The following is a 576,716-nucleotide window of genomic DNA, read 5'->3' as shown; positions in this document are numbered from 1 at the left end:
TAGCCGTTTGAGGGACCGCTGGGTGTTCACAGGTTGGAGAGAGAAAATAAACTTGCCAGCCTTTTGGACTCAATGCGTTGAATCGGGAATGTGAGTTCCCCGTTGTCAGTTCGGAATGCTTTTCGGGGTTATCAGCCACGCGTGTCCCAAGCTGGGGAACTGAATCACACGTGGCTCCCGAACAGCTTCCCGTCCTTACGGGAGCGATGAGCGATGGTGTCTCCGTCTGGTGCGTCGCTGGGATACTGCCTCCTGCAGTCTCCTTTTTATCATGACTGGCAGATTTGAAAATGTCAGTCAAGGTAGGGTGATACAATCCCCACCCCACATTGCCCGAGGGTGTCCATGTCCCTGATAGCTGGCACGTACTATAGAGTTGCAATTCACACAGTTGCCTCTAAGAACAATGGTCAAATCCGTTGCATTGTCTCTCATTTCCTGGGTCCAAGACCTGAATTAATAGCGATCTTGCGATTCTCCGGAAGGAGGGGGCTGGTCCCGCACCCTTCGGCCCCTCAGAGCTGTGGTACATTCATATCACTTCATACCGCCAAATCATAACGTGGTTGGGGAGCACTGCTTTATAAAGCCTCGGCATTACATTCTTGCTTTTATATTCTAGTCCTTTCAAAATGAATGCTAACAATCGTCACCTCTGACTCAATCTGCAAATGAACCTTTAGGGAATCCTGCACAAGGACTCCCAAGTCTCTTTGTAACTCAGATTTTTGAATTTTTTGCCCATTTTGAAAATAGTCTGATTTTTATTCCATCTACCAATGTACATGACCATACCCTTCCCGGCACTGTATTCCATTTCCAACTCTTTTCTGATTCTCTTAATCTGTCCAAGTCCTTCTGTAGCCAGCCTGCCTCCTCAACACAGCCTGCCATTCCACCTGTTTCTGTATCATCCACCAACGTGGACACAAACCATTAATTGTGTCATCCAAATCACTGACGTCCAACATAAAATAAATGGTCCCCATACTGACCCCTGCATTAGTCACTGGCAGCCAATCAGAAAGGACTCCCTTATTCCCACTCTTAGCCACCTACTAATCAGCCAATGTTCTATCCATGTTAGTATCTTTCCTCTAATACCAGGAGCTCAGAAGCAGTCTCATGTGCAGCACCTTGTCAAAGACCTTCTGAAAATCCAAGTACACAATATCCACCGATTCTCCTTTTTCTATCCTGCTTGTTATTTCCTCAAAGAGTTCTAACAGATTTGTCAGGCAAGATTTTCCCTGAAGGAAACCAGGCTGACTATGACCTTATCACCTGCCTCCAAGTGCTAACAAATCACATCCTTAACAATTGACTCCACCATCTTTCCAGCATGCTTCAGTTTCTCCAGAGAAAACCTTAAGTGCACACAAAAGAGGAAGTCGGGAGAGTCCCCTAACCCAATAACATGCAAGCTCATCATCGCAGAACATAGAGGTCAATATCGGAAAGCACAATGACACAAATTATCATTTGTCCTGATGGATGGAAAAGTAAAGCAATCTGAATGATATGATGGTGATTACTGACAAATTATTTTCTTTCCTAGGTCCGATCGTGCCGCCGCCTGAATTTCTGGCGATGTACAACAGGAAGAGAAATGGTATTAAAAGGAATAACCTACGTGAGCAGTTGGCTGATGATGAGATTGTAAATGCTATTGATGAATACCTCCAACATAATGACATAAGCAGCAATTTGAAAAAGAAACATAAAATACCCTGGTCCAGATCCCAAAGAATCAGAAGGGTGACTTACCGACCGCCATTATCAAAAAAATGCTGTTCTGTTGGTTGCAATAGAGAAGATTTTCGAGGGTACTGCTACAATTAGAATAAAACACAGATGGTAACTCTGTTTCAATAAAATCTTTAACGTTGTAGTTTATGAAGGATCTTGCTATCATGGAAAAAGCAAAGATATATTGCTTGCATTATCTGTTATGATCTTTTTGTCTGTCTTGGCATCCTGAAGCTTTAAAAGAAATAAAATCAAGCTCTGAAGCTTTTTCAGCACTTGTGTTCTCCTGACAATGTTTTGCAGATATTAATTTCAATGTTTTGACAAATGCACACACATGCTGTTCAAATGATATTGGTCGGGACACAATTGGTATTGTAGGTAGTTTGGGCTCCCATATCTCACAAAGGATGTGCTGCCATTGGAGAGGGTGCAATGGAGGTTTATGAGAATGGTCCTGGGAATGAAGGGTTAATGTATGAGGATTGTTCGATGGCTCTTCTCCTTTGCGAAGCTTTCTTCCTGGGTTTAGACTGTACTTCAGACTTTGGGCCAATATGTACTCCCTGCCCTAGAGGTAAAAGATGGTTCCAATGGGGAATTTTTACAAGACCATTTCCATCTTCTGGTTTCAACTAAAAAAATGGCAAGTTTGGCGCTTGACTCTCCACTACATAAGGAGTAGGTACCCAGCAGTCGGCCAACTTATGTTTCCCTTGTAGCCCTAAATTTCTTATTAGAACTCAATCTCCAGGCATAAATTGTGAAAATTTAATCTTTTGACCGTATTTCATCTTGTTTTCTGGGTTCTGTATTCTAGCTGAAATTGCTGCTAATTCATAAGCTTTTTGCAGTTTCTTCACATTGGTCACACACCTGAGATGGGTTTTCTGTGGCAAGTTCTCACTAGAGGTTCCAAACCAAAGATCCGCAGGTAACCTCACTTTGTGTCTGAATATTATGGCGAGTAGCCAGGAGCTTCATTCCAAGTACAGTTGGCACCAAGCGTTCCCCGCTTCTCTGACAATGGCCATTTAAATAGCTGAGCGGAAGATGATATGGCAAGGTCCTTGTCTTCCTGACTCCAAATCTGCTCAGTAACTTATGTATGAGACGGCTCTCAAAATCCATCCCCTGATCACTGTGCGTCCTTCTCAGGAAGCCATAATGAATGAAGTATTTCTCCCACAACATATTGGTACATATTGGTACCAATGACATAGGTAGGAAAAGGGAAGAGGTCCTGAAAGAAGACTACAGGGAGTTAGGAAGGAAGTTGAAAAGCAGGACCTCAAAAGTAGTAATCTCGGGATTACTGCTTGTGCCATGCGACAGTGAGAACAGGAATAGAATGAGGTGGAGGATAAATGTGTGGCTGAGGGATTGGAGCGGGGGCAGGGATTCAGATTTCTGGATCATTGGGACCCCTTTTGGGGCGGGTGTGACCTGTACAAAAAGGACGGGTTGTACTTGAATCCCAGGGACACCAGTGTCCTGGCGAGCAGGTTTGATAGAGCTGTTGTGGAGGGTTTAAACTAGTTCAGCAAGGGGGTAGGAATCAGAATGTGAGTGCAGGGATTAAGGTAGAAGGACAAGGGCGTGATGCCAAGAGTTCTGAGTTGATGAGGAAGGACAAGCGGGACGAAACATAATTGTAGCCAGTTAAAGGGGTTGAAGTATATCTATTTCAATGCTAGGAGTATTAGGAACAAGGAGGATGAACTTAGAGCGTGGATTAGTACGTGGAACTACGATGTGGCCATTACTGAAACTTGGTTGGAGGAAGGGCAGGATTGGATGATGCAGGTCCCGGAGTTCAGGTGTTTTAAAAGGAATAGGATGGGAGGTAGGAAAGGGGGGGGGGGGGGAACTGGCATTGCTGGTCAGGGATAGTATCACGGCTATAGAAAGGGAGGATACTGCAGAGGGAGTGTCCACGGAGTCAGTCTGGGTGGAAGTCAGAAATAAGAAGAGATCAATCACTGTGCTGGGAGTAGTCTATAGGCCCCCAAATAGCCCTCAGGACACCGAGGAGCCGATAAGCAGGCAGATTTTAAAATGGTGCACAAAATACAGGGTAGAAGTTATGGGTGATTTCAACTTCCCTCATACTGACTGGCACCTCCAGCTTGCAAGGGGGATAGATAGGGCTGAATTTGTCAGGTGTGTTCAAGAAGGATTCCTGACACAGTATGTGGACAGGCCGACGAGAGGAGAGGCTATATTGGATCTAGTTCTGGGTAATGAACCTGGTCAAGTGACAGACCTCTTGATGGGGGAGCATTTTGGTAAGAGCGACCACAACTCCCTTAGCTTCAGCATAGCTATGGAAAGGGATAAAATCAGATGAAATGGTAAAGTGCTTAACTGGGGAAGGGCTAACGTTGAAGGGATGAGGCAGGAAGTAGCGAGAGTAAATTGGAAACAGATGTTCAAAGGGGAAAGCACAGAAGTAATGTGGGAGAAGTTTAGGGACCACTTGAGCTGGGTTCAGGATAGGTTTGTCCCACTGAGGCAAGGAAAAAATGGTAGGAAAAGGAAACCGTGGCTGATGAAACATGTGAGGCAACTCGGCAAGAGGAGAAAGGAAGCATATGTTAGATATAAGAAGCAGGAAGTAGGAGGGGCTCATGAGAAATATAGGGTAGCCAGGAAGGAGCTAAAGAAAGGACTTAGGAGAGCTCAAACGGGGCATGAGAAGGCCTTGGCATGTAGGATTAAGGAGAACCCCAAGGCATTCTGTGTGTATGTGAAGAACAGGAGGATGACGAGAACGAAGGTGGGACCGCTAAAGGTAAAGAGGGCAACATGTGCCTGGAGGCGGAGGAGGTTGGGGAGGTCCTAAATGAATACTTTGTTTCAGTATTCACAAGTGAAAAGGATCTTGATCAGGATGAGGTTAAAATAGAGCAGGCCTGCGTGCTGGACAATGTGGAGATTACGGAAGAAGAAGTGCTGGATCTTCTTAAAAACATCAAGATTGATAAATCCCCAGGGCTGGATATGATACACCCCAGGTTGTTGTGGGAATTGAGAGCAGAGATCGCTGGAGCATTAGCTATGATCTTTGAAACCTCTTTGGCTACAGGGGAAGTGCCGGAGGACTGGAGAATGGCAAATGTACAAACGTTTGTAGTTCACTTGTTTAAAAAAGGTAATAGGGAGAAACCTGGGAACTATAGATAGGTGAGTCTTACGTCAGTGGTCTGCAAACTACTGGAAAGGATTCTTAAGGATAGGATCTAGGAGCATTTGGAGAAGTACAGTCTACTCATGGATAGTCAACATGGCTTTATGAAGGGAGGTCATGCCTCACGAGCCTGATTGAGTTTTTTGAAGAGGTTACAAAAGAAATTGATGAGGGTAGGGCAGTGGATGTGGTCTACATGGAATTTAGCAAGGCATTTGACAAGGTCCCTCACGAGAGACTCATCCAGAAAGTCATGAGGCATGGGATAAGTGGAACCTTGGCTGTTTGGATAAAAAATTGGCTTATAGGAAGAAAGCAGAGGGTAGTTGTCTAAGGAAAATATTCTGCCTGGAGGTTGGTGACAAGTGGAGTGCCGCAGGGATCTGTCCTGGGACCCCTGCAATTTGTGATTTTTATAAATGACCTGGATGTAGAAGCGGAGGATGGGTGAGTAAGTTTGTGGATGACATGAAGATTGGAGGAGTTTTGGATGGAGCTGCAGGTTGTCGAAGGGTCATTAACTTAAGAGTGTGGATGAACAAAGGGACCTTGGGGTTCAAATCCATACATCCCTCAAGGTCGCCGCGCAGGTTGATAGGGTAGTTAAGAAGGCCTATGGGATGCTAGGCTTGATTAACAGGGGGATTGAGTTCAACAGTAGAGAGGTCATGTTGCAACTCTACAAATCTCTAGTGAGACGGCACTTAGAGTACTGTGTTCAATTCTGGTCACCTCATTATAGGAAGGATGTGGAAGCTATGGAGAGGTTGCAGAGGAGTTTTATCAGGATGTTGCCTGGTTTGGAGAACAATCCAGGCAACAGGTTAGCAGAGCTGGGACTTTTCTCTTTGGAGCATAGAAGAATGAGGGGGGACTTGATAGAGGTTTACAAGATTATGAGAGGCATAGATAGGGTGGATAATCTGTACCTGTTTCCCAGGGCACCAGGTAAACACCAGAGGGCATATGTACAAAATTAAGGGAGGGAAGTTCAGGGGAGACATCAGGGGTAAGTTTTTTACACAGAGGGTTATGAGTGCCTGGAATGACTTGCCAGGGATGGTGGTGGAGGCTAAAGCATTAGGGGTATTTAAGAGCCTCTTGGACAGGCACATGGATGAAAGAAAAATAGAGGGTTATGGGGTAGTGTGGGTTTAGTACTTTTTTTTAAGGATTATATGAGTCGGCACAACGTGGAGGGCTGAAGGGCCTGTGGGAAAGACAAAAGCTATCACGTCATTTAAAGGGTATCTAGATATGCACTTGAAGAAGGGGGAGAAGCTGAAGAAAGGAAACTATTGGTCAGTTAGTCTGACCTCAGTGGTTGGGAAGATGTTGGAGTTGAATATTAGGGATGAGGTCTCTGGATACTTGCAGGCAGATGATAAAATAGACTGTAGTCAGCATGGTTTCCTCAAGGGAAAATTTTTGTCTGACAAAGCTGTTGGAATTCCTTGAAGAAATTACAAGCAGGATAGAGAAAGGAGAATTGTTTGATGTTGTGCACTTAGATTTTCAGAAGGCCTTTGACAAGGTGCCACACATAAGGCTGCTTAACAAGCTACAAGCCCCTGGTACTGCAGGAAAGTTTCTAGCATGGATAAAGCAGTGGCTGATTGACAGGAGGCAAAGAGTGGGAATAAAGGGAACTTTTTCTGGTTGTCTGCCAGTGACTAGTGGTGTTCCACAGGGATATGTGTTGGGACCAATTCTTTTAGGTTATATGTCAATGATTTGGATGATGGAATTGATGGCTTTGTTGCAAAGTTTGCAGATGATATGAAGATAGGAGGAGAGGCAGGTAGTTTTAAGGAAGTAGAAAGGCTACAGAAGGACAGACAGATTAGGAGAATGGGCAAGGAAATGGCAGATAGAATACAATGTTGGTAAGTGTATCGTCATACACTTTGGTAGAAGAAATGAAAAGTTTGACTATATTCTAAATGGAGAGAAAATATATAAAAAACTAAGGGTCAAAAGGACTTGAGAATCCTGAAAAGGATTCCCTAGATTTTAATTTGCAGGTTGAATCTGTGGTGAAGAAGGGAAATAGAATGTTAGCATTCAATTCAAGAGGACTAGAATATAATGCTGAGACTTTACAAAGCTCTGGTGAGGCCTCACTTGGACGACTGTGAGCAGTTTTGGGCCACTTACCTTCAAAAAGGTCTGCTGAAACTGGAGAGGGTTCAAAGGAAGTTCACGAAAATGATTCTGGGATTGAATGGCTTGTCATCTGAAGAGCGTTTGATGGCTCTGGGCCTGTATTCACTAGAATTCAGAAGAATGAGGAATAACCTCATTGAAACCTATCGAAAGGTGAAGAAAGGCTTTGATAGAGTGGATGTGGAGAGGATGTTTCCTCTGGTGGGAAAGTCTAAGAGCAGAGGACACAGTCTCAGAATGAAGATAAGGAGGAACTCTTTAGACAGACAGTGGTGTATCGGTAGAATTCTTCACCCACAAGTCTTTATGTATATTCAAGGTAGAGGTTGATAGATTCTTGACTGATCAGGGCATGAAAAGATACTGGGAGAATGCAGGAGTTTGGGGCTGAGAGGAAAATTGAATCAGCCATGACAAAATGGTGGAGCAGACTCGATGGGCCAAATGACCTAATTCTGTTCGTATATCTTATGGCCTTATAATCTGCAGGCCCACAGACCATTTGGAAGATGGTGGGTGAGTGTTAAACTGGGGAGCTCCTTTTGACCCATATGGATACAGTGGGCTGAATAATGTTGTTGTGCTTTAGATTGTCTATGGTGCTATGACAGCAAGAGCATTTCTAAGTGTGTTGCTTTCTGCTGAAGACTCAGTAACCATAGTGTCCTTTTCTGCACCATAGTACTCAAACGATCTAACAGAAAAAGCAGCACATTACCTGAAACAGAGGCAATCTAGAAGAAAACCTAAAGTTAAAGGGTGCAATGGAAAAGCAGTGAAATATGAGACAAAGCAGTATGAAATGTAAGTACAAAGTCCAAAGATAACAGTCAATGTATTATCAATATACATATATGTCACCATATACAGTAATGCCATTCACTTTCTTGTGAGCATTCATATTAAATACAACACAATAGAATCAATGAAAGACCACACCTAACAGGACAGACAGAAAACCAATGTGTTAAAGACAACAATCTGTGCAAATACAAAAGAAAAAATAACAAATAATAATAATAAGTAAATAATCAATTGAGAACACGAGATGGTGAGTCCTTGAAAGTGAGTTCATAGGTTCTGGGAACAGTTCAGTGATGGGGCCAGCAAAGTTGAGTGAAGTTATTCCCTCTGGTTCAGGGATGGTTGAGGGATAGCAACTGTTCCTGAAGCTGCTGGTATGGGTACTGAGGCTTCTGTTTCTCCTTCCTGATGGCAGCAGTGAGAAGGGATCTTGGCCTGGGTGGTGGGGGTCCTTGTTGATGGATGCTGCTTTCCTGCAACAGCATTCCATGTAGATGTGCTCAATGGCTTGGAGGGCTTTGCCCATAATGAACATCATGTATTCACTACTTTTTGTAGATTTTTCCATTTATGTAACCAGTCAGTATACTCTACCGTGCATCTATAACGTCTGTCAAAGTTTTATATTGCATGTCAAATCTTTGCACACTTCTAAGAAAGTAGAGGTACAAATATTAGAAAAATTAGGGAAAAAAGTGCATTATTTTCTCTGTACATCATGAAAACCAGCCTCCCTCCCATGGATTCTGACTACACTTCCCACTACCTAAGTTAAGCAGCCAACATAATCAAACACCCCACACACCAAAGACATTCTCTTTTCCCCTTTCCTATAGAGAAGAAAATACAAAAGGGACAACATGGTAGTGTAGTTGTTAACACAACACTTCACAGTACAGGCAATCCAGGTTCAATCCCCTTTACTGTCTATAAGGAATGTGTACGTTCTCCCCATGACCGCGTGGGTTTTATCCTGGTGCTCTGGTTTCCTCCCACATTCCAAAAATGTTCTGGTTGGTTGGTTAATTGGTCATTGTAAGTTGCCCCATGATTAGGCTAGGATTAAATTGAGGGATTGATGGGCAGGTGGCTCAAAGAGTCCGAAGGGACTACTCCATGCTGTATGTCAATAAATAAACAAACAAACAAAAGCCTGAAAGTATGTACTGTAAGGCTCAAGGACAGCTTCCATCCCTCTGTTATAAGGCTAGTAAATAAATCCCTGGTACAATAAGATCATAAGAATAGGAGCAAAATTATGCCAATTAGCCCATTGAGTATGCTACACCACTTGATCATGATAGATTTATTTTCCCCCTCAACCTCATTCTCTTATCTACTCCCCGTAGCCTTCAACAACCTTACTAATCAAGAAGCTATCAAGCTTCACTTTAATGTCAGAATCAGAATCATGTTTAATATCATTGGCATAAGTCATGAAATTTGTTAAATTTATGGCAGCAGTATAATGCAGTACATGATAACTATACTAAAAAACTGAATTACAGTAATTATATATGTACATTTTAAATAGTTAGGTTAAAAGAAGCAGTGCAGAAAAAGAAATACATTTTAAAAAAGTAGTGAGGTTGTGTTCAAGGGTTCCGTGCCCATTTAGAAATTGGATGGCAGAGGGGAAGAAGCTACTCCTTAATCACAGCAGCACACACAAAATGCTGGAGGAACTCAGCAGGCCAGGCAGCATCTCGGAAGAGAATACAGTCAACGTTTTGAGCCAAAACCCTAATGCATGGTTACAGTTCAGAGGCCTGTATGTGACTCCCAACTGGATCTCATACCCTTGTTCCTTAATTCTACCCACAGTGATACTATATCTTTTGATTAGTCACTTCTTTCTAAGGATTTGATTTCATTGTTTTAAAGCAACAAAGCTACTTCACCCACTCTGTCCACCTGTCCATCCTTTTGATACGATGTATACCCTTGGATATTGAGCACCCAGCTGCAATCTTCTTTCAATCATGATTCTGTGCTGTTCACAATGTCATACCTACCAAGTTCTAACTGCAGCACAAGGTCATCTACCTTACTTGGGTTCAGCGTGACTTCAGTCCTCTATTCACCAACCTTCTTTTCAATTTTGTCTCCAGGCTGCTTTATGTTAATTTCTTATCCTTCTCTAAAGATAGCCCTATTCTTTTTCTGGAGACTTCAGTAACCTCTCCTGCACTCTCCTTCTAGTTTATCCGTAGTTTTTCAGGCTGTTAAAGCCACCCCTCCCCTGACTATTGAGTTTAAAGCCCTAATGGCCCTAGTAATGCTCTTAAGATATGATGGACTCTTTCTCCCACAATCTACTTCATTATGATCCTGCATTTTATTATATCTAAATAGAACTCGGTAATTTATTTGCTTGTTTCCCACAAAATCCAAGGATGCATCCAAAAAGTATGTTGTCAGTTTGGGTAGCCCTAACCTGATGTTATGAACGGATAGCCTTCAACCTAATGGCATGAAAGGGTATCTTCCAACCTGATGGCACCAACATCTATTTCTCTAACTTACAGTAATTTATTCCCCCATCTCTTTCTCTTCTTTTACATTCCCCATTCATTCTCCCTCTTACCCCTATTCCACTCCTCCCCTGCCTCTCTCCTCCCTCTGGTGCCTATTGTGTATTTAATATTTCACTAATATCTGAGTAATATCAGAAATATATTGTTTGATTAATCATTCTTTGCTTGTTTAAAAAATTCATTGCAGGTTATATGTAAAAGTACGTGAATGGCCTATGTCATTTCTAACCATGTCATAAGTGTGCGCCTCACAGAAGAAGTAAAACGAAGTAGACCAATTATCCCTGGCTTCATGTTTTTCTTCTGATTTGTTTTACAGTCGGAGTTTCAAATCATAACAGTGCTCCTTCCCTTTCTCTCATCATCCACTCTTTTATCCGAACAGATTCCTTCTTTTTCAGCCCTTTACCTTTTCCACCTATCACCTTTCAGCTTCTCACTTCACCCCCTCCTCCTACAGCCACCTGACCTCCTCCTCACCTGCTTTCACCTATCACCTTCCAACTTGTACTCCTTCTCCTCCCCCACCTTATTTTGGCTCCTTTTCCTTTTCTTTTTTACAGTCTTGATGAAGGTCTCAACCCAAAATATCAACTTTGTATTCCTCCATAGATGCTGCCTGACCTGTTGAGTTCCTCCAGCATTTTGTGTACATTGCTCAAGACTTCCAGCATCTCCAGAATCTCATGTTTATGCCGAGGATGCACTTGAATGGGTCCTGAGAATTAAAGTGCTTCAGGGCTGCAAATACCGGGTACCTACAAAATCTCTCAGAAGTTTCCTGCCAGATTCATCTCAATTCCTAATCCTAGTCCGATTTCTTTTTTTTTATTAGTTTTTTAATACATTTTCTACATAGCTACAGATAAAAAAAACCCCAGATCAAAATGAACATTAATACAGTGCAAATATAAACATACAATAATAATATGATACAAAGAAAGATAATTGAGAAAGCACCCAAATTGAAGACATGTAAAATTAGTATACTCCCCAAGCCCCGCAACAAAAAAAAACTCCAGACCAACCACAACACAATATAGAGAATATAAATCAGGACAATCAAACCCCCAAAACTGTAAATACACTTAGCAACAGAAGATATTAATGCCTACTACCAACAAAAAAAGGAGCTGAAAGCAAGGGACCGAAAAAAAAACCTTAGTCAAGAGGAAGGTTGTGAAAGTACTCAATAAAAGGTCCCCAGACCTTATGGAACTTTAAATCCAAATTAAGAACTGAATAATGAATTTTTTCAAGGTCTAAGCAGGCCATAATATCGTTAAGCCATTGAGCATGCGTGGGCGGGGCAACATCTCTCCATCTAAGGAGGATTAAACGTCTAGCCAGGAGAGAGGCAAAAGATAATATTCGACACTTAGTCGAACTCAGAGGTAAACCTGTCTCACCCCAGAAACCGAACAATGCAATTAAAGGGTTAGGTTCTAGGTGGTGATTCAGAATATGCGATAACGTTATGAAAACATCTTTCCAAAATTTCTCCAAGCTAGGACAAAGCCAGTACATATGAATGAGAGAGGCCTCGCCCCTTTTGCATTTATCACAAAGCGGACTGATGTTAGGGTAAAATCGAGATAGTTTAGATTTAGACATATGGGCTCTATGAACAATCTTAAGCTGTAAAAGGCAATGGCGAGCACAAAGAGAGGTTGAATTAACCGATTTGAGAGTCGAGCCCCAAGTCTCATCAGATAAGGAGGTATTTAAATCATGCTCCCATGCCATTTTAATTTTATCCACAGGGGCACGTCGTAAGGCTGCTAATTTATCACGAATAAATGATATTAAACCTTTACCTAGTGGGTTAATAGAAAGAAATAAGTCCATAACATTTTTCTCAGGCATTTCAGGGAAGTTAGGAATTAAAGGAGTAATCAAGTGTCTAATTTGGAGATATCTAAAAAAATGAGCATTGGGCAGATTGAACTTAGCAGAGAGCTGTTGAAAAGAAGCGAAGCGATTATCAATAAAAAGATCTTCAAAATGTCTAATGCCCTTCCTATACCAATCATGGAATGCTGAGTCATACGTAGTAGGTAGAAAAAGGTGATTATGTAAGATAAGAAAAGGAAAAACCATGGAAACCATAAAATTTCCTAAACTGAGCCCATATACGCAGAGTGTGTCTAACAAGAGGATTAACTATTAATCTGGACAAACTACTAGGGAGTACAGAGCCAAGAAATGCAGAGATAGATAATTCTTTAGTGGAGCTCAACTCTATTGCCACCCAATTAGGGCACTCGGGTTGGCCATGAAAAAAAGACCAAAAGGTAGCACAACGTATTTTGCCTGCCCAATAATATAAATGAAAGTTAGGTAAAGCCATGCCACCCTCCTTTTTAGATTTTTGGAGATAACCTTTATTAATTCTAGAGCGCTTATTCTTCCACAGATATGACAAAATAATAGAGTCTAAGGAATCAAAAAAAGATTTAGGAATAAAAATTGGGATTGATTGAAATAGATATAAACGTTTAGGGAGAACATACATTTTAACAACATTAATACGACCTACCAAAGACATAGAAAGAGGTGACCATTGTAGCAGACTCTGTTTAATAGTATATGGAAGATTGGCAAAATTTTCACAAAAGAGATCTTTAAACTTCCTTGTGACTGTAATCCCAAGATAAGTAAATTGATTATGAACTACTTTAAAAGGGAGATCACGAAATGTTAATTCTTGTGCTTCTTTATTAATTGGGAAAAGTTCTCTCTTATGTAAATTAAGTTTATATCCAGAGAGCTGGCTAAACTGGTCAAGAAGTGAAAACATTGGAGGTAAGGATGTAGACGGATTTGAAAGAAAAAATAATAAGTCATCAGCATAAAGAGAAACTTTATGCTCAACACACCCCCCCCCCCTCCAAATCCCGGTCAACTCAGGACAGCTTTGGAATGCTATCGCCAGAGGTTCTATAGCCAAATCAAAGAGAAAGGGACTTAAAGGGCATCCTTGACGGGTGCCACGTTTGAGGTTAAATAACTGGGATTTCTGAAAATTAGTCAAAACAGAGGCAGCAGGACACGGATACAGCAATCTGATCCAAGAGATAAAACTTTGACCGAAGTCAAATTTTTCTAAAACTGCAAAAAGGTAGTTCCACTCTATACGATCAAATGCTTTCTCCGCATCAAGGGAAATAACACATTCAGGAATCCCAGTTGAAGGTGAATATAAAATGTTCAATAAACGCCGAATATTAAAAAAAGGAAGACGGTTTTTAATAAAACCAGTTTGATCATCAGAAATAATAGAGGGAATAACAGTTTCTAATCTATAAGCCAAAACTTTGGCCAAGATTTTAACATCAACATTAAGCAAAGAAATCGGCCTGTACGAAGAACACTCTGTTGGTTCTTTACCCTTTTTTAATAAAAGAATAATAGATGCCTCATTAAAAGAGGGTGGAAATTTACCATAATTAAACGAGTCAGATAGTACTGAGAGTAACTGAGGAGAAAGAAGTGAAGAGAATGATTTATAAAATTCTACGGGGAACCCATCAGGTCCAGGAGATTTCCCTGAAGACAATGCAGAAATTGCAAAAGTTATTTCTTCTGATGATATAGGCACATCAAGTTTGGCTTTAAAATCAGATGAATGCAAAGGAACATTCAGATTATTTTAAAAAAGATCAACAGAAATATTCTCATTCAGAGATTCAGAGGAATAAAGTCGAGAGTAAAAAATTTTAAATACGTCATTGATTTCTAAGTGATCCGATGTACAATCTCCATTTTCCTTCCGGATCTTTGTAATATGTTGTTTAGCTTTAGAACGCCTCAGCTGATTAACTAGAAATTTACCAGATTTGTCACCATGAATATAAAAACGACTCTTACTTTCAAGAAGTTGGCATTCAACAGGTTGAGTAGACAGAAGATTAAATTTAGTTTGAAGTTCTACAAGCTTCTTGTATAATTCAGGATTCTTAGTTTGAGCATACAGTTGATCTAATTCTTTAATCTGATTAATGAGATCTAATCGATCTATACAGGACTTTCTATTAAGATTTGCTGTATAGGAGATTATTTGACCTCTCAAATATGCTTTCATGGCATCCCAGACAATCTGGGATGACATTTCAGATGACGTATTGGTGTTAAAATAAAAAGTTATCTGATCCTTAATAAATTTTAGAAAATCATCATCCGATAATAAAGTCGAGTTAAGATGCCAGTGTTTATTCCTCTGAGGGAGACCAGGAAAATTTAAAGACAAAGTAATTGGAGCATGGTCAGAAATCAGTATACTCTGATAATCATAAGAATAGACAAATGGAATAAGTTGATTATCAAGTAAAAAATAGTCAATTCTAGTAAAGGTATGGTGAACATGTGAAAAAAAAGAATAATCTCTCTCAGTAGGATGAAGGAGATGCCATATATCTGAGATACCATAATTAGAAAGAAAAGAGTGAATAGCTAAGGCAGATTTAGTAGGTGATCTAGTAACAGAGGACGATCGATCCAAATTAGGATCTAACCAACAATTAAAATTGCCACCCAGTATAAGAGAATATGAGTTTAAATCTGGTAGTGAGGAGAAAAAACGTTCAAAAAAATTAACATCATCAAAATTGGGAGCATACAGGTTTGCTAGTACAACTTTAGTATATAATTTACCAGAAACAATAATAAAATGGCCATTTGTATCAGATATCTTATTATGGAGTTCAAAAGGAATATTTGAATTAATAAGGATGGAAACCCCCCTAGCTTTGGCGGCAAAGGATGAATGAAAAAGCTGACCCGCCCACTTTGACAAAAGCCGAGAATTATCAAAACTACGAATATGAGTTTCTTGAAGGAAAGCAATGTCAGCTTTGAGTTGTATATGGTTCCCTTTCATCCACTGTGTTCCGCTCATTTACTGTGCATAAAATGGGTGAAATCTATTCTTTCAGTACCTCTGTACACAGTAGAGTGAAAGCAAAAGACTGTTTGGCAATATTAGGATAATCATATTCACATTTCAAAATAATCCTTGAAGTCTTTTTGTAATCTGTTAAACATTTTTAAAAATTTCTTTTTTATAATCCCAACAATAGAAATGCTGACCTTGGAACAGTATTCAAAGCTAACTGGTCTTTCTGAGGAAAAAGAGACTCCAACGTTTTCTGTGTTTCCAGTATCTGCACGATCTTGGGTTTAGAAAGTTGTAAGATTAACTTTATGGACAAAGGTGAGAAGTGCATGGATCCAGGAGGAGGGAAATGGTTGAGCCTAAGGGGATCTCAATCCACTGGATGGACCAGACTGCAGCATCGGGAACAGGTAGAGGTGACAGTGTTTCCTTCATGATAAACTCATTGTAGTGCTTGGAGCACCAAGTTGGTGCCAGAAAGTGATGAATCTTTGTGTGCAGCTCTGCAAGGAATTGTCAAATATTCTCGTTTCGGACTACTTGGGCACCACCGTAGCATAGTGGTTAGTGCAATGTTGTTGCAGCTCAGGGCATCGGAGTTCAGAGTTCAGAGTTCAATTGTGGTGTCCTCTGTAAGGAGTTTATACATCCTCCATGTGGAGTGCATGGGCTTTCTCCAGATGCTCTGTTTTCTCCCACAGTCTAAGGATGGACCGGTTAGTAGGTTAATATGTTCTTGCAAATTGTCCTGTGATTAGATTAGGGTTAAATGAGGGGTTGCTGGAGGCGTGGATAGTCAGTTCAGCTTGGACCTGAATTCAGCGTGGATAGTCAATACAGCTTGGACCTATTCCAAGCTGTATCTCTAAATAAAATAAATACTACAGCTCAAGTGCTTAGTCACACCCATGGGGACTTCAGTAAGCAATATAGTTTTAAGACATTTAGCAAATTTATTGATCCTCAAAATCGGCAGACTGTTGACTGCAGACTTGGGTCACAAGTGCAGTTTCCCTTTATTAGCAAGGAAATGTGGAAAGCGTGCTGGCCTGCAAGTAAGACTGAAACATAAATCCCTTAGACACCTACTTTCTGCTCTCCTACTGGGAAATCTACAGTCTCTGGATAATAAAATAGAAGACCTCAGAGCAAGATTGCAGTATTAGAGGGAGATTAGGGACTGCTGTCTGCTTTGCTTCATGGAAACATGGCCCACCCCCACCATTCTGGTCTTTGGCATGTTACTTCATTCCCACCCTACTGTTGCCTCACCCTGGCCCCAGACAGATTATACAGAGAGGAGGATACTGTGTGGGTTGGTCTATATCTGAGCTGTTATCAGTATCTATGGTCCTCATATGTGGACAATGAAACCAAGAAATGGAAGCGGTGAGTATTCAAATTTTCTTTGTTCTGAGCACAAGAGATTCTGTAAATGATGGAAATCCAGTGGGGGCATTTTCCTCCTCCCTTTCCAATCTCAATGAAGGGTCTCAGCCCAAAACATCGACTGTTTCTTCCGCTCCACAGAAGCTGTTGTCTAACATGTTGAGCTCCCCCAGCATTTAGTGTGAGCGTTATTCCCTATTCTGAGCCTGAGTAAACATCATTACTGTTGTGTATGTGATATTTAAGTAACATTTGAGAAATTTTGTTTATATATGGGTTGATTAAGCATTTTGTTTGTTTAAATAATGTATTGTGCATGGATACATTTATTGTTTACGACATCCTGCTACCACATGATAGGTGCAGACCTTGCTTAAAGTAAACTCGAAGTTGGACTCACATTTCGATCTTTGCTGTCTTCCCTTGAATTAGTTTAATGTTTTGAAGTTACAAAACATAACACAAAAAAGCAAAAGTTGTAATCTTAAAATGTTAATCATAGACACTTTTAATGAGGCAAGGATGTAGCCATCTATTGCAAGGGTAATCCGAATGGGAATATTCATCTTAATATGTACATGTTTGCAATCAGTTTTGAAAGTCACTACAAGAATAAAGCTTGCAAAAGGTAAAATATTTATTTTAGCTTTATTTGTAAGGAACAAACATTCTTTAATCTGCTGCAGAAAAGTAGGTCCAAAAATCCGTTTGATATATTTATTGTCAAAAAGTTCTAAAATTCCTTCAGCATTATACAAGGGTAGGGAGAAGTCCACTGGTTCTCTTGAACCTGTTTGTAGCTTGGATTGAGCTATACAGAGTGAATTTTAAATGAAGAGAATAAACAAAAAGATGAAGACAGAACAAGTTAAAGTTAAAGTTCACATGTCTAGTGTACTTTTTCAATCAGGAATATTGTAAATAAGTAACGATGTCAGGCTGAAGATCAGGTCTGGCCTCAATAAAGAGGCGATATGAGTCTGGGAAATGCAGCTGATTCATATCGCTTCATACTGTTATGAACCCATAACTGGGTCACTTACCAGCAAAGATAGAGAGGTCTGCTGAAGTCTGATGGTACTATTTTTAAACGTTTTTATTTATAAAGGGGCACAAAAGTAAGGTTAATACAAACATTCAGATAATATACGTCGTCAATACTCAATCTAAAGCGCGGGTATAGTAGTAATCAACAATAAGAAGTAGCTCTATCGTTTGTCTAGGGGTAAAACTATTGTCTGATGGAAATATAAAAGTCTGGCCAGTTCATTAAGGCTTTTAGCCATTTGAGGGACCGCTGGGTGTTCACAGGTTGGAGAGAGAAAATAAACTTGCCAGCCTTTTGGACTCAATGCGTTGAATCGGGAATGTGAGTTCCCCGTTGTCAGTTCGGAATGCTTTTCGGGGTTATCAGCCACGCGTGTCCCAAGCTGGGGGAACTGAATCACACGTGGCTCCCGAACAGCTTCCCGTCCTTACGGGAGCGATGAGCGATGGTGTCTCCGTCTGGTGCGTCGCTGGGATACTGCCTCCTGCAGTCTCCTTTTTATCATGACTGGCAGATTTGAAAATGTCAGTCAAGGTAGGGTGATACAATCCCCACCCCACATTGCCCGAGGGTGTCCATGTCCCTGATAGCTGGCACGTACTATAGAGTTGCAATTCACACAGTTGCCTCTAAGAACAATGGTCAAATCCGTTGCATTGTCTCTCATTTCCTGGGTCCAAGACCTGAATTAATAGCGATCTTGCGATTCTCCGGAAGGAGGGGGCTGGTCCCGCACCCTTCGGCCCCTCAGAGCTGTGGTACATTCATATCACTTCATACCGCCAAATCATAACGTGGTTGGGGAGCACTGCTTTATAAAGCCTCGGCATTACATTCTTGCTTTTATATTCTAGTCCTTTCAAAATGAATGCTAACAATCGTCACCTCTGACTCAATCTGCAAATGAACCTTTAAGGAATCCTGCACAAGGACTCCCAAGTCTCTTTGTAACTCAGATTTTTGAATTTTTTGCCCATTTTGAAAATAGTCTGATTTTTATTCCATCTACCAATGTACATGACCATACCCTTCCCGGCACTGTATTCCATTTCCAACTCTTTTCTGATTCTCTTAATCTGTCCAAGTCCTTCTGTAGCCGGCCTGCCTCCTCAACACAGCCTGCCATTCCACCTGTTTCTGTATCATCCACCAACGTGGACACAAACCATTAATTGTGTCATCCAAATCACTGACGTCCAACATAAAATAAATGGTCCCCATACTGATCCCTGCATTAGTCACTGGCAGCCAATCAGAAAGGACTCCCTTATTCCCACTCTTAGCCACCTACTAATCAGCCAATGTTCTATCCATGTTAGTATCTTTCCTCTAATACCAGGAGCTCAGAAGCAGTCTCATGTGCAGCACCTTGTCAAAGACCTTCTGAAAATCCAAGTACACAATATCCACCGATTCTCCTTTTTCTATCCTGCTTGTTATTTCCTCAAAGAGTTCTAACAGATTTGTCAGGCAAGATTTTCCCTGAAGGAAACCAGGCTGACTATGACCTTATCACCTGCCTCCAAGTGCTAACAAATCACATCCTTAACAATTGACTCCACCATCTTTCCAGCATGCTTCAGTTTCTCCAGAGAAAACCTTAAGTGCACACAAAAGAGGAAGTCGGGAGAGTCCCCTAACCCAATAACATGCAAGCTCATCATCGCAGAACATAGAGGTCAATATCGGAAAGCACAATGACACAAATTATCATTTGTCCTGATGGATGGAAAAGTAAAGCAATCTGAATGATATGATGGTGATTACTGACAAATTATTTTCTTTCCTAGGTCCGATCGTGCCGCCGCCTGAATTTCTGGCGATGTACAACAGGAAGAGAAATGATATTAAAAGGAATAACCTACGTGAGCAGTTGGCTGATGATGAGATTGTAAATGCTATTGATGAATACCTCCAACATAATGACATAAGCAGCAATTTGAAAAAGAAACATAAAATACCCTGGTCCAGATCCCAAAGAATCAGAAGGGTGACTTACCGACCGCCATTATCAAAAAAATGCTGTTCTGTTGGTTGCAATAGAGAAGATTTTCGAGGGTACTGCTACAATTAGAATAAAACACAGATGGTAACTCTGTTTCAATAAAATCTTTAACGTTGTAGTTTATGAAGGATCTTGCTATCATGGAAAAAGCAAAGATATATTACTTGCATTATCTGTTATGATCTTTTTGTCTGTCTTGGCATCCTGAAGCTTTAAAAGAAATAAAATCAAGCTCTGAAGCTTTTTCAGCACTTGTGTTCTCCTGACAATGTTTTGCAGATATTAATTTCAATGCTTTGACAAATGCACACACATGCTGTTCAAATGACATTGGTCGGGACACAATTGGTATTGTAGGTAGTTTGGGCTCCCATATCTCACAAAGGATGTGCTGCCATTGGAGAGGGTGCAATGGAGGTTTATGAGAATGGTCCTGGGAATGAAGGGTTAATGTATGAGGATTGTTCGATGGCTCTTCTCCTTTGCGAAGCTTTCTTCCTGGGTTTAGACTGTACTTCAGACTTTGGGCCAATATGTACTCCCTGCCCTAGAGGTAAAAGATGGTTCCAATGGGGAATTTTTACAAGACCATTTCCATCTTCTGGTTTCAACTAAAAAAATGGCAAGTTTGGCGCTTGACTCTCCACTACATAAGGAGTAGGTACCCAGCAGTCGGCCAACTTATGTTTCCCTTGTAGCCCTAAATTTCTTATTAGAACTCAATCTCCAGGCATAAATTGTGAAAATTTAATCTTTTGACCGTATTTCATCTTGTTTTCTGGGTTCTGTATTCTAGCTGAAATTGCTGCTAATTCATAAGCTTTTTGCAGTTTCTTCACATTGGTCACACACCTGAGATGGGTTTTCTGTGGCAAGTTCTCACTAGAGGTTCCAAACCAAAGATCCGCAGGTAACCTCACTTTGTGTCTGAATATTATGGCGAGTAGCCAGGAGCTTCATTCCAAGTACAGTTGGCACCAAGCGTTCCCCGCTTCTCTGACAATGGCCATTTAAATAGCTGAGCGGAAGATGATATGGCAAGGTCCTTGTCTTCCTGACTCCAAATCTGCTCAGTAACTTATGTATGAGACGGCTCTCAAAATCCATCCCCTGATCACTGTGCGTCCTTCTCAGGAAGCCATAATGAATGAAGTATTTCTCCCACAACATGTTGGTACATATTGGTACCAATGACATAGGTAGGAAAAGGGAAGAGGTCCTGAAAGAAGACTACAGGGAGTTAGGAAGGAAGTTGAAAAGCAGGACCTCAAAAGTAGTAATCTCGGGATTACTGCTTGTGCCATGCGACAGTGAGAACAGGAATAGAATGAGGTGGAGGATAAATGTGTGGCTGAGGGATTGGAGCGGGGGCAGGGATTCAGATTTCTGGATCATTGGGACCCCTTTTGGGGCGGGTGTGACCTGTACAAAAAGGACGGGTTGCACTTGAATCCCAGGGACACCAGTGTCCTGGCGAGCAGGTTTGATAGAGCTGTTGTGGAGGGTTTAAACTAGATCAGCAGGGGGGTAGGAATCAGAATGTGAGTGCAGGGATGAAGGTAGAAGGACAAGGGCGTGATGCCAAGAGTTCTGAGTTGATGAGAAAGGACAAGCGGGACGAAACATAATTGTAGCCAGTTAAAGGGGTTGAAGTATGTCTATTTCAATGCTAGGAGTATTAGGAACAAGGAGGATGAACTTAGAGCGTGGATTAGTACGTGGAACTACGATGTGGCCATTACTGAAACTTGGTTGGAGGAAGGGCAGGATTGGATGATGCAGGTCCCGGAGTTCAGGTGTTTTAAAAGGAATAGGATGGGAGGTAGGAAAGGGGGGGGGGGGGGGTCTGGCATTGCTGGTCAGTGATAGTATCACGGCTATAGAAAGGGAGGATACTGCAGAGGGAGTGTCCACGGAGTCAGTCTGGGTGGAAGTCAGAAATAAGAAGAGATCAATCACTGTGCTGGGAGTAGTCTATAGGCCCCCAAATAGCCCTCAGGACACCGAGGAGCCGATAAGCAGGCAGATTTTAAAATGGTGCACAAAATACAGGGTAGAATTTATGGGTGATTTCAACTTCCCTCATACTGACTGGCACCTCCAGCTTGCAAGGGGGATAGATAGGGCTGAATTTGTCAGGTGTGTTCAAGAAGGATTCCTGACACAGTATGTGGACAGGCCGACGAGAGGAGAGGCTATATTGGATCTAGTTCTGGGTAATGAACCTGGTCAAGTGACAGACCTCTTGATGGGGGAGCATTTTGGTAAGAGCGACCACAACTCCCTTAGCTTCAGCATAGCTATGGAAAGGGATAAAATCAGATGAAATGGTAAAGTGCTTAACTGGGGAAGGGCTAACGTTGAAGGGATGAGGCAGGAAGTAGCGAGAGTAAATTGGAAACAGATGTTCAAAGGGGAAAGCACAGAAGTAATATGGGAGAAGTTTAGGGACCACTTGAGCTGGGTTCAGGATAGGTTTGTCCCACTGAGGCAAGGAAAAAATGGTAGGAAAAGGAAACCGTGGCTGATGAAACATGTGAGGCAACTCGGCAAGAGGAGAAAGGAAGCATATGTTAGATATAAGAAGCAGGAAGTAGGAGGGGCTCATGAGAAATATAGGGTAGCCAGGAAGGAGCTAAAGAAAGGACTTAGGAGAGCTCAAACGGGGCATGAGAAGGCCTTGGCATGTAGGATTAAGGAGAACCCCAAGGCATTCTGTGTGTATGTGAAGAACAGGAGGATGACGAGAACGAAGGTGGGACCTCTAAAGGTAAAGAGGGCAACATGTGCCTGGAGGCGGAGGAGGTTGGGGAGGTCCTAAATGAATACTTTGTTTCAGTATTCACAAGTGAAAAGGATCTTGATCAGGGTGAGGTTAAAATAGAGCAGGCCTGCGTGCTGGACAATGTGGAGATTACGGAAGAAGAAGTGCTGGATCTTCTTAAAAACATCAAGATTGATAAATCCCCAGGGCTGGATATGATACACCCCAGGTTGTTGTGGGAATTGAGAGCAGAGATCGCTGGAGCATTAGCTATGATCTTTGAATCCTCTTTGGCTACAGGGGAAGTGCCGGAGGACTGGAGAATGGCAAATGTACAAACGTTTGTAATAGACAGGTAAGTCTTACGTCGGTGGTCTGAAAACTACTGGAAAGGATTCTTAAGGATAGGATCTAGGAGCATTTGGAGAAGTACAGTCTACTCATGGATAGTCAACATGGCTTTATGAAGGGAGATCATGCCTCACGAGCCTGATTGAGTTTTTTGAAGAGGTTACAAAAGAAATTGATGAGGGTAGGGCAGTGGATGTGGTCTACATGGAATTTAGCAAGGCATTTGACAAGGTCCCTCACGAGAGACTCATCCAGAAAGTCATGAGGCATGGGATAAGTGGAACCTTGGCTGTTTGGATAAAAAATTGGCTTATAGGAAGAAAGCAGAGGGTAGTTGTCTAAGGAAAATATTCTGCCTGGAGGTTGGTGACTAGTGGAGTGCCGCAGGGATCTGTCCTGGGACCCCTGCAATTTGTGATTTTTATAAATGACCTGGATGTAGAAGCAGAGGATGGGTGAGTAAGTTTGTGGATGACATGAAGATTGGAGGAGTTTTGGATGGAGCTGCAGGTTGTCGAAGGGTCATTAACTTAAGAGTGTGGATGAACAAAGGGACCTTGGGGTTCAAATCCATACATCCCTCAAGGTCGCCGCGCAGGTTGATAGGGTAGTTAAGAAGGCCTATGGGATGCTAGGCTTGATTAACAGGGGGATTGAGTTCAACAGTAGAGAGGTCATGTTGCAACTCTACAAATCTCTAGTGAGACGGCACTTAGAGTACTGTGTTCAATTCTGGTCACCTCATTATAGGAAGGATGTGGAAGCTATGGAGAGGTTGCAGAGGAGTTTTATCAGGATGTTGCCTGGTTTGGAGAACAATCCAGGCAACAGGTTAGCAGAGCTGGGACTTTTCTCTTTGGAGCATAGAAGAATGAGGGGGGACTTGATAGAGGTTTACAAGATTATGAGAGGCATAGATAGGGTGGATAATCTGTACCTGTTTCCCAGGGCACCAGGTAAACACCAGAGGGCATATGTACAAAATTAAGGGAGGGAAGTTCAGGGGAGACATCAGGGGTAAGTTTTTTACACAGAGGGTTATGAGTGCCTGGAATGACTTGCCAGGGATGGTGGTGGAGGCTAAAGCATTAGGGGTATTTAAGAGCCTCTTGGACAGGCACATGGATGAATGAAAAATAGAGGGTTATAGGATAGTGTGGGTTTAGTACTTTTTTTTAAGGATTATATGAGTCGGCACAACGTGGAGGGCTGAAGGGCCTGTGGGAAAGACAAAAGCTATCACGTCATTTAAAGGGTATCTAGATATGCACTTGAAGAAGGGGGAGAAGCTGAAGAAAGGAAACTATTGGTCAGTTAGTCTGACCTCAGTGGTTGGGAAGATGTTGGAGTTGAATATTAGGGATGAGGTCTCTGGATACTTGCAGGCAGATGATAAAATAGCCTGTAGTCAGCATGGTTTCCTCAAGGGAAAATTTTTGTCTGACAAAGCTGCTGGAATTCCTTGAAGAAATTACAAGCAGGATAGAGAAAGGAGAATTGTTTGATGTTGTGCACTTAGATTTTCAGAAGGCCTTTGACAAGGTGCCACACATGAGGCTGCTTAACAAGCTACAAGCCTCTGGTACTGCAGGAAAGTTTCTAGCATGGATAAAGCAGTGGCTGATTGACAGGAGGCAAAGAGTGGGAATAAAGGGAACTTTTTCTGGTTGTCTGCCAATGACTAGTGGTGTTCCACAGGGATATGTGTTGGGACCAATTCTTTTAGGTTATATGTCAATGATTTGGATGATGGAATTGATGGCTTTGTTGCAAAGTTTGCAGATGATATGAAGATAGGAGGAGAGGCAGGTAGTTTTAAGGAAGTAGAAAGGCTACAGAAGGACAGACAGATTAGGAGAATGGGCAAGGAAATGGCAGATAGAATACAATGTTGGTAAGTGTATCGTCATACACTTTGGTAGAAGAAATGAAAAGTTTGACTATTTTCTAAATGGAGAGAAAATATATAAAAAACTAAGGGTCAAAAGGACTTGAGAATCCTGAAAAGGATTCCCTAGATTTTAATCTGCAGGTTGAATCTGTGGTGAAGAAGGGAAATAGAATGTTAGCATTCAATTCAAGAGGACTAGAATATAATGCTGAGACTTTACAAAGCTCTGGTGAGGCCTCACTTGGACGACTGTGAGCAGTTTTGGGCCACTTACCTTCAAAAAGGTCTGCTGAAACTGGAGAGGGTTCAAAGGAAGTTCACGAAAATGATTCTGGGATTGAATGGCTTGTCATCTGAAGAGCGTTTGATGGCTCTGGGCCTGTATTCACTAGAATTCAGAAGAATGAGGAATAACCTCATTGAAACCTATCGAAAGGTGAAGAAAGGCTTTGATAGAGTGGATGTGGAGAGGATGTTTCCTCTGGTGGGAAAGTCTAAGAGCAGAGGACACAGTCTCAGAATGAAGATAAGGAGGAACTCTTTAGACAGACAGTGGTGAATCGGTAGAATTCTTCACCCACAAGTCTTTATGTATATTCAAGGTAGAGGTTGATAGATTCTTGACTGATCAGGGCATGAAAAGATACTGGGAGAATGCAGGAGATTGGGGCTGAGAGGAAAATTGAATCAGCCATGACAAAATGGTGGAGCAGACTCGATGGGCCAAATGACCTAATTCTGTTCGTATATCTTATGGCCTTATAATCTGCAGGCCCACAGACCATTTGGAAGATGGTGGGTGAGTGTTAAACTGGGGAGCTCCTTTTGACCCATATGGATACAGTGGGCTGAATAATGTTGTTGTGCTTTAGATTGTCTATGGTGCTATGACAGCAAGAGCATTTCTAAGTGTGTTGCTTTCTGCTGAAGACTCAGTAACCATAGTGTCCTTTTCTGCACCACAGTACTCAAACGGTCTAACAGAAAAAGCAGCACATTACCTGAAACAGAGGCAATCTAGAAGAAAACCTAAAGTTAAAGGGTGCAATGGAAAAGCAGTGAAATATGAGACAAAGCAGTATGAAATGTAAGTACAAAGTCCAAAGATAACAGTCAATGTATTATCAATATACATATATGTCACCATATACAGTAATGCCATTCACTTTCTTGTGAGCATTCATATTAAATACAACACAATAGAATCAATGAAAGACCACACCTAACAGGACAGACAGAAAACCAATGTGTTAAAGACAACAATCTGTGCAAATACAAAAGAAAAAATAACAAATAATAATAATAAGTAAATAATCAATTGAGAACACGAGATGGTGAGTCCTTGAAAGTGAGTTCATAGGTTCTGGGAACAGTTCAGTGATGGGGCCAGCAAAGTTGAGTGAAGTTATTCCCTCTGGTTCAGGGATGGTTGAGGGATAGCAACTGTTCCTGAAGCTGCTGGTATGGGTACTGAGGCTTCTGTTTCTCCTTCCTGATGGCAGCAGTGAGAAGGGATCTTGGCCTGGGTGGTGGGGGTCCTTGTTGATGGATGCTGCTTTCCTGCAACAGCATTCCATGTAGATGTGCTCAATGGCTTGGAGGGCTTTGCCCATAATGAACATCATGTATTCACTAATTTTTGTAGATTTTTCCATTTATGTAACCAGTCAGTATACTCTACCGTGCATCTATAACGTCTGTCAAAGTTTTATATTGCATGTCAAATCTTTGCACACTTCTAAGAAAGTAGAGGTACAAATATTAGAAAAATTAGGGAAAAAAGTGCATTATTTTCTCTGTACATCATGAAAACCAGCCTCCCTCCCATGGATTCTGACTACACTTCCCACTACCTAAGTTAAGCAGCCAACATAATCAAACACCCCACACACCAAAGACATTCTCTTTTCCCCTTTCCTATAGAGAAGAAAATACAAAAGGGACAACATGGTAGTGTAGTTGTTAACACAACACTTCACAGTACAGGCAATCCAGGTTCAATCCCCTTTACTGTCTATAAGGAATGTGTACGTTCTCCCCATGACCGCGTGGGTTTTATCCTGGTGCTCTGGTTTCCTCCCACATTCCAAAAATGTTCTGGTTGGTTGGTTAATTGGTCATTGTAAGTTGCCCCATGATTAGGCTAGGATTAAATTGAGGGATTGATGGGCAGGTGGCTCAAAGAGTCCGAAGGGACTACTCCATGCTGTATGTCAATAAATAAACAAACAAACAAAAGCCTGAAAGTATGTACTGTAAGGCTCAAGGACAGCTTCCATCCCTCTGTTATAAGGCTATTAAATAAATCCCTGGTACAATAAGATCATAAGAATAGGAGCAAAATTATGCCAATTAGCCCATTGAGTCTGCTACACCACTTGATCATGATAGATTTATTTTCCCCCTCAACCCCATTCTCTTATCTACTCCCCGTAGCCTTCAACAACCTTACTAATCAAGAAGCTATCAAGCTTCACTTTAATGTCAGAATCAGAATCATGTTTAATATCATTGGCATAAGTCATGAAATTTGTTAAATTTATGGCAGCAGTACAATGCAGTACATGATAACTATACTAAAAAACTGAATTACAGTAATTATATATGTACATTTTAAATAGTTAGGTTAAAAGAAGCAGTGCAGAAAAAGAAATACATTTTAAAAAAGTAGTGAGGTTGTGTTCAAGGGTTCCGTGCCCATTTAGAAATTGGATGGCAGAGGGGAAGAAGCTACTCCTTAATCACAGCAGCACACACAAAATGCTGGAGGAACTCAGCAGGCCAGGCAGCATCTCGGAAGAGAATACAGTCAACGTTTTGAGCCAAAACCCTAATGCATGGTTACAGTTCAGAGGCCTGTATGTGACTCCCAACTGGATCTCATACCCTTGTTCCTTAATTCTACCCACAGTGATACTATATCTTTTGATTAGTCACTTCTTTCTAAGGATTTGATTTCATTGTTTTAAAGCAACAAAGCTACTTCACCCACTCTGTCCACCTGTCCATCCTTTTGATACGATGTATACCCTTGGATATTGAGCACCCAGCTGCAATCTTCTTTCAATCATGATTCTGTGCTGTTCACAATGTCATACCTACCAAGTTCTAACTGCAGCACAAGGTCATCTACCTTACTTGGGTTCAGCGTGACTTCAGTCCTCTATTCACCAACCTTCTTTTCAATTTTGTCTCCAGGCTGCTTTATGTTAATTTCTTATCCTTCTCTAAAGATAGCCCTATTCTTTTTCTGGAGACTTCAGTAACCTCTCCTGCACTCTCCTTCTAGTTTATCCGTAGTTTTTCAGGCTGTTAAAGCCATCCCTCCCCTGACTATTGAGTTTAAAGCCCTAATGGCCCTAGTAATGCTCTTAAGATATGATGGACTCTTTCTCCCACAACCTACTTCATTATGATCCTGCATTTTATTATATCTACGGTAAATAGAACTCGGTAATTTATTTGCTTGTTTCCCACAAAATCCAAGGATGCATCCAAAAAGTATGTTGTCAGTTTGGGTAGCCCTAACCTGATGTTATGAACGGATAGCCTTCAACCTAATGGCATGAAAGGGTATCTTCCAACCTGATGGCACCAACATCTATTTCTCTAACTTACAGTAATTTATTCCCCCATCTCTTTCTCTTCTTTTACATTCCCCATTCATTCTTCCTCTTACCCCTTCTCCACTCCTCCCCTGCCTCTCTCCTCCCTCTGGTGCCTATTGTGTATTTAATATTTCACTAATATCTGAGTAATATCAGAAATATATTGTTTGATTAATCATTCTTTGCTTGTTTAAAAAATTCATTGCAGGTTATATGTAAAAGTACGTGAATGGCCTATGTCATTTCTAACCATGTCATAAGTGTGTGCCTCACAGAAGAAGTAAAACGAAGTAGACCAATTATCCCTGGCTTCATGTTTTTCTTCTGATTTGTTTTACAGTCGGAGTTTCAAATCATAACAGTGCTCCTTCCCTTTCTCTCATCATCCACTCTTTTATCCGAACAGATTCCTTCTTTTTCAGCCCTTTACCTTTTCCACCTATCACCTTTCAGCTTCTCACTTCACCCCCTCCTCCTTCAGCCACCTGCCCTCCTCCTCACCTGCTTTCACCTATCACCTTCCAACTTGTACTCCTTCTCCTCCCCCACCTTATTTTGGCTCCTTTTCCATTTTTTTTACAGTCTTGATGAAGGTCTCAACCCAAAATATCAACTTTGTATTCCTCCATAGATGCTGCCTGACCTGTTGAGTTCCTCCAGCATTTTGTGTACATTGCTCAAGACTTCCAGCATCTCCAGAATCTCATGTTTATGCCGAGGATGCACTTGAATGGGTTCTGAGAATTAAAGTGCTTCAGGGCTGCAAATACCGGGTACCTACAAAATCTCTCAGAAGTTTCCTGCCAGATTCATCTCAATTCCTAATCCTAGTCCAATTTCTTTTTTTTTATTAGTTTTTTAATACATTTTCTACATAGCTACAGATAAAAAAATCCCCAGATCAAAATGAACATTAATACAGTGCAAATATGATAATATGATACAAAGAAAGATAATTGAGAAAGCACCCAAATTGAAGACATGTAAAATTAGTATCCTCCCCAAGCCCCGCAACAAAAAAAACTCCAGACCAACCACAACACAATATAGAGAATATAAATCAGGACAATCAAACCCCCAAAACTGTAAATACACTTAGCAACAGAAGATATTAATGCCTACTACCAACAAAAAAAAGGAGCTGAAAGCAAGGGACCGAAAAAAAACCTTAGTCAAGAGGAAGGTTATGAAAGTACTCAATAGAAGGTCCCCAGACCTTATGGAACTTTAAATCCAAATTAAGAACTGAATAATGAATTTTTTCAAGGTCTAAGCAGGCCATAATATCGTTAAGCCATTGAGCATGCGTGGGCGGGGCAACATCTCTCCATCTAAGGAGGATTAAACGTCTAGCCAGGAGAGAGGCAAAAGATAATATTCGACACTTAGTCGAACTCAGACGTAAACCTGTCTCACCCCAGAAACCGAACAAAGCAATTAAAGGGTTAGGTTCTAGGTGGTGATTCAGAATATGCGATAACGTTATGAAGACATCTTTCCAAAATTTCTCCAAGCTAGGACAAAGCCAGTACATATGAATGAGAGAGGCCTCGCCCCTTTTGCATTGATCACAAAGCGGACTGATGTTAGGGTAAAATCGAGATAGTTTAGATTTAGACATATGGGCTCTATGAACAATCTTAAGCTGTAAAAGGCAATGGCGAGCACAAAGAGAGGTTGAATTAACCGATTTGAGAGTCGAGCCCCAAGTCTCATCAGATAAGGAGGTATTTAAATCATGCTCCCATGCCATTTTAATTTTATCCACAGGGGCACGTCGTAAGGCTGCTAATTTATCACGAATAAATGATATTAAACCTTTACCTAGTGGGTTAATAGAAAGAAATAAGTCCATAACATTTTTCTCAGGCATTTCAGGGAAGTTAGGAATTAAAGGAGTAATCAAGTGTCTAATTTGGAGATATCTAAAAAAATGAGCATTGGGCAGATTGAACTTAGCAGAGAGCTGTTGAAAAGAAGCGAAGCGATTATCAATAAAAAGATCTTCAAAATGTCTAATGCCCTTCCTATACCAATCATGGAATGCTGAGTCATACGTAGTAGGTAGAAAAAGGTGATTATGTAAGATAAGAAAAGGAAAAACCATGGAAACCATAAAATTTCCTAAACTGAGCCCATATACGCAGAGTGTGTCTAACAAGAGGATTAACTATTAATCTGGACAAACTACTAGGGAGTACAGAGCCAAGAAGTGCAGAGATAGATAATTCTTTAGTGGAGCTCAACTCTATTGCCACCCAATTAGGGCACTCGGGTTGGCCATGAAAAAAAGACCAAAAGGTAGCACAACGTATTTTGCCTGCCCAATAATATAAATGAAAGTTAGGTAAAGCCATGCCACCCTCCTTTTTAGATTTTTGGAGATAACCTTTATTAATTCTAGAGCGCTTATTCTTCCACAGATATGACAAAATAATAGAGTTTAAGGAATCAAAAAAAGATTTAGGAATAAAAATTGGGATTGATTGAAATAGATATAAACGTTTAGGGAGAACATACATTTTAACAACATTAATACGACCTACCAAAGACATAGAAAGAGGTGACCATTGTAACAGACTCTGTTTAATAGTATATGGAAGATTGGCAAAATTTTCACGAAAGAGATCTTTAAACTTCCTTGTGACTGTAATCCCAAGATAAGTAAATTGATTATGAACTACTTTAAAAGGGAGATCACGAAATGTTAATTCTTGTGCTTCTTTATTAATTGGGAAAAGTTCTCTCTTATGTAAATTAAGTTTATATCCAGAGAGCTGGCTAAACTGGTCAAGAAGTGAAAACATTGGAGGTAAGGATGTAGAAGGATTTGAAAGAAAAAATAATAAGTCATCAGCATAAAGAGAAACTTTATGCTCAACACCCCCCCCCCCCTTCAAATCCCGGTCAACTCAGGACAGCTTTGGAATGCTATCGCCAGAGGTTCTATAGCCAAATCAAAGAGAAAGGGACTTACAGGGCATCCTTGACGGGTGCCACGTTTGAGGTTAAATAACTGGGATTTCTGAAAATTAGTCAAAACAGAGGCAGCAGGACACAGATACAGCAATGTGATCCAAGAGATAAAACTTTGACCGAAGTCAAATTTTTCTAAAACTGCAAAAAGGTAGTTCCACTCTATACGATCAAATGCTTTCTCCGCATCAAGGGAAATAACACATTCAGGAATCCCAGTTGAAGGTGAATATAAAATGTCAGTAAACGCCGAATATTAAAAAAAGGAAGACGGTTTTTAATAAAACCAGTTTGATCATCAGAAATAATAGAGGGGATAACAGTTTCTAATCTATAAGCCAAAACTTTGGCCAAGATTTTAACATCAACATTAAGCAAAGAAATCGGCCTGTACGAAGAACACTCTGTTGGTTCTTTACCCTTTTTTAATAAAAGAATAATAGATGCCTCATTAAAAGAGGGTGGAAATTTACCATAATTAAACGAGTCAGATAGTACTGAGAGTAACTGAGGAGAAAGAAGTGAAGAGAATGATTTATAAAATTCTACGGGGAACCCATCAGGTCCAGGAGATTTCCCTGAAGACAATGCAGAAATTGCAAAAGTTATTTCTTCTGATGATATAGGCGCATCAATTTTGGCTTAAAAATCAGATGAAAGCAAAGGAACATTCAGATTATTTAAAAAAAGATCAACAGAAATATTCTCATTCAGAGATTCAGAGGAATAAAGTCGAGAGTAAAAAATTTTAAATACGTCATTGATTTCTAAGTGATCCGATGTACAATCTCCATTTTCCTTCCGGATCTTTGTAATATGTTGTTTAGCTTTAGAACGCCTCAGCTGATTAACTAGAAATTTACCAGATTTGTCACCATGAATATAAAAACAACTCTTACTTTCAAGAAGTTGGCATTCAACAGGTTGAGTAGACAGAAGATTAAATTTAGTTTGAAGTTCTACAAGCTTCTTGTATAATTCAGGATTCTTAGTTTGAGCATACAGTTGATCTAATTCTTTAATCTGATTAATGAGATCTAATCGATCTATACAGGACTTTCTATTAAGATTTGCTGTATAGGAGATTATTTGACCTCTCAAATATGCTTTCATGGCATCCCAGACAATCTGGGATGACATTTCAGATGACGTATTGGTGTTAAAATAAAAAGTTATCTGATCCTTAATAAATTTTAGAAAATCATCATCCGATAATAAAGTCGAGTTAAGATGCCAGTGTTTATTCCTCTGAGGGAGACCAGGAAAATTTAAAGACAAAGTAATTGGAGCATGGTCAGAAATCAGTATACTCTGATAATCATAAGAATAGACAAATGGAATAAGTTGATTATCAAGTAAAAAATAGTCAATTCTAGTAAAGGTATGGTGAACATGTGAAAAAAAAGAATAATCTCTCTCAGTAGGATGAAGGAGATGCCATATATCTGAGATACCATAATTAGAAAGAAAAGAGTGAATAGCTAAGGCAGATTTAGTAGGTGATCTAGTAACAGAGGACGATCGATCCAAATTAGGATCTAACCAACAATTAAAATTGCCACCCAGTATAAGAGAATATGAGTTTAAATCTGGTAGTGAGGAGAAAAAACGTTCAAAAAAATTAACATCATCAAAATTGGGAGCATACAGGTTTGCTAGTACAACTTTAGTATATAATTTACCAGAAACAATAATAAAATGGCCATTTGTATCAGATATCTTATTATGGAGTTCAAAAGGAATATTTGAATTAATAAGGATGGAAACCCCCCTAGCTTTGGCGGCAAAGGATGAATGAAAAAGCTGACCCGCCCACTTTGACAAAAGCCGAGAATTATCAAAACTACGAATATGAGTTTCTTGAAGGAAAGCAATGTCAGCTTTGAGTTGTATATGGTTCCCTTTCATCCACTGTGTTCCGCTCATTTACTGTGCATAAAATGGGTGAAATCTATTCTTTCAGTACCTCTGTACACAGTAGAGTGAAAGCAAAAGACTGTTTGGCAATATTAGGATAATCATATTCACATTTCAAAATAATCCTTGAAGTCTTTTTGTAATCTGTTAAACATTTTTAAAAATTTCTTTTTTATAATCCCAACAATAGAAATGCTGACCTTGGAACAGTATTCAAAGCTAACTGGTCTTTCTGAGGAAAAAGAGACTCCAACGTTTTCTGTGTTTCCAGTATCTGCACGATCTTGGGTTTAGAAAGTTGTAAGATTAACTTTATGGACAAAGGTGAGAAGTGCATGGATCCAGGAGGAGGGAAATGGTTGAGCCTAAGGGGATCTCAATCCACTGGATGGACCAGACTGCAGCATCGGGAACAGGTAGAGGTGACAGTGTTTCCTTCATGATAAACTCATTGTAGTGCTTGGAGCACCAAGTTGGTGCCAGAAAGTGATGAATCTTTGTGTGCAGCTCTGCAAGGAATTGTCAAATATTCTCGTTTCGGACTACTTGGGCACCACCGTAGCATAGTGGTTAGTGCAATGTTGTTGCAGCTCAGGGCATCGGAGTTCAGAGTTCAGAGTTCAATTGTGGTGTCCTCTGTAAGGAGTTTATACATCCTCCATGTGGAGTGCATGGGCTTTCTCCAGATGCTCTGTTTTCTCCCACAGTCTAAGGATGGACCGGTTAGTAGGTTAATATGTTCTTGCAAATTGTCCTGTGATTAGATTAGGGTTAAATGAGGGGTTGCTGGAGGCGTGGATAGTCAGTTCAGCTTGGACCTGAATTCAGCGTGGATAGTCAATACAGCTTGGACCTATTCCAAGCTGTATCTCTAAATAAAATAAATACTACAGCTCAAGTGCTTAGTCACACCCATGGGGACTTCAGTAAGCAATATAGTTTTAAGACATTTAGCAAATTTATTGATCCTCAAAATCGGCAGACTGTTGACTGCAGACTTGGGTCACAAGTGCAGTTTCCCTTTATTAGCAAGGAAATGTGGAAAGCGTGCTGGCCTGCAAGTAAGACTGAAACATAAATCCCTTAGACACCTACTTTCTGCTCTCCTACTGGGAAATCTACAGTCTCTGGATAATAAAATAGAAGACCTCAGAGCAAGATTGCAGTATTAGAGGGAGATTAGGGACTGCTGTCTGCTTTGCTTCATGGAAACATGGCCCACCCCCACCATTCTGGTCTTTGGCATGTTACTTCATTCCCACCCTACTGTTGCCTCACCCTGGCCCCAGACAGATTATACAGAGAGGAGGATACTGTGTGGGTTGGTCTATATCTGAGCTGTTATCAGTATCTATGGTCCTCATATGTGGACAATGAAACCAAGAAATGGAAGCGGTGAGTATTCAAATTTTCTTTGTTCTGAGCACAAGAGATTCTGTAAATGATGGAAATCCAGTGGGGGCATTTTCCTCCTCCCTTTCCAATCTCGATGAAGGGTCTCAGCCCAAAACATCGACTGTTTCTTCCGCTCCACAGAAGCTGTTGTCTAACATGTTGAGCTCCCCCAGCATTTAGTGTGAGCGTTATTCCCTATTCTGAGCCTGAGTAAACATCATTACTGTTGTGTATGTGATATTTAAGTAACATTTGAGAAATTTTGTTTATATATGGGTTGATTAAGCATTTTGTTTGTTTAAATAATGTATTGTGCATGGATACATTTATTGTTTACGACATCCTGCTACCACATGATAGGTGCAGACCTTGCTTAAAGTAAACTCGAAGTTGGACTCACATTTCGATCTTTGCTGTCTTCCCTTGAATTAGTTTAATGTTTTGAAGTTACAAAACATAACACAAAAAAGCAAAAGTTGTAATCTTAAAATGTTAATCATAGACACTTTTAATGAGGCAAGGATGTAGCCATCTATTGCAAGGGTAATCCGAATGGGAATATTCATCTTAATATGTACATGTTTGCAATCAGTTTTGAAAGTCACTACAAGAATAAAGCTTGCAAAAGGTAAAATATTTATTTTAGCTTTATTTGTAAGGAACAAACATTCTTTAATCTGCTGCAGAAAAGTAGGTTCAAAAATCCGTTTGATATATTTATTGTCAAAAAGTTCTAAAATTCCTTCAGCATTATACAAGGGTAGGGAGAAGTCCACTGGTTCTCTTGAACCTGTTTGTAGCTTGGATTGAGTTATACAGAGTGAATTTTAAACGAAGAGAATAAACAAAAAGATGAAGACAGAACAAGTTAAAGTTCACATGTCTAGTGTACTTTTTCAATCAGGAATATTGTAAATAAGTAACGATGTCAGGCTGAAGATCAGGTCTGGCCTCAATAAAGAAGTACTCTCAGTTCTGAGCTCAGGGCGAAATGTTAAAGAACCTTAAAGAGGAAATTTGCCTTTGGCTTGTGTGGTAAACCATGTATACCTGTCTGGAGACACCCCTCTGCTGACTGCTGCTGACTGCTCCTGTGGCTCCTCCCACAGACCCCTGTATTAAGGCGATTGGGGCACTGCTCCTCCCTCAGTCTTCAAGATGCCGTTCTCCCTTTTGCTGTTAATAAAAGCCTATCGTTCACTTCCAGTCTCCAAGAGTTATTGATGTTGCATCAGCATGCCTTTTGCTTCATCAATTCTTTCTTTTTACTTCTAGCATACTAGAGAACTGATGGGCTTCTGACCTCTCTTGACTTGAATTTCCAGATTAAAACCATTAGGGGTTCCAAACCTTATAGATAATCTGTGCAATAGATTCTAACGCCAAATTTAAAGCAACATCAGTGACAAGAAGGAAAATGGCAGATTAACAGTCATATCACCATAAGACACAGGAGCAGAATTAGCCCATTGAATTTGCTCCACCATTTTATCATGGCCAATCCATTTTCCTCTTAACCCCATTCTCTTGCCTTCTTCCCTGATGCACCATCAATAACTCACTCTGAGACGTAAGAAGCGAGATATCGGCTTTTATTGACTGGAAGAATGAACAACACTACATCCTGGAGAATGAGGCCGGGCTCAGGCCTCAATCGCCTTTATACAGGGGTCTGTGGCAGGAGCCACAGGAGCAGTCAGCAGGGGTCTGTGGGAGGAGCCTCAGGAGCAGTCCAGACAGGTATATGTAGTTCACCACATTCCCGTAACTTTTCACACCTCAACTAATCAAGAAGTTATCAACCTCTGCCTTAGATACACCCAGTGACCAGGCCTCTACAACTGCCTGTGATAATGAATTTCACATATTCACCCCCGCTGCCCCAGCTAAAGAAATGCCTCCTCATTTCCATTCTAAATGGATGGCCCTCTTTTCTGAGGCTGTGTTCTCTGTTCCCCCATCATAGGAAACATCCTCTCCATGCCCACTCTATTTAGGCCTTTCAACATTCGATAGGTTTCAATGAGATCCCGCCTCATTCTTCTAAATTCCAGCAAGTGAAGGACCAGAGCCGTTACATGCTCCTCATATGATAACCCTTTCATTGCTGGAATCATTCTTGTGAACCTCCTCTGAACCCTCTCCAATGTCAGCACATCTTTCTTAGATAAGGAGCCCAAAAGTGCTCACAATACTCCAAAGTGAGGCCTCAACAGTGCTTTATAACAGTGGTCCCCAACCACTGGGCCACGGACCAGTACGGGGCTGCAAAGCATGTGCTACCGGGCCACAATGAAATGATATGATTTGGCGGTATGAAGCGATATGAGTCTGGGAAATGCAGCTGATTCATATCGCTTCATACTGTTATGAACCCATAACTGGGTCACTTACCAGCAAAGATAGAGAGGTCCGCTGAAGTCTGATGGTACTATTTTTAAACGTTTTTATTTATAAAGGGGCACAAAAGTAAGGTTAATACAAACATTCAGATAATATACGTCGTCAATACTCAATCTAAAGCGCGGGTATAGTAGTAATCAACAATAAGAAGTAGCTCTATCGTTTGTCTAGGGGTAAAACTATTGTCCGATGGAAATATAAAAGTCTGGCCAGTTCATGAAGGCTTTTAGCCGTTTGAGGGACCGCTGGGTGTTCACAGGTTGGAGAGAGAAACTAAACTTGCCAGCCTTTTGGACTCATTGCGTTGAATCGGGAATGTGAGTTCCCCGTTGTCAGTTCGGAATGCTTTTCGGGGTTATCAGCCACGCGTGTCCCAAGCTGGGGAACTGAATCACACGTGGCTCCCGAACAGCTTCCCGTCCTTACGGGAGCGATGAGCGATGGTGTCTCCGTCTGGTGCGTCGCTGGGATACTGCCTCCTGCAGTCTCCTTTTTATCATGACTGGCAGATTTGAAAATGTCAGTCAAGGTAGGGTGATACAATCCCCACCCCACATTGCCCGAGGGTGTCCATGTCCCTGATAGCTGGCACGTACTATAGAGTTGCAATTCACACAGTTGCCTCTAAGAACAATGGTCAAATCTGTTGCATTGTCTCTCATTTCCTGGGTCCAAGACCTGAATTAATAGCGATCTTGCGATTCTCCGGAAGGAGGGGGCTGGTCCCGCACCCTTCGGCCCCTCAGAGCTGTGGTACATTCATATCACTTCATACCGCCAAATCATAACGTGGTTGGGGAGCACTGCTTTATAAAGCCTCGGCATTACATTCTTGCTTTTATATTCTAGTCCTTTCAAAATGAATGCTAACAATCGTCACCTCTGACTCAATCTGCAAATGAACCTTTAAGGAATCCTGCACAAGGACTCCCAAGTCTCTTTGTAACTCAGATTTTTGAATTTTTTGACCATTTTGAAAATAGTCTGATTTTTATTCCATCTACCAATGTACATGACCGTACCCTTCCCGGCACTGTATTCCATTTCCAACTCTTTTCTGATTCTCTTAATCTGTCCAAGTCCTTCTGTAGCCGGCCTGCCTCCTCAACACAGCCTGCCATTCCACCTGTTTCTGTATCATCCACCAACGTGGACACAAACCATTAATTGTGTCATCCAAATCACTGACGTCCAACATAAAATAAATGGTCCCCATACTGACCCCTGCATTAGTCACTGGCAGCCAATCAGAAAGGACTCCCTGATTCCCACTCTTAGCCACCTACTAATCAGCCAATGTTCTATCCATGTTAGTATCTTTCCTCTAATACCAGGAGCTCAGAAGCAGTCTCATGTGCAGCACCTTGTCAAAGACCTTCTGAAAATCCAAGTACACAATATCCACCGATTCTCCTTTTTCTATCCTGCTTGTTATTTCCTCAAAGAGTTCTAACAGATTTGTCAGGCAAGATTTTCCCTGAAGGAAACCAGGCTGACTATGACCTTATCACCTGCCTCCAAGTGCTAACAAATCACATCCTTAACAATTGACTCCACCATCTTTCCAGCATGCTTCAGTTTCTCCAGAGAAAACCTTAAGTGCACACAAAAGAGGAAGTCGGGAGAGTCCCCTAACCCAATAACATGCAAGCTCATCATCGCAGAACATAGAGGTCAATATCGGAAAGCACAATGACACAAATTATCATTTGTCCTGATGGATGGAAAAGTAAAGCAATCTGAATGATATGATGGTGATTACTGACAAATTATTTTCTTTCCTAGGTCCGATCGTGCCGCCGCCTGAATTTCTGGCGATGTACAACAGGAAGAGAAATGATATTAAAAGGAATAACCTACGTGAGCAGTTGGCTGATGATGAGATTGTAAATGCTATTGATGAATACCTCCAACATAATGACATAAGCAGCAATTTGAAAAAGAAACATAAAATACCCTGGTCCAGATCCCAAAGAATCAGAAGGGTGACTTACCGACCGCCATTATCAAAAAAATGCTGTTCTGTTGGTTGCAATAGAGAAGATTTTCGAGGGTACTGCTACAATTAGAATAAAACACAGATGGTAACTCTGTTTCAATAAAATCTTTAACGTTGTAGTTTATGAAGGATCTTGCTATCATGGAAAAAGCAAAGATATATTGCTTGCATTATCTGTTATGATCTTTTTGTCTGTCTTGGCATCCTGAAGCTTTAAAAGAAATAAAATCAAGCTCTGAAGCTTTTTCAGCACTTGTGTTCTCCTGACAATGTTTTGCAGATATTAATTTCAATGCTTTGACAAATGCGCACACATGCTGTTCAAATGGCATTGGTCAGGACACAATTGGTATTGTAGGTAGTTTGGGCTCCCATATCTCACAAAGGATGTGCTGCCATTGGAGAGGGTGCAATGGAGGTTTATGAGAATGGTCCTGGGAATGAAGGGTTAATGTATGAGGATTGTTCGATGGCTCTTCTCCTTTGCGAAGCTTTCTTCCTGGGTTTAGACTGTACTTCAGACTTTGGGCCAATATGTACTCCCTGCCCTAGAGGTAAAAGATGGTTCCAATGGGGAATTTTTACAAGACCATTTCCATCTTCTGGTTTCAACTAAAAAAATGGCAAGTTTGGCGCTTGACTCTCCACTACATAAGGAGTAGGTACCCAGCAGTCGGCCAACTTATGTTTCCCTTGTAGCCCTAAATTTCTTATTAGAACTCAATCTCCAGGCATAAATTGTGAAAATTTAATCTTTTGACCGTATTTCATCTTGTTTTCTGGGTTCTGTATTCTAGCTGAAATTGCTGCTAATTCATAAGCTTTTTGCAGTTTCTTCACATTGGTCACACACCTGAGATGGGTTTTCTGTGGCAAGTTCTCACTAGAGGTTCCAAACCAAAGATCCGCAGGTAACCTCACTTTGTGTCTGAATATTATGGCGAGTAGCCAGGAGCTTCATTCCAAGTACAGTTGGCACCAAGCGTTCCCCGCTTCTCTGACAATGGCCATTTAAATAGCTGAGCGGAAGATGATATGGCAAGGTCCTTGTCTTCCTGACTCCAAATCTGCTCAGTAACTTATGTATGAGACGGCTCTCAAAATCCATCCCCTGATCACTGTGCGTCCTTCTCAGGAAGCCATAATGAATGAAGTATTTCTCCCACAACATATTGGTACATATTGGTACCAATGACATAGGTAGGAAAAGGGAAGAGGTCCTGAAAGAAGACTACAGGGAGTTAGGAAGGAAGTTGAAAAGCAGGACCTCAAAAGTAGTAATCTCGGGATTACTGCTTGTGCCATGCGACAGTGAGAACAGGAATAGAATGAGGTGGAGGATAAATGTGTGGCTGAGGGATTGGAGCGGGGGCAGGGATTCAGATTTCTGGATCATTGGGACCCCTTTTGGGGCGGGTGTGACCTGTACAAAAAGGACGGGTTGTACTTGAATCCCAGGGACACCAGTGTCCTGGCGAGCAGGTTTGATAGAGCTGTTGTGGAGGGTTTAAACTAGTTCAGCAGGGGGGTAGGAATCAGAATGTGAGTGCAGGGATTAAGGTAGAAGGACAAGGGCGTGATGCCAAGAGTTCTGAGTTGATGAGGAAGGACAAGCGGGACGAAACATAATTGTAGCCAGTTAAAGGGGTTGAAGTATGTCTATTTCAATGCTAGGAGTATTAGGAACAAGGAGGATGAACTTAGAGCGTGGATTAGTACGTGGAACTACGATGTGGCCATTACTGAAACTTGGTTGGAGGAAGGGCAGGATTGGATGATGCAGGTCCCGGAGTTCAGGTGTTTTAAAAGGAATAGGATGGGAGGTAGGAAAGGGGGGGGGGGGGGGACTGGCATTGCTGGTCAGGGATAGTATCACGGCTATAGAAAGGGAGGATACTGCAGAGGGAGTGTCCACGGAGTCAGTCTGGGTGGAAGTCAGAAATAAGAAGAGATCAATCACTGTGCTGGGAGTAGTCTATAGGCCCCCAAATAGCCCTCAGGACACCGAGGAGCCGATAAGCAGGCAGATTTTAAAATGGTGCACAAAATACAGAGTAGAAGTTATGGGTGATTTCAACTTCCCTCATACTGACTGGCACCTCCAGCTTGCAAGGGGGATAGATAGGGCTGAATTTGTCAGGTGTGTTCAAAAAGGATTCCTGACACAGTATGTGGACAGGCCGACGAGAGGAGAGGCTATATTGGATCTAGTTCTGGGTAATGAACCTGGTCAAGTGACAGACCTCTTGATGGGGGAGCATTTTGGTAAGAGCGACCACAACTCCCTTAGCTTCAGCATAGCTATGGAAAGGGATAAAATCAGATGAAATGGTAAAGTGCTTAACTGGGGAAGGGCTAACGTTGAAGGGATGAGGCAGGAAGTAGCGAGAGTAAATTGGAAACAGATGTTCAAAGGGGAAAGCACAGAAGTAATGTGGGAGAAGTTTAGGGACCACTTGAGCTGGGTTCAGGATAGGTTTGTCCCACTGAGGCAAGGAAAAAATGGTAGGAAAAGGAAACCGTGGCTGATGAAACATGTGAGGCAACTCGGCAAGAGGAGAAAGGAAGCATATGTTAGATATAAGAAGCAGGAAGTAGGAGGGGCTCATGAGAAATATAGGGTAGCCAGGAAGGAGCTAAAGAAAGGACTTAGGAGAGCTCAAACGGGGCATGAGAAGGCCTTGGCATGTAGGATTAAGGAGAACCCCAAGGCATTCTGTGTGTATGTGAAGAACAGGAGGATGACGAGAACGAAGGTGGGACCGCTAAAGGTAAAGAGGGCAACATGTGCCTGGAGGCGGAGGAGGTTGGGGAGGTCCTAAATGAATACTTTGTTTCAGTATTCACAAGTGAAAAGGATCTTGATCAGGGTGAGGTTAAAATAGAGCAGGCCTGCGTGCTGGACAATGTGGAGATTACGGAAGAAGAAGTGCTGGATCTTCTTAAAAACATCAAGATTGATAAATCCCCAGGGCTGGATATGATACACCCCAGGTTGTTGTGGGAATTGAGAGCAGAGATCGCTGGAGCATTAGCTATGATCTTTGAATCCTCTTTGGCTACAGGGGAAGTGCCGGAGGACTGGAGAATGGCAAATGTACAAACGTTTGTAATAGACAGGTAAGTCTTACGTCGGTGGTCTGAAAACTACTGGAAAGGATTCTTAAGGATAGGATCTAGGAGCATTTGGAGAAGTACAGTCTACTCATGGATAGTCAACATGGCTTTATGAAGGGAGGTCATGCCTCATGAGCCTGATTGAGTTTTTTGAAGAGGTTACAAAAGAAATTGATGAGGGTAGGGCAGTGGATGTGGTCTACATGGAATTTAGCAAGGCATTTGACAAGGTCCCTCACGAGAGACTCATCCAGAAAGTCATGAGGCATGGGATAAGTGGAACCTTGGCTGTTTGGATAAAAAATTGGCTTATAGGAAGAAAGCAGAGGGTAGTTGTCTAAGGAAAATATTCTGCCTGGAGGTTGGTGACAGGGATCTGCCGCAGGGATCTGTCCTGGGACCCCTGCAATTTGTGATTTTTATAAATGACCTGGATGTAGAAGCGGAGGATGGGTGAGTAAGTTTGTGGATGACATGAAGATTGGAGGAGTTTTGGATGGAGCTGCAGGTTGTCGAAGGGTCATTAACTTAAGAGTGTGGATGAACAAAGGGACCTTGGGGTTCAAATCCATACATCCCTCAAGGTCGCCGCGCAGGTTGATAGGGTAGTTAAGAAGGCCTATGGGATGCTAGGTTTGATTAACAGGGGGATTGAGTTCAACAGTAGAGAGGTCATGTTGCAACTCTACAAATCTCTAGTGAGACGGCACTTAGAGTACTGTGTTCAATTCTGGTCACCTCATTATAGGAAGGATGTGGAAGCTATGGAGAGGTTGCAGAGGAGTTTGATCAGGATGTTGCCTGGTTTGGAGAACAATCCAGGCAACAGGTTAGCAGAGCTGGGACTTTTCTCTTTGGAGCATAGAAGAATGAGGGGGGACTTGATAGAGGTTTACAAGATTATGAGAGGCATAGATAGGGTGGATAATCTGTACCTGTTTCCCAGGGCACCAGGTAAACACCAGAGGGCATATGTACAAAATTAAGGGAGGGAAGTTCAGGGGAGACATCAGGGGTAAGTTTTTTACACAGAGGGTTATGAGTGCCTGGAATGACTTGCCAGGGATGGTGGTGGAGGCTAAAGCATTAGGGGTATTTAAGAGCCTCTTGGACAGGCACATGGATGAAAGAAAAATAGAGGGTTATAGGGTAGTGTGGGTTTAGTACTTTTTTTTAAGGATTATATGAGTCGGCACAACGTGGAGGGTTGAAGGGCCTGTGGGAAAGACAAAAGCTATCACGTCATTTAAAGGGTATCTAGATATGCACTTGAAGAAGGGGAAGAAGCTGAAGAAAGGAAACTATTGGTCAGTTAGTCTGACCTCAGTGGTTGGGAAGATGTTGGAGTTGAATATTAGGGATGAGGTCTCTGGATACTTGCAGGCAGATGATAAAATAGACTGTAGTCAGCATGGTTTCCTCAAGGGAAAATTTTTGTCTGACAAAGCTGTTGGAATTCCTTGAAGAAATTACAAGCAGGATAGAGAAAGGAGAATTGTTTGATGTTGTGCACTTAGATTTTCAGAAGGCCTTTGACAAGGTGCCACACATGAGGCTGCTTAACAAGCTACAAGCCTCTGGTACTGCAGGAAAGTTTCTAGCATGGATAAAGCAGTGGCTGATTGACAGGAGGCAAAGAGTGGGAATAAAGGGAACTTTTTCTGGTTGTCTGCCAATGACTAGTGGTGTTCCACAGGGATATGTGTTGGGACCAATTCTTTTAGGTTATATGTCAATGATTTGGATGATGGAATTGATGGCTTTGTTGCAAAGTTTGCAGATGATATGAAGATAGGAGGAGAGGCAGGTAGTTTTAAGGAAGTAGAAAGGCTACAGAAGGACAGACAGATTAGGAGAATGGGCAAGGAAATGGCAGATAGAATACAATGTTGGTAAGTGTATCGTCATGCACTTTGGTAGAAGAAATGAAAAGTTTGACTACTTTCTAAATGGAGAGAAAATATATAAAAAACTAAGGGTCAAAAGGACTTGAGAATCCTGAAAAGGATTCCCTAGATTTTAATTTGCAGGTTGAATCTGTGGTGAAGAAGGGAAATAGAATGTTAGCATTCAATTCAAGAGGACTAGAATATAATGCTGAGACTTTACAAAGCTCTGGTGAAGCCTCACTTTGTGAGCAGTTTTGGGCCACTTACCTTCAAAAAGGTCTGCTGAAACTGGAGAGGGTTCAAAGGAAGTTCAACAAAATGATTCTGGGATTGAATGGCTTGTCATCTGAAGAGCATTTGATGGCTCTGGGCCTGTATTCACTAGAATTCAGAAGAATGAGGAATAACCTCATTGAAACCTATCGAAAGGTGAAGAAAGGCTTTGATAGAGTGGATGTGGAGAGGATGTTTCCTCTGGTGGGAAAGTCTAAGAGCAGAGGACACAGTCTCAGAATGAAGATAAGGAGGAACTCTTTAGACAGACAGTGGTGAATCGGTAGAATTCTTCACCCACAAGTCTTTATGTATATTCAAGGTAGAGGTAGATAGATTCTTGACTGATCAGGGCATGAAAAGATACTGGGAGAATGCAGGAGATTGGGGCTGAGAGGAAAATTGAATCAGCCATGACAAAATGGTGGAGCAGACTCGATGGGCCAAATGACCTAATTCTGTTCGTATATCTTATGGCCTTATAATCTGCAGGCCCACAGACCATTTGGAAGATGGTGGGTGAGTGTTAAACTGGGGAGCTCCTTTTGACCCATATGGATACAGTGGGCTGAATAATGTTGTTGTGCTTTAGATTGTCTATGGTGCTATGACAGCAAGAGCATTTCTAAGTGTGTTGCTTTCTGCTGAAGACTCAGTAACCATAGTGTCCTTTTCTGCACCATAGTACTCAAACGATCTAACAGAAAAAGCAGCACATTACCTGAAACAGAGGCAATCTAGAAGAAAACCTAAAGTTAAAGGGTGTAATGGAAAAGCAGTGAAATATGAGACAAAGCAGTATGAAATGTAAGTACAAAGTCCAAAGATAACAGTCAATGTATTATCAATATACATATATGTCACCATATACAGTAATGCCATTCACTTTCTTGTGAGCATTCATATTAAATACAACACAATAGAATCAATGAAAGACCGCACCTAACAGGACAGACAGAAAACCAATGTGTTAAAGACAACAAACTGTGCAAATACAAAAGAAAAAATAACAAATAATAATAATAAGTAAATAATCAATTGAGAACACGAGATGGTGAGTCCTTGAAAGTGAGTTCAAAGGTTCTGGGAACAGTTCAGTGATGGGGCCAGCAAAGTTGAGTGAAGTTATTCCCTCTGGTTCAGGGATGGTTGAGGGATAGCAACTGTTCCTGAAGCTGCTGGTATGGGTACTGAGGCTTCTGTTTCTCCTTCCTGATGGCAGCAGTGAGAAGGGATCTTGGCCTGGGTGGTGGGGGTCCTTGATGATGGATGCTGCTTTCCTGCAACAGCATTCCATGTAGATGTGCTCAATGGCTTGGAGGGCTTTGCCCATAATGAACATCATGTATTCACTACTTTTTGTAGATTTTTCCATTTATGTAACCAGTCAGTATACTCTACCGTGCATCTATAACGTCTGTCAAAGTTTTATATTGCATGTCAAATCTTTGCACACTTCTAAGAAAGTAGAGGTACAAATATTAGAAAAATTAGGGAAAAAAGTGCATTATTTTCTCTGTACATCATGAAAACCAGCCTCCCTCCCATGGATTCTGACTACACTTCCCACTACCTAAGTTAAGCAGCCAACATAATCAAACACCCCACACACCAAAGACATTCTCTTTTCCCCTTTCCTATAGAGAAGAAAATACAAAAGGGACAACATGGTAGTGTAGTTGTTAACACAACACTTCACAGTACAGGCAATCCAGGTTCAATCCCCTTTACTGTCTATAAGGAATGTGTACGTTCTCCCCATGACCGCGTGGGTTTTATCCTGGTGCTCTGGTTTCCTCCCACATTCCAAAAATGTTCTGGTTGGTTGGTTAATTGGTCATTGTAAGTTGCCCCATGATTAGGCTAGGATTAAATTGAGGGATTGATGGGCAGGTGGCTCAAAGAGTCCGAAGGGACTACTCCATGCTGTATGTCAATAAATAAACAAACAAACAAAAGCCTGAAAGTATGTACTGTAAGGCTCAAGGACAGCTTCCATCCCTCTGTTATAAGGCTATTAAATAAATCCCTGGTACAATAAGATCATAAGAATAGGAGCAAAATTATGCCAATTAGCCCATTGAGTCTGCTACACCACTTGATCATGATAGATTTATTTTCCCCCTCAACCCCATTCTCTTATCTACTCCTCGTAACCTTCAACAACCTTACTAATCAAGAACCTATCAAGCTTCACTTTAATGTCAGAATCAGAATCATGTTTAATATCATTGGCATAAGTCATGAAATTTGTTAAATTTATGGCAGCAGTACAATGCAGTACATGATAACTATACTAAAAAACTGAATTACAGTAATTATATATGTACATTTTAAATAGTTAGGTTAAAAGAAGCAGTGCAGAAAAAGAAATACATTTTAAAAAAGTAGTGAGGTTGTGTTCAAGGGTTCCGTGCCCATTTAGAAATTGGATGGCAGAGGGGAAGAAGCTACTCCTTAATCACAGCAGCACACACAAAATGCTGGAGGAACTCAGCAGGCCAGGCAGCATCTCGGAAGAGAATACAGTCAACGTTTTGAGCCAAAACCCTAATGCATGGTTACAGTTCAGAGGCCTGTATGTGACTCCCAACTGGATCTCATACCCTTGTTCCTTAATTCTACCCACAGTGATACTATATCTTTTGATTAGTCACTTCTTTCTAAGGATTTGATTTCATTGTTTTAAAGCAACAAAGCTACTTCACCCACTCTGTCCACCTGTCCATCCTTTTGATACGATGTATACCCTTGGATATTGAGCACCCAGCTGCAATCTTCTTTCAATCATGATTCTGTGCTGTTCACAATGTCATACCTACCAAGTTCTAACTGCAGCACAAGGTCATCTACCTTACTTGGGTTCAGCGTGACTTCAGTCCTCTATTCACCAACCTTCTTTTCAATTTTGTCTCCAGGCTGCTTTATGTTAATTTCTTATCCTTCTCTAAAGATAGCCCTATTCTTTTTCTGGAGACTTCAGTAACCTCTCCTGCACTCTCCTTCTAGTTTATCCGTAGTTTTTCAGGCTGTTAAAGCCACCCCTCCCCTGACTATTGAGTTTAAAGCCCTAATGGCCCTAGTAATGCTCTTAAGATATGATGGACTCTTTCTCCCACAATCTACTTCATTATGATCCTGCATTTTATTATATCTAAATAGAACTCGGTAATTTATTTGCTTGTTTCCCACAAAATCCAAGGATGCATCCAAAAAGTATGTTGTCAGTTTGGGTAGCCCTAACCTGATGTTATGAACGGATAGCCTTCAACCTAATGGCATGAAAGGGTATCTTCCAACCTGATGGCACCAACATCTATTTCTCTAACTTACAGTAATTTATTCCCCCATCTCTTTCTCTTCTTTTACATTCCCCATTCATTCTCCCTCTTACCCCTATTCCACTCCTCCCCTGCCTCTCTCCTCCCTCTGGTGCCTATTGTGTATTTAATATTTCACTAATATCTGAGTAATATCAGAAATATATTGTTTGATTAATCATTCTTTGCTTGTTTAAAAAATTCATTGCAGGTTATATGTAAAAGTACGTGAATGGCCTATGTCATTTCTAACCATGTCATAAGTGTGTGCCTCACAGAAGAAGTAAAACGAAGTAGACCAATTATCCCTGGCTTCATGTATTTCTTCTGATTTGTTTTACAGTCGGAGTTTCAAATCATAACAGTGCTCCTTCCCTTTCTCTCATCATCCACTCTTTTATCCGAACAGATTCCTTCTTTTTCAGCCCTTTACCTTTTCCACCTATCACCTTTCAGCTTCTCACTTCACCCCCTCCTCCTTCAGCCACCTGCCCTCCTCCTCACCTGCTTTCACCTATCACCTTCCAACTTGTACTCCTTCTCCTCCCCCACCTTATTTTGGCTCCTTTTCCTTTTCTTTTTTACAGTCTTGATGAAGGTCTCAACCCAAAATATCAACTTTGTATTCCTCCATAGATGCTGCCTGACCTGTTGAGTTCCTCCAGCATTTTGTGTACATTGCTCAAGACTTCCAGCATCTCCAGAATCTCATGTTTATGCCGAGGATGCACTTCAATGGGTCCTGAGAATTAAAGTGCTTCAGGGCTGCAAATACTGGGTAGCTACAAAATCTCTCAGAAGTTTCCTGCCAGATTCATCTCAATTCCTAATCCTAGTCCAATTTCTTTTTTTTTATTAGTTTTTTTATACATTTTCTACATAGCTACAGATAAAAAAAACCCCAGATCAAAATGAACATTAATACAGTGCAAATATGATAATATGATACAAAGAAAGATAATTGAGAAAGCACCCAAATTGAAGACATGTAAAATTAATATCCTCCCCAAGCCCCGCAACAAAAAAAACTCCAGACCAACCACAACACAATATAGAGAATATAAATCAGGACAATCAAACCCCCAAAACTGTACATACACTTAGCAACAGAAGATATTAATGCCTACTACCAACAAAAAAAAGGAGCTGAAAGCAAGGGACCGAAAAAAAACCTTAGTCAAGAGGAAGGTTATGAAAGTACTCAATAAAAGGTCCCCAGACCTTATGGAACTTTAAATCCAAATTAAGAACTGAATAATGAATTTTTTCAAGGTCTAAGCAGGCCATAATATCGTTAAGCCATTGAGCATGCGTGGGCGGGGCAACATCTCTCCATCTAAGGAGGATTAAACGTCTAGCCAGGAGAGAGGCAAAAGATAATATTCGACACTTAGTCGAACTCAGACGTAAACCTGTCTCACCCCAGAAACCGAACAAAGCAATTAAAGGGTTAGGTTCTAGGTGGTGATTCAGAATATGCGATAACGTTATGAAGACATCTTTCCAAAATTTCTCCAAGCTAGGACAAAGCCAGTACATATGAATGAGAGAGGCCTCGCCCCTTTTGCATTGATCACAAAGCGGACTGATGTTAGGGTAAAATCGAGATAGTTTAGATTTAGACATATGGGCTCTATGAACAATCTTAAGCTGTAAAAGGCAATGGCGAGCACAAAGAGAGGTTGAATTAACCGATTTGAGAGTCGAGCCCCAAGTCTCATCAGATAAGGAGGTATTTAAATCATGCTCCCATGCCATTTTAATTTTATCCACAGGGGCACGTCGTAAGGCTGCTAATTTATCACGAATAAATAATATTAAACCTTTACCTAGTGGGTTAATAGAAAGAAATAAGTCCATAACATTTTTCTCAGGCATTTCAGGGAAGTTAGGAATTAAAGGAGTAATCAAGTGTCTAATTTGGAGATATCTAAAAAAATGAGCATTGGGCAGATTGAACTTAGCAGAGAGCTGTTGAAAAGAAGCGAAGCGATTATCAATAAAAAGATCTTCAAAATGTCTAATGCCCTTCCTATACCAATCATGGAATGCTGAGTCATACGTAGTAGGTAGAAAAAGGTGATTATGTAAGATAAGAAAAGGAAAAACCATGGAAACCATAAAATTTCCTAAACTGAACCCATATACGCAGAGTGTGTCTAACAAGAGGATTAACTATTAATCTGGACAAACTACTAGGGAGTACAGAGCCAAGAAGTGCAGAGATAGATAATTCTTTAGTGGAGCTCAACTCTATTGCCACCCAATTAGGGCACTCGGGTTGGCCATGAAAAAAAGACCAAAAGGTAGCACAACGTATTTTGCCTGCCCAATAATATAAATGAAAGTTAGGTAAAGCCATGCCACCCTCCTTTTTAGATTTTTGGAGATAACCTTTATTAATTCTAGAGCGCTTATTCTTCCACAGATATGACAAAATAATAGAGTCTAAGGAATCAAAAAAAGATTTAGGAATAAAAATTGGGATTGATTGAAATAGATATAAACATTTAGGGAGAACATACATTTTAACAACATTAATACGACCTACCAAAGACATAGAAAGAGGTGACCATTGTAACAGACTCTGTTTAATAGTATATGGAAGATTGGCAAAATTTTCACGAAAGAGATCTTTAAACTTCCTTGTGACTGTAATCCCAAGATAAGTAAATTGATTATGAACTACTTTAAAAGGGAGATCACGAAATGTTAATTCTTGTGCTTCTTTATTAATTGGGAAAAGTTCTCTCTTATGTAAATTAAGTTTATATCCAGAGAGCTGGCTAAACTGGTCAAGAAGTGAAAACATTGGAGGTAAGGATGTAGAAGGATTTGAAAGAAAAAATAATAAGTCATCAGCATAAAGAGAAACTTTATGCTCAACACGCCCCCCCCCCCTCCAAATCCCGGTCAACTCAGGACAGCTTTGGAATGCTATCGCCAGAGGTTCTATAGCCAAATCAAAGAGAAAGGGACTTAAAGGGCATCCTTGACGGGTGCCACGTTTGAGGTTAAATAACTGGGATTTCTGAAAATTAGTCAAAACAGAGGCAGCAGGACACAGATACAGCAATCTGATCCAAGAGATAAAACTTTGACCGAAGTCAAATTTTTCTAAAACTGCAAAAAGGTAGTTCCACTCTATACGATCAAATGCTTTCTCCGCATCAAGGGAAATAACACATTCAGGAATCCCAGTTGAAGGTGAATATAAAATGTCAGTAAACGCCGAATATTAAAAAAAGGAAGACGGTTTTTAATAAAACCAGTTTGATCATCAGAAATAATAGAGGGAATAACAGTTTCTAATCTATAAGCCAAAACTTTGGCCAAGATTTTAACATCAACATTAAGCAAAGAAATCGGCCTGTACGAAGAACACTCTGTTGGTTCTTTACCCTTTTTTAATAAAAGAATAATAGATGCCTCATTAAAAGAGGGTGGAAATTTACCATAATTAAACGAGTCAGATAGTACTGAGAGTAACTGAGGAGAAAGAAGTGAAGAGAATGATTTATAAAATTCTACGGGGAACCCATCAGGTCCAGGAGATTTCCCTGAAGACAATGCAGAAATTGCAAAAGTTATTTCTTCTGATGATATAGGCGCATCAATTTTGGCTTAAAAATCATATGAAAGCAAAGGAACATTCAGATTATTTTAAAAAAAATCAACAGAAATATTCTCATTCAGAGATTCAGAGGAATAAAGTCGAGAGTAAAAAATTTTAAATACGTCATTGATTTCTAAGTGATCCGATGTACAATCTCCATTTTCCTTCCGGATCTTTGTAATATGTTGTTTAGCTTTAGAACGCCTCAGCTGATTAACTAGAAATTTACCAGATTTGTCACCATGAATATAAAAACGACTCTTACTTTCAAGAAGTTGGCATTCAACAGGTTGAGTAGACAGAAGATTAAATTTAGTTTGAAGTTCTACAAGCTTCTTGTATAATTCAGGATTCTTAGTTTGAGCATACAGTTGATCTAATTCTTTAATCTGATTAATGAGATCTAATCGATCTATACAGGACTTTCTATTAAGATTTGCTGTATAGGAGATTATTTGACCTCTCAAATATGCTTTCATGGCATCCCAGACAATCTGGGATGACATTTCAGATGACGTATTGGTGTTAAAATAAAAAGTTATCTGATCCTTAATAAATTTTAGAAAATCATCATCCGATAATAAAGTCGAGTTAAGATGCCAGTGTTTATTCCTCTGAGGGAGACCAGGAAAATTTAAAGACAAAGTAATTGGAGCATGGTCAGAAATCAGTATACTCTGATAATCATAAGAATAGACAAATGGAATAAGTTGATTATCAAGTAAAAAATAGTCAATTCTAGTAAAGGTATGGTGAACATGTGAAAAAAAAGAATAATCTCTCTCAGTAGGATGAAGGAGATGCCATATATCTGAGATACCATAATTAGAAAGAAAAGAGTGAATAGCTAAGGCAGATTTAGTAGGTGATCTAGTAACAGAGGACGATCAATCCAAATTAGGATCTAACCAACAATTAAAATTGCCACCCAGTATAAGAGAATATGAGTTTAAATCTGGTAGTGAGGAGAAAAAACGTTCAAAAAAATTAACATCATCAAAATTGGGAGCATACAGGTTTGCTAGTACAACTTTAGTATATAATTTACCAGAAACAATAATAAAATGGCCATTTGTATCAGATATCTTATTATGGAGTTCAAAAGGAATATTTGAATTAATAAGGATGGAAACCCCCCTAGCTTTGGCGGCAAAGGATGAATGAAAAAGCTGACCCGCCCACTTTGACAAAAGCCGAGAATTATCAAAACTACGAATATGAGTTTCTTGAAGGAAAGCAATGTCAGCTTTGAGTTGTATATGGTTCCCTTTCATCCACTGTGTTCCGCTCATTTACTGTGCATAAAATGGGTGAAATCTATTCTTTCAGTACCTCTGTACACAGTAGAGTGAAAGCAAAAGACTGTTTGGCAATATTAGGATAATCATATTCACATTTCAAAATAATCCTTGAAGTCTTTTTGTAATCTGTTAAACATTTTTAAAAATTTCTTTTTTATAATCCCAACAATAGAAATGCTGACCTTGGAACAGTATTCAAAGCTAACTGGTCTTTCTGAGGAAAAAGAGACTCCAACGTTTTCTGTGTTTCCAGTATCTGCACGATCTTGGGTTTAGAAAGTTGTAAGATTAACTTTATGGACAAAGGTGAGAAGTGCATGGATCCAGGAGGAGGGAAATGGTTGAGCCTAAGGGGATCTCAATCCACTGGATGGACCAGACTGCAGCATCGGGAACGGGTAGAGGTGACAGTGTTTCCTTCATGATAAACTCATTGTAGTGCTTGGAGCACCAAGTTGGTGCCAGAAAGTGATGAATCTTTGTGTGCAGCTCTGCAAGGAATTGTCAAATATTCTCGTTTCGGACTACTTGGGCACCACCGTAGCATAGTGGTTAGTGCAATGTTGTTGCAGCTCAGGGCATCGGAGTTCAGAGTTCAGAGTTCAATTGTGGTGTCCTCTGTAAGGAGTTTATACATCCTCCATGTGGAGTGCATGGGCTTTCTCCAGATGCTCTGTTTTCTCCCACAGTCTAAGGATGGACCGGTTAGTAGGTTAATATGTTCTTGCAAATTGTCCTGTGATTAGATTAGGGTTAAATGAGGGGTTGCTGGAGGCGTGGATAGTCAGTTCAGCTTGGACCTGAATTCAGCGTGGATAGTCAATACAGCTTGGACCTATTCCAAGCTGTATCTCTAAATAAAATAAATACTACAGCTCAAGTGCTTAGTCACACCCATGGGGACTTCAGTAAGCAATATAGTTTTAAGACATTTAGCAAATTTATTGATCCTCAAAATCGGCAGACTGTTGACTGCAGACTTGGGTCACAAGTGCAGTTTCCCTTTATTAGCAAGGAAATGTGGAAAGCGTGCTGGCCTGCAAGTAAGACTGAAACATAAATCCCTTAGACACCTACTTTCTGCTCTCCTACTGGGAAATCTACAGTCTCTGGATAATAAAATAGAAGACCTCAGAGCAAGATTGCAGTATTAGAGGGAGATTAGGGACTGCTGTCTGCTTTGCTTCATGGAAACATGGCCCACCCCCACCATTCTGGTCTTTGGCATGTTACTTCATTCCCACCCTACTGTTGCCTCACCCTGGCCCCAGACAGATTATACAGAGAGGAGGATACTGTGTGGGTTGGTCTATATCTGAGCTGTTATCAGTATCTATGGTCCTCATATGTGGACAATGAAACCAAGAAATGGAAGCGGTGAGTATTCAAATTTTCTTTGTTCTGAGCACAAGAGATTCTGTAAATGATGGAAATCCAGTGGGGGCATTTTCCTCCTCCCTTTCCAATCTCGATGAAGGGTCTCAGCCCAAAACATCGACTGTTTCTTCCGCTCCACAGAAGCTGTTGTCTAACATGTTGAGCTCCCCCAGCATTTAGTGTGAGCGTTATTCCCTATTCTGAGCCTGAGTAAACATCATTACTGTTGTGTATGTGATATTTAAGTAACATTTGAGAAATTTTGTTTATATATGGGTTGATTAAGCATTTTGTTTGTTTAAATAATGTATTGTGCATGGATACATTTATTGTTTACGACATCCTGCTACCACATGATAGGTGCAGACCTTGCTTAAAGTAAACTCGAAGTTGGACTCACATTTCGATCTTTGCTGTCTTCCCTTGAATTAGTTTAATGTTTTGAAGTTACAAAACATAACACAAAAAAGCAAAAGTTGTAATCTTAAAATGTTAATCATAGACACTTTTAATGAGGCAAGGATGTAGCCATCTATTGCAAGGGTAATCCGAATGGGAATATTCATCTTAATATGTACATGTTTGCAATCAGTTTTGAAAGTCACTACAAGAATAAAGCTTGCAAAAGGTAAAATATTTATTTTAGCTTTATTTGTAAGGAACAAACATTCTTTAATCTGCTGCAGAAAAGTAGGTTCAAAAATCCGTTTGATATATTTATTGTCAAAAAGTTCTAAAATTCCTTCAGCATTATACAAGGGTAGGGAGAAGTCCACTGGTTCTCTTGAACCTGTTTGTAGCTTGGATTGAGTTATACAGAGTGAATTTTAAACGAAGAGAATAAACAAAAAGATGAAGACAGAACAAGTTAAAGTTCACATGTCTAGTGTACTTTTTCAATCAGGAATATTGTAAATAAGTAACGATGTCAGGCTGAAGATCAGGTCTGGCCTCAATAAAGAAGTACTCTCAGTTCTGAGCTCAGGGCAAAATGTTAAAGAACCTTAAAGAGGAAATTTGCCTTTGGCTTGTGTGGTAAACCATGTATACCTGTCTGGAGACACCCCTCTGCTGACTGCTGCTGACTGCTCCTGTGGCTCCTCCCACAGACCCCTGTATTAAGGCGATTGGGGCACTGCTCCTCCCTCAGTCTTCAAGATGCCGTTCTCCCTTTTGCTGTTAATAAAAGCCTATCGTTCACTTCCAGTCTCCAAGAGTTATTGATGTTGCATCAGCATGCCTTTTGCTTCATCAATTCTTTCTTTTTACTTCTAGCATACTAGAGAACTGATGGGCTTCTGACCTCTCTTGACTTGAATTTCCAGATTAAAACCATTAGGGGTTCCAAACCTTATAGATAATCTGTGCAATAGATTCTAACGCCAAATTTAAAGCAACATCAGTGACAAGAAGGAAAATGGCAGATTAACAGTCATATCACCATAAGACACAGGAGCAGAATTAGCCCATTGAATTTGCTCCACCATTTTATCATGGCCAATCCATTTTCCTCTTAACCCCATTCTCTTGCCTTCTTCCCTGATGCACCATCAATAACTCACTCTGAGACGTAAGAAGCGAGATATCGGCTTTTATTGACTGGAAGAATGAACAACACTACATCCTGGAGAATGAGGCCGGGCTCAGGCCTCAATCGCCTTTATACAGGGGTCTGTGGCAGGAGCCACAGGAGCAGTCAGCAGGGGTCTGTGGGAGGAGCCTCAGGAGCAGTCCAGACAGGTATATGTAGTTCACCACATTCCCGTAACTTTTCACACCTCAACTAATCAAGAAGTTATCAACCTCTGCCTTAGATACACCCAGTGACCAGGCCTCTACAACTGCCTGTGATAATGAATTTCACATATTCACCCCCGCTGCCCCAGCTAAAGAAATGCCTCCTCATTTCCATTCTAAATGGATGGCCCTCTTTTCTGAGGCTGTGTTCTCTGTTCCCCCATCATAGGAAACATCCTCTCCATGCCCACTCTATTTAGGCCTTTCAACATTCGATAGGTTTCAATGAGATCCCGCCTCATTCTTCTAAATTCCAGCAAGTGAAGGACCAGAGCCGTTACATGCTCCTCATATGATAACCCTTTCATTGCTGGAATCATTCTTGTGAACCTCCTCTGAACCCTCTCCAATGTCAGCACATCTTTCTTAGATAAGGAGCCCAAAAGTGCTCACAATACTCCAAAGTGAGGCCTCAACAGTGCTTTATAACAGTGGTCCCCAACCACTGGGCCACGGACCAGTACGGGGCTGCAAAGCATGTGCTACCGGGCCACAATGAAATGATATGATTTGGCGGTATGAAGCGATATGAGTCTGGGAAATGCAGCTGATTCATATCGCTTCATACTGTTATGAACCCATAACTGGGTCACTTACCAGCAAAGATAGAGAGGTCCGCTGAAGTCTGATGGTACTATTTTTAAACGTTTTTATTTATAAAGGGGCACAAAAGTAAGGTTAATACAAACATTCAGATAATATACGTCGTCAATACTCAATCTAAAGCGCGGGTATAGTAGTAATCAACAATAAGAAGTAGCTCTATCGTTTGTCTAGGGGTAAAACTATTGTCCGATGGAAATATAAAAGTCTGGCCAGTTCATGAAGGCTTTTAGCCGTTTGAGGGACCGCTGGGTGTTCACAGGTTGGAGAGAGAAAATAAACTTGCCAGCCTTTTGGACTCAATGCGTTGAATCGGGAATGTGAGTTCCCCGTTGTCAGTTCGGAATGCTTTTCGGGGTTATCAGCCACGCGTGTCCCAAGCTGGGGAACTGAATCACACGTGGCTCCCGAACAGCTTCCCGTCCTTACGGGAGCGATGAGCGATGGTGTCTCCGTCTGGTGCGTCGCTGGGATACTGCCTCCTGCAGTCTCCTTTTTATCATGACTGGCAGATTTGAAAATGTCAGTCAAGGTAGGGTGATACAATCCCCACCCCACATTGCCCGAGGGTGTCCATGTCCCTGATAGCTGGCACGTACTTTAGAGTTGCAATTCACACAGTTGCCTCTAAGAACAATGGTCAAATCCGTTGCATTGTCTCTCATTTCCTGGGTCCAAGACCTGAATTAATAGCGATCTTGCGATTCTCCGGAAGGAGGGGGCTGGTCCCGCACCCTTCGGCCCCTCAGAGCTGTGGTACATTCATATCACTTCATACCGCCAAATCATAACGTGGTTGGGGAGCACTGCTTTATAAAGCCTCGGCATTACATTCTTGCTTTTATATTCTAGTCCTTTCAAAATGAATGCTAACAATCGTCACCTCTGACTCAATCTGCAAATGAACCTTTAGGGAATCCTGCACAAGGACTCCCAAGTCTCTTTGTAACTCAGATTTTTGAATTTTTTGCCCATTTTGAAAATAGTCTGATTTTTATTCCATCTACCAATGTACATGACCATACCCTTCCCGGCACTGTATTCCATTTCCAACTCTTTTCTGATTCTCTTAATCTGTCCAAGTCCTTCTGTAGCCAGCCTGCCTCCTCAACACAGCCTGCCATTCCACCTGTTTCTGTATCATCCACCAACGTGGACACAAACCATTAATTGTGTCATCCAAATCACTGACGTCCAACATAAAATAAATGGTCCCCATACTGACCCCTGCATTAGTCACTGGCAGCCAATCAGAAAGGACTCCCTTATTCCCACTCTTAGCCACCTACTAATCAGCCAATGTTCTATCCATGTTAGTATCTTTCCTCTAATACCAGGAGCTCAGAAGCAGTCTCATGTGCAGCACCTTGTCAAAGACCTTCTGAAAATCCAAGTACACAATATCCACCGATTCTCCTTTTTCTATCCTGCTTGTTATTTCCTCAAAGAGTTCTAACAGATTTGTCAGGCAAGATTTTCCCTGAAGGAAACCAGGCTGACTATGACCTTATCACCTGCCTCCAAGTGCTAACAAATCACATCCTTAACAATTGACTCCACCATCTTTCCAGCATGCTTCAGTTTCTCCAGAGAAAACCTTAAGTGCACACAAAAGAGGAAGTCGGGAGAGTCCCCTAACCCAATAACATGCAAGCTCATCATCGCAGAACATAGAGGTCAATATCGGAAAGCACAATGACACAAATTATCATTTGTCCTGATGGATGGAAAAGTAAAGCAATCTGAATGATATGATGGTGAATACTGACAAATTATTTTCTTTCCTAGGTCCGATCGTGCCGCCGCCTGAATTTCTGGCGATGTACAACAGGAAGAGAAATGATATTAAAAGGAATAACCTACGTGAGCAGTTGGCTGATGATGAGATTGTAAATGCTATTGATGAATACCTCCAACATAATGACATAAGCAGCAATTTGAAAAAGAAACATAAAATACCCTGGTCCAGATCCCAAAGAATCAGAAGGGTGACTTACCGACCGCCATTATCAAAAAAATGCTGTTCTGTTGGTTGCAATAGAGAAGATTTTCGAGGGTACTGCTACAATTAGAATAAAACACAGATGGTAACTCTGTTTCAATAAAATCTTTAACGTTGTAGTTTATGAAGGATCTTGCTATCATGGAAAAAGCAAAGATATATTGCTTGCATTATCTGTTATGATCTTTTTGTCTGTCTTGGCATCCTGAAGCTTTAAAAGAAATAAAATCAAGCTCTGAAGCTTTTTCAGCACTTGTGTTCTCCTGACAATGTTTTGCAGATATTAATTTCAATGTTTTGACAAATGCACACACATGCTGTTCAAATGATATTGGTCGGGACACAATTGGTATTGTAGGTAGTTTGGGCTCCCATATCTCACAAAGGATGTGCTGCCATTGGAGAGGGTGCAATGGAGGTTTATGAGAATGGTCCTGGGAATGAAGGGTTAATGTATGAGGATTGTTCGATGGCTCTTCTCCTTTGCGAAGCTTTCTTCCTGGGTTTAGACTGTACTTCAGACTTTGGGCCAATATGTACTCCCTGCCCTAGAGGTAAAAGATGGTTCCAATGGGGAATTTTTACAAGACCATTTCCATCTTCTGGTTTCAACTAAAAAAATGGCAAGTTTGGCGCTTGACTCTCCACTACATAAGGAGTAGGTACCCAGCAGTCGGCCAACTTATGTTTCCCTTGTAGCCCTAAATTTCTTATTAGAACTCAATCTCCAGGCATAAATTGTGAAAATTTAATCTTTTGACCGTATTTCATCTTGTTTTCTGGGTTCTGTATTCTAGCTGAAATTGCTGCTAATTCATAAGCTTTTTGCAGTTTCTTCACATTGGTCACACACCTGAGATGGGTTTTCTGTGGCAAGTTCTCACTAGAGGTTCCAAACCAAAGATCCGCAGGTAACCTCACTTTGTGTCTGAATATTATGGCGAGTAGCCAGGAGCTTCATTCCAAGTACAGTTGGCACCAAGCGTTCCCCGCTTCTCTGACAATGGCCATTTAAATAGCTGAGCGGAAGATGATATGGCAAGGTCCTTGTCTTCCTGACTCCAAATCTGCTCAGTAACTTATGTATGAGACGGCTCTCAAAATCCATCCCCTGATCACTGTGCGTCCTTCTCAGGAAGCCATAATGAATGAAGTATTTCTCCCACAACATATTGGTACATATTGGTACCAATGACATAGGTAGGAAAAGGGAAGAGGTCCTGAAAGAAGACTACAGGGAGTTAGGAAGGAAGTTGAAAAGCAGGACCTCAAAAGTGGTAATCTCGGGATTACTGCTTGTGCCATGCGACAGTGAGAACAGGAATAGAATGAGGTGGAGGATAAATGTGTGGCTGAGGGATTGGAGCGGGGGCAGGGATTCAGATTTAACCATATAACAATCAATCACAGCACGGAAACAGGCCATTCCGGCCCTCCTAGTCCGTGCCGAACTCTTAATCTCACCTAGTACCACCTACCCGCACTCAGCCCATAACCCTCCACTCCTTTCCTATCCATATACCTATCCAATTTTACCGTAAATGACACAACTGAACTGGCCTCTACTACTTCTACAGGAAGCTCATTCCACACAGCTATCACACTCTGAGTAAAGAAATACCCCCTCGTGTTTCCCTTAAACTTTTGCCCCCTAACTCTCAAATCATGTCCTCTCGTTTGAATCTCCCCTACTCTCAATGGAAACAGCCTATTCACGTCAACTCTATCTATCCCTCTCAACATTTTAAATACCTCGATCAAATCCCCCCTCAACCTTCTACGCTCCAATGAATAGAGACCTATTCATTTCTGGATCATTGGGACCCCTTTTGGGGCGGGTGTGACCTGTACAAAAAGGACGGGTTGCACTTGAATCCCAGCGACACCAGTGTCCTGGCGAGCAGGTTTGATAGAGCTGTTGTGGAGGGTTTAAACTAGTTCAGCAGGGGGGTAGGAATCAGAATGTGAGTGCAGGGATTAAGGTAGAAGGACAAGGGCGTGATGCCAAGAGTTCTGAGTTGATGAGGAAGGACAAGCGGGACGAAACATAATTGTAGCCAGTTAAAGGGGTTGAAGTATGTCTATTTCAATGCTAGGAGTATTAGGAACAAGGAGGATGAACTTAGAGCGTGGATTAGTACGTGGAACTACGATGTGGCCATTACTGAAACTTGGTTGGAGGAAGGGCAGGATTGGATGATGCAGGTCCCGGAGTTCAGGTGTTTTAAAAGGAATAGGATGGGAGGTAGGAAAGGGGGGGGGGGGTGACTGGCATTGCTGGTCAGGGATAGTATCACGGCTATAGAAAGGGAGGATACTGCAGAGGGAGTGTCCACAGAGTCAGTCTGGGTGGAAGTCAGAAATAAGAAGAGATCAATCACTGTGCTGGGAGTAGTCTATAGGCCCCCAAATAGCCCTCAGGACACCGAGGAGCCGATAAGCAGGCAGATTTTAAAATGGTGCACAAAATACAGGGTAGAAGTTATGGGTGATTTCAACTTCCCTCATACTGACTGGCACCTCCAGCTTGCAAGGGGGATAGATAGGGCTGAATTTGTCAGGTGTGTTCAAGAAGGATTCCTGACACAGTATGTGGACAGGCCGACGAGAGGAGAGGCTATATTGGATCTAGTTCTGGGTAATGAACCTGGTCAAGTGACAGACCTCTTGATGGGGGAGCATTTTGGTAAGAGCGACCACAACTCCCTTAGCTTCAGCATAGCTATGGAAAGGGATAAAATCAGATGAAATGGTAAAGTGCTTAACTGGGGAAGGGCTAACGTTGAAGGGATGAGGCAGGAAGTAGCGAGAGTAAATTGGAAACAGATGTTCAAAGGGGAAAGCACAGAAGTAATGTGGGAGAAGTTTAGGGACCACTTGAGCTGGGTTCAGGATAGGTTTGTCCCACTGAGGCAAGGAAAAAATGGTAGGAAAAGGAAACCGTGGCTGATGAAACATGTGAGGCAACTCGGCAAGAGGAGAAAGGAAGCATATGTTAGATATAAGAAGCAGGAAGTAGGAGGGGCTCATGAGAAATATAGGGTAGCCAGGAAGGAGCTAAAGAAAGGACTTAGGAGAGCTCAAACGGGGCATGAGAAGGCCTTGGCATGTAGGATTAAGGAGAACCCCAAGGCATTCTGTGTGTATGTGAAGAACAGGAGGATGACGAGAACGAAGGTGGGACCGCTAAAGGTAAAGAGGGCAACATGTGCCTGGAGGCGGAGGAGGTTGGGGAGGTCCTAAATGAATACTTTGTTTCAGTATTCACAAGTGAAAAGGATCTTGATCAGGGTGAGGTTAAAATAGAGCAGGCCTGCGTGCTGGACAATGTGGAGATTACGGAAGAAGAAGTGCTGGATCTTCTTAAAAACATCAAGATTGATAAATCCCCAGGGCTGGATATGATACACCCCAGGTTGTTGTGGGAATTGAGAGCAGAGATCGCTGGAGCATTAGCTATGATCTTTGAATCCTCTTTGGCTACAGGGGAAGTGCCGGAGGACTGGAGAATGGCAAATGTACAAACGTTTGTAATAGACAGGTAAGTCTTACGTCGGTGGTCTGAAAACTACTGGAAAGGATTCTTAAGGATAGGATCTAGGAGCATTTGGAGAAGTACAGTCTACTCATGGATAGTCAACATGGCTTTATGAAGGGGGGTCATGCCTCATGAGCCTGATTGAGTTTTTTGAAGAGGTTACAAAAGAAATTGATGAGGGTAGGGCAGTGGATGTGGTCTACATGGAATTTAGCAAGGCATTTGACAAGGTCCCTCACGAGAGACTCATCCAGAAAGTCATGAGGCATGGGATAAGTGGAACCTTGGCTGTTTGGATAAAAAATTGGCTTATAGGAAGAAAGCAGAGGGTAGTTGTCTAAGGAAAATATTCTGCCTGGAGGTTGGTGACAAGTGGAGTGCCGCAGGGATCTGTCCTGGGACCCCTGCAATTTGTGATTTTTATAAATGACCTGGATGTAGAAGCGGAGGATGGGTGAGTAAGTTTGTGGATGACATGAAGATTGGAGGAGTTTTGGATGGAGCTGCAGGTTGTCGAAGGGTCATTAACTTAAGAGTGTGGATGAACAAAGGGACCTTGGGGTTCAAATCCATACATCCCTCAAGGTCGCCGCGCAGGTTGATAGGGTAGTTAAGAAGGCCTATGGGATGCTAGGTTTGATTAACAGGGGGATTGAGTTCAACAGTAGAGAGGTCATGTTGCAACTCTACAAATCTCTAGTGAGACCGCACTTAGAGTACTGTGTTCAATTCTGGTCACCTCATTATAGGAAGGATGTGGAAGCTATGGAGAGGTTGCAGAGGAGTTTTATCAGGATGTTGCCTGGTTTGGAGAACAATCCAGGCAACAGGTTAGCAGAGCTGGGACTTTTCTCTTTGGAGCTTAGAAGAATGAGGGGGGAGTTGATAGAGGTTTACAAGATTATGAGAGGCATAGATAGGGTGGATAATCTGTACCTGTTTCCCAGGGCACCAGGTAAACACCAGAGGGCATATGTACAAAATTAAGGGAGGGAAGTTCAGGGGAGACATCAGGGGTAAGTTTTTTACACAGAGGGTTATGAGTGCCTGGAATGACTTGCCAGGGATGGTGGTGGAGGCTAAAGCATTAGGGGTATTTAAGAGCCTCTTGGACAGGCACATGGATGAAAGAAAAATAGAGGGTTATAGGGTAGTGTGGGTTTAGTACTTTTTTTTAAGGACTATATGAGTCGGCACAACGTGGAGGGCTGAAGGGCCTGTGGGAAAGACAAAAGCTATCACGTCATTTAAAGGGTATCTAGATATGCACTTGAAGAAGGGGGAGAAGCTGAAGAAAGGAAACTATTGGTCAGTTAGTCTGACCTCAGTGGTTGGGAAGATGTTGGAGTTGAATATTAGGGATGAGGTCTCTGGATACTTACAGGCAGATGATAAAATAGACTGTAGTCAGCATGGTTTCCTCAAGGGAAAATTTTTGTCTGATAAAGCTGTTGGAATTCCTTGAAGAAATTACAAGCAGGATAGAGAAAGGAGAATTGTTTGATGTTGTGCACTTAGATTCTCAGAAGGCCTTTGACAAGGTGCCACACATGAGGCTGCTTAACAAGCTACAAGCCCCTGGTACTGCAGGAAAGTTTCTAGCATGGATAAAGCAGTGGCTGATTGACAGGAGGCAAAGAGTGGGAATAAAGGGAACTTTTTCTGGTTGTCTGCCAATGACTAGTGGTGTTCCACAGGGATATGTGTTGGGACCAATTCTTTTAGGTTATATGTCAATGATTTGGATGATGGAATTGATGGCTTTGTTGCAAAGTTTGCAGATGATATGAAGATAGGAGGAGAGGCAGGTAGTTTTAAGGAAGTAGAAAGGCTACAGAAGGACAGACAGATTAGGAGAATGGGCAAGGAAATGGCAGATAGAATACAATGTTGGTAAGTGTATCGTCATGCACTTTGGTAGAAGAAATGAAAAGTTTGACTACTTTCTAAATGGAGAGAAAATATATAAAAAACTAAGGGTCAAAAGGACTTGAGAATCCTGAAAAGGATTCCCTAGATTTTAATTTGCAGGTTGAATCTGTGGTGAAGAAGGGAAATAGAATGTTAGCATTCAATTCAAGAGGACTAGAATATAATGCTGAGACTTTACAAAGCTCTGGTGAGGCCTCACTTGGACGACTGTGAGCAGTTTTGGGCCACTTACCTTCAAAAAGGTCTGCTGAAACTGGAGAGGGTTCAAAGGAAGTTCACGAAAATGATTCTGGGATTGAATGGCTTGTCATCTGAAGAGCGTTTGATGGCTCTGGGCCTGTATTCACTAGAATTCAGAAGAATGAGGAATAACCTCATTGAAACCTATCGAAAGGTGAAGAAAGGCTTTGATAGAGTGGATGTGGAGAGGATGTTTCCTCTGGTGGGAAAGTCTAAGAGCAGAGGACACAGTCTCAGAATGAAGATAAGGAGGAACTCTTTAGACAGACAGTGGTGAATCGGTAGAATTCTTCACCCACAAGTCTTTATGTATATTCAAGGTAGAGGTTGATAGATTCTTGACTGATCAGGGCATGAAAAGATACTGGGAGAATGCAGGAGATTGGGGCTGAGAGGAAAATTGAATCAGCCATGACAAAATGGTGGAGCAGACTCGATGGGCCAAATGACCTAATTCTCTTCGTATATCTTATGGCCTTATAATCTGCAGGCCCACAGACCATTTGGAAGATGGTGGGTGAGTGTTAAACTGGGGAGCTCCTTTTGACCCATATGGATACAGTGGGCTGAATAATGTTGTTGTGCTTTAGATTGTCTATGGTGCTATGACAGCAAGAGCATTTCTAAGTGTGTTGCTTTCTGCTGAAGACTCAGTAACCATAGTGTCCTTTTCTGCACCATAGTACTCAAACGATCTAACAGAAAAAGCAGCACATTACCTGAAACAGAGGCAATCTAGAAGAAAACCTAAAGTTAAAGGGTGCAATGGAAAAGCAGTGAAATATGAGACAAAGCAGTATGAAATGTAAGTACAAAGTCCAAAGATAACAGTCAATGTATTATCAATATACATATATGTCACCATATACAGTAATGCCATTCACTTTCTTGTGAGCATTCATATTAAATACAACACAATAGAATCAATGAAAGACCGCACCTAACAGGACAGACAGAAAACCAATGTGTTAAAGACAACAATCTGTGCAAATACAAAAGAAAAAATAACAAATAATAATAATAAGTAAATAATCAATTGAGAACACGAGATGGTGAGTCCTTGAAAGTGAGTTCATAGGTTCTGGGAACAGTTCAGTGATGGGGCCAGCAAAGTTGAGTGAAGTTATTCCCTCTGGTTCAGGGATGGTTGAGGGATAGCAACTGTTCCTGAAGCTGCTGGTATGGGTACTGAGGCTTCTGTTTCTCCTTCCTGATGGCAGCAGTGAGAAGGGATCTTGGCCTGGGTGGTGGGGGTCCTTGATGATGGATGCTGCTTTCCTGCAACAGCATTCCATGTAGATGTGCTCAATGGCTTGGAGGGCTTTGCCCATAATGAACATCATGTATTCACTACTTTTTGTAGATTTTTCCATTTATGTAACCAGTCAGTATACTCTACCGTGCATCTATAACGTCTGTCAAAGTTTTATATTGCCTGTCAAATCTTTGCACACTTCTAAGAAAGTAGAGGTACAAATATTAGAAAAATTAGGGAAAAAAGTGCATTATTTTCTCTGTACATCATGAAAACCAGCCTCCCTCCCATGGATTCTGACTACACTTCCCACTACCTAAGTTAAGCAGCCAACATAATCAAACACCCCACACACCAAAGACATTCTCTTTTCCCCTTTCCTATAGAGAAGAAAATACAAAAGGGACAACATGGTAGTGTAGTTGTTAACACAACACTTCACAGTACAGGCAATCCAGGTTCAATCCCCTTTACTGTCTATAAGGAATGTGTACGTTCTCCCCATGACCGCGTGGGTTTTATCCTGGTGCTCTGGTTTCCTCCCACATTCCAAAAATGTTCTGGTTGGTTGGTTAATTGGTCATTGTAAGTTGCCCCATGATTAGGCTAGGATTAAATTGAGGGATTGATGGGCAGGTGGCTCAAAGAGTCCGAAGGGACTACTCCATGCTGTATGTCAATAAATAAACAAACAAACAAAAGCCTGAAAGTATGTACTGTAAGGCTCAAGGACAGCTTCCATCCCTCTGTTATAAGGCTATTAAATAAATCCCTGGTACAATAAGATCATAAGAATAGGAGCAAAATTATGCCAATTAGCCCATTGAGTCTGCTACACCACTTGATCATGATAGATTTATTTTCCCCCTCAACCCCATTCTCTTATCTACTCCCCGTAACCTTCAACAACCTTACTAATCAAGAAGCTATCAAGCTTCACTTTAATGTCAGAATCAGAATCATGTTTAATATCATTGGCATAAGTCATGAAATTTGTTAAATTTATGGCAGCAGTACAATGCAGTACATGATAACTATACTAAAAAACTGAATTACAGTAATTATATATGTACATTTTAAATAGTTAGGTTAAAAGAAGCAGTGCAGAAAAAGAAATACATTTTAAAAAAGTAGTGAGGTTGTGTTCAAGGGTTCTGTGCCCATTTAGAAATTGGATGGCAGAGGGGAAGAAGCTACTCCTTAATCACAGCAGCACACACAAAATGCTGGAGGAACTCAGCAGGCCAGGCAGCATCTCGGAAGAGAATACAGTCAACGTTTTGAGCCAAAACCCTAATGCATGGTTACAGTTCAGAGGCCTGTATGTGACTCCCAACTGGATCTCATACCCTTGTTCCTTAATTCTACCCACAGTGATACTATATCTTTTGATTAGTCACTTCTTTCTAAGGATTTGATTTCATTGTTTTAAAGCAACAAAGCTACTTCACCCATTCTGTCCACCTGTCCATCCTTTTGATACGATGTATACCCTTGGATATTGAGCACCCAGCTGCAATCTTCTTTCAATCATGATTCTGTGCTTTTCACAATGTCATACCTACCAAGTTCTAACTGCAGCACAAGGTCATCTACCTTACTTGGGTTCAGTGTGACTTCAGTCCTCTATTCACCAACCTTCTTTTCAATTTTGTCTCCAGGCTGCTTTATGTTAATTTCTTATCCTTCTCTAAAGATAGCCCTATTCTTTTTCTGGAGACTTCAGTAACCTCTCCTGCACTCTCCTTCTAGTTTATCCGTAGTTTTTCAGGCTGTTAAAGCCACCCCTCCCCTGACTATTGAGTTTAAAGCCCTAATGGCCCTAGTAATGCTCTTAAGATATGATGGACTCTTTCTCCCACAATCTACTTCATTATGATCCTGCATTTTATTATATCTAAATAGAACTCGGTAATTTATTTGCTTGTTTCCCACAAAATCCAAGGATGCATCCAAAAAGTATGTTGTCAGTTTGGGTAGCCCTAACCTGATGTTATGAACGGATAGCCTTCAACCTAATGGCATGAAAGGGTATCTTCCAACCTGATGGCACCAACATCTATTTCTCTAACTTACAGTAATTTATTCCCCCATCTCTTTCTCTTCTTTTACATTCCCCATTCATTCTCCCTCTTACCCCTATTCCACTCCTCCCCTGCCTCTCTCCTCCCTCTGGTGCCTATTGTGTATTTAATATTTCACTAATATCTGAGTAATATCAGAAATATATTGTTTGATTAATCATTCTTTGCTTGTTTAAAAAATTCATTGCAGGTTATATGTAAAAGTACGTGAATGGCCTATGTCATTTCTAACCATGTCATAAGTGTGCGCCTCACAGAAGAAGTAAAACGAAGTAGACCAATTATCCCTGGCTTCATGTTTTTCTTCTGATTTGTTTTACAGTCGGAATTTCAAATCATAACAGTGCTCCTTCCCTTTCTCTCATCATCCACTCTTTTATCCGAACAGATTCCTTCTTTTTCAGCCCTTTACCTTTTCCACCTATCACCTTTCAGCTTCTCACTTCACCCCCTCCTCCTTCAGCCACCTGCCCTCCTCCTCACCTGCTTTCACCTATCACCTTCCAACTTGTACTCCTTCTCCTCCCCCACCTTATTTTGGCTCCTTTTCCTTTTCTTTTTTACAGTCTTGATGAAGGTCTCAACCCAAAATATCAACTTTGTATTCCTCCATAGATGCTGCCTGACCTGTTGAGTTCCTCCAGCATTTTGTGTACATTGCTCAAGACTTCCAGCATCTCCAGAATCTCATGTTTATGCCGAGGATGCACTTGAATGGGTCCTGAGAATTAAAGTGCTTCAGGGCTGCAAATACCGGGTACCTACAAAATCTCTCAGAAGTTTCCTGCCAGATTCATCTCAATTCCTAATCCTAGTCCAATTTCTTTTTTTTTATTAGTTTTTTAATACATTTTCTACATAGCTACAGATAAAAAAATCCCCAGATCAAAATGAACATTAATACAGTGCAAATATAAACATACAATAATAATATGATACAAAGAAAGATAATTGAGAAAGCACCCAAATTGAAGACATGTAAAATTAGTATACTCCCCAAGCCCCGCAACAAAAAAAAACTCCAGACCAACCACAACACAATATAGAGAATATAAATCAGGACAATCAAACCCCCAAAACTGTAAATACACTTAGCAACAGAAGATATTAATGCCTACTACCAACAAAAAAAAGGAGCTGAAAGCAAGGGACCGAAAAAAAACCTTAGTCAAGAGGAAGGTTATGAAAGTGCCGTAGATGTCGGATTATAATCCGCTACTTTTTCCCCACATTTTGAACAGCTTTGAACACTGCGGCCTTTAATACGGTGCGGCTAATACATGATTTTTTTCATGCCGCCAAAAACATTTTGCCTCGTAACAGTAGACCAATAAAATTGATGAGTAGTTCACAGAGGTCCAATGAAATTGTACGATAAATCAAGCGCACTTTCACAATTAAATTATTGTAAATCAGTCATTTGTACTCACCCTCATCAACATGGAAAACACTCGAAGAAAAGCATTGTGCTGCCTTTATGGCAGTTATTTAGTTTATAATATTTTCGCTTAGTAATTCATTTTCTAGTTAAAGTTAGAAGTGTTTTAACTATATTTGTTTTCTGTACTACATCGCGGGATGCTATGACGTCACACCCGGTTTCGCCGCGTCTTGTGGGAAAAATGCCAGTTTGCGATAAACGGGAAGGAGGGGGGCGTGCACATTACGCGAGCGGCATTGGATCTGAGCGAACGCTGCTTTTAAGTTAAAGGCGATCAATAACTTTTCCTGGTAGGCTGCAGTATATATATTTTTTACCAGTCGTTAGGAGATATTGGAATGTTGTTCAGTAAAAAAGTATACGCAACGTATATTTAAAAGTAGCCGCGTTACAGGCACGGTTCGAAAAAAAGCATTTGCAATATGTATTTGTTTATGTTACCATATGGATTTAATTAAAAGTTAAAAAATCCTCACGTGTAATATCTTTCTGTGTAAATATCTCATATTACAACGTGGGACACCTGCGGCCGAAAATCCGGTGCAGCCGAAAATCCGGTGCGGCCGAAAATCCGGTGCGGCCTGTACAAGTAAAAAATTGATTTTCTTTCTAAAATTAGAGCCAGCGGCTTTTAATCAGGTGCGCTCTGTAGTCCGGAATCTACGGTACTCAATAAAAGGTCCCCAGACCTTATGGAACTTTAAATCCAAATTAAGAACTGAATAATGAATTTTTTCAAGGTCTAAGCAGGCCATAATATCGTTAAGCCATTGAGCATGCGTGGGCGGGGCAACATCTCTCCATCTAAGGAGGATTAAACGTCTAGCCAGGAGAGAGGCAAAAGATAATATTCGACACTTAGTCGAACTCAGACGTAAACATGTCTCACCCCAGAAACCGAACAAAGCAATTAAAGGGTTAGGTTCTAGGTGGTGATTCAGAATATGCGATAACGTTATGAAGACATCTTTCCAAAATTTCTCCAAGCTAGGACAAAGCCAGTACATATGAATGAGAGAGTCCTCGCCCCTTTTGCATTGATCACAAAGCGGACTGATGTTAGGGTAAAATCGAGATAGTTTAGATTTAGACATATGGGCTCTATGAACAATCTTAAGCTGTAAAAGGCAATGGCGAGCACAAAGAGAGGTTGAATTAACCGATTTGAGAGTCGAGCCCCAAGTCTCATCAGATAAGGAGGTATTTAAATCATGCTCCCATGCCATTTTAATTTTATCCACAGGGGCACGTCGTAAGGCTGCTAATTTATCACGAATAAATGATATTAAACCTTTACCTAGTGGGTTAATAGAAAGAAATAAGTCCATAACATTTTTCTCAGGCATTTCAGGGAAGTTAGGAATTAAAGGAGTAATCAAGTGTCTAATTTGGAGATATCTAAAAAAATGAGCATTGGGCAGATTGAACTTAGCAGAGAGCTGTTGAAAAGAAGCGAAGCGATTATCAATAAAAAGATCTTCAAAATGTCTAATGCCCTTCCTATACCAATCATGGAATGCTGAGTCATACGTAGTAGGTAGAAAAAGGTGATTATGTAAGATAAGAAAAGGAAAAACCATGGAAACCATAAAATTTCCTAAACTGAGCCCATATACGCAGAGTGTGTCTAACAAGAGGATTAACTATTAATCTGGACAAACTACTAGGGAGTACAGAGCCAAGAAGTGCAGAGATAGATAATTCTTTAGTGGAGCTCAACTCTATTGCCACCCAATTAGGGCACTCGGGTTGGCCATGAAAAAAAGACCAAAAGGTAGCACAACGTATTTTGCCTGCCCAATAATATAAATGAAAGTTAGGTAAAACCATGCCACCCTCCTTTTTAGATTTTTGGAGATAACCTTTATTAATTCTAGAGCGCTTATTCTTCCACAGATATGACAAAATAATAGAGTCTAAGGAATCAAAAAAAGATTTAGGAATAAAAATTGGGATTGATTGAAATAGATATAAACATTTACGGAGAACATACATTTTAACAACATTAATACGACCTACCAAAGACATAGAAAGAGGTGACCATTGTAGCAGACTCTGTTTAATAGTATATGGAAGATTGGCAAAATTTTCACAAAAGAGATCTTTAAACTTCCTTGTGACTGTAATCCCAAGATAAGTAAATTGATTATGAACTACTTTAAAAGGGAGATCACGAAATGTTAATTCTTGTGCTTCTTTATTAATTGGGAAAAGTTCTCTCTTATGTAAATTAAGTTTATATCCAGAGAGCTGGCTAAACTGGTCAAGAAGTGAAAACATTGGAGGTAAGGATGTAGACGGATTTGAAAGAAAAAATAATAAGTCATCAGCATAAAGAGAAACTTTATGCTCAACACACACCCCCCCCCCCCTCCAAATCCCGGTCAACTCAGGACAGCTTTGGAATGCTATCGCCAGAGGATCTATAGCCAAATCAAAGAGAAAGGGACTTAAAGGGCATCCTTGACGGGTGCCACGTTTGAGGTTAAATAACTGGGATTTCTGAAAATTAGTCAAAACAGAGGCAGCAGGACACGGATACAGCAATCTGATCCAAGAGATAAAACTTTGACCGAAGTCAAATTTTTCTAAAACTGCAAAAAGGTAGTTCCACTCTATACGATCAAATGCTTTCTCCGCATCAAGGGAAATAACACATTCCGGAATCCCAGTTGAAGGTGAATATAAAATGTTAAATAAAAGCCGAATATTAAAAAAAGGAAGACGGTTTTTAATAAAACCAGTTTGATCATCAGAAATAATAGAGGGGATAACAGTTTCTAATCTATAAGCCAAAACTTTGGCCAAGATTTTAACATCAACATTAAGCAAAGAAATCGGCCTGTACGAAGGACACTCTGTTGGTTCTTTACCCTTTTTTAATAAAAGAATAATAGATGCCTCATTAAAAGAGGGTGGAAATTTACCATAATTAAACGAGTCAGATAGTACTGAGAGTAACTGAGGAGATAGAAGTGAAGAGAATGATTTATAAAATTCTACGGGGAACCCATCAGGTCCAGGAGATTTCCCTGAAGACAATGCAGAAATTGCAAAAGTTATTTCTTCTGATGATATAGGCGCATCAAGTTTGGCTTTAAAATCAGATGAAAGCAAAGGAACATTCAGATTATTTAAAAAAAGATCAACAGAAATATTCTCATTCAGAGATTCAGAGGAATAAAGTCGAGAGTAAAAAATTTTAAATACGTCATTGATTTCTAAGTGATCCGATGTACAATCTCCATTTTCCTTCCGGATCTTTGTAATATGTTGTTTAGCTTTAGAACGCCTCAGCTGATTAACTAGAAATTTACCAGATTTGTCACCATGAATATAAAAACAACTCTTACTTTCAAGAAGTTGGCATTCAACAGGTTGAGTAGACAGAAGATTAAATTTAGTTTGAAGTTCTACAAGCTTCTTGTATAATTCAGGATTCTTAGTTTGAGCATACAGTTGATCTAATTCTTTAATCTGATTAATGAGATCTAATCGATCTATACAGGACTTTCTATTAAGATTTGCTGTATAGGAGATTATTTGACCTCTCAAATATGCTTTCATGGCATCCCAGACAATCTGGGATGACATTTCAGATGACGTATTGGTGTTAAAATAAAAAGTTATCTGATCCTTAATAAATTTTAGAAAATCATCATCCGATAATAAAGTCGAGTTAAGATGCCAGTGTTTATTCCTCTGAGGGAGACCAGGAAAATTTAAAGACAAAGTAATTGGAGCATGGTCAGAAATCAGTATACTCTGATAATCATAAGAATAGACAAATGGAATAAGTTGATTATCAAGTAAAAAATAGTCAATTCTAGTAAAGGTATGGTGAACATGTGAAAAAAAAGAATAATCTCTCTCAGTAGGATGAAGGAGACGCCATATATCTGAGATACCATAATTAGAAAGAAAAGAGTGAATAGCTAAGGCAGATTTAGTAGGTGATCTAGTAACAGAGGACGATCGATCCAAATTAGGATCTAACCAACAATTAAAATTGCCACCCAGTATAAGAGAATATGAGTTTAAATCTGGTAGTGAGGAGAAAAAACGTTCAAAAAAATTAACATCATCAAAATTGGGAGCATACAGGTTTGCTAGTACAACTTTAGTATATAATTTACCAGAAACAATAATAAAATGGCCATTTGTATCAGATATCTTATTATGGAGTTCAAAAGGAATATTTGAATTAATAAGGATGGAAACCCCCCTAGCTTTGGCGGCAAAGGATGAATGAAAAAGCTGACCCGCCCACTTTGACAAAAGCCGAGAATTATCAAAACTACGAATATGAGTTTCTTGAAGGAAAGCAATGTCAGCTTTGAGTTGTATATGGTTCCCTTTCATCCACTGTGTTCCGCTCATTTACTGTGCATAAAATGGGTGAAATCTATTCTTTCAGTACCTCTGTACACAGTAGAGTGAAAGCAAAAGACTGTTTGGCAATATTAGGATAATCATATTCACATTTCAAAATAATCCTTGAAGTTTTTTTGTAATCTGTTAAACATTTTTAAAAATTTCTTTTTTATAATCCCAACAATAGAAATGCTGACCTTGGAACAGTATTCAAAGCTAACTGGTCTTTCTGAGGAAAAAGAGACTCCAACGTTTTCTGTGTTTCCAGTATCTGCACGATCTTGGGTTTAGAAAGTTGTAAGATTAACTTTATGGACAAAGGTGAGAAGTGCATGGATCCAGGAGGAGGGAAATGGTTGAGCCTAAGGGGATCTCAATCCACTGGATGGACCAGACTGCAGCATCGGGAACGGGTAGAGGTGACAGTGTTTCCTTCATGATAAACTCATTGTAGTGCTTGGAGCACCAAGTTGGTGCCAGAAAGTGATGAATCTTTGTGTGCAGCTCTGCAAGGAATTGTCAAATATTCTCGTTTCGGACTACTTGGGCACCACCGTAGCATAGTGGTTAGTGCAATGTTGTTGCAGCTCAGGGCATCGGAGTTCAGAGTTCAGAGTTCAATTGTGGTGTCCTCTGTAAGGAGTTTATACATCCTCCATGTGGAGTGCATGGGCTTTCTCCAGATGCTCTGTTTTCTCCCACAGTCTAAGGATGGACCGGTTAGTAGGTTAATATGTTCTTGCAAATTGTCCTGTGATTAGATTAGGGTTAAATGAGGGGTTGCTGGAGGCGTGGATAGTCAGTTCAGCTTGGACCTGAATTCAGCGTGGATAGTCAATACAGCTTGGACCTATTCCAAGCTGTATCTCTAAATAAAATAAATACTACAGCTCAAGTGCTTAGTCACACCCATGGGGACTTCAGTAAGCAATATAGTTTTAAGACATTTAGCAAATTTATTGATCCTCAAAATCGGCAGACTGTTGACTGCAGACTTGGGTCACAAGTGCAGTTTCCCTTTATTAGCAAGGAAATGTGGAAAGCGTGCTGGCCTGCAAGTAAGACTGAAACATAAATCCCTTAGACACCTACTTTCTGCTCTCCTACTGGGAAATCTACAGTCTCTGGATAATAAAATAGAAGACCTCAGAGCAAGATTGCAGTATTAGAGGGAGATTAGGGACTGCTGTCTGCTTTGCTTCATCGAAACATGGCCCACCCCCACCATTCTGGTCTTTGGCATGTTACTTCATTCCCACCCTACTGTTGCCTCACCCTGGCCCCAGACAGATTATACAGAGAGGAGGATACTGTGTGGGTTGGTCTATATCTGAGCTGTTATCAGTATCTATGGTCCTCATATGTGGACAATGAAACCAAGAAATGGAAGCGGTGAGTATTCAAATTTTCTTTGTTCTGAGCACAAGAGATTCTGTAAATGATGGAAATCCAGTGGGGGCATTTTCCTCCTCCCTTTCCAATCTCGATGAAGGGTCTCAGCCCAAAACATCGACTGTTTCTTCCGCTCCACAGAAGCTGTTGTCTAACATGTTGAGCTCCCCCAGCATTTAGTGTGAGCGTTATTCCCTATTCTGAGCCTGAGTAAACATCATTACTGTTGTGTATGTGATATTTAAGTAACATTTGAGAAATTTTGTTTATATATGGGTTGATTAAGCATTTTGTTTGTTTAAATAATGTATTGTGCATGGATACATTTATTGTTTACGACATCCTGCTACCACATGATAGGTGCAGACCTTGCTTAAAGTAAACTCGAAGTTGGACTCACATTTCGATCTTTGCTGTCTTCCCTTGAATTAGTTTAATGTTTTGAAGTTACAAAACATAACACAAAAAAGCAAAAGTTGTAATCTTAAAATGTTAATCATAGACACTTTTAATGAGGCAAGGATGTAGCCATCTATTGCAAGGGTAATCCGAATGGGAATATTCATCTTAATATGTACATGTTTGCAATCAGTTTTGAAAGTCACTACAAGAATAAAGCTTGCAAAAGGTAAAATATTTATTTTAGCTTTATTTGTAAGGAACAAACATTCTTTAATCTGCTGCAGAAAAGTAGGTTCAAAAATCCGTTTGATATATTTATTGTCAAAAAGTTCTAAAATTCCTTCAGCATTATACAAGGGTAGGGAGAAGTCCACTGGTTCTCTTGAACCTGTTTGTAGCTTGGATTGAGTTATACAGAGTGAATTTTAAACGAAGAGAATAAACAAAAAGATGAAGACAGAACAAGTTAAAGTTCACATGTCTAGTGTACTTTTTCAATCAGGAATATTGTAAATAAGTAACGATGTCAGGCTGAAGATCAGGTCTGGCCTCAATAAAGAAGTACTCTCAGTTCTGAGCTCAGGGCAAAATGTTAAAGAACCTTAAAGAGGAAATTTGCCTTTGGCTTGTGTGGTAAACTATGTATACCTGTCTGGAGACACCCCTCTGCTGACTGCTGCTGACTGCTCCTGTGGCTCCTCCCACAGACCCCTGTATTAAGGCGATTGGGGCACTGCTCCTCCCTCAGTCTTCAAGATGCCGTTCTCCCTTTTGCTGTTAATAAAAGCCTATCGTTCACTTCCAGTCTCCAAGAGTTATTGATGTTGCATCAGCATGCCTTTTGCTTCATCAATTCTTTCTTTTTACTTCTAGCATACTAGAGAACTGATGGGCTTCTGACCTCTCTTGACTTGAATTTGCAGATTAAAACCATTAGGGGTTCCAAACCTTATAGATAATCTGTGCAATAGATTCTAACGCCAAATTTAAAGCAACATCAGTGACAAGAAGGAAAATGGCAGATTAACAGTCATATCACCATAAGACACAGGAGCAGAATTAGCCCATTGAATTTGCTCCACCATTTTATCATGGCCAATCCATTTTCCTCTTAACCCCATTCTCTTGCCTTCTTCCCTGATGCACCATCAATAACTCACTCTGAGACGTAAGAAGCGAGATATCGGCTTTTATTGACTGGAAGAATGAACAACACTACATCCTGGAGAATGAGGCCGGGCTCAGGCCTCAATCGCCTTTATACAGGGGTCTGTGGCAGGAGCCACAGGAGCAGTCAGCAGGGGTCTGTGGGAGGAGCCTCAGGAGCAGTCCAGACAGGTATACGTAGTTCACCACATTCCCGTAACTTTTCACACCTCAACTAATCAAGAAGTTATCAACCTCTGCCTTAGATACACCCAGTGACCAGGCCTCTACAACTGCCTGTGATAATGAATTTCACATATTCACCCCCGCTGCCCCAGCTAAAGAAATGCCTCCTCATTTCCATTCTAAATGGATGGCCCTCTTTTCTGAGGCTGTGTTCTCTGTTCCCCCATCATAGGAAACATCCTCTCCATGCCCACTCTATTTAGGCCTTTCAACATTCGATAGGTTTCAATGAGATCCCGCCTCATTCTTCTAAATTCCAGCAAGTGAAGGACCAGAGCCGTTACATGCTCCTCATATGATAACCCTTTCATTGCTGGAATCATTCTTGTGAACCTCCTCTGAACCCTCTCCAATGTCAGCACATCTTTCTTAGATAAGGAGCCCAAAAGTGCTCACAATACTCCAAAGTGAGGCCTCAACAGTGCTTTATAACAGTGGTCCCCAACCACTGGGCCACGGACCAGTACGGGGCTGCAAAGCATGTGCTACCGGGCCACAATGAAATGATATGATTTGGCGGTATGAAGCGATATGAGTCTGGGAAATGCAGCTGATTCATATCGCTTCATACTGTTATGAACCCATAACTGGGTCACTTACCAGCAAAGATAGAGAGGTCCGCTGAAGTCTGATGGTACTATTTTTAAACGTTTTTATTTATAAAGGGGCACAAAAGTAAGGTTAATACAAACATTCAGATAATATACGTCGTCAATACTCAATCTAAAGCGCGGGTATAGTAGTAATCAACAATAAGAAGTAGCTCTATCGTTTGTCTAGGGGTAAAACTATTGTCCGATGGAAATATAAAAGTCTGGCCAGTTCATGAAGGCTTTTAGCCGTTTGAGGGACCGCTGGGTGTTCACAGGTTGGAGAGAGAAAATAAACTTGCCAGCCTTTTGGACTCAATGCGTTGAATCGGGAATGTGAGTTCCCCGTTGTCAGTTCGGAATCCTTTTCGGGGTTATCAGCCACGCGTGTCCCAAGCTGGGGAACTGAATCACACGTGGCTCCCGAACAGCTTCCCGTCCTTACGGGAGCGATGAGCGATGGTGTCTCCGTCTGGTGCGTCGCTGGGATACTGCCTCCTGCAGTCTCCTTTTTATCATGACTGGCAGATTTGAAAATGTCAGTCAAGGTAGGGTGATACAAACCCCACCCCACATTGCCCGAGGGTGTCCATGTCCCTGATAGCTGGCACGTACTTTAGAGTTGCAATTCACACAGTTGCCTCTAAGAACAATGGTCAAATCCGTTGCATTGTCTCTCATTTCCTGGGTCCAAGACCTGAATTAATAGCGATCTTGCGATTCTCCGGAAGGAGGGGGCTGGTCCCGCACCCTTCGGCCCCTCAGAGCTGTGGTACATTCATATCACTTCATACCGCCAAATCATAACGTGGTTGGGGAGCACTGCTTTATAAAGCCTCGGCATTACATTCTTGCTTTTATATTCTAGTCCTTTCAAAATGAATGCTAACAATCGTCACCTCTGACTCAATCTGCAAATGAACCTTTAGGGAATCCTGCACAAGGACTCCCAAGTCTCTTTGTAACTCAGATTTTTGAATTTTTTGCCCATTTTGAAAATAGTCTGATTTTTATTCCATCTACCAATGTACATGACCATACCCTTCCCGGCACTGTATTCCATTTCCAACTCTTTTCTGATTCTCTTAATCTGTCCAAGTCCTTCTGTAGCCAGCCTGCCTCCTCAACACAGCCTGCCATTCCACCTGTTTCTGTATCATCCACCAACGTGGACACAAACCATTAATTGTGTCATCCAAATCACTGACGTCCAACATAAAATAAATGGTCCCCATACTGACCCCTGCATTAGTCACTGGCAGCCAATCAGAAAGGACTCCCTTATTCCCACTCTTAGCCACCTACTAATCAGCCAATGTTCTATCCATGTTAGTATCTTTCCTCTAATACCAGGAGCTCAGAAGCAGTCTCATGTGCAGCACCTTGTCAAAGACCTTCTGAAAATCCAAGTACACAATATCCACCGATTCTCCTTTTTCTATCCTGCTTGTTATTTCCTCAAAGAGTTCTAACAGATTTGTCAGGCAAGATTTTCCCTGAAGGAAACCAGGCTGACTATGACCTTATCACCTGCCTCCAAGTGCTAACAAATCACATCCTTAACAATTGACTCCACCATCTTTCCAGCATGCTTCAGTTTCTCCAGAGAAAACCTTAAGTGCACACAAAAGAGGAAGTCGGGAGAGTCCCCTAACCCAATAACATGCAAGCTCATCATCGCAGAACATAGAGGTCAATATCGGAAAGCACAATGACACAAATTATCATTTGTCCTGATGGATGGAAAAGTAAAGCAATCTGAATGATATGATGGTGATTACTGACAAATTATTTTCTTTCCTAGGTCCGATCGTGCCGCCGCCTGAATTTCTGGCGATGTACAACAGGAAGAGAAATGGTATTAAAAGGAATAACCTACGTGAGCAGTTGGCTGATGATGAGATTGTAAATGCTATTGATGAATACCTCCAACATAATGACATAAGCAGCAATTTGAAAAAGAAACATAAAATACCCTGGTCCAGATCCCAAAGAATCAGAAGGGTGACTTACCGAAAGCCATTATCAAAAAAATGCTGTTCTGTTGGTTGCAATAGAGAAGATTTTCGAGGGTACTGCTACAATTAGAATAAAACACAGGTGGTAACTCTGTTTCAATAAAATCTTTAACGTTGTAGTTTATGAAGGATCTTGCATTATCTGTTATGATCTTTTTGTCTGTCTTGGCATCCTGAAGCTTTAAAAGAAATAAAATCAAGCTCTGAAGCTTTTTCAGCACTTGTGTTCTCCTGACAATGTTTTGCAGATATTAATTTCAATGTTTTGACAAATGCACACACATGCTGTTCAAATGACATTGGTCGGGACACAATTGGTATTGTAGGTAGTTTGGGCTCCCATATCTCACAAAGGATGTGCTGCCATTGGAGAGGGTGCAATGGAGGTTTATGAGAATGGTCCTGGGAATGAAGGGTTAATGTCTGAGGATTGTTCGATGGCTCTTCTCCTTTGCGAAGCTTTCTTCCTGGGTTTAGACTGTACTTCAGACTTTGGGCCAATATGTACTCCCTGCCCTAGAGGTAAAAGATGGTTCCAATGGGGAATTTTTACAAGACCATTTCCATCTTCTGGTTTCAACTAAAAAAATGGCAAGTTTTGCGCTTGACTCTCCACTACATAAGGAGTAGGTACCCAGCAGTCGGCCAACTTATGTTTCCCTTGTAGCCCTAAATTTCTTATTAGAACTCAATCTCCAGGCATAAATTGTGAAAATTTAATCTTTTGACCGTATTTCATCTTGTTTTCTGGGTTCTGTATTCTAGCTGAAATTGCTGCTAATTCATAAGCTTTTTGCAGTTTCTTCACATTGGTCACACACCTGAGATGGGTTTTCTGTGGCAAGTTCTCACTAGAGGTTCCAAACCAAAGATCCGCAGGTAACCTCACTTTGTGTCTGAATATTATGGCGAGTAGCCAGGAGCTTCATTCCAAGTACAGTTGGCACCAAGCGTTCCCCGCTTCTCTGACAATGGCCATTTAAATAGCTGAGCGGAAGATGATATGGCAAAGTCCTTGTCTTCCTGACTCCAAATCTGCTCAGTAACATATGTATGAGACGGCTCTCAAAATCCATCCCCTGATCACTGTGCGTCCTTCTCAGGAAGCCATAATGAATGAAGTATTTCTCCCACAACATATTGGTACATATTGGTACCAATGACATAGGTAGGAAAAGGGAAGAGGTCCTGAAAGAAGACTACAGGGAGTTAGGAAGGAAGTTGAAAAGCAGGACCTCAAAAGTAGTAATCTCGGGATTACTGCTTGTGCCATGCGACAGTGAGAACAGGAATAGAATGAGGTGGAGGATAAATGTGTGGCTGAGGGATTGGAGCGGGGGCAGGGATTCAGATTTCTGGATCATTGGGACCCCTTTTGGGGCGGGTGTGACCTGTACAAAAAGGACGGGTTGTACTTGAATCCCAGGGACACCAGTGTCCTGGCGAGCAGGTTTGATAGAGCTGTTGTGGAGGGTTTAAACTAGTTCAGCAGGGGGGTAGGAATCAGAATGTGAGTGCAGGGATTAAGGTAGAAGGACAAGGGCGTGATGCCAAGAGTTCTGAGTTGATGAGGAAGGACAAGTGGGACGAAACATAATTGTAGCCAGTTAAAGGGGTTGAAGTATGTCTATTTCAATGCTAGAAGTATTAGGAACAAGGAGGATGAACTTAGAGCGTGGATTAGTACGTGGAACTACGATGTGGCCATTACTGAAACTTGGTTGGAGGAAGGGCAGGATTGGATGATGCAGGTCCCGGAGTTCAGGTGTTTTAAAAGGAATAGGATGGGAGGTAGGAAAGGGGGGGGGGGGGACTGGCATTGCTGGTCAGGGATAGTATCACGGCTATAGAAAGGGAGGATACTGCAGAGGGAGTGTCCACGGAGTCAGTCTGGGTGGAAGTCAGAAATAAGAAGAGATCAATCACTGTGCTGGGAGTAGTCTATAGGCCCCCAAATAGCCCTCAGGACACCGAGGAGCCGATAAGCAGGCAGATTTTAAAATGGTGCACAAAATACAGGGTAGAAGTTATGGGTGATTTCAACTTCCCTCATACTGACTGGCACCTCCAGCTTGCAAGGGGGATAGATAGGGCTGAATTTGTCAGGTGTGTTCAAGAAGGATTCCTGACACAGTATGTGGACAGGCCGACGAGAGGAGAGGCTATATTGGATCTAGTTCTGGGTAATGAACCTGGTCAAGTGACAGACCTCTTGATGGGGGAGCATTTTGGTAAGAGCGACCACAACTCCCTTAGCTTCAGCATAGCTATGGAAAGGGATAAAATCAGATGAAATGGTAAAGTGCTTAACTGGGGAAGGGCGAACGTTGAAGGGATGAGGCAGGAACTAGCGAGAGTAAATTGGAAACAGATGTTCAAAGGGGAAAGCACAGAAGTAATGTGGGAGAAGTTTAGGGACCACTTGAGCTGGGTTCAGGATAGGTTTGTCCCACTGAGGCAAGGAAAAAATGGTAGGAAAAGGAAACCGTGGCTGATGAAACATGTGAGGCAACTCGGCAAGAGGAGAAAGGAAGCATATGTTAGATATAAGAAGCAGGAAGTAGGAGGGGCTCATGAGAAATATAGGGTAGCCAGGAAGGAGCTAAAGAAAGGACTTAGGAGAGCTCAAACGGGGCATGAGAAGGCCTTGGCATGTAGGATTAAGGAGAACCCCAAGGCATTCTGTGTGTATGTGAAGAACAGGAGGATGACGAGAACGAAGGTGGGACCGCTAAAGGTAAAGAGGGCAACATGTGCCTGGAGGCGGAGGAGGTTGGGGAGGTCCTAAATGAATACTTTGTTTCAGTATTCACAAGTGAAAAGGATCTTGATCAGGATGAGGTTAAAATAGAGCAGGCCTGCGTGCTGGACAATGTGGAGATTACGGAAGAAGAAGTGCTGGATCTTCTTAAAAACATCAAGATTGATAAATCCCCAGGGCTGGATATGATACACCCCAGGTTGTTGTGGGAATTGAGAGCAGAGATCGCTGGAGCATTAGCTATGATCTTTGAATCCTCTTTGGCTACAGGGGAAGTGCCGGAGGACTGGAGAATGGCAAATGTACAAACGTTTGTAGTTCACTTGTTTAAAAAAGGTAATAGGGAGAAACCTGGGAACTATAGATAGGTGAGTCTTACGTCAGTGGTCTGCAAACTACTGGAAAGGATTCTTAAGGATAGGATCTAGGAGCATTTGGAGAAGTACAGTCTACTCATGGATAGTCAACATGGCTTTATGAAGGGAGGTCATGCCTCACGAGCCTGATTGAGTTTTTTGAAGAGGTTACAAAAGAAATTGATGAGGGTAGGGCAGTGGATGTGGTCTACATGGAATTTAGCAAGGCATTTGACAAGGTCCCTCACGAGAGACTCATCCAGAAAGTCATGAGGCATGGGATAAGTGGAACCTTGGCTGTTTGGATAAAAAATTGGCTTATAGGAAGAAAGCAGAGGGTAGTTGTCTAAGGAAAATATTCTGCCTGGAGGTTGGTGACAAGTGGAGTGCCGCAGGGATCTGTCCTGGGACCCCTGCAATTTGTGATTTTTATAAATGACCTGGATGTAGAAGCGGAGGATGGGTGAGTAAGTTTGTGGATGTCATGAAGATTGGAGGAGTTTTGGATGGAGCTGCAGGTTGTCGAAGGGTCATTAACTTAAGAGTGTGGATGAACAAAGGGACCTTGGGGTTCAAATCCATACATCCCTCAAGGTCGCCGCGCAGGTTGATAGGGTAGTTAAGAAGGCCTATGGGATGCTAGGCTTGATTAACAGGGGGATTGAGTTCAACAGTAGAGAGGTCATGTTGCAACTCTACAAATCTCTAGTGAGACCGCACTTAGAGTACTGTGTTCAATTCTGGTCACCTCATTATAGGAAGGATGTGGAAGCTATGGAGAGGTTGCAGAGGAGTTTTATCAGGATGTTGCCTGGTTTGGAGAACAATCCAGGCAACAGGTTAGCAGAGCTGGGACTTTTCTCTTTGGAGCATAGAAGAATGAGGGGGGACTTGATAGAGGTTTACAAGATTATGAGAGGCATAGATAGGGTGGATAATCTGTACCTGTTTCCCAGGGCACCAGGTAAACACCAGAGGGCATATGTACAAAATTAAGGGAGGGAAGTTCAGGGGAGACATCAGGGGTAAGTTTTTTACACAGAGGGTTATGAGTGCCTGGAATGACTTGCCAGGGATGGTGGTGGAGGCTAAAGCATTAGGGGTATTTAAGAGCCTCTTGGACAGGCACATGGATGAAAGAAAAATAGAGGGTTATGGGGTAGTGTGGGTTTAGTACTTTTTTTTAAGGATTATATGAGTCGGCACAACGTGGAGGGCTGAAGGGCCTGTGGGAAAGACAAAAGCTATCACGTCATTTAAAGGGTATCTAGATATGCACTTGAAGAAGGGGGAGAAGCTGAAGAAAGGAAACTATTGGTCAGTTAGTCTGACCTCAGTGGTTGGGAAGATGTTGGAGTTGAATATTAGGGATGAGGTCTCTGGATACTTGCAGGCAGATGATAAAATAGCCTGTAGTCAGCATGGTTTCCTCAAGGGAAAATTTTTGTCTGACAAAGCTGTTGGAATTCCTTGAAGAAATTACAAGCAGGATAGAGAAAGGAGAATTGTTTGATGTTGTGCACTTAGATTTTCAGAAGGCCTTTGACAAGGTGCCACACATGAGGCTGCTTAACAAGCTACAAGCCCCTGGTACTGCAGGAAAGTTTCTAGCATGGATAAAGCAGTGGCTGATTGACAGGAGGCAAAGAGTGGGAATAAAGGGAACTTTTTCTGGTTGTCTGCCAGTGACTAGTGGTGTTCCACAGGGATATGTGTTGGGACCAATTCTTTTAGGTTATATGTCAATGATTTGGATGATGGAATTGATGGCTTTGTTGCAAAGTTTGCAGATGATATGAAGATAGGAGGAGAGGCAGGTAGTTTTAAGGAAGTAGAAAGGCTACAGAAGGACAGACAGATTAGGAGAATGGGCAAGGAAATGGCAGATAGAATACAATGTTGGTAAGTGTATCGTCATACACTTTGGTAGAAGAAATGAAAAGTTTGACTATATTCTAAATGGAGAGAAAATATATAAAAAACTAAGGGTCAAAAGGACTTGAGAATCCTGAAAAGGATTCCCTAGATTTTAATTTGCAGGTTGAATCTGTGGTGAAGAAGGGAAATAGAATGTTAGCATTCAATTCAAGAGGACTAGAATATAATGCTGAGACTTTACAAAGCTCTGGTGAGGCCTCACTTGGACGACTGTGAGCAGTTTTGGGCCACTTACCTTCAAAAAGGTCTGCTGAAACTGGAGAGGGTTCAAAGGAAGTTCACGAAAATGATTCTGGGATTGAATGGCTTGTCATCTGAAGAGCGTTTGATGGCTCTGGGCCTGTATTCACTAGAATTCAGAAGAATGAGGAATAACCTCATTGAAACCTATCGAAAGGTGAAGAAAGGCTTTGATAGAGTGGATGTGGAGAGGATGTTTCCTCTGGTGGGAAAGTCTAAGAGCAGAGGACACAGTCTCAGAATGAAGATAAGGAGGAACTCTTTAGACAGACAGTGGTGTATCGGTAGAATTCTTCACCCACAAGTCTTTATGTATATTCAAGGTAGAGGTTGATAGATTCTTGACTGATCAGGGCATGAAAAGATACTGGGAGAATGCAGGAGTTTGGGGCTGAGAGGAAAATTGAATCAGCCATGACAAAATGGTGGAGCAGACTCGATGGGCCAAATGACCTAATTCTGTTCGTATATCTTATGGCCTTATAATCTGCAGGCCCACAGACCATTTGGAAGATGGTGGGTGAGTGTTAAACTGGGGAGCTCCTTTTGACCCATATGGATACAGTGGGCTGAATAATGTTGTTGTGCTTTAGATTGTCTATGGTGCTATGACAGCAAGAGCATTTCTAAGTGTGTTGCTTTCTGCTGAAGACTCAGTAACCATAGTGTCCTTTTCTGCACCATAGTACTCAAACGATCTAACAGAAAAAGCAGCACATTACCTGAAACAGAGGCAATCTAGAAGAAAACCTAAAGTTAAAGGGTGCAATGGAAAAGCAGTGAAATATGAGACAAAGCAGTATGAAATGTAAGTACAAAGTCCAAAGATAACAGTCAATGTATTATCAATATACATATATGTCACCATATACAGTAATGCCATTCACTTTCTTGTGAGCATTCATATTAAATACAACACAATAGAATCAATGAAAGACCACACCTAACAGGACAGACAGAAAACCAATGTGTTAAAGACAACAATCTGTGCAAATACAAAAGAAAAAATAACAAATAATAATAATAAGTAAATAATCAATTGAGAACACGAGATGGTGAGTCCTTGAAAGTGAGTTCATAGGTTCTGGGAACAGTTCAGTGATGGGGCCAGCAAAGTTGAGTGAAGTTATTCCCTCTGGTTCAGGGATGGTTGAGGGATAGCAACTGTTCCTGAAGCTGCTGGTATGGGTACTGAGGCTTCTGTTTCTCCTTCCTGATGGCAGCAGTGAGAAGGGATCTTGGCCTGGGTGGTGGGGGTCCTTGTTGATGGATGCTGCTTTCCTGCAACAGCATTCCATGTAGATGTGCTCAATGGCTTGGAGGGCTTTGCCCATAATGAACATCATGTATTCACTACTTTTTGTAGATTTTTCCATTTATGTAACCAGTCAGTATACTCTACCGTGCATCTATAACGTCTGTCAAAGTTTTATATTGCATGTCAAATCTTTGCACACTTCTAAGAAAGTAGAGGTACAAATATTAGAAAAATTAGGGAAAAAAGTGCATTATTTTCTCTGTACATCATGAAAACCAGCCTCCCTCCCATGGATTCTGACTACACTTCCCACTACCTAAGTTAAGCAGCCAACATAATCAAACACCCCACACACCAAAGACATTCTCTTTTCCCCTTTCCTATAGAGAAGAAAATACAAAAGGGACAACATGGTAGTGTAGTTGTTAACACAACACTTCACAGTACAGGCAATCCAGGTTCAATCCCCTTTACTGTCTATTAGGAATGTGTACGTTCTCCCCATGACCGCGTGGGTTTTATCCTGGTGCTCTGGTTTCCTCCCACATTCCAAAAATGTTCTGGTTGGTTGGTTAATTGGTCATTGTAAGTTGCCCCATGATTAGGCTAGGATTAAATTGAGGGATTGATGGGCAGGTGGCTCAAAGAGTCCGAAGGGACTACTCCATGCTGTATGTCAATAAATAAACAAACAAACAAAAGCCTGAAAGTATGTACTGTAAGGCTCAAGGACAGCTTCCATCCCTCTGTTATAAGGCTATTAAATAAATCCCTGGTACAATAAGATCATAAGAATAGGAGCAAAATTATGCCAATTAGCCCATTGAGTCTGCTACACCACTTGATCATGATAGATTTATTTTCCCCCTCAACCCCATTCTCTTATCTACTCCCCGTAGCCTTCAACAACCTTACTAATCAAGAAGCTATCAAGCTTCACTTTAATGTCAGAATCAGAATCATGTTTAATATCATTGGCATAAGTCATGAAATTTGTTAAATTTATGGCAGCAGTACAATGCAGTACATGATAACTATACTAAAAAACTGAATTACAGTAATTATATATGTACATTTTAAATAGTTAGGTTAAAAGAAGCAGTGCAGAAAAAGAAATACATTTTAAAAAAGTAGTGAGTTTGTGTTCAAGGGTTCCGTGCCCATTTAGAAATTGGATGGCAGAGGGGAAGAAGCTACTCCTTAATCACAGCAGCACACACAAAATGCTGGAGGAACTCAGCAGGCCAGGCAGCATCTCGGAAAAGAATACAGTCAACGTTTTGAGCCAAAACCCTAATGCATGGTTACAGTTCAGAGGCCTGTATGTGACTCCCAACTGGATCTCATACCCTTGTTCCTTAATTCTACCCACAGTGATACTATATCTTTTGATTAGTCACTTCTTTCTAAGGATTTGATTTCATTGTTTTAAAGCAACAAAGCTACTTCACCCACTCTGTCCACCTGTCCATCCTTTTGATACGATGTATACCCTTGGATATTGAGCACCCAGCTGCAATCTTCTTTCAATCATGATTCTGTGCTGTTCACAATGTCATACCTACCAAGTTCTAACTGCAGCACAAGGTCATCTACCTTACTTGGGTTCAGCGTGACTTCAGTCCTCTATTCACCAACCTTCTTTTCAATTTTGTCTCCAGGCTGCTTTATGTTAATTTCTTATCCTTCTCTAAAGATAGCCCTATTCTTTTTCTGGAGACTTCAGTAACCTCTCCTGCACTCTCCTTCTAGTTTATCCGTAGTTTTTCAGGCTGTTAAAGCCACCCCTCCCCTGACTATTGAGTTTAAAGCCCTAATGGCCCTAGTAATGCTCTTAAGATATGATGGACTCTTTCTCCCACAATCTACTTCATTATGATCCTGCATTTTATTATATCTAAATAGAACTCGGTAATTTATTTGCTTGTTTCCCACAAAATCCAAGGATGCATCCAAAAAGTATGTTGTCAGTTTGGGTAGCCCTAACCTGATGTTATGAACGGATAGCCTTCAACCTAATGGCATGAAAGGGTATCTTCCAACCTGATGGCACCAACATCTATTTCTCTAACTTACAGTAATTTATTCCCCCATCTCTTTCTCTTCTTTTACATTCCCCATTCATTCTCCCTCTTACCCCTATTCCACTCCTCCCCTGCCTCTCTCCTCCCTCTGGTGCCTATTGTGTATTTAATATTTCACTAATATCTGAGTAATATCAGAAATATATTGTTTGATTAATCATTCTTTGCTTGTTTAAAAAATTCATTGCAGGTTATATGTAAACTTACGTGAATGGCCTATGTCATTTCTAACCATGTCATAAGTGTGCGCCTCACAGAAGAAGTAAAACGAAGTAGACCAATTATCCCTGGCTTCATGTTTTTCTTCTGATTTGTTTTACAGTCGGAATTTCAAATCATAACAGTGCTCCTTCCCTTTCTCTCATCATCCACTCTTTTATCCGAACAGATTCCTTCTTTTTCAGCCCTTTACCTTTTCCACCTATCACCTTTCAGCTTCTCACTTCACCCCCTCCTCCTTCAGCCACCTGCCCTCCTCCTCACCTGCTTTCACCTATCACCTTCCAACTTGTACTCCTTCTCCTCCCCCACCTTATTTTGGCTCCTTTTCCTTTTTTTTTACAGTCTTGATGAAGGTCTCAACCCAAAATATCAACTTTGTATTCCTCCATAGATGCTGCCTGACCTGTTGAGTTCCTCCAGCATTTTGTGTACATTGCTCAAGACTTCCAGCATCTCCAGAATCTCATGTTTATGCCGAGGATGCACTTGAATGGGTCCTGAGAATTAAAGTGCTTCAGGGCTGCAAATACCGGGTACCTACAAAATCTCTCAGAAGTTTCCTGCCAGATTCATCTCAATTCCTAATCCTAGTCCAATTTCTTTTTTTTTATTAGTTTTTTTATACATTTTCTACATAGCTACAGATAAAAAAATCCCCAGATCAAAATGAACATTAATACAGTGCAAATATAAACATACAATAATAATATGATACAAAGAAAGATAATTGAGAAAGCACCCAAATTGAAGACATGTAAAATTAGTATCCTCCCCAAGCCCCGCAACAAAAAAAAACTCCAGACCAACCACAACACAATATAGAGAATATAAATCAGGACAATCAAACCCCCAAAACTGTAAATACACTTAGCAACAGAAGATATTAATGCCTACTACCAACTAAAAAAAGGAGCTGAAAGCAAGGGACCGAAAAAAAACCTTAGTCAAGAGGAAGGTTATGAAAGTGCCGTAGATGTCGGATTATAATCCGCTACTTTTTTCCCACATTTTGAACAGCTTTGAACACTGCGGCCTTTAATACGGTGCGGCTAATACATGATTTTTTTCATGCCGCCAAAAACATTTTGCCTCGTAACAGTAGACCAATAAAATTGATGAGTAGTTCACAGAGGTCCAATGAAATTGTACGATAAATCAAGCGCACTTTCACAATTAAATTATTGTAAATCAGTCATTTGTACTCACCCTCATCAACATGGAAAACACTCGAAGAAAAGCATTGTGCTGCCTTTATGGCAGTTATTTAGTTTATAATATTTTCGCTTAGTAATTCATTTTCTAGTTAAAGTTAGAAGTGTTTTAACTATATTTGTTTTCTGTACTACATCGCGGGATGCTATGACGTCACACCCGGTTTCGCCGCGTCTTGTGGGAAAAATGCCAGTTTGCGATAAACGGGAAGGAGGGGGGCGTGCACATTACGCGAGCGGCATTGGATCTGAGCGAACGCTGCTTTTAAGTTAAAGGCGATCAATAACTTTTCCTGGTAGGCTGCAGTATATATATTTTTTACCAGTCGTTAGGAGATATTGGAATGTTGTTCAGTAAAAAAGTATACGCAACGTATATTTAAAAGTAGCCGCGTTACAGGCACGGTTCGAAAAAAAGCATTTGCAATATGTATTTGTTTATGTTACCATATGGATTTAATTAAAAGTTAAAAAATCCTCACGTGTAATATCTTTCTGTGTAAATATCTCATATTACAACGTGGGACACCTGCGGCCGAAAATCCGGTGCAGCCGAAAATCCGGTGCGGCCGAAAATCCGGTGCGGCCTGTACAAGTAAAAAATTGATTTTCTTTCTAAAATTAGAGCCAGCGGCTTTTAATCAGGTGCGCTCTGTAGTCCGGAATCTACGGTACTCAATAAAAGGTCCCCAGACCTTATGGAACTTTAAATCCAAATTAAGAACTGAATAATGAATTTTTTCAAGGTCTAAGCAGGCCATAATATCGTTAAGCCATTGAGCATGCGTGGGCGGGGCAACATCTCTCCATCTAAGGAGGATTAAACGTCTAGCCAGGAGAGAGGCAAAAGATAATATTCGACACTTAGTCGAACTCAGACGTAAACCTGTCTCACCCCAGAAACCGAACAAAGCAATTAAAGGGTTAGGTTCTAGGTGGTGATTCAGAATATGCGATAACGTTATGAAGACATCTTTCCAAAATTTCTCCAAGCTAGGACAAAGCCAGTACATATGAATGAGAGAGGCCTCGCCCCTTTTGCATTTATCACAAAGCGGACTGATGTTAGGGTAAAATCGAGATAGTTTAGATTTAGACATATGGGCTCTATGAACAATCTTAAGCTGTAAAAGGCAATGGCGAGCACAAAGAGAGGTTGAATTAACCGATTTGAGAGTCAAGCCCCAAGTCTCATCAGATAAGGAGGTATTTAAATCATGCTCCCATGCCATTTTAATTTTATCCACAGGGGCACGTCGTAAGGCTGCTAATTTATCACGAATAAATGATATTAAACCTTTACCTAGTGGGAAATAAGTCCATAACATTTTTCTCAGGCATTTCAGGGAAGTTAGGAATTAAAGGAGTAATCAAGTGTCTAATTTGGAGATATCTAAAAAAATGAGCATTGGGCAGATTGAACTTAGCAGAGAGCTGTTGAAAAGAAGCGAAGCGATTATCAATAAAAAGATCTTCAAAATGTCTAATGCCCTTCCTATACCAATCATGGAATGCTGAGTCATACGTAGTAGGTAGAAAAAGGTGATTATGTAAGATAAGAAAAGGAAAAACCATGGAAACCATAAAATTTCCTAAACTGAGCCCATATACGCAGAGTGTGTCTAACAAGAGGATTAACTATTAATCTGGACAAACTACTAGGGAGTACAGAGCCAAGAAATGCAGAGATAGATAATTCTTTAGTGGAGCTCAACTCTATTGCCACCCAATTAGGGCACTCAGGTTGGCCATGAAAAAAAGACCAAAAGGTAGCACAACGTATTTTGCCTGCCCAATAATATAAATGAAAGTTAGGTAAAGCCATGCCACCCTCCTTTTTAGATTTTTGGAGATAACCTTTATTAATTCTAGAGCGCTTATTCTTCCACAGATATGACAAAATAATAGAGTCTAAGGAATCAAAAAAAGATTTAGGAATAAAAATTGGGATTGATTGAAATAGATATAAACGTTTAGGGAGAACATACATTTTAACAACATTAATACGACCTACCAAAGACATAGAAAGAGGTGACCATTGTAGCAGACTCTGTTTAATAGTATATGGAAGATTGGCAAAATTTTCACGAAAGAGATCTTTAAACTTCCTTGTGACTGTAATCCCAAGATAAGTAAATTGATTATGAACTACTTTAAAAGGGAGATCACGAAATGTTAATTCTTGTGCTTCTTTATTAATTGGGAAAAGTTCTCTCTTATGTAAATTAAGTTTATATCCAGAGAGCTGGCTAAACTGGTCAAGAAGTGAAAACATTGGAGGTAAGGATGTAGACGGATTTGAAAGAAAAAATAATAAGTCATCAGCATAAAGAGAAACTTTATGCTCAACACCCCCCCCCCCCCCTCCAAATCCCGGTCAACTCAGGACAGCTTTGGAATGCTATCGCCAGAGGTTCTATAGCCAAATCAAAGAGAAAGGGACTTAAAGGGCATCCTTGACGGGTGCCACGTTTGAGGTTAAATAACTGGGATTTCTGAATATTAGTCAAAACAGAGGCAGCAGGACACGGATACAGCAATCTGATCCAAGAGATAAAACTTTGACCGAAGTCAAATTTTTCTAAAACTGCAAAAAGGTAGTTCCACTCTATACGATCAAATGCTTTCTCCGCATCAAGGGAAATAACACATTCAGGAATCCCAGTTGAAGGTGAATATAAAATGTTCAATAAACGCCGAATATTAAAAAAAGGAAGACGGTTTTTAATAAAACCAGTTTGATCATCAGAAATAATAGAGGGAATAACAGTTTCTAATCTATAAGCCAAAACTTTGGCCAAGATTTTAACATCAACATTAAGCAAAGAAATCGGCCTGTACGAAGAACACTCTGTTGGTTCTTTACCCTTTTTTAATAAAAGAATAATAGATGCCTCATTAAAAGAGGGTGGAAATTTACCATAATTAAACGAGTCAGATAGTACTGAGAGTAACTGAGGAGAAAGAAGTGAAGAGAATGATTTATAAAATTCTACGGGGAACCCATCAGGTCCAGGAGATTTCCCTGAAGACAATGCAGAAATTGCAAAAGTTATTTCTTCTGATGATATAGGCGCATCAATTTTGGCTTAAAAATCAGATGAAAGCAAAGGAACATTCAGATTATTTTAAAAAAGATCAACAGAAATATTCTCATTCAGAGATTCAGAGGAATAAAGTCGAGAGTAAAAAATTTTAAATACGTCATTGATTTCTAAGTGATCCGATGTACAATCTCCATTTTCCTTCCGGATCTTTGTAATATGTTGTTTAGCTTTAGAACGCCTCAGCTGATTAACTAGAAATTTACCAGATTTGTCACCATGAATATAAAAACGACTCTTACTTTCAAGAAGTTGGCATTCAACAGGTTGAGTAGACAGAAGATTAAATTTAGTTTGAAGTTCTACAAGCTTCTTGTATAATTCAGGATTCTTAGTTTGAGCATACAGTTGATCTAATTCTTTAATCTGATTAATGAGATCTAATCGATCTATACAGGACTTTCTATTAAGATTTGCTGTATAGGAGATTATTTGACCTCTCAAATATGCTTTCATGGCATCCCAGACAATCTGGGATGACATTTCAGATGACGTATTGGTGTTAAAATAAAAAGTTATCTGATCCTTAATAAATTTTAGAAAATCATCATCCGATAATAAAGTCGAGTTAAGATGCCAGTGTTTATTCCTCTGAGGGAGACCAGGAAAATTTAAAGACAAAGTAATTGGAGCATGGTCAGAAATCAGTATACTCTGATAATCATAAGAATAGACAAATGGAATAAGTTGATTATCAAGTAAAAAATAGTCAATTCTAGTAAAGGTATGGTGAACATGTGAAAAAAAAGAATAATCTCTCTCAGTAGGATGAAGGAGATGCCATATATCTGAGATACCATAATTAGAAAGAAAAGAGTGAATAGCTAAGGCAGATTTAGTAGGTGATCTAGTAACAGAGGACGATCGATCCAAATTAGGATCTAACCAACAATTAAAATTGCCACCCAGTATAAGAGAATATGAGTTTAAATCTGGTAGTGAGGAGAAAAAACGTTCAAAAAAATTAACATCATCAAAATTGGGAGCATACAGGTTTGCTAGTACAACTTTAGTATATAATTTACCAGAAACAATAATAAAATGGCCATTTGTATCAGATATCTTATTATGGAGTTCAAAAGGAATATTTGAATTAATAAGGATGGAAACCCCCCTAGCTTTGGCGGCAAAGGATGAATGAAAAAGCTGACCCGCCCACTTTGACAAAAGCCGAGAATTATCAAAACTACGAATATGAGTTTCTTGAAGGAAAGCAATGTCAGCTTTGAGTTGTATATGGTTCCCTTTCATCCACTGTGTTCCGCTCATTTACTGTGCATAAAATGGGTGAAATCTATTCTTTCAGTACCTCTGTACACAGTAGAGTGAAAGCAAAAGACTGTTTGGCAATATTAGGATAATCATATTCACATTTCAAAATAATCCTTGAAGTCTTTTTGTAATCTGTTAAACATTTTTAAAAATTTCTTTTTTATAATCCCAACAATAGAAATGCTGACCTTGGAACAGTATTCAAAGCTAACTGGTCTTTCTGAGGAAAAAGAGACTCCAACGTTTTCTGTGTTTCCAGTATCTGCACGATCTTGGGTTTAGAAAGTTGTAAGATTAACTTTATGGACAAAGGTGAGAAGTGCATGGATCCAGGAGGAGGGAAATGGTTGAGCCTAAGGGGATCTCAATCCACTGGATGGACCAGACTGCAGCATCGGGAACAGGTAGAGGTGACAGTGTTTCCTTCATGATAAACTCATTGTAGTGCTTGGAGCACCAAGTTGGTGCCAGAAAGTGATGAATCTTTGTGTGCAGCTCTGCAAGGAATTGTCAAATATTCTCGTTTCGGACTACTTGGGCACCACCGTAGCATAGTGGTTAGTGCAATGTTGTTGCAGCTCAGGGCATCGGAGTTCAGAGTTCAGAGTTCAATTGTGGTGTCCTCTGTAAGGAGTTTATACATCCTCCATGTGGAGTGCATGGGCTTTCTCCAGATGCTCTGTTTTCTCCCACAGTCTAAGGATGGACCGGTTAGTAGGTTAATATGTTCTTGCAAATTGTCCTGTGATTAGATTAGGGTTAAATGAGGGGTTGCTGGAGGCGTGGATAGTCAGTTCAGCTTGGACCTGAATTCAGCGTGGATAGTCAATACAGCTTGGACCTATTCCAAGCTGTATCTCTAAATAAAATAAATACTACAGCTCAAGTGCTTAGTCACACCCATGGGGACTTCAGTAAGCAATATAGTTTTAAGACATTTAGCAAATTTATTGATCCTCAAAATCGGCAGACTGTTGACTGCAGACTTGGGTCACAAGTGCAGTTTCCCTTTATTAGCAAGGAAATGTGGAAAGCGTGCTGGCCTGCAAGTAAGACTGAAACATAAATCCCTTAGACACCTACTTTCTGCTCTCCTACTGGGAAATCTACAGTGTCTGGATAATAAAATAGAAGACCTCAGAGCAAGATTGCAGTATTAGAGGGAGATTAGGGACTGCTGTCTGCTTTGCTTCATGGAAACATGGCCCACCCCCACCATTCTGGTCTTTGGCATGTTACTTCATTCCCACCCTACTGTTGCCTCACCCTGGCCCCAGACAGATTATACAGAGAGGAGGATACTGTGTGGGTTGGTCTATATCTGAGCTGTTATCAGTATCTATGGTCCTCATATGTGGACAATGAAACCAAGAAATGGAAGCGGTGAGTATTCAAATTTTCTTTGTTCTGAGCACAAGAGATTCTGTAAATGATGGAAATCCAGTGGGGGCATTTTCCTCCTCCCTTTCCAATCTCGATGAAGGGTCTCAGCCCAAAACATCGACTGTTTCTTCCGCTCCACAGAAGCTGTTGTCTAACATGTTGAGCTCCCCCAGCATTTAGTGTGAGCGTTATTCCCTATTCTGAGCCTGAGTAAACATCATTACTGTTGTGTATGTGATATTTAAGTAACATTTGAGAAATTTTGTTTATATATGGGTTGATTAAGCATTTTGTTTGTTTAAATAATGTATTGTGCATGGATACATTTATTGTTTACGACATCCTGCTACCACATGATAGGTGCAGACCTTGCTTAAAGTAAACTCGAAGTTGGACTCACATTTCGATCTTTGCTGTCTTCCCTTGAATTAGTTTAATGTTTTGAAGTTACAAAACATAACACAAAAAAGCAAAAGTTGTAATCTTAAAATGTTAATCATAGACACTTTTAATGAGGCAAGGATGTAGCCATCTATTGCAAGGGTAATCCGAATGGGAATATTCATCTTAATATGTACATGTTTGCAATCAGTTTTGAAAGTCACTACAAGAATAAAGCTTGCAAAAGGTAAAAAAAAATGTAGCTTTATTTGTAAGGAACAAAAATTTTTTAATCTGCTGCAGAAAAGTAGGTCCAAAAATCCGTTTGATATATTTATTGTCAAAAAGTTCTAAAATTCCTTCAGCATTATACAAGGGTAGGGAGAAGTCCACTGGTTCTCTTGAGCCTGTTTGTAGCTTGGATTGAGTTATACAGAGTGAATTTTAAACGAAGAGAATAAACAAAAAGATGAAGACAGAACAAGTTAAAGTTCACATGTCTAGTGTACTTTTTCAATCAGGAATATTGTAAATAAGTAACGATGTCAGGCTGAAGATCAGGTCTGGCCTCAATAAAGAAGTACTCTCAGTTCTGAGCTCAGGGCAAAATGTTAAAGAACCTTAAAACCTTAGAGAAGGTTGAGAGGAAATTTGCCTTTGGCGTGTGTGGTAAACTATGTATACCTGTCTGGAGACACCCCTCTGCTGACTGCTGCTGACTGCTCCTGTGGCTCCTCCCACAGACCCCTGTATTAAGGCGATTGGGGCACTGCTCCTCCCTCAGTCTTCAAGATGCCGTTCTCCCTTTTGCTGTTAATAAAAGCCTATCGTTCACTTCCAGTCTCCAAGAGTTATTGATGTTGCATCAGCATGCCTTTTGCTTCATCAATTCTTTCTTTTTACTTCTAGCATACTAGAGAACTGATGGGCTTCTGACCTCTCTTGACTTGAATTTCCAGATTAAAACCATTAGGGGTTCCAAACCTTATAGATAATCTGTGCAATAGATTCTAACGCCAAATTTAAAGCAACATCAGTGACAAGAAGGAAAATGGCAGATTAACAGTCATATCACCATAAGACACAGGAGCAGAATTAGCCCATTGAATTTGCTCCACCATTTTATCATGGCCAATCCATTTTCCTCTTAACCCCATTCTCTTGCCTTCTTCCCTGATGCACCATCAATAACTCACTCTGAGACGTAAGAAGCGAGATATCGGCTTTTATTGACTGGAAGAATGAACAACACTACATCCTGGAGAATGAGGCCGGGCTCAGGCCTCAATCGCCTTTATACAGGGGTCTGTGGCAGGAGCCACAGGAGCAGTCAGCAGGGGTCTGTGGGAGGAGCCTCAGGAGCAGTCCAGACAGGTATACGTAGTTCACCACATTCCCGTAACCTTTCACACCTCAACTAATCAAGAAGTTATCAACCTCTGCCTTAGATACACCCAGTGACCAGGCCTCTACAACTGCCTGTGATAATGAATTTCACATATTCACCCCCGCTGCCCCAGCTAAAGAAATGCCTCCTCATCTCCATTCTAAATGGATGGCCCTCTTTTCTGAGGCTGTGTTCTCTGTTCCCCCATCATAGGAAACATCCTCTCCATGCCCACTCTATTTAGGCCTTTCAACATTCGATAGGTTTCAATGAGATCCCGCCTCATTCTTCTAAATTCCAGCAAGTGAAGGACCAGAGCCGTTACATGCTCCTCATATGATAACCCTTTCATTGCTGGAATCATTCTTGTGAACCTCCTCTGAACCCTCTCCAATGTCAGCACATCTTTCTTAGATAAGGAGCCCAAAAGTGCTCACAATACTCCAAAGTGAGGCCTCAACAGTGCTTTATAACAGTGGTCCCCAACCACTGGGCCACGGACCAGTACGGGGCTGCAAAGCATGTGCTACCGGGCCACAATGAAATGATATGATTTGGCGGTATGAAGCGATATGAGTCTGGGAAATGCAGCTGATTCATATCGCTTCATACTGTTATGAACCCATAACTGGGTCACTTACCAGCAAAGATAGAGAGGTCCGCTGAAGTCTGATGGTACTATTTTTAAACGTTTTTATTTATAAAGGGGCACAAAAGTAAGGTTAATACAAACATTCAGATAATATACGTCGTCAATACTCAATCTAAAGCGCGGGTATAGTAGTAATCAACAATAAGAAGTAGCTCTATCGTTTGTCTAGGGGTAAAACTATTGTCCGATGGAAATATAAAAGTCTGGCCAGTTCATGAAGGCTTTTAGCCGTTTGAGGGACCGCTGGGTGTTCACAGGTTGGAGAGAGAAAATAAACTTGCCAGCCTTTTGGACTCAATGCGTTGAATCGGGAATGTGAGTTCCCCGTTGTCAGTTCGGAATCCTTTTCGGGGTTATCAGCCACGCGTGTCCCAAGCTGGGGGAACTGAATCACACGTGGCTCCCGAACAGCTTCCCGTCCTTACGGGAGCGATGAGCGATGGTGTCTCCATCTGGTGCGTCGCTGGGATACTGCCTCCTGCAGTCTCCTTTTTATCATGACTGGCAGATTTGAAAATGTCAGTCAAGGTAGGGTGATACAATCCCCACCCCACATTGCCCGAGGGTGTCCATGTCCCTGATAGCTGGCACGTACTATAGAGTTGCAATTCACACAGTTGCCTCTAAGAACAATGGTCAAATCCGTTGCATTGTCTCTCATTTCCTGGGTCCAAGACCTGAATTAATAGCGATCTTGCGATTCTCCGGAAGGAGGGGGCTGGTCCCGCACCCTTCGGCCCCTCAGAGCTGTGGTACATTCATATCACTTCATACCGCCAAATCATAACGTGGTTGGGGAGCACTGCTTTATAAAGCCTCGGCATTACATTCTTGCTTTTATATTCTAGTCCTTTCAAAATGAATGCTAACAATCGTCACCTCTGACTCAATCTGCAAATGAACCTTTAGGGAATCCTGCACAAGGACTCCCAAGTCTCTTTGTAACTCAGATTTTTGAATTTTTTGCCCATTTTGAAAATAGTCTGATTTTTATTCCATCTACCAATGTACATGACCATACCCTTCCCGGCACTGTATTCCATTTCCAACTCTTTTCTGATTCTCTTAATCTGTCCAAGTCCTTCTGTAGCCGGCCTGCCTCCTCAACACAGCCTGCCATTCCACCTGTTTCTGTATCATCCACCAACGTGGACACAAACCATTAATTGTGTCATCCAAATCACTGACGTCCAACATAAAATAAATGGTCCCCATACTGACCCCTGCATTAGTCACTGGCAGCCAATCAGAAAGGACTCCCTTATTCCCACTCTTAGCCACCTACTAATCAGCCAATGTTCTATCCATGTTAGTATCTTTCCTCTAATACCAGGAGCTCAGAAGCAGTCTCATGTGCAGCACCTTGTCAAAGACCTTCTGAAAATCCAAGTACACAATATCCACCGATTCTCCTTTTTCTATCCTGCTTGTTATTTCCTCAAAGAGTTCTAACAGATTTGTCAGGCAAGATTTTCCCTGAAGGAAACCAGGCTGACTATGACCTTATCACCTGCCTCCAAGTGCTAACAAATCACATCCTTAACAATTGACTCCACCATCTTTCCAGCATGCTTCAGTTTCTCCAGAGAAAACCTTAAGTGCACACAAAAGAGGAAGTCGGGAGAGTCCCCTAACCCAATAACATGCAAGCTCATCATCGCAGAACATAGAGGTCAATATCGGAAAGCACAATGACACAAATTATCATTTGTCCTGATGGATGGAAAAGTAAAGCAATCTGAATGATATGATGGTGATTACTGACAAATTATTTTCTTTCCTAGGTCCGATCGTGCCGCCGCCTGAATTTCTGGCGATGTACAACAGGAAGAGAAATGATATTAAAATGAATAACCTACGTGAGCAGTTGGCTGATAATGAGATTGTAAATGCTATTGATGAATACCTCCAACATAATGACATAAGCAGCAATTTGAAAAAGAAACATAAAATACCCTGGTCCAGATCCCAAAGAATCAGAAGGGTGCCTTCCCAACCGCCATTATCAAAAAAATGCTGTTCTGTTGGTTGCAATAGAGAAGATTTTCGAGGGTACTGCTACAATTAGAATAAAACACAGATGGTAACTCTGTTTCAATAAAATCTTTAACGTTGTAGTTTATGAAGGATCTTGCTATCATGGAAAAAGCAAAGATATATTACTTGCATTATCTGTTATGATCTTTTTGTCTGTCTTGGCATCCTGAAGCTTTAAAAGAAATAAAATCAAGCTCTGAAGCTTTTTCAGCACTTGTGATCTCCTGACAATGTTTTGCAGATATTAATTTCAATGCTTTGACAAATGCACACACATGCTGTTCAAATGGCATTGGTCAGGACACAATTGGTATTGTAGGTAGTTTGGGCTCCCATATCTCACAAAGGATGTGCTGCCATTGGAGAGGGTGCAATGGAGGTTTATGAGAATGGTCCTGGGAATGAAGGGTTAATGTATGAGGATTGTTCGATGGCTCTTCTCCTTTGCGAAGCTTTCTTCCTGGGTTTAGACTGTACTTCAGACTTTGGGCCAATATGTACTCCTTGCCCTAGAGGTAAAAGATGGTTCCAATGGGGAATTTTTACAAGACCATTTCCATCTTCTGGTTTCAACTAAAAAAATGGCAAGTTTGGCGCTTGACTCTCCACTACATAAGGAGTAGGTACCCAGCAGTCGGCCAACTTATGTTTCCCTTGTAGCCCTAAATTTCTTATTAGAACTCAATCTCCAGGCATAAATTGTGAAAATTTAATCTTTTGACCGTATTTCATCTTGTTTTCTGGGTTCTGTATTCTAGCTGAAATTGCTGCTAATTCATAAGCTTTTTGCAGTTTCTTCACATTGGTCACACACCTGAGATGGGTTTTCTGTGGCAAGTTCTCACTAGAGGTTCCAAACCAAAGATCCGCAGGTAACCTCACTTTGTGTCTGAATATTATGGCGAGTAGCCAGGAGCTTCATTCCAAGTACAGTTGGCACCAAGCGTTCCCCGCTTCTCTGACAATGGCCATTTAAATAGCTGAGCGGAAGATGATATGGCAAAGTCCTTGTCTTCCTGACTCCAAATCTGCTCAGTAACTTATGTATGAGACGGCTCTCAAAATCCATCCCCTGATCACTGTGCGTCCTTCTCAGGAAGCCATAATGAATGAAGTATTTCTCCCACAACATGTTGGTACATATTGGTACCAATGACATAGGTAGGAAAAGGGAAGAGGTCCTGAAAGAAGACTACAGGGAGTTAGGAAGGAAGTTGAAAAGCAGGACCTCAAAAGTAGTAATCTCGGGATTACTGCTTGTGCCATGCGACAGTGAGAACAGGAATAGAATGAGGTGGAGGATAAATGTGTGGCTGAGGGATTGGAGCGGGGGCAGGGATTCAGATTTCTGGATCATTGGGACCCCTTTTGGGGCGGGTGTGACCTGTACAAAAAGGACGGGTTGCACTTGAATCCCAGGGACACCAGTGTCCTGGCGAGCAGGTTTGATAGAGCTGTTGTGGAGGGTTTAAACTAGTTCAGCAGGGGGGTAGGAATCAGAATGTGAGTGCAGGGATTAAGGTAGAAGGACAAGGGCGTGATGCCAAGAGTTCTGAGTTGATGAGGAAGGACAAGCGGGACGAAACATAATTGTAGCCAGTTAAAGGGGTTGAAGTATGTCTATTTCAATGCTAGAAGTATTAGGAACAAGGAGGATGAACTTAGAGCATGGATTAGTACGTGGAACTACGATGTGGCCATTACTGAAACTTGGTTGGAGGAAGGGCAGGATTGGATGATGCAGGTCCCGGAGTTCAGGTGTTTTAAAAGGAATAGGATGGGAGGTAGGAAAGGGGGGGGTGGGGGACTGGCATTGCTGGTCAGGGATAGTATCACGGCTATAGAAAGGGAGGATACTGCAGAGGGAGTGTCCACGGAGTCAGTCTGGGTGGAAGTCAGAAATAGGAAGAGATCAATCACTGTGCTGGGAGTAGTCTATAGGCCCCCAAATAGCCCTCAGGACACCGAGGAGCCGATAAGCAGGCAGATTTTAAAATGGTGCACAAAATACAGGGTAGAAGTTATGGGTGATTTCAACTTCCCTCATACTGACTGGCACCTCCAGCTTGCAAGGGGGATAGATAGGGCTGAATTTGTCAGGTGTGTTCAAGAAGGATTCCTGACACAGTATGTGGACAGGCCGACGAGAGGAGAGGCTATATTGGATCTAGTTCTGGGTAATGAACCTGGTCAAGTGACAGACCTCTTGATGGGGGAGCATTTTGGTAAGAGCGACCACAACTCCCTTAGCTTCAGCATAGCTATGGAAAGGGATAAAATCAGATGAAATGGTAAAGTGCTTAACTGGGGAAGGGCTAACATTGAAGGGATGAGGCAGGAACTAGCGAGAGTAAATTGGAAACAGATGTTCAAAGGGGAAAGCACAGAAGTAATGTGGGAGAAGTTTAGGGACCACTTGAGCTGGGTTCAGGATAGGTTTGTCCCACTGAGGCAAGGAAAAAATGGTAGGAAAAGGAAACCGTGGCTGATGAAACATGTGAGGCAACTCGGCAAGAGGAGAAAGGAAGCATATGTTAGATATAAGAAGCAGGAAGTAGGAGGGGCTCATGAGAAATATAGGGTAGCCAGGAAGGAGCTAAAGAAAGGACTTAGGAGAGCTCAAACGGGGCATGAGAAGGCCTTGGCATGTCGGATTAAGGAGAACCCCAAGGCATTCTGCGTGTATGTGAAGAACAGGAGGATGACGAGAATGAAGGTGGGACTGCTAAAGGTAAAGAGGGCAACGTGTGCCTGGAGGCGGAGGAGGTTGGGGAGGTCCTAAATGAATACTTTGTTTCAGTATTCACAAGTGAAAAGGATCTTGATCAGGGTGAGGTTAAAATAGAGCAGGCCTGCGTGCTGGACAATGTGGAGATTACGGAAGAAGAAGTGCTGGATCTTCTTAAAAACATCAAGATTGATAAATCCCCAGGGCTGGATATGATACACCCCAGGTTGTTGTGGGAATTGAGAGCAGAGATCGCTGGAGCATTAGCTATGATCTTTGAATCCTCTTTGGCTACAGGGGAAGTGCCGGAGGACTGGAGAATGGCAAATGTACGAACGTTTGTAGTTCACTTGTTTAAAAAAGGTAATAGGGAGAAACCTGGGAACTATAGATAGGTGAGTCTTACGTCAGTGGTCTGCAAACTACTGGAAAGGATTCTTAAGGATAGGATCTAGGAGCATTTGGAGAAGTACAGTCTACTCATGGATAGTCAACATGGCTTTATGAAGGGAGATCATGCCTCATGAGCCTGATTGAGTTTTTTGTAGAGGTTACAAAAGAAATTGATGAGGGTAGGGCAGTGGATGTGGTCTACATGGAATTTAGCAAGGCATTTGACAAGGTCCCTCACGAGAGACTCATCCAGAAAGTCATGAGGCATGGGATAAGTGGAACCTTGGCTGTTTGGATAAAAAATTGGCTTATAGGAAGAAAGCAGAGGGTAGTTGTCTAAGGAAAATATTCTGCCTGGAGGTTGGTGACTAGTGGAGTGCCGCAGGGATCTGTCCTGGGACCCCTGCAATTTGTGATTTTTATAAATGACCTGGATGTAGAAGCGGAGGATGGGTGAGTAAGTTTGTGGATGACATGAAGATTGGAGGAGTTTTGGATGGAGCTGCAGGTTGTCGAAGGGTCATTAACTTAAGAGTGTGGATGAACAAAGGGACCTTGGGGTTCAAATCCATACATCCCTCAAGGTCGCCGCGCAGGTTGATAGGGTAGTTAAGAAGGCCTATGGGATGCTAGGCTTGATTAACAGGGGGATTGAGTTCAACAGTAGAGAGGTCATGTTGCAACTCTACAAATCTCTAGTGAGACCGCACTTAGAGTACTGTGTTCAATTCTGGTCACCTCATTATAGGAAGGATGTGGAAGCTATGGAGAGGTTGCAGAGGAGTTTTATCAGGATGTTGCCTGGTTTGGAGAACAATCCAGGCAACAGGTTAGCAGAGCTGGGACTTTTCTCTTTGGAGCATAGAAGAATGAGAGGGGACTTGATAGAGGTTTAAAAGATTATGAGAGGCATAGATAGGGTGGATAATCTGTACCTGTTTCCCAGGGCACCAGGTAAACACCAGAGGGCATATGTACAAAATTAAGGGAGGGAAGTTCAGGGGAGACATCAAGGGTAAGTTTTTTACACAGAGGGTTATGAGTGCCTGGAATGACTTGCCAGGGATGGTGGCGGAGGCTAAAGCATTAGGGGTATTTAAGAGCCTCTTGGACAGGCACATGGATGAAAGAAAAATAGAAGGTTATGGGGTAGTGTGGGTTTAGTACTTTTTTTTAAGGATTATATGGGTCGGCACAACGTGGAGGTGCTGAAGGGCCTGTACTGTGCTGTAGTCTTCTGTGGCTCTATGGTTAAAACTTTTGCAACTGTGGATGCTTTCTGATTCTTTGTGGGAAAGGCTTGACCATATCTGGTGCAGTGATTAGTGATGACATTTGCAGTGTTACTTGAATCAGGCTCTTTGTAAAGAAAACCAATACACACGAGATCAAGTGGTCTGGCGTCTTGAATGTGAGACAAGAGAGCAACTCCTTTAGGTCATGTCTTTCTCTGAATACAACAAATGCATGATTTGCAGTGATCAACTTCAGGCTTCATTTGTGGCCGATAGAAACGATCTCTGACTGATCCATAATTCTTGTCAAATCCCAGATGAGCTGAGTCATCTTGATATGACCTCAGTACAATCTTCCTGTACTTCTCAAACAAAATCAGCTGAGAACAATGAGTTCTGTTTGTAGGAGAAGTAGCCCTGTATATAGTAAACACAAAGTACACTGCAGATGCGGTGGTCAGATCAAGACATAGAAACAAGCTGGATGAACTCAGCAGATCGGGCAGCATCCGTATAAAGCCCTGTATAAAGACTTTGTCTAGTTTTTCCTCAACTCCAGTTTTTCCCATTCTCTGAGCAAGAGTTCTCAACCTTTGAAATATCTCCTTTGAAAACAGCTGACCAGATTTCACCTATATAAGGGGCATCTTTTTGTGCTGCTGACAATTCAGCAGGACTCAAGGCACGAAATTCTTTCATATTCAGCATTGTCAGATTGCAATATTCCTGGGGAATTTCACTGATAGATGCGCTCAAATGCCTGACAGCTCCATCGGGCCATAGGCTTTGATCTGATCTGCTAACTGTGGAGAACTGGCATATAGCTTTAACACCTAAGGCAGTTAACACCATCTCATAACAGCACAGTGATTATGCATTTGCATCAATGCACTGATTTCCTGGCTGATACTTAAAGCTGAAATCATAGGTACACAATGCTGCCAGCCAGTGTTGACCTGTGGAATTCAACATTGTTGAAGTCAAAATATAAGTTAGTGGGTTGTTGCCGGTTCTCACCTCAAACTTGGCATCATTGAGTTTGTCTACCGCTGCCTATTTAGATAGATAGATAGATAGATAGATAGATAGATAGATACTTTATTCATCCCCATGGGGAAATTCAACATTTTTTTCCAATGTCCCATACACTTGTTGTAGCAAAACTAATTACATACAATACTTAACTCAGTAAAAAATATGATATGCATCTAAATCACTCTCTCAAAAAGCATTAATAATAGCTTTTAAAAAGTTCTTAAGTAGTTTACTTAAATACATTAAATACAATCAACCCCGGCACTTTAACATATCTTACTCCTGGCGGTTGAATTGTAAAGCCTAATGGCATTGGCGAGTATTGACCTCTTCATCCTGTCTGAGGAGCATTGCATCGATAGCAACAGTACAACAGGTACAACAGGTTGTTAAGAAGACAAACAGAATGTTGGCCTTCATTGCTAGAGGGATTGAATTCAAGAGCAGGGAGGTCATGCTGCAACTGTACAGGGTACTGGTGAGGCTACACCTGGAGTACTGCGTGCACTGGCTTTGGAGGAAGTGCAGAGGTGGTTCACCAGGTTGATTCCAGAGATGAAGGGGTTAACCTATGAGGAGAGATTGAGTTACCTGGGACTACACTCTCTGGAATTCAGAAGAATGAGAGGGGATCTTATAGGAACATACAAAATTTTGAAAGGGATAGATAAAAGTTGTTTCCACAGGTAGGTGAGACTAGAACTAGGGGACATTGCCTCAAGATTCAGGGGAGAAGATTTAGGACGGAGATGAGGAGAAACTGTTCTTCCCAGAGAGTGGTGAATCTGTGGAATTCTCTGCCCAGGGAAGCCATTGAAGCTTCTTCACTAAACATATTTAGATAGATAGATAGATAGATAGATACTTTATTCATCCCCATGGGGAAATTCAACTTTTTTTTCCAATGTCCCATACACTTGTTGTGGCAAAACTAATTACATACAATACTTAACTCAATTTAACAAATTAACTTAATTTCAATGCCAGAAACTCCAATTTGTGAGCAGGATAGTTTCATTCAGATGGTGATAAACTCCGGCCTATAAAAGCAACAGGTCTCAGGTCTTCACCTTGGTCATGATCATCTCTTTTTATCACACCAAACCTTAATCTTTGTGGCATCCGTACCACAGTCCTTTACTATTTCGTGCTTTCAATTGCACAAAAAACATCTATAAGTAACAAAATAAAGAAAATGGGCCTAGATATATATTAGTCCGTATCATGCACATAATTGTTGGAGCTCATTGTTGTGTAATCAATTCAGTTTGCTTCACTTTGTTTAATCACAGTACCAAAACAGCTCTACCCTGAAAACCCTGTCAAAGTGAAACATAAATAAATATCCACGTAACATCCAAAGAAAAAAACGTTGATCTTTCTCCAAGGTTGTGTGCTAACTAGCTAGCTAAAAGTTATCCATGAGACCAAAGTCTACACGAGGATCCTCAGTGTACCTGTTCTTCCAAATTTACAATCAGTTTCTTGGTATTGCTGACATAGAGCGAGAGAGAGAGAGAGAGAGAGAGAGAGAGAGAGAGAGAGAGAGAGAGAGAGAGAGAGAGAGAGAGAGAGAGAGAGAGAGAGAGAGAGAGAGAGAGAGAGAGCTTGTAGCCAGATTTTCAGAGTCGCTCCTATATGCTGATTTGTCACCACCTTTGATTTGGCCCTTGCCAGTGGTTTCATCAGCAACCTTGAAAATTACACTGGAGCTGTACTTAACCACATAAGTATAAAGTGAGTGGACAGGGGGCTATGCACACAGCCTTGTGGCGCACCTGTGCTGATGGAGATCATGGATGAGATGTTATTGCCGATCTGAACTGACAAGTGAAGAAATCAAGGATCCAATTGCACAAGGAAGTATTGAAGCCAAGGTCTTGAAGCTTATTGATTAGTTTTCAGGGGATGATGGCATTCAATGGCAAGATGTGGTTAAAAAAAGAACATCTTGTATGCACCTTAGCTTATGAGTGAAGAGCAAATGAGATGTTTTCTGTTGTGGGCCTGTTGCTCTGGTAAGCAAATTGGAGTAGATCTAATTCACTTTTTGGGCAAGAGTTGATACATTTCATCTCCAACCTCTCAAAACACTTCATCACTGTGGATATGATTGCTCCTGAGCAATAGTCATTGAGGCAGGCGACCACACTGTCCCGGGCATCGATTTAATCAAAACCTGTTTGAAGCAGGTGGGTAGCTCAGCAAGAGATTGAAGATCTCAGTGAACACTCCAGGCAGTTGATCAGCACAGGTCTTTAGAACTTGGCTAGATACTCTGGGCTGAATGCTTTTCATGGGTTCATGCTCCTGAAAGTACCTCGAATGTCCGCCTTAAGAGAATGAAATCATGGAATCATCATGGGCTGTGGGAGTTTGTGATGGTTCCTCTATGTTTTGACGGCCAAAGCATTCATAGAAGGCATTGAGCTAATCTGGAAGCGAAGCCCTGTTGTCTCCTATGTCGCTTGATTTAACCAGTGATAGCATTCAAGCCTTGCTACAACTGTCAAACATCCTTCATGGATTCAAGTTTAGTCTGGAACTGCAGCTTACCTGGACTTCTTGTATCTAGCTTGGTTACCATTCTTGAATGCCTCTGCTCTGGCTCTCAACAGTTTGCAGATCTCATGGTTCATCCGAGGCTTCGGGATGGGGAAAACTCTGAATGATTTTGTAGGGATGCACTTGTCTACAGTTGGGCTGAATTACCTAATTCTGCTCCCATTCCTTATGGCTTTATGTTCTAAAATATGAAGTTTGAACAAATGTTTAAATGTTGATGATCTAAGAATATTTATCATTAGCTGTTAAAAGAAAATAAAACCGAACATTTCCTCAACTCTAACTGGTAGGATGAAATTGAAAAACTGCATTGTCACTTTTGTCCCAACTTTCCTCTATTCTAAAAACCCTAACCTGCCTTTGTTTGGCATCAGCCATAAAGCAAAGTGGCCCAAGCACTAAGTTATATTTTAAAATCTTCATTCAAAATCTACTAGTTGATTTAACTGGTCCTCTTTTGAATTCAAAATGTGAAGGGAATTTCCTTTGGTTTTGTTTAATGCATCAATATTTCAGACCAAGTAACAGCCCATTACTAGGAACATGTCCCCTAAAGGGAAATAAAATTCTCAGTAGAAACCACGTATAAAGGGGGAAAAAATTATCCCAGTATTTAGAGCAGTTACTGTAATGAGGATATTTTTCAAAAGATGGCAAAAATAATTGAACACTAAAGATATAGCAGGACATTTGTCAAAGAGGTTAATTAGCATCAGTGCCACATAGGAAGGGAAATGTTAGAACAGTAAAGGGTTTATGGAGCGTGTTATAGGACTAAGGCCTAGGGAACTAACTGAAGGATCACCAGAGGCCTGAAATGTATCAGGCAACAGAACAATGTGAACTGGCGGAGAGCCAGGCCTTCACAGGGTTGTAGCTCTGGGAGTGTGATGCACCATCAATAACTCACGCTGAGACTTAGGAAGCGAGATATCGGCTTTTATTGACTGGAAGAATAAACAGCACTACATCCTGGGGAAAATGAGGGAGAGCAGCAGCCCACAGTCGCCTTTATACAGGGGTCTGTGGGAGGAGCCACAGGAGCAGTCAGCAGGGTCTGTGGGAGGAGCCACAGGGGCAGTCAGACAGGTATATCTAGTTCACCACATTGTGGTTACTCATATGGAAAGGGGGATGTTGAGTGAATTGTTTCCAGTTCAGTGCCTGCATTTCTGTATTGTGTTGACTGGACATCCAAATATTATTTGCACTACAAATGTGGATCATTGCATCATACACGACTGGCTTGATATCAGCAATTTCAAACCAAAACACAATCTACTTCTTATGCCATTTCAGAGATCTTCAAGGAGAGATGTGGCAGAAAACTTGGTTTCAACGCTTCTGCACAATCCAGTTGCAATGAAACATTGCTGATTGGTAAACACTTCCTTTGGAGTTCAGTAGGAGAGAAGGAATGGCAGCAGCCATGTAGCATAGGACAAGATCCTGGAGGAGGAGGAACTAGGAGGCCACATGAATTAGGGTCTCAGCGAGCAATTAGCCAACCCGAACCTGTGTGAGTTACTTGAGTTTCAACAAGCATGTCCTCATTGAAATCCAAATTCAAGTCCCAGGCCAAGCATGGACTGCCAAAGTCACCACACAGCAATTAACTTATGTACTGTATGTTGTGATTGTTCCAGGCTGGAGATATTTGTAATAACACACACAAAATGCATGAGGAACTCAACAGGCCAGGCAGCATCTATGGAAGAAAAGTACAGACCTGCCGAAGGGTCTTGGCCCAAAACGTCGACTGTTCTTCTTACCATAGATGCTGCCTGGCCTGCTGAGTTCCTCCAGCACTTGGTGTGTGTTGCTTGGATTTTCAGCATCGGCAGATTTTCTGGCTTGTGAGATGTTTGTAATATCTGGCTGTGAGTTATTCACTGTTCCACATTGATAGAGTGCTCTCCATATTTCATCCTCCCTTGCCAGAACACAACAAGTCAAGCAAGTGCTCTTATTCACAAGAACTGCAGTCTCCTCTCTAGTGCCAGGTGCTACTGGCTAACCCCAAGCCATCTCGCGTGTAAAGTGGCAATTTCAGGCTAAGATTGAATCACAGATGGATGCTCAACAACTGTGGCAGGACTTGAATGCCATCAACTCCTGCAAAGGAAAACCAATCAATATAAATAGAAATGAGATTTTATTTTTAGAGGTGCCAATGCCTTTTATGCTCGCTTTGACAGACAGCATATGGAGACATTTTCGCCAATCCCCACAGATCCTGACAATCTTGTATTTCAGTCTCTGGGGTGGACATGACAGCATCTTTCAGGAGGTTGAATCCCCAGAAAGCATCTGGCCTAGATGGCATATGTAGCTGTGTACTGAAGGCCTGTGCTAATCAGTTGACTGGGGTGTTTACAGATATCTTCAACCTCCCACTTTGGCAATCTGAGATACCCACCTACTTCAATCATACCAATGCCCAAGAAGGATGTGGTATCTTACCTCAAGGACTATCATCCAGTACTACTTACATCCAATGAGATGAAGTGCTTCGAGAGGTTGGTCATGAAGCATATCAGTTCCTCCCAAGGAATGACCTGTATCCACTTGACTTCACCTACAGTCACAACAGGTCAATAGCAGATGCCATTTCATTGGCTCTTTATTCGGTCTCAAACACCTGGACAATGACATATATTAGGATCTTCTTAATTGACCACAGCTCATCATTCAACATTATAATCCCCTTAAATCTCATGACCAAGTTCTAAGACCTGTGGCTTATAACGCATATGGAACTTGATCCTGGATTTCCTCTCTGGCAGACCTCAGTTAGTACAAATTGGCCAGTTCAGATTGGCAACAACACCACCTCCATGATCTCCTTCAGCACAGGTCTGCCCAAAGGCTGTGTGCTTAGCCCCCTGCTCTATCCACTATATACTTAAGTGGCTAAGTACAGCTCCAATGCCACATTTAAATTTGCTGGCATCGAAACTGTTGTTGGGTGAATCAAAGGTGGTGACGAATCAGCATGTGGGAGGGAGATTGAAATGTGGTTGAGTGTTGCCAGAACAATAACCTCACACTTTACAGCAGCAAAACCAAGGAGCTGATTATTCACTTCATGAGGAAGATACCACTCCTCATTCGGGGAATGGAGATGAAGAGGTTTAGTAGCTTCAAGTTCCTTGGCACAAACATTATCAGTGGACCTGTTCTGGGATCAGCACATAAGTGCCATCACAAAGAAGGCATGACATCCCCTCTACTTTCTTTGAAGTTTGCGTATATTTGGTGTCTCGTCTAAAATGTCCACAGATACACAATGGAAAGTGTCCAAACCGGCTGCGTCACAGTCTTGTATGGAGAAGGCTCAGCCCACCACCAGCAAAGCTCTCCCCACTGTTGAGTATACTTACGTCGAGCGCTGCCACAAAAAAAGCAGCATCCATCATTAACACCACCACCATCCGGGCCATGCCCTTTTCTCACTACTGCCATCAGCTAGGAGGTACAGCAGCCACACTATCAGGTTCAGGAACAGTTATTATCCTACAACAATCAGGCTCCTGAAACACATGGATAACTTCATTCACCACCGCTCTGAACTGAGCCTACAATCTATAGACTCACTTTCAAGAACTCTTTACAGCCCATATTCTCAGTATTATTTTTATTTGGAGTTTGTCTTCATTTGCACTTTGGAGGTTGGAAGTCTTTGGTTACGTATAACTTTCTGTAAAATTTTGTTGTATTTCTTTTTCCCTGTAAATGCCTGCAAGTAAAAGAATCTCAAGGTGGTATATGGTAACATAAAGATGCTTTCATAATAAATTTACTTAGAACTTTAAATGGTGTATTTGTTACAGGGGAGAAACTGGAAGGTCGTGTTAAGGAGGGATATGTAAATGAGTGGGAGGAGTTTGTCAGTGGGAGGGATAGGGAATATAAGAATGATGATTAACATTAAAGGACCACTTAAGTATAAAAGGAGGGAAATACTGAGCGTTCGGAAATCTGAGGCAAAAGACCGGTCACAGCTGTGGAGGCATCAGATCAAGAGCTAAGCTCTGCAAAAGTGAGTGAAGCGACCACTCACTGCTCACTTTGTAAGGAAACCCTGTAGCAAACTAAACTGAGATGAAGAGTTTGGTGTTTATTCTGGTCTTTGGCATGCTACTTCATTTCCACCCCACTGTTGTCTCATCCTGGCCCCCGCGAAAGGAATATACAGACACGAGGGTACTGTGTGGGTTGCAATATGTCCGAGCTGTAATCAGTATCTGTGGTCCTCATAGGTGGACAATAAGAAGAAATGGAAGCGGTGAGTATTCAAATTTTCTTTGTTCTGAGCACAAGAGATTCTGTAAATGATGGAAATCCAGTGGGGGCATTTTCCTCCTCCCTTTCCAATCTCGATGAAGGGTCTCAGCCCAAAACATCGACTGTTTGTTCCGCTCCACAGAAGCTGTTGTCTAACATGTTGAGCTCCCCCAGCATTTAGTGTGAGTGTTATTCAGTGAGCATTATTCCCTATTCTGAGCCTGAGTAAACATCATTACTGTTGTGTATGTAATATTTAAGTAACATTTGAGTAATTTTGTTTATATATGGGTTGATTAAGCATTTTGTTTGTTTAAATTATGTATTGTGCATGGATACATTTATTGTTTACGACATCCTGCTACCACTTGATAGGTGCAGACCTTGCTTAAAGTAAACTCGAAGTTAGACTCACATTTCGAGCTTTGCTGTCTTCCTTTGAATTAGTTTAATGTTTTGAAGTTACAAAACATAACACAAACAAGCAAAGGTTGTAATCTTAAAATGTTAATCATAGACACTTTTAATGAGGCAAGGATGTAGCCATCTATTGCAAGGGTAATCCGAATGGGAATATTCATCTTAATATGTACATGTTTGCAATCAGTTTTGAAAGTCAGTACAAGAATAAAGCTTGCAAAAGGTAAAAAAAAATTTTAGCTTTATTTGGAAGGAACAAACATTTTTTAATCTGCTACAGAAAAGTAGGTACAAAAATCCGTTTGATATATTTATTGTCATAAAGTTCTAAAATTCCTTCAACATTATACAAGGGTAGGGAGAAGTCCACTGGTTCTCTTGAACCTGTTTGTAGCTTGGATTGAGCTATATAGAGTGAATTTTAAACGAAGAGAATAAACAAAAAGATGAAGACAGAACAAGTTAAAGTTCACATGTCTAGCGTACTTTTTCAATCAGGAATATTGTAAATAAGTAACGATGTCAGGCTGAAGATCAGGTCTGGCCTCAATAAAGAAGTACTCTCAGTTCTGAGCTCAGGGCAAAATGTTAAAGAACCTTAAAACCTTAGAGAAGGTTGAGAGGAAATTTGCCTTTGGCGTGTGTGGTAAACTATGTATACCTGTCTGGACACACCCCTCTGCTGACTGCTGCTGACTGCTCCTGTGGCTCCTCCCACAGACCCCTGTATTAAGGCGATTGGGGCACTGCTCCTCCCTCAGTCTTCAAGATGCCGTTCTCCCTTTTGCTGTTAATAAAAGCCTATGGTTCACTTCCAGTCTCCAAGAGTTATTGATGTTGCATCAGCATGCCTTTTGCTTCATCAATTCTTTCTTTTTACTTCTAGCATACTAGAGAACTGATGGGCTTCTGACCTCTCTTGACTTGAATTTCCAGATTAAAACCATTAGGGGTTCCAAACCTTATAGATAATCTGTGCAATAGATTCTAACGCCAAATTTAAAGCAACATCAGTGACAAGAAGGAAAATGGCAGATTAACAGTCATATCACCATAAGACACAGGAGCAGAATTAGCCCATTGAATTTGCTCCACCATTTTATCATGGCCAATCCATTTTCCTCTTAACCCCATTCTCTTGCCTTCTTCCCTGATGCACCATCAATAACTCACTCTGAGACGTAAGAAGCGAGATATCGGCTTTTATTGACTGGAAGAATGAACAACACTACATCCTGGAGAATGAGGCCGGGCTCAGGCCTCAATCGCCTTTATACAGGGGTCTGTGGCAGGAGCCCACAGCAGTCAGCAGGGGTCTGTGGGAGGAGCCTCAGGAGCAGTCCAGACAGGTATACGTAGTTCACCACATTCCCGTAACCTTTCACACCTCAACTAATCAAGAAGTTATCAACCTCTGCCTTAGATACACCCAGTGACCAGGCCTCTACAACTGCCTGTGATAATGAATTTCACATATTCACCCCCGCTGCCCCAGCTAAAGAAATGCCTCCTCATTTCCATTCTAAATGGATGGCCCTCTTTTCTGAGGCTGTGTTCTCTGTTCCCCCATCATAGGAAACATCCTCTCCATGTCCACTCTATTTAGGCCTATCAACATTCGATAGGTTTCAATGAGTTCCCGCCTCATTCTTCTAAATTCCAGCAAGTGAAGGACCAGAGCCGTTACATGCTCCTCATATGATAACCCTTTCATTGCTGGAATCATTCTTGTGAACCTCCTCTGAACCCTCTCCAATGTCAGCACATCTTTCTTAGATAAGGAGCCCAAAAGTGCTCACAATACTCCAAAGTGAGGCCTCAACAGTGCTTTATAACAGTGGTCCCCAACCACTGGGCCACGGACCAGTACGGGGCTGCAAAGCATGTGCTACCGGGCCACAATGAAATGATATGATTTGGCGGTATGAAGCGATATGAGTCTGGGAAATGCAGCTGATTCATATCGCTTCATACTGTTATGAACCCATAACTGGGTCACTTACCAGCAAAGATAGAGAGGTCCGCTGAAGTCTGATGGTACTATTTTTAAACGTTTTTATTTATAAAGGGGCACAAAAGTAAGGTTAATACAAACATTCAGATAATATACGTCGTCAATACTCAATCTAAAGCGCGGGTATAGTAGTAATCAACAATAAGAAGTAGCTCTATCGTTTGTCTAGGGGTAAAACTATTGTCCGATGGAAATATAAAAGTCTGGCCAGTTCATGAAGGCTTTTAGCCGTTTGAGGGACCGCTGGGTGTTCACAGGTTGGAGAGAGAAAATAAACTTGCCAGCCTTTTGGACTCAATGCGTTGAATCGGGAATGTGAGTTCCCCGTTGTCAGTTCGGAATGCTTTTCGGGGTTATCAGCCACGCGTGTCCCAAGCTGGGGAACTGAATCACACGTGGCTCCCGAACAGCTTCCCGTCCTTACGGGAGCGATGAGCGATGGTGTCTCCGTCTGGTGCGTCGCTGGGATACTGCCTCCTGCAGTCTCCTTTTTATCATGACTGGCAGATTTGAAAATGTCAGTCAAGGTAGGGTGATACAATCCCCACCCCACATTGCCCGAGGGTGTCCATGTCCCTGATAGCTGGCACGTACTATAGAGTTGCAATTCACACAGTTGCCTCTAAGAACAATGGTCAAATCCGTTGCATTGTCTCTCATTTCCTGGGTCCAAGACCTGAATTAATAGCGATCTTGCGATTCTCCGGAAGGAGGGGGCTGGTCCCGCACCCTTCGGCCCCTCAGAGCTGTGGTACATTCATATCACTTCATACCGCCAAATCATAACGTGGTTGGGGAGCACTGCTTTATAAAGCCTCGGCATTACATTCTTGCTTTTATATTCTAGTCCTTTCAAAATGAATGCTAACAATCGTCACCTCTGACTCAATCTGCAAATGAACCTTTAGGGAATCCTGCACAAGGACTCCCAAGTCTCTTTGTAACTCAGATTTTTGAATTTTTTGCCCATTTTGAAAATAGTCTGATTTTTATTCCATCTACCAATGTACATGACCATACCCTTCCCGGCACTGTATTCCATTTCCAACTCTTTTCTGATTCTCTTAATCTGTCCAAGTCCTTCTGTAGCCGGCCTGCCTCCTCAACACAGCCTGCCATTCCACCTGTTTCTGTATCATCCACCAACGTGGACACAAACCATTAATTGTGTCATCCAAATCACTGACGTCCAACATAAAATAAATGGTCCCCATACTGACCCCTGCATTAGTCACTGGCAGCCAATCAGAAAGGACTCCCTTATTCCCACTCTTAGCCACCTACTAATCAGCCAATGTTCTATCCATGTTAGTATCTTTCCTCTAATACCAGGAGCTCAGAAGCAGTCTCATGTGCAGCACCTTGTCAAAGACCTTCTGAAAATCCAAGTACACAATATCCACCGATTCTCCTTTTTCTATCCTGCTTGTTATTTCCTCAAAGAGTTCTAACAGATTTGTCAGGCAAGATTTTCCCTGAAGGAAACCAGGCTGACTATGACCTTATCACCTGCCTCCAAGTGCTAACAAATCACATCCTTAACAATTGACTCCACCATCTTTCCAGCATGCTTCAGTTTCTCCAGAGAAAACCTTAAGTGCACACAAAAGAGGAAGTCGGGAGAGTCCCCTAACCCAATAACATGCAAGCTCATCATCGCAGAACATAGAGGTCAATATCGGAAAGCACAATGACACAAATTATCATTTGTCCTGATGGATGGAAAAGTAAAGCAATCTGAATGATATGATGGTGATTACTGACAAATTATTTTCTTTCCTAGGTCCGATCGTGCCGCGATCTGAATTTCTGGCGATGTACAACAGTAAGAGAAATGATATTAAAATGAATAACCTACGTGAGCAGTTGGCTGATAATGAGATTGTAAATGCTATTGATGAATACCTCCAACATAATGACATAAGCAGCAATTTGAAAAAGAAACATAAAATACCCTGGTCCAGATCCCAAAGAATCAGAAGGGTGCCTGACCGACCGCCATTATCAAAAAAATGCTGTTCTGTTGGTTGCAATAGAGAAGATTTTCGAGGGTACTGCTACCATTAGAATAAAACACAGATGGTAACTCTGTTTCAATAAAATCTTTAACGTTGTAGTTTATGAAGGATCTTGCTATCATGGAAAAAGCAAAGATATATTGCTTGCATTATCTGTTATGATCTTTTTGTCTGTCTTGGCATCCTGAAGCTTTAAAAGAAATAAAATCAAGCTCTGAAGCTTTTTCAGCACTTGTGTTCTCCTGACAATGTTTTGCAGATATTAATTTCAATGCTTTGACAAATGCGCACACATGCTGTTCAAATGATATTGGTCAGGACACAATTGGTATTGTAGGTAGTTTGGGCTCCCATATCTCACAAAGGATGTGCTGCCATTGGAGAGGGTGCAATGGAGGTTTATGAGAATGGTCCTGGGAATGAAGGGTTAATGTATGAGGATTGTTCGATGGCTCTTCTCCTTTGCGAAGCTTTCTTCCTGGGTTTAGACTGTACTTCAGACTTTGGGCCAATATGTACTCCCTGCCCTAGAGGTAAAAGATGGTTCCAATGGGGAATTTTTACAAGACCATTTCCATCTTCTGGTTTCAACTAAAAAAATGGCAAGTTTGGCGCTTGACTCTCCACTACATAAGGAGTAGGTACCCAGCAGTCGGCCAACTTATGTTTCCCTTGTAGCCCTAAATTTCTTATTAGAACTCAATCTCCAGGCATAAATTGTGAAAATTTAATCTTTTGACCGTATTTCATCTTGTTTTCTGGGTTCTGTATTCTAGCTGAAATTGCTGCTAATTCATAAGCTTTTTGCAGTTTCTTCACATTGGTCACACACCTGAGATGGGTTTTCTGTGGCAAGTTCTCACTAGAGGTTCCAAACCAAAGATCCGCAGGTAACCTCACTTTGTGTCTGAATATTATGGCGAGTAGCCAGGAGCTTCATTCCAAGTACAGTTGGCACCAAGCGTTCCCCGCTTCTCTGACAATGGCCATTTAAATAGCTGAGCGGAAGATGATATGGCAAGGTCCTTGTCTTCCTGACTCCAAATCTGCTCAGTAACTTATGTATGAGACGGCTCTCAAAATCCATCCCCTGATCACTGTGCGTCCTTCTCAGGAAGCCATAATGAATGAAGTATTTCTCCCACAACATATTGGTACATATTGGTACCAATGACATAGGTAGGAAAAGGGAAGAGGTCCTGAAAGAAGACTACAGGGAGTTAGGAAGGAAGTTGAAAAGCAGGACCTCAAAAGTAGTAATCTCGGGATTACTGCTTGTGCCATGCGACAGTGAGAACAGGAATAGAATGAGGTGGAGGATAAATGTGTGGCTGAGGGATTGGAGCGGGGGCAGGGATTCAGATTTCTGGATCATTGGGACCCCTTTTGGGGCGGGTGTGACCTGTACAAAAAGGACGGGTTGCACTTGAATCCCAGGGACACCAGTGTCCTGGCGAGCAGGTTTGATAGAGCTGTTGTGGAGGGTTTAAACTAGTTCAGCAGGGGGGTAGGAATCAGAATGTGAGTGCAGGGATTAAGGTAGAAGGACAAGGGCATGATGCCAAGAGTTCTGAGTTGATGAGAAAGGACAAGCGGGACGAAACATAATTGTAGCCAGTTAAAGGGGTTGAAGTATGTCTATTTCAATGCTAGGAGTATTAGGAACAAGGAGGATGAACTTAGAGCGTGGATTAGTACGTGGAACTACGATGTGGCCATTACTGAAACTTGGTTGGAGGAAGGGCAGGATTGGATGATGCAGGTCCCGGAGTTCAGGTGTTTTAAAAGGAATAGGATGGGAGGTAGGAAAGGGGGGGGGGGGTGACTGGCATTGCTGGTCAGGGATAGTATCACGGCTATAGAAAGGGAGGATACTGCAGAGGGAGTGTCCACGGAGTCAGTCTGGGTGGAAGTCAGAAATAAGAAGAGATCAATCACTGTGCTGGGAGTAGTCTATAGGCCCCCAAATAGCCCTCAGGACACCGAGGAGCCGATAAGCAGGCAGATTTTAAAATGGTGCACAAAATACAGGGTAGAATTTATGGGTGATTTCAACTTCCCTCATACTGACTGGCACCTCCAGCTTGCAAGGGGGATAGATAGGGCTGAATTTGTCAGGTGTGTTCAAGAAGGATTCCTGACACAGTATGTGGACAGGCCGACGAGAGGAGAGGCTATATTGGATCTAGTTCTGGGTAATGAACCTGGTCAAGTGACAGACCTCTTGATGGGGGAGCATTTTGGTAAGAGCGACCACAACTCCCTTAGCTTCAGCATAGCTATGGAAAGGGATAAAATCAGATGAAATGGTAAAGTGCTTAACTGGGGAAGGGCTAACGTTGAAGGGATGAGGCAGGAAGTAGCGAGAGTAAATTGGAAACAGATGTTCAAAGGGGAAAGCACAGAAGTAATGTGGGAGAAGTTTAGGGACCACTTGAGCTGGGTTCAGGATAGGTTTGTCCCACTGAGGCAAGGAAAAAATGGTAGGAAAAGGAAACCGTGGCTGATGAAACATGTGAGGCAACTCGGCAAGAGGAGAAAGGAAGCATATGTTAGATATAAGAAGCAGGAAGTAGGAGGGGCTCATGAGAAATATAGGGTAGCCAGGAAGGAGCTAAAGAAAGGACTTAGGAGAGCTCAAACGGGGCATGAGAAGGCCTTGGCATGTAGGATTAAGGCATTCTGTGTGTATGTGAAGAACAGGAGGATGACGAGAACGAAGGTGGGACCTCTAAAGGTAAAGAGGGCAACATGTGCCTGGAGGCGGAGGAGGTTGGGGAGGTCCTAAATGAATACTTTGTTTCAGTATTCACAAGTGAAAAGGATCTTGATCAGGGTGAGGTTAAAATAGAGCAGGCCTGCGTGCTGGACAATGTGGAGATTACGGAAGAAGAAGTGCTGGATCTTCTTAAAAACATCAAGATTGATAAATCCCCAGGGCTGGATATGATACACCCCAGGTTGTTGTGGGAATTGAGAGCAGAGATCGCTGGAGCATTAGCTATGATCTTTGAATCCTCTTTGGCTACAGAGGAAGTGCCGGAGGACTGGAGAATGGCAAATGTACAAACGTTTGTAGTTCACTTGTTTAAAAAAGGTAATAGGGAGAAACCTGGGAACTATAGATAGGTGAGTCTTACGTCAGTGGTCTGCAAACTACTGGAAAGGATTCTTAAGGATAGGATCTAGGAGCATTTGGAGAAGTACAGTCTACTCATGGATAGTCAACATGGCTTTATGAAGGGAGATCATGCCTCACGAGCCTGATTGAGTTTTTTGAAGAGGTTACAAAAGAAATTGATGAGGGTAGGGCAGTGGATGTGGTCTACATGGAATTTAGCAACGCATTTGACAAGGTCCCTCACGAGAGACTCATCCAGAAAGTCATGAGGCATGGGATAAGTGGAACCTTGGCTGTTTGGATAAAAAATTGGCTTATAGGAAGAAAGCAGAGGGTAGTTGTCTAAGGAAAATATTCTGCCTGGAGGTTGGTGACTAGTGGAGTGCCGCAGGGATCTGTCCTGGGACCCCTGCAATTTGTGATTTTTATAAATGACCTAGATGTAGAAGCAGAGGATGGGTGAGTAAGTTTGTGGATGACATGAAGATTGGAGGAGTTTTGGATGGAGCTGCAGGTTGTCGAAGGGTCATTAACTTAAGAGTGTGGATGAACAAAGGGACCTTGGGGTTCAAATCCATACATCCCTCAAGGTCGCCGCGCAGGTTGATAAGGTAGTTAAGAAGGCCTATGGGATGCTAGGCTTGATTAACAGGGGGATTGAGTTCAACAGTAGAGAGGTCATGTTGCAACTCTACAAATCTCTAGTGAGACGGCACTTAGAGTACTGTGTTCAATTCTGGTCACCTCATTATAGGAAGGATGTGGAAGCTATGGAGAGGTTGCAGAGGAGTTTTATCAGGATGTTGCCTGGTTTGGAGAACAATCCAGGCAACAGGTTAGCAGAGCTGGGACTTTTCTCTTTGGAGCATAGAAGAATGAGGGGGGACTTGATAGAGGTTTACAAGATTATGAGAGGCATAGATAGGGTGGATAATCTGTACCTGTTTCCCAGGGCACCAGGTAAACACCAGAGGGCATATGTACAAAATTAAGGGAGGGAAGTTCAGGGGAGACATCAGGGGTAAGTTTTTTACACAGAGGGTTATGAGTGCCTGGAATGACTTGCCAGGGATGGTGGTGGAGGCTAAAGCATTAGGGGTATTTAAGAGCCTCTTGGACAGGCACATGGATGAAAGAAAAATAGAGGGTTATGGGGTAGTGTGGGTTTAGTACTTTTTTTTAAGGATTATATGAGTCGGCACAACGTGGAGGGCTGAAGGGCCTGTGGGAAAGACAAAAGCTATCACGTCATTTAAAGGGTATCTAGATATGCACTTGAAGAAGGGGGAGAAGCTGAAGAAAGGAAACTATTGGTCAGTTAGTCTGACCTCAGTGGTTGGGAAGATGTTGGAGTTGAATATTAGGGATGAGGTCTCTGGATACTTGCAGGCAGATGATAAAATAGACTGTAGTCAGCATGGTTTCCTCAAGGGAAAATTTTTGTCTGACAAAGCTGTTGGAATTCCTTGAAGAAATTACAAGCAGGATAGAGAAAGGAGAATTGTTTGATGTTGTGCACTTAGATTTTCAGAAGGCCTTTGACAAGGTGCCACACATGAGGCTGCTTAACAAGCTACAAGCCCCTGGTACTGCAGGAAAGTTTCTAGCATGGATAAAGCAGTGGCTGATTGACAGGAGGCAAAGAGTGGGAATAAAGGGAACTTTTTCTGGTTGTCTGCCAGTGACTAGTGGTGTTCCACAGGGATATGTGTTGGGACCAATTCTTTTAGGTTATATGTCAATGATTTGGATGATGGAATTGATGGCTTTGTTGCAAAGTTTGCAGATGATATGAAGATAGGAGGAGAGGCAGGTAGTTTTAAGGAAGCAGAAAGGCTACAGAAGGACAGACAGATTAGGAGAATGGGCAAGGAAATGGCAGATAGAATACAATGTTGGTAAGTGTATCGTCATACACTTTGGTAGAAGAAATGAAAAGTTTGACTATTTTCTAAATGGAGAGAAAATATATAAAAAACTAAGGGTCAAAAGGACTTGAGAATCCTGAAAAGGATTCCCTAGATTTTAATTTGCAGGTTGAATCTGTGGTGAAGAAGGGAAATAGAATGTTAGCATTCAATTCAAGAGGACTAGAATATAATGCTGAGACTTTACAAAGCTCTGGTGAAGCCTCACTTTGTGAGCAGTTTTGGGCCACTTACCTTCAAAAAGGTCTGCTGAAACTGGAGAGGGTTCAAAGGAAGTTCAACAAAATGATTCTGGGATTGAATGGCTTGTCATCTGAAGAACATTTGATGGCTCTGGGCCTGTATTCACTAGAATTCAGAAGAATGAGGAATAACCTCATTGAAACCTATCGAAAGGTGAAGAAAGGCTTTGATAGAGTGGATGTGGAGAGGATGTTTCCTCTGGTGGGAAAGTCTAAGAGCAGAGGACACAGTCTCAGAATGAAGATAAGGAGGAACTCTTTAGACAGACAGTGGTGAATCGGTAGAATTCTTCACCCACAAGTCTTTATGTATATTCAAGGTAGAGGTTGATAGATTCTTGACTGATCAGGGCATGAAAAGATACTGGGAGAATGCAGGAGATTGGGGCTGAGAGGAAAATTGAATCAGCCATGACAAAATGGTGGAGCAGACTCGATGGGCCAAATGACCTAATTCTCTTCGTATATCTTATGGCCTTATAATCTGCAGGCCCACAGACCATTTGGAAGATGGTGGGTGAGTGTTAAACTGGGGAGCTCCTTTTGACCCATATGGATACAGTGGGCTGAATAATGTTGTTGTGCTTTAGATTGTCTATGGTGCTATGACAGCAAGAGCATTTCTAAGTGTGTTGCTTTCTGCTGAAGACTCAGTAACCATAGTGTCCTTTTCTGCACCATAGTACTCAAACGATCTAACAGAAAAAGCAGCACATTACCTGAAACAGAGGCAATCTAGAAGAAAACCTAAAGTTAAAGGGTGTAATGGAAAAGCAGTGAAATATGAGACAAAGCAGTATGAAATGTAAGTCCAAAGTCCAAAGATAACAGTCAATGTATTATCAATATACATATATGTCACCATATACAGTAATGCCATTCACTTTCTTGTGAGCATTCATATTAAATACAACACAATAGAATCAATGAAAGACCGCACCTAACAGGACAAACAGAAAACCAATGTGTTAAAGACAACAATCTGTGCAAATACAAAAGAAAAAATAACAAATAATAATAATAAGTAAATAATCAATTGAGAACACGAGATGGTGAGTCCTTGAAAGTGAGTTCAAAGGTTCTGGGAACAGTTCAGTGATGGGGCCAGCAAAGTTGAGTGAAGTTATTCCCTCTGGTTCAGGGATGGTTGAGGGATAGCAACTGTTCCTGAAGCTGCTGGTATGGGTACTGAGGCTTCTGTTTCTCCTTCCTGATGGCAGCAGTGAGAAGGGATCTTGGCCTGGGTGGTGGGGGTCCTTGATGATGGATGCTGCTTTCCTGCAACAGCATTCCATGTAGATGTGCTCAATGGCTTGGAGGGCTTTGCCCATAATGAACATCATGTATTCACTACTTTTTGTAGATTTTTCCATTTATGTAACCAGTCAGTATACTCTACCGTGCATCTATAACGTCTGTCAAAGTTTTATATTGCCTGTCAAATCTTTGCACACTTCTAAGAAAGTAGAGGTACAAATATTAGAAAAATTAGGGAAAAAAGTGCATTATTTTCTCTGTACATCATGAAAACCAGCCTCCCTCCCATGGATTCTGACTACACTTCCCACTACCTAAGTTAAGCAGCCAACATAATCAAACACCCCACACACCAAAGACATTCTCTTTTCCCCTTTCCTATAGAGAAGAAATACAAAAGGGACAACATGGTAGTGTAGTTGTTAACACAACACTTCACAGTACAGGCAATCCAGGTTCAATCCCCTTTACTGTCTATAAGGAATGTGTACGTTCTCCCCATGACCGCGTGGGTTTTATCCTGGTGCTCTGGTTTCCTCCCACATTCCAAAAATGTTCTGGTTGGTTGGTTAATTGGTCATTGTAAGTTGCCCCATGATTAGGCTAGGATTAAATTGAGGGATTGATGGGCAGGTGGCTCAAAGAGTCCGAAGGGACTACTCCATGCTGTATGTCAATAAATAAACAAACAAACAAAATCCTGAAAGTATGTACTGTAAGGCTCAAGGACAGCTTCCATCCCTCTGTTATAAGGCTATTAAATAAATCCCTGGTACAATAAGATCATAAGAATAGGAGCAAAATTATGCCAATTAGCCCATTGAGTCTGCTACACCACTTGATCATGATAGATTTATTTTTCCCCTCAACCCCATTCTCTTATCTACTCCCCGTAACCTTCAACAACCTTACTAATCAAGAACCTATCAAGCTTCACTTTAATGTCAGAATCAGAATCATGTTTAATATCATTGGCATAAGTCATGAAATTTGTTAAATTTATGGCAGCAGTACAATGCAGTACATGATAACTATACTAAAAAACTGAATTACAGTAATTATATATGTACATTTTAAATAGTTAGGTTAAAAGAAGCAGTGCAGAAAAAGAAATAAATTTTTAAAAAGTAGTGAGGTTGTGTTCAAGGGTTCCGTGCCCATTTAGAAATTGGATGGCAGAGGGGAAGAAGCTACTCCTTAATCACAGCAGCACACACAAAATGCTGGGGGAACTCAGCAGGCCAGGCAGCATCTCGGAAGAGAATACAGTCAACGTTTTGAGCCAAAACCCTAATGCATGGTTACAGTTCAGAGGCCTGTATGTGACTCCCAACTGGATCTCATACCCTTGTTCCTTAATTCTACCCACAGTGATACTATATCTTTTGATTAGTCACTTCTTTCTAAGGATTTGATTTCATTGTTTTAAAGCAACAAAGCTACTTCACCCACTCTGTCCACCTGTCCATCCTTTTGATACGATGTATACCCTTGGATATTGAGCACCCAGCTGCAATCTTCTTTCAATCATGATTCTGTGCTGTTCACAATGTCATACCTACCAAGTTCTAACTGCAGCACAAGGTCATCTACCTTACTTGGGTTCAGCGTGACTTCAGTCCTCTATTCACCAACCTTCTTTTCAATTTTGTCTCCAGGCTGCTTTATGTTAATTTCTTATCCTTCTCTAAAGATAGCCCTATTCTTTTTCTGGAGACTTCAGTAACCTCTCCTGCACTCTCCTTCTAGTTTATCTGTAGTTTTTCAGGCTGTTAAAGCCATCCCTCCCCTGACTATTGAGTTTAAAGCCCTAACGGCCCTAGTAATGCTCTTAAGATATGATGGACTCTTTCTCCCACAACCTACTTCATTATGATCCTGCATTTTATTATATCTATGGTAAATAGAACTCGGTAATTTATTTGCTTGTTTCCCACAAAATCCAAGGATGCATCCAAAAAGTATGTTGTCAGTTCATAACCTGATGTTATGAACGGATAGCCTTCAACCTAATGGCATGAAAGGGTATCTTCCAACCTGATGGCACCAACATCTATTTCTCTAACTTACAGTAATTTATTCCCCCATCTCTTTCTCTTCTTTTACATTCCCCATTCATTCTTCCTCTTACCCCTTCTCCACTCCTCCCCTGCCTCTCTCCTCCCTCTGGTGCCTATTGTGTATTTAATATTTCACTAATATCTGAGTAATATCAGAAATATATTGTTTGATTAATCATTCTTTGCTTGTTTAAAAAATTCATTGCAGGTTATATGTAAAAGTACGTGAATGGCCTATGTCATTTCTAACCATGTCATAAGTGTGTGCCTCACAGAAGAAGTAAAACGAAGTAGACCAATTATCCCTGGCTTCATGTTTTTCTTCTGATTTGTTTTACAGTCGGAATTTCAAATCATAACAGTGCTCCTTCCCTTTCTCTCATCATCCACTCTTTTATCCGAACAGATTCCTTCTTTTTCAGCCCTTTACCTTTTCCACCTATCACCTTTCAGCTTCTCACTTCACCCCCTCCTCCTTCAGCCACCTGCCCTCCTCCTCACCTGCTTTCACCTATCACCTTCCAACTTGTACTCCTTCTCCTCCCCCACCTTATTTTGGCTCCTTTTCCTTTTTTTTTACAGTCTTGATGAAGGTCTCAACCCAAAATATCAACTTTGTATTCCTCCATAGATGCTGCCTGACCTGTTGAGTTCCTCCAGCATTTTGTGTACATTGCTCAAGACTTCCAGCATCTCCAGAATCTCATGTTTATGCCGAGGATGCACTTGAATGGGTCCTGAGAATTAAAGTGCTTCAGGGCTGCAAATACCGGGTACCTACAAAATCTCTCAGAAGTTTCCTGCCAGATTCATCTCAATTCCTAATCCTAGTCCAATTTCTTTTTTTTAATTAGTTTTTTAATACATTTTCTACATAGCTACAGATAAAAAAATCCCCAGATCAAAATGAACATTAATACAGTGCAAATATAAACATACAATGATAATATGATACAAAGAAAGATAATTGAGAAAGCACCCAAATTGAAGACAAGTAAAATTAGTATCCTCCCCAAGCCCCGCAACAAAAAAAACTCCAGACCAACCACAACACAATATAGAGAATATAAATCAGGACAATCAAACCCCCAAAACTGTAAATACACTTAGCAACAGAAGATATTAATGCCTACTACCAACAAAAAAAAGGAGCTGAAAGCAAGGGACCGAAAAAAAACCTTAGTCAAGAGGAAGGTTATGAAAGTACTCAATAAAAGGTCCCCAGACCTTATGGAACTTTAAATCCAAATTAAGAACTGAATAATGAATTTTTTCAAGGTCTAAGCAGGCCATAATATCGTTAAGCCATTGAGCATGCGTGGGCGGGGCAACATCTCTCCATCTAAGGAGGATTAAACGTCTAGCCAGGAGAGAGGCAAAAGATAATATTCGACACTTAGTCGAACTCAGACGTAAACCTGTCTCACCCCAGAAACCGAACAAAGCAATTAAAGGGTTAGGTTCTAGGTGGTGATTCAGAATATGCGATAACGTTATGAAGACATCTTTCCAAAATTTCTCCAAGCTAGGACAAAGCCAGTACATATGAATGAGAGAGGCCTCGCCCCTTTTGCATTTATCACAAAGCGGACTGATGTTAGGGTAAAATCGAGATAGTTTAGATTTAGACATATGGGCTCTATGAACAATCTTAAGCTGTAAAAGGCAATGGCGAGCACAAAGAGAGGTTGAATTAACCGATTTGAGAGTCGAGCCCCAAGTCTCATCAGATAAGGAGGTATTTAAATCATGCTCCCATGCCATTTTAATTTTATCCACAGGGGCACGTCGTAAGGCTGCTAATTTATCACGAATAAATGATATTAAACCTTTACCTAGTGGGTTAATAGAAAGAAATAAGTCCATAACATTTTTCTCAGGCATTTCAGGGAAGTTAGGAATTAAAGGAGTAATAAAGTGTCTAATTTGGAGATATCTAAAAAATGAGCATTGGGCAGATTGAACTTAGCAGAGAGCTGTTGAAAAGAAGCAAAGCGATTATCAATAAAAAGATCTTCAAAATGTCTAATGCCCTTCCTATACCAATCATGGAATGCTGAGTCATACGTAGTAGGTAGAAAAAGGTGATTATGTAAGATAAGAAAAGGAAAAACCATGGAAACCATAAAATTTCCTAAACTGAGCCCATATACGCAGAGTGTGTCTAACAAGAGGATTAACTATTAATCTGGACAAACTACTAGGGAGTACAGAGCCAAGAAGTGCAGAGATAGATAATTCTTTAGTGGAGCTCAACTCTATTGCCACCCAATTAGGGCACTCGGGTTGGCCATGAAAAAAAGACCAAAAGGTAGCACAACGTATTTTGCCTGCCCAATAATATAAATGAAAGTTAGGTAAAGCCATGCCACCCTCCTTTTTAGATTTTTGGAGATAACCTTTATTAATTCTAGAGCGCTTATTCTTCCACAGATATGACAAAATAATAGAGTCTAAGGAATCAAAAAAAGATTTAGGAATAAAAATTGGGATTGATTGAAATAGATATAAACGTTTAGGGAGAACATACATTTTAACAACATTAATACGACCTACCAAAGACATAGAAAGAGGTGACCATTGTAACAGACTCTGTTTAATAGTATATGGAAGATTGGCAAAATTTTCACGAAAGAGATCTTTAAACTTCCTTGTGACTGTAATCCCAAGATAAGTAAATTGATTATGAACTACTTTAAAAGGGAGATCACGAAATGTTAATTCTTGTGCTTCTTTGTTAATTGGGAAAAGTTCTCTCTTATGTAAATTAAGTTTATATCCAGAGAGCTGGCTAAACTGGTCAAGAAGTGAAAACGTTGGAGGTAAGGATGTATCCTGGTCCAATTTCCATTCCTAATTTGTCTCTTTAGTTCATTCCTACAGATCATGTATGGATGGACTGATGAATTCACTTGCTCCTAATTGCCTAACCCTGATGTTTTCCACCATTTTCCTGACCAGAACTTCCATACCTCTCATCAATCAAGTTTCCAAAATCTTACCAGACACTCCCTTCATCCTGCAAGACCACTGCTGGCTCTGACTTCTTGACGTTGCACTTTTAAAAGCCTTCAACTTGTCAATCATCCGTTTACCAGGAAACAGTTTCACCTTATCAACCTGTAAAGTACCTGTCTAACGCTTCCACAATTGGCCCTGCTCATAATTCAGAACTTAACCTGTGGCTCAATCCCATCTTTCTCCATAACTACACTCAGTAGCCACTTTATTAAGTACCTCCTGTTAATATAGCTCATTGACTTCAAGGTTCGATATGCTGGTGTTCGGAGATGCTCTTCTGCACACCGCTATTGTAACACATGGTTACTTGAGTTACTGTCACCTTCTTGTCAGCTTAAATCAGTTTGGCCATTTTCCTCTGACCACTCTCATTAATAAGGCATTTTTTTGCCCTCAGAACTGCCACTCACTGGATTTTTTTGTTGTTTTTTGCACCATTCTCTGTAGATGTCACAACCACAAATTCAGCTGCACAGCGGATTCAGCCATTGCGCTCGTGAATATGCACGTGCCAGCTAATTATAATTTCATTGTGATGGTTTTTAACTCCACTCATTCCATCGTAGTGTTTGTCGAGACTTGAATCCAGGACAGGACACAGAAGCACTTCTCAGCCTGCATTCTGCCTTCCCTGAGAAATTGGACTCAAGTCAACTGAATCTGAAGACTAGCGTATTCGTTTCGAGTCACAAGTACCCAGGTTCCCAGCTTTGTGATCCCCTGACTCAGGTCTGTGTAACAAATGAGCACTTCAATCAAACTTATCAATTGATTCAGCAAATCATCATTTAAATCAATAGTGTAAATTCTGGAAGAGCCCTACTCCAAAAGCTGATCCCTGGCTGGTGTGTGCACATACACAAGTAGAGTAACCCTATCAAGAGTATTTTTAACCCTTGATGAAAGTCATGGTACAGGCTGGGAAAATTGAACTTTCATGTAGCAAATTAAACAGATCTACAGACAACCAGCTAGCTTGGTGTTGAAAGAAACCTGTCTGTGCTAACTTGACCTGTAAAATTGAGTATATCCTCGTTGTCTCTGGAAAAAATTGTGAAAGACAAAACACCGTGAACAAGATTTGAAAGGGTTCCTTCTCTAGGTTTTAAGTTTCATGGTTTCAAGATTTCCCAAGGACTTTTCTCTATGTTCCCAGGGTTTTCTTTTTCCATTTGTTTCCAAGGCTTAATTGTTTAAGGTTTTTCAATGTCTTCCCCATCCCGGACTCCCAAGCCTCCCTCTCGGTCCCGCCCGAGGTTTCTTGATCTCAGTCTGTTGAGGTTCCAGGCCCCTGAGGATTCCCCTGGTCTGTTGGGGTTCCCAGGCCCCTCCCTCAAGTTCCCCAGGTCTCTTGAATTTTCAGGTCTTCTGAGCCATCAGGTGCCAGCTATAGGAAGGGGTGGGGGGGGGGGGGGATCCTGCAGTGTCTACTTCAGGCCTGTGCAGGGCATCAGAGCATTGGTTCTGAGGTTTTTAGAGCACCTGAATTGGCTAATTGTTGCTTAATACATTATTAATTGTTTAAAGTTCCTTGTGTTTTTCTCGAGCGATTCGCTCTTCGTAATGTGGTTTCCTGGTGCTTTGTGTTTAAGTTTACTTTGATAGGCTGAGGGATTCTGTTGGCAGTGCACACTGAAGGACATCTTGGACAAGTCTCTCATCTGTGACTTCCAGTGGACACAGGTCTGCTGCGCCTAGAGAGGGGGACCCCGTCACAACCATGGATTCAGCAGCACAGCACATTCGGCCACTGCGCCTGTGAATATGCACATTCCTGCTAATTATTTTATTGTGATAGTATTTAACTCCTTTCGTTCCGTTGTGGTGTTTGTCGAGACTTGAACCAGGACACAACACCGAAACATTTCTCTGCCTACATTCCACCTTGCCTGAGGAATTGGACTCTTGAGTCAACTGAATCTGGACTAGCGATATTTGTTTAATTCTTAGTTGTTCTTTTCAGCCGCGGTGTAGACTTTGTTTTCTATTTGAGTGTTTTAGTCAATGACTCTGTTTGGCCTAGCATTTATTTTCTTTCCCTTTAATACTGTTCCCATTAAAGTCTGATCTATCGACCTGCTTCAGTGCCTCTCACTCCACACTTGAGCCATGTCTGAAAGTAGAAACTAGTGTGCATGAAAATCTCAGGAGATTAATCCGTTTCTGAGATATTCAAACCATTCTGGCTGGCACTAAGATTCATTCCATGGTCAATGTCACCTAGATCACATTTCCTCCCCATTCTTGTGTTGGGTCTGAAAATGAACTAAACCTCTTGACCATGTCTGTTTGCTTTTATGCATTGGGTTATTGCTATATGATTGGCTGCTTCGCTATATGCATTAACCAGCAGGTGGACAAGTGTACCTAATAAAGTGGCCACTGAGTGTATGTTAAAGCTAATAAAACCATGCTCACTGATTACAAAGTGCTCTCACAGTGACAACAGTCACCCCTGCCTTGTTCACCTTAGAGGAGGACCAGTGTTGCACCTTCTTCCATAGGGCCCTCTATTTATTGACTAAGGAAGATTCCTTCAACACATTTAACAAATTCCATACTGTCTATGCCTTTTGCACTGTGAGTGAGCAGGCCAATATTATGGAATTTAAAATCTCCCATGAATGCCACCTCACTATTCATACAAATATCTGTAATCTTCCCACCCACTTGCTTCTCTAATTCCTGCTGACTACTCTGGCGCCTTTAGTACAGCCTTATCAAAATGCTCATCTCCTCCTGGTTTCTAAATTTCACTCATACTGAATCTCCCAACAATTCCTCTCTCAAAAAGGCAATACCCCCCCTCTTCTCTGACCCATCCCTCTGTTAAACCTGTGGCAACTGTAACCTGAAACATTAAGTGGCCTATCACAGCCATGTTTCAGTTATGGTTGTTGTATCCCAGTCCTCCAAGTCAATCCATGTTCTGGCTTCATCCTCACTATAAATTTACTTAAGGAGTCAGCGGGAGACACTCATGGAGTGAGTATTGTTTTAGATTTGCTCCATAACCTTTACTTTTTTTAACCTTTGATCACCCTTATCCAACTTATTTTTACCTACACCAAAAGATTCTTGCTATTTTCTGGGGCTTATCGTTAAGAGTTTATTGTGAATTTTTGAAGATATGCAAACAGAAATGGCTCTTAGATCTAAAGGACGAGAACCTGGGCGCAACCCGAACGGTAATGGAAAGAAGCAAGCTCATCCGCAACGCACTGAATTAACTTATGAACTGTTTATGGAGGTTTTGGATAAAAAATTCGATGAACTACAACAAATTTTTAAACAAGATATAAAGGCTTTTCAAGATTATATGGTTAAGACGGATTCAGTAATTAACCAGCAGCAAATTCTTATCGCGTCTCTGCAAGAAGAAGCTCGGAAATGAGATTTGACAATTGAAAAATTGCAACAGGATTTAATTTCAACCATTAAATTGGTGGAAACACTTAAAGCCAAGAGTGTCGACTTTGAGAATCGGTCCAGAAGACAGAACCTACGTATACTTGGTCTCCCAGACGGCATAGAAAAAGACGATCCTTCGAAATATTTTGCTCAGCTTTTAAAAGATGCGTTCCCATTGGCTTTCCCAGATAACCCCCCGTTACTTGATCAAGCACATAGAATTTGGCGTCGTTCATCGAGTGCTCCAGCTAAACCCTCGGTTGTAATTGTCCGGTTTCACTATGTACACGACAAAGAACAACTTATTCGTGTGGCTCGGCGGGTTGGAATGGTTAAATTTCAAGATTACCATTTCCGTTTGGTTGAAGATTTTAGTCCTGAAGTTATGAAGAAAAGGCTTCTTTTTAAACCTCTGATGTCTGAATGTTATGAGAAAAATCTAAAACCTGCGCTCTTATACCCTGCGAAGCTTAGAATCTCTCCGTCGAATGCTCCACGCCAGGTTTTCCTTTCTACATCTGAAGCGAGAAAGTATCTGGAGGAGAATTTCCCTACTGCCATAGACACTAATCTCTAATAAATGAGTGATTCTGATCGTGTAAGATGGTTTTCGATTCCTCAAACCAGAGTTAGTTTCTGGTTATTGGTGTAGGTTTATCCTATACTTTATATATAAGTTAAAGTGTGTTTTCGTTATATTAATCGCTCTGTTTTATACACTTTAACCATTATACTATATTTTTGACTATTATTTTTGTTCCCTCGAAAGTGTATTTTTAACCCTTTGAAGGTGAATTCTTTTTTATTAAGATGGTGGTTTTTTGGAAAAATATTCTTGGTTCTGTTTAAGATGGCGTTATTTTTTCTTTTCTCGTCTTCTTCCTATAATGCATCGCTTATCATAGTTTAAATATTTCTTGATTTGTTTGGGTTATAACCCGATTTATAAACTTTTAGTGATTATATATTTTTTTACAACTAAGTATATTAAGAAGCGTGGTTTTTAGTATAGTGATTATAATTTTTAAAGTTGGGGTGGTTTTTTTAAATATATATCCTTTATATACGGAGTGGTCTTCCGCTGATATGGGGGTAGAATTAGTCTCATTTTTTCCTTTTTCTAGCCATATTTTGGCTTTTTTTCTTTTTCTTGTGGGGGTGGGGGATGGTCTGTTTTCTAATTTTATTTTTCTTTTACCAGTTTGTTTTAGTTTTTTCATTTGGGCTGTTTTTGAACTACAAATATGTCTACGATGTCGTCACTTCCAGGTCCACTCTTTATTTTTGTTCCTCTTCCGGGTGCATGAGTTTATAATTTGGTTAACCCTTTCTATACCAAAGGGTTGACTTTAGAAGCATGGCTCAGTCCATTAATTTTGTGTCTTGGAATACTAATGGTTTAAACCATCCGATTAAACAAAAGATGATTTTCAAAGTATTCCAAAGACTTAATGCTCATATCATTTTTGTACAAGAAACTCATGTGAGGAAGGAGGACAAATATCGCTTTTTTAGGTCTTGGCGGGGTCAACAGTATCATTCGAATTCGAATGCCAAAGTTAAGGGAGTTTCAATTTTTATTGACTCCTCTATTGCATTTGTTCAACACGATATTCTTTCGGATCCGAATGGTGGATTTTTGTTAATTACGGGTTTACTTTGTAATAAAAAGGTTGCTATGGTTAATGTTTATGCTCCAAATGTGGATTGTCCTGATTTTTTTAAGTCCTTATTTACTTCTTTACCTAATCTAAATGAATATAAGTTAATAATGGGTGGTGACTTTAATTGTTGTTTAAATCCTTTGATGGACAAATCTATATCTATTCAGACTTTACCCAATAAGTCGGCCACTTGTATTAACTCCTTTTTGACTGATAATGGAGTTTTTGATATTTGAAGATTTCGGCATCCTAACGACAAAGAGTTTTCTTTTTTCTCACGTTTATCATTCCTATTCGAGAATTGATTATTTTTTTATTGACTCTTGTTTTATTCCATCGGTAATTGGTTGTAATTATGATATTATAGCTTTCTCTGACCATGCTCCATTAAAACTTTCTATTAAATTTACGGATACAGCTTCTAATGTTAGACAATGGCGATTTGACTCTACCTTATTGCAAGATCCGGACTTTATTAAATTTATGAAGGAGCAGATCGATTTCTTCTTTTCAACTAATTCCACGGATGATATTTCTTGCGGAACACTTTGGGACACTTTTAAAGCGTATATATGTGGACAGATTATCTCTTACTCTGTTGGTCTGAGAAAATGCATTAAGAAGGAAACTCTTTTATTGGTTGATAAAATTAAAGAGATTGACAAAAAATATTCGATCACTCCTAGTAAGGAGCTTTACAAACAAAGGGTTGAACTTCAAATGGAACATAATTTATTACTTACATCTCCGATTGAAAATCAATTAATGAAAACCAGATCTGTTTTTTATATACATAGTGATAAATCGGGTAAACTGTTAGTTAGTCAGTTGAAGAATGTTTTGGTTAAACGTCAAATCACTAAGATTCGTCAGCAGAATGGGGATTTGACAGTTAACCATGATGAGATAAATAAGTCATTTCAAGACTTTTATACCTCCCTGTATCAATCTGAATTCCCTCAGGATCATAATACCATGTGTGATTTTCTTGGGAAATTGAATTTTCCAAAATTATCATCCGATGATCTTTCAATATTAGATACTCCGATTACGGATGCAGAAATTAAAGGGGTTATTTCCTCAATGAATTCTGGGAAAGCACCAGGTCCAGATGGGTATACAGTAGAATGTTTTAAATGTTTTTCTGCTACTCTTTCTCCTTGGTTATGCAGGGTTTTTGAAGAAGCAATTAGATTGGGGAATTTGCCACAATCTTTTTGTAAAGCTTCCATTTCTTTAATACTGAAGAAAGATAAAGACCCTACTGACTGTGCATCCTATAGACCAATATCTTTATTGAATGTGGACTCCAAGATCTTTTCCAAGTTACTGGCTTCCAGGCTGGAGAAGGTATTACCCCAAATTATTTCGGAAGATCAAACCGGTTTTATTAAAAATCGCTATTCTTTTTTCAATGTTAGGAGATTACTGAATATTGTTTATACTCCTTCACATAACACTTCAGAATGTGTTATTTCATTAGATGCGGAGAAAGCATTTGATAGAGTTGAATGGCCTTACTTATCTTATGTGTTGGAGAAGTTTAATTTTAGTCCGACATTCATTTCTTGGATTAAACTGATTTATCACACTCCAGTAGCCTCGGTGTTTACTAATAATCAAAGATCTCCCTTTTTTCGTTTATTTTGGGGCACTAGACAAGGTTGTCCTCTTAGCCCATTACTATTTAACATTGCTTTAGAACCTTTGGCAATTGCCATCAGAGAATCACAGGATATTTCGGGTATTAATCGTGGGACAGATATTCATAAGGTATCTTTGTATGCAGATGATTTTTTATTATTCATTTCTAACCCTGAGAAATCTATTCCAGCAGTTCTATCATTGTTGGCTCAATTTTGTGAGTTTTCTGGGTATAAGTTAAATCTTAATAAGAGTGAATTGTTTCCTTTGAATAGACAGGTCCCAAGTTATGGAAATTTACCTTTTAAATTAGTTAATGACTCTTTTATTTACTTAGGGATTAAAATCACAAAAAACCATAAATAATTATTTAGGTTTAATTTTTTACCCTTAATTGATCAGATTAAAGGCTTGTTTACTAAGTGGTCACCATTATCTTCATCTCTGTTAGGTAGGATTAATGCTATTAAGATGGTTATTTTACCTAAGTTTTTATATATTTTTCAAGCAGTACCAACTTTTATTCCGAAATCTTTTTTTACTAATGTTGATTCAAAAATTTCCTCATATATATGGCAGAATAAAAATCCCAGGTTAGGTAAAACATACTTACAGAAGACAAAGAAGGAAGGTGGGTTGGCATTACCTAATTTCAGATTTTATTATTGGGCAGTTAATATTAGATATTTGTTATGTTGGTTGAAAGACTGGGATGGTTCTTTTGGCCCTCATTGGGTGAGTTTGGAAATTAAATCGGTACCAGGTTATGCTTTGGGTTCTATTTTAGGGACTTCTCTCCCTTTTGCTCTTTCTAAATTGCCGAAACGAATTGACAACCCGATAGTTAAATATACCTTACGTATATGGTTTCAATTTTGGAAATTTTTCGGGTTGACTCAATTCGTTTTAAATATTCCTATTGTATCTAATTGCTTTTTCCACCCTTCAATTATAGATCAAGCTTTTTTGGCTTGGAAAACTAAGGGATTACTAAGATTTTCTGATTTATTTTTGGACAATTGTTTTATGTCTTTTGAGCAATTATCTAATAAATATAATTTGCCTAGATTTCATTTTTTTAGATATTTACAGGTTAGGCATTTTTTAAGTATGATACTTCCTACGTTTCCAAATTTTGTGTCTTCAGATATTTTGGAGAGTTTGTTTCAATTAAACCCTTTTCAAAAAGGGCTTATATCAAAACTTTATAATATAATTATGAAGATACATTCAGAGCCCCTTTATAAGACAAAAAATGATTGGGAAAGAGAGCTTAATCTTATTATTCCTATTGAGAATTGGGATAGAATTCTTCAATTAGTTAATACATCATCTATATGTGCCAAACATTCATTAATACAATTTAAGGTCGTACATATGTCCAAGGATAAATTAGCTCATTTTTATTCTTATATAAACCCTATTTGTGATAGATGTCAATTTGAAATCGCGTCTTTAACTCATATGTTTTGGTCATGTCCGCTTTTGAAAAAATATTGGAAAGATATTTTTGATATTATCTCTGCGGTATTGAACATCGATTTACAATCCCATCCTATTACCACAATTTTTGGTTTACCAATGATGGACTCACTTCATTTATCTTCTTCCGCCTATCGAATGATTGCATTTCTAACTTTGATGGCTAGAAGATCTATTTTGTTGAATTGGAAGGAAATCAATCCTCCCACTGTATTTCATTGGCTTTCTCAAACTATGTTATGTTTAAATTTAGAAAAAATTAGAAGTGGTATATTCGATACTTCTATTAAATTTGAAAAGATATGGAGACCATTTATTCAATATTTTCATATGATGTAATATGACCCTGTTCCAAGCTTATTGGATTTTCCAGCTTTAATCTTATTTATGTTGAGAGGATCGGAGTTGATGACACTGATGATTATGTATTCTTGTGAGATATTATAAACAGCCCTTTTTTTTCTTTTTCTAGTTTTTCTTTTTTTGCTTTTTTTTCTTCTTCATTAGCTATTAGATTAGTAGTTTAGTCAATTTTGCAATTTTTTTTTCTTTTTCTTTTTTCTGTTTTTTTATATCATATATTATGAAATACCTAGATTTACCTTGTTCATACATATACTGTATGGTCCATGTTTTGGGAAAACTCATTTATACTGTAATCATTGCTTATGTATTCTTTCATGTGTAATGGGAATTTGTATGTTTGTAATCCCTTTATTAATATATCAATTGTATTTTGTTCATAATATTATTAATACTAATAAAGAGATTGAAAAAAAATTACTTAAACACGCGCACAAGACCACCACATATCCAATGTACAAAAGAGGACAAATTGTGCAAATAGTTTTTTTTAAAAAGTAAACAGAAGCATGGGACATGAACTGCAGAGTCCCCGAAAGCAAGTCCACAGCTGTGGAGTCCATTCAGCACTAAGGAGAACAAAACACGTCCAGGAGCCTGGGACACAAGACCCCTGTGGACTTATTTCCACTTGGCAAAATTAACATTATTATTTAATTATTTATGGTTTTATATTGCTATATTTCTACACTATTCTTGGTTGGTGTGGCTGTAACGAAACCCAATTTCCCTCGGGATCAATAAAATATGTCTGTCTGTCTGTACCTTCTGCCAGGTGGTAGTAGTGAGCTCAAAGGGAGACCAGTCAAATGCAGGCGGTTGGAACTGAACACCCGTATGTTTTCTGCTCTAGTCAACAATTTTAATCTTACTCAAAGCTTTAAGCGGCATGAAGCAACAGAGCCGACCATGGGTCTGTCTCCGGTCCCCAGCCATACCTGCACTTTTGAGAGTGTAGTTCACTGAATACCCCAAGAGACCGCAGAAGTGCCAGATCATTTTGTCAGTTCACAAGTTCATTCTTAAAAGGGAAATTTCAAGCTGCAGCCATTTTGTCTGCTCTCCAAGCTCCAAATGCCCCAAGCTGTAATAGTGTTCTGCTAACTGCTGTGCTACCATGGCACCTAATCTTATTGGGATCATTGAGCACAACGATTTCTGGGCGCTAATGCTTTTTCTTGAGAACGTTCTGCAATTGCTCTGCAATCTTTGACCTGGGAGGCCAGATGCCATTCTGGCATCTTATTTGTAGCAACAAAATCTCTTTTCTGTCCCCCTAACTATTGAGTCTCATTTCATTATCGCTCAGGGTCCATCCTTTCCTGCTGAGCCTCAGAACCTGTTACTGTGCTGGACACTTGGCTGCTGCAACCCACTGAACAGTTGTTTCCAACTCCCTCCCTCCCCCACTACAGTATCAAAAGAGGTAAAGCAGTTACTAGGAGGACTGGCCACAGGGGGACACTCACTGTTTGCCCACCTCCTTTCCCAAGGTCATCTAACCACTCCATAGCCTCACTAAAACTCCAAATTATGATGGGCTCAGCATCCCACATGATTCTGACTGAGTCCATTTACTCCCATAAACTGAATAACCCAGGTGCCAGAGAATATAAGAGATGCCTAGGAGTTCACCAGTAGGGGAAGAGAAGCAAAAATGAAAGCAACATGGGTGAATCCAAGATTACAATAGACTGTGGTGAAAGGACTTGAAGATTATAACCCCAGCCTGAATCCAGCAGCCTTTGCTGAAGGTTTACCATGTACTTACAACTATCAGGAGAGACAAGATGCAAATTTAAGTTAGTCATTATTGGCGATGGAGAGAGATGGGAAGAGGTACATTGCCAATGGTGCTTAGTTTGTGTGTGGTGTGAACCTGGGAAAGCACCAAAAATACAAATGGAGCATCACCCAAGGCCAAGGGCTCCATGGGAATATGTATATAAAGATTTCACAAGACCCTTACCCCAGTCACAAAATCAAATGACCGTTTATTACTGACTGACTACTTTTACTTGGTGGGTAGAGGCATTCTCCAACTCCATTGATTCTTTGCCTGGAACTGTGGCATGGATTGTAGTACTCCAATAATACTCCAGTGGAGGGAGGGATTCCCCTCTATGAATAACTTAGATCAGAAACATTTCTTGAGGAAAGTGATGAATGAGGCTTCTGCCTTACTGGGAATAAAACAGTGATTCCACATCCCCTACAACCCAGAGTTCTATGTTAATAGACCAAACAAACTGGACCCTGATGAACATCCATATGGAGGCTATTGAATCGAAACCTCAACTATCCATTTCCCTTCATAAATGCTTCCTGGCCAGCTGAGTTCCACTAGCACTTGGTTTGTGAGGCTGAATATAGCCTTGATCAAGACCAGACAAGGAAGAGTTAAGGTCCTGCCTGCCATTTTGATGAAAGGCTCTCCTGCAAGAGTAGCAGGAAATGGAGCTGATGACAGGATGACCCATCAACCAGCTGGCAGGTGTGATAAGTGGAGCAGCGGAGATTTGTAATGGAGGGTACATCCAAGAAATTACAAAATGATTACATTAACAATGGGATATTTCATCAGCAAATATTTACATATTTATTTAAATCACACATCTATCCCACATGAGGGCATAAAAATCTTTGTGTTATGATTCTGTTGCAATGTACAGACATGTGAATTTAAAAGTCTAGTGGCTTGTAGAAAGAAGCTGTCCCGTAGCCTGTTGGTCCTGGCTTTAACACTGCGGTACCGCTTGCCAGACAGAAGCAGTTGAAACAGTTTATGGTCGGGCTGACTGGTTTCCCTAATGACTTTCCAGACCTTCTTTCTGCACTTGCTGCTATAAATGTCATTAATGGAGGGAAGTTTATGTCCACAGATGCGCTGGGCTGTCCATACCGCTCTGTGCAGTGCCCAGCAATCAAGGCAGTGATGCAGCCAGTCAGGATGCTCTCAATGGCGCCCCAGTCGAAGGTTTTGAGGATCTGGCGGCTCATGCTGGACTTCGGTCGCCTAAGGTGGAAGAGACACTGTTGTGCTGCTTTTGTCACACAGCCAGTGTGTACAGGCCAGGTGAGATCTTCGGTGATGTGTGTACTGGGGAACTTGAAACTACACCCTCTCAACTACTGTCGCATTGATGTTTTTCGGTGCAAGCTGTAATCCACAATCAGCTCTTTTGTTTTTTGGACATTGAGGGAGAATTTGTTATATTTGCACCACTGGCATCAGGGTGTCAAACTCTCCACAGTAGGCTGTCTCATCACTGCTAGAAATAAGACCAATCAAAATCCTATCATCTATGAATTTGATCAGCAGATTAGAGCTGTGTGTGGCAGCACTGTCGTGGGTGTAAAGGGAGTAGAGGAGGGTGCTCAGGACACAACCCTAGGGTCACCTGTGTTGAGGGTCAGAAGGGCAGAGGCAAGGGAGCCCATCCTGTCGGTGATCCGATAGGAAGTCTAGGATCCAGCTGCCCAAGGCAGGGTGCAGGCCAAGGTCTCTGAGCTTCCTGTCAAGTCTGGAGGGAATTATGGTATTGAATGTTGAACTGTAGTCCAGGAACAGCATTCTAACATATGCATCCCTCTTCTCCAGATGAGTTGGGATGGTGTGTAGGCTTGAGGGCTGGGAAAAGAGGAAAATATTAATGCAGAAATGCCAAAGGACAGAAATGAGGTAACAACTGCAGTTCCCTCAGAATGAGCTGCACTCCATACATGGTGGGTAGGGCCACACAGGATTAGAGAAGGAGAAACATACACTCTGGTGGACACAAAGGGAATAGTCCAGGGAAACAATATTGGCACTGAGTGAGGAGAATTAACTGTCTGCTGACTACCAGAGCTGCCTTTTTATAGGCAGGATTTGATATTCTTTCTTTGTCCATTCAAGAGCATGGAGCCCCCTGGATCAAGCATGTGGCAATAGTGACAAATTACTCTAAGTCTGGGTCAGTGCCCCACCAGTGCCTCTTACACATCCGTTGAGTTCTTTTTCTCAGGAGATCTCCATCACAGGACCTAGTACAGTGTCAACCCTGCAATATCTGCTTCTACCTTTTGCCCAAGATTCACAAGCAGGCTGTCTAGATAGGCCTTTTGTTTCAGCCAGCTCCTGGTTCTTCCTACCATCCTGCTCCAAAACAATGGCCTCACCAATCTCATCCTTGGACTTCTGCTCTGGTCAAATCCATCACTGCTAGAGACTCCTCAGGCAATAATACATCTCCATGGGTGACTACCCTAGTGGCTGAATACGGAACAGAAGCGACAACAATAGGATTCTGCCGAGATATCAGATTTAGCCAGCAGCACCTCCTTCAGGTCAGCATAGCTGTTGGACCTCTCTTCATCCATTACAGTGTAGGCTTTGAGAGCTTTACCTGTCAGTAGTGGCATTAGCTTGTAGGTCCACTCTTCCTCTGACCATTGCTATATCTGGGCCATCCCCTTGAACCTGAGGAGATAGTTCGCAATATCGTCAACTTGTTGATTAGACAGCAACCTGGGACTCTTCCACAGGCTATGGAGTTCCTTCCTAAAACAGTCATCTCTCCTTTGCTGGGTAAACAAAAAGCCTCAGGACAGATTTTCCAGCAAAGGGTTCAGAGAGTTTGGATCTGAGTTGAAGTTCTTTCTCCTCTGAGGCTCTGCTGTTTCCCAAGCAACTGCTTCAATTTTTGCCTCAGAGAGCTTCCTGACTTGGGACCAGTATCCTATAATTCTTTGACCTAAACATCCTTTGTGATGGGCTATCCCACCACTGGGGCCATATGTTACTATACATGCACTACGACCAAAAGACAAAAATGGCTGGAGTCACTTAGTACTTTTGCATAAGTCTGTTTTTTAGGTACATCAAAAATCAAACTTACAAAAAATAGTGAAAATAGCAAAAGAAAACTGCCAATATTTACAAAACAATATCTACCAGAAAGCATTATAGCTCCATATTATTTCTGGTGGGAATTCCTGGCAGCTCAATCTCTCTCTGCCACTGAAAGTGATCTGTCCTGTTATTTTAGGCACCAGGCCAAACTATCCTTATTTACCCATGAAGTTCTTTCTTTTTATAATATTTTTATTCAGAAGAAAAAACAAGATTTACAGAGTGCAGCACATAGATACATCTCAACATAAATTGTGTACATTCATATATTGTAATAAAATTGATCAAAATGTTATAGCGTATCACATAAAGGTATACCACTCTGTAATCAAAAATTTAAAGATAGGTCATACATCATAAAAGAAATTTTTTATATAAAAAAGTCAACCCCCTACCAACTACCAAAGAAAAAAGCTGATGGATGACAATGGATAATTAGAAAAAAAACCATATTCGCTTAAGAAGGGAAGATAGAAATATACATAAAAGTCTGTGCACTGTTAAACTTTATAAATTGGAAAAGTAATTTAGGAAAGGTCCCCAGATATCATAAAAAGATTGTTTCAAATTTAAGACTGAGCAGCGGATCTTCTCTAAATTTAACTAAAACATAATATCACATAGCCATTCAAGATGTATAGGAGGAGTAGACGCCTTCCATTTAAGCAAGATTGCTCTCCTTGCTAAAAGAGAGGTAAAAACAAAAACCTGTAGGTTAGGAGTATTTAAAGTTATATCTTCATTTTCAATAATACCAAACAAGGCAGTAAGGGGATTTGGGTCAAATTGGACCCTAAAAAGTTGTGAGAAGGTATGGAATACTACCCACCAAAACTTTTCAATTTTAGGGCAAAACCAAAACATATGAATTAAAGAGGCATCAGCAGAGTTGCATTTATTACAAAGTGGAGAAACATTCGGATAAAAACTGGACAGCTTCTGTTTAGAAATGTAAGCTCTATGAACCACTTTAAATTGTAGAAGAGAATGATGGGCACAGAAAGATTATTTATTAACCCGTTTAAGAATTTTATTCCATCTTTCATCAGAAATCTGACAATTTAGGTCATCCTCCCAAGCTTTATTTTATCTAAAAAGTCTTGTCTAGAATCAATCAACAAGTTATAGATACCAGTAATAGAATCATTAACAAAAGGTTTTAAATTTAAAAGATCGTCCAGTAAATTTTTATCAGGACCTATAGGAAAAGTAGTTAATTGGGAACGTAAGAAATCTCTAATATGAAGGTATCTGTAAAAATGTGTTTTTGGCAGTGCAAATTTAGTTGACAATTGGTCAAATGAAGCAAGAGATCCTGAGATAAACAGATCCCAAAAACACTTAATACCTGGTTCATCCCAATCCTTAAAGACTTTGTCAGTCATGGAAGGGATGAAAAAAATAATTAAGGAGAATGGGAGATGATAATGAAAAATTCGCTAAACCAAAAAATTTTCTAAATTGAGACCAGATCCTTAAACTTTGCTTAACAATTATGTTATCTGTTGTTTTACTTGCTGAAAAAGAAGAGTATGATCCAAGAAGAGAGACAATAGAGGAATTTTTTACAGAATTAAATTCTAAGGAGACCCATGATGGGAAATCTTTACGATAAATATAATAGGACCAAAAAGTAATATTCCTTATATTGGCAGCCCAATAGTAAAACCTAAAATTGAGTAAGACTATTCCACCCATCTCTTTATTTCTTTGTAGGTAAACTTTAGTTAAACGAGCTTGTTTATTATTCCAAATATAAGATGTTAAAATTGAATCTAATGAATCAAAGTAGGTCTTAGGAATAAAAATAGGTAAAGCCTGAAAAAGATATAAAAATTTAGCAAGAACCTTCATTTTAATCAAATTAATTCGGCCAATTAGGGATAAAGAAAGAGACCACTTAGAAAGCGTCTTTTTCACATAATTCAATAAGGGGTTTAAGTTTTCTTTAAATAAATTCTTGAAGTTTTTAGTAATTGTTACACCTAGATATGTAAATTGACTTGTAACAACTTGGAATGGAAATTTGGCATTTAATGACATTAGGTCATTTAAAGGAAATAGCTCACTTTTATGTAAGTTCAGCTTATATCCTGAAAAAAAAACTAAACTGGGAAATTAAAGAAAGAACCGAAGGTAAAGAAGTTTCAGTGTTAGAGATAAAAAGTAAAATATCATCAGCGTATAACGAAATTTTATGAGACATACCTTCCCTTAGTATACCAGAAATGTCCTTAGATTCTCGAAATGCTATTGCTAAGGATTCTATAGCTAAAGCAAAAAGTAAAGGACTAAGAGGGCAACCTTGTCTAGTTCCCCACTGTAATTTAAAGGGCTTAGAAATTTGAGAGTTAGTAATAACCTGAGCGGTAGGAGACAAGTAAATTAATTTACCCCAACGAATAAAATTAGGCCCAAAATTAAACTTTTCTGAGGTCTTAAAAAGATAATTCCACCCAATCCTATCTAAGGCTTTTTCTGCATCTAAGGATAATATACACTCTGATTTTTTTTTGGATGGTGAATATATCACATTCAATAACCGATGTATATTAAAATGTGAGTAACGATTTTTAATAAATCCTGTCTGGTCATGTGATATAATAGATGGTAAAATATTTTCAAGTCTTCGAGCTAAGATTTTGGATAAAATTTTTGCATCAACATTTAATAAAGAAATCGGTCTATATGAAGAACATTCAGCTGGATTTTTATTTTTTTTTAAGAATAAGAGAAATAAAAGCTTCATAAAAAGATTGGGGGAGTTTACCTGATTTAAAGGACTCTGATAAAACAGAGGATAAATAAGGTGTAAGTAACATAGTGAAAGTTTTATAAAACTCTCCAGGAAAGCCATCAGGTCCTGGGGTCTTACCAGAATGTAAAGCACGTATAGCCTCAGCCACTTCTTCATTGGAAATAGGCTGATCTAACTGTATTAGGCTATCAGTAGACAATATAGGAATATTGATATTACTGAAAAAAGCATTCATATAGGTATCATCTTTAAAGAAAATTTTAAAGGAGATATTGCTGGTACTATGGTCTGGGATACTTTTAAAGCATATATTCGTGGAGAAATTATCTCTTACTCTACCTATATAAAGAAAAAAGCCGACAAAGCAAGGTCTGACCTAGCAGTGATATTAAAAGATCTTGATCGAAAGTATGCCCTATCTCCAGATCCAAGTATATATAATAAGCGGATTGAAATCCAATCCAAGTATAATCTTCTGCTGACTTACCCAATTGAACAACAGCTGTTGAGAGATAAAACTCAATTTTACATTCACAGGGATAGAACAGGTAGTTTATTACTCAATCGCTTAAAATCTTTTACAGTTAATTGTCAAATCACAGAAATTTTTAAAGATAATGTTACTAAGATATCTGACCATTCTGAAATTAACAATGTATTTAAAGACTTTTACTTTAAGTTGTATCAGTCTGATTCTTCTTCAGATGATACCTATATGAATTATCCATGAAGTTAACTTAATTCTGCACACGAATCAGAATAAGATGCACCCCACAGTCTAGTTACAATCTTATTACAAAATAAACAGAAGTAAATACAGTATACAAACAATATATACACATTTAAACATCCCCATTATGAAAGAAATGGAATATTCCACCATGAATGGCAGGAAAGGCACCAGAAAGCCAAATGCTTTAGGTCTCATTATTAGAATAAACTGGGGGGAAGACACTGAAGTGTGCACACTCAGCATAACCACAGCAGAATTACTGGGGGGGGGGGAGGTGTGTGTGTGTGTGTGTGTGTGTGCGTGTGCGTGTGCGTGTGCGTGTGCGTGTGCGTGTGCGTGTGCGTGTGCGTGTGCGTGTGCGTGTGCGTGTGCGTGTGCGTGTGCGTGTGCGTGCGTGCGTGCGTGCGTGCGTGCGTGTGTGTGTAGGTCCCAGCTACCACAGATGCACTTCCAATGATCCGGAAGTCTAAAGCCTTCCCTTCACAATTCCTTCAGCCGTATATTCACCTGATGTAGCTTCCCAAGTCTATATTCAGGAGCATATGCCATTGAAAATAGAGGTCCTACTTTTTTATCTTCTACCTAAATTCACATTCCAAGACCTCATCCTCTTTTCTACGTCATTGTGGGAAACAAGCTGAACAAACTCCCACTCCTTGATTTTTATGGTGGATAAGTTCCGGCTCCTGGAGCTCACCAGCTGACCGTTTTCCGACATTCTCCAGGTGTGGCTTGGAAAATGGTGCTTTCGGGGTGCAGCCCTGTGGATGACTGATTCCAGACCAGGGTTGCTGACTGAAGCATCGCAGGAGAAGGAACATCAGGATTTCGCTGTAGCGGATGTACGGGTGGAGGTCTTCGTAGTGGAGCGATAGCACTCTCTCTCTCTCTCTCGATGGTGAGGAGAGTTTGTTGCCGATTCTCGAGTTGGAGAATCTTGGAATAAAAAGCGACGCAGCAGACTAACATGGTAACAGTGACTGTTAGTCACCCCTTTCGCTGTGAAATGGGTGACATTCCTCTGTCCTTTGTTAGTGAGAGAAAGAGCCTGTGACTTGTTGAACTGTTGGGGAAACAATAATTTTTGTTGACTGCAGATCACGGTTTCTTTGGGTGCTTTGCTATTGCTTGGTGGGTGGTGGTCACCGATGCTTTTTTGCTGTAATGGGAAGGGAGAGAAGTGAGGTTGATGCATTGATGCTTATGTGGAGGAGGGGGAGAGTGGGCTTTGAGGTTCTAATGTTTTTTCTGTCTTTCATTTTTTGGGGTTCTTTTGTTTTTTGTGTATGTCTACAAAGATTCAGGTTATATACTGTATACATTTTCTGATAATAAACAAAACCATTACAGAGCATAATTTATGAGGAAAAGTTGAACAAGCTGGCACTTTTCTCTTTGGAGCAAACGATGAGAGGTTACTCGACAGAGGTTTATAAGATAATCAGAAACATAGTGTGGATAGACAGTGCCTTTGTCCCATGGTGGCAACGGCTAATAAAGAAGGACAAACTTTTAATATGACTGGAGCAAAGTTTAAGTAGGAGCTCAGATGTAGTTGTTTTAAATGAGAGTGGTAATAGCCGGGGTTGGTGATAGAGGCAGATACATTAGAGACACTTAAGAGACTCTTAGATAGGCACGTGGATGAAAGAAAACTGGAGAGCTATGTTAGAGGGAAGGATTAGATTGATCTTGGATTAGGTTAAAAGGTTGACACATCATGCGCTGAATGGCCTGTACTGTGCTGTACTGTCCTATGTTCTATGGTAAGTGGTGAACTGATTTGTTATTGTCACATGTACCCAGATCCAGGAAAGAACTTGTTTTGCATTTCATCCATAGACATCATTTCATTACATCAGTATATTGAAGTTCACGAAGGAAAACAATAACTGAATGCAGAACAAAGTACTACAGAAAAAGTGCAGTGCAGGCAGACAATTAACATGCAAGGACTATGAGGTTAAGAGTCTATCTCATCATACTAGGGGACTATTTAATTGTCTTACTACAGCCAGATAGTTCAATAATTCAATAGTTCCATTTAATATTGGAGACATATACAAAATACAACTTGAAATTTTTATTCCTCACAGACATTCGCAAAAACAGAAGAGTATTCCAAAGAATTGCCGGCTGGTGGCGTAGTGGCATCAGCGCTGGACTTCGGAGTGAAGGCTCTCGAGTTTGAATCCAGCCAGTTCCCTTGCATGCTTTCCATCCATGCTGGGTTGAGCATCGAACTAGCAACTCAGCCTCGTATAAACAAGAAAGCCTGCTAAAAAAAACGCTGTCATGACTGTGTCCTGATGACTCCACTCAGAGTTAAGGGCTTTCTTCTTCTTCTTCTATTCCAAAGAATGAGTGACAGTGAAAACAGTAGAACCCCAAAGCTCCTTTTTCCCCCTCCTACACAGGCAGCAGCAAAGCATCAACCCTGACCCTCCCACTTATTTCAGCAAAAAAGCATCACCAGCCTGCACCCAATAGCAAAGCCCCCAAGAAAGGCCATGATATGTGGTACAACAAAAAATAATCATTCGCCCAATAATTCAACATGCCACCGTGTCTCTCTCTCTCCCTTTCTCTCTCCCTCCCTCTCTATCTCCCCCTAATAAAGGGGCAGCGAGGTGACACTCAGTGAGTGGGGAGACAAAACAACTCACTGATTAGGGTGTTAAGATCTGTTGCATCACTGTTTTCAAGTTCTCTGACTAGAGAATCAGCAGCAAACTCTCCCCCACCAACAAGAGAAAAAGACAGAGAGATAGGGATTCACGAAGTACCAAGACCTCTGACAGCTGTTTCCAATACTCTGGTTCCACCCACAATGCTTCAGTCAGTGACACTGACCAAGATTCGGCAAGTCCACAGAGCTGCGAAGCCTAGGTACCCCAAAGGCATGCTTGTCTTCTGGGCCATGCCCTTGGGATATTGAAAAACAGCCGGTCAGTGAGCACTGGGAGTGGGTCCCATTGTTGTAAAGAGCCACAGTTTGAGTGCCAGTTGCAGGTCGAGGGCATTAACAGAACCCCATCCACATTGAAAAGGAAAAAGAAAAGAGAAATTAGGCTTTTTCTGCAGGTGAGCTCAAAGAAGCTACTACAATTCCTAAAGGAGTACACATCCAACATCATGTAAGCTGCATAAATTAGGGAAGAAATAAAAGATACGTTCGCCAATGCTAAAACTTTAAGTAGAGCAGATAAATTAATTTGTTTGTAACTTCACCGTTTAATTCTTCACATAATAATTTCTGAGAATGGATATTAATTGATTGGAGGTCACATCATTGGTTATATTAAAAGCAGAGGTTGATAAGTTCTTGATTAATAAGGGCATCAAAAGTTATAGAAAGAAGGTAGAAGAATGGGGTTGAGGGGGATAATAAATCAGCAAATCAGGAGGACTTCGATGCCAAATTGCCTCAATGTGCTCCTATATCTCATGGCCTTGTATTTATTGTAAACTCATCTACTTTTACAGCATGAACCAATATCCAGGGTCTATCATTCTGCCTCTTACTAATTTGATAATTCATAAATAAACCTGCAGATCTAGCAATGACTATAATATGTAAAAAAAAACACAGCAACAAAATAAAAGTGTTGAAGTCCCAACAAAAGTCTTCTTTAGATGGGACTGCTCCAAGAGCAGCATAGACTCTACAAACTAAATGCCATAAGAAAATACAAGAAAAATTATACTATTAAGATTTCAGGTCAATGACCATTCATCAGACCAATTCTCTCCCAGCCTTATCCACAACCTCAAACAACATGTTTAACCTTTCTCAGAAATGTAACTCCAGTTTTCTGACCAACATTTATCCTATTCAGTAACATTAATGCTGATTATTTGGTCATTATTACTGTGGTATGTGTATACTTAATTGTGCGCATAAGTCATCTGGTTAGAGGTGACATCGATACCCACTTACAGAAAACATAATGAGAAATTGTGTTAAAACCTTTAGTTTAAAGAGCTTCAGGATGACTACTTAACATCTGCAAAATAGGTTTGATTTATTCCACAATTGTAAGATGCTCAACAACCCCAACGCATAAATTCTTCCTGAAATAAAATTCCCATCTACATCTGTTTAGATGATTAGTGAGTAAATATTGCTTTAGAGCACAATCCCTAGTTGCTTTAGAACACATGTTGTCCAAGACTTAAACTGATCAGGCAGTAATTAGTCAATCTGGAATTGTTCTTGTGAAGAAACTTCCATGTTCTATAAGTTTCAGCAGAAGTCAATAAGCTCATCTGTGATGAAGCCATCAGAACAGCATTTGGTTGATAAAAATCTGGGTGTAAATTCTTGTGGTGCTCTAAAGCAATACTTACTCACCAATCATCAACTGATCAAAGTCCAATTTGGGGCTTATTAGGCTCACTTGGCTTCTGACCTCATCGCAGCCTTGTTAGTTTAAGAGCACCAAAGAGCTGAAATTCTGGAATAAGAGTGGTTGCCCTTGACATCAAGGTCAACTTTTGACCGAGTATAGCATCAAGGTATGCTGGTAGAACTACATTCAACAGGTATTAATTGCAAAACATTTCAAGGGATATGTAATGACGAATGGAAAGAAACATTCATGCCACAATAATACTAGTCAATAACCACCTCCAAAAAGTCTAACCACATATCCTTGACATTCAGTGATATTACTACAGAATCTCACGCCATTGACTGGAAACTCCTCTGGACCAGTCATATAACTACCATAGCTAAAAGACCAGGTCAGAGGTTGGGTATCTTGTAATGACCAGTTCACCTCCTGGCAATGCAGAAGTCTTACCATAATTTCCAAGACACAAACTCAGAAGCATAATGGTACACTTTCCTCTTGTCTGGGTGAGTACAACTCAAATATTCTCATTTCTTCCCCCATAACAACAGCTGAAGCTCACTGTTCCACTTCTATTCTGTTCATGTTCAAAGGTAGTGAATTTCTGGTGTCGTGAAATAGCAGTGTCAAAAATAGCCATATTAAATGCACTGTGATTCACTGTTGTAAAACAATAAAACATGAAAACTTCCGAGGGGGAGGGGTGAATTCTTTTTATAAGCATTTTAACTACTTTTCAGAGAAAACATGGACACAGACACACAAAGACACCATGCAGCAATAACCTCAATGTCATTTTAAACACTTTTCATTTTAAACACATATTTTTCTATCAGATATGACAAAACTGATTTTATTACACTATTCCACACTACTATACTGCCTATTAGCAAAATGAACAGAAATTAATTTTCATTTTAAAAAGTAATCATAGAATTGTTGCAGTGAAAGTTGGCCATTTAACTCATTCAACACAGTATTTGCTTTCTGAAAAACTTACCCAGTAAATCCTATTTACATGGCTCATTTTCCTGTAAGTCTGCATTTTTTTTTGCTCTTTTAAGGAGAAATGCATTTCTCTGCTGACAGCTATAATTGTAATTAGTTCCACCATCCTTTCAGGCAGGCAGCTTCAAAACACAATAATGACAATTGGCATGTTCATACATTGTGTAAACAGATACACGTGTATATTTGATGTTGTGGTGTTCGCAAGCTTGGGAATTAGCTTGTAGACGTTTTATCACAAATTGAGGTGACACCGTCAGTGCACAGCTGGTATTTCTCTCTGGTAGTGCTCGCACTTATATAGCCCCTGGTTTGCTTGCCTCAGTCCTGATTGGCTACCCCTTCAGGTGATCTTTGAATTCTATTGGCTTGGTTTTGTTGGCTCTTCGTGGTTTGTAGATGGTGTCTATTTCGATATGCTTGTTTAGGGAGTTATAAGGAGAGAACCATGCCTCTGAAAATTCTCAAGCCTGCTTCGTGTTTGCCTGCACCAGAACCTCTGTGGTGTCCTAGTTAAAATAATGTTCTTCTTGGTTTTCATGAACCAAGATTAGCAGCAGTGTCTCTGTATCACCAGTTTGTGTTCCCGTAAATGAGTTAAGAGTAAATGTCTAGGCCAATGAAGTTCTTGTTGCAGCCTCCACAGGTGATCCTATACACCACATTGCTTTTGTTGGTTGTCTTTACTGGTACCTTGGTTCTTGAAACAAGCTTCCTTAAAGTCACTTTTGGTTGTGAGTGACTGCGATACGTGAGAGTCAAGCTGTCATTTCTGAAATATTCTCGATGTAGAGCAGGGGTTCCCAACCTGAGGTGCCCGCACCCCCAGGGGGAGCAAGATGGAATTTCAGGGGTTGCAACAAAGAGTGGCTTGTGTGCTTGAGTAAGAAGTCATGAGTCATCACTCAGCCAGCTGCCAGTGTGCCTTGAGAAGTGGTAGTAACGTTTGGCCCAAGCACACTCCAGTCTCCCGCTGCCCGAGTCGAGAGAGACGTAAACTCACTCCAGACTCCTGCTGCCCGAGTCAGTGTTGAGGATTCTCATCAGTGTTACCTGGGAGTTACACCTCAGAGTTGAGGAGTCTCATCAATTTACAGTTTACAATTTTTTCTGAATAAATTAGAATCTAATTACTCAATTTATATTTGCATTTTATGCACTGAGTTAAAAGCTTATTTTTTTAAGTTCAATTTGTTCACCCGTAGTATTGTATGTGGTTCAAAAATTAGAAATTAGACTTCTTCATCTTCAAATGTGATATTACTTTTGTAGGGGGTGCAAACATTAATCAAACATTTCCTAGGGGTGTGGGGCATAGAAAAGGTTGGGAACCACTGATGTAGAGCAAAGTCGCGCATTTCCATTCACGTTGGATAAGGTCTGGGTATAGGGTGGGGTAGTTGACTGAAGTGAGAATGGGGGAGCATTTTGGGATGAATGACCTTACTTCTATTAGTTTTAAAACAGTCATAGAATGGACGGAACTGGTCCACAGATTTCGAGTTCTAAATTAAGGCAGGACAGATTTTGATGACACAAGGCAGGAGCTTGCAAAGATTGACTAGTGTAGGTTGTTTGCAGGCAAAAGAATCACAGGCAAATGGGGGGTGATATCAGAAGAGCTCAAGGTCTGCATGTTCTCATAGAGTGAAGGGCAAGGCTGGTAGGAGCAGGGAATCCTGGATGACAAGGAATAGTGAGCACACGGCCAGAAAGAAGAAAAGGGTAGGTATAGGCAGCTGGGATCAAGTGAATTCCGAAGGTGTATAGGGGATGTAGGGATGTACTCAAGCAGGAATTTAGGAGGGGAAAAAAGTCATCTACTGTATATCTAAGATTTGGATAAGAACGTACAGGGCAAGGTTTGTAAGTTTGCAAATGACACTAAAACAGGTGGCATAGTGGACAATGAAGGATATCAAAAATTACAGGGGCATCTTGATCAGATGAGTGAGTAAGGAAATTAATTTTAATTTGGGTAAGTGTGAGGTCGTGACAAGCGGTCTAGGCAAGGATGGTAAAGACCCAAGTGCTGGAGTATCTAAGACAAGAATTGAGACATGATTCTAAGACTGAAACAAGAATAGGGCTCTTGACTAGATTCTAGATTAGTACCTAATGAGAGTAGATGAGAATCCAAATGAGACAGAAGTCTTAAACACAATCACAAACTGAACCAAAGTTGAACTAACGATTGAGCACCAAGCCTGAGTTCAGGTGCTCTTTAAATAGCCAAATCTGGGTACCAAAACGTGGCCTCCAATTAGTGGAGTGGGCCAGAATTTTAAAAGGATCGCACCATCTGTCTACACACTGGAGAATTGTAGTACCTAAAACCCATGTGACCAGTGTGGTTGGATTTGTACCATAACAGAGGTGTTCCATTTTGAAAAGTCAAATCCAGGTAGGATTTTCGCTGTATAGGAATGCCACAGGGAGTGTTGTCGACAGAGGAGCCTTGGAGTACAAATACGTGGTTCATTGAAAATGGAGACAGAGTGGTGAGGGAGGCTTTTGGCATGCTGGCTTTCATAGGTCAGAGCTCTGAGTATTAAAATTGGGAGCTTACGATCTAGTTGTACAGGATGTTGATATGTTCAGTTTTGGTATAGGAAAGCAGGTGGTCAAACTGAACAAAATATTCCAAATGTGGAATAGAGAGAGGCTGGATAGGCATTACAGTATTGAAAGCCGAGAGGTGATCTTATAAAATTATGAAGGAAAATAGTTAGGGAGAATGCATTCAGTCTTTTTCCCAGAGTTGAGGAATCAAGAACTAGAGGGCACAGGTTTAAGATGAAAGTGGAAAGGTATAATAGCAAACAAGAGAAAATCTGCAGATGCTGGAAATCTGAGCAACACACACACAATGCTGGAGGAACTCAGCAGGCCTGGCAGCATCTATGGGAAAAAGTACAGTTGATGATTCGGGCTGAAACCCTTCAACAGGACAAACTTAATAGCAAATTGAAGGGCAACAGGTTTTTACACAAAAGTGGTATCTATGTGAAATCAGCTGCTAGAGGAAGTGGTTGAGACAGGTACAATATGAATCTTTATTCATATTAGACAGGTACATGGATTAGAAAGATTTAGGACAGTGGTTTCCACCTACTGTCACAGGCCCGGTGGTGATGAATCAGTATATAGAGTGGAGATTGAAAATTTGGTTGAGTGGTGTCATAACAACAACCTCTTGCTCAATGTCAGCAAGATCAAGGAAATGCTTATAGAATTGAGGAGAAGGAAACCAGAGGTCCATGAGCCAATTATCTTCAGAGGATCAGAGGTGGAGAGGGTTAGCAACTTTAAATTCCCTGCTGTTATTATTTCAGAGGACCTGTACTGTGCCCAGCATGTTAACTGCAATTACAAAGAAAGCCTCTATTTCCTTAGGAGTTTGTGTAGATTCAGCATGACATCTAAAACTTTGACAAACTTCTGTAGATGTGTAGTGGAGAGTATTGGATATTGACTGGATGCATCACAGCCTGGTAAGGAAACGCCAATTCCCTTGAACAAAAAAATCCTACAAACTGTAATGGATACAGCCCAGTCCATCAGGGTAAATCCCTCCACACCACTGAGCACATCTACATGAAGCATTGTCACAGAAAAGCAGAAGCCATCATCATGGACCCTCACCACCCAGATAACGCTTTCTTCTCTCTGTACTTTCTTCTAAAGAAAGTACAAGAGCCCCAGGACTCACAATACCAGGTTCAGGAACAGTTATTACCCTTCAATCATCAGGCTCTTGAACCAAAGGGGACAACTTCACTCAATTTCACTTGTCCCTTCATTGAAATGTTCACACAACCTATGGACTCTCTTTCAAGGATTCTTCTTCTCATGTTCTCAGTAGTTATTGCTTGCTTTATTATTATTATTTCTATATATGTGTATTTGCACAGTTTGTTGTCATTTGCCCACTGATTGAACTTCCAAGTGGTGAAGTCTTTCATTGATTCTATTATGGTTATTATTCTATCATGGATTTATTGAGTATGCCCGCAAGAAAATGAATATCAGGGTTGTATATGGTGACATATATGTAGTATGTTAAACTACAGTTTACTTTGAACTTGAACATTAATCTTCGATCAAAGTCTAAGAGAATGGTAGGTTAGGAAGATGTAAGGACTGAGCTCATTGTCATTCCTCCTTGGTAAATGCCAAAATAAAGCAGAAGTTTGAAGACAAAATGGTGTCATGTTGTACTGTGGTAATGATCTGTTTTCCCTCTTATTGACCAATGTTTTGTCTCTCTCTTGAATGGACATCATTAAGATGAGGTACCGGTGAAGAATGTCATCTTCCTTACAGACCTGTTGTCTCCTTTTTCCTAAATTGGGGTGACACATTAGTGTAGTGGTTAGCACAATGCTTTACAGTATAGGCAACCCAGGTTCATTTCCGCTACTGCCTGTAAGGAGTTTGTCCATTTTTCCCATGACCATGTGGGTTTTCTCTGGGCACTCTGATTTCCTCCCACATTGCAAAGATGGACTGGTTGCAAGGTAAATTGGTCATTGTAAATTGACCCGTGATTAGGCAATTGATGGAATGCTGGGTGGCATGTCTCGAAGGGCCAAAAGGGCCTACTCTGTGCTGTATTGTCAATTATTAAATAAATAAATAATGTGGCTGGTCTGGAAGTCACAGAGATAAAGGGAGTGCAGCTGGTACACAAGGGATGGAAAGGTACTGGAGTGATAATTATGTTATGCTTTGAAGGAGTCTTAAAGGGTATAAAAGGGGGGGATTTTCTATGTGCAGTGTGAGAGCTTTTTCTTAGGCTAGGTCACGATCATTGCTAGTGCTAAGAGTCAGAGTTAGAGTGAGAGAGAGAGTGGGAGTGAGAGAGCACTTGTGTGAGAGAGAGAGCGAAATAGAGTGAGGCAGAGAGAGAAAAAAAGCTGTTTGTAAGGTTCACAAACATGAGAAAATCTGAAGATGCTGGAAATCCAAAGCAAAATGCTGGAGGAACTCAGCAGGCCTGGAAACATCTATGGAAAAGGTTAGAGTCAACGTTTTGGGTTGAAACCCTTCATCAGTCCTGATGAAGAATCTGAACTGACTGTTCACGCTTTTCCATCAATGCTCTCTGTCCTGCTGAGTTCCTCCAGCATTTGTATGTTTGCTTGTAAGATTGTTGGATCTGTGTTTCCCCCAGCCACCCAAAATTGCAGAGGTTGGATTGTTTAGTGGATGGTAGGTGCTATTTTGATTTCTGTACTGCAAATACTGCAGAAATCTGTTTCTTTTCTCTATTACGTTTGTGCTCGTTCTAATAAAGTGTTGTCTTGTAGCCTTCAACACGTGTGAGGCATTGCCTTTGTTTGTTGATGTATATGTGAATACCCTGAGCTGAATCAGAAAAAAACACAAAATGAATTTTAATTAATTTTCGATGCTGTAATTTTCGATGATCTTTGTAATCAATTATGAGGCACTGAGGATCAAATGTTTATACTAAGTAATTCATTTCTCAAATTAACCTTGTAGTCTCTCAGCTGTCCCCTTTGCTACTGCGTGCCATCCCCAGCACCCACTTTAACTTCATTGGCACCTTTCAAACTCACATCACCCCAAGAGAAGTAACTAAGTCCACTTTTAGAACTACTAGTTTAGAAGATTACAGGCTAAATGGTGGTAAATGGGACTAGTCTGAATGGGACATTTTGGTCAGCATGGATCAGTTGGACTGAAGAGCCTATTTCTGGGCCATATAACTCTCTATAACATGGTTTACTCACTCATAGTCATTAACCTAACCAATGACAGAAAGTGTGTCACTGCCTTCTTTACCACTCTACCTACTCACATTGCCACTTTCCGTGAGCTTATAGGGGTGGTACAGTAGCGTAGTGGTTAGCACAATGTTTTACGGTACCAGCAACCTGTGCTCAATTCCCACTGCTGCCTATAAGGAGTTTGTGCATTCTTCCCGTAACTGCATGGGTGCTCTGGTTTCATCTCACAGTCCAAAGATGTACTGGTTGGTAGGATCATTGGTCATTAGAAATTGTCCTGTGATTAGGTTAAGGGTTAAAATTGGGGGTTGGTGGGTGGCAAGGCTTGAAGAGCCAGAAGGGCCTACTCTGCACAGTCTCTCAATAAAAATAAATAAATAACCCTTAGGCATATCAGTGCTGGTAAGGATCCTGCCATTAACTGTGAACATAACCGTATCATTGAAGAATTAACTTGTTATATTACTTTTACATTGTGGCGAGTGGCCAAGTGGTTAAGATGTTGGACTAGCGACCTGAAGGTCATGAGTTTGGGCCCCAGCCAAGGCAGCTTGAGCAAGGCACTTAACTACACATCCAGTTCACCCAGCTGAAAATGAGTGCCGGCAAAATGCTGGTGGTTAACCTCGTCCTATCCAGGGGTGAGTCTCGTACTCTCAGTCACTTCATGCCACGGAAACCGACATAAGCACTGGGCTGAATGAGCTCGGGACAGACTTTAACATTACTTTTACATAAGGTTGGTAAAGTCTTTGTACGTATGTCCTTAAAACTGCCCCTGGAAACCTACTTGAATTGTTGCAATTCTTCTGGTTAATGTATTACCACAGCACTTCCATAGTTTCAACCCACTACAATGAACAATTGGGGTGTATTTCCAAATCAGTGAACAGGATGTGATTTGGAAGGGAACCTGCAGGTGATTGTGGGAGCAGCCATTGAGAGTGGGCCAATGTTTAGTGTGTGGAGTTTAGACTTTGGCTCACAGAGGCTTCGGCAGGAGAGGCAGAGACTGTAGATAGATTTTTCATTTAATTTTTCTTTCTTTCTTTCTTATTACACAGACTGAGCCAGGCCTAGTGGAATGCTTCTCTTGCAAGATGTGGGAAGGCAGGGAGTCCTTCACTGCCCCTGATAACTACACTTGCAATAAGTGCATCCAGCTGCAGCTTATTTCAGAGTGTGTTAAGGAACTGAATCAGAGCTGAATGAAGTTTGGATAATTCAGGACCTGAAGGGTTGATCTACAGGGAATGCAGGGAGGTTGTTACACCCAAGGTGCAGGACACAGGTTGACTGTCAGGAAGGGGAAATGGGATAGGCAGCCAGTACAGAGTATCCCTTGGCTGTTCCCCTCAACAACAAGTATACCGCTTTGGATACCATTAGGGAGAGGGATGACCCAGCAGAGGAAAGCCACAGCGATAGGGGTCAGGGGATTCATTCATTAGGGAAACAGGGTGGAGGTTCTGTGCACGAGACTGAGATCCCTGGATGGTATGTTGCTTCCCAGGTGCCAGGTCAGGGACATCTTGGATGCGATCCACAGAATTCTTAAGTGTGACGGTGAGCAGCCAAAGATCATGGTTCACGTTGGTATCAGTGACATGGGTGACAAGGTCATGCAAAGTGAGGTCAGGAATTTAGGTCCTAAGTTAAAGGACAGAACCTCCAGGGTTATGATCTCAGGATTGCTACTTGTGCCATGTGCTAGTGAGACCAGAAATAGGAAGATCATACAGTTTAACACGTGGCTAAGGAGATGGTGCAGGAAGGAGGGCTTCAGATTTCTGTGTCATTGGGCTATCTTGCAGGGAAAGTGATACCTCTACAGAAGGGACAGTTTGTACCTGAACTGGAGGGGAACTACTATCTTTATTGGAAGGTTTGCTGATGCTACATTGGGGAGGGGGTTTAAACTGGAGTTGTAGGGGGATGAGAACCAGACGCTAGCTAGAGCAAATAGAGGAGTGGTTGTAGGGAACGATGTTGTTAAGCTTACATACAAAGTTGGGGTTCAAAAGATTGAGCATGGTGGGACTAATGCTTCGAGTTATGTTTATTTCAATGTAAGAAGTATTTTAGGAAAGATGGATAAGGTCGATACTGCAACTCCTGTTCCAGTGCATCATACACTTAGTGCTCCAGCCCACCTCTGTATGTTATTGAACAAGCCAAAATTGCTTTTGTCAATTCTCTCTTAACTGGGTGAGCTCAGCTATCCAGGAAGTGAAGGAAGGCAGGAGATCAGGTACTTCACCTATGTCAAGGTGGAATTAAGGACCTTCATGGTAGAGTGCAGCTGGAATGCAGAAGCACTGCGGGCCCATTACCATCATGGCCTCTCTGAGCACTTCAAAGACAAGTTATCTGGGCAGGAGATGCCCACCGACTTTGAAAGCTCATCACCCTGACGCCCCGCTTTATCAAGTGATCATGGTGCATGCTGCTGGACTATTGTTTCTTTGGTGATTTGTGTCAGAGATCATGCAAGCTCTTCGTTTTCTCATGCTGTGATTATACGAAATGTCAGTCACATTCGAAATGCACAGAGTGCTGCCGGCTAACCCAACCCTTTGGGTCCGTTCGAAGCCTGCAATCCCCCTAATGAGTGACTGCGTCTCTTTTTATACCATCAGGGATATGTCATCACGTGACTCACAGAAACAAAGTCATGGATTCCCAGTAAACCACGTGATGTCCCCAGGAATCAAAATTACAAGCTTCCAGCAAAACAAGACCATAGATACATCACACTTAGTAAACGAAGCTAATATCACGTGACATCAAAACTGTGGACACTTAACAACGAATTTCATCCAATTTACTCTGTGATGCATGTACCTGAGCTAAGTAGATATTGATATCTTCCATGAGGGCAGAGCCAACTTCTATCAACTGATTTTTCTGGCATCCTTGACAGCGTGTCTGGTTTTGTGAAAGATTTGCCAGGAAAATGTTCAATGTCATAACAGTATCACATACACTTCATTCTGTATCATTGCAGACGTGGAGTTAAGTCATCTGAATGTTTCAAGCTGAAGAGACTGAAGAGACTTGTTTCAGGCAGGAATTTAGCACCTATCAAGGAGCAGCTAAAGTGTTCACAAGCCAGCATCTCCTTTTTGATTTGGGCATCACGCTGTTCAGTAGGAGTCTGTGCTCTTGATGCATTCATAACTGCAGAATAGCACGAGCATTCTCCCTAGGCCAAAGGAAGCAGGACCTGCAGAGACCTTGGTTGCTTTGTTCAGATCAAAGAACACCAATGTTGGTGGAGAGGTCAGCTCTGCTTTAAGCGATGACAATGACTTCTCCTGTGGTGCATCCCAGGTCCAAACATTTCTCTGAGAGAGCAGATCACATAGTGGTTTTGTTTGCTTTGCCAAGTCTGGAATGAACTTTCCCAGCTGGTTTACCATTCCAAGGAAACTGTGGACCTCTGATATTTTTGTAGGCTGTTTCATGTTACAAAACACTGCCAGTTTGCCTGAATCTAGTTGCACTCCTCTGAGGACAGATGGTGGCCTAAGAACTACACCTCTAACTTTGCAAATTTGCATTTCATTTTCTTCAGGGTGATTCCAGCCTGTTTCCATTTCTCCAAGACAGTTTCCACTCTTTTGTCATATTCCTCACTTGAGTCTCCAAGGAAGAACATATTATCCATGTGGCAGTCCCTCCAAAATTTGATACATATTCATCTGAAAGAGTTTAGAGACTGATGAGATGGCAAAAGGGAGTCTCCTGAAGGCAAAGTCTACATATGGTGTGGTAAAGGTTGTGAATTTCTGTGAGTCAGGAGCTAAGTAGAACCCTGAGTTTGCATCTAGTTTGGTGAAGAACTCTGCTCCACCCGGCATACCCAATGTGTGCTTAGCAGAAGGCAGAATAAACTTCTGCCTCCTCACTTCATTATTCAACACAGATCCTCACTGTGCATCTGGCTTGGCAACAGGGACAATACCCGCACACCAGTCAGTAGGTCCATTCACTCTATTTATAATGTCAAGCTCCTCCATTATCTCAAGTTCAGCTTTGACTTTATTCATCAATAGGACTGAAACATACCTCGCTGTGATCAAAGAGTAGGGTGTCACTCCTGGCCTCTGTTGGAAAAGATACTCTTCTTTCAGTACCCCAGGCCTGTGAACAACTCTGGGTACTTCTCCTGCTACTGAACATTATTTAGTGAATCCAACCTTGTATTGAGGTTCAGTTTCTTGATGGTATGTCATCCCATTCATAGCGAAAAAAGATTCTGAACATCAGACATCCCCTTTTGACTGTTTCTCATTTTTACAGATGGAAATAGTAAACATTTCTTTCACACTGAGCTTGTTTCCCTGGCCCCATGGGAGCTTTCTTCATTGGGTTTAACATAATACCTCTTTTGTGAAAGAGGTATTATGCCAGTTTTGTGAACAGGCATTTGGGGATGACTGTAACATCTGCCCCAGTGTCCATTTTGAACGTCACCACCTCATTATACCGTGGAACTGTAGTACACGTCCTGCCTATTTGAATCTGGAGCCCCAAGGAAAGCTCCTTGGGTACTCTTCTTTCAGTATAAGAGTTGGAATGTTATGGTGAGGTTGTATAAGGCATTGGTGAGGCTGCATTTGGAGTATTGTGTGCAGTTTTGGTCAAAAAATTACAGGAAAGTTATTAATAAGGTTGAAAGAGTGCAGAGAAGGTTTACAAGTATGTTGCCGGGACTTGAGAAACTGAATTACAGAGAAAGGTTGAATAGGTTAGGACTTCATTCCCTGGAGTGTAGAAGAATGAGGGGAGACTTGATAGAGGTATATAAAATTATGATGGGTATATATATAGTGAATGCAAGCAGGCTTTTTCCACTGAGGTTAGGGGAGAAAAAAACCCCAGGGGACATGGGTTAAGGGTGAAGGGGGAAAAGTTTAAAGGGAACATTGGTGGGGGGGGGGGGGCTTCTTCACACAGAGAGTGGTGGGAGTGTGGAATGAACTGCCAGATGAAGTGGTAAATGCGGGCTCACTTTTAACATTTAAGAAAAACTTGGACAGGTACATGGATGAGAGGTGTATGGAGGGATATGGTCCAGGTGCAGGTCAGTGGGACTAGGCAGAAAAATGGTTCGGCACAGCCAAGAAGGGCCAAAAGGCCTGTTTCTGTGCTGTAATGTTCTATGGTTCTCTCTTTATTGCATTGGTAGCATTTCACTTCTTTTGCTGAACGGAGCTCTTTGAAATGGAATGGAGACTTGCTGCAACTCCAGTAGTTGAATATTTGAACTGCTCTTTCTTTTGCTCCTCTGTTTAGTTTGACCTGTCACCTCTTTCTGACAGCAATTGTTTGTACCGTTCCTTTTGTACAGCTTCTAGCTTTACCTCAGCATCATTTTCGTGCCCGAGTTCTGCCTGCTGACGAACATTCACACACTGTCTGACCATAGTAATAGCTTTCTCTAGTGTGAGGTTTCACTGCAACTGAAGTCTCCCTGACAATTTGGTTTCTAGAGGCCCAACAGCAATCCTGTCTCTAATGAGCTCAACTCTCAGAATTCCATATGGACAGTTGTCTGACAGGGCTTACAATGCTGTGATGAAGTCCTTTATACTTTCATTTGGCTCCTGTTTTCTGGAACTGAACGTCACCCTCTCATATATTACATTTCACTTTCCTGTGAAATGTCCTTTCAATTTGTCCTGCATTTTTTAATACTCCTTTACCAGAGCAACTGTCAGTCCTAATCCACCCATGATGTCACCTGCTTTGTCACCATGTAGTATGCTTACTTGATGCTCTTCTGAAGCCTGAATGAGATTGCAAATCAGACCCCTGCTGACTGCTGTGGGCTCCTGCCACAGACCCCTGTATAAAGGTGATTGAGGTCTGAGCCCGGCCTCATTCTCCAGGATGTAGTGTTGTTCATTCTTCCAGTCAATAAAAGCCGATATCTCGCTTCTTACGTCTCAGAGTGAGTTATTGATGGTGCATCAGGGAAGAAGGCAAGAGAATGGGGTTAAGAGGAAAATGGATTGGCCATGATAAAATGGTGGAGCAAATTCAATGGGCTAATTCTGCTCCTGTGTCTTATGGTGATATGACTGTTAATCTGCCATTTTCCTTCTTGTCACTGATGTTGCTTTAAATTTGGCGTTAGAATCTATTGCACAGATTATCTATAAGGTTTGGAACCCCTAATGGTTTTAATCTGGAAATTCAAGTCAAGAGAGGTCAGAAGCCCATCAGTTCTCTAGTATGCTAGAAGTAAAAAGAAAGAATTGATGAAGCAAAAGGCATGCTGATGCAACATCAATAACTCTTGGAGACTGGAAGTGAACCATAGGCTTTTATTAACAGCAAAAGGGAGAACGGCATCTTGAAGACTGAGGGAGGAGCAGTGCCCCAATCGCCTTAATACAGGGGTCTGTGGGAGGAGCCACAGGAGCAGTCAGCAGCAGTCAGCAGAGGGGTGTGTCCAGACAGGTATACATAGTTTACCACACACGCCAAAGGCAAATTTCCTCTCAACCTTCTCTAAGGTTTTAAGGTTCTTTAACATTTTGCCCTGAGCTCAGAACTGAGAGTACTTCTTTATTGAGGCCAGACCTGATCTTCAGCCTGACATCGTTACTTATTTACAATATTCCTGATTGAAAAAGTACACTAGACATGTGAACTTTAACTTGTTCTGTCTTCATCTTTTTGTTTATTCTCTTCGTTTAAAATTCACTCTGTATAACTCAATCCAAGCTACAAACAGGTTCAAGAGAACCAGTGGACTTCTCCCTACCCTTGTATAATGCTGAAGGAATTTTAGAACTTTTTGACAATAAATATATCAAACGGATTTTTGTACCTACTTTTCTGCAGCAGATTAAAAAATTTTTGTTCCTTACAAATAAAGCTACATTTTTTTTTACCTTTTGCAAGCTTTATTCTTGTAGTGACTTTCAAAACTGATTGCAAACATGTACATATTAAGATGAATATTCCCATTCGGATTACCCTTGCAATAGATGGCTACATCCTTGCCTCATTAAAAGTGTCTATGATTAACATTTTAAGATTACAACCTTTGCTTGTTTGTGTTACGTTTTGTAACTTCAAAACATTAAACTAATTCAAAGGAAGACAGCAAAGCTCGAAATGTGAGTCTAACTTCGAGTTTACTTTAAGCAAGGTCTGCACCTATCAAGTGGTAGCAGGATGTCGTAAACAATAAATGTATCCATGCACAATACATTATTTAAACAAACAAAATGCTTAATCAACCCATATATAAACAAAATTACTCAAATGTTACTTAAATATTACATACACAACAGTAATGATGTTTACTCAGGCTCAGAATAGGGAATAATGCTCACTGAATAACGCTCACACTAAATGCTGGGGGAGCTCAACATGTTAGACAACAGCTTCTGTGGAGCGGAACAAACAGTCGATGTTTTGGGCTGAGACCCTTCATCGAGATTGGAAAGGGAGGAGGAAAATGCCCCCACTGGATTTCCATCATTTACAGAATCTCTTGTGCTCAGAACAAAGAAAATTTGAATACTTACCGGTACCATTTCTTGTCCACCTATGAGGACCACAGATACTGATTACAGCTCGGACATATTGCAACCCACACAGTATCCTCGTCTCTGTATATTCCTTTCGCCGGGGCCAGGGTGAGACAACAGTGGGGTGGAAATGAAGTAGCATGCCAAAGACCAGAATAAACACCAAACACTTCATCTCAGTTTAGTTTGCTACAGGGTTTCCTTACAAAGTGAGCAGTGAGTGGTCGCTTCACTCACTTTTGCAGAGCTTAGCTCTTGATCTGATGCCTCCACAGCTGTGACCGGTCTTTTGCCTCAGATTTCCGAACGCTCAGTATTTCCCTCCTTTTATACTTAAGTGGTCCTTTAATGTTAATCATCATTCTTATATTCCCTATCCCTCCCACTGACAAACTCCTCCCACTCATTTACATATCCCTCCTTAACACGACCTTCCAGTTTCTCCCCTGTAACAAATACACCATTTAAAGTTCTAAGTAAATTTATTATGAAAGCATCTTTATGTTACCATATACCACCTTGAGATTCTTTTACTTGCAGGCATTTACAGGGAAAAAGAAATACAACAAAATTTTACAGAAAGTTATACGTAACCAAAGACTTCCAACCTCCAAAGTGCAAATGAAGACAAACTCCAAATAAAAATAATACTGAGAATATGGGCTGTAAAGAGTTCTTGAAAGTGAGTCTATAGATTGTAGGCTCAGTTCAGAGCGGTGGTGAATGAAGTTATCCATGTGTTTCAGGAGCCTGATTGTTGTAGGATAATAACTGTTCCTGAACCTGATAGTGTGGCTGCTGTACCTCCTAGCTGATGGCAGTAGTGAGAAAAGGGCATGGCCCGGATGGTGGTGGTGTTAATGATGGATGCTGCTTTTTTTGTGGCAGCGCTCGACGTAAGTATACTCAACAGTGGGGAGAGCTTTGCTGGTGGTGGGCTGAGCCTTCTCCATACAAGACTGTGACGCAGCCGGTTTGGACACTTTCCATTGTGTATCTGTGGACATTTTAGACGAGACACCAAATATACCAAACTTCAAAGAAAGTAGAGGGGATGTCATGCCTTCTTTGTGATGGCACTTATGTGCTGATCCCAGAACAGGTCCACTGATAATGTTTGTGCCAAGGAACTTGAAGCTACTAAACCTCTTCATCTCCATTCCCCGAATGAGGAGTGGTATCTTCCTCATGAAGTGAATAATCAGCTCCTTGGTTTTGCTGCTGTAAAGTGTGAGGTTATTGTTCTGGCAACACTCAACCACATTTCAATCTCCCTCCCACATGCTGATTCGTCACCACCTTTGATTCACCCAACAACAGTTTCGATGCCAGCAAATTTAAATGTGGCATTGGAGCTGTACTTAGCCACTTAAGTATATAGTGGATAGAGCAGGGGGCTAAGCACACAGCCTTTGGGCAGACCTGTGCTGAAGGAGATCATGGAGGTGGTGTTGTTGCCAATCTGAACTGGCCAATTTGTACTAACTGAGGTCTGCCAGAGAGGAAATCCAGGATCAAGTTCCATATGCGTTATAAGCCACAGGTCTTAGAACTTGGTCATGAGATTTAAGGGGATTATAATGTTGAATGATGAGCTGTGGTCAATTAAGAAGATCCTAATATATGTCATTGTCCAGGTGTTTGAGACCGAATAAAGAGCCAATGAAATGGCATCTGCTATTGACCTGTTGTGACTGTAGGTGAAGTCAAGTGGATACAGGTCATTCCTTGGGAGGAACTGATATGCTTCATGACCAACCTCTCGAAGCACTTCATCTCAGTGGATGTAAGTAGTACTGGATGATAGTCCTTGAGGTAAGATACCACATCCTTCTTGGGCATTGGTATGATTGAAGTAGGTGGGTATCTCAGATTGCCAAAGTGGGAGGTTGAAGAAATCTGTAAACACCCCAGTCAACTGATTAGCACAGGCCTTCAGTACACAGCTACATATGCCATCTAGGCCAGATGCTTTCTGGGGATTCAACCTCCTGAAAGATGCTGTCATGTCCACCCCAGAGACTGAAATACAAGATTGTCAGGATCTGTGGGGATTGGCGAAAATGTCTCCATATGCTGTCTGTCAAAGCAAGCATAAAAGGCATTGGCACCTCTAAAAATAAAATCTCATTTCTATTTATATTGATTGGTTTTCCTTTGCAGGAGTTGATGGCATTCAAGTCCTGCCACAGTTGTTGAGCATCCATCTGTGATTCAATCTTAGCCTGAAATTGCCACTTTACACGCGAGATGGCTTGGGGTTAGCCAGTAGCACCTGGCACTAGAGAGGAGACTGCAGTTCTTGTGAATAAGAGCACTTGCTTGACTTGTTGTGTTCTGGCAAGGGAGGATGAAATATGGAGAGCACTCTATCAATGTGGAACAGTGAATAACTCACAGCCAGATATTACAAACATCTCACAAGCCAGAAAATCTGCCGATGCTGAAAATCCAAGCAACACACACCGAGTGCTGGAGGAACTCAGCAGGCCAGGCAGCATCTATGGTAAGAAGAACAGTCGACGTTCTGGGCCAAGACCCTTCGGCAGGTCTGTACTTTTCTTCCATAGATGCTGCCTGGCCTGTTGAGTTCCTCATGCATTTTGTGTGTGTTATTACAAATATCTCCAGCCTGGAACAATCACAACATACAGTACATAAGTTAATTGCTGTGTGGTGACTTTGGCAGTCCATGCTTGGCTTGGGACTTGAACTTGGATTTCAATGAGGACATGCTTGTTGAAACTCAAGTAACTCACACAGGTTCGGTTTGGCTAATTGCTCGCTGAGACCCTAATTCATGTGGCCTCCTAGTTCCTCCTCCTCCAGGATCTTGTCCTATGCTACATGGCTGCTGCCATTCCTTCACTCCTACTGAACTCCAAAGGAAGTGTTTACCAATCAGCAATGTTTCATTGCAACTGGATTGTGCAGAAGCGTTGAAACCAAGTTTTCTGCCACATCTCTCCTTGAAGATCTCTGAAATGGCATAAGAAGTAGATTGTGTTTTGGTTTGAAATTGCTGATATCAAGCCAGTCGTGTATGATGCAATGATCCACATTTGTAGTGCAAATAATATTTGGATGTCCAGTCAACACAATACAGAAATGCAGGCACTGAACTGGAAACAATTCACTCAACATCCCCCTTTCCATATGAGTAACCACAATGTGGTGAACTAGATATACCTGTCTGACTGCCCCTGTGGCTCCTCCCACAGACCCTGCTGACTGCTCCTGTGGCTCCTCCCACAGACCCCTGTATAAAGGCGACTGTGGGCTGCTGCTCTCCCTCATTTTCCCCAGGATGTAGTGCTGTTTATTCTTCCAGTCAATAAAAGCCGATATCTTGCTTCCTAAGTCTCAGCGTGAGTTATTGATGGTGCATCACACTCCCAGAGCTACAACCCTGTGAAGGCCTGGCTCTCCGCCAGTTCACATTGTTCTGTTGCCTGATACATTTCAGGCCTCTGGTGATCCTTCAGTTAGTTCCCTAGGCCTTAGTCCTATAACACGCTCCATAAACCCTTTACTGTTCTAACATTTCCCTTCCTATGTGGCACTGATGCTAATTAACCTCTTTGACAAATGTCCTGCTATATCTTTAGTGTTCAATTATTTTTGCCATCTTTTGAAAAATATCCTCATTACAGTAACTGCTCTAAATACTGGGATAATTTTTTCCCCCTTTATACGTGGTTTCTACTGAGAATTTTATTTCCCTTTAGGGGACATGTTCCTAGTAATGGGCTGTTACTTGGTCTGAAATATTGATGCATTAAACAAAACCAAAGGAAATTCCCTTCACATTTTGAATTCAAAAGAGGACCAGTTAAATCAACTAGTAGATTTTGAATGAAGATTTTAAAATATAACTTAGTGCTTGGGCCACTTTGCTTTATGGCTGATGCCAAACAAAGGCAGGTTAGGGTTTTTAGAATAGAGGAAAGTTGGGACAAAAGTGACAATGCAGTTTTTCAATTTCATCCTACCAGTTAGAGTTGAGGAAATGTTCGGTTTTATTTTCTTTTAACAGCTAATGATAAATATTCTTAGATCATCAACATTTAAACATTTGTTCAAACTTCATATTTTAGAACATAAAGCCATAAGGAATGGGAGCAGAATTAGGTAATTCAGCCCAACTGTAGACAAGTGCATCCGTACAAAATCATTCAGAGTTTTCCCCATCCAGAAGCCTCGGATGAACCATGAGATCTGCAAACTGTTGAGAGCCAGAGCAGAGGCATTCAAGAATGGTAACCAAGCTAGATACAAGAAGTCCAGGTAAGCTGCAGTTCCAGACTAAACTTGAATCCATGAAGGATGTTTGACAGTTGTTGCAAGGCTTGAATGCTATCACTGGTTAAATCAAGTGACATAGGAGACAACAGGGCTTCGCTTCCAGATTAGCTCAATGCCTTCTATGAATGCTTTGGCCGTCAAAACATAGAGGAACCATCACAAACTCCCACAGCCCATGATGATTCCATGATTTCATTCTCTTAAGGCGGACATTCGAGGTACCTTCAGGAGCATGAACCCATGAAAAGCATTCAGCCCAGAGTATCGAGCCAAGTTCTAAAGACCTGTGCTGATCAACTGCCTGGAGTGTTCACTGAGATCTTCAATCTCTTGCTGAGCTACCCACCTGCTTCAAACAGGTTTTGATTAAATCGATGCCCGGGACAGTGTGGTCGCCTGCCTCAATGACTATTGCTCAGGAGCAATCATATCCACAGTGATGAAGTGTTTTGAGAGGTTGGAGATGAAATGTATCAACTCTTGCCCAAAAAGTGAATTAGATCTACTCCAATTTGCTTACCAGAGCAACAGGCCCACAACAGAAAACATCTCATTTGCTCTTCACTCATATGCTAAGGTGCATACAAGATGTTCTTTTTTTAACCACATCTTGCCATTGAATGCCATCATCCCCTGAAAACTAATCAATAAGCTTCAAGACCTTGGCTTCAATACTTCCTTGTGCAATTGGATCCTTGATTTCTTCACTTGTCAGTTCAGATCGGCAATAACATCTCATCCATGATCTCCATCAGCACAGGTGCGCCACAAGGCTGTGTGCATAGCCCCCTGTCCACTCACTTTATACTTATGTGGTTAAGTACAGCTCCAGTGTAATTTTCAAGGTTGCTGATGAAACCACTGGCAAGGGCCAAATCAAAGGTGGTGACAAATCAGCATATAGGAGCGACTCTGAAAATCTGGCTACAAGCTCTCTTTCTCTCTCTCTCTCTCTCTCTCTCTCTCCCTCTCTCTCTCTCTCTCTCTCTCTCTCTCTCTCTCTATGTCAGCAATACCAAGGAACTGATTGTAAATTTGGAAGAACAGGTACACTGAGGATCCTCGTGTAGATTTTGGTCTCATGGATAACTTTTAGGTAGCTAGTTAGCACACAACCTTGGAGAAAGATCAACGTTTTTTTCTTTGGATGTTACGTGGATATTTATTTATGTTTCACTTTGACAGGGTTTTCAGGGTAGAGCTGTTTTGGTACTGTGATTAAACAAAGTGAAGCAAACTGAATTGATTACACAACAATGAGCTCCAACAATTATGTGCATGATACGGACTAATATATATCTAGGCCCATTTTCTTTATTTTGTTACTTATAGATGTTTTTTGTGCAATTGAAAGCACGAAATAGTAAAGGACTGTGGTACGGATGCCACAAAGATTAAGGTTTGGTGTGATAAAAAGAGATGATCATGACCAAGGTGAAGACCTGAGACCTGTTGCTTTTATAGGCCGGAGTTTATCACCATCTGAATGAAACTATCCTGCTCACAAATTTGAGTTTCTGGCATTGAAATAGGCAGCGGTAGACAAACTCAATGATGCCAAGTTTGAGGTGAGAACCGGCAACAACCCACTAACTTATATTTTGACTTCAACAATGTTGAATTCCACAGGTCAACACTGGCTGGCAGCATTGTGTGCCTATGATTTCAGCTTTAAGTATCAGCCAGGAAATCAGTGCATTGATGCAAATGCATAATCACTGTGCTGTTATGAGATGGTGTTAACTGCCTTAGGTGTTAAAGCTATATGCCAGTTCTCCACAGTTAGCAGATCAGATCAAAGCCTATGGCCCGATGGAGCTGTCAGGCATTTGAGCGCATCTATCAGTGAAATTCCCCAGGAATATTGCAATCTGACAATGCTGAATATGAAAGAATTTCGTGCCTTGAGTCCTGCTGAATTGTCAGCAGCACAAAAAGATGCCCCTTATATAGGTGAAATCTGGTCAGCTGTTTTCAAAGGAGATATTTCAAAGGTTGAGAACTCTATTGCTCAGAGAATGGGAAAAACTGGAGTTGAGGAAAAGTCTTTATACAGGGCTTTATACGGATGTTGCCCGATCTGCTGAGTTCATCCAGCTTGTTTCTATGTCTTGATCTGACCACAGCATCTGCAGTGTACTTTGTGTTTACTTTATACAGGGCTACTTCTCCTACAAACAGAACTCATTGTTCTCAGCTGATTTTGTTTGAGAAGTACAGGAAGATTGTACTGAGGTCATATCAAGATGACTCAGCTCATCTGGGATTTGACAAGAATTATGGATCAGTCAGAGATCGTTTCTGTCGGCCACAAATGAAGCCTGAAGTTGATCACTGCAAATCATGCATTTGTTGGATTCAGAGAAAGACATGACCTAAAGGAGTTGCTCTCTTGTCTCACATTCAAGACGCCAGACCACTTGATCTCGTGTGTATTGGTTTTCTTTACAAAGAGCCTGATTCAAGTAACACTGCAAATGTCATCACTAATCACTGCACCAGATATGGTCAAGCCTTTCCCACAAAGAATCAGAAAGCATCCACAGTTGCAAAAGTTTTAACCATAGAGCCACAGAACACTACAGCACAGTACAGGCCCTTCAGCACCTCCACGTTGTGCCGACCCATATAATCCTTAAAAAAAAGTACTAAACCCACACTACCCCATAACCTTCTATTTTTCTTTCATCCATGTGCCTGTCCAAGAGGCTCTTAAATACCCCTAATGCTTTAGCCTCCACCACCATCCCTGGCAAGTCATTCCAGGCACTCATAACCCTCTGTGTAAAAAACTTACCCCTGATGTCTCCCCTGAACTTCCCTCCCTTAATTTTGTACATATGCCCTCTGGTGTTTACCTGGTGCCCTGGGAAACAGGTACAGATTATCCACCCTATCTATGCCTCTCATAATCTTGTAAACCTCTATCAAGTCCCCCCTCATTCTTCTATGCTCCAAAGAGAAAAGTCCCAGCTCTGCTAACCTGTTGCCTGGATTGTTCTCCAAACCAGGCAACATCCTGATAAAACTCCTCTGCAACCTCTCCATAGCTTCCACATCCTTCCTATAATGAGGTGACCAGAATTGAACACAGTACTCTAAGTGCGGTCTCACTAGAGATTTGTAGAGTTGTAACATGACCTCTCTACTGTTGAACTCAATCCCCCTGTTAATGAAGCCTAGCATTCCATAGGCCTTCTTAACTACCCTATCAACCTGCGCGGCGACCTTGAGGGATGTATGGATTTGAACCCCAAGGTCCCTTTGTTCATCCACACTCTTAAGTTAATGACCCTTCGACAACCTGCAGCTCCATCCAAAACTCCTCCAATCTTCATGTCATCCACAAACTTACTCACCCATCCTCCGCTTCTACATCCGGGTCATTTATAAAAATCACAAATTGCAGGGGTCCCAGGACAGATCCCTGCGGCACTCCACTAGTCACCAACCTCCAGGCAGAATATTTTCCTTAGACAACTACCCTCTGCTTTCTTCCTATAAGCCAATTTTTTATCCAAACAGCCAAGGTTCCACTTATCCCATGCCTCATGACTTTCTGGATGAGTCTCTCGTGAGGGACCTTGTCAAATGCCTTGCTAAATTCCACGTAGACCACTTCCACTGCCCTACCCTCATCAATTTCTTTTGTAACCTCTTCAAAAAACTCAATCAGGCTCGTGAGGCATGACCTCCCCTTCACAAAGCCATGTTGACTATCCATGAGTAGACTGTACTTCTCCAAATGCTCCTAGATCCTATCCTTAAGAATCCTTTCCAGTAGTTTGCAGACCACTGACGTAAGACTCACCTGTCTATAGTTCCCAGGTTTCTCCCTATTACCTTTTTTAAACAAGTGAACTACAAACGTTTGTACATTTGCCATTCTCCAGTCCTCCGGCACTTCCCCTGTAGCCAAAGAGGATTCAAAGATCATAGCTAATGCTCCAGCGATCTCTGCTCTCAATTCCCACAACAACCTGGGGTGTATCATATCCAGCCCTGGGGATTTATCAATCTTGATGTTTTTAAGAAGATCCAGCACTTCTTCTTCCGTAATCTCCACATTGTCCAGCACGCAGGCCTGCTCTATTTTAACCTCACCCTGATCAAGATCCTTTTCACTTGTGAATACTGAAACAAAGTATTCATTTAGGACCTCCCCAACTTCCTCCGCCTCCAGGCACATTTTGCCCTCTTTACCTTTAGCGGTCCCACCTTCGTTCTCGTCATCCTCCTGTTCTTCACATACACACAGAATGCCTTGGGGTTCTCCTTAATCCTACATGCCAAGGCCTTCTCATGCCCCGTTTGAGCTCTCCTAAGTCCTTTCTTTAGCTCCTTCCTGGCTACCCTATATTTCTCATGAGCCCCTCCTACTTCCTGCTTCTTATATCTAACATATGCTTCCTTTCTCCTCTTGCCGAGTTGCCTCACATGTTTCATCAGCCACGGTTTCCTTTTCCTACCATTTTTTCCTTGCCTCAGTGGGACAAACCTATCCTGAACCCAGCTCAAGTGGTCCCTAAACTTCTCCCACATTACTTCTGTGCTTTCCCCTTTGAACATCTGTTTCCAACTTACTCTCGCTAGTTCCTGCCTCATCCCTTCAACGTTAGCCCTTCCCCAGTTAAGCACTTTACCATTTCATCTGATTTTATCCCTTTCCATAGCTATGCTGAAGCTAAGGGAGTTGTGGTCGCTCTTACCAAAATGCTCCCCCATCAAGAGGTCTGTCACTTGACCAGGTTCATTACCCAGAACTAGATCCAATATAGCCTCTCCACTCGTCGGCCTGTCCACATACTGTGTCAGGAATCCTTCTTGAACACACCTGACAAATTCAGCCCTATCTATCCCCCTTGCAAGCTGGAGGTGCCAGTCAGTATGAGGGAAGTTGAAATCACCCATAACTTCTACCCTGTATTTTGTGCACCTTTTTAAAATCTGCCTGCTTATCGGCTCCTCGGTGTCCTGAGGGCTATTTGGGGGCCTATAGACTACTCCCAGCACAGTGATTGATCTCTTCCTATTTCTGACTTCCACCCAGACTGACTCCGTGGACACTCCCTCTGCAGTATCCTCCCTTTCTATAGCCGTGATACTATCCCTGACCAGCAATGCCACTCCCCCCCCCTTTCCTACCTCCCATCCTATTCCTTTTAAAACACCTGAACTCCGGGACCTGCATCATCCAATCCTGCCCTTCCTCCAACCAAGTTTCAGTAATGGCCACATCGTAGTTCCACGTACTAATCCACGCTCTAAGTTCATCCTCCTTGTTCCTAATACTCCTAGCATTGAAATAGACATACTTCAACCCCTTTAACTGGCTACAATTATGTTTCGTCACGCTTGTCCTTCCTCATCAACTCAGAACTCTTGGCATCACGCCCTTGTCCTTCTACCTTAATCCCTGCACTCACATTCTGATTCCTACCCCCCTGCTGAACTAGTTTAAACCCTCCACAACAGCTCTATCAAACCTGCTCGCCAGGACACTGGTGTCCCTGGGATTCAAGTGCAACCCGTCCTTTTTGTACAGGTCACACCCGCCCCAAAAGGGGTCCCAATGATCCAGAAATCTGAATCCCTGCCCCCGCTCCAATCCCTCAGCCACACATTTATCCTCCACCTCATTCTATTCCTGTTCTCACTGTCGCATGGCACAAGCAGTAATCCCGAGATTACTACTTTTGAGGTCCTGCTTTTCAACTTCCTTCCTAACTCCCTGTAGTCTTCTTTCAGGACCTCTTCCCTTTTCCTACCTATGTCATTGGTACCAATATGTACCAATATGTTGTGGGAGAAATACTTCATTCATTATGGCTTCCTGAGAAGGACGCACAGTGATCAGGGGATGGATTTTGAGAGCCGTCTCATACATAAGTTACTGAGCAGATTTGGAGTCAGGAAGACAAGGACCTTGCCATATCATCTTCCGCTCAGCTATTTAAATGGCCATTGTCAGAGAAGCGGGGAACGCTTGGTGCCAACTGTACTTGGAATGAAGCTCCTGGCTACTCGCCATAATATTCAGACACAAAGTGAGGTTACCTGCGGATCTTTGGTTTGGAACCTCTAGTGAGAACTTGCCACAGAAAACCCATCTCAGGTGTGTGACCAATGTGAAGAAACTGCAAAAAGCTTATGAATTAGCAGCAATTTCAGCTAGAATACAGAACCCAGAAAACAAGATGAAATACGGTCAAAAGATTAAATTTTCACAATTTATGCCTGGAGATTGAGTTCTAATAAGAAATTTAGGGCTACAAGGGAAACATAAGTTGGCCGACTGCTGGGTACCTACTCCTTATGTAGTGGAGAGTCAAGCGCCAAACTTGCCATTTTTTTAGTTGAAACCAGAAGATGGAAATGGTCTTGTAAAAATTCCCCATTGGAACCATCTTTTACCTCTAGGGCAGGGAGTACATATTGGCCCAAAGTCTGAAGTACAGTCTAAACCCAGGAAGAAAGCTTCGCAAAGGAGAAGAGCCATCGAACAATCCTCATACATTAACCCTTCATTCCCAGGACCATTCTCATAAACCTCCATTGCACCCTCTCCAATGGCAGCACATCCTTTGTGAGTTATGGGAGCCCAAACTACCTACAATACCAATTGTGTCCCGACCAATGTCATTTGAACAGCATGTGTGTGCATTTGTCAAAGCATTGAAATTAATATCTGCAAAACATTGTCAGGAGAACACAAGTGCTGAAAAAGCTTCAGAGCTTGATTTTATTTCTTTTAAAGCTTCAGGATGCCAAGACAGACAAAAAGATCATAACAGATAATGCAAGCAATATATCTTTGCTTTTTCCATGATAGCAAGATCCTTCATAAACTACAACGTTAAAGATTTTATTGAAACAGAGTTACCATCTGTGTTTTATTCTAATTGTAGCAGTACCCTCGAAAATCTTCTCTATTGCAACCAACAGAACAGCATTTTTTTGATAATGGCGGTCGGAAAGGCGCCCTTCTGATTCTTTGGGATCTGGACCAGGGTATTTTATGTTTCTTTTTCAAATTGCTGCTTATGTCATTATGTTGGAGGTATTCATCAATAGCATTTACAATCTCATTATCAGCCAACTGCTCACGTAGGTTATTCCTTTTAATACCATTTCTCTTCCTGTTGTACATCGCCAGAAATTCAGGCGGCGGCACGATCGGACCTAGGAAAGAAAATAATTTGTCAGTAATCACCATCATATCATTCAGATTGCTTTACTTTTCCATCCATCAGGACAAATGATAATTTGTGTCATTGTGCTTTCCGATATTGACCTCTATGTTCTGCGATGATGAGCTTGCATGTTATTGGGTTAGGGGACTCTCCCGACTTCCTCTTTTGTGTGCACTTAAGGTTTTCTCTGGAGAAACTGAAGCATGCTGGAAAGATGGTGGAGTCAATTGTTAAGGATGTGATTTGTTAGCACTTGGAGGCAGGTGATAAGGTCATAGTCAGCCTGGTTTCCTTCAGGGAAAATCTTGCCTGACAAATCTGTTAGAACTCTTTGAGGAAATAACAAGCAGGATAGAAAAAGGAGAATCGGTGGATATTGTGTACTTGGATTTTCAGAAGGTCTTTGACAAGGTGCTGCACATGAGACTGCTTCTGAGCTCCTGGTATTAGAGGAAAGATACTAACATGGATAGAACATTGGCTGATTAGTAGGTGGCTAAGAGTGGGAATAAGGGAGTCCTTTCTGATTGGCTGCCAGTGACTAATGCAGGGGTCAGTATGGGGACCATTTATTTTATGTTGGACGTCAGTGATTTGGATGACACAATTAATGGTTTGTGTCCACGTTGGTGGATGATACAGAAACAGGTGGAATGGCAGGCTGTGTTGAGGAGGCAGGCCGGCTACAGAAGGACTTGGACAGATTAAGAGAATCAGAAAAGAGTTGGAAATGGAATACAGTGCCGGGAAGGGTATGGTCATGTACATTGGTAGATGGAATAAAAATCAGACTATTTTCAAAATGGGCAAAAAATTCAAAAATCTGAGTTACAAAGAGACTTGGGAGTCCTTGTGCAGGATTCCCTAAAGGTTCATTTGCAGATTGAGTCAGAGGTGACGATTGTTAGCATTCATTTTGAAAGGACTAGAATATAAAAGCAAGAATGTAATGCCGAGGCTTTATAAAGCAGTGCTCCCCAACCACGTTATGATTTGGCGGTATGAAGTGATATGAATGTACCACAGCTCTGAGGGGCCGAAGGGTGCGGGACCAGCCCCTTCCTTCCGGAGAATCGCAAGATCACTATTAATTCAGGTCTTGGACCCAGGAAATGAGAGACAATGCAACGGATTTGACCATTGTTCTTAGAGGCAACTGTGTGAATTGCAACTCTATAGTACGTGCCAGCTATCAGGGACATGGACACCCTCGGGCAATGTGGGGTGGGGATTGTATCACCCTACCTTGACTGACATTTTCAAATCTGCCAGTCATGATAAAAAGGAGACTGCAGGAGGCAGTATCCCAGCGACGCACCAGACGGAGACACCATCGCTCATCGCTCCCGTAAGGACGGGAAGCTGTTCGGGAGCCACGTGTGATTCAGTTCCCCCAGCTTGGGACACGCGTGGCTGATAACCCCGAAAAGCATTCCGAACTGACAACGGGGAACTCACATTCCCGATTCAACGCATTGAGTCCAAAAGGCTGGCAAGTTTATTTTCTCTCTCCAACCTGTGAACACCCAGCGGTCCCTCAAACGGCTAAAAGCCTTCATGAACTGGCCAGACTTTTATATTTCCATCGGACAATAGTTTTACCCCTAGACAAACGATAGAGCTACTTCTTATTGTTGATTACTACTATACCCGCGCTTTAGATTGAGTATTGACGACGTATATTATCTGAATGTTTGTATTAACCTTACTTTTGTGCCCCTTTATAAATAAAAACGTTTAAAAATAGTACCATCAGACTTCAGCGGACCTCTCTATCTTTGCTGGTAAGTGACCCAGTTATGGGTTCATAACAGTATGAAGCGATATGAATCAGCTGCATTTCCCAGACTCATATCGCTTCATACCGCCAAATCATATCATTTCATTGTGGCCCGGTAGCACATGCTTTGCAGCCCCGTACTGGTCCGTGGCCCAGTGGTTGGGGACCACTGTTATAAAGCACTGTTGAGGCCTCACTTTGGAGTATTGTGAGCACTTTTGGGCTCCTTATCTAAGAAAGATGTGCTGACATTGGAGAGGGTTCAAAGGAGGTTCACAAGAATGATTCCAGCAATGAAAGGGTTATCATATGAGGAGCATGTAACGGCTCTGGTCCTTCACTTGCTGGAATTTAGAAGAATGAGGCGGGATCTCATTGAAACCTATCGAATGTTGATAGGCCTAAATAGAGTGGACATGGAGAGGATGTTTCCTATGATGGGGGAACAGAGAACACAGCCTCAGAAAAGAGGGCCATCCATTTAGAATGGAAATGAGGAGGCATTTCTTTAGCTGGGGCAGCGGGGGTGAATATGTGAAATTCATTATCACAGGCAGTTGTAGAGGCCTGTTCACTGGGTGTATCTAAGGCAGAGGTTGATAACTTCTTGATTAGTTGAGGTGTGAAAGATTACGGGAATGTGGTGAACTACGTATACCTGTCTGGACTGCTCCTGAGGCTCCTCCCACAGACCCCTGCTGACTGCTCCTGTGGCTCCTGCCACAGACCCCTGTATAAAGGCGATTGAGGCCTGAGCCCGGCCTCATTCTCCAGGATGTAGTGTTGTTCATTCTTCCAGTCAATAAAAGCCGATATCTCGCTTCTTACGTCTCAGAGTGAGTTATTGATGGTGCATCAGGGAAGAAGGCAAGAGAATGGGGTTAAGAGGAAAATGGATTGGCCATGATAAAATGGTGGAGCAAATTCAATGGGCTAATTCTGCTCCTGTGTCTTATGGTGATATGACTGTTAATCTGCCATTTTCCTTCTTGTCACTGATGTTGCTTTAAATTTGGCGTTAGAATCTATTGCACAGATTATCTATAAGGTTTGGAACCCCTAATGGTTTTAATCTGGAAATTCAAGTCAAGAGAGGTCAGAAGCCCATCAGTTCTCTAGTATGCTAGAAGTAAAAAGAAAGAATTGATGAAGCAAAAGGCATGCTGATGCAACATCAATAACTCTTGGAGACTGGAAGTGAACCATAGGCTTTTATTAACAGCAAAAGGGAGAACGGCATCTTGAAGACTGAGGGAGGAGCAGTGCCCCAATCGCCTTAATACAGGGGTCTGTGGGAGGAGCCACAGGAGCAGTCAGCAGCAGTCAGCAGAGGGGTGTGTCCAGACAGGTATACATAGTTTACCACACACGCCAAAGGCAAATTTCCTCTCAACCTTCTCTAAGGTTTTAAGGTTCTTTAACATTTTGCCCTGAGCTCAGAACTGAGAGTACTTCTTTATTGAGGCCAGACCTGATCTTCAGCCTGACATCGTTACTTATTTACAATATTCCTGATTGAAAAAGTACGCTAGACATGTGAACTTTAATTTGTTCTGTCTTCATCTTTTTGTTTATTCTCTTCGTTTAAAATTCACTCTATATAGCTCAATCCAAGCTACAAACAGGTTCAAGAGAACCAGTGGACTTCTCCCTACCCTTGTATAATGTTGAAGGAATTTTAGAACTTTTTGACAATAAATATATCAAACGGATTTTTGTACCTACTTTTCTGTAGCAGATTAAAAAATGTTTGTTCCTTCCAAATAAAGCTAAAATTTTTTTTTACCTTTTGCAAGCTTTATTCTTGTACTGACTTTCAAAACTGATTGCAAACATGTACATATTAAGATGAATATTCCCATTCGGATTACCCTTGCAATAGATGGCTACATCCTTGCCTCATTAAAAGTGTCTATGATTAACATTTTAAGATTACAACCTTTGCTTGTTTGTGTTATGTTTTGTAACTTCAAAACATTAAACTAATTCAAAGGAAGACAGCAAAGCTCGAAATGTGAGTCTAACTTCGAGTTTACTTTAAGCAAGGTCTGCACCTATCATGTGGTAGCAGGATGTCGTAAACAATAAATGTATCCATGCACAATACATAATTTAAACAAACAAAATGCTTAATCAACCCATATATAAACAAAATTACTCAAATGTTACTTAAATATTACATACACAACAGTAATGATGTTTACTCAGGCTCAGAATAGGGAATAATGCTCACTGAATAACGCTCACACTAAATGCTGGGGGAGCTCAACATGTTAGACAACAGCTTCTGTGGAGCGGAACAAACAGTCGATGTTTTGGGCTGAGACCCTTCATCGAGATTGGAAAGGGAGGAGGAAAATGCCCCCACTGGATTTCCATCATTTACAGAATCTCTTGTGCTCAGAACAAAGAAAATTTGAATACTCACCGCTTCCATTTCTTCTTATTGTCCACCTATGAGGACCACAGATACTGATTACAGCTCGGACATATTGCAACCCACACAGTACCCTCGTGTCTGTATATTCCTTTCGCGGGGGCCAGGATGAGACAACAGTGGGGTGGAAATGAAGTAGCATGCCAAAGACCAGAATAAACACCAAACACTTCATCTCAGTTTAGTTTGCTACAGGGTTTCCTTACAAAGTGAGCAGTGAGTGGTCGCTTCACTCACTTTTGCAGAGCTTAGCTCTTGATCTGATGCCTCCACAGCTGTGACCGGTCTTTTGCCTCAGATTTCCGAACGCTCAGTATTTCCCTCCTTTTATACTTAATTGGTCCTTTAATGTTAATCATCATTCTTATATTCCCTATCCCTCCCACTGACAAACTCCTCCCACTCATTTACATATCCCTCCTTAACACGACCTTCCAGTTTCTCCCCTGTAACAAATACACCATTTAAAGTTCTAAGTAAATTTATTATGAAAGCATCTTTATGTTACCATATACCACCTTGAGATTCTTTTACTTGCAGGCATTTACAGGGAAAAAGAAATACAACAAAATTTTACAGAAAGTTATACGTAACCAAAGACTTCCAACCTCCAAAGTGCAAATGAAGACAAACTCCAAATAAAAATAATACTGAGAATATGGGCTGTAAAGAGTTCTTGAAAGTGAGTCTATAGATTGTAGGCTCAGTTCAGAGCGGTGGTGAATGAAGTTATCCATGTGTTTCAGGAGCCTGATTGTTGTAGGATAATAACTGTTCCTGAACCTGATAGTGTGGCTGCTGTACCTCCTAGCTGATGGCAGTAGTGAGAAAAGGGCATGGCCCGGATGGTGGTGGTGTTAATGATGGATGCTGCTTTTTTTGTGGCAGCGCTCGACGTAAGTATACTCAACAGTGGGGAGAGCTTTGCTGGTGGTGGGCTGAGCCTTCTCCATACAAGACTGTGACGCAGCCGGTTTGGACACTTTCCATTGTGTATCTGTGGACATTTTAGACGAGACACCAAATATACCAAACTTCAAAGAAAGTAGAGGGGATGTCATGCCTTCTTTGTGATGGCACTTATGTGCTGATCCCAGAACAGGTCCACTGATAATGTTTGTGCCAAGGAACTTGAAGCTACTAAACCTCTTCATCTCCATTCCCCGAATGAGGAGTGGTATCTTCCTCATGAAGTGAATAATCAGCTCCTTGGTTTTGCTGCTGTAAAGTGTGAGGTTATTGTTCTGGCAACACTCAACCACATTTCAATCTCCCTCCCACATGCTGATTCGTCACCACCTTTGATTCACCCAACAACAGTTTCGATGCCAGCAAATTTAAATGTGGCATTGGAGCTGTACTTAGCCACTTAAGTATATAGTGGATAGAGCAGGGGGCTAAGCACACAGCCTTTGGGCAGACCTGTGCTGAAGGAGATCATGGAGGTGGTGTTGTTGCCAATCTGAACTGGCCAATTTGTACTAACTGAGGTCTGCCAGAGAGGAAATCCAGGATCAAGTTCCATATGCGTTATAAGCCACAGGTCTTAGAACTTGGTCATGAGATTTAAGGGGATTATAATGTTGAATGATGAGCTGTGGTCAATTAAGAAGATCCTAATATATGTCATTGTCCAGGTGTTTGAGACCGAATAAAGAGCCAATGAAATGGCATCTGCTATTGACCTGTTGTGACTGTAGGTGAAGTCAAGTGGATACAGGTCATTCCTTGGGAGGAACTGATATGCTTCATGACCAACCTCTCGAAGCACTTCATCTCAGTGGATGTAAGTAGTACTGGATGATAGTCCTTGAGGTAAGATACCACATCCTTCTTGGGCATTGGTATGATTGAAGTAGGAGGGTATCTCAGATTGCCAAAGTGGGAGGTTGAAGATATCTGTAAACACCCCAGTCAACTGATAGATAGATAGATAGATAGATAGATAGATAGATACTTTATTCATCCCGATGGGGAAATTCAACCTTTTTTTTCCCCAATGTCCCATACACTTGTTGTAGCAAAACTAATTACATACAATACTTAACTCAGTAAAAAATATGATATGCATCTAAATCACTATCTCAAAAAGCATTAATAATAGCTTTTAAAAAGTTCTTAAGTCCTGGCGGTTGAATTGTAAAGCCTAATGGCATTAGGGAGTATTGACCTCTTCATCCTGTCTGAGGAGCATTGCATCGATAGTAACCTGTCGCTGAAACTGCTTCTCTGTCTCTGGATGGTGCTATGTAGAGGATGTTCAGAGTTTTCCATAATTGACCGTAGCCTACTCAGCGCCCTTCGCTCAGCTACCGATGTTAAACTCTCCAGTACTTTGCCCACGACAGAGCCCACCTTCCTTACCAGCTTATTAAGACGTGAGGCGTCCCTCTTCTTAATGCTTCCTCCCCAACACGCCACCACAAAGAAGAGGGCGCTCTCCACAACTGACCTATAGAACATCTTCAGCATCTCACTACAGACATTGAATGACGCCAACCTTCTAAGGAAGTACAGTCGACTCTGTGCCTTCCTGCACAAGGCATCTGTGTTGGCAGTCCAGTCTAGCTTCTCGTCTAACTGTACTCCCAGATACTTGTAGGTCTTAACCTGCTCCACACATTCTCCATTAATGATCACTGGCTCCATATGAGGCCTAGATCTCCTAAAGTCCACCACCATCTCCTTGGTCTTGGTGATATTAAGACGCAGGTAGTTTGAGTTGCACCATATCACAAAGTCCTGTATCAGTTTCCTATACTCCTCCTCCTGTCCATTCCTGACACACCCCACTATGGCCGTGTCATCAGCAAACTTCTGCACATGGCAGGACTCCGAGTTATATTGGAAGTCTGATGTGTACAGGGTGAACAGGACCGGAGAGAGTACGGTTCCCTGCGGCGCTCCTGTGCTGCTGACCACCGTGTCAGACCTACAGTCTCCCAACCGCACATACTGAGGTCTATCTGTCAAGTAGTCCACTATCCAATCCACCATGTGAGAGTCTACTCCCATCTCCGTTAGCTTGTGCCTTAAGATCTTGGGCTGGATGGTGTTAAAGGCACTAGAGAAGTCAAGGAATGTAATCCTCACAGCACAACTGACCCCATCTAGGTGAGAGAGTGATTTGTGCAGCAAATACGTGATAGCATCCTCCACTCCCACCTTCTCCTTATACGCAAACTGAAGAGGATCCTGGGCGTGCCTGGTTTGTGGCCTCAGATTCTGTATTATCAGCCGCTCCATGGTCTTCATCACGTGCGACGTCAAGGCAACAGATCTGAAGTCATTCAACTCCTTTGGTTGTGGTTTCTTCGGTACCGGGACAATACAGGATGTTTTCCACTGTCTGGGTACTCTTCTCTGCTCCAGGCTCATGTTGAAGATGCGCTGTAGTGGTTCTCCCAGCTCAGTCGCACAGGCCCTCAGTAATCGTGGGGAAACTCCATCCGGTCCAGCCGCCTTGCTGGTACAGATCTTCCTCAGTTGACCTCAGTTGATTAGCACAGGCCTTCAGTACACAGCTACATATGCCATCTAGGCCAGATGCTTTCTGGGGATTCAACCTCCTGAAAGATGCTGTCATGTCCACCCCAGAGACTGAAATACAAGATTGTCAGGATCTGTGGGGATTGGCGAAAATGTCTCCATATGCTGTCTGTCAAAGCGAGCATAAAAGGCATTGGCACCTCTAGAAATAAAATCTCATTTCTATTTATATTGATTGGTTTTCCTTTGCAGGAGTTGATGGCATTCAAGTCCTGCCACAGTTGTTGAGCATCCATCTGTGATTCAATCTTAGCCTGAAATTGCCACTTTACACGCGAGATGGCTTGGGGTTAGCCAGTAGCACCTGGCACTAGAGAGGAGACTGCAGTTCTTGTGAATAAGAGCACTTGCTTGACTTGTTGTGTTCTGGCAAGGGAGGATGAAATATGGAGAGCACTCTATCAATGTGGAACAGTGAATAACTCACAGCCAGATATTACAAACATCTCACAAGCCAGAAAATCTGCCGATGCTGAAAATCCAAGCAACACACACCAAGTGCTGGAGGAACTCAGCAGGCCAGGCAGCATCTATGGTAAGAAGAACAGTCGACGTTTTGGGCCAAGATCCTTCGGCAGGTCTGTACTTTTCTTCCATAGATGCTGCCTGGCCTGTTGAGTTCCTCATGCATTTTGTGTGTGTTATTACAAATATCTCCAGCCTGGAACAATCACAACATACAGTACATAAGTTAATTGCTGTGTGGTGACTTTGGCAGTCCATGCTTGGCCTGGGACTTGAATTTGGATTTCAATGAGGACATGCTTGTTGAAACTCAAGTAACTCACACAGGTTCGGGTTGGCTAATTGCTCGCTGAGACCCTAATTCATGTGGCCTCCTAGTTCCTCCTCCTCCAGGATCTTGTCCTATGCTACATGGCTGCTGCCATTCCTTCACTCCTACTGAACTCCAAAGGAAGTGTTTACCAATCAGCAATGTTTCATTGCAACTGGATTGTGCAGAAGCGTTGAAACCAAGTTTTCTGCCACATCTGTCCTTGAAGATCTCTGAAATGGCATAAGAAGTAGATTGTGTTTTGGTTTGAAATTGCTGATATCAAGCCAGTCGTGTATGATGCAATGATCCACATTTGTAGTGCAAATAATATTTGGATGTCCAGTCAACACAATACAGAAATGCAGGCACTGAACTGGAAACAATTCACTCAACATCCCCCTTTCCATATGAGTAACCACAATGTGGTGAACTAGATATACCTGTCTGACTGCCCCTGTGGCTCCTCCCACAGACCCTGCTGACTGCACCTGTGGCTCCTCCCACAGACCCCTGTATAAAGGCGACTGTGGGCTGCTGCTCTCCCTCATTTTCCCCAGGATGTAGTGCTGTTTATTCTTCCAGTCAATAAAAGCCGATATCTCGCTTCCTAAGTCTCAGCGTGAGTTATTGATGGTGCATCACACTCCCAGAGCTACAACCCTGTGAAGGCCTGGCTCTCTGCCAGTTCACATTGTTCTGTTGCCTGATACATTTCAGGCCTCTGGTGATCCTTCAGTTAGTTCCCTAGGCCTTAGTCCTATAACACGCTCCATAAACCCTTTACTGTTCTAACATTTCCCTTCCTATGTGGCACTGATGCTAATTAACCTCTTTGACAAATGTCCTGCTATATCTTTAGTGTTCAATTATTTTTGCCATCTTTTGAAAAATATCCTCATTACAGTAACTGCTCTAAATACTGGGATAATTTTTTCCCCCTTTATACGTGGTTTCTACTGAGAATTTTATTTCCCTTTAGGGGACATGTTCCTAGTAATGGGCTGTTACTTGGTCTGAAATATTGATGCATTAAACAAAACCAAAGGAAATTCCCTTCACATTTTGAATTCAAAAGAGGACCAGTTAAATCAACTAGTAGATTTTGAATGAAGATTTTAAAATATAACTTAGTGCTTGGGCCACTTTGCTTTATGGCTGATGCCAAACAAAGGCAGGTTAGGGTTTTTAGAATAGAGGAAAGTTGGGACAAAAGTGACAATGCAGTTTTTCAATTTCATCCTACCAGTTAGAGTTGAGGAAATGTTCGGTTTTATTTTCTTTTAACAGCTAATGATAAATATTCTTAGATCATCAACATTTAAACATTTGTTCAAACTTCATATTTTAGAACATAAAGCCATAAGGAATGGGAGCAGAATTAGGTAATTCAGCCCAACTGTAGACAAGTGCATCCCTACAAAATCATTCAGAGTTTTCCCCATCCCGAAGCCTCGGATGAACCATGAGATCTGCAAACTGTTGAGAGCCAGAGCAGAGGCATTCAAGAATGGTAACCAAGCTAGATACAAGAAGTCCAGGTAAGCTGCAGTTCCAGACTAAACTTGAATCCATGAAGGATGTTTGACAGTTGTTGCAAGGCTTGAATGCTATCACTGGTTAAATCAAGCGACATAGGAGACAACAGGGCTTCGCTTCCAGATTAGCTCAATGCCTTCTATGAATGCTTTGGCCGTCAAAACATAGAGGAACCATCACAAACTCCCACAGCCCATGATGATTCCATGATTTCATTCTCTTAAGGCGGACATTCGAGGTACCTTCAGGAGCATGAACCCATGAAAAGCATTCAGCCCAGAGTATCTAGCCAAGTTCTAAAGACCTGTGCTGATCAACTGCCTGGAGTGTTCACTGAGATCTTCAATCTCTTGCTGAGCTACCCACCTGCTTCAAACAGGTTTTGATTAAATCGATGCCCGGGACAGTGTGGTCGCCTGCCTCAATGACTATTGCTCAGGAGCAATCATATCCACAGTGATGAAGTGTTTTGAGAGGTTGGAGATGAAATGTATCAACTCTTGCCCAAAAAGTGAATTAGATCTACTCCAATTTGCTTACCAGAGCAACAGGCCCACAACAGAGAACATCTCATTTGCTCTTCACTCATATGCTAAGGTGCATACAAGATGTTCTTTTTTTAACCACATCTTGCCATTGAATGCCATCATCCCCTGAAAACTAATCAATAAGCTTCAAGACCTTGGCTTCAATACTTCCTTGTGCAATTGGATCCTTGATTTCTTCACTTGTCAGTTCAGATCGGCAATAACATCTCATCCATGATCTCCATCAGCACAGGTGCGCCACAAGGCTGTGTGCATAGCCCCCTGTCCACTCACTTTATACTTATGTGGTTAAGTACAGCTCCAGTGTAATTTTCAAGGTTGCTGATGAAACCACTGGCAAGGGCCAAATCAAAGGTGGTGACAAATCAGCATATAGGAGCGACTCTGAAAATCTGGCTACAAGCTCTCTTTCTCTCTCTCTCTCTCTCTCTCTCTCTCCCTCTCTCTCTCTCTCTCTCTCTCTCTCTCTCTCTCTATGTCAGCAATACCAAGGAACTGATTGTAAATTTGGAAGAACAGGTACACTGAGGATCCTCGTGTAGATTTTGGTCTCATGGATAACTTTTAGGTAGCTAGTTAGCACACAACCTTGGAGAAAGATCAACGTTTTTTTCTTTGGATGTTACGTGGATATTTATTTATGTTTCACTTTGACAGGGTTTTCAGGGTAGAGCTGTTTTGGTACTGTGATTAAACAAAGTGAAGCAAACTGAATTGATTACACAACAATGAGCTCCAACAATTATGTGCATGATACGGACTAATATATATCTAGGCCCATTTTCTTTATTTTGTTACTTATAGATGTTTTTTGTGCAATTGAAAGCACGAAATAGTAAAGGACTGTGGTACGGATGCCACAAAGATTAAGGTTTGGTGTGATAAAAAGAGATGATCATGACCAAGGTGAAGACCTGAGACCTGTTGCTTTTATAGGCCGGAGTTTATCACCATCTGAATGAAACTATCCTGCTCACAAATTTGAGTTTCTGGCATTGAAATAGGCAGCGGTAGACAAACTCAATGATGCCAAGTTTGAGGTGAGAACCGGCAACAACCCACTAACTTATATTTTGACTTCAACAATGTTGAATTCCACAGGTCAACACTGGCTGGCAGCATTGTGTGCCTATGATTTCAGCTTTAAGTATCAGCCAGGAAATCAGTGCATTGATGCAAATGCATAATCACTGTGCTGTTATGAGATGGTGTTAACTGCCTTAGGTGTTAAAGCTATATGCCAGTTCTCCACAGTTAGCAGATCAGATCAAAGCCTATGGCCCGATGGAGCTGTCAGGCATTTGAGCGCATCTATCAGTGAAATTCCCCAGGAATATTGCAATCTGACAATGCTGAATATGAAAGAATTTCGTGCCTTGAGTCCTGCTGAATTGTCAGCAGCACAAAAAGATGCCCCTTATATAGGTGAAATCTGGTCAGCTGTTTTCAAAGGAGATATTTCAAAGGTTGAGAACTCTATTGCTCAGAGAATGGGAAAAACTGGAGTTGAGGAAAAGTCTTTATACAGGGCTTTATACGGATGTTGCCCGATCTGCTGAGTTCATCCAGCTTGTTTCTATGTCTTGATCTGACCACAGCATCTGCAGTGTACTTTGTGTTTACTTTATACAGGGCTACTTCTCCTACAAACAGAACTCATTGTTCTCAGCTGATTTTGTTTGAGAAGTACAGGAAGATTGTACTGAGGTCATATCAAGATGACTCAGCTCATCTGGGATTTGACAAGAATTATGGATCAGTCAGAGATCGTTTCTGTCGGCCACAAATGAAGCCTGAAGTTGATCACTGCAAATCATGCATTTGTTGGATTCAGAGAAAGACATGACCTAAAGGAGTTGCTCTCTTGTCTCACATTCAAGACGCCAGACCACTTGATCTCGTGTGTATTGGTTTTCTTTACAAAGAGCCTGATTCAAGTAACACTGCAAATGTCATCACTAATCACTGCACCAGATATGGTCAAGCCTTTCCCACAAAGAATCAGAAAGCATCCACAGTTGCAAAAGTTTTAACCATAGAGCCACAGAACACTACAGCACAGTACAGGCCCTTCAGCACCTCCACGTTGTGCCGACCCATATAATCCTTAAAAAAAAGTACTAAACCCACACTACCCCATAACCTTCTATTTTTCTTTCATCCATGTGCCTGTCCAAGAGGCTCTTAAATACCCCTAATGCTTTAGCCTCCACCACCATCCCTGGCAAGTCATTCCAGGCACTCATAACCCTCTGTGTAAAAAACTTACCCCTGATGTCTCCCCTGAACTTCCCTCCCTTAATTTTGTACATATGCCCTCTGGTGTTTACCTGGTGCCCTGGGAAACAGGTACAGATTATCCACCCTATCTATGCCTCTCATAATCTTGTAAACCTCTATCAAGTCCCCCCTCATTCTTCTATGCTCCAAAGAGAAAAGTCCCAGCTCTGCTAACCTGTTGCCTGGATTGTTCTCCAAACCAGGCAACATCCTGATAAAACTCCTCTGCAACCTCTCCATAGCTTCCACATCCTTCCTATAATGAGGTGACCAGAATTGAACACAGTACTCTAAGTGCGGTCTCACTAGAGATTTGTAGAGTTGTAACATGACCTCTCTACTGTTGAACTCAATCCCCCTGTTAATGAAGCCTAGCATTCCATAGGCCTTCTTAACTACCCTATCAACCTGCGCGGCGACCTTGAGGGATGTATGGATTTGAACCCCAAGGTCCCTTTGTTCATCCACACTCTTAAGTTAATGACCCTTCGACAACCTGCAGCTCCATCCAAAACTCCTCCAATCTTCATGTCATCCACAAACTTACTCACCCATCCTCCGCTTCTACATCCGGGTCATTTATAAAAATCACAAATTGCAGGGGTCCCAGGACAGATCCCTGCGGCACTCCACTAGTCACCAACCTCCAGGCAGAATATTTTCCTTAGACAACTACCCTCTGCTTTCTTCCTATAAGCCAATTTTTTATCCAAACAGCCAAGGTTCCACTTATCCCATGCCTCATGACTTTCTGGATGAGTCTCTCGTGAGGGACCTTGTCAAATGCCTTGCTAAATTCCACGTAGACCACTTCCACTGCCCTACCCTCATCAATTTCTTTTGTAACCTCTTCAAAAAACTCAATCAGGCTCGTGAGGCATGACCTCCCCTTCACAAAGCCATGTTGACTATCCATGAGTAGACTGTACTTCTCCAAATGCTCCTAGATCCTATCCTTAAGAATCCTTTCCAGTAGTTTGCAGACCACTGACGTAAGACTCACCTGTCTATAGTTCCCAGGTTTCTCCCTATTACCTTTTTTAAACAAGTGAACTACAAACGTTTGTACATTTGCCATTCTCCAGTCCTCCGGCACTTCCCCTGTAGCCAAAGAGGATTCAAAGATCATAGCTAATGCTCCAGCGATCTCTGCTCTCAATTCCCACAACAACCTGGGGTGTATCATATCCAGCCCTGGGGATTTATCAATCTTGATGTTTTTAAGAAGATCCAGCACTTCTTCTTCCGTAATCTCCACATTGTCCAGCACGCAGGCCTGCTCTATTTTAACCTCACCCTGATCAAGATCCTTTTCACTTGTGAATACTGAAACAAAGTATTCATTTAGGACCTCCCCAACTTCCTCCGCCTCCAGGCACATTTTGCCCTCTTTACCTTTAGCGGTCCCACCTTCGTTCTCGTCATCCTCCTGTTCTTCACATACACACAGAATGCCTTGGGGTTCTCCTTAATCCTACATGCCAAGGCCTTCTCATGCCCCGTTTGAGCTCTCCTAAGTCCTTTCTTTAGCTCCTTCCTGGCTACCCTATATTTCTCATGAGCCCCTCCTACTTCCTGCTTCTTATATCTAACATATGCTTCCTTTCTCCTCTTGCCGAGTTGCCTCACATGTTTCATCAGCCACGGTTTCCTTTTCCTACCATTTTTTCCTTGCCTCAGTGGGACAAACCTATCCTGAACCCAGCTCAAGTGGTCCCTAAACTTCTCCCACATTACTTCTGTGCTTTCCCCTTTGAACATCTGTTTCCAACTTACTCTCGCTAGTTCCTGCCTCATCCCTTCAACGTTAGCCCTTCCCCAGTTAAGCACTTTACCATTTCATCTGATTTTATCCCTTTCCATAGCTATGCTGAAGCTAAGGGAGTTGTGGTCGCTCTTACCAAAATGCTCCCCCATCAAGAGGTCTGTCACTTGACCAGGTTCATTACCCAGAACTAGATCCAATATAGCCTCTCCACTCGTCGGCCTGTCCACATACTGTGTCAGGAATCCTTCTTGAACACACCTGACAAATTCAGCCCTATCTATCCCCCTTGCAAGCTGGAGGTGCCAGTCAGTATGAGGGAAGTTGAAATCACCCATAACTTCTACCCTGTATTTTGTGCACCTTTTTAAAATCTGCCTGCTTATCGGCTCCTCGGTGTCCTGAGGGCTATTTGGGGGCCTATAGACTACTCCCAGCACAGTGATTGATCTCTTCCTATTTCTGACTTCCACCCAGACTGACTCCGTGGACACTCCCTCTGCAGTATCCTCCCTTTCTATAGCCGTGATACTATCCCTGACCAGCAATGCCACTCCCCCCCCCTTTCCTACCTCCCATCCTATTCCTTTTAAAACACCTGAACTCCGGGACCTGCATCATCCAATCCTGCCCTTCCTCCAACCAAGTTTCAGTAATGGCCACATCGTAGTTCCACGTACTAATCCACGCTCTAAGTTCATCCTCCTTGTTCCTAATACTCCTAGCATTGAAATAGACATACTTCAACCCCTTTAACTGGCTACAATTATGTTTCGTCACGCTTGTCCTTCCTCATCAACTCAGAACTCTTGGCATCACGCCCTTGTCCTTCTACCTTAATCCCTGCACTCACATTCTGATTCCTACCCCCCTGCTGAACTAGTTTAAACCCTCCACAACAGCTCTATCAAACCTGCTCGCCAGGACACTGGTGTCCCTGGGATTCAAGTGCAACCCGTCCTTTTTGTACAGGTCACACCCGCCCCAAAAGGGGTCCCAATGATCCAGAAATCTGAATCCCTGCCCCCGCTCCAATCCCTCAGCCACACATTTATCCTCCACCTCATTCTATTCCTGTTCTCACTGTCGCATGGCACAAGCAGTAATCCCGAGATTACTACTTTTGAGGTCCTGCTTTTCAACTTCCTTCCTAACTCCCTGTAGTCTTCTTTCAGGACCTCTTCCCTTTTCCTACCTATGTCATTGGTACCAATATGTACCAATATGTTGTGGGAGAAATACTTCATTCATTATGGCTTCCTGAGAAGGACGCACAGTGATCAGGGGATGGATTTTGAGAGCCGTCTCATACATAAGTTACTGAGCAGATTTGGAGTCAGGAAGACAAGGACCTTGCCATATCATCTTCCGCTCAGCTATTTAAATGGCCATTGTCAGAGAAGCGGGGAACGCTTGGTGCCAACTGTACTTGGAATGAAGCTCCTGGCTACTCGCCATAATATTCAGACACAAAGTGAGGTTACCTGCGGATCTTTGGTTTGGAACCTCTAGTGAGAACTTGCCACAGAAAACCCATCTCAGGTGTGTGACCAATGTGAAGAAACTGCAAAAAGCTTATGAATTAGCAGCAATTTCAGCTAGAATACAGAACCCAGAAAACAAGATGAAATACGGTCAAAAGATTAAATTTTCACAATTTATGCCTGGAGATTGAGTTCTAATAAGAAATTTAGGGCTACAAGGGAAACATAAGTTGGCCGACTGCTGGGTACCTACTCCTTATGTAGTGGAGAGTCAAGCGCCAAACTTGCCATTTTTTTAGTTGAAACCAGAAGATGGAAATGGTCTTGTAAAAATTCCCCATTGGAACCATCTTTTACCTCTAGGGCAGGGAGTACATATTGGCCCAAAGTCTGAAGTACAGTCTAAACCCAGGAAGAAAGCTTCGCAAAGGAGAAGAGCCATCGAACAATCCTCATACATTAACCCTTCATTCCCAGGACCATTCTCATAAACCTCCATTGCACCCTCTCCAATGGCAGCACATCCTTTGTGAGTTATGGGAGCCCAAACTACCTACAATACCAATTGTGTCCCGACCAATGTCATTTGAACAGCATGTGTGTGCATTTGTCAAAGCATTGAAATTAATATCTGCAAAACATTGTCAGGAGAACACAAGTGCTGAAAAAGCTTCAGAGCTTGATTTTATTTCTTTTAAAGCTTCAGGATGCCAAGACAGACAAAAAGATCATAACAGATAATGCAAGCAATATATCTTTGCTTTTTCCATGATAGCAAGATCCTTCATAAACTACAACGTTAAAGATTTTATTGAAACAGAGTTACCATCTGTGTTTTATTCTAATTGTAGCAGTACCCTCGAAAATCTTCTCTATTGCAACCAACAGAACAGCATTTTTTTGATAATGGCGGTCGGAAAGGCGCCCTTCTGATTCTTTGGGATCTGGACCAGGGTATTTTATGTTTCTTTTTCAAATTGCTGCTTATGTCATTATGTTGGAGGTATTCATCAATAGCATTTACAATCTCATTATCAGCCAACTGCTCACGTAGGTTATTCCTTTTAATACCATTTCTCTTCCTGTTGTACATCGCCAGAAATTCAGGCGGCGGCACGATCGGACCTAGGAAAGAAAATAATTTGTCAGTAATCACCATCATATCATTCAGATTGCTTTACTTTTCCATCCATCAGGACAAATGATAATTTGTGTCATTGTGCTTTCCGATATTGACCTCTATGTTCTGCGATGATGAGCTTGCATGTTATTGGGTTAGGGGACTCTCCCGACTTCCTCTTTTGTGTGCACTTAAGGTTTTCTCTGGAGAAACTGAAGCATGCTGGAAAGATGGTGGAGTCAATTGTTAAGGATGTGATTTGTTAGCACTTGGAGGCAGGTGATAAGGTCATAGTCAGCCTGGTTTCCTTCAGGGAAAATCTTGCCTGACAAATCTGTTAGAACTCTTTGAGGAAATAACAAGCAGGATAGAAAAAGGAGAATCGGTGGATATTGTGTACTTGGATTTTCAGAAGGTCTTTGACAAGGTGCTGCACATGAGACTGCTTCTGAGCTCCTGGTATTAGAGGAAAGATACTAACATGGATAGAACATTGGCTGATTAGTAGGTGGCTAAGAGTGGGAATAAGGGAGTCCTTTCTGATTGGCTGCCAGTGACTAATGCAGGGGTCAGTATGGGGACCATTTATTTTATGTTGGACGTCAGTGATTTGGATGACACAATTAATGGTTTGTGTCCACGTTGGTGGATGATACAGAAACAGGTGGAATGGCAGGCTGTGTTGAGGAGGCAGGCCGGCTACAGAAGGACTTGGACAGATTAAGAGAATCAGAAAAGAGTTGGAAATGGAATACAGTGCCGGGAAGGGTATGGTCATGTACATTGGTAGATGGAATAAAAATCAGACTATTTTCAAAATGGGCAAAAAATTCAAAAATCTGAGTTACAAAGAGACTTGGGAGTCCTTGTGCAGGATTCCCTAAAGGTTCATTTGCAGATTGAGTCAGAGGTGACGATTGTTAGCATTCATTTTGAAAGGACTAGAATATAAAAGCAAGAATGTAATGCCGAGGCTTTATAAAGCAGTGCTCCCCAACCACGTTATGATTTGGCGGTATGAAGTGATATGAATGTACCACAGCTCTGAGGGGCCGAAGGGTGCGGGACCAGCCCCTTCCTTCCGGAGAATCGCAAGATCACTATTAATTCAGGTCTTGGACCCAGGAAATGAGAGACAATGCAACGGATTTGACCATTGTTCTTAGAGGCAACTGTGTGAATTGCAACTCTATAGTACGTGCCAGCTATCAGGGACATGGACACCCTCGGGCAATGTGGGGTGGGGATTGTATCACCCTACCTTGACTGACATTTTCAAATCTGCCAGTCATGATAAAAAGGAGACTGCAGGAGGCAGTATCCCAGCGACGCACCAGACGGAGACACCATCGCTCATCGCTCCCGTAAGGACGGGAAGCTGTTCGGGAGCCACGTGTGATTCAGTTCCCCCAGCTTGGGACACGCGTGGCTGATAACCCCGAAAAGCATTCCGAACTGACAACGGGGAACTCACATTCCCGATTCAACGCATTGAGTCCAAAAGGCTGGCAAGTTTATTTTCTCTCTCCAACCTGTGAACACCCAGCGGTCCCTCAAACGGCTAAAAGCCTTCATGAACTGGCCAGACTTTTATATTTCCATCGGACAATAGTTTTACCCCTAGACAAACGATAGAGCTACTTCTTATTGTTGATTACTACTATACCCGCGCTTTAGATTGAGTATTGACGACGTATATTATCTGAATGTTTGTATTAACCTTACTTTTGTGCCCCTTTATAAATAAAAACGTTTAAAAATAGTACCATCAGACTTCAGCGGACCTCTCTATCTTTGCTGGTAAGTGACCCAGTTATGGGTTCATAACAGTATGAAGCGATATGAATCAGCTGCATTTCCCAGACTCATATCGCTTCATACCGCCAAATCATATCATTTCATTGTGGCCCGGTAGCACATGCTTTGCAGCCCCGTACTGGTCCGTGGCCCAGTGGTTGGGGACCACTGTTATAAAGCACTGTTGAGGCCTCACTTTGGAGTATTGTGAGCACTTTTGGGCTCCTTATCTAAGAAAGATGTGCTGACATTGGAGAGGGTTCAAAGGAGGTTCACAAGAATGATTCCAGCAATGAAAGGGTTATCATATGAGGAGCATGTAACGGCTCTGGTCCTTCACTTGCTGGAATTTAGAAGAATGAGGCGGGATCTCATTGAAACCTATCGAATGTTGATAGGCCTAAATAGAGTGGACATGGAGAGGATGTTTCCTATGATGGGGGAACAGAGAACACAGCCTCAGAAAAGAGGGCCATCCATTTAGAATGGAAATGAGGAGGCATTTCTTTAGCTGGGGCAGCGGGGGTGAATATGTGAAATTCATTATCACAGGCAGTTGTAGAGGCCTGTTCACTGGGTGTATCTAAGGCAGAGGTTGATAACTTCTTGATTAGTTGAGGTGTGAAAGATTACGGGAATGTGGTGAACTACGTATACCTGTCTGGACTGCTCCTGAGGCTCCTCCCACAGACCCCTGCTGACTGCTCCTGTGGCTCCTGCCACAGACCCCTGTATAAAGGCGATTGAGGCCTGAGCCCGGCCTCATTCTCCAGGATGTAGTGTTGTTCATTCTTCCAGTCAATAAAAGCCGATATCTCGCTTCTTACGTCTCAGAGTGAGTTATTGATGGTGCATCAGGGAAGAAGGCAAGAGAATGGGGTTAAGAGGAAAATGGATTAGCCATGATAAAATGGTGGAGCAAATTCAATGGGCTAATTCTGCTCCTGTGTCTTATGGTGATATGACTGTTAATCTGCCATTTTCCTTCTTGTCACTGATGTTGCTTTAAATTTGGCGTTAGAATCTATTGCACAGATTATCTATAAGGTTTGGAACCCCTAATGGTTTTAATCTGGAAATTCAAGTCAAGAGAGGTCAGAAGCCCATCAGTTCTCTAGTATGCTAGAAGTAAAAAGAAAGAATTGATGAAGCAAAAGGCATGCTGATGCAACATCAATAACTCTTGGAGACTGGAAGTGAACCATAGGCTTTTATTAACAGCAAAAGGGAGAACGGCATCTTGAAGACTGAGGGAGGAGCAGTGCCCCAATCGCCTTAATACAGGGGTCTGTGGGAGGAGCCACAGGAGCAGTCAGCAGCAGTCAGCAGAGGGGTGTGTCCAGACAGGTATACATAGTTTACCACACACGCCAAAGGCAAATTTCCTCTCAACCTTCTCTAAGGTTTTAAGGTTCTTTAACATTTTGCCCTGAGCTCAGAACTGAGAGTACTTCTTTATTGAGGCCAGACCTGATCTTCAGCCTGACATCGTTACTTATTTACAATATTCCTGATTGAAAAAGTACGCTAGACATGTGAACTTTAATTTGTTCTGTCTTCATCTTTTTGTTTATTCTCTTCGTTTAAAATTCACTCTATATAGCTCAATCCAAGCTACAAACAGGTTCAAGAGAACCAGTGGACTTCTCCCTACCCTTGTATAATGTTGAAGGAATTTTAGAACTTTTTGACAATAAATATATCAAACGGATTTTTGTACCTACTTTTCTGTAGCAGATTAAAAAATGTTTGTTCCTTCCAAATAAAGCTAAAATTTTTTTTTACCTTTTGCAAGCTTTATTCTTGTACTGACTTTCAAAACTGATTGCAAACATGTACATATTAAGATGAATATTCCCATTCGGATTACCCTTGCAATAGATGGCTACATCCTTGCCTCATTAAAAGTGTCTATGATTAACATTTTAAGATTACAACCTTTGCTTGTTTGTGTTATGTTTTGTAACTTCAAAACATTAAACTAATTCAAAGGAAGACAGCAAAGCTCGAAATGTGAGTCTAACTTCGAGTTTACTTTAAGCAAGGTCTGCACCTATCATGTGGTAGCAGGATGTCGTAAACAATAAATGTATCCATGCACAATACATAATTTAAACAAACAAAATGCTTAATCAACCCATATATAAACAAAATTACTCAAATGTTACTTAAATATTACATACACAACAGTAATGATGTTTACTCAGGCTCAGAATAGGGAATAATGCTCACTGAATAACGCTCACACTAAATGCTGGGGGAGCTCAACATGTTAGACAACAGCTTCTGTGGAGCGGAACAAACAGTCGATGTTTTGGGCTGAGACCCTTCATCGAGATTGGAAAGGGAGGAGGAAAATGCCCCCACTGGATTTCCATCATTTACAGAATCTCTTGTGCTCAGAACAAAGAAAATTTGAATACTCACCGCTTCCATTTCTTCTTATTGTCCACCTATGAGGACCACAGATACTGATTACAGCTCGGACATATTGCAACCCACACAGTACCCTCGTGTCTGTATATTCCTTTCGCGGGGGCCAGGATGAGACAACAGTGGGGTGGAAATGAAGTAGCATGCCAAAGACCAGAATAAACACCAAACACTTCATCTCAGTTTAGTTTGCTACAGGGTTTCCTTACAAAGTGAGCAGTGAGTGGTCGCTTCACTCACTTTTGCAGAGCTTAGCTCTTGATCTGATGCCTCCACAGCTGTGACCGGTCTTTTGCCTCAGATTTCCGAACGCTCAGTATTTCCCTCCTTTTATACTTAATTGGTCCTTTAATGTTAATCATCATTCTTATATTCCCTATCCCTCCCACTGACAAACTCCTCCCACTCATTTACATATCCCTCCTTAACACGACCTTCCAGTTTCTCCCCTGTAACAAATACACCATTTAAAGTTCTAAGTAAATTTATTATGAAAGCATCTTTATGTTACCATATACCACCTTGAGATTCTTTTACTTGCAGGCATTTACAGGGAAAAAGAAATACAACAAAATTTTACAGAAAGTTATACGTAACCAAAGACTTCCAACCTCCAAAGTGCAAATGAAGACAAACTCCAAATAAAAATAATACTGAGAATATGGGCTGTAAAGAGTTCTTGAAAGTGAGTCTATAGATTGTAGGCTCAGTTCAGAGCGGTGGTGAATGAAGTTATCCATGTGTTTCAGGAGCCTGATTGTTGTAGGATAATAACTGTTCCTGAACCTGATAGTGTGGCTGCTGTACCTCCTAGCTGATGGCAGTAGTGAGAAAAGGGCATGGCCCGGATGGTGGTGGTGTTAATGATGGATGCTGCTTTTTTTGTGGCAGCGCTCGACGTAAGTATACTCAACAGTGGGGAGAGCTTTGCTGGTGGTGGGCTGAGCCTTCTCCATACAAGACTGTGACGCAGCCGGTTTGGACACTTTCCATTGTGTATCTGTGGACATTTTAGACGAGACACCAAATATACCAAACTTCAAAGAAAGTAGAGGGGATGTCATGCCTTCTTTGTGATGGCACTTATGTGCTGATCCCAGAACAGGTCCACTGATAATGTTTGTGCCAAGGAACTTGAAGCTACTAAACCTCTTCATCTCCATTCCCCGAATGAGGAGTGGTATCTTCCTCATGAAGTGAATAATCAGCTCCTTGGTTTTGCTGCTGTAAAGTGTGAGGTTATTGTTCTGGCAACACTCAACCACATTTCAATCTCCCTCCCACATGCTGATTCGTCACCACCTTTGATTCACCCAACAACAGTTTCGATGCCAGCAAATTTAAATGTGGCATTGGAGCTGTACTTAGCCACTTAAGTATATAGTGGATAGAGCAGGGGGCTAAGCACACAGCCTTTGGGCAGACCTGTGCTGAAGGAGATCATGGAGGTGGTGTTGTTGCCAATCTGAACTGGCCAATTTGTACTAACTGAGGTCTGCCAGAGAGGAAATCCAGGATCAAGTTCCATATGCGTTATAAGCCACAGGTCTTAGAACTTGGTCATGAGATTTAAGGGGATTATAATGTTGAATGATGAGCTGTGGTCAATTAAGAAGATCCTAATATATGTCATTGTCCAGGTGTTTGAGACCGAATAAAGAGCCAATGAAATGGCATCTGCTATTGACCTGTTGTGACTGTAGGTGAAGTCAAGTGGATACAGGTCATTCCTTGGGAGGAACTGATATGCTTCATGACCAACCTCTCGAAGCACTTCATCTCAGTGGATGTAAGTAGTACTGGATGATAGTCCTTGAGGTAAGATACCACATCCTTCTTGGGCATTGGTATGATTGAAGTAGGAGGGTATCTCAGATTGCCAAAGTGGGAGGTTGAAGATATCTGTAAACACCCCAGTCAACTGATAGATAGATAGATAGATAGATAGATAGATAGATACTTTATTCATCCCGATGGGGAAATTCAACCTTTTTTTTCCCCAATGTCCCATACACTTGTTGTAGCAAAACTAATTACATACAATACTTAACTCAGTAAAAAATATGATATGCATCTAAATCACTATCTCAAAAAGCATTAATAATAGCTTTTAAAAAGTTCTTAAGTCCTGGCGGTTGAATTGTAAAGCCTAATGGCATTAGGGAGTATTGACCTCTTCATCCTGTCTGAGGAGCATTGCATCGATAGTAACCTGTCGCTGAAACTGCTTCTCTGTCTCTGGATGGTGCTATGTAGAGGATGTTCAGAGTTTTCCATAATTGACCGTAGCCTACTCAGCGCCCTTCGCTCAGCTACCGATGTTAAACTCTCCAGTACTTTGCCCACGACAGAGCCCACCTTCCTTACCAGCTTATTAAGACGTGAGGCGTCCCTCTTCTTAATGCTTCCTCCCCAACACGCCACCACAAAGAAGAGGGCGCTCTCCACAACTGACCTATAGAACATCTTCAGCATCTCACTACAGACATTGAATGACGCCAACCTTCTAAGGAAGTACAGTCGACTCTGTGCCTTCCTGCACAAGGCATCTGTGTTGGCAGTCCAGTCTAGCTTCTCGTCTAACTGTACTCCCAGATACTTGTAGGTCTTAACCTGCTCCACACATTCTCCATTAATGATCACTGGCTCCATATGAGGCCTAGATCTCCTAAAGTCCACCACCATCTCCTTGGTCTTGGTGATATTAAGACGCAGGTAGTTTGAGTTGCACCATATCACAAAGTCCTGTATCAGTTTCCTATACTCCTCCTCCTGTCCATTCCTGACACACCCCACTATGGCCGTGTCATCAGCAAACTTCTGCACATGGCAGGACTCCGAGTTATATTGGAAGTCTGATGTGTACAGGGTGAACAGGACCGGAGAGAGTACGGTTCCCTGCGGCGCTCCTGTGCTGCTGACCACCGTGTCAGACCTACAGTCTCCCAACCGCACATACTGAGGTCTATCTGTCAAGTAGTCCACTATCCAATCCACCATGTGAGAGTCTACTCCCATCTCCGTTAGCTTGTGCCTTAAGATCTTGGGCTGGATGGTGTTAAAGGCACTAGAGAAGTCAAGGAATGTAATCCTCACAGCACAACTGACCCCATCTAGGTGAGAGAGTGATTTGTGCAGCAAATACGTGATAGCATCCTCCACTCCCACCTTCTCCTTATACGCAAACTGAAGAGGATCCTGGGCGTGCCTGGTTTGTGGCCTCAGATTCTGTATTATCAGCCGCTCCATGGTCTTCATCACGTGCGACGTCAAGGCAACAGATCTGAAGTCATTCAACTCCTTTGGTTGTGGTTTCTTCGGTACCGGGACAATACAGGATGTTTTCCACTGTCTGGGTACTCTTCTCTGCTCCAGGCTCATGTTGAAGATGCGCTGTAGTGGTTCTCCCAGCTCAGTCGCACAGGCCCTCAGTAATCGTGGGGAAACTCCATCCGGTCCAGCCGCCTTGCTGGTACAGATCTTCCTCAGTTGACCTCAGTTGATTAGCACAGGCCTTCAGTACACAGCTACATATGCCATCTAGGCCAGATGCTTTCTGGGGATTCAACCTCCTGAAAGATGCTGTCATGTCCACCCCAGAGACTGAAATACAAGATTGTCAGGATCTGTGGGGATTGGCGAAAATGTCTCCATATGCTGTCTGTCAAAGCGAGCATAAAAGGCATTGGCACCTCTAGAAATAAAATCTCATTTCTATTTATATTGATTGGTTTTCCTTTGCAGGAGTTGATGGCATTCAAGTCCTGCCACAGTTGTTGAGCATCCATCTGTGATTCAATCTTAGCCTGAAATTGCCACTTTACACGCGAGATGGCTTGGGGTTAGCCAGTAGCACCTGGCACTAGAGAGGAGACTGCAGTTCTTGTGAATAAGAGCACTTGCTTGACTTGTTGTGTTCTGGCAAGGGAGGATGAAATATGGAGAGCACTCTATCAATGTGGAACAGTGAATAACTCACAGCCAGATATTACAAACATCTCACAAGCCAGAAAATCTGCCGATGCTGAAAATCCAAGCAACACACACCAAGTGCTGGAGGAACTCAGCAGGCCAGGCAGCATCTATGGTAAGAAGAACAGTCGACGTTTTGGGCCAAGATCCTTCGGCAGGTCTGTACTTTTCTTCCATAGATGCTGCCTGGCCTGTTGAGTTCCTCATGCATTTTGTGTGTGTTATTACAAATATCTCCAGCCTGGAACAATCACAACATACAGTACATAAGTTAATTGCTGTGTGGTGACTTTGGCAGTCCATGCTTGGCCTGGGACTTGAATTTGGATTTCAATGAGGACATGCTTGTTGAAACTCAAGTAACTCACACAGGTTCGGGTTGGCTAATTGCTCGCTGAGACCCTAATTCATGTGGCCTCCTAGTTCCTCCTCCTCCAGGATCTTGTCCTATGCTACATGGCTGCTGCCATTCCTTCACTCCTACTGAACTCCAAAGGAAGTGTTTACCAATCAGCAATGTTTCATTGCAACTGGATTGTGCAGAAGCGTTGAAACCAAGTTTTCTGCCACATCTGTCCTTGAAGATCTCTGAAATGGCATAAGAAGTAGATTGTGTTTTGGTTTGAAATTGCTGATATCAAGCCAGTCGTGTATGATGCAATGATCCACATTTGTAGTGCAAATAATATTTGGATGTCCAGTCAACACAATACAGAAATGCAGGCACTGAACTGGAAACAATTCACTCAACATCCCCCTTTCCATATGAGTAACCACAATGTGGTGAACTAGATATACCTGTCTGACTGCCCCTGTGGCTCCTCCCACAGACCCTGCTGACTGCACCTGTGGCTCCTCCCACAGACCCCTGTATAAAGGCGACTGTGGGCTGCTGCTCTCCCTCATTTTCCCCAGGATGTAGTGCTGTTTATTCTTCCAGTCAATAAAAGCCGATATCTCGCTTCCTAAGTCTCAGCGTGAGTTATTGATGGTGCATCACACTCCCAGAGCTACAACCCTGTGAAGGCCTGGCTCTCTGCCAGTTCACATTGTTCTGTTGCCTGATACATTTCAGGCCTCTGGTGATCCTTCAGTTAGTTCCCTAGGCCTTAGTCCTATAACACGCTCCATAAACCCTTTACTGTTCTAACATTTCCCTTCCTATGTGGCACTGATGCTAATTAACCTCTTTGACAAATGTCCTGCTATATCTTTAGTGTTCAATTATTTTTGCCATCTTTTGAAAAATATCCTCATTACAGTAACTGCTCTAAATACTGGGATAATTTTTTCCCCCTTTATACGTGGTTTCTACTGAGAATTTTATTTCCCTTTAGGGGACATGTTCCTAGTAATGGGCTGTTACTTGGTCTGAAATATTGATGCATTAAACAAAACCAAAGGAAATTCCCTTCACATTTTGAATTCAAAAGAGGACCAGTTAAATCAACTAGTAGATTTTGAATGAAGATTTTAAAATATAACTTAGTGCTTGGGCCACTTTGCTTTATGGCTGATGCCAAACAAAGGCAGGTTAGGGTTTTTAGAATAGAGGAAAGTTGGGACAAAAGTGACAATGCAGTTTTTCAATTTCATCCTACCAGTTAGAGTTGAGGAAATGTTCGGTTTTATTTTCTTTTAACAGCTAATGATAAATATTCTTAGATCATCAACATTTAAACATTTGTTCAAACTTCATATTTTAGAACATAAAGCCATAAGGAATGGGAGCAGAATTAGGTAATTCAGCCCAACTGTAGACAAGTGCATCCCTACAAAATCATTCAGAGTTTTCCCCATCCCGAAGCCTCGGATGAACCATGAGATCTGCAAACTGTTGAGAGCCAGAGCAGAGGCATTCAAGAATGGTAACCAAGCTAGATACAAGAAGTCCAGGTAAGCTGCAGTTCCAGACTAAACTTGAATCCATGAAGGATGTTTGACAGTTGTTGCAAGGCTTGAATGCTATCACTGGTTAAATCAAGCGACATAGGAGACAACAGGGCTTCGCTTCCAGATTAGCTCAATGCCTTCTATGAATGCTTTGGCCGTCAAAACATAGAGGAACCATCACAAACTCCCACAGCCCATGATGATTCCATGATTTCATTCTCTTAAGGCGGACATTCGAGGTACCTTCAGGAGCATGAACCCATGAAAAGCATTCAGCCCAGAGTATCTAGCCAAGTTCTAAAGACCTGTGCTGATCAACTGCCTGGAGTGTTCACTGAGATCTTCAATCTCTTGCTGAGCTACCCACCTGCTTCAAACAGGTTTTGATTAAATCGATGCCCGGGACAGTGTGGTCGCCTGCCTCAATGACTATTGCTCAGGAGCAATCATATCCACAGTGATGAAGTGTTTTGAGAGGTTGGAGATGAAATGTATCAACTCTTGCCCAAAAAGTGAATTAGATCTACTCCAATTTGCTTACCAGAGCAACAGGCCCACAACAGAGAACATCTCATTTGCTCTTCACTCATAAGCTAAGGTGCATACAAGATGTTCTTTTTTTAACCACATCTTGCCATTGAATGCCATCATCCCCTGAAAACTAATCAATAAGCTTCAAGACCTTGGCTTCAATACTTCCTTGTGCAATTGGATCCTTGATTTCTTCACTTGTCAGTTCAGATCGGCAATAACATCTCATCCATGATCTCCATCAGCACAGGTGCGCCACAAGGCTGTGTGCATAGCCCCCTGTCCACTCACTTTATACTTATGTGGTTAAGTACAGCTCCAGTGTAATTTTCAAGGTTGCTGATGAAACCACTGGCAAGGGCCAAATCAAAGGTGGTGACAAATCAGCATATAGGAGCGACACTGAAAATCTGGCTACAAGCTCTCTCTCTCTTGATAAATATATCAAACGGATTTTTGTACCTACTTTTCTGCAGCAGATTAAAGAATGTTTGTTCCTTACAAATAAAGCTAAAATAAATATTTTACCTTTTGCAAGCTTTATTCTTGTAGTGACTTTCAAAACTGATTGCAAACATGTACATATTAAGATGAATATTCCCATTCGGATTACCCTTGCAATAGATGGCTACATCCTTGCCTCATTAAAAGTGTCTATGATTAACATTTTAAGATTACAACTTTTGCTTTTTTGTGTTATGTTTTGTAACTTCAAAACATTAAACTAATTCAAGGGAAGACAGCAAAGATCGAAATGTGAGTCCAACTTCGAGTTTACTTTAAGCAAGGTCTGCACCTATCATGTGGTAGCAGGATGTCGTAAACAATAAATGTATCCATGCACAATACATTATTTAAACAAACAAAATGCTTAATCAACCCATATATAAACAAAATTACTCAAATGTTACTTAAATATCACATACACAACAGTAATGATGTTTACTCAGGCTCAGAATAGGGAATAACGCTCACACTAAATGCTGGGGGAGCTCAACATGTTAGACAACAGCTTCTGTGGAGCGGAACAAACAGTCGATGTTTTGGGCTGAGACCCTTCATCGAGATTGGAAAGGGAGGAGGAAAATGTCCCCACTGGATTTCCATCATTTACAGAATCTCTTGTGCTCAGAACAAAGAAAATTTGAATACTCACCGCTTCCATTTCTTGGTTTCATTGTCCACATATGAGGACCATAGATACTGATAACAGCTCAGATATAGACCAACCCACACAGTATCCTCCTCTCTGTATAATCTGTCTGGGGCCAGGGTGAGGCAACAGTAGGGTGGGAATGAAGTAACATGCCAAAGACCAGAATGGTGGGGGTGGGCCATGTTTCCATGAAGCAAAGCAGACAGCAGTCCCTAATCTCCCTCTAATACTGCAATCTTGCTCTGAGGTCTTCTATTTTATTATCCAGAGACTGTAGATTTCCCAGTAGGAGAGCAGAAAGTAGGTGTCTAAGGGATTTATGTTTCAGTCTTACTTGCAGGCCAGCACGCTTTCCACATTTCCTTGCTAATAAAGGGAAACTGCACTTGTGACCCAAGTCTGCAGTCAACAGTCTGCCGATTTTGAGGATCAATAAATTTGCTAAATGTCTTAAAACTATATTGCTTACTGAAGTCCCCATGGGTGTGACTAAGCACTTGAGCTGTAGTATTTATTTTATTTAGAGATACAGCTTGGAATAGGTCCAAGCTGTATTGACTATCCACGCTGAATTCAGGTCCAAGCTGAACTGACTATCCACGCCTCCAGCAACCCCTCATTTAACCCTAATCTAATCACAGGACAATTTGCAAGAACATATTAACCTACTAACCGGTCCATCCTTAGACTGTGGGAGAAAACAGAGCATCTGGAGAAAGCCCATGCACTCCACATGGAGGATGTATAAACTCCTTACAGAGGACACCACAATTGAACTCTGAACTCTGAACTCCGATGCCCTGAGCTGCAACAACATTGCACTAACCACTATGCTACGGTGGTGCCCAAGTAGTCCGAAACGAGAATATTTGACAATTCCTTGCAGAGCTGCACACAAAGATTCATCACTTTCTGGCACCAACTTGGTGCTCCAAGCACTACAATGAGTTTATCATGAAGGAAACACTGTCACCTCTACCTGTTCCCGATGCTGCAGTCTGGTCCATCCAGTGGATTGAGATCCCCTTAGGCTCAACCATTTCCCTCCTCCTGGATCCATGCACTTCTCACCTTTGTCCATAAAGTTAATCTTACAACTTTCTAAACCCAAGATCGTGCAGATACTGGAAACACAGAAAACGTTGGAGTCTCTTTTTCCTCAGAAAGACCAGTTAGCTTTGAATACTGTTCCAAGGTCAGCATTTCTATTGTTGGGATTATAAAAAAGAAATTTTTAAAAATGTTTAACAGATTACAAAAAGACTTCAAGGATTATTTTGAAATGTGAATATGATTATCCTAATATTGCCAAACAGTCTTTTGCTTTCACTCTACTGTGTACAGAGGTACTGAAAGAATAGATTTCACCCATTTTATGCACAGTAAATGAGCGGAACACAGTGGATGAAAGGGAACCATATACAACTCAAAGCTGACATTGCTTTCCTTCAAGAAACTCATATTCGTAGTTTTGATAATTCTCGGCTTTTGTCAAAGTGGGCGGGTCAGCTTTTTCATTCATCCTTTGCCGCCAAAGCTAGGGGGGTTTCCATCCTTATTAATTCAAATATTCCTTTTGAACTCCATAATAAGATATCTGATACAAATGGCCATTTTATTATTGTTTCTGGTAAATTATATACTAAAGTTGTACTAGCAAACCTGTATGCTCCCAATTTTGATGATGTTAATTTTTTTGAACGTTTTTTCTCCTCACTACCAGATTTAAACTCATATTCTCTTATACTGGGTGGCAATTTTAATTGTTGGTTAGATCCTAATTTGGATCGATCGTCCTCTGTTACTAGATCACCTACTAAATCTGCCTTAGCTATTCACTCTTTTCTTTCTAATTATGGTATCTCAGATATATGGCGCTTCCTTCATCCTACTGAGAGAGATTATTCTTTTTTTTCACATGTTCACTGGTCTTTGTTACCATGCAGTAGCCAACCAAGAAGCAAGCAACCAAATGGACTGTCCTTCCATACGTTTGAAATATAGAAACATAGGAAACATACAGCACAATTCAGGCCCTTCGGCCCACAAAGCTGTTCCGAACATGTCCCTACCTTAGAACTAACTAAGCTTTGAACTTGGATCCCAAGATCTCTCTGTACAGCAACACTGTTAATAATCTTGCCCTGACATTGTACTGTCTCCTTGCATTTGCCCTACCAAGATGCCACACCTCACATTTATCTGGGTTAAACTCCACCTGCCATTTCTCTGCCTATATCTGCAACTGATCTACATCATGCCATATTCTTTGCTAGTCTTCTACACTATTCACAACTCCACCAATCCTGGTATAATCCGCAAATTCCCTGTGCCTTTAGTACTAAAATAAAAACAGTTAATGTTAAGGAAGTTGAAATTCCCTGCACTATAATCCCATTACTTTGCATCTCTCCATTTCATCCAAATATCTATCCCTCTGTCTGTTGCTCACTGTTAGCAAGCATAGAGTGTACACCACCACCACAACCCCCCACCCCCCAGCAACATGATCACTCCTTTTTCATTCCCCTTGAGCTCTACCCATACGACTTCATCTGAATAACAGTTTAGGATATCCTTAGTAATGTTAATTAATGTTAAAAGAATCCTTCTCTTTTACATCCTTCTCCCTGAATTACACTTGAAGATTCTGTATCCTGCTAAGTTGATTTAACTGTCCTGTCCTCCTTGTAACCACCACCACCAGCCAACTCCTCCTAGGTCCATGTTGACCATCTATATTAATTCAATTCCCATACCTTGATGATTCAAATACAGTGAATTCTGGTTAATTGGGACAAAACTGCCCAATTAAGCAACTGCCCTAATTAGTTGAAGGTTCATGCATATAGATATAAAGGTATACAAAGACCAAACTACTGTTTGTATTATGTATTTAAATGACATACAGAACAAATTAGAACACTACAGATGCTACTGCAGTACTATAAAACTATGTATTAGTTCCTAATAGCTATCACTGCCGTGCTCTTCTGATTGACTCCAGGTGAACAAATTCAGCACAGACACTAGTGCAGATAATCGACTAACTTCCTTCAATAGCCTTGGCAATTATATCCTCCAAATCTTCATTTTCATTGTAACATACAAGATGATTGTCAGTACTTTGAAATATTTTGTAGTACCAAGCTTGTTGAAGTAGTGAAATCTTTTCAATTTCACTCCGAACAATTTCTGGCATCTCCAAGCCTCAATGCTTCAAAACACAGTGAACAAAAAGTTCAGTATTGTCTTACTGCTTATTTCTTGTCAACTGTCAGTAACAAAAATTGCTCCTTTTCAAACACAACCACACATCCATAGCAGTACTTAGGGTTAGCCAGTAGCATCTGGCACTAGAGAGGAGACTGCAGTTCTTGTGAATAAGAGCACTTGCTTGACTTGTTGTGTTCTGGCAAGGGAGGATGAAATATGGAGAGCACTCTATCAATGTGGAACAGTGAATAACTCACAGCCAGATATTACAAACATCTCACAAGCCAGAAAATCTGCCGATGCTGAAAATCCAAGCAACACACACCAAGTGCTGGAGGAACTCAGCAGGCCAGGCAGCATCTATGGTAAGAAGAACAGTCGACGTTTTGGGCCAAGACCCTTCGGCAGGTCTGTACTTTTCTTCCATAGATGCTGCCTGGCCTGTTGAGTTCCTCATGCATTTTGTGTGTGTTATTACAAATATCTCCAGCCTGGAACAATCACAACATACAGTACATAAGTTAATTGCTGTGTGGTGACTTTGGCAGTCCATGCTTGGCCTGGGACTTGAATTTGGATTTCAATGAGGACATGCTTGTTGAAACTCAAGTAACTCACACAGGTTCGGGTTGGCTAATTGCTCGCTGAGACCCTAATTCATGTTGCCTCCTAGTTCCTCCTCCTCCAGGAGCTTGTCCTATGCTACATGGCTGCTGCCATTCCTTCACTCCTACAGAACTCCAAAGGAAGTGTTTACCAATCAGCAATGTTTCATTGCAACTGGATTGTGCAGAAGCGTTGAAACCAAGTTTTCTGCCACATCTCTCCTTGAAGATCTCTGAAATGGCATAAGAAGTAGATTGTGTTTTGGTTTGAAAGTGCTGATATCAAGCCAGTCGTGTATGATGCAATGATCCACATTTGTAGTGCAAATAATATTTGGATGTCCAGTCAACACAATACAGAAATGCAGGCACTGAACTGGAAACAATTCATTCAGCATCAAGAATTGTGACCCATGTTAGTAGATCTGATGATTGTGTCTATATAGCTAATCAATGCAACTCCTATGAATGGCCTTTAGAATAGCTAGCAAGCAGGAAGCTACCAAGATTAAGGTGACTGCAAGAATGCTTCTCAGTGTACTTGTTTCAAGTTTCCCTTCTATCAATATGGGAGAAGGCAAATCCTACTCATTGTCTGGCATGCACAGAGGACTGAGTTCATGGGTTATTAAATGAGACAACATTTATTTATCTGTGGGCAGAGCTTACCTGAATACTAGGGCTGGTCTAAGCCTATTCCTGGCCTTAGGTTCACTGCTCTGTTCTTTCAAATCAAATCAAATTCATTTAATGATCATTCAACCACACATGAATACAGCCAAATGAAACAGTGTTCCTTTGGGGCCAAGGTGCAGAACATACACAGCACATTCAAAATAGTCAGCAGAATAGTGAGGCGGAGTTAAGATGGCGCTAAGTGGCGACTCCTTTGCTTGCATCTTCAGAAACAGCTCTATTTCCATCTTTAATATCTATATTTTTCCCTTTCAGGATTCTTTTGAAGACCCCGACCTGGAGTTACATGCAGGCTTCGGTTCTTCGTGGGAATGGGACCCGTTCTCAGGGTTTCCGGGGACACCAGCTGTTTTTCAGCACACCAAGGGGTAGAGAGGCGGCGTAGTGTTTGGGAGCCTAAGATCTCAGGGCTCTGGAGACAGGTGGATCGAGGGTCAGTGTCTCAGCAGGAGACTCGTGTGTCTTCGGGGAGGCTGGAAAATCTTTCACTGTGGGCCCAAAGACCCGAGGTGGGGGCCTTTGGGGTTCTCACATTTAACAGTTGTTCATTCTTTGGGGCACTTCTCTGTTTTCATGGATGTTTTGCAAAGAAAAAGCATTTCAGGATGTATATTGTATACATTTCTCTGACATTAATTTGAACCTTTGAAAAATAGTCATGAAACAAAAAGCTACATGTACAGTCCAAGACCCTGAGTGACATGTCCTGCAAATTTTACACATTCCTGGCAATGCACAGCCATCACAATCCAGCATGTTATTCCACTGATTGAACCATGGATGGCAGCATCAATGGGAGAGGGCAGCTCCCAACCAAGCACAGACGCCTCACTACTGCACCCCCAGCATCTCTCTCCTGGACTGCAGCAGGAGGTAAGCCCATGGCTTGAGGCCTAGTTCTTGCTACAACACTGGCCACAGAACTCCCATATTGCCTGTCGCACCATCAAACAAGGGAAACAGGCCTGTGGCGTCTTACATTATCAATGTTCAACAAGGACTTGCCATCGTAAGAGAAATGCCCAAGACAATCACCCACAGTTACACTACACGGGTCAAGGAGTGACATTGAAAGAGTTGTTTGATGAAGGATGCAAATTTGATTTAACAGCCTTCCCCTGAAGGGCTTATTATTGCAGTTACCCCTGAAACTGTTGGCATTGCCAAGGTTGCCTCCATACTTCCGATGATGTGAATAGAAATTCCTATTCAAGCTACAGTGTGTTGATCAGTAGAGTTGTTGACGATCACAGATCTATTTATGCAATTATATTGTACCAACAGCTTCTTTCAGGAACATACTTACCTTTATTTTGTCTCAGAGTTACTCTGGATGCTAACTGCAATGAAATATACACTTCCCGGCATCTTCTATTCTCAGCACTGGCTCCTTTTAGAAGGGTTTGACTTCATCCATGAAATCTGTCAAACTGGTTGGTTTTACCTGCTACTATCTTCAGCAGCTTAGGAATTTTCAACCACCTCCTCTCTTCTGCCTGAGCTGCAATTATTAATGCAAGAATCCTACATTCTTCACATTAAAGAAGTGACCCCTTGCTGCTGTCCAGACTGGAAGCAGGCATGGTTCACTGCACACCTTCTCGCGCAGGCAGTGTTACATGCAGCTTTCCTGTCCAGGCCATTTCTGGCCTTGTGAACTCCACCACTCCTCCTCCCCTTCTTACCTCATCCCAGACATATTTAGTTGTTTGTTTTTTTCTCTCTCACTGCCCATCACTCTGCCTGTTCTCCATCTCCCTCTGGTGCTCCCCCCCTTTCTTTCTCCCGAGGCCTCCCCCATCCCATGATCCTTTCCCTTCTCCAGCTCTGTATCACTTTCGCCAATCACTTTTCCAGCACTTAGATTCATCCCACCCCCTCCAGTCTTCTCCGATCATTTCACATTTCCCCCCTCCCCCCACTACTTTCAAATCTCTTACTATCTTTCTCTTCAGTTAGTCCTGACGAAGGGTCTTGGCCCGAAACGGCGACAGTTCTTCTCCTTATAGATGCTGTGGTGAACTACATATACCTGTCTGGACATGCCCCTGCTGACTGCTCCTGTGCCTCCTCCCACAGACCCCGGTATAAAGGCGATTGAGGCCTGGGCCCAGCCTCTCAGTCTCCAGGATGTAGTATGGTGGTCAACCACTGCTTGTTCAATCTTCCAGTCAATAAAAGCCGATATCTCGCCTTCACGTCTCAGAGTGAGTTATTGATGGTGCATCAGATGCTGCCTGGCCGGCTGTGTTCCACCAGCATTTTGTGTGTGTTGGTTGAACTCCACCACCGTTGAGCCTCCTCTCCCTGGAATTCATACTTAAAGCACATCAAGTTAACAACAATGATAAAGAAGTATGGTTGGATTCAGGAACTTTTTAGATATGGTTGTGTCTCAGGTCTACTGTATCTGACAAAGAATTTTTCTTTTTGAAACTTATGGCACGGAGGGAGGCTCTTGGTCCATTGTTTCCATGCCAGGATTCTGGTGGAAAGTGGGGTGGGGGGAGGGCATTGGTCAATAGCTCTCAACCTCTTGTTCCCCAGGAAGACCAGTAAGCGCTGAATATTGTTCCAAGGTCAGCAGCATTAGTATTGTTCTGATTACAAAAAAGAAATTTTAAAAATGTTTAGCAGATTACAGAAAGACTTCTTGAAGGATTATTTTGAAATGTGAGTATGCTTGTCCTAATATTGCCAAATAGTCTTTCACTTTTATTCCACTGTGTACAGAGGTACTGATAACATAGATTTCAACTATTTTTTGCACAGTAAATGAGTGGAACACAGTAAACCAATTCCAATAAGGGGAATCACTAGCAGAGAGGAAGACTGGTGATAGCAGATGCGGGAGAGGTGAATCTAGTGGGTAAAATGTCTTGGTTCCCTGATCATCTCTCTCCACTCCCCACTTTTATTTATACTGGCCATCTTGCATCTCCAGTGTCAGCCCTGATGCAGGGTTTCAACCCAAAGTGTCAGCATATGGAACACAGAGCATTATGGCATAGAAACAGGCTATTCTGCCCACAATCTTGTGCTGAACTGACTAAAAAGCAAATCATTAACTCCCAAAAACTAATCCCTCCTACCTACACAATGTCCATATCCCTCCATCTTCCTTACATCCATGTGCCTATCCAAATGTCTCTTAAAAGCCACTGATGTATTTGCCTCTACCAACATACCAGGCAGAGAATTCTAGCATCCATGACTCTGAGGAAAAAAACCTACTCCTCACATCCCTTTTAAACCTACTCCCTCTCACCTTCAATGCATGTCCTCTGGTATCACACGTTTCTACCCAGGGGAAAAATATACTCCCTGCCTATTCTATCTATGCCTCTCAATCCTTTACACCTTTATCAGATCTCCCCTCAGTCTCTGGCGCTCCAGAGAAAACAACCCAAGTTTGTCCAGCCTCTCATGATAGCACATGCTCTCAAAACCAGGCAGCATCCTGGTAAACCTCTTCTGCACCCTCCCCAAAGCCTCAACATCCTTCCTATAGTGAGGCGACCAGAACTGTACGCAACACCCCAGATCCGACTTACCTGAGTTTTATAAAGTTGCAACATAACCTAACATCTGAACTGAATGCCTCGACTAATAAAAGCAAGCATTCCATAAGGTCTTCTTAACCACCTTATCAATCTGTGTAGCCACTTTGAAGGAGCTATGAACTAGGATCCCAAGATCTCTTTGCTAATAAACTGTGTACTCTCTCCTTGCATTTGCCCTACCTAAATGCAACACCTCACTTTTATCTGGGTTAAACTCGATCTGTCATTTCTCAGCCCATATCTGCAACTAATTTATATCGCACTGTATTCTTTGCCAGTCTTCTGCACTATCCACAACTCCACCAATCTTGGTATCATCCACAAACTTACTAACCCATCCATTTACATTTTCGTCCAGGTCATTTATATATATCACAAATAGCAGAGGTTCCAGCACAGATCCTTGCGGAACACTACTAACTACAGACCTCCAGCTCAAATAAATCTCGGCAACCACTACCCTCTGTCTTCTATGTGCAGCCAGTTCAGAATCCAAACAGCCAACTTGCCATGGATCCTGTGTATCTTAACTTTATGGATTAGCCTCCCATCTAATCAATTGCTCTCGTCACCTTGTCAAAAAATCAATCAAGCTGGTAAGGCACGACTTGCTATGCACAAAGCCATGCTAGCTTCCCCTAATTAGACCATGGGTTTCCAAATGCTCATACAGTTGCAAGAAAAAGTTTGTGAACCCTTTGCAATTTCTACATTACTCATAAAATGTGATCTGATCTTCAAAGAAACAATAATGGACAAACACAATCTGCCTAATGTAATAACACAGAAACAATTGTACTTTTCATGTCTTTATTGAACACATTGTTTATTTATTCACTGTTCAGGCTGGAAAAAAAGTATGTGAACCCTTGTATTTAATAACTGGTAGGACCTCCTTTAGCAGCAATAACCTCCACCAAACACTTCCTGTAGCTGCTGATCAGACTTGCACAATGGTGAGGAGGAATTTTAGTCCATTTGTCCTTACGAAACTGTTCAGTTCATCAATATTTCTGGGAAACCTTGCGTGAACAGCACTCTTCAGGTCATGCTATAGCATCTGAATTGGATTAAGGTCTGGACTCTGACTTGGCCATTCCAATACATGAAATTTCTTTTTAAGCTATTCTCTTGTTTATTTATTCTTGTCTTTCAGAGCATTGCCTTGTTGCATCATTGAAATTCTATTAAGCTTCAGGTGAACCACTATCCCGACATTCTCTTGTAAAATGTCTTGATACAATTTTGAATTCAATGTTTCCTCAACAATTGCAATCTGTCCTGGCCCTGAGGCAGTAAAGCAGCCCCAAACCATGATGCCCCTTCCACCATGCTTCACCGTTGGGCTGAGGTTTTGGTGTTGGTACGCAGAGCCGTTTTTCCTTCAAGCACAGCAGTGTGTACTTCTGCCAAAAAGTTCAACTTTTGGCTCATCTGTCCACAGAACATTGTCCCAGAAACCTGAAACCTGAAGGCTTTGTGTGTCAATGTGAGGAGCATTTGTAACAAGGTGGATGAATTGAATGTGCAGATAGTTATTAATGAATATGATATAGTTGGGATCACAGAGACATGGCTCCAGGGTGACCAAGGATGGGAGCTCAACATCCAGGGATATTCAATATTCAGGAGGGATAGACAGGAAAGAAAAGGAGGTGGGGTAGCATTGCTGGTTGGAGAGGAGATTAACGCAATAGAAAGGAAGGACATTAGCCTGGAGGTTGTGGAATCGATATGGGTAGAGCTGCATAACACTAAGGGGCAGAAAACGTTGGTGGTAGTTGTGTACAGGCCACCGAACAGTAGTAGTGAGGTTGGGGATGGCATTAAACAGGAAATTAGAAATGCATGCAATAAAGGAACAGTAGTTATAATGGGTGACTTCAATCTACATATAGATTGGGTGAACCAAATTGGTAAGGGTGCTGAGGAAGAGGATTTCTTGGAATGTATGCGGGATGGTTTTCTGAACCAACATGTCGAGGAACCAACTAGAGAGCAGGTCATTCCAAATTTGGTATTGAGCAATGGGGAAGGGTTAGTTAGCAATCTTGTCGTGCGAGGCTCCTTGGGTAAGAGTGACCATAATATGGTGGAATTCTTCATTAAGATGGAGAGTGACATAGTTAATTCAGAAACGAAGGTTCTGAACTTAAAGAAGGGTAACTTTGAAGGTATGAGACGTGAATTAGCTAAGATAGACAGGCAAATGATACTTAAAGGGTTGACGGTGGACATGCAATGGCAAGCATTTAAAGATCGCGTGGATGAACTACAACAATTGTTCATCCCAGTTTGGCAAAAGAATAAACCAGGGAAGGTAGTGCACCCATGGCTGACAAGGGAAATTAGGGATAGTATCAAGTCCAAAGAAGAAACATATAAATTAGCAAAAAGAAGCGGCACACCTGAGGACTGGGAGAAATTCAGAGACCAACAGAGGAGGACAAAGGGCTTCATTAGGAAAGGGAATAAAGATTATGAGAGAAAGCTGGCAGGGAACATAAAAACTGACTGTAAAAGCTTTTATAGATATGTGAAAAGAAAAAGATTAGTCAAGACAAATGTAAGTCCCTTACAGTCAGAAACAGGTGAATTGATCATAGGGAACAAGGACATGGCAAACCAGTTGAATAACTACTTTGGTACTGTCTCACTAAGGAGGACATAAATAATCTTCCGGAAATAGTAGGGGACCGAGGGCCTAGTGAGATGGAGGAACTGAGGGAAATACATGTTAGTAGGGAAGTGGTGTTAGGTAAATTGAAGGGATTAAAGGCAGATAAATCCCCAGGACCAGATGGTCTGCATCCCAGAGTGCTTAAGGAAGTAGCCCAAGAAATAGTGGATGCGTTAGTGATAATTTTTCAAAACTCCTTAGATTCTGGATTAGTTCCTGAGGATTGGAGGGTGGCTAATGTAACCCCACTTTTTCAAAAAAGAGGGAGAGAAAAACCAGGGAATTATAGACCGGTTAGTCTGACATCGGTGGTGGGGAAAATGCTAGAGTCGGTTATCAAAGATGTGATAACAGCACATTTGGAAAGAGGTGAAATCATCGGACAAAGTCAGCATGGATTTGTGAAAGGAAAATCATGTCTGACGAATCTTATAGAATTTTTTGAAGATGTAACTGGTAGAGTAGACAGGGGAGAGCCAGTGGATGTGGTTTATTTAGATTTTCAAAAGGCTTTTGACAAGGTCTCACACAGGAGATTAGTGTGCAAACTTAACGCACACGATATTGGGGGTATGGTATTGATGTGGATAGAGAATTGGTTGGCAGACAGGAAGCAAAGAGTGGGAGTAAACGGGACCTTTTCAGAATGGCAGGCAGTGACTAGTGGGGTACCGCAAGCTCAGTGCTGGGACCCCAGCTGTTTACAATATATATTAATGATTTAGATGAGGGAATTAAATGCAGCATCTCCAAGTTTGCGGATGACACAAAGCTGGGCGGTGGTATTAGCTGTGAGGAGGATGCTAAGAGGATGCAGGGTGACTTGGATAGGTTAGGTGAATGGGCAAATTCAAGGCAGATGCAATTTAATGTGGATAAATGTGAAGTTATCCACTTTGGTTGCAAGAACAGGAAAACCGATTATTATCTGAACGGTGGCCGATTAGGAAAAGGGAAGGTGCAACGAGACCTGGGTGTCATTGTACACCAGTCATTGAAGGTGGGCATGCAGGTACAGCAGGCGGTTAAAAAGGCAAATGGTATGTTGGCATTCATAGCAAAAGGATTTGAGTACAGGAGCAGGGAGGTTCTACTGCAGTTGTACAAGGCCTTGGTGAAACCGCACCTAGGGTATTGTGTGCAGTTTTGGTCCCCTAATCTGAGGAAAGACATTCTTGCCATAGAGGGAGTACAGAGAAGGTTCACCAGATTGATTCCTGGGATGGCAGGACTTTCATATGAAGAAAGATTGAATTGACTAGGCTTATACTCACTGGAATTTAGAAGATTGAGGGGGGATCTTATTGAAACGTATAAAATTCTTAAGGGATTGGACAGGCTAGATGCAGGAAGATTGTTTCCGATGTTGGGGAAGTCCAGAACGAGGGGTCACAGTTTAAGGATAAAGGGGAAACCTTTTAGGACCGAGATGAGGAAAAACTTCTTCACACTGAGAGTGGTGAATCTGTGGAATTCTCTGCCACAGGAAACAGTTGAGGCCGGTTCATTGGCTATATTTAAGAGGAAGTTAGATATGGCCCTTGTGGCTAAAGGGATCGGGGGTATGGAGGATGATCAACCATGATCATACTGAATGGTGGTGCAGGCTCAAAGGGCCGAATGGCCTATTTCTGCACCTATTTTCTATGTTTCTATGTTTAAACATCATGGAACATCCAGGTGTTTTATTTTTTGGAGAGCAGTGGTTTTCTATGTGGATACCACTCGTGTTCAGTGCTCTTCTTATAGTGGTCACATGAATAGAGACCTTAACAAGTTCTAGAGATTTCTGCAGGACTTTTGCTGTTATCCTTGGGTTATTTTTCACTCCATCAGCATTTCATGTTGTGCTCTTGGTGTGATCTTTGCAGGTTGCCCACTCCTAGCGAGAGTATCAATAGTACTGAATCTCTCCATTTGTAAACAATTTCTCTTGCTGTGGACTGATGAACACAATTTTACAGAAATGCTTTTGTAGCCTTTTCCAGCTTCATGCATCTCTACTATTCTTCTAAGGGCCTCTGAAAGTTGTTTTGATTGAGGCATGGTGCACATAAACAGATCTTTCTTGAGAAGAGCAAGCTCTGTCAGTAACCTGACTTTGTGTGTATTTTTATAGGCAGGGCACCTCTACAACCCACACCTCCAATCTCATCTCATTGACTGGAACAGCTGACTCCAAATACTTTGTAGAAGGCTATACCCCAGAGCTTCACATACTTTTTGAACCAAGGCTCTGATTGTTTAAATGGTGTTCTCAGTATTGATGAGAAGTAGAACAATTGTTTGTGTGCTATTAGTTTAGACAGGTTATGTTTGTCTGTTATTGTGACTTAGATGAAGATCAGACCACATTTTATGAGTAATTAATGCAGAAAACCAGATCATTGCAAAGGTTTCACAAACTTCATCTTGCAACTATAAATCCTACCCTAAGAATTTTCTCTAGCAATTTCCCTGCAACTGATGTGAGACTCACCAGTCTATTGTTCCCAAGACTTTCCCTTGTTCCCTTCTTAAATAGAGGTGCAACACTGCTCACTCACCAGCCCTCCAGGACCTCACCTGTGGCGAAAGAGGACACGTACCTTGCCTCTTTCAATAACTGGGGTAAATCCCATCGATCCCTGGGGAGTTAATCATCTTAATACTCATTAGGATGCCAAACACTTCCTCCTCCTCGAACTCTTAGATGCCCTAATGTATTTATACACTTAGCACCGGTCTCCAGGTCCTCCATGTCCTTTTCCTTGGTAAATACTGATGCAAAGTACTTGTTAAGTACCTCACACACATTCTCCACAACCAAGCAAATATTCCCCTAACACTGACCCTTGTGGAACACCACTGGCAGTCAACCGGGAAGGAAGATCAGCCCAAAACATTACCAGTTTACCTGTTAAGCCAAACTCTTCCCCTATCAATGGCCGCTCCACTTGACTCTACCTTCTTTTTATTTGCTGTTGAGTTTAGGCCTCTGACACTGACACTTACCTTACTGCGCCAAAAAAGACCGGCCTTACCTGAAGCTACTCCTTCTTATTCTCTCTGTCTCTCCCGACCTTCGGTAAGGCTCCGACACCAACACTTACTGCATCTAATCTGCTGAAAAAGGGTTGGATTGACCCAGATCTTTTCATTCTATATTTTCACTCCTTACCTTTGGTCAGCCGACACTTTCCACAGATGGTGTTTGACCCCAAAGATTGTTTGTCACTCAGCTTGATAATTAAAAAAATCCAGAATGTTTGAAGCTTTATTAAAGAAAGAACAATTTATTAAGATAAAAACTACAGGATGAGTCAACAGATCCATGCAGGAACAAGTGCGTGCCATTTATACGTTCTTTCTCTTCAATCCATTGGGTCTTTTTTTTAATTTAGTAGTCTACTTTTGTATGAAAACTGTAGTCCGAGCCCTCCTTGCTTTTTCGATGGTTTCAAACGTTGGCACCCCTTTTGGCATCCCAAGTCGTGCTTGCTCTGTATCAATGATGTTCTCTGCCTCATCTGGAATGTAAAATTGTGACAATCAAATCCAGATTATTGCCAGATGTTTAATCCTCATCAAAAGTTCTTTGTAATTCAGAAAATAGATGCATAGATGACGAGATTTCTTTCACATTCAACAAATCCACACACAATGCCTTTCTTAATAAGTGTTGAATATTCCTTCTGGTGCTTACAATCTGAAAATAGCAGCCTCAGCATCAAGGCATGCAACTTCAGAAACAATACAACTATTATATTCTTTTATGAGAAATGGACCAGTTATTGTAAAACATCAAGCTATATTCCTTTATGTAACTGACTGAAAGGGAAACTGTCGTGAAATAACAGGCAGGAAAGGCAAAGGAGAGTCAGTGGGTCTTAATTATTGGATTTTTTTTAAGAGAGCTGCATTAAGTACCACACGAGGCTGCTAAACAAGAGCCCACGGTATTATAGGAAAGACGCTGGCATAGATAGAAGATTGGCTGACTCACAGGAGGGAAAAGATTGACAACAAAGGGGTTAAACACAAGAGAGCCTGCAGATCTGGAAATACAGAACAACACCCACAAAATGCTGGCAGAACTCAGCAGGTCTGGTAGCATCTACCGTGGAAGTCAATAAACTGGTAATGTTTTGGGCTGATCTTCCTTCCCGGTTGACTGCCAGTGGTGTTCCACAAGGGTCAGTGTTGGGACTGTTTCTTTTCAGATTACATGTCAATGATTTGGATGATGAAGTTGATCGCTTTCTGGACAAGTTTTCAGACAATACAAAGATGGGTGAAGGGCCAGGTAAGGTTGAGCAAGCAGGGAATCAGCAGAAAGATTTCAACAGATTAGGAGAATGAGCAAAGAGGTGGCAGATATAGTACTGGGTAGGATATGGTCATGTAGTTTGGTAAAAGGAATAAGGCATAGATTATTTTCTAAATGGGGAACAAATTCAAAAAATCAAAGGTGCAATCAAAGCAGAGGTTAACTTGCAGGTTGAGTCAGCAGTAAGGAAGCAAATGCAATGCTAGATTTTATTTTGAGAGGAGTAGAATATAAAAGGATATAATGCAGAGGCTTTATAAGACATTGGTCAGACCACTCTTGGAATATTGTGAACAGTTTTTGGGCCCCTTATCTGAGAAAAGGTGCGCTGGCATTTCAGAGTGTCCAGAAGAGGTTCATGAGAATGATCCTGCGAGTGAAAGAGTTAATGCATGAGGAGTGCTTGATGGCTCTGGGCTCGTACATGCTGGGGTTTAGAAGAATTGGGGGGGGGGGGTTGCAGGGATCTCATTGAAGCTACTGAATATTGGAAAGCCAAGTTAGAGTGGACAGGAAGAGAAAGTTTCTGTAGTGGGGGACTCCAGGGCCAAGGGACACAACCTCAGAATAGAAAGAAAGCGCTTTAGAACAAAGAGGAGGAATTTCTTTAGTCAGAGTGGTGAATCTGTGGAATTCATTGTCACAAGCAGGCTGTGGAGGCCAAATGATTTAAAGCAGAAATTGATGGTTTCTTGATTAGTGAAAGGTTTTGGGGAGAAGGTAGGTGAAGGGAATCGTGATGGACAATAAATCAGTCAAGATGGAATTACAAAGCAGACTTTATAGGCCTAGTGGCCTAATTCCGCTCCTATGTCTTATGGTCTTATGAAAAGCAAACACAATTTTATTTAAATACATAACTGAATTCAGCCTGGGGTTGACATTAACTGCTTAAGAAGAATTGAGAGGAATCTTGTTATCGAATAGTTAAACTGTTGCAGCAGTGCTTCAAGAAGCAATTTACTTGAATGAATAAATTAACACTAGTAAATGTTCTTAGAAACAATAGTGAATGTAAAATTAATCATTTGATAACCTATTACTCAAAAATTCAAAATTAGCTAGAACAATAAAGGAACAGGACTGGAACATTCTTCTCTTGAATCTTCAAGCAGATCATGAACAGTCTTTATCACAATTCATCAAATCATCTTGGTTTCACAAGGGGAAATGTGAGAAGCTGTTATTTAAGAGTCACAACAGTGCACTTCGGAAAGCTCGTTTATCAAACAAAGTCAATATATATTTTTATATGTTAGTGGGAGTAACAGATTATGAATTTACTATATGGTAGAGCAAACTCGAGGGGCTGAGTGACTTCTCCTGCTCTTTCCTTTGTTTACAAAAATGACTGATGATCAGTTTGTGCATTGTTTGTAACTATGACTCAGCATCCAGGCCCTTTGGCCCACAAAGCTGTGCTGAACATGTCCCTACCTGAGAAATTACCTAGGGTTACCCATAGCACTCTATTTTTCTGAGCTCCATATACCTCTCCAGGAGTCTCTTAAAAGACCCTATCGAAATTGCCTCCACCACCGTCGCCAGCAGCCCATTCCACGCACTCACCACTCTCTGCGTAAAAAACTTAACCCTGACATCTCCTCTGCACCTACTTCCAAGCACCTTAACACTGTGCCCTCTTGTGTTAGCCATTTCCACCCTGAGAAAAAGCCTCTGACTATCCACATGATCAATGCCTCTCATCATCTTATACACCTCTATCAGGTCACCTCTCATCCTCCATCGCTCCAAGGAGAAAAGGCCAAATTCACTCACCCTATTCTAATAAGGCATGCTCCCCAATCCAGGCAACATCTTTGTAAATCTCCTCTACACCTTTTCTATGGTTTCCACATCCTGTCACAGAAGCCCTTTCTATGGTTTCTTGTCTTGATTACACCAAATAAGGAAACAACTCCTCTCTATTGGTCTTAAATCTACCAGTTTAAACTAAATTATAAAGCCTAGTGTAATCTCAAACATTTCAACAGAAACATACAGTCCTTGACAGTGCTCATCAAGTTGTAGTGACATTACTGATGCATCTTACCTTTCATTCTCATCATTAATGTTCCATAAGCCAGATCATACTGATAAGCGAAGATGAAGCTCAGGGGAATAATGGGGACCAGAAATCTCGGTGACTTCTTCTTCATAGCTCTGCACAAAGAAAACAGTCCAGGTCAGATCTGAAATGCAGATATCGGAGGGAGGAAGAATTAGTTTCCTTAGATCTTCCTTTCAAAATACACGCTGTAGCGACCCACTTTCTACGCAGGCGAACCGGCTCACAAGTAGCCAGCGCGCGGGGAGAGACTTTGGTAATGCACCTCTGACGTCATTTCCGCCCAGAGAGGGCGGGCGCTAGGGATTAAATGCCAGCGCCGCGAAGTTTGAATAAACTAGCCTCGAAACGACTTACCGACTGCGTGTCGTCTCTAGCTCTGTATGTAGTACATCGCTACATTGGTGACCCCGACGATCCAAATGGGATTTGGACCAAAGATGACCGACTCTTCATCTGTTCACGCAGTTTTGCTAAAACTGCCGACTTTCTGGACGCTGCGACTACATGTGTGGTTTAGCCAAGCAGAAGCCCAGTTCCAGATTTGGCAGATATCCTCTGATTCCACGCATTACTACCACATGGTGAGCACCCTTGACTAGGAGACGGCCGCCCAGGTTGCGGATTTCATACAGTCGTCCCCGGAAGAAGGCAAATATGAAGCATTCAAAGCGCTGCTCATTGGGACCTTTGGCCTCTCACGGCGTGAGCGAGGTGCCTGCCTGCTTCACCTGGATGGTTTGGGAGACAGACTGCCATCAGCATTGATGAACAAGATGCTGGCCCTGGCTGACGGACACAAGCCCTGCCTCATGTTTGAACAGGCGTTCCTAGAGCTGCTGCCCGAGGACATACATCTGCTGCTGGCTGATGCAGATTTCAGTGACCCCCGGAAGGTGGCGGCCCAGGCAGACGTGCTGTGGAAAGCCAAGAGGGAGAGCGTGGCGTCCGTCGGTCAGATTACCAGGCCACGCGCCCAACAGCAGACCAGACCAGGCCCGGCAGGGGGGTGCACACAACACAGAGGCAGGAGTGAGGAGGACAGTGAACAGTGGTGTTTCTACCACCAGCAGTGGGGCACAGAAGCCCGCCGTTGTCGCCCGCCCTGCAAGGGCCAGCAGCCGCTAATGACTATGGCGGCTGGCCACCAGGACAGCCTCTTGTACGTCTGGGACAAACAGTTGGGACACCGCTTCTTGGTCGACACCAGAGCAGAAATCAGCGTCTTGTCCGACGGGGTACGACACCCACAACAGGAGGCCGCAAACGGCAGCACGATACGGGTACCTCGCTACAACGCCAATGGGTTGTTAATCAGTTGTTAAAGTTCAAGGTAAATTTATTATCGAAGTCCATAAACGTTCACTCTGAAATTCATTTACTTGCTGACATCGTCAATAAATCTACAGAATAATGAACATAATAGAATCAACAAAAGACCACCTAACTCGGGCATTCAACTAGTGTGTAGAAGACAAGAAACTGTGCAAATACAAAAGAAAGAAATAACAACATTAAATAAATAAGCAATAAATATCAACAACATGAGATGAAGAATCTTTGAAAGTGGATCCATTTGTTGTGGGAACACTTACATGATGGGGCAAGTGAAGTTGAATGAAGTTATCCCCGTTGGTGGAACAGTTTGATGGCTGAGGGGTAATAACTGTTCCTGAACCTGGTGGTGTGAGTCCTGAGGTGCCCGTCCCTCTTCCTGATGGCAGCAGCAGCGAGAAAAGAGCATGTCCTGGGTGGTGGGACAGGGGCCCTAATAATGGATGCTGCTTTCCTGCAACAGCATTTGATGTAGATGTGCTCAGTAGTTGGGAGGGCTTTACCATGATGGACTGGGCCGCATCAACTATTTTTGTAGGAATTTTCATTCAAGGGTATTGGTGTTTCCATATCAGGCCATGATGCAGCCAGTCAATATACAGCACTCTCCACAATCCCTCAAACATCAGGCTCTTGAACTAGAGAGGGTAACTTCACTCACCGCAGCACTGAACTGATTCCACAACCAATGGACTTACTTTTACTCAACAACTCATGTTATCAATATTCATTTATTATTATTGTTTCCTTTTGTACTTACACAAGTTGTTGTCTTTTGTTCATAGGGTATTTGTCTATTCTTCATTGTTTTCTACTGTGTTTCTTTGAATTTACTGCAAATGCCCAAAAGAAAATGAATCTCAGGGTAGCAGACGTTGATAATAAATTTACTTTTAACTTTGCACTTCAGCATACTCTTTTTGGATGACACCAGACTGGTTGAGAAGGAGGTGTAAAAGGTATCTTCCAGGCACCCTGGGGCCAGACTCTCAACATTCCTTGTTTCATAGAGTCATAAGCTGCGTGTAGCACCGAGAAAGGCCCTTTAGCCAACCATGTCCGTACCACCTGCTGTTCACTGCACTAATCCCATTTACATCATGTCCATAAACCAAATACATCTTGAAGTATCCCAGTCCACATTAGCTAATAATTGACACATCTCAAAGTCTGCTGATCAAACTGATGCTCTTTAAGGAGTTGCTCTCATTCAGCTAGATTTCATCGACTATTCCTTCAACCATAGTAGTATGTATAACAGTAAGCATTGGCATTACAGACTTCTACAAAGTGTAGGCGTTCAGAACCTTAAGTTCTTTGACTATCTCCCACCATCTCTAACATTGGAGGATCTCTGGGCCACCCAATCTTTCAAGGCACTTGATGGTAAAACTAATAGAACACTCTGTTCTCTCAGGAATCACAGGATAGACTTAATGAAGGATATCTTAGTCTCTAGAAGCTAAACAAGTGTCCTGCTCTTACGTATGTGTCTTTAATGACTGAAGAAGCTTTGGCTGAATGCGTCTGTACTGGAACTAGTAAGGAATTCTGCTGTTCCTGGAATGGGGGAGTGCTTATCAATTAGCATCATTGAAATGTCCAGTTTTTCTGAGCTTTCTTCAGCAACATAGACCAATGCAATGGCACCCAGGAACAAGACAGTGAAATTTAGGCCCAAATGTGCTTTATTATTTACCCTTTATCGACAAGGCCAACACTAACCATCTATTGCACTGATGAGAGACTACTTCTCTCATGTGTATAAGGAGTCACAGAAAGGCCAGAGTGAAGGACATTAGTGAACAAGAGCGATGTTCAATGGCAAACTTAAATAATCACCATGACTTCTATCAATTTATTAAATCCTTCAGCGACCAGTGGGGATTTAATTTCCCAAAATGTTTGAGATTGCAGGGCCATTATTTGTCATGAGTAGCTCTAGATTTAAAAAGCAACCCTTATTCATTTGAGAGGGGAGACTGGTGGGCATTTCCTGTCATCAGTATCATGTAGCGTTTCTGTGACATTGTATTTTTAGGTTAAAAAAATCATACACTGATTTATTTTTAGTTCTATTTCAATGAAATGTTATTGCTAGCAGCCTCTGTAGAAAAACAGAGCTGGGATGGAACTATTCATAGTCAAGGGGCATGATCTCCCACCACCTTTCCTGTTTGACCTCACCTCTATGATCGATGAAAAGATTTCTTTAACAAGCGCCGACCTGCTTCTTGTGGGTCACTGGAGAATCAACAAATAGCAGGTTGTGAAATAAGCAGTTTCCCAATATATGCACGTACATAAATCAGGAGGTGGGTGAAGATACATCTCTACCAAAGGAGGTGTAAGGCACTCCTTTCCTCCACTAGCCTGTAGGTCACCTTTGGGCAAGGTGTGCCACATGCTTAGCACCCCCCAACCCCCGATCAGGGTCACGTGAAGCCAAAGGAGCAGGTAGTGGATGGTCATTTGAGTAGGTGGTGTATATCAGAAGTCCTGGTTATGCAACCACTGACATCCGGAAGACAACTTCTGAAGAGTATTGATAATAGCTGTGGTCACCTGTCTGGTAAAAACACTGCCCACAAGAAGGCAATGGAAAACCACTTTTGTGGAAAAATTTTGCCAAGAACAATTAAGGTCAAAGACCATGATTGCCTACGTTAGTGGTTGCAGACCTTTTTAAGCCCAAGTTCCCCTACCTTGACCTTAGTGAAAGGGAAGATCAACCTACTAAATTGTTTAGACATACGCATGCGCACCGGGCAGAAGGGACGGGAAGTGGAGCCCCACAGTCCCGGAAACAGACTTTCCTTGCAGGCAGCTTTCCGTAGTGGGAGTGTTGCTATGTTACCATCATCTTAATTGGTATTACTTATTTTAATAATGCTCACATTACAACACCTTTAATTCTATGTTTCATTATTTAATTTTATTTCAACACGAAAAATAAATGAACAAAAATTGACTGCTGCACTCAGTGTAATGACTGGGGCTGAATATTTTCTGTTAGTTCCCTGAAATTTGGCTCATAACTACGGACAGCCAGTTTGAGACCGTCTGTGAGGTGTCTGTCAGTAAGACAGCTCCTGTACTTAGATTTCATAATTTTCATCTGTTGCAGCACAGCGCCCTCGCAAACCTCCTGACAGACTGAATATTTGAATGGACAGTTTCCTTTGTTAGACTGAATGTTGAATCTGCCATGTTGTTCAGGTGTTTTGTACTGGTAAACCGTCACTGAGACACTAGTATAAGATTCAGAGGTACGTAAGCTAATGACACCATTTTTTGTTTCCCAGTCCTTTCACATTTGGGGAATGTTGGAATTTAAAGCAGGAGAAGTGTTGTAATGTGAGCATTATAAAGATAGGTTGATGCCGATTAGGATAATGGTGATGTAGTGGTGCTCCCGCTGCAGAGAGCTGTTTGTGGGGAGAGGTTGCTTCCGAGATTGCGGGGTCTTGCCTCCGGTCTTTTCTGCCTGGTGCGCATTTTTAATTTTTTCTCGGGATCTACCAGGAAAGTCTCAAAGATCTACTGGTCGATGACCACTAGCTTATGTCACATGGCACAGCACATAATGATGAGGAGTGATTTCAAAACAACCAATAGTACTTACCCTATTGTTAAACCAACTGTTGTAAGTCCAAAGAAAGTTCCGAAGTACTTTATTATTTCACGGGACCAGGCAATTTGCATTGCGACTTGCCTCTGTCTCATCTCGTTCTGCATCAACATCTGCCTCTCCAGCTGACAAAGTAATTTAACAGAAAATATTGGAAACTGTATGCCTCCTCTAACAAATCAACTTTATCCCAAAAACACTAACAATACATTCCAAACATAGAGCCAGTATAGTGCATTTAACCTTTCATGCTGCTTCTAAAAATACAGGTAAACAGCAAAAAGTTAAAATTATTCGAGATTATGGGTGGCACAGTAGCATAGAAATTTGTGCATCATTTTACTGTGCCAGTGACCTGGGTTCAATTCCCGTCACTGTCAGTGAGGAGCTTGTGTGCACTCCCTGTGACGCGTGGTTTGGCTTGGTGCTCCAATTTCTTCCCACATTCCAAGGGTGTACGGATTAGTAGGTTAATTGGTCATACGGGTCTAATTGGGTGACGCGGGCTGTAACTAAATAGATTTAAAAAAAATTATGGCTGGCTCTACTCAGGTCCAGCACAATCACGTCTAATGATGTTAATGGAAAAGAATATCCAATATGTGGGCACAACTAGTGACAGATTCCCTCCACATTCTGCACAAGGAAAAATAGCTACAAAATATGGGGCCAGTTATTTGAAACTGAGGTGTGTAAAAAATTCTGAAAGTAGGAAGTCTGAAATTCTCTGTCCCCAAGCTTGGCGGGAGCCAGATGATGAGATATATTTGAAGAATAGAATGATACATAGTTGGACCACTGAGAGCTTGAGGGTTTTGGGCTAAGGCACAGAAGAGGAGTTGAGGCGAGCATAGATCAGCCATGATTATATGGAATGGTTGTAAGTCTTGGGAGGACTGGTGGCCTAATGCTACACCTTTTTCTTGTGTTCTTGTGAGAAGATCCCATGTTATATTCAAAATGAACAAATCCACAATTTATGGCACTTCTCAAACACCCCCGCACATCATTTGTATCAATGGCCAGTTACACTCTGAAAGTTCTACATTAAAATGAAAAGTACAAGTACAAGCATCAACACACTTCTAATGATTTAATATCTAAACATCAAAAGAAACACTGCTACAGAAGAACAAACGGCAAATACGACCTGCGAGTGTTCGGTGACAGATGCAACATGCCAGCAAGTAAATAAATATCGATAATGTCAGGAATATAACTGCAAATAGGCAAATATGCAAGAATTCCTGATATATAGATGGTGGTAAAACATGGGGAATCTGTTGTAATCCGGGGAGAAATCACTAAGTTAATTTAGGTCAACTGCAGAGATGATGGAATGAAAGAAGGCAATGTGAATACAGATATAACTTTTTTCTGACTGATGTTCAATTGAATCTGTTTCTTAACCACAGTAACAACCTGTTAAAATTGATGCTACAAGACCTGTTGCTGTTGTGAACATGGGAAATCAGCTCAATTTCTTTCGACTGGAAATGTTATCACTAAATTTAGAACATAAACCAGTACAGCACAGGAATAGGCCCTCGGGCCCACAATGTTGTGCCAAACTAATTAACCCCTTCTACCAGAAAATGGTCCCCATGTCTCCATCTTCATGTGCCTAACAGCCTCTTAAACATCTCTGTTGCATTTGTCTCCACCGCTGCCCATGCACCACATTCCACGTACCCACCACTGTGTAAAAAAACCCATCTCTGACATACTCCCTATACTTTCCTCCAATCACCTTAAATTTGTGACCCCTTTGTTATCATTTTGCACACTTCAATCAAGTCATTTTTCATTCTTCTTTGCTTCAAAGAGAAAAGCCCTAGCTCCCTCAACCTTTCCTCATATGACATGCCCTCTAGTCCAAATAGCATCCTGGTAACTCTCCTCTGTATTCTCTAAAGCTATCACATCCTTCCACATTTATAATAAGGCAACTACAAGTGAACATAATATTCTAAGTGCGGTCTAACCAGGGTTTTATAGAGCAGCAGCATTTTGAGGCTCTTGAACTTAATCCCGACTAATGAAGACCAACACACTATAGGCCTTCTTACTCTATCAACTTATGCAGCAACTTTAAGAGATCCATGGATAGGACTCCAAGATCCCTCACTCCTGTACACTGCCAAGAAACGTGCCAATAATCCTGTATTCTGCCTTGAGATTCGAACTTCCAAAATCCATCTCTTCACACTTTTCCATGTTGAACTCTATCCGCCACTTCTCTTTCCAGCTTTGCATTTTGTCAATGTCCCATTGTAACCTCCAACAACCCTCCACACGATCCATAACTCTATCTTTGCAGTACACCACTAATCACAGATCTCCAAGCAGAATACTCTCCATCTCCTATCACCCTCTGCCTTCTATTGTAAGCCAATTCTGTATCCACACAGCCAGGTTTCCCTGGATCCCATGCCTCCCGACTTTCTGAATGAACCTACCATAGGGAACTTTATCAAAAGCCTTACTAAAATCTATATACATCACATCCATAGCTCTACCTTCAACAAAGAATTCAATCCGGGTCTTGCCCCGACAAAACTATGCTTACTATCCCTAATCAGACTATGCTTCACCACATAGTCATAAATCCTGTCTCTAAAGAATTTGTCACCAGTGAAGTAGGTCTTACTAGTCTATAATTCCCAGGGTTATCCCTACTCCCTTTCTTGAACAAAAGAATACCATTTACCATCCTCCAATCATCTGGTACTACTCCTGTGGCCAGTGAGGATGCAAAGATCACTGCCATGGGTGCAGTTTTCTCTTCCCTTGCTTCTCATAATAGCCTGGGGGTTCCTAATTTATTTCAAAAGTTCCACCTCATCCTTTCTTAACATCAACATGTTCAAGCACATCAACCTGTTTAACACCGTTCTCCCAATCATCAAGGTCCTTCTCATTAGATCGCTGTCTGATCCTTGCTTCCACATCTTAAGCATACCTAAGAAAAACTTAAGTATTTCCTGTTGACAAGGTGTTCCTCATCTTTTGTCAACCATGGTTCCTTTATCCTATTATTCTTTCCCTGCCTCAAGGAGACAAACCTATCTAGAACCACCCTCCCCCAATAAAGCTCCCCCCAAACAACTTCCACATTTCTGTTGTGAATTTCCCTGAGTGCACCTGTTCTCTCTTTATACTCCCCAGTTCCTGTCCAACAACATCATAGCTTCCCCTCCCCCAGTTAAATACCTTCCCATACCATCTGCTCCTATCTTTCTCCAAGGCTATAGTAAAGGTCAGGGAATTGTAGTCACTATTTCCAAAATGCTGTCCCACTGAGAGATCTGACACCTGACCTGGTTCATGACCTAAATCCAATATTGCTTATCCTCTGCTCGTCTGTCTACATTCTGAGTCAGGAGTCCTTCCTAGACACACCTAATAAATTCTGTTCCATCTAATTATTTTGCCCAAAGGAGGTGCCATTCAATATTAGGGAAAACTTAAGTTTCCATGATAACAACTATGTTATTTTGCACAATCTGCCTCCCAAACTGTTCCTCTGTGACTCAGTTGCTATTGGACATTCTACAGAATACTCCCAATAGAGTGATCGCTTCTTTCCTGTTTCTGACTTCCACCCAAACTCTCTCAGTAGACATTCCCTCCATGACACCTTCTCTTTCTGCAGCTGTGATACTATCCCTGATTACTAACAAGACTCACCCACCTTTTACCTTCCTTCCTGTTCCTTTTGAAACTTCTAAATTCCGGAACATGAGCAGTCATTTCTGCCCTTGTTAGAGCCATGTCTCCATAATGACCAGAACATCATAATTCCATGCTCTCAGCTCATCACCACTGTTCCTGATATTTCTTGCATTAAAATAGACACACTTGATAAATACGAGAAAGTCTGCTGATGCTGAAATTCCAAAGCAAAACACACACAAAATGCTTGAGGAATGCAGCAGGTCAGGCAGCATCTATGGAAATGAATAAACAGTCGATGCTTCAGGCCGAAATCCTTCTTCAGGACATTAACATATTCAAGCACATTTGACGTACTTGAACCAATCTCACTGACTGTAATATTGCTCCATGAACTGTCTGTCCTTCCTCACAGACTTGAAACACGCTGTATCCACCTGTACACCAACTGCCCCATCATACGACCCATCACTTTGGTTCCTATCCTGCTGCCAAACTAGCTTAAATCCTTCCCAAGAGCTCTAGTGAATCTGCCCGCAAGGATACTGGTCTCCCTCAAGTTCAGGTATTACCCTCCCCAGAGGTAGTGGATGTCCTTTACTTCGATTTTCAGAAGGCATTTGATAAGGTACCATACGAGACTACTTAACAAGATAAAATCCTATGGTGTTACTAGAAAGATACTGGCATGGATCGCGGAATGGCTGACAGGGAGGAGGCAGCAAGTGGGAATAAAAGGGCCTTTTCCGGTTGGCTGTCGATGACTAGTGGTGTTCCTCAGGGGTCAGTATTGGGACTGCTGCTTTGAACATTGTCAATGATTTAGATAGTGGAATTGATGGCTTTGTGGCAAAGTTTGCAGATGATATGAAGATAGGTGGAGGGGTAGGTAGTGCTGAGGAAGCAATGCAATTGCAGCAGGACTTAGACAAATTGGAAGAATGGGCAAAAAAAGTGGCAGATGGAATACAGTGTTGAGAAATGTACGATAATGCATTTTGGTAAAAGGAACAATAGTGTAGACTATTATCTAAATGGGGAGATGGTTCAAACATCAGAGGTGCAGAGGGACTTGGGAGTCCTCGTGCAAGACTCCCAGAAAGTTAATTTACAGGCTGAGTCTGTGGTAAAGAAGGCAAAGGCAATTTTGGAAGTTATTTTAAGGGGAATAGAATATAAAAGCAAGGAAACAATGCTGATCCTTTATAAAATAGTAGCCAGGCCACATTTGGGGTATTGTCAACCGTTTTGTGACCCATATCTCAGAAAGGATGCGTTGTCATTGGACAGAGTCCAGAGGAGGTTCACGAGGACGATTCAGGAAATGAGGAGGTTAACATATGAGGTGCATTTGGCATCTTTGGGCCTGTACTCACTGGAATTTAGAAGAATGCGGGGGGATGGGGGATCCCATTGAAACCTATCGAACATTGACAGGACTAGTAGGGTGGATGTGGAGAGGATCCTTCCTATGGTGGGGGTATCCAGAACTGGAGGGCACAGCTTCAAAATTGAGGGGCAACTCTTTAGAACAGAGGTAAGGAGGAATTTCTTTTAAGCTAGAGAATATAGTACGCTCTGCAACAGACTGTGGTGGAGGCCAAGCCCAAGTTTAATGTGGAAGTTGATCATTTCCTGATCGGTCAGGGCATCAAAGGATATGGCGAGAAGGTGGGTGTATGGGATCTGGGATCGGCCACGGTGGAATGGCAGTGCGGAATCGATGGGCTGAATGGCCTAGTTCAGTTCCTATGTCTTATGATATTCAGCAAATACTGTAAAAATTATTCGGGCTAATTATTATTGCTTCTTCCTTACTGTAGAAAATCAAGGGAAAGAGTCATTGATAGTGATATCAGTTTATGCTAACTTAGTCTTCTAAGAGAATCGTCACCTTGTCATGGTGCAGCGGCTTGAGAGTTCCTGAGATCCGGAAAGTAATGCCAACTGGCGTTTAGCTGTTGGTAGAGTCACCCATGGTGGTAAGGCCAAGGAGTAGGTTCTAGACCTCAACAGTGGTGCTGGCAGTAGATAATGAAACATCACAATGGCAGTGAAGGTGGTGAGAGACTGCAGCAGGAAGGGGCCCCAGTCTTCTTAGCTGCCATGTTACTGGTCTCTGACCCCAATCTCTCAAGGACCACATCGTGACTGACCATGAAGCAGCCTTCCCACATTAATCAAAGTCATGTCCAGACATTCTCCTTTAAAGGGAATCTCACCCTAACCTCCCAGATTAACTCCTGTGGCAATACCTGAAGACCCACTGATAGACAACCTATGAGGAGGATCTCATACGCAACTCGAGTGATCACACTACTAACTTGGTAATGCTCGTCCCCAGTTCCGCAAAACTAACTTCACATGTTGAAACAGATTTCAGCAAAGGAGCTAAATGTCAGAGAAGTGCTAACACAAAGACAGTATTTTGCTGTGCATAAATACTAAGTGAACATGAGACCAACGAGATGCCCTTTCAAAGGTTTCCCTCAACAAAAGTGTAAGTGCTTTGTAAAGATTCATTAATGTTCATTGAAGAAAGGGTCTCAAGCTACGTCCACACTACACCGGATAAATTCATAACCAAAGCTTTTTTACCCTTTGTCCACACTAAAACACCGTTTTTGTCCCCCGAAACCAGAGCTTTTCAGAAACACTGTCCAAGGTATGTATTTTTGAAAACGCCGCTTGGGCAGATCAATGTGGACGGGGTAACCAGAGAAATCTGAAAACACTGTTAGACGGCAGCACACCATTTCATAGTTTTCTTGAACGCAACCTAACAATTTCAGAACAGACAGCAACGAGACTGAAGCCAGAAGAGTTAGAAATGTACTCACCAAATACTTTGACCTATAACTTACTGAATAAATAAGTATACTCACTTTGCCCTGTTTTCTGTCCTTGCTTGTATGAAGGTGGTTTACCTATTTATGCAAGTACTTCTATGACAATAGATGTGTAACAGCCTAATGTAATATTGTATGGAAATACAAGATAATGCTGATGCAGACATGTTTTATACATTTAACAAGGTGCTTTATTAATGCAACAGAGTTAGTCAGTTTTTCAATGTTTGTCATCAGCCGGGTCAATCTGTCCGTGAACTCCCTGTTGGTTGCCTTCATATGCTCCAGTATTTTTTTTAACTTTTAAGTCCTCCTGCGTGAGAGCCAACAGCTGTCCATCATTTAAGTTTTTCTAGTCTGTAACTGAACAAACAAGCACCGTCTTTCACGGCGAGATTCGACACCAAACATGTCGCTTGTTTTCAGTAGATGTGTCCTGCGCATGCGCAGTAGGAGGAGATTCACCAAAATCTTCGTTTCAATGTGGACAGAGATATTTTTTTAAACGCATAGTGCGGACGCTTATCGTTTTTATGTGAAACCGGCGCTTTCAAAATTATCCGGTCAAGTGTGGATGTAGCCACAGTCCACGTAAATTTAGTTGCTTCCCTTACTTTCTTTTGCTGACAATTTTATGGTGTTCCATTTCATTTACACTTTATTATGTAACAAAATGGAAAAACCTGTATAACTTGGACACAGCAGTGGTGTGGGAACGAAGCCCAGATTCACCAGATTAATACCAGTACCAAAAACCTGAAGATATGTTCTATTAACTTCCTTGTAGATAATAAATAATGAAGAACAAAAACACTTAACTGCTTTTTAAGAAGAAAATGATGGGGATCCAAAACCTAATAAAAAACTTTGAACTATAGCCAGGCCTGGCACGATTGAATGTTGAAAGGACTAGACAGGGTGGACGTGGAGAGGATGTTTCCTATGGTGGGGGCATCCAGAATTAGACAGCACAACCTCAAAATTGAGGAATTACAATAGAGCAAAGGAGGAATGTTTTTAGCTAGAGAGTAGCTCTATTATACAGTAGCATCTGTATAATGCTCTGCCACAGATTGTGGTGGAGGCCATCCGTGTATACACTTAAGGCCAAAATTGATATTTTCCTGATCGGTCAAGGCATCAAAGGATATGGTGAGAAGGCAGGTATATGGGGTGAGTGGGATCTGGAATCAGCCATGATGCAATGGTGGAGCAGATTCAATGTGCTGAATGGCATAATTCTGCTTCAATGTCTTATGGACCCACTGCAATTTGCCTATCACCACAATAGGTTTACAGCAGATGCAATCTCACTGGTTTGGACCACCTGGACAACAGCAATACCTATGTCAGACTGCTATTTATTTATTGCAGATCAGCGTTGAATAACATCATCCTCTCAAAGCTCATCAACAAGCTTCAAAATCAAAACTTCTGTACCTCCCTCTGTAACTGGATCCTTGAGTTTCTCATCGGAAGACCACACTCAATGCATATCAGACAAAGCATCTCCTCCTCACTGACAAACAAAACAGGCATACCCAAAGGATGCGTGCTTAGCCTGCTGCTCTACTCTCTCTACACTCATGTCTGTGTGGCTAGATACAGCTCCAATGCCATCTAAATTCACCAATTGTCAGTAGAATCTCAGATGGTGATGAGTTGGTGTACAAGAGTGAGATAGATCAGCTGGTTGAATGCTGTCACAGCAACAACCTGGCATCCAGTCAGTAAGATAAAGGAATTGATTGTGAACTTCAGGACAAGGAAGTCGGAAGAAAACACACCAGTCCTTATCAAGGGGTCAACAGAGTTAAGTGTGAGCAGATTCTAGGTGTCAACGTCTCTGAAGATCAATCCTGGGCCCAGCATATTGATGCCATTATGAAGAAGTTTGAGGAAACTTGGCATGTTACCAAAGACTATAGCAAATTTCCACAGATATATCGTGGAGAGCTTTCTAACTAGTTACACCACTGTCTGGTATGGAAGGGCCCATGACACAGGATCAGAAAAGGCTGCAGACGGTTGTAAACTCAGCTCACTCCATCATGGGCACTAGCCTCTCCACCACTGAGGAAATCTTCAGTAAGTGATGCCTCAAAAAGGTGACATTGATCAAGAAGAACCCTAGCACCCAGAACATACTACCATCAGGGAGGAAGTACAGGATTCTGAAGACACACACCCAATGCTATAGGAACAGCTTCTTCCCCTCTGCTATTAAATTACTGAATAGTCCATTAACCTATGATCAATATTTTGCTCTGTTTCTGCACTACTCATTTACTTCTTATCGTTGCTTGTAGTAATTTTTCTGCGTTGCAGTATTCTGCTGCTACAAAACTACAAACTTCATGACATATATATGTCAGTGATAATAAACTTGATTTTGAGCTCTGAGTGCTTTAATCTTTATAACACAATTTGCAAATTCAAATTCACTGACAAAATTAGTTATTGGATGTATCATTGGTGATGATGTATCTATCTAAGTATCTATCTATCTATGTCAGATTATCAGAGCAATGCAGGCCATGCCCTGCTATGTACATTATCAAACTTGAACTCAACTTCAACAAAACTAAAGAGTTGTTGCTGACTTCAGGGAAATGAAGGAAGGTGAATATACTCCAGTCTACATGGGGGGGGGGGGGGGGGAGGGAATTGACAATGGAAAGAGTCAACAGCTTTAAATTCCTGAGAGTTAACATATTGAATGACTTGTTCTAGGCCCAGCACATAAGTGCAATCATAAGGAAAGCCTACTTACTTTCTTAAGAGGTTAAGGACGTTTGGCTTGCCATGGAACACGAACAAACTTCTACAAAAATACTGCTGAAAGTATCCTGTCTGGTTACATCATGGTCTGATATGGCAATTTGAATGACAGGACCATGAGAGGCCGCAGAGAGAAGTGGAGCTGCCCAATATATCACAGGTACATCCCACCCCATCACTCGCTGTATCTACTGGAGTCATTGCTTCAAGAAAGCAACATCTAACATCAAAGATCCCCACCATCAGGGCCATTGCATCTTTTCACAGTTATTATTAAAGAGGGTAAAGAAGCCTAAATTCCCACACCATCAGGTTCAAAAACAGCCGTTTCTCTTTAAACATACAGTTCTTGAACCAATTAGCATACCCGAATCACCACTACATTTTAATACCACTACAGCCATTCTGTTCACTTTGCACTAAAACTGGCTTAGTTATTTTGATCTAATTGTGTTGTTTTTCTGATGAAAGTTGAGTATAATTTATGCTTATATTTTTCTTGTGAATGGTGCTTATCTGATGCTCTGTGCCTGTGACGCTGCAAGTTTTTCATTGCACCTGTGCACACGTATGACAATAAACTCAACTTTCACCTTGACCCTGAATGAATATCAACAGCACAGAGGCACAGCTTGTAGAATTTCTGGCTTCACAATCTCCAGGTGTTGTCCGTGTGGAGTGTGAATGGTCTCCTGTGACCACGTATATTCCCTTCAGATACTTCTGCTTCTTTCCACATCTCTTAACTATGTCACTGGCTTGACTGCAGCATAATTTAGCTGGATGGCAGGAAAAAGTGAGGATTAAATGGGACGTGGAATTAAAATGTGTGGCCACTGGGAGATCCTGCTTCTTCTGGCGGACTGAGCGTAGGTGTTCTTCTCCTATCATTTCGCATTTCCCCCTCCCCCCACTACTTTCAAATCTCTTACTATCTTTCCTTTCGGTTAGTCCTGATGAAGGGTCTTGGCCCAAAATGTTGATAGCGCTTCTCCCTATAGATGCTGCCTGGCTTGCTGTGTTCCACCAGCATTTTGTGTGTGTTGTTGACTTGGAATCCAAGTTTGATTTGTTACAGAATTCCTTCGACCTGGTTAAATCTGAACTGAAAATGCTTAATCAGAAACTTGGAAGTATACAGCAGACTGTGAATGACCACGAAATTCATATTAAGCTACATGAAGAATCTCTGCCGGTGTTGCAGAAGGATATCGAAGGTTTCAAGAAAATTTCTAAGGAACAACTTAAAAAAATACGACGCGTTACTGAAGAAACTTACAGATTTGGAGACCAGGAACCGAAGGTGCAATATCAGAATTCTTGGACTTCCTGAAAAACTGGAGGGTAATCAACCTATCAATTTTTGTGCTCAAATGCTGAAAGATTTATTCCCTGATATATTATCAGAACTACCAAAATTTGAGCGCGTTCACCGAGTTACCCCGCCTAATTGGGATCCTGCCAAACCTCGCTCTATTATCATTCGCTTTTATGACTATCAGATTAAAGAACAGATCCTTCGTGAATCAAGGAAGAAACGTATATTACAATTTCGTGATCAACAGTTTCGGATCGTTCAAGATTATCCACCAGAAGTTCTAAGAGCTAGACAGGCTTTTAAAGAGGTCATGTCTGATCTTTTTAAGCTTGGCTGTCACCTTTCTCTCAGAGATCCGTGTAAACTCAAGGTTACTACTTCTGATAATAAGGTTTCTTGGTTTATGAAGACTGAAGAAGCTAAGAAATTTTTATAAAGTCTCCATGCTTAAATTCAACCTTGAGTTGCTTATCAAGTAATTGGCGCTTTGTTGATAATCAGATTTCTTGGTTTTATGAAGTCTTAATCATTTGTTTGATTAAGTAACTGGCGCCTTGTTATCTTTCAAACTATGCAAAACATGCAGGCAGACTGCATCCATTTTCTCTTTTGCTGTTTTCTGCCTTTATATGGGTCCTCTAATGTTACTTTTTCGCAGCTCTTTTTAAACAATATGTTATATTCTCTCAGTGTTTCTTGTTTCTTTACTCCTTTTTTTTTGCACCCGCGAGTATATGTTGTTTTACTTATTGATTTTCCTTATCTGTCTTTCCTTTTTTACTGAGACTAATACTTATACTTTCCCATGGTTTTTTTTTCGTAAGTAGCAAACTTATTTACTTTGATATTTTGTTTTTGTGTATATATATTTACAATTGTTTATTCAGCACAGCTATACATATATATTTTCTGGGGCCACCGGAGTTTTGGGTTGGGAACGTTAGAATTAGTCTTCAGCCTCCCTTGGCTGATTTCTCTCTTTGGGGGGGGGGGGGGGAATGGGTTCTTCCATAAAGCTGATTGGATGTTTTTACTGTTTTATTTATTCACTATCTACATGTCTGTGATTACCTTTTATACATTACTAAAGGATACATGATGGATTCTTTTATTAATATACTCAGTTTTAACTTGAAAGGTCTAAATAACCCTGTTAAATGAAATAAGATTTTCTCTTATATCCGGAAACTTAAAACTCATATAATCTTTCTCCAAGAAACCTATATTCGTAAAGATGATATTTCACGTTCTTTCAAAGGGTATACATTTTCACTCACCCTCTCAATCTAGATCGAGAGGCGACTCTATCCTGTTTGATCAGAATGTATCCTTTATTCAACATAATGTAATTTCTGATACAAATGGGCGCTTTGTTATTGTTGAGTCTTGAGAATAAACTAATCGTATTTGCGAATGTATACGCTCCAAATACAGATGACTCCTTGTTCTTTGAACATTTTTTCTCTTTTCTGCCTGATTTGAATTCCTTAGTGATGGGTGGAGATTTTAATTTTTGGCTTGACCCTATATTAGACCGCTCTTCAAGTAAAACCCGTCACTAATAAATCAGTCCTACTTTTTAAATCTTTTTTATCTCAATGTGGTATTCTTGACTTGTGGCATTTTTTACACCCCCAAGAAAAGGAATATTCATATTTCTCTCAGGTTCATCATATGTACTCTCGGATTGATTTTTTTTAATAGATAGAAACTTGCTTCACTGGTACGATCCTGTGATTATAAGGAGATTGCTTTGTCTGATCATGCACCTGTGCTTCTGGCTTCAAGACTACCTGTTTACTCTGTACCAAATAGAAGTTGGCGTTTTAACTTATCATTGTTATCTGATAAAAATTTTTAAAAGTTTTTGGAAAACCATATTACTTTTTTCTTTAAAGAAAATTTTAAAAGAGATACTGCTGGTAATATAGTCTGGGATACTTTTAAAGCATATATTCATGGATAAATTATCTCTTACTCTACCTATATAAAGAAAAAAGCTGATAAAGAAAGGTCTGACCTAGCAGCAATATTAAAAGATCTTGATCGAAAGTATGCTCTATCTCCAGATCCAAGTATATATAATAAGCGTATTGAAATCCAATCCAAGTATAATCTTCTGCTGACTTACCCAATTGAACGACAGTTGGTGAGAAATAAAACTCAATTTTATATTCACAGGGATAGAACTGGTAGTTTATTAGCCAATCACTTAAAATCTTTTACAGTTAATTGTCAAATCACAGAAATTTTTAAAGATAATGGAACTAAGACATCCGACCATTCTGAAATTAACAATGTATTTAAAGACTTTTACCTTAAGTTGTATCAGTCTGACTCTTTTTCAGATGATACCTATATGAATGCTTTTTTCAGTAATATCAACATTCCTACATTCTCTGCTGATAGTCTAACAGAGTTAGATCAGCCTATTTCCAATGAAGAAGTGGCTGAGGCTATACGTGTTTTACATTCTGTTAAGACCCCAGGACCTGATGGCTTTCCTGGGGAGTTTTATAAAACTTTCACTACGTTACTTACACCTTATTTATCCTCTGTTTTATCAGAGTCCTTTAAATCAGGTAAACTCCCTCAATCTTTTTATGAAGCTTTTATTTCTCTTATTCGTAAAAAAAAATCCAGCTGAATGTTCTTCATACAGACCGATTTCTTTATTAAATGTTGATGCAAAAATTTTATCTAAAATCTTAGCTCGAAGACTTGAAAATATTCTACCATCTATTATATCACATGACCAGACAGGATTTATTAAAAATCGTTACATTTTAATATACTTCGGTTATTGAATGTGATATATTCACCATCCAAAAAAAATCAGAGTGTATATTATCTTTAGATGTAGAAAAAGCCTTTGATAGGATTGAGTGGAATTACCTTTTTAAGACCTTAGAAAAGTTTAATTTTGGGCCTAATTTTATTCGTTGGGTTAAATCAATCTACTTGTCTCCTACCGCTCAGGTTATTACTAACTCCCAAATTTCTAAGTCCTTTAAATTACAGCAGGGAACTAGACAAGGTTGTCCTCTTAGTCCTTTACTTTTTGCTTTAGCTATAGCACCCTTAGCAATAGCACTTCGAGAAGCTAAGGACATTTCTGGTATACTAAGGGAAGGTATGTCTCATAAAATTTCATTATACGCTGATGATATTTTACTTTTTATCTCTAACACTGAAACTTCTTTACCTTTGGTTCTTTCTTTAATCTCCCAGTTTAGTTCTTTTTCAGGATATAAGCTGAACCTACATAAAAGTGAGCAATTTCCTTTAAATGACCTAATGTCATCAAATGCCAAATTTCCGTTCAAAGTTGTTACAAGTCAATTTACATATCTAGGTGTAACAATTACTACAAACTTCAAGAATTTATTTAAAGAAAACTTAAACCCCTTATTGAATTATGTGAAAAAGACGATTTCTAAATGGTCCCCTCTTTCTTTATCCCTAATTGGCCGAATTAATTCGATTAAAATGAAGATTCTTCCTAAATTTTTATATCTTTTTCAGGCCTTACCTATTTTTATTCCTAAGACTTACTTTGATTCTTTAGATTCAATTTTAACCTCTTATGTTTGGAATAATAAACAAGCTCGTTTAAGTAAAATTTACTTATAAAGAAATAAAGAGATGGGTGGACTAGCCCTACCCAATTTTAGGTTTTACTATTGGGCTGCTAATATAAGGAATATTACTTTCTGGTCCTATTATATTTATCGTAAAGATTGCCCATGATGGGTCTCCTTAGAAGTTAATTCTGTAAAAAATTCCTCTATTGTCTCTCTTGTTGGATCATACTCTTTTTCAGCAAATAAAACAACAGATAACATAATTGTTAAGCAAACTTTAAGGATCTGGTCTCAATTTAGAAAATTTTTTGGTTTAGCAAATTTTTCATTATAATCTCCCATTCTCCTTAATTTTTTTTTTATCCCTTCCATGACTAATAAAGTCTTTAAAGATTGGGATGAACTAGGTATTAAGTGTTTTTGGGACCTGTTTATCTCAGGATCTCTTGCTTCATTTGACCAATTGTCAAATAAATTTGCACTCCCAAAAACACATTTTTACAGATACCTTCAAATTAGAGATTTTCTACATTTCCAATTAGCTACTTTTCCTATAGGTCCTGATAAAAATTTACTGGACGATCTTTTAAATTTAAAACCTTTTGTTAATGGTTCTATTACCGGTATCTATAACTTCTTGATTGATTCTAGACAAGACTTTTTAGATAAAAAAAGCTTGGGAGGATGACCTAAATTGTCAGATTTCTGATGATAGATGGAATAAAATTCTTAAACGGGTTAATAAATCATCTTTCTGTGCTCGTCATTCTCTTCTACAATTTAAAGTGGTTCATAGACCTTACATTTCTAAACAGAAGCTGTCCAGTTTTTACCCAAATGTTTCTCCACTTTGTAATAAATGCAATTCTGCTGATGCCTCTTTAATTCATATGTTTTGATTTTACCCTACAATTGAAAAGTTTTGGCGGGAAGTATTTCATACCTTCTCACAACTTTTTAGGGTCCAATTTGACCCAAATCCCCTTACTGCCTTGTTTGGTATTATTGCAAATGAAGATACAACTTTAAATATTTCTAACCTACAGGTTTTAGTTTTTACCTCTCTTTTAGCAAGAAGAGCAATCTTGCTTAAATGGAAGGAGGCTACCCCTCCTACACATCTTCAATGGCTATGTGATATTATGTCTTATTTAAATTTAGAAAAGATCTACTGCTCAGTCTTAAATTCGAAACAATCTTTTTATGATATTTGGGGACCTTTCCTAAATTACTTCTCCAATTTATAAAGTTTAACAGTGCACAGACTTTTATGTATATTTTTATCTTCTCTTCTTAAGTGAATATGTCTTTTTTTTCTAATTATCCATTGTCATCCATCAGCTTTTTTCTTTGGTAGTTGGTAGGGGGTTGACTTTTTTTATATAAAAAATTTATTTTATGATGTATGACTTATCTTTAAATTTTTGATTACAGAGTGGTATACCTTTATGTGATATGCTATAACATTTTGATCAATTTTATTACAATATATGAATGTACACAAGTTATGTTGAGATGTATCTATGTGTTGCACTCTGTAAATCTTTTTTTCTTCTGAATAAAAATATTGTAAAAAGAAAAGAATGGCCACTTAGTGAGAAATTTGAATTTTTTTAGTGTTTTACTTTAATTCCTATATCACAACTGTATTAGTTCCCTGACTGGCTTTCAGTAATAACAACTGAAATCATTTTTTTTGCTGAATATAAACATCTCCTGTCAATTCTATTGCACGCCTCTACAGAATGCAAATGAAGGATATTAATCACTTCCAATTTGTCTCCTTACACTGCGATAAACTGAGTTGCTTTCACTCCAGCACTGCTAGAAGTTGGAGGACACAGAGACATGGTTTGGGTGGCACAATTGTATAGATGGTAGAACAGCTCTCTGACAGATCCCGCAGTTCAGGTTTAATCCTGGCCTCCTAGGTTTCCTTTAGGTGGGCTCATTTTCTTTCATAACTCACAAGTATTTTGATCTGGTAGGTTATTTGGCCAATGTAAATTGCCTGTCGATCCAAGAGCAGATGACGGGTATTGGGGTAGAATAAAAGGGGATTGGTGAAGTATTAGTTTACACAGGTGATTGATGCTTGGTAAAGACTCAGTTGACCAAAAACCATGTTTCTGCATTATGTCCTCATGCTGCAACAAGTGGATTAGCTCGTTATTACTAGTTAACTAGTATCACCTTAGATAGTGTTCTACCAAAGTCCACCAAATTACAATCACAGTCTGGAAAATCTCCTGGTACCATAGTTTATTCAGTGGATACTTGGAACACTCTGATGGGCAAGAAGCATTACTGAAGAGAAAATATGGATTTTTCATGAAACTCCATGAAGAACTTCATAAGGGCTGGGAGCACGATGAAATATATTCAGTGCAAGGTCTATAAACTTGAACAGACTTTCCTGTGTATTTTGGTTTGATGTAGCACTCTCCAGACAGAGCTATTCAAGTTAAAGGGAGAGAAATCTTCAGTTTTAGAGTGATATCACATTCATTGTGATCAGCAGTGCATAAAAAGGGGGGGGGGGGGGAAACGATCACCCAAAATGGCAACAATTCATACACTTGAGTAAAAACAGTTTTTCCATGCTAGTACTAATTAGACAACTCCTGATCTTGTCGACCCCTTTCAGAATCTCAACAGGACCTCGATGAATCTTTATATTGTTGAACTTCTGGTTTTCAAAATGTGCTGACACATCGGCCTAGCAATCAGTGCTGCTGTCTCACAGCTCTAGCGATCCCATAGGTTTCCTCCCACATGCCAGAGACATGCTGGTTGGCAAGTTAATTACTGTAAATCAGAGGTGTCGAACTCAATTGCACATGGGGCCAAAACTCAAAGCACACTTTAGGTTGCGGGCCGAACAGGATAAACATTTATTGAACACACTAAAACTAAACATTTTTTGAACATAAATATGAATAAAAACAGACAGGAATATTATTCCAGAAAAAATAAACTAAAACTTTAAATAACTTAAATATTTTGCTCTCCATAAAAATATCTCCTGTCAGTATTATACAAGTTAGAAATATGAGCATGCTGCAAAAAAACCCTGAAAATATAAATTAAATTTGTGCTTTTCAGCAAAAGTTAAAACAACAACAAATCAAAACACTCAGTTTTCTTTGCTCTTATGCCGTTTGTCAGAGCTGGATGCTTGGCATCTTTTCTTGGCAATAAGTTTGTTTAGGTTTGGTGTAAGGTTCTGTGTTGTGGAGATTCTCAGGATGGACTGCAGGTGTTCATCAGTGAGACAACTCCTGTGTGATGTTTTGTTAATCTTCATCACTGAGAAAAGCTTCTCACACAGATATGTGCTACCAAACATGCACAAGGTTCGAGCCGCATGTAGACGGAGCTGAGGCATTGCTTCAGGAATGAAGCGAATAAACTGTACGGGCCCTGCAGTGTCGTACTTTGCCTTTAGTGTCCCATTACACTGCAGCTCTATCAGCTCCATCTGAATCTGTACAGGTGCAGTTTCCACGTCGACGGCAAATGGGTTGCGAAGCAGCTCGAAATTAATTTTTTGTGCTTCAAAGTCACCAAAGCGCCGTGCGAACTCAGTGCGAAGTGCGCTCAGTTTATCAGCAAAGTGCGCATTTGGGAACATCATTGCGCCGACCTGGTTCAACATTACTTGACAACAGGGAAAATGAGGCAAGTTGCACTGGTGCATTTGTGTCTCCCATAAGAGCAGCTTCACTTGAAATGCCTTCACTGCATCACACATGTCAGTGATCATGCGGTCACATCCCTGAAGCTGAAGGTTTAAGACGCCTATCAGCAGCTGTTGCGCTGCATTATGGGATCTGTAGTTTGTGTGTTATCAGCGCTTCATATCGCTGGGCCATTAATAATTAAAATAATAGATCTATCTAAAATGCAGGCCAGATATAATTGTACGCCGGGCCGGATATGGCCCGCGGGCCTTGTGTTTGACACCTATGCTGTAAATTGTCCCTAGAGTAGGTGGGGGAGGAAAATCACAGTGGTTTGGGGTTGGGAAGTACAGAGGGACCCAAGATGGAAAAAGAGTTGATGTGGATGAATGCATAGACATGTAGGGGTGAAAGTCTTGTTTCCATGCTTCTATGACTTGTTGTTCTTATTGAATTGCCAAGTTGGTTTAATAAATGAACACAGGCTTTGCAGCATATGACAAGTACAGTCTTACCTCACTACTTACTAATTAAGACTCAACTTAGCTAATGTGTCTAGGTTTAAGTACCTGGTAAACTGCCTGTTATCCCTTGGAGTCTTCTTTCTTACACTTACTGACGTGTTTTTTGGGAAAAGAAATGTATCGGAAGATTGTTGTACTTCTTGCTGTCTCAGTAAACAAGCCACATAATAAAAGACTCATCCACCACAGCTATTCTCTCTTCTTCCCTCTCCCATTGGATAGAAGATACAAAAGCCTGAAAGCATGTACCACCAGCCTCAATGAGAGCTTTTATCACTGTTAACACTATTCTAACACTGTTATCAAACTCTTGAACAGACCTCTTGTACAAATAGATGGACTCTTGGCATCACAATCTACGTCAATATGAGCTTGTACTTTATCACTTCCCTGCATTGCACTTTTTCGGTAGACTTTACAGTTTATTTTGCATTGTTTTTTGGTTTATCTTATTCTAGCTCAGTACACTGTGTTTAAACAGTATGCAAAGCAGGCTTTTCACTCTTTCGGAACATGTGACGATAATAAACCAATATCAATGCAAAAAGCATGCAAAATTTTTCAGAAGATGTAAATCTTCTGGACAGGTAATGCTTTTTGTTTCCAAAATGATTTAACATGCACTAAAGATGAAGTTGGCATCTAAAATAAATTATTGTCCAGTTTTTCTGGGTTAATGGAGATGATTACCATTTAAAACTTGTGCAAGATTTAGTTTGCTCTTTAATTAATTTATAAATAGAAATTTGTTGTGTACCAGCCAGCAGTAACAATGAGATCTTTCATTCTTAAGAGATCATGGCTCATGTCAGCTGCCAAGTGTCTGCTTCATTTCCTTCATGGGTTTGTTTCAGAAATCTAATAGATTCCTGTTAAAGTGAATCTTACTACATTAGGTTATAATATTAGATGGCAATTAAGGCATGTGCAGTGTGCATCAGAACTACCAATGCAATCTAATTTATCTGGTGATCAGATGCACTTGCGTAGGAGCCAACTGAAAGTGCCCAGCTAATATCTTGATGAGCACAATTTGAACCATAGATCACTGATATGATCTAACATTTTTGACAGCCTGCATTAATATTGTATGCATCGATAAATAGAATCAAATTGTACCCTTGGTCTTAGAGTGTTCAGCCAGAGTACAGATCAGCACTACATCCAGCAAGTCGAGCCCTCAAAGAATGTTGTAGGTTGCCATGAGATCGCATCTCATTCTTTTAAATAATCAGCATAGCGTACTCAATCTCTCTTCTTTTGGCAAACTTGCCATCCTGCCATACCTGGAATCAATGCCGTTCAAGATAATCTTTGAAAAGTACATCCTTTCTCAGCTAAGGAAATTGAAACTCTACACAATGCTCCTCAGACAGGATGAAGAGATCATTACTCCCCAATGCCATTCGGCTTTACAATTTCACCGCCAGGGGTAAGATATGTTAAAGTGCTGGGGTTAGGACTGAGCTTAAGTTACCATTCAATGTATTTTAGTAAATTATTTAAGAACTTTTTAAAAGCTATTTATTAATGCTTTTTGATAGGGTGATTTTAGATGCATATCATATTTATACTGAGTTAAGTATTGTATGGAATTAGTTTTGCTACAATAAATGTATGGGACATTGGAAAAAATGTTGAATTTCCCCATGGGGATGAATAAAGTATCTATCTATCTATCTATCAATCCTTCAGGTGTGGTCCCATCACTGCAATAAAACTACATGCTCTTGCATTCAAAACCTCCCTTTCTAATTGATTGTTGTACATGCAACTTGTCCTTGAGGAAGTAATAGTTGATCCTACTTTCATTATTTCCGAATTAACAATTTTAGTAATACCATTCTAGTCTCTCCAGTTATTTGTTCAGTAAAAGAAATCAATCAGGATGGCTGCAAATTTAAACTATCAATGAAAAAGCTTAATTAAACATGAATATTAACCAGGCACCTACTGCAGGGAAACAGCACAGTACAAGCCTAATACTTGGCAGTATAAAGTTTGATGTAACTTCAAAAATCAGGTGAAGTCTACATGCTAAACTTGATGCTCCTAGTTTTCCTAGTCATCTGTTGTATTTCTGTGGTGCTTTCTCATGTGCAATTCCAGTAAAACTTCATTAGAGCAGTGTTTCTCCACCTTTTTTTTAACCCCAACACCCCCACAAAGCACTTTCACACTTGCCAATGCCCCCTAAAGCACCTTCATACTTGCCAACACTCCTCTAAAGCACTTTCATACCTGCCAACGCCCCTCTTAGGCACAATATACTTTCCATAGTGGAAAAACATGTCTACCATATACCAACATGAGAAAAACGGTTCTGCTTCAAACCTAGCTAACATAGTACCCGTGTGCTGTACAGCAGCTTCAATATCAATGTGATTGTTGAGCTTGATGGTATTTTAGCAAGAGCTGAAATATCTGGTTCAAGTTGTGACAGCAAAAGCCTTAAGTCCCCACATGTAACAATGTCCAAGTGGTTTCTGTTTTTCGTGAGTATGTGGTTCACTGCACTGAAGCCTCTTTCAACAAGGTAGGAGGATGGAAATGCAATGAAGAGCAGTTTGACTCTTCTCCAAAAACCAGGAAACTTCGTATGACAAGGTAGCCATGTATTAAGAAAGCGGCATTTTTGAAAATAAAAACACAAAATGCTGGCAGAACTCAGCAGGCCAGACAGCATCTATGGGAGGAGGCATTTCGCCAAGGAAGATTGCTCTTATTCGGAGGAAAGGTGTTTCATTAATCTGCATTATTGGCTGACTGCTAAATTGATTCTTGGCAAATTCTTTGGTCCAATGTTTTGACGCTGTTACTTACTTAAAACAAACTTGATACAAATATGTTGAATGTTCCATTATGAAAATATTGAGCATTTAATTTTTAGTCTTAAATTACTTTATCGCCATTATTTTTATCTTCTGTTAAACAGCACAATATCCCAAGCAAAAATAAATGAATTGAACTGGAGATTATGAAAGGTCAGCAGATTTTTTTTGGTAAAACATTTGGGATAAAAGTGGCATATTGTGTAAAGTAATGGCAAAAATTAGTTTCTGACCTTGCAGCATTTTGCACATTTAAAAATAATTCTTGAAAGATCGCTGATATCTTTATTAAAGTGGCGACACTGATATCTGAAGTCTGACTATTTGTAACCTCTTGATTCTAGCTTTTGACTGCCTGGAATTCTCTAAATTCGTTTACAGCAGTGATAAACAGAGAAGGTTATCAACACAGTACACATTCCTCTTTCTGATGAGGTTTAGAATGACTCGCCCAAAAAGGATCTAAAGAAACCTCACAAGTTCACTGATGCTCTCTAGCTGAGATAAAGGGAATTGCCCTTACCTTTGAGTGGAGACTAGCAGACAGATATGTGCAAGAATTGAAGAATTCCTGAAGTGTCAGGGAATGATATTCTGTATTCAGATTTAGCACTCTGGGCTCCCTCTGTAAATCCAGATCACTGCATAGAGCCCAAGAGTTATGCTCCCTGCATGTGTCTCCAGTCGACAGCCATAACACAAAACCACTCATCATCATTGCTCCAAACAGAGCAGCAACATTATTAGAGCCATGGAGACACTTAAAAGCACTACCAGGGTCCTCAAGTTCAGATTCTGGTGGGTCCTATAATTAAGAAAGAGGGTTGAATTATTTTTTTCCATAATGTGGACATCAGGGCTTAGATCTTTTAGTGGAAGAGGAGCAGCATGTTGACAGGTAACAACAATGCGAGTTCTCCAGATAACTATCAATGGCTGATGAGGGAGAATAACAAACAGGTTAAAACATTTTCGCAGTGATAGATCAAGAATTCTTGTTACTGCAGCATACAATGTAAGAGCTCAGTGAAGAATGGCAAGTAGTACTCTCATGTAGCAAAGATGCAATGTTGAATTTCTGGCCGAGTCTGGGGTTATCTTTGAAGCATTTCCTTTGTCCACCAGGGGCTCGCCGACTTTCCTTCAACTAAAAGTTGAGAGTCTACTTGACACTGCCACCCAACAAGCTCGCTTGGGGAAAGCCCTTCAATGAGAATACCCGGAGGACATAGAACACTGGGCTCTGGGTAATTCCACCATCCTCAACACTAAGTATACTGCAGATGCTGTGGTCAAATCAACACATACAAACAAGCTGGATGAACTCAGCAGGTCGGGCAGCATCCATGGAAACGAGTAGTCAACGTTTCTGGCCGAGTAAGGAATTCTTCAATCCGATAAGTGCAAGTTCAACATCTGTCCCTATACCTCCTCTCTTACCACCATTCAGGGCCCCAAACAGTCCTTCCAGGTGAGACAACACTTCACTTGAGAGTCTGTTGGGGTAATCTATTGCATCCGGTGCTCCCGGTGCGGCCTCCTCTACACCGGCAAGACACGACGCAGATTGGGGGACCGCTTCGTCGAGCACCACAACAACAGACAGGATCTCCTGGTTGTCACCCACTTTAACTCTGCTTCAGGTTCCCATTTGGATATGTCCACACACGGCCTCCTCTACTGCCATGATGAGGCCAAACTCAGGTTGGAGGAGCAATACCTCATATACTGTCTGGGTAGTCTCCAGCCCCTTGGTATGAACCTCGAATTCTCCAACTTCCAGTAATTCTGTCCCTCTCCCTTCCCCCATCCCACTTTCACTCTGTCTCCTCTTCTAGCTGCCTATCATCTCTCTCATGATTCTGCCTTCTTCTACTACCCATAGTGCTTTCACCTTAGATTCCTTCTTCACCTTCCCTGCCTATCCCCCCATTGCTTCCCCTCCCCCACCCCTTGATCTTTCCTCTGATTGGTTTTCCATCCTCCCCCCACCTTCTTTATGGGGCCCCTGCCCCCTCCTTCTTCAGTCCTGACGAAGGGTCTTGGCCTGAAATGTTGACTGCTCGTTTCCACGGATGCTGGCCGACCTGCTGAGTTCATCCAGCTTGTTTGTATGTTTTGATTCCACCATCCTCAATACCTGCAAAAACATCCTTAGGTACAAGTCCAGAAAACATCAGTTTTGGTTTGGTGATAACGATATGGAAATAGAACAACTCATCTCTAAGAAAAAGAGAGCCTTTTGTAACTGGCAGAATGTCATTGGCAGCAAGGCCAAAAGAGAAGTATACTCCAGAGCCAAGGCAAATATCCAGCACAGGGTGAGGGCGCAAATGAATTCTTGGTGGACTGAGAAATCCCTAGAAATTCAGAGACCACAGACTGTGGGGAAATAAAAGATTTTTTCTGAGTCTATGGTCCAGGTTACTTGGATTAGGCCTTCTGTGCTCAAAGGACAGGAAGAACTGCTAAAGGATCAGAAGAATATCAACTATCAATGGTGAGAGCACTTTGAAGAGCTTCCTAACCTTGACAGCACTGCTGAACCACAGATTACTAAGCAAATCCTCTAGAGACCTGTGAGAGAAGACATGGGGGAGCTTTCCAGCATGAAAGAGGCCCATAATGCCTTTAGGAGCCTGAAAAGCAAAAAAAAAAAGCCACTGATCTTGACAGTATCCCAGCAAACATCCTCAAGGAAAGTGAACCAGCATGCCCGCACCACATCTTTGTCCTGCTCCTGAAGGTCTGGGAAGAAGAACAACTACCCTCAGAGCTCATCTTAAATGTGTGTCCTAGTACAAGTCTTTCTGAGCTGGGAAAGAAGATACCCACTGTCTATCTATGCTTCTCATAGTTTTACATATTTCTATCCGGTCTCTGGTATTCCAGAGAACACAACCCAGGTTTGTCCAACCTCTCCTTAGAGCACATGCCATCTAATCCAAGCAGTATCCCGGTAAATGTCTTTCCAAAGCCTTCATATCCTTCTTATAATGGGATGACCTGCAGCTATTTCAGCTGCAGACTCTCTGGCGTACCTCCTATCATTTGCCTCAAAACCAATGCATCCAGCGTTAACTTGAGAGGCTCTGAATTGTTTCATGTATTCACCTGCATGCGGTAATGGCTACAGTTCATAGGTAACTAATGCATTCACCTGTGAAGTGGGGTCCTTTGCAATATTGCAAATACTTCTATGAAACAATGGACAGATTAATAAATAAAAGTGTACTCAGTTACAAATTTCTTCCATTGTTTTATTCCATCTTCTTTCCAGCCCTTCCTGCTCACTATGTTATTCTTCACATAAATGCAAATTATCACCCATGATCATCCATGAAGTGGTTTGTTTATGACCAGAATATGTACTCTTCATCCAACCTGACTAATGAGAATTTGCTTCATTAGTATTACTGAAAGCATTTATGTCAATATGGCAAAGCTTTTGTGTAGCGTTCACCAATAAAGGCGCTACTTCCAAGCATTAATTTGCTTGTATGTCAGTGGATGGACATGCTGTTGTACCTGGAGAGCACTGTTTGCTGCCATGAACTCTTGCTGTTTCTTTAGGCTTTCATCCATGGATTTAGACATAAAAAAGCCCATACTGGACCTGTAAACAAAACAGCAAACAAAAGAATTTATATGCCATGTATTCACTTATTCATTCCAAAACGATAAATTGTCATTATGCAGCAAAATAAGTGATATTTTATGTTTTATAAAAGAACGTGCTCCATTTCTCACCTGTATTAAGGGCACATACTGTATATGTGTGTTTGTATGAATAATATGATGCAAAAGCAATCAAATTTAAATTCTTGCTCTGCTCTAAAGTGGATCTTTCCATAGCTTAATATACAATTTGAAATTATGGAATTCAGGAGATAAGGAGGCAATACCACATACATTTTTATATGAGAACCTGATATCATTGCTGAATTTTTTAAAACATCAGTGTCAGAACGATCTCAGTAACCTGTCGTCCTTTGCAATGTGGTATCCCATGGAGATTCTCAGTCTGACAGAATACGCCAGACTGCACATCATTCTTCTGCCTTTGGCAGTTTTACTTAATTTGTACTCTTCCTGCCTGAGCATGCATCGTCTGTTTAACAAGAAGCCGATGTACAATAGTAATAAAATAGACATAAACATTGCTATCATTCCTAGCATATGAAAGCTAGAAAACCTCTTCTCGAGGGCAATGTTTCAACATAACTAAATCCTGAAGCAGTTGCTCGCTTTTATTTAGCAAAATACAACCAGGGATTCCAATTAGTGAATATCTGGAGGTAGTCAACTGCTTAGTTAGGCCCAAGCATTTGAACTAAATCCATCAGTACAAGTAAAATTTCTAACAAACTCAGTGACCTCAATGTTGTGTGGGGTAAAAAAAAAAATTCCATCATAGTTAACACTGGAAGTATCACAATGTAGGAGTCTGTGAGTGCAATTGGTCAGCTTCATCGCCAGCTACTACGTTACTAGCAATCTGATGAATTTACACAGTAAGGATGGTTTCTACAGGCATCCAACACGACAAAATTCCCGCCGCTGCCTGTAACAAGTTTGTATGTTATCCCCTTGACTGAGAGGGTTTCCTCCCACAATCCAAAGATGTACTGGTTGGCAAGTTAATTGGTCATTGTAAAAATTGTCCCTTGATTAGGCTAGGGTTAAATTGGGGGTTATTGGGCAGCACCGTTCAAAGGGCTGGAAGGGTTCTCTAGCCTGCTGAGTTCCTCCAGCTGTGTGTGTGTGTATGTTGCTTGGATTTCACCCTCTGCAGATTTTCTTGTGCTTGTATGTGTCTTAATTATCTTTTATTCATCTGCTTAGACAGTTACTCAGGACTAATAATGCCTTTTATAATGACTTGGAAATAAATAAATTTGAAATAACAAAACTCAACGGATGTGAAAGTTTGCAGATACCTTCCAACAATTAATTTTGCCTCTGAATGAACTAACACCTAGCACAAATTCCTTTTTCCAGGTAAGCATTTGCCTTTGCTATAAGTCTCCCTCTTGTGGCAGAATTTACAATGTTGTGAAGAGAACAGCAAAAATCCTCACTATCTGGTTTCCGGTCAAGCACACGGTTACCAGAAGAGAAGAATGTCCTGGGAAGCTCGGAGATTTGTAAAAGCTAAGACCATTTGCTAAGGAAGTATTTGATTAAAGCAAAAGATCTTAACAAATTTCTTATACTTTTGTTTCTTATACTCTAATCAGTAAGCTAGTCCTTTGGCAGGAATCAGTGTGTTACATTTGCGGCACAATTGCAAAAATCTCTGACGTGATGAGGTGCTTCTTGATAAATGGCACATGCCCAGGACAATGCAGACAAATGTAAACTGGGTCAGAAAAAAATGATATAACATAATTAGCAATAAAATACCAGTGACAACTAATTAATGTCAGCAGGATCTTGATCATCCTCTGCTGATGGATTGTCCCATTTACCCTTGGAAAAGGAAATACTGGACAATTTATATAAAAAAGGACATTCCTCTTGATCTATTCTCCCTAATACAAAATGAAAATCTCCCTCTTATGGCAGTGATGATCCAAAGGCAAGCTAGAAAAGAACCTACACCATCTCAGGTTTAACAGCAACCCAAAATGGCTGGAATGTGCAGCAGAAATTCCAGTTCCCCCATTTTTACCAGCACTGGGATGAACTTGCCCTTGACGGAGGTCACTTTATGAGAGGAATACGAGTTGCACCACCCAATCTGAGAGCTAAAGTGTTGGATGAGCTACATGCCAATCATCCAAATGTGGTTAAATGGAAGTGTTGGCTCGGAGCTTTGTCTGGTGGCCTGTGATAGATCAGCAGCTTGCCATACATTGCTTGGGATGCCAACATGTCCAGAAGATGCCAAGTGCAGCACCTCTCCATCCCTGGGATGGCCTGCATTGCCCTGGCAGAGGATTCGTGTGGATTTTGTTGCACCATTCAAGGGCACAAATTTCTTGGTAGTAGTAGATACAGCTACAAAATGGCCAGAAGTGTTCCCAATAGCCTCCACTACAGCCTTGCACACTGTTGATGCAATGGGAAGCCTCTTTGCAAGGACTGGTGTTCCAGAACACTTAGTTAGTGATAATGTACCTCAGGTTGGTATGGAACAATTTCAGTAATTCCTGAAAATGAATGGAATAAGACATATTCCATCTGCGCTTGATGGAAAGGTTTGTCCAGAGACTAAAGAACGCAATACAAGCATTATCAGCAGAACACACTATACTAACACTGAACCAGAAGCTCACCAATTTCCTTCTTGCATATTGTAATGCAGCACACTCCCCGACCAACAACTCACCAGCTATGATGTTCCTAGGTCATCCCTTGTGGTCACGCTTTGATCTCCTCAAACCCAATCTCAAAAGAAGTGTGCAAGACAAACAAATCGAGGGTTCATGAAACAAGGAGGTGATCAAAAGTGGGTATTTGGAAAGATCAAGAACAAAACTGCACCACTCTCTAACACAGTGGAGATTGAATCTGATATCATCTGGAGTGACACGTCGATCAGCTGAGGAGCACTGTCAATTGTCGGAGAGGAAAGGTGGCTACCATTGTTAGAATCACTTCCTGCACCCTCAGAGTAAACTCCAACAACCAGCACAAAGGAGGCCCTAGAACGTAAGATTGTTTCACAGCCACAAGTCTCACCTGTCAAACAGAGCGATTCCTCCTTGTCAGGAAAGACATTATCCCACAAAAGTAAGAAAGCTCCCACAGCAATCAAATCTTTAGGCCTGAATGGGGCAATTTTAAATTTACTACGCTGTGGATGTCTGTATATTATATTTGCATTATGTAGTATATGGTGTATGTACACAAACAGAAGAAACTCTGCAGATGCTGAAATCCAAAGCAACACACACAAAATGCTAAAGGAACTCAACAGGACGGGCAGCATCGATAGAAAAGAGTAAACAGTAAGTATTTTGGGCCTTCTTCAGGACTGGGAAGGAAGGGGAGAAGTCATTGTAAGAAGATTGGGGGAGGGGAGGTAGTAATACAAGGTGGCAGGTGATAGGTGAAACCAGGGGAGGGGGGGAGGGGTGAAGTAAAGAGCTGGAAAGCTGATTGGTGAAAGAGAGAAAAGACTGGAGGAGGGGGAATCTGATAGGAGAAGATAAATGGAAGGGAATGGGGCACCAGGGAAATGATGGCCAGGTAATGTGAGAGAGGGAAAAAGGAAAGGGGAATGGTGAAAGGGGCAAGGGGGGTATGTCAAGTTATAAAACCACATAGGGAATACTGTGTGCTCTTCTGGTCATCCTACCACAGGAAGGATGCCATTGAACTAGAGAGGGGGCAAATAAAGATTTCACAAGGAGGTTAGTGGGCCTAGAGCACTGGGGTTATAAACAGCGATTGGATAGGCTGAGTCTAGGAGGTCAAGGAGTGGCTTAACAGAGCTTTACAATATGATGAACTCAGTGGCCACTTTATTAGGTACCTCCTAATAAAGGACTGGGACCCAGTCTGGTCTTCTGTTGCTGTAACCCATCAGTGTGTTGTGCATTCAGTGATGCTCTTCTGCACACCACTGTTGTAACGCACGTTTACTTGAGTTTCTGTCACCTTCTTGTCAGTTTGAAACATTCCGATCGTTCTCCTGTGCCTTCTCTCATTAACAAGGCCTATTTGCCCGCAAGATTGTTGCTCACTGGATGTTTTTATTCACACCATTCTTTGAAATCTCTAGTCTTTTGTGTGTGAAAATCCCCAGAGATCAGCAGTTTCTGAGATACTCAAAGCACCCCGTCTGGCACAACAACCATTCCACGGTCAAAATCACTGAGATCACATTTCTTCCCCATACTCATGTTTGTCTGAACAACTGAACCTCTTATACTACTTCTTTGTCTTCTTGTAAAGTTTAACAGCAGTTGTAAACCAAGATGAGGTGCATTGCCACTACCTACAGAGTTGGGAGTGTGAAACAAAGTGACAGGGAGTATAACCACTAAACACCTCCCTCCCCAAAAACAAACCTCAAATAATATCATAAAGTCTAAAGCATTTCAAAAAGTCAAATACCAAATCACGACAGTGATATCCTAACAAACTCTCCATGTTAAACTGTGGCTATCCCAAAGCAGCAAGACTGTACCAGTGAACCACGGCAATGTTCTGTGGGCTTATGTGCAATATTTTCAAAAATATCTCTTTAGAATTACTCTCACTGAAATCTGCATCACTGAAATTTCCCTCTAAGCAATGTACTTTTAATCAAATCAATTATCTACTGATTTCACAATCACAGTTGAAAATCATCAGGGACCCCAACCACCCAGGCCATGCTCTCTTCTCACTGCTGCCATCAGGAAGAAGCACAGGAGCCTCAGGACTCACACCACCAGGTTCAGCAACAGTTATTACCCCTCAACCATCAGGCCAAAGGGGACAACTTCACTTAATTTCACTTGCCCCTTCATAGAAATGTTCCCACAACCTATGGACTCATTTTCAAGGACTCTTCATCTCATGTTCTCGATAGTAATTGCTTATTTTTTTTATTATTATTTCTTTCTTTTTGTATTTGCACAATTTGTTGCCTTTTGCACATTGGTTGAATGCCCAAGTTAGTGTGGTCTTTCATGGATGTTACTCCATTATGGTTTTATTGAGTATGCCCATAAGAAAATGAATCTCAGGGTTATACATGGTGATGTACATATACTCTGATAATAAATCTACTTTGAAGACCACAATTTAGAAATTAGATGTTTCCTTTGCATCACATACGAACTGCAATCAAATATATGCTGCACCAATTCTTGACAAGTGCACTCCCTGCAAGTGCCAGTATCATGCTTATTAATTCTGAACAAGGAATGATATAGATTAATATTTCCAATACATAAACTTACAAGTACTTCCCTCTTGCTATACTCATCTCCCAGTTGTGTTCCCAGCAGCCTCTGAATTTTATATAAATGCAGTCAGTTTAAAAATCAGTTTAAAAATCAGTTTAAAAATCAAATCATATGAAAATATTGAATAAAAGGTCGCCAGATTTCTTCAATTTTAAAGGGTGTATCCAATGTCCGACTCCTTATTTTCACTAGACTTAAACAGGACATGATAGAGGAAAGCCAATAAAAGGCAGTAGGAGGGTTAGGGTCATTCCATAATTTTTAATTATTGCTTTCATCTTCCCCTTATGCAAAGGTACTAATACATTTATATCCTTCATTTGAAGTGACTGCTTTGCAAGAATGTCTGCAACGTCATTTCCTTCAACCCCAACTGGGTCAGGAACTCATGAAATGCATACAAATACATTCCCTGCAGCGTCAACAGATATCATCCAATCTCATGAAGGAGGTCTGGGCTACAATTTGAAATACCCATCTTAATACCTGTGTCAAGACCAAGAACGAATCAGAGCACGAAAGTACATAATCACAGCAAACTTATCCGCCCCTTTTCCAAGGCTAAAACGATAGCAACCATCTCAAAGGTGAATACTGATACTTTGATAATCTTTTCTTAATAGTCACCTGAAACATTGGAATACAAACAGAAACACCTGAATGACCTGTCGCTGGATCTTTTGAACCATCTGTGTAGATAAGCAAGAATCCATAATATCTGCCTTGTATATATTACTGAACTTCCGGTGCCACTGACCATCATTCACTCATCTTGATTTTTTCCTGAAGGCCCAAATCAGCCACAGGAAAATGGAACAACCATGGAGGACTGACAGAAAGGGTACACTGGGACCGTATTCCACATTAAACAACCCAAGATGTTGTGTCCATCCCTTTCCCATCCACCCAACCCTGAGGACCTTATGAATGCAGTTCTCCCAATGCTCTACTGATGATGATAATGATGGCATCTGTTAGTCTCGTGAGACCATGGATCTGCGCCTGGAAAACTTTGCTTCAGTCCTCTCTGGGGTGCAGGCCTGGGCAGGGTTGTAAGGAAGACCGGCAGTTGCCCATGCAGCGAGTCTCCCCTCTCCACGCCACTGATGTTGTCCAAGGGAAGGGCAAGAGCCAATACAGCTTCGCACCAGTGACATTGTAGGAGTTGCCAGACCGAGGTTGAAGGCATCGTCGGACTGCCTTAGGGATTCCAGCTCCGGATTTGTCCTCAGGGTTTACTCCTGAAGCCATTCCCGTGAGTGGGTATAGCTGCAAGGCAGTGGAGGTTTGAACTCAGGGTTTTCCCTCTCTTAGATGGACTGCCTTTCCAAGCTGGACTCCATCTACCCAAAGCACTGGTTTTAAGGCGCCAGGACCTGCCTTTGCTCCTTCTCGTGTCAGTAGAAGCAGTTCTGCCAGGCTTAAAGGCTAAGCCACACGAGAGGGCCAGGAGTTGAACTTGGTTGTCAGAGGGTATTTGAGGCGCATACCGTGAAGAGCACTTTTAGATAGTGGGAGCTTGTCCCCACTACCACTCCTCGGCTTGACAACCTTGGAACCAATGCTCTACTAATGTTGCCAATATTGAATGAACAACTTTATGTCATCTTATGTTAATCCAATAAACCATTGCTAACTGTAACCCATGTAGATGTAAAGGTACTTCACCCATTTCTACCAGCAATGCCAAAATTGGGGATGACTTAATAGCACCACAACGTGACCTCAATATCTGAACTTTATCTTGGGGTGAATAGATTGGTATACAGCTAATTTTCCACTACTTTCCACAAAATAAAAAAAAGTCCTGTTATAACCATACATGGCATTGTCTTACATACATGTGAAGTTAGTGAAATAGGTCTATAACTGGAAGGATCTGTATGATCCTTAACAGATTTCAAATAGGGATAACAGCTGGTAATTTCCAAGAAGCAGGAAGTCACCCGTATTGTATTAAAGAATTTCAAAACCAATGTAAGCTTTGAATCCAACAACCGTGTAAACATATTATAACAAATATCATCTTTCCCAGGTGATGGCTGACCAGCTGAACCCTTTTAAGTTCAGACAATGTAAATTCAACATCCAAGCAGGAAATTAACCATTCTTTTTTCTCAGCAATCTGAGGATTGCTTCCAAACCTGCTTCTCTACAAGACTTCTCTTCTTTACTTAAATTGGCTGAACTACGTACACTGACATGATTGTGGTAATAATTCAGCTTTTTCCAGAGTCAGTAACAGCAACTTTCTCCCTACCATACAAAATGGATCAAGTTTTCTAACTCGCCAATTTTCTGTATCAAATCCCAAACTTCCCCAATCTGGATCTCTTTCCTAATACTATCACAGTACGTTCTCCAATACATTCTCTTTGCCCTTCTCACTACCTTTATAACAGAAGTGTATATTATATTTTATATTGTATGAAATATCAATAGGAGTAACACTTCCTAACCTTCCTAAGATATTTATTTTACAGCTTTTACATTCATCCATCCACATGAGAACAGCTCTACTTTTATTAACTTCCAACGATCTGTGAATTGATTCCTTAGCTACTGAGTACAGAGCACAAGGTATTTTTACTCAATATCCTCTAGAACCAAATGATCAGAAAACCTACTTTTACATAAATCATTAAACATATCCTAACTTGTCTTTTTAAAATTCCATCTGGGGATATGAGAACATTTCCTCTGATACACATATCTTGTACATATAATGGGAAAATTTGGGAAATGTACACTTTCCACGTTGGTAGGAGTACAAGGACAAATCTATTTAACAACATTGTTTCTGCTGTAGACTGGTATCTGAGGATATAGGAAGCAGAAACAATGTTGTTAAATAGATTTGTCCTTGTACTCCTACCATCATTCAAGCACACTAAGCAATTTTCATCCAGAAAGTTTTTGACCACCATCCCATTAATTTTTTTGTACTGCAAACCCACATAGTACTATGAGCATTAAAATCCCCACACCATATAACCTTATCTTTCCTATTTCCAGCCACGCTTACCAATATATCAGGTGTAAACCTTTCACAAGGTTACAAAAATGTATTATGTGTATTTTATTATTCTATTCCTAAATTCCAACTACAATTGAATAATAAAAAGTCAAAGATAGTCAATTCTCCTTCATTACCCATTTACTGATCGCATCTTATATCAACATAACCTCATATCTTAAAATTTAGACAAGATTTCAACTAGGTTTCTTGAACGCATAGAACATCAAGTTTATCTGGTAAATCTTAAATAAATTTATTAAACTGCTGACCATTAGCTAACAGGTTTCTAACATTCCATTGTTGGATTACAAAAATAATTAACAACCCTCCCTTGATGTCTGAACATTATTTACATTTTTATTTATCTATTGAGATACAGTGCGGAGTAGGCCCTTCTGGCCCTTTGAGCCTCGCCACCCAACAATCCCCCAATTTAATCCTGCCTAATTATGGGACATTTTACAATGACCAATTAACCTACCAACCAGTACGTCTTTATACTACAGGAGGAAGCTGGAGGACCCGGGCGAAACCCAAGCGATCTTGGGGAGGACGTACAAACTCTTTTCAGGCATTGATGGGAATTGAACCAGGTTGTTGGTACTGTAAAGCATTGTGCTAACCACTACAGTCTTTAAATGAATCCTAGCTAGCAACTTTCTTCCAACAATTTTAAGAAGATATCTGGTCTCACTCCACCACAAAATCCTTTTAAATGTATAGCATGTTTCCCCTGACAAAATTATTTTAAAACTTGATCTATGGATACATCTAGAGGCATCCTTGTGATTACTCCCCCAAGCCTGACATTCAATACAATTCCTCAGTGTTACTTTCCTTCCTCCCACAACTTTTAACTGCAAAGCTTTCTCACATTACTTACTATCTTCACAAAACACTGTCCCGTCTCTTAATGGTTTTGCACCCACAATATCCTTCAATACTTTCTTTTAAGTCCTTAGCTAATGTAATCAGATTGATATCAGAAACAGGTTCACATTCAAAGCTCAAGAAAACATTAAACTCTTCCTTCCTTCTTTTATTTAAATCCTGTCTACTGCTTTCATCACTAGACGACAAGCCACTACAAACCTCAATCGGACACTTTTTTTTCCCTGTTTCCCAGAAACCTGCCATTCACCTTCCTTCGTACAATTCCTGTCACCCAATACCACCTCCCATTTGCAACTTCTGTCCTCTCCATCACTTCCTGCCAACTTCTTTTCCCCCCACCCCCAATCTAAGAAAAACTCCCAACAGTAGGCTCCAACCCCAACCCAGTTCAGGAACTTCTCGGACCAATGTCCAGCACCTGAAGCCAAATGAAGCTCTTGATCATATCTGCATGTTTTTATGCATCGAGTTTCAACCACATAATTGGCTAATCAGATACAGTATTTACATTCACAAGCAAGAGTACATGTGTACCTAATAAATTGGCCACTGAGTGTATAAGATAAATTGTGAAAGTCTCTTCTCTGTGGTAGAGGAGTCCAAAGCGAGGGCATATGTTTAAGAAAGGGGGGGGGAGATTTAAACAGCAACTGAGAAGCAACTTCAGTGGTGAGTATATGGAATGAGCCACCAGAAGAAGTAGAGGAGGATACAATGAGGCATTTGGACAGGTACAAACATAGGGCAAGTTTAGAAGGACAAAGGACAAAGTTTAGAAGGGCATTTTCTGCCAAATACAGGAAAATAGCTCAGTTAGGCAACTTGGTCAGCATGTCTGAGTTGGACGGAAAGGCCTGTTTCTGTGCCGTATGGCTTAATGAACAGCCACTGTCTCCCGACTCCAGCCTTCCCTCCTCCCCACTGATCCTATCAGCTCATCACCTAGTTCCACCTGTCACCTACCAGCTCTGCCTCATCTCTTCTCTTTTATACTGGTCAATTTCCTTCTACACTTTCAGAGCTATTTCAGAGTCTAGACCAGGGTTTCACAACCGCGGTTTCGTAAGAGATGGTGATTTTAAAAAATAAACATCGTTTTATGAACTTCATGAGATGCTAGCACTCACAGTGGTGAGCAGTGACCGAGCAGACCTGTTAGCAATCTGGCTAGGGGTCTCTCAGCCCAGTGTGGCACTGCGCAGTAGGACCGTGTTTATTTGGTTGAGTCCATTCTCAGTTTTAGACATGAGAAATGGGTGGCTGTTGATAATCGGTCAGCGCTGTGCTGCATGGAGGGGAGGATGGTAGGCTGATGCGGAGCATGAAGTGTGTTTTGTAAGCATTGAACAGATTCACCAATTTTTAACCCCTGTGTTTTAGACATGTTTGATGGTCCAGTGTGGCTGCTTTTGAATTACAATCTTCTGAGTCATTTCACTGCACTAGTGTAACAACGGACACAAAAAAGCCTGTCTTTACAATGAAAGCTAACTATCAATGGGTTTTACGCATAGATTGGTGATCCAAGTTGTCCTATTCCATTGGGTCCAGTCTGTGACAAACAACTTACAGTGCAGCAACAGCTGCACAAATTTGAAAAGACACAACTACAAATCACAGCCAAATGACTCATAGAAGCGCTGATTATTTTAAATGGCTATTGGAATCTCAAAACAAAGATTAAAGTTTTTGTGAATCAAGTCACTGTCAGTAAAAAGAGCCAGGAAACAAGTTACTTAGTAACAAAACTTATTACCCAGAAAAGGAAAAGTCACACAGTTGGTGAGAAGCTAATAATGCCAGCATGTAAAATTCTAGTGGATAAAATGCTAGGAGAAGATGCAGTACGGGAGATGGAAAAGGTTTCACACTCAATGATAATGGTTGGTTCTTTGCTTGAGAAGATCAGGAGGGAAGAGTCCTCAGGAGTGATGGCAAGATCGTTGGTGACTGTAGAGGCTAATTCTGGATCTGCAGACTCTGGAGCAGTAGGGACACGGGAACAGCTGGGAAGTGGGCACTTAAGTAGTAAGATCCTTCCTGCTTCTCTTCAGCAGTCTCTGTCACAGATGTCCATGCTGAGCTGCCTCAGCAGTGATGTGGCTTCAGTGCTTGGAAGTTGAGCCTTCTCCAGGACCTCCTTGTTGGAGACGTGATCCTGCCAGCTGATACACATGACTAAGTGGAGGCAGCGTTGATAGAAGTGCTTGAGCAACTGGATTTGCTTGCGGTACAAGACCCCGGCCTTGGAGACATACAGCAGTGTTGTGACGATGGCAACTCTGTACACCTGGATTTTTGTGGACAGGAGCAGCTGGTGGTTCTTCCACATGTTTCTGGAGCTGCCTGAAGGCACTGTTGGCTCTGTCGACCGTCAATGTCCCTTACTACCTTAGCATCATTCGAGATGATGCTGCCCAGGTAGAACTGCTCAACTGCAGTGCGAAGGTGGTTGTCAATGATGATCCAAGGTGAGTTGTAAATGCCACAAGGGGGCTTCAAATGGAGGGTCATTGTTTTCTTCAGACTGATCGTTAACACAAAAGCCCTTGCACCCTTGGCAAACTGACTGCAGCCTGTAGCGTGTTCTCTGCGTGCATGAGAAAAGCACAGCCATCTGCATATAGTAGCTCAAGAATGGGCTCATGCATGGTTTTCGTTCAGGTGAGAAGGCAGCCACTCTCAAGAAGTACGCTAAGTCGACATATTGATGACATCACATGATGTCATCAAGGTTTTGTGTGGTAAGTTGAAAATTAACTGCTTCTCTATCCAGATTGATGAGTCAACATATTTCACCACAGAATGTCGTGTTGTAGCATTTATAAGATTTACAAATGATGGTGAGCTTCAAGAAAACAGTTTCTGTTGCAAAGAGCTGTCCAAAACAAACAAAGGCCGTGATGTATTTAATACTTTATCTTCATATCTGGAAACAAAAGGTCTGTCTTGGAGGAACTGTGTTGGCATCTGTACAGTTGATGCCCCATCAATGTTTGGTTCCATGAGAGTCTTTGTTTCTCTTGTAAAAGAAAATCCTGATGTCATCACAACACACTGCTTTCTTCACAGAGAGGTGCTGATCCCAAAATCTCTTGGAGATGAAATAAGTTCTGGATGATGCTACAAAAATGATTTAACTTTCTTAAACAAAGACCAGTTCACTCAAGAATGTTTAAAAAAACTGTGAAAACCTGGACAAAGAGCACACCAGTCTCCTGCTGCATACAGAAATCCAGTGGCTTTGCAGAGGAAGACTTCTCAACAAGGTGTTTCAGCTGAAAGTTGAATTGCAGGAGTACGTAGGTCAGATTTTGCTGAGTGCTTTAACGATGAAGACTGTCTGCAGAATCTAGTTTACTTAGCAGACATTTTTTATCATATGAACCAGTTGAAGACTCTAGAGAAAATGTTTTGACTTCCAGTGACAAAATTCTTGGATTTAAAAGGAAACTGAATCTTCGGGAAAATCAAGTTGCAAAAGGAAATCCCGAAATATTTCCACTGCTGCTTGGGCTTGAGAGTGAGGAAAGTCATCCAAAAGTCTTGAGTCTTATTGAAAACCACCTTGAAGAACTGCAAAACAAAACTGAACAGTATTTTTCCTCCCTTTCAACACAAGTGTTTGACTGGGTGAAGGGCCCTTTCTCTGAATCTTCTGCTCAGCCCAAGAACTTGACTTTCAGAGAAGAGGAAGAACTTTGGGAGCTGCAGTCATTAAAGATGAGATTTACTGACCTGCCCCTGGTCAAGTTCTGGATTTCTGCGAAAGAAGAGTACCCTGCCATTCATAAGAAAGCAATGAACATTTTGCTGCAGTTTTCAACTTCTTACATGTGTGAACAGGCTTTTTTTTTTGTTTAACAAGCATCAAGAGCAAGGAAAGAGATGGACTAATTTCAATTGAATGTGAGATCCATGTGTTGAGTATTTGTGCAGCAAAAACCAAGCACAGGTTTCACATGCTAGGCCTGTATTTGAGCCCGATCATGTCACTTAGTAAGAAAATGCTTTTTTCAAAGTCTAGTATAAAACTGTGTCTTAGGTTGTATTTTAATTCACATTGCTTTGGCTTATGGTTTTTAGTAACTTTACTATTCAACATTGCCAATAAATTTTCATGTTGTAAATAGCATTAATTAAAATCAATTTACAACCTTTATTTAAATTAAATCTACCAAGCCTGCCTTTAGAAAAATTAAATCCCCTTTTGGTTTAAGCTAGTTATTTAACAAATGTATTCTGTTTGCCTTATCAGTTTTTAAAATTTATGAAAGGGAAAGAAAGATTAATTTCAACGAAGGTAAGCCACCTATGTTTTTTCAAGAAGGGTTGCCTAAAATTCATTCTCTACTCGAAAGAGCATTGACAATTATTTTTGTATTATATATACAATTTACTGATCACGCTAATGTACCGTGAGCTGTAGATATAGTAACATTTTACACAGGGGTTCCCAGAGACCTGAAAATTATTTTCAATAGTTCCTCCACAGCAAAAAAAGGTTGAGGAAGGTTGGTCTAGACCATCCATCTCTCTACGTCTACTGACGCTGCCTGATCCACCGTGTTCCTTCAGCAGTTTGTTCCCTTCCTCCCTTTACGCCAGAGGATTTTTACCATTGACTATCTGTGTCAGCAACAGCTGAATCCGCCAGGGCTGGGAAGACCCAAAACCTAGACAGAAGCTGCAGGCAGGTCACCTTCCTCGCAGGTTGTGAAAGCCGAAAGCCGGAAGTCGGACTGTGGGCGGGTGGGCTTCCTCCATGAGGGATTTACAAACACAGACAACGGCGCACCCAGTGGGCTGCGGTGCATTTAGCGGCCTGAATCAACAGCAGCACCATTTTGCTTCGTCTGTCTGTCCCCCTGGCTTACCGCCCGTGTGTTGGGTGAGGGCATCGGAACTTACCGTGGCTGCGCTGCTCCCGGGTTTTTCGGTGCCCCGCCTTTGCTGTTGCGCAGCGTCACTGATTCCGATCTCCTCGCACTGACACACAACTCGGACCGCTGCCTTTCTCACGGTGAGCCTTCCCAGAACTGCAGCTGCTACTTTAAGTCAGCCGACCAAGAAGAAAATTCTCCGAAAATGAAACATATCTGAATGAATCGCTATCAAAATTGATACCGAAATGATACATATTTCTTGTTTTTGAAAACAGGATAATGTCCCAACTGCAGACCATACTTATTACAACATATACAGCAAGAATCGACTTTTCTCCCTCGCTTTCCCCACCCCGACTAATTTACTGAGGTTGTGGTTGATCTGAATGTACTCTCAAATCCACCGTGACAGACCTAATAAAGCTACTGTTTCACAACTCCAGTGGCCTAGGTAAAGTCCCGACCTCCAGTGCGGGCTGTGTAGCATTTGGACATTCTGACTGTGACGACAGCAGAAAGCCAACTGCCTCTCATTTCTGCTCTGCCATTTAATAAGATTGTCAGATATGCCTGTAATCTCAGTTCCATTTTTTTTCACTTACCACAAATAACTTTTTCCCGCTTGTTTTTCAAATAATCTATCCACGTTTGCCTGAAAAAATATTCAAGACCTTTATCTACTACCACCCTCCAGGGAAGAGAGTTTAAAATAACGTGACCTCAGAGAGAAATCATCAGTCCGAAATGAGTTTAGATTAGAGGAGTGCCCCTCCTCAATTCTAGATTCTCCAGTGTGTAGAGACACCTACACATTCGCTCCATTAAAATCTCGCATGGTTCAATCAAGTTTCCCTCTCTTGTCATTTCTAAGATCCAGCAGATCTTAACCCAACCTTTCCTCATAAAACATGCCGTCCACTTATTACAGGTAGTTGGTAAACTTGTTTACAATGCATTACATGGAAACATTGTTTCCAATGCATTATTTTGAAACATTGTTTCCAATGCATTAAATTCTTGCTTAAATAAGGAGATCAACATTGATAACAGATTTTTTTTAAAAACAGGATATGTTTAAAACAAGGCACAAGTTGCTCCCTTTCAACTTTTGAAATGAATGCATACACCTGAGTGTTTCTTATTTCATTTTCAAAACGAATTCCATTTTGGTTTTTGTTTCCTCCTCACCAAAGAAAATAAATTTACATTTTGCCATTTGTTTGCTATGAGCCAAACTTCGCTCAGTCATTGTGTGCATCCCCTTCCATGTCTGAACTTTACCAGACACACGCAGCACCAGCAAGGACTGAATCAGAATCAGGTTTATTATCACTGACATGTGAGGTGAAATTTGTTATCTTAGCAGCAGCAGTTCAATGCAATACATAACCTAGCAGAGAAAATAATAATAATGCATAAAGTAGAAATAATAATAAACAAGTAAATCAATTACATATATTGAATAGATTTTTTAAGAGTGCAAAAACAGAAATACTGTATATTAAAGAAAAGTGAGGTAGTGTCCAAAGCTTCAGTGTTCATTTAGGAATCGGATGGCAGAGGGGAAGAAGCTGTTCATTGATCACTGAGTGTGCGTCTTCAGGCTTCTGTACCTCCTACCTGATGGTAACAGTGAGAAAAGAGCATGCCCTGGGTGCTGGATGTCCTTAATAATGGACACTACCTTTCTGAGACACTGCTCCCTAAAGATGTCCTGGGTGCTTTGTAGGCTAGTGCCTGAGATGGAGCTAACTAGGTTCGCAACCTTCTGCAGCTTCTTTCGGTCCTGTGCAGTAGCCCCTCCATATCAGATAGTGATGCAGCCTATCAGAATGCTCTCCATGGTACAACTACATAAGTTTTTGAGTGTATTTATTGACATGCCAAATCTCTTCAAACTTCTAATAAAGTCTAGCCGCTGTCTTGCCTTCTTGAGGGTAGAAGCAAAAAGTAGTAAGGTGAAAAGTAAAAGTGGCAGGCAGGCAAATCCAGGGCAAAAAGCAAAAAGGGCCATTTTTCAACATAATTGTATAAGGGCTAAGAGTGTTGTAAAAACAAGCCTGAAGGCTTTGTGTGTCAATGCGAGGAGCATTCGTAACAAGGTGGATGAATTGAATGTGCAGATAGTTATTAATAAATATGATATAGTTGGGATCACAGAGACATGGCTCGAGGGTGACCAAGGATGGGAGCTCAACATCCAGGGATATTCAATATTCAGGAGGGATAGACAGGAAAGAAAAGGAGGTGGGGTAGCATTGCTGGTTAGAGAGGAGATTAACACAATGAAAAGGAAGGACATTAGCCTGGAGGATGTGGAATCGATATGGGTAGAGCTGCATAACACTAAGGGACAGAAAACGCTGGTGGGAGTTGTGTACAGGCCACCTAACAGTAGTAGTGAGGTTGGGGATGGCATTAAACAGGAAATCAGAAATTTGTTTAATAAAGGAACAGTAGTTATAATGGGTGACTTCAATCTACATATAGATTGGGTGAATCAAATTGGTAAGGGTGCTGAGGAAGAGGATTTCTTGGAATGTATGCGGGATGGTTTTCTAAACCAACATGTCGAGGAACCAACTAGAGAGCAGGCCATTCTAGATTGGGTATTGAGCAATGAGGAAGGGTTAGTTAGCAATCTTGGCGTGCGAGGCTCCTTGGGTAAGAGTGACCATAATATGGTGGAATTCTTCATTAAGATGGAGAGTGACATAGTTAATTCAGAAACAAAGGTTCTGAACTTAAAGAAGGGTAACTTTGAAGGTATGAGACGTGAATTAGCTAAGATAGACTGGCAAATGATACTTAAAGGGTTGACGGTGGATATGTAATGGCAAGCATTTAAAGATCACATGGATGAACTACAACAATTGTTCATCCCAGTTTGGCAAAAGAATAAACCAGGGAAGGTAGTGCACCCGTGGCTGACAAGGGAAATTAGGGATAGTATCAAGTCCAAAGAAGAAACATATAAATTAGCAAAAAGAAGCGGCACATCTGAGGACTGGGAGAAATTCAGAGAGCAGCAGAGGAGGACAAAGGGCTTCATTAAGAAAGGGAAAAAAGATTATGAGAGAAAGCTGGCAGGGAACATAAAAACTGACTGTAAAAGCTTTTATAGATACATGAAAAGAAAAAGATTGGTCAAGACAAATGTAGGTCCTCTACAGTCAGAAACAGGTGAATTGATCATAGGGAACAAAGACATGGCAGACCAATTGAATAACTACTTTGGTTCTGTCTTCACTAAGGAGGACATAAATAATCTTCCGGAAATAGTAAGGGACTGAGGGTCTAGTGAGATGGAGGAACTGAGGGAAATACATGTTAGTAGGGAAGTGGTGTTAGGTAAATTGAAGAGATTAAAGGCAGATAAATCCCCAGGACCAGATGGTCTGCATCCCAGAGTGCTTAAGGAAGTAGCCCAAGAAATAGTGGATGCATTAATGATAATTTTTCAAAACTCCTTAGATTCTGGATTAGTTCCTGAGGATTGGAGGGTGGCTAATGTAACCCCACTTTTTAAAAAAGGAGGGAGGGAGAAACCGGGGAATTATAGACCAGTGAGTCTGACATCGGTGGTGGGGAAAATGCTAGAGTTGGTTATCAAAGATGTGATAACAGCACATTTGGAAAGAGGTGAAATCATCGGACAAAGTCAGCATGGATTTGTGAAAGGAAAATCATGTCTGACGAATCTTATAGAATTTTTTGAAGATGTAATTAGTAGAGTGGATAGGGGAGAGCCAGTGGATGTGGTATATTTAGATTTTCAAAAGGCTTTTGACAAGGTCCCACACAGGAGATTAGTGTGCAAACTTAAAGCACACGGTATTGGGGGTATGGTATTGATGTGGATAGAGAATTGGTTGGCAGACAGGAAGCAAAGAGTGGGAGTAAACAGGACCTTTTCAGAATGGCAGGCAGTGACTAGTGGGGTATCGCAAGGCTCAGTGTTGGGACCCCAGTTGTTTACAATATACATTAATGATTTAGACAAGGGAATTAAATGCAGCATCTCCAAGTTTGCGGATGACACGAAGCTGGGCGGTGGTATTAGCTGTGAGGAGGATGCTAAGAGGATGCAGGGTGACTTGGATAGGTTAGATGAGTGGGCAAATTCATGGCAGATGCAATTTAACGTGGATAAATGTGAGGTTATCCACTTTGGTTGCAAGAACAGGAAAGCAGATTATTATCTGAACGGTGGCTGATTAGGAAAAGGGGAGATGCAACAAGACCTGGGTGTCATTGTACACCAGTCATTGAAGGTGGGCATGCAGGTACAGCAGGCGGTGAAAAAGGTAAATGGTATGTTGGCATTCATAGCAAAAGGATTTGAGTACAGGAGCAGGGAGGTTCTACTGCAGTTGTACAAGGCCTTGGCGAGGCCGCACCTAGACTATTGTGTGCAGTTTTGGTCCCCTAATCTGAGGAAAGACATTCTTGTCATAGAGGGAGTACAGAGAAGGTTGACTAGATTGATTCCTGGGATGGCAGGACTTTCATATGAACAAAGACTGGATCGACTAGGCTTATACTCACTGGAATTTAGAAGATTGAGGGGGGATCTTATTGAAAAGTATAAAATTCTAAAGGGATTGGACAGGCTAGATGCAGGAAGATTGTTTCCGATGTTGGGGAAGTCCAGAACGAGGGTTCACAGTTTAAGGATAAAGGGGAAGCCTTTTAGGACCGAGATGAGGAAAAACTTCTTCACACAGAGAGTGGTGAATCTGTGGAATTCTCTGCCACAGGAAACAGTTGAGGCTGGTTCATTGGTTATATTTAAGAGGAAGTTAGATATGGCCCTTGTGGCTAAAGGAATCAGGGGGTATGGAGAGAAAACAGGTACAGGGTTCTGAGTTGGATGATCAGCCATGATCATACTGAATGGCGGTGCAGGCTTGAAGGGCCGAAGGGCCTACTCCTGCACCTATTCTCTATGTTTCTATGTTTATAACTGCATCAATATGTTGGGACCAGGTTAGATCCTCAGAGATCTTGACACCCAGGAACCTGAAGCTGCTCACTCTCTCCACTTCTGATCCCTCTATGAGGATTGGTATGTGTTCCTTTGTCTTACTCTTCCTGAAGTCCACAAACAGCTCTTTCATCTTACTGACGTTGAGTGCCAGGTTGCTGTTGTGGCACCACTCCACTAGTTGGCATATCTTATTCCTGTACGCCCTCTGATCTACATCGGAGATTCTACTAACAATGATTGCATCGTCAGCAAGTTTATAGATGGTATTTGAGCTATGCCTAGTCACACAGTCATGCGTATATAGAGAGGAGAGCAGTGGACTAAGCACACACCCCTGAGGTGCGCCAGTGTTGATCGTCAGAGAGGAGGATATGTTATCACCAATCCACACAGACCATGGTCTTCCAGTTAGGAAGTCGAGGATCCAACTGCAGAGGGAGGTACAGAGACCCAGGTTCTGCAACTTCTCAATCAGGTTTGTGGGAATGATGGTATTAAATGTTGAGCTATAGGCGATGAACAGCATCCTGACGAAGGTGTTTGTGTTGTCCAGGTGGTCTAAAGCAGTTTGGAGAGCCATTGACCTATTGTGGCGATAGGCAAATTGCAGTGGGTCCAGGTCCTTGCTGAGGAAGGAGTTCAGTCTAGTCATGAGCAACCTCTCAAAATGTTTCATCACTGTCAATGGGAGTGCTACCTGGTGGTAGTCATTAAGGCAGCCCAATTATTCTTCTTTGACACTGGTATCATTGATGCCTTCTTGAAACAAGTGAGAGGTTGAAAATGTCCCTGAATACTCCCACTAGTTGGTTGGCACAGGTTTTCAGAGCATTACCAGGTACTCCATTGGGACCTTCTGCCTTGTGAGGGTTCATTCTCTTTCAGACAGCCTAACATTGGCCTCTGAGATGGAGATCACAGCGTCTTCAGTTGCTGCAGGGATCTTCACAGCTGTAGTTGTGTTCTCCCTTTCAAACCATGCATTGAAGGCCTCATCTGGTTCATCTGGTAGTGAAGCATTGCTGCCATTCATGCTATTGGATTTTGCTTTGTAGGAAGCAAACCCTGTCAGAGTTGCTGTGCATCCAATGTCGCCTCCAACTTCGTTTGAAAGTGTCTCTTTACCCTTGAAATGGCCCTCCGCAAATCATACCTGGCTTTCTGGTACAGGCCTGGGTTGCCAGACTTGAATGCCTCAGATCTAGCCTTCAGCCCACGACATACCTCCTGGTTTATCCACGGCTTTTGGTTTGGGAATGTACAGCAAGTCATTGTAGGCACACACTCATCCACACAGGTTTTAATGAAGTTGGTAACAACTGCAGCATACTCATCCAGGTATCCCTCAATAGATGAATCCCTCAATACAGTCCAGTCCACTGATTCAAAGCAGTCCTGTAGGCGCTCCTTTGCATGACCCAGGTCACCTACCTGGGGCTACTGGTAGAGCTATATGAGTGGCTTTTCAAACAACATATGTTGCATTTTGTGTTTTGATGTCCTTGGCGTTCACAGATGTATAAGGCTATTAATATTGGAAATAAAATATTTCCAAAAATGTATATTGTCTAGAAGTAAGATTTTTTTTTGCATCATACATTTTCCCCTTACAGTCTCCATTTAAATCTGTGCTGTGTCAGATTCAATGGACTGGAAATCCCAGCAAATTCTTAAGACTCATTTTGGTCTTGCATAAATCAGTAAGCCCCTGTTTGTACATTTGACACTGCATTTTAATTGCAAATGTCACTCCATTCTTTAAGAAAGAGGGAGGCAGCAAAAAGGAAATTATAGACCAGTTAGCCTGGCCTCAGTAGTTGGGAAGATGTTGGAGACAATCGTTAAGGATGAGGTTATGGAGTACTTGGTGACACAGGACAAGAAAGGACAGAACCAGCATGGTTTCTTTAAGGGAAAATCTTGTCTGCTGAACTTGTTGGAATTCTTTGAGGAGATTACAAGTAGGATAGATAAGGGAATGTTGTATATTTGGACTTACAGAAGGCCTTTGACAAGGTGCCACACATGAGGCTACTTACCAGTTAAGAGCCCAAGGTATTATAGGACAGTTACTAGTTTTGTTAGAACATGACTGATTGGTAGGAGTCAGCGAGTGGGAATAAAAGGATCCTTTGCTGGTTGGCTGCTGGCGACCAGTGGTGTTCCACAGGGGTTGGTGTTGAGACCACTTTTTATCAGTATATCAATGATTTAGATGATGGAATAGCTGGCTTTGTTGCCAAGTTGCAGATGATATGAAGATTGATGGAGAAGCAGATAGTGTTGAGGAAACAGGAAGGCTGCAGAAGGACTTAGACAGATTAGGAGAATGGGCAAGAAAGTATGAAATGAAATACAATGTTGGAAATAAATGCACTTTGGTAGAAGAAATAAATTTGCAGACTATTTTCTAAATGGGAAAAATCCAAAAATCTGAGCTGCAAAGGGACTTGGGAGTCCTTGTACAGACCACCCTAAAGGTTAACTTGCAAGTTGAGTCGGTGATGAGGAAGGCAAATGCAATGTTAGCATTCATTTCAAGAGGTCTAGAATACAAGATCAGGGATGTGATGTTGAAGCTTTACAAGGCATCAGTGAGGCCTCACGTTGAGTATTGTGAACAGTTTCGGGCTCCTCATCTAAGAAAAGATGTGCTGGCATTAGAGAGGGTTCAGAGGAGGTTCACGAGGATGATTTTGGAAATGAAAAGGTTATCATATCGAGAACAGTTGATGTTCTGAGTCTGTACTCGCTGGAATTTAGAAGAACAAGGGAGAATCTCATTGAAACTTTTTGAATGTTGAAAGGCCTAGACAGAGTAGATGTGGAAATGATATTTCCCATGGTGAAAAATCTAGAACAAGAGGGCACAGCCTGAGGATAGTGGGGTGTCTATTTAAAACAGAGATGCGGAGAAAGTTCTTTAGCCAGAGGATGGTGAATGTGTGAAATGTGCTACCACATGCTGCTTTGGAGGCCAGTTCATTGGATGTATTTAAGGCAGAGATTGATAGGTTCTTGATTGGTCACGGCATCAAAGATTACAGAGAGAAGGCCGGGGAGTGGGGCTGAGGAAAAAAGAGATCTGCCATGATTGAATGGCAGAGCAGACTTGATGGGCCAAGTAGCCTTAATAAGCTGGTAAGGAAGGCGGGCTCTGTCGTGGGCAAAGTACTGGAGAGTTTAACATCGGTAGCTGAGCGAAGGGCGCTGAGTAGGCTACGGTCAATTATGGAAAACTCTGAACATCCTCTACATAGCACCATCCAGAGACAGAGAAGCAGTTTCAGCGACAGGTTACTATCGATGCAATGCTCCTCAGACAGGATGAAGAGGTCAATACTCCCCAATGCCATTAGGCTTTACAATTCAACCGCCAGGACTTAAGAACTTTTTAAAAGCTATTATTAATGCTTTTTGAGATAGTGATTTAGATGCATATCATATTTTTTACTGAGTTAAGTATTGTATGTAATTAGTTTTGCTACAACAAGTGTATGGGACATTGGAAAAAAAGTTGAATTTCCCCATGGGGATGAATAAAGTATCTATCTATCTATATCTTATGGTTGTAAATGTGGAGGCCTGGGGCTACTGTAGAACAATGGTAAATTGAAACTATTGTCAATAGCTTGTAAGATCCAATTGCATTCCCATCCAAGTAATTGATGGCAACTATGAACTAATGAGACACTGAACTGGCTCCTGCAGAAACCCATTGGTAATATTCTACGGAATAAAGAATTAACGCTTACACTCCAAGACTTTCCTGGATTCATTAGCAATCTTCAAACCACACCCCTTAATTTATGTAACAGTCCTTTCTGTGCATAGCATATCAAATGCTTTCTAAAAATTTTGTTGCAGCACATGCATTGCTTCCCCTTTTTATAGAATGATGATTACATTCTCAACGAGAAATCATAAAATTGATGTTCCCTTCATAAAACATTGACTTATCAAGTCAAGTCAAGTCACTTCTTATTGTCATTTTGACCATAACTGCTGGTACAGTACATAGTAAAAATGAGACAATGTTTTTTCAGGACCATGGTGTTACATGACACATTACAAAAACTAGACTGAACTACGTAAAAAACAGAAGAAAAAAAAACTACTACACTAGACTACAGACCTACCCAGGACTGCATAAAGTGCACAAAATAGTGCAGGCATTACAATAAATAATAAACAAGACAATAGGGCAGTAAGTTGGTGTCAACTCTAGGTATTGAGGCGTCTGATAGCTTGGGGGAAGAAACTGTTACATAGCCTAGCCATGAGAGCCCGAATGCTTTGGTGCCTTTTCCCAGATGGCAGGAGGGATTAAAGTTTGTATGAGGGGTGCGTGGGGTCCTTCATAATGCTGTTTGCTTTACGGATGCAGCGTGTAGTGTAAATGTCCTTATTATGCAAAGCAGCAGGGTGAGTCAAGTCATTGGACCATCCTCACTGAGGACAACCCAGAATTAGTTATCTATCATAAATCTTTCAGAATAAAGGGGACTGTGAAATAATCAACCATTAACAAACTGACTGTTTTTGAATTTGGAAAAGGAAATACATTCATAAAATCTTGTCATCTTTGTCATCTCAGTATATCCCAGTGTCAGTGTCTTACTACAACATAGTGATGCATTTACCAGAAACACAAGAGATTCTGCAGATGCTGAAACATTGAGCAATACACACAAAATGCTGGAGGAACTCAGCAGGTAAGACAGCATCTATAGAGGGAAATGGACAGTTGGTGTTTCAAGCTGAGACCCTTCATCAGGACTGTAACTCCCAGCTTCCCACATCTTCCCCCCTCCCTCCACACCCACCCATGTTCCCCCCTCACCTGGTCTCACCTATCACCATTTTGTATTCCTCCACCATCTCATTCTGGCTTTTTCCTCAATCCTTTTCTGACCTGTGTGGGTAGGTTCAAGATCCTGATGGTTGTAGGAAAGTATAGAAGCTCTCTCTGAACCTTGAGGTGTGTCTCTAGGCACCTGCCTCCTGCCTGACAGTGGCAGTGAGAGGAGGGCATGGAACAAATTGTCGGGGTCATGGGCACCTGATAAAGGGTCTAGGTCAGTGTAGAAACCTTACCCACACATAATTCTTTATTTTATTTAGTGTTACAGTGCAGAGTAGGCCCTTTCAGTCCTTTGAGCCATGCTGCGTTCCCTCAACAAACTCAATGAACCCTAACCTAATCACGGGACAATTTACAATGACCTGGTGGGTCTTTGGACTGTAGGAGGAAACTGGAACAACTAGGGAGAGCCCATGCATTCCATAGGGATAGTACAGAGTCCTTACAGAATGGCACCAGAATTTAACTCTGTATTCTGAAATGCCCTGAGCTGTAATAGCCTCACATTGACCACTACGTGACCTCTTCCCGTCACCTTAAAGTTGCACCATTGAATATTCAATATTTCTACCCTGCAAGAAAGATTCTGACTGTCTACTCTATCTGTGTCCCATGATTTTATGAAATAAGTTAGAATATAATAAACTTAAAAAAGTCTGCAGATGCTGGAAATCCAAAGCAACACACAGAAAATGCTGGAGGAACTCAGTAGGTCAGGCAGCATCTATGGAAATGGATAAACAATTGGGACATTTTGGGCTGAGACTCTTCTTCAGGACTCCGGAATGGCCCTCTTGTACATCAAAAATGAATTCCTGACCTCACAATCTACCTCTTCATGGCTCTTGCATCTTATTGTTTACCTGTACTACACTTTCTCTGTAAACTCTAACACTACATTCTGTATTCTATACTACTTCAATGTGTATAAGAACAGTATAAGAAATAGAAGCAGCAGTAGGCCATCTGGCTGTGAGCTCAGTTCCATCTACCTGCTTTCCCCCCCATGGCCTTTAATTGCCCCAAGCTAGGCAAAAATCACAACTCTCTAGGAAAAGCTGTTTCTCTTCAACGCCGTCCTAAATCTACTTCTCCAAACCGAGGTTATGTTCCCTAGTTCTAGTCTCACTTACCATTGAAAGCATCGTTCCTGCCTCTACCTCATCTACCCCTTACATACATTTATATGTTTGTATAAAATACTCTTTCATTCTTCTGAATTCCAGCGCGTATTGTCCCAGGCGACTCGATTTCTCCACATAAGTTACACCTCTCATCTCCAGAATTAATTTAGTGAACCTCCTCTGCACTGGTCCCAAAGCCAGTTTTCTATGGATGTAATTTAAAACAAGTTTATCACTGTATCTCAGTACATGTGACAGTTATAAACTATAAAACAATACCAATAATTCTAGAATATATTGAGGCAAGTTCCACTTTACATTATAACATTTCAAAGTGAGAATGGCTCATCAGTTGGCATCATGTGGTCTACACACTGGTCTTTGATCTACAGAATCTGGTTTAGATCTGCTGGGGCAAAAATCCTCCTCAAAATAATTGGCTGGAGGAAATTTCTGAGATGAGATCAGGCAGCCTCAAGCCAGTGACTGCAGGCACCCTTGCAGGGCAAAAGCATGCCCAGACTTTTCATCGTGTTGACAACATCACTGAAGGCTAAGAAGTCAGATGTCACAGTTTGGTAGAAGACCAAAGCTGTGGATTCAGCACATCTATTTGTATTCTTCTGCACATTGGTTTCTTGTCAGTCTTTGTGTGTAGATTTTCATTAACTCTATTGCATTTCACTGTAAATGCCTGCAAGAAACTGAATCTTCAGGTGGTATACGGTGACACATGCATTCTTTTGATAATAACCTTATTTTGAACAATTAAGAGATTTTAATATGTCTTTTAAAATTCCAGGTTATTTCAAATCTGCTTGGTTCCCTTTCACAGAATTCTTTGGGCATAGGTGAAAGTTTCTTTTATACCTTCAGTAGATTCAGCAAACAATCTCCAAGTTCAGGATAATTTATCACACATTTCCATGCCCTTAATGAACTGTGCTATGTCAGTGCCAGAGCTTGCCTGCAAAATTGCACTGCAGGTCTGGGAGCAATTTTGGGATTTCTGCATTAGGTCAGGGAAATACTGAAGTTGGCTGTCAGCTTTACAGAATAATGCACAAACACCAACAGCTTGCTTGTATTATAACAACACAATCAAGGCTAAATCATGAATAAAGTGCTTAAGTTAGGGAGCAGAATTAAGTTCTGTTGAACAGATAATGTCAAAATGAACGCATGCTAAAGATACAAATCAATGTCAGTTTTCCAAATGAGAAGAAAAATTAGCTTGACAATATCAGAATCAAAGACAATGTTAACAGGCATTTGTTTTCAAGTTAGCCTGTACAATATATCCGCTGGTTTCCTCTGGCCCAAGCTTATCAATGCACATAAGCTTGCTTGTATTTTTTCCCAGGGAAATACAGCAGCTTGTCCTGTTTGGAAATTATGAGTTTCCTGTCACATGTGCACATTGGAGAATCAGTCCTCTGAACCACTGGCAGGCTGAAAACCATTGGATTGTTTTTGTATGTTCTGGTTGCCAGCAAACTGGGGGATATCTACTCTCCTATTAAAAATTCTTGGGACTTCTATGGAAGGGGTTTGTCTGGTTCCACTCATATTGGAGTCACTTCCATTGGTATTGGGATGACCTCCATAAAGAAGCACTTCATTCACATAACTACACCAATGGTTTACTATGAAAACTTAAATTTTCTTCTTCGGGAAATACACTAAATCATTTGTTGATTTTAACTCTTTCTGTTGGCAAGCTACGGCTCATTCAGCACTGTATCAGAAACAAATTATTGTTCATCCAGGATGCCTTAAGGCCTCCAGCCTTTGATCCAGGGTTCTCATTCACAGCTTTAAAATAATCCTCGAGGACTCCTGTCAGCATGCAAAGTCTTGGAATTTTCCAGTTCAAGAGAATAATGCAATGAATCACTTGTGATAACAGACCAACAATAAATGTAGAGCAAGTAACAGCTAGGCTGCAAACCAACATGTACCTTTGAGAGGTTTGTCAGGTAACTGTTAAATGTTGCATTATATATTTTAACAGAGGTCAAAGAAACAAGTAAGAACATATGACTTGCTAAGTTATTTTTATTAGTTGTAAATCCCTAATCAATAACAAGGCCACTTCAGTCAATGATACAGGGATATTCTGAATAGTTTGTGCACAGAATAGAGTATGTCCTTGGTAGCTAGATGTTCGGCTAGTATTAATTCTCTGCACATAAGTGTTGGATAAAGATAGTCACAGAAAAATTATACGAAAGTAAGAGGCCATTCAGCCCACTGTGCCAATTGACCAAGAACTCCCAGTCTAATCCCACCTTCCAGCTCTGGGTGCATGTAGCTCTTGAAGTACACATCCAGATACTGTTTAAATGTGATGAAGGGCTTGGCCTCCTCCATTCTCTCAGTCGTGAATTCCAGACTCTTGCCCATCAAAGTGAAAACATTTTTGCATTTTTGTTAGCTTCTAGTTTCTAAACCTCTGACCAATGACTTTAATTCTACATCCTTGATCCACTGCCCAAGAAAAAGGCTCTCCCAGTTTACTGTTCTCAGGTCCTCACCTGTCTTCCCCCAGCTCCTCTGATTAAAAGAAGAAAACCTCAGTCTGATCTATCCTCATAACTCTCATTTCTGAGTTCAGTGTCCTCTCCTCTAGTGCAATTACACCCTTTCCAAAAACTAGTGACCAAAATTACTCAAATAAAGAGATTCAAACTAAAAATGGTCCTAACAGTAGAGTCATAGATTCAACAGGCCACTCAGCTCACTGAACCTGCACCAAACATCAAACACTGTTTACCAACAAGAGAAAACCTGCAGATGCTGGAAATCCAAGCAACACACACAAAATGATGGAGGAACTCAGCAGGCTGGGCAGAATCTACAGGAAACAAGTACAGTCGATGTTTCGGGCCAAGACCCTTCGGCAGGACTGGAGAGAAAAGATGAGGAGTAGATTTAAAAGGTGGGGGAGGGGAGAGAGAAACGCAAGGTGATAGGTGAAACTGGGATAGGGAGTGATGAAGTGAAGAGCTGGGAAGTTGATTGGTGAAAGAGATACAGGGCTGGAGCAGGGTCAGTCTGATAGGAGAGGACAGAAGGCCATGGAAGAAAGAAATCGGGAAAGGAGCACCAGAGGAAGGCGATGGGCAGGCAAGCAGATAAGGTGAGAGGGGAATGCTGAATGAGATGGGGAAAGGGATTTCCAGAAGTTGGAGAAATCAATGTTCACGCCATCAGGATGCAGGCTACCCAGATGGAATATAAGGTGTTGTTCCTCCAACCTGAGTGTGGCCTCATTGTGACAGTAGAGGAGGCCATGGGTTGACATATCGGAATGGGAATGGGATATGGAATTTAAATGGGTGGCCACTGGGAGATCCCGCTTCTTCTGGTGGACAGAGTGTCGATACTCGTCAAAACAGTCCCCCAATCTACGTCAGGCCACACCGGGAACATCAGACACATTATATGACTCCAACAGACTCATAAGGTGAAGTGTCACCTCACCTGGAAGGACTGTTTGCAGCTCTGAATGGTAGTGAGAGAGGTGGTGTGGGGACAGATGTAGCACTTGCTCCACTTGAAAGGATAAGTGCCAGGAGGGAGATCAGTGGGGAGGGACAAATGGACAAGGGAATCGTGTGGGGAGCGGTCCCCGCAGAAAGCAGAAAGGGCGGGGGGGAAATGAGCTTGGTGGGAGGATTCCATTGGAGATGGCACCATTTATCATAATCCTATATCAATCCTGCGTATTTCGCCCCATATTATCATAACCTTTTGACAGTCACATCCTTTCATTTTGAAGGAGCATTTTCAGTTGGAATCTCATTCTCACATTCTTCTCACTGATCTGAAAGCTATCTATGGCCTCAGTTATTTTCATGTGGACTGTACCCCTGAATCAAAGTAACTAAAATCCCCACTATCACTGACAGAGATCTCGCACTTTAGACTTTTTTGTTCTTTAGTTCAACCTATGTAACCTCATTTGCAGACACTTTCAGCATACCACCCCTTTCCATTGCTCTTCTTCGACCAAGTACTACCACTCACTCTCCATTGTCCTGTCTACCTCAGTAGGAAATCCCGTAACTCAGATTGTTAACTTGCCATTCTTGCCGTTAAATCCCTAATAGCTGCAATATACTTTCAAGTATCATTCAATGCCTTCAGCTGATTCATATCCATCTCTGCATTTGATTCTCACGTTTCCATTATCCTGCCAAGCACACTTAAACTCTTCCCAACAGCACTTGTAAACCTGCCTTTCAAGATACTGGTCCCAGCACTGCTGAGATACAAACTCTCTAGGCTATATAGATCCCAGGCATCTGATGCCTTTCCTCTTGCACCGTCTCTCTTCATCTCATTCCTAAATACCCAGTATCATGGCCCTGTAACCCCCTCACCCTATTCTGGATACCTCAACTAGGGGTAAAATCCTCTGAATTCAATCTATCTAGCCTTGTCTAACTATTCTGAATATTGCTCAGATAGTGAGATGCCCTCAGGGATCTCTTGACCGCTCTTTTTTTCATTAGTCTGGCAACTGCTCAGTCCCTTTCTTCCTACATTCTCTTGACCCACGGACAGACCACTTTCTGAAGCATGCAGTCCATGCGACCCAGCGTTACGAATGGACTGCGATGCAATGTGACACTGATCAGCAAGCAGGACCCAGAGCTCAAGCTAATTTGCAATCCATCAAACACAGCAGAGTCACACTGTGTGACTGAAAATCCCCTCCTCCTTATTTACAGAAGTACCCATATATTATTTTGCAAAGACAAGCTTTTTAAGCACTGATTAATCCCGTACAGAATCTTTACATTATAGTAGTCAAACTAAAAAATAAGTCTGGTCCCTTTATAATGGCATGATGTACTGAAGAGTAAGTCAAGGGTGTATGGGAGTTTGCATAGTTTGAAAAGAAACATTTTCAGGGTACAAGTGTTATTGGAAAGGCTGATATTTTCTCTCTCTGATTGTCCTTGAACAGATGGTGGTGCAGTAGCAACTTGGCCTGAGCTAACGGATTAATGTATGTAAAGGAATACATGCAAATTAACTGCAATGGACTAAATAATCAACCCTGCATTCTCTACATGTAAAACAAAAGTCCCTGAGCTTGTCTCCATATAGTTACCTAAGCAGACATTATTGATCCAATTGTAAAAAAATACACACATAGTTGCAGTATAATACACAATATTAATCAGGCCTGTACTAATAACGCATTGCTGTGCATCTTAGATCATACCTGATGTAGTAAATATTTCTTCTTTTGCAATTTTAGGTTATTTTGCACTATACATAAAGGTAATTTCTAACTTTTTTCACCATTGGATAATCTTTAACTTATCCCATCTCTGACATGCACATTATTTTGCAGTTCTACATTCGTTCCAAGATATTGTTTAATGCACCTCTGTATTCACATTCACATTTTCGCAGATTTAAGAAACATTTCAGCTCCAGAGCTTGTTTTTCTTTCAACAATAGAGCTAATTTTGTTTTAAGATATTTACACCATGGCATCATTTCCATTCCTGTCAATATTTCTTTATGCTGTAAGTGTAAATGAGATTGCAATGTCGAATCCCTAGAGCAGTTTTAGATTTAAAAAATCAATACAAAATTAGAATTCTTTCTCTTATCCAAATAGCACACATAATACAGTATTATATTCAACAACAAGGCAATTTGGTGTTCATTGTAAGGGAAATTTCCTATTATCACCATTAAGAAGAGGAATCTCTGTAAAGGTAACTCTGCTACTTTAAGCAGCTTAAATGGAGAGCTACAGCACAGTTACAAAGCTCAATCAATTACTTTTTGGAATTCATCAGTTGGTTGCCCTGTGATTTCACCATTGAAGGGCTGCTATTTCCCCAGGAGATGCGAAAGAAGTTCATAGTGATCCAGTCTGGCAGGACATGAAGGGACGATTCTCCTCAGTTTGGAATATCATCCAAGAGTGAATGCTTCAGCCTCAAATTGGATAAGCAGCAGTTGTGTTACGATGAAAGAGACTCAGATGAAATCTCTGCATATTCATCCTCCCACAGAATCCCTCATTGCGTCCACTTTCTGAGCAAGTTCTCTAAAATTAGGGCGCTGATCTGATGCATTCTTCCAGCAATCCATCATGATAGAATACATCTGAGGTTGGGAACAAATGAATGATCAAGATTAGAAAGATAACTTTAATAATACTTAATTTAGAAAATTTTAAACATTGATTGACACCATCATAACATCACTGTAAAGTAGATAATGCAATATATAAAGAATTTTAAAAAATGCTCAAGATAATGGGAAACATTGCGTTCTCAAGGAAGGTGTAATCATTCATTCGCAGAAGTTATTGTTAGTCTTGGAAGATCACTTTCTACTGTATCAGCAGAGAATATTACATATATTTTCTTTGCATGGAGCCTCTTATTACCATTAATGTGGGATTTTGGACAGTGTTTGGTTGTCATCTCATAAAAACTAGGCAATTTGAAATGTGGGAGTGCAAAAAACAAAGAGAACTTAAGAGTGATTTGTGTGTGTGAACATTTAACAGAAGAATAGCACAGCCCCAAAATATAAATAGATACAGTGGGCTTGTTTAGAAGCATTCAGCAAAAATCTTCAGACTTTGCCATATGCAACTTTAAGTTTGAATCAGATTAAATCATATCATCCACCTTCTAGTCAGAGTGGTTCAGACCTAGCACAAGCTTCCTTCGAATCTGATGGTTGTCGAACCAAGAGGTTTGCTGTTTCCTGAAATAAGAAGTTGTCTACCTTGATGACTGCCATACTTCTAAAGGAAATATGGCAATTATCTTTCTTCTTGGCCTCGAAGAAAAATTATTTTAAACATTAAAAGAGCAGGGAAATCTCAAGCATACGAAAATAATGGAGGGCGCCAAAGATCTTCATTCAAAATACAGATGATTCAAAATATACATGCTCTAGATTTGAAGGAAAGATATCAATCGTTTTGGTAAACTAGGTTTCCCCCGAAACATCACTCATCATTATAACCTTCCAAATCATCTTGCCCCCCCACCCAGCTTTCATCCTTCCTCACTCTCTCCCCCAGCATCAAGTCCAGCCATCAGCACAAGGGACACTCATTACCATGTCAGAACATTCTTCCGGTTTAGGCAGCCTTCTTCCTGCTTTAAGCAGCTCGATCAAATGGAAAACAATCATTTGTCCTTGCTTGTCACTGCCAATCATGCGCATGAATTCCTGAAGGAAACAATTGAAAGATTAGTAAATCAAGGAGCAATGAATTGTAACTATTATATTTATATGTGAATCACACATAAAAACCATTCACAACACATTTCTGACTGAAGACCTATTTGGAAAAGGTCCTGGAATCTCCTGGGGAAATGTATGCTAGCACAGCTAATATTTTTCAGAAGTAATCTATATATATAATAAAATACCATCAATATGTGCACCAATCTCTACCTTTCCAACAGGAATTAGAGCAATGATATTTACAGACTTAATTAAAAACTTCCATAAAAGCTGAGTAAGTGAACATTACTCAAGGAATGAACAAAAAAAAATCACTTCCACAGATACTGCCTGACCTACTGAGTTCCTCCAGCATTTTGTGTGTTGAACAAAAAAATTGCTGGAGGAGCTCAGTGGGTTAGGCAGCATTTGTGGAGACAGAGGGATTGCTGAAGTTTCAGATCAAGACCCTGCATCAGAGTTACGAGTGTAAAAGGGAGACAGTCTATATAAAGAAGTTTGGAGCTGGAGGTGAGAGGTGGAACCAAGCTGAGGAGGGAGATGTTAGGCAAAGGAAACAGGAGGATGGGGAAAGAAACAAGGACTGGAAATTGATATGTGGAAACAACAAAGAGCTGCAGAGTTTTAAATTTGATTAGGAAGGAAGGTGACAAGTGGAATCTGGCAAGGATGGGGGTGACAGGCATATGGAATCAGTAGTGGGAGGGGATAGAAGAGACCCAGTGAGTTAAGTGCATGCATGTTGGGCAGATAGAAACAGCAGCGTAAAGGGGAGGGTTAAGAAGCTGGGTAATGAGGGGGCTGGAAAGAAGGGGTGTTAGGTAAGAGAGCCTGGATGGATCAGAAGTGTAATAGGAACCCAGGAAGTGTGGGTTTTCTGAAAGTGGGGAAAAAATGATGTTTATATCATTAGACTGCTAATGACCCAGGTGGAATTGCAGTTCTTCTAAAATGAAAGAATAAATTAAAAAGTCTTGGTGGAACCAGCATTTTACAGTTGCACGTACCAAACATTACTATGTGTAGGAGGTTTTTACGTGGCCTAAAAACTGCGTGGCACTTTAAATGCTTTTTCTTGTAACATGCATACTGTGAAAATTTTTAAAATCATATAGTTTTGATTTTATTTTTTAATTGAAGCGTATAATACAGTACAACAAAGAAAATTTTTCATGTTTCGTAAACTTTTTCCTGCTGCATCTAATTCCAGCTGCGTGGCACTGAAAGCTATCTCTGAGGGAGCATTTCAGTTACAGCATGGCCATGCATTCACACAGCTTAAAGGGGACATCAGTATACTGATGTGTGCATCTGCCTACCTGAGTATTCTTTGCTATAGTATTTATTACATCACTGATGACTCTCACAATGCTGACTACAGATTTTTAAACAATGCACAGCAGATATTGCTTTGACCTCTGCCTGAATATCAAGCATTAACTTTGTGGCTTGGGGCCAGTTGCAGCACTATGATGCAGACGGTATGTGGGTGATGATTGAAATGCACACTAAGGCATTTTCTCCAGCCTACACACAGCATTTTCCTTCATCTTCATGTTACTACATTATGACAGCCATGGGAAAACTCCTTTTTGACTGTGACCCATTCCCCAAGATATCTTCAGGCAAAAACACAGCAGCTGGTATCTCTGTAAGTAGCTGTTGTTCAGAGCAGTACAGGTTTGCACTTTAAAACAACTATCTGCAGGCTTTGTATTAGAACAGGTACATTCTTCAAATATTTCAGGGCTCCCACACTTGTGCTTTAGTACTGACAAAAGCATGAGTTTAACACAAGATAAAGCTTAAATCCAAATTCTTACAAATAAAACAATAAAAAAGACTTGCAGTAAACATCCTTAAGCTAGTAATATTCATTAACAGTAAGCCACATTTCACAAAGAAGGTTTTCCATTGTAAAACTAATAAAGTAGAAAAGAAAGGTTTGAGTCAGCAGAATCTGGAAACTCACTGATGGTGGACTTTTTGTCTTCTCACTGTATGTGTAGAGCTCATACAACACCACCCCAAAGCTCCACACATCTGAAAACACAGAAAACTTATTCTCCATTAGAGACTCCAAAGCATACCTGGTTAGGAAGACAAAAAAAAAGGTATTTCATTCACTCTGTGAGATGTTCTGCTTAGTTACAACAATATGTAAGGCATTTGATACATTGAACCAAGATGACCCCCAATAACATTTCCTTCAGATATTACCTCTCTCCCTATTTCCATACAGAATGGGAATTTAGTCATGCTCACTTGTCAACAAGGGAAGTCAGGTTCTAAGCTGTAAGGGAGCAGCAAGAGTTACTGTGTCACTGTGCTGCCAATGTTATCCTAGACAAACTAAAAATAGATTATGTTTCCCTGTACCTTCATGGCCCTACAGCAGGCTGTCTAAAGCAATAATAGAATGTAAATTGGTATTGGTAATGTCCTGAGTTCAATACTGCCATTAGGTATGGATCTCACAGGGAAAAATGGTAATTCAAGAACGCTAATTACAATGAAATATATATCCCAATGACAATACAAAGCTCTGAGAGGTTACAGACTATTTCTTTCCCTTATACAGTACATCACAGGGTGCACTTCATGCACCATGCATGGTTTAAACATGAAATTCCCAAAGGGACATAGTGTTATCAAAATAATTATAGGCAACTCCATGGATGTTTAGTAATGTTGACCTACTCACTCTGAAGAAAGATCTCACTTGCAATGCCACCTGTTATGCCAGCAACATCTTGAAAGCCTTGAGGAGAACTTCTTTCCTATTAATTTGTGTGGTAGCATCTTGGATCCCATCATTTCTGAGCTGTGCCATTTAAATTCTCATGCCAAAAATTAATGCATGGAAAGAGCATGCCCCATAAAGCTTTAATTATTGCTATGAAGAAATGAATTCAGTAAGAATATAATGCTTGGATGTGATTTTAAGCATGACCATTATGTGATTTTATTTTTTATATATTTTTCAATTCTTTCCACGAAACCTGAAGTCATTTGCGAACTGATGACTTGCTAATCAACTAGCAGTGGGAGTACAAGATTATTTATAGATGAATAATTCCTCTTCCTGTAACTTCAGGCACCACCTAAGTGCCAGCTATTAATCTTGTCTGCACAACCATCAAAAATGAATTTTTGGTGTCAATGAGTTTTCACATACTTTATAATATCAAATGACTTTCAAAACCCTGTCTCTAATTTTGATAATTACTTAAATCAGGGGTTCCCCTTTTTCATGGGTGGGTCTGTACCATGAACCCAGCAGTTTATGGACCCCAGGTTGGGAACTCCTGTTTAGATGAACAGTTCTAAGTGTGTCATTAATTCACTGCTTCACTTCAGAAACATGTTGAGAAGCCAGGATTGTGGATCTAATTTTCTTTATATCAGTTCAAAAGCAAGTGACCACAGTTTGTTTTGGTGTTCTACACTTGTTAACTGCCACCATTCTGCAAGGAAAATTCTTCGCTTATACCAATAAATGTTACTTAAACAACATTTCCTCATATTATTTCTCGTATTTTATTTGACATTATGATGAGCCTATTCAGCCCATTGAGTCTATTTGCTCTCAGAATAATCCCATTAAAATCCCTTTCCCTTACTTATGTGAATAGCTATTCAGCTTTGCTTCCAGAGATCAATCGACCTCCACTTCTGCCTCAGATCAAGGCAAGGTTTTGGGAGGATTGATAGTTTACTGCGCTGATACTACTATCTTAGAATGTTTAAAATTGAAATCACTTATTTAAAAATCACAATAATAATCCACTTTTTGCCTTGAATTCTACTTTGCTAATTCTAATATCCTTAATCATCCTGTAATTTGAATTACATAAAGTAAATTAACCTTCTTGCATTTGTTTGTTCTGCCAAAAACCTTCTTTAAAAAATTGTATTTGTGCACAATTAATTTGTATATTTAAACACAAAAGATTTTGTAGATGCTGGAAATGCAGAACAGCACACAGAAAATGCACGAGATACTCAGCAGGTCAGGCAGCATCTACAGAGAGTAATAGATAGTCAACGTTTTGGACTGAGACCTTTCATCAAGACTTCAAAATCACATTCCCCTCCTTAGCTGCTGTCTGACCTGCTGAGTTTCACCTGCAATTTGTGTGTGTTGTAATTCATGTATCATATACCTTACTTTGAACTGGACTTACCAAAAGATTGGACTTTCTCCTGGTTCCTTCACCTTGTAATACTCTTTGTCTTGTGGTAAAACCTTAGTCAAACCAAAGTCACCAATTTTCACTCTGTTCTCATTTTCTACAAGGATGTTTCGTGTTGCCAAATCTCGATGAATGTATCGCTTAGTTCCAAGGTACTCCATTCCCTGTAACAATCCAACAGAATCAGTGCTGCTACAATCAGACTATTTTGTTTCAAGGGCTAAAGTGACTTTGTTTCTATGCTATAGTAGAACAGCGGGGTAGATTGTGAAGGTGATCAAGTGACCCAGCTTCTGTCCTGACCTTTTTGTGTTGTCTGTGAGGAGCTTGCATGTTCCTTCTGTGTCTGTTTTTGATTCTCCCAGGGTGCTCAGATTACCTCCTACATTCCAATGATATACAGGTTGGTAGGCTAAGTGGCTGCTGTGAATTGTAGTGGTAGAAGAGTGATATGGTCTTGTGGATCATAATGGGAACATAGGAAAGTTAACGTGGGACTGTAGGATTAGTGTAAATGGTTAGTTTGGACACAGTGGATGGAGAGGCCTGATTCCATGCTGTATACCTTCTTGACAAAGTTTAAAACCAACACCAGTTTTATTTACTTTGTGTTACTCACAGGTCCCAAAATCACTCTGGTAGGTAACACGGTTTCATAAACATTTGTGATTATAATTTACAATTCTAACATGTAATTAATACTGAGCAACTAGTATGCTATCAGCAAGCGACTTTGACAGCTAGGTAATCTATATAAGCAGTGGAAAATCTTGTTTCTGTGCTATACTTTTCAATGACTTTGACCGTAATTGGCAAACACAATGGCTAAATCATGGAACCGAATCAGAACACCCAGGAGAAATTGATCAGGCATGGGGAACACGTAAACTACACACAGATAGGATTGATTTCAGATCACTATAGCTGTTCTGTGGCAGCTTTCGAACTGTAATCCATTCTTGCTAACTGGATAAGTTTATGTTCAACCACTATCATCTCTCTCCCTCTTAGCAAGTTGCACTCCAACATCTTGAACAACCTTTTCCATTAATGTTACCGGTAATAGTACAATTCTTCTATACCAGTGGTTTCAAACTGTTTTGGTTACTGTCCCCTTGGCTCTCAGACCACATCCCCTTCTTTGTTTCCAGCCATTACTTCAAAGCTATAAAGAATCTTGATTTATGATGCACAGTGAAAGAAAATAGGAACTGCAAATTCATAATTTGCAAACATTATTCAAATCTATTTAAGATTGCAAAAAAAGCAGAGCGGAGTGATGATGTCGCTAAACAGCGACTCCTTTGTTTACATCTTTGGAAAGAGCTCTATTTCCATCTTCAATGTCTTTACTTTTCCCTTTCAGGGTTCTTTTGAAGACCCTGAGCTGGAGTTACATGCTGACTATAGTTCTTTGCGGGAACAGGACCTGCTCTCGGGGTTTCATAACTGGCTGTTGTTGTTCCGCACGCCAAAGGCTCGGCCTAAGAGTCCGGCTTGGATTCAGAATATCTGCAGTTGTGTGCCCAGATTTTTGGGTACACAGCTAAAAAAAGCAACGTGGCGGGCTTTTAACATTGTAAACCAGCGAGATGTTTGCTATGTCTCCCTGCTCGCTGGGAAAATGGAGACACCTCTTTCTCCCTCATTAGGGAGAGAGAGAACCTGTGGTATATCGAATACCAGGTGAAACGCCAAGTCTTTGGGGGTAACTACAAGTCTGTGTCTTTGATGTTGCTTTGCTCAGGCTTGAGTGCTCAGTGGCGGGTGCTGATGCTTTTTTTTGCCGGTGGGGGAGGGGTGAGCTGGGGGGGGGGTACTTTGGGGTTCTAACATTTGTCTGTCGTTCATTCTTTGGGGCATTGCTCTGTTTTCATGGATGGTTTTGAAGAAAAAGCATCTAACTATTCACTACTTCATTGCTTTTTCACCTTTCAATGAGATGGAGGGCTTGATGCAGTGACATCATTTTCACAACAGCAGGCTAAATGTCACGCAGATCCCCACATTTGGTAATCGACAGTCTGTTTTGTTGCTCTGAAAAAAGTTGGGTGACTGTACTGAAACCATGCTCCACTAAGTATGATGTTGTGAAGGCAGTAAAGAACATCTTGACCTTTTTCAACAGTGCAGGATAGTGTTCAGAGATTTCTGTCTGCAACCACAAGTCTTGATATGATTTTGTTGAATCTCGACTTCAGCTCAAAGTCATTTTGTAGTGAATTCAGTTCTTTCTTCATCCTTTCTGTTATTGGTAATTACAACTGTTCAGGAATGTATTTATTACCCAGGTTGGAATTTGGATTGAGAGAAGAACCTGACATGTCTCTGACATGTCTTAATGCAGCTCACCCAGGTGGGCACAGTGTACTTGCAGATCATCATCTGGTATTCCTTTTTTCCCTTCTAACTCAGACAGAAATATGAAGACGACTTTGGGAACCATTAATCATTCTTAGATGCTTGTGAAGGTAGATTAACAATTAATATAATTGGGTCTTATTACTCAGGCTTAATTAGGCTTCGTAATAATTAATTTTAAAGAAAGAGGTCACATTAGAACACATTATAGTTTACGTAATGAACAGTGGCTTGGTGAAAGAGGGAGAAATTCTCCTAGTGCCAACAATTTGCCAGTGCTGGAAATCTGAAATAACTCGAGAAATACTCAGCAGCATGTGTAGAAAGAGAAACACAGTCAAGAGTTCCAGATCAACGATCTTGGTCAGTTATTTTTCCTGGTGCCTTGAACAGTATTTCAACTGCAACAGCAGCAGGTTTGACATGTCTGTGCAGGCTATTCTGGTAGCCAGGTGCATTGCCTGGTTTGCTAATAAAAATACACCAATGCTGCTCACAAGATGGCCTGAAGATTTGAATGGCTCTACAGAAGTTCTTTTTCACAGATCATCCTACTAAACAAGCTAGAAAAATTATCAAAATGTACATTTTGCATAGCACTTATAGCACAGAAGTGGACCAGAGAGCCACAGTGGTGCTCGAGTCTCATCTCTCCATCGAACCCTCCCTCGATGCATCCATGCTACTCCCTTTTTAACTGCTCTGTATATCAGCAAGTTCACATTTACAACACTCAATTTCATTGCTGCTTTATTCTCTTGTGGAGATTTGTTAATTAGAAGTGCACCAATTCAGTGACAGACACTTCATCTAAGAATTTTCTATTTAAGTGTAGAGGACTTAATTAAAATAAGTTAAGGTAACAGGTCCCTGATGGTCATAATGAATTACCTTGCAAATCTGAGAGGCGTAAGCTAGTAGCTTCTTGCGATCAATCCGATCTTTATTTTTTTGTAAGTAGTCACGCAGGCTTCCGTGAGGCAAGTACTCCATAATCAATCTCAAATTTCTCCGTCCTGTAAAGAGTACAATCATTACAGCACATGATAGACTGGTTGGTCAGAGAAGGACAGGGGTGGCTTTGATTTTGTAGTTGAAATACCCTGGTTTTCTTGGATGCGTAAGTCTAGGGAAGACAACCTCCAGGGCACTTGATCCCACCCCAAACCCCGGTTTAAGTTAATGCCACAAAATTACAGACAGTACACTGCATACGATTAAAGGAATTATATTTATGAATCTTAACTAAAGGGTTAGTAAAGAATATCAAAAAGAAAAGGGCCCATTTTAACTAAACAGTCAAATGTGCACAAAAGTTGGAGCTCATCTTGAACTTCTCTGTCATTCACGTGCTGATCCCTCAGTCAACATGAAAGCCCTCACCACCTTCTAAACGTCGTTCACAATCCATTTCAAACAAACAGGTCTCCCACTGGATCGTACACTACGACTGGTTCTCCCCAGCATCTACTCTCTTCATTTCCTCTCGAACAAAAGCTCCAAGCCCAATCTTAGTGTTGTTATGTACCCGTGACACGTGACAGTGGTACCCTTGTCACGTGACTGGGGTTGAAGTTATACTGGACATGAGGTAATGGTCTTGTGATGGTGGAGTGATGTCATTTTCCCGCCAGTAGACGTCATGTGACAGTTTTTTTTTACAGGGTATAAAAGGAAGACCCACCTTGTCAGGTGGGGCAGTTCGTGGCGGAATTTGCCAAGATGACTTCATGTCACTGCGTGATTTAATGTGATGACGCAGTTTAGTTAAAAATGAAGTTCTATATAATGCCTAAAGTTTAAAAGGTCATTGCTAACGGTTTCTTTGCTGGTGGAGAGTGAAGAAAAGTTTGGAAGGTAAAAATCGAGGAGAACCGATTTTCAAAGGTGGAAAAGTTCGACCTTGTTTGATCCTCATTCGGAAGGATTTCGTTGACTATTCTCGCTGTTAATCCCTGGGTTGACCAGAAAGGATTGAGAATAGTGTGGGAAGAAAGGTCAGTACCTTTAAGCCGTTATATTTTATAAAATTCTTTGTGGGAAAGTTCGACGCCGGGGAATCGAAGGACATCGACGTGGAAGAGAATTTAAATCGCCTTAAAAAGTGTCTCCCTTTTTTAAAAGGACTGTGAGCTTTTGAACTTTTGGCATATCGCTCTAAAGAACTGTTTTCTTTTGGCATACCGTTTTAAAGAACTGTTTTTTTTTCAATACCGTTTTAAAGACTGTTTGAACATGCAGCGCTATTAAGAACTGTGAATGTGTCGCACAGCAGCTGAGTTCCGATTACGTTTGGGTTTGTTTACTTTTGAGGGGGTTTGTTTCAGTGTTTAATAAACGTGTTATTTGTTATAAAAACCCTTGCCTAACTCATCTATATTTATTGTTGCCTGAATACGTAACATTAATTATGGGGGCTGCGTCTGGATTTGGATCGTTTGAGTTTAAAATGCTTTTTGAATTTTGAATCGGTGTTTTGGTAACGGGGATTGCTCGTTTTTTTTTGTTTGATTGGCTTGTGAGTGGTATTCGGCAACGATGAATATTGATGAGTTTTTGGATTCGCCAGACGCGGATTTGTTAGCGAAGGCGAAAAAAACTGAAGTATCTGAGATTGCTAAGAGATTGCAACTTAAAGGTATTTTGGCGACTACATCAAAAGCTGTAATACAGAGAAAAATCGCATCACATTTTGTGGCTTCGGGTGATTTTGATGAATCGATTTTAGAATCGTTTCCAATAAGTAATCTGGAGATGCAGTTGCAAATTGAACAAATGAGGTTGGAACAAAGTAAAGCAGAGTTGGAGCGTTATAAATTGGAATCTGACCAGAAAAAGAGAGAGTTTGAATATGCAATGGTGAATTTAAGGTCTGAGAATCAGTCTTCTGATTCTAAAAAACTGTTTGTTGCTAGCCAAGAAATTAAATTGGTCCCTCCATTTAGTGAAACAGAAGTGGAAAGATATTTTCAACATTTTGAAACTATTGCTCGGATGTCAGAGTGGCCGAAAGATAAATGGCCAGTGTTGTTACAGAGTGTGATTAAAGGCAAAGCACAACAAGTTTATACAGCTTTAACTGCTGCGCAAGCATTAGATTATGATATTGTGAAAACAAATATTCTCAAAGCATATGAATTAGTCCCAGAAGCATATAGAGAAAGATTCAGGAGTTTGAAAAAGTCTGTGGAAAAGACTTATGTGGAATTTGCCTATGATAAAGCTATGTGTTTTGAGAGATGGGTTTCTTCTAAAAATGTAAATGAGGACTATGATACATTGAGAGAGCTGATTTTAATGGAGGAATTTAAAAGAAGCATTCCTGTTGAAGTAAGGACCTACTTAAATGAGAGGGATACTGATAAATTGCAGGACTGTGCTAGATTAGCTGATGAGTATGTTTTAATCCATAAGAATAAATTTCCTCAGGGTAGAATTTTTAAGAGGAAAAATAATATGGAGACTCCAGGTAAATTAGAAATTAAATCAGAGGTTAATGAGAGAGGTAAGGAGGAAGGAAAACCTGTGAAGGAAAGACAGTTTGGTCTTATTTGTAACTATTGTAAGAAGCCTGGCCATGTAATAGCTAACTGTTTCAAATTGAAAAAGAAAGAGAAGGAAGCAGTTCCAGATGCTTGTGTGCAACATACTGAAGCACCTGTAAAGTTACAGGGTTTGGTAAACACAAATGAGGATTTGTTAGAGTCTGACAAAGTTAGAAAGGGATATGATCATTTTATAACTGAAGGGTTTGTATCCTTGAAAGAAGGATCTACTCTGGTGCCAATAAAAATTCTTAGGGATACTGGAGCTTCTCAATCACTGATGTTAGATAGTGTGTTGAAGTTTAATGAAGAGAGTGATACTGGTGAGGTAAATTACATAAGAGGTGTTGGAAGTGATTTTATGCCTGTACATTTACATGAAGTAAATTTAAAGTCAGGGTTAGTTACAGGATTTGTTAAAGTAGGACTACAGCATAGCTTACCTGTGAAGGGTATTTCTTTATTGTTAGGTAATGACTTGGCAGGTGGACAAGTTTTTCCTGAAGTGCATTTGACAATGGAATCAGAGGAACCAGAGGTGAATTCTAACACAGATTCTTCCTGTGTTGTGACTAGAGCTATGGCTAAAAAGATTGATGTGCAGAATGAGGTTGTTACTCATGACTGTTCAACTCAGGATTCGAGTTTTGAGGATGTGTCAGAGACTTTCTTACCTTCGTTGTTTGAACAAGATTCTGGGAGTAAGTCTGACTATGAAGATTTATCTCTGTCTCGGAAGGAGATGATAGCAGAGCAGAATAGAGATCCTGAGATTATAAAATTAAGGGAACAAGCTTTACTAGGTAGTGAAATTGAGAAGGTGTCAGTAGGATATTACTTGGAAAAAGGAGTGTTGATGAGGAAGTGGAGGTCGCCTACAATTCCTGCAAGTGAGGAATGGAATGTTGTTTATCAGGTAGTTGTTCCTAAAGTTTATCGGAATGAGATTTTGACTTTAGCTCATAGTGTGCCTTTAGGTGGACATCAAGGGGTAAGGAAAACTGTGGACAAGATTTTAAAACATTTTTACTGGCCTGGTTTAAGAAAAGATGTGGCGATGTTTTGTAAGACGTGCCATACTTGTCAAATTGTGGGTAAACCAAATCAGGTTACACCAGTAGCTCCATTACAACCTATTCCAGCATTTGGTGAACCGTTTTCTAAAGTTATTGTAGATTGTGTTGGTCCATTACCAAAGACAAAAACTGGTTATCAGTATTTGTTGACTATCATGTGTACTTCATCTAGGTTTCCAGAGGCAGTACCACTTAGGAATATAAAAGCTAAAACTGTGACGAAGGCTCTTATAAAATTCTTTACTTATTTTGGATTGCCTAAGGAAATACAAACTGATCAAGGTAGTAATTTTATGTCTGGATTGTTTCAACAGATAGTTTATAAATTGGGAGCTAAGCAAATCACTTCGTCTGCATACCATCCAGAATCGCAAGGTGCCTTGGAGAGGTTTCATTCTACTCTCAAGAATATGATTAGGACATATTGTGTGGAAAATGAAAGTGACTGGGATGAGAGTATAAACTTACTTTTATTTGCAGTAAGGGAATCGGTACAGGAATCTTTAGGTTTTAGTCCATTTGAACTTGTGTTTGGGCATAGAGTTAGAGGACCTTTAGCTTTATTGAAGGAACAGTGGATTAGTAAGGAAGTGCATACTAATTTGTTGGACTATGTTTTGAAATTTAAGGACAGGTTACATAAAGCTTGTAGTTTAGCCAAGGAAAATTTAAAATTGGCTCAGGAGAAAATGAAAACTTGGTATGATAAGGAAGCTAGGATGAGGATGTTTAAGCCTGGAGATAAGGTGTTGGTTCTTTTCCCAGTGCAGACAAATCCTTTATAAGCTAGATTTTATGGTCCTTATGAAATTGTGTCTAGAATCAATGATGTGGATTACGTAATAAAAACTAGAGATCGCAGAAGGTCAACACAACTTTGCCACATAAATATGATTAAACCATATTTTGAGAAACAATCTGATACTGTGACTGTTGTGGTTAGTGAGAATGAGTTTGATTTAACTGGGAACATGATAGATGATTCATCTGACTTTCATTCTAAATCTAACATTGTTTCTATTAGGTTACCTAATTCGACCATTTTGGAAAATATGGATGAGAAATTAGCACATTTACAGCTAGAGCAGAAACAAAAGATGAAGGAATTGATTTTTAAGTATAAGGATTTGTTTCCAGATGTTCTGAGAAGGACTACTATAGCTTCACATGATGTAGATGTTGGAGATGCCAAACCTATTAAACAACATCCATATAGGATGAACATGGAAAAATGTGAACTTGCTGAGAAAGAAATTGAATACATGTTAGAGAATGATATTATTAGACATTCTAACTCGAATTGGAGTTCGCCATGTGTTATGGTGCCAAAACCTGATGGTAGTATTAGGTTTTGTACGGACTATAGGAAGGTGAATGCTGTAACAAAAACAGATGCTTATCCAATTCCTAGAGTAGATGATTGTGTAGATAAAGTTGGGAAAGCAAAGTTCCTTACAAAGATTGATTTATTGAAAGGGTATTGGTGTGTTCCATTAACGGACAGAGGTAGAGAGATTTCTGCATTTGTAACTCCATCTGGGTTATATGAGTATAATGTTCTTCCATTTGGGATGAAGAATGCCCCAGGTACTTTCCAGAGGATGATTAATTCTGTGATTCAGGGATTGAAAGATACTGATGCTTATATTGATGATTTAGTGACAGGAAATGATACTTGGGAAGCACACGTAATTGCGGTGGAGAAATTGTTTGAAAAGCTTTCAAAAGCTAACTTGACTATTAATTTAGCCAAGAGTGAATTTGGACATGCCACTGTGACTTACCTTGGTTATGTTGTAGGTCAAGGTAAGGTAGCTTCTGTTCAGGCAAAAGTTCAGGCAATTTTAGAGATTCCCACTCCGACGGGGAAAAAAACTCTCAGAAGATTTTTGGGAATGGTAGGATATTATCGAAAATTTTGTAAGAATTTTGCTAATGTTGCCCTTCCATTAACTAATCTTCTGCAGAAGAATGTAAAGTTTGTGTGGACAGTGCCTTGTCAGGAAGCATTTGAAAAATTGAAAACAATGATATGTCAACAACCTGTGCTTAAGGCACCTGACTTTGAAAAACCTTTTTCATTAGCTGTAGATGCTAGTGATGAAGCTGCGGGAGCAGTATTGATGCAAAGGAATGAGGGTGATGAGGTTGATCATCCAGTAGCTTACTTTTCTAAGAAATTTAATAAGCATCAACGAAACTATTCAACAATAGAGAAAGAATTGTTATCTCGTTTTGGCTTTGGAATATTTTGAGGTATATGTTGGTACAACTCAAAAACCACTTATTGTTTACACTGATCATAATCTGTTAGTTTTTCTGAGTAAGATGAAAAACAAAAACAGAAGATTGTTAAATTGGAGTTTGATGTTACAAGAGTACAATATTGTGATAACTCATGTTAAAGGTAAAGATAATGTGGTTGCTGATTGTCTATCTCGATGTTGAATGTACAATGTAATATTTTTTTTATTTGGAGTGGTTTTTTTTATTGTAACACTCCTACTGTATTGTATATTGTGTATGTTATATAATTTATACATTTGTTTTTCTTGTAAGTGATTGTTAAAATTTTTGTTCTTGTCAGACCAAAAATGTTTTTTTTGGAGGGAGGTGTTACGTACCCGTGACACGTGACAGTGGTACCCTTGTCACGTGACTGGGGTTGAAGTTATACTGGACATGAGGTAATGGTCTTGTGATGGTGGAGTGATGTCATTTTCCCGCCAGTAGACGTCATGTGACAGTTTTTTTTTACAGGGTATAAAAGGAAGACCCACCTTGTCAGGTGGGGCAGTTCGTGGCGGAATTTGCCAAGATGACTTCATGTCACTGCGTGATTTAATGTGATGACGCAGTTTAGTTAAAAATGAAGTTCTATATAATGCCTAAAGTTTAAAAGGTCATTGCTAACGGTTTCTTTGCTGGTGGAGAGTGAAGAAAAGTTTGGAAGGTAAAAATCGAGGAGAACCGATTTTCAAAGGTGGAAAAGTTCGACCTTGTTTGATCCTCATTCGGAAGGATTTCGTTGACTATTCTCGCTGTTAATCCCTGGGTTGACCAGAAAGGATTGAGAATAGTGTGGGAAGAAAGGTCAGTACCTTTAAGCCGTTATATTTTATAAAATTCTTTGTGGGAAAGTTCGACGCCGGGGAATCGAAGGACATCGACGTGGAAGAGAATTTAAATCGCCTTAAAAAGTGTCTCCCTTTTTTAAAAGGACTGTGAGCTTTTGAACTTTTGGCATATCGCTCTAAAGAACTGTTTTCTTTTGGCATACCGTTTTAAAGAACTGTTTTTTTTTCAATACCGTTTTAAAGACTGTTTGAACATGCAGCGCTATTAAGAACTGTGAATGTGTCGCACAGCAGCTGAGTTCCGATTACGTTTGGGTTTGTTTACTTTTGAGGGGGTTTGTTTCAGTGTTTAATAAACGTGTTATTTGTTATAAAAACCCTTGCCTAACTCATCTATATTTATTGTTGCCTGAATACGTAACAGTGTCCCTCACCAGAGAAACCTCCCCTTAATCCAATCATCCTAGTTGGATGGCACACATTTCTCACCTTCTCTCATCTTCAATGATAACCCAAACATAAGCTGAAAACAAGCAGCTCTCACAGAACAGCACAAAATGAAATACATACAGCATAACAGTAAAAATATAAACCAGGGCATTACAGAGTTGCTTGTTTTTTCTTGGCTGCCCAGTAGTCCCTCAATTTAGTCCTAACCTAATCATGTGACAATTTACAATGACTAATTACCTATAAACTGGCATGAATTTGGAATGTGAGATGAAACACATGCGGTTATGGGGAAAACGTGCAAGCTCCCTACAAGCACGATGGGAATTGACCTCTGGTCACTGGTACAGTAAAGTGTTGTGCTAACCACTACACTACCGTGCACCTCAATATGGGCTCAAGTCCTAACATTCATGGGGTAATAGACTATGATAAATTAAGGAAGGGCTAATGGACAGAAAAGAACGAGGAGTATTTTTTTGTTGATAGTTTATGTGGAGTGGCATGGGGACTGAAGCTGAGGCCCTAGAAGTTGGCAATCCACATTAGGTTTTGGATGACAAGATCAAATCCAATACAGGTATATTCATATTTGCTGATGATACAAAGTTGGATGTCAGTGAGGCTCTGAGGATGCTGCAGCAAGGTTTCAGAGGGATAAAGACCATTTAAGTGAAGGGCAAGGACATGGGAGGTAGAATATAATAGGGATAAATATGAAGTATACTTTTAATTGATAAGAAATTGAAAGATGTTGGTATTCAGAGCAATCACTAACAGTTAACATGCAAGTACAGTAAGCAATTACATTTGACTTGATTGCAAGAGGATTTGAGTAAAGTGTAAAAACACTATGAATTATATCAGGCACTTGGAAAATGGTTTGGTCTCTGACCAAATGAAAGATTACATTTGCAATAGAGGAAGCATAGTGGAAATTCACTAGATTGATTTCATTGATGGTGGGAATGTCAAATAAGTACGCTATAAATCTCTTTAGAAGAATGAAAAGTGATCTCATTAAAATGTAGTTTTCATGGGCTGACAAGGAAGACATAGGGCTGATATTCCTCTGTTTGGAAACCAGGATCTGGGCTTCTATTTCAGTCATCTAGGACTGGGCTGAATTTCTTCACCCAAAACACCTAAATTTTTGGAATTTTCACTGAGGTTGTTCAAAACAGAGGTCAACAGATATTTTTACCATTAAGGGTAATGAAGGAAAAAGGCTGTGAGGTAAAAGATCAGCCACAAACATATTGAATAGTGGAAGAGGCACACGGGGCAGGGTGGCACACCCCTACTTCTACTTCTTACATTATCTTCTTCGACCATAATTGAACTGGTGTGGAAGTCCAGACTGGAGTGGTCGGCACCACCTTCATCCCACAAAATACTGTAGGTGCTGCCAGTTCTAACCCACCTTCCACAAATGCCCTGCACTCATTATGCCAGGTCCTATCCTTGGGCATGGAGTCAGATCAGGAGTTTTCAAGGCCACCCTGCAACTGATGACTCTGTTATCATCTTTGGCCTAGCTGCTTATTACAATTAATACCTGAGGCCCTGGATTTTGTGCTGACTTGTGCAAGAAATCTTTGCACCAAAGAACAGGTGTATAAGAGGATGAGGTGCACTGATCGTGTGGATAGTCAAAGGTTTATTATTGATCGTGTGGATAGCCAGAGGTTTTTTCCCCCAGGGCTGAAATGGTTAACACGAGGGGGCATAGTTTTTTAAGGTGCTTGGAAATAGATACTGAAGGGATGTCAGGGGTAAGTTTTTCCACACAGAGAGTGGTGGGTGCGTGGAATGCACTGCCGGCGGTGGTAATGGAAGTAGATAAAATAGGGTCTTTTAAGAGCTTCTTAGATAGATACATGGCGGTTAGAAAAAAAGAGGGCTATGGCACTAGGGAAATTCTAGGTAGTTTCTAGAGTAGGTTACATGGTTGGCACAACTTTGTGGTCTGAGGGGCCTGTAATGTGCTGTAGATTTCTACGTTCTATTTTCCATGTTAACATAAGCCAGTCAGTTACACAGTTAAGCATACAGATGAATGGCCTCTAGTGAAATACAAAATATTTCCACAGGCGAACACATTCGCAGTATGCCAGTGTGTTAAGGAATAGAAACTGGGCATATTTGAGTCATGCCATTAAAAACTCAGCATTATCCATTTCTTCGAACATCCAGTCACTCAGAGACCAAATTTTGCTGATCTTTCCTATTCTTTCAGAAAACATTTCTGCTAGCTCTGGGTGAACTTAACATCTTCTCTGTGTTGAACAGGGCAAGTCTATAAACTGCAACAACTCAATAGCTTTGAAAATTCAATGTTTAACAATGAGTGAAGTCACCTTTATTATTAAATACCCACCTGCGCTGTAGCACACCCCTTTGTACTTGACAATGTTCTCGTGTTGCAGAGATTTGAGAATTTCGATTTCTCTTTCGAAGTCACGAATGTGTTCTGCGGTGCTCTGCTGCAGTTTCTTCACTGCCACCACATCACCTGTGCTGTCCTGCAGTGGGTCATATCGGCAGAGCTCAACGCTACCAAAGTTGCCCTGTTTTGAGAGGAGAGCCACTGTGTAAGTGTGGTGAGCATAGCAACAGTGCACATTGACTGCTGCTCGCAACAAGAACAGGTGGTAGTGAAAGCAAATGGCTGTACAGTATTTATAAAAAAAACTCAACAATTGCAAGCACATACTTACAATTGGTGAATATATCCCACAGATTTTGAAATATTTCCTTTCTTATGGAAGATATTTTTCTGCCACAATTAAGGAATTACAAAGAGTCATACATAGAGTCTGAAACCACGGACATATGCCCGTCAACCCGGGGACTTGATGGTGATGATCAGAAACCCATTTACACCAATCTTGCACTAATCCCCCTTTTTCTACTCTCAATATTCCCAGATTCTACCACTCACCTACACCCAACAGAAAACCTACAAATAGCCAATCAATCTATTAACCTACACTTCTTTAGAATATAGGAGGAAAGAGAATCACCTGGAAGAAACTTACATTGTCACATGGGGAACATACATTCTCCACACAGACAGCACTTGAGGTTAGAATTGAACTTTGGTTACTGGAGCTGCTTTGGACTGAGCTTAGTTCCCGAGTCTGGAACTGTAAACTCGGAAACATCTACAGGTGACTGCTGTTGCCCTCTTCGTTCAAGAGTGACTGCCCTCTCTGTCACCATCTCCCCAATTCTACTTCACACACCTACTTTGATTCTGATATCCTTTGCTTCTTTATTTGTGAAGTTCAGCTCACCAACTGTAGATAAATGTTTACAATTCTGTGTTTTTTTTAATATACAGTGCAGCCATTTCCTTCAACATCACATGTTGGTCTTGTTCAGTCCCCATACAAGCAACTCTGCTCTGATTCAACTTAATACAACCAACAGGTGCAAAGCTAAGTTTGGCAAGTTCAGCAGGCCATGGTTTGGGTCTGTCTAGCTGCCAATAATCTTTATGAGCAAAGAGACCTTTAATTCAAAATAAACTTATCCCTTTTACAATGGATAATCAACTTTTATATAACTGGTTTCACAAAGGGATTAGATATATAGGAGACTGTTTTGAAGGAGGTATATTAATGTCATTTGACCAATTAAAGAATAAATATAAAATATCAAATAATACTCTTTTCTGTTATTTCCAATTAAGGGCTTATTTAAGAGATAAACTGGGTCAAACAATGTTATTGCCGAAACCTAATGAAATAGAAACTTTAATTCATAAAGGAAAAAATAAAAAAATTATTTCTGGTATGTATAATTTGATTCAAAAACAGGCAATTAAACAAGGAATTCATAAGTCAAGACAAAAATGGGAAACTGATTTGAATATTAATATTGATGAAACGAGTTGGTCAAGATTATGTCTTGACAGTATGACAAATACAATAAATGTTCGACTAAGATTAGTACAATATAACTTTTTACATCAAATATATATTACACCACAAAAAATAAATAGATTAAACTCAAATTTATCTGATCAATGCTTTTGATGTAATCAAGAAATTGGTACTTTTTTACACTCTACTTGGTCTTGTTTTAAAATTCAACCTTTTTGGACAAATTTAAGAGTTTTACTGGAACAAATGATTGGAATACAACTTCCACATAATCCAACATTATTTTTACTAGGCGATATTGAAGGGATAAAATCGAAATCCAAATTGAATAAATATCAGAAAGAATTCATAAAAATTGCATTGGCAGTAGTCAAAAACGCTATTGCAGTTACTTGGAAATTGGATTCATACTTAAGTATAGATCGTTGGAAGAATGAAATTTTTAGTTGCATTCCACTTGAAAAAATTACTTATAATTTAAGAGATAAATATGAAATATTTCTGAAAATTTGGCGCCCTTATTTACAAAAGATAGGATTAAATATATAGGTGCTCTGAAGATAAAATTATTGGTTATCTGGAGAAAGAATTAAATATACATATTAAAGCTATTATGAACTCCATGGAGCATGTGGGGATCTTCCGATATCCAGGCATTCTTTCTTTTTTCTTCTCTTTTTTTTCTATAGGAATATGTTTGGGGGGAGGGGTTAAGGGGAGGGGGGAAGTGTTGACAATTTTTTTCTTTCTGTAACCTATTTGAAAATTCAATTCAAAAAATTTAAAAAAAATCACATGTTGGTCTTGTTCAGTCCCCATACAAGCAACTCTGCTCTGATTCAACTTAATACAACCAACAGATGCAAAGCTAAGTTTGGCAAGTTCAGCAGGCCATGGCTTGGGTCTGTCTAGCTGCCAATAATTACACATGTAACAGCTGGTCATGACCCAATTCACCTTCAGGAATTGGTTAGATCATTGAAAGCCAGTAGAAATTAGTGAATTCTTTACCTTCCAACTGACCATCCACTGCAGAGGATAGCCCATCACTGTAGTGAAGGAATAATATCTCCCAGGCTACGTATAGTGAGTACCTCCCCTTTTAGTGAACAGTTCCACTGAGAATTTCAGGCGTGCCCAGTTAATCATCAACAAACTCTCTGCCTGGGGGAAACTCTGGCAAGGGGGCTGTGGCTTGGCCTGGGACCACCAGGACAGGGCAGAGGGGGATGGGAGTTTGTGCCTGGGTTCTGATGTTGAGTTAAGAAGGGGCTGAGGGTGAAGCTTCAGTGACAGGAAAGCATATATATTAATCTATTTTGAAAGCGTGTGAAGCAGCCTAGGTGGTTTATTTATTTTTAAGTGGTATTGCATGGAGTAGGATCTTCTAGCCCTTCGAACCATGCCACCAAGCAAACCACAACCCCAATTAACCCTAGCGTAATCACGAGGCAATTTACAATGACCAACTAACCTACCTGGTATCTCTTTGGACTGTGGGAAGAAACTGGAGCATTCTACAGGGAAGTCATACAGAGACTCCTTACAGAACAGTGCAGGAATAATCCCGTAGCGCCCCAAGCTGCTACAGCATTGTGCTAACCGCTACGCTACCAAAATGCAGATGTTTCTCAGTTGTGCTCTAATTTGGGGTGAAGGATGGATTTCCATCCCTTGACTAAAAGAGGAAGCAAATGAGTTGTCAAGAAGCAAAAACACACTGATGCTGGAATTTTGAAGTTAAGACAGGAGGAACTTTATAGAAAGAAAGTGCCACAATGTTTCAAGCTGTAGACCTTTGATCTGAAACATTAACTCGGTTCCTCCTTCACAGATATTATCTGACTTGCTGAATGCTACCATCATTCCCTGTTTCATTTCACATTTCTACAATCTGCAGCTGTGCTATTTTCACTACAGACAGACTGTAGGTAAAACACAGGCAGATTTAAAATTTCTTTTTAAATTCAGTTTTAGAGTCTTGCCATCACTGGTAATGTTAGTTCCTGACCATTCTTGAGAAGATGATGGTGATCTGCTTTCTAAAATATCAATTGTTCCATGGTGTTTCCACTATACAATTAGGGAGGATGTTCCAAGATCTAAACACAGTAACATTAAAGGACTGGTGAAGTGCTTCCAAATGAAGGTGATTTATGACTTGGAGTGGAACATATGGGTGGTACTGCTATCTTCACTCTTCTTGGAGACAGAGATCACGGGTTTGGGAGGTGCCGTGGGAGTAGCCTGCTTGAGTGACTGTGGTGCATTTTGTACATGATATGCACAGAATTTACAGCGTGCTGTGCTGGAGGGAAACAAAAAGATAAGAATGGTGGATGGGGTGCCAGTTGAGTGGGGTATTTTGCCCTGGATGATACTGAGCTTCTTGAGAGATTTTGGATTTCCACTAATTAAGGAAAATGAAGTGCATCTATCACATTCCTAATTTGTGCTTTATGGTGGTAAAACTTAGATGTTTCAAAAATTAAATTAATTGCCAAAAGATACCCAGTCTCTGACTGCCTTTTGTAGGCACCATCTTTATATGGCTGGTCCAGTGGAGTTTCTGGTTAACAGAGACGGTTAGAGACTCTGTGATAGCAATGTCGAACCCAATAGAAGTAGATCCTCTTGATCTACTTCTTGTTGCTTGTCCCACTACTGCCCTTCTATCACTGAATTCATCACTGAATTTCTCCTTGTATAGTCTTTTCCTTTTATTCACAATTCCCTTATTTCTTTTAAATTGTTGCAACTTGCCTATCCTGATAAAAAGTCATCAGCTTCAAACATTGATTCTGTCTCCACAGATGATGACTGACAAGCACTCTCTGTTATTACTATTGTTTCACATGGTTTTGTAGCATTAAGAATCATGAGGTTATGAAGATCTGTGTAATTGAACCTCATTCTTCAGCTGACTGAGTATCGAGACAGCAAAGGAATGTGATTGGACACTCGTCTCAGCCAGCAAGCAGGATGACTTATTACCTTGCCCAATTGCTGCAGGAATATGAGATGCCTTTCTTCAAACTGTGCAGGATCATGACTTCCACAGGAAGCAAGGAATCCAAGGCCACCTCCTCTCATATTTGGCAAAAGGTCACTTTCAACCAATAATTCATAATCTGTGGGAGAAAGAAGAGAGGATTTCCAAATTGATATAATTATCCTTTCTCCGATCAAGACATTTTATCTTCACACATTCTGTAGTAAAGTGCATTTGGATGGTAAGCTGAGGAGAACTGCTTTCACCTGGAGGAAGATGGGATCTGGAGCCTAGTGCCTGAAAAGGTGGTAGAGTCAGAAACATCACCAAGTGTTTCGAAGTACATAATAGTGGAAGTTGGGGTTATTGGACACATGCTGAAGTGGTTCTGGAGGGTCTGACACACAAGACAATGCCTGTGGAATACTGGCAGCAAAGGAATACGGTGAGTGAGAAGATGCTAGTTGAGAAAACATGGACAAATAGTTTTAAATGTCTTAGCTGGAGGCTTGGGACTCCTGGGCTGTGGAGCAGGCAGCTAATACAGAAACAGGCTTTAATTTAAACTAGCTTTAGTTTGAGCAGACAAGGCCTTCTGAGAATTTTGGGCAAATGACAACAGACATGCCTTGAATACATTTGATATCAGTGTAGAAGCTCAGCTTTCTCAGTGGGTATGTTCATCAACAATATGAGTGCACTGAGCGCACAAGGTGAACCCAGCAGCACTACAACTGGTTTGGATAATATTCATTTGCAGAGTATGCAAAACATTGTGTTACATGGAAGAATTTGCTCTCAATATGTCTCAGCCAGACAATCAGTAATTCCTATAGTTCAAAGTTACAACTAATACTTCACCACATAGCTGGAAAATGTCACATATTCTATATGTCATGATGATGAAGTATTTGCCATTTTGCAACAGAAAAAAAATCTGAAAATGTAGGGAACAATATTAAAAAAATCTTTCATAACTTGCAACTTGATGGACAGCTAAAAGATCCTTCCTAATGTACTAAATAGCACATTTAACCTGATAACCTGGAAGCAAAGTTCTGCTGATGCTGAAAACCCAGTTTAATCATTAATTGTTATGTTAATTGCTAATTACCCAATTTCTTCTACCAGTTCCCCTATTAACCATGTTAATTTATAAAAATCCTTGATACATATAAACTTACTGCAAATAAACTATAACACATCAGTTTTCAATAAAGTGTTTACATGGTACTGTTGATGTGGAAAAATATCTTAAGGCTCTATACAAAAGCTCCATACAAAGGAATGCCAATACAAGCAGGAACTATTGCACAGGATGACTGGTCAATACAGGATAAAAATATTAAAAATTTCTGCCACCATTATACTTATGTTTGCTAAACTTACTATACATGTTTATTTGTGCATTTACTACATTTAATTTCTTCATTGGTTTTGTATGGGAAAGTTTCAAGTCACCTGCATCTCTGTGTACCTTTCTCTCTTCTTCTGATTCATCGGGGTTCTCTATCCGGTCCTCCTAAAAACCCTCGATACCCACTTTTATTCCCCCCACCTCCAAGTACCTTCTGCCTAGCACCCTTACACTGATTCTATAGATCTCCGGTCTCCTCTCCTAAACCTGTTATGGACACGGAGTAATATAGCACAGAAGCAGGCCTTTGGACCAACTGATCCCTGCATGCCACAGCATCCCTCCTGCTAGTATCATTTGCCTGCGTTTGGCCCATAACCTTCCAAGCCCTTCCTCTCCATGAAACTATCCAAATGACTCTTACATGTTGCTGCTGTACCCACCCCAACCACTTCCCCTGGCAGCTCATTTTAGATACTCATCACCCTCAGTGTAAAGAAGTCACCTCTCATGTCTCTTTTAATTCTCTCCCCTCTTGTACCTGTGCCCTCTAGTTTTGAGCTCCCCAACCCTGTGGAATAGACTATGACTGTCCACCTTATCCATAGCCCTCATGATTTTATAAACTTCTATGGCTCTCCTACATCGCTGATTCCCCTACACTTCAAGGAATAAAAATTCCTCTAGTCCCGGCAGCATCCTTATACATCTCTTCTGCACCCTCTCTAGCTTGCAATTGTCTTTTCTATTAATAAGGTGTCCAAAACTGTACACAATATTCCAAGTGCCACCTCACCAATCACTTGTATATCTGCAACATAATGTCCTTAAACCTCAACTTGATGCCCTGGCTGATGAAGGCCGGTAGGTTCAACATCTTCTACATCAAATTCTGTCCATCATTCCTCCCTTACCTGTTTTCCTACTTATCAGATTCCAGCATCCATATTGTCTGTGTCTCACTCATGCTCTCAGCTTCATCTCTACCTCTGTGCTCCCCTTCCCCCCCCACCCCCCCCCGGCTCCATCTCACTTTTTCTATATTGTCCTTATCTGTTTTAGCTACCATCCAGCAGCTGCTGAATCTGAACTCCACTCCCCTCCTCACCTCGTTCCAAATACCCATCAATCCCTCACACCTACCTCCACCTTTAGAAAAGGGATCCTCCTCTCTGGTCTACATGTGAGTCCACGCTCAGGTAGTGATATTTTTAAAGGCATACTGGTAAAGGAAGGACAGTGACTGCATTCTTGGCAATGATTCTCACATCTTACAGTGAAAGAAAATCAGTCATCTTTTCAGTATAAATGTTTGCACAATGTAAACATATTTTTGAAGCTTCTGTATCTGCCAATCAATATTCAGTAATCATTAGTAAAGCAAGATAATAGACTGAAGTTTCTTTCAATTTCTGATTCGCTTTAGAATGAGGTGGCTGGGAACAAACAAACCTGGAGTAAACAGGCTATTGAGGTCACGTATTATGGCACGGAATGAAGGCCTGAAGTCTGGTTCATAATTCATGCAGTGATTGATGAGATTCGCCAGTTCCAACCACTTTGGAGCAGGAAGCTGATGTTTATCTTCATAAAATTGCAATTTCTGTTAAAAATAAAACATAAGTCAAAGACAGGTCAAAACATATTTTTAGATAGAAAATGGGTGTGAAAATCTTGAGGAACTTCCCCTATATTTTGTTTGAATATGTATAAAATATGACAAAAGCTTCAAAGAGCCATGTTAGGAAATATTCTAAATCATAAACAGAAACACAGCTTTCCACACCAAGCAGCTTTTCCATTCAGAATAATACCTATCAAGCTTGTTGTTGTTTGTCTGGAAATGAATGAACTCCTTCAAAGTTAAACAAAGGCAGCACTGTGCCCTTCCCAGAATTACTGTGTTCTTTATGGTGTCATGAAATACGAAGTACATGAATCCAGTTTCTGTAGCAGGAAGTTTGGGCCTTGACAATTTAGAGATAACAGTTGAGAGGAAATTCAGTAAACACCTGGGTAAACCTCTTCTTCTTGTTGCAAATCTACCACACTGTGAAGAATCACTTGATGGAAGCTTCTGGAAGCTCTGGAAATGTGCAGTTTGCTTCAACTGGAGGCACCCTATGCTATGGGAAATCCTGGACTGCCTCAAAATGGTCCAGAAGTGAAAAGGCAACAGCAGCAGTCACTGGTGATTTGAGTCCACCTGATCTAGCAGGAATCATGTTAGGCTGCAGAGATCCACACCACCTGATGAGACAAATGCCATTTGCAAAAGCTAGGCAACTTTGAGAAACGAAGAAAGCTGACCTTCTTGCTTGTGTTATACGATGTGTATTCCATGACTCCAGCCCTCCCTCTGTATGCATCTCCATTCTGGGCACTGTAGCTCCCTGTCACTCTGCGCATCTCCACATTGAACATTGTAGCTCCCTGTCACTCTGTGCATCTCCACATTGAACATTGTAGCTCCCTGTCACTCTGTGCATCTCCACATTGAACACTGTAGCTCCCTGTCACTCTGTGCATCTCCACATTGAACACTGTAGCTCCCTGTCACTCTGTGCATCTCCACATTGAACACTGTAGCTCCCTGTCACTCAGTGCATCTGCACATTGAACATTGTAGCTCCCCGTCACTCTGTGCATCTCCACATTGAACATTGTAGCTCCCTGTCACTCTGTGCATCTCCACATTGAACACTGTAGCTCCCTGTCACTCTGTGCATCTCCACATTGAACACTGTAGCTCCCCGTCACTCTGTGCATCTCCACATTGAACACTGTAGCTCCCTGTCACTCTGTGCATCTCCACATTGAACACTGTAGCTCCCTGTCACTCTGTGCATCTCCACATTGAACACTGTAGCTCCCCGTCACTCTGTGCATCTCCACATTGAACACTGTAGCTCCCTGTCACTCTGTGCATCTCCACATTGAACATTGTAGCTCCCTGTCACTCTGTGCATCTCCACATTGAACACTGTAGCTCCCTGTCACTCTGTGCATCTCCACATTGAACACTGTAGCTCCCCGTCACTCTGTGCATCTCCACATTGAACACTGTAGCTCCCCGTCACTCTGTGCATCTCCACATTGAACACTGTAGCTCCCTGTCACTCTGTGCATCTCCATTCTGGGCATTGTAGCTCCCTGTCACTCTGTGCATCTGCACATTGAACATTGTAGCTCCCTGTCATTCTGTGCATCTGCACATTGAACATTGTAGCTCCCTGTCACTCTGTGCATCTCCACATTGAACACTGTAGCTCCCTGTCACTCTGTGCATCTGCACATTGAACATTGTAGCTCTCTGTCACTCTGTGCATCTGCACATTGAACACTGTAGCTCCCTGTCACTCTGTGCATCTCCACATTGAACACTGTAGCTCCCTGTCACTCTGTGCATCTCCACATTGAACACTGTAGCTCCCTGTCACTCAGTGCATCTGCACATTGAACATTGTAGCTCCCCGTCACTCTGTGCATCTCCACATTGAACATTGTAGCTCCCTGTCACTCTGTGCATCTCCACATTGAACACTGTAGCTCCCTGTCACTCTGTGCATCTCCACATTGAACACTGTAGCTCCCCGTCACTCTGTGCATCTCCACATTGAACACTGTAGCTCCCTGTCACTCTGTGCATCTCCACATTGAACACTGTAGCTCCCTGTCACTCTGTGCATCTCCACATTGAACACTGTAGCTCCCCGTCACTCTGTGCATCTCCACATTGAACACTGTAGCTCCCTGTCACTCTGTGCATCTCCACATTGAACATTGTAGCTCCCTGTCACTCTGTGCATCTCCACATTGAACACTGTAGCTCCCTGTCACTCTGTGCATCTCCATTCTGGGCATTGTAGCTCCCTGTCACTCTGTGCATCTGCACATTGAACATTGTAGCTCCCTGTCACTCTGTGCATCTGCACATTGAACATTGTAGCTCCCTGTCACTCTGTGCATCTCCACATTGAACACTGTAGCTCCCTGTCACTCTGTGCATCTGCACATTGAACATTGTAGCTTCCTGTCACTCTGTGCATCTGCACATTGAACACTGTAGCTCCCTGTCACTCTGTGCATCTCCACATTGAACACTGTAGCTCCCCGTCACTCTGTGCATCTGCAAATTGAACATTGTAGCTCCCTGTCACTCTGCACATCTCCACATTGAACACTGTAGCTCCCCGTCACTCTGTGCATCTGCACATTGAACATTGTAGCTCCCTGTCACTCTGTGCATCTCCACATTGAACACTGTAGCTCCCTGTCACTCTGTGCATCTCCACATTGAACACTGTAGCTCCCCGTCACTCTGTGCATCTCCACATTGAACACTGTAGCTCCCTGTCACTCTGTGCATCTGCACATTGAACACTGTAGCTCCCTGTCACTCTGTGCATCTCCATTCTGGGCATTGTAGCTCCCTGTCACTCTGTGCATCTGCACATTGAACACTGTAGCTCCCTTTCACTCTGTGCATCTCCACATTGAACACTGTAGCTCCCCGTCACTCTGTGCATCTGCAAATTGAACATTGTAGCTCCCTGTCACTCTGCACATCTCCACATTGAACACTGTAGCTCCCCGTCATTCTGTGCATCTCCACATTGAACACTGTAGCTCCCTGTCACTCTGTGCATCTGCACATTGAACACTGTAGCTCCCTGTCACTCTGTGCATCTCCATTCTGGGCATTGTAGCTCCCTGTCACTCTGTGCATCTGCACATTGAACATTGTAGCTCCCTGTCACTCTGTGCATCTGCACATTGAACATTGTAGCTCCCTGTCACTCTGCACATCTCCACATTGAACACTGTAGTTCCCCGTCACTCTGTGCATCTGCACATTGAACACTGTAGCTCCCTGTCACTCTGTGCATCTCCACATTGAACACTGTAGCTCCCCGTCACTCTGTGCATCTGCAAATTGAACATTGTAGCTCCCTGTCACTCTGTGCATCTCCATTCTGGGCATTGTAGCTCCCTGTCACTCTGTGCATCTGCAAATTGAACATTGTAGCTCCCCGTCACTCTGTGCATTTGCAAATTGAACATTGTAGCTCCCTGTCACTCTGCACATCTCCACATTGAACACTGTAGTTCCCCGTCACTCTGTGCATCTGCACATTGAACACTGTAGCTCCCTGTCACTCTGTGCATCTCCACATTGAACACTGTAGCTCCCCGTCACTCTGTGCATCTGCAAATTGAACATTGTAGCTCCCTGTCACTCTGTGCATCTCCATTCTGGGCATTGTAGCTCCCTGTCACTCTGCACATCTCCACATTGAACACTGTAGTTCCCCGTCACTCTGTGCATCTGCACATTGAACACTGTAGCTCCCTGTCACTCTGTGCATCTCCACATTGAACACTGTAGCTCCCCGTCACTCTGTGCATCTGCAAATTGAACATTGTAGCTCCCTGTCACTCTGCACATCTCCACATTGAACACTGTAGCTCCCCGTCACTCTGTGCATCTGCACATTGAACATTGTAGCTCCCTGTCACTCTGTGCATCTCCACATTGAACACTGTAACTCCCCGTCACTCTGTGCATCTCCACATTGAACACTGTAGCTCCCTGTCACTCTGTGCATCTCCACATTGAACACTGTAGCTCCCCGTCACTCTGTGCATCTCCACATTGAACACTGTAGCTCCCTGTCACTCTGTGCATCTCCACATTGAACATTGTAGCTCCCTGTCACTCTGTGCATCTCCACATTGAACACTGTAGCTCCCTGTCACTCTGTGCATCTCCATTCTAGGCATTGTAGCTCCCTGTCACTTCTGTGAGTTGAAAGTACTTTCCTTTTGCAAAGTTCAACTGAACATGTCCATAGCGCCCAGTTTGGTATGCTGGTTTATTGCTAGCATTGTAAACATTTTGTAAGTGGGCTGGGTAGAGGCAGGCTACCATGCAAAATCAGAAAATAACAATCTCTCTTGATGCCTAACTCCTTTGTTCCAGTAGCTCACTTCACTAGGTATCTTTTCTTTTATAGTCTCGTGATTAATTACAAGGCAAAAAGCATGTGGTAATCTCAAATCACTTTAAAGTAACTCTATCAAAAACTGAAAGAGTAACAATTTGTTATCCGGTGGATAAATACAGTGTATATAGCAAAATAATGAGTCATTCCTGTCCATATTAACATACAAGTTAGTCTATTTTTCATAAAGCCATCGCAGATTTTATCAGTGATGGATTTTATTCCTATGTAGTCTGACTTACCCTTGTGCTGTCAAACAGACCAAGTGGTTTATCTCCTCCACTACAAATCTCCCATAAGGTGGCACCAAAGCTCCATTTGTCCGTTGCCAGGCTGAAATTCTTGGGATCCTGAATACATTCTGGTGGCACCCAAGGAATACGTTCAACTAGAACTAGATAATAAAAAAGATTATCACATTATGGAGTACATGCAACAAATACATCATGCAAGGTTACAAGTTCACTGACTCTGAACCATATATCACAGGTTCCAAGATGCACTAACTAATATGGTTTTATAGACAAAGGAGCAGTAACATGAATTAAGAGATTACTGATTTAACGTTAATTAAAATAACAGAACTTGAAAGGAGCAAAATCTGTCACAGGTAAGTGTTATTTAAGCTATTTTTTGGAATAAAGGTAATAAAATACTTCTCCATGACAACTACAGTTTAGCGAAGTTTTAGCAGTTTTGGTCTTTTACCTTTGAGTAACGCTTCATGTGAGAGCAGCTTGAAGAGGTAGAGGGGATTATTTTGAATCAGAATTAGGTTTACTACCACTGGCATACACTCAGTGGCCAAATTATTAGGTACCTCCTGCTACTAATAAAGCACAATAGGCCCTTCCAGCCCAACAAGCTTGCCTCACCCAATTACACCAATGTGATCAATAATTCTCAATGGAAGCTGAGGGATAATCTCATAAAGGTTCATAAAATATATAAACAGGTCAGAGACTTTTTTTTTCAAGACAGGGGTATCTTGGCCTGAAAGACGTAGATTTAGGGGGTGAACATTAAAGGAGATCTCAGGAGTAAGTTTTGCACTAAGGATAGTAGTTATGTGGAACAAGCTGCCAGAGGAGGTGGTATAAATATGTTTAAGATGCACGTGGACTGGTACTTAGATAAGAAAGCTGTGGTGATATACAAGTGTAACGCAAGAAAATTAGAAAAGCGTATGCAAGTACCATGGTCAATATGGATGAGGTGAGCAAAAACGACCCAATTCTCTGCTGTATGATTCTACAATTCTTTGACATAGAAATGTACAGCACAAGAACAAGCCTTTTATTCCACAAAACCTGTGTCAGCCATGATGCCAATTTAAAAAAAAAATCTGACTACCCATGGTCTCCATCATCCCATTCCTTGCCTGTTCATTTGCCTGACCCAATCCCTCAAACTCTCCCATCAACTACAAACATGGAGTTTACAGTTTTCATACAGTTGGCGATGCAAAAGAATACCAGGGACACCAGTGGCTCTAGTCTGCTGTAGATTACAGTCATGATATTGTACAGCACAGCAACATGTCCCTTCTGCCCATCGGATCTATACCCACCATCAGCACCCATTTTATACAAATCTCATTTTAGTCTCCTCGTATTTACATCAACACCACCCCTTCCCCCACCATAATCTACAACACCCTACACAAGCTAGGGTCAGTTTCACTGACTGCTGAGCAGTGTGGGCGTGCTATGTTGGTGCAGAATGTGTGGTAATACTTGCAGAATGCCCCAGTACATCCTTAGGCTGTGTTGGTTCCTAATGCAAATAACGCATTTCACTGTATGTTTCAATGTACATGTGAATAAATGATTCCAAATCTGAATCAAATATCCGCTATTCCACATATCTTTGAGATGTGGCTTCCTGGAGGAAACTCACACTGCTCACAGGGAAAATGTGCAGAGTCCACGCAGGCATGACTGGCGATCAGGATTCAGCCAGATTACAGGAGCTGTGCGGCAGCAACTCTACAACTGTTCGAGGAGGGCAAGGATAGATCCTTCAGGAGTTTAGGTATAAATTAGCAGAACACAACATGTTGAGAGAAAAAAAATAGATTAGAGGTTCCACTCACTGAAAATAGATTTCTTATTAACTTTTGGAGAGTAGTTTGAAGGAATTGAAACACGGGTTTATTTTAGAACATTTAGGCATAATCAAAACTAAGGAATGCTATAAATTTCACTACATTGCCAAAACCTCATGAGTAAACATCCATTCAATGCAATACATAACAGAGCATCGTTACCATCTTTCGACAGAACTGATATCCCCACTCCAGGATCAGCTAGCTTTATGAATGGCGGATTTCCTGCTTTTCTGTCCTCTTCTCTGATCATCAGGACATTCTTTGCACAGATATTTCCATGGACAAGGTTTCTTTCTTCCTACATATGGATGAGAAAGTATCAGGATCACCATGGAAGTCTCTCTTTAAATGATTGTACTCAAGCTTTGCAATGAAGTGTGATTGAAGCAAGACCAAACTCTGACAAATTTTCACAAATCACATTGTTCTGTGAATTTGATTTATTTTGTAGTTGTAAAGAAGAGTAAGTCAATTGTTTTACAACTTTTTAATGGTCTTTTGTATTAATTAAACCCATGGACTTAACTGCTTTTAATGTCTCATTTTAGAAGACTAAAACTAGATACTGTTTGTGTTGTGGTTGTTGGGGAAAAGCCTCCTCACCTTAATCTTAAGGAACTACATGAATAAGGAAGAACTGGAAGAACCTTAAACAGGGCCCTGAAGCGGAAGAGACAGCACAGATGCATAATGTGTACAGACTATTAAGAAAAAAAAAGAGGTTGCTTCACTTCATTCTTGAGACTAAAGTGACAGATATGAAATTTATATAGTACACTTCCAGCTGTTGAGACTTGTAAATTGTGACAGGTATGGGAAAGCTACTGGGAAATAATATCCCTATGAAGTTGGATGGGCTTTCTGAAACCATAACTTTCTGAAGTCATTAAGAATGTGTAGAAGAAGCAGAAGTTCAATGAGATCATGGCTGATCTGATCTTGTCTTCACTTCTGCTCTCTGGACTGTTCCCTGTAACTCTCAACTTCCCTATAGGCTGAAAATCTGTCTGTTTCGTCTTTGATTCAGCTACATTGATTTCTGGAGTAGACAACTCCAAAGATTCGTGACTCTCTGAAAGAAGAAATTCCTCCTCACTTCAATCTGAAAGGGTGTCCTCTTTTTTGCAATTACAAGCTTGAATTGTAGATTATCTGACAAGAGGGATTCCTCACAGTATATGTCAAGCCCCTTCAGAACTGTACACTTCAGCATCCAGTACAGGTTTTAACAGGACAGTTTAAATGAATTCCATGCATAATTAACCACACACGGACCATTGTGAATGAGGAATACATTGAACTACAGGATATTTTGTGTTTTCTAGAGACATGACCGTGCCAGTCCCTCTCTTGCAGCTTATCGGTCAATTACTCTTTCATGCAGAATAAACACACAATAGTTAGAACCAAAGCAATGAGGATGGATAGAATAACAAGAATGTGACTGTGTAGATGAAGTCCAAGACTACTCTCTCAATGCACGGGACAACATGTAATTTAATGTAACATGCACTTTAAAAGTCTGATCAAATGGGTACTTTAGTATCAAATTAAATCTGAATAAGGTCTTTACTCTAGTTTATGTATACATGACACTCTAATTGTCCTCTTTACCAACTGGACTTACCAAGTAATGCACTGCCCAAGCTAACTGCTTGGCTACATCCAGTTTCCACAGGATGTTCACATGGTTTTTGTTTCTCTTCAAGTACGTGTCCAATGAACCAAACTTCACATACTCTTGAACCATGATATCTGATTTTCAAACAAAGATGAGAAAAGGTGACTATTGCAAAGCATTCTTACTGTCTTACAGAAATAAGTTGTCATTTGTGAGAGTAATGCCTCAGTTAATCTCCGGAGCAGAACTGGAATTGACTATTGGTCCAAAGAATTAGATCTAATATTTCATCACTATTCTCTCCAGATAGAATCCTTCATCTTCCAAAATTTACTTAAAATGAAAACATGTTAGAATAACAGGGCAAGGTTTTCTCTATTAAATAGGAAATTCAGAGCTCAGTACTCAATTGCAGGGAAGGATGTAATTTTACTTCTAATTCTCTATCCCTTCCCTCTAGTCTGGCCTATTGCGGCTTCCTTTAGTCAGCTTACAGCACCTCACCTTCTACCTGTATATGATATAGCCATCAAGACTTGAAATTAAATTCTACAATTTCAGGTAACTTGATTTATCTGTTTCATATACAGTTCTGCTATACGTTACTTATTGGTATTATTAACCCAGACACGATCTCATTCTACATTTCTAACCTGCATTTCAGTTTTTACATGCTCCTTTTTCATTTTTTTTCTTTAACTTCCCTCATTAACCTATCACCAGGTAGCACCATTCATAGGTAATCACCATATAACCCCTAGACCCATCCTATCTACAGCTCGATCATCCTCTCAGCAACTTAAAAATAACTTGATTCCTTTCATACCTACTTGTAACAAATGGTCTTCAGCTAAAAATGTTAATTGATTTCCCTTTCCACAGATGCAACCTGACATGCTGTTTCCAGCATTTTCAGATTGCCAGCATCTGCAAATTTTGATTTATATTTTATTTTCGAACCTCTCAGTTTCACAGTAAAAATACCAACCAGCCAACTATCATTTGATATAAGCATTGAATAATCTGAAAAACAAGTTTATTTCCTGAAGATAAAAGTGCATTTTCCTATAGCTTCTTAGAAAGGTATGATTAAATAACAAAAGTTTTTTTTAATTAAACAAGGGAAACCTGTGGAGTAAGTTTTTGATGAGAGCATTTTCTAATAACTCTGAATTTCTTTGCATTTTGTCCCACACCAGACCTTTCCATCACTAATCATTTTTTGCAATCAAGAGTTACATGACTCTCAGTCAGTCCTCTGATTTATCACAAGCTCAAGAAAGAAAGAAAAATGAGCCTTTCATCAGCTTGTGATCAGAAATGAGAATGGTATAGATCCCGAGCCTCATGTACCCTGTCATAACCTGAGCTTCATGATCTGGGGTCAGAGACAAATAAAACTGACCTCATTCAATCACTACACGTCGAAACTGAATTCAGAGTCAATAAAAAGAAACTGTGACCATTAGGAATAACTATTGAGAACTATATATTTAAGGTGATTAGCAAGGAATATGAGATTGGGTAAGCAAAATGCTTTTCAATGTTAGGTAATCTGCTGTGCAAAATGTGGTGGGGGCAAGTTTTAAGAAGGAAGCTGAGAAACAAATTATTGCAAAATGGTAGGCACTTCAACAGCGTGGACAGGATGAAGAATGATGAAAAGAGGCAGCAGAGCAACACACACAAAATGCTGGAGGAACTCAGCTGACCAGGCAGCATCTGTGGAAAAGTGCATGATTGACATTTCGGGCCAAGTCTCTTCAGCAGGACTGGAGAAAGCAAGACGAGGAGTAGATTTAAAAGGTGGGGGGAGGGGAGAGAGAAACACAAGGTGATAGGTGAAACTGGGAGTGGGGAGGAATGAAGTAAAAAACTGGGAAGTTGATTGGTGAAAGAGATACAGGCTGGAGAAGGGGGAATCTAATAGTAGAAGACAAAAGGCTATGGAAGAAAGAAGGGGGCGGGGAGCACCAGAGGGAGGTGATGGGCAGGCAAGGAGATAAAATGAGTGAGGGAAAAGGAGATAGGGAATGGTGAAGGAGAAGTGGGGGGCATCACCAGAAGGTCAAGATATCAATGTTCATGCTATCAGGTTGGAGGCTACCCAGACGGAATATAAGGTGCTGTTCCTCTAACCTGTGAGTGGCCTCATTGCGGCAGTCGAGGAGGTCATGGATTGACCTATCAGAATGGGAATAGGAAGTGGAATTAAAAAGAGAGGCCCCTGGGAGATCCCACTCTTCTGGTGGATGGAGCAAAGTTTCAAGACTAGATTCTGAAGAAGGGGCTCAGATCTGAAACTTTAACTGTTTCTCTGTTTACATCATGTACCAATCCTATGAAAATGCAACATGCATAGGTATCACGCTGAGATACAGGTCTGCAGATAACAAGAAAAGCTGGAGGGTGTGCAGGAACCAGGCACCAGCAAGTCAGGTGGGAGAGTGAGAACTAGATCACTGGGGTTTGTCAAATGGGAACATGGAACCAGAATCATTGTGAGACATAAGGTGTGTGGGAACTGGACCCCAATAAGCTGGAATGGAATGTAACAAACATTATCTGCTAAGTCAGACACCGAAATATCGGTATTTCTAAATGGTTGAATACTGAATTATTAAAGCTTATATTAAGGCATTCCTTAAAACTCATCTTTTTCTAAGTCTAGTACTTCCGTTAAAATATAGTGGATCTCAGTTAATTGAGACTCATTGGGACTGGTATGTTTGGCCCAATTAAGCGGTGGCCCCAATTATCTGAAGTGTCATGGAAAAACTAATGTACAAAAAAGGCAAACTACCATTTAAATGAGTAATAAATTATATGTTTAAATGAAATACAGAATTAATTAGAATACTACCAATATTACTGCAGTACTATAAAACTGTGTATGAGTTTGTAGTGGTTACTGATGGAGGAATTCATTGGCATTATACTCGACTGGTAAACCATCCATTCTAATTCCCTTAAAGCAGTTAGGTTTAACACTTTTCCCAACAACAAACAATTTCTTCTTATCAGTCCCTGACATATTTGAAAAACACAACATAGTTTTGCGATCCATTGCTTTGTCTGAACCTGATAATGTGGTGTTTTTGGCAAAGGGAACCGTCTGGTGTGGCACGATAAAAAAGGCCTGTTTCATCAGTTTTGCAGATATCATCTGCACAAAATTTCTGAAGCAAGTCAGGGAGTTTTGTTGATTTCCATGCTTCTGCACTTAAAGCGTCAGCACTACCTTTCTCGTCTGTGTTTTCTTCACCTTAATGTGGTGTCTACATTTCTGTTGAGCCAACCAACCAAATGTTAGTTTAAAATCTTCGTGGCCCAACTTCTTAGCTAGCTCCTCTGACTTGTATTTTTTAACACTGGTCGACTGACATGCACACCTCGTCCAGTTACAATGGAAAACAATTGATCGCAGGCCTCTTCAACATCTGGATCCTTAGCTTTATGCTTTAATTTTTGGGATGTTCCCTATTGTCCCTTACATAATGCTAATTCTTCTTGCAGTTTACCTTGCTGATGTATCAAGCAGAATGTACTGGCTCTGCAGTTATCTCTGCCAGGTAATGACAAATGGTGTTAAGTGGACGGCTTTTAATTTGGTCCTGTAGGATAATTTTTTCAGCTAGTGCCAAATCTTTGTGGCAAGGATCTCAAAAATAGTTTAAAGGCTAAATAAAAAAGCAAAATGATCAAAAATCACTGTTTTTTGAATTTGCATCCTTCAGCCCAAATGGATAACATAACACAAGCACAAGCAACTGACACGACTGTTCACTCTAAGAATGGTGTAGTGTCTAATGGCCACACAAGTGCTGCATGTGACTGAGCGTCTTCTGTCCCAATTAAGTGGCATAGTGTCCCAAATAAACAAAGGGAATCCTGGCTTCTTCATGATTTGCTTTTGTTCTTTAAGTGTTGCCCTAAATAAGCAGCTGCCCAGATTAACCAGAATCCACTGTATTTAATTTTTGAATTTATTTTGTTGGCTCAGTAGTGGAAAGCATTTTCAAGAATTAATATTGCTTTGATTTGGCACTTCTAGCTTTGCAATTTCAGACTTTTAGTATAAACATGCATTTGGGAACAGAGTTACCCACCGTTGTGCAAGGATGAATCAGTTGTCACAGTGCCAAACAAAAGCTTTAAAAAGTATTTACTATTATGTTTTGTAACTCCATAAACTAATTGAAAGAAATACAGGGGAGACCGGTGTTTTCACATGTACTTCTAACTTTCGATTTTACTTTTGTGAGGCTGGCGCACATGGTGTGGTGGTAAAATGAGGTATGCCATTCATGTACTTTTACCTATAACCCATAATGAATTATTTAAACAAAGAATACTTGATAAAACAATATATTTACAACATCATCCAAATATTACTGAATATTAAATACACAATATTTACTTACTTTCTTCACCATACACACAGACTCCATAGTTCAACACCAAGTGCTTGTAGGACAGTTGGCTCATCATGCTTGCTGCCTCAAAAAAGGACTGAAAAAGAACCCAGAAACAATAAAACACTTTAGTTTATATTTTTAAACCAAATACCAAATTTCATATCGAGCTTTATTGAGATGTGATTTGGTGCTACAAATACTCAACCCTTCCAAATCACATCTCTGATTTCTATCAGATCAGAGACATGTGACAAAGCATTTGCCATTTTGTTTGAAAATTATTATTTATTGAACAACAACATGTCTCACTAAGTGGTGCTAATAGACATCAGTGCCATGCCTTTTGAACATCATTGTAAGTTTACTGGCTGGAAGGGAAAAGAGACCAAATCAGAACAGAAAGTGACTATTGGGATGTTCTGAAATAGTCTCGAAGCATATAAAGACTTCCCAGTTCTGTAAAGGTGGCAAACAGATAGAAGTCTTCACGTCCAACAGCTTAACCCCATGTTATCCAATGCATGGTCGGCTGGTGGCACAGTAACATCAACACCGGACTGCGGAACGGAGGTTCCCGGGTTCGAATCCAGTCGGGCCGTTCCCGAGTACGCTTTCCAACCGTGCTGGGTTTAGTGTTGTCCTCGTAAAATAAAGAAAAATACCGCAAAATGTCTGTGTGAGGAGTGGCGCGCCACACAGTCTTTTGTTCCGCGCCTCGTAAGGCATGAAAAAGCCGGACGCTGGCCTCTCAAGCCTGAGTTGACATCATCATCATCCAATGCTTGCTGTATTTTCATGGATTAAGACATTCTGCCAGTAACTGACTCATTAAATCCAGTATTGACTCTATCAATAATGGTCTCTATGTGGATAATTACATGGGATATGATAGCTGGAGCTTCTTATTACAGAACCAATGTATGGCAAATACTAGATGTGCAAAATAAGAACAGGAAACACTGAAAAAGTACAGCAGCATCTGTTGAATATTGGTGAAAGGTCGAACTTGGAACATTGGTTTTGTTTCAGATACTGCCAGACCTGCATTTTCTCTTCTCATTGCAGTTTTATATTATTTCACAAGTAATCACAGAAGTATAGCACTTCATTCAGGAGGGATGCTGATTCTTTAGGAGATAATGGGCAGAAGAAAAGGAACAAAAAAGGTTTGGTGTAATCAATCTGTGTGTATTTATTAACTAAGAATGGAATAAAACAGAGGAGGGATGTTTCAATTTCATCCGCAACACATGAAAGTGAAGGAAAGACTGATTTCCTATTTCTTGCTTTCTATTTTAACTCCATGAGTAATGATTTGAGAAGGGACTTGCGTGAACTTTACAGACTTAAAATGGCAGCACATGGAAACTGAACTCCTTTCAGACTCAGGCTGAATTATAGAGGATGGGGAGGAGGTCTGGCCGCTACACATGTAGCATGCAGGCCCACCGGTGTGTTGACACATGCTGGTGCTTCTGAACCAGATACCCAGCTATGGGTATATAGCCTCACTGCCTTGTGGGCAGCCTTGGGAGAGATGTAAGCTATGGGAGTAAACCCAGAAAACAAATCTGGAGTGGCGCCTCTAAGGCGGTTGGATATTATTGAAAATCTTTTAGGCAGCTCTTGCAGCCAAACTGGTGCCAAGCGTACTTCATAAGCTTTCCTTTGGACTACATTGGTGAGGCCAAGAGGGGGATCTTGATGACTAGGCATCTCAGGATCTCCATACCTTCAGCTCAGGCTTGTGATAATGACCATCATCACCCATTGTCCTTCAAGACAGACAGGTGCCAACCACCACAGCTATAAAATGTAAGGTAGTATAAATCTATTTTCTTTACAAATGGATTTTTGCTAATTTATTTGAAAGTCTAATACTGTTAGATGTGTTGGCAAGGCCTCTCTTAGGAGGCAACATAAGTTAACTTGCAAACCTTCTACAAATGTGCACAAAGATTTTCTTCACTTAGTCTGCGAGTAGACATCAGGTGCATCACAATTCCAAACAACTGCATTCTGCAGGTGACATTTTTATTGCTTAGAAACTGGTGCTTTGTGTGTGTGATTTGATCAGCTCAGGATTTATATTTTAAAATTAACTTTCAGAATATAACTGGCAAAGTTAGTGTTGAGTATTCATCCATAAATCTTATAAAACAATGAGGATAGATCTTAACCATGTGAAGATTCAGAGAGAATATTTGGATTTTGATCCAGCAATAAATGCCTAGTGCAAGATGGCTTTGTCAGTGAATGCATTTTGTTTCCAGAAATGTTTGCAAATACACTTAACTCTATACATTCTTTCATTGTTGAAAAGATTATGCTTGCCAAGCCTTGAGGATTCTTTAACTTGCATTTTCCACTATTTATAAGTTGTGTTAACATTGAAGGTACATATTGTTCCCATGAGGGAGCTTGTGGGATTTGAATGCTTTTTTATTGTATATTTGCATTATACAAATGAGCATGTGTGGTCTTCACTATAAGAACTAGTAAGTAAATCTTTTTGATTTCATATTGTCATTTTAGAAATACAGTGCCTTGTAAAAGCATTCTGCTCCCAAACCTACATAAAAAAGTATTATAACCAGGGATTTTGATCAATTTAATAGAGAATTTTTATTTGTGAATCATATGCTCCTATTTCACAATAGAGTCCAAATGATGCTACCTCCACCATACTTTACAGTGGGGATGATGTTACCTGGCTGATGCGCAGTTATAGATCTACATCACAGTAAAGAAAAAAAAGCATTTCCTTGCCTGTAAGGACTTTGCAAATCATCACTTACACAATACTATAAAGATGTGGAAGAAGGTCTTGTGGTTGGATGAGATTTTTGGCCTCAACACGAAATGATATCTGTGGCAAAGAACTTTAATCTTGCCAGTGATGTGCTGAGCACCTCTGGCAAGACCTCAAGATTGCTGCCACTGCCACTCTCCAACTAACCTGGCACAGTTTGAGCAATTTTGCAAGGAGGAATGGGCAAATCTTGCTCCATCATGTTGTGCAAAACTAATTAAGAGATTTATTCAATAAGACTATTGGCTGTAATAGTTGCAAGAGGTAGTCCAACTAAGTACTGAGTAAAGAGTGATGAGTACTTCTAAACTGCTGACATTTCAATTTTTATATTTTTAGTTTCTCATGCCTTACAATTTTCTGTACTTTTTTGTGCTCTACTGTGAATCAGAAACACGATTCACAAATAATTCTCAGTTAAATTGATCAAAGTCCCTGGTCGTAATACTCATTTATGTGAACAAAGTGTGGGCCTGACTACTTTACAAGGCACTGTATATAAAGGCCAAACAGCAAAACCAAAATAGCATGTATCTGCATTTCTCTCTCATTTTGTAAATGTGGCTTCGTTTTAAGTGTTTGCTTGATAGCAAAAAGCAAAAGGCAGTCAATCCTTACTCTAACACAGGTGAGTGTTTACTTCCTAGAAACGGTGGTCGAGTGGCAAGACATCACTGCTGTAGTATTGGGAGTTAAAAAGTTAACAAATTAAATATCAAATCCAATTCGCCATTTTTCTGAAGATCTTTATAACAAATGAGTTTGAAACAGGATTAATTCAGTACTTAATGTTCAATCTTGTCTAAGGAATACATTCTTTAATTATTTCCACTGAAAATGTGGACAAATGTGGTAACTACCTATCTGAGTCAATAGAATTCCTATTTCAATAACACACAATGTTTATTTTTGTGGAAAGCTTAGTTAATATCCTTAAACTTATTTGCATTTGCCACCTCCACAGTGGATTCCAGTTAACTGGGCCATCAGTTAATTGGGCCAACTGCTTATTTAAAGAACAAAAATTAATTGAGAAAATAGCTGGAATTCACTTCACTTATTTGGAACATTATGCCACTTATGAGACTGTTGAACAGTTTCTAACTAGTGTCAGTGGCATGCACTTACGTGGCCATTAGGGACTACACCGTGGTTAGTGCAAACAGTTTTTAAAATGCATCGGTTGCATGTGTTTGTGTTTATAAAGCAGTGATTTTTGTTTCTGATATTTGAGAGAAATAAGCAGTAAGACAATTCAGAACTGTTTTGCAGTTTCAACCATTCAGGCTTGGAGATGCCAGAAATGGCCGGGAGTGAAAATGGAACAATTTCATTCCTTCAACGAATTAGGAACTATGAAGTATTTGAAGGTTTCAACAATCATCTAGAATGTTACAATGAAATGAAGATTTAGAGGATGCAATCATTGAAATGATTGTATGAAGACAGCCCATTATCTACACTAAGTGTCTGCACTGATTTTGTTCATTTACAGTTCATCAAAAGAACACGGCTGTGTATGCTGGAAGAATTCCTCCGTTGGTAATTATTAGGAAAAAATACACAATTTTATAATACTATCATAGTATTTATAGTATTCAAATTTGTTCTGTATTTCATTTAAATACACAATTTGTTACTCAGGTAAATGGTAAATTGTCTTTTTTTATATCTTCTTAAATATTCGAATGAAAATTCGGCTAATTGGGTCAGCCACTTAATTGAACCAAAATGTACTGTTCTTGATGAGCCTCAATTTACCAGAATCCACTCTAATAGCAAACATTTTCATCTCTGTAAAAAGTACATTTTTGCATTTTCTGAAAAGGAAATTCTAAAGTTTTGAAGTTATTTAATGTACAAACAAACCTCTGAGTAAGTTCTGTGTGCTTTTTCTAGAACTTTTAGGAGAACTTCCGTTTTGTGTATCTGACCATAGTCTCCCATTTCTTGCCTCACTCCTTTGAAAATTTTGGTAAACGTCCCTTGTCCGAGGCTTTCACCCTGTGAATGAAATAACACATGGAATTTCTATAGGGATGTGTGTTTCACAATCATACCAACTTTTGCTGAATATCAATAATATTTTAAATTAGCTGTTTCTTACAAGAGCTCTTCCTCTTGCACCTCGCAATTGGACATGGCAGCAAGGCAAGCATTGGAACAAGCAGTAAACAAAACAATGAATTCTTTAAACAGGTTCTAAAAATGCAAATTGCAATTTTTGAAGTAGAATTCCATTCACAGTAATTTTATAGAGACTTAAACAGTTGTAGTGTGTCACAAGACATGACTGAAAGGTACACAAAAGGAGATTGGGGCTGAGAGGAAAAATGGACCAGCCATGATAGAATGGCGGAGCAGACTCGATGGGCCAAATGGCCTAATTCTACTCCTATACCTTATAGTTCTAGAAAGTCACACAGATGGTGCAGTAAGCTCCATAGGAAGGAACATAAATTATAATTGATATATTTTTCCTAGTAACCCGTGAGCAAATGCCCTTGTGTGGCTCTAACAATTTTTATTCAAAATAATATTTATGCCAAATTCAAAGTGATCAGGAGAAGGAATTGTGTCTACTGGGAATAAAAATCCTATCTGTCCATTCTATTTAGAAACAGGTTCAATGGCAACATGTCTGATATCTGCATCTATTCCTTCTGCCTGCTCTGTGAGACAGAACAAAAATCTACTTCTTCAGAGTTGTCCTAGCCACAACATATGAACTCTCCATTAAACCTCCAATAAATATGTGCACAGAAAAACTTACTTTCTATAATGTCATATAGTAAAATTAGATCAGTGTATATTTCCATCCATCCAATTAAACCAATCAGCAATAGATTAAGGATATGGATCTGCTGAAATTTTAGAATAAATTTGTGGAAGTGTTGAAGAGGTGCAGTTTAACAAACACCTATATTTCACATTAGCCACTCACAAACAACTATTCATGAGAAAATAAAACAGTATTCCTTACAAATATCAGATCCTCTTTCTTGATTTTGTGAAAAACCATCTGGGTGATGTTATGCCTCTGTAACACGGGAGATGTAGTGGGATCAGAAACACAGTTGCTTCTCATGACTAGAAGATTAGATTTATCTGTGGATGCACATAAATGTTGATAAGTTAAAAAAATAAACCAATGAATAAACATCAATGAAAACTGCAATACTATGTTTCATGTTCAGGAACTAATGTTATACTTATTATTCAAGTCAAGTCAAGTCAAGTCACTTTTCATGCTAAATAAAGATTTACCTGTACTCATTCAGCAAGACTGCCCAAGTAAGCATTAGAGGCTAGCTATTAAATATATTTAAAAACACAGTTACATAGGTGTTTGCACAAGAGGGGAATGAAGAGTTAAAAGGCATGGAGTTGGAGCGGAGTCCAGAGCAGCCACGATCTTATCAATGGCGGAGTAGACTTGATGAGCCAAATGGCTGACTCCAGCTCCTATTTCTTAAGTTTCTTGCTCAGTATTTCCATACCACAACTGAGGAAGAAACGGTGGAGACTCCCCACCAATGCTTAGAGTCATTAAGAGAAACATTCCTGGGTGATTGTCCTCTAATCACAAGTCTTTTTATTAGAACACTCCTTCCATCTACAAGTATCTCTAAACTCTAGATAGTGTCAATAACATTAGGGTGATGTAGGATTGGTGTGAGATTGAGGAAGTTTAATTATCTAATAATGTCAATGAAAGATATTCAAGTTAGCATGAATAATAAGGAGTAAAAGATATAGGGGTTAAAAAAAAAACATGCTTAAAGTCTCTGCTGATCAGCTGTAGAGTGGCTAATATTTTGGGGGATGTTGATATAGGTAGTTACTTAGACATAAGACATAACAATAATGACTTGGAATTTCTAATACAATTGAATGGACATATTTGATGGTGAAACAAAAAATCGCACCTTTTAAGACAAAATTGAGGTGACTTTTTCTCTTTCAGAGGACTCTGAGTTTTTAAAATTCTATTCTAAGGCTGTAGAGTTATTTGAATATTTTCAAGGCAAAAGTGGACAGATACTTGTTAAGCAAGGAGGTGAAAGTAACTAGGGCTAGATTGAAATGTGCACCTGAAATTACAATCAGATCAATATGAAATGAATAGAGCAGCAAGATTAATGAACTGAGTGGCTGTCTTCCACCCTAATTTGTATATTTATTGATTCCTGGGATAAACCAGAATCAGAATCAAATTAGGATTACTATCACTGGCATAAAGTGATAGTCTTGATATCTTGATATTTGTTGTTTTTGCAATAGTAGTATATTGCAATAGATAACAATAAAAATGGTGGATTACACTAAGAGTGTATGCATACTCATATACACTGTGTGTGTGTGTGTATATAAAATACATGAAATAAGTAGTGCAAAAAAAGTAGTGAGGTAGTGTTCATAGGTTCAATGTCTATTCAGAAATCTGATAGCAGAGGGGAAGAAGCTGTTCCTGAATTGTTGAATTCGTGCCTTCAGGCTCCTGTACCTCCTCCCTGATGGTAGCAATGAAAAGAAGGCATGCCCTGGGTGATGGAGGTCCTTAATGATGGATGCCACCTTTCTGAGGCATCGCTCCTTAAAGATGTCCTGGATGCTGGGGAAGGTAGTGCCAATGATGGAGCTGATGAGTTCACAAGTTTCTGCAGCTTCTTTCAATCCTGTGCAGTACTCCACCTCCCACACCAGACAGAGATGCAGCCAGTTAGAATGCTCTCCATGAGCTACATCTGTTGTAATTTCCAACTACACCAGACATGAAAATATGCTACACAGGAATTCATTCTGAAACCCAGGCTGAGTGTGCAGTAGGTGGGGGAGAGGATGGTGGGTTGCAGAGTTACTGGGATATTGTCTTACTCATCAAGGGAGAGGAGCATAAAATCATGCATCAGAGTTGAGGATTGTGGGTATTAGCTGATTTGAGGGAGTTTCTGCAGAGCAGGGTGAAGCCTGAAGGATGAGATAAGTTATTGGCCAGGGTGTTCTGGGAGTGCTCAGTTACGATCATGCTGTTACCAGTTGTTCTTGCTGCAATTTAATCAACTTGTGAGCTTGCCATTTTCTACACAATTCACCTGGATGGTAAGGAGAAAGGAATGAAAAATGACGTGGGCAAATTTATACTTTCACTGGAGTGTTGAAGCGGCCTTCGTCCATCCACTCAGCTGGATTTGGGCCTAATTACCTCAAATCTATCTCTTAAATCAAGCCTTACATCTCTCTGCATAAATCAGAAAAATATTTCCATGAACTAGGATGTTTGTACAGACCCAGTCAGTAAGAAAAATAAAGATAGAATTTGCAGCCATTATTTCTTCAGTCTGAAATGACAAACCATATGTGAATAATGAACATATTACCTTTTGGTTTTGGTGGACAGCATTTGATAAACTGGAAGATAACACCATCTGATCGAACTGTCTCCTTTTTGTAGCAGTTTAGCAAATCTTTAAGACTGCTGAAGCTCTTCTTAGCACCATTGAGATTGTACTCATTATTCTCATTTTTGGTAATTAAACAATGCTTCCATTCAGTCACACCGTCCTTCTAAATAAAAAGTAGATGACAATTAACTCAAATGTTCGACCATTTTGTAAACTGTAATCTTTACGAATTAATCTTAAATTTGCAGCTTTGACAAGTTCACACTTGAAAGTAGTAGGTTTGAAAAGATAATCTACTCTAGCAGCCCTCTTTTGTTCTGCTTATTTATGGAACTTCTATTGCTTTACCTTCAGTGTAGCGGCCAATTCTAACCAAACCAATTGCTGCTGCCGGAGACCCCGATGGATTTACTATACTTCCATGACGCACCCTCAGAGCCACTTGTTCCAAAAGTCGAAGATATAATATGTATCTGATCATTTAATAGTAATTTGCCAACATAAGATCTTGAAGTGATGAAACTTAACCACACCCAAGTGTAAGTTAAGCATAATTGAGTAGTCAGCAAAAGATATGACATCCGTCAGTTCTCAGCTACATACTACTCAGAACAAAGCATATATACATTCAATTTTAGCTTTCTAACAAGGAAATTTAGCATGGAGTTTTTTAGGATTACAAGGAGAAAATGGACAGGAGGAGGATGAGAAGTGCAATGGAAGGATTGAGCAGGAAAGAAAGGAGCCATCTGGAAGCAACCATGGTGAGCAGATTATGGTCTGAACTGTGATTACACTAAACAATTTGAATTGAGCATACAGTGATATTAAGTAATAACATTACTTGATCTAGAGTGGGAGCAGAGAAAGACTCAAGGAAGAGGTAAGAAACCTGGAATGGTTACTCTGAAGCTTTTAAGAGGCACGAGTCACAATCCTGAAAAGAAGTGGAATTATGATTTGTCACAGGACCAGAACCCAAATATTAAGTATGCCTAGACTAGACAATAATCTTTAGGTGATGCTAAGTGCTTAAAATAGAGTGCCCAAGGAGATAGTAAAGGCAGTGTTTGAATGTAGAAGGATGATTGGATAGACATTTAAGGGCATGAAGGAATCATCCAAATCAAAGTTTAGAAGCAGAATGCAATATGCATATATAATACCATTGTACATTCACCAAGGATAAGTTTTCACCTCAATGTGTTAGGATCTGGCTGATGAACAAGTCATTTTAATTTCGGTTGCGATCTACACGTAAATGATTTACCTCCACAGCCACAGTGAGAAAGTATTTATTGAACTCTTTAGGACTACAACGAAGAATGTAAAAGCCTTTCTGATTCCCAGCCTTCTTGAGTTTATTCACAGCAAAGTCTAACCTGCGGCAGAAAAAAGTGACATTCAAATTATTTTTGACAATTGTACCATGAAGATTGGCATCTCATAATGGCAGATCTCTACACTGAGGCTTAAATTTTGTGAGCTCAAGGGAACTGATGAGAAACTGTTTAGTTCTGCCCATATAAATAGTAGTTCCTTTCACTTCAGCTGATTTATGAAGCTATACCAGCTGAGTATGCACACAGAAAAACCATAGAAACCATGGAAAATCACACTCCCAGCTGTGTGTGATTAGTGCACTGTGTACTTTCTCCTACTGTATTTCTTACCTCTTCAGAAATTGTAGCCAGTTGTTTGCAAAGCCCCAAACTGAGCTTAGAAGTACAAAATCAGTCAGAAGAGATGGTATCTTTTGCAAATAGAGCACACAGTTCTGTGGTCAGCATTAAAACTATTATTGAATTACAAATTCAAGGCATCTCTCAAATATTAAACAAGGCAAAATATAAAAACCACACCAAATGGTAACATGCATGCTTCAGATTGAAAAATTACACTAATTAGAATGGATTAACATACAATTAAATCTCATTACATGCTTAACAATTTTAGGAAGCTGCCCAAATACAGTCCTTTTAAAGGGATAATAATCCTGTTGACATATATAGTATATGAAGTGGTCTACCCTGTACGGTAGCAAGTTGATGTATTTGAAGACTCTGTTATCCTTGTAATAGAATCAGTGGTCTCTTTTCATATTTCCTTTATGATCACAGTACCCATTCACCAGTGTCAGAGCCACAGAATGGTTTAGAATTCTTCACATTTATAATTAGCAGAGATAAGTGTGAATTGCCCAACATGCACATAAAAATTTACATTCGAAGCAGCCTGGCTACAGCAGACAGAGAACTTAGCATTACTGGAGAATTAGCAACGTCTTCATGGAGCTTGTTGGTACTTGTTAAGTAATCCAGTGAAATTTCAGTTTTACAACATCTTGAATTTATATTTGGTCTACTGCGAATCACTGTTTTCGGAAACTTCAGGATATGGATCAGCATTTTGGAAGTATTTTTATGCTTCTTTAATCTATTTTTATTCCACAACCTGCTGCCCACACCATTTCCCATTTCATTTCCATCCACCCCCACCCCCAGTGTGGTTGTGCAAAATATATTACTGGAAAAATCAAAATTCTGATCCTTGAGTTCAAATCAGTCCAGAGCCTCTTCTTTCAGCTTCTAGCTCAATAACCAATTTTTTTGACCATATGTTTGGCTCCATACCTTTAAGTCCCCATATTTCACCTTGCATTGGACTTACAAAGGTCCCTGGAATATTTTATATTGTTCACGACAGTTTACAAATGGACCAGTTAGCTCACTTGACCCTTCCCGACTTAGCTTCTAGCTTGGTGAATCAAGACTTGGATGGTCTTGGAAAGGGAGGATGAAATGGTAAGAGGAGTTCTCTCTCTGTGCTGAGGTCATATGCAGACTGGAAGAGGAGCTGTCAGAGGTCACAGAGATACACTTAACAATTGATGGTTTGGCAGATTGATAGGTGGTGAGGTATCTTGATTGTATTGCTTGGGACATCAGTGGATCATATGAAGGTCATGAACCTTGGGCAAGGGTAGATAGATAGATAGATAGATAGATAGATAGATAGATACTTTATTCATCCCCATGGGGAAATTCAACTTTTTTTTCCAATGTCCCATACACTTGCTGTAGCAAAACTAATTACATACAATACTTAACTCAGTAAAAAAAAAAAAAAAATGATATGCATCTAAATCACCGTCTCAAAAAGCATTAATAGCTTTTAAAAAGTTCTTAAGTCCTGGAGGTAGAATTGTAAAGCCTAATGGCATTGGGGAGTATTGACCTCTTCATCCTGTCTGAGGAGCATTGCATTGATAGTAACCTGTCACTGAAACTGCTTCTCTGTCTCTGGATGGTGCTATGTAGAGGATGTTCAGAGTTTTCCATAATTGACCGTAGCCTACTCAGCGCCCTTCGCTCAGCTACCGATGTTAAACTCTCCAGTCCTTTGCCCACGACAGAGCCCGCCTTCCTTACCAGCTTATTAAGACGTGAGGCGTCCCTCTTCTTAATGCTTCCTCCCCAACACGCCACCACAAAGAAGAGGGCGCTCTCCACAACTGACCTATAGAACATCTTCAGCATCTCACTGCAGACATTGAATGACGCCAACCTTCTTAGGAAGTACATTCGACTCTGTGCCTTCCTGCACAAGGCATCTGTGTTGGCAGTCCAGTCAAGCTTCTCGTCTAACTGTACTCCCAGATACTTGTAGGTCTTAACCTGCTCCACACGTTCTCCATTAATGATCACTGGCTCCATATGAGGCCTAGACCTCCTAAAGTCCACCACCATCTCCTTGGTCTTGGTGATATTGAGACGCAGGTAGTTTGAGTTGCACCATATCACAAAGTCCTGTATCAGTTTCCTATACTCCTCCTCCTGTCCATTCCTGACACACCCCACTATGGCCGTGTCATCAGCGAACTTCTGCACATGGCAGGACTCTGAGTCATATTGGAAGTCTGATGTGTACAGGGTGAACAGGACCGGAGAGAGTACGGTTCCCTGCGGCGCCCCTGTGCTGCTGACCACCGTGTCAGACCTACAGTCTCCCAACCGCACATACTGAGGTCTATCTGTCAAGTAGTCCACTATCCAATCCACCATGTGAGAGTCTACTCCCATCTCCGTTAGTTTGTGCCTTAAGATCTTGGGCTGGATGGTGTTAAAGGCACTAGAGAAGTCAAGGGTAGTGGTCATTCCAATGGCAGTGACAGAGATGGCAGGGCAATTATCTCAAACAAGTGCCAAGTCAGTATGTAACTTCCTGAGTTAATTTCCATGTACCTGGTTGGGGCAAACCCAAGTAAGGCCTTGCATGTCACACTGAAGTAGGCATTAAGAGGCATCTGCCCATTGAAATTTGTAGAATTGCCACTGAACTCATCTTGTACATCAGAGACTCAATAGGTTAGGGTGCCCAATGTACAGAAGACATCTGATCACAAATGGTGGACTTCAGACATCTTGTAAGGGAATACTTATTACCATAAATATTCTACTTTTGATTGACATTGAATCACATGGTGCTACATAAAACAATTTCTAGCAAAAGATTTTTTAATTAGTAAGAATTTATGCATTAAGATCAACATATAATCAGACTAGGAAAAATAAATGAGTGGAAATCCTATCCTCTGAGGAAACTAAAATTAAATTGGGTGCTTGATCTCATTAGAATTAATCAATTTTTAACAGTATTGAAGAAAGTAATGACACATAAAAACACCAATGTGCGACCACATAGCTTTCATTAAAGGGACAATGTGGGAACGCAACGTACATCCAACAGCAGTTTTCTAAAGTAACTTATCCTTCTTGTTGAAAAAAATTGCATTCATTGTGGTGCTGAGTATGTTTATTATGATACAGTGTCTCCAGGAATTAAATTGCAATGACTATACAGGTTGAGTTATTGAAGGTTGAAAAGTAGTCTGCTTTTGGGGTATCTACAACCAGGAGCATGGACAAAGATTAAGAACCAGATCTTAAAGGTGTGAGATAATGAACATCATTCATCTCCAAAAGTCTCCAAACTGTAATTCATGCTTTATCAATAGATAGCGCCATATCTGGGACTCATTTTTGTTAACCAAAATTACTAAAGAAATAGGGAAAGATACTTTAATATTTCACTTTTTATTATGCTTGGATATCTTCCTTTTCAGCCTTGGATTTAATATATAGAGTTAGATCAGCCATGATCTCAGTGAAAGTTGGAAAAGGCTTTGATAGCTAAAATTGTCAACTGCTTTTCCTTTTAAATAATTTAACAGGTTATATTTTACAGATTGGTTACAGCTTTAGCCTGCTATGATTTCCAAAAGACAGTTCAGTACTTACGAGATGGGCCCATGACAATTGCTCTGAATGTTTTCCAACAAGCTTGGTGGTGCAACCTCTTTACAGAGATAATGGTGGGCATCTGCAGTTAATCTGTAGTATCCATCAATTAATGACACAAATGAAAAGCCTTCCTTTAGGGACGGAAATTCGACTTCCTATTTCAAAAACAATGGCAGTCCAGGTAAACAAATAATAAGCATGAAACATAAGATAAAACAATTTTACAGTTTTTTTTTTACATAGATAATATTGTATATTATCACAATAACAAAAGGTTAGGCAGGATCTGTGGAGATAAATTGGGTCAATGTTATCACCTTGATGACCTTGTATTGAAATGAAATGTTACTAACCTGAAATATAAACCTTATTTTGCATTGTCCACAGATGCTGCATCAAATGCCTAACATTTTCATTATTTTGTATTTTTACCTCATTGTCAGTCCAGTTTAAGATTATGGTAGAGTAATACAATGCAATTTTCACAAAATTACCTTTGCAGGTTCATTTAAATAAAAATGTTTACAAACAGACAAGTTAGCAAACTGGGGTGGCACAGTAATGTAGTGGTTAGCACAATGTTTTATAGGGCAGGCGACCCAGGTTCAATTCTCACCACTGCCTGCAGGGAGCTTGTACGTTCTCCTCATGACCGTGTGCGTTTCCGCCAGGTGCTCCGATTCCCTCCCACAGTTCAAAGATGTACTGGTTGGTAGGTTAGTTGGTCATTGTAAATTGCCTCATGATTAGGCTAATGTTAAATTAGGGGATTGCTGGGCAGTGTACCTTGAAGGGCCATAATAATAAAATAAAACAAGGCATTTCATTACCAAGGAAGATTTCCTCTGGATTACTTATTTTGTTCAAGAGGAGCTGTATCTGTATCAGGTGTCATTCCAAAGCATCTGGGACTGCTTTGTTTCTCAAGTTTTTCCATTTTAAATCAGGAATTCAGTAAAGCCAATAAAGTGATGCCTTTTCATGGTAGAGTAACTTACATTGAGATTCCTGTTCATTTCTGTTACCTTCCATCACAACCTCTATTGACATCCAACACCATCAAAGTCAACTATTCCACCAGTAAATACTATCTTCCTGACTTGGACATTGCCAATCAATAATATTAAGCAACCTAACACATAAGCCTACCACATGAACTTGATTCATAGCTTTCTGCAAGTTGAATTAGTTGAGGTCAGTGTATGGATCTTAGGACATAAAATAATGGTGTTATAAATGTTTAAGGACCTTTAGAACCTTTTTAACTATTGAATAAGATAATAACTGGACAGTCACATCAACACTACTCTCCTGCCATTACTCATATCTTTATCTCTTTAATGCATCAGAATATTTCAATATCAGGGTCAAATTTACTAAAGAACAAGCATCCACTTAGGAGGGCGAACCCATGAAAGCATCTGGCCAAGATGGAGCATCCGAACAAGTACCAAAGACCTGTGCTGATCAACTGGCGGGACTTCATCACTGATATCTTTAACTTCTTTCTTTAGTAGTCTGAGGTCCCCACGTTCTTCTTACAGACACCAATGTAATTCAAGCAGGCTTCAATTATACTGGTGTCTAAGAAGAATGTGGTAACCTGCCTCAATTACTATCATCTAGTAGCATTAACACCCACTGTGATGAAGTGCTTTGAGAGGTTGATGATGAAGCATCATCTCCTCCTGCTTGAGGAGTGACTTGGATCTGCTCCAATTTGCCTACTATCACAACAGAACAACACCAGATGCAATTTCATTGGCTTTTCACAACCATGGAATATATGGACATGGAAGGTACATACATCAGGATGCTCTTGAGTGACTGTAGTTCAGCATTCAATACTGTCATCCCCTCAAAACTCTACCTTCTTAGACGTTTGCGAAGGTTCAGCATGTCATTTAAAACTATAATAAATGCGCGGTGAAGAGTACTTTGATAGGCAGCATCACAGCCTGGTATGGAGACATCAATCCTCTAAAATGGAAAAGCCTAAAAAATGCAGTGGATCCAGCCCAGTCCATCACAGGTAATGCCCTCCCCACCATTGAACACATCAGCATGGAACGCTATTGCTGGAAAACAGCATCAGTCATCAAGGACCCCCACCATCCAGGCCATGCTCTTTTCTCACTGCTGCCATCAGGGAGAGTAGGCACAGGAGCCTCAGGTCCCACACCACCAGGTTTAGGAACAGTTATTCAATACTTCAGCCATTAGGCTCCTGAAATCAGAAGGGATAACTTCACTCACCCCAACACTGAACTGTTCCCACAAACTATGGACTGACTTTCAAGCTCTCTTCGTCTCATGTTCTCAATATTTATTATTTATTATTAGTAATTACATTTTGTTTATTATTATTTTTGTTTTATCTTTGTATTTACTGTGAATGCCCTCAAGAAAATGAACCTCAGGGGTTTTAATAGTGACATATACTGCATGTACTTTGATAATAAATTTACTTTGAACTTTTATAGATGTACATTGGAGAGCATTCTGACAGGCTGCATCACTCTGGTATGGGGGGGGTGGGGATGGGGGTGTGCTACTGCACAGGACCAAAAGAAGCTGCAGAGGGTCATAAATTTAGTCTGCTCCATCTTGGGTACTAGCCTACAAAGTACCCAGGATGTCTTCAAGGAGAGGTGTCTCAGAAAGGCAGCATTATTAAGGACCCCCAGCACCCAGAGCATGCCCTTTTCTCACTGTTACCATCAGGTAGGAGGTACAGAAGCCTGAAGGCACACACTCAGCAATTCAGGAACAGCTTCTTCCCATCTGCCAATTCCTGAATGGACACTGGACCCATGAACACTACCTCACTATTTAAATATATATTACTGATTGATTAATTAATTTTTAAATTCTATTCTATATTATGTATTGCATTGAACTGCTGCTGCTAAGTTAAGAAATTTCACGACACATGTTGATGATAATAAACTTGATTCTGATATATATAGCCCACTGCTACATGTAACTTGTCTACTTAAATACATAATCTATCCACAAATGTTGGGCTTCCTCTTTGAATCTTTTCACTTATTTCAACAATTCACATGAATTGCCAAAATTATATTGATGGGAAAGCATTACTGACAGACATATGTTTGGTATTTTCTCATGGAAATATTTTGTTTTGTATTGCTTACACCACGGACTGTAGTCTCATGGAAGTAAAAGTATTTTGACATTTTGCCCTTTCCCATGGCAGCCAGTGAGGAAGACGATACAGCGCCACTGGTTTTCAAAGGCCACTCAACTGCAGAGCCAGCAGCTGAAGGTCAGAAAAGGCTCTTCAGATTGCTAAGAAGAGTCTTTCCCAAGAAGAGTATAGCAGGTGCAGGCTGGAAGAACCACTTCTTCTAGCACCCAAAGTGAATCTGGATAAATTGCTGGTCTTTGGAATGATCCAACCTCCTCACTCTCATAGTCGTGATTATTCTCAGTGTTGGCCTGTATAAAGTTGTTGCTTAGAAGATCATATATTATAGGTGCTATGATTTTACAACCTTTTCTCTAAAACCACATCATATTTTACACAACTATTTAGGGTATTTAACCCAGTTTGTCTTTTCTGACATTTACGTTCCTCATTCTGTCTCAGGAATTTGTCCAACTAGTCAGTAAGGTCATGTATGGCATTCAACACAATCATTTTCATTCCTACCATGAGCAAATTTACTCCCTTTTCTGGTTTCACTAAAATTAATTTGCAAAACATGGAGAAAATTCTAAAACATGATGAGTAATTCATCTGTGGTTGGCGGCGCTCCAGTTGGATTGGGGCTGTGTACTCTACTTCTAAATTCACCTCTTTGAAATGAAAGGAATGAAATAGCTTATCACAGACTGGAGATATATTTCTTGATGCTGCGATCCCCAAACCTTAGCACTCTAGCACATAATTAACAGGAATTTCTTTTTATGATCAATTGAACAGATTTCGTCGACCATTAATTTTTCTCTGAGAGAAAACAGTTAATTGTGTATGTTTATTTTTACTGGGAGTTCATGGCCTGCACTAAGGCCACACTTTGGCTCCCACTGGCATAGCAGTTCACCAGCCTATTCAGAACAAGCTGAGCACAAATCTGATTTATTTCTCAGTACCTCGATGGTTCACACTAACTGCTTTTAACTTGTCTCTGCAGATCTCAGTTGGAAACTTTCAGAACTACTCCCAATAAATTTCAAAGTTCAAAGCATATTTATTATCAAAGTATGTATCCCTGTACTGTGCAATCTTGAGATTTGTCAACTTGCAGGCAGCCACAAAACAAATGAACACAATAGAACCCATTAAAAAACCCCACCAAACTTCAAGTGTGCAAAAAATAAATACGTAAACAAATAACACACAGGACATGAACAGCAAAGTCCCCGAATGTGAGTCCACAACTACTGAGCCAGTTCAGGGCAACAGCCAGTCCAGGAGCCTGATTGCCACAGGCCATAGTCACGGAGCCACTCCAGAGCTGAGGCTAGTAAAGCCTTTCAGAGTAGTTTGCTGAGCCCCAGTTTTTCTTTTGCCCTTGGCCTTGACAACTTGATCATTTTAATCTGGCTCAGTGGTTACATCAGCTAAACATTGTTTCTCGGGCCTGTGCCCTGTTGCTTCGATACAGCCTGAAGTTATAATCTGGCCCCAAGGTTGCTCCAGCAATGGCCGTTGCAGCTGTACTGCATTCTTGACAGTCCAGTTTGCAGAATTATTCTGGATACGCAGAAATACCAGGTCATACAGACGTTTCAGAAGCACAACTTCCAAAGGGAAATCACAGACAGTGGACGGCAGTGATCACAGTTCAGGAACAGTCTAATTAATAGAATACACACAAAATGCTGATGGAACGCAGCAGGCCAGGCAACATCTATAGGAAGAAGTACAGTCGACATTTCAGGCCAAGACCCTTCGTCAGGACATCCTGATGAAGGGCTCGACCCGAAACGTCGACTGTACTTCTTCCTATAGATGCTGCCTGGCCTGGTGCGTTCCACCAGCATTTTGTGTGTGTTGCTTGAATTTCCAGCATCTGCAGATTTCCTCGTGTTTGTGTAGTTAATAGAATAGTTAGTTTTGTCTGCTGTCATCATGTCTCACCAGTGCCAGCTTGCAGCTGGAGCTCGCATTTCACAGATCAGTCCACTATACTTAATTGCAATTTTGCAGTATATTCCTCATTCATCCTCTACTTATTCTGGAAATCTCCAGTAATTAGAATCATTTACTTAGAAATAAGCTCAATTTTATTACCCTTTATTCACTTATTTATTCTGCTGGTTTTAAGATGAACATGTAATCTTAAACATCCTGCTTAATTTTGTCAGCGTAAACAAGTCGGCATCATTCATCTAGTGCAACAATAGAAGCTAACTTTTCATTACAATATTATCATAATAGCTTCAGTATAGTCTACTTTTTAGTACTGTTTCACAATTGTTAGAGTTTTCTTCTACATTAGAGCCATATAGCTTGGAAGAAATAGAACCTTTGGCCCACCGCACCATACCTAAATACCTACCTACTGTATCTAATGCAGTTAAATAGTGAAGTCCAATTCTTCTCTACGGATGTCAATTTGCCATTTTGGCATCAATTCTGAAAACCTCCTCTTGCAACCTTTGATTTATGATAACATTTTATGTGGAAAAACTAATATTACTCCAGTCTGAGTTTCCTCTTTCATTTTCCAGTTGTCATACACAAACAGAACAATTTTAATAGATTAATTCCAAATCCTTACCAGCAAGATTCTTCATTATTGTGAAAATGATCCTTGGCCACAATCTAGTGTAGGGTTTATTTAGCACAAATCATTTTCAACATTAATCAGAAGGTCTATGAGTTGTCTAAGTATTAACTGCACAGCTTCAAATATCACATTGTTCTTACCAAAGTCTTGCTGTCTTGTTTGTTTATGGTGACAATCCTGCCCTCAGATGAGCCGTCTTTGCTTGCTTCTTTGATGCTGACATTGATGATTTCAGGGAAATCACAATAAGATTGCAGGTCCTGTCAACGGACAAGAATATTATGATGACAATATTTTGCTAAGTGAGTTTGCTAAAATACTAATTAATTTTCTACTTGTGCAGTAGCAATATGACATAAAACTTGTACCTTTGCTGAAAAAACTCAAAAGGCCAGCCGACATTTACAGAGAAAAAGAATTAACATTTTTGGTCAAGTCCTTCACCAATTCTGCCAATGGGCCTTCAACCTGAATTGTTCACACCATTTCCCTTTTCACAAATACTGCTTAATTTGCTGAATATTCTTAAGATTTTCTGTTTTATTTCAAGGCTTAACAAATATCACTGAGTGTATTATTATTCGACTTAATCTTGCATTTGAAGGGGATTTAGAAATTTTATTACATTTTTACTACCATAAGAGATACAAACAGAATATGGTAATTTGGCCCATCGAATCTGCTCTAATAGTCCTAATGTCTACATGCTTTAGTTTATATTGTTAAATTCATCTGTAGCAATTCAAGTTATATAAAAAATGTTGGTTTTCTTGGCTCTTCTATAGTTACTTTATGATATCTCCACTCATATGTAGAAAGAGAAAATGTGCTTTCATTTGAAGATTTTTCTCTGTCCGCTTTTATTTTTCTACCTGTTCCTTTGTTAACTTTCCCTGTTTTATCATCCCTTCTCTCTTATTATTGCCTGCCTACTTCTATGCAGGTATTCCCATTCATAAGCCTTGAATCATGGTTAGGATAACCTTCCGGGCAACAGAGGTTCATGGATTCAGGACCTGCTCCAGAGGCTTATGAAGAGACTAGGATTCTTTGTGGAATCCCAGATAGAAACTTCAGTGTAGTATCAAGTGCATTTTTATTTCGCAAATGCCTTCAATACCATACAGGCCTCATTGCTGGGGGAAAAGCTCCGTTCAGTGCAAATTGGCACTTCCATCGTATCTTGGAGAATGGACTACCTGACTGGCAGACTTCAGAGCTGTGTCAGATATCGCCATAAGCAGCACTGGGGCTCCACAGGGAACTGTATTGGCTCCGTTCCTGTTTACCCTGTATACATTGGAATTTGGATACAACATTGATGCAGAAGTTCTCTGACAACTCTGCAATAGTTGGATGTATAAAGGGAGGATGGGAAGATGAATACAGGGCTCTGGTGGAGAACTTTGTCAAATGCTGCAAGCTGAATCATCTGCAGCTCAACATCAGTAAAACAAAGAACATGGTGATGGACTTTAGGAAGACTTGCATTGCTCCCTGTTACTATTAATAGTGAGGATGTGAATGTGGTGAGGACCTACAAGTACCTGGGGGTGCACCTGAATAACATCTTGAGTGGAGCACCAAGACAGAGGCTGTGTACAAGAAGGGCAAGAGTTGCCCCTACCTCCTGAGGAGACTGAGGCCCTTTGGAGTATGCAGGCCTCTCCTTCATATTTTCTACCAGTCTGTATTCGCCAGTACAATCTTCTATGTGGTGGTGTGCTCGGGCAATGGCATCAACACAGGTGATGCCAACAGGCTCAATAAATTGAATAGAAAGGCTGGCTCTGTTATAGAAGTTAAACTGGACACACTGGAGGCTGTGGTAGAACAAAGGAACCAACGGAAAATACAGGCAATTCTAGACAATGTTTCTCACCCTCTGCTTGCCACCTTGGCTGAACAGAGGAGCACTTTTAGTAATAGACTAAGACAATTGCGCGGCTCCAAAGAGCGTGATATGAGGTCATTCTTACCCTTGGTCATTAGGCTCTGTAATGTGGGAAGTGATGACCCCCCCACCCACTGACTGTTGGTGGTAACTTATTTTTTATTCTTTCTATTTCTCTTCTAATATTTGTACCTGTGTAACTGTAATGCTACTGTAACACTAATTTCCTTTGGGGTCAATAAAGTATCTACCTGTTTACTGTCAAAATATAACGTCTTTTAAATAAACTGCAAGAGGATGTATGGCTCTGTAGAAAGTGTTAGGGGAAACTATTAATCCATTATCTTCTCCAATACTTTCTCCTCTACTGAACTTAATCTTTTCCAAATGTTTCTTTTAATTCTTTCATTGTCTGCAACGCCCTCGGCTCCAAAGCCTAATTGCATGTTTTGAGACATGCTCCCTCCATTTTTCCTTTACTCTCTGTAATGATCAGTACCTCATTCCTTGTAGTCTTAATCACTTAAAGGGGCACGGATCCTGCTCTGGCCCTATCCATCAACCCCCACCTCTCTTAACCCTTTTATTTCCTTTTCGATTGAATCCTGAAAATTACTTTCTCCAAAGTCACTCACAGTAATTGTTTTCTAACTCTCAATCACTTTCCATTATACCTCCTGTAACTGTTAATTATCCAAACAAATTCCACGAGAAATCTTTTTTTTGATGCACTATTTCCCACTATTACCCATTGGATCCTCTGTAAAAAATCCTGAAACTGTTCAATAGGATGTGTGCAAAAGCATTATGATGGTTTATACTCAGCAATATACTGGGGAGGCAAAGGTGCACCATAGTTTGTTCTAAACACAAGGGACTCTGCAGATATTGGAGCAACTGACCCCACTATATGCTGGGGGAACTCAGCAGGTCAGGCAGCATCTATGGAGGGGAATAAACAGCTGATGTTTTTGGATAAAACCTTCTTCAGGAATGGAAAGGTAGGAGCCAGAAGCCAAAATAAGGAGAGGGGATGGGGGAGAAGTAAGTTGGCAGACCAGGTGAGAGCGGGGAGGTTAAAAGCTGTGAGGGGATAGGTGGTAGAGTAAAGGACTGAAGAAAAAAGGATCTAATAGGACAGTGGACCATAGAAGAAAGAGATGAATGGGTGAAGAGGGGGGGTGAGGGTAATTAGAATGGCAGATGAATAAAGGTGGGGGCGGGGGCTGAATGGAATTAGGAGATCGATGCTCATGCCCTCAGATTGGAGGCTACCTAGATGGAATATGATGTGCTGTGTTCTCTTTTTTAGACAGACCCAATGCAAATTGGGGGACAACTTTGTCGAGAACCTTCATTGAAAAATGCAGGATCGCCTAGTGGTCCTGGTGATTATACATTTCAATTCAACTTCCTATTCCCGTTCTGATGTGTCTGTCCATATCTATTGCTATGATGAGGCCAAACTCAGGTTAAAGGAGCGACACCTCAAATTCTGTTTGTGTAGCCTCCAACCAGACGGCATAAACTTCAATTTCTCCAACTGCTGGTAATGACCTCCCTCCCCTCCACACAGTTCTCTCTTTTTATCATTACACATTCTGGTTACCCTCTCACCTTATCATTTCCCTCTAGTTCCCCTCCTCCTTCCTTCATGGTCCACTGTCCTCTCCTATTAGATTCCTTCTCCAGCGCATTACCTCTTCCACTTATTCCCTCCAAGCTTCTGATTTCATCTCCCCTTCCCCTATCAATCCTCACTTGGTCTCACCTATCACCTGCCAGTTTGTGCTCCTTCCGCTTGACCCCCACCTTCTTATTCTTCTGCTACCTTCCTTTACAGTACTGATGAAGAGTCTCACCCTGAAATGTTGACTGTTTATTCCCCTCCATTGATGCTGCCCGATCTGCTGAGTTCTGTGTGTTGCTACAGTTAATTCTGCAGCTTCACTGTTTCAGTAACCCAGGTTCAACTGTGACCTCTGAAACTTTGTGTGCAGGGCTTTCAAGTTCTCCTTGCAGTCTTTACTTCACATGTTCTAGTTTCATCCAAGACTCCAAAGATATACTGGCTGGCAGATTCCCTGACCATTGTATACTTCCCTAGTGTAGTTGGGAGATTTGATGAGCATGAGAAAGAGAAGAGGTTATGGGGAAATAAGTGGGTTGATGGGATTGCTCTGAAACCCCAAATGGACATCTCCTATGACATTTGAATTTTGCACTGATGGGACGATGCCCAGTTTTTAGTGCAGTGCCAATAATTTGCATCAGAGACAATGGTATCACCTTTAAAGGCACATTCAGCACAGCAGCCCAATAGCCTTAGCAGCATGGAATGACAGCCATGGAGGAAAAAGGGAGAAAGGAGCTCCAAAATTCACACAATGCGGTTCTAAGATCTAGGTACAAGAAGTTGAGGCCAGGAGTGACATGCTGTGACAGAACTACTATTGGGATTTGCAAGAGGTAGATGTGAAGTATCAGTCAAATGTGAGAATACCCATCCATAGAGTAACTCCACAGAACATTTCACAAACTTGTATTATAGGTCACAGTCAACTCTAGATCAAGGTAAATAATGCTTTTTCCTGACGACGAAGGGTCTTGGCCCGAAACGTCAACAGCGCTTCTCCCTATAGACGCTGCCTGACCTGCTGCGTTCCACCAGCATTTTGTGTGTGATGCTTTTTCATGCTGACATTTAAACTGCACGCAAGTACAAATTGTTAATCACGTCAGCTGCAACTCGATTCACTCGAAACCAGAGAGGTAAAGTGTCAAAAGACACGATAAAAGATTACTCAATATCCTGGCTAAGTACATGGAAGGGTAAGCTTGAACTGATATGCGCTAAACACAGGAAATTGGGACCAGCTGGGTGAGCACCACGGTGGGCATGGAGTGGTTGGGCCAAAGGGCCTATATTTGTACTGAATTGTTCTACGAGTCCAATATCCTTCATTTCCTCCTTTTAAACAAAGTTAGGGGACGGTCATCTGCATGGGAAAGAGGTCTTCACAAAGACAGCACTTACATCCTGCAATGAAAAAGCACTGAGGCCTCAAACATCCCTGGAGCAAATGTGATCCACAGCCTGCCAGATACATCAATCAACAGTGTTCCTTTTGGTCTGACCAACAGTGGATACCCTCATTACCACTTGCAAATACTCTTGCAATGCCATAAAGATCTTCTGGCTACAGCTTACAAGTACAACTGCATTATGTTTGTCTTTGTAGGGATGGAGATGGGCAGGATAAGTGGGAGGGCACTGGAGGAAGAGGAAGGCGATGATGATAAGCATAGAGGACAATTTACACACCGTCTTGGAGACAGATATTGTGATGGATGAACAGATTAAATTAAGTGATGCAGGTGACATGGAGGTGTACCTGGCACCAGCAGGCTGAAGTCTGGAACCAGGTGTAGGGATTCCAGTGGAGCTTCTCCAGAGGGGAGAGTCTGCACATCTATACTGTCCTGGAGAATATGAATGAGGGCCCCAATAGAAAGTCTGCTATGACCAAGCCTAAGCACACTGATAGTTGGCATGATGACTGGCTGTTTGTTTGAGCACAGGGGATTCTGAAGAATGCTGAGGAATCTGTCTCCCTGCTCTGTTAGGAGCTGGAGACCAAGAATCCTGCTGGGGAGCAGCAACATTGCTTCACACAGCACCCACTGGTGTAGGTGACTGCTGCTGTGGAGACCCAGTGAATTTCGGTCTAGACTCATCCAAATCCAGGGAGAAATCTTTGGAGGGAAACGGGTAGTTGACATTTTGGGTTGAGATCCTTATCTGTCCATTTCCTTCCATTGATGTTACTTGACCTGCTGAGTTCCCCTAAATGCTCCTGAGTCGAGCAGCTGTAGTCTCATGTCTCCAACCAGAAATCTGCTTTCAGCAACAAGGGAGTAGTGTTTAGTTCTAAAGGAACAGTGATACAACACCAGGAAGCAGTTTGTTATTTTCACTGAGCAGAGAGGTGCTGTGGGAACAAGTTACTGACTTCCATGTACATAAAAATACTTTTGCCCCAGACTCCAACATTTGCAGTCTCTTGCATCTCTAGCCAAAATGTGTTCACAATCATGGGAGTAAACAGTCTGTGGCTCTCTCGGAATAAGGGACTGTTGGAGCTCAGCAATAAGCTGTTCAAATGTATGTCAGCAGCACTCTCCTGAATTGACAGAGGCAAGTCAGCTGTGAGGAGATCATTCTCCTAGAGTAGCAAAGACACACCAGCTCATTCACAAATGCCTACATTGTCACCAGATTCCTGCGAAGAAAGCTGACCTAAGATGAGTGAAGGCAACAGAGATCTTGTAACTCAGTGTCCGTTAGCTGGCACAATTTTAGGCTTGGAGGTTGAAACAAGAGTGGAGATGGCTGCACTGTTACTGCTGAGGTCCCCACTGAATGAGTTTTTCAGCAGCACAGTGCTGTGAAGTGCATTCCCTATTAGGTTCAACACACAATGTGGATTTCATAAGATGTTTTGAGTAGTTTGTAGCAAGTGCTGAAGAGGCTCAGCTGTGAGAAAATAGTGAGAAAAGTAGCATGACGTGCTCTAACATTTACTGAGATTCTTCAACAATGGTCATAGTTTTCACTTTTGGACCCCAATTTATATTGGAATGGATGCTGTGGAAGGAAGCTACTGACATGATGAAGGAAGCCCTGAACACCACCAGAGACGGTGGACCTCCATTGCTGCCCTAAGCACCAGTAATGCATAATGGGCAGTAAGATAAGGGTGTTGTGGAAGTAGTGACATCTATTAATGGGTGTCAAATGTTGAATGCAAGTCAGGTTCGACACAACAAATAGTGTAAAGAAATACCTGGTGAAATTTCCCACAACTTCACCTGGAAAACTGGACACACTGATAGAAACACAGAAAATAGGGGCAGGAGTAGGCCATTTGGCCCTTCGAGCCTGCACCGCCATTCAGTATGATCATGGCTGATCATCCAACTCAGAACCCTGTACCTGCTTTCTCTCCATACCCCCGATCCCTTTAGCCACAAGGGCCATACCTAACTTGATACTGCCACAAACTTGATCTTTGCCACTGATTTGCATACATCATCTGGATGAAAAGCCTTTATTTTCACTGACCCTTTAAATCTTTTGATCAATTGCTTGAAATCTACACATTTTAGTTTTTGATGTGTTTGCCACCAGAAGTAGATTCCTTCTAATTACCCTCTATCAGCTCACTGTAGTTTGATACACTTGAATCTTTTATGTCTGTAACATGCCTAAAAGGGAGAAGAGGTGCTGCCCTTTGAGCTTAGCACAAGGCAAATGATAGCAGTCGAGTGGGATGATGGATTAAAGTGACAGGTGGCAGACCTTTGAGGGTTGAATACTGAGTCGAACAATATCAGATAACCAACCTTTACTCTTTCTGCGTTAGCCAGTCCAGATAATAAGGTCCACTCTAACACTACTCAGTAGTTTCTCTCCCCGCCAATGTTGTTACTGGATTCTTGTTTACTCTTGTGTATGTTGTATGACTTGGTGACTATGACTTTACAAAACCAGCATCAGCTTTTACTCTCTCTCTATTGCACTCATGCATCACCTTCTAATTTAGTTCCGACAGAGAGATCCCTTTCTTAGAAGGCAGCAAAACCAAATGCATCACCATGACAATTTAAATCTTCACCATTCCCTTGTCCTCTCCTTCTTGTACAAACCTAGTAAATCAAAACACACTAGCTTTCTCACTTTCCCAGCTCTGGTAAAGGATCATTAACTGGAACTGTTAACTCTATTTTCAGAAATGCTACCTGACCTACTGGGTATTCCCCAGTGTTTTCTCTTTTTATTTGGGTGACAAGCTTCAGCATTTGCAAACCTTTTTCTATCATGGTGCATGTTCAATATTATTTTTTGTTAAGTGACATCTACTCTATTATCTTAGTGCACACCCTCAAAAATGTAAGATTGTTCAAGCAAGATTTTCCTTTCTGAAATTGATGAACACAGATCCAACAACATTCAACATGCACAGCACCATTGTGGCTAAGTTGCCCATTGAACTGGCACCCTATCCACCACCCTAGATACCTGTTCTCTCCACCATTAATAGCTACTAACTACGCCATCTACAAATCAAGTCATAAGAGTTATACAGCACAGAAACAAGCCCTTCGGCCCAACCCGTCCATACTGACCAAGGTGCCATTTACTAAATGCTCAACTATTATTCACCCAAGATTTCCCAATACCCTCTAAATCTCTTATCCTTATGCCTTCTAGCTCTAGATATTACTGTTGTATAAAATAGTTTCTTACTATCTACCATGTTATAGCCTTCAATTTTTTATACCTCTATCAGAACCCACACCAGCCTCTTTCGATCCAAGAAAACAAAACCCATCTTGTTATCCAGTCACTCATAACTGAGGCACTCCACCCCAGGCACAATCCTGATGAATTTCTTTTGCATCTTCTGTAGTGCAGTTAAGTGTTTTTGTTATAATATTGGATCCAGAAATATCTAAGTACTCCAACTGTGAACTAATTTATGATTTAGGAAGTTGTAATCTTCTTGGCCACAGTGAACGAAGGCAAAGTATCTATCTTTCTATCTGTCCTGCCTATCCTCAGCGGTCCTTGGACTTGTTCACAGGGGTCCCTCTTTACCTTCAGTCCCCTACCATCCATTATGTATTAGTCTATACAAAGTGCACCACGCCTCACTAAATTCCATTTGTATTAGCTCCGACCAAATATTACCCTGTAGCCTCCTCACCATCAACACCATTTTCTCCCTTCAAAATGAACAATTTCCCACATTATCCATTCTCCACTTATCAACCTCTTGCCCAGCTACCTAACCTGTCAACATTCAGATTTCAAAGTTCGGAGTAGATTTATTATCTAAGTACATACATCACACCTCTGACGTTTTCTCGTGGACATTCACAGTAAATACAAAGAAACACAGTAGAATCAATGAGGAACTGCACACAACAAAGACAAGCAAACAATCAAAGCGCAAAGGCAACAAATCGTGCAAAGACAAAAAAGTACAAAGTAATAACATTATATAAATCATATAAATAAATAAATACATATAGGGAGCATGGATTGTAGAGTCCTTGAAAGTGAGTCCATAGGTTGTGGAATCAACTCAATGTTGAGGTGAGTGAAGTTATCCAGTCTGGTTCAACAGCCTGCTGGTTGAGGAGCGATAACTGCTCCGAAACCTGGTGGTGTGGCACCTGAGGCTCCTGCATTTTCTTCCTGATAGCAGCAGCAAGAAGAGAGCATGGCCTGAATGGTGGGGGGCATTGATGAGAGATGTTGTTTTCCTGTGCCAGCGTAGATGTGTTCAGTGAGGGGGAGGGCTCTACCTGTGATGCACTGGGCTAGAATCCACCAGTTTTCGTAGACTGTTCTGTTCAAGGGTATTGGTATTTAGCATAAAATGAGAAAGTTGGACTGAAGAAATTGTGTTATTTCTGGGCCTGGCCTGCACATTATTGCCACTCACTACTGTAGTACATTATTAGATAGTAGAATTCCCCTAATCTAATCATGCAGTGATGTAATTCCTATGAATTAGGGTACAGCGCTCAATGAGGTAAATTTCAGAATCTTCAAATTGTCTTGACCACTTTTCTCTAGCCCTTGGCCCAACCAAGATGTTACTATCCACTTTATACGCCTTCAAGCAGAGAATACAATTTTGTCTGAGCTATGATGACATCATAACTTTCCCCTTTATTAATTGCAGTATTTGAGGTGGAGTTAAACAACAGGGGATTGACTATTGTTAATCCATAATGAAAATGCCAGAAGTAGACTAAAGAAAAAAGTGTAGACAGTATAGTGTGGAGTATCTGAAATACAGATTAATACTAGCACCAAGCAACCAATACCAGCCAATGCGTCTGTTGTGTACTAATTTTTTTTTCAAATGAGGCAATGAAACTATCCAGACTCCTTGAACATTTGAAGAGAATATACTCTGATAAAGCAAAGAAGAACTTGACTTATTTTCAGTCACTCCGTGAAAATTTTCAGAAATGGAAAACACCTCAAAACAGCGACATTTTGTGTGCTTCACACAACATTTCATTGCTCATTGCTAAATCTAGAAAGTTCCATATAATTGGAGAAGAACGGATTCTGCCAGCAGTAAGTGAAGCTCTGAGTACGGTTTTGCATAAGTCACTAGACCAAATGAGTAAAGCGACTCCTCTCAGCGATAATTCTGTTCAAAGATGAACAGATGAAATGTCTGAGAATGTGGAAGAAACATTGTGCAATATACTTAGGAGAACAGAATCTGCTCTGCAGTTGGATGAGTTAACTCTGCCAGGAAACAAATCTTTGCTTTTTGGTTATGTTTGCCTCATAAAAGACACAAACCAGGTTCAAGAGTTGTTATTTGCAAGGGGATTAGAAACAGATACAAAGGGGGAATCAATATGTCAGGTTGTTGAAAAAGTTTTCAAAGAAAAGGGCATTCAGCTCAGCAACATTCTTGCTCATGCAACAGATGGGGCACCATCAATGACAGGATGCCACCGTAGGGATATTACTTTCTTGAAAAAAGCTGTACCAAATATACTTACCATTACACAGAAAACTTCTTGTTGCAAAAAAACCTAAGTAATCTGTGCAAAAATCATTAAATACTGTTAACACAGTAGAAAATAAAATCATCCCATGTTCTCAATACTCCACAACTTTGAGAGTTTTATATTCAGAATGCAGAACAGTTTGAACACCTGCTCTCAGTTGGCTCTCATTAGGAAAATGCCTGAGATACTATGGCATGAACAATGACTTCTCTAACCTCCGTTAATGCCCCACCTCCCCTTCTTACCCCATCCCTGATATATTTAGTTTTTCTCCCCCCTCCTCTATTTTTTCTCTCTCTCTGCCCATGACTCTGCCTGTTCTCCATCTCCCTCTGGTGCTCCCCTCCCCCTTTCTTTCTCCCTAGGCCTCCCATCCTGATGCACTATTAATAACTCCAAAAGACTGGAAGTAGAGTAAATACTGAAAGGCTTTTATTAGCAGTAAAATGGACCACGTCCATGCTGGATGACTGCCCTGGACTGTGGGAGGAGCAGTGCCCCAATCGCCTTTATCCAGGGGTTTGTGGGAGGAGCCACAGGAGCAGTCAGCAAAGGGGCGTGTCCAGACAGATATACACGGTTTACCACACGTCCCATGATCCTTTCCCTTCTCCAGCTCTGTATCCCTTTTGCCAATCACCTTTCTGGCTCTCAGCTTCACCCCACCCCTTCCGGTCTTATAACCATATAACAATTACAGCATGGAAACAGGCCATCTCGGCCCTTTTAGTCCGTGCCGAAAGCTTACTCTCACCTAGTCCCACTGACCCGCACTCAGCCCATAACCTTCCATTCCTTTCCTGTCCATATACTTATCCAATTTTACTTTAAATGTCAATACCAAACCTGCCTCTACCACTTCTACTGGAAGCTTGTTCCACATAGCTACCACTCTCTGAGTAAAGAAATTCTCCCTCATGTTACCCTTAAACTTTGTAATTTCCTTTATTCCACTGAAATACAGACACATTGGATTTTATTTTTTCCCTCTCAAATTTCAATGTGAACTCGATCATATTGTGATCACTGTTCCCTAAGGGTTCCTTAACAATAAGCTGTCTTCGTGTACAACACCCAATCCAGAACAGCCGATCCCCTAGTGGACTCAACAACAAGCTATTCTAAAAAGCCATCCCTTAGACATTCTACAAATTCTCTCTCTTGAGGTCCAGTAGTGAACTGGTTTTCCCAATCCACTTTCATGTTAAAATCCCCAATGACTATCATGACATTGCCTTTCTGACACACCTTTTCTATCTCCCGCTGTAATTTGTAATCCACATCCCGGCTGCTGTTTAGAGGCCTGTATACAACTTCTCAACTCAACCCATAGAGACTCTACACCTTCCAATCCTATGTCATCTCTTTCTAATGATTTAATATTATTTATCATACACAGAGCCACACCAACCCCTCTGCCTACTAACCTATCTTTCTGATACACCGTATATCCTTGGCCATTCAGCTCCCAATGGCAGAGAGATATGGCAGAGAGATATGACAGAGAGATCTCAGGATCTTCTCTCAATCCAAATTCCAGATTGGGTAATAAATCTATTCCTGTAAACTTGTAATAAGAAATTTAACAGGAAGGATGGAAGAAGAACTGATCTTGTTGTAAATTGACTTTGAGCTGAAGCCAAGACCCAAAAAATCATATTAAGAAGTTTGGCTCTAGAAAGAAATCCCTGAATGCTCTACTGCACTGTGGAAAAAGGTCAAGATGTTTTTTATTGCCTTTTCAACATCACACTGGTTTCAGTGCAGTTGCCCAACTTCTTTCAAAGCAACGAAGCAGATTACAAATTACTGAACTGGGGATCTGAGACTCTTAGTGACATTCAGCCTGATGTTGAGAAGCTGCTACCACTGCACCAAGCCCATCCATCTCACCGAAAGGTGAAAAAGCAATGAAGTAAAGAATAGTTGCATTACTAATGTATGAAAATTGTCCTTACTGTAATTACACAAATAAATAGTTTTATTTGCAGCTTTAAATAGATCTCAATAATATTTGCAATTATTTGTCACTGCTTTGAATTTGTAGTTCTTAATTTCTTTCACTGTGCATCATAAATTCAAATTCTTTACAGATTTTATGTAATGGCCAGTAACAGAGAGGGGGTGCTGGGGATGGCATTCTGGGAGCCAAGAGGGCAGTAACCCAAAAATGTCTGGGAACCACTAATCTAAATGATAATGCTGAAGAACTTAAAGTTGTTGACCATCTCCACCCCTGATCCTCTGATGAGGACAGGCTCATGGACTGTTGGTTTCTTCCACTTGTAGTTTGTTACCAGCTTTTTGATTTTGTCGATGTTGAGAGACAGGTTATTACTGTGGCACCATTCAACCAGGTTTTCAATCTCCCTCCTATATGTGATTCACCACCACTTTTCATATGGCCGACAACAGTGGTGTCAGCAGCAAACTTAAATATGGCATTGGAGCTGTATTTAGCCTTACAATTATAAGTATAAAGTGATTAGAGCAGAGGACTAACAACACAGCCTTGGTGTTGATGGTGATTATGGAAGAGATGTTGTTGCCAATCTGTACTGACTGGGGTGTGCAAGTGAAGAAATCAAGGATTCAGTTGCATCAGAAAGTATTGAGGCCTAGGTCTTGGAGCTTACTTTAGTTTTTTTTATTAAACTAGTTTATTAGTTTTGAGGTGTTGATATTAGTCAGTAAACAGTTGGTATTTTCTTCACCTTCGCCTTCTGACCTATTTTTGCTGTAAGTCAATTTGGCCACTGAACACGGTTCCTTTGTGCAAGTTATTTTGCAAGCAATCCTCTGTCATGTCAAAATGTTACTTCCTATATACAGAATATTATATATAATAAAATGAAAATGTAAGTTACTTCTGAAATTACAATTACAAAATTCAAAAATATACTTAGAAATATTGAATTACTGACACTCCATCTGAGTTGATTAAAAGGAAATATAATACATGATAATGTACAGTATATTCTTATTATAGCCATACTATTGTCTTCTGGTTCTCAGGTTCCATGGTGTTTCAGTTTTTAGTAAAACATAAAAAGGGAGTCACTTGTTAATTGTGAAATTAGCTAAATTTAAAATTGCTTAGCTATGACTTGTTCTTTCAAATGTGAAAGAGCACTGTAGCATTTAAGAAGGAACTAGCCCACAACCTAAAGCAGTGCACAATGTGTTGAAGGGACTACGTGGAATCAATGTGATATCAATGGTGTAGAACAAAACTGAGAGTGCAGAATCAATCGGCTATATCATCTGTTCTCTGCTACATATTAGACATAACCCATCATGAACCACAATAACTTTTTCAGAAAGCTGTTAACAAATGATAAGAGAACAATCCAGAAAAAACAGGCAGACATTTCCATAAACAAGATTCAACTGTAAAAATGTACACTCTGTAGTGTGACTTTTTATGATATAGACATCATTCGACGTTTGTCATCGCACACGTAGCGTAGATTCAACAATGTCGGTTCAGCTATTGACCTATATAAATTCAGATAAGTATGTCATTGAAGGTGAACTGCAATTGAACTTTTGTTTTACTGGATTAGTTCATTACAAAATGATTTATAAGATGTGTCTTTTGATAGCCTACCTGTTTATTCTGTAACAAATGTATTTAAATTACTGTAGCAATTACCTGAGAAGACTGGGATTCATTGTCTTTATATTTCCCTTTCATCCACTGAATGCCACCATTTCCAGTTACAATGATAGTTGTATAGATATCTTCCCCCGCAGGGCCGCATACAGGCTCTTTCACTTCAAAATACTCAGAGAACAAATCAGGTTGCAGATTTTCCATATTAATGAGGTATTTCAGCTTCAGATCTCGAGCGCTTGCATTGCATTGACTGAACTGACGGATGAACCTGTAAAATCTGTACCGGATCCGCTTCCTTGTCACAAAATGGTAATTCTGGATTTGTAGCCGAACATTTTCTGGCAACAATGATTTATAACTGGAATTAAAACAATACAATTAACAGTTAAAATGTAAATAGTCATTCATAGTGAATGTGTTGAAAAATCTTTGGCAACTAAAATTACACAAGGTTAATGGGCAGAAAAAAACAAGCAAAACAAAATTCCTTCCTGAAGAAATATATCACCCTGCAAAAGTAATAAGCACATCATAAGCACCCTGAATAAGTAGTAAGAATCAGTATAATACTAGCAGCTGCAATGGTATTATCAACTCTGCATCAAAAAATTCAGTCTGATTCATAAACTAAGCAGTCCCAGCGGCTACAAACCAGACTGAAGCTCCTGCTCAGTCAGGCATTAATTTGGGTATCTATGTTCAAGTTATGGGTTGTGGGAGCCCAAAAATCTCACCCATGATATTGGGCCTGCAAAATTGTTGGAAGGAATATTTTAACCAATGTGACTGAAACACTCAGATTGTTCATTGTTGAATAGCAGGATACCAGCATGGTAACAGTGAGTGTAATAATTATTTTTTGCTTATAAATAAATTGAAATTTTAATCAATTGCAAGAATTATGTGCCAACATTTGGTTTCTAGTGAGCCCCTTGAAATTTATAGGTGATGTAAGAGTAGGAGGGCATATGGAGAAATGGTCTTGGCAAAAAGGACTAGAGAGAATCCCTAAACTTCTATAAATATATTAGAAGCAAGAGTAGGGATAGAGTCATTTCCCTAAGACGGCAAAAGGAAAATTTACAGTACGTGTGGAGCCTGGGGATATGAGTGGGATCCTCACTCAATATTTCTCATTGGCATTCACCAGGAAGAAGGCTGTGAAGGGTGAAGATTTAGAAGGTGATACATTGATATTCTGGAAAATATCTGTATCAGGAAGGAGGAAGCGATAGTGATTTTGGAACACATTAAGGTAGTTAAATCCTCAAGATCTGGCGGGATTAACTCCTGAGTGCCATGGATTGCAAGGTAAGAGATTGTTGTGTGTCTTAGAGAGATTCTTCCATCTTTGTTAGTTACAGTCAAGGTACCAGAAAATTGGAAGACATCTCCCTATTCAGAAAGGGCAGTAGGAATAAGCCAGGGAGCTACAGGCCAGTGAAACTTAAAATCAATCATAGGTACACTACTGGGGAAAAAATTGAAGGTTCAGGACTTTTTTCACTTGGAAGGGTGGGAATTGTTAGGAGTCAACATGTTTTTATGCAAGGGAAGTCCTGCTTTACAACTCTGATTGAATTCTTTGTAGAGACAACTAAGAAAATTAACGAGTCGAGGCATTAGAGGTGGTATACATAGTCTTTAACGAGGCCTTTGACAAAGTCCTGCAGAGTAGGTTGGTTAAGATGTTTCAGGTGGGGGGGGGGGTCAAAGGTCTGCTGGCAATCTGGATCCATATTTGACCTGGTGATAGGAGACATAGGGTAGTGGTCAAGGACCTTCTTTTCTCACTTGAAGGCTGTATCCAGTGGTGTACCACAGGGATCAGTGCTATAATCATTGTAGTTTGTCATGTAAGTTACCTGCATGAAAACTTAGGTAATTTGATTAGTAAGTTTGTAGATGTCACAAAAATTGGTGTAGTAGTAGAGAGCAAAGGATATTTTGAAAGGATACAGGAGGATATGGATCAGCTCCTAATTTGGGTGGAGTGGTGATAGAGAGAACTCAGTCTAGCAAGTGTAATGAGTATTAATATTTATTTATTTTTTATTTATTGACATACAGTGTGGAATAGGCCCTTCCAGCCCTTCAGGATACATCATCCAGCAACCCCCCCAATTTAGTTCTAACCTAATCACGGGTGCAACTGGATCCTTGTGTAATTGGATCTTTGATTTTCTCTCTTGCAGACCCCAGTCAGTTTAAATTGGCGACAACATCTCCCCACAATCTCCATCTGCACAGGTGCACCACAGGGCTGTGTGCTTATTCCCCTAGTCTACTCGTTTTATACTTATGACTGTGTGGTTAGGTACAGCTCCCATATCATATTCAAGTTTGCTGATAAACCACTGTCATAGGCCAAATCAAAGGTGGTGATGAATCAGCACTTAGAAGGGAGACTGAAAATCTGGCCCAGCAGCACCATAACAACAACCTCTCACTCAATGACACCAAGGTCAAGAAGCTGCTTATTAACTTCAGGAGAAGGAAATCAGACATTCATGAGCCAATCCTCACTGGAGGATCAGAGGTGCAAAAGGTTAACAATTCTTTGGTGTTATTATTTTGAAGGACCTACCCTGGGCCCAGCACGTAAGTGTAACTACTAAGAAAGCACAGCAATGCATCTACTTCCTTAGGAGTTTGTGGAGATTCAACATGACATCGAAAACTCTGACCAACTTCTCTAGATCTGTAGTAGAGAGTGTATTACTGGTTGCATAATAGTTTGGTTGGAAAAACCTATAAACAGTAGTGGATACAACCTAGTCCATCACAAATAAAGCCCTCCCAACCAATCAGCAAGAAATGCTGTTCCAGGAAAGCAGCATCTATTATCAGGGGTCCCCATCACACAGGTCATGCTTTCTTCTCGCTACTGCGATCAGGAAGAAGGTACAAAAGCCTCAGGACTCTCACCACCAGGTTCAGGAACAGTTATTACCCTTCAACCATCATGCTGTTGAAAAGGGGATAACTTCACTTGCCCTGTCATTGAAATATTCCCACCACCAATGGACTCACTTTCAAGGACTCTTCATCTCGTGTTCTTCATATTTATTGCTTATTTATTTATTATTATTATTTCTTCTTTTATATTTGCAGTTTGTTGTCTTCTACACTCTAGTTGAATGCCTTAGTTGGGCGGTCTTTCATTGATTCTGTTATAGTTATTATTCTATAGATTTATTGAGTATATTATATATACAGATTTATTGAGCATTTTCAGCGGCTGCACAAGGGCACTTGGTGAGGGACGGTACCGATGGAGGCATGATCAAGTCCTGAAGACCAGCGCTGAAGCCATCAGTGCAGGAGTTGAGAGGGTGAAGCGGTCCCGACCCTCTAAGCAGGCCATTGCCTTTGTCAGAGCTGGGGAGCAGCCAATACCTGCCAAAAGAACATCTGCAGGCATCCTGACCTCTGCAAGGGACTGGCAGCTGTTGGTGGACCTCGAAAGGTAGCTGCAGTTCCCCAACCATATCGCAGCCACCACCCTGCAACCAGACATTATCCCTGTGTCTGAGTCTACCAAGCAAGTGGTGCTGCTGGAGTTGATAGGCCCATGGGAAGATCACTTGGAAGAGGCCTTTGAAAGGAAGCTCTCCAAGTATGCAAGACTAGTCAACAACTGCCAGCAGGCTGGATGGAGGGTGAAGTGTCTCCCAGTGGAGGTTGGACATAGTGGATTCGCAGCCTGTTCTTTAGCCAGAGCCTTCAGCAATTTGGGCATCAAGGGAGAGAGGAAGAGGAGAGCCATCTGCAGTACCACCGATGTAGCAGAGAGGGCCTCAAGACGGCTGTGGCTCAAAGGAGGGGAGCCATGGAGTCACTAGTAGCTAGGCATCTGGACACAAGCTGGGGTCTGATCAGCCCCAGCTGGGTCACCTGGAGGAGTGTGTATGATGTTGAAAGAACTGAAACACCCGATAATTCCAGGAACATCACTGAAGATGTGTCCAGAGGCAGCAGTAGATGTATGTACATAGTATGCCCACAAGAAAATGAATCTCAGGGTTGTATATGGTGACATATATGTATTCTGATTATAAAATTTACTTTGAACTTTGAGTACAAGGGTAGGGGTATCACATGGCAGCTGTAGAAAACATTGGTCAGACAATACTTCAAACACTGCGACAGACACAGAATGCTGGAGATACTCTGTACAGGCAGTATCTGTAGAAAAAAGTACTGTCGGTGTTTTGGGCTGGAGCCCTTTGGCAGGACTGGAGAAAAAAAAAGCTGAGGAGTAGATTTGAAAGGTGGGGGGAGGAGAGAGAGAAAACAAGGTAATAGATGAAACCTGAAGGGGAGGGATGAAGCAAAGAACTGAGAAGTTGATTGGTAAAAAAAGACAGAAGGCCATGGAAGAAAGAAAAGGGGGTGGGGGAAGCACAGAGGGAGGCGATAGGTGGGCAAGGAGAAAAAGTGAGAGAGAGAAAGGGGGATGGGAAATGGTGAAGGAGAGGTAGGGTGGGGGGTATTATTGGAAGTTTGAGAAATCAATGTTCATGCCAACAAGTTTGAGGCTACCCAAATGGAATACTAGGTGTTTTTCCTCCAACCTAAGTGTAGCCTCATCACAACTGTGGAGGTGTCCATGGATACATAATCTGAATGAGAATGGGAAGTCGAATTAAAATGGGTGAGCACTAGGAGATCCCACTTTTTCCGGCAGATGGAGAATAGGTACTCAACAAGGCGGTCTCCCAATCTACGTCCCGTCTTACCGATATGCAGGAGGCCACACTGGAAGTGCCAGACACAGTATATGACCCCAAAAGACTCACAGGCAAGATGTCACCTCACCTGGAAAGACTGTTGAGGGCCCTGAATGGTAGTCAAGGAGGAGATGTAGGGTCAGGTATAGCACTTGTTCCACTTGCAAGGATAAGTGCCAGGAAGGAGAGCAGTGGAAAGGGATGTCACGTAAGGAGTGATCCCTGTGGAAAGCAGAAAGTGGGGGGTGGGGGGGGGGGGGGGGGAGGGAAAAATGTGCTTGGTGGTGGGATCCCGTTGGAGATAATGGAGGTTTTGGAGAATTATGTGCTCGATGCAGAGGTTGGTGGATTAGTAGGTGAGGACAAGAGGAACCCTGTGGTACATGAGGACAAGGGAAACCATATTCGTTCCTGGGTGTCAAGATCTCTGAGGATCTAACCTGGTCCCATCTAACTACATATTGATGTAGTCATAAAGAAAGCAAGACAGCGGCTATACTTTATTAGGAGTTTGAAGAGATTTGGCATGTTAACAAATACACTCAAAAACTTCTTTAGTTGTACCGTGGAGAACATTCTGACAGGCTGCATCACTGTCTGGTATGGAGAGGCTACTGCACAGGACTGAAAGAAGCTGCAGAAGGTTGTAAATCTAGTCAGCTCCCTCTTGGGACGAGCCTACGAAGTCCTACGAAGTACCCAGGACATCTTTAAGGAGTGTTGTCTCAGAAAGGCAGCGTCCATTATTAAAGACCTCCAGCACCCAGGGCATGCCCTTTTCTCACTGTTACCATCAGGCAGGAGGTACAGAAGCCTGAAGGCACACACTCAGCGATTCAGGAACAGCTTCTTCCCCTCTGCCATCCGATTCCTAAATGGACGTTGAACCCTTGAACACTACCTCACTTTTTTAATATACAGTATTTCTGTTTTTGCACATTTTTAATAATCTATTCAATATATGTAATTGATTTATTTGTTTAGTTATTATGTTTTATTTTATTTATTATTATTATTTTCTCTGCTAGATTATGTATTGCATTGAACTGTTGCTGCTAAGTTAACAAATTTCACGTCACATGCCGGTGATAATAAACCTGAATCTGATTCTGACATTTGTCCCTCCCTACTGACCTCCCTCCTTACACATAGTTTTGTAGCCCTTATCCTGATGGCATGAATAATGATTTCTTGAATTTCCGGTAATGACCCTCTCTTTCGCCATTTTCCGTCCCCTTGTCCCTCTCTCACTTTACCTCCTTGTCCACCCATCACCTCCCTCTAGTGCTCTCCCCCTTTTCTTTCATCCATGCCCTTCTGTCTCTGTCACCAATCAACTTCCCAGCTCTTTACTTCATACCTCCCCATTCAGGTTTCACCTATCACCTTATTTTCTCTCCTCCCCTCACCTTTTAAATCTACTCCTCAGCCTTTTTTTTTCTCCAGTCCTGCTGAAGGGTTTCGGCCTGAAACATCAGTCATACTTTTTTCTCTATAGATGCCTGGCCTGCTGAATTCCTCCAGAATTTTGTGTCTTTTGCTTGGATTTCCAGCATCTACAGATTTTCTCTTGTTTGTGATTTATATATTTCATACAGTTTTGGTCACCACACTGCAGAAAGGATATTCTAACATTAGAAAAGTACAGAAGAAGTTGACCAGGACGTTGCCTGAAGTGAAGGGCTTTATTTATAAAGAGAGATTAAATAGCCTCTGCTAATTCTCAATGGAATATAAGAAGCTGAGCAATGACTTTATAGAGATTCATAAAGTTATAAGAGACATAATATCCCTCCTTGAAGAAAACCCGAACTATCCCTGATCTCAAAAAGCCTCTCCAGCTTCTACAGTCTTGAAATACCTTGGCAATGATCTTCCCAGTGGCAGAGATTCCTCTGTGGTTACCACAATTGAACTTATCTTGGTTATTTTGAAGATATTGATGATGATGGGATTTGAGGTACCCTTGCACATACACTTCTTTACAGACGTATGAAATAAAATTGTGAGCTATCGATCAGTCTTCTTTAATGCCAATTTTTAGAACAATCGCAAAATGCTGTTGGATCCAAAGACCTGCTGGTTTTTAGTTGGCATTTGGCTTTTTCAACTCTTTTTTTGGATCGGTGTGGCAGTGTGTGGTGGAGTCAAGAAAACCCATGTCAAGGACATAGACATAGTTTTTCTTTAAAGTGTTTCATTAGCAGGTGCTGTTTGTCTTCTGCTTTCAACAGTGTGAGCTCTTGGTTGTAGGGGTCATTAATGGTGTTGACTGACTCAAGAATCTGACATGTCTTAGTTGTTGAAGTGTGCTTGGAGATCTTGTAGTTTTCCACCCATCATCTCCTCAGTATGCCACATATTTTCTGTTGCACCTCAGTAATCAGGTACCTGCAAACTCTTTTCTTTACCCTTGAACACAGTAGGTCGCCAATCCAAGAACCTCATAAGTTTGCAATTAATTACCTCAAGGAATGTGATCATCAAAGTGGTCCTCATGCATTCAGGTAGAAAAGTCACATATCAACATCACTAATCTACTCAGTCCATCCAGCATCTTGCAGATCACGATTAGTCTGCCCACTTTGTATATGCAAATATATTATACAATTGCAAATAATACCTTCTTACCTTCTTGAATGGCAAATGTCCAAAGGGGATTGGCCATTTTCCTTTGCCATCCTCATCATATCAAGCACTGCCATACCAAGACATTCCTCTTGCATTTCGTGTGTTGCTGGGATCTTGACCCATCCATTAATAAAATCATCACGCCACTATGAAAGAAGAGCAGAAATCAGATGCTAGCTTTTTAACCTTACATCAGGTTTCAACCTATTAATAATGTTTCAATATCAATACTTGAAAGGAATTGCTGGTGTTCTTCTTGCATCTTGAATTGAAGAATGGCAGAGCTTGGAGCTTGTCCCTGATTGACAAATAGACTTCCATTCCAAAACAATGTATTAGGTTCCTTTAACTCTTTCCTCCATGTGCATCATTACAGCATTCAACTATGTCCAGTTGACACCACATAAAAGTTATACAGCATTTTTTAAAATACATTCCTAACAAGCCTCAAAAACAATGCAGACCCAGCAATTCAAACAAAACACATATCAAGGTTAATACCCCATGCTATGGGAGGGTGTAGTGATCAAGGAATAAAGTGCTGGCGAAAACTATCTTATTCAATCAGATAATCAGATATACAAATCCACAAAGGACATGAAATTACACAGGACACGGGAACCCCACGGTCATCAATGCCCTGTTTGGATTCTGCCATTGCAATGGAGATCGAGTTGCCTATCAACATCAAACATGCAATTACACCAAACCTATGCTGTTTCTGAATGTTAGGGCCTTTGGAGGGGACATTCCTTAGTCTTAAACCTCACATTGACTCACCTATAAATAAAATTACTATAGCACACTAAACGCTAATTGACTAAAAGGAATCTACTGCAAGTTGCAAGGTAACATTTCTCAGCTCAGTTTGCATTCTCCCCTCTACCTGAGGAATTTATAGCTGGCCAATGAAAATCAAATCCCTGTAAAGCAGCAGTAAATACAGAACAAACACGAGGAAATCTGCAGATGCTGGAAATTCAAACAACACACACAAAATGCTGGTAGAACACAGCAGGCTAGGCAGCATCTATAGGGAGAAGCGCTGTCGACATTTCGGGCCGAGACCCTTCGTCAGGACTCAGTAAATACAGAACCTTGGTTAGGACATCACTGAAACACTGGGTGCAGTTCTGTTCACCACACTATTGCACTGGCGAGGAAGCAGGACACTTTCACAAAGATGTTATATGAGATGATGTCTTTCGTCCACGTAGAGGGATTAGATAGACTGGGTTGGATTTCCTTGGAATGAAAAGGCTGAGGGGATGGGGTGAGGGATATGATTGAGCTATGCAAATTATAAGGGTATACCTAACACTTACTAAAGGTAGTTTTAATCAGAGGGCTGATGTTTAAAGAAATAGGAAAAAAAATCTGAAATTTAGAAAATCTAGAAAGAATCTGAGGTAGAAATTTTTCACCAAGAGTAAGGTTAAAATCTACTGGTGGATCAGAGACACTGACAACAATTAAGAAGTATTTGGATTAGAATCTAAATGTTATGGCATAGATGGCTCCGGATTACAAGTTTGAAAATGGGATCAGTAGAGGTGCATGGCTACTACTGTATGGCTTTATGACTCCATATACAAAAGATCTGCTGTAATACCAGAAGTGACAGTGCATAAGCAATACAACAAAACTCAAACAAGATCTAAGACAGAAATTTGGCCTTGTTGAATTTCCGAAAGCATTTAACTATGGAACATTCACTAGAATCACATCTTACAGATGGGATTCAATATGTACATGGTTAACATATACTGGGCTGGAAAATTTGCATTATTACTTTTAAAGTGGCATTAAAACGTTGCTATTGGTTGCCATGAAACTGTTGAAGTCACATAAAAATGTAGATCTTTAAATGGGAGGTTCTCAGAATAGAGTTGGATTTCCCAGTGTCACTGTGTGATGAAACCACCATTCTTGCGTTCAGTGCAACATTCCCTATCGACTAAATGGCTCTCACAATTGTTGGTATTTTGTCCCACTGGTGCAATCGCTGCAAACTGCAGAATTGAAACATATCAACTCCTGTCTGAGAAGTGACTTGGATCTGCTCAAATTTGCCTACCGGCATAAAAGGTCCACTGCAGATGTAATTTTATTGGCTTTTCACTCAACTTGAACATCTGAACAGAGAAGATATGTATATCAGGATGCTCTTTATCCAGTACAGCTCAGCATTCAATACCATCATCCTCTCAGAACTAATCAATAAGCTTCAAGACCTTGGCCTCAATGCCTCTCTGTGCAATTGGATCCTCAATTTTCTCACTTGCAGATCCCAGTCAGTTCAGATTGAGAACAACATCTCCTCCTGAATCTCCATCAGCACACGTGCACCACAAGTTGTGTGCTAATCCTCTTCTCTACTCGCTTTACACTTATGACTGTGTGGCTAAGCATTGCCATATTTAAGTTTGCTGATGACACCACTGTTGTAGGCTGAATTAAAGGTGCTGACAAATCAGCATATAAGAGGGAGATTGAAAATCTGGCTGAGTGGTGCCACGACAACCTCTTACTAATGCCAGCAAGACCAAGGAGCTGAATATTAACTTCAGGAGGAGGAAACCAGAGGCCCATGAGCCAGTCCTCATTAGGCAATCAGAGGTAGAGAGTGTCAGCTTTAAATTCCTCAGTATTATCATTTCAGGGGATGTGTTCAGGGCCCATCATGCAAGTGTAATTACAAAGGAAGCATAGCAGCTCCTCTACTTCCTCAAAAGTTTGTGAAGTTTTGGCATAACATCAAAACCTTGACAAGCCTCTGGAGATCTGTGGTGGAGAGTATACTGACAGGCGGTATCACAGCCTGGAATTGAAATGCCAATACACTTGAACAGAAAATCCTGCAGAATGCAGTGGATACAGCCCAGTCCATCATGGGTAAAGCTGTCCTCAACAAACAGCACATTTACATGCAGTGGTGTTGCAGAAAAGCAGCATCCATCATCAGGGATGACCACCACCCAACTCATCCCTGCTCCCTTCTTGCTGCTCCCTTCAGAAAGAAAGTACAGGAGCCTCAGGACTCACACCACCAGGTTCAGGAACAGTTGTTACCCCTCAACCATCAGGCTCTTGAACCACAGGGGATAACTTCACTCAACTTCACTTGCCCCATCACTGAACAGTTCCCACAACCACTGGACTCACATTCAAGAAATCTTTATCACATGTTCTTGATATTTATTGGCTATTTATTTGTTACTATATCTTTTTTTTCATTCTTTTGTACTTTGTCTTTTGTACACTTGTTGTCCACCCTGTTGATATGGATTGTCATTGGCTCTATTCTGGTTATTGAGTATGCCTGGAAGAAAATAAATCTCATTGTATATGGTGAAGTATATGTACTTAGATTATAAATTTATTTTGAACTTTGAACCAGTTCTCTAGAGGACACAATATTATAAAAGCTGTATTCTTCCGGCTATCCGATACTGATTCCCCTGAATAAGTGGATACTGGAGTGTTGTGAGGCAGGTAGCAGGATGTAGGGAAGTAGTTCCTTCATTTGGGGAAGGGGGTATAGGTCAGAATGATGCAACTAGGCTGGTGATGAACAGTACTCACAGAATGCTTGTTGTTTTTTTAAGGGTGGGAGGAGAATTACCACCAAATACTTCCGGCAGGAGTTTGTTAGGTATGTTACTGTTAGGAGTTGAGAGCAGTATATGAATACTGGTATTTTCGGCAGGATAGCGGCGTGACTGGTCACAGTAGTTTCTACGAGGTCAACAAAAGGTGCCACCATTCTACTTAAATGTACTTCTAATGACCAGAAGATCCTGCTATACATTAAGAATTTGAAGTACTCCAGGTCTACACCATCAGTGAGTTGCTCACTAGCAGAGACAACGAAGGAGCTGCACAATGTGCTGCTGCCTGAGTCAATGATGGCTTACAGTGAAATAGCAAGTGGCTATCATGGCCACTATTCTTGTGATCACAGGACCTCTTTGGACGTTGTAAATCTGGTACACTGCAGGTTGGATTTGCTGATTTATTGGATGAGAGCAGGAGCGGTTGGCAGGGGAGCTCCCTGGCCTCAGTTGTAGTTAGTGAGAAGTAGGCCTGAAGCCTCGGTGCTGCCTGTTTGCAGCCGCCTGGAGTGAAGGGATGCTTCACTGGAGGCGGTGTGGCACAGCATTGCTGCCTCCCAGGGTTTCACTCAGCAGAAGACAAGCTTTGCTGTGGCTGACTGCAGATATTTTTGTTTGGCTGCACTAAATGAACTCGGGGTTGTGTTTTTACTAATATTCTACATGTGCTTGTATATGTGAGGACTGGGTCTCAAAGCCAGGATATCGCCTTGCAGGAGTTGGGCGTCGGGGCAAGGACTGGGCCTCAAAGCCCCAGTGTCAACAACTGGACGCTGGGGCCGGTCAACAGATGATATTGTTGGCTGGAGGGCTGAGGAGTCTGAACTATATCCAGTACATACATATTCTGCGTCGTTGTACTTTAATGATATTCTATATGGGCTTGTTGATTTGTATGTGTGAGGACTGGACATCAAGCTACGGTGTTGCAGCGGGGAGGGACTCTTGCTACGTGATTGCGGTCTTCTGTACCACAGTTGGTAATGTGCCTTTGCACCTTGACCCCATTGTAACACTGTCTCGTTTGGCTGGATTTATGATTATTCATGTATGGTTAAAATGACAATTAAATTTGAATTGAATTGAATTTAATGAGGCCTGTACTGGATGTCTTTACTTGTGTGGATGATTTATTTCAACATCAGCATGGAGCTGGGGTGACCCATCTAACACAACTGTGAGCAGAAACAGTGTAACTTGGCACAGATCAACAGTAGCAGTCAAAAACAGTGATCGCAACCGTGTTTCCCAGAACAAAGTGGTTTCAACATAGGTTTGCAGTTATAGGTCGCAGTGATGGTAAAGAAGCCAGTTGAGTGATGGTAGCTTAAATAGCACACTTTGGTGAAAACTAAGTTAGTAACTCTTGGTTACTGGTAAATAGGAACTCTTATTTCTCAAGCCAGTGAAAATGAAACAAAAGACAACGGTGAGAGGAACACTAAGACAGGCAGCATTTTTACAGGCAAAGGGATTAGTAGATGTTTCAGCTCAAGACTCTACATCAGGATCCCTGAAGTATCAACCTAAAATGTCAACTATCCCTTTTCCTTTACCTCCATAGATGCTACCTGACCACATCCTGCAGTAGCTTGCTTTCTTTTTGCTCTAGAACACAGCACCCCAGTCTCTTGTGTCTCCAGTGAAATTTGGAATCTCATTGCAGAGAAATTTAGGTGGATACATCAAATTAACATCAATTGAGGGAGCTTTGTCCTGGAGTATAGATAACAGATTAAATCAAAGTTCTGTCAAAAAATAAGGGCAAATTTCCCTACAAGATATCCTAACACAACACCCAGAACCATGTGTCCTGGGTTAGTTTAATTTCTAAGTCTACAGCACTATTAGTTTGTGCAAAGTAATTTTTTGGTCCACACAGTAGACAAATGTTTTATTATACTATTATTTTAAAAGAGAAAATGAACAAAATGAACGTGTGTAAAGTGGTTTAAATTAGAAATTAGAACAAACTAGAAAGCTCAAGGTAGTATTCCAGTTACCTACCAATATAACCCCAAGATCAATTTGTGATACTATAGTACCAATACTGCTTGTAGTAACACAATTAACAGGCCACTGCACTAGTTTCTAAATGATGATGATATTAAAAAAAAACTCTTAGGAGTTATGAAGAGTGAAGAAGGAAGGACAAGCTGGGAACGCAGCTATGGTACATTGCTACTGGGTGAACATAGATGTTCAGAAACTCACTATATAATTAGCTGACTGAAGCCTTGTATACTTGGCAGGTTGTTGAGGCAGAGGTAAAGCCATTAAACATTTGAAGTAGAGTGAGAAATAGCATTTTGGGGAGGGCATAAGAAAGCAGAGATAGCCCTGAAATATTCCACCAGAAAAACAAAGGCTAAATAGGCCAAACATCTCTTGTTACATCTCATACACTTTAATTGGGGTGGGGGGGGGGTTACTTTTAATTTAAGTTAAAAAACAAAAACTTTCTCATACAAAATCATATTTACATTATAAAACTTCACACCATTGTTTTAAATTCAATGACAATATTGATTAGTACATTGCAATGTCAAGAATTGCTTCCTACAATTCAAGTAGTTTCAGAGCTACATTCCTCTTCTAATTTGGGTATTATTTCCATTACAGAGCAAGTAAGATTTCTACTGGTGTATAACCTTTCCATTTATACATGCAAGATAAAACTGTTAAGTTACTCAAAGATTCACTGTCCAGGCAATTCCATTTTAATCACCATTACTCAACCCAAATTAAGGGCTCACCACAAATATTCTCATTATACAGTCAAACATTTGCATGCTGTATGCAGATGATAAATCAACAGTGAGTAATTCACATTAAAGTGGTAAATGCCTGTTCCAACACTGCTCTATCAATGCCAACCTGAAACTCTGTACCTGAGCAAAAAGATACATCATTATAGTATCATCGATGAAAGGGCTCTCTGCACCCTTGGTAACACCATAACGATATGCTCTCTTGTGTCCAGGACTATACCAGTGTGGAAAGTAGAATCTGAGGAGGGAACATCAAAAGAGTTAATTTAATCATGTGATTAAATTCTTAGTTAATTTAGTCCAAAGACCAAATCTAATTGGTTGCAACATCTATTGACACAAAAACATACTTGATTTACGGGTTGCTTACTAACTTTGAACACTTGGAGAGAGAACTGAATGGCTCAGAAAATTGCACTATCAAACCCACAACCTACAGAAGGTACGAAAATTCAGGTGTTATCTGCCTGCTATGTGTGATGGTCAGTGTAACGTGATAAAATAATTCCTGTATAGAAAGAGCCTGAAGAAGCAGGAAGGCCAAAGAAAATGGTGAATTATGGAGGGAAGATGAGAACCATTTAATAAGATATGAATGGTCTTGTAAGGATCAACTAATTTTACTTTTGCTACATATTGAAATTAAAAAAAAACTCAGGTTCATTTCCCTCATTTCCTAATGGTAATTTTTCTGATATTCTCCCTGTCTAAGTAGTCTTGCAGATTAAATTATACTTGAACAACTTTATAACATAAAATTATGGATCATAAAGGCTTTTAGATGCTATATACCTGATTTCTAAATATACATTAATCACTAGGTACCACAGCAACACACACAAAATGCTGGAGGAACTCAGCAGGTCAGGCAGCATCTATGGAAATGAATAAACAGTTAACGTTTTGGGCTGAGATGCTTCTTCAGTGCTGGAAAGGAAGGGGGACGACGCCAGAATAAAAAGGTGGGGAAGGGGAAGGATGATAGGTGCAAGGTGATAGGTAAAGCCAAGTGAGTGGGAAAGAAGCAATCTGACAGGAGTTGAGAGTGGGCCATATGAGAAAGGGAAGGAAGAGCGGACCCAGGGGAAAGTGATAGACAGGTGATAAGAGGTAAAAGGCCAGAGTGGGGAACAGAAGAAGAGGGAAGAGGGGAGGGGAAAAATTACTGAAAAGACAAACTGATATACATGCCATCAGGTTGGAGGCTACCTTGACGGTGGCCCCATCTTGGCATAAGAGAGACCATGGACTGACATGGAACCCAGGTTTCAGGCTACCAGTCTTGGTAATCAGTTCCATGCATCCAGGAAATATGACATTGTATGTCTGTGCTATTTCAGTCAGTGCAATATATGGATGGAGCATTGGTTTTTATGGGATAGGCTAAACCCTTGTTCTAGTGCTGGCTCCTAATTGTGCTGGGAGTTCACAGCTACACCCCCAGCTCTGGGGCAATGAAGAGATTCACTGGAGTCCTCAAGATGAGATTCCACCATCTGCACAAGGCGGAAGAATCCATGCAATACTAGCTTGTCATTTGCTGCTCGTCAAATGGTCTCCCCAATATAAGGCATGACCTTTGCTTACTATTCAACAGTAGAAGGAAGAAGAATTTCAGGAGGAAGAGAAGGGGGAGGAAGGAATAAATGAACAAAAGACTTGGCATTAACTTGGTGCTGATGCAAGTGTTATGGACTCAACAGACCACCTGAAGACCTCATTCTATCAGCTTAGGATGCAAACCCAGAGGCAACCCAGCTTGAATGTAGCAAAGCCTCACCACAATATGCATTGAAAAATGAATGTCGGCTTACTAATTTCATACTCGTGCCTAACGGTAGTCCTTGAACAATAGTTAACTGTATTATAGGGCAATCTCATCATTTCTTTGTTGTTTCAAAGATGTTAATTACAGTGTCTTTTTGCATCCTAGAGAGGCTTTGAAGACACTAAGGAATGTCAACATCACTCTGTAGGAAGATGCAGCTGGACACCTGAAGCCAAGTCAAGTCACTTTTATTGTCATTTCGACCATAACTGCTGGTACAGTACATAGTAAAAATGAGACAACGTTTTGCAGTACCATGGTGTTACATGACACAGTACAAAAACTAGACTGAAGTGAGGATCAAACCTGGGTCTCTGCCTGCTGTACCACCACACCACCTATCAGGTATGATAGTTAATCACTAAATCCTAGGCTTGACTGTTGACACTAGGATTGTTGCTTTGGGCAAGAGAAGCAACATTTCAAAATGATGAGAAATTTTGATAAAATAAAAAAGGCAAACTGATTTCATTGGGAAGGAGTGGTGATCAGAAGCCCAATATTTAAGACAATTCACCAAAATAAATCAAGAATATGTGTTTTTGCCAATGAACGCTTGTGATCTGGAACAGACTGATTAGAAGCAAATTCAGAAAGAACTTTCAAAAGTTATTTGAATATATCAAGTATATTGTTACGAACCCCGTAACTGGGTGACTTACCAGCAAAGATAGAGAAGTCCGTTGAAGTCTGATGATACTATTTTTAACCATATTTATTAGTAAAAATACACAAAAATAATATCAATGCAAATATACAGATAATATATGTCGTCAATACTAAACCTAAAAGTGCGGGTATAATAAAAATCAATAAGAAATAAGCTCTATCGTTGTCTCGGGGATAATGTATTGTCCGATGGAAATATAAAGTTCACTGCAGTTCCACAAGCTGCCGTCTTTTGGTTGTCGCTGTGTTGCAATTGTTGGAGAGAGAGGGAGAGAGAGAAAGAGAAAAACTTGCCGGCTTTCCTTTATGATTTCAATCCGTCAGGTGTCTCGTTGTCGTGGCCGTTCATTTGTGACCTCTCCTTTAGCTAAACCGTTCTTCTGTGATGAGCCCGCCACCCCGGCAAGGGAGGAAGCACACGAGCTTTCACCGGCTTTCGCTATAAAACGCCATCACGGGATTTCTAGCGTTTCTCCTGGTGCGTCTCAAGGAGTGTTCCCCAGACCCTCTTTTATCCTCACTCACTCAGATGTCAATCAGGTTGGGATGATGCAATCCCTCAACCAGCCCACTCTGGTTGTCCCCTGAGGGGTTTCAGTGAATAGTACAGTACTCAATACACAATTCCTTCTCCAAGAGACAATAGCAGTAATCAGTGGTTCCGTTCCGCTTAGGTCAGGAGACATCCCAAACCTTGTGTATTCTGCGTGTCTCTCTCTCATTTCCTGGGTCTCAGACCAGAAATAATAGTGATCTTGCGATTCTCAAAAAGGAGGGGGCGACTTTGTACCCTTCGGCCCCTCAGAGTTGCTTCACCTTCATAACAATATGTATATTGATAGTTGAATATTTATTTAACCAAAGGTGGTGACGAATCAGCTTATAGGAGGGAGATTGAAAATCAGGCTGTAGTGCCACAAAAACCTCTCACTCAGTATCAGCAAAACCAAGAAGCAGATTATTGATTCCAGGAGGTCCTGAGACAGTCCTCAGTGGGGGAATCAGAGGAGGAGAGAGTCAGAAACTTTAAATTCTTGGTATTACCATTTCAGAGGATCTGTCCTGGGCCCATCACCTAACTGCAATTATAAAGAAAGCATGGCAGCCTCTACTTCCTCAGAAGTTTGCAAAGATTTGGCGTGACATCTAAAACTTTGGCAAACCTCTAGATGTGTGGTGCAGAGTATATTGACTGGTTGTATCACGGTCTGGTATGGAAGTACCAATGCTTTTGAATGGAAAATCCAGCCAAAAGTAGTGGATACTGCCCTGCCCATCCTGGGTAAAGTCCTCTGCACCACTGAGCACATCTACACAGACTAATCTACAAAGACTGCCTTCTGTCCAATAGAACTTTATTTGTCCATTTATATTTCTGTAGGTTTTTTTTACTTATAAACTCAGGTCCGTGACAAAATGTGACCCACATAGAAAACATGTGGATGCCAACATCAACACTTTAAAACCTTACAACTTAATTTAACCTGTTTGAAATAAAAATTACTGGGGTAAATCTTAACATAACAGAACAAAAGTTGTCTCCAGGGTTTGAATAAGGATGTTTCATGAATAACATATTCTATATATTACTGATAAAAAGGAGAGAGAATGAAAATCTTATATTTCTATCCTGTAAATAATGATTACACAGCTTAAAGTTCAGTGCCATCACTGCTTGTAGATTGCAACTCACCTTAGCCGATAGATGGTGCATTCATCTGTTGATTCATCAATGTGGAAGATGTGGTTTGGAGGATACCATGACCGGTCTTTCTCATTCATCAGAGCAAACAAGCTGTGGTACACTGGGGGAATTCCTAAAGAATCAACAACATTTTGATGTATTAGGTTCAAACTGAAATACTGACAGCTATTAACATGATCTTGGTTTTAAACAACTGTATCGATGTACTTTACTACCACAGGATTGGAAGGTTGTAGTCAATCAGCGGATTTGTCTAAAACACCAGCTATTAGTCATTTACTTTTTCTGGAAAGCATCATCTAACTCTGTATTTTCTGTTTATTTTTCTTACTGAATGAACAATCTGTCGGTGGCAGAAAACCCCAAGGACCGAAGATCATTATTAATAATTAACTATAACTAACTACAACACAGATGTATTATCAACAAAATCCAATAGACAGCAAGAGATGCTAACCACCTGCTTTAGTTAAATTCTATAGATTTAGTGAGAATGCCCACAGGAGAGTGAACCCCAGGGTTGTACTTTGATATATATGTACTTCGATAGTAAATTTACTTTTGAACTTTGAACTAATATCAATACCTAGGTTGCAACTGGAGTATTGGTTGCAGTACTTGGTAAACTGCAAAGGGTGTTTGATATAAGCTCTCAGGGAAAGATTAGGTAGTGTGTACAACTGAACAACTTATTCACACGGCTAGTACAAACATTAATACTAAACACAGCTTTTCATGTTTCTTCTCTAGCACTGTGAATCAAGACTGAGTCCTTTCTATATGATTCTACCATTCTGTGCTGGAAGAACTACATCAGTAAACAGAAGCCCATGTCACCGCTTTTTCAAGGACGAAAATAGCTAGTCCACTGCAGCTGCTTCCTCTTCAATCACACTGTATTTTCAATGCAAGCTCTTTCAGTCATGAGTCATTAACATGCATGCACCTGCTCAAATATACCCCATTACTGGAGCATCCCTGGCTGGCAATCAACTCTGAGGCAAATTTGCCACTTTAGACCATTTTGCTTAGAAGAGGAGTTGGAGATTATGTTCGGGTTATGACATCAAATCATTTATGAAATGTTATTACCAATTCCAATGAAATAAGCAAATATACTGCAGAGCCAGGAGTGCTCAGAAAGCAGATGTGGAAAATCTCAGTCCTTGACACCTCCATTTAAAATTAATCCATCAAGTATGAGTACACCAGGATTGGGTCAGACCCCAATTTATATCCAGGCTAATTAGAACCTCCATTGATGAAAACTTTGCAATAACATCAATGGGACGTGTCAGGTCAGGTCAGGTCTGGAACATCATTTGCAGCTGAGGTTAAACTTCATGTTCAAAAGGTGTAACACAACAATTTATCCTACAAGCGACACACACAGAATGCTGGTGGGACGCAACAGGCCAGGCAGCATCTATAGGAAGAAGCACAGTCAAGGTTTCAGGTCAGGACCCTTCGTCAGGACTAACGGTGTAAGCCTGCTGGTGTGATATACTGTGTCCGGTACTCCCAGTGTGGCCTTCTATATGTTGGTGAGACCCGATGCAGACTGGGAGACCGATTCACTGAACACCTACACTCTGTCCGCCAGAGGAAGCAGGATCTCCCAGTGGCCTCACATTTTAATTCCATGTCCCATTCCCATTCCGATATGTCGAGATGAAGCCACACTCAGGTTGGAGGAACAACACCTTATATTCCATCTGGATAGCCTCCAACCTGATGGTATGAACATTGATTTCTCTAACTTCCGTTAATGTCCCTCCTCCCCTTCTTACCCCATCCTTATTATATATATATATATATATAGATACATACATACGTACTCACGCACATATATTTTCCCCTCTCTCCTCTCCTCTCACAGTAACTCCTTACCTGTTCTCCATCTTCCTCTGGTGCTCCCCTCCCGCTTTCTTTCTTTCACAGCCTTCCATCCTATGAGACTTCCCCCCCCCCCCCTTCTCCAGCCTTGTATCCCTTTTGCCAATCAACTTCCCAGATCTTAGCTTCATCCCTCCCCCTCCTGTCTTCTCTTATCATTTTGGGTCTCCCCCTCCTGTTCCCACTTTCAAATCTCTTACTATCTCTTTTTTTCATTAGAACTGATGAAGGGTCTCGACCCGAAACATCAACTGTGCTTCTTCTTACAGATGCTGCCTGGCCTGCTGCGTTCCACCAGCAATCTGTGCATGTTACCTGAACTTCCAGCATCTGCAGACTTCCTCGTGTTTGCGATTTTATCCTACCAACTATCTACTTAAGTTTTTTGGTCTGTAACCACCTGATTTGAATCTGTTGTTGATACTGTCCATTCCTACATCAGATGGAATTTAATCTGGCTGACCAATGACATCTGTGGTGAAGACAAAAGATGGAATCCAAAACAAGAAATTGAGAAACTCTGGGTCAAGGAGCAAAAGGAGCATATTGGTGTTTTGGGTCAAAACGCTGAGATGTCAGTGAGATACCTATGTCACAGCTCCAGCAATACAAGGTTGATCCTCACCTCTGATGCTGTCTATACAGAGTTTGTACATTCTCCCTGTCACCAGAAACCCCAGATTTTCTGCACTTCTGATGTAGTCTTAGACTACAGACATTTTTCCATAGATCTTTTGTATTGCGTTTTTCACCCAAAGTTTCTCTTTTTTGCGTGGGTGGGGAGGGGAAATATTTGGGGGTCAATGTGCCAGCTCCATTTTTATTCACTTTTTTGTGCAGGGAGGGGGATTTTGGGGGGGGGGGGTGATGATCATGTTGCCCATCTATTCTTTTCTTTCTTGGTTTCATGGCTACCCAGAGAAGAATTTCAGAGTTGTATACTTCGATAATAAATGAATCTTGAACCTCTGAACCACATACTTTTCCCTGGGTGCTCTAGCTTTGTTCCACGGTAGTGTAGTAGTTGGCGCAACACTATTACAGATTGGGGAATTGGAGTTTGAAGTTCATTTCTGGCACTGTTTGTAATGAGTTTGTACACTCTCCCTGTGGCTGTATGGGTTTCCTCTGAGTGCTCCAGTTTCCTCCCACAGTCCTAAGACAGACCAGTTAGTAGGGTTATTAGTCATTGCAAATTGTCTTGTGATTAGACTAGGGTTAAACTGGGGTTGGAACATAAGAAATAGGAGCAGTAGTAGGCCATCTGGCCCACAGAGCCTGCTCTGCCATTCAATAAGATCATGACAGATCTGACTCATATCCACCTACCTGCCTTTTCCCCATAATCCTTAATTCCCCTACTATGCAAAGATCTATCCAACCTTGTCTTAAATATTTTTACTGAGGTAGCCTCCACTGCTTCATTGGGCAAAGAATTTCACAGAATCTCCACCCTCTGGGTAGCTTCTCTTCATTTCCGTCCTGTCTACTCCCCTGAATCTTGAGGCTATGTCCCTTAGTTCTAGTCTCACCTACCAGTGGAAACAACTTTCCTTTCTCTACCTTATCTATCCCTTTCATAATTTTAAATGTTTCTATAAGTTCTCCTCTCATTCTTCTGAATTCTAGCAAGTCCAGTCCCAAGCAACTCAATGTCTCCTCATAATCTAATCTCCTCATCTCTGGAATCAACCTGGTTAACCTCCTCCGAAGCCAGTATATCCTTCTTCAAGTAAGGAGACCAGAACTACATGCAGTACTCCAGTTGTGGCCTCACCAGTATCCCATACAGTTGCAGCATAACCTCCCTGCTCTTAAATTCAATTTCTCTAGCAATGAAGGCCAACATTCATTCCATTTGCCTTGATAGCCTGCTGCACCTGCAAACCAACCTTTTGTGATTCATGCACAAGCACTCCCAAGTCCCTCTGCACAGCTGCATGATGTAATTTTTTTTAACCATTTAAATAATAATCTATTTCATTCTTCCTTCCAAAGTGGATGACCTCGTATTTACCAACATTGTACTCCAACTGCCAGACCCTTGCCCACTCACTTAACCTATCTATATCTCTCTACAGACTCTCTGTATCTACTGCACAATTTGCTTTTCCACACAATTTAGTATCATCAGCATACACTACACTTGGCCCGCACTTCCAGATCATTAATGTATGTCGTGAACAGTTGCAGGCCCAGCACCTACCCCTGTGGCACACCACTCATCACTGATTGCCAACCAGAGTGACACCCATATATCCCAACTCTCTGCTTTCTATTAGTTAACCAATCCTCTATCCATGCCTATACATCACCCTAACTATACACATTCTTATCTTATGGATAAGTCTTTTATGTGGCACCTTATAAAAAGCCTTCTGGAAATCCTAGTAAATAATGTCCATCTGTTCCCCTCTATCCACTGCGCTTGTTATATTCACAAAGAACTCCAGTAAGCTTGTCAAACAGGACCTGCCTTTGCTGAATCCATGCTGCATCTGCCTGATGGATCCATTTCTTTCCAGATGTTATTTCTTCTTTAATGATAGCTTCAAGTATTTTCCCAACTACAGATGTCTTTTGCCTACATCCTTTTTTGGTCAGTGGCCATCTTCCAGTCTGCCGGGACCTGCCCAGAGTCCAGAGAATTTTTGTAGCTCATCATCAAAGCCTCTACTATAACTTCTGCCATTTCTATCAGTACCCTGGGATGCACTCCAACAGGACCAGGGGGCTTACCCATCTTCAGGCCCACAAGTTGCTCAGCACTACCTGTTTATTGATAGCTATTGTATCGAGGTCCTCACCTTCCATTGTATCCATAACATCTCTCTTTGGCAAGTTAGATGTGTCCTCCACTGTGAAGACTGACACAAAATAGTCATTTAAAGCCTTGGCCATTTCCTCATTACCCAATTTCAATTCCCCCTTCTCATCCTCCAAGGGACCTACATTCACTTTAGCCACCATTTCTGCTTTATATAATTATAAAAACATTTACCATCTGTTCTTATATTTTGTGCTAGTTTATTTTCATAATCTATCTTCCCTTTTGTTATTGCTCTTTTAGTGATACTTTGTTGCTTTTTAAAGTTTTCCCAATCTTCCAGTTTCTCACTAGTCTTGGTGACTTTGAATGCACAAACTTTTAGCTTGATGCTTTCTTTTAGTTCCTTAGTTATCAAAGGCTGGCTCTCCCTAACCTTACTGTCCTTGCTTTCAACTGGAATATACTTTTGTTGAGCACCATGAAAAATCTTTCTGAAATTCTTCCACTGTTCAACTGTCCCACCGTATAGCCTGTGTTCCTAGTCTACACTAGCCAAATCCTCCCTCATCCCATTGTAGTCTCCATTGTTTAGGCATAATACACTGATTTTAGATTGAACTACTGCACCCTCCATTTGTATGAGAAATTCAATCATACTGTGATCACTCTTTCCAAGAGGATCCCTAACTACAAGTTCACTAACTTTACCTGTCTCATTGCACAGGACCAGATCTAAGATAGCATGTTCCCTTGTAGATTCAGTAACATGCTATTCAAGAGAGCCATCATGGATGCATTCTTTGAAGTCCTCTTCATGACTGCCTTGACAAACTTGATTCATCCAATCTATGTGCAAGTCAAAGTCCCCCATGATAACTGTTGTTCCATTCTTACATGCCTCTGTTTATTGCCTTTGCCACCGTGATGTTATTCCACACCAGTGACTTTTTCCCCTTTACTATTCCTAATCTCTACCCAGAGAGTTTCAACATTTGCTGGGTTCTTGGGCCAGTAGGGCCTGTTCTGTGTTGTATCTCTAAATAAATAAACAAACAAAGGCATGTTGCAAGATTAAAAGACTACTGTAAGTGATTTCCTTTTACAGATCAGAGTCAGAATGAATCAAAGTGGAGTTATTGAAGGCAATAAAAATAGTAGGTTACGGTGCTGCAGAAGAAATAAATATGGAATGCGACTCAAACATGAGGAAATCTGCAGATGGTGGAAATTTAAGCAACACACACCAAATGCTGGTGGAACACAGAAGGCCAGGTAGCATCTATAGGAAGAAGTACAGTTGACGTTTTGGGCCGGGACCCTTCGTCAGGACTAACTGAAAGAAGAGATAGTAAGAGATTTGGAAGTGGGAGGGGGAGGGGAGATCTGAAACGATAGAAGACAGGATAGGGAGGGATGAAGCTAAGAGCTGGAAAGTTGATTGGCAAAAGGGATACAGAGCTGGAGAAGGGAGAGGATCATGGGACAGGAGGCCTGGGGAGAAAGAAAGCTGGAGGGGAGCACCAGAGGAAGATGGAGAGCAGGCAAGGAGTGATTGTGAGAGGGACAGAGAGAGAAAAAAAGTGGAAAAAATAAATACATACATACAGGACTGATATATGGGACTGATGGATTGCTCCTGTGAGAGCTGGAATGTTTCCTTCTGTGTTTTAATAAATAAAGATTATCTGCATTTTTCAAGCCACAAATAACCTCCCCCCCAAGTAAATTAAAGAGCCAAGTCACATGTACTTTAACAGTAGCAACAATTTAAGGCTATAATGTAGTTTTTAATCTACTGGTTCCCACTGACATTCTATTTTTAAGCCAAACATTGCAAGCACCTAGGCTTCTGAAACCACTGATTTCAATGTTGTTCTCCTTTTCCTTACAACTGAGAATTTACTTAGCATAAACAATCAATTTAAAATACTTTATATCAATGCAATGCCTGTTACCTCTAGGGTCAACCATTTAAAATATCCTATGTTATAAAAACATGTATTTTTCTTTGTTCATAAATTGCTCTGCATTTCAGTGCTGCATACATTTTCACCTATGTTGTTGAGATGGTTTGCCTATTACTGGGACTTGACACTGTGGTTTTGTTGGTAATACTATTCACCGTGATGCAGGAGGCTTTAGGCTCAAGGTTCAGGGCAAACAATTCAGAGTAAATACTGAGAAAGTTTTGCACTTTTGGAGGTGCTACCTTTCTGACAAACAATATTCTTAATGAAGCAAACAACAAGGTGGGAAAACTCTTGAGTGCACTGTTCTGAAAAACAAAAGAATGATCTCTAATCTCCTGTCAATAATCTCAGACACACAATTAAAACAGGTAATTTATTATCTAGAGTCATATAGCAGGGAAACGGGCCCTTTGGTCCAACTCATTCATGCCTTGTGGCAGCATGTTATTAAATAAGCTATCAATCTTACAGCAGGGATTGTAGTGAAAGCACTGCACTACTTTGGATGGTATGAAAGCATAATATAAATGCAAGCCTTTATTGCAGAATGTGTATCAGCCTTGGGCACCATTTGGACAACTGTTGAGTGCACTTAGTGCAACAGGTACTTCTATTGACAAGAAGAAGAAATAGAAGAAACAAATCTGTATGCCTGGACTTTCAAAAAGCAGCAGAATACAGACAGGACATCTCCCCATATATTAACAGTAACTGCAGCAATATCTCATCACTGAGCATTTGTGACAGCTTCAACAAGAAATTCTTGTTGCTAGATTACACAAGGTCATTGGTTAGTTGGCTACAAAATATTGAATACAATAAATCTGCCTTTGTGTGCATTATCTATGATTAATTAACTTTTAAAATTATGCACAATTATTTTGAAAAGGAAACATCTTCACAGCAAAATATGGATTAGCAGAACTGCAGATAGAGGTAAATTGGTTTATTTATTGTCACGTACTGAGGTACAGGTTTCCCCTGCAATCTGAAGGTACAGCGTTCCTATGAAACCGTTTGTGATCCAAAATGTCGTAAAGCGAAGAAGCAATTACCATTAATTTATATGGGAAAAAATTTTGAGCATTCCCAGACCCAAAAAAAATAACCTACCAAATCAAAGCAAATAACACATAAAACCTAAAATAACACTAACATATAGTAAAAGCAGGAATGATATGATAAATTTACACCCTATATAAAGTAGAAATATTGTAGGTACGGTGTAGTTTCACTTATCAAACTCGGGAAGGCAGCGAGCCAAAATTGATTTGGAGAAAAAAAAATCGGCACGTACACGCATGCGCAAACAACTGCCCGCACAGGGCTTCATGGTCATTGTAGTCTTTCTCGGGGTAAAGTTTCTCAAGGAAGTTAGATATGGCCTTTGTGGCTAAAGGGATCAGGGGGTATGGAGAGAAAGCAGGTACAGGGTTCTGAGTTGGATGATCAGCCATGATCATACTGAATGATGGTGCAGGCTCGAAGGGCCGAATGGCCTACTCCTGCACATATTTTCTACGTTTCTATGTTCTTAAACACACGTATAAAGCAAGTGGCTTTTTTTCGTAAAAGCGAAAATCCTCTTTGGTTAGCGAAAACAGGTACTAATGTAAGTCTTTCGTAACAGCGAGTTGTCGTAAAGCGAACGTTCGAAAAGCGGGGGTCACCTGTATAGTGAAATATTTGTCTGCATGTTGTCCATATACATAATCTCATTACAAGAGTGTATTAAGGCAGTACAAAGTAAAATAATAACAAAATGAAGAATAAAGAGTTATAGATACAGATAAAATGCAGTGTAAGCAGACAATTAGTTGCAAGAACTTCAGGTTTGTGTACCTTCTGCCTGATGGGGGGGGGGGGAGAGAAGAGAGAACGTCCAAAGTGGGTGGGGTTGCTTATGTTGGCTGCTTTACTGAGGCAGAAATATATAAACAGAGACAACGGAGGGGAGGCTGGCTTCTGTGATGTGCTGAACTGTGTCCCCAATTCTGCAGTTTCTTGCGGTCATCAGCAGAATAATTGCCACAACAAGCCATGATGCAAGAGGATCAAATGTTTTCTATGGTGAGTCAATAAAGACTAGTGAGGGTCAATGGTGACCTGCCCTATTTCTATAGCCTCTTGAGGTAGTGGAGGCATCAGTGTGCTTTCTTTGCAGTGGCATCTACGACATTGAACCAGGGCAGGCTATTACTCTTAGGAACTTGAAATATTCAATCCCACTTGACCTCAGCACCATGGTTGGAAACAGGAGCCTGTGCACTTACCCTTTCTAAAAGTCAATTTCTGGATCTTTTGATTTGCAGACATTGAGGGAAAAGTTGTTACTATGACACCCTGTCACTAGGCTTTGATTATCCTTCCTGTACTCTGACTTATTATTTGAGATTTGCTCTATTATGGAGTACTTGTAGGTGGAGTTAGAGCAGAATCTAGTCACATGCCGAGAGTATCTAGGGAATAGAGTATGGAGTTGAGGACACAGGGTTGAGGAGTAACTAAGCACAGTAGTGGTGAGATAGCACCTTGTTTTGTTCCACAATCACAAACTCATGCAGGGAGAAACAGTTTCAACTGGATGTTAAGTAGCAAAACATTAAGGATACATATTTTTAAATTAATTGTTTAACTACCGTAGATTCCGGATTATAAGCCGCTACTTTTTTCCCACATTTTGAACAGCTTTGAACTTTGCGGCCTTTAATCCGAAGCGGCTAATACATGGTTTTTTTTCATGCCGCCTCGTAAACATTTTGCCTCGTAACAGTAGACCAATAAAATTGATGAGTAGTTCACAGAGGTCCAATGAAATTGTACGATAAATCAAGCGCACTTTCACAATTAAATTATTGTAAATCAGTCATTTGTACTCACCCTCATCAACATGGAAAATACTCGAAGAAAAGCAAGACCCGAGCGCGTCAGACCCGATTAGACCCGATCGCGTTACGCAAGCGCGTCAGACCCGATTAGACCCGATCGCGTTACGCAAGCGCGTCAGACCCGATTAGACCCGAGCGAAAACGCTGCTTTTAAGTTAAAGGCTCGCAGTATATATATTTTTACCAGTCGCTAGGAGATATTGGAATGTTGTTCGTGCTGTTCAGTAAAAAAGTATATGCAACGTAATTTGTGTTACCGATACGTATGTATATTTAAAAGTAGCGGTGCGGCCTAAAATCCGGTGCGGCCTTTACAATTAAAAAATTGATTTTATTTCTAAAATTAGAGCCAGCGGCTTTTAATCAGGTGCGCTCTGTAGTCCGGAATCTACGGTAACTGTTTTGCTCTTTGAGCAGATGAATGGGTTTCCTACAGGAAACAGTTTCAAATTGGCAGACATGTCAGCTATTGTAAATGCACCAGACATGCAAATGATTATATTAATTTTAGGATGCTGATATGGTTCCCAAGAGGTATAATACCTCTCCATGCTTTCACTCACCCTCTTTATCTTGCCCCTAACTTTTGAGTTTCCAATTTTAGTCCATCTGCCAAGTGGAGGTTCACAATGGTTTAGGTAAGATAGCAAGGGAATTTATAGCAATGGAATCTGACCGATTGTTAGTCTGTAACATCCCAATGAAGGGCAACCACTCTCTTAGAGCAGACATGGGGAATGGAGGATTTTCTTTCTCAATTTCTCAAATGAATGTGAAAGGCTAGTAAACGTTCTAGTATGACCATGTTTTCACTGTAACGGCCACACCAATATATTTTATCTAATACATATGATAGAAATTCTTATTGACAGAGACCTCTGGACATGTACAGTAATGCCACTTGGCATACATGTACTATGCAGGTGAAGGTGATAACACGTGCATAATCAGTGTGACATGTTTTAACCAACACTTGTTATAAGGCCCACCTCCATCTAAGCCTCAGCCTTGAAACCGGAGGCATCCAATTTCCTTAAGGCTCCTCTCTGTTGCAGTTCCATTGGTAACTATTGCCTCTCATTCACCAGCTGCTTCCACCCATCGTCCCTAACCTCCCCAACTAGACCCTATAACTGGCCTTCATTCTGAGCTAATGTCATGGTCATCTATCTCCATCCACCGGCTCTGACCATCAATAATGTACTGCAATTTGATTGAAGTTAGTTGCAATGACAAAAAGGAGATGAAATTGGTTTTCCAATGTGAGAAGGAGTAAAAACCGGTGCCACGATCTCTATATTTTTCCCCCCGTTCTTTCTGGTCTAAGTTATCTCCCTCTATCTTCTCCGCTCCAGCCAGATCATCTGTGACTAATAAACCTTCAGCACCCTTCTAAACCACAACCAGTACAAGTACAGAACTTTCTTGGTCTCCACCTTAGCACAGACATTCCTTTTGTTTCTCTCCAAACGCTCCCTTCTCTGCAACTCAAATGATGTTTTATTCCTCAGCTTTTCCTGTTCAAATGACATAAAAAATGTTAAGTCAAACATTTACACAATTGCTCTGAACTCATGATAATTATATTGATATGGTTGAAAGTGTAAAGCTGATTTTCATTGCCTGATCTGTTGGGGTATTTCCAACAAAGCTCTTTTGGTTTCAGTTCTTTGTAACAGCTCTGAACTGCAATTCTCAAATTGCATACGACTGCTTGATATCTGATTTCACTCATTAATCTATCATCTAGGTGACCTTATAAACAATGTATCCCCATGGCAACCCTGTCTTCACACCATCAGTGATATTCTATTTGATCTATCCATCCTACTATGTCCCACCACACACACTCTGCAATGTAAGAGTAATTACTTTCTTACTCTTTTAGTTATGGTGAAGGGTCTTCAATCTGAATTTTTTTTTATTATTATTATTTTATTTTATTTATTAGTATTTTTTCTCTGCTAGATTATGTATTGCCTTGAACTGCTGCTGCTAAGTTAACAAATTCCACATCACATGCCAGTGATAATAAACCCGATTCTGATTATTTGCTGTTTAATTGTCATGTTTATTCCTTTGATTATAATTTTTCCCTTTGTTTTACCCATTCTTCACCCATCTTTTGCGGTAAATCAATCCCTGCCTCAGAGAATGCCTAATCCATAAAAGGTCAACAGCAGATGTGATTTCTCTGGCTCTTCTCTCTGCATCTGGACAACAAGAATTTGTATGTTAGGGTGCTGTCATTGAATACAGCTCAGTGTTAACTCAATATCCAATATTAACTCATCCTCAAGCTTCGAAATCTTGGCTGCTTTGCAACAGGATACTCAGCTTCCTCAATGGCAGATTTTAATCAGTGAACATTGGTAACAACATCAGCTCCACACTGATCAACAACACAGGCCAGCCTACCTTATGGAATTAGTGGTGGAAAGAGTTGAAGAGACCTTCAATGTTCTGGGCATGAACAGATCAGATGACCTATCTTGGGCCCGGCACATAGTTGCAACCGTAGGAAAGTGCACCCGTGTCTTTTCCTTCTTAGGAGATTAGGAAGGTTTGGGTTATTACCGAACACACTAACAAATTTCTACAGATGTATTGTTGAATGTATCCCGACTATCTGCACTGTGGTCTGGTATGTAATTTGAATGCACAGGAACATAAGCAGCTGAAGAGAGTAGTAGATCAATACATCACAGGCACAAACCTCACCACCATTCATAGTATCTACAGGAGGTACTGCCTCAATAAGGCAACATCTATCATCAAAGACATTCACCATCTGGGATATTCCATCTTTTTGCAACTACTATCAGCAGGAGATGAGGAGGACTGACGTCCCACACTAGATTTAAAAACAGCTACTTCCCTTTAACTATTTTGTTCCTTAACCAACTGGCAAAACCTTAATCATTATAGCTTACTATTATTATTGTGTTGTATGTGTAAAATTATGTATAATTTATGTTTTTCTTCTGGATGCTGCTGATACAATGCTCTGTGCCTGTGACGCTGCTGTAAGTTAAGTTTTTCACTGAACATGTGCGTACATGTACTTATGCATGTGACAATAAACTGGACTTTGAACTAAGTGGTTTTCTCTTCCTCAGTTTCGCTGAAGGGCGTCAGACCTAGTGTGTTAATTGTTTCGCTTTCCACAGATGTTGCCAAACTTGAATGCTTCCAGCTTTTTCTGTTTTTTGTAATTTCGTGACTGAGTGGAGTCAGTGAACAGGAATGACTGAAAGGCACAGCGCCTTCTCTGAGGAAGGAAACGGCATGTCCTATGTAAACACTGAAGGGGTTTTAATGGGAGAAACACAGAACGTGTTTCAGCCTGTGGGGAAGTACAAAACAAAGGGAATTTAAAATAAAACTGCCTCTGATAATTTCGGGGAAAATTCTTTTGCCAAGGGAACAATTAAAATATGGGACTTCCAACCTTTTAATATGTTTGAAAGTATACGTGTACTTAAGGGAAAGCAATGTTGATGATGTGAAGTTAGCAAGCAGCATGTACAGAATGCTAACACTACTGTGGACGTGTTATTGCACCACATGACCCAATTTTATGTCGCCCAATTCTATATTAAAATTTCCTGTGAACGGTGGGTGGGCACATTCAAACAAACTCCTGAGTGAGTAATCAACGATCATAGGAACTTCCAAGTGAAACCAAAAGAACATGACTACCACATCAAGTACATCTCTTAAAATAGTCACAGAAAGAACAACGTCTCTACTTTCTGCGAAGGCTGAGGAAAGTCCATCTCCCACCCCCCATCCTCATCACATTCTACAGGGGTTGTATTGAGAGCATCCTGAGCAGTTGCATCACTGCCTGGTTCGGAAATTGCACCATCTCGGATTGCAAGACCCTGCAGCGGATAGTGAGATCAGCTGAGAAGATAATCGGGGTCTCTCTTCCCACCATTATAGACATTTACACTACACGCTGCATCCGCAAAGCAAACAGCATTATGAAGGACCCCACGCACCTCTCATACAAACCCTTCTCCCTCCTGCCGCCTGGGAAAAGGCACCGAAGCATTCAGGCTCTCACGACCAGACTATGTAACAGTTTCTTCCCCCAAGCTATCAGACTCAATACCCAGAGCCTGGACTGACACCTTACTGCCCTATTGTCCTGTTTATTATTTATTGTAATGCCTGCACTGTTTTGTGCACTTTATGCAGTCCTGGGTAGGTCTGTAGTCTAGTGTAGTTTTTTTTTCTGTGTTGTTTTTTACATAGTTCAGCCTAGTTTTTGTACTATGTCATGTCACACCTGAAAAAACATTGTCTCATTTTTACTATGTGTTGTACCAGCAGTTATGGTCGAAATGACAATAAAAGTGACTTGACTTGACTTGAAAACAAGTGAATAATCTGTGTCTGACTATACCAGTGAGGAATGACATTTGCTTGATATGACCTCATACAGCAAGGTACAATGGTGTCCGATGCAACCTGGCAAAGTCAACCAGGTTTTATGAAGAGAAACTAATAGTTGACCAATTAATTGAATTATTTCAAGTAGTAAAGTGTACTGTGAATAAAAAGGAGAAATTGATAGATGGTTTACATTTAATTTTCCAGATGGCATCTGATAGCCACTGTGAAAAGTAACAGGTCATTGTACAGGAAAGTATATAGTCATTTTTGCACAAGTAGCTGGCTAACAGAGACCATAAATGGATCTTTTGCTTCTCAACCTCATCATCAAACCTGCAGGCAAAATGGGGTGCTGTTGTAGTGTGGCACACTGACTTCTACCTTGCTGAGGCCAGGACACCTCCTCAAAACTACCCCTTGAAGAGATACCTATTCTGGGCCATCAAAAAAAACTGTTTCCAACAGCATCACTGATCTTACCAACTGTTCACTGTCACTAATCTCATAGTTCCCTTACTCCGTACTGCTCACGTTTACCTCCTACCTGAGATTCATAAACCTGACTGTCTGGTAGCATCTGTGGAAATGAGCAGTCAACGTTTTGGGCCGAGATCCTGACGAAGGGTCTTGGCCCGAATCGTTGACTGCTCGTTTCCACCGATGCTGCCTGACCTGCTGAGTTCCTCCAGCGTGTTGTACGTGTTGCTTTGACCACAGGATCTGCAGAGTATTTTGTGTCTGGGGTACTCTTGCCCCACCAAAATTGTGTCATCATACCTCCATTGCATTCCATCCCCCTTCGTTCAGTCTCTTCCCAACTACATCTGCGACACTTTTCATGCCCTCAAACTCCTCAGTAACTTTCAATTCCCTGGCCCTGACTGCCTCATTTTCACCATGTATGTTAAGTCCCTATACACATCTACACCTCAAGAAGGTCTTATAGGTTTCAGCTTCTTTCTCAATAAAACAACCACTTAAATCCACTGTTAGCAACAGTATTTGTACCCACTCCTCATACAAGCCAACTACAGCAAAAGGACACAGTGAGAGCACACCAGCACCTCTATGTCCTTAGGAGTTTGTGAAGATTCAGAATGATGTCCCAAACATTGACAAACTTCAATAGATGTGTGATAGAGTGTATATTGACAAGTTGCATCACAACTTTGTATGGAAATACTAATGCCCTTGAATGGAAAATCCTACAAAATGTTGTAGATATGGCCCAATCCATCATGGGTAAAGCCCTCCGCACCTCAGCACATCTACATGGAGCCTTAGGAGTCACACCTTCAGGTTCAGGAACTGTTTTTACCCCTCAATCATCAGGCTCTTGAATCAGAGGGGATAACTTCACTTGCCCATCACTGAATTGCTTCCATAAACTATGGACTCGCTCTCAAGGACTCTTCATCTTATGTTCACAATATTTACGCTTTATTTATCTATCTATCTATCATTTTTCCTTTGTATTTGTAAGGTTTGATGTCTTTTGCACATTGGTTCTTGCCTGTTCTGTTGGGTGTGTCTTTCATTGATTCTAATGTGTTTCTTGAATTTATTGAGTAAGCCTGTAAGAAAATCAATCTCAGGGTTGCATAAGGTGACAAACATGTACTTTCACAATAAACTTACTTTGAACTACAGCAACACAGAAAGCATTGGAAGTACTCATGTAGGGAAAAAGACAGTTGACATTTCAGGTTGAGACCCATCATCTGGACCATTTGCTCATTTCCCTCCTCAGATGCTGCCTGACTTCCAGTGTGCTTGGTGTTTTTCCAGGTTCCACCATCTGCAGTTTCTGTGTCAGCAAACCAACTGCAGGTGTTACTATACCCCAGGGTAAAGAATTCCATAAATTTATCACCTTCTGTAAGACATTATTCCTATGTGTCCTAGTTTTCTATTACCATCCACTAATCTAGTAGTCTCTCACTTCGGCAGTCTGAAATATCTACCGCTTCGAGCAGGCTTCAGTTATACCGGTGTCTAAGAAGAACATGGCCTCAATGACCATCATTCACTGGCACTTACGTTCACATGATGGTGTTTTTGAGATGTTGGTGATGGAACATAACAACTTCTGCCTGAAAAATGAGTTGGATCTGCTCAAATTTGACTAGCGTCACAGGTGGTCAATATGAAGTGCCATTTCATTGGCTCTTTTGTCAACCTTGGAATATCTGGACATGGATGATACATCCGGATGCGCTTTATTGACTACAGCTTGGCATTCTATACTATCAACCCCTCAGAACTAATCAATAAGCTTCAAGATCTTAGCCTCAATACTTTCTTCTGCTTTGGATTCTTGATTTCCTCACCCGCAGACCCAATCAGTCCGGATTGGCAACAACATCTCCTCTACAATATCCTTAGATGCAAGTGCACCACAAGGCTGTGAGCTTACAAGCTTACACATCCCCCTGCCCCCGCTCTACTCACTTTATGCTCATGACTGAGAGGATAAGTACAGAACCAAAGGCATATCTACATTTCCTGATGACACCGCTGTTGTAGGTCGAATTAAAGGTGGTGATGAATCAGTTTACAGGAGGGAGATTGAAATTCTGGCTGAGAGGTGCCACAAAAACAACCTCTCACTCAATGTCACCAAGAGCAAGGAACTGATTATTGACTTCAGGTGGAGGAAACTGGAGGCCAATAAGCCTCTTCTCATTGGTGGGGGGGGGGGGGTTCAGAGGTGGAGAATGTTAGCAACTTTAAATTCTTCTGTGTTATCATTCCAGAGAATCTGTCCTGGGTCTGGCATTTAAGTGCCATTATGAAGAAAGACTATTTCCTGAGAAGACTACAGAAATTTAGCATGCCATCTAAAACTTTGACAAACTTCTATAGATGTGTAGTGGAGAGTATATTGACTGGTGGCACAAGCCTGGTATGGAAACACCACTCTCCTTGAATGGAAAAGCCTACAAAAAGTAATGGATACAGCCCAGTGCATCATGAGAAAAGCCCTCCCCGCCACTGAGTACTCTACACAGGGTGCTGTCACACGAAAGCAGCATTCTTCATCGAAGAGTGCCACCATCCAGGCCAAGTTCTTTTCTTGCTGCTGCCATCAGGAAAAAGGTACCTATTGATTTCTGTATGTTAAGTGTGTTTGAATCTATTAAATAAATTATTCTTACTTGTTTATCATGTATGATTGAATGGTGGAGCAGACTCAATGGGCTGAACGGTCTAAATCTGCCCATATTTTTTAATGTCTATCTGCATTATATCTGGATGGTTATTATTTGGTTGCCCTACCTATAATAATGGATCAGTCATAATATAATTTGTATGATAATAACTCTAAAACTGGATTAGGCTTGTATTTATTGTAAAGTATGCTGTCTTTTATGAGAGTATTTTAGAGCAAGATTTTGGTGAATAATTGTTACCACTTGTTTGTCCCTGTGGAAGTAATCACATTGAGTTAAACTGCTGCAAGATCCTGGAATGTTTTTGGATTGTTTCTGGTTTCTCTTGGCATTTTCTGCATTTATCGTCTTGAATTTATTGGTCTTTTGTTCTGTATATTTGAGAATTTTTGTGTAACCATCTGGTCCTGAATCGCCACAAGGAACCCCTCTGCTTCTGAGAAGAGGTCTCCAACTCTGAGCCAGGTGTTTGACACTTTCTTGTCGACATCTAATCTACTCAGATCGTGGGGGTGCCTTCCATGGATGGTCATCTTCTTCCATTAGTTAACTTTTTATTTTGGAGTGATAGTTCCTTCATTTCTTTGGGTTGTGCTCTCATTTAAGTTTAGCGGTGTGTACTTCATATCAGAACTGCATATGCTCACATGGAGGGCCAAATGCTGTTTTTGTTAATGAAAATGTATCATTGGAAGCTTTATCCGACTGTTGTGTGAATTTTTAATGTCTGTTATTCTGCTTTCTCCATCTGACCTTGGTAGTTTTAATTGAAATGCGTTTGAGTGTACCCTATACATAGTGCATACTAAAATTTGTCATTTCAATTCTTAATTTTCTTTGTAAATTTTCCAGATCGGTGTCAGACCAAGATATGATGCCAAAAGAATATGCCAATAAGGATACAGAAAAAAGGGTTTATTACCTTTGTTATATTTTTACTGTTGGGTTCTGCTTGGCAGATTTTCTTAAGCTTTAAAGTAAATTCTGTTGTCAGTCTTCCCTTTATCACAATATGATCTATTCTCTTTGCTTGTTGGTATCCCAAGAACATCTATGTTTTATATTCATCCACTGGTTGTATTGTATCTTGCTGCTCTGTTTTATGTTCTACTAGCTCTATTGCACCTTTCTTTATGTTTAATGTTTAGCACTTATCCAGTCCAGAGGTTAGATTTATATCATTAGAAAACAGATCTACTCTTCTCTAATGATATAAATGTTGATCAGAGATAGTGTCACAGCTGCAGAAAAGGTGGACATCATGGAGGGATTATTTACGGCGTCCCTGTGCGTGGAGGTTAGGACCAGGAAGGGGTCAATAACTTTACTGGGTGTTTATTATAGGCCGTCAAATAGTAACACAGGTACTGAGGAGCAGATAGGGAAACAGAGCCTGGAAAGGTGTAATAATAACAGAGTTGCCATGATGGGAGATTTTAATTTCCCAAATATCGATTTGCATCTCCCTAGAGCAAGGGGTTTAGATGGGGTGGAGTTTGTTAGGTGTGTTCAAGAAGGTTTCGACACAATATGCAGATAAGTCTACAAGACGAGAGGCTGTACTTGATCTGCTATTAGGAATTGAACCTGGTCAGGTGTCAGATCTCTCAGTGGGAGAACATTTTGGAGACAGTGATCATAATTCTATCCCCTTCACAATAGCTTTGGAGAGAGATAGGAACAGACAAGTTAGAAAAGCATTTAATTGGAGTAAAGGGAATTATGAGGCTATCAGGCAAGAAATTGGGAACAGATTTTCTTAGGGAAAAGTACAGAAGAAATGTGGTAAATGTTCAGGGGATATTTGTGTGGAGTTCTGCATAGGTATGTTCCAATGAGACAGGGAAGTTATGGTAGGGTACAGGAACCATGGTGTACAAAGGCTGTAATAAATCTGGTCAAGAAGAAAAGAAAAGCTTACAAAAGGTTCAGAGAGCTAGATAATGTTAGAGATCAAGAAGATTATAAGGCTAGCAGGAAGGAGCTTAAAAAGGAAATTAGGAGAGCCAGAAGGGGCCATGAGAAGGCCATGGCAGGCAGGATTAAGGAAAACCCCAAGGCATTCTACAAGTATGTGAAGAGTAAGAGGATAAGACGTGAAAGAATAGGACCTATCAAGTGTGACAGTAGGAAAGTGTGTATGGAACTGGAGGAAATAGCAGAGATTACTTTACTTCAGTATTCACTATGGAAAAGGATCTTGGTGATTGTAGTGCTGACTTGCAGCAGACTGAAAAGCTTGAGCATGTATATATTAAGAAAGAGGATGTGTTGGAACTTTTGGAAAGCATCAAGCTGGATAAGTCGCTGGGACCAGATGAGATGTACCTCAGGCTACTGTGGGAGGGGAGGGAGGAGATTGCTGAGCCTCTGGTGATAATCTTTGCATCATCAATGGGGACGGCAGAGGTTCTGGAGGATTGGAAGGTTGCAGATGTTGTTCCCTTATTCAAGAAAGGGAGGAGAGATAGCTCAGGAAATTATAGACCAGTGAGTCTTACTTCAGTGGTTGGTAAGTTGATGGAGAAGATCCTGAAATGCAGGATTTATGAATATTTGGAGAGGTTTAATATGATCAGGAATAGTCAGCGTGGCTTCCTCAAGGGCAGGTCATGTCTTACGAGCCTGATTGAATTTTTTGAAGATGTGACTAAACACATTGATGAAGGAAGAGCAGTATAGTGTATATGGATTTCAGCAAGGCATTTGATAAGGTACCCCATGCAAGGCTTATTGAGAAAGTAAGGAAGCATGGGATCCAAGGGGACATTGCTTTGTGGATCCAGAACTGGCTTGCTCACAGAAGGCAAAGAGTGGTTGTAGACGGGCCCTATTCTGCACAGAGGTCGGTGACCAGTGGTGTGCCTCAGGGATCTGTTCTGGGACCCTTACGTTTCGTGATTTTTATAAATGACCTGGATGAGGAAGTGGAGAGATGGGTTAATAAGTTTGCTGATGACACAAAGGTTGGAGGTGCTGTGGATAGTGTGCAGGGCTGTCAGAGGTTACAGTGGGACATTGATAGGATGCAAAACTGGGCTGAGAAGTGGCAGATGGAGTTCAACTCAGACAAGTGTGAAGTGGTTCATTTTGGTACGTCAAAAATAATGGCAAAATATAGTATTAATGGTAAGACTCCTGGCAGTGTGGAGGATCAGAAGGATCTTGGGGTCCAAGTCCATAGGATGCTCAAAGCAGCTGCACAGGTTGACTCTGTGATTAAGAAGACGTACAGCGTATTGGCTGTCATTAATCGTGTGATTGAATTTAGGAGCTGAGAGGTAATGTTGCAGCTATACAGGACCCTGGTCAGACCCCACTTGGAGTACTGTACTCAGTTCTGGTCACCTCACTACAGAAAAGGATGTGGAAGCCATAGAAAGGGTGCAGAGGAGATTTACAAGGATGTTGCCTGGATTGGAGAGTATGCCTTTATGAGAACAGGTTGCGTGAACTCAGTCTTTTCTCCTTGGAGCGACGGAAAATGAGAGTTTACCTGATAGAGGCAGTGATCCTGTCGATAGTAGGAGGCTTTTCCCCAGGACTCAAATGGTTGTCATAAGAGGGCATAGTTTTAAGGTGCTTGGAAGTAAGTACAGAGGAGATGTCCGGGGTAAGTTTTTTTTTTACACAGAGTGATGAGGGCATGGAATGGGCTGCCGGCGACGGTGGTGGAGGCGGATACGATAGGGTCTTTTAAGAGACTTTTGGATTGGTACATAGAACTTAGAAAAATAGAGGGCTATGGGTGAACTTAGTAATTTCTAAGGTAGGGACTTGTTCGGCACAATTTTGTGGGCCGAAGGGCCTGTATTGTCCTGTAGGTTTTCTATGTTTCTATTTGAATTAATTGCTTCTGTGTCAAAAAGCTAAATTAAATTCAGTCTGATTCAATGTTGTAAAACAATAAAACATGAAAACCTCCGGAGGACAGGGGTGAATACTTGTTATAGCCACTGTATATTAAGAACCTTTAACCATGAATGTGGGACAGAATCAAATGCTCTTTGGTAGTCAACATAACAACATGAAATGCTTCTGCTTTTCCACTGGGCTTGATATAGAATTACATAACCTAATATCAATTGTTCTATACATATTTTCATACTGTTACTGCTCTTCATTGAGTGGTAATGTATTGATTGGTTATTTGTGATTTCTTTATCATTAGCTTTTTTTTGTATTTGCAGTCTGTTGTCACTTGCACATTGATTGTTTATCTGTCCTGTTGGGGGTGGTTTTTCATTGATTCTACTGTTTTTCTTTTATTTACTCTGAACATCCACAAGAAAATGTATCTCAGTGTTGACTATGGTGATAAACACATACATCAATAATCAATTAACTTTGAATTGTATAGTTTGAATGTCCCCTCATTCAAGATTCTACCTAGTCATTCACCTGAACAGCTTCTATGTTTTGATAAGTTAACCCTAATTAGAAAATCAAAATTATTGGTTTATTAATATTACAGGTACCAAGATACAGTGAAGAGCTTGTCGTTTCATGTTCATACAGATCAAGCCAATACACAAGGCATTAAGACAGATCGAGGTAAAACAATAACAATGCAGAATAAAGTATAACCGCTACAGAGAAAGTGCAGTGCAGGTAAACAATAAAGTGCACGATTACAACGAGGTTGATTGTCAGGTCAAGAATCCATCCTATCGTACAAGAGATCTGGAAAATTGCAGATCAATTTCCTTAACCACTTGTGATAGGACAACCCTCTCTTCCCAAGAATGAACCTAGTATATCTATTTTGGCTTGGCAACCTTTTACGGACTTACTCAATCTATATCCTGCTGCAGTCTGTGTATTCTCTTTATAACATGCCCTCCTATGTATTTCCACATCATTGATGAACTATCTGATTGGTAAATTAGAATGGCAAGTCAGAGTTTAACTTAATGAATTATTTAAAATGCAAGTAATTCACAAATGGCAGGAATTGTAAGCCTCGATTAGACAGGTGGTTAATTGAACAAATGGCCCCCTCTGTATTTTAAGTTTACAATATAGGTTGATATTTTTAAATCTGTGACAGAGTCACAGGAACATACCTTTCAATCCTTCATCCAGGGCAACCATCAGCCGCCTAGTTACTCTGATCTCACTTTATTCTCCCACACATGTGGGGGTGTGGGCAGGTGACTTACAGTGGCCAATTAACCACTGAGATGAGAAAATATCTTTTTGTTCAAAGTGGTAAGGATTTGGAACACATTACTTTAATGGCTGCTGGAGACAGGAGCCTCTTATCCCATTTCAACAGTACTTGGATGTGTGCTTGTAGCATCATGGACCCAGTGCTAGAAGGTGGTGATGTGATGGGTTGAATGGCCTCCTTCTGTACAGTATAGTTTCAGTGATTCAACATTGCAGTTGAAAAACTTGGGCAAGGGAGGAGCTTGATAAAGTTGCATTTATTGTTATGCTGCTCCTGGGATTTTCCCAGAAGTGGCACAAGTTAGAGAACAGATCAGTTTTATAACATTTACCAAAGCATGGGTCTGTTGCAACAGCAGAAAGGTGAAGAATGTTAAGTACCTCATTCCTTGTTTGGAAAGTAACGTTATTGTTTGAGTTTTGAAAGATCCATATTGATCTTCTCTTTATGTAACCATGATAAACAGGGAATAGAGAGTAAAAATTTCAAACATAATAACATCATTATGTTGTTAGCCTTTTTCTAAGCCTACTGCTTCTAAGATTACAGTAATTGAGTCACCGAGCATGGATAGAACTCTTTCCACCCAACCAGTTTGTGCTGACCACTGTGGCCACCCAACTAATTCCAAATTCTTGTGTTCAACCCAAATACCTTTAACCACACTCCTCCATGTCCTAACCTAGTGCTTTTTACATGATACTACTGTACCCACCTCAACCCTTCTTCTGGCAGCTCATTTCATTACTCACCACTACCTTTTCTTTGAAATGTTACCCCTCGGTCCTTTAGAAATCTTTTCCCTCTCACCTTAAATCTGGGCTCTCTAGTTTTCGACTTCTCTACAATGGGGAAGATACTGCTACCCTCCACCCTATAGTCGGCCCTCCTTATCCGCGAATGCCACATGCGCAAATTCAACCAACCACAAATCGAGAAAACCCGGAAGTGCTCTTCCAGCACTTGTTGTTCGAGCATGTACAGACTTTTTTTGTCATTATTCCCTTAACAATGCAGAATAACAACTATTTTACATAGCATTTACATTGTATTAGGTATTATAAGTAATCTAGAGATGATTTAAAGTATACAGGAGGATGTAGGTTATCGTGGATCGGGATCGAAAAAATCGGAAGTTCTCTTACTCAGCAAGTCAGATCAGGTACATTCGGTATTATTTAGCGTCAGTTAGTCAAGTGTTTGTCTTAGTATATAGTATATATTTTACGTTCTTAAGTGTTTTATATGCATAGAAAGGTATGTTTCAGCGCCGGGCTCGGGAACTTCTTCCCGAGTTCGATTCAGTGACAGACTGCTATCGAGTGCGCTCTCCACTGTGCCGGGTTGATATGAGGATCAAAAACCCAATAATTAAACCACTGCGTTGCTTAGTAATAATTGTAGCTTTCATCAGGGCAGGGCCTTTCTCACTTTGTCCATTAAAATTGTTCCAGTCATTGACCAACTGTAGCCTAACACTTTTCCAATGACCGATGGCGTTTCACCTCTTTCCGATCGCTTTATTATTTCCACTTTATTTTCAATTGCGATCATGATTATTTTCATGAACAGAAACAATGCCGATTCAGCTCTCTGCCACTGGGTCCTAATGTCCACCGCACTGATACAGGTTAAATAAGGTCTGGGGTTCCGCTGGGTCCTAAGATCCACCATATTGAGACAGGTTGAATAAGGGACTTGAGCATCCGCGAATTTTGGTATCCGTGAGGGGTCCCGGAACCAATCCCTCCCGGATAAGGAGGGTCGAGTGTATACGTCTCTCATAATTTGAAACATTTCTGAAAGGTCGTCCTTCATTCTCCTAAACTTGAAAGAACAAAGACATAGCTATAACTCAGGTCCTCTAGTCTTGGAAATAACATTAAATGATCTTGATTCTTCAAATTCATTTGCCACTTTTTGGCCCATTTGCCAACTAATCAAGATTCCCTCGTAAGCTACAAGAACCTTGCTCATAATCAACAACACTACCTTCACATTCAAATTATTTTGTATAAATAATGAATAACAATGGTCCCAACACTGACCTTATTAATGTTCCCTCTATTTTTTTTACAGCTGTGTAGACCAAACCATTGCTCTGAACAGGAAATTTTTACATGGCCTGAAAACTGCGGCACTTTAATGAAACATTTTATGAAGGGAAGTTCAAGCTGTGTGGCAACAAAGGCTATGCCTGCGGGTGTATTTCACTTACTGCGTGGTTGTAACAACTTAGAGGAAACAGTGACACTGTGTATACTAGTCACCAGCCTCCATTCTGAGAAACAATCTTTAGCCACTGCCTTCTACTTCCTATATCCAAGTCAATTTAGAATCCACAAGATTCAAATTAAGATTGCCAATGAAAATGGATCTTTTGAAAGACAAAGAAATTGGATCACACTATGTAAGGTTTTTGTTTCAAATCACTGAATATCCTTGAAAAAACTATTAAGGTATATAAAGAAAATGAAATCACTAAGTGGTTTGATGCACCAACACAGAGGTAGGACTAGTGGTGACTAGGAATGACTTCTGTGATTTCACAGCTCAGAACATCACGGAAAACTGCCTCCTCTCCTCCTCCTCTCCTCTCTGTTTATACTTCTCACTGCCTCAGTAAAGCAGTCAGCCTAACCAAAGATCCTGGCTACCCTGGACATTCTGTCTCCTCCACTCTTCCATAGGACAAAAAAAAAACCAGAGTCTGAAAGCACGTACCACTTGGCTCAAGGACAGCTTCTACACTGCTGCCAGAAGACTAATGAATGTTTCCCTACTGTGAGAAGTTTATCTCATTCTACCTCAGTGCACTGTGTAATGATCTGACCTTTATGAACAATATGCAAAACAAGCTTTCCACTGTACCTTGGTGTATGTGACAATAACATACCAATTACAATTCCATAAGGTGTATATTTGGGCTGGGGACAGTCCATGCAGAGTGAGGCCTATACAACATGTGGGCTCACTTTGTCCTGACTGACTGAAGCAGCAAATTTGTGGTGTCTGGGCCTGGAAGCCCACTTTAGGTAGGTGCATTTTGGCTTAACTCTGGTTGCAGCTTGCTCCCTCAGATTCCCACACTGTGACTCCTAAAAGCCTGATGAAGGTTTACTCACCTCAAACGTTAGCTCTGTTTCTTTCTCCACAAATGCTGCCTGACCTGCTGATTATCTCTAGCATTTTCTATTTTTAATTTCAGATTTCACATGGCATGTTGAGACACTGAGTTGAAGAGTTAGGATGTTACATTTCACCTCTGGTTAGGCCGCATCTGGAATGCTGCATTCAATTCTGGGTGCCCCATTGTAGGAAGAATGTTGAGGCTTTGGAGAGGGTGCAGAAAGATTTACTAGGGGTGGGCTGCCTGGATTACGGATAGTTTTGTTTGTTTAGCACAACAATGTGGCCAAAGGACTTGTTCCTGTGGTTTACTGCACTGTGTTCTATTTCCAAGATGTTTATCTTTTAGACTCCAACATAATAGTAAGGCCAACTGCAATATGCCAGCTTGCCTTAGCAGCCAGTTAATAATCAAATGATCCAAAGTACATTTACTATCAATGTATAAATTATACAACCTTGAGATTTGTCTGCTTACAGACAGCCACAAAGCAAGAAACCTGACAGAACACAATTTTAAAAAAAGACCAACATCCAATGTGCAGAGGAAGAGATAAAAAACTCAAATCATGCAAACAATAGGAGCAAGCAATAGCATTCCGAACCAAACTGAGTCCATAGATCAGAATTCCCAGAGCAGCTGGAGTAGGCACAAAGCCTCAGTTTTAGTTCATCATATAGAGGGCAAATCGCAGATATCACACCTCTCCCCGAAGTTCCGTGAGTCTCCCGCATTCTGATAGTGGCTCTCTGATGCCCACAAATTATATATCACGGAAATTGATTTTTTAGAGAGAGAGAGAGAGAGTGAGAGAGTGAGGGAGACAGAGCGAGCTCACGCCCCATCACAGTGTTCCAAAAAAAGAAAATATAAAACGTACTTCACCCCAGACTACACTAAAGTGTACCCCTGCCTAATAGGGGTCAAAAATAATGACAGTGTTGCTCGCTGCACTGTTTGCAGCATGGTGTTGCCCATGGTGGGTTAACTCACTGTTGAGGTGAGTTTAACAGGTGTTATTCGTTCATTAGCATGGCTAACGTTATTTAAACTAGCTGGCTAGCTGCTAAGGAGCTACTCTATTGAAGACATCCCACCTCTCCCGGAAGTTCCGGGAGTCTCCCGCAAATTGATGGTGCAACCTCCCTGAAATGAGTTTTTGCAGGGTGGGATGTCTGAAATCACCGTAAAGCACACAGACATGAAGTGGGTAGCGGCTGGAACAGTCTCACAGCTTCACGGTGAGAAGAGTGAACTTTGTAGGAGAGCGAGTGAAATTGGCCTGACCCTAGCCTCCAGTTCTGATACCCTGCCTTTCCAGTCTACCTAGGCTGGTGTCTGCATCATTCAAACACCAGGTTGTCCCCCGCACTAGGACCTGGGCCCCACCACAGCGATACGCTGCGACAGCTGCGATTTAGAACACCTTCACTGTCTGAGAGCCTAGCACTAGTATTGTGCAGTGTCTGCCAGCAAGCTGCATTTCTCTGCTCACGATCTTCAAGGTAACTGAAAGCCAGAATGGCCTTACTTGCTTGTTAGGGTTGTCAGTGGGAAAAGGGGAACCATGAAGACAAGGGTTGTGGGGGAGTGGAATTACAAGGGATAGGACTGAACAGCTGCTTTTATTCAATGCAGGAATATGCAAAACATATGCTATTTTAAGAAACGATTTTAAAATAATTGTTGCATATCATGGAACATTATTTTCATAGATATGGACAAAGGATAAGGAATTCAGTGTATTCTATCATATTTTAATATAATCTTCAATTATGTAATACAGAAACACAGAGCAATACAACAGTGAACAAGGTTGAACAAGTTAGGTCTCTATTAGGTTGAACAAGTTAGGTCTCTATTCATTGGAGCATAGAAGGTTGAGGGGGGATTTGATCGAGGTATTTAAAATTTTGAGAGGGATAGATAGAGTTGACGTGAATAGGCTGTTTCCATTGAGAGTAGGGGAGATTCAAACGAGAGGACATGATTTGAGAGTTAGGGGGCAAAAGTTTAAGGGAAACACGAGGGGGTATTTCTTCACTCAGAGAGTGATAGCTGTGTGGGATGAGCTTCCTGTAGAAGTAGTAGAGGCCAGTTCAGTTGTGTCATTTAAGGTAAAATTGGATAGGTATATGGACAGGAAAGGAGGGGAGGGTTATGGGCTGAGTGCGGGTAGGTGGGACTAGGTGAGATTAAGAGTTCGGCACGGACTAGGAGGGCCAAGATGGCCTGTTTCCGTGCTGTGATTGTTATATGGTTATATACATGAAAGAATTTCCTCATGTAGCTCTTACAAAGTCTGCTTATTGAATAGATGTAGAGAAATGTTAGCTGCTAAATCTTTGGTATTCACTTAGACTCTTCTTAAATGTGGCACTGAAATATCTGATGTATACCACTTATTAAGAATATATTAAAAATAAGGATAGATTTTTCCAGCACCTTGTGCCTTCTCTGTCTCTCAGTAAAATAATAATTTATCTTTTCCCTCAATGCCACTCTCCTTAACACTTTTTGCTCAATTCCCTTAATATGCTAGAACCTATCAATTTCTGTCTCAAATACACATGATGATTGAGTCTCCATCGCCCATCTGGTTAGAGAATTGCAAAGGCCTACTCCTCTCCATGAGAAGTTTCTTTCCATCCCTGCTCTGAATGGTTAACTCTTTATTTCGAGAATATGACCCTTAGTTCTAGACACTCCAGTCAGCAGATATATCAGCTCCCCAACTGATTAAGATCCCACTGTAAACGTCAACCCTGTCAATATTCCAGGAAGATCCATATATAACTTGTATATTTCAACCAGATCACCTCTTATTCTTCTAAATTCTAGAATTGCTCATTGCATAATCATTACAAAACCCCTTGGAACTATCAATCCAGGCATGGTCTCCCTATGGCCCATAAAGCTAGGATACATTGTCTCTATCCTTGTACTCAGATCCTCTTACATTAAAGGCCAACATACCACAACATTAGACCCTGAGGATACAACTGTAAACTAATTACAATGTGGAAACAAGGAAACAAAGCAGCAACAGTCTTGTAATGGGTGTGCAGTCACTCATAATTCAAAAAAATGTGCCTCAGATGAGTCAGCAAGAACCATAATGAATAAGAAAGAACATCTTTCTGTTTCCAGATTGTGCTTTAATAGCCATTCTCAAATGGAGCACAGAAGTTCGCAGTGCTTTTAGGTTTGGGGAAGGGGAAGTTTCTTAAGTTTCCGGTCATCATCACCATGTGACAATATTTATAGAAGTAGGATCTTATGGATCTTTCTTGCCAAGCGTACAGATTCAGTGGTGGTGAGCCTCTGGTTAGCTAGCCTTCAGACACATGTTGGAATGTGGCTGCTGTAACCAAAGACAACTGTCATCCATTCAGATGAGGGAACTGGCTTGTTGCGCATTGAGCAGGTGATTTTCCTATGCTGTACTGGTGGAATTGATCCATCACTGAGAGATTTTCCATCACTCCCAGACTACTGTGTAGAACAAATCCTCTGCCTGAGTGAGGCCCCAAACAATAACTAGTGCTTCAGTTTCAGCACTGCATTTAGGGTGGAATCTTGTGTTTGGAGGGGCAGAGGGAAGTGGCAATACATATTAATATTTTCATTTTTAACCGTTTGGATCCCATTAGATATGGACAGAATCCAACACCATTCACCCACAGGGCTCCACGTTAAGGTAGGTCAATGTGCTACAAAGCCAAGTGAACTAACCTTTGACTGCCCGTGTGGGTCAGAGTGTCCAAACCAAGAGCAAGTAGAGCTGGGACATTAACAATGATTCAATCCTCCTTTCCCAACCACAGATGTCACATTGCTGAGTTCTTCCATAGCAAAAAATTCATTCTTCACCATGGTCCAAATGATTAATGATAACTCCTGTTGTTTTGCACAGGTACCTTGTAATCTTATATTCTAGCTCACAGGCTGGATTGTCTATCTTACTGTTCCTCCCAGAACTGCTGTTTCTCACCAGACCAGCAGAGTTCAATCCTGTTTGTTAAAACTTCTAATATCTACTAACCAGTTCTTCAGCACCAAGTGAAGTACTGCCCCCACCCCCCCACCTAGGTGTGATTCTCTGGTAACAATGACCAGGGGTCTGGTGGTATTTTTTTGTGCGTTTCAACCACTGACTGGTGGGAGGCCTTGGACTGACCTGGACTCCAGAAAAGAAGGGCCTTGTTGGCTCATTCCAGGACGACAGTGGAGTAAGTGGAGGGGGGGGGGGTGCAATGACTGACAAGATCAGGGTGAACAGTAGGGTAATACTAGGTCTGGTATATTCACTTACACAAGAGATACAATATCTGACAATAAGTTTGCACATAATGAAAAATAAAAGGAAAAGGAACCTTCTGACCTTCATAACCCCATTATTTCCAAGTTAACATCAGTACTCTCGTTCTGGCTCTAAAATGGTGAAAAATTAAAACTATGGATCTCAAAAGGACCTTAGTGTACAGCAAATCCAATGTGTGAAAGTGAAGGCAAGGGGCAGAGATTTTGACAATCCATTTCTGAGGTAGTTACTTCAGTTACTGCTTCTGTTCTGATGCAGCAAATACATAAAAATTCAGATAGGATCCATGACATTTGGTCTGCTTAGCCAAATAAGTGGATGGGATGAAATAAGAACTCCCACTCATGAGATAGTGAGACATATTACATGGAGCCCTCAAACACTAGCATTCTTAACGTGGAAGCTGCACAAACTACAAGATACTTTCTGCGTAACTGTAACACTTTATTCTTCATTCTGTTATTGTCTTCCTTTAAACTACTTCAATGTGTTAATATGATGAAATGATCTGTATAGATGGTGTGAAAAGCAATGTTTTTCATTGTACCTTGGTACATGTGACAATAATAACACAATTTAAATCACCCAAATTTCATATCCATAAAGAATAATGGGTATGCTAACAGAGACTTATACTTGTACCTTTACGTGTTTCTTTAGGACTTTGTCAGTAAAGGCCTGAAAAAGCAGTTATCAAAAGGGGTATTTTTTTTCATCACCATTATGTGCCCTGTCATATGACATGGGCGATCACGGTTTATTTATGACCACGATTGTTCTTGGCAAATTTTTCTTCAGAAGTGGTTTGTCATTGCCTTCTTCTGGGTGATGGCTTTACGAGACGGGTGACCCCAGCCATTACCAAACTCTTCAAAGATTGTCTGCCTAACGTCAGTGATTGCATATACAGCACTTGTGACATGCACCAACTGCTCATATGATGGCCATCCACCACCTGCTTCCATGGCTTCATATGGCCCTGATCAAGGGGCTAAGCAGGTACATATGACATCTTCCCAGGGGTGACTTGCAAGCTAGCAGAGGGAAGAAGTGTATTACACCTGCTTTGGTAGAGATATCTTTCCACCCTGCCTCCCAAATTTGTCAACCGTATCTCACCAAAAATATTTAGTACTAGAGAAGTGGGGCTACCAAAATCAGGGAAGTGTCCAAGTATCTTCAAGTCTGTTTATTGTTGGTAATTTGCATAATTTTACTTATAGAATCTCATGTGGGCTGGCAGTACACCTGGTCTTCTCCATGTCAAATGAGAGACCTAGTACTGATAAGTTCCCCAAAGAAATCTTGCACATTCTTTCATACCACTTTCATGAGGGTGTTGGAAGTCAGTGAAGAATATCTTAGAAATTTTGGACCTTAAATAAGAGGTTCAGATTTGAAAAATCCTCTATGAATTCCGTACCCCAGCAGGGAGGAATCTTGAGTCAACAGTGTCTGATGCTACTACTGAACCTGCTTCTCATTCTGTCCTATGAGAGAGAAACTCTTGCTAACTCTAATAGCTCTGAGCTAATGCTGGTGGAATGCTGTTCAAAGTTTGTGGTAAAGAACTTTCATATTCAAAAGACGTATGGGTTAGCCGGTTAATTGGTCACATGAGAGTAATTGGGCATCATGGGTTCACTGGGCTGGGAGGATCTGTTACTCTTTTGCATCTAAATGGATAAAATAAACTGACAGTGAGGTTCTTCAGGTAAAGATCTTCAATCTCACACTGCAGAAATAAAATAAAGAGGAAATTCTAGGGAGTCAAAGAATGTCAACATCATTGTTCTCTTTAAGGAGGGAGGCAGTGTCTGTACATTATTGAGATATTCCTTTGCTCTACTCAACTGGTAAAATCCTTAATTATACCTTGATAGAATTTTGATCTAGATTCAGATGACTGTATTAGATAACCACTTAGTGTTGAGGCCTAAAAGTTCCACTTCAGTCTCATTTGACTTCAAGACCTTATTCCACATCTTTATAATATCATCTAAGCTTTACAAAGTCTTTATGGACAAGAATATTCTATTTTTTTTAGGGGCACAATTGGTGTCAATCTAATGTTGTGCATCAACCTCCTCAGCTCAACTCCTAGGCCAGTGGCAAACTATACTGCAGCTGCAAAACAATTATTGTATTTTATAGTATTTTATATTATTATGCGTTGCAATGTACTGCTGCAGCAAAACAATAAATTTCATGGCAGGTCAGTAATACTAAACCTGATTCTGACTTGTATTGCAATATTACAGAGGGACAAAGTTATGTAATCACAGTAACAGATTTAAACCCACTGATACTATCCACTCATACTCACCCTGTTATATAGCAAATGACGTGTGCTAACCAATATTGTGTGGTAAGAACTGCAGTTGCAGATGTACAAGACATTGGTGAAGCCACACCTGGAGTACTGCATACAGTTTTGGCCATTCACTATCTCTTACAGGACAGATGATGTTAAGCTGGGAACAGTGAGAATTAGAAGAGGTTGGATAGGATGGGACTAGGCAACATAGGAGAATGAGGGGAGACCTTAAAAGAGGCTATACATTCATGAGGGGCACAGAAGTGAATGCGTAGTTTCTCCCCCAGAGAAAGGAAATAAAAAGCTAGCGGGCATGGAGATAAGCTGAGAAAGGAAAGATTTACAAGGGATCTGAGGTGCAACTTCTTGATGCAGAAGGTGCCGTGTATTTTTTTTTGAGATACAGCATGGAATTGGTCCTTCTGGTCCTTCAAGCTGTATCATTGCTGAACCCTGATTTAACCCTAACCTAATGATAGGACAATTTACAATGACTAATTAACCTACCTGGTATGACTCTGGACTGTGAGGGGAAACTTGAGCACCTGGGGAAAACCCATTCATTCTAGGGGGAAGACCTACAGTGGAAACCAGAATTAAACTCTGATGCTCCAGGCTCTAACAGCATCATGCTAACTGCTATGCTACCATATATGGACTGAACCGTCATGAGGAATTGAGGATATAAAAAAATTATTTTGAACCTATGTAAACTCTGGCTAAAAGAATAATTGGGACTGAATAGGAATTTTTGAACTGAAATAAACTCTGTCTTCAGCAGTTAGCTAAAGCCAGCTTATACTAGTTCTCCCTTGGTTTGCAGAGAGACATTGAGAGTTTGATAACATTGTACATTGTACCCTCATTTGAGTAGAGGAAGGAGGACTCACTGATAAGGACAGGAATGAACATCTATCTGTAATTAAGTCAGGGCCTAGCAAAGGGAATAACTGATAAGGTCTGGACAGCACATCCATCTGTAATTAAGCCTTGATCTAGCAGACTCTCTTATCTGCAACTAAGTTTTTCACCGACAGACTTGGTGGGTGTACCAGTTCAAATGACATCTTGCAACAGTAATGTATGGGGCTTACTACGTATAAATATACGACTGTAACCAGAGAGAGGGGGTCCACTTGTCGGATGATGGTAGTACTTACGTGCCTTCCCTTTGACAACTGGGTATCAAACTCCTGCAGGAGGGTGCACAATAAACTGTGGTAACTATAAGAAGCTGGTCTCCTGAGTTTTATTCAGATTTTACTTTAACATTTGACAACACAAACAGGATCCCAAAAGAGGTAGTGCCAAGCAGATGGGCTGAGTAAGCGGCTGGACCACTCTTGTCCTTTTGTCGCTTTCTGTTAGTTCCTTTGGAGGCATGGTCCCTCGCCCAAGGCTGATTGCATAACCTTGACGGGATCGGGAAAGAATCTGCTGGGAGACTCGTATAAGGTAGGCAAATTTTACTAATTGAGTATGAGGCAGTACCGGGTCAATTTATTAATTGAGCAGGAGGTGGTTCTGGGTAAATTTCATTAATTGGGCAGGAGGCATTTGTGCCAGGTCAATTTATCAATTAAGCAGGAGGTGCCAAGCTGGGTAAATTTATTAATTGGTCAGGAGGTGCCAAACCAGGTAAATTTATTAATTGGGCAGGAGGTGCCAAGCTGGGTAAACTTATGAATTGGACAGGAGGTGTCAAGCTGAGTAATTTATCTGATTTGTTAATTGAGCAGGAGGCTTTGTGCTGGGTAAATAACAGAGAACATAGATCAATTACAGTCAATTGATACGAGTGGGCTAAGAACAGCCCTACACAATATGTGTGAGTTTTCCAGACAAGGAAAAAGATTTGCGAATGTTGAGTGCAGTGCTGAATAAGAAATTGGGGAACAAAATGTGACCACTGGGGGGAACCTGGAATATCACCTCATGAGAACAAGCAGTAAATTTGATATGGAAAAAGAAATGTGGAAATAAGTGGAAATTGTTGATAAAGGAATGGAAGGAAAAGGCAGAAAAGTGGAACAGTACATTATTAGCAAACACCGACCCTGTTTGAGGATAGTGACTGCGATGAGGGGTGGGCACCCACCATACGCCCCCCCCCTCACATTACTAGGGGCCAAGTGCACCCAATGCTTCCAAACCCCAATCCTCCCAGTACTCAGATACGGTGGCCGCTCGGGTAAAACAGCGGCGGTGGGGAAGGGGAGGTCCCTATACCCGGAGATCCAGAAAGGGAATACTGAGGATTATTCCGAGACAGGGAGGGAAGAATCCAATAAATCCCCAGAGTTAATGGCTCCACAAAGACAACTGCCCACCCGAATGCTGCCCAATCCTCGAGCAGTGGAGGAGGGATAGCCCTCAGTAATTCCTGTGTATGCACCCTGGAAGCCTCAAGAAACGATAATGATCATGAATCAGGCCCCAAATAGAAAAGAAAAACTAGCAGAGTTTGCTCAGGATGACTGCAGTACTATACAAATATATAATGCGACCCAGCAAGATTTATTTGGTCTCTGATGCATGATTCTCTCGGCTGATGAGGGGCAGAAATAGAAGGCAGAATTAAGATACCAAACCTATCAGGAGTTACAGGCGGAAAACCATAATGAGAATGAACAAGCAGACCAGATTATCCAAGCCTTGGAAAGGGCTCTCCAGCAACCTGTAAACATCACTAAAGAATGTACTTGAATGCAAACCTAAGCCTGGGGAATCGGGACCAGGCTATTGGGAGCGATTTGTGGCCCGCTACTGCACTTTCACAGGAGACCAAGCCTTTAATGAGGGGAATCCGTCCCCCCAGTTTAATGCCTTACTGCTCCAAAGCTTACCAACTAAGTTAGCCAACATGATTAAAACAAATAATATGGATTGGCATGACAATGACTGAAATCGAATGCAATGAGCTTTGACATATTATTGGGACCTGGCTTTCGAATCCCGATCAACCCTGAAGGGAACTAATATTAAAGATGAATACGTTTTGCGGGGAGAAGGAGGTGAGCGGCCTATGTCTGGGGATCAGAACTGGGTCATTTTCCCGATTGGCCGTACCCTGATAACCTGGACTCTTATTGGACAGGACCCAATAGAATGCTAGCCCAACGACTTCCATCCATCTGTCAAGATTCTAGGAATGGAAGGCCTGGTTCACCGCGCCGACCGTTATCACAGACAGGCGATGGGTGGGGGGGGTGGTGGTTTGAGAAAGACCAACCCTGGACCAAGTGGGGTGTGCTTCAATTGTGGATGTTCTGGGCATTGGAGGGCCTACGGGAACAAAAACCTACCAAGGGGCAGGTGGAGACAACGACCCGTTTAGAAATTGACAAGCAAGGATGCTCCCTACCGAGAGTACTACCCCTCCAGAAGAGCCCAATGTAATATTGCAAGTTGCTGGAATTCCAATTCTGTTTATGATTGATGGGGGGGGGGGGGGGGCAACCACATCCACTCTCGATCAGGAAATAGTATCGGAACAGGAATTCCAGCTGTCAGACGCTACAATCACTCGGTCTGGGTTCGAAGGCACGGAAAGTACGTATTCACACACCCAGCCACTGCAGGTGGAATTCCAGGGGAACCAGTGTGAGGTTTCATTTACAGTCACCACTAGTCTGAGGTGTAATCTAGAAGGGAGAGACTTGCTCTGTCCATTGGAAGTCGAGATTCTATGCGCAGACAAGGGGATCACCCTGGGACTAGTGAACAACCGACAGCTTCCCTAGTTTCTGACCCCCCAGTGGTGGGCACTTAATCTGGATTCCACTTCGTTTGACACCTCTCTGCCAGCGGTCGATCCCCATACGATCATGTGCTATGACCCTATGGGGTGTGCCACTGAGGAAAGCCAATATTATGCACCCCTCGAGGGACAGAAGTTCCCAGTCACGGTGATTGGAGAGGTTAAGACAGCTGGTAAGACATTCTTTTAATATTGACTGAATCCAGGACGTTATACCCCATCTCTGGGCAATTTCAGGCCATGAAGTCGGCTGCACCAACTGTCCCACTGTCCGGATCACTGTGAAAGAAGGACAGACTCTCCCATCCATTCCACAATATCCCCTCAAGCCCGAGGCAACGTTTTATGAGGATGGAAGCTCTTTTGTGGATCCAGCAGGGAAACGATATTCTGGCTATGCGATAGTGACAGACAGTGAAGTAATTGAGCAGGCCTCTTTGGAAGCAGCTGTCTCCGCCCAGAAGGCTCTACAGCTACGTTGAGTTTCAGCTATCATTAAATGTGCAGCCCACACCCGCATGTCCAACCGGGACACTAAAGGCAATGCTTTAGCAGATGAGACAGCGAAGAGTGTGGTACAATTATCGGTAGTTGTAGTCCCCTTGGGTTCCTGTCAAGCAACCCTCCGTCACATAAGCAGAACAGGTTTGCCAGACATGTGGGAAATACATACCTTTTAGGGGGATGCCTCTGAGGAGGAGCACAAACTGTGGTCTCAGATGGGATGCCAGAAAGACCCTGACTTAGGTTTTTGAATCACCCCAGCAGGACAGGTCTGTGTTCCTACACAGTTTTTACCAATATTGGTGGATTATATACATAATTGTACACATCTGGGAAAGGAGGGAATGGTTGGTAACCTGTACCCTGCACACCGGGTACGACTCCCTTGCCAGGTGGACCTTTTTCGTGTCTACAAGTTGATTTTATTGAATTGCCTAGAGTACATTGCTATAGATGCTGCTTAGTTATTATCGATGTGTTTAGTAGATGGATTGAAGCTATTCCAACTACCAATAATACTGCTGTGACAGTTGTGAAGGTATTATTACAGGAAATAATTCCCAGGTATGGCCTGCCAGAGATGCTGAGCTCTGACAACGGCCCACACTTTGTGGTGAAAGTAAACAAAGGGGTATGTAACAAACTAGCATTCAAGCAACAATTCCACTGTGTACACCACCCATAGGCCGCTGGCATAGTGGAAAGAGCCAATGGTACTCTGAAAAGTAAACTGGACAAACTAATGGTGGAGACTGAGCTCACTTGGTTGAAGGTTCTACCGCTAGCCCTATTCCACATGAGGGTTACCCTACAGGGGAAAACAGGGTTGTCACCAGCTGAAGTCATTTACGGACAGCCCATAAGGACATACTGGGAACCAAGATCTTGTGCACCATTGTTCCCAGAAAGCCTACCAGCAAAATTGGATATGCATACCCTGGTGGAAGAGATGGGGAAATATATATGTCAACTAAACAAAATTCTCCAAGCATTACATTCACAGGTACAACAGGTTTACAAGGAAGAGAACTACCCCGCAGAGAGGAGTGACTATCTCACCCTAGAATCTGGGGATTTTGTCCTGATTAAGAACTGGGATCGAGGGAAACTTGGACCTCGGTGGAGAGGACCATATCAGGTGTTACTGACCACTCCCACAGCTGTGAAACTGAAGGGGCAATCTCGGTGGATACATCGAACAGACTGCAAACGTGTTACTGATGGAACTGAGTACGACTCTCTCGGACTAAAGGAAAATATATTGGTTGATAGTAGTGTCCGTGCTTATGCCCTTGAGAGGGCTCACTCCAGCATCTGGGGGCCCTCATGTCAACACCTTTCTGTCTCTGTCACACCTATGCCAAACAGGTAGGACTAGGGGCCTGCTGGGTTTGCACCAAAATTCTGCAGCACGGTAAAACTATGATTCCAATGTCAGTAATCCCGCTCAACCAGAGTGAGGAACTCTCAGCTTGGGCTTTCTCAAATAACACCTGGGGAAGTGAGGTGCAGTAGTCCAGTCAGAGATGACTGTGGCTGTCAGTGTTTTGAGGGATGGTATTTCAGGCCCTCACCAAACGGAACCTCATATACTGATAATACAGTATTATTACTGCTGATAATACAGAATCTGAGGCCACAAACCAGGCACGCCCAGGATCCTCTTCAGTTTGCGTATAAGGAGAAGGTGGGAGTGGAGGATGCTATCACGTATTTGCTGCACAAATCACTCTCTCACCTAGAGGGGGTCAGTTGTGCTGTGAGGATTACATTCCTTGACTTCTCCAGTGCCTTTAACACCATCCAGCCCAAGATCTTAAGGCACAAACTAACGGAGATGGGAGTAGACTCTCACATGGTGGATTGGATAGTCAGTATGTGCGGTTTGGAGACTGTAGGTCTGACACGGTGGTCAGCAGCACAGGGGCGCCGCAGGGAACCGTACTCTCTCCGGTCCTGTTCACCCTGTACACATCAGACTTCCAATATAACTCAGAGTCCTGCCATGTGCAGAAGTTCGCTGATGACACGGCCATAGTGGGGTGTGTCAGGAATGGACAGGAGGAGGAGTATAGGAAACTGATACAGGACTTTGTGATATGGTGCAACTCAAACTACCTGCGTCTCTCTATCACCAAGACCAAGGAGATGGTGGTGGACTTTAGGAGATCTAGGCCTCATATGGAGCCAGTGATCATTAATGGAGAATGTGTGGAGCAGGTTAAGACCTACAAGTATCTGGGAGTACAGTTAGATGAGAAGCTAGACTGGACTGCCAACACAGATGCCTTGTGCAGGAAGGCACAGAGTCGACTGTACTTCCTAAGAAGGTTGGCGTCATTCAATGTCTGTAGTGAGATGCTGAAGATGTTCTATAGGTCAGTTGTGGAGAGCGCCCTCTTCTTTGTGGTGGCGTGTTGGGGAGGAAGCATTAAGAAGAGGGACGCCTCACGTCTTAATAAGCTGGTAAGGAAGGCGGGCTCTGTCGTGGGCAAAGTACTGGAGAGTTTAACATCGGTAGCTGAGCGAAGGGCGCTGAGTAGGCTACGGTCAATTATGGATAACTCTGAACATCCTCTACATAGCACCATCCAGAGACAGAGAAGCAGTGTCAGCGACAGGTTACTATCGATGCAATGCTCCTCAGACAGGATGAAGAGGTCAATACTCCCCAATGCCATTAGGCTTTACAATTCTACCGCCAGGACTTAAGAACTTTTTAAAAGCTATTATTAATGCTTTTTGAGATGGTGATTTAGATGCATATCATATTTTTTTTTACTGAGTTAAGTATTGTATGTAATTAGTTCTGCTACAACAAGTGTATGGGACATTGGAAAAAAAGTTGAATTTCCCCATGGGGATGAATAAAGTATCTATCTATCTATCTATCTATACTGGGAAACATGCATCCTGGCCATACCTACGGGTACCCAGCAGCGGAATAGTAAATGCCACCTGTTTCTGTAACTTCCAGGGAGGGGAAGATGCATTTTTTTTCTGGGAAGTAGCAGCTGTACTACCTATACCACTGCAGACCCTCCCCGACCAGTAAGTGGCACCCACTGGGTGTGTGGAAATCGGGCCTATATATATGACTCCCAAGGGAAACTTCCAGCAGCTGGGACCTGCAAAGTCCCAGCAAAGGGTGGACCAGCTGTTATAATCTAGCATATTTAAGTTGCCAGATGTATTTAAGTTGCTGATGACATCACTGTTGGCAGAATCAAAGATGGTGATGAATCAGCATATAGTTGCAAGAAAAAGTTTGAAAACCCTTTGCAATTGCCTGGTTTTCTGTATCAATTACTCATGAAATGTGGTCTGATCTTCATCTATGTCATGATAATAATAGACAACACAATCTTCCTAAACTAACAGCACACAAACAATTGTACTTTCCATGTCTTTATTGAACACATTGTTTAATCATTCACAATCCAGTGTGGAAAAAGTATATGAACCCTTGTATTTAATAACTGGTAGACCTCCTTTAGCAGCAATAACCTCCACCAAACATTTTCTGTAGCTGCTGATCAGACTTGTACATGGTCAGGTGGAATTTTACACCAATCCTCCATACAAAACTCTTTAGTTCATCAATATTTCTGGGATACCTTGCATGAACAGCCCTCTTCAGATCATATCACGGCATCACAATTGGGTAAAGGTCTGGATTCTGACTTGGCCATTCCAAAACATGAATTTTCTTCTTTTTAAACCATTCTGTTGTTGATTTACTCTTGTGTTTTAGATCATTGTCTTGTTGCATCATCCAACTTCTATTAAGCTTCAGATGATGGACTGCTACCTTGACATTCTCCTGTAAAATGTCTTGATACACTTTTGAACTAATTGTTTCCTTGACGATTGCAAGCTGGTCAGGTACTGAGGCAGCAAAGCAGCTCCAAACCATGAGGCTCTTTCCAACATACTTCACAGTTGGGATGAGGGTAGGGAGAGGGGAGAGCTAACCAAATAAATAAATAAGCAAGCAATAAATATCAAGAACATGAGATGAAGAGTCCTTGAAAGTGAGTCCAGAGGTTGTGGGAATATTTCAATGATGGGGCAATTATCCCCATTGCTTCAACAGCCTATTATTGAGGGGTAATAGATGTTCCTGAATCTGACGATGTGAGTTCTGAGGCTTCAGTACCTTCTTCCTGATGGCAGCAGTGAGAAGAGAGCATGACTGTGTGGTGGGGATCCCTGATGATGGATGCTGCTTTCTTGTGACAACACTTCCTGTCGATATGTTCAATGGTGGGGAGGGCTTTACCAATAATGTACTGGGCTGTATTCACACCCATTTGTACAATTTTCTGTTCAAGGGCTTTGGTATTTCCATACCAGGCTGTGATGCAGCCAGTCAATACATTCTTCACAAAGCATCTATAGATGTCTGTCGAAGTTCTAGATATCACACTGAATCTTCATAAACTCCATAAAATGGAGTTTTATGAAACTCCATAAAACTTCATAAAATCTACATAAAAATAAAGTAGAGGTGCTGCTGTGCTTTGAGGAATTTTAAGTTGCTGGCCCCTTTCCACCTCTGATTCTCCAATGAGAACTAACTTATGGAGTTCCAGTTTCCTCCTCCTGAAGTCAATAATCAGCTCCTTGGTCTTTCTGGCATTGAATAAGGGGTTGTTGTTATAGCACAGTGGAGAGTATCCTAACTGGTTGCATCATGGCCTGGTATGGAAAAACCAATGCCCGGAATGGAAAAAGATACAGAAAGTGGTGGATGCAGCCCAGTCCATCACAGGCAAAGCCCTCACACCATTGAGTTTGTTTACTTAGAACACTGCCACAAGAGGCAGCATCTATTATCAAAATGTTGGCTGAGAAGGGTTTAAAATATGGAAGAAAGCACTGAAACATAGAAGCCTAGCAATCTACAGCACATTGCAGGCCCTTCAGCACACAATGTTGTGCTAACCCTAACCTACTCTAGAAGTTGCCTAGAATTTCCCTACTGCATAGCCCTCTATTTTTTTAAGCTCCATGTACCTATCTAAGAGTCTCTTAGAAGACCTATTGTATCAGCCTCTATCACTTTTGCCTGAGGTGCATTCCACACACCTACCACTCTCTGTGTGAAAAACTCACCTCCAATATCCCCCTTGTACCTACTTACAAGCACCTTAAAACTATGCCTTTTCGTGTTAGCCATTTCAGCCCTGGGAAAAAGCCTCTGGCGATCCACCTGATCAATGCCTCTTATCATCTTATACACCTCTATCAGGTCACCTCTCATCCTCCATCGTTCCAAGGAGGAAATGCCAAGTTCACTCAACCTATTCACACTTCCCAATCCAGGCAACATCCTTGCAAATCTCCTTTGCATTCTCTCTATAGTATCCACATCCTTCCTGTAGTGAAGTGACCAGAACTGAACACAATAATAAAGCTAATCTTCAATATATTTTGAGAATTCAAATGTAAATATGCATTATAATTAACGGCAGGACCCTTAGTAGTGTGGAATGCAGACGAGTCCAAGTCCATAGCTCCAGGAAAGCGGCTACACAGGTTGATATGGAGGTTATGAAGGTATATGGCATGCTTGCCTTTATTAGTCCAGGCATTTAATTCAGAAGACAGGAAGTTATGTTGCAGGTTTATAAAACTGGTTAAGCTTCGTCTGGAATTGAATTCCGTTACAGTCATAGAGTAACCTCAGCTTTAAATATACTCAACTTGAATGAGTCAAGGACAAGAAAATTTGACAAACCAATTGTCTTTGTCCTTGCCATATAGCTGAAGGAATACAATTTGGTGAAGCTGCTCTGTAAACTCCATTTTGTGAGCTGTCTTGTGAACTGTTTGCACTGGAGTAGCTGTATAGAAGTGCTTTAACGTGGACACAGACAAGAGAAAATCTGCAGGTGCTGGAAATCCAAGAAACACACAAAAAGCTAGAGGAACTCAGCAGGCCAGGCTATATCTATACTCGACACTTTGGGCTGAGACACTTCATCGGGACCAGAGAAAAAAAGATGAGGAGTCAGAGTTAGAAGGTGGGGAGGGGAAGAACCACAAGGGGAGGAAGAACATAAAGTGGACACAATGTTGCTCCTGATATTGTGCTGAACTGAAGATAATTTCTAAATAAGAAGTTATTTGTGTGGTATTCTTTAGTAAAAGACCATGAGACCATAGATAAAGGAGCAGAATAAGGCCATTTGGCCAATTGAGTTTGCTTTCTCATTCAATCATGGTTGATTCTTTTTTCGCCTTCTCAACCCCTTCCCTGGCCTTCTCCACATAACCTTTGATACCGTGTCCAATCAAGAACCTATCAATTCCTGCCTTAAATACACCCAACAACCTGGCATCCACAGCTGCCCATGGTAACAAATTTCACAAATTCACCACCCTCTTGCTAAAGAAATTTCTCCGCATCTGTTTTAAATGGATGCCCCTCTATCCTGAGGCTGTGCCTTCTTGTCCTAGACTCCCCCACCATGGGAAAACATGCTTTCTACATCTACTCTGTCTAGGCCTTTCAACATTCAAAGGGTTTCAGTGATATTCCCCTTCATTCTAAATTTCAATGAGTACAGACCCAGACCATCAAATGTTCCTTGTATGATAACACTTTCATTCCTGGAATCATCCTTGTGAACTGCCTCGGACCCTCTCCAATGCCAGCACATCTCTTCTTAGATGAGGAGCCCAAAACTGTTCATAATACTCAAGGTGAGGCCTCGCCTGTGCCTTATAAAGCCTCAGCATCACATCCTTGCTCTTGTATTCTAGACCTCTTGAAATGAATGCTAACATTACATTTGCCTTCCTCACCACTGACTCAACTGGTAACATAACCTTCAGGATATTCTGCGCAAGGACTCCCAATCCCTTTGCATCTCAGACGTTTGGATTTTCTTCCTGTTTAGAAATAATCCGCACATTTATTTCTACTACCAAAGTGCATGAGCATACATTTTCCAACATCGTATTTTATTTGCCACTTTCTTGCCCATTCTCCAAATCCGTCTACTTTTTTCTGCAGCCTGTTTCCTCAACATTACCTGCCCCTCGACCAATCTTCGTATCATCAGCAAACTTGGCAACATAGCCATCTATTCCATCATTTGAGTCATTGATATACAGCATAAATAGAAGTGGTCCCAACACGAACCCCTGTGGAACACTGCTAGTGACTTCCACCAACCAGACAAGGATCCTTTTATTCCCATCTGCTGCCTCCTACCAATCAGCCAATGCTCTAAACATGTTAGTAACTTTCCTGTAATACCATGGGTTCTTAATTTGGTAAGCAGCTTCATGTGTGGAAAGTGAAATGGTGGTACAACTTTATGAAGAACTGAGATGAGATTTTGTAAAAGAAATAAGAAATGAGGCGAGTGTTTGTTAATAATCAGGGTTAAGTACCACTGATATAGGGAAAAGACTGGAGTACCAGGATAATGGTGCAATGTCACGTAATTTTGGGTCCTGCTTCAGGAAAAAAAGGGCTTATAACACAAGTACATCTTCATTGTAAATGTAATGGTACTGTTGGTGTGAACAAAAATCAGAAATGAGTTCATTGGTTAGCATGTGCTCCAGGCAACTCAATCCCAGTTGCAATGGAGCCTTGAGATTGCTGTATACATTTTACCCCATGGCAGAGTCAATGATAACTGACAGCACAGCCATTGTAGTGGCATTACTTGCCCTTTGTTGTGTGATGAGACTCAGACAGATACAAATGCTTTAAAGTCGACACAATGATGCTCCTGAACTAAAGATAATTTCTGAATAAGAAGTTATTTGTGAGATGTTCTTTGGTAAGATAGAACATGCAGGTTTATGATTAGGGGAATCTGTGTCTGGCCTGAGTAACATGAACTGCTGATCTGCTCTGATTCAGAACAAAGAGACAGTAATTACGCGTTGTCACTTGTGAGAAGAGCAATCAAATGAAGCTTCAACTGGTTCCAATGGGAAGCCAACACACATTAGTCCTAAAAGCTAGAGCCACTGAGACTGAAACACAACTCAAACTGATAAGGAAGGAATATAAGAATGAGGGGCTTTGAATGCAAAGCAGTGAGCACTCCAGAGATTAACTATGGCAGGGAAGACTCACATGCCAGGGGCTAGGTGAAGAAGGTTCAACCATTTGGCCAACGGGAGATGACCACTTTCGGTGTTATAAATTGGAGAAATGGTCTGAGTGAGTATTGGTACAGAAAGCACAGTACAATTCATGTTGGCCTGGAGTCAACATAGTTATATCATATTTGTTCACAGACAATAACATGCAAGCTTTGATTAATTAAATGTTGTGTTGTGAAATGCCTAATTTAATCAGTTGATGGTAGTCAACAAAAGACCCTCATCATCCAGGCCTGCCCTCTTCTTGCTACTGCCATCGGGCAAGACGTACAAAAGTCTTAGATCCCATACCACTAGGTTCAGAAACAGTTATTACACTACATTAGTCAGGATCCTGGGTGACAAGGATAACTTCATTCACCACTACTCTGAACTGCTTCTACAATCTACTTTTATGAATTCCTTAAACTTCTTAGAATGATTTTTATTTGCATAGCTCGTCTTCTTTCGTACACTGCTTGTTTGTCAATTTTTTTCCTGTTTATAGTTTTTCTTATATTTCTATTGTATTTATTTTCTCCCTAAAAATATCAGCAAGAAAATGAATTTCCAGAGAGTATATCAAAGTACTCATATATATATATGATATATATCATATATATGTACTTTTGGTAATAAATTTACTTTGAAGTTTGACAATTAAAAGGTAGTTGGACAGGTACACGAGTAGGAAAGGCTGAGGGTGATAGGGACCAAACACAGGCAAATGGCACTTGCTTAGATGGGCATGGGTAAATTGCAGTTCAGGGCCTGTTTCCATGCTGTATGTATTACCCTACTGCTCTTCTTTCCAGATAACAAATGGTACAGATGTTAACAAAGTTGTTCTGAATTTACAAAAATGGAGTATGGAATATCTGCTATCAGTCATTTATGAAAGAGATATTAATAACTTAATCACAGATTAACAGTTTAGTTTCTGCTATTACAGAAACCCAATGCAAACCAATACAGGAAAAACATCAAAAATGTACTCACCACTGGCTTTGGAAGCAGCTACACAAATCTCTTCTGCAATATATTCACCCAGTGGATAGGTTAAGCAGTTGTTCTCGGGTTTGCTGGGAATAGGATAAAAGCTAACTTTTAGCCCTGTTCCAATTTGCTTTGATGCCCATGGAGCTTGATGTAGGTCCCCATTTTGGAGTGGAGTTGACCCGGTATCCATATCAGTGACTGTTATGCAGGCCGTCATTTTGTAGTGAGATCCTCACCTCACAACTGCAAACCAAAAATAAGTGAATTAAAAGACATAAAGAGATAAAGCATGCCCATGGCAGCATTGATGACACTGAACTTAGTATTTCTGGAGTGTTCGCCAATATCTTTAACCTCTCACTTCAGCAGTCTGGAGGTATCTACCTTCTTCAATTATAACGGTACCTCAGAAGAACATGGTAACCTGCCTCAATGACTATTGTTCAGGTCATTATTGACATCCACTGTGATGAAATGCTTTGAGAGATAGAAACATATAAATTCCTGCCTGAAAAGTGTCTTGGATCCACTCTAATTTGTCCACTGGCACAACAGATCTCAAAAAATAACATTGCATTGGCTCTTCACTCAACCCTGGAACATCTGGACAGTGAGGATACTTGTATCAGGATGCTCTTCAGAGACTACAGCTCAGCATACAATACTATCATCCCCTCAAATCAATAAACTTCAATATCTCCTTGTGTAACTAGATCCTTGATTTCCTCACTTACAGACACCAGTCAAATTGGACTGGACCACAAGGCTGTGTGCTTAGCACCCTGCTTTACTCACTTTATACTTGAGACCATCAGGGTAAACAAAGCTCTAATGCAATATTTAATTTTGCTGACAACACCACTGTCATTGGTCAAATCAAAGGTGGTGACGAATCTGTATATATGAGGGGGACTGAAAATCTGGCTGAGTAATGCCACAACAACAACCACTCCCTCAATGTCAGGAAGAGCAAGGAGCTGATTATTAACTTCATGGGGATCAGTGGGGGAGAGGGCCAGCAACTTTAAAGTCTGCAGATGCTGGAAATCCAAAGCAACACACCCAAAATGCAGGAGGAACTCAGCAAGTCAGGCAGCATCTATAGAAATAAATAAATAGTTGATGTTTTGGGCTGAGGCCCTTCTTCAGGACTGAAAAGGAAGGGGGAAAATGGCAGAATAAAAAGGTGGGGGGAGGGGAAGAAGGACTAGCTAGAAGATGATAGGTGAAGCAAGTGGATAGGAAAGTAGGAAGATAAAGGGATGGAGAGGAAGAATCTGATAGAGGAGAGTGGACTATAGAAGAAAGTAAAGAAAGAGGGGACCTAGGGGGAAATGATAGATAGGGGAGAAGAGGTAAGAGGTCAGAGTTGGGAATAGAAGGGGGGGGAAGGAGGGTTTTTTTTAAACCAGAAGGACAAATGATATTCATGGGTGTTGCCCACTGAGGGTGGCCTCATCTTGGCACAAGTGGAGGCCATGGATCAACATACTGGAAGGAGAATGGGAATTGAAATTAAAATTATTCCAAAATAGAAAAACATCCAAAATAATTCTGGCCTCATGTATTTCAAAGGATACTCATCCAGTATAGGCTGCAAAGAAATCATTGGAAATGCCACTGGCCAAATTCTGTGATGCAAAACTGACCTGCTCCAGGCTTATAGTTTTCCACAAAATAATATATATTGTCTCTTTTACACACCATTCTTAAGACTACTTTGAAAGGACTTCTTCATTATGTTGTTCCTTCAATTAGTCAAGATTAGGTTAGAGACTAAAATAACAATTCCTTATAAAAGAAGAAATAGAAACAGGAGTTGGGCCCTTCCATCTTGCTCAACACTTCAGTAAAATTGCAGCTGACCCTCCACCTCAAAATTGAATTCCTTCCCAATCCCCACATTACAGAGTGCCCAAAATTCTTACCCTCTCTGCAACTGTATCCACTGTTAGAGAACTTCTTACTTCTGAAGAAGATCAAGACCCCTATGAGATTACACTGCTCTGCAACTGGCTGACATGTAATCAACTTGGCAGAAGCAGGTTGAAACTAGTTGAAACTAGTTCAACTAGTTTTTCCTCAACTTCTCCTGGTGGAAAAACTTGCTTGTAATGGGATCAAAGACTGAGATTTGTACCCAGCCCTGAATTGTGCTGCTGACTGGTCTTCTCTGACCAAGAAAAGGCTCAATACTTCCTCTGGGTAACTTACTGCTTTAAAAGCAGAGTCATTTCTGATAAAAGTCCCATGCAGTTCAGTCAGTATCCACTCACAATGGTTCTAAGTAACTTCCACTCACAAAGACAGCATGTTTCATTTTCTGCCACTCCATAAGCTGTTGGGGAATAGCCCAGCCACTGAGTTCTCAGAAGGAACCTTGCCATAAATCAACCACAAAAATAAGAGATCTCTGCCACCAAATTAGACTGGTGTTTCATCCATCTCTAAGAACCATAATTTAGAAACTTCTTCCCACACCAGGTGCTATATGTTCTTATTAGTTGCATACAATATATAGCACAACACCTGGCTAGCCAACCAGCCCAGTTTGTCACTGCTCTGCACAAGTCTCCACCAATCCTCCTTCATACAAAGCTATCCCCTTTTTCATCTGAAGAAGGGTCTTGGTCCAAAATGTTGACTGTTTGTTCACTTCCATGGGTGCTGCCTGACCTGTTGAGTTCCTCCAGCATTTTGTGTATGTCTCTTTTCCATCTGTTTCTTCCTCCCTTCTTGCTTACCTAAAAATTTCCATTAAAACATTTTTGCTTAATTACCTAAACTTTTCTTTGTCGTAGCAAGATACACATTCTCCTCAACCTCAGGATGAACTAACCAGGTAATTTTGAATAGAAAATTATAAACCACAGAATCACTGAAAGGATATATCCCGGTAAAAAGTCGAACAAAACTTTATAACCATGCAAGTAAGTTGAAATCATTTGGCCTAATCCCAACTTCCAGACATTTAAAAATACATCTAGGTGCTGGATTTAGGAATAGTGAGTCCAGAACTCTATCATCCACTATCAGTCATGAGGTAGAAATATTTTTACCTCATCTCCCCTCTTATTCCTTCTACCAACTGCTTTAAATCTATGCCAAGGGAAATATGTCCTAGCTATTTATTCTATCTAGGCTCCTCTTAATTTTATAAAGCCTGTTCATTTACAAACAATTTAGCAATCCAATCTATTGTCAGTCACAATGGTAACATCCTTACACTTCTCCAATACAATCATGCCTTTTCTGTAAGTGATGATGTTCAATAGCCCACTTTTAGACTATTATCCTATTTTCCTTAATGTTTCTCAGATGACATCTGAGCACAAGTATTCAATTCTATATTATACTTAAATATTATTCTATTGAAAATTTGGCTGAGTGGTATAACAACAATCTATCACTTAATAAGACTTCTGATTGTAGACTTCAGAAGAGGGAAACAAGAGGTCCATAAGCCAGCAATCAACGGAGGATCAGAAGTGGAGAGGGTCGGAAATCTTAAATTCTTGGGTGTCACTATCTCAGCGGACCTGTCCTGGACCCATGATATGAATACAATTGCACCACAGTGCCTCTACTTCCTCAGGAGTCTGCGGAAATGCAGCATATCATCAAAAACTTTCGCAACCTTCTATAGCTGTGTGGTGGATAGTGTGCTGACTGACCACGTTATGGCCTGGTATGGGAACACCAATGCCTTTGAGCAGAAAATCCCATAAAATGTAGTGGATTTGGTCCAGTACATCACAAGTAAAACCCTCCCAACCACTGAGCATATCTACATGAAACATTGCCATGAAAAAGCAGCATCCATTATCAAAGATCCTCACCACACAAACTGCTGCCATCAGATAGAAGGTACAAGTGCCTCAGGACTCTCAACACCAGGTTCAAGAAAAATTATTACCCCCTCAACCATCAGGCTCTTGAACAAAAGGGATAACTACACACATTTAAGGACTTTTTTTCCTGTTACTTCATGCTCATTATTTATTGCATTTGCAGTTTGTTGTCGATTGTTTACATTTACTGTTCTGTGGATTTGCTCAGTATGCCCACAGGAAAAGAAAATCTCAGGGTTGTACATGGTGACATGTATGTACTCTGATAATAAATTTTACTTTGAATATTGAACTAATCAGAGCCAAAATGTTGGACCGATAGCAATATTTAGGAAAAAAAAGTATCTAGTGTCAGAGTTCAATTTGCAGATTTTCTTATTGTTATTAGCCCTTTGTTCTTGCCCACTCCGTTAATGAAATCACATCTGCTTCTCCACCTTATGTCCACATTCCTGTCTAATTTGATCACTGTTTCTATTATTCTATTATTTCTCATTTTGACACTTTTGTTCACAGCTCCCCAGTAGCTGCGGTTATAAGATATTCAGTAACAGATGATTACAATAGGAGATTATTGGAGAGATTCAGTGGGACAGGCAGCATCTGTGGAGAGGGAAGCAAATTTATTATTTCATGTCAATGACCCTTTAGCGGAAGTGGGAAACGTTATATAGTGACTGAGAAATTTTAAGTTAAAAGAAAAAGATGTTATTGCAAAAGGGAAACCCTAAATGTTACTTTTTTTCTTTTGTCTGCTGAGTACTTCCAGCATATTTTGCTTTATTTCATATTTTCAATTTTATTTTTGCTTTTCAGTTAAAATTGAATTATTGTGAGCAACTAGCAATTACTCAGTGAAACGCCTTTCAGATCCCAAGAGGCTCTAAAGCTTTTTCTAGCTAATGAAGGTGATTTAAAGTAGGAGATTAGAAAAAGTAGGCCAGAGACCAGAAAAGCTCATTTTATTCGGACCGTGTGGGTGGTTTGCACTCACTGCCAGAAACATTGTAGAGACAAGAATCTTGACAATTTTTAAACAGTACTTGGATATGTACTGACAAACTAGGATCTGAGGAACAATAGGGAATACAGACCTGTTTAAATTGGCTTAGACACTGCAAACATAAACCCAGCTACAGGGTTTTGACATAGAACATCTGCAATTCAGGTCCACTAGCCTTCCACACAGATGTTACTCAGCCTGCTGAGTTCCTCCAGCAGATAGTTCTGATGGAGATTCCAGCTTATTGTCTCTTAAAAATGTACCATTTGGGAATAATTACAAATGTTTAACAAGCTAGGAAAGGATAATGTGGTTTGCTTCTGTAACATAACATTGCTTATTATGCTGAAACATGGTTCTCAAATAGCCTATTACTTCCATTTCTAGTGAGACTTTGTGTAACTATAGTAAGCCACATTAATAGTTTGTGTGTGTACAAATGATGAGATTTACTTATGTTTATCTACTCATTTCAGAAACAGAAGCATCTGGTTTCAAACAAAACTATGATTAAAACCTTTCCCATCAGGAATCACAGAGAACTGCCATATGGAAATAGCAAGCCATAAACACAAGAGATTCTGAAGATATTGGAAATCAGAGTAACACACGCAAAATGCTGGAAGAACTTAACAGTTCAGGCAGTATCCACAGAGAGGCATGAACAATCAAAGCTTTGGGCCAAAAGACCTGATGCATGATTTTGGCCCTAAGTGTCAATTCAAAAAAAAAGAACAATGTATTTATTCCTGTGGGGAGTTCACATTCATCATTTTCTAATATGTTGCTGAAAAATATTGATAGCTAATTAGTTAAAAAATAATTTTTGTGAAAGGAATGAATTCCAATTGATCACACATATTAGAGGGAGATTGAAAATTTGGCTGAGTTGTGTCATTTCAACAACCTCTCACTCAATGTCAGTGCACTGCGTATGTTAATCAAAATGGCTTCTTTGTTTGTTAAAAGTCAGACTGCTTCTTTGTTGTGCTAACTGGTGAGGGAGTGTTTTTCTTGCAGAGCATTTTTGAAGCTTGTTTAGGTTAAAATTGCTGATAACGGGGATTGTATTCATTTGTTAATCAATTGGGTTGGATGTTATTTTCTTGTATGTCTGGGAGCTGGGATTGCCCGGTATTTTCGGGAGTCGGGGAGAAGACGGCGAGGAAGACGGACAGGTGCGGCACTGATGGTCAATCACCGAGGGTGGTCCCAGGTGTGCGGGTCATGGAGATCAGAGAAGAGCGAAGTGGTCAGAGGGTCAAGGATTGAGCTCCAACGATGTGCATAAATCGACTGAATTTTGATAAGTTTTGGTGACTTTATTTTCTTTCCCTTCATATATATTGTATCGTTATTAATCACTTAGTTCTAGTAAGATTTATAAAGTGTATTCTGTAACTGTACCTGGTGTGAGCTTGATATCGTGTGTGCGACTTTGCATTAGCGTGTATTCCACAGCATCCACGTATACAGGAGGCGGGGTTTGGTGGGTGGCTGGAATTTTCCCCTAGACATACACTAGCTTGTCATGTAAGCGTTACATCAGCAAGACCAAGGAACTGATTACTGACTTCAGGAGGAGGAATTCAGAGGTCCATGAGCCAGTCCTCAAAGGATCAGAGGTGGAGAGGTTCAGCAACTTTAAATTCCTTGTTGTTATTATTTTGGAGGACCTGTCCTACCCAGCACGTAAGTGCAATTACAAAGAAAGCACAGTAACTCCTCTACTTCCTTAGGAGTTTGCGAAGATTCGGCATGACACCCAGAACTTTGACAAACCTCTACAGATGTGCAGCGGAAAGCATATTTACTGGTTATATTGCAGCTTGGTATGGAAACACCAATGCTCTTGAATGGAAAATCCCACATAAAGTAACAGATACTGCCTAGTCCATCACAGGTTAAGCCCTCCCCAGCATTAAACACAGCTATATCAATCACTGTCGCAGGAAAACAGCATCCATCATCAGGGACCCCCACACAGGACATGCTCTCTTCTTGCTCCTGCCATCAGGAAGGTGGTACAGGAGCCTCAGGACTCACACCACCAGGTTCAGGAACAGTTACTCAACCATCAGGCTCCTGAACCAAAGGGGTAACTTCACTTGTCCCATCATTGAAATGTTCCCACAACCAATTAACTCACTTTCGTGGACTCTACATCAAATGTTCTCGACATTTATTGTTTGTTTATTTATTTCTTTTTGTATTTGCACAGTTTGTTGTCTTTTGCATGCTGATTGAATGCCCAAATTGATGGGCTCTTTCATAGATTCTACTATGGTTATTAATCTGTAGATTAATTGAGTATGCCTACAAGAAAATTAATCACAGGATTGTATATGTACTTTGATAATAAATTTACTTTGAACTTAGAACCATTTTTTACAATCTGAAACCCCAAGTCAGAAATGTTAAAATCACATCAACATACACTCCATCTGCAAAAATTTGCTCCTTTGAATTCTGAGGGAGAGAGACAGAGTATAATGTGCTGTCACTATTGGAACTAATGCCTGTGGATGAATTGCTACACAGTTGTGGGAAAATGCAAGACTCTAGAAAAAAGTGACTTTGGATTCATGGTTATCAAAGTTTTCAATTAGTGAGGTTTCCTCATTTCATGTAACGATACAAAATACTGGACTCATGTAGCCTGCTAGACCATTCATTTTAGGTAATCTAGTCTGTTCCTTGTAAAACACCTCCTGAGATCTAATTAATCTGGTCTTTCGCTGTATTACTGCAAATTGCTGCTCGTACCAATCCAATTCCCATTTGTATGCCCTAATTGACTTTTCTTTCATCCCCTACAGACTGCATACTTCACATCATCTTTATTCTGCAGAAGCTAAGATGCCTGGATCTTTTGACCAAAAATCCTGTTTTTTGCTACTTTAAATGCACTTGAATCTCTAATTACCCTCTCCAGTGCCTGCGCTATCAAGAATTTATCAATATGTACACCTAGGTCCCTCTGTAGCGTCATTAACACTGTTCTATTTCGTTTATATAATTTCTCCTCTTCTGCTGAAGTGCGCTCAATACTTATTTGTTTTAAATTTCCTCTTGAGTGCTATTCTCAAAACCATGTCCTTTTGCAGTCCATGATTGTTCTTCTCACCCGCTATTAGGTAAATCTCTGCTGTTAGCTGTGCAGACACAAAATACCAAATGTTTGATCATTCTAGTTAATGTTACTCAAAACTACCAATACAGAGCAAATTATTACAAGTGCAGTATAATTCTGGGAGTGAAAATAATGAGAACACAGAAAAGATCAGGCAGCATCTAAGGAAAGAGAAACAGAATGAACATTTCAAGTCAATGATATTTCAACAATTCCACTCAAGGGTCACTGATCGGAAATGCTAACACACTTTCTTCCTCCAGATCAGTGTTTAGTATCCCTTACAATTCTTTTAGATTTCCAGCATCTGGAGTTTCTCACTTTTCAATTTTTTTCAGGACAGCATTGTCCTAAGTGGCTTCTCAAAGTCCAACCCTACATCCCCGAAGCTATATAGGCCAAAACCCTGTACTGTGGATACAATGGATTATAGAAACATGGATGAGCTCCAATCATACCATGGACTTTGTGGACAATGGAGGCAGGAGGTTATCAATGGCTTTTGCTTCACTGGTAGCATAGGCCCAAGAAGATTGTCCTCAGTGAGGAAATAGGTGCGGGGACGGGGTTGACGCTAGCAATGCAAGATGAAAAATGGGATTGGAGCAGAATTAATGCTGCTGGGTATGCTACAAGAATGCATGGACATTAAGGGCCTATTTCCATATGCACACAGATGCTGGAAATCCAGAGTAACACACATAAAATGCTAGACAAACTCAGCAGGTCAGGAAGCATCAATGTAGAGGAATGAACAGTTGATCCTTTGGGTTGAGACTCTTCATCAGGACTTGGCCCAAAGCGTTGATTGTTCATTCCTTTCTATAGATGCTGCCTGATCTTCTGAGTTCCTCCTGCATTTTGCATGTGTTACTCTGGATTTCCAACATCTGCAGAATCTCTTGTGCTTATGATTTGCTATTTCCATATAGCAGCTCTCTGTGACACCTGATGGGAAAGCTTTTAATCATAGTTTTGTTTGAAACTAGATGCTTCCATCTCTGCGATGAGTAGATGAACAACGGTAATCTCATCATTTGTACACACACAAACCATTAATGTGGCTTACTGTAGTTACACAAAGTCCTACCAAAAATGGAAGTGATTTGGATGTTAAATAGGCAATTTGATACTGTCAAGCTTGTTAAGCAATATACAGTACATCAGAATTAATAGTTATTTTGAGGGTTCATTTTATAAGCCCAAGACATTTCAAACGGTATCTATGCAAAAGCAATTCAGCCAGTTCCATTCCTCTGCCTTCTGCCCACTGGCTGCATATTCTTTTTTCTAAAACATGCCAGCTTCCTTCTAAATTCTGCGAGTGAACCTGCTTCCACTATTACTCCTGGTCCCATGCATTTGTTGTATATTTTTTTCTTACATTAATTATGGTTCTCATGTAAATCTCCTTCAAACCATGAGCTGTACTTCTTGAAATCCACTGTGCAGCAAGTCAGCACCATGAAGGAAAAATATAATCAAGGTTTCAAATTTTCTGCTGTGTGCTTTTCACTACAACTTAAAACTGAAGAGATTTCAATTAGATTGAGGAAAATGGAGAGAAAAGAAACTGTGGGAGGAAAACAATAAATGGCACTGTGGAATGTACATGGATTGTGTGAAGTAACACTTGCTGAATATAAAAATTAATTGTAACATAAATGATCAATGAAATAATGAAGAGGCATTAGGAGTCAGTATCAAAGGATATATTCAACATACAAATACGTCCAGTCCAGACAGTGAGCACATTAGATGATCCTGACACTTGAAAGGAGGTTCCATTTTCATACAAAGTGTAAACCAAAGCTTCATTTACCTGTTCAGGTAGATGAAGATCCCAAACCACTGGAAGGCTGGCCTACAACATTAACAGATAATCAGTAGGTGGCTATGTCAGCTCCCAGAAGAGCATTCCTGTATTCCCCTTTGTTTATTTCTCAATAACTAACCTAGATTTCTCATTCCATTTAAGCTTCCAGCGCAGGATTTAAGAGGAAATATGAGCAACCAGCAAAATACCCACACAGTCATGAATAAAATGTGCAGACTTCACATGAAACTACCCAAAGTCAGCAACAAATCTAGTTTCCTTATGCTATGAGTGGGGCTGCTCTAACTGAAGCACCATCAAGCTGCCACGTAAAGTCGCTGCGCCTTGCATTCCTGCTAACAAGGGAAACAATACTGCATATTGTTATAACAATACTGCTAACAATACAGATATACAGGTGGTTGATTTTGTTGTCTTTTCTGTGACTGTAATTGCTCATAAACTAGAAGCAATAGACAGCATTTTGCTCAGCGACATCCTGAGGACAAAAACTGCAGGTGAATGTGATCACTTTGCAAGCTTAATATTAATTCTGTAAAAAGTTAAAGCTGATTAATGTTACCATTGGTTCTTAAGTGATCCATTTATATTTTACTTAAAAGCCTGCTCTTCCTGATTGTCATAGGACTTGTATCAGCAGTTGCCAGAAGCATCCTCAATTTACTTCAGATATTAGCTGGTTTTCACGATTCATTAACAGATCTACAGCGCTGCCTTCCTACTTCCAGAGCCAGTGGGCAGGGTCTTGAAAGCGTAAAACATCACAATGTGCTATAGAAATTGAAATGAAATTACATTTAACTTGATGTATTGAATATACTTCCAGTTCTATAGAACTTGCCTGAATTTTATTTCAAACCCGTGCTAGCTAGGATACGCCCCTTTGTAAAATAAACCTTGATTTTTAACAAATCCTCTCCCTTCTGTATCCAAACCATGTTCAGAAAACTGGAATTACAGTTATCTAGCCAAACTAGATCTTACCAATAAACTGTGGCACGATCGCTTTCTGAACCACAGTCTTTTGAGACTGTTCCTCTCTCTATAACTTTTCTGTTATGTTTCATTTTGCTATTGTTCCAAGAACATTCTCTTTTTTTTCAAAACTTCCCAAGCTAAAACAAAAATCTCAACCATGTACTTCCCCACATTATTATTAATGATCATTTTACCCTTGTCATTACTGTAGCAGTTACTTGAAAACAAACCAAAACCATTCAGAAACCAAACATGTTGGGGGAGTTTGACGCTGTGTGAAGCGCTCCAGAAATAATGAAGTTCTAAGTTGAAGAATTATACTTGATCCTTTATTAAGAAACCAGCAAAGACAAGCAATCTTGTAACGATAAAAAAATGAAACTAAAACTAATGATATAATTTAATAACAAAGTTAGCTGTGAAGAATTGATAATATGTGGCCTGTAATTAACTGTATCCATCCGATTGGGTCCATCATTCTCCCTCCCTCTCGGAGGACCCAAAGGTATGTTTCTCTGTGTAAATTAGAAGCTTCAAAGGGTGCGTGCTCTTCTGAACTGGTGCCCGGATCAACTGATGATCCCACTGGTGATAGCACAGGACAGTTAACATCTTAGTTCAAGTGTATTTTCAATTCTTTTGTTCTGGACACCAGTGACTACCAGGAGTAGTCTGGTTGGCAACCAGGAATAGACCGGTGACAGCATGGTGAGACAGCGGACAGCCAGGAAAGACTGGCACCCGGGGTGCTGGGCTGGAACCTTACTAAGTGGGCCCACTTGTCGGATGGTGGCAGTACTTACGTGCCTTCCCTTCTACAACAGGGTCTCAAACTCCTGCAGGAGGGTGTGCAATAAACTGTTGTAACTATAAGAAGCTGGTCTCCCGAGTTTTATTCAGATTCGACTTTAACAGCTGCACTAAGCGTATTTAAGTGTTCTAATTAGCGTTAAGCACATTCAGAAAATTAACTTAGACATTAGCAGTCAACAAAAAAAATAATTCCCACAGCCTATCCCCTCCCTGCTCTAACCAGACTAAACTGAACTAAGACAAAGCATGAATATAAAACTATACTCTTCACTTCTACCACACCCCAACCCACATGACAGATTACCCATGATAAATCTGCAACAAAATAAAATACAGACAGAAAATAGATATATGGCTCCTACATATACCATTACAAGATCACTCTCATTTTTTGCCATTCAATTTTCACAACTTAGGTATTAGTATCTCTTGCTGTAATCTGCAAAAATGTGAATTCTGCTGAAGCCTTGAAATATTCCCACTCAATGGCAGCATTGCATTTCACTGAGAGAAAATACTTTTGAAATGCAAATAAAAGTATAAGACGCTTTTTAGTTAACTGCTGAATACAGAGTTTACTTCAGTTGGAAATCCAAAATAAAAACTGAAAATACTGAAAACACTCATACAGTTTGACTGTTAACTCTTGTTTTTCTTTCCATAGATTACTCCTAAATTGATTATAGCCCAAGTTATACTGTATGGAAACAGAATCAGAAACCCGGTTTAGCATCACTGGCATATATCATGAAATTTGCTACTTTGCGACAGCAAAACAGTGAAATACATAATAAAAATCTACAAATTATTATATAAAACAGATGACTATAAAGTGATCTCAATTAATTACAAATATAACACACAAAATAATTGATTGCATAAGTATTCACCCCCTTAATATGACACATCAAATCATATTACCATATAACAATTACAGCACAGAAACAGGCCAAACCGGCCCTTCTAGTCCGTGCTGAATGCTTACTCTCTCCTAGTCCCACTGACCTGCACTCAGCCCATAACCCTCCATTCCTTTCCTGTCCATATACCTATCCAATTTTACTTTAAATGACAATACTGAACCTGCCTCTACCACTTCTACTGGAAGCTCATTCCACACAGCTACCACTCTGAGTAAAGAAATTCCCCCTCGTGTTACCCTTAAACTTTTGCCCCATAACTCTCAACTCATGTCCTCTTGTTTGAATCTCCCCTACTCTCAATGGAAAAAAGCCTATTTACGTCAACTCTATCTATCCCCCTCATAATTTTAAATACCTCTATCAAGTCCCCCCTCAACCTTCTACGGTCCAAAGAATAAAGACCTAACTTGTTCAACCTTTCCCTGTAACTTAGGTGCTGAAACCCAGGTAACATTCTAATAAATCTTCTCTGTACTCTCTCTATTTTGTTGACATCTTTCCTATAATTCGGTGACCAGAACTGTACACAAGACTCCAAATTCGGCCTTACCAATGCCTTGTGCAATTTTAACATTACATCCCAACTCCTATACTCAATGCTCTGATTTATAAAGGCCAACATACCAAAAGCTTTCTTCACCACCCTATCCACATGAGATTCCACCTTCAGGGAACTATGCACCATTATTCCTAGATCACTCTGTTCTACTGCATTCTTCAACGCCCTACCATTTACCATGTATGTCCTATTTGGATTATTCCTACCAAAATGTAGCATGTCACACTTATCAGTATTAAACTCCATCTGCCATTGTTCAGCCCACTCTACTAACTGGCCTAAATCTCTCTGCAAACTTTGAAAACCTACTTCATTATCCACAACGCCACCTCCCTGAGTATCATCTGCATACTTACTAATCCAGTTTACCACCCCATCATCCAGATCATTAATGTATATGACAAACAACATTGGACCCAGTACAGATCCTTGAGGCACACCACTAGTCACCGGCCTCCAACTTGAAAAGGTGGAACAGCATTGCACCCCGCTGAGTAAGGATTTCTGTATTTTAATTCAGGAAAATTTCCTTGACAGACTTAATAAATTCAACCATGTCCATGCCATTTACATTCTGGGTGAGCCAGTAGGTACTTCAAAATTTCTCACTTACAATATTATTCTTACAACTATAACCAATTTCTCTGTACACCCTGTGAAGAAGAGCACGTGGTGAATGCACTCCTTACATGCAGGCATTTACACACGCAGACACACAAACGTTGCCTTGTCATTCTGCTGTTGCTGCATTCAGTGTGTGCACTTCAATGTCTTCAATATTCTAATAATGGTCCCAACGGTTGGCTTGATGGTGCCTTTCCCACCATACACTTCGGAATATTCCATTTCTTTAGTAATGGGGGTGTGTAAATGGGTATATATTGCTTGTATACTGTATTTAAGGTAGATTCTTCTGTTTATTTTGTAATATGATTGCAACTACATTGTGGGCTACAACATGTTCTAATTCATATGCAGTCTTAAGTTTACTTTGCGGGTAATCAAAGATGATATGTCCCAGTGCCAATTTAAAGGAGCTCTTTGCCATCAGTAGAAGGAAGGAAGGAAGGAAGGAAGGGAGGGAGGGAGGAGGGGGGAAGAAGGGAGAATGAGGGTGGGAGAGAGAATTCTATGGAACTATTTATTGTGTTTTGTGGTAGATATCTTCTTCTAAATATTGGCAGTTTTCTTTTTGCTATTTTCACTAATTTTTGTAAATTTGATTTGTGACGTACCTAATAGCCACCCTTGCACTAAAGTACTAACTGATCCCAGCCATTTTTCTGTTTGGTTATAATGCAATCCTCAAGCTCCCGCTGACTATTGTGGGGTCTATTATAGAGGTTCCATGACAGTGACCCTCCCTTGTTTATTTCTATGTTCTACCCACATGGTCTCGTCAGATAATCCCCAAAGAATGTCATTGCTAAGGATTGCTGTTACATGCTTCTTTATCAAAAATGCTACACTCCCTCCTCACTTACCGGTACCTCTCTCACACCTGTAGCATCCGTATCATGGAATATGAAGTTGTCTACCCTTTTCTCAGCCACGTTTCTCTTTTTTTTTGCCGTTCAATTTCTCTTTTTTTTATTAAACTTTTTTTATTGTGTTTTCAAGTAGTTACAGAATAAAAGTGTATGAAAAAGAAAATGTATATTACCCATCCCCCCTCCCCTTAACCCCTCCCCCCTAACATCCCTATAGAAAAAAAAAGAAGAAAGAAAGAAAAAAAAAGAAAGAATGCCTGGATATTGGAAGATCCCCACATGCTCCATGGAGTTCGTAATAACTTTAGTATATATATTTATTTCTTTCCCCAAGTAACCAATTATTTCATCTTCGGAGCACCTATATATTTAATCCTATCTTTTGTAAATAAGGGCACCAAATTTTCAAAAGATGTTTCATATTTACCTCTTAAATTATAAGTAATTTTTTCAAGTGGAATACAGCCATAAATTTCTTTCTTCCAACGATCTATACTTAAATATGTATCCGATTTCCAAGTAACTGCAATAGCCTTTTTGGCTACTGCCAATGCAATTTTTATAAATTCTTTCTGATATTTATTCAATTTGGATATCGGTTTTATCCCTTCAATATCACCTAGTAAAAGTAATATTGGATTATGTGGAAGTTGTATTCCAATAAGTTGTTCCAATAAAACTCTTAAATTTGTCCAAAAAGGTTGAATTTTAGAACAAGACCAAGCAGAATGTAAAAAAGTACCAATTTCTTGGTTACATCGGAAACACTGATCAGATAAATTTGGGTTTAATTTACTTATTTTTTGTGGTGTAATATATAATTGATGTAAAAAATTGTATTGCACTAATCTTAATCAGACATTTATTGTATTTGTCATACTCTCAAGACATAGTCTTGACCAATTTTTTTCTTCAATTTTAATATTCAAGTCACTTTCCCATTTTTGTCTTGACTTATGGACTCCTTGTTTAATTGCCTGTTTTTGAATCAAATTATACATACAAGAGATACATTTTTTAATCTTTCCTGAAAGGTAAGATGTCAAGAATATCGTTGGAAAAATTGACATGGAAATTTGATCTAGGAGGGTTACAACTTCCAAATTTTAAGAATTATTATAAAGCAAATCAACTTAGATTTATTGCATCTTTTTTTGAGAAAGATAAACCGGCATGGATTAGAATAGAACTAGATAAAATAGGAGAAAACACACTAGAAGATTTTATATATAAATGGGAATCTAAATGGATACGGGAAAAGAAAGAATCTCCTATATTAAAACATTTGATTGACTTATGGAATAAGATAAATGTTGACGATGAGACAAAGAAATCCTTATTAGCAAAGAGATCTTTAATTCAAAATAGACTTATTCCTTTTACAATGGATAATCAACTTTTATATAATTGGTTTCAAAAAGGGATTAGATATATAGGAGATTGTTTTGAAGGAGGTATATTAATGTCATTCGATCAATTAAAGAATAAAGTATCAAACAACACTCTTTTTTGTTACTTTCAACTAAGGGCTTATTTAAGAGAAAAATTAGGTCAAACAATGTTATTGCCGAAATCCAATGAAATAGCCACGTCTCTTATGTTTATAACACCTTCATCAATCCATACTCTGAGTTTGTGTGCCTTAGCTGTTAAATCTCAAGCACTGAAAAAAATACAGTTTAACTGAGTATTGCTTTCTCTGCCTTCACTGGGTCCCTGGTTTTCCTGATTACCAGACTGGCTTTTACTGACTGCTGCTTTATGCCATGACATCCTCCTGCTCAGAGTCCCATCTACCTGTCACTCTAGTTTAAATACTTCTGTGTAACACTAACAAATCTCCCTGCAAGGATATTAGCTCCCCCTCTGGTTCAAATTCAACCTGTCCCTCTTGTACAGGTTACTCTACCTCAGAAGAGTTCCTAGTGATCCATGAGCCTGAATCCCTGCCCTCTGCACCAGTTCCTCAGCTATGAATTCATCTGGCCTATCGTTCTATTTTTGACCTCGCCAGCATATTGCACTGGCAGTTAACTGAATATTACTAGCCTTGAGGTCCTGCATCTTACCTTCTTAGATAACACTCAATACTCATTCTGCAGGAACTTGTCCCTTGTTTTAGCTACACTACTTTGTACCAACAAGTTCAATGACCCCTGGCTATTCACCCACCCCCTCAAGAATTTTCTGCAGATTCTTCTGTGCCCACAGAATCTCCTGTCTGTCCCCATCATTATTGAGTTTCTTATCACTATCATCCTGACTGATTACATCCTTTCCCTCGGGAGGCTGAAGAACATCCACCTCAACAGTATCCAAGGGGTTATATTGGTTAGTGAAAGAAACATCTGAGGGGAATGAACAGAAATGATATTTTGCTTTCAAAGATTCTTAAACAGTTTTGGAAAAGTGTTAAGACAAATATGTTTAATGTTGCAGTGGAAGGAATTGGATGGAGAGAATTATGGGGATGTCTGTGATAGGATGCTGACTAATGTTGTTAAACTATTACATTAAAAGCTACAGTTGCAGACAGAAATGAAAAACTGTGTGTTCGTGCGTGTATGTAGAGTGAGAGCGAGAAATTCAGTCCCAATGCTTGTAATGTGCCTGAATGGAAGATGAGGAGATGTTCTTAAGTTGTAAGTTTTAAAGTTTGTAAGAATAAATTTAAATGAATTCTTCACACAAGTTAGATTTTGGAGGGTGAAAATTTAAAAAAATGCAGATGCCAAAACAAAACAGAAAATGTCAGAAATATTCAGCAATTCAGGCAGAATCTGTGGGAAGGGAAACAAAATTAATGATTCAGGCCTGAGACTTTTCACCAAAACTCAAAATGTATTCATGCACACCAGAGTCCCCAAAATATCAGCGTGGTACCGATCAGATCATCTGCTTAATTTATACTGAATAAGTGATACAAATTTGCTAGGATATTAAAGAAATAATTCCTTCCGTCTTCCTGAAAAAGTATCACAAAACCTTTTACAGAAAGCAGGGGGGGACCTTGACTTCATCCAAAATAAAGCACTTTCAACGTTGTGACACTCATTAAATATAGTTCTAGATTTAAAGCTCAGATTCTTGCTGTCAAGGGCAGCATGATGATGCAGCACATAGTCTATGGTTTCTACAGATATTATGGTTTCCTGCAAAATCCCAAAGACATGCTTACAACTTAATTAGACACTGAATATTACCACTTAACAAACAGAATCAAAGTGGAGTGGATGGGTAAGAGTTGCAGAGATAAAAGAGTGTATAAGAAGCGGGTATATGTTGCTGATGGGATTTCTCTGCCGGAAGCTTGCATGAACACAATGTAAATAAATACAGTAACTCTTTGGAGTGTGACATGAATCTACAACCCTCTTATTATGAGGCATATTACCTCATACCTTGCTATAGGGTATCAATGACACTACCTTCAGACAGTTTCACACTTTCCAACTAAAAAACATCTTCAGATGAAATCACCAGTATAGTATTTTGAATTTTCATTGGCTCATGACAATAATGTACCCTGGACTAAATTGTTATTCAATAAGGCTGCACTTTTGAACTACAGCAGGTTGTGTGTTACGTTACTCAGTGCAATTCAGCAGCTACACTGGAGTGTGACATTTCAAGTACAACAGGAAATATAAGTGATACTTCTAAGAAATGTGCATCAAAACACAGGTTTACTGATTTACAGCTGATTGTAAATGAGTGAAGACTTGTAAAAGTTTTATTCATCTTCCGAGTGCAGCGATGAATGATGGTTATGAAAAGAAACTTGAGAGTAAATAAAGAATTTGTGTGGATCATGCAAGACAATAAAAAGATTGGCATGAATCTACAATAGTGTTTGAATACTCCCAGGAAGCAAAGCAGTTACAGGTAAGCAGCTAGCACCCTCAGTGTAGCATTTTTATCCCTTCAGATATAAATAATTAACATCCATTATATACTTTTTAAGTTCTGTGTGAAAGGGATAGAGCTTCAACAAACAAAAGAGGAAGCAAAATGGTAGTCGTTGCAGAGCCATTATCAGAGTAATTTCGCCCATTATTCAGGCTTATTCCCCTGGAAAATAGTTAACTGAGTGAAGTAGGTGGCATCATAGCTGACCTTTGCTTCCTGTAGGATTACTAGCCAGAAAACATATTCAGCAAATTGCAAAACAAATTATAAAGTTTTAAAGCCAGAAAGGAGAAAGTTAGTTTAATATTAACAAGACAGTGCAACTCAAGTTCCTACTTCTTCCTACAACATTTGACTAAATGAAAATGAAACTCCATATTCAAACAAAACCCTTAAATATTTTAGATTTAAATTTATTAATTTGATTAATATACAGTAGAGAGGGCAGATAAAAATTCAGTTGGATGTCTGATATGGAGAATGCAAAAACTGAAACAGTTTAGCAACAAACCAAATTTCGTAAGTTTTACATAAACAAAACCAACATTAAAAATGATAAAATTAAAAGAAAGTAATTGACAGATGGCAAAACTCACATTAGCCAAAATTCAAGCTTCTGCATTTGAAGTCATGCGCTGTTTTGCAAACTAGAATTTCCACCCATTTGTGTTCGTTGGCCAATGCTTCGATATAGAACTGGAAACATACAGTTTGTCTGTACATTTAAGCATTTAATAATTTGCTTTGGTAGTCAGGGCTATATTCAGCATGCTGGAAGAAAATACAGCTCTAAAACTGTGGTAAACAACCAACCCTCTGCTCATTATCAGTCTATAACATTCGTCCGTCCGTGGAGATTAGAGAGCTGGAACAGCAGTAGCTGGTCTCCTCCCCTTCCTTTAACCGACCTCTCGAAAAGGATAACTGGTTAAAGCATTTTTCAAGTATATTTTTAACCTCTGCCTAACCTTGCTTGTTTTGTTATGAGTATTTTACCACTGATGAAATTCATGAATACCAATTTTCTTGTTCTAAAATTATTGACGTGTTTTAGGTATCAATATGCTGAAACTTACAAAATGATTAACTTTTCAGTTTAATCTGTAGTGTCTCGAAGGATGGATGTGAAATGAAAAGGTCAAGCAAGAGGAGACGTGCAAATATAAGAACTCAACCTCAAATCTGACTCAGAGACATTTTACAATAAAGGTGGATGTCTCCATCTTGTGCCCAGAAACTGGCTGAGAGAATATTCATTTTGGAGGAATTAATAGAGAATAGCATATGATGTTGGCACATTGTGCTGTGTCTGCAGCACAAATCCTGTTGAAACTCTGTCCATCTTGAGATACTTCACCAGGCACTTCCTGCCACAATTCACACGAATACTAATGTCATTTTCCGGTTCTTTTGTGTATATTATGATGTCATAAGTAAATGCAGCACATTTTACTTGCTCAACAGCGAAAATGGATGTTAAAACTGTAACTTACAACCCAGGCTATTATTCAACAAGTAGCAATCAAATCACACTGAAAGCAGTGAGATGTGACCAAGTCAGTGAGAGGACATCACTGGGATATTGTTTAATAAAGCAGATACTGTTTAAAAATAAGGAATCATTCACTTAAGACAGAATTGAGGTGCTTTTTTTCTTGCAGGGGTTTGTGAGTCTATGGAACTCTCTTCGAGTCACAGAGTAATACTGGATGGAAAAACGCCATTAGGTCAAACTTATCCATGATGACTGACCACGCTGCTCCCAAAAGTGTTTGTCCTATGCCCATGTAATTATCCAAACGTCTTTTAAATGATATTATTGTATCTGCCCCAAACAGTTTCTCTGTCAACTCAATCTTTATATGTATCACTCCCTGTGAAGTTGCCCCTCAGGTTCTTTTTCAATCCTTTATCTCTTACCTTAAACATATGCTGTGTCATTTTCCTTCCCTTTACCTAGAAAGGAAAGAAACTATTCACCTCGTTTGTACCCTTCATGGTTTTACAGAACTCGAAGAAGGTCACCCTTCAACCTTCTACATTCAAAGGAATAAAGACATTGCCTACCCAATTTCTCCCTCTCACTGACAACACCTTTGTAAATCTTTCGGCATACTGCTTATTTTAATGATGTATCTCCAAAAAAGGACAACTAAAACTGTACACACCAGGTGAGATCTCACCAGCATCATCTACAACTGTAACATAATATCCCAACTCCTATACTTAGTCCAGAGACTGATGAAGGGCAGCATGTCAAATGCCTTCTTTACCAGTCACTCACCACTTTCAGCAAATTATGACCCTTCCGGCTCCCGGCTCCCGCACCTAACTGACCAAGATTCTCCTGTAAATTCTGATAACATTCTTCACTATCGATGATATTACCTAGTATCATACAAAATATAAGCTTATAACCATTCCTTGTATATTCACATTGTTATATGTTATTTATATAAATAATTTCAAAGTCCCAGTACTGACTCATGTGGCACCGCACTAGTCACAGGCCCCCAGACCAAGAAACAGATTTTGACAGTCACTCTCTGCTTTCTACTACTAAGTATCAATTATAAATCCAATTAGCTATCTCTCCTTGGATCCCATACAACCTTTCAGACAAGCCTTGCTAACATCCCACCATCTACGAGATTCATGAGACATTGTTTCCCATGCACAAAGTCGTGCTGACTGTCCCTAGTTAGGTTTTGTTTATCAAAATGCTGATAGACCCTGTCAGAATTAACTCATGTCAGACTCACCGGCTTATTGTTCCTTGGCTTGTCTTTGTTGCTTTTATAAATAATGGTGTAACATTTGCAAGTCTCCAATCTTCTGGAACATTACCTGTGGCTGAAGATGAGGCAAAGGCCTCCCCAATTTCTGCCCTAATTTCCCTCAAGGTCTGAGGATACACATGATCGGGTCCTTGGATTTATCTACTTTAAGGCTACAAATACCTCTTCCCTAGTAATTCATATGTCGTCCAAGAGATTATTACTCATTTCTCTCATTTGTTTAACATCTATCATTTTCTCCACTGTAAAATCCAATGAGAAATATTCATTAAAATACTCACCCATCTCTTGTGTCTCCACATAAACAAACATAATATTTACGGTAACCTATTCTCTCCATAGACACCCTTTCACTCTTAATACATCTATAGAAACACTAGAAAATCTCCTTAACCTTGCTTGCCAGATCCACTGTACCCCTTTTTTTGCTGATTTCCCTATTAAGTGTACTCCAACACATTACAGTCATAGGGATTCACTTGCTCTTGATTGCCTAACCCAGTGTTTTTCCGGATGAGAGCCTCAGTATCACATGTTAGCCAGCTTACCCTAAACTTACCAGCCTTTCCCTTCATTCTTGTTGTTGCATGCTGGACACTTTCAAAAGCCTCCCAATTGCCAAACATCCTTTTACCAACAGTCTCACTCAATCCACCTCTGCAATATCTTACTTAATACCTCCAAAATTGTACTCCAAAACACGAGCAATCCAATTTCCATACATAAATGCACAAATACCCAAAAATTCGTGATCACATGTATTTGGGAAGGGAAACTGCCATTCTACGAGATGTAACTAGGAATTTGCTCATTAAATCCTATACTTTTCCAGAGTTTGGCTCATTTTGAGGGTGCCCAGGCAAGTCCATATCTTCATACTCTTTTGAGTACTGGGAAAAGTTAATGCTAACTTACTGAAACGGAGAAAAGCACTAGTCTCAATAAATAACATTTACTCTTCTGTAGAGTACAAACATGTAACAATTACACCAGGCACACAAGAGGTGCAGCTCCTCAGAGAACAGTGACCAGAGGCAGTATGTAGTGAGACTGCCAGCAAAGACAGGCTGATAGTAGGACAGAATTGCAGTCAATGGGATGAGTTGCAATGTAAAGGAGGGTCAAAATTGAAAAGGGTTATGAATACAGGACTGAAAGTGATATATTTAAATGCATGCAGTATATGGAATAACATAGATGATCTTGTAACACAGTTAGAGATTAGCAGGTATGATGCTGTAGGCATCACTAAGTCCTGGCTGAAAGGATTGAAAAATTTTGTGAATTAAAAAAAACCCTACTAAGCAAGAAAAGTGAATAGGGTTTTTTTTTTAATTCACAAAAATTTTCAATCCTTAAAATAATTTCTTCTTTTTTGAGGCATTGTAAGTGTTGTTACTTCAATGTACTTGTGCTATTTTTGAATAATAATAATAATAATTAAAAGATTTGAAAAGAGAAGAGTCCTGGCTGAAAGAAGATTATAGTTGGGAGCTTAACATCTAAGAATACATATTATATCAAAAGGACAGGTTGGCAGAGGGAATGTGGTGGCTCTGCTGGTAAAAAAAAATGGAATCAAATCTTTAAAAAGAGGTCACATAGGATCGGAAGATGTAGAATCCATATGGGTAGAGTTAAGAAACTACAAGGTTAAAAAGATCCTGATGGGAGGTAAGTACAGGCCTCCAAATTGTAGCCAGGATGAGGGCTACAAATTACAATAGTAGATAGAAAAGGCATGCAAGAGCACAATGTTACAATACTCATGGGCGGATTTCAATAAGCAGGTGTATTGGGAAAATCATGTTGATGCTGGATCCCAAGAGAGACAACTTGTAGAATGCCTACAGGATGGCTTTTTAGAGCAGTTTAGCATGGATAAAGGATTGGTTGATTGGCAGGAAGCAAAGAGTGGGAATAAAGAGAGCCTTTCTGGTTGGTTACTGGTGACTGGCGGTGTTTTGCAAGGGTCAGTGTTGGACCGCTTCGTTTTACATTACATGCCAATGACTTGGATGACGTAATTGATAGCTTTTCAGGCCATGTTTATAGGCGATACAAAGATAGCTAGAGGGGAAAGTAGTGTTGAGGAAGCAAAGAGACTGCTTAACGGCTTAGACAGATGAGGAGAATGGACAAAGGAAGTGGCAGATGGAATACAGTGTTGGGAAGTATGATCATGCACTTTGGTAGAAGGAAGAAAAGCACAGGCTATTTTCTAAATGAGGTGGAAATCAGAGGTGGAAAAGGGGCTTGGGAGTACTTGTGCTGGATTCTGTAAAGGTTAACTTACATTTTGAGTCAGTAGTGAGGAAGGCAAATGCTATGTTAGCATTCATTTTGCGAAGACTCGAATATAAAAGGAAGGATGTAATGCTGAGGCTTTATAAGGCATTAGTCAGACTGTACTTAGAGTATTATGAGTAGTTTTAGGCTCCTTATCTAAGAAAGGATGTGCTGACATTGGACAGGTCCAGAGGAGGTTCATGAGAATGATTCCAGAAATGAAAGGGTCATCATATAAGGAATATTTGATGGCTCTGGGCCTGTACTCATTGGAAGTTAGAGGAATGAGGGGGGGATCTCATTGAAACCTATCAAATATTGAAAGGCCTAGATAGTCTAGATATGGAGAGGATGTTTCTTTCCTATAGTGGGGTAGTTTAGGACCGAAGGGCACCACCTCAGAATTGCAAGTCCATTTAAAATGGAGATGAGGATTTTCTTTAGCCAGAGGGTGGTGAATCTGTAGAATTCATTGCCACAGGTGACTATGGAGGCCAGTTGATTGGGTTTATTTAAGATGGAGGTCAACAGGTTCTTGATTAGACAGGGTGTCAAAGGTTACAGGAAGAAGGTAGGAGAATGGTGTTAGGAGGAAAATGGATCAGTCATGATGAAATAGTGTAGCAGACTCGATGGGCCAAATGGCTTAATTCTGTTCCTATGTCTTATGCCCACACAATGTCCATATCCCTCCATTCTGGACTGGACTCTCTGATGGTGGTGTCTGAAAAGAGGATGCTACCCAAGTTGCATGCCATCTTGGACAATGTCTCCCATCCACTCCATAATGTACTAATTAGGTACAGGAGTACATTCAGCCAGAGACTCATTCCACCGAGATGCAACACTGAGTGTCATAGGAAGTCATTCCTGCCTGTGGCCATCAAACTTTACAACTCCTCCCTCAGAGTGTCAGACACTCTGAGCCAATAGCTGGCCCTGGACTTATTTCCACTTGGTATAATTTACTTATTATCATTTAATTATTTCTGGTTTTATTTTGTTATATTTCTACTCTATTCTTGGTTGGTGCAACTGTAGCGAAACCCAATTTCCCTCGGGATTAATAAAGTATGTCTGTCTGTCTGTTCTCTATATATTCATGTGCCTATCTATGAGTCTTTTAAAGCCTCTGTTGTACTTGCCTCTACTATCACCTCCAGCAGCACATTCCTGGCATCTAACACTATTTAGCAAAACTTGCCCTTTCTTACCTTAAAAGCATAGCCTCTAATATTAGAAATTCTGACACCTGGGAGAAAGATATTGGATGAATGCTCTATCTATGCTTCTCATAATTTTATAAACCTCTATCAGGTATCCCCTCAGCCTCTGTTGTATCAGAGAAAGCAACCCATGTTTATCCAACCTTTCCTTATATCACATACAGACAGGTTCTGGTAAACCTCTTCTGCAACCACTCTTAATCCTCCAAATTTTTCCTATAATTGGGTGACTTGACATGAATGCAATACTCCTAGTCTTGCCTGACCAGAATTTTATAAAGTTGCAACATGTTCCTGTAGGACTCACAGACTCAATGCAGAGGTGGGACAGATGGGGAGGTAGTTCTGGAGTTGCTACAGTCATTCCATGGTTTACACTGAATCTGTGTGTTCCAACAGACAGAACATAGTGGTTAGTTCTATCGGGTTTTGCGGTTAATTCTGAGGATTGAGACCTGAGAGTCAAATTGGAAGTCTGGAAGTCAAGATCCACTGGTTAGAGCTCCTGGTCTGTGAATTTCTGCGAGTTAGCTGGGGTAGTCGAAGGACCGATGTCTGCACCAGAACCGTAGTCCGCTGGAGGCTGGAGGCCAAAGAATATGGACTGTCTTGGAGTCAGAGGACTGTGTACGTGCATGGGGTGTGGGGAGAAGAGGGAGAAATGGGGCTTGTTTTGTTGATTGCTGTGTTCTGTAATGTTCTGCTGAGCACTGTGGGCATGCTATTTTGGCACCAGAATGTGTGGTGACACTTGCCCAGAGCACATCCTCGGATATGTTGATTGTTGACGCAAATGATGCAATTCACTGTATATTTTGATGTATACGTGGTAAGTAAACTTCAATCTTGAATCCTGAAGATCTATCCTGGACCTAACAAATCGATGCAATCACGAAGAAGATATGCTGCAGCTCTACCTTATTAGGAGCTTGAGGAGATTTGACGTGTCACCAAAAATTCTTGCAAATTTCTATATGTGTACAGTGGAGAGCATTCTGACTGGTTATATCAATGTCAGGTACGAAGCCTCAATGCACAAGATGACAAAAGCCTGCAGAGCAGCTTCAACCAGTTCCGTCATGGGCATAACTTCCTCGCCATTAAGGATACCTTCAAGAGGCAGTGCATAAGGAGGCGGAATCCATCATTAGGGACATGCCCTCCTTGTGTTACTACCAGGTACAGGAGCCTGAAGACAAACACTTAACATTTGAAGAATAGATTCTTCCCCTCCACTATCAGATTGCTGAACAGTCCGTCAACCCATGAGCACTAACTACTTCACTTTATATCTCATTTATGTATGCTCTAATTTATAGTAACTTGTGTAACATATAAGGGAACCAAGAGCAGGTCTGGGTGTTGGGCAAGCCTCTTCATGGAGTTTGCAGTAAATAGCAGGTTGAGTAAAACTGTAGCTTCCCATAGATTGTTCACAATTCAAGGGCCTTGAAAACGTTGGCCAGCAACTTTGGACACTTGCCGTTATTTGCTCAGGGCTATGTGATAAGATTCAAAAAGTTACAAAGCAAAGATGCAGGATATACAGTTCACTGAGTCCATGCTGACTATTAATCACACATTTCCATTTATCTTACACTGATCCCATTTTAATCTATGCACATTCCCTTGAGCTTCCGTCAGCTTCCTTGCCTGCACTTGAGGAATAATATACAGTGGGCAGATAGCCTAGCAAACTACACATATTTGTGGTGAAACCAGAGCACTTGGGAATAACCCACACAGTCACAGAGAGAATAGCGTTGGAGGACAGGATTGAGGATGGATCATTGGGGGAGTGAGGTGACACTTCTACTAATTTCATCACATCTTAAATGCATCCAAAGCACAATTTTTTGGAAGAGTAGAATCTGAGTGTGGCCAGTTTCTTGTCACTCCAGAAATTCAGTCAGGTCATTCTGTTCAAAATTCACCTTTGCACATTTGAGTCAGTTTCTGCATTAGGCATGCATCAGAACAATCACCTACTAAAATTTAGAATATACCTTAAATTTCCCAAACCTGATGAAACATCATCCCCTTGAGATGTTAATTCTGTCTCTGCCTTTCTTTTTCCATAGAAGTTGCTTTACCTGCTGATTATCCATAAGAATTCACTATTTCCCATTCATTCATTTTACCTTTGAGACCATTTCAATATTCCAAAGCCCCTGCAGATCTCAGCAAAGGACTCTTTTACCTCCATTCTGAAGCTACTAATCATAAAACGCTTATAAAGCAGAGTTATTATCACACAAAAGGAGGCTGCTTGGCTCACCATGTTCATGTCATGAAGTATTTCCAGAGGCTTGTCATGAGGCACATCAAGACCCTGCTGCCCCCCTCACTGGACCCCCTGCAGTTCGTGTACCATCCCAACCGCTCAACAGACAATGCCATTGCCATCACCTTCCACCTGGCCCTAACCCACCTGGACAAAAAAGACATGTACGTTTGAATGCTGTACATAGACTTCAGTTCAGCATTTAACACAATCATCCCTCAGAAACTGATTGGAAAGCTGAGCCTACTGGGCCTGAATACCTCTCTCTGCAACTGGATCTTACACTTCCTGACTGGGAGACCTCAGTCAGTCCGGATCGGGAGTAGCATCTCCAACACCATCACACTGAGTGCGGGGGGGGGGCAGGGCTGTTCACTCTGCTGACCCACAACTGTGCTGCAACACACAGCTCGATCCACATAATCAAGTTTGCCGATGACAAGACCGTGATGGGTCTCATCAGCAAGAACGACGAGTCAGCATACAGAGAGGAGGTGCAGTGGCTAAAGGACTGGTGCAGAGTAAACAACTTGCCTCTGAATGTGAACAAAACAAAAGAGATGGTTGTTGACTTCAGGAGGGCACAGAGCGACCACTCTCTGCTGAACATCGATGGCTCCTCGGTAAAGAACGTTAAGAGCATCAAATTTCTTGGTGTTCTGCTGGTGGAGAATCTCACCTGGTCCTTCAACACCAGCTCCATAGCAAAGAAAGCCCAGCAGTGTCTCTACTTTCTGCGAAGGCTGAGAAAAGTCCATCTCCCCCCATCCCCCCATCCTCATTACATTCTACAGAGGTTGTATTGAGAGCATCCTGAGCAGCTGCATCACTGCCTGGTACGGAAATTGCACCATCTTGGATCACAAGACCCTGCAGCAGATAGTGAGGTCAGCTGAGAGGATCATCAGGGTCTCTCTTCCCGCCATTGCAGACACTTACACTACACGCTGCAGCCGCAAAGCAAACAGCATAATGGACCCCACACACCCCTCATACAGACTCTTCTCTCTTCTGCCACCTGGGAAAAGGGACCGAAGCATTCAGGCTCTCACGACCAGACCATGTAACAGTTTCTTCCCCCAACCTATCAGACTCCTCAATACCCACAGCCTGGACTGACACCAACTTACTGCCCTCTACTGTGCCTATTGTCTTGCTTATTATTTATTGTAATGCCTGCACTGTTTTGTGCACTTTATGCAGTCCAGTAGTCTAGTGTAGTTTTTTTCTGTGTTGTTTTTACATAGTTCAGTGTAGTTTTTGTACTGTTTCATGTAGCACCATGGTCCTGAAAAACGTTGTCTCGTTTTTACTGTACACTGTACCAGCAGTTATGGTCGAAATGACAATAAAAAGTGACTTGACAGTTCTTCACCAGATCAACTCACCAATTCTTAACCAGACTATACAGTTTTGTAAACTTCTCACCATATATTTTCCTAATTCCCTCTTGAAGGCCACAATGGAACCTGCCTCCATCAGGCAGTGTCTTTAAGGTTCCATTCTCAGTTATTTGGCATATGGTCCAGGTGCCATCTTAGGCTCTGAGAACAGTGAGCTAGAGGGTCTGTACCAAGTGAAATACCCAACACAGGAAGACAGCATAAATCACTAAAGGCCAGGGTAACATTGAAGAATCATATTTAAAGCCAAGGGCTGGTGGCCTTATTGACAGAAGCAGATAAAGAAGATAAAAGCTGCTGCCCAGGCACATAAGGATGAGTATAGTAATCTGCCTGCAAAACTGCAGTGCTGACCTGTGTGTTTTCCCTTAGCGTAGCTCCATTGGATGTGAAACAGCCAGGTGTCTGTCTGTCTGACACACACACACACTTACTTACTTTTGCTACAGTGGAAACATAAACCCTAGATGGATAATTCACTCATTACATCCTGCTAGTTTGTAGATTGTTGTAGACCTGGCCCCAACCAAAAAGAAGGGGCTGGGCCCAGCAACAGCAGATTGTGTTTGCCTCTCAGGATATGAGACTGCTTTGAATAATCAACCTCAGCAAAGCCTATCCCATTGCCAATGGACAAATGAGTCTAGAGAGAAGGTCATCAACAAGAAACTCTAGCGTTCTAATAACAATAAACTTGGTGCAGACCTATGAGTTGAAATAACAGGTAATGCTTCACAGAAATAAGGATCTACTGCAACAAGCCATTACTCTTGACAATTACTTACTTACTGCAGTTGGTGCAATTCTGGGTATGTATCAATCCAGTGTTCACACTGAATTTTAAGCATCTGTGAGAGGAATTTTATGTTATCGCCAAGTTAAAGGTTTCATCTCCTAAAAGGGGAGTCTAAGTTTATTAAAACAAAATTGATACCTTTAGATTGAGTGGAGATCAATACTGATGGGTATGTGGTCAGGTTTTACTAAAAGTCAATTAACCAAGTGATTAACTAGTTTCAGGTTGGTACCAGTGATTTCTCTGTTTAAGTTTCAGTAGTCAGGTGGTCAGCACTAGGTGATGTAATACCTCCACAGTGTGTCCACTTAAGTTCTAGAGTTCAAGACCTCATTATCTTGGATTATTCTTTAAATACTAAAAATCTGTCAAAGAACTTAAATAACTGGTAAGAAGATATATGACCCATTGAGTCAATGCCAGATCTCAGTGCAATCCCATCAACCCCATTTCCCTCTTTATTTTCCTGTAATCTCATCAGTTTCCCAGCCTCCTGAATTATGAACAATTTACAGTAGTCTATTTAGCCACTAATCAGTATTGTTTGGGATTTACAAAGCAATTATCTGAAGATTTGGAAACATGAGAGGAAAACAGAAAATGCTGAGTATACTCAGCAGATCAGACAGCTTTTGGACAGAGAGAGAGCAAAAGAGTGAACAGTTCAGATTAATGTCTCTTCATCAGAACTTTCCTCTTTTTCCCTTTCCATGGGTACCAGTTGTTGAGGATTTCCAGTACATTTTTTAAACTTTTGGTAAACATAATATGTTGTGTAATGGAAAATATTTCTCCACATTCACAGACATATACTCACTCACTGTCGAGAGCAGGCACATTGTTTTCCATCAACCATTATACAAAACTGTTGAATATATTTTGACATACTTCGTTAGATACAATGTAAATGCAGGCATTTCTCTTTTTTCCCTCCCAAGAGAATGAAATGCCTAAGAATATGTTTGTAAGAAATTTACACTTTATGCACTGGTTGCCTGCAAATTCAAATGCAAGTTACTCAGAAGAGCAAAGGCTATTATCTTTGAACATCTACAGTTTAAAGAAGAACTGAGTAATTTCTCTTATTCATATTTGCTACAGTTGGCACCAATTAACAAATCACAAAATTAATATTTATTACTCATTCACAAGTAGAAAACATTCACACTTTTAGTTCTAATACCTGCTAATAAAGTCAAGTTTTAAGGAAAGCACACCTCAAAAATTTTTTCCTAGCATTGATCTATTAGTCTTATGTGTTTGAGAACGAGTATCTTGCAAATATCAAGGAGATTCTTTTTTCACATCAATATTGTTGGCAGAATCTCAGATGAAGAAGCGTAAAAAAAGTGAGATAGATCAGCTGGTTTGAATGGTATCACAAAAACCACCTTGAAATCAATGTCATCAAGACTAAGGAATTGATTGTGGACTTCGGGGAGGGGAAGTTGAGTGAACACGTACACACCAGTCTTCCATGAGGGGTCAGTTGGAAAAGGGTGAAAAGTTTCAAGTTCATGGGCATCAGCATCTCAGAGGAACTACTGTATCTTGACCCAACACATTGATGCAGTCATGAAGAAGGCATACCAGCGGCTCTACTTCATTAGCAATTCGAAGAAATTCTGTGGAGACATACTGATTGGTTGCATCACAGTCTGGTATGTAACCTCCAATGTACAGGATCACAAGAATCTGCAGAGGGTTGTAGATTCGGCCAGCTCCATCATGGGCACTAACCTTGAGGTCATCCCCAAAAGGCAACATCCATCATTAAGAACTCTTACTATCCAGAACATGCCCTCTTCTCATTACTGCCATCAGAGGTACAGGAACTCAAGGATGCATACTCAACATTTTAGGAACAATTTCTTCCCCTCTGCCATTTGATTTCTGAAAGGTCTATGAACCCATGAACACTACCTCACTAACTAGGTTTCTTTTTACAGTATTTATTAATTTTATATATGTCTTCTTATAACTTTTCATACTTTTACCCATTTTACTGCTGCTGCAAAATATCAAATTTCATGACATATGTCAGTGATAATAAAGCCGATTCTGCTGGGGGGTTAGATCTGTTGCTTTCAAGACAGCCAATCCAGAACCTTACAGGTCAAGGTACAACCTACTGAATTAATTAAACTAGTAATTAAATGCCTAACTAAAAAAAAAATCTCCTCTGCTCATTCTCTGCACACTCATCTGCCTAAGAGCTTTTCAAATGCATCCATTGTATTAACTGTTCCTCCATCACCACTCCTGGAAACGTATTCCAGGCACCCACCATTTCCTGGCACTCTTTAGCACATGTCCTCTAATCCCGGCAGCATCTCAGTAAACCTCTTCTCCACCCTCTCCAAAGCCTCTACATCCATCCTAAAATGGCACAACCAGAATTGAATGCAATACTCCAGGTGCAAACTAATGAGAGTTTTATAAAGCTGCAACATAATCCACCAACTCTTCAACTCAGTCAGTGCACTAATAAAGGCAAGCGTGCCATATGCCTTTTTTTTTACCAGCCCGTCCTTTATTTCACTGAATCATGGTTAACCCTTTCCATAAAGGATGCAGCGATTCAGATCGACAGGTTTACTACACACCGTCAGGATAGATCTATACAGTCTCTCAAAAGCAGAGGTGGAGGAGTATGCCTCATGATCAACTTTTCTTGGTGCACAAGTATATCAGTGCTGTCCCAATGCTGCTCAACAGACCTGGAATATCGAGCAGTTAAGTGCCATCCTTTTTAACTACCACAGCAATTCTCCAATGTCATTTTGGTAGCAGTATACATTTCACCTCAGGCCAATGTCAATCAGGCTTTAGATGTAACGCCTTCACCATCGTTTTGGGAGATTTTAACAAGGCCAGTCTGAAAAAAAAAATCACTGAGCAATTACCATCAACAGATCACTTGCAACACCAGAGGAAACAACATACTGGACCATTGCTACACCACTATCAAGAATGCCTACCGTACTATTCCATGCCCTCACTTTGGGAAATCTGATCACCTGGCTGTACTTCTGCTCCCCGAGTATAGGCACAAACTGAAGACTGCAGCACCAATAGTGAGGACCAAGAAGATATGGACAGCGGAAGCACAGGAGTGCTTACAGGACTGCTTTGAATCAGTGGACTGGACTGTGTTCAGGGATTTATCTTCGAACCTGGATGAGTATGCTACAGTTCTTACCAACTTCATTTAAACCTGTGTGGATGAGTGTGCCTACAAAGACTTACTGTAAATGGACATTGAACCCTTGGACACTACCTCACGTTTTTAATACACAGCATTTCTGGTTTTGCAGATTTTAAAATCTATTCAATATACGTATACTATAATTGATCAGTTATTTTATTATTATTTTATTTATTAAACTGACTTCTGATCCTAATTCTGATTCTGGTTCTGAGTTATGGAATTGGTCCATAATATTCCTCCATACACAAACACTATTAAGGGTTTCACTATTAACAGTGTACTGTCCCTTTCTGTTTGATCTTCTAAAGTGCAACTCTCCCATTTGGCTGGATTAACTTCTATTTGCTACTTCCCTACTCACATCTAGAAATGATCTATTATCTTTACTTTATTGTCACCAAACAATTGATACTAGAGTGAACAATCATCACAGCAATATTTCATTCTGTGCTTCGCGCTCCTTGAAGTACAAATCGAAGTAAATATAATAAAAATTTAAATTAGATAGATAGATAGATAGATACTTTATTCATCCCCATGGGGAAATTCAACTTTTTTCCAATGTCCCATACACTTGTTGTAGCAAAACTAATTACATACAATACTTAACTCAGTAAAAAATATGATATGCATCTAAATCACTATCTCAAAAAGCATTAATAATAGCTTTTAAAAAGTTCTTAAGTCCTGGCGGTTGAGTTGTAAAGCCTAATGGCATTGGGGAGTATTGACCTCTTCATCCTGTCTGAGGAGCATTGCATCGATAGTAACCTGTCGCTGAAACTGCTTCTCTGTCTCTGGATGGTGCTATGTAGAGGATGTTCAGAGTTTTCCATAATTGACCGTAGCCTACTCAGCGCCCTTCGCTCAGCTACCGATGTTAAACTCTCCAGTACTTTGCCCACGACAGAGCCCGCCTTCCTTACCAGCTTATTAAGACGTGAGGCGTCCCTCTTCTTAATGCTTCCTCCCCAACACGCCACCACAAAGAAGAGGGCGCTCTCCACAACTGACCTATAGAACATCTTCAGCATCTCACTACAGACATTGAATGACGCCAACCTTCTAAGGAAGTACAGTCGACTCTGTGCCTTCCTGCACAAGGCATCTGTGTTGGCAGTCCAGTCTAGCTTCTCGTCTAACTGTACTCCCAGATACTTGTAGGTCTTAACCTGCTCCACACATTCTCCATTAATGATCACTGGCTCCATATGAGGCCTAGATCTCCTAAAGTCCACCACCATCATTATAATTATAATTATAAATCATAATTAGAAAATAGAAAAGAGGAAGTAAGGTAGTGTAAATCAGGTCCAGATATTTGGAAGGTACGGCCCAGATCCGGGTCAGGGTCCGTTCAGCAGTCTTATCACAGTTGGAAAGAAGCTGTTCCCAAATCTGGCCGTACAAATCTTCATGCTCCTGAACCTTCTCCCGGAGGGAAGAGGGACAAAAAGTGCGTTGGCTGGGTGGGTCGTGTCCTTGATTATCCTGGCAGCACTGCTCCAACAGAGTGCGGTGTAGAAGAATGCTTTCTACAGTGCACTTATAAAAATTAGTGAGGGTTTTAGGGGACAGGCAAAATTTCTTCAGCTTTCTCAGGAAGTAAAGGTGCTCGTGGGCTTTCTTGGCAGTGGACTCTGCTTGGTTAGACCAAGTCAGGTCATTTGTGATATTCACCCCGAGGAACTTAAAGCTTTTGACCTGTTCCACCTGCGCACCCCTGATGTAGATGGGGTTGTGCAGTCCGCTACTCCTTCTGTAGTCAACAACCAATTCCTTCGTCTTGCTGACGTTGAGGGATAGGTTACTGTCTTCGCACCAAGCCACCAGGTTCTTAATTTCCTCTCTGTACTCAGACTCATCATTACCCAAAATACGGCCTACAATTGTGGTGTCATCAGCAAACTTATATATTGAGTTCAATGGAAACTTGTCTACACAATCATGGGTGTACAGTGAGTACAGCAGGGGGCTGAGTACACAGCCTTGTGGGGCACCGGTGCGCAGCGTGATTGTAGAGGAGAGCTTGTCTCCTATTTTTATAGCCTGGGTCCTGTCTGTGAGGAAGTTGAAGATCCAGCTGCTGATCTGAGTACTAAGACCCAGGTTCTGGAGCTTAGGAATCAGTTTATTTGGAATGATGATATTAAAGGCAGAGCTGTAGTCAATGAAAAGGATCCTTACATATGCGTCTTTATTCTCCAGGTGTTCTAAGGAGGAAAGTAGTGCCAGAGAGATAGTATCTGCCGTTGACCTGTTGCTCTGGTAGGCGAATTGCGAAGCATCAAGGTTGACCGGTAGGTTATGGCTGATGTGTGCCATAACCAATTGCTCGAAGCACTTCATAGCAATTGATGTCAGAGCCACAGGTCTGTAGTCATTCAGGCATGCCACCTTGCTTTCCTTCGGCATTGGGATTATCGTTGCCTTCTTAAAACACGAGGGGATCTTAGACTGAAGCAGGGAGCAGTTGAAGATGTCAGCAAACACTCCAGCTAGCTCGCTTGCACAGGCCCGGTGAACCCATCCCGAGACGCCATCTGGGCCTGTCGCTTTCCTTGGATTTATCTTCAGGAAGGCTCTTCTAACATCTTCCTCAGTGACGATGAATCTTGATGCCACCAGATCCAGTTCATCCGGAGGGGGCGGGACGCTTCTCTTCTGTTCGAATCTTGCATAGAATACGTTAAGTTCGTCAGGAAGAGAAGCGCTACAGTTATTGATATTCCCAGCCTTTCCTTTGCACCCAGTGATCTCATTTAGACCCTGCCATAGTCTACTGGCATCCCTCTGGTTAGCCTGGGCTTCCAACTTGGCTCGATATTGCCTCTTGGTGCCCTTAATGGCTTTCCGGAGTTCACGCCTGGATTCCACATAGCGACTGGTATCCCCGGACCTAAAAGCCGCAGCTCTAGCCTTCAAAAGGGACTGGACCTCATAATTCATCCAAGGTTTTCAGTTAGGGAATACCCGATCGTCTTGCGAGACACACAGTCCTCTGTGCATTTCCAGATAAAGTCCATACTCATACTCATCGAGGTTAGCTGCCGAGTCCTTGAATACTAACCAGTCCGCCGATTCAAAGCAGTCACAGAGGTCCTCATCCGTTTCCTCTGTCCAACGCAACACCACTTTTGACACCGTGACCTTCTGCTTCAGTTTCTGTTTGTAAGCCGGGAGGAGGAGTACGGCCTGATGGTCTGATTTTCTGAAGTGAGGTCGTTGGACGGAACAGTAGGCACGTTCTCTATGGCTTGCACGTTAGCTAGTAGGATGGTGGGCAGAGGGATCCTAAAGCCCCTCCGCTTCAATCTGACCAGCAGCCCAGCTCTTTTCCCACACTTCCTCAGTAATTTGTGCATCTTTCCAGGTTTCCATCTTGCTGAATCATCTGGCAATATTCTACACTATCCACAACACCATCTATCTGTGTATTACCTGTAATCATACTAAACTACGTATCTATCTATATTCCATCCAGATCATTTATATACATCACAAATAACTGCAGAGCACCACTTGTCATGGACCCCATCTGGAATAAGTCCCAATGACCATTACCTTCTGCCTTATATGGACAAGCCAATTCTGAATCTAAACAGCCATGTTTGGTGCATCTTAATCTTCTGGATGCCCTCTCAGGAGGGAAACTAGTCAAATGCCTTATTAAAATCCACACAGACAACATCCACAGCTCTACCTTCATCAATCACCTTCGTCACCTTCTCAGAAAAATCATTCAGGTTCATAAGATACAACTTGCTCCACACAAAGCCATGCTGTCTGTCCCCAATTAGGTCACATATTTCCAAATGCTCATAAATACTATCTCAATATCCTCTCCAGTATTTTCCCAACCACTGATGTGAGACTCACTGGTCTATACTGCTAGGAAATAATGCTGGAGAGATAGTAATAGAGGACAATGAAATGGCAAACAAACTGAATAAATATTTTGCATCAGTCTTCACTGTAGAAGACACTAGCAGTATCATGAAAATTCCAGGTGTCGGGTGCATTAAGTGTGTGAAGATACCATAACTAGAGAGAAGCTTCTTGGGAGACTGAAAGGTCACCTGGACCAGATGGTATACACCCCAGAGTTCTGAGAGATGGTGGCTGAAGAGACCGTGGAGGCATGAGTAATGTTCTTTCAAGAATCACTAGACTCTGGAATGATTCCACAAGGCTATAATATTGCAAACGTCATTCCATTCTTCAAGAAGGGAGAGAGGAAGAAGAAAGGAAATTATAGGCCAGTTAATCTGACCTCAGTGGTTGGGAAGATGTTGGAGTCGATTATTAAGGATGAGGTCTTGGTACTTGGAAGCACATGATAAAATAGGCCATAGTCAGCATGGTTTCTTCAAAGAAAAATCTTGCCTGACATATCTACTGGCATTCTTTGAAGATATAACAAGCAGGATAGACTAAGGAGAAGTGGTTGATGTTGTGTACTTGGATTTTCAGAGGGCCTTTGACAAGATGCCACGCATGAGGCTGCTTAACAAGCTATGAACCCATGGTATTACAGGAAAGATTCTAGCATGAATTAAGCAATGGCTGATTGGCAGGAGGCAATGAGTGGGAATAAAGGGGGCCTTTTCTAGCTGGCTGCTGGTGACTAGTGGTGTTCCACGGGGATCTGTTTTGGGACCGATTCTTTTTACATTATATGTCAATGATTTGGGTGAAGGAATTGATGGCTTTGTTGAAAAGTTTGTAGATGATATGAAGGTAGGTGGATGGGCAGGTAGTTTTGAGGAAGTAGAAAGACTACAGAAGGATTTAAACAGATTAAGAGATTAGGTAAAGAAATGGCAGATGGAATACAGTGTTGGGAAGTGTACGGTTGTGCACTTTGGAGGAAGAAATGAAAGGGTTGACTATTTTCTAAATGGAGAAAAATACAACAATTGAGGTGCAAAAGAACTTAGGAATCCTTATGCAGGATTCCCTAACAGTTTATTTGCAGGTTGAGTCTGTGGTGAGGAAGGCAAATGCAGTTTTAGCATTCATTTCAAGAGGAGTAGAATATAAAAGCAAGGATGTAATGTTGAAACTTTATAAAGCACTGGTGAGGCTTTACTTGGAGTATTGTGAGCAGTTTTGGGCTCCTTATCTTAGAAAGGATGTGCTGAAACTGGAGAGGGCTCAAAGGAGATTCACAAAAATGATTCTGGAGTTGAATGGCTTGTCATATGAAGAGTGTCTGATGGCTCTGGGCCTGTATTCACTAGAATTCAGAAGAATGACACCTATCGAACAGTGAAAGGCCTTGACACAATGGATGTGGAGAAGATGTTTCCTGTGGTGGGTGAGTCCAAGACCAGAGGACAAAGCCTCAGAATAGAGGGTTGTCCTTTTAGTACGGAGGAGGAATTTCTTTAGCCAGAAAGTGGCGAATCTGTAGAATTCTTTGCCACAGGCAGCTGTGGAGGGCAAGTATTTATGCATATTTAAGGCAGAGGTTGATAGATTCTTGATAGTCAGGACATGAAGGGATACGTGGAGAACAGAGGAGACTGGGGCTGTGATGAAAATTGGATCAACCATGATGAAATGGTAGAGAAGACTCAATGGGCCAAATGGCCTAATTCTGTGGCTATATCTTATGGTCTATAGGTTCCAGGATTACCACTATTGCTCTTCAATAATGGAACAGCATTAGCTTCTTCGTGATTACATCTACGTGCTTTGATGTAACCAGTGTTAATATATTTGAATGGTTGCCTTAATTGGAGATTGATTTAACATTCTAAATCAGTCAAGAGGAAGTTTATTTAATTTTCGATAGTAAACATTTATAGATAATATGTAACACTGACCTGGAAATTAATCTGCTCCTGTAGAGGAGTTTTATGATAGTTCTAAGCCAAGCCCTTATTTAATTTTAACATGGAGCAGCAGTTTTGGAAGCACTTAATCTCAAACACTTCCTTTTATGGGAAGAGGCAGGGGCTAATACATGCTCCAAAGGAATCTTGAATAAGATATCACTGAGTTCTTCACATACCCTTAGCCATAGAGCTCTTGCATGTGAGGAACTCAGTGATAAATTATTTGCATGGTATTTTATTTTTGTTGCCATTGCTCCAAGAATAGGGATGTCAGCACAGCTCCACTGGCATCTCCTAACTGGTTCCCAGATGGCCTCCTAGCACAAAGGCCCTCCACCACTAGAACATCCTGGTCTGTGTCAATCAATCAGAAAGCCTGGTTCTTTCTATTCTCCTAGCCCTCCATCTGCAATTTTGCCTCAGGTCTCATGCACTGCACATTATTGCTACAGGCAATGTTATCTTTCACTTCACATACAGATTTCTCCTCACATCTTTATTTTCCAGATGCTTGATCTGCTGCTTTTCAATCGGCCTTTCTCAAACTCTTAGTCTTTCTTGGCACATGACCAACCCAGTTTATTTGACTTTATTTGGAACTACAAAGTTACATTCTCACTTCCCAGCCAACACATTATGCCACAAGTTCAAGTTTATTGTCATCTAACTGTCGCATACAGTGCCGATAAAAAGTATTCAGACCTCCTTGGAAGTTTTCATGTTTTAATGTTTTGCGACATTGAAACACAGTGGATTTAATTTGGCTTTTTTGACATTATCAACAGAAAAAAAATTTTTCTTGTCAACGTGAAGACAGATCTCTACACAGTGATCTAAATTAATTCCAAATATAAATCACAAAATAATTGATTGCATAAGTATTCAGCTCCTTTAACATAATATACGAAATTATCACTGGTGCAGCCAATTGGTTTTAGAAGTCACATAATTAGTTAAATGGAGGTCACCTGTGTGCAGTCAAGGTGCTTCAATTGATTGTAGTAAAAAATACACCTGTATCTGGAAGGTCCAAATGCTGGTGAGTCAGTATCCTGGCAAAAACTATACCATAAAGGCAAAGGAACACTGCACGAAAAGGTTACTGCAAAGCACAAGTCAGCAGATGGGTACAAAAAAGTTCCAAGTCACTGAATATCCTTTGGAGTACAGTTAAGTCAATCATCAAGAAATGGAAAGAATATGGCACAGCTGGAAATCAGGCTATCGTCAAAAACTGAGTGACCGTGCAAGAGGGGGACTAGTGAGGGAGGTTACTAAAAACCTATGACAACTCTGCAGGAGTTACAAGCTTCAATGGCTGAGATGGAAGGGACTATGCATACAACAACTTTTGCCCATGTGCTTCACCAGTCATAGCTTTATGGAAGAGTGGCAAAGAGAAAGCCACTGTTGAAAAATAACTCACAAGAAATTTCAGCTAGAGTTGCCAGAACCCATGTGGGAGACTCTGAAACTACACAGAACTGGCTTAAAAACAACAAGTTAACGTCCTGGAGTGACCAAGTCCAAGTCCAAACCTCAATCCAACTGAGAATTTGTGACTGAATTTGAAAAGGGCTCACAATCTCCATGCAATCAGTCAGAGCTTGAGCAGTTTTTGTAAAGAAGAATGCGGAAAAATTGCAATGTCTAGATGTGCAAAGCTGTTAGGGATTTATCCACCCAGAATCAAGGCTGTAATTGCTGCCAAAGGTATAGCTACTAAACACTGACTTGAAGGAGGTGAATAATTATGCTATTAATTTTTTTTATATTTGTAATTAATTTAGATCACGTTGTAGAGATTTGTTTCCACTTTGACACAGAAAAGTCTTTTTCTGTTTATCAGTGTCAAAAAAAAAGCCAAATTAAATTCAGTGTGATCAAATGTTGTAAAATGATAAAACATGAAAACTTTCAAGGGGATGAATACTTTTTATAAGCACTGTATGCAAACAAATAAAACAATATTCCTCTGGACCACGGTGCACCCACAAAACAGATATCATACACAGCACATAAACCAAAATATTATACTAGAAATAAGTTAATAAAATATGATTCAAAATGCATGTAGTGAAGCGCAGCACAGGTAAACAGTAAACGGTGCAGTAAACAGCTCCCTGTCCTAGTGATGAGACCTGTCATTAGCCTCACGCCCTGAGGGAAGAAGCTGTTTCCCAGTCTGGCAGTCCTAGTCCTAATGTTTCTGTACCTCCTTTCTGACAATAGTGGGTCAAAGAGATTGTGGAAAGGATGGGTGGTAGGGATCCTCAACAATGCTTTGGGTCTTTTGTCTGCAATGCTCCCAGTACATGTTACAAATAGGGGAAGAGGGAGACCTTGATGCTCCTCTTGACAGTTTTTACTGTCCTATCTAGGGTTTTGCAGCTTCCATACCACACAATGAAGCAGCCAGACAGGACAATCTCAATGGTGCTCCTGTAGAAAGTTGTTAGAATAGGGACGGAGACCCTTCAACACCTCATCCTCCTAAGGAAGTGCAGACGCTGCTGTGCCTTCTTGACTAGTGAGGAGGTGTGGGTCCAGGTTAGATTGCTGGTTTTAGGCAATCCAGGGAACTTTGTGCACTTCAATCTCTCCATAGCAGAGCCATGATGTGCAATGGAAAGTGGTCAACCTGTGCCTTCCTGAGGTCCACAATCATCCTTTTTGTCTTATCCACGTCGAGACTCAGGTTGTTGTTCTCACACCATTTGACAAATGTGTCAACTTGCTGATTCATCATTGATGCTGACAAGGCCAACAACTATAGTATCATCAGCCAACTTGGTAACGCAGTTTGAGCTGAATCTGGCAGTGCAATTGAGCGTAATCAAAGTGAGCAGCAGCAGGTTTGAACATACAACTGAGGGGTGGGCACTAGTGTTCAGCATGGTGGTTCTTGACTGACTGGGACTTTCCCATCGAGAAGTCCAAAATCTAGTTACAGAGTTGGGTATTGACTTCCAATGACGACAGTTTACTTTATTGTCACCAAACAATTGATACTAGAGCGTACAATCATCACAGCAATATTTGATTCTGCGCTTTGCGCTCCTTGAAGGACAAATTGAAGTAAATGTAATAAAAATTTAAATTATAAATCATAATTAGAAAATAGAAAAGGGAAAGTAAGGTAGTGCAAGTCAGGTCCAGATATTTGGAAGGTACGGCCCAGATCCGGGTCAGGATCTGTTCAGCAGTCTTATCACAGTTGGAAAGAAGCTGTTCCCAAATCTGGCCGTACAAATCTTCAAGCTGCTGAATCTTCTCCCGGAGAGAAGAGGGACAAAAAGAGTGGTGGCTGGGTGGGTCGTGTCCTTGATTATCCTGGCAGCACTGCTCCGACAGCGTGCGGTGTAAAGTGAGTCCAATGATGGAAGATTGGTTTGTGTGATGTGCTGGGCTATGTTCATGATCTTCTGCAGCTTCTTCCAGTCTTGGACAGGACAACTTCCATACCAGGTTGTGATACACCCTAGAATAATGCTTTCTACGGTGCACCTATAAAAATTAGTGAGGGTTTTAGGGGACAGGCCAAATTTCTTCAACTTTCTCAGGAAGTAAAGGTGCTCGTGGGCCTTCTTGGCAGTGGACTCTGCTTGGTTAGACCAAGTCAGGTCATTTGTGATATTCACCGAGGAACTTAAAGTTTTTGACTTGTTCCACCTGCGCACTACCGATGTAGATGGGGTCGTGCGGTCCGCTACTCCTTCTGAAGTCAACAACCAATTCCTTCGTCTTGCTGACGTTGAGGGATAGGTTATTGTCTTCGCACCATGCCACCAGGTTCTTAATTTCCTCTCTGTATTCAGACTCATCATTACCCAAGATACGGCCCACCAGGCTCTGATGGACCATCGCATTAAACGCTGAGTTGAAGTCGATGAACAACATCCTAGTGTATGCAGGATCATTTTCTAGGTTGGACATGGCAGTAGGTGAACTAAAAAGGGTCCAATGAAGCAGGAAGGTAGGATTGTATAAGACCCATTACCAGCTAATCAAAGCACTTCATAATTGTTGAAGTCTGTGCCACCAGATGGTAATCATTTAGGCCAGTCACCATTACTCTCTTGGACACTGGAATAAAGGCTGCCTTGAAGGCTGCAGGGACAGTGGACTGTTTCATAAAGATATTTAAGATGTCTATTAAGACCTCTGTTAGCTGGGCCCCACAGACCCTCAGCATCTGACCAGGTATATTGTCCAGCCTTGCAGCTTTACATGGGTTTGCACTGGCTTGGACCTTCCTCACCTCAACAGCAGCCAGACAGGGTTCCTGCTCCTCAGGAAGGGAGGCAGCTCTCCTTGATGTTCCACCGTTCAATTGGTCAAATCATGCAGTCTATCAGGAAGGGAGGTGTCATTGTTGTTGACATGCAGGACCAACTTGTAATAGATTATGGTTTATACACACATCTGCCACCTGTCCCTGGTGTTACACAGGTTTCTGTGGATTTCTTGTGCATACTCAAACTTTGCCTTCTTGATGGCACAGGAAACTGCAGCTCTTGCTGACCTTGGAGTCATCCTGTTTCCCAATCTGAATGCAGCATCCTGATCCCTAAGCGGTGCATGAACCTCTTCAGTCAGCCATGGTTTCTGTTTGCCCTGGCAGTGTAGTGTTTAATCATGATAATGTCCTCAACTCGCTTTCCTATGTAGCCAGTTACCAATCCCGCATATTCATCAATGTCGACATGATGATCGCAGGTAGCCACCTCCCTGAATATGCTCCAATCAGTGTTTTCAAAGCAGTCCTGTAGCTCTAAGGTGGCACCTTCTCACCAGGTCTTGATCTCCCTGTAAACTGGTTTGATTTATTTAACCAGTGGTCTGTATGCAGGAATTAGCAAAATGGATATGTGGTCTAAGTATCCAAGGTGAGGGTGGGGGCAGCCTTGTAGACTCCATGAATGTTGGTATAAACCAGGCCTAATAAATTCTCTCTGGTTGCGAAGTTGACATGCTGGCAGAACTTTGGCAGGACTGGGCATGATTGAAGTCAGCAGCATGAAGCTACCATCAGCGGAAGTGGCCTCAAAGTTACAGATTGCACCACAGAGTTCCTGCAGTGCTTTCCCAACACTAGCATTGGGTGGTGGTTGGGGGGGGGGGTAGTAAACAGCAATAATCACAATGAACCCCTTCAGTAAGCCTGCACTTCACCAGTAAAAATACTATCTGCATTGAGCAATAGGCCATCACTACCAAGGTGTTCACACACCAGTTCTTATTGATGTAGACACATAGATATCCTTCATGGGTCTTACAGGAGGTCACAGTATTTCTGTCCACCTGAAAGGAGATTAGACCTTCTAGCTGGATGGCTGAGTCAGGAACGCTGTCTTGAAGCTGTCTTTCTGTCAGAAAGAGTGTCCAACAGTCCCTCATCTCCCACTGGTTCAGTCACAGATGCAGGTAATCCAGTTTATTTTCAAGCGATCGGATGGTAGGGAGTAGTCGGGTGGGTGTGCAGACCTGCAGGGATCCACTTCATGTCTCGCTGTAAGACCGGTGCGTTTACCATGCTTCTGCATTTGAGCACACTACTTCTGATGGCCATTTCAAGGAACTGTAGTATTCCACAGCGTGGAGCTAGAGCCCACTCCCTGTGTCAGTCCACAAGTGCGCAGCACCTTCCCAATTCTGCTTGCTGTCAAGGTAGACTTGCAGATTTTAGTGTTCTTAATGTTCAGCAGTGTTTTTTGGCCATTGGAAAGCAAAAAAAAGACAAGAAATTAGTTGGAGCTGGAGTGGCCACTGTGTCCATGTGCGCCACCATAATGTCACCAAGGGAAAGGATAAGTCACTGTCCATCTATGTCCATGTAAACCTTCTTGAAAATCAACTGTCACTGTCTTCAAAAGTCCTATTTCAGCATAGTTCTCCATGTAAGATTTGCCTGAGCATTCTGGGGTTTCTATTCTATATTTATGTTATGCATCTTTTTCCACTGCATTTCTAGACTGCGTATTGATACATCTTCCATCTAATAAATGCGGTCCATTCATACTCCTTGCTATCAAGATTTTGACATCAGCAAAATTACTGAAATTCTTTCCAGTCATCACTCCTCCCATCTACAGTACCTATGAAAACTAAATACCATCCTCTCGGAAGTTTCAATGTTTTATTGTTTTACAACATAGAATCACAGTGGATTTAACTTGGATTTTTTTTTTGACACTGAGCAACAGAAAAAGACTCGTGTCAAAGTGAAAACAGATCTCTACAAGGTGATCAAATTAATTACAAAGGTAAAACACAAAATAATTGACTGCATAAGAATTCACCCCCTTTAATATGATACACCAAATCATCAGAGAGTGGTGAGTGCATGGGATGGGCTGCCAGCGACAGTAGTGGAGGCGGAGACAGTAGGGTCTTTTAAGAGACTCCTGGATAGGTAAATGGAGCTTAAAAAAATAGAGGGCTATGGGTAACCGTAGGTAATTTCTAAGGTAAGGACATGTTTGGCACAGTTTTGTGGGCCGATGGGCCTGTGTCGTGTTGTGGGTTTTCCATGTTCTGTGTTCTATCACTGGTGCAGTCAATTGGCTTTAGAAGTCATATAATTGGTTAAATGCAGATCACCATGTGCAGTCAAGGTTTCAATTGATTATAGTAAAAATATATACTGATACCTGGATGGTCCAACTGTTGGTGAGTCAATATCCTGGCATAATCTACACCATGAAGACAAAAGAACACTCCAAGCAACTCCATGAAAAGGTTATTGCAAAGCACAATTCAGGAGATGGATACAAGAAAATTTCCAAATCACTCAATATCCTGTGGAGTACCGTAAAGTCAGTCATCAAGAAATGGGAATATGGCACATCCTCAAAAACTGAGTGTCCATGCAAAAAGTCAGGGAGGCCTCCAAGAGACCTATGACAACTCTGCAAGTTACAAGCTTCAGTGGCTGAGATGGGAGAGACTGAGCAGACAACTCAGGTGCCTCACCAGTTACAGCTTTATGGGAGAGTTGCAATGAGAAAGCCACTGTTGGAAAAAAAAACCTCAAACAAAATTTCAGCTAGAGTTTTCCAAAAGGCATGTGGGGATCTCTGAAGTTAGCTAGAAGAAGATTCTATGGTCTGATGAAACTAAAATTGAGCTCTTTGGCCATCAGATTAAACATTATGTTTGGCACATCATCAAAAGCACACTATGTCTACTGTGAAGCATGGTGGTGGTTACATCATGCTGTGGCTATGCTTCACTGCAGCAGGTACTGGAAAGCTTGTGAAGGTAGAGGATAAAATGATTGCAGCAAAATACAGGGAAATCCTGATGCAGTCTGCAAGAGAACTGTGACTTGGGAGAAGATTTGTTTTCTGGCATCACAATGACCCCAAGCATAAAGCCAAAGCTACACAGGAATGGCTTAAAAGAACAAAGTTAATGTCCTGGAGTGGTCAGAGTCCAGATATCAAATTTGTGGCTGGTCTTGAAAAGGGCTGTTCACTTGCAATCCCCGTGCAATCTGCCAGAGCTTGAGTAGTTTTGTAAAAAAAAATGGAGAAAAATTACAGTGTCCCTATATTCGAAGCTGATAGAGACCTATCCACACAAACTCAAGGCTGTAATTTCTGCCAAAGGTGTACCTACTAAATAATGAATTGAAGGGGGTGAATACTAATGCTATCAATTACTTTGTGTTTTATATTTGTAATTAATTTATATCACTTTGTAGAGTTCTGATATGGAAGAGTCTTTTCTCTAGATCAATGTCAAAAAAGCCAAATTAAATCCACTGTAATTCAATGTTGTAAAACAATAAAACATGAAAACTTCCAAAGTGGGTGTACACTTTTTATAGAAACTGTACATCATTTCATTTCTTGATCTCTCACTCTTCAGCTTTTCTACTCCACCTTTTGGGGCTGCACCTTGCAGCATTCCAACTTCTAAACTCTGGAATTTTCTCACTACATATCTCATTGCTTTACCTTGTCTCCTCTTTTAACACTCTCCTCTAAATGGACTTCTTAGACTATGTTCCACCTATTACACCTTTGGCTCAGGATTTTGTCTTATTATGTCCCTGTGAAACACCATGGGGCATTTTTCCAAGTTGAATACTATAAATAAGCACAAATTAGTATGGTTGTTGTTTGCAAATGGCATGATGCTTGTAGAGGAGCAAAATGCAGTATATTTACATTTGGTTGCAAAGCAACAATTTTGACTGATTCTGCTTTAGTACCAATCATTTAATAAATTAATTTCATAATACTGCTTCCACCTATCTAAATAACCAATTACCACCAGCTATTTTCAACATGTTACTATGCTTGAGACATGAAGAGTGTATTACTGACATTGAGTCTGCTTGAAATTTTGACTGTCCACTTCCCTCCATGGTTGTAGCTGACCCTCTCAGTGCCTCCTGCTGCTTTTAGTTCTCTAGATTCCAACATTTGCAATTGCTTGCATCTCCAGTGTCAACTTATGTTGCTTTACTGTACAAGATCTTTGCTCAATTTTATTGCAAGCTGTCTGCATTTCCCAAATTTATTACTGATTCATAAAAATATACACAGCTCAGTAATCCAAAGCTATATCGTAGCGGATAGAGAAAGAGCTACACAGCTTAATATCACTTTCTGCAGTCATACAAGTTGCAGCTCTTCATTCAGAGAATTCCTTGTACAGAACAAAATATAAAAACCTTGAGGCTTATCTCAATCCTCCTTCTTCACCTCAAACTCATGCAAATCCTTTGCTTCTCAGTTTTCTTTTTAACTCTGCAAATTAAACTTCCTGAAATGATATTATTGGCAGTTCATTCCAAACCCTAACTAGCCACTATGCAAAGGTGATCCTCAATTTGATTATTTTCCAAATCATTTTCACTCCATGTCTTCTAGTCCTTGACTACTGTCAATCAGAACCATTTCTCTCGGCTGTCTCTCAATATCTTTCATGATTTTAAATAGCTCAATTGGATGCTATAAATCTCAGAACTGGTCGAGGCATCAAGGGATATGGTGAGAGGGCAGATGTGTGGGGTTGAATGGAATCGAGGATCAGCCATGATGAAAGGGCGGAGCGGACTCGATTTGGTGCATGATCTAATTCTGCTCCTATGTCTTATGGTCTTACATAAACAATACCTTCAGTGTTGGGACATATCCTTTTGACTCCATCTTCTATGTGTGGATATATAAGAAAACAAATGGACTCCCATGAGAAACTGTCTGATTGAAAGATGCTGTATTTGTTTAATAGCGACTGCTGAGAAGACCTAAGACCTGAAAGCTAGTTTTCCTTGGTGGATTTTCCTTGTAATGGAATAATGTGGGCAAAAAAGTCAGCAAGAAAGTCAGATCACAAACTAAAGGAAGATTGCAGAAGTCTGGAAATGGTAGAACTTCAAATGTGTCCTTACAATATAATGAATTCAAGGAGAAATTTTAATTATTATTTTCATGTCTGTTGTGCAAAATGAATTTAATGATAGAGGCAATTGAAATTTAAGAGAAAAAATTCCTTCTGATTAACTTGTCAATTGGGTCAGATGGGCAAAGTCACCATACGCCCACGAATGAATGAGTGATGCATTGTGCGCAAAACTGAAGAAGATAAATGTCTTTTTACAGAGGCTGAACAAATGAGTCAGAGTTAAAAAGTGCTAGGTCTTTTTTGAATAATGACTAATTTATAAATAGTTAGAAATTCCTTATATAGAAATATTAAGGGCCAATTTTGGGATATTACATCACAACTGACAAATTTTGGTCTCCAATGATGCTCAAATTTGTCCATATGCAGATCTGAATTTGAATGAAACTCAAACTTGGAAATTTGAACACTTGGGAATCTTTTGGGTTTTAAATCAACAAAATAGTGTGTATTTTTTCTTATTTAAAATGCTGGCTGTTTGCATCAGTCCAAAATGTTTTAACATTTTAAAATTTAAAATTTAACATTTAACATTTAACATTTTAATTAACATTTTAACATCCTCTCCTGTTTTAACATAAAAACAGTAAAAAAGCAGAAAATGCAGCACCTTGTTTACAATCATGGTCAATCCAACAGTATATGAATGCACAATGCATTATTCAATCTTCAAAATGACTATATATTAATAGATAAGGCTCCTGAAAACAAATGACAGTGTCAAAGTACCATCCCAGTAACTACTGGCTCCTAGTATTTCATGGACAAGATATTACTGTGGATAACCCACGGGCAGAACATGCACCAGTGTACCACATTACATGCTGGTCTGCCTCACTTAGCCACAATGAATTTCTAGCTTTTTGTTTTGAAAACATCAAAAGTCAGTGGGATGAAACATACCAGCATATATTTCTCTATGCTCTGATAAACATCAAATTGGCTTTATATTGTTATTAAATGTCATCGAAAAGAAAGCCCAGAAAAGCTGGTAGAAATCCTCAATAATATTAATACATTTTATAACTAGTTGTGTCTGGAGCTAAGACATCGTTTCTTAGGTTAACCATACACATTTCCTTAATGAGAAACAATTTGGCAATGCTAACCAAACACAGCAAACAGTCAAGCCACAGCTGCACATTAAAAAAAAATATTGACAAACTAGTAACTATCACAAAACCAATCAGTTAAGAAACATTCAGCTTCAATCAGTAGCCATGTTGCATTATAAGCCATTACATTTATGGCAGAAGTAAACAAATAAATATATTTCAACATTGTGTATTTAATATTTCAGTAATATTATACATATATTAAGTAAACATTTTTTATTTGTTACAATAATTCATTATTTGCGTAAGTCATAATGTTACCACATGAGACATGTGTACCTTGCTTAAAATAAAAACTAAGTTAGACTCACATTTTGGACTCTTTTTCTTTAAATTAGTTTGATGATTAGGAGTTACAGAATATAACAGTGATGACAAGGAAGTTTTAAACAAACCCAATGTGGCTGCCTATTTGTTGAAGTGCAGCAAGTCATTCAAGTTTTTTTTTTAAAGTGCAGCAAGAAACAGTAGTTTTTTTAAATTAAAAAAAGGCAAACATGAAAGAATTCACAGGTTCATAAACAGTGAGTACCACATGATAATAATCATAAATTTTTTAAAAATAGAAATGGTTGGCCACATTGGAAGGATCAATGCATTTGATTGCTCAATGGATAAATGGCTAATTGAGCAGTACTTTGAAACAATTGAAATAGCTAATGAGAAGTTTTGCTGAGTAGATTGGGTTTAAAGACACAGATTACTTAGAAATTTAACTGCTCCAACTAAACCAGCTGAAATGAGCTTTGCTGTTATCATGAAGGTAATGCAGAAACATTTAGAACCAAAACCACTGTTGATTGCAGAACGTTATAAGGTTCATAAACAGGAAAGGAGGAGTCCATTTCAGTGTATGTGGCTGAATTGAAGAAGTTGTTTGGCATTGTCAGTTTGGTAATGATGCACTAAGAGATCGTTTAGTTTGTGGGGTCCTACAAGAAAGCAACTTACATTTAAAAGAGCAGTTGATATAGCTGTTTTAACGGAAACTGCAGACAGACGCAATTGAATTGGGGTCAGGAATGAAAGTGAACATGAACAAATTCGCAATCTCTAAACCAAGGGTTCCTAACCTGGTGTCAACGAATTACTTGGTTAATAGTAGAGGCCCATTGCATGAAAAAATATTGGGAACCACTGGTCTAAATAGAAACCTGAATGGCCAAACAAACTGTGATACCACAGTGGCAGCTGGTCAAATATACCACACCAATGAAGGTTTAAAGATGAAACTTGTAAAAACTACAACAACGTATGACACATACAAAGAGCATGTCAGGCAGACAAAATTAAATGGACTACACAGGGAAGAGAAATAGATAACATTTCAAATTGTAGTTTCAGAAGAGCTCTAATCTGCATGCAGTTGATGAATGAGTTTGAACAACATTTCAAAGATACTGAACTGAAAAGATATCCAACTAAGAACTTATACTGGAGAAAAAATGACTACTTTGGGAATAACATCTGTAATATTGAAATTCAACAACCAACAAGCCATACTTGGCTTGAAAATGATAAAAAACAGGAAGGCCAGCATTGTGGGGACATGAATGGCTGAGACAACTACAGCTAGATTGGAGATCCATTTACTACATGTATGCCACATCCTCTGTAATAGAGTCAACTGAAAGAGAATTAAGAAACGTACTGGATCTTGCCACAGTAGTGTTCAAAGATGGCACAGGAAAACTCAAGCATATCAAGGCTAATATACTGTTAAATGAAAACGCAAAACCCAAGTTTTTCAAAGCCCATCCAATTCCTTATACCATTAGTGACAAAGTAGCCAGACAGCTCGATCGCATGGAGGCTGAAGGAATTCTTTCCAAGCTTGAGTGGAACCTATGGGCAACACAGTGGTCCCAGTAACCAAGAAGAATGGGTCTGCCAGGATCTACAGTGATTTTAAGGTCACCAGCAACCCAGTACTGAGAGTAGATCAATACCCTCTGCCCATGATACAGGATATCTTTTCAAACCTTTCTAGAGGGAAACACTTCAGCAAAGTGGAATTAGCACAGATTAATAGAGAGGCCTTGAACATAGAAAACCTACAGCAAAATACAAGCCCGTCGGCCCACAAAGTTGTGCCGAACATGTCCCGCCCTTAGAAATTACTAGGCTTACCTATACCTATATCTATTTTTCTAAGCTCCATGTACCTATCCAAAAGTCTCTTAAAAGACCCTATCGTATCCGCCTCCACCACCTTTGCCAGCAGCCCATTCCACACACTCACCACTCTCTGAGTAAAAAACTTACACCTGAAATCTCCGCTGCACCAGCACCTTAGACCTGTGTCCTCTGGTGGCAGCCATTTCAGCCCTGGGAAAAAGCCTCTGACTATCCACATGATCAATGCCTCTCATCATCATAAACACCTCCATCAGGACACCTCTCATCCTCTGTCACTCCAAGGAGAAAAGGCTGAGTTCACTTAACCTATTCTCATAAGGCATGCTCGCCAATCCAGGCAATATCTTTGTAAATCTCCTCTGCACCCTTTCAATGGCTCCCACATCCTTCCTGTAGTGAGGCAAACAGAACTGAGCACAGTAATCCAAGTGGGGTCTGACCAGGGTCCTATATAGCTGCAACATTACCTCTTGGCTCCTAAATTCAATTCCAGGACTGATGAACGCCAATACACCATATGCTTTCTTAACCACAGAGTCTTGGCTGCTTTGAATGTCCTATGGACTTGGACCCCAAGATCCCTCGGATCCTCCACGCTGCCAAGAGTCTTACCATTAATACTATATTCTGCTATCATATTTGACCTACCAAAATGAACCACTTCAGAACTAACTGGGTTGAACTCCATCTGCCATGACTCAGCCCAGTTCTGCATCCTATCAATGTCCCGCTGTAACCTCTGACAGCCCTCCACACTATCTATAACACCTCCAACCTTTATGTCATCAGCAAACTTACTAACCCATCCCTCCACTTCCTCATCCAGGTCATTTATAAAAATCACCAAGAGTAGGGGTCCCAGAACAGATCACTGAGGCACTCCACCAGTGACCAACCTCCATGCAGAATATGACCTGTCTACAACCACTCTTTGCCTTCTGTGGGCAAGCCAGTTCTGGATCCACAAAGCAATGTCCCCTTGGATCCTATGCCTCCTTACTTTCTCAATAAGCCTTGCATGGGGTACCTTCTCAAATGCCTTGCTGAAATCTATATACATTACACCTACTGCTCTTCCTTCATCAATGTGTTTAGTCACACCCTCAAAAAATTCAATCAGGCTCGTAAGGCACGACCTGCCCTTGACAAAGCCATGCTAACTGTTCCTAATCATATTATGCCTCTCCAGATGTTCATAAATCCTGCCTCTCAGGATCCTCTCCATCAACTTACCAACCACTGAGGTAAGACTCACTGATCTATAATTTCCTGGGCTATATCTCCTCCCTTTCTTGATTAAAGGAACAACATTTGCAACCCTCCAATCCTCTGGAACCTCTGCCATCATCATTGATGATGCAAAGATCATCACGAGAGGCTCAGCAATCTCCTCCCTCGCCTCCCACAGTAGCCTGGGGTACACCTCATCCGGTCCCGGCAACTTATCCAACTTGATGCTTTCCAAAAGCTCCAGTACATTCTCTTTCTTAATATCTACATGTTCAAGCTTTTCAGTCTGCTGAAAGTCATCACTACAATCACCAAGATCCTTTTCCATAGTGACTACTGAAGTATTCATTAAGTACCTCTGCTACTTCCTCCGGTTCCATACACACTTTCTCACTGTCACACTTGATAGGTTCTATTGTTTCACATCTTATCCACTTGCTCTTTACATACTTGCAGAATACTTGGGGTTTTTGTTAATCCTGCCCGCCAAGGCCTCGTCATTGCCCCTTCTAGCTTTCCTAATTTCCTTCTTAAGTTCCTTCCAATCTCTAACATTACCCAGCCCTCTGAACCTTTTGTAAGCTTTTCTTTTCTCGACTAGATTTATTACAGCCTTTGTACACTATGGTTCCTGTACCCTACCATAACTTCCCTGTCTCTTTGGAATGTACCTATGCAGAACTCGACACAGATATCCCGTGAACATTTGCCACATTTCTTCCATACTTTCCCGAGGACATCTGTTTCCAATTTAAGCTTCCAATTTCCTGCCTGATAGCCTCAGAATTCCCCTTACTCTAACTAAATGCTTTTCTAACTTGTCTGTTCCTATCTCTCTCCAATGCTATTGTAAAGGAGATAGAATTATGATCACTATGTCCAAAATGCACTCCCACTGAGTGATCTGACACCTGACTAGGTTCATTTCCCAATACCAAATCAAGTACAGCCTCTCCTCTTGTAGGTTTATCTACAAACTGTGTCAAGAATTCCTGAACACACCTAACAAACTCCATCCCATCTAAACCCCTTGCTCTAGGGAGATGCCAATTGTTATTAGGAAAATTGAAATCTCCCATCATGACAACTCTGTTATTATTACACCGTTCCAGGATCTGTTTCTCTATCAGCTCCTCGATATCTCTGTTACTATTAGGCGGCCAATAAAAAACTCCCAGTAAAGTTATTGACCCATTCCTGTTCCTAACCTCTACCCACAGAGACTCTGTAGACAATCTCTCCATGGCGTCCACCTCTTCTGCAGCCGTGACACTATCTCTGATCAACAGAGCCACGCCCCACCTCTTTTGCCTCCCTCCCTGTCCTTTCTGAAACATCTAAAACTGGCACTTGAAGTAACCATTCCTGTCCTTGAGCCATCCAAGACTCTGTAATGCCCACCACGTCATATCTCCAAGCACTGATCCATGCTCTAAGCTCATCCACTTTGTTCACAATACTCATGTTAAAATAGACACATCTCAAACCTTCGGTCTGAGCGTGTCCTTTCTCTATCACCTTCCTATCCTCCCTCTCACACTGTCTACAAGCTTTCTCTATTTGAGAGCTAACCTCCTCTTCCCCAGTCTCTTCAGTCTCTTCCCATCCTCCAACAATTCGAGCTTAAACTCTGCCCAGTAGCCTTAGCAAACCTCCCCGCCAGGATATTGGTGCCCCTCGGATTCAAGTGCAACCTGTCCTTTTTGTACAGGTCACACCTGCCCCAAAAGAGGTCCCAATGATCCAGAAATCTGAATCCCTGCCCCCTGCTCCAATCCCTCAGCCACACATTTATCCTCCACCTCATCCTATTCCTGTTCTCACTGTCGCATGGTACAGGCAGTAATCCCGAGATTACTACCTTTGTGGTCCTACTTCTCAACTTCCTTCCTAAGTCCCTGTAGTCTCTTTTCAGGACCTCTTCCCTTTTCCTACCTATGTCATTATTACCAATATGCACCACAACCTCTGGCTGTTCTTCCTCCCACTGCAGGATATCTTGGACGCGATCTGAAATATCCCAGACTCTGGCACCTGGGAGGCAAACTACCATCCGAGTTTCTTTCCTGCATCCACAGAATTGCCTATCTGACCCCCTAACTGTAGAGTCCCCTATCACTATTGCCTTCCTCTTCCTTTCCCTACCCTTCTGAGCCACAGGGCCAGACTCTATGCCAGAGGCACGGCCACTGTTGCTTCCCCCAGGTAGGCTGTTTCCCTTCCCCCCCCAACAGTACGCAAACAGGAGTACTTATTGTGAAGGGGTACAGCCACAGGGGTACTCTCTAGTACCTGACTCTTCCCCTTCCCTCTCCTGACTGTGACTCACTTGTCTGTCTCCCATGGCCCCAGTGTGACCACCTGCCTATAACTCCTTTCTATCATCTCCTCACTTTCCCTGAGAAGGCGAAGGTCATAAAGCTGCATCTCCAGTTCCCTAATTTGTTCCCTTAGGAGCTGCAGCTCGACATACTGGGTGCAGAAATGGCCGTCTGGGAGGCTGGGAGACTCCAGGACCTCCCACATCTGACACCGAGCATAGAACATCGGCCTCACACACATATTACTTTCTTTCCACAAATAATACAGGTAGACCTACCTAGCTTTGTGCCGTTAGCACCTAAGCCCGTTGAGCCAAAGCTCTATCACTCTGCTGCCTGCTCTGAATGCTGACTGCTGGATATGGCGGTCTTCTTTTTAAACCTTTCATCAAAAACGTTCAAAAACCGTTGAAGATTCCTTGCCTTGAGTCTTGTTTGGGGTGCAAAACATTTTAACCAGCACTTGCATGGGAGAAAGTTTACTCTTGTCACTAATCAACCATTAGTGTCCATTTTCAATCCTCAGAAGGGTGTTCCATTAACAGCAGCAGCACAAATGTAGAGATGGGTTATGTTTCTTAGAGGACACAATTACAAGATCGAACTCAAGAGGATGACTAATCATGGAAATAGTGATAGAGTCCCCTACCACTATTGTCTTCCTCTTCCTTTCCCTACCCTTCTGAGCCACAGGGACAGACTCTGTGCCAGAGGCACGGCCACTGTAAAGGGAAATACTGGATAAAATTACAGAAAAAAAGGCACTCCTCTTGACGTATTCTCCCTAATGCAATCAAAAAATCTCTCAACTATGGTAGAGTTGATCTAGAGAGAAACCTCAAAAGATCCCACATTGTCTCAGGTCTAAATGACCATCCAAAATGGCTGGAATGTGCAGCAGAAATTCTAGTTCTCCCATTTTACCAGTGCTAGGATGTACTTGCACTTGATGGAGATTGCCTTATGTGGATATTGAGAGTTGTCGTAACATCCAAGCTGAAAGCTAAACTGCTGAAGGGTCAAAAGTATATGCCAGACATCTAGGCGTGATTAAAATGAAAGTGTTGGTGCAAAGTTTTGTCTGGTGACCCAAGGTAGATCAGCAGATCAGGCAGCTTGCCATGTGCTGTTCAGGATGCCAACATGTCCAGAAGATGCAAAGAGCAGAGCCTCACCATCCCTGGGAATGTTCTGTACATGGCCTTAAGATTGCCAGGTTGAGAACTAGTGTGAGGTGGACATTTATGTGGGACAGTATAATGTTACTGACACTATTATTGTAAAACAAGCAATTGTATAAATATGTGAAACAGCAGCATAAATAGTGCAGGATGAGGGTGTGTGGATTTTGCTGGACCATTCATGGGCACAAATTTCTTGGTAGTAGTGGATGTAGCCACAAAGTGATCAGAAGTGTTCCCAATAGCCTCCACTACAGCCTCTTCTCAAGGACTGGTGCTCCAGCATACTTAGTCATTGACAATGGATCAGTTACAATCATTCCTAAAAATGAATGGAATAAGATATATTACATCTGCACCATACCACACCACTACAAACGGCCTGGTGGAAAGGTTTGTCCAGAGTCTAAAAAAAGCACTATGAGCAATGCCAGCAGAACATGTTACACTGACACTGAACCAGAAGCTTCCCAATTTCCTTCTTGCATATCGCAATGCAGCAGACTCCACAAGAAACAACTCAACAACTATGCTGCTCTTGGGTTGTCCCTGACATTCATGCTTGGATCTCCTTAAACCCAATCACATAAGCAGTATGCTGGACAAACAGCTGAGACAAAGTGAGGGCTCCTCAACCAAGGGTGTTTGACGTTTCAATCCTGGACAAACAGTCCTGGCACGGGACTACAGAGGTGATCAAAAGTGGGCACTTGGAGAGATTAAGGACTGAACTACACTACTCCAGCAGATTGTGTCTGATATCATCTGGAGATGACACATTGATCAGTTGAGGAGAGCAGAGTCAATTGTTAGAAAAGAAAGGTGGCCACAGCTGTCAGAACCACTTCCTGCAGTCCAAGAATCAACTCCTACAACCACCATGGAGGAGGCCCCGAAAGCTGAGATTGTTTTACTGCCACAAGTCTCACCTGCCAAGCAGAGCAATCCCCATTGTCAAAAAAGACATTATCCCACGAGTAAGAAAGCCTCCACAGTGATTAATCCTTTAGGCCCGAATGGGGCAACTTAAAATTTATTATGTTGTGGACGTCTGTATATAGTAGCTGAATTATATATCGTACTGTCTATATAGCTGAGATGCATTCGCTATTGAGTTGGAGTTTATAACTAAGCAGGGGGACTGTTGTGTACTTAATATTTCAGTAATCTTGTAAATATATTTTTTTTGGTAGGTATTCATTTGTTTAAATAGTTATGGGTCATATGTAAAAATAAGTGAATTTGCAAATGCCATGACACTACTACATGCTACATGCACACTTCGCTTAAAGTAAAAACTAAGTTAGACACACAATTTGGATTTTCTGTCTTTTCCTTTCAATTAGTTTGATGTTTCGGACTTACAAAACATCACAAACTTGAACGTAATAAATAAAGGTTAAATGCCTGTAAAAATCTCATTCCTTTTCCAATACCTTCCATTTTTTAACTGAGGATCAGATTTAAAGTTTGATCAGGTTCTCGGTGACTACTGTGCACAATGCCAGCTGACAACACAAAACAATTAGAAACTTGTAATTTTCCTCCCTGGCAGAATTCACCAGGAACCATGGTTGATACTAAAATTATGCCAAAGGTATACGTTCTCAGATATCAAAGGATATATTTCATAACGAAAATGTCAAAGGTAAAGGAGTTACAGTTGTTCTCAGTGCAGGAAAAGCTGGCTAAACAGTCAAATACATTATCAAACAACAGTAACTGGATGGGAGGGTGGAGCAGGTGGGAGAAGGCTTAAATTAATGCAGTAGTCTTAGCCATGATGCACAGGGATCAAGACAATTTAAAGAGATGAAGCAGATTGGGCAACAAAAATCCTCAAGCTGGAGGAGATATAAAGTACAAAATTAATGGAATCAAAGGCAATATCTGAAAATGTAAATGCAGATTGTCAGAAAGAAAACCAGGGAACTTGAGTCATTAATTAGAACAAAAAGCATTGTAAAATTATAGTAACTTAAACAGGTCAACAGGTGGAACATGACTGAAACGTCAATTCAGACCTTTGTATCAGACATGGCTATAATCAACACTAGGCCCTACATGGGACTGTATTGGTTCCCTTCCTGTTCACCCTGTATACCTCAAACTTTGGACACAACACTGAGTCATGCCATCTGCAGAAATTCTCTGATCAGTCAGCAATAGTTGAATGTATAAATGGAGGACCGGAGGATGAATACAGGGCCCTGGTGGAGGAAATTGTCAAATGGTGCAAGCTGAATCATCTGCAGCTTAACATTACTAAGATAAAGGAGATGGTGATGGACTTTAGGAAGACTAAACCAGCATTGCTCCCTGTTACTATTAGTGGTGAGGACGTGGATGTGGTGGGCACCTACAAGTACCTGAGGGTGCACCTGGACAACATCTTGAATGGAGCACCAACACAGAGGTGTGTATAAGAAGGGCTAGAGTCACCTCTACTTCCTGAGGAGACCAGTCCTTTGGAGTATGCAGGCCTCTCCTTCACATTTCCTACCAGTCTGTTGTCAGCAGTACAATCTTCTATGAGGTGGTGTGCTGGGGGCAATGGCATCAACACAGGTTATGCCAACATGCTCAATAAATGGATTAGAAAGGCCGGCTCTGTTATAGTTAAACTGGAGATACTGGAGGCTGCAGTAGAACAAAGGACCCAACAGAAAATCCTGGCAATTCTAGATATCGTTTCTCACCCTCTGCATGCCATCTTGGCTGAACAGAGGAGCATTTTTAGTAATAGACTACGACAAGTGAGCTGCTCTAAAGAGCACAATATGAGGTCACTCTTACCATCGGCCATTAGGCTCTACAACGAGTCGACCTATAGCCAGGGAAGTGATGACTCCTCTCCTGTTAGACTGTGGTAACATTGTTTATTCTTTCTACTTCTCTTCTAATATTTATATCTGTGCACTTGTAATGCTACTGTGTCACTGTAATTTCCTTTGGGATCAATAAAATATCTACTTATCTATAATCCTCATTATAAAACTTCTCTCAGAACAAGGAAGGGAGTGAAGACATGCAAATACAAAATCAATATTATACATTAGGATTAAACAGGTTTGGATTTTAATTCGTGTTCTCTGAGCAGGCCTAAAGGAAAAAAACCTTGTATTACATTATTATGAGACTATTATGAACACTGCAAGCTACCTTAAAGAAATGGAAATTAAATTTCTGGATGCAGCTAAAAGGCATTCATTATTAACAGAAAAGCAGGAGATTGGAACAATCAGGGGAAAAAAAAATCTAAATCAGAAAAAAATCTGAAAGCTGGGAGGCAGTTAAATCTTACTCACATTTCTGTGAAATAGCCTGGGACATTTTCCTGTTAAAGGACAGCATGTATGCAAGTCATTAAGTCATTCTTGTACATTCTGTGCCAGAGAAAGATCATTTTCTAACCTTACAGCAGCACCCTTTCGAACAGTAGAGGATTACTGACCCCCCCCACCACCCACTTGAAACTTTTATCAAGCTGAAAAGGAAATTTAATTAAAATTGACAACTGTAACACTTATGATTGAAGAATCATTTCAAATATTACCCCAAGTCATGCAATTTGCTTCTGAAAACCATAAATCCTGCTTATAATCTGAGAGTTTCACATAATCAAACCACTGAAGTAAAAATTCACTCACACAACTGGATACACATTCCTTTCCTGCAAAACAAATGTCATAACTCAATGACACCGATAATTTTGTGGCTCAGGGTAATTAACTGAAAATGCAAGAAATGCTTATATTGAGCAGCAGTATTCTGTTAACTCATTGACAGCATAACTTTGCAAAATTGTAACATTCCATGGGATTCCCTAAATCTTCCACTGAACCACATCAAATTGAAAGGAAGATGAACTATTGGGCAGGTGTGAAGTATTCTGCTCTTTTGGATATTGAACCTGTGTCGTTTAGGCATTGTCTGGTCATCCCAGATGAAGTGTAACATTTGGGGGAGAAGAAATCAGGAAAAGAGAGATCTTAAGACACTTTGTAGGGCTCAGGTAGAAATTCCAGACTCACCAGGCTAGCTAAAGTTTTCCGAAGATTAAGCTACTGCACAAGTATCAACCTTGTTACTTTGCTCATACCAATGGTTATAATTGCTGCCAACTGATGGGATGACCCTTCCCCTTTATGAAAGGACTGTGCCATCATTACAGGTTCACCAGCTGGTTGCTTCAGGCTAATGAATTATAAAAAAGAAAATGGCAGAAGTGGAACCAAATGGCATGCAGTAAACTTGAACCTGCTAATGCTCTTCAATGTGACCAGCAACATTGATCTCCTATTATTCTTCTGGGAAGAAGCTGAGAGTACACAGCATCATTTCCAACCATCTTCATAAATTTTCCACAGTGACTTCCCTTCCGGTGTCCATATCCTCAACTGTGGAGATACCAAACTTCCAATCTTGTTCTTCTGCCAATCCTCACCTAAGAGCTTGAAAACATCATGCACGAGTGTAGAACAGAACATAGTTGCTTAGGAGACGAAAAAGGTCAGTATCATTTGTGGAAAGGGTTGGTCTTTTCAGTTATTCACTTGATTGGAATATTCTACTAGTCTTCCCATAGGTTAGGCCTCACCGCTGATATGGAGGTTAACTGTCCATTATCATTCACTCAACATACCAATGTTGATTACAATTATTCCATTGCTCAACACTGGTTACATATTCTTGGCCTCAGCTCAGATCTGATCTCATCTCTTCAAGTTCAAGCCAACAATGTGGAATTTTAGTGACATTCCCAAACTCTGATCTGTAATGGGAACCCTTCAACACTGACATGAATAAAAAAAAATGAGCCTTTGGTGATCTTGGGATATTCCAAAGTACATGTTATGTTTTGTAACTTCAAAGCATTCAAATAAAATTCACTGGAGTCAGATGACATACGCAATTAACATATTTTTACATTTAAACCGTAATGAATTATTTGAGCGAACAAGAATGCTTAATCAAACGATATAAAAGATTACATAAATTTTTTTGACATACTAATTACACAACAGTACTAATAGGAAGAACCTATGTCATGTCACGGCATTATAACATGTCAGGCCACTGTTTCAAGTTCCAGCGACTTGCATTGAATTCCAACCTCTATCACTGAAATGTGAGTTAGCACAATCTCAGAGCAACTGGGTGGACTTCCTCCAGGTCCTTCACTTTCCTTCCACGTCACAAAGTCCTGCAGTATGTAGTGAGTGTAGATGGGTGCTTGATGATCATGGATGTGGTGAGCCAAAATGCCTGTCTCTGTGCTGCATGACTCAATGTTAGGTAAATATTGTTTTAGTGATGTTACTGTGGTTAAAAAAAACCCAGTAACTAATTTGCAATTAGCAAAATCCCACAGACAGCAATTAAATAAATTACCTTTTAATTGTTTTCAAGCTGTTGGTATATCTTAAGCACCACGCAAGCTTTCCAAATGAATATTGCTTGTTGTATCATTTACACTTTAATGGACAGGACAAACACTACCTCAATGTAATGGATTGACACTAAAGGCTTAGATGTCATCTGAAAAAAGGCATTCCCTGTTACTGCACTGAAACAAAGGCTTCACAGATGACAAATTCAGGGGCCTAGAATTTGTTCTGATGCTGCCCTGCTCATCTGCACAGCTCAGCTGGATCATAACCTGAAGTGTAAATTACTGCAATTATAAAGCTAGTAATTGATGAAAGGACCATAAAGACTATAAGGTATAGGAACAGAATTAGGCCATTTGGTCCATCGAGTCTGCTCCGCTAATTTATCATGGCTGATCCATTTTTCTTCTCAGCCCAATCTCCTGCCTTCTTCTTCACACCCTTAGGATACTGAGAAACATGAAGTAAGGTCCGCCACGTTCACAAATGTAACAGCAGTTAAAGTACTTGGGGCCAAGGAGAAAATACATTCTATACAGAGCTTTGATGTTGTGTGTGTATCTATGATATATAAGTAAATCAGGTCTTTGATGTTATATATACAGTGTATCTAGACGCTACGCAGAAGAGGTTTGTAATAACATGATCCAGGGTTCAGAGAACGGTTGCAAGAATGTTGTCAGGGATGGTGAAGTTTATTTTGACTGAAAAAAAAATTAAGAGTTACTTAACCGTTTTAAAACAACCACTGTGAAACATTTTGTCATTACAACATATCTACATTTAAATTGGTGATGTGGAATTTATTAATTGCCAGTGTCAGAAACAGGTTGATTATCACGGACATGACATGAAATCTGTGGCAGCAGTACAGTGCAAGACATAAAATTACCATAAATAGCAAAAAAATATTTTTGTCCTATTTTTTGGAAATCAGTCATGATACATCTCATTAAATATACAGTGTTCTAGACTCATAATAGAGGTATAGTATACCTGTGATAATTCCAGGAAATAAACAGTTTCTCAAGTATTTTGTTTTTAAATTCTCTTTAGCTGCAAACTTTTGATACAGAAAAAACACAAGTACACAAAAATACACAAAAACCGGAATCAACAAATAAATACCCGAGTCAAATGGTTATTGCCCAGTGCTCATTTCCAGATTAACATAGCAACTATTTCTACAAGATCATTTACATTTTGATTACTATTTAAAATGTTAGAGAAATTTAATATCACATATATAAAATGCTGTAGCAGAAGACAGCGAAACTAGCCTTGGTATTGATAGCCCTGGATTTGAGTGGTACTGTCAGATCACCAGTGAGGAGAAATAATTTCAAAAGTATGATGACAGATTATTTAACTGGCTGACTTGGCACAGTTGAGGGAAATAAATTTTGGCAAATGCAAGAGTTTTAGAATTGTTTGCCGTTTCAGGGAAATTCCAGCCTGTCCTGACTTGTCTGAAAGTCTGCCAGCATTTCCCACTGAAGCAACTGTCATGTTACATTCCTACACCTACTCAAGTGGCAGGAGCAGTTTTATCACAGCATTAACACAAATTTACAAAGATAAAATACCAGCTCCCTTTACCATTTTCACTAATTTTAATCATTTATTTTCCCACTTCATTATCAGCATCGCTATTAACATTATTTTTAATTTTGGCTTAAAACACTGCACAGTCTTGCTATTAGTGAAGTCCATTTTGGAGTCACTTTGCAATGTAAAACTTAGCCTGCTCAAAAATAAAGTTGACAGAAAGCTCACAGCTTGAAGGCAGGCATGGTTATTTCAGGTCACACTCCAATGCATAAAAATCCATTATGTCAGGAAAGGCCAATTAATGTTGACTGAATTCATGTTTAGCCTTCTGAGCCCAATCATATCCCAATATTGATCTATAAACCAAATGCCTTTGAAGTGCCTCCGAACCACTAAAATGTCATGAACATGCTTGAAAAGACTGAATAGAACAAATGATTTCTGCAATGACAAACATTAACTGGTGCGATTACTGCGCAATTCTAGAGAATTAAAGTTTTAATCTCTGACATTTTTCAACCTCATTTGATATTGTTGTCTTAGTTATAAATTAATTGTAATTTATATACTGGAGATATTGTAATGAGAGATGCAGAGATGGTAGAAGAACTGAATGTGTATTTTGCATCAGTCTTCACAATGGAAGACGTCTGCAGTATACCAGACATTCAGGAGTGTCAGGGAAGTGAAGTTTGTGCAGTGAAAATTACAACTGAGAAGGTGCTCAGGAAGCTTAATGATCTGAGGGTGGATAAATCTCCTGGACCTGATGGAATGCCCCCTCAGGTTCTGAAGGAAATAACTAGAAAGATTGCGGAAGTATTAATGATGACCTTTCAAGAATCGATAGATTCTGTCATTGTACTGGATGACTGGAAAATTGCAAATGTTATTCCTCTATTTAAGAAGGGTGGGAGGCAGCAGAAAGGAAACTATAGACCTGTTAGCCTGACATCAGTGGTTGGGAAGTTGTTGGAATCGATTGTTAGCTATGAGATCATGGAATACCTGGAAGCCCATGACAAGATAGGCCAAAGCCAGCATGGTTTCCTGAAAGGAAAACCCCGTCTGACAAACGTACTACAATTCTTTGAGGAAATAACAAGCTGGGTAGACAAAGAACCTAGATAGTTTAAGGGAAAGGTCAAAGACATGGCAAATGAAATACAATGTTAGAAAGTGTATGGTCATGCACTTTGGTGGAAGAAATAAACAGGTGGACTATTATTTAGATAGGGAGAGGATTCAAAATGCAAAGATGCAAAGGGGCTTGGGAGTTCTTATGCAAGATACCCTAAAGGTTAGCCTCTAGGTTGAGTCAGTTGTGAAGAAGGTGCATACAATGTTGGCATTCATTTCTAGAGGTATAGAATATAAGAGCAGTGATGTTGAGGCTCTATAAGGCACTTGAGAGGCCACACTTGGAGTACTGCGTGCAATTTTGGGTTCCTTATGTTAGAAAGGATATATTGACATTGGAGAGGGTTCAGAGAAGATTCACAAGAATGATTCCAAGAATGAAAGGGTTACCGTATGAGGAACATCTGGCATCTTTTGGGCTGTATTCCCTGGAGTTCAGGAGAATGAGGAGGGATCTCATAGAAACATTCCAAATGTTACAGGGCCTGAACAGATTAGATATGGTAAAGTTATTTCCCATGGTAGGGGATTCTAGGACAAGAGGGCACGACTTCTGGATTGAAGGACGTCTATTTAGAACTGAGATGTGGAGAAATTACTTTAGTCAGAGGGTGGTAAATCTGTGGAATTTGCTGCCACAAGCGGCTGTGGAGGCCAAGCCATCAGGTGTAATTAAGGCAGAGATAGATAGGTTCTTGATTAGCCAAGGCATCAAAGGGTATAGGGTGAAGGCAGGTGAGTGGGGATGACTAGAAGAATTGGATCAGCCCATGACTGAATGGCAGAGCAGACTCGATGGGCCAAATGGCTTACTTCTGCTCCTATATCTTATGGTCTATAAATGCAACATCCTATGCTTTCCAACCTCCCATCCACATTTGAGTTTTTGTTGAAGGTACACGACTGGCAATTAAATTCTTTTGAAAGTTGCTTGATGAAGAAAAATTGACTTTCATATAAAAAGATCAGCACTTGACTGAGTAGCAATCTTTATTAAATATAATAAGCATAATTAGTCAATAAATCTGAACCAAGTTTGCTAATTATGAACAGGAAGTAACCAGCATCTTATGGTTAAGTTTCTGTTGGCCAAGTTTTAACATAAACAAAAGGCAAATATGTAAGCAGTGAAAAATGCAGGGCTCAGGCTAATGTTGTATAATTATATCCAATAAGCTCTTTCTACAAACTAACACTGCCAAGCGTTACTGGAGTAGATCTTAAGATTACACGTAACAAGAAGAAGCTTAAAAGACAAGGGTCTAGAAATTCAATCACATAGCTCAGTATTTGTTTTTGTCACTACACACTTCATTAAAACTGGAAAATCTGTCAGGAAATAAATTTGCGAAGTAAATCTGCCTGTGGAAAATTACATATGTGCATGACATGCCCATACATGGACTTCTCTGGATATGAGACAGTGATGTAGTACGGCATATGATAATGTTTTACACTGTACATTCGAGCCATGATTAGCCAATGAAGATGCTGCCTGAATTTCAAGAGCAAACCTCAACCAGAGAAGTGAAAGGCTGCTCCAGTAAATGACATACAAGTGGCTTGAGCCACTCGTTCCCATTTCCCCAGATGATCAACTCAAACGATTTTGGTCATCACTCATCAGCTACTAATACTAGAGGTGATCACATTGAAGCTTACAAAATTTTTTACAGAGCTTGACAGTGAAATAATGTTGATAGTTCCACAGGCTGGGGTGTTTAGAACTAGGAGGCACAGATTCAGAATAAGGTACCAACTATTCAGGACTGGGATTAACAAGTTTCTTCACCAGCAAAGAGTGAATTCTTCACCCAATTCTCTTTTCACTGGGTCAAGCAATGGTATTCTCTTGGTATACATCCTTAGAAAATTAAGAATTTAAAGTTATAAGTAGATAGCACCAAGCTTTTGATTGTTGCTATATGTTGTACTCAAAAAACCTGTCTTAAAAATCTTTCACAGAAATGAGATATACCCAGTCTACTAAACCATCTTGTCAGCCAGGTGGTGTAGTGGCATCTGCAGTGAACTTCCAGGCAAATGGTCCTGGGTTTGAATCTAGCTGGCATGCTTTCCATCCATGCTGGGTTGAGCACTGAGCTAGCAACTCGGCCTCATAAAAAAAACCCAGACAAAAATGTTAAAGAAAAGGCAAGTTTGCCACCTGAAGTACCACAAGGCATGGAAAGGAACAATCTTACATTTTTATTTAAAGAGAAAGGAAAACAGCATTCAAATCTGGTCTGAAATAACTGCTACAACTTTTCCAATGTCCTTGAGATCCTATTGAACGAGTTCTGGGGTTGATAACGAAGATAGAAGCCAGAAGTTCGATTGAAAGTCTAGAAGTTGAGGCTCTAAGAGTGCGACTCCACTTGGGAAGTCGAAGGGATGATGTCGGCGAATCCATGAGTCCATTGGAAGCTGGAGGCCGAAGACAGTTGCTAGGGTTGCAGGACTGTGTATAGATGCTTATTAGAAGATAGGAGCAGGGCTTATTTAGCTTTTGTTTTTATCATTTATTGTGTTTGGTGTTGTTCTGCCAGGCACTGTGGGTGCCGGAATGTGTGGTGCCACTTGAAAGCTGCCCTTAGCACGTCCTTAAGTTGTGTTGGTTGTTAATGCAAATGACACATTTCTTTGTATGTTAAACTGCTCTGAATCTGAAATCAGCCATGACTGAATGGCAGAGTAGACTCAAGGGGCAAATGGTCTATATCGTATGGTCTTAAAACAATCACACAACTAAGCATTGGGAAAATATGCGCTGTGAAGAATTCAAACAACTGGATATTAACCACAAGAGATTCTGCAGATGCTGGAAATCCAGAACAACAGACATAAAATGCTGTAGGAACTCAGCAGATCAAGCAGTATCAATGGATGTGAATTGTGTAGGATATAAAATGAGGAATTACAGAGCTTTAGAAACAATGCAGGTACACCCCAAAAACTGGAAAATAAATGAAATTGTAAGACCATAAGACATAGGAGCAGAATTAGGCCACTTGGCCCAACAAATCTGCTCTGCCATTTCATCACAGCGGATCCAATTTTCCTCTCAGCTCCAAGTCCCTGCCTTCTCCCCATTTCCCTCCAAGTTCTGACCAGTCAAGAATTTATCTAAATATTTAGAAAAGGACTGGGCTCTGAATCACTAAAACCTGCATACCTTGTCCTCTTTGTTATTTATAGACTCAGCCATTGCTGGTTTTATTCCTTCGGTCTACTGATCTCAAACATGAGTACTTCCAGCGTTTTCTGGGATTAATGTGATCTACCTGGTACTGAGGAAACTCAACTTTGTAGCCTTATTATCATAGCTCTCAACAGTGGAGAGGTATTATTCAGTAACTGGAATTGTCTCCAAAGAATTATCCCTTTCCATGCTGTGCGCACATGGAATGTCTCTGTAAAGGCACAAGAATTGTGGTGTGACCAGAAGGTCAAGAAAACTAGTGTACAAAATTAGTCGATGTTGAAACTCACAATGGCTGTTACCACACACTTTGATGGTATTACAACATATAAAGGAAAATATAACCAAGAGCTCTTTAAAAATAGCAGAAGTATAACAATACAAACACTACTTAAAAATGGTGCAATTTGTAAAGACCCACAACTTATACGTCAGTATCTCAGTGTCACAAAATATGAAATATGGGAGAAAAGGAAAGACAAACATTTATACTAAACTTTATCACAGTCCAAGGGTGTCTCAAACTGCATCAAGTGTGATGATTTTCAAAGAGTAGTTATGAAATTATGAATAAGTAACACATTCATGCAAAAAGGTCTAAAACTTAAATTTAAAAATAAATGATCAAAGTACATATATATCACCATATACATCATACATTTTCTTGCGGGCATACTCAATAAATCCATAATAGAATAATAACCATAATGGAATCAATGAAAGACTGCACAAACTCAGGCATTCAACCAGTATGCAAAAGACAACAGACTGCGCAAATACAAAAGAAAGAAATATATGTACCCTGCAGAACATCACCGTGGTTCACCCGTGGCATTTTGCAAACATAAGGAAAAACTTGATACCAAATATTATTACAAATATTACAAAAATTACAAAATTGACAAATAATTATTATTTTTACATTAAATTCTATGCAAACAGCAAAGGTTATTCCTGTATAAGTATTTCTACATATATTACTTTGTTAGATAATTTACTTTTCATCAAAAATATTGGACATAGCGTGCAGCTCCTACGAACCTTAATCATGTGAAGAGCTTTGATTATGTGACAACTGAGGTCAGAAATTTAAACATGAACAATATATAAAATGAAAATATTTCTGCATGAGATCTGTCTTTATGTCTTTATGGGGGGGGCCATACATCAGCTGATACATATTTGTGGTTTCACCTAGAGTTAAGTTAGACTGGTTACAGCCAAGTGATGAGTGTTTCACCATCAGTAGACTTGATCAGGCCCTCCAGTCTTTTTCTTTTCATCCAATCTCAGATGTTATTCTTGTTCCCAATATCTGTAACAATGTCCCAGACTTCGTCCCGTTCCCACCAACCCTCATTATCCTCTACCCTACTCCAGTCACATCATGTTATTCTAACTGTCACCATGTCCAAACCAAACTGTGACTTCCTCTTTATTACTAATTATCTCGTGACAGAAAACAGAAGCATAAAGTTTTCCAATGCTTGATAATATAAAGACATCTCAGTCACGATATAGCATCAGTTACCAACTATTAAAGACAAATATTGACCTCAGTATGTACACATTTGCCAAGTACAAGGCCAACTTTAAGACTGAAGGTTACAAGTGTCCTTAAGGTGTTATAGCTGGGGGTGGTATTAGGGATAAGCTCACACTACCTATTAAATGGTCTCAATGGTGTGCATCTCAAATAGCCTCTGACAACCAAGTCCAGCTCCTGGCCTTCACATGTGGCTTAGCTACTAAACACAGCGGAACGTTTTCTACTGACAGGAGATGTTAAACTGGTATAATAATGCGTTAATTTACCCAAACCACATTGAAGGCAGGGTTCACATTGAACTAGAGTATTCATTCACTGAGAAAGAGTACAAAGCCATTAGTAAAGATGGTCAAATGATGCTACCCACAAAAACACAGTGATTGCATTCATGGCCATCTGTTATCGGAACATTAAAATTACTTAATTCCACTTTATACCTTCACGTACAATACTGTAAGACCGGTTCACTGATTTATTACTGAGATTGATGGTGGGGAAGCTGCATCGTCTCAGTTATGGCGAGGACTAGGCCAAGCCCATGAAGTTACCTATGGCAACCACCCAGGGGAGGAGAACGCCGAAGAGATGTGGGACAACTCCTGCGGGGCATGCCGGAATCCCTACTTTGGTTGGAGCAGGCCCCTCCTGTCGGGGCTGCTCTCCAGTGCATGCTCAGTGCTACCCTCTGGTGTTTGCTCAGAGACCAAACCAGCTCGACCAGGACAACTTACCATTAATTCTACAGTCACATCACTCAGGATCTTGTGCTATTCTATATTTTTCTCTTTGTGACTGAATGATTTTCAGAAATTGTAACTACAGGTGCTATTTGTGCTATGCGCAATGCGCACTGTGCTCTCTGTAATATGTTATGCCCCTGAGGAACGCTATTTAGAACATTGAACATAGAAAATCTACAGCACGTTACAGGCCCTTCGGCCCACAATATTGTGCTGATCATGTAACCCACTCCAGAAGCTGCGTAGAATTTCCCGATTGTATAGGCCTCTATTTTTCTAAGCTCCAAGTACCTATCTAAGAATCTCTTAAAAGAAAGTCTCTTCCTTTGGCTATATTCATGTATGGTTGACTGATGACTAAACTTGAACTTAAATATATAGAAACAAAGTTTTGAGGTAGCAACTGTGGTTGAGAGATGATGGTCAGTTTATCTGACAGAAGGTTTAAGAAGGCAAGGATCAGACTTTCCAGAATTAGTGTGAGATACACCAATTAGTGGGGCACAAACGCTCCACAATTAGTGTCTCCCAATCAGTGGGATGCCCCCACATGCACTCGCGTCCTCCACCATTCCCTCCTTCCCACTGATAATTGAATGTGGTCGCATGCTACAACCTCATGTTCACGTGCCTGAGTATGGAATGGGCATGCCTACACACTGTCTTCTGGAGTGGGTGTGCCTGTGCACCAGGGCAAGCCCTCTGCAGCAGCCAACTGCTCAAGGGGTGCAGCAGCATCACATGTCCTTATTACTCCCAGGTACAACACTTTGAACATGACCACACCCTTAGAAACACAAAGTCAGCTCTTTCCACCATTACTCCCCACTCCCTTATTGTAAGGCACTTATTGAAATCATGGCACTCCTCCCTAATGAGGTCCTGTGCTTGGGGACTCATTTCACCCCCAAAATTTATTGACAATAACATCTGATGGTATTTGAAGCCTGTTTGTAAAATTCCATTAGACAGATGTAATAGCAACATTTTAAGCAGCATTTATTTCATGTTATTTCATGAAAAAGTTCTCTATAATGCCTAAAGTACAAACACACTGCAAGCTGAAGTCCCTGGAGGATAGGTGAATTAGGGGAGATTTGATAAGAGTCATACAAAATTATCAAGTGGCATAGCTAGAGTAAATGCAAGTAGACTTTTTCCACTGAGTTGGGTGAAACTAGAACAAGAAGTCATTGTTCAAGGGTGGAAGGTGAAACGTGGAAATCCATCAGAGTGTGGAACCAGCTGCCAGTGGAAGTGGTGGATGGGGTTCAAAGGCAAAATTTAAGAGAAGTTTGAATAGGTACATGGATGGGAGGGGTATGGAGGGCAATGGTTCAGGTGCAGACCAATTGGACTAAACAGATTAATAATCTGGAACAGACTAGAAGCGCTGAAGGGCCTGTTTCTGTGCTGTAGTTTTCTATGACTCTAAGTTGATTGAAAAAATGTGGTTCAGAAACTGCTCAAAACACGATTTAACATCCACTTTGGTAACATATGGGACTAGACTTTCATGTTTATTAACTGATGCTCTCACAACTCAGAATGCAGACTGGAAGTCTCCAAGAACTAAGAAGTCAGTTACTAAATAATACATACAGTGGCATGCAAAAGTTTGGGCACTCCCAGTCAAAATTTCTGTTACTGTGAATAGTTAAGTGAGTAGAAGATGAACTGATCTCCAAAAGTCATAAAGTTAAAGATGAAATATTCTTTTCAACATTTTAAGCAAGATTAGTGTATTATTATTGTTTTGTACAATTTTAGAGTGCAAAAAAGGAAAGGAGCACCATGCAGAAGTTTGGGCACCCCAAGAGATTTGAGCTCTCAGATAACTTTTACCAAGGTCTCAGACCTTAATTAGCTTGTTAGGGCTATGGCTTGTTCACAGTCATCGTTAGGAAAGGCCGGCTGATGCAAATTTCAAAGCTTTATAAATACCCTGACTCTTCAAACCTTGTCCCAACAATCAGCAGCCGTGGGCTCCTCTAAGCAGCTGCTTAGCACTCTGAAAATTAAAATCAATGATGCCCACAAAGCAGGAGGCTATAAGAAGATAGCAAAGCATTTTTAGGGAGCCATTTCCTCAGTTTGTAATGTAATTAAGAAATAGCAGTTAACAGGAACGGTGGAGCTCAAGTTGAGATCTGGAAGACCGAGAGAACTTCCCCAGAGAACTGCTCGTAGGCTTGCTAGAAAGGCAAATCAAAACCCCCTTTTGACTGCAAAAGACCTGCAGGAAGATTTAGCAGACTCTGGAGTGGTGGTGCACTGTTCTACTGTGCAGCGACACCTGCACAAATATGACCTTCATAAAGAGTCATCAGAAGAAAACCTTTCCTGTGTGCTCAACACAAAAGTCAGTGTCAGAATTTTGCAAAGGAACATCTAAACAAGGCTGATGCATTTTGGAAACAAGTCCTGTGGACTTTTGAAGTTAAAATAGTTAAAATATACTTTGGTCGCAATGAGCAAAGGTATGTTTGGAGAAAAGAGTGCAGAATTTCATGAAAAGAACACCTCTCCTACTGTTAAGCACGGGGGTGGATCGATCATGCTTTGGGCTTGTGTTGCAGCCAGTGGCACAGGGAACATTTCACTGGTAGAGGGATAAATGTATTCAATTAAATACCAGCAAATTCTAGAAGCAACCATCACACCATCTGTAAAAAAAAAAGCTGAAGATGAAAAGAGGATGGCTTCTACAACAGGATAATGATCCTAAACACACCTCAAAATCCACAATGGACTACCTCAAGAGGCTCAAGCTGAAGGTTTTGCCATGGCCCTCACAGTCCCCCGACCTAAACATCATCGAAAATCTGTGGATAGGCCCTCAAAAGGGCAGTGCATGCAAGACAGCCCAAGAATCTCACAAAACTATAAGTCCTTTGTAAGGAAGAATGGGCAAAAATCCCCCAAACAAGAACTGAAAGACTGTTAGCTGGATACAGAAAGTGTTTACAAGCTGTGATACTTGCCAAAGGGGGTGTTACCAAGTACTGACCATGCAGGGTGCCCAAACATTTGCTTCGGGCCCTTTTCCTTTTTTGTTATTTTGAAACTGTAAAGGATAGAAATAAAAAAGTAATTTTGCTTAAACTATTACAGAAATGTGTCATCTTTAACTTTATGCGTTTTGGAAATCAGGTCATCTTTTACTCACTTAGCTATTCACAGTAACAGAAATTTTGAATGGAGTGCCCAAACTTTTGCATGCCACGGTAGAACTCCTTGAAATAGTTCTATACATCAGTTACAAAAATATTAATTTCACAAAGTCTAAAACCATCCAATTAGGTGAAAGAGAGATTTTTAACTTATTAGTTGGGAAGTCTGTGTGTCACAAGGGAAGATGTCCTGGAAAGCCAATGGTGGAAACATGAGGGAGGTCGCAACTCAGCTGAATAGTGGAGGGAGAGGAAGTAGCAACAAGGTGGCCACGTGATAAAATCTTCAGAGATGGCAATATTTGTCAAAGATGAACTGCAAGTTTCTCGCCATAGGTTCACAACACATCGTCAGGGTTCTGAGTTTATTGCATTTTCTAAAGAAACTCAATTTGACAGAAATATTAAAAAACCACCAGGAAAAATTAACATCCATTTGTTGGAAACCTTGGAAAGTTTACAGAACACTGACAAAACAAAGCCTACATTACTTGGATTTTGGCAGAACTTTACACAGGACTTTATCTCATGCATAAAGATGAACTACGTACGGAGCTAAGTCAAAACAGAGGCTCTTTTCCAGGGCTGAAACGGCTAGCACGAGGAGGCACTGTTTTAAGGTGCTTGGAAGTAGGTACAGAGGAAATGTCTGGAGTAAGTTTTTTTCCGTAAAGAGTGGTGAGTGCGTGGAATGGGCTGCCAGAAACAGTGGTGGAGGCGGATACCATAGGGTCTTTTAAGAGACTTTTGGATAGATACATGGAGCTTAGAAAAATAGAGGGCTATGGGTAACCAAAGTAATTTCTAAGGTAGGGACATGTTTGGCACAACTTTGTGGGACGAAGGGCCTGTATTGTGCTGTAGGTTTTCTATGTTTCTAAAAGAGCAAACAGTAAAAACAAATGCTACATTGTTGATAAACAATTCTAAGCAAAATTAACAATATCACTTTTTATCTGGAACTAGTCACGGTTCCTTGACAATCTGTTATCCTGACAATATCTGAACACAAGCTTGTTTCCTTCATTCATAAAACCTGCAATTAAACTGCCACAAAGACCTTATTACTAACTTCAAAATAAGTTTGATACTGTATACTAAAAAATCCATGATTCCAAGAATAAAATTACAAGCTGATTATTGCCTCCTTAAAGAAGGAGAGGTTCCAGAGGATTGGGGGTTGTGGATGTTGTTCCCTTATTCAAGAAAGGGCGTAGAGATAGCCCAGAAAATTATAGACCAGTGAGTCTTACCTCAGTGGTTGGTAAGCTGATGGAGAAGATCCTGAGAGGCAGGATTTATGAACATTTGGAGAGGCATAATATGATTAGGAATAGTCAGCATGGCTTTGTCAAAGGCATATCGTGCCTTACGAGCCTGATTGAATTTTTTGAGGGTGTGACTAAACACATTGATGAAGGAAGAGCAGTAGGTGTAATGTATATAGATTTCAGCAAGGCATTTGATAAGGTACCCCATGCAAGGCTTATTGAGAAAGTAAGGAGGCATGGGATCCAAGGGGACATTGCTTTGTGGATCCAGAACTGGCTTGCCCACAGAAGGCAAAGAGTGGTTGTAGACGGGTCATATTCTGCATGGAGGTTGGTCACTGGTGGAGTGCCTCAGTGATCTGTTCTGGGACCCCTACTCTTCATGATTTTTATAAATGAGCCGGATGAGGAAGTGGAGGGATTGATTAGTAAATTTGCTGATGACACAAAGGTTGGGGGTGTTATGGGTAGTGTGAAGGACTGTCAGAGGTTACAACAGGTCATTGATAAGATGCAAATCTGGGTTGAGAAGTGGCAGATGCAGTTCAACCCAGATAAGTGAGGTGGTTCACTTTGGTAGGTCAAATATGATGGTAAAATATGGCATTAATGGCAAGACTCTTGGCAGTGTTGAGGATCAGAGGGATCATGGGGTCTGAGTCCATAGGACACTCCGAGCCGCTGCGCAGGTTGACTCTGTGGTTAAGGCGGCATATAGTGCATTGGCCTTCATCAATCATGGGATTGAGTTTAAGAGCTGAGAGGTAATGTTGCAGCTACATAGGACCCTGGTCAGACCCCACTTGGAGTACTGAGCTCATTCTGGTTGCCTCATTACAGGAAGGATGTGGAGACCATAGAAATAGTGCAGAGGAGATTTACAAAGGTATTGCCTGAATTGGGGCCTTATATGAATAGGTTGAGTGAACTCGGCCTTTTCTCCTTGGAGCGACGGAGGATGAGAGGTGACCTGATCGAGCATTGATCGTGTCGATAGTCAGAGGCTTTTACTCAGGGCTAAAATGGCTAGCACAAGAGGGCATAGTTTTAAGGCGCTTGGAAGTAGGTACAAAGGAGATGTCAGGGGTAAGTTGTTGTTTTTTTTTTTTACGCAGAGAGTGCTGAATGTGTGGAATGGGCTGCCAGCGGCAGCGGCAAAGGAGAAAACGATAGGGTCTTTTAAGAGACTCCTGGATGGCTACACAGAGCTTAGGAAAATAGAGGGCTATGGGTAAAGCCTAGGTAGCTCTAAGGTAGGGACATTTTCGGCACAGCTTTGTGGGCTGAAGGGCATGTATTGTGCTGTAGGTTTTCTATGTTTCTATGATTTCCCCGCTGCTAGAGCAACTCAGTAGAAAGCTACAATGTTTTGCTATAAATAATTATTGAATTAACTAATCTACATATTTGCATCCTAGCCCAAACAGCAAAAGATATATAGGTTTTTACCTCATATCCTTGTGATGTGCTTTTTAGGCCAGATAACTGGGGATTGGCCACAAGAATACCTTCATGGCTACTTACTTTGAAGTTGGGGGAACAGCCAGATAAAAAAAATTGTAGAGTTGTGGCATCTTTACACAACTAGCCACATGCATTTCTGAGTGGAAAATATGATTAATTTTCAGGGGTTTTACCCATGAACCCTTTAATGCAGAAGGATCCTTACTTGATCTCCGCCCAGGACATCCGTTTGTATACTTGCTTAAGAAGCATGGTCAAGTCTGAAGCAGCAGGAAACCGCAACTCACGTGTTAATGGTAATGCAGCACAAAAGATAAGTTAGATGGTATAAATACTTTAATTGTTTTTCTACAAAGTGTGCAATTAGGGCAGCATGAGAACAAAATCACTAGTGTTAACATTCTGCATCATTCACATTTTTCAAAAGGAGGAAACAATCACTTTCATATTTTTATTTCAGTTTGGGGTTGTGAGGGTGGAATTAGGTGATAAATGCATTATAAGAATGTAAACACAGCTAGCATAGGTATATGTTGAACATGAGTCCTGCCACTATTTTGAGAACTTAATGGAAGTGACAATGGATATTTTATAAACACAAGAAACTATGCAGATGCTGGAAATCCAAAGCAATGCACACAAAGTGCTAGAGGAAATAGATTAGGTGTCATCCATGGGAATGAATAAACAGTCAAGACCCTTCTTCAGGACTAGAGATTTTACCCAGACAAATTCTAGTGATAATAATGCCTGGGTTATTTGGGTACAGAGAATAACCTAGTCAGGATGAGACCTAACAAACACTGGCAATAACTACTACCTCAGGCTACACTAATAAGTATCTGCAAGTCAAGTCTGATTTAGACCTCACAGCCCCAAATCATCTGATGAGTCTCCAACTCTATATATTGCAGGGCACGTCTATGGCAATACCAGTGAGAAGAGATGCCATTTATACCTATATTAATGGAGTTAGTTGACTATGCATTAGAAAAAACATGAGCATAATCCAGAAATTTTCTCTCAGTGTGGTATTCCCTGCAGTACACATTGAGCTCTGACTCTTAAATGATATATAACTCTTGTGCTGAATACCTGGTGATGTGACTGTGAAGGGATTTTATCTCAGATACAGAAAGCATTTGATCATAACATCACTACTCATTACAAGAGAGGACATAATTTAAATACTGCTATAACCTTAGCTAACTTCTCTTCCTGCAGGTATTACTTCTGAGGTGGCCTGTGATGCTTAGGAATAAGTTGGCAACCCAATAATCAAAAGATCATATCTGGGAAGTCCAAGTCAGACTTAACCGCCCTTTGCCATCAAGATCATGTTTTTGAGTAGACTTTTATTTTAAGAGTATATCAAAAGGCTGAATGGCTGTACAGCAGAGGTCACCAACCTTTTTTAGCACCGCGGATCAGTTTAATATTGACAATATTCTTGCAGACCAGCCGGTGGGGGGGCGGTGTAGATATTGATATCGACCGGAATATAGGTGATAAGTCAACTATAAGTCACTTATAAATGGCTAATACACTCAATTTTGTTTCAAAAAGGGTTTATCTAATGAATTTAATATTAAACACACAGTGCATATTTTCTTTGCATGAACATAGTAAGAAGTCAATTATAACTCACTTATAAGTCAATAGCATCATAACATTTTAAATAACGTTTGGATATTAAATACAGCGCATATTTTCCTCGTATGAACATCTAAAATCATTGCAACACACCAGTGAGAGGACAAGGCAAGGGCTGGAGGTCCCCGTACCGGGGCCGTGGCAGTGGCAGTCCGGAGAGAGCGACCAACCGAGCGAGGAGTGCGACAGGGCGCGCACCCACCCCCCACCCCCAGTAGGTAGGTAGGATCTATCAGCCGACACAAGGTTTGGCTCAAGGGATGACTTTCAGTGGATCGCAGCGAGGTAGCTGCTCTACTGCTTACGAAACCCTGAGCCCAAATTAGGTTGTCTGTGAATATTTTAGCACCGGGTTCCCCACGAACATTTGGTGTGCTAAACAGGTTTAGAGTCAGCGCCCATCTGTCCGCGTTCCAAGCCAGTAGCAACGGCACTTCTTGCTGACCACGCGAGGTGACGGTTACCTGATGCCAACCAGTGATCCCTGGCACGAGGGTATCACTGTGTTTAGGCGACTGATGACCTCCATTGGTTAATGACCTCGTGTGCTTTCAAGTTCAACAGTGGGCATGACAGGGAATGAGGAAAGGTGCAGCTGACTCACATCATTTCATATCGTCAAATCATATCATTTCCTCCTGGCCCGGTAGCATGTGCTTTGTGGCCCAGTACCGGTCCATGGCACGGTGGTTGGGGACCACTGCTGTACAGCATAAGAGCTTATGTGTACAATCCAGACTTTAGGCCCGAGTAACACACATTAAATGTTGGAGGAACTCAGCAGACCAGGCAGCATCTATACAAAAAAGTACAGTTGATGCCTGGGCCGAAAACGTCAATTGTACTTTTTCCATAGCCTGGCCTGCTGAGTTCCTCCAGCATTTTGTATACTTTGTATGGATTTCCTGCATCTGCAGATTTTCTGTTGTTTGTGATTAGGCCTGAGTGCAGTGTTCATGCAGGAAACTAACAGGAAAAGGAGCCCCGTGCCTTGCTTCTCTGTTTTAGAGAGGAGGAAAAGACAGTTAATGAACTGATGAGGGAGGACAGAAAAGGCACTCCATGTGATTTTGACCACAGCTAGCAACATGAGATGAAGATGTTTGAAGAGCTCGGAGTCAGGGAAGTCAGTACGAGGGCTATTGTGAGATAAAGTGCAGACATAAAGAAACACGCAGATTCACTAAACAGCAATTTAATTCTCCTGAATTATGCTTGCAATGCCATACAATAGGCTATGTCTGACTAATCAAACTCATAAGAGATTCCTGCTGAAATTTAATGTCTGATTTAGTCAATATTTTTGATTGATATGTAACAACTTAACCTGATTTTGTTATTAAACTGAGTTCACATTTGTGCTAGCTGTGCCCATACCTGATTCATTATATCCCACTCCCAGAGCTGACGCATATCCCTCGTCTCTGATGAGGTTTCATTATATTTTGATCTAGTATATGCATCCAATTGGGCAATTTGTTTCCCCCCACTTTTTATCCTAGTCTGGAGCTGCAAGGATCGGGACAGGGATTTTATTTAATGTAAATTTGCAGGAACAAGTGAAAATGGAGACAATAGAAAAGTTAAAAGAACAGTTACAACAACTGTGATAACCTAAATTTACCAGTACATTGGTGGATCTGATGAAACAAATCACAAGGCCATCGTTACACTTTAATGTAAGGCAATGAAGAGAATTAAGGAGACAGCCTTTCAAATAGCTGACAGTCATTGGTATGAATAGTGAAATTCATTTGTCAATTGGAATCTTGTAAGTTATACTGGTTGTGGAAAACTGCTCAATATGAGTAAGCCCGTGTTAGGAAGCAATAGAATAGTTTGGGCAATTCTACCACCAACTGATAGCTGAGGACCACTCCAACCCAATGTAGGACATGACGTTTATGCTCAGCAAGAACAGGATATACTGTTCTTGGAGTTCACTGTTCTGAGTCAAGACATCAGCCAATTAAGGGTGGAATTGTGTAGCAACTCCTGCAGGAAGAGTGGCTGACTGCACAAGTATTAACCAGCTGGATGGCTGTGCAGTGAAAAGGTTTGTGTGCATGATGCATAAATAGGCTAAAATGTGTTATCTTCTCACCATGGAGAACCAAATCTGTGTAGAAACAGTGAGAAAGAACAGCAGTGTGATGCTGAGGAATAGTGACAGACCCAGATGTCGCATCTCATGCAGTTTCTGACTACCCACAGAATTAGCCCACAGAATACTGTTGCAAAATAAAGGTAACTTATGTCTAAATTTTGTCCAAAACAGCTTTTGAAACATGACTACTGTGTATACATGACATGGATTTAACTTGTTCTGGGAAGTTTAAAAGAATTTGTTTCTTCACCCAAAAGTATCCCACTGTATCTTCTGAAACTACACTTGATCTGTATATAATGTATGATGTATGTGTACATATATATATAATTATAATAGAATAATTAACTTCTGAAACAACATATGATGTGTTGTTTCAGAAGTTAATTATTCTATTATTATAATTGTAATATAATTATGTCTCTGTAATATTAATAATACAATGGCTGACACCAGCATGTGATAGGAAAGAAAGCTAGGAGCCATTTACTTAGGCCTTGTGGGAAGGAGGAAGTTCAAAGACAATATGATTAATATCAAAGGAAAAATTCACAAGTTTCTATCATTTGTGGCAATGGGAATTTACCTTCAGAGTAAGGCCTTCCAGTCAAACAAGTGCTGCAGTTGGGAAGGGTGAAATAGTAACTCACCCACAGATTGACCACTGAGAGATGGACACAGTTAAAACAAAAGTCATCTACAATTAAGAAAAGAGTCAACTGCTCTTTCACAGGAAGTTATTACCAATGCATTGTGGATAGATTGACCACTGGAATGGTTTTGAGTATGACACAGGTTTCATTAGTAGCAAGAAAGAACAGAATTAGGAAAGTTAATGCAGAGATAATTGTTGAAAGTACATATGTATATACTATGTATAACCTTGAGTCTCCTTACAGGTAGCCACAAAACCCAATGGACCCTGTTTAAAAAAGACTGTCAAACACCCAATATGCAGAAAAAAAATACTAATTGTTCAAACAATTGGAGCAAGAAGCCTGCGAGTGGAACAGCGAAGGATTTCCAGAGTGAAGGCATTTTATTACTCAGCATAAAAGAGAGGCAAGACTGCACAGGCGCGTGACATCAGCCAGTAGAGCTGGAAAAGTTTAAAAAGACCACCATATCCAGCGGGCAGCGGAGTGAGAGGTAGCAGAGCGATAGGGCTTTGGCGCAACGGGCTTAGGCAAGGTAAGGAGGCGAGGTAGGTTTACCTGTGTTAATTGCAGAAAGGAAGTAGTATGTGTGTGAGGCCGGTTTTCTGTGCTCAGTGTCAGACGTGGGAGGTCCTGGAGTCTCCCAGCCTCCCGGGTGGCCATATCTGCACCTGGTGTTTCGAGCTGCAGCTCCTGAGGGACCGAGTTTGGGAATTGGAGATTAAGCTCGATTACCTTTGTCTGGTCAGGGAGAGCGAGGAGGTGATAGAAAGGAGTTATAGGCCGGTGGTCACACTGGGGCCACGAGAGACAGACAAGTGGGTCACAGTCAGGAGAGGGAAGGGGAAGGGTCAGGTACTAGAGAGTACCCCTGTGGCTGTACCCCTTGACAATAAGTACAATCAACCCTCCTTATCCGCTGGTTCCGCATGCACGGATTAAACCAACCCCGGATCGGGAAAACCCAGAAGTTGAGCATTGTTTGCCTCGCGTCTTGGATGGCTCAAGGACAGGAATGGTTACGTCAAGTGCCAGGATTTAGATGTTTCAGAAAGGACAGGGAGGGAGGCAAAAGAGGTGAGGCTGTGGCACTGTTGATCAGAGATAGTGTCACGGCTGCAGAACAGGTGGACGCCATGGAGGGACTGTCTACGGAGTCTCTGTGGGTGAAGGTTAGGAACAGGAAGGAGTCAATAACTTCACTGGGTGTTTTTTATAGGCCACCTAATAGTAACAGGGATATCGAGGAGCAGATAGGGAAACAAATCCTGGAAAGGTGTAATAATAAGAGTTGTCGTGATGAGAGATTTTAATTTCCCAAATATTGATTGGCATCTCCCTAGAGCAAGAGGTTTAGATGGAGTGGAGTTTGATAGGTGTGTACAGGAAGGTTTCTTGATAAGCCTACTAGAGGAGAGACTGTACTTGATTTAGTATTGGGAAATGAACCTGGTCAGGTGTCAGATTTCTCAGTGGGAGAGCATTTTGGAGATAGTGTTCATAATTCTATCTCCTTTACGATAGCATTGGAGAGAGATAGGAACAGACAAGTTAGAAAAGTGTTTAATTGGAGTAAGGGGAATTGTGAGGCTATCAGGCAGGAAACTGGAAGCTTAAATTGGGAACAGATGTTCTCAGAGAAAAGTACAGAAAAAATGTGGCAAACGTTTAGGGGGTATTTGTGTGGAATTCTGCATAGGTACGTTTCAATGAGACAGGGAAGTTATGGTAGGGTAAAGGAACCATGGTATACAAAGGCTGTAAAAAATCTAGTCAAGACTAAAAGAAAAGCTTACAGAAGTTTCAGAGAGCTAGGTAATGGTAGAGATCCAGAAGATTATAAGGCTAACAGGAAGGAGCTTAAAAAGGAAATTAGGAGAGCCAGAAGGGGCCATGACAAGGCTTTGGTGGGCAGGATTAACAAAAACCCCAAGCGTTCTACAAGTATGTGAAGAACAAAAGGATAAGACGTGAAAGAATAGGACCCATCAAGTGTGGCAGTGGGAAAATGTGTATAGAACTAGAGGAAATAGCAGAGGTACTTAATGAATACTTTACTTCAGTATTCACTATGGAAAAGGCTCTTGGTGATAATAGTGATGACTTGCAGCAAACTGAAAAGCTTGAGCATGTAGATATTAAGAAAGAAGATGTGCTGGAGCTTTTGGAAAGCATAAAGTTGGATAAGTCACCGGGACCAGATGAGATATACCCCAGGTTACTGTGGGAGGCGAGGGAGGAGGTTGTTGAGCCTCTGGTGATGATCTTTGCATCATCAATGGGGCTGGGAGAAGTTCTGGAGGATTGCAGGGTTGCGGATATTGTTCCTTTATTCGAGAAAGGGCATAGAGATAGCCCAGAAAATTATAGACCAGTGAGTCTTACCTCAGTGGTTAGTAAGCTGATGGAGAAGATCCTGAGAGGCAGGATTTATGAACATTTGGAGAGGCATAATATGATTAGGAATAGTCAGCATGGCTTTGTCAAGGGCAGATCGTGCCTTACGAGCCTGATTGAATTTTTTGAGGATGTGACTAAACACACTGATGAAGGAAGAGCAGTAGGTGTAATGTATATAGATTTCAGCAAGGCATTTGATAAGGTACCCCATGCAAGGCTTATTGAGAAAGTAAGGAGGCATGGGATCCAAGGGGACATTGCTTTGTGGATCCAAAACTGGCTTGCCCACAGAAGGCAAAGTGTGGTTGTGGATGGGTCATATTCTGCATGGAGGTCAGTGACCAGTGGTGTGCCTCAGGGATCTGTTCTGGGTCCCTTACTCTTTGTGGTTTTTATAAATGACCTGGATGAGGAAGTGGAGGGATGTTTGCTGATGACACAGAGGTTCGAGGTGCTGCGGATAGTGTGCAAGGCTGTCAGAGGTTACAGTTGGACATTGATAGGATACAAAACTGGGCTGAGAAATGGCATTTAGAGTTCAACTCAGATAATCTGAAGTAGTTCATTTTGGTATGTCAAAAATAATGGCAGAATATAGTATTAATGGCAAGACTCTTGGCATTGTGGAGGATCAGAGGGATCTTGGGGTCCGAGTCCATAGGACATTCAAAGCAGCTGCGCAGGTTGACTCTAAGGTTAAGAAGGCATACAGTGTATTGGCCTTCATTAATTGTGGAATTGAATTTAGGAGCCGAGAGGTAATGTTGCAGCTATATAGGACCCTGGTCAGACCCCACTTGGATTACTGTGCTCAGCTCTGGTCACCTCACTACAGGAAAGACGTGGAAACTATAGAAAGGGTGCAGAGGAGATTTACAAGTATGTTTCCTGGATTGGGGAGCATGCTTTATGAAAACAGGTTGACTGAACTCGGCCTCTTCTCCTTGGAGCGATGGAGGATGAAATGTGATCTAATAGAGGTGTATAAGATGATGAGAGGCATTGATAGTATGGGTAGTCAGAGGCTTTTTCCCAGGGCTGAATTGGTTGCTACAAGAGGACACAGGTTTAAGGTGCTGGTACAGAGGAGATGTCAGAGGTTAGTTTTTCTACTCAGAGAGTGGTGAGTGCGTGGAATGGGCTGTCGGCAACGGTGGTGGAGACGGATACGATAAGGTCTTTTAAGAGATTTTTGGATAGGTACATGGAGCTTAGAAAAATAGATGGCTATGGGGAAGTCCAGTAGTTTCTAAGGTAGGGACATGATCCGCACAACTTTGCGGGCCGAAGGGCCTGTATTGTGCTGTAGGTTTTCTATGTTTCTGATAAAAGTCAGCAAATACCACTCAGAAATTAAGTTCACAAGAGTGAGTCTCAGCCGTGAAGCCCATCAATGCAGCCAGTTCTGGGGCCCATTGGTTGCAGGCCACAGCCTCCATTCAGTGCAGAGACAAGTAAAACTTGCAGAGCAACAAGCTGAACCTACCAGTTCATTGTCTCTGGCCCCGACACCCTGACCTCCTCAATCTGGCCCGGCACTAAAATCATCCAAACCTTGGGTCATTCCTCCTTGAAGCCGGCCCTACCGCTTTGATACGCTCTTGGACCTGGACCCCACAGCCTCGATTCAACCTGTACCCAACCTTTCCAAATTGGGTTCGACGCCTGAATTGATCAAACCTCAGGTCTTTCCTTGCTCTCAGGCCCCACCACCTCAACTCTGCATTGCCTCCGTTCGCCTCGTCTCAGATCTCCCTCTTCGAATCAGCTCCGTCCGCTCCAGCATTTGCCATACATTGACTCATTCCCTGTTCTCGGGCCTGGGACCCACCACCTTGATCTGGCCTGTGCACGCCACACTGCAACCATCCTGCACCATTGAGACTTCAGTTCAGATCGCTAGATTGCCAGGTTGTACTGGCAGCTCAGCGGCTCAAACCAAATGGGAAGTTACAGGCTAATAATTGCAGTGATCATATCTGAGAAAGTGGTGTGATTAATAATTATTTGTTTTTGTCTGTGACTAGCAAATCACCAATTTAAACACAAACTTAAAATGCAAATAAAGGTTTTTGCTACAGAAAAAGATATAAAGATACAAACACAAATTTAATGACTTCAGGATCTTTGTTATTATAATCACATTCATGGCCTATTGCAAGCCAAGGAAAAGTTTAGTCTGACACCTTGTTAAAACTTTAGGTAGTTGTTCATCTTTGAAAGCTCATCTGATTTTATACCTCTTTTTTCTGTTGGTGGTGCCAGGAGTGATTGCCAGTACAATAAACAAGAGTCCTTCTGTCTACTGGCTTGAATTTGGGGAGCTGAAACTCCTTGCTCCACCTCTACTGGAGTTATGATAACACCATCTCACGTCTCAATAGGAGTTTTGACATAAAGCTTGTTGCTATACAGGAGTAAAAGCAAATGTGGAAGGGGTGCCAAGGAAGGATTAGAGCGTGTTAGAACATGGGAGGTAGGAGGAGGGATAGAGAGACTGCAGAAGCAGCACGCCTAATCAAACTTTGCCAACGGCACAGTCACAATACAGTACATACCCAAGACTACAGACAGTCTCTGGCAGTGGTACCATTGAAGAAGCTGAGCAATGTCACTGCATTACAAATAAAAGGGTCCCTGAATATCTTCAGCAAGGTGGTGTCATTTCCTTGGTGATTATATTTACATATGTGCTGTCAATTAGCAATGCTTAAAATACCCGCTACTAAAAAAGTTGCTGTGCTATAGAGCGACATTATCCAACCCAGCAACTTTCATTCTCGGTCCTCCCTGAATTTGTCTTAGCTATAGTTACTAAACCACATCCAGATTCTCTACACTGAGGATTAATATCTGAATTGAATTGACTTTATTACTTACATCCTTCACATACATGAGGAGTAAAAATCTTTACGTCTCCATCTAAATGTTCAATGTGCAATTTATATTAGTTTTGTAATAAATAGTATATACAATAGGTCAGTCAATATAGTATAGAAATACAATTGTATCAGCGTGAATTAATCAGTCTGCTGGCCTGGTGGAAGAAGCTGTCCTGGAGCCTGTTGGTCCTGGCTTTAATGCTGCAGTACCATTTCCCAGATGGTAGCAGCTGGAACAGTTTATGGTTGGGGTGATTCGGGTCCCCAGCGATTCTTCGGGTTCTTCTTATGCACGTGACTCTATAAATGTCCTGGATAGTGACATCTACAGTTCACATCTACAGATGCGCTGGGCTGTCCGCAGTACTCTCTGCAGAGTCTTGTCATTGAGGCAAGTAGTTCCCATACCAGGCAATGATGCAGCCAGTCAGAATGCTCTCAATTGTGCCTCTGTAGACAGTTCTTAGGATTTAGGAACTCATGCCAAACTTCTTCAACTGTCTGAGGTGAAAGATGTGCTGTTGTGCTTTTTTCACCACACAGCCACTATGTAAAGACCAAGTGAGATCCTCAGTGATGTGGATGGAGAGGAACTTAAAGCTGTTCACCCTCTCAATCCCAGATCCATTGATGTCAATAGGGGTTAGCCTGTTTCCATTCCTCCTGTAGTCCACAACCTGCTCCTTTGTTTCTCTGAGTATCTTATTTCTAAGTATCTTGTTTTCTTTTTAAAAAATCATATGACTTTTATTTTATTTATCTATTCTTTGATAAATGATTTTAGTTCCTAAGGTTGTCAAGCTGAGGTTGGGTAGTGGGGACAAGCTCCCACTACCTAAAAGTGCTCCTCACGGCATGCGACTCAAATAGCCTATGACAACCAAGTCCAACTCCTGGCCTTCTTGTGTGGCTTAGCCTCTAAGCCCGGCGGAACTGTTTCTACTGACAGGAGAAGGGGTGAAGGCAGGTCCTTGGGCCTTAAAACCAGTGCTTTGGGTAGATGGAGCTCGTCAGCCTGGGAAGACAGTCCATCGAAGAGAGGGAAAACTCTGATTTCAAACCTCCGCTGCCTTGCAGCCACACCCACTCATGGGAAAGGCTTCGGGACTAAACCCTGAGGACAAATCCGGAGCTGGAGTCCCTGAGGCAGTCCGACGTTGCCTTCAACCTCATTCTGGCAATTCCTGTGACGACACTGGTGCCAAGCTGTATTGGTCCTTGCCCTTCCCTTCCCTTGGACAACATCAATGGCGTGGAGAGGGGAGACTTGCTGCATGGGCAACTGCCCAGGCCTGCGCCCTGGAAACTTTCCAGGCGCAGATCCATGGTCTCACGAGACTAACGGATGCCACCATTCTTTCATTTTAGTGTATGAATGTATACTTACAGGAATATATATTTTTCCTAATTCACCCCAAGCATACAAGTCTGCTAACTGCCAAATATACAGTACACTTTACAATGCATATTTGTAGCACAGAAACGGGTCCCACAGTCTATGCCAGTGCACAATCTCTGTATGTCTACAAGTCTGCATGACGTCCTGTTCTTTCCTCCTTCACTTACTTTGTTTTCTTTTGAAATGTAGACTGCTCCTAGGTTATTTATCTCCACATTCCCATGCTTGCGCCAGTTCTGATTCATCTATTTCTTCCTAAGTTCCTTTCAGAAGTTATCAGTGAAAGTTTATTAGGGTCGACACACTGGTGCAACAGGTAGTACTCCTGAAGCTAGCTGCAGTAAACCACATTTAATCCTTGCTTCTAGTAGCGTTGGGTTTACAGCTCCCCACGTGACCACGTGCATTTCTTTGTATGTTCTCATTTACTCCTGCATCTCAAAAGGTACAAAATAGAATTGGAGAAGTTGATGGGCACATAAGAGGGAACAGGATACATGGAAATAAAGGGCGCAGTGAGATTGAAGGATCACATTTGAAACCACACAGACTTGATAGGTTGAATTGTCACCTTTATCTTGAAAGAATGAGAATTTTAAATTTATACTCTCTAACAGTAAATCCACCTATTCCTCATTATAAAATCCTTCTCTGTTGGTGTTGTCCTTCAAGATAACTTCTCAGTTCCTTCTCAACCTTTTAATTGTTTTTTTACCTTCTGTAGTGCCTCAATATCATTTTTATAACAAGGACTCCATAAATAGATGGAATCTTAAAATGTGGTCAAAGACTCGACAATAGCTTAAAAAACATGCATTATGTTTGCGACATTTAAACAATTTGTATTTCAATCACATTATTAGGAATTTTAAATATTCAGTTTGTTGCCCTTACTAGTGATCACAGAACATAGCACTAAACTAGTTTTAGACTACTTTTTTCTTTATGAATGACTCCATGTGACTGGTAAAGCACCTACCCACCCTTTAATAGATTTAATGTGAGTTGCTTCATTCAGTGAAATTACAAATAATCCGAATAACTCAAGTATTTCCCTACTTCGTTGCCAGATTGCAGGTTGGAATGCTATGATATCCACATTTTGGCCAAGCCTTAGTAGCACAAAACCGTTCTTCCATTCCTAAGATAATAAATAAACCTCAAAGTAGAAACACATGTACAAAGATGACATTACTGCTTCCAATAGAAAATTATAATTGCAGACAAACTAGTGGCTGGGTTTTCCTGTAATTGATAAATTAATTGGCCAACTTTCCAATTGTTTTAACTTCATCCAGCTTATACACCCACCAAGACAAATTGTGCCCCAAGAGTACCCACATTGACCGCTAGAGCTCATTCCTGTGGCCAGGTTGTGAGAACTACCAACCCACCCAAACTAGTATAAAACCTTGGGTTCCGAGAGCAGCACAAACTTTCATTAGTAACTTTGCTTTCAGAATGCTGAATATTTGTGTTAAAATAATCCCTCCTCGAACTGCGCCATGGATGGTCGCAAGCCTGGCAATGAAAGGAGGAGGGTTAGGCATGGGCTAACAACCTCATCCTGTCAAAACCCAGCATTACATGAACATTAGCAGAGGCTCAAAAGACCTCACCCCTGCGACAGGAAGGATTTTTGAAGATGAGCCACAACTGGAGACAATTTGAAAGAATGGCCCAGGACTAAGGATTTTGGAGAGCTGCTGTGGGCAGTCCATGCCTCAATTGGGTGATAAAGTAAAGAATTCCTTCTATATTACGCATAGTGACAAACATCAATAAGTACTGAAAAAGTAAATCAACTGTAAATGCTTGAAAACTGAGGTAAAAAGCAGAAAATACTGGAAATACCCAGCAAGATAGCACCGAATAATACCACACCCCCAAAGTCTCCCCAAACCATTCAGACCCTCACTGAATAAATAACACCTCACCACCGACTCCCCAAACCCATCAGTCCCTCACTGAATAAATACCACCTCCCTATTGACTCCCCAAACCTATCAGTCCCTCACTGAATAATACCACTTCTCCACAAACTCCCCAAACCCATCAATCCCTCATTGAACTGGTCTTGCACTACCACAGAATTAGTGAAATACCGACCTCAGTAACTGAGGTCTCTGGCAAGTAGATGGAAAATCCAAAAAAAAAAATGAAATTTCAAAAGCTCATTTTAAAAATAAATTTAACACATCCACAAATTCAGTTACATTCTGCTTAGAATTATTTACACCATTAAGTTCTGGATATGCAGATATTCATTTAATGAGAATTGGGCTAATCTTAAGACTGAAATGAGGAATAATTTCTTCACATAAAGGATGGTGAATCTTTGAAATGGTGTACCTCGCAGGCATGTGGAGGTTCCATTGCTGAGTTCTTTCAAAGTGGAGATTGAAAGATTTCTGGATATTAAGGGATGTGGGGTGTAATGTAGGAAAGTGGGACTGAGCTAGAACTTAATGAATGACAAAGTAGGTCTTAAGAGCCAAATACTGCTGTTTCTGGATTTTTATAATTATTAAGACAACACTGGTACAAAATAAGATCATAATGTTTTTGTGCTTGCCATTAATACTGGGAAAACAAGCTGAAAACCAGCCTTGGAACATTTTAATTCTGACCCCAATTACGTGCTATGAAGAAATCATCCTCAGGGTGGAGGAGCAACATCTTATATTCCATCTGGGTACCCTCTAGCCTGTGGTATGAACATCAATTTCTCCTTCTGGTGAACCAAGCTCCCCACACCTCTATTCCCCACTCTGACCCTTTACTTCTTCTAACCTGCCTAATACTTCCTGAGTTCCCTCCTCCTTTCTGTTCTCCTACTGCCCACTCACCTCTCTGAGCAGATTCTTTCTTCTCCAGCCCTTAACCTTTCCCACCTCCCTGGCTTCACATATTACCTCCCACCTAGCCTCTTTCCCATGCCCCACCCACCTTTTAATTCAGGCATCTCCCTCCATCTCTCTGTCCTGAAGAAGTGTCTAGGGCCAAAATATCCACTGTTTACTCTTCTCCATTGATGTTGCATGACCTCCTGAGTTCCTTCAGTCTTTGTGTGCATTGTCTTGGAAAATATGTAGCACTTCCCACATGTTCATCTGCCACTTTAAGCAACATGATGAATTTTACATTGATGATGGATTTTACTAACACCTTCAATGCACCAGCTTTGGTCAATAGAGGAAAAGAGTTGAAGAGAACAGTACCTCACACCTGGCACAAAACTCACAGGCCACTGGCCAACAGTAATCTGTCCTGCCCTCCTATATTCTTTTGTGATTTGCAACACCTATTGCAGAAAAATACCACCTACAGTTTCCTAAAAATCCTCCATATCCATGGAAGGATATGCTAACTAACAGATTTGGGTGTCTTCCTCTTTCGTTTCTGGCCTCAGAAGTGTCTCGGCCCAAAACATTGACTGTTCATTCGTTTCCATTGATCCAGCCTAGCCCACTGAGCTCCTCCAGAGTTTTGTGTGTGTTGCTTAGGATTTGCAGCATATGCAGAATGTCTCCTATGAATGACTTCTCCCAGAGAGAAGATGGAGGACAGAAGGAGAGGGGAGGTGGTGTTGTTGGAAGGGGGGGGGGGGAAGGTGCGGGGGGCGTGAGTTGCGGGGCGGGGAGGAGTGAGTTGCGGGTGGGCTAGCGGCGAGTTACGGGGAGCAGGTGGGGGAGAGGGAGTTAGCTGGGAGAGAAATGTTCTATGACTCCTCACTATCATAAAGCTATTATTTTCTTTGGAAAATATTCTCAAATTGTTCTCTATCTTTGGACCAGGATATGGTTAAAAAAAATCCAAATAGTGCTGAGCCACTTCAATCTGTGCTTTTCAATTTTCTTCAGTATCTTAGTTTTTGCTTAAGCTTGTACTTACGTTGTCACTCACACAGTGCCTCCCCAAAGGGAGTAGTGGGTGATGCACTGTTGCAGAAACACCAGTGGACAACAGAAGTTCACAGAGGTTTCCTGGCATAGAAGCACGGTCAATAAATCTCGCTGAAAAGATCCCTTTCAGCATAATATATCCTCCTCGATGACGATTAACACTGGCGCACCTCAGGGGTGTGTGCTTAGTCCACTGCTCTCCTCTCTATATACACATGACTGTGTGGCTAGGCATAGCTCAAATACCATCTATAAATTTGCTGATGATACAACCATTGTTGGTAGAATCACAGGTGGTGACGAGAGGGTGTACAGGAGTGAGATATGCCAACTGGTGGTGTGGTGCTGCAGCAACAACTCTCTGAGGATCTGACCTGGTCCCAACATATTGATGTAGTCATAAAGAGGGCAAGACTTTATTAGGAGTTTGAAGAGATTTGGCATGTCAACAAATACACTCAAAAACTTCTACAGTTGTACCATGGAGAGTATTCTGACAGGCTGCATCACTGTCTGGTATGGAGGGGCTACTGTACAGGACCGAAAGAAGCTGCAGAAGGTTGTAAATCTAGTCAGCTCCATCTTGGGCACTAGCCTACAAAGTACCCAGGACATCTTTGGGGAGCAGTGTCTCAGAAGGGCAGCGTCCATTACTAAGGACCTCCAACACCCAGGGCATGCCATTTTCTCACTGTTACCATCAGGCAGGAGATACAGAAGCCTGAAGGCACAGACTCAACGATTCAGGAACAGCTTCTCTTCTTCCCCTCTGCCATCCAATTCCTAAATGGACGTTGAACCCTTGGACACTACCTCACCTTTTTAATATACAGTATTTCTGTTTTTGCACATTTTAAAAAATCTATTCAATATACATAATTGATTTACTTGTTTATTTACTGTTATGTTTTATTTTATTTATTTTTTCTCTCTCTGCTAGATTATGTATTGCATTGAACTGCTGTTGCTATGTTAACAAATTTCACGTCACATCCTTGGAGGCTACCTGACCCACCAAATTCCTGCTGCAGTTTGTTATTTGCTTTCTAATATGGTGCTGTAGGACATTAATGACCAAAGTTCAAAATGAATTTATTATCAAAGTACACATATATCACCATATACAACACTGAGATTCATTTTCTTGTGGGCACACTCAAATAAATCCAAAATAGAATGAACTGCAGCAACAAGGTGGACAACCAATGTGCAGAAGACAACAAACTGTGCAAATACTAAAAGAAAGGAAAAAAAGAAATAATAGTAATAATAATACAACTGGTATCATCCCAAAGTTGTTGCACAACAGTATTAAATAATTAAGGCTACACTACTACAATAGTCCATAAGTTCCTAGCAATTGACAAATGAGTGTGCTTGGCTATGCCCATACCTCAGGTTTTACCGGCTTGAATTGAGAAAAAATAAATAAAAATAATGATAATTATAATAAATTGTAGAGTTTATAGATACAGTGAAACAAAAGCCTGTTGCATACAAAGCAGGGCTAAATGAATACATGAAACGCACCAGACGAATTATCAGTTTATGTCGGACATTGAAACTAACTTTGACACACCCAAATGTCACCAATCCTAGCAAAGAGATAATGAACTTTTGGTCTAATATCTGGTCAAACAGGGTGATGCACAATCAAGAAGCAAGCTGGATTAGGGAGGTAAAAGAATGCACACACATGATTGAAGAAATGCAAATATCTTAAGTTATAATGGATATGCTGAAAGAGGTTATTAAAAACATACCCACAACTGGAAAAGTACTGCAAAAGTATGGACTTGCCTTCATCCACATGTATTAGTGCATATCAACAATTTTCTTAAAAATCCTGAAAAAGTGCCTGAATTTTTGACAGAAGGTAGAACATATTTTTAACCTAATGGGGAAATCACAAAAGATCCATCAAAATATCATTCTATTACTTGTTTACAAACTATATATGAAGTTGCAACATCATGTATCTCGCAACTAATCACCACTCAGATAACCACAAAGTACTTACAGAAGAGCAGAAAGGGTGCCATAAGGGTATGAAAAGATGTAAAGAACAACTGATAACAGATTCTATAATTCTAAATCAAGTTCGGTGGAAACGCAGAAATCTTTCATGTTGCAATATTGACTACCAAAAGGCATTTGAATCTGTCCCATATTCATGGTTAATAGAAGTTCTTTCTATATAAACTACACCCAATACTTGTGAAATTCCTGCAACATCTGATGAAGCATACTACAATCACTCCATCTATTAACAACCAAAAAAGAACAACAACCTTTATCAAAATAAACCAAGGCATTTTCCAAGGAGTCCGCTACGGTTCTGTCTAGTGTTGAACCTGTTCTCTAATTTAGAGAATCACATGAAAATTGGAAGACATTCCCATGATCAGAGCATACTAGATGTTGACCAGGAAGTGTCAAACACGTGGTTCAGAGGTGGAGACCTCTTCCCAGAAACCAAAGAGTTCCTTGTGACAAATACAGGACAAGGTGGTTAACACAGAAAAATTATTAATGGTACATAATAAAAGACCAAGAAATTCAAGACCATAAATGTAGAAAATGCTGTTACGTACCCGTGACATGTGACAGTGGTACCCTTGTCACGTGACTGGGGTTGAAGCTATACTGGACTTGAGGTAATGGTCTTGTGATGGTGGAGTGACATCATTTTCCCGCCAGTAGAGATCATGTGACAGGTTTTTTTTAAAACAGGGTATAAGAGGAGGACCCCTCCCTGTGAGGTGGGGCAGTTCGTGGCTGGATTTGCCATGTTGACTTCATGCCACTGCGTGATTTAATGTGATGACGCAGTTTAGTTGAAAGATGAAGTTTTATCTAATGCCCAAAGTTTAAAAGGTCATTGCCAGCAGTTTCTTTACAATACTGCTAGTTAAGAATCAGTGGAGAGTGAAGATCGGAGCTCGGGAGTTAAAGATCGAGGAGAATCGAATTTCGACGGTGAAACAGGTTCGACCTTGTTTGATCCTTATTCGGAAGGATTTCATTGACCATTCTCGTGTTAATCCCTGGGATGACCAGAAAGGATTTGAGAATGGTGATAAAGGAAAGGTCAGTGCCTTTAAGCCGTTACATTTCATAAAATTCTTCGTGGGAAGAGTTCAACTTTGGAAACCGAAGAAAAACGACGTGAAAGAGAATTTAAATTGTCTTAAAAAGTCTCTCCTTCTTAAATGGACTGTGAGCATTTTGAACTTTTGGCAATACTACTTTAAAGAACTGTTTTTGCAACATTGCTTTAAGAACTGTTTGAGCTGCATCGCTTTAAGAACTGTTTAAGCTGCCGCACAGCAGCTGATTTCCGGTTACGTTAGTGATTTGTTTACTTTTAGGGGAGTTTGTGTTCAGTGTTTAATAAACGTGTTATTTGTTATAAAAACCCTTGCCTAACTCACATATATTTATTGTTGCCTGAATACGTAACATAATTATGGGGGCTGCGTCCGGATTGGATCGATTGAGTTTATATGCTTGTTAACTTTTGAATCGGTGTTTTGGAAACGGGGAATACTCAATTCTTTTGTTTGATTGGCTTGTGAGTGGTATTCGGCAATGATGAATATTGATGAGTTTCTGGCTTCGCCAGGCGCGGAATTGTTAGCGAAGGCGAAAAAAACTGAGGTGGCTGAGATGGCTAGTAAATTGCAACTTAGAGGTATTTTGCAGACTACGTCAAAGGCTGTAATACAGAGAAAAATCGTGTCACACTTTGTGGATTCGGGTGTTTTTGATGAATCGATTTTAGAGTCGTTTCCAATAAGTAATATAGAGATGCAGTTGCAAATCGAACAAATGAAGTTGGAGTGTTGTAAGTTAGAAGCTGATCAGAAAAAGAGGGAATTTGATTATGCAATGGCGGAATTAAGGTCTGGGAATCAGTCTTCTGGTTCTAGAAAGCCGTTTGTTGCTAGTCAAGAAATTAAATTGGTCCCTCCATTTAGTGAAACAGAAGTGGAAAGATATTTTCAACATTTTGAAACTATTGCTCGGATGTCAGAGTGGCCGAAAGATAAATGGTCAGTGTTGTTACAGAGTGTAATTAAAGGCAAAGCACAACAAGTTTATACAGCTTTAACTGCTGCGCAAGCATTATATTATGATATTGTGAAAATGCATATTCTCAAAGTGTACGAATTAGTCCCAGAAGCATATAGAGAAAGATTCAGAAGTTTGAAGAAGTCTGTGGAAAAGACTTATGTGGAATTTGCCTATGATAAAGCTATGTGTTTTGAGAGATGGGTTTCTTTTAAAAATATAAATGGGGACTATGATACATTGAGAGAGCTGATTTTAATGGAGGAATTTAGAAGAAGCATTCCTGTTGAAGTAAGGACCTACTTAAATGAGAGGGATACTGATAAATTGCAGGACTGTGCTAGATTAGCTGATGAGTATGTTTTAATCCATAAGAATAAATTTCCTCAGGGCAGAATTTTTAAGAGGAAAAATAACATGGAGACTCAAGGTAAATCAGAAATTAAATCAGAGGTTAATGAGAAAGGTAAGGAGGAAGGAAAACCTGTGAAGGAAAGACAGTTCGGTCTTATTTGTAACTATTGTAAGAAGCCTGGCCATGTAATAGCTAACTGTTTCAAATTGAAAAAGAAAGAGAAGGAAGCAGTTCCAGATGCTTGTGTGCAACATACTGAAGCACCTGTAACATTACAGGGTTCAATAAACACAAATGAGGGTTTGTTAGAGTCTGACCAAGTTAAAAAGGGATATGATCATTTTATAACTGAAGGGTTTGTATCCTTGAAAGAAGGATCTACTCTGGTGCCAATAAAAATCCTTAGGGATACTGGAGCTTCTCAATCACTGATATTAGACAGTGTGTTGAAGTTTAATGAGGAGTCTGATATTGGTGAGGTAAATTACATAAGAGGTGTTGGGAGTGATTTTATTCCTGTAAATTTACATAAAGTAAATTTAAAGTCAGGGTTAGTTACAGGATTTGTTAAAGTAGGATTACAACATAGCTTACCTGTGAAAGGTATTTCTTTATTGTTAGGTAATGACTTGGCAGGTGGACAAGTTTTTCCTGAAGTGCATTTGACAATGGAGTCTAAGGAACCAGAGATGAATTCTAACACAGATTCTTCCTGTGTTGTGACTAGAGCTATGGCTAAAAAGACTGATGTGCAGAATGAGGTTGTTACTCATGACTGTTCAACTCAGGATTTGAGTTTTGAGGATGTGTCAGAGACTTTCTTACCTTCGTTGTTTGAACAAGATTCTGGGAGTATGTCTGACTATGAAGATTTATCTCTGTCTCGGAAGGAGATGATAGCAGAGCAGAATAGAGACCCTGAGATTATAAAATTAAGGGAACAAGCTTTACTAGATAGTGAAATTGAGAAGGTGCCAGTAGGATATTACTTGGAAAAAGGAGTGTTGATGAGGAAGTGGAGGTCGCCTACAATTCCTGCAAGTGAGGAATGGAATGTTGTTTACCAGGTAGTTGTTCCTAAAGTTTATCGAAATGAGATTTTGACTTTAGCTCATAGTGTGCCTTTAGGTGGACATCAAGGGGTAAGGAAAACTGTGGACAAGATTTTAAAACATTTTTACTGGCCTGGTCTAAGAAAAGATGTGGCGATGTTTTGTAAAACGTGCCATACTTGTCAAATTGTGGGTAAACCAAATCAAGTTACACCAGTAGCTCCATTACAACCTATTCCAGCATTTGGTGAACTGTTTTCTAAAGTTATTGTAGATTGTGTTGGTCCATTACCAAAGACAAAAACTGGTTATCAGTATTTGTTGACTATCATGTGTACTTGGTCTAGGTTTCCAGAGGCAGTACAGCTAAAACTGTGACAAAGGCTCTTATAAAATTCTTTACTTATTTTGGATTACCTAAGGAAATACAAACTGATCAAGGCAGTAATTTTATGTCTGGATTGTTTCAACAGATAGTTTATAAATTGGGATCTAAGCAAATCACTTCGTCTGCATACCATCCAGAATTGCAAGGTGCCTTGGAGAGGTTTCATTCTACCCTCAAGAATATGATTAGGACATATTGTATGGAAAATGAAAGTGACTGGGATGAGGGTATAGTCTTACTTTTATTTGCAGTAAGGGAATCGGTACAGGAATCTTTAGGTTTCAGTCCATTTGAACTTGTGTTTGGGCATAGAGTTAGAGGACCTTTAGCTTTATTGAAAGAACAGTGGATTAGTAAGGAAGTACACACTAATTTGTTGGACTATGTTTTGAAATTTAAGGACAGGTTACATAAAGCTTGTAGCTTAGCCAAGGAAAATTTAAAGTTGGCTCAGGAGAAAATGAAAACTTGGTATGATAAAGAAGCTAGGATGAGGATGTTTAAGCCTGGAGATAAGGTGTTGGTTCTTTTCCCAGTGCAGACAAATCCTTTACAAGCTAGATTTTATGGTCCTTATGAAATTGTGTCTAAAATCAATGATGTGGATTACATAATAAAAACTCCAGATCGTAGAAGGTCAACACAACTTTGCCATATAAATATGATTAAACCATATTTTGAGAAACAATCTGATACTGTGACTGTTGTGGTTAGTGAGAATGAGTTTGATGTGACTAGGAACTTGATAGATGATTCATCTGACATTCATTCTAAATCCAACATTGTTTCTGTTAGGTTACTAAATTCAACCATTCTGGAAAATATTGATGAGAAATTAGCACATTTACAGCTAGAGCAGAAACAACAGATGAAGGAATTAATTTTTAAGTATAAGGATTTGTTTCCAGATGTTCCGAGAAGGACTACTATAGCTTCACATGATGTAAATGTTGGAGATGCCAAACCTATTAAACAACATCCATATAGGATGAACATTGAAAAATGTGAACTTGCTGAGAAAGAAATTGAATACATGTTAGAGAATGATATTATTAGACATTCTAACTCGAATTGGAGTTCGCCATGTGTTATGGTGCCAAAACCAGATGGTAGTATTAGGTTTTGTACGGACTATAGGAAGGTGAATGCTGTAACTAAAACAGATGCATATCCAATTCCTACAGTAGATGATTGTGTAGATAAAGTTGGAAAAGCAAAGTTCCTTACAAAGATTGATTTGTTGAAAGGGTATTGGTGTGTTCCATTAACGGACAAAGGTAGAGAGATTTCTGCATTTGTAACTCCATCTGGGCTATATGAATATAATGTTCTTCCATTTGGGATGAAGAATGCCCCAGGTACTTTCCAGAGGATGATTAACTCTGTGATTCAGGAATTGAAAGATACTGATGCTTATATTGATGATTTGGTGACAAGAAATAATACTTGGGAAGCACACATTATTGCGGTGGAGAAATTGTTTGAAAGGCTTTCAAAAGCTAACTTAACTATTAATTTAGCTAAGAGTGAATTTGGACATGCCACTGTGACTTACCTTGGTTATGTTGTAGGTCAAGGCAAAAGTTCGGGCAATTTTAGAGATTCCCACTCCAACAGGGAAAAAAAACTCTCAGAAGATTCTTGGGAATGGTAGGATATTATCGAAAATTTTGTAAGAATTTTGCTAATGTTGCCCTTCCATTAATTAATCTTTTGCAGAAGAATGTGAAGTTTGTGTGGACAGTGCCTTGTCAAGAAGCATTTGAAAAAATTGAAAACAATGATATGTCAACAACCTGTGCTTAAGGCACCTGACTTTGAAAAACCTTTTTCATTAGCTGTAGATGCTAGTGATGAGGCTGCGGGAGCAGTATTAATGCAAAGGAATGAGGGTGATGAGGTTGATTATCCAGTAGCTTACTTTTCTAAGAAATTTAATAAGCATCAACGAAACTATTCGACAATAGAGAAAGAATTGTTATCTCTTGTTTTAGCTTTAGAATATTTTGAGGTATATGTTGGTACAACTCAACCACTTATTGTTTACACTGATCATAATCCATTAGATTTTCTGAGTAAGATGAAAAATAAAAACAGAAGATTATTAAATTGGAGTTTGATGTTACAAGAGTACAATATTGTGATAACTCATATTAAAGGTAAAGATAATGTGGTTGCTGATTGTCTATCTCGATGTTGAATGTACGATGTAATTTTTTTTATGGAGTGGTTTTTTTTCTGATTGTAACACTCCTACTGTATTGTGAGTTGTAAGCTGTTATATGATGGTATTGTGTATGTTATAAAATTTATACATTTGTTTTTCTTGTAAGTGATTGTTAAAATTTTTGTTCTTGTCAGACCAAAAATGTTTTTTTTTGGAGGGAGGTGTTACGTACCCGTAACACGTGACAGTGGTATCCTTGTCACGTGACTGGGGTTGAAGCTATACTGGACTTGAGGTAATGGTCTTGTGATGGTGGAGTGACGTCATTTTCCCGCCAGTAGAGATCATGTGACAGGTTTTTTTTTTGTTTTTTTTTTTAAACAGGGTATAAGAGGAGGACCCCTCCCTGTGAGGTGGGGCAGTTCGTGGCACTTCATGTTGACTTCATGTTGACTTCATGCCACTGCGTGATTTAATGTGATGACGCAGTTTAGTTGAAAGATGAAGTTTTATCTAATGCCCAAAGTTTAAAAGGTCATTGCCAGCAGTTTCTTTACAATACTGCTAGTTAAGAATCAGTGGAGAGTGAAGATCGGAGTTCGGGAGTTAAAGATCGAGGAGAATCGAATTTCGACGGTGAAACAGGTTCGACCTTGTTTGATCCTTATTCGGAAGGATTTCGTTGACTATTCTCGTGTTAATCCCTGGGATGACCAGAAAGGATTTGAGAATGGTGATAAAGGAAAGGTCAGTGCCTTTAAGCCGTTACATTTCATAAAATTCTTCGTGGGAAGAGTTCAACTTTGGAAACTGAAGAAAAACAATGTGAAAGAGAATTTAAATCGTCTTAAAAAGTCTCTCCTTAAATGGACTGTGAGCATTTTGAACTTTTGGCAATACTACTTTAAAGAACTGTTTTTGCAACATCGCTTTAAGAACTGTTTGAGCTGCATCGCTTTAAGAACTGTTTAAGCTGCCGCACAGCAGCTGATTTCCGGTTACGTTAGTGATTTGTTTACTTTTGGGGGGGTTTGTGTTCAGTGTTTAATAAACGTGTTATTTGTTATAAAAACCCTTGCCTAACTCACATATATTTATTGTTGTCTGAATACGTAACAATGCCAAGAGAAACCAGAAAAATCCAACGCATTACAGGATCCTGCAGCAGTTCAACTCAATCTGATTACTTACACATGCACGATCAAGTGGCAAACATAATTCACCAAAATCTTGATTTAAAATACAAACTCATAAATGATATCACACCTTACTATAAATACAAGCCTGATCCAGTTTTAGAGTCAAAATCCCACAAATTATATTATGACTGATCTATTATTACAGATAGAACAATCCACATTAACCATCCAGATATAATAATACAGGATAAACAAGAACAACTTATTTAATAGCTGCAGCCATTCCAAACACACATAACATACAAAAATCAGTAAGTGTAAACACCAGAAAAATGCTGAATTAAAAGAGGAAATTGAAAGATTTTGGAACATGAACAGGGTGTACTTTGTCCCGATAACAATATCTACAACTGGCACTACACAATTGCATTAAACAATTAGGGCTACACAGTAATATCTATGTAAATCTCCAAAAAGCCACAATACTAAACACCACTAGAATAGTCTGAAAGTTCCTACAATTGAAAAATGAGTGTGCTTGGCTATGCCAGTACCTCAGGTTTTACCACTTTGAGCTGAGAAAAAATTAATAATAATAACAACACCTTTTCATGGTAGGACAGGCACGTCCCTATCTTGCTGGGGTGTGAGACTTGACAGCTACTCTCACCTAGTTCAGCATGGTATGGCCAATGTCACATACAGCTACTTGGTGCCTCAGGTGAGAGCCAAGTGTCAGATGGGGACCAAACGTAATTCCTAACTTGTAGTGAAATTGTTTCATTTTCACTTCTGGCTGTTTCTGGCATTTCCAAATCTGAATGTTTAAAAGTGAAGTGTGCAAAGCAGTTTTGAATTGTTTTACTGATTACTTCTCACCAACTATCAATGACCAAAATCACTGCTTAGTGAACACAAACACGCACAACTGACACTTTTGTCAATTAGTTTTTGTTCTTTAAGAGTTGTCCCAAATAAGTAGCTGTCTCAATTAACTGATGGCTAAATTAACTGGAATCCACTGTATGCCAACACTGAAATATATTTGGCATCACCAGAACTTTCTGTGCTTTTAGTGTAGAGGTAGCAAATCTTTTTGAGCATATGCACCTACGCTGGCAATAATCTAAAATAATTCTTTCATGTTCCTCGGTAATTTTGAGCAGAGATCATCATTTATTACTGAATTAGTAACAATTATGGACTTCATTTAAGGAAAAAGTTAGAGTCCTGTTGTTAAAATAAATGAAACAATTTCAAAACCTATTCAAAGGACTATCAATATTAATCTTCTAAAAGTAAGATTGAAATACAATACCTTTTCTAAATAGTACTGTTACTGTAACCATTACTATCCAAATACTAACACACACAAAATGCTGGTGGAACACAGCAGGCCAGGCAGCATCTATAGGGAGAAGTGCTGTCGACATTTCGTCCTGACGAAGGGTCTCGGCCCGAAACGTTGACAGTGCTTCGCCCTATAGATGCTGCCTGGCCTGGCCTGCTGTGTTCCACCAGCATTTTGTGTGTGTTGTTGTTTGAATTTCCAGCATCTGCAGATTTCCTCGTGTTTGCTCTATCCAAATACTGATTGTGTTTTCCAGGATTTCAAAACATATCATCCAACATCATGTGTTCTTACACCTGTCTAGCTGATGGCATGAGACATTTCCTATGAAAGCATCTCACTGTTCTCAGGTTGTAAAAAGTCATTTGCTGTTTCATTTGGCAGTAAAGATAATTATTAGATATCTATTTATTATGGATGGGGTTTAAAGAATTGAGGGACAGCACTACATGGCACATGCAAACAAAATTCTTGCGTGTCTCATAGGTTTGCCTCCTGTTTTAGTGGGCTTTTTTATGTCTGTTTACAAATGTGGATCATTTTACATAAAGATGAAATTAATACTAATCTGCATCTAGAAGCAGATGGAATTTGACTCTACATATGAAATAATTACATAAATTCAAACTTCACTTAGAACTCCGCATGGACAGTCGCAAGCCCGTCTGTGAAAGATGGAGGGTTGGGCAGGGGGCTAGCAACTCCATTACGTGCTACAAAGACACCAACAAAATCTCCAAAGACCTCATCCCTAGGACAGGAAAGATTTTTGCCTAGAAGATACACAGACAGTCTACACCTATCTTGAAAAAGACAAAGGACTCTGGCGAGCTGCTTTGGGCAGCCTATGCCCCAGAGGGGTAACGCGCTTAAGAAGAAACTTCACTAAGTTGCTGTGCTAAAAGATGTCCTCTTTACAGAGGAAGCATGAGACAGACATACATTATTTGCAAAGTTCAATGAAAAGACATGGATCAGTTCACTGAAAATAATTCCTTAGAGCTTCTGCCAGCCTTATGTTGGATATTGGCAATGGTACAAAGGATAGTCTACATTCTCACAACTCTTGTTCTCTGGAATATAACGAGAATGCCATTCACACCTATTTGGTGACCAGTTTTCAATCATTTGTGGCAATTAAACAATTCAACCCCAACTTTACCTATCAGTTCATGTATATTATTGATTGAGTAATATAAATGACTTGGAAGAATAAGTGGAAGGCTGGGTTAGTAAGTTTGCAGATGACACAAGAGTTAGTGATGTTGTGGATAGTGTAGAAGGCTATCAAAGGTTACAAGGGGACATTGATAGGAATGCAGAGCTGGTCTGAGAAGTGAAAGACGGAGCTCAGTCATGAAAAGTGTGAAGTGATTCATTTTGAAAAGTGGAAATTGAAGGCAGAATACAGAGTTAATGGCAGGATTCTTAGCAATGTAGTAGAAGAGGGCTCTGGAGGTCCGTGTCCACAAATCTCTCAAAGTTACAGTGCAAGTTGATAGGGTGGTTAAGAAGACATGATGCATTCACCCTCATTAGTCAGGCACTGAGTTCAAGAGCTGCAAAGTAATATTGCAGCTCTTAAAATTTCTGATTAACCCACACTTGGAAGATTATGTTCAGTTCTGGTTATCTCTTTAAAGGAAGGATGAGGAAGCTTTAGAAAGGACACAGAGGAGATTTACCAGGATGCTACCTAGATTAGAGAACCTGTCTTAAGAGGATAAATTGAGTAGACTAGGATAGTTTTTTTTTCTTTGGAGGAAAGAAGGATGAGAGATGACTTGATAAAGGTTTATAAAATGATAAAAGGCTTAGATAGAGTGGATAACCAGAGTCTCTTTCCCAGGGCAAAAATTAATATTATGAGGGGGCTTAGTTTTAAATTGATTGCAGGAAAGTACAGGGGAATTTCAAAGGTAGGTGTTCATTTTTACACAGAGAGTAGTAGGTGAGTAGAACATGCTGCCAGGGATGGTGGTAGGGACAGACACATTAGCGATATTTAAGAGACTAGTCACATGGATGACAGAAAAATGAAGGCTGTGTGGAAGGAAATTACTAGATTGATCTTTGAGTAGGTTAAAAGGTTGGCACAAAATTGTGGGCCAAAAGGCCTGTACTGTGTTGTTCTGGTCTATATCTATGTTGTATAGTTTATAGCTTCTGAGTTTATTGTTAATCAATTTTGAGCCAATTGTCAACAGTCCAATCAGGATTCGGGAGGCATAAAGGACTTGCTACTAACATTTCAAATAATTTATATAGTGAACAAAAAAAAAGCATTGTCACTTTGATTAAGGCTTAATTATTAGGGAGATACTGAAGGGGAAAAGTGGGATAGAAGGGGGCCACACAATGTGCTAAATTAAATACGGAAAATGCTGGAAATATTCAGTAGGTCAGATGAAATCTCTGAAGAGAGAAACAAATGTAATATTTCACACTGAATATGATAAGAATATAAGTTAGAAATTGAGGAGGTTAGGGATGGGTGGAAAGAACAAAAGGGATGTTGTAGGTGTCACAGTTGTCCAGCTTAGTAGAAGTGCTCCTTCAGAACTTGTGACCTGGGTTCAATCCTGACCTCCAGGAAAGCTTGCGGGAACTTTGCACATGCCCCATGATTACCCGAGTTTCCTTCAGGTGCTCCTGTTTCCTCTAACACCACAATGATGTGCAAGCTGGTAGCTTAATTGGCCACAGTAAATTGCCCTTAGGGTCTGCCTAGGTGAGTGGTCAAATCATTGAAAGGTAATGGGAATATGGAGAGGTTTCAGGGAACAGGATTATTTTGTGAGCTGTTACAGAAATTATAGTTTAAAATAGCCTCTTTCAATCCCCTTTAGCTACCCCCTTTCTCTGAAATTTAAACCATGATTCATTATGAGATTAGCATTACTGAGCTGGAAAGAATTCCAGATCCTGACATCAGGACAGTCTAAACAAGTTTCTGTTGTGGTCAGGACTGTCTACTCACTGAAGGTCTGTGGACTGGATAATCATGTTGGTCCTGACTGGTGGAGCCAGAAGGGACTGTAGATGTTGGAATCTGGAGTTAAAAGCAAACTGCTAGAACAAACTCAGCAGGGCTTGCAGCATTCCTGAAGAGGAGGGGACAGTCTGAAGAATCTCGATCCAAAAATATTGACTACCCATTTCCCTCCACAAATACTGAATGACTTGCTGAGTTCCTCTCGGTACTCTGCGTTTTGATTTTGCGGTGTTCACTATGACTGACAATTAGCACGCAGACAATTTATCAGCAGTTGAGGTGACATTCTCAGTGCGCAATGTTTCTCTCTGGAAGTGCTCTCATTTATATAGCGTCCCTCCCCCCATCATTTGCTTGCCTCAGTCCTGATTGGCTACCCCTTTGGCTGACCTTTGAATTCTCTGGCTCGCATTTCTTAGGCTCTAAGGATTACGTAGGTGATGAAAAGCCTGCAAGCAAATTGGCAAACTCAATGAACACTGCTAAATAAACTCCATCTACCAATATCCTAAACTTTGTTTTTAACTGTTTCAGTCTTGGTTGTTATTTGCTGGACCCTGCTATACAAAAGATAATTTCTTTACTTGGCTGCATAATCAATCAGCAGCAAAATGCAATGCAGTAAGATGCTATTTTAATGCCAACAGCAGAAGTCGATAAATTCACTGAAATCAAACCTGGGGCCATCCTGATTTGCATTTTAATTAGTTGTTAAAATAGTACACTATTTGGGTGACAGCAAACAAGAGGATATAATTATGTGGTTTCATGAAGTGAAACAAGCCATGGTAAACTGAACATACACATCAGACATCCCTCTGTACCACCTTTAACAATGGTGAGAAAGCTTACACGATGTTTTATTATAAACACAAGGGATTCCGCAGATGTTAGAAATCCAAAACAGCACACAGAAAATGCTGAAGAAACTTAGCAGGTCAGGCAACGTCTATGGAAATGAATATACAGATGACATTTCGGGCCGATTCCATTCATCAAGACTCATGAGAAGGTACAGAAGCCTGGAGACCAATGCTCATCTACTTAGGAAGAGCTTCTTCCCATGTGCCACCAGATTTCTGAATAGTTCATGAACTCATGAATACTACCTTTTTAACTGCACTATTTATATAATTTGCACATTTCTATGTCTGCACTGTACTGCAGCTTCAAAACAACAAAGTTCACTCCATACGTCAATGATAATAAATCTGATTCTGAGGATTTGAATAGCTATGCTTCTGAGAGAGGTGAGAAGGAGAGTAAGTGTCAGATATATCCAACAACTGAAGAGATATTGTACCATTGGTTTTGGTGATACACTACAAGGATCCAAATTAGAACTGAAGGCTACTGTAAAGAAAACCTATAATCACTGAAATGAAGAAATAGAGAATTCCATTACTATTATTATATTGATACACTCTAGTCCTCATTGAGGGATCAGCAGTGGAAAGAGTAAGCAGTTTCAAGTTCCTGAGTGTCAACATTTCTGGGATCTATCCTGGGTCCAACATATCGATGCAATTACAAAGAAGGCATGACAGTGGTTATATTTCATTAGGAGTTTGAGGAGACTTGATATGTCACCAAAGACTCTCAGAAACTTCTACAGATGCACCGTGGAGAGCATTCTATCTGGTTGCATCACCATCTGGGTATGGAGGGGCTGCTGCACAGTATCAGAAAAGCAGTAGAAAGTTGTAAACTCATCCAGTCCAATCATTGGCACTAGCCTCCCCAGTATCCAGGAACCTTCAAAAGCCAATGCCTCAAAAAGGCAGCATCCATCATTAAGGACGCCTATCGCTGAGAACATGCCCTCTTCTCATGATACAGGAGCCTGAAGGTGTTGTAAACTTCTTTCGATCTACCCGATGCAAAGACACCACGTACTGTGGATAAAGTAACTTTAACTCTTTATTAGCAAGTTACTTGAGAGAACCCTCCTTAAGCACTCTCTCTCGGAGGCTGCTTCGAGGGTCTCTGTCTCCTGAAGCAAATACAGTTCTTTTTATATCATGCAGTCACGTACACAGATACATGTGGGTTCACCCCCCCCCCTTAGTTTCTCTACAGATGAGTAATGTTAACTTTATCAGTCATAAATTGTTTGTATAAGTTTTAATTGCTACTGTGTCTGGATGGAGACAGGCACAGGTTTACCATCCAAAGCCTCCTGCCCTTGGAAATAGCCACTCCTTTTTTATGCTTATCTTGCAGGTGCCATAAGGAATACAAAGCACAATAGGTTTCTCACAGCAATTAATCTGGCAATAATACAAATTACTCTAAGCAAAACTGAAGCTAAGCGCAGATCGCATACCAAGGATGCTGTCACCCGCTCAGCTTATTTTATGGGAAAGCATTTGTGCGTCTATACACTTTTTTGCAAGCTCAGCTTATTTTATGAGAAAGCATTTGTGCATTTATATTCTTTTTCTCAAGCTCATAGCTGCTATGACCCTTAAAAAAAATAGCCAGGGTCACAAGCGGCCTATGAGATGCTAACTTCTTAATATTACAAAGGCACAAACTCAATATTTCAGGAACACCTTCTTCCCCTCTGTCATCAGATTTCTGAATAGATAATCAACCGATGAACACAACCTCACTACTTTTTGTTCTATTACTTAATTTTTAATTGTAATTTATAGTTTAAAAAAAAATTATGTACTGCAATGTACTGATGCCACAAAACAACCAATTTCATGACATATGCCAGTGATATTAAACCTGACTCTGATTCTGATTCTTAGATACAACGATAGCTAGGTCTGTAGATATACCTTTTCAATAGGGCTGACTCAAATGATGCACAAAAGAATTAACAATTTTGGTGAGTGGAAAGGTGTTATTTACAGGCTAAGTGGAACAAGTACTGATTCCATATTCTAACTGATCTCAGTCAGCTCTGTTGAGCATGTCATATTGCTTACATGCTCAACATCAGGTTAATGAAACTTACAATCTATCCCGAGCTCTATCATAGGTTAAAAGAAACACAATTCCAGGACATTCTCAAAACTTCCTTGAAAAATGCAACATCACTCCTGAATCCTGGGCATCTCAGGCCCACAACTGTTCAAAATGGAGGATGGAGGTGTATTGAGAACATTAAGTCTGTGACTCAGAAGGACTGCACCATTTCATAAACCATCCAACCTTTTGTCCATACGAGACCACCTGCCACATTTCTGCCATACTCTTCAGGTTCCTCAACAGCCACTTCAAAATTGACAAAACTGGAATGGAAGTAACTCATCTCAATCCCACAGAACAGCCGAGCAGTGTGACAGTGACTGTGCACATCTGATGTTGTTAAAAGCCTGCATACCATTATAGTAAAGAGAGGAATGAGGAGTCAAATATGAAAAAGACAATCTAGAAAGCACAATCTGACATTGTGGCAGGAACTCTTAAATCCAATCTATGACAGCTCTACCATGATTCAACACTGGCGCACCACAGGGATGTGTGCTTAGTCCACTGCTCTACTCTCTCTACACCCATGGCTGTGAGGTTAGATACAGCTCAAATGCCATCTACAAGTTTGCTGATGATACAACCATTGTTGGCAGGATCCTGGATGGTGACGAGAGGGTGTACTGGAGCGAGATATACCAGCTAGTTGAATGGTATCGTAGCAACAGTCGTGCATTCAACATTAGTAAGACCAAAGAGCTCATTGTGGACTTCAGAAAGGGCAAGACGTGGGAACACTAAACAATCCTCAGAGAAACTGGAAGTGGAGAGAGTAAGCAGTTTCAAGTTCCTGGGTGACAATATCTCTGAGAACTTAACCTGATTGCAACATATTGACGCAGCTATAAAGAAGGCATGACAGCAGCTATATTTCAATAGGTGTTTAAGGAGATTTGATTTGTCACCTAAAACACTTGAAAACTTCTACAGATATACCGTGAAGAGCATTCTGACTGGCCGCATCACCATCTATTATGGGGGAGAGTCGGGGGGGGGGGGGGGCTACTGCATAGTATTGAAGTAAGATGCAGAAATGTGTAAAATTAGTCAGCTTCATCATGGGTTCTGGCCTCCATGGTATCCAAGACATCGCAAGGAGTGGTGCCTCAGGAAAGCGGCATCCATCACTAAGGACCTCCATCACCCAGAACATGCCCTGTTCTCGTTGTTACCATCAAGAAGGAGGTACATAAGCCTGAAGGCACAATTCAGCGATTCAGGAACAGCTTCTTCCCATCATCTGATTTCAAAATGGACATTGAACCCAAAAACAATACCTCAACACTTCTTTTAAATTTCTATTTTTGCACTACTTATTTTAACTTAGCTATTTAATATATAATTAGGGAAGGACAATAAATGCTGGCTTAGCTAGCGATGGCCACATCTCGTAAGTGAATTTTTAAAAAAAAATAATTACTGCAATTCATATTTTTTCTGTATTTATCATATATTGCATGATACTGCTGCTGCCAAATTAACAATTTTCACAACATATGTCGGTGATATTAAACTTGATTCCGATTCTAAGCGTTAGGAGTAAGAGCGGATGGGACAAATAACAACCAGTGCTGGGCACCTACAACAGGGATCAGAGTGGTTAATCACATTTAATGAAAAACCACTGGGATGTATGGATATGCTGTATGCATTCTTGCAATACAATGTTTAAATTAATAGCAATTAACTCAGTACATACTGAATCTGTTGTAAAGTAATGAATGATATTCGCACATTTTTGAAACTTACACCATGGCTCTACATAGTTACACCACAAGTGTTGTGCATGAACTAATGGGATAAAATCCTCCTCTGTCTGCTGCTATAAATGACCTATTATGAAAGGGTATGGACATGGCTCCAGCACAGGAAAATATTAACAGTCTGAGTATTCAGGCACCCAGAGATTGCACAGTGTGAGAAACTGAGATATTATGTTAACACATTTTAGAGCGCTACTCTAGGATGGGGGTGAGTTCCAAGGCAGGGATAAAACAGCAGAACCTACAGACTACAATTCAATCATGTTATTGGAATGCTGGATTCGAGTGCCTTAAATGCTTTGTAAACTAATGCAAACATCCTTTTCTTCTGTTTGCCACTCACCTTTCGCCAGTGTGAGAAATTTTGACCACCCAGGAATAAAAATATACCAAAGTTCAAAGTAAAATTTATTATCAGAGAGAGTGTGTGTGTGTGTGTGTGTGTGTGTGTGTGTGTGTGTGTGTGTGTGTGTGTGTGTGTGTGTGTGTGTGTGTGTGTGTGTGTGTGTGTGTGTGTGTGTGTGTGTGTGTGTGTGTGTGTGTGTGTGTGTGTGTGTGTGTGTGTGTGTGTGTGTGTGTATATATATATATTGTCATCATATACAACCCTGAGAATCTTTTTCTGCAGGCATCTTTAGCAAATCTATAGAACAGTAACTGTAAACAGGATCAATGAACAACAAACTGCAAAAGCAAATAAAAATAAATAGCACTAAATAACAAGTATGAAATAACAAGATACCTTAAATTGAGAACATTGGTTGTGGGAACACCAAAAGTAGAACAAATGCAGTTATCCGCTTTAGTTCAAGAACTTGATGGTTGTGGGGTATTAACGGTTCTTGAACGTGGTTTTGCAAGTCCTGAGGCACCTATACCTTCTATCTGATGGAAGCAGTAGAAAAGAGCATGGCCTAGGTGATGAGGATCTTTGATATTGGATGCTGCTTTTCTATGGCAATGTTTCATGTACACGTGCTCAATTGTTGGGAGGGTTTTTACATGTGATGTAGTGGGCCAAAACCACTACCTTTTTGCAGGATGTTCCCATACCAGGCTGTAAGACAGCCAATCAACACACTTTCCACCACACATCTATAGAAGTTTGCCAAAGTTTTTGATGACGTGCAGAATCTCCAGACTCCTGAGTAAGTAGAGGCTCTGTGGTGCTTTCTTTGCAATGATACTTATATGATGGGTCCAGGACAGGCCACAATCAGCCTTTAAACATCAGCATCTACTTTCTTAAAAACTCTGAAGGGCCTCTTAAAATGGTTTTGATGAAGAACTAGATTTTTCTTTAGTTTACAGTTTGCTTTGTCTAAAAGCATTGAATTGAATATTCTTTCTATTAGGATTGGGGGATTTGTTAATACAAATCAATTTTCTTGTCTAACAATCACTAAACTCCAAGAGGGAAATCCTTATGAGGTTTTATCATAATATTTTAATGTAATTCATGGAAAATACAAGGATGATAGTAATACTTAAAAGAGACCGGCTTCAAATATTTACCGGTAACTCAAAAATCACAATTCTCCTCACATCATTAAAAATATGTTATGCTATAAGAGTTACCAAACTTGACAAGAGTTATTAACAGATTTGTATTTTCAATAACTCTAAATTCCAAGGGGTACTTAGCATAATATAGCTTCTCTCTTAAGTTAGCCTTAGTTCTGAAAATGAAACTTTAACTGTTATATTTATTTTATTATAAATAGAATCCTTTTCAAAGAAGCTTGTTATTAATCACAAGCAATTTGTATATTTTTAAATAATGTATTTGAAATTATTCTTATGATTGCAGAAAATTGATGATTGATTTTCTAGTTCACTTATGGTTAGTTCTTATCATTGAAAAAATAAAACATATTATGTCTTTTGCTGTGTGACTGAATGTATTGAACTGCACACTAAATTGAGGTTGGAGCAAATGTAGTGATAAATATGTAATCGACTCTTAAGGACACACTACAATAGGAAACCAACTATCGGGGAAGAAAGGCACATTAGTTGGAGTTTACAATGCTGCATAGCTAAGTTTTTATCCAGAAAGATATCTCTAATAGGTCTGTGAGCAGCAACTGTGCACAATCATTAATGGGACCAGATGTCAATATGCAGTCCAGCATGCCTGCATCCCGCACACAATTGTCAGTATGGAGGAAATGCTGATGATTTCAGGCTACATTTAACTATAAGCCTGACTTGCTATTCAAAAATGTATTTAATGCAAAGATAAACTGGCAGTTTATTTTCCAAAAAAAACATACTTCAGTAAACCTGTAATAAAACATGGAGACTTAAAATTATATCACCAAAATTACCCCAAGTCTTATGATTTGCTGGGTTCTAATAAAGTTGAAATCTTGAAACTTCAAATAAATTGCAGTTTTTCCTAACATTTTCTGTATTTTCTTTCCATCAATTCTCTATTTTCCCCATATTCCACAAGACAGAATACACAAGGACTGTTACAGTTGAAACATTCAAAACTTTGCATTGATAACTGTTTGAAACCATTTGAGTTCCACTCTTGTAATTTGCATTTCCATCTGCAATGCTTGATAAGGCCATTACATTCAGACCAACCACATATAAATAGAAAACAGGGAGAGAAACCCACTCCATTTTCGGTCCTTCTATTTATTTTATGCTGTTGTTTTCTTATCAAAGTGAACAGTGAAGCATTATATTTCCAAAAATGGTAAAACTCTCAAGGAAAGATTAATGATCAAGATGGAATCAGTGCCAATTAAAATGATTTGTAAGAAACAAAACCATTAGTATTTTTAGCAATAATGTTTATTTTAAAAATGATGATGAAAAGAATGTCCACCCCATCATCTGATTTGAACAAATGTGTCAGGTTTTAGTACACAAAACAGTCTACCATACTGGTGCCCAAGAGCAGGGTGAGCTGCCTCAACAATTGCCACCTAGTAGCACTCACATTGACTGTGATGAAGTGCTTTGAGATGTTAAGAGTTAATTACTGTTAAGCATGGACCTGGACCAGCTGCAACTTGCCTAACACTACAACAGACCTACAGCAGATGCAATCTCATTGGCTCTCTGCTCAGCTTTGGATAACCTGGACATCAGCAATACATATGTCAGGCTGGCTTGGATATAATATTTCCTCCTCACTAACAATCAACACAAGGGCACTTCAAGAAAGTGTGCTTAGCCTGATGCTCTACTCTCTCTACACCCACGCTGCCATGGCTAGGCAAAACTAAACAGCATCTTTAAATTTGCTGATAACACAACTGTTGTCAGCTGAAACTCAAATGGTGATAAAGAGGCAAACAGGCATCGGATAGATTGGTTGCTTAAGTAGTGTCGCATCAGCAACCTTGCATTCAATGTCAATAAGAACTGATTGTGGACCAGCAAGAGGCAATCAGGAGATCACACGCCTATCCTCTTTGAGGGAAAGGGTGGGCAGATTCAAGATCCTGGTCATCAACATCTAAGAAGATCTATCCTTGGCCCTACATATTGATGCAATTATGATGAAGATACCATGGTGGCTACATATTAATAATAATTTGAGGAGATTTGGATGTCACCAATGACTAGCAAATTTTTACAGATAAATCATAGAGAGCATTCTTACTGAATGCACAACCACCTGGTATGGAGAATCCAATGCACAGGATCAACAAAAGCTACATAGGGTTTTGTCCCCACCACTGAGGTCATCTTCAAAAGGCGATACCTCAAAAAGGTGGTATCCATCATTAAGGACCCTCACCATCCAGGACATGCCTTCTATTTACTACCATCCGGAAGGAGATACAGAAGCCTAAAGACACTCAGTCAACATTTTTGGAACAGCTTCTTCCCCTCTACCATCAGATTTCTGAACGGTCATGAACCCATGAACACTACCTCATTAGTTTGCTCTATTTTTAATATTTCTTATTATCACTTATATGTTACCTATTGCACCATACAAATGCTGTAAAACAGCAAAGTTCATGAGATATGTTAGTGATAATAAATCAGATTTTGATCAAAATTTCATAAGAAAAAACTTTGATGAGATTGTGCACATACACTATGAGGTGAACTCATTTTGGATTCCTTTTGGTACCCACTGTGTTGATGCTTGAAGTACCTCAGAGTTCGGAGTTCAAAGTAAATTTAATATCAAGTTATGGGTATAGTACCTTGAGATTCATTTTCTTGCAGGTGTTCACGGGAAATAAAGAAATACAATATAGAATTTTATGAAGAACTATACAAAAACAAAAACTGACAAACAACCATTGTGCAAAAGAAGACAGACTTTGCAAATACTTGAAAGTGAGTCTGTAGATTGTAGAATCAATTCAGAGTAGTGGTAAGTAATCTACTTTGGTTCAGGAGGTTGTAGGGTAATAACTGTTCCTGAACCTGCTGGTGAAGGACCCAAGGCTTCTGTATCTCCTAACTGATGGTAGTAGTGTGCATATAAAAAGATATTCAACATTGGACATGTCTGGCTTTGACTTTCAAGATCTTCCTTTGCTCTTATGGCTCATGTTGGTTCAGCCAAAGCTGGAACGCAACTTTAATGACACCCCTTTAACCAAGTGATTACTTCAGAGCTCTCATTCTCTCAGCCTGAATGCTCATCGTCTTAAGGTTCCAAACTTAACTCTTACTACCCAATCATCTCCTACTATATGCCACTTACTCACCTACAACCTACTGGTCAGATTAGTGTTCAAAGACCCTTCCCTTAGGCATCCAATCTAACACATCTTCAGTCACAAACATAGCAAGTGAATGGGGGCTCCCACCATGCTCCAGAACAGCCCATCCTCACCGCAAACTCCATAATGATCTATAACTCCCTTTCTTGCCCCTGGACTCTTTCTTAAATGGCTCCTGTAACCTGATCACAATTTCAGACTTGCCCAATTTCCTTCCAATTCTCTGCATTGTGGCAATGCACAGAACAGAGACCTTCCATCAGATAAACTTGATATTTACTATGTGTAAACATCCTGCCAGGTTGCTCAGTTGAGTAGCACAGGACTTCTCTGAGATAATCTGCAGAAGGAGTGTTGTCAACTGTGCCGCTGGCATGCTTTTTAACTTTCCAACAACTTTTCATGTTGGATGTTACTGAATTTCTGAGCAGTCGTTCCATTTCTAAGCCAGCTTGCATCTTATGTGCCACACCTTTATTGGTGCACATGGAATTCTAGGCTCATATCCATAACATGCATGCATACTAATTTAAAGGTAGCATTGCAAATGATCATATAGGCACTTGGATAGGATTGGGCAAGAATGAAATAATACATTATGTACCATTTAAAGGAGTGAAACCAAACGCAATACGGAACAAAGGTTTGGAAGTTTGGTTGATCGCCGAGCTTGACAAAATGTTTGCAGACATTTCGGCTCCAATTGAGAAGCCATCATCAATGTGCAGTTGAGGGTGTTGTCTCCTCAGAATGCTGGCTTATATATTCTTCCAGAGTCTGAATGGATATTGATTAAACATCGTGATCTGGTTGGCTGGTTCAAAACACTGTAAACAGTTTAGCAGTAGAAGATTCTGATTGGCTAGGTTGTCATAACGGAAAGGAATGGAGACAGCCATTCAATGGATTGCAAACATATTTTTGCTCTATCCTAGTTTCCCTCTGAGGTAGGGGTATATTGATTAATGCATTTCATTAGTCTGTTATATGTTCACACTCTTGCCACACTTAATGAGACGACCATTAGGTTTACTTCCTCAAAGGAAATGAGCCAGCAAACACTATTTTATGCCAGCTTTACAGTTATTTATTTTCCTAAACTAAATTGCAAACTCTTGTGTTTGTTTGTCCATATTTTCCAAGGTAGGATTCATCACCTCTTGTTGACTTTTCTCCCAAGGAGCTACTGATAAACAATATCATGATTTTACCCCAGTGGTTATACAATCAGTGGCCACTTTATTAGATACAGGAGTGGAGCCTGGTGTGGTCTTCTGCTGCTGTGGCCCATCCACTTCAAGGTTCGACATGTTGTTGCATTCAGACACCCTTCTGCAAACCACTGTTGTAATGTGTGGTTATTTGAATTACTGTAATCTTCCTGAAAGCTTGAACCAGTCGGTCCATTTTCCTCAGACCTTTCTCATTAACAAGGCACTTTTGCCCACAAAGCTAGTGCAAATTGGATGTTTTTTTTTTTGTTTTTTGCACCATTCTCTGTAAACTCTAGAAACTGTTGTTTGGGAAAGTCCCAATACAATTTCTGAGATACACAAACCACCTGATCTAGCACCAAACAATCATTCCACGCTTGGATCACATTTCTTCCTCAATCTGAATTTTGGTCTGATCAACAATTGAACCTTTTGCATGTTTTTATGCAATTGAGTTGCTGCCATGTGATTGGCTGATTAGAGATATTTGCATTAATGAACAGGTGTGCAGGTGTACCTAATAAAGCAGCCACTGAATGTATATCAGACATAGGCAGAGCACCTGGAAATAGTAATATTCTATTTTTCTTGATGTTGGATATAACGTTTTAAGAAGTTCAGCTGAAAGAGTTTCTGCATGTTGCATATATTGAATCAAATTAAAAGTTCAATTGTTAAAATATTGGATAGGCAAACAGTATAACAGAACTCAAAGAAAAAAGTAAGAGTGCCACAGTAAAATAACAGTTAGCACAACACTATTAAAACTTGGGGCACTGGAGTACTGGAGTTCAATTCTGGCCTCCAGAAGTTGTATGTCCTTCCAATGAGCGACATGGATCTCCTTCTGCTTTCCTACCACTGCCCAAAGGTGTACCAGTTAGTAGGTTAATTGGTCATTGTAAATAGTCCTGTGATTAGGCTAGGGTTAAATAGGTGGGCAGCCGGGGGGTGAGGCTTGTTGAGCTGCAAGGCCCTGTTCTGCACTGTATCTCTACATAAATAAGTAGTACACATGGTGTGAGTCTGAACTTATGCTCTACCTGACCCTACTTCATCAAATCATGTCAGTGCTTGCATCTATTTATTTTCCTTTCATGATTTTCTGTAACTTTGCCTTAGAAGAAAAAAAACTCTGCATTCCAAGCTATCAATTCATTTCAAACTTATGATTCCTGACCAACATGCACTAGTAAATGGCTCAAAACCAAATGTTCTTTTTCTCTGTTGAAAATTTCTACAATACATCCATTACATTAAAGATTCACTGTCACTTTCATCGGTCTATAAATAAATAATCAAATTTTGCACCTTCTGTGTTTAGCTCATCATCCATCAGCATATTCAGCCCTTAACACAAGGCCCAATTTAAATATGGGTTTAAGGGAGCTGGTTACTCTGTATGGATAATGATGTGTATTTACAGTATGCAATTAAACTACTGGCACCTCTAAGATGTAGAAAGTGTAATTTAATATTTAAGTAATATTTGATTAATGTTGCATATATATTAGTTGATTAACATTCTTGTTTGTTTCAAATATTTCATTACAGTTTATATGTATAAAAATGTTAAGTGCATACGTCATCATGCTGCCATGATACGTCCACGCATTGCTTAAAAACAAACACAACGTTAGACCTGCATTCCGGACTCCTGTGTCTTCCTTTGAATGAGTTCAATATTTTGAAGTTACAAAACATAAACAGAAAGAATTCAAAGTACTCAGCAGAAACTCACATGGTTTACAATAAGATACCAGCTGGAATACATAGTTTAAAAATAGCAGAAAAAAAATTGAGTTAGATTGGTGTAGTATACTGATTCCACATGTCTTGTCTGCAAAATGCCAGAGGAAGCTAGGCATCCATAAACTAGCCCATTTGTCAAGATATCATCCTGTCAGATTCTCTTCATAATTGGGTCCAGATGTTTGGTCCTAGTTCTGATGATCACCTAGCTGTCCCACACCTAAATAAAAGCTGCATATCCCAATTTAGCCCAGATTATGTGGAGACTGCTCTACGTTAGAACAAAACTGTTTATGAGTGCTAGACTACTTGGGATTAGGTTTACTCAGAAATAAATCACAATCAGCAGCATTTGAAAACAACTAGAAATTGGCAAACATTGGGGACAAGTCGTTAATGTAATAGTTATTTTTATTTCTAAATTGGGATAGCAAGGTCCCCAAGGATAACAGTCCACGTTTAATGATGATACAGTTAGCACAGCTGTCTCACAGCTCCAGTGACCCAGGTTCCATTTTGACCTCGAGTGCTTTCGGAGTGAAGGTTGCCCATTCTCCAAGACATTGCACTAATTTCCCCAGGTGTTTTATGTTCCCACATCCCAAAGATGTATGGGCTGCTGTATATTCCCACAATCTAGGGAAATACAGGGAAAATCAGAAGGGAAATGCTGCTATTAACAGAAGCAATAGACTGCTGGAAAATAAGTAAGGGAATATGACTTATGGGAATACATTAAGTGCTGACATAGATTTTTTGGCCAAATGACCTCCTCTGAAGTCATGAGAAATATACATGCAAAATATTTATTAACTGTTAATATTTTGTAATAAAGGCATATATGGTAATACTTTCCTTCAACCAAAAGAGCTTAGCAAAACATATCTCATTAATATCATTAACCTACACATCCTCTCTACCTAGAGTCGATAAATGAACATACCTCCTATCAGCCAATTTTATACTGTGAGCTGTCAGTTAAATTTACTTAACATTAAATCAGTTAAATGAAAAGAGATATAAACCATACACATAATAGTAATTGAAATCTATTTTAAAATATTGTATCTTACAACAGAGATTTCATTATTTACATGCAGCTTCTTAGTGAAGTATTTCAGCAAAGCTATACCCATTACCCAGTTTCTGCTGGCTTCATACTGACTAACTAGGCAGAATTCAAAATCATGAGGAAATTTGCAGATGCTGGAATTCCAAAGCAACACACACAAAATGCTGGAGGAACTCATCAGGCTCTTGAGCATTTACAGAAAACAGTAAACCATTGACTGTTTGGGCTGAGCCCTTTCAACAGAATTCACGCAGTTTTCTAACAGAAATCTATTGTTGGAAGATACAGGCAAGAAACAATATTTTAAAAGAAAATCTCAGGCTTAATCAATCATATTGACTATCCTCAGATGTTTTCACCTCCCTGAACTTAGCATGACAGTCTTAATCCTCTATGAACAACACTCAACAGTTAATAATGCTAGAGGAACTCATGTGGGTCAAGGCGGGTCATGTGGGTCAAGGCGGGTCATGTGGGTCAAGGTCTATGGAGAGATGGACAGTCAAAGTTGCAAGTCGAGACCCTTCAGCTGGACTGAATGAAAGCGGGGACATAACCAGTATAAAATGGTTCAGGGAAAGGACAAAGCAAGAGCTAGCAAGTGATAGGTGGGTTCAGGTGACCAGACAGATAAGCAGATGAGGGAGGGTGAGAATGACATCACAAGCTGGGAGGTCACAGGAGCAAGTGATAAAGGGCTGAAGATGATGGAATAGGAGAGAAAGGTAGAGCATGGAATAAAGCTAGGGATGTAGGGAGAGGTGCCAGTGAGAGTAACTTGCAGGGTAAATAAAGAGACTGAGGGATGAGAACCAGAGAGGATAATTGTGTCTGGTGGATTGATAGGAGACAACAAAAGGGGTAAAGGGGCAGATAGGGAGCGGTTACCATAAATTTGAAAATTTGATACTTTTGTTGCCAGGTTGGAGACTACCCAGGCAGAACATGGAAATGCTGTTCCTCTAAATTGTGTTTTGCCTTGAACTAATAATGGAGGAAGTCATGGATATTGGCTTGGGAATGATTAATGAAATTAAAATGTTTGGCCACTGTGAAATCCCAGCTGGCACATCAGACAGAGTGAAGGTGCTTGGTGAAATGGTCAACCAATTTTCACCGTCTCACCGATGTATCAATGCTCCTGGAGCAGCCTCCCCTACATTTCTGGTACAATCTGTGCAGAGGCTGCACACTCCTCCTCCCTGCAAGCATGTGACTGGCCTTGCAGGGAGAGAACATTTTTAAAAAGCTGATCACAACTCCTTAAGCTTTAAGATAGGTACAATTAAGGAGAAGTATGGACCTGGCTGGAAACAATTACATGAAGGGAGTGAAAGTTATGCAACTATTAGGCAGGAGCTAGGGAGAGTTAATTGGAGTAGCTATTTTAGGGTAAGTCCACATTTGTCACATGGAGATTATTTAAAGTCTCGTTGGACAAAGTACAGGACCAGTAGGAGGAAGAACAAGATTGACAAGGTTAAGGAACCTTGGATGATGACAGAGGTTGTGAAGTTAATCAAGCATGATAGCACAGTGATTAGCACAATGCTTTACAGCGACCCAAGTTCAATTCCCACTACTGTTGTAAGGAGTTTATATGTTTGCCCCATGATTGCATGGGTTTCATTCAGGTGCTCTGGTTTCCTGCCACAGTTCAAAGATGTACTGGTTGGTAGGTTAACTGGTCATTGTAAATTGTCCTGTGATTAAGGCAGGGTTGATTCAGGAGGTTGCTGGGTGGCGTAGCTCGAAGGATCGGAAGGTTCTCCGCTGTTTCTCAATAAAAACAATAAAAAAGAGAAAAAAGGAAAGCATATATAAGGTTTAGGAAGCTAAAACTGAATAGGGTCCTTGAGGAATATAAAGTCGTCAGACTGGAACCCAGTAGCAGAATTTGGAAAGCCAGGAGGGGCCACAAACAATTTTTGGCAAGTAGAATTAGGAAGAATCCCAAGGCATTCTATACATACATCAGGAGCAAGAGGATAACTAGGGAGTGGGAAGACCACTCAAGGATAAAAGAAGGAACACATGTTTAGAGGCAGAAGATATGGGTTAGTAATAAACACTTTGCATCTGTATTCATCAAAGCAAAGGATATGAAAGATAGTCAGAGCAGTGAGAGGCATACTAGGACATTTTAAGATAAAGAAAGAGGCGGTGTTAGGTCTTTTAGAAAGCAAGACAAAGGGTAAATCCCTGGAGCCCAATGGGATATATCCCACATTACTTAAAGAGGCAAAAAGTGAAATTGCCAGGGCCTCATCCAATATCCTTGTGTCTTTCCAGCGACAGCTGAGGTCTCAGAAAACTAATAAGTTGCTAATGCTGTTCCTTTATTAAGAAGAGAAATAGGGATATTCCTGGAAATTATAGAAGAGTGAGTCTCATGCCAGTGGTAACGAAGCTACTGGGGAAGATTTATGAGCATGTGGAAAACCCTGACCTAATTAGGGATAGTCAACATGTTTTGTGTGGGACATGTCATGTCTTACTAAGTGAGTTAGACTGAGGTAATGATGAAGGTAATTTATGAAGATAGATCATTATCTACATGGATTTTAGTAAGGCATTTGACAAAGTCCCTTGTGGGAGGCTCATCCAGAAGATTTACATGCATTGGACTGAGAGTGAGTAGTCCACAGAAAACAATGTACAGTCGGCCCTCCTTATCCGCGAGTTCCGCATGCGCAAATTCAACCAACCACGAATCGAGAAAACCCGGAAGTGCTCTTCCAGCACTTGTTGTTCCAGCATGTACAGACTTTTTTTTCTTGTCATTATTCCCTAAAATTATGCAGTATAACAACTATTTTTCATAGCATTTACATTGCATTATAAGTAATCTAGAGATGATTTAACGTGTATGGGAGAATGTGTGTAGGTTATCATGGATTGGGATCGAAAAAAATTCAGAAGTTCTCTTACTAAGTAAGTCGGAACAGATACATCCGGTATTATTTAGCGTCAGTCAAACGTTTGTCTTAGTATATAATATATATTTTACCTTTCTGTGCATATACAACACTTAAGAATGTATGTTTCAGCGCCGGGCTTGGGAACGGAAGTTCCTGAGTTCAACCAATGACAGATTGCTCCTGATCGCGCACTCCATCCGTGTCTGGTTGATGTGGAGGATCAAAAACCCAAAACCCAATAATTAAACCACTGCATTGCTTAGTAATAATTGTAGCTTTCATCAGGGCAGGTCCTTTCTCAATTTATCCTTTAAAATTGTTCAAATCGTTGACCGACTGTAGTCTAACGCTTTTCCAATGACCGATGGCGTTTCACCTCTTCCCGATCGCTTTATTATTTCCACTTTATTTTCAATCGTGATCGTGATTATTTTCATGAACAGAAACACTGCGGATTGAGAGCTCCACCGGCAGGTCCTAATGTCCACCGCACTGAGACAGGTTAAATAAGGTCTGGGGTTCCGCTGGGTCCTAAGGTCCACCTCATTGAAACAGGTTGAATAAGGAACTTGAGCATCCACGTTTTTTGGTATCCACGAGAGGTCCTGGAACCAAACCCTCGCAGATAAGGAGGGTCGACTGTATCTTATTCTGACAGGAGAAGTGTAACAAGTGGTGTTTCACAGAGACCCATACTGGGACCTCAGCTGTTTGAAATATTTACAGTATTTTTATATATACACACACACACACACACACACACACACACACACAGTGTATATATATGGATGAGGACATGGATGGGTTGTTTATTAAATTTACAGATGGCACAAATATTGGTAATGTTGTGGATAATGTTCAAGATAAGACGATAAGACCGAAGCAGAATTAGGCCATACAGCCCATTGAGTTTGCACCTCCCCCATTCAATCAAAACGGATTTATCATCTCCTCTTTAAATATACTCAATAAGCTGGCCTCCACAGCCACTTGTGACAATAAATTCTAGACTCACCGTCTTCTGGCTAAAGAAATTCCTCCTCATCTCTGCTTTAAATTGACATCTTTTTACTCTGAGGCTGTCCTAGACTCTTCCGCTATTGGAAACATCCTTTCTATGTCCATTCCATCTAGGCCTTTCATTATGCAATAGATCAACTATTCCCTATAATTCAGGATCCATAATTCAGACATCATCCTCGTAAATCTCTTCGAAAACCTCCCCAGCTTGACAACATCTTTCCTGTAATAGGTGACCAAATACTCCAATAATGGTCATCCCATAATAGGAAGAATGTGGAGCCTTTAAAAGCATGCAGAATGCAGGATGTTGCCAGGAAGAGAAGGCAGTTAACATAAGGAGAGCTTACACAAACTTGGGTTGTTTTGGCTGGAGTGTCAGAAGCTGAGGGGAGGCGTGATAGAAGTACACCACTGGTACTTTTCTCCCGGGGCCAAAAATGTCATACTAGGGGGGCAAGTTCAAAGCAGATATATTTAGACAGAGAGCATGGTGTTCCCACACTGTTCCCACAACCTATGGATTCACTTGCATTGCTATTGTAAAAGGGCATGCATCCTTGCATGATTTAATCTACATTAACAATATGCGAGGCAAGTTTTTCCACTGTATCTCAGCATGTGACAATCATAAACAATCCAAAGAATTCTAATTGGTAAATCCTTTAAACTCTCTATCCGAGCCAGATGTGGGAAATGAGTCATGAAATATATATAAGACTGAAATCAGTAGCTGTTTTTATTCACTAAGGGCTAAGTAAAAGTTCAAAGTTCAGAAGTTCAAAATATATTTATTATCAATGTATACTTTATACAATCTTGAGACTGATCTCCTTACAGGCAGCCACAAAACAAAGAAATCCAATATAACCCATTAAAGACAAAAGACCATCAAACACTAGTGTGCAGAGAGAGACAAAAATCATGTAAATAATAAAAGCAAGTAAGCAGCATTCAGCGCTGAAGTTCACAAAGCCAGGCATCACTGCAGTCAGTCCAGAAGTCATCTAGTTGTAGGCCATAGCCTCAACTGAGCACAGAGGCGAGCAAACCCCATGGGGCAGCGAGCCGAACCAGATCGTCCCTCGCCCCCAACCAGGACAACCTGACCATTTCAATCTGGCCCAGTACTTAAATCATCCAAACTTCGGGTCATTCCTCGCTGTTAGCCATTTCTCAATATGCCCAGAGGTTTCGGACTCTGCTTTTTCAATTTGGCCAGTACCTAAGCTTGCCAATTTGGCTCAGCTCTTACATCGATCAAACCTCGGATCTTTCTTTGATTTTGCCTCACCTTGGCTCCGCTGCATCAAATTGCCTCCCAGTCTGCTCCAGCAACTCCAGCCCAGACATGCTGCAACAGTCCTGCTTCTCCAAGACCCCAGCTCACACCACAAAATGCTAGTTCAAACAGGTAATTTAGCTCAGCTCCAACAGGGGACCTTGAGCAAAATCAATTATCAGATTTTCCTTTTGATTGATTGTCACAAAACAATTTTTTAATTTTCTTGGCATACTAATTCCAATGTAATTCTGCTGAAGACAGCCTTGTCCTTGCCAATCTAACATTTACCTCCAATTTGGCTATATTTATGGTTCTTCACTGATCTACCTGGAATCAGAAAGCAGTCCAACTACATTCTTCTTTCCACTAAGACTAATACTGAGCACCTTTCTAAACCAATGACAAACATCTAATTTATTTAAAAAATCAACCACGTGCATTAAAATGCAACAGGCTAGCTACCCTATATAAAACATCAATGAAGATTGCATCATTGCAAAAACATAAACATCCTTCTTTGCAGATTTAGTGATAAGCTGCTGTAAATGTGGAAAAAGTTTAACATCCTAATGCAACAACTGCATGCTAATAAAAGTAACAAAATTAACCACAGGGCAATATATTTAGTAATAGCAAAAGATTTAAACAACTTACAAGATTCAAGCAACTAGGAACAATATTTCACCATGAGAAAAAAATACCCACTTCACTAGAAGAGACTGAAAATGCTGGAATCTGGAGCAAATAAAAGGTATTTGGAGCAAAAAAAATTGAATCTGGAGCAACAAAAATGGAATCTTGGTAATTTAGTGGGTCAAGCAGTATCTGTGGGATGGAAAGGAATATGCACGCATGTATACACACACACACACACACACACAAACACAAACACACCTCCTTGAAGATGTCACATTTGTTCTGAAAGGATATGCTACCATTGGAGGGTGTTCAGAGGAAGTTCCTAAGAACTCCCAGGTATGAAAGATTCAACATATGAGGTGCATTTGATGGCTCTGGGGCTGTACTCGTTGCAGTTTAGAAAAATAAGGAGGGATTGCATTGACTCCCTTCAAATATTGAAAGGCCTAGATAGAGTGGATGTTTTCTATAGTGGCGGAGTGTCAGATCAGAGGGTACAGCCTCAGAATTAAAGGACATCCCTTTAGAACAGAGATGAAGTGGAATTTCTTTGGCCAGAGGGTGATGAATCTGTGGAATACATTGCCTCAGTTGGCCGTATAAAACAAATCATTGGGTACATTTATAGTGGAGGTTGATAGGTTCTTGATTAGTCAAGACGTCAAAGATTAGAGGGAGAAGGCAGGAGAATGCGATTGAAGGAGATAATAAATCAGTGATAATGAAATGGTGGAGCTAAGTCATTGGGCCAAATGGCCTAATTCTGCTCTTATATCTTATAGAAATTCAGTCTTTGCCATCATTGTGGAAAGGATGATTTTTGCTATTTAGTTTTATACATGTAAGGATTGCCACAACCAAGATTATAAGTAATCCTTTTCAGAATAGTGCTACCTACAGAGAATCTGTTGTCTGTATACGAACAGGTCAAGGACAAATGTGCATACTTAACCACGCTCAAGAATCTCCATTGAGGTACACAATATTGGATTTTAAGATGCAGAAATCTCTGCAGTGAGGTGACATTTCAGAAACACATATGTACATGTGACTACGCTGTGAGCAGATTTTTAAAGTTCTTCACATCAATACTACTTCTAGATTTTCCTTCAATTAGTGAAAATAGGTAATAATGATGAACACGAAGTACACTGCAGATGCTGTGGTCAAATCAAGATGTACAAAAAAGCTGGATGAACTCAGCAGGTCTGGTAGCATCCGTTGAAAGAAGCAGTCAACGTTTCGGGTCGAGACCCTTTGTCAGGACTGATGACCTGTTGGTGTGAAACTCAGATGGAAAGGAGCACACCCACTTTGAAATGCCCAGCTGGGTGTGCTACTGGAGGTGGTAAAAGGTTTGGAGGGAGGAAGCAGGAAAAGGCCTCTGTTATATAGATGGTGTGACTGGAGAAACAGGAGTTTGGTTGCCTCTTTATAAATCCAATGCAATAAGCAATTCACTGACTTCACCAGGACAAGAAAGGTGAGAACAATGGCACTTTTTTTGATAAGCCTATCACCTACGTTAATGCCTATTTCAACAGAAAGCCACACTCTTTAGGAAGGTCAGGCTGGCCACTCCTCACTGCATATACACTGCTCCTCTATGGACAGAGTCAGTGGCACCTGGGAGTGCACATAATGGATGATCTCATCTGGTCCCTCAGCATCACCTCTTTGGTCAAGAAAGCATAACAGCATCTCCACTTCCTGAGGAGATTGAAGCAAGTGAGGCTCCCCCCCACCCCCATACTAGCCAATTTTTGCAAGAGAGCCATCGAGAGAGTCCTGCCCAGCTGAATCATTTACTGACATGGGAACTGCAAGGCAACTGACAACAAGTCCCTACAAAGGATTGCAAGGACTTCTGAGAGGATCATTGGGGTCTCTCTTCCACTCATCAAAGATATTTATCAGGAGCACTGCATATGCAGGGCCCCGAGCATGATCAGTGATCCCGCCCATCCTTTCACCAACCTCTTTGACTGCGCCTGCCATCAGGAAGGAGTACCGTTGCATTAGGACAAGACCTGTTAGGATGAGAAGCAGCTTCTCAGGCAGTAAGACTACTGAACTACTGCCAACACCCAGGTCTCATCTCATATGAAGCACCAGTATAATTATACAGCTTACTTTTTAACGTGTTGCAAATGCACCTTATTATTTGTTAATTTATTTGTGGTAATATTACTTTATGTGTTATGCGTGAGTTATATGTACTGTATGATATACCTTGGTCTAGAGGAACATTCTTTCATTTGGTGGTATACATGTGTATGGTTGAATGACAATAAACTGAACATGAACTTGTGCTGATGTAGATAGCCTTTCCAATCCAAGCACTAACACTGTTCCTACTCTTGTTGGTCAAGATAACAAAATGTATTTAGTGGCTATGCACATCTGATGAATCAAAACTTTTCAAAGAAGACTTCCAAACATACCAATGATAGTACCACTGGGAAGAAGTACTTTGAAGAGTTCTTGAAATGATGTTTTGAACTCAAAGTGGGTGTCCTGTACATCATACCTCAGTGCATTATTTAATACAATCCTATCATAACCCCAAAGTGAAAATAATTGACATACTGACATAAGTTTTTGTGCAAAATCTACACAAGGGCAGTATCGCTGACAATCAACACTGGTGCACCTCAGGGGTGTGTGCTTAGCCCACTGTTCTACTCTCTCCATACCCATGGCTGTGTAGCTAGACATAGCTCAAATACCATCTATAAATTTGCTGATGATACAACCATTGTAGGTAGTATCTCAGATGGAGACAAAAGGGCGTGCAGGAGCGAGATATGCCAACTGGTGGAGTGGTGTCGCAGCAACGCTCATTACTGTCTTACTGACATTACTCAATGTCAGTAAGACGAAAGAGCTGATTGTGGACTTCAGGAAGGGTAAGACGAAGGACACACACCAATCCTCATAGAGGGATCAGATGTGAAGAGAGTGAGCAGTTTCAAGTTCCTGGGTGTCAAGATCTCGGAGGAACTAACCTGGTCCCAACATATTGATGCAGTCATAAAGAAGGCAAGACCGCTGCTATACTTCATTAGGAGTTTGAAGAGATTTGGTATGTCAATAAATGCACTCAAAAACTTCTATAGATGTACCGTGGGGAGCATTCTGATAGGCTGCATCACTGTCTGGTATGGGAAGGGCTACTGCACGAGACTGAAAGAAGCTGCAGAGGATCATAAATTTAGTCGGTTCCATCTTGGGAACTAGCCAACAAAATACCCAGAATATTTTCAAGGAGTGGTGTCTCAGAAAGGCAGCGTCCATTATTAAGGACCTCTAGCACCCAGGGCATGCTCTTTTCTCACTACTGACATCAGGTAGGAGGTACAGAAAGCTGAAGGCACACACTCAGTGATTCAGGAACAGCTTCTTCCCCTCTGCCATCCGTTTCCTAAATGGACATTGAACCCGTGAACACTACCTCACTTTTTGAATATAGATTATTTCTGTTTTTTGCACAATTTTGATCTATTCAATATATGTGTACTGTATATTGATTGATTTATTATTATTTTATTTTTCTTCTTCTATATTATGTACTGCATTGAACTGCTGCTGCTAAGTTAACAAATTTCACGACACACGCCGGTGATAATAAACCTGATTCTGATTGTGATTCTTCTAACTGATCACAACTGATAACTGAAACCTACTTTCCCTCCATACAAGCTAATGCACTGGATGAAAATTCAGAAAGCTGGTTAACCCAGCATTTCTGTCAGAGTTAATCTTTACCTCTCACTACCTACTAATTTAAAATTCTCTCTACAAAGTCTAAAGCAGGAAAATAAAAGAAACAAAAATACATTAATTCATTACAAGGATCTTCCAGCAGTAATTAAGTTCTGGAGGAATGACATCTTATTCACATGAAAGTAAATTATTGGTGCCACACACGTTCTTAGGCAATACATAAAATTAATTTCAACATTACATATTCACTTACATTTATACAGAATTCAAAGGAATGCTGATCACTGTTTAGTCATGCATCCTAGATTTCCTCTATTATAGCAGAGTGTTTCCATAGCCTGACATTTAGCTCCATTGCAGTATCTGAGCTACTAATATTAAATCTGTGTTAGGTTGACCACTGATACCACAGACATTAGAAGCACGATTATTTCTTAATGCAATCAACAAAATCTAAAATAAGCTACTGTAATAGATTCATAGTTGAATTGGGAATGGTGTGCATATTACCTGCTACTCTGAAGGAAATTACTTGGATCACTTGGATCAAGTTTAAATGATAAAATGCAGCAAATATAATTTCCCCACTTCAAGCAGTGTGGTGTGGCCTGTCCTCTTCCCTGCTGGGCAGTCCACTTCAGTTCCACAGGTACTGATCTAGCTCATAAGGTCAATGTGGGATGCACTTTAAAGACAACCTCGGTAATAACTTTCAATGCACCAGACAAAAGCAAAATCCCTCTGTAATTTTCAAAAACTGGATAACTCTCCTTCTTAGACATGGTCAAGACTTATGAAATTTCTTTGGTCTGGAAACACGTAGAGTTGAGGCTGCGAACTAATGTTATTTGATGGGCCAGATGGCCTAATTCTGCTCCTATGTCTTCTGGTCAAGTTTTAGACCTTTAGCAGAACACCACCTGCTCCCAAGACTTGATACTTGTCAGTCAGAAAATCATAGTTTTAACATTGCATTTACTCTGGACTGATAGCATAATTGCTTCAAATGGTGCAATTGGTTATGGTGTAAAAGGCACTCGTGTTGAGTTCAGAATATTGGTTGTGGAGCTCATCAAAGTACTTACTTTAGCAGACTTCTGAGCAGAATTAGTGTTATTCTGCAGACTTCTGAGCAGAATTAGTGTTATTCAGCAGTGAAGTGTTAAGATGCAGATGCTTGCCTCTTAAGCTTCAGTTGCTTACTTCCCAGACTGTTTGCTGTCATGCACATTCATTTCAAACACATCTTAGAACACCTAAGCTTCCACTAAAACATCAGAAATTGTCTAAGTATGGGTTTAATCCTGTAGGTCACCCTACCATACTTGTTTGAAAGTAATAAATAACAATGTTCTGATCTGGAGATGCTACAAAATAAAAATGAAAACATTTAGTTCTGCTATGATGGTTCTAAATAATCAAATCTGGAACATACTATTGCTAGTTTGGTAGTGTCTTTAGCTAGAAACATTAACATTTTAAAATAAATAATAAAACATCTCAGAGGTTTTTTTTAAAATATTACATTCGATGAACCTCAGTGAATTGTTTTATGGTAATTTTACTGACAACAGTGGGGCAGCCAGTATGAGATCTCTGAGGGGATGCCTCCAGAAATCCAAGTTCAAACCTGATCCTTGATGTTGTCTTTAAAGAGCTTGTACATTTTCCCTGTCACCATGAGTTACCTCAAGAACTCTGGTTTCCTCCTACATCTCAAAGAAGTATGGAATGGTTAGTTAATTGGTCATTGTAAATAGCCTCCTGCATATAGGTGAATGTTAGAAACTAAGTAAGGTTGATGAGATATGTGGGGGGCAACAGAAAAGTCTGCCCAGGCTTGCGCCCTGGAGAGGACACAGTGTACCAGAGGTGTAAACACATCATCACCTGGGATCGACAGCTGCCTACCACTAATAGAAAAGTGATTAAAATAGAATTAGCATTAACAGAGTAATTAGATACTTTAGCTGCCAACTTCAAAATTTTGTTAACACAAATGGTCACCGTTATTTCTGCTGGTAAGCACTTTTTGTTCACCATCTCTCCAACCCAATAATTCAGAGCATTACTACTAACTAGTATGGCATGTACGGTATGGGGAAGGGAAGTTCCAAGTTCTGCCCAGTTTTACATTGAGTTAGCTAATTCCACTGTAATGCAGGAAGGGGAAAGCTATATCTAGGGCTTGTGCATTTACATCTCCACTTATATAATCTGGGAGCAAATCACACGTGTAGCTTAAAAGGATTGCAACATTACAGATAAAAAACAGAAACTTAAATTTTCAGGCCTTGAAAAAAAAGTGGCTTGGATATGTTACTTTCCACGAGGTATCTGGTTTCACTTCGTACTCAGTTAAGATATACTGCACTCATAACAATACTGAGCCAAAACTCAACATCAGTAAAATGGCCATGAGCAAGGACTATATCTCTGATTTCTGGATGCACCCACAGAAAGCATCTCATGGGGCATCAAATACTTCATCAGTTACTACAGTGCACTGTTTTCAGGGGAGAAAATGCAGGAACTTTTCAATATTCAAGTGTCAACAGAGGAGGCTTATTAAATGTATACAAAAAACAAAATGAATTTGGCTACTGGAAATTATTTAAAAATAAGTTATATAAAAAGTAGTTGCAAAGAGAAAAACATTTCAGGTTTATAACAATTTTGCAGATGTAAGGTGTGTTGACCTGTTCATGAAAGAATTTCACATGATCTTTAGCACCTGTTAGAAAAGAGACAAAGGAATCAAATTTCTTCAATATCCGCCTATGGCAACAAATTACTTAATTTCATGGTATGAGTTACCCTTAATTTAAAGTGCATGAGTTCCTGTTGCTGCTTCAGCAAAAGTTTTGCAAAAAAAGTACAAAATTCATAACTGTTTCACTCCATTTAAGTCAACAATGTTCTCAATGTACCCAGGAAATGTGAATTGATCTGCATGAACACTTAAATCTGTCTGCATAAATCATTTTTCAACAGGAATCTTTTTTTTTTGCAATTTGTGGGCCTGTCTTGACTGTAGCAAAACTAGAAAGGGAGCTGATATCCTGTTTTTCCTACAGGCAATCAGATATTGTGAGGGCAGAGATGGATATTTCAGCCAAGAGCCAGTACAATCATATGTTATTAGAACCTCTTATTCGTACCTAGTATGGTTTAAGCCAGCCATTCTCAACGGGGGCCATATGGCCCCCTTGGGGGTCCTGGCACATTTGAAGGGGGCCACTGACTGAAAACTGTGAGAAGGGGAGCCCCAAGTGTTTATGGGGGCCCTGGTAACTGAACCCAAACAGCAACCTTCATTGCAGTCAATAGTTTCCCTCCTATTTGTAATATCTTTCCAACACATCATCTGAAGTTGGCGCACCTGGTAAATTCATTGCTTAAGCTCCTCCCACACAGACTCACTTCAGAGTCAGTCACGAATCAGACTGCACTGGGTCAATGTATTCAATCAAGGGTTCTCACATCCATTATCGCCATACTTCATTCTCTGAAGATCAGCGTGTCTTGCTAGGCCTTTTATAGCCTAGTAACTGTAAAGTATGTGTGTTTGGATATATTATACGTTAAGGAAGGTTGTGAAAATTGTTTACTACTGCATAATGACCTGTTAAACCTCGGAATCCCGGATTGGATTTTGAATCCATTTGAAGTACAACCCACAAGTTGCAGAAATTCAAAAGAGTTTGACTGATCTTCAGAGTGATATAACTGCACGTCGTCAGTTTAGTGAGTTTCAAAAAGATTTTTGGATCAAGAGTGATCTGCCGAATAAACTTACAACACCGTGGGAAAAAGGCCAAAGATTTTTTATTGCCTTTCCCTCAACATATTTGGTTGAGAGCGGATTCTGCAAGGTAGTTTCCTCGACAAAATCCAGGAACAGAATTGATATCACAACAAGAGGTGACCTCCGACTGTCATTGTCTAATTTGGAGCCCGATATCATGAAACTTGCAGAAAAGCACCAATCTCAAGGATCATATTAGGTCTGATAGATGTTTAATTTCATACAGTCCTTTTTTAAGTTTTGTCCTGTATGTTGGAATGTTCAAGTTTTTTTGGTGTTCAATAATAAATTATTTTCTGTCTATTTGCTCGTGTTGTATCCCCATTTGTAAGGGGGGCCCTGGAACCTGAGAAGAGCGCCTAAGGGGGCCGTGGCCAAAAAATGGTCGAAAATCACTGGTTTAAGCCATTAGCAGACCAACCATTCCATAATGGTCCCTTTTAGAATAAAGTCCCTTTAATCAATTCTCTAGAACATAAAACAGCACAGTAGTGTAGAACTTAGTCCAATTGCTTTACAGTGCCAGTGATCACTGATCAGGATTCGATTCCCACTACTGTTTGTAAGGAGTTTGTGTATGTTCTCCCCATGACAATGTGGATTTCCTTTGGGTGCTCCAGTTTCCTCCACATTCCAAAGATGTACATTTAGAGTTAGTGAGTTGTGGCTACGCTACGTTGGCTCCAGAAGCATGGTGACATTTGCGGACTACACCAGCACAATTCTTGGACTGTGTTGATCATTTATGCAAAATGACACATTGCACTATTCATTTTGATATTTTGAGGTACAGGTGACAAATAAAGCTAATTTATCTATCAATAGAACAGTACAAGCAGTTTAGCCCGTGATGTTGTGTTGACCTTTTAACCTACTCCAAGACCATTCTAACCATTCCCTCCCACAAAACCCTCTATTTTTCTTTCATCCATGAAACTATCTAGGAGTCTCTTAAAACGTCTTTAATATATCTACCTCTACCACCATCCCCAGAAGTGCATTTCATAACACTTACAACTTTGTATAAAAACCTACCTCTGACTCCCCACCACAACCCCATACTTTCCTCCAATTACCTTAAAATTATGCACTTTCATATTAGCCATTGCCACTCTGGGGAAAGGTTGCTGGGTGTCCACTCTATCTATGCCTCTTACCATGTAATACACCTCTATCAAGTCACTTCTCATACTCGTTCACTCTTAAGGTCAAAGCCCTAGCTTGCAAAACCCATTTTCATAAAACATGCTCTCTAATCTGGGCAATATCCTGGTAAATCTCCTCTGTACCCAATGTAAAGCTTCCACGACCTTCCTAAAATGAGGCCATTAGAACTGGACACAATAATCCAAGTATAGTCTAACAAGAGTTTTATAGCGCTGCAAAGTTTTGTATGTGTTGATCTTCCTTACTAGGATTTTTTCTTCATGTTAGACACCAATGTTGCTCAGTTCTGAGGCAGCAAAGACAGAATTGTCTTAGATTGTTCCACATAAAGGACAGAGCTCTGTTCCTGATTATTAAAATATATGATTAAAATTATACAAATATATGTTGTTACATTTATTGTTAATACAGGCTTTTACTTCACATTAACCCTTTTAATCACCTGATAATAATTACAATCATGAAAATGAAGAATTTATGTTTCTGCAAAATGAGGCTCTACTTAAACTTCTTTCTGCTTGCATTCATTCATACTTAGATCAATACAAAACCATGTGGCAAAACTTAGAAAATAATTGCTTTCAGTATAACAGAAGATCAATAGTAATATAAGCAGGTCTTTTATCAGCAGTTAGAACTCTTTTCCTAGCAGAGCCATGACGTTTTCCAGAAATGAATGAGATATAAATTCCCACAATGCATAACAAATATTGATAAACAAATTATAGGCCAGTGAGTGTTAGGATGCACTAAGCTTAGTGTGTAGTATATGGAAATATGTGGGATACTTACACTGTATTTGTAAATGTAAGAATATGGGAAAGAATAAACAAAATTCCTGATGTTCAGATTATTTTTCCATAATTAATTGGACTTGGTTACCTTTTGCAAACTTAAACATGAAATAACAGGATTTTATTGCAAGTCAGTAATTCAAAAATACTTTGCAGGTTGACTGTCATAATTCTGGTTCTTCTGCATCCTGAGGCAATTATATTAAAAAAAGAGGAACTGTGAGGTGTTTTGGTTATCTGTGTTATTGCCTTGTAGGAGATAATGTAGTAGCCTAAGTTATCACTGTTAATCAAACCGAAGGTTATCAAATCATTTGTACTGTGTGGAAACAGGCATTATGGCCCAGCTCATTCTCGCCAACCAAAATGCCCATCTAAGTAAGCTATGTCCACTTGCCTGTGTTTGGCCCATATCCATGTGTCCAAGGTTGTTTTAAATGATGCTTATAAGCTCTACTACTAGAGGAGCTTTCTTAATATTGGGGTTAAATGGCTAAATTAGTTCAAAACATGAGGGAGGAACTGCAATTTATCCAACTGTCATTGAAATTTAACACTTGTTTTTGAATTTGCAGGTTTTTAAACAGAAAATTTAATGCTCTCTATCTGCTATCTCTGATGTTCACTTAACAAAAAGCAATAATATTCTGAGAAGTGTGAGAATAAATCTGAGTTGTTATAACAAGAGATAAAACAACTGACATGAAACATTATTCAGGTACTGAAAAGGAGGGCTGCTTGAAAAATTAAAAAAAACAGAAATTCCTTGCATTACACAGAGTGAATTAAAGTAAAACAATATTGCAACAGGCTTCAAGTGCTGGAAGTTTCAGTGAACACTTCAAACAAAACATATGCTGCAAAGGAAATGACATCATCAGGTTCTCTTCCACCAAGTGAACTAAATTGGCTGTTTGAGGAGGAGGTTTGATGTTGGCAGAATACTCAAAACATCCACAGGCATTCAGTCTCAATGATTCAAGCAGCTGGTGACATAGAATTAAAGGGACACATGTTCTAATTATTAAGAACAAATTGAAAAATAACTCTAAGCAGCAACAATAACTGGCATTTTCCAGGCATTACAAACGCAAGACTTCTGTAACTTTCATCATCCCCAACAGGATCCCACCACTAAGCACATCTTTCCCTCTACCCCCCACTTTCCTCAGGGATCACTCCTAGGTGACTTCCTTGTCTATTCTTCCGTCCCTTTGGTACTTATCCATGCAAGTGGAACAAAGCCATACTTACTCCTACACTTCCTCCCTCACTACCATTTAGGGTCCCAAACAGTCCTTCTAGGTAAAGCGACACTTCACATGCGAGTCTGTTGGGGTTATCTACTGTATCCGGTGCTTGCAGTGTGGCCTCCTATATATGGGTGAAACACAATGTAGGTGGGTCGACAGCTTTGCCAAACACCTTTGCTCCCTCCACTAGAAAGAGCAGGACTTCCCGGTAGCCACCTACTTCAATTCTACTTTCAATTCGCATTCTGACATGCCAGTCCATGGTCTCCTTTACTGCTGTGATAAGGCCACATTCAGGTTAGAGGACCAATACCTTATATTCCATCTGGGTAGTCTCCAACCTGATGGCATGCACATCAATTTCTCAAATTTCTGTTAACTAACCCCCCCCCCCCCTCACCATTTCCCATTCCCATTTCCCTCTCTCACCTTATCTCCTTACCTGCCCATCAACTCTCTCTGGTGCTTCTTCCCCTTCCCTTTATAGACAATAGACAATAGGTGCAGAAGTAGACCATTCGGCCCTTCGAGCCTGCACCGCCATTTTGAGATCATGGCTGATCATCTACTATCAATACCCGGTACCTGCCTTGTCCCCATAGCCCTTGATGCCCCTGTCCATAAGATACCTATCTAGCTCCCTTTCTTCCATGGTCTTCTGTCCTCTCCTATCAGACTGTCCCTTCTCCATCCCTTTATCCCTTTCACCAATCAACTTCCCAGCTCTTTACTTCACTCCCTCCCCCTCTCCTGGTTTCACCTATCACCTGCCACCTTGTGCTTCTTCTTCACCTCTCTCCACCTTCTTCCTCTAACTTCTCCTCTACCTTTCCAGTCCTAATGAAAGGGCCTCGGCCCAAAACATCAACTGTTAACTCTTTTTCCATTGATACTGCCTGACCTGCTAAGTTCCTCCAGCATTCTTATATGTTGCATATTCCAGGCATTATTTGTTTCAATGTTTCAAAGTACATTTATTATCAAAGAGTAAATTATACAACCATGAGATCACTTTGCTTGCAGCCACAAAGCAAGATACCCGAAAGAACCCAATTAAACAAAACAAAGCCCAACACCCAATGCACAAAGGGGGAAACAAAACCCAAATGGTGCAAAAATGGAAGCAAGCAATGACATTCCAAACCAAAACGAGTTCTTAGATCCAAACTCCAAAGCAACCCATAGAATGCCCAATCCTCAGTATCAGTCCATTATGTTAGGAGGCACTGATCACAGCAGCCTTCGTAGCCTCAGGACCATGCAGAGAGGAATCATCATCACAGGAAAACAAGCAAAATTGGCTCTCACCTCTAATCCAGTGCCCTGGTTTTCCAGCAAATCTTTAAAGTTGTCCAAACAGCTTATCGTATCTTATTGAACCTCAACACGGCTGCAGTGAAAGTCCTGGACACACTGCTCAGTGACCTGCTCCAGGCCCAGATTCTTCCAAATCACCCAAAGCAATCCAACCTCCATTGCCCGGGACAGTCTACCTCGGCTTCTCCTCTCTAAACAGAACACTCCATTCACGATGATTCTGCAACTTACCAACATTGTTCAACCCTCAAATTCACTTCGCCTTCACACGCCTCTTCATTGTTTGTGGTGATAATTTACTAAATTTTACAGTCTTTATTTCAAATTTCTTGCCTTCTGAACTACCAGTTAGTTGTCGCACACTTTCAGTAGTGCCATCTTAAACCTGAAGTCAAATTTAAAAGTTAAATTTGATTATATCAGCAAATTTGGAAATTCCATTGCTCATACGGGTTATATTATCCAGCACTGGGGTTGAAACACTGAACAGTTCCTGGTTCTAAATCACATTGAAACTTTAACTGATTGATCACAAGCATTGAGGAAAACATAAACAGAAAGCAGGAAAGTCAAAATCTCAATAACATAAGATTTAAATTATGAACATCAGAGTCTGAAAAAAATTTGTTAACATCTTTTTTAAATCTCTAGATTGAAATTAGCAAGAAGTTTTGAGAAAAAAAATTTTCTTTACTGGCAGTGCACGCGATATTATTCAGCATTGTGTGTACACGTATAAGTAGTGAGTTATATAAAATAGCTGAAGGTTGCAGGTTGTGGTTTCCAGGACATATCTGGATAATGAACAGGTTCCATTTCTACAGACATCTGTAAGTCAACTTAACCATGTCAGAAAGTATGCACATTATACTTGATATGGTAACCATATTTCCATAGTACTGTAATGAAATGCATCAGATACACAGAAAACTGGTAGGAAAGAGCAATTGGATAGGGAAAATACTAATCTGGCAATTTGAAGGAACAAACACAAGTTGGAGAGCTTATTATGAGAGCATATTCTAATATTGAACTGACTTGCAGCAGACAGGCTACTGTAATTCACGAGCATCGCAAATTGGAAGTACGATGAAAATATATCTTTCATCAGTAGTAGTAAAAGCCCTGTACACTTGTGTAAACGTTTAGCTTTTTTAATTGGAGATTAACTTCCTGACAGTTAGCTTAACCATTATAAAAACTTATATTTGCACTTCACGTACTACCATACCAGACTTTACATTTCTTATGAAAACTATACTTTATTCTACTTTTTTCCCATTAGTTCAAACTACTTTTTGCATATGTACAAGATAAAGTCAGTATGATTTTCAATATAGATGCATACTAAAACCAAGTTGCATCAGCGAACTTCAAAAGCTGGGCTTCTGTACCTACTTCTGCAATTGGACATTTGACTTCCTCATCAGGAGACCAATCAATACAGACTAGTATTTACATCTCCTTGCTGATAATCAACACATATGTACCTCAAAGATGCATGCTTAGCCAACTACTCTACTCACGCTACACAAATAACTGTGTAGCTAGGCACAGCTGAAACATCATCTACAAATTCACCATCTATAATGACACCACTGTTTTTGGTAGAAACTCAGATGGCGATGAGGAGGCGTGCAGAGTGAGACAATTTGATGTCAACAAGAATAAGGAACTAATCGTGGACTTCAAGAAGGGGAAGTCAGGAGAACACACTCCAGTCCTCACTGAGGCGCCAGCGATAGAAAGGGTGAGCAGCTTCAAGTTCCTGGGCATCAACATCTTGAAGGCCCTATCCTGGGCCAACACATTGATGCAAACATGAAGTAGCTGGTGGGTCTACTTCATGAGGAGTTTGAAGAGATTTGGTAAATTGCCAAAGAATCTGCCCTCAAACACTTCATCCACACTTTGCCCCCAACTTCCACTCTGCCCACCTGGTCCATTTCTGACACCTCCCTTCCCTTTCTCGCTCTCATTGACTCTATCTCTGGAGACAGCTTATCTGCCAGTAGCTACCTGGACTACACCTCGTCCCACCCTCCCGGCGTGCCCTCCTGTGTATTGGTGAGACCCAACATTGATTCACCGAGCATCAACGCTCTGTTTGCCAGAACAAGCAGGATCTCCCTGTGGCTACCTATTTTAATTCCACTTCCCATTCCCATTCCGATATGTTCATCCATGGACTCCTCCACTGTCGTGATGAGGACGCACGTTATATTCCATCTGGGGAGACCCCACCCTGATGGCATGAACATCGATTTCTCAAACTTCTGATAATGCCCCCCCACCCCCTTTCTCCATTTCCCATCCCCTTTTCCCTCTCTCACTTGCCCACCCATTACCTCCCTCTGGTGCTCCTCCTCTCTTTTTCTTTTTTCCATGGCTTCTGTCTCTTTCAGCAATCAAATTCCCAGCTCTTTACTTCATCCCTCTCCCTCTAGGTTTCACCTATCACCATGTGTTTCTCTCTCCCCTCCCCCATCTTTAAAATCTACTCCTCAGCATTTTTCCTCCAGTCCTGCTGAAGGTTTGGGCCCAAAACGTCAAATACACTTTTTTCCTTAGATGCTGCCTGGCCTGCTGAGTTCCTCCTGCATTTTGTGTCTGTTGCTCAGATTTCCAGCGTCTACAGATTTTCTCATTTGAATATTGCAAATTTCTATACGTGTACAGTGGAGAACAGTCTGACTTGTATCACAGCTCAGTATAAAGGATCCAATACACAATATCACAAGAGGCTGTTTAAGGTTGTAGACTCAGCCAGCTCCTTCAAGGCCACAACCTTCACCACCACCAAGGACATCTTCACGAGGTGCTGGTTCAAGAATGCAGTATTCTTCACTAAGGACCCTCACTATGCACGACTTGTCCCCTTCTTGTTGCTATCCATAGGAAAAAGGTATAGGAGCTCGAAAACCCACATTCAATGATTTAGCAACAACTTCTTCCCCTTCACCATCAGTCTACCGAACAATCCATGAACACAGCTTCATTATTCCTAAATAACAGCAAATCTGCAGGTGCTGTAAATCTTGAACAACACACACAAAACGCTGGAGGAAATTATTAAGTCAGGCAGCATCTATGGAAGGGAATAAAGAGTCGACGTTTTGGACTAAGACTCTTCATCAGGACTGAAACTTTCATCAGAACTCTTTCTTTCCAGTCCTGATGAATGGTCTCAGCCCATAATGTCAACTATTTATTCCTCTTCATGGATGTCACCTGACTTGCTGAGTTCCTCCAGCATTTTGTGTGGGTACCTTATTATTCCTTTTTCTTTGCACTATTTATTTTGTAATTTATTGCAATTTTGTCTTTGCACTTACTACAGCCACAACACAAATTTCACATTATAAATCAGTGAAAACAAATCTTATTCTGGTTCTGAACAAGGAGATCTATCAGGTTAGTAAATCATTATCCTTTGAGGGATTCCACAATCCCATTCTTGTCCTCCTCCACTAAAAATGCAAACCTCCAGTCCTCATCTCTTTAATATCCAAAATGTCACAGTCTGTCTTGACACCCAACTTTCTCCAAGATACCATCAATAGTCCTCCACACTTTCAGATTCACTGCCCAAATACTAGTGCTATGCCAGATCATGTCCCTTCTGATCACCACATAATCTTCCCGAACCCAGTACAGGTGTGATGGAGAAACCTGGCCAGTAAACTGCATTCCAAATTATCAATGGTAGTTCCTTACAGTGCACAGTCTTTAAAGGCGTCAGAATTGCATACGCACAGATATAATGAGTTATACTGACATTTACTCTGTCAAACCCTCTCAAAGACTTTTATGTCCTCTATGAGATCATGTTATACTTCCTCTCTTTTACTGGACAAAATACTCCAAACACTGAAAACTGAAACAATTTTTTTCAAAGCATTTTACAATCACATACAGAACTATGAAAAAGGATTCTGTACGAGGGTAGAATTTAGACAACATCTGAAATAACTCACTCAGGAATTAAGCAGTGAAGGTGAGGAATTTCCCAGCATCATCTTTTAGGCAAAATTTTGATGACTTCACTCAGGATGATGGTAGGGGAATTACAATTAGTCTTTGAGCCAGAAATGCAAAACAAAAAAGCATCAAGAGTCCTTTTCCCAAAGTCTTTCTATCATCTAACTTCACAAATGAACAATGACTGCTTTGGCAAAGTGAGATACAGCTCAGAAGGTGTAGGATCTCATTCACCCATCACAAAGTAGAGAAATTCTACAGATGCTGAAAATAGATAGACTAACAAATAGACTATTTAATAGATAAATAGTTTTATAGATAGATACTTTATTGATACCAAAGGAAATTACAGTATCACAGTAGCAATACAAGTGTACAGATATACAAATACAGTAGAGGTAATATAGTACAGTAGGGGTATTGGTAGTATTCTAATTTGTTCTGTATTTGATTTAAATACATAAATTGTTACTCAGTTAAATAGAAATGTTAATAACGTCATTTAAAAAAATAATTTCCATGGAACTTCAGCTAATTGGGACAGCCATTTAATTGGGCTAAAATGTAGTGATCCCAATGTATCCTGATTAACCAAAAATCCACTATATTTAAAATTGTCAAAATTGCTATTTTTTACCAGAAAATATACATTTATATTGTCCTTAGGTTAAAGGTGAGGATTCAATGAAAATTGGGTGAACTTAATGAGCCAGGTTGTAAAAAATGTGATTTCAATGTCTGACTGGTCAAATTGTGCATAATTTCATCTTTCCCCTGTCCCCACTTGCCCTTCTCATCATGCTTCGCCACTGTGTATGACCAAGTTACAGCTTTACTCTAATACTTAGGCACTGAATAAAAATCCTAATGCATGAGCAGAAGAAGCAGAGAAGAAAATCCTAACTAGCTCTATGTGCTGAATTCAGGTGATTGTTATGTATGTATGTGGTTTACACACTCCTTCAGAATTTAAATTCCACTGGCAATTGATCCAAATTTCAGAAACTATGTTCAAACCAGGCACACCAGCAGCTTGTTCATTTAGCACAATCAACAAAAGGAGGAATTTCTACCCCAGAAATTTTAAAAAACTGCACTGATTTGTATAGCTGACTGTGAGCAGAATCATTATAACCAGCAATAACTTTACTGAGCATTTGAACAGTAATACCAATCATATTGTTTCTTCATTATCAGAAATGAAAGCAGTTTGTTCCTCTTTACAAAATCTAGTTAAGTTTCTAATTCAATTGATTGGACTTCTGCATCTACAATGCTTTTCAAGAAAAAATGTGGCAGATTTCAATGAGTATCTAAAGGTATATATTTAATTTAATTTAGGCATTCTTTATCATACAACTGGATGTGATTGGCCTAGAATTTATTTGTATAGGCAACCCCTGTATACATAACAGAAATTCAAACCCAGAGAAAAAAACAAATAAAATTTGTTCTCATGGTTTTATGCAAAGGAAGTTAATAACTAAATACTAAATTTAGTTTTCATTTCAACTCATATTTCATTACACATGAGCAGCTGACGTGGCATTGCATCATGGAAAATTGATACAAGGACCATTTTCTAGGAATCCAATACTTCCAAAACTCACCCCTAACGTATCGTTCGTTCGCTGCTTATGTTGTGCGCGAGAGGAACATGGACAGTTTTTTTTCTTGTCAATATTCCCTAAACATTACAGTATAACAACTATTTACATAGCATTTACATTGTATTTGGTATTATAAGTAATCCAGAGATGATTTAAAGTATACAGGAGGATGTGTGCATGCAAATACTGCGCCATTTTATATAAGGGACTTGAGCATCTGTGTTTTCTGGTATCCGCGGGAGGTCCAGGAACCAATCCCTCACGGATAAGGAGGGCCGACTGTATATGTGGGAATCATCTGTACTGAATTGCAATACAATGCTGTATGTGTGTAAGGACCATAAGACCATAAAACATAGGACCAGAATTTGGCCATTTGGCCCATCAAGACTGCTCCGCCATTCAATCATGGCTAATCATTTTCCCCTCCTCAGTCCCACTCCTAGGCCTTCTCCCCATAACCTTGACGCTGTGTCCAAACAAGAACCTATCAAGCTCGGCCTTAAAAAACCAAAAGAACTGGCCTTCTCAGCTGCTTGTGGTAATAACTTCCACAAATTCACCACCCTCTGGCCAAAGAAATTTCTCCATGTCTATGTTTTAAATGGACACCCTTCTGTCCTGAGGCTATGCCCTCTTATCCTAGACTATGGGGAACATCCTTTCCACATCTACTCTATCTAGGCCTTCCAACATTCGAAAGGGTTCAATGAGATCCCCCCCCATCCTTCTAAATTCCAGCGATCACAGACCCAGAGTAATCAAACATTACTCATATGGTAATCCTTTCATTCTCAGAATCCTTGTGAACCTCCCCTGAACCCTCTCCAATGCTAGCACATTTTTTCTTAGATGAGGACCAAAACTGTTCACAATACTCAAGGGTAAGGCCTTACCAGTGCCTTATAAAGCCTCATCATCACACCCCTGATCTTGTATTCTAGACCTTTTGAAATGAATGCTAACACTGCATGTCTTCCTCGCCACTGACTCAACCTGTGTTAACCTTTACAGTGTTCTGCACAAGGACTCCCAAGTCCCTTTGCATCTCAGACTTTTCGATTTTCTCCCTGTTTAGAAAGTAGTCCACAGATTTACTTCTACTACCAAAGTACTTGAGCATGCATTTCCCAACACTGTATTTTATTTGCCACTTTCTTGCCCATTTTCTTAATCTGTCTAAATCCTTCTACAGACTCCCTGTTTCCTCAACACTACCTGCCCCTCCACCCATCTTCATATCATCAGCAAACTTGGCAACAAAGCCATCTATTCCATCATCATTGATATACAGCATGAAAAGCAGTCCCAACACCAATCCCTACAGAACACCATTAGTCACTGGCAGCCAACCATAAAAGGATCCTTTTATTCCCACTCACTGCCACCTACCAATCAATCAATGCTCTAACCATGCCAGTAACTTTCCTGTAATACCATGGGTTCTTAACTTGGTAAGCAGCCTCATGTGTGGCACCTTCTCAAAGACCTTCTGAAAGTCCAAATATACAACATCCACTGCATCCGCTTTATCTATCCTACTTGTAATCTCCTCAAATAATTCCAAACGGTTCGTCAGGCAAGATTTTTCCTTCAGAAATCCATGCTTATCATGTCCTTTGCCACCAAGTACTCCATAACCTCATCATTAACAATTAACTCCACATCTTCCCAACCACTGAGGTCAGGCTAACTGGTCTATAATTTCCTTTCTGCTACCTCCCTCCTTTCTTAAAGAGTGGAGTGACATTTGCAATTTTCCAGTGCTCAGGCACCATGAGAGAAACCAATCTTTTTGAAAGATCATTACTAATGCCTCCACAATCTCTATCACTACCTCTTTCAGAACCCTAGGGTGCAGTTCATCTGGTCTGGGTGACTTATGAACCTTTAGGTCTTTCAGCTTTTTGAGCACCTTATCCCTTGTAACAGTAGCTTCCATCACACCCTTCAATACCTGCCACACTACTAGTGTCTTCCATAGTGAAGACTGATGCAAAATGCCCATTTAGTTTATCTGCCATCTCCTTGGCCTGTTATTATTTCTCTGGCCTTATTTTCTAGTGGTTCTATATCCACTCTCATCTTTATATATTTTTTACGTACTTGAAAAGGCTTTTACTATTCACTTTGATATTGTTCGCTAGCTTGCTTTCATATTTCATCTTTTCCCTCCAGGTTTTTAAAATCTTCCTAGTCCTCTGTCTTCCCACTAGCTTTTGCTTTGTTGTATGCTTTCTCTTTTGCTTTTGCATTAGCATTGACTTCCGTTGTCAACCGTTTGAGTATTACTTTGTATTTGGAATACACCTATCTTGCACTTCCCTCAATTTTCCCAGAAACCCACGCCACTGCTGCACTGCTGTCATGCTTGCCAGCATCTCCTTCCAATTTACTTTGGCCAACTCCTCTCTCATACCACTGTAATTTACTTCATTCCACTGAAATACTGCTATGTCAGACTTCACTTTCTCCGTATCAAGTTGAACTCAATCATATTGTTGTCATTGCCTCCTAAGGGTTCTTTTACCTTAAACTCCCTAATTACCTCAGGTTTATTACATAACACCCAATCCAGTATAGCTGATTCCCTAGTAGGCACAATGACAAACTACTCTAAAAAGCCATCTCGCAGGCATTCAACAAACTCACTCTCTTGAAATCCATTACCAACCTAATTTTCCCAATCGAACTGCATGACTGTTATAACATTGTCCTTTTGACATGAGATTTCTATTTCCTGTTGTAATCTGTGGCCCACATCCCAGCTACTGTTGGGAGGACTGCCATCAGGGTCTGTTTATGCCTTGCAGTTTCCTAAGTCAACCCACAAGAATTCAACATCTTCCGAACCTGTCACACCTCTTTACTGATTTGATACTATTTTTTCCCATGCTTCTAGATTCTTTACCATAAAGGTTCTATCCTGTGGCATCCACAACAAAGTTGGCAAATTGGATTCAAAATTTGCCAGGTAATAGGAGGCAGAGAATAATAGTGGAGGACTGATTTGTGATTGGAAACCTGTGATCAGGGCTGAGACTCTTATCACTTGTTTTATGGTTTGGATACAAATAGATGAGGCAAGTTTGCGTATAACATGGAAATCGGTAGTATTATTGATAATAAGGAGATCTTTCACAGGCTCCAGAATCATATCAATCAGTTAGTAAATTGGGTAGATCAATGGCAGATAGAATTTAATCCTGAAATTTGACTTGATACAATTTGGGAGGACAGCATATATACACAATAGTACAGACTTAAGGAGTTAAGAGGTTTAAGTCCAAAGATCTATGAATGGACTCTAGGTGGACAAAGTGATGAAAAAGGATAATGCAATACTTTCCTTAATACTGAATACCTTAATTCCTGAGATACCGAATATGAGGAATGGTACAACTTTATAACACATTGGTTAAAACACAGTTGAAGTAATGAACACATATCTGTGTTACAATGGAAAAGATGCACATGAAGCTCATCAGGAAGGTGGCTGGAATGAAGTATTTTAGTTATGAGGAGATGGGTTGGCAGTTTCTTTTGAGGCACAGTAGACTAAGAGGGAATCTGATAGAGGTATTCACATTTTGAAGGACATAGATAAGATAGGTAGTAGGAAACTTCCCCCCGCCCCCCAGCTGAGGTATATAAGGTTAGAGGGTATTGGTTTTGAGAAATGTGAAAGAGCTTTAGAGCAGATGTGAGGAAGAACTTGAGCATCCAGAAAGCATTTTGAATCTGGAATGTACTAAACAGTGGTGGAGGTAGGTACTCTCACAGTTAAGAAATTTGTGGAGGTATGTAAAGAAATGGATCAAGTGCTGGTAAGTTGGTTAGTATACATAGATACTTAATGGTCTGCATAGATACAGTGGGCCATATTGCCTGTTTCAATGCCATGTTGTTCTATAATTCTTAATTCAAACAAAACGTTCATGAATTTAAGAATGTTCTTAATTTCATTAACTCATAAAAGGGATAGCAAACAGCAAAAGTGATTAACGTTTGCACTGAACTCTCTAAAACTAAGATACAACAAGACTGTTGAGCTACAAATGCAACTATTACTCAGATTAAAATATACAATCTGAGTCATGAGGTTCAGGATTGCTCATCAGTACATTATTTTGGTGTCCAGATCTTTGAAATAGAATTGAAAACACTAAGAAGATGTAATTCAACTTCAAGAATATGTCATAGGTTAAACCAAAAACAAAATATTTAATATAAAAATCTTTTATTTGCATATAGGTAGATAATTTTGTATAAAAATGTTGTATTCCTTGAAAAATATAATTGTTACACTTTAATTAGAGAAACACAAATGCTGTCCCAAGATGCTTTGTGGTAACTGATTTTGTCTATTCACAGAATATCACCATTTATCTAACATGCAATAAAGAAGCTTCTGCCATGACGATCACACAACCTAAGTGAAGTCAGAGGTACAATTAAAGTGAGGACCTTATATCAAAAAATTTGGAAACATTTTAATAACACATATCTTTTTCTTCATTGATTAAAAAGATAGCCATAATGTAAACTGATGCTCTAATGCAATACTGCAGGAACACACACAAAAATCTGGAAGAACTCAGCAGGCCAGGCAGCATCTATGGACTAGCGTAAACAGTCAATGTTTTGGGCCATTTTGTCATGTTTGCAATACTGCAGAAGTTCTGGATTGTCATCAATGTCATTACAAATGAAATATTAAATAGAGCCTCTGCTTTACAGATGGAGACAAAAGATGCCAAACTACTACTTCCAAGTTAACCTTGGTCCTTGGCCAATATTTACTTCCGAATCAACATACCTAAATGTTAATCAAAGAATTCAAACAGTGCAGTTGGTAAAAACCTCTAGTTTGCTTAGTTAAATGGAACTGCTGAAAACAGTGATGAATTTAAATTGAAGTAAACTCTAATAACACAAATCACATATATTCTTGCAAATGCCACACAAAGAGCTAACAGTGGCACAAAATGTATATAGTCTCCTTATTTTAAATTTAATTGGCAAACTCTCTCAAAGAACTAGTACAGGCTCCAGAAGATAAATAGTCTCCTGTCTCCGGCGCTATTTGATTGGTTGCTGTACATAACAAGAAATCAAGGATCAAATATCAGAGTACCCAATCTCCTCCCTCTGGTCAATGTGCTGGCTTGCTGTCAGACTAAGAAGCAGGTCAGTTTGTGCACATATGTAAGATTTTCAGCAGCTGCAGATGTGAATGCAGAGGCAAAACTAAGCAAGTGTTCACACTGCAGAAAATTGTCCTACCTACTCTTACATACATAGTAATACTTTGCAGTAAAATATTGCAATACTTCAGAAAAGTTCTGAAACAGCTCTGAGAACAGAACTGCACGCATTTCATCCAGACCTAGCTAAATGATTTTTAAAAATCTTTTGGTGTGGTGGGGGATTGTGCCACTGTGGCATCTTTTAAACACTACAGACATCCCCAATACTGGGGAATAGAGAATTCTTCACATTAAACTTAAGCCTTAACATCCACCAATGTGTCCCTTCTGACAAGAACACAGAATATAACAACCTCACTTGATTAAACACTTCCCTTAGGAAGTAACATTTTTTTTCTGAAGAAACCCCAAGATGGAGCCTCTTATATTTTCAAGCTGTATTATCTTTGTAAAAAAAATACACCTCGGGCTTTCTTACCAAAGGAAAGTGAAATGGAAAGGAACCAAAACTCTACAAGTGAATATTTAGCTGGAAATTTATCAACACCTTATCAATCACCAGGCCTTGCATTAAATGGGGACTGAAACACCAACACAGTGTAATATTGCCAACCATCTGATGCATGCCAACACTGACTTTGTGAAGGCTCATAATAATTTAAAAATACCTAATCAAAACATAGTACTTCCATATCTTGAAAATGACTAGGATATGTGAATGCCGGATCAGGCCTCCGTAGTAAAACGCAAACCACCTGGTTGAACGAAACACGCACAAATAAAGCTTTAACCTCTAACTCGGGGAAAGAACTGAGAGAGAAAAAGACGTAGAAATAAAATACTTACTGGTAGCTGCTCGTTTCCGACACCCAGCCTTTGCTCTGCAGTAGTTTGAACCAATGCAGAAAATTGTCAGCAAAAAAGCGAAGTTGCTGCCGATTCGGGGATCATGCTGTTTATTTGTGACTTTATTTCCTGGTGAGTAGACGCTGCTGATGCTTCGCTCTGCCCAGCGAAAAGCAAAATCCAGGCAGAGTGGGAGCCGCAGTGGAAAAGCCCAACACAGAAACAACCGTTTCAATTTCGCCCCCTCCTTTCTGGTCCCTTCCTAGTGTGCCCAAAAACACAAGCCTAGATTATTTTAGTGATTCTTCCCTCTTCCCCCACACTTCCTCAGAGGAACACGGGTTTTACATAAATTCTACAGCGAAATGCTGCTTTTTTTCTTTCACCCGGAACTAGTCTGTAGACTGGATCGATGATTAATATAGCTCTTTCGTTTCCAGTCCCAACAGAAAATCAAGCGCAGCCCTTTCACCTTATCTCCCACTAGATGTCAGGATAGCGCGGTCGCGGTTCATTACCTTACGGTATTAATTTTGAAAAATTGAGATTGTGTTGTAGGAAAGGCATAAGAAATAGTTGTAGTACTTTGCAGAAGTTAGTAGGGGTGTTCACCTTTTTGGAGGAAATATGCTGGTATATAAACCTCAATTCTTTTAAATCATACCATAAATCATGTTTATGAATATTTTACCCGGATATTTCTTTCACGAGACATTGCTCCATTCCAGGGTCGCCATCTGGTTTGCTGGTCTATGGCAGAAAAAAAAGATGGATGTGGAAACTGGACAACTTTCAAGAGCCGCTTCGAGCGAGAACAGAGACACACGAGTAGCTAAGAAGCCAGAGACCTCGGGAGCAACCTGGCCCTCCTGGTTTCTCTGGCAGACACTCATTCTCTTTCTGCCTGAAGCCACTCAAGCTGTGGGTGACCACCTCATCAAATGTGCTAGTCATAGATGAATAGAGCAGGGAAACAGACCCCTTGTGCCCCCATGCCTCTCCCCACCAAGTCCACATCGTCCACCAAGCAGCAGCCTACTCTAATCAAAATCGGGTTTAATATCGCCAACATATGTCATGAAATTTGTTACTTTGCAGAAGTACTACATTGCAATACATAGTAACAAAAATTATAAATTACAAGTATATATAAAAATTAAGTTAAGCACTGCAAAAAGAGGAAAAATACTGAGGAAGTGTTTATGGATTCATTGTCCTTGTGGTGAACTACATATACCTGTCTGGACTGCTCCTGTGGCTCCTCCCACAGACCCCTGTATAAAGGCGACTGAGGCCTGTTGACCAGCCTCATTCCCCAGGATGTCGTGTTGTTCATTCTTCCAGTCAATAAAAGCCGATACCTCGTTTCTTACGTCTCAGAGTGAGTTATTGATGGTGCATCAGTCCTTTCAGAAATCTGATAGCGGAGGGAAAGAAGCTGTTCCTGAAATGTTTAGTATGTGTCTTCAGGCTCCTGTACCTCCTCTTTGAAGGTAGCAATGAGAAGGGGGTATGTCTGAGGTGATGCACAGTTCTTAGTGATGGATGCCACTTTTTTTGAGGCATCATCTTCTTCCATACCAGAAGGTGATGCAACCAGTTAGAATGTTCTCCAAGGAACATCTGTAGAAATTTGTGAGTCCTTGGTGTTATACCAACTCTCCTCAAAGTCCTAATGAAATATTAACCTCTGTCTTTGAAATTGCATCATTACGTTGGGCCCAGGATAGATCCTCAGAGATGTTGACAGCCAAGAATTTGAAATAGCTCACCCTTTCCACTTCTGATCCCTTGATGAGGGCCCATGTATGTTCCATCAACTTGCCCATTCTGAAGTCCACAATCAAGTTCTCGTTCTTACTGACATTGTGTGCAAGGATGTTGTTGCGACACCACTTAACTAGATGATCTATCTCACTTTTGTACACCATCTCATCACCATCTATACTAATTCCATTTTATTTTTCCCACACATCTTTTAACACCCCCAAACACAGATTCTTAAGGACACCATTTACAGTAGCCTACAAACCTGCTTGTCTTTGGGATATATTACACGCAGTCTCATGCATGCATTTTTGTTACTTCAACCATTGTTCATTGTCCAAAATCTGAATCTTGATCACTTCCAACTGATGACCATTAGTAGAAGGAGAGCTGTTGTGGTTCCATGAGTAGGATCCAATAACATGTCAAAGTAGAAAACAAATGAATGCAGCTATGTTGTAGTTACCATATTAAAATTGATAAAAGTCATTTTGCTTTCAAACCTAATGATAAAATAAGTGAAATAAGACAAAAGCACACACTTGTTCATCTGCAAAGGTCATATTCCATATTGGTATCAATAGCACAGGTAGAAAGAAGGATGGAAGTCTTGCCAAAAGAAGTGTTGAGAATAAGGGAGAAAATTAAGGAGCAGGACCTCTGGTAGTACAGTCCAACTCAGTTAATCTGGCACACTTGGAACATTGGTAGTTCTGGGCTGGCAGATTGAATGTTATAGCAAATAATATTCCAGGGCACTTTTGATTCACTATTTTGTTGTTGTTGTTACACAAAAGTATATATTTTTTCCCGTTGAACTCAGTAAGTTTAAAGGGAGCATTGGCAAACAGAGCCATGAGCCAGATACTGAACTACTGGAAGTTTTTGAACAACTGTATCGCAAATTATTGTTATGCCTTAATTTTTGGATTACTCCCAGAGTCGTATGCAAGTGAATTCAGAAACAAGGAAATAAAGATGAATACATGGCTGGAGAGATGGTGCAAGAAGAAGAGTTCTGATTCTTTGGACATCAGGGTCAGTTGCAGAAAAATGAATGTAATAAAAAATGATTTTTGTAATGTTACAAATATGGTTGTAATATTCAAAAACCTAAAGCAGTTCTCTCTGGTACTTTCTTCATGTGCTGAAAGCATTGAAGATTTATTTTTCCTTAACTTATCACTATAGGTGAAAACACAACTCTGCTCTGAGACTTCAGCCATTCATTTTTATAGTTCTCCCTGACATCAAGCATGTCAATAACTTCATAACAGCTTTTAAGTTATAGCACTGTTGGGAATACACTGCAGTCAGGATCCAAAACACCAAAGAGATAATTTTGCAGAATTATATTCAACAAAACTGCTTGTATATCTTATTTAATGGATAATAAATTTGGAATCACAATGTGCCAAAATGTAAAAATGTACATTTCACATTTGTGACAGTCACTGAGAAACTTATTTGTGACAATGATGGTGGGTAGAGATACACTAGGCTGTCAGGGCATGTAAGACAGTCCACTCCCTTTCTGTTCAAGACTTGCATAGAGTGTGTTAAGCTATTCACCTAGGTTGTTTTACAAAGGTCATAGTTCAATTTATTGTATAGGTCAGGGTCACCCAATTTGAACACCATACTACGGGACTTCAATTAAGTGGATCTCCTAGTTCATGCATTGTTTAAGGTTTGGAAACATCTAGAATGTCCTCTCTAGTAGACAGTCTTCAACGCTTGCTAATAAAGTCCGTGATGGGAGTGATATATTCATCTAGGCTGTCTGTTGAATTGTTGAATATGGACTAATCTACTGCCTCAAAGCAGTCATGTAGTACTCCTCTATTTCCTCAGACCAGTTCTGTACTGGATATTCATGTTTCAGTTTCTTTTTGTATGCAGGGAGAATGAGCACAGCCTGGTGGTTTGATTTGCCAAGTAAGGATGCAGATGTAGACATCTTTGATGATCAAGAGTATTAGGCCTCTGATGGAACAGGAAACACTCTGGTAGTACTTTGATAACACAATTTAGTATCTGATTCTATTTATAAATTAGAATTTGGGCTATATTCAGCATGTACATTTTAATTTAATAGATACAAGTAGCCCTGAAAAGTACAGAATATGGACTGTAAGAATTTGAGAACATACCATTGTAGAACAAATTTCTAGGATACAGAACCTAGCAAGGAAGCATCCTTTTCTCTCTGTGCAGGATTTCATAGGTTGCTTCATTTGAACAGGATTGCTTGTTGTCTGTATACAAGTATAATTTCCATTTACTAAAATAAATCTCATTACTTTGCTTTTGCCACATGGTACTATTCTACTGAATTAAGACACTCATGTCCTTGCCTTCTAATGGCATCAACTAGTACCAAATAACTTAACACCCAGCATATTCTTAATATCTCTAATTATTTTTTATCTGTGTGATTTTGTGTTTTTAACCTCAACACTTACCACAATGATATTTATACATTGTCCTGCCTGACAGAATTTGCTTCTTTATTTCACTTTTGGACTCTTGTTATTCGTTATTGATAGAAATGATTTGGATGTATGTGTGCAAGGCTTGATCAGTAACTTCACAGATGACATGAAATTATAAGGTGTTGTTGATGGTGAAGAAAGGTTATTGTAGGTTATAAAGGGATCTTGATCAGTTAGGGAAGTGGGCTAAGGAGTGACAAATGGATTTCCATTCAATCGAGTTTGAGGTGTTTCATTTTGAAAATTCAGACTAGTGTAGGAATTATACTATGAATAGTGGGACACCAGAGAGTGTAATGAAATAGAAGGGCTCAGGAATAGAATTGTATAGTTCATTGAAAGTGGCATCAGTAGTAGTCAGGTTGGTGAAAAAGGCACTCAACATTTTAACCTTCATCAGTCAGGGTACTGAGTACTGCAATTAAAACATTATTTTGCAATTGAGTAAGTCATTGCAATGTTGAGTACAAGTCTACACACTATTTCAACTACATTTGCTTCCAACCTGCCTACTGTAGGAACAGCATTTCCTTCTCTCAGTTCCTCTGTCTCTGTCACATTTGCTCCAGACTTATCACATCGCTGCCTTTTCCTGATCTATAGATTACCCCACACCAGACAAGGGCATTGACTGCATCTTTTCTATTCCCCATTCACCTGCCTTCATCCCCTCTTGGACAAAGCAATAACAGTCCTCCTCATCCTAACTACCAGCTTTCATATTCAACAGATCATCCTTCACAATTCTGACCAGGTACAAGATTCAACCACCTGACTCATCATCCCCTTCCCTTTCAGTATTTCTAAAGGATAACTCTCTTTAAGACTGTTCTTCCAGTCACTTCCTGCCCTAAGGTACTTTTCTATGCAACTGCAGGAGCTGTTGGCCTATCCTTTCTTCCAACCTATCCTATACTACCTCTTCTCTTTTTACCATCCAAGGATTTAATCCTTCCAGGTGAAGCAGCAATTCATTTGCACTTGGTCTAATATAGTGTAGTGCAGTTGATATTATTATGGTTTCTCAACATTGGCCAAACCAAATGCAAATTATTTTCTTTCAGAGTACCTGTATTCAGTCCACAATGGAAATTGAGAGTTCCCTCTTGCAGACCATTTTGATTTTCCTCCAGGGCATGTTAAATTTAAGATTCAAGATTGAATCTCAGATTTCACTACTTCTGTTACTTGGCTTTTGCTGTAAATCATCCATCTATGATGTTGACTCACTTGTTCTGCCTCCTTTAGCACAGCTTGATCTCTCAAGCATGTTTTCCTTACTCCTTGCCTTCTGCAACTTTCATGTTTCTGTGTTTACCTTTCACTCTCTATCTGCTCCCATCTCAGTTTTTGTTCATTTTCTTTCTCTAACTTTCTCCATGATCAGATGACAAAGAAAGCTTATCCCCTCACTTGTCATGGCCTCACTCAATGAGATATCCCTTCCTTCCTATCCATCCCACCACCAACTTCTTTACAAATTAGAACTGAATTGTTTTCTCTTTCCTGGTTCTAATAATGGGTCTTTGACTTGAAACATCCATTCTGCTTCCTAACACCCACACTTGCTACCTAATTCCAATGTTTCTTGTTTCTTTCATTTCAGATTTTCAAGATATGCATCTTTATTTATTTTTTTTTAATTTCCAACTCTTAACAAACTATATCAATGATTTGGCTGAGGGAACAATGTATCAATAAATCCAGAATTGCTGATGACACTAAATTTGATGAGATTAAGCTTGGAAGACTTAAGACGTTTCACGGCTTTGCAGACAATCTGAATAAGAGGGCAAAATCAACATAGGTGGAACATAATGTGGAAAATGTGTATATAGGTTCATCAAACAGAAATACACAACATCTTTTAAGAGATGAGGGATTAGGCAGTGTTGATATTCAGAGACCTGGGTGTGCTCGTATGCAAGTTAGTGGAAGTTAATATTCAGGTGCAAAAAGTGATTAGGAAGTCAAATTGTATGTTAATATTTATTATGAAATGAATACAAGAGCAATTAAGTCTTATTACATCTACACATGCCTTGCCATGCCTAATAGGAAAAAATATGTACAATTTCACTCAATAAACAAGGCCGTAGATGTAGTGCGGCAAGGATTCACTCAACTCCCTATAACACATTTCCTTCTCAGAAATGTAAAATTTGCTGTATGAAAATAAACTGTGTTAGACAAAACCTATATCCTGTTGTGTTAGAATGAATGGAGATCTCTTCAAAATAAAGACTTTTACAGTGCTAGACCAGCTAAATGCAGGGAGGATGTTTCCCTGGCTGGAGAGTCTAAAACCAATCCAGAATGAAGAACTGGCTATCTCAGAGATTTCTTCACGCAAATGGTGGTGAAGCTTTGGAATTCCCCATCACCGAGCATTGTAGAGGCTGAGGTATTTTGTTCATTCAAAGTAGTGATTGATAGATTTTGAGCCTTTAAGGAAATTTAAAGACGTAAGTGCATACAATTTCCACTAAGATAGATCAGTTATGATGAATAGTGGAACAATAATCTACTCCTGCCATATTCAAGTTTGCTATTGACTCCACTTTTTATAGGCCAAATCAAAGTAGTAATGAATCAGCATATAGGAGGGAGATTGAAAAATCTGGCTGAGTGGTGTCTTAACAATAACCACTCACTCAATATCAGCAAGACCAAGGAGCAAATTATTGACTTCAGAAGAAAACCAGAGGTCCATGAGCCAGTCCTCATTGGAGGATCAGAGATGGAGAGGGTTAACAACTTTATATTCCTAGGTGTTATTGTTTTGGAGGACCTGATAATAAAACTTACTTTGAACTTTGAACATATTTCTTAGATTTTCTGGCCAGGACGCACTGTTTGGATACCTGAAATGTCAAAAGCATAATGTGATAATTGGGTTAAGTCGGGATGGGGTGTAGTTGCTAACAGATACCTGTTAAAACATCTGCATCTTGAATGTTAGCAGAATTTGTAAGAGGAAAAGGATTACAAGGAGGAAGATTAGGTATGAGAACATCATCATTTTTAATTAACCTAGCTGTCACTGATGAACTCAACAATGACCATTCTATTAATGACCAGCAGCATCTTCTCAATGGAGTTAAGGAAGGTGTCACTGCCTCCCTCCAGGTTAGCTTTTGCTGCTAGTTGTTAGTAAGTACCTTGTCATGTAAGAGAAATTTGACAGTGAGCACTGCCTATTTGGATCAGTGTTATAATATGAGATATGGATGTTTGGCTTGAAATTGTGCTTAAAAATGTGGTGATGGTGAACATTAGGTTCAAGTCTGATTTTAAAGAAATTAAGTGGTATTCAAAGCTAGAGATGTGTTCAGGAATGTAAACTTTGAAGGAACATTCATATACTTTGTGCACTTACTACAGTTTTAGGATAGACATGGTTAAGTGTTCTTAAGGTTTGATCAAGTTCCTTTTTCAGACCTTTGTGGTTTCCTGGGGTTACTCTGCAAAGTCTTTGCCAAGACCTCTGAGGAAAAATGCAAAAACCTTGGAGTCTTCTCCCCCCCACACAGTACTGCTCTTGAGCTTCCTGAGGTCAGATTTACTTCCTGCATGGTTGCTGGCACCATCTATATGCACAATGTACCTCATTTTTAGAAGGTTGCAAGTTACCATTAAGTACCATGGACTAGTATGTTGACTAACTACTCCTAGTAAGCTTCCCTCTTTGCTTTGGAATCCTCCAAGATCATCTTCCAGTGTCTGTTTCATGGAACAAGATATGCTGGCACTTCCTCTAAAAGGTTCGCTGTCATCAATAGCCTTAAGGGATTATTTGGTAATATATCCCCATAGGCAGACATATGAAAAATTTGCAAATTCTTTCATACTGGCCTGAACAATTTGACAGCCACATATAACACTACCTCCCTGAACTTTCTCAGAAATTTTAGATGAGAGTTTAAGCTGACAGCTTGCAATCCAGCCTTGTTCTTGGTTATTGGATTGACCCAGACCTGCTGAAAGTGCACAATTCTATGCTTCCAGATGGTATTTCAGAATCCATCAGCAAGAACATCATCACCTCATCTGGAATATAAAGAGGAATGGTGGAGGGGGGGGGGCAGTGCATAAGATTAATAGATGGGAAACAAAATACTTACTGAACACATCTGGAGTTAAGTGTGGTTCAAAAGAAATCCTAAGTGAAAACAGACTGGATAACTCTTTCGCAAAACTCTATTTTTCTGGGTCAGTTGCACATTTCTTACTTATTTTCTCCTTGGCTGAAAACTATTGGCTGCATCAACAGATGTGCCTGTCTTTCCATATTGCCAAATGGTTCAAGAGAAATGACAGATTCTTCTCTCTCAACACTTGGCTCCTTCAATTGACCGATGAACCAAAAAAATGAATAACTGACGTATGTTTCTTTTCGGTAGAAACTGAATTTTCTCTATTGGAATAATCCAGGTGCAACTCGTATAGATATTTGAAGTACATTATGTTCAGTATGTAATGAGAAAATTCCATGAAGATTAAAGATTAGTTTTATTTGTTACATATACATCAAAACATACAATAAAATACATTGTTTGTGTCAAATGAAATCAATGAGGGTTGTGCTGAGCAGCCCAGAAGTGTCGCTACACTTTCAATACCAACATAGAAAGTTCATAACTTACTTACCAACACAAACCATACATCTTTGGAATGTGGGAGGAAGCCGGAGAACCTGGAGGAGACTAATAAAATCTATTTTATATATTACCTATCAGTACAATGGATGTTGCTGTGTATGCCCATGGTAAATAGTGTAGGGTATTGAAGAATGCAGTAGAACAGAGTGGTCTAGGAATAATGGTGTATAGTTCCCTGAAGGTGGAATCTCATGTGGATAGGATGGTGAAGAAAGCTTTTGGTATGTTGGCCTTTATAAATCAGAGCATTGAGTATAGGAGTTGGGATGTAATGTTAAAATTGTACAAGGCATTGGTAAGGCCGAATTTGGAGTATTGTGTACAGTTCTGGTCACCGAATTATAGGAAAGATGTCAACAAAATAGAAAGAGTACAGAGAAGATTTACTAGAATGTTACCTGGGTTTCAGCACCTAAGTTACAGGGAAAGGTTGAACAAGTTAGATCTTTATTCTTTGGAGCATAGAAGGTTGAGGGGGGACTTGATAGAGGTATTTAAAATAATGAGAGGGATAGATCAAGTTGACGTGGATAGGCTTTTTCCACTGAGAGTAGGGGAGATTCAAACAAGAGGACATGATTTGAGAGTTAGGGGGCAAAAGTTTAAGGGTAACATGAGGGGAAATTTCTTTACTCAGAGATTGGTAGCTGTGTGGAATGAGCTTCCAGTAGAAGTGGTAGAGGCAGGTTCAGTATTATCATTTAAAGTAAAATTGGATAGGTATATGGACAGGAAAGGAATGGAGGGCTATGGGCTGAGTGTGGGTCAGTGGGACTAGGTGAGTAAGCGTTCGGCACAGACTAGAAGGGCCGAGATGGCCTGTTTCCGTGCTGTAATTGTTATATGGTTATGGAAACTGTAGATCCAAATCATCATTTGGGCATCTTGTATCTGAAATCCAAGGACTTTTGATTTCTCCAATATCTATGAGCTCTTTTTGGTTTTGTGAGATTATACATACATAGAATCCTTTCAACAGTTGAAGTATTATTCTGTTTTTCAGTGCAATATTGCCTCAGTAAAGTAGCCAGCAAAATCACAAACACTAGCCACCCTGGATATTCTCTTTCTCCCCTCTTCCATCAAATGGAACGTATAAAAGACTGAAAGCATGTACTGCCAGTCTTGAAGACAGTTTTTCCTGCTGTTATAAGACTATTAAATAATTCCCTAGTATGGTAAATTGGACTTTTGGCCTCATTATGATATTGCACTTTATTGTATAGCTGCACTGCTCTTTCCATGTAGCTGTTACACTTTATTCTGCATTGTTATTGCTCCACCTTGTTCTGCCTCAATGCACTGTGGAATGACTTTAAACCAACTGACAATGAAGGAATGGCAATATATTTTCAAGACAGTGTGCATCATGGAAGGGAATCTGAAACTGATGCCTTTCCCTGAGTCTCTTGTTCTTGTCCTTACCTTATCCTCCCTGGAGGCAGAGAATGTACATTTAGAGGAGTTGTCAGAGTATCCAGGTGAATAACGACCTTGCATTTAGTACATTGTGTTCACTACAGCTACTGCATACTGTTGGTAGAGGAAACAATTGTTTAGGTGGTGTACAGAGTCCCAATCAAACAGGCTGCTTTGCCCCATATGGAACTTAGTTCCATTTCACCAATGAAGCTGCATTCATTTAGACAAATAGAGGGGATTTCTAATAATAGAGGAAGAATATCTGTTATACTGAACCTCTCAAGCACCTTTGATTAACGGTTTCTTCCAACAATGTTCAGCCAGTGTTTACCAGCTAACCAGCAAGGCCAAGGGCAGTGCAGGACCATTCTCAGCCCATGTGTCAAGCTATACGACACGCTTTTTTTTAAAACTCAAGAATGAGTTCACTGAAGTTCACAAAATGGCAGCTGCAAGAAAAATTGAAGAAAATGGCTGCCTCCATTCCTGCAACCACATGGCAGGAATAAATACATTTGCTTTGTTTATTTCCACTGTCCTTGCCTCATTCCTATTCACTGATTTGTAGATTAATTCTTTCTGGACAACACCACTTAGTGATAGCATGATCAAGTGCCTAGTTGGTTTTGACAGCCTTGATCAGATACATTGACAAACAAAATTTGACATTGAGCCTCTTCACATATGACACTTCAAATGCTCTGGATCTTTTATGATTTCAAGTTCCCTGGCCCCCATTGTCTTATTTTCGGTATGGATATCCAGTCCCTGTACACCTCCATCCCCAACCAGGAAGGCCTCAAAGCTCTGTTTCTTTCTAAACACCAGACTCAACCAGTTCTCCTCCACCACCACCTTCCTCCGTATAGTGGAACTTGTCCACACTCTTAATAATTTCTCCCTTAGCTCCTCCCACTTAATTCAAACAGATGTAGCCAAGGGCACTCACATGGGTCCAGGCAATGCCCTCCTTTTTGTCCATTATGTGGAAGAGTCTCTGTTCCAAGCCTACACTGGTGTCTGTCCCCAACTTTCCTACACTACATCAATGACTGCTTCCTGCGTCCAGGCCGAGCTTGTTGACTTCATCAACTTTGCCTCCAACTTCCACATTGCCCTCAAATTTACCTGGTCCATTTCCAACATCTCCCTCCCTTTTCTCGATCTCACTGTCTTTATCTCTGGAGATAGCTTATCTACTAATGTCTATTATCAACTCTTGGACTCTCATAGCTACCTGGACTATAGCTGTTATTTGTAAAAATGCCAACTCCTCTTTGAATTCCTCCATCTCCACCACATCTGCTCTCAGGATGAGGCTTTTCATTCTAGAACAAATGAGATGTATTCCTTTTTCAAAGAAGGGGGCTTCCCTTCCTTCACCATCAATGCTGCCCTCAAACCGCATCTCTTCCATTTCACACGTGTTCTTACCCCGTCATGCCGCCAAACTACCAGGGATAGGGTTCCTCTTATCCTCACCTACTACCCCACCAGCCTCCACGTCCAGCACATAACTCTCCAGAACTTTCGCCATCTTCAATGGGATCCCACCACCAAGCACATCTTTCCCTCAAACCCACTTCCTGTTTTCTGCATGAATCACTCCCTACATGACTCCCTTGTCCATTTGTTCCTCTTCACTGATCTCCCTCCCGGCACTCAACATTGCAAGCAGAACAAATGTTACACCCAACCCTGTACCTCCTCCCTCACTACCATTCAGGGCCCCAAAAAGTCCTTCCAGGTGAGGCAACACTTCACTTGCTAGTCTGTTGGGTCAGATACTGTGCCCAGTGCAGCCTCCTGTACATTGATGAGACCCAACGTAGATTAGGAAACTGTTTCATTGAGCACCTACACTCCATCTACCAGAAGAAGCGGGATCTCCCAGTGGCCACCCATTTTAATTCTACTTCCCATCCTATATGTCAATCCATGGCCTCCTCTACTGTCGCAATGCGACAACACTCAGGTTGGAGGAACAACACCTTATATTCTATCTGGGTTGCCTCCAACCTGATTGCATGAACATTGATTTCTCAAACTTCCAGTAACTCAGAACCACTCCCCCTCACCATTCCCCATCCCCTTTTCCCTCTCTCAACTTATCTCCTTGCCTGCCCATCACCTCCCTCTGGAGCTCCTTTTCTTTCTTCCATGGCCTTCTGTTCTCTGCCATGGGATTCCCCCTTCTCCAGCCTTGTATCTGTTTCACCAATCAACTTCCCAGTTCTTCACTCCATTCCTCCCCCTCCTGGTTTCACCTATCACCTTGTGTTTCTCTCTCCCCTCCCCAACATTTAAATCTACTCATCTTTTTTTCTCCAGTCCTGCCAAGGGTATCGGCCCGAAACGTCCACTGTGCTTCCCCCCACCCCCCCCCCCCCATAGATGCTGCCTGGCCTGATGAGTTCCTCCAGCATTTTGTGTGTGTTGCTTGAGCCTCTTAAGATAATTATTACAGTCTTCTTAGAATCAAAATATGATACAGGATACCTTGATGCGCATCTGTGTCACTCGAAAAAGAGCTCAATAACCTCGTGAATCTCCAGCACTGG

General features: G+C 40.7%; 2 protein-coding genes and 1 long non-coding RNA gene across 7 annotated transcripts; 1 reads left to right on the top strand and 2 right to left on the bottom strand.

The window, feature by feature from the left end:
* The first annotated feature begins 145,001 nt into the window (after positions 1–145,001).
* Positions 145,002–149,644, top strand: LOC140729181 (uncharacterized). Its single transcript, XR_012099281.1, has 2 exons — positions 145,002–145,568; positions 146,695–149,644. It is a non-coding gene; the product is annotated as an uncharacterized lncRNA (long non-coding RNA).
* Positions 149,645–217,842: 68,198 nt separating this feature from the next.
* Positions 217,843–265,501, bottom strand: plgrkt (plasminogen receptor, C-terminal lysine transmembrane protein). Of its 3 annotated transcripts, none has more exons than XM_073048661.1 (5): positions 265,483–265,501; positions 250,704–250,791; positions 225,925–226,055; positions 220,950–221,059; positions 217,843–218,096 (listed from the first exon to the last, which is right to left on the bottom strand). In XM_073048661.1, exons 2-5 carry the CDS (start codon positions 250,782–250,784, stop codon positions 217,975–217,977), a joined length of 444 nt encoding a protein of 147 aa, XP_072904762.1. In that variant the 5' UTR covers positions 250,785–250,791; positions 265,483–265,501; the 3' UTR covers positions 217,843–217,974. The 3 variants fall into 3 exon arrangements, with proteins under 3 accessions (XP_072904762.1, XP_072904760.1, XP_072904761.1); XM_073048659.1 differs by lacking the exon at positions 265,483–265,501 and adding an exon at positions 264,906–265,216; XM_073048660.1 differs by lacking the exon at positions 265,483–265,501 and adding an exon at positions 264,614–264,634.
* Positions 265,502–277,898: 12,397 nt separating this feature from the next.
* jak2b (Janus kinase 2b) lies at positions 277,899–564,215 on the bottom strand. 3 transcript variants are annotated; one of them, XM_073048656.1, is made up of 24 exons: positions 563,811–564,215; positions 416,981–417,223; positions 371,546–371,669; positions 367,476–367,593; positions 360,971–361,116; positions 353,643–353,964; positions 339,624–339,743; positions 333,719–333,876; positions 329,689–329,800; positions 328,395–328,581; positions 325,997–326,121; positions 324,883–325,017; positions 320,208–320,295; positions 315,790–315,917; positions 314,322–314,460; positions 312,295–312,446; positions 307,500–307,650; positions 304,693–304,829; positions 300,189–300,378; positions 290,552–290,676; positions 287,291–287,463; positions 285,076–285,193; positions 282,972–283,085; positions 277,899–281,999 (listed from the first exon to the last, which is right to left on the bottom strand). In XM_073048656.1, the coding sequence occupies exons 2-24, from the start codon at positions 417,195–417,197 to the stop codon at positions 281,892–281,894; spliced, it is 3,387 nt and encodes a 1,128-aa protein (XP_072904757.1). In that variant the 5' UTR covers positions 417,198–417,223; positions 563,811–564,215; the 3' UTR covers positions 277,899–281,891. The 3 variants fall into 3 exon arrangements, with proteins under 3 accessions (XP_072904757.1, XP_072904759.1, XP_072904758.1); XM_073048658.1 differs by having other exon boundaries at positions 328,395–328,578; XM_073048657.1 differs by lacking the exon at positions 563,811–564,215 and adding an exon at positions 436,073–436,336.
* Between the last annotated feature and the right edge of the window lie 12,501 nt (positions 564,216–576,716).

Source organism: Hemitrygon akajei, chromosome 6 (genome assembly GCF_048418815.1).
Source record: "Hemitrygon akajei chromosome 6, sHemAka1.3, whole genome shotgun sequence".
NCBI classification, from domain to species: Eukaryota; Metazoa; Chordata; class Chondrichthyes; order Myliobatiformes; family Dasyatidae; genus Hemitrygon; species Hemitrygon akajei.
The sequence above is the reverse complement of the archived record's forward strand: the minus strand, read 5'-3'. Positions and strand labels throughout refer to the sequence as shown.

What these genes read in the sequence shown, in the direction of transcription:
- plgrkt (XM_073048661.1), bottom strand. Translation starts at nt 250,784, where the DNA reads ATGGGCTTTTTTATGTCTAAATCCATGGATGAAAGCCTAAAGAAACAG. An exon ending in ACAGTTGGTTTAACAATAGG is followed by an intron (nt 221,060 to 225,924) that starts GTAAGTACTATT and finishes TTCTTTGTGCAG; the next exon opens with AGCTATGAAGAAGAAGTCAC. An exon ending in ATTAATGATGAGAATGAAAG is followed by an intron (nt 218,097 to 220,949) that starts GTAAGATGCATC and finishes TTTACATTCCAG; the next exon opens with ATGAGGCAGAGAACATCATT.
- jak2b (XM_073048656.1), bottom strand. Translation starts at nt 417,197, where the DNA reads ATGACGGCCTGCATAACAGTCACTGATATGGATACCGGGTCAACTCCA. An exon ending in AGGGGTGTGCTACAGCGCAG is followed by an intron (nt 290,677 to 300,188) that starts GTGGGTATTTAA and finishes TACTCTTTACAG; the next exon opens with GACGGAGAAATTTGAGATTG. An exon ending in AGACAAAAAGTCCACCATCA is followed by an intron (nt 283,086 to 285,075) that starts GTGAGTTTCCAG and finishes TGTTTCCTTCAG; the next exon opens with GAATTCATGCGCATGATTGG.